Source organism: Arvicola amphibius, chromosome 4 (genome assembly GCF_903992535.2).
Source record: "Arvicola amphibius chromosome 4, mArvAmp1.2, whole genome shotgun sequence".
Classification (NCBI taxonomy): Eukaryota; Metazoa; Chordata; class Mammalia; order Rodentia; family Cricetidae; genus Arvicola; species Arvicola amphibius.
The window spans coordinates 85091228-85652294 of NC_052050.1; the positions used below are offsets into that span (position 1 = coordinate 85091228).

The following is a 561067-nucleotide window of genomic DNA, read 5'->3' on the forward strand; positions in this document are numbered from 1 at the left end:
CCACACACACACACACATGCAATTACAACATGCACATAAAAGAAAAAGTAGTTGTTTGGGTCAAATATTCTAGCCCTGATTTATTCAGTCTTTAGTGGACCCCCATCAGAAACCTAGAACACAGATAGCAAATGAGTTATGTTTTGCCTTTGAAGTGAAGTATGCATGGGAGGGAGTTAATGTGTCTGCCTTGCTGTATCCGATACATCTTAAGTGTGACATGATGAATAACCTAATGGTGAAGGCTGAATAGCTTAGACTATCTATATTCATATCCAATCTCCTCATAAAATAATAAACACAGGCAACTTTCACTGGGCATGGTGGTTAGGTATTACTTTAAAAATATTCTTTTTTGATATTTTATTTATTTTATGTATAGAGATATTTTGCCTGCGTGTATGTCTGTGAAGGGCCAGTGATGTCAAATCCCCCTGGAACTGGGGTTAAGAATGATTGTTAGGTACCATGTGGGTGCTAGGAACTGAACCTGGGTCTTCTGGAAGAGCGGTCAGTGTTCTTAACCACTGAACTCTAGCCTCAATATTTTAATTTTTTATAAAATATAGATCCAAAGTTAAGCCTACAAAACAGTATACTTAAAAAGTACTCAGCTCTTATCCCTGCTTCCTCCTTTATCTCACAGGGAGCCATGTTTGATTTGATTTTATGACCCCCCCTTTTCCTTCTCCTAAAGGATATGGGTAAATGTTCCCTTTCTTAGATAAAAATACCATTCCAGTGACATCCGGAAAAAGTACTGGATAGAGTCACAGATCCAATAGTCTATTTGTCCCACACAACCAGCCAGTTATCTGGTTAGAACTTAGTAAGCAGAATCTGCCTTACTGGGACTCAGGAAAGTGATGGGGGGCTCACAGCAGCAGATGAAGCTGGAATAAACCAGTCAGATGAGTATTGCCATGTAAAGAAACCCCGGGTGAATCCCTAGTCAACCTCTAGTGTTATGTGTAGAAATAAAACAACATACACCAACCCTGAATCAAGGACAGAATCACCAGAGAAGTACTTTAAAGAAGAATTTTAAAACATTTTAAGATGAATAAAATATAAAACAAGAAAACTACGAAATACAACAAAATACGAAGTGCTCAAGGGAAAATTACCAGCAATAAATGCCTGCATTTACAAAGAAAGGTCAGGAGCTGGAAAGACAGCTCAGTGGTTTAGAGCAGGTGAGGACCAAGGTCCAATGTCCAGCACCCGCAGCAGCTCACAACCATCTGTTATTCCTTTCCCAGGGGGTCTGACGCCCCCTTCCGGCCTCTGCAGGTACCCTGCAGGCATACATACAGTGCATAAAGGCAAAATACCCATATTATACATAAAATTACTTTTTTAAAAAAAGGCCTCAAATCAATAATATGGGTTTACACATTGCAATGAAAGTCAAACTCAAACTAGAGAAGCAAGAAAATAAAAAGTAAACAGATAAAAACAGAAGAATGGGAGCTGGAGAGATGGCTCAGCAGTGAAGAGCACTTGTTCTTGTGGAGAATCCAGGTTCAAGTCCCAGCACCCATATGGCAGCTCACAACAGCCAGTAGTAACTCCAGGGGATCTACTGTGGGCACCCAGGCACGTATGTGCCATATGTATTCACATGTAGGCACTCACACATATACACAAAAACCAAATCAATCCCTAAAAAGCAATAAAGTGGTAGAATGCATGCAACAAAAGTCTTTGAAGAGCTCAATAAAATTTGCAAACTTACCAGACCAACAAAGGGAGAAGGCCAGACCAGTCTACATATTGAGTTCCAGCACAGTCAGAACTGTGTGAGTATGTTATCTTTTGTTAAGATGAGTTACCTAATCTTAAAAAAGAAAAGAAACCTAGAGATTTCTGTGACCACTTGGCTTCACTACTGAACTTCCAAATACTGTAAAAGAAGTTAACACTGATTGTTTTCAATGTTTTCCCCTAAAGTAGAAGACTTGCCATTTTCTTATTCTTTGAGGTATTACATCAGAAGGAAACTATTGAACATTCAGAAGAAACGTGGCTGGAAACATCTTCAAATACAGTTAGTTCATCAGTGTGCAAGAGAATACCCCGTTGCCAAGAAGAGTTGTCCTAGGTGTTCAAGACTGGGTTAAAATATGGAAAGCAGTGCAGAACAAATGGAAAGGCATTCTGTGTGCATGATAGCGATGCTCCTGTCTTAATCTGTCAGGCTGCTGCTGTGTAACAAATCATATTAAGTGGTTTAAGCTCATTTTATTACCCTCAGTTTTGTATTCCGAGAGATAAAAGCTCAAAGGTCCAGGTGAACCAGTTTTAGGAAGGCTCAGTTTCTGGTTTATAGACAACCCGTGTTTACAAAGTGAAGGGGGAAGGAGAGAGAGAGAGAGAGAGAGAGAGAGAGAGAGAGAGAGAGAGAGAGAGAGAGAGAGAGAGAGAGAGAGAGAGAAAGAATGAGAAAGGGGGTAAGGATTTGAACAAATGAACGGGGTCACACTCAGTCCTTAGGTCTGCTCAAGTGATCGGAGAAGCAGTTATCAGAATCCAAATCACCTTTCTGATCTGTAAAAGAGGAAATCAGATTAAAAATTTTCTGTGGACTATCAAGGCGTCCTCGAGAGCAAATCCAAATGCTTTAATCCATGTGAGACAGGGGACCAAGACAACAGAGGACCCTGAACCTCAGAACTTCCCAAGGTCACCACCACTGTCAGCGAGAACTATAGAAGACTGTGTTTTGATGCACTGACAGAGGAGGGCACCCTTTAACAGGGAATCTCGCGAACGATGCCCTAGGCTTCCATGGCATAAATAGGCAAAACTAACTAAAGCCCTTTTTATGGGAAGGAAAGAAAAACAAGCCCATTGCAGCTGGCCAACTCTGCTCCCTAACCCCCTACAAAGCTACAGAAAAGCACCCCAAACTGGGGGAAAGTGATCTATGGGGCAGGGAAAGCTCTGTGATGAACATCCTTAATTGGAAAGTTTGATACTCCAAATAAATATTCCAGAATTTAAAACTTTTGAATGCTAACAATGCAGCAGGTGTATAAATGTTGCCCCGAAACTATGTGTATATATGAACTACACATGTATCTTCTGTTTAGATTTGGGACCCATTTGATACCTGTAAACACAGCATTTGAGGGTACAAAGAATAAGAGGATTGTCGCAGATCTGGGTGATCTTTGGCCCGGGAAGATCTTATTTTATTTTTATTTTTTAAATTAAGAATGCTTAGCCTTATTCTGGCTCTCATTTTAATCTGTTTATGTCTTGCCTCAGGGTTTTTTTTTTAACCTACCTTTTTCTTTTCTTTTTCTTTCTTCCTTTCTTTTTCTTTACTTTTCTCTTTTTTCCTTTTCTTTCTTCCTTCCTTTCCTCCTTTTTTCCTTCCCTCCCTCCTTCCTTCTAGCTTTCTTTCCCTTCCTCTCTCCCTCACTTCCTCTCCCTCCTTCTATTCCTCCCTCCCTGCCTTTCCTCATCCATCCTTCTTTCCTTCCTCCCTTCCTTTCTTTCTATCTTCCTTTCCTGCCATCTCCAGGCTGGTTGACAACTGCCTGGCTTTTGACCCCAGTCGTATCCCTCTCCTCCTTCTCTCCTCACCCTTCTCTCCTTTCTCTTGAGCCTCGATTTCTGAAAGACCTTATTTTAAAAGCAAACAAAACCTATGTCAATGTATCAACATAAAAAATCAGTAACATTTTTCATTCTGAGCATTTTTAGATAAGAGATAATCTTTGGTATGTGTTTAATCCTCAGAATCTGAAGTGTAAAGTTCAATTAGGCTAGTCCTTTTGCCTTTGTAACCCGACAGCAAATTTCTCCAAAACTGCATACACAGGAAGGTATTACTGTCATACAGAAAAGAGATAGATTTTGATCTTGTTTTAGCTAATTTTATTTTGGGTGTCTGGCTGTGGTTTGACACCTCTATGCACGAATCCATTTTGTAGATGATTCTACTGACACCATCTCTGAAATACGCTTTTGACTATTGCGCCCCGCCACCTTGGTCTAATGCATAGTCAGCAGTCCCTGGTGGCTGAGACACATTTACTCGTTCTTATCACATCAGCTCTTGAGTTACAAGGAATATTTTCCAATTATAAAATTGGTCCTTCTTATCTACTATTTCACTCTTTGAGTCACCCATGGCTCAAGCACATCAAAGAGAAATTTTCAGAACTCTGCACTGTGTAAGTTTTCAGTTGGGTGCTGAAAGTTGGGAGTTGTGTGATGAGATCACGTATCACTGTCCCCTGTGGGATGTGTGCTGTCCTTCTTTTCTTTCTTTCTTCCATTCATTCTTTCTTCCCCCCTTCTCTCTCTCTCTTGTTTGTTTGTTTTTTTTTTTTTTTTTTCTTCGAGACAAGGCTTTTCTGTAGCTTTGGAGCCTGTCCTGGAACTAGCTCTTGTAGACCAGGCTGCCTTCCGACCTCCCTAGTGCTGGGATTGTGGGATTAAAGGCATGTGCCACCATCACTTGGCCGTGTGTTGTCCTTCTGTACAGCATCTCCACACTGTGTACAGTCTTCCCATGAGTCACTCGGCAGCTATCTTTGTTATCAGATTTAGTGTTGTGATCCTGCGCTTGTGCTCAGGTAACCCTTAGTCCACTTTCTAGTGGTCCCAGGGTACAATAGAAGAATCTAACAGAGGCACTGAGGGATGAGGTGTGGGAAGCCAGACTGACCCTCATCCTGTTTCCCTCCTTGGAAAGACACACGCCCACATTGTGGGAGGATTCCTGTCAGAACACAAATGCTTTGCTGTCTTCCTTTACAGCACACAACTGCTCCGGTGTGATTCTTCCAGAACTGAGGCATGTTGGCCTCAAGAAATTTGTTCTTCCCAGGAATACCTGCCTTTCACCCTTCTGGAAAGAGTCTGTCCGACGAACACACACACAGAGACAGTGGAGCTGGGAAAAGGGAGGCCAGCTGACAGCCCACATCTTGTTTCCTGCTAGTGCTGCCCGACCGTCCATTGTAAAGGCCTGGCCACAGCCACCGTGATGAAGCCTCAAATATCTTAACCATCGCACCAATATGGACTTTGAACAGTCTCAGAAAGGAGTCAGATGGGAGGCAACCAAGGAAACAACTGAGTCTCCTGTCAATCAGAATGCCCGCTTGCACTTCAACATCCTTGAAGTCGAGGCTGGGTTAGGCCTGCTATGTCAAACTCTAGGTTCCTTACCTGCACATGCAAACTAAAGAGGCCTAGTCCCTCTCTTCCCCTGGTGGGGAAGACATACCTTAAAAAAGGAGATCCACCCATGATTTGGGAGTGGAAAGGGGTAACCTACCCCAGGAATATTCCACCTACTTTGTGACTAGTCATAGAACCTTCTCTGCAATCCACCACAAAGAGCTCACCATGCTGCCATCCCACACAGGGGCGTCCCACCGCAATCTGTCTTCAGAATATTTGCTTTATTAAATAAACTTCAGCTTAAAGTGGGTCTCTGTGCTGCATCCCTTTCTTCTAGAAGACAAGGCCGCAAAGAGCCCCAGAACAAGATGACCTGAGAGAGCAGGCTTCTCTCCCAAAACATATCCTCCCCATTGGACAGAAAATATTGGTCTCCCTCATTTCCAGTACATCTGCCAGAGGTCACAAATCTGTGTACTCATTCAGAGACTAGGTAGGAAGCTTAAGTCAGTGCAGCAGACAGTGTTCATGACGGCAGCTCAGGGGTTGCTCTCTCTGAGTTTAGATTGTGCGTAATATGCTGTTTTCCAGTTCCATCCATTTTTACTGCATATTCAAACTGCCTTGAGATTCCATCTCACCCAGAATGGCGACCATAAAGAAAACAAATGACAAGGGCTAGAGAGGATTCCAGAAAGAGGAACCACCATTCACTGTTGGTGCGAGTGTGAAGTGCTGTAATCATTCTGGAAATCAGTGTGGAGTTGCTCAAAAAGCTAAAAATAGAACAACCATATGACCCAGATATATGACTTCTGAGCATGGACTCAAAGGACTCTACGTCTTACTGCAGACATTTGCAGATCCATGTTTATTGCTGCTCTATTTACAATAGCAAGGAAATGGGATCATTAGATGTCCATCCCCAGATGAATGGATAATGAAGATATGAAACGTATACATGATGAAATTTCATTGAGACATAAGGAAAGGGGATTTTAACAAGTCAATTATTCATTGTTAAATTTGTAAACTTGGATATGAGTAAATATGGGTGAAAACCTAGAAACTAGAGGGAAGCTCATGTGACAAGAGAAAAGAAAAACCTTTAAGGGGGAGAGGTGGGCAGGATAAGGAATCAAAGTAGGGGAATTTCAGGTTGTAGAAGGATACAGTGGGGAAAATGGGGGACCTGAAGGTGGGTGGAGACATGGGTTTGGGGGAAAATCTACCCAAGCTCAGCGTGTCTGAAAATTTCACAAGGAGACTTGTGACTTTGCAAGCTAGTTATAAATAAAATAATAAAGGGTAAAGAACTATTCTTCCAACACAAACCTACACCTAAGCCCCCTGGTCACATGTGTGAATGCCACACCCCTTCCCATCACACATCTTGTAGTCTCTCTTATTTCCCCACTTTTGATGGAACACAAGCTCCGACAGTGGCTCGTTATTTTGGCCTTAAACAAAGCTATTGTGTGCACTTAAGAATCAGGGAAATGGAGAGCACTGTGATAAGACAATCCAGAGTACGTGCTCTGCTAACGTGATCTCCAAGACTGCCACAAAACAGACGCCACAGTTATTTAGAAACCAAACATGTCAGATTTTGACTGAAAACCCTCCATTGTTAACCATAAGCACACCATGAAAACCAAACAGAACTGTTTAAAGAGGACATCCTTCAGTTTGGCCTTGCGCTGCTAGTGTTGGGATTTGCTCAGTATAAATGTCTCTAGGTGAGGGTTTTCTTGCTGCCAATCATACTCAGACAAGGATGATGTCACTACACACAAAATGAGCCTCAGCAGCTTTGCAGGAAGAGCAAGACAAATCTCAAGGTGGACTGGAAGAAGCCAACAGTTCTTGAGCATGGATGTTGCAGGTACAATGGGCAGGATTTAGGACATAGGGAGAGCCACTGGAAGTCTTCCTGAAACAGGCCAGTCTGGAGGAGAATAGGAATCCTCTCTGGAGGAAGGGTACACTGTGCAGGCTATAGGCCCTTGTGCCATGTTTGAGTCTTCAGAGAGTACTGTCGGCTCACTAGTTGAGGGTGATTGTGTATGTGGTGTAGGGAAGGAATGGTAAGAAATGGCCAAGGAGACAGGAAGTAAAGCTATAGAGGGGAGTTAGAATGTGTGTGTATTTCATGTTCTTGAAAAACAGTGTTCTGATGGATATGGGACGATACATTGCGTGCTGTTCATTGGGACCTTGGTAGCTTAGTTTTACAACTGAAATAGATCCCATTGCTAGCCCTATGGCATGCTCACTAGCAATACTTTTTTGTTTTATTTTATTTTTGTCACATTTTTTTGATTGACCTATATACTTTTCTCCTTTCCCCTCCCCTTCTACCCTCTCCCATGGTCCCCATGCTCCCAATTTACTCAGAAGATCCTATCTTTTTCTACTTTCCATGTAGATTACATCTATGTATGTCTCTCTTAGGGTCCTCATTGTTATCTAGGTTCTCTGGGATTATGAATTGTAGGCTGGTTTTTCTTTGCTTTACATCTAAAAGCCACTTGTGAGTGAGTACATATGTTTGTCTTTCTTGGTCTGGGTTACCTCACTCAATATGATGTTTTCTAGATCCATCCATTTGCCCGCAAATTTCAAGATGTCATTTTTCCCTGCTGTGTAGTACTCTATTTTGTAAATGTACATTTTCCTTATCTATTCTTCGATTCAGGGGCATTTAATCTGTTTTCAGCTTCTGGCTATGACAAACAATGCTGCTATCAACATAGCTGAGCACATGTCCTTGTGGTACAATTGAGCATGCTTTGGGTATAGACCCAAAAGTGGTATTTCTGGGTCTTGAGGTAGGTTGTTTTCAAATTCTTTGAGAAATCGCCATACTGATATCCAAAGGGGCTGTACCAGTTTGCACTCCCACCAGCAATGGAGGAGTGTTTCCCTTACTCCGTATCTTCTCCAGCATAAGCTGTCATTGGTGTTTTTGATCTTGGCCATTCTCACAAATGTAAGATGGAATCTCAGAGTTGTTTTGATTTGCAATTCTCTGATGGCTAAGGATGTTGACCATTTCTTTAAGTGTCATTCAGCCATTTTAGATTTCTCTGTTAAGAGCTCTCTGTTTAGGTCTGTACCCCATATTTTTTATTGGATTATTTGTTCTTTTGATGACCAATTTCTTGAGTTCTTTGTTTATTTTGGAGATCAGCCCTCTGTCTGATGTGGAGTTGGTGAAGATTTTTCCCATTCTGTAGGCTGCCATTTTGTCTTGTTGACTGTGTCCTTTGCTTTACAGAAGCTTCTCAGTTTCAGGAGGTCCCATTTATTAATTGTTTCTCTCAGTGTCTGTGATACTGGGGTTCTATTTAGGAAGTGATCTCCTGTGCCTATGCATTCAAGTGTACTTCCCACTTTCTCTTCTATAAGGTTCAGTGTGGCTGACTTTATGTTGAGGTCTTTGATCCATTTGGACTTGAGTTTTGTGCATGGTGATAGATATGGATCTATTTTCATTCTTCTACATGTTGATATTCAGTTATGCCAGCACCATTTGTTGAATATGCTTTCTTTTTTCCATTTTTATGTTTTGTGTTTCTTTGTCAAAAATCAGGTGTTCGTAGGTGTGTGGATTAATATCCGGGTCTTCAATTTGGTTTCATTGGTTCTCCTGTCTGTTCTTATGCCAATACCAGCCTGTTTTCAGTACTGTAGCTCTGTAGTAGAGTTTGAAGTCACGGATTGTGATGCCTCCAGAAGTTCCTTTATTGTACAGGATTGTTTAGGCTATCCTGGGCTTTTTGCTTTTCCATATGAAGTTGAGTATTGTTCTTCCAAGTTTGTCAAGAATTTTACTGGGATTTTGATGGGCATTGCATTGAATCTGTAAATTGCTTTTGGTAAGATGGCCATTTTTACTATGTTAATTCTATCTACCCAAGAGCATGGGAGATCTTTCCACTTTCTGGTGTCTTGTTCAATTTCTTTCTTCAAAGATTTAAAGTTCTTGTCATAAAGGTCTTCCACTTGTTTGGCTAGAGTTACTCTGAGATATTTTATGATATTTGTGGCTATTGTGAAGGGTCATGTTTCTCTGATTTCTTTCTTAGCCCATTTATCATCTGTGTATAGGAGGGCTATTGATTTTTTTCGAGTTAATCTTGTATCCTGCTACATTACTGAAGGTGTTTATGAGTTGTAGAAGTTCCTTGGTAAAATTTTGGGGGTTGCTTATGTAAACTATTATATATCAACAAACAGTGAGAGTTTGACTTCTTCTTTTCCAATTTGTATCACCCCAATCTCCTTTTGGTGTCTTATTGCTCTAGCTAGGATCTCAAGAACTATACTGAATAGAAAAGGAGAGAGTGGACAATCTTGTCTTGTTCCTGATTTCAGTGTGATCACTTTGAATTTCTCTCCATTTAGTTTGATGCTGGCTGTTGGCTTGCTATATACTGCCTTTATTATGTTTAGGTATATTCATTGTATCCTTGTTCTCTCCAAGACCTTTATCATGAAGGGATATTGTATTTTGTTGATGGTTTTTCAGCATCTAATGAGATGATCATGTGTATTTTTTCCAGTTTGTTTATATGGTGGACTACATTGACAGATTTTCATACATTGAACCATACCTTCATCTATCAGATGAAGTCGACTTGATCATTTTGGATGATTTTTCTGATGTGTTCTTTGAATCAATTTGCCAGTATTTTCTTGAATATTTTTGCCTCAATGTTCATGAGTGAGATTGGTCTGTAATTCTCTTTCTCGGTAATGTTTTGTATAGTTTGGGTATCAGGGTAGTTATAGCCTCATAAAAAGAGTTTGGCGATGTTCCTTCTGTTTCTATTATGTGGAAAAATTTGAGTATTGGTATTAGTTCTTCTTTGAAAATCTTTCAGAATTCTGTGCTGAAACCATTTGGTCCTGGGCTTTTTTTTTTTTTTTTGAGAGACTTTTGATAACTGTTTCTATTTCTTTAGCAGTTATAGGTCTATTTCATTTGCTTGTCTGGTCTTGATTTAATTTTGGTAAGTAATATTTATCCAGAAAATTGTCCATTTCCTTTAAGTTTTCCAATTTTGTGAAGTACAGGTTTTAGAAATATGACCTATTGATTCTCTGGATTTTCTCCTTGTCTGTTGTTATGCCCCCCCCCCTTTCATTTCTTATTTTGTTAATTTAGATATTCTCTCTCTGCCTTTTGCTTAGTTTGGATAAAGGTTTGTCTATTGTTGATTTTTTTGAATAACCAACTCTTTGTCTCATTGATTCTTTGTATTGTTTTCTTTGTTTTTATTTTGTTGATTTCAGCTCTCAATTTGATTTTTTTTCCTGCCATCTAGTCCTCCTGGGTGAGTTTGCTTCTTTTTGTTCTAGAATTTTCAGGTGTTCTGTTAACTCACAAGTGTGGGAGTTTTCCAGCTTCTTTATGTAGGCATTTAGTGCTATGATCTTTGCTCTTAACACTGCTTTAATTGTGTCCCATAAATTTGGGTATGTTGTGTGGTCATTTCCATTGGATTTTAGGAAGTCTTTCATTTCTTCTTTTATTTCTTCCTTGACCCATTGATGATTCATGTGAGCATTGTTTGATTTCCATGTGATTGTGGGCTTTCTGAAATTAGTAATTAGTGTTGCTGTTGAATTTTATTTTAAGCCATGGTGATCTGAAAAGATACATGGTGTTATTCCATTTATTTTGGTATCTGTTGAGGTTTGCTTTGTTACCCTAGTATATGGTCAGTTTTTGAGAAGGTTCCATGAGGTTATAAGAAGAAGGTATATTCTTTTATGTTTGGAAGGAATGTTCTGTAGATGTCTGTTAAGTCCATTTGAGTCATAACATCTGTTAGTTTCCTTATTTCTCTGTTAATTTTCTGTCTGACAGACCTGTCCAGTGGTGAGAGTGGAGTGTTGAAGTCTCCACTATTAGTGTGTGTGGTTTAATGTGTGGTTTAAGCTTTAGAAGTGCTTCTTTTCCATATGAGGGTGCCTTATATTTGGGGCATAAATGTTCAGTATTGAGATTTCTTCTTCATGGATTTTTCCTGTGACTAATATAAACTGTCCTTCTTTGTCTCTTTTAATTGATTTTAGTTTGAAACCTATTTTGTTAGCTGTTAAGATAGTTACACCAGCTTGTTTCTTAGGTCTATTTGATTGAAATTTTTCCCCAGAGTAATCCAAGGTGATGTCTGTCTTTGAGGTTGAGGTGTGTTTCTTGGATGCAGCAGAAGAAGGGATTCTGTTTTTATATCCATCTGTAGCCTGTGTCTTTTTATAGGTGAGTTGAGTACATTCATATTAAGGGATATTAATGATCAGTGATTGTTAGTTCCTGTTATTTTAGTTTTTGTTGTTGGTGATGTTATTGTGTGTGTTTTCCCCCTTTTTGGGATTTGCTGCTGTGAGATCACTTATTGTCTGTGTTTTTGTGGTTGTAGTCAATCAACTTTTTTGGCTTTAAGTTTTGCTTCTAGTACTTTGTGTAGGGCTGGGTTTGTGGCTAGGTATTGGTTAAATCTGGTTCTGTCATGGAATATCTTGTTTTGTCCGTCTGTGGTGATTGAAAGTTTTGCTGGGCATAGTAGTCTGGGTTTAGCATCCGTGGTCTCTTCATGTCTGCATAGTGCTTGACCAGGACCTTCTGACTTTCATTGTTTCCATTGAGAAGTCAGGTGTAATTCTGATAGGTCTGCCTCTATATGTTACTTAGCCTTTTTCCTTTGCAGTTCGTAATGTTCTTTCTTTATTTTGTATGTTTAGTGTTTTGATTATTATGTGGTGAGGGAACTTTTTTTTGATCCAGTTTATTTGGTATTCTATAAGCTTCTTGTATCTTCATATGCATATCTTTCTTTAGGTTGAGAAAGTTTTCTTCTATAATTCTGTTGAATATATTTTCTGTGCTTTTGAGTTAGACTTCTTCATCTATTATTCTTAGGTTTGGTCTTTTCATGGTGTCCAGTATTTCCTGGATATTTTTTGTTAAGCTTTCGTTAGAATTAATGTTTTCCTTGACTGATGAGTTTATTTCCTCTATTGTATCTTCAGCGCTTGAGATTTTTTTCCATCTCTTGTATTCTGTTGTTTATGCTTGCATTTGTGGTTTCTGATCATTTTCTCATAATTTCCATTTCTATAATTCCCTCATTTTGTGTTTTCTTTATTGTCTCTATTTTGATTTTCAAGTCTTGAATTGTTTCTTTCATCTGTTTGATTGCTTTTTCTTGATTTTCTTTAAGGGATTTGTTGATTTTTCCCCCAATTTTTGTCTATCTTTTCCTCCATTTCTTTGAGGGAATTTTTCATTTCCTCTTTAAGGGCCTCAAACATTCTCCTAAATTTATTTTTTAGGTCATTTTCTTCTGTTTCATCTATATTTAATTGTTCAAGTTTTGCTGTTGTAGGGCCACTAGTTTTTATTGGTGTTGAATTGCCCTTTGTGGTGTTGAGTGTGTTCTTACCTTGTTTACCCATCATTTCCTCTGATTGGTATAATTGAGGCTGTGTCTCTGGTGATCAGTCTTCCAGGTGCCAGTAGATCCAAGGCTCAGATTGTTGCTCCTCCTGGTGCAGTCAGGGCCTCTGTCAAGGTCACTCAGTGTTCCTAAAGGTTGCTTTGCAATCCCTGGGGTCATTTGGGCCTGCTCCCATGTAGGTTGCTGGCTTGGGGCTGCTGACACTGAGGTCATTGCCTTGGGCCTGCTCCAGCAGAGTTCGCTGACTCAGTCCTGCTTGGACAGAGGTAGATGATTCATACCTGGTTCTGTAGAGGTCTCTAGCTCAGGACCTGCTCCCTCAGTGGTGGCTCCCTTGAACCTGCTCCTATGGAGGCTCTTGCCTCAGGTCTGCTCCAGCAGATGTCATTGGCTCAAGACTTCTCCTGTGGAGGTTGCTGCCTCAGGCCTACTATGGCAGAGGTGGCTGGCTCAGGCCTGCTCTGGCAGAGGAGCAAAATGTTTTTAAAATGCATTTAAGGCCTGGAGAAATGACGCTGTGATCAGGATAGTGGTTCTCAACCTGTGGGTCACAACCCTTTCATAGGGGTCACCTAAGACCATCAGAAAACACAGATATTTACACTGAATTGTAACAGTAGCAAAATTACAATTACGAGATAGCAACAAAAATTATTTTGCGCTTGTAGTCACCACAACATGAGGAACTGTGTTAAAGGGCTGCATCATTAGGGAGGTTAAGAACCACTGTGTTAACAGCGCTAGCTGCTCTCCCAGAGGACCCAGGTTCAGTTCCCAGCAATCACATGGCAGCTTACAACCACTCTAACCCCATTTCCAAGGGAACTGATGCCCTCTCCTGGTCCCCACAGGCACTGTGTGTGTACAAACACACATGCTGGCAAAATGCCAGAACACATAAACTAAACTTTGAAAAAGAATAGCAGTTAATGGTATAGATTAACTCGTAGGTATGGTCTTCTCCAACCCTTCCTCCTATATTCACTTCTAGATAGTGACTGTTTCTGTAATATAGAATTACATGCTCGTGATTATGTAAGTACTTTCACAGTACCCTGCACTTGCCTGCAAAGATGAAATATTTACTATCTAGAAAATGTATGCCAGGCCCATTCATTGGGCTTAAAGGAGACGATTTTCAATAATCTAGGTGAGCCTGACCCAATTGGTTCACAGGTTTTAAGGGCAAGGCTGGGGGTCCTTGATAAAAATGAAATTGTGTCTCTTCAGTCCTGCTTGTATTTTCAGCTGTCCCATAGAATCAGATAGAAATTTCAGCTTCTGAAAATTAGTGGGCGATATCAAGGGGATAATGTAAGTACTTTATGAGAGAAAGGCAGCTTCCACAATCTGAACTACATATATTTATCTGTGCATATGTGTGTGTGTGTATGTGTGTGTGTGTGTGTATTTTGTGGTGGCTGTTTGGATGAGGATGGTTCCCATAGGCTCGTATATTAGAATGCTTGGTCCCTAGTTGGCGGAATAATAATAATAATAATAAGGAGGTGTAGCCTTGTTGGAGGAGGTACGTCAATAGGGATGGGCTTTAAGATTTCAAAAGCCCAGTCTAGTCTCAGCTTTCCTGCCTCATGCTTGTGGATCAGATGTAAGTTGTGATCAGATGTGGATCTCAACTATTGCTCCAGTCCTATGTCTGCCTGGTTGTTTCCATACTCCCCACCGAGAAGGTCATGAACTCTACTACCTTCTTGAACCGTGAGCCCCGAGTTAAATGCTTTTCTTTTTAAAGTTGCCTTGGTCATGATGTCTTATCACAGCAACAAAGCAGTTACTAATATATGAGTATTACACACACACACACACGCACGCACGCACGCACTCTCTTGGCTTTGGTCTTCTGGCAAAGCCCTGATCCCACTGCTAACTGTGAATGATGCTCCTGTGGAATGGTGTCCTCCGTGTCTAACAGCCCTTCCTAGGCTCAGTAGAGCCATTGTGACTATTCCCAAGGGACCCTCAAGATTTGGCCTGTTGACAAGGGACTGTGAGGAGTCATTAGCCACTCTTTTCGGCATCTCTCTGGCAGCTACATGCAATTTTGTCCCAGGTGTACATAGTCTCATAGTCTGAGAGTCGATAGAGTAGGTAGCATGGGATAGCTGAACCTATGCAACTATAGGAAGCGGTCATCCATGCTGGAGTGAGACATTTTAGTGGTGAGGCTGTTTTGGGGGTCACCCGTGCTCCCATAAGTAACCCTCAGCCATGCTCTCATAAACAAGCCCGACGAACTTTGGCTTGTCAACCTAGACTTGAGAGGAATCATTATGGCCTGTCATTAGCACCTTGTCTCGGGTAAGCAGAGGGTTCATGTGTTCCTAAGGAAAAATTCACCTAACAGATGCACCTAAGCTGTGCTGTCAGGAAACTAAAAAGTCAATAAATTAAAATGAAAGGAAATTGGTATTTTGTGCTAGCTATCTGTCAGAGGCGATATTGCCTAGTCTTTCCTAATGTCTTTGGAGTACACTGGAAAAGGGGTTATGGGAAAAGATAATGAAGAAAGAAAATTCAAGCAGATTTAGATCACTGTTACCACATCCCTGAGAGAGATTTTCCTTTTCAGATAGAGTCTATTCCAGGAGCAAAATTCAGATTTTTGTCGGGAAATGTCTGTCTGAGCCACCCTCCCTATGTCTTTCCCAGTTTGCTCTTGCTGGTGAAGCAGGTGATCTTGATCTCTTGGCACCATGAGCCCATGTGTGCTTAAGTACTGTCAGAGGGGAATCTCCTGAGCTTTCATCAGATTCTCCCCTGCATCCATGGCGGAGAAAGGATGCTAACTAAAGTGACTTCTCCATCTCTAGTGTGTTACCCGCTGTGACACGGTCTTCTCCAGTCCTCATGAAAAGCATGGCCTGTCTTCCAGATGAAAAGCCGAATCACGGAGAAATGAAGATCAGCCCACGGAGCTTATGCTTAGTCATTAATGGGGTTCAGCAGTCAGGAGAACCCTGCTCTTGTTGTCTGGGTTGGCTTTAAGCACCTGTCCGGTTGTAGTCACTTACCTGGGGAAGAGACAAATTGAGGGTGGGCTCCAAGTTTTGTGGGCAGCCTTCTAGCCCTTGGCAAATTTGTGTGTCCCCCGCTGGAGAAGAAGGGGGAGGAGGCAGTGAGAACCCAGAGGAGGGGAAGGCGGACCTTGAGAGAGAGCGCGTTTAAAAAGAGGAAGGAAGTGGGGCCCTGTAAGGAGCCTAGCCACCCCCAGCCAGCTTCTTCACTAGAGAACAGAAGGTTCTCAAGGCTCCGGTCTAGCCATGGCCCCTTGGCGCAAAACTGACAAGGAGCGGCACGGTGTGGGTACGTGTGGGCACCGGGGCTGCAGTGCAGAGGAGGGCAGGTGGCTGGAGGGCCTCTCTCAGGTCGATGTGATGGCTCGTGCAGCATGGGTGAGGGCAGGGCATGCCGTGCAAACTTAGGTCTGGGACTCAGAGCTTTTCTCCGGCTGCAGCAGCCATTAGGCTAAAGGAGAAAACGGGGGGCGCGGAGAAAGTGTATCCTTGCCTTCGGCCTCTCCCAAGCACTCAGGCATCCTCAAGATGAGGTGTTGTCATTATTTTGATATTCAGCCCCGTGTGCCAGGCTTTGCATTGCATAGAGCATGCTCCGTCTCTCTCCACCTGCCTATCTTGAAGCCACCACGGCTCCCTCCACCATCTCTAAAGCCACACCATCTGCCGGTTTGCTCTGTCTGTTTCTCTGAGCCAGGTGACCCTGATCGGCTCCAATATCCCAGGCATCCGTTTTGGAGAGGGACTGAAGCCCGTGGGTCCTCCGCTAGCCCCGGGGAGCCTATGAGAGAATAGTTTCTATCAGGTTATCTGAGATTCGCTGAGAAAAGAGCCTCATCAGCCATCTAAACTCCCAGAGGCCTCTGCTTCAAATTGGGGGCGGAAGTGGTGGCTGGGGGAAGGGAGGTGTCAGGTACTGTGACTCTAAGTGGCATTGGTGATGCAATCCTCTCAAACTCTAAGTGAGAATTTGAAGGTTATTTGGGGGATTTCCACACTGCCAGATCGCAGACACCACCCAAGAGAGGATAATTCAGCAGGCCAGGGGTCTGAGGCAACTCAGAAATAGGAATGAGAGATGCAGGTGTGTGTGTGTGTGTGTGTGTGTGTGTGTGTGTGCGCGTGCGTGCGTGCGTGCGTGCGTGCGTGCGTGTGTGTGTGTGTGTGTGTGTGTGTGTTTTCCTGCACTACTTTGTGGATGCTCAGATCTATCCATCCAGCACTTTGACACTTTGAAACACTTTAAGATGAAAGGTCCCAACCAGAGAACAGACAAATCCATATCCATATCCTCACAGGGTCTCAGATTCTCCATCTCTAAAATGGGAAGTTTGAACTAGACTCAATAAGGGCCACTTTAAAACTGCAAAGCTTCTCCAACTCTGCCCGGCTAGCAATCTACACATGAGCGGAGGAGGGGCAATAAAATGGGCAGGAGCTGTGGACGAACCATTGTGCCCCAGGGGCTGAAAGCTGGCCTGGAGAAGTAGATCCAGAAAGGAAGGGCTCTTAGCATCTGCTCTGTGAAAAGACAGTGGGTTCGTTGCAAGGCAAATGGAAGCCACATTTAAATTATATTCCTGTTTTCTCACTCTACGTCCAGGTAGAAACACTTTCCTATTTCATAGCATCCCATTGTGAAGGATGCTAGAGACAAAGGGCATGTGGGCTTGGAGGGAGACAAAAAACTAGAAGTGCATGAGGAGTTAGGACAGCTCCGCCATCCCTGGCTTCTTTTCCAGCAGGTACCTTGTTCAGAGTGGCTATTGCTAGCTGTCCTTCCTGTGGCCTCATTGAAACGGGTGCTGATGTCTCCTGCTGCAGCCCCTCCATCACCAGAACAGGCACTTTCTTAGCCACCTTGAGGTCTGGTGGGCAGTAGGAGATCACCAGGCTATCTCTGGTTCCTGCTGCAGCCTTGACCCGGGCCTGCATCAGAGTTATAAGTTTGGGTTGTGGTGTCAGAACTGAGTTCAAATCTGCACTTGTTTCTTCATCTATAATGAGGTGAAGATGATGATGATGATGATGATGGTGGTGGTGGTAGTGGTGGTGGTGGTGGTGATGATGGTGCGTGCAGGTTTGATGGGATTGTTTTGGAGACCACCTGGAGTGATAATTGTAAAGGGCTTGCTAATACTTCTGGCCAAGATCAGGAGACTTATCGTAAAATGAGCAGCTGCAGAGTCAAGAGAGACAAAGAATGGAGGTCCCAACACCGACTTCAGAACAGTTCCTCCTAGTAAGACGGTAATGGTTTAAGTGTGCGAGATCTATTCTCATCTTTAGCTTTGGAACGTCTGCGTGAGAGAGTGTATTATTAGTCCCACTATACAGGTGAAGACCCCAACTTCATGTAACTTGGTGATAATGAAGCTGACCATTAAATTCCACTGCCTCCAGACTCTAGGCATTAAGTACTATAGGCATTCGTCACTGTATCAGAGGGGCCCTTGAAGGGAGATGTCATAGATAAAAGTAGAAAACTCCTGCATGGCAATTGGATCAAGCGGGAAGTCTGATGTGGTTTTAGCGGATGTCTGTAGGGGAAAAGGCTTGTGAGAGGGGGTTGCTTGTAGTTAGAGTGGGAGGGGCTTGCATATCTGGACTTACTTTTGTGGTTTCCAGGCTTTTGAGTGGGAGTGTCCCATGTAATAAAAGCAGCCAAGAGATGGGCAGGGATTGAACACAGGAAGGGCAATGGGTAATAATTCTGTGCATCTCTCATGGCCTAATTGGTTGGTCTAACCCAGATCCACTTAAAATTACCACGGCATCTGGCATTTGGAATCTCCGACACCTCCGTGAGATTCTGGTCCGTGATGATTTCTTTCCTGGAGGAAGAATGGGAAGGGATGGAGGGAGGAGGGAGACAGAGAACACTGGGTGTAAGTGTGGCTGTGGGTGAAAGCGAACCTCTGAAATAGTGGATTGGTTGAGGTACACAAAATCCATAGAACACCGAGTCCAAAGTGGACTCGACTGGGTGTCACTCATGTCCCATTAGTGCCCCTCATACATTTACCAGCCAGGGTTTGCTGCCCTTGGGAACGTCCACCCAGAACCACTGTGAAAGGAACGGCAGATCGGTTTATCATGTCTTCCGTGCTGCTTTCTCTGGATGCACCCTCTGCCTCTTGAACCAGGCTGCCTGCAGGAGCTGCAGTAGTCAGGTCCTCTTCACGGCCATCAGGAATGATAAGGGAACATGGAAGGCATGGACTTTCCCTTTAAGAACATTTCATTGGAATGGATACTTGGCATTTCCTCTTACAGCCTATGGGCTAAAACCTAATCACATGACCGAACCTACCTGCAAGAAGAGCTGGGAAATGTAGTCTGCATCACAGCCAGTCAGGTACTCAGCAAATATTTAGTAAGCTCACCCCTGAAGCAAGCAAGGAAGATAGAGTAGATAAAATAGGTATCGTGGATAAAATAGTTTGACGCACATGACAAGACTCATTTTTTTTTAACATGCTTCTGGAAGCTGAGAGCCCAGAATCAACCTGTCAGGAAGCCAACTTTCTGAGGCCTCTAGTTGTTGGCAGAGGGCCATTTACTGCCTTTCCCCATGGTTTCTTCTCCTGGCATCCACACCTTTGCTGTCTCACATTGATCTCCTTATAACAACACTGGTAAGAATGGGTTAGGGCCTCACACTTAGGGACTTCATTTTAATTTACTCGGCTCTTCAAAGTACTTGTTGCAGATATACTTCTTTTCCAAAATAAAATAGACCAGGACTTTAGCTTTTAAGTTTTAAGGAGACACAGTTAAGTCCATAATAGATCATGTGTGGTCTCTGCTATGGCAGCCAGAGACTCTAAGTGAGGCCTCAAGGCAGGAGTCTTCAGACTGAGAGCTAGGATATATCTATATATCTCTATCTCTATCTCTATCTCTATATCATCTATATCTATCTATCTATCTATCTATCTATCTATCTATCTATCTATCTATCTATCTATCTATCTATCTATATGTTTGCTGTGAAGTGGGCCTCTTAGGCAAATTTGTATGCTCATAGGGAGGGGAAGAAACTCTCCTTTCTCTCCCTTTCTTGGCTAGTGTCCTGTAAATTACATAAAGAACAGATTAAGAAGAAAAAAATGAGCAGAAGGTGATGAGCATCCACATCATGCTAATGCAGGGAGTGCCCAGGAAAGAGCAGCTCCGGGTTGCTTTGAACTTGCCCTCATGTGGCAGCTCAACAAGGGGAGAGTAGAGTCTCAGAGAAGTGCCGGGATAAAAGGAATGGGTGTGGGCCTCCAATGGATAGGGGCTCACTCTGTGAAGCCCATCTTGGAGCCAACCTTCTATGGTTTCCATAGCCACAAAAGGCCCCTGTGGGCGAGCATTTATGTCTGCTGTGTTTTCAGAACTGCCTGCTTCTTATCAGATAAAGGATGGTCCTCCAAAGCTTCTCTGTGCAGCTCTCGAGCCTCACTTCCTTCCCGCTTAAAATAATCAAACAAAAGTGGCCTAGCTGGGGATGGCATATTTTGAATCCATAAAGGTGAGATGTTTGTCCTTACTGCTTGTCTCCAGCTTGGGGTTTTGAACCCCCTGAGGGGTGAGGAATAATTTTCCCTGGGCCTCGTTTGCAGGTGCTGGTGCTGGCCGGCATTTTGGGTATTCCTTGGCTTGCCAGTCCATCACCTCCGTATTCACCTGGTATTCCCCTTTGTCTGTATAGCCCCATCTCTTCCTTTTAAATGAGAACACTGAGTCCTGTTAGGATTGGGGAAGCCCTAATGACCTATTTTAACTTGATTATTTCTGGCAAGACCATTTAGTGACATGAATTCACATTCCAGGATACTGGGAATTAGGACATTAAGGTCACTCTGTTTTAAAGGGCAGGGGCAAAATTCAAATAATATCAGGCTCTGCAGAGCAGAGAAGGGATTCTACCTCATATCCCAGTGAAAAGTATATGGAAGGGTTCTTGTCTACTTCCTAGTTTAGGGGTTTGGAGACCCTTGTAGTCCAGAATTGATGTGGGATTCCTCTTTGTATACTGTGAATGCCATTGGTTAATGAAGAAGCTCCTTTGGGCCTGTGATAGGGTAGAGCAGAGCAAGGTGGGGGGGGGACTAAACTGAATGCTGGGAGAAAGAAGCTGAAGTAAGAGAGAAGCCATAGAGCTGCCAGAGGAGAAAGATGCGAGCTGTCAGCCAAAACCTTGCCAGTGGGCCGGCCATGAGCCTCATGATAAAATATTAAATAATGGAAATGGGTTAATTCTAGATATAAGAGCTAGCTAGCAATATGCTTAAGTGATTGGCCAAGCAGTGATATAAATAATATAGTTTCTGTGTGATTATTTCAGGAGTCTGGGCGGCCAGGAAATGAACAAGCAGCCTCATTTAACATAGAACCTTGGGCAGGGCTGTTTTGGGTTGTTTTCTTTTTCTCTTTCTTTCTTTCTTTCTTTCTTTCTTTCTTTCTTTCTTTCTTTCTTTCTTCCTTTTGTCTGTACCATGGGTTGTTATAATGAAGGACAATATTCATCCCAATAGGTCTTTTTAGATATGTGTGATGTGCGAGCAAGTGATATATTTTAAGGCTCAAGAAAATCACCTAGAAATTCAGGAAGTATGAGCAGTCAGGCCTCCAAAAGGTCATGAACTTGAGAAGCCCTAAAAACATATGCCTCCTCTCCCGACTTCCCAGCCTCTCTAAATACCTCATCTCTGTTCTCCAGGTTATCCTTGTCACCTGCTCTGATTCCGTCACTCTCTCTTAACACCCCTGCCTGCAATTTGTATGAATTTGTGTTTCATGCAGCCACTGAATCTTCTGTGTCCCCAGAGGGAAGATCCAGAATGGTGGCCTGTTTCATCTTTTCAAAACGACAACCTGTAAAGCAGGCCATGGTTTCGAGAGGGAGCAAGGGGGTTGGTTCGGGGGGGGGGGTGTGGTTGGAGAGGAAAGGGAAAACAATGTAATTATAGTTTCATTTAAAAATATTTTTTTAAAAAAACAAAAGCATATCTTATACTACCACAAAAATGGTTGTTATCTTGAATATCATACTTAGGAACTCAAAGAATTTATTTCGAGGTCTATATTACAGAAATAAAACCCCTTTCATAAAATAAATCAAAACAGCAAAATAATGCAATTGCTTCTTAACAAATATTTAGATTTCGAGTTTTAAATAGGCCACCCAAGTCACTGTCAGACTAAGGACAGACTCTACTCCCTTCCTTGTTATGGCTCTAGTCAGGTCATATGACTAGATGCCACTATTCTAGTTACTATGTTACATATGTACTAGTTACATAGTAATAGTTACCTATGTTACTCTTCTAGTTAGAGGTATGTGGAGGGAGAATGCTGTCTGCATAGGAGGCAAGCATGTAACCTCCTTCACTAACAGTTAGAGCGAACTCGCTTTCAGAGGACCCAGTTCTCTAGTTGTCAAGGCAACAAGAAACTCTTATTTACCCACTTGCTCACTCACTCATTCCTTCTACAATTATTTCCTGTATATCTGTTTGATATTTCCCAGGTCCCAGGCATCATATTAGTCACCAAGGCTATTAGAATTAGCCCTAAATGGCCCCTGCCCTTTAGGACCTTATAGTCTGGTAACAAAGACAAAGGAAGTTTGTGGGTCAATCAGTAAGCATACAGTTAGAAATTGTGTTGTGTCCTGTTGAGACAAATGAATACTTGTCCATAGATGATTACATTGTGGAGAAGAGTTTTAGCATGGATCATCTGAGCAGATCTCCGAACAGTGGGAATAGAATTCTAAGAGATGCTTGGGGGCATCTTGGGAAAAGAGGTTAACCCTTATCTTGGAACTGGTCTCCAGATATTCATCTGATGCAACAGAAACACATGGATTGAAAACGCAGTTCTTTTCCAATGCTAATTCTTTGGTGGCTGGCCTCCTCCTTAGTGAAATCCCAGCTACTCGAGGTCATTTAGACACACCCTTTGTGTTGGCTGATTTGGTCCATGTAAGGAGATTGCCCTACTACTTGGATATACGGGAGCCTCACGAGTCAATATCCAGCTTGGTTCCAACCACCGTGTCTAGGTCTGAAGGAGCTTTGGTGAAGGGTGCATTTTCCAAACTCAGCTTTCTCCTGAGTCTGGCATCCTCATGGTTTTGTTGTATTTTGAGACAGGAAGTGCAGTGCCGTAATGTCCTGTTCATTTCTGGACTTCGGGGTTTGCTGCTGCTTTTAAAGCTCGCAGGTCTTTAACCAACAATCACACATAGGCACCGCAGTCTGCATTTTGCAGCACATACTGAGAAAATGCGGGATGACGCTGTTGTCACCCAACACCATCAGAATCTGTGCAGAGACACCTCAGATGTTCCCTCTAATAGGGACTTGCTCCCGTCCCCCTTCTTGTAATTGGTGTGAACGGAGCAGCAGTCAGGCTGAGTCAGTGAGGTGCTGAAGACATATTGTATTTTGTTCTCAGAGAACATCCTTTGTCTCCCTGCCCCAGCAAGGATGCTGCAGGCTCCTGCACTGGCTTCAGTGACAGAAATGAGGCCTGGAGGAGTGGGATGTGACTGTCACAAGGATGGATACTGTTGTAGATTTCTCTCCAGCAACTGATCAGGGAATTCAGAGTTCTGATAACAGATGATCCTTAGGTTGAGGGCTACTATGGCAGAAAGAGACGGGGTTCTTGTTGCATTACAACATAGCAGAGGGTGACATGTGGTGGGGCAGACCCTGAGACACCCTGACAGGCAGGATCAGTTACTGCAGGGTGACAACACCGGTCCAGCTAAGTGTTGAGGGTATTCTTGGTGTCTGTTACTTTTCTGTTGCTCTGAAGAGACACAGTGACCAAGGTGACTAATAAAATAACGAATTCAATTTGGGGCTCGTGGTTCCAGAGGATTAGACTTCATGAGTGTGGCATCAGGCATGCCGGCATGGTGCTGGAGCAGGGACTAAGAGCTTACACAGAGAGAAAACTTTCTGAGATTGGTACGAGCTTTTGAAACCTCAAAGTCCACCCCCAGTGATATGTTCCCTCCAACAGGGCCTTACTTCCTAAACCTTCCCAAATAGTTCTACCAGCTGGGTACCAAGCATTCAGACATATGAGCCTCTGGGATCCATTTTCATTCAAACCACCTCACCCAGCAATTGAGATTTGTGTGTGTGTGTGTGTGTGTGTGTGTGTGTGTGTGTGTGTGTGTGTGGTATGCTGACTTCACTGGCTGCAGCGGTAAGGGAACTTCCTAAGGGAAGAATATTCTAGTTGTAAAGCAAATGCAATGCATGCAAATAATGTCTCAAGGAGGAAGTCGCTTTGATGTGTAGGAGGCCAGGGTGACCAGATCAGAGGTGGAAGTGTAAGGATGGATTCTGTGGGAGGTGGTTGTAGGGAGTAATGACTTGTGGCTATCACGGGAACTTTATAGCTGATGGAAAGGTGGGGTGAGGTATTTCAGGGGTGGGAGCAGAAGAGAAAAATGCCACGTCTTACACTTGGGCTGATAGTGTCATGGGATGTGACAAGAAGGGAGTTAAGTGTCATAGCAGAGAGGTTGCTGAAACAGCTGCAGGGACCTAGATACGAGGTGGCAGTGGCTGTAGGTGTGTTGACATGGGCCTCACTTCTGGACATATGTAGTGTAGGTGGAGCAAGGGGGTTTTCCTCATGGGTTAGACATGGATACGAGAGACAAAGAGGAGTCCAGGGTGGTCCTAAGGCTTCCGGCATGAACACCTGGAAGTGCCAGAACATCATGTGGGGTTTCTTTACTCATTCGAGATCTACATTGTCACCAACCTGCTTATAAATAGCGACTTTCCTCACGCTTTCCCAGCCTGATGGGTGTAGAAAGGCGTGTGTTACTGTGTCTGAACTGCACAGGTACCCAGGAGGAGGATGCGTTTCACCTTCACAGGTGAGGAAAATGAGATGGAGAAAGGTTTCCAGCTCATTTTAGGTTCTCTTGAAATCACACCTCAGCCTTTCACCTGCGCTGTGCTCCACTTTCTATTGCTATCACAGAACACCACAGACTGGGTAATTATTCAAGAATAGATGTTGATTTAACTCATGTTTTTGAAGGCTGGGAAGTTTGATAACGTGGCACGGGCAACTTCTCAGCATCTACTGAAGGTTCTTGCTGCTTATTAACGTGGTGGAGGGTACCACGTGGTGAAGCAGACCATTTGGACTAACTCAATTCTTCCTTCTTTTGTTTAACTCAGGCCATCTTGGGCTTTACCCTTATGATGTCACTTAATCCTAATACAAGAATTTGGGGGTTACAGTGCCAACCCATGGGCTTTTGGGGGACACATTGTCTATGAATTACATACATATACATTGCCTTTCCTAATAGATGATCCACTCAGAGGGCAACCGCTCCCTTGGGGATTTATTCGGAGTCCATCCAGCCCAAGAGTAATAGGAAAATGGGAGGGCAAAAATCTAATTGTTTAACAGTGGGTTTCCTTGAGAACCCAGCGGAAGCTGCTGGTCCCTCTTTCCAGAGAGCATGTATGTGCGCTGTCGGTGTTATAATTCATTCACTCCCATCTCTAGAAGCTAGTTAAGGTTCCCAAGAAAGTGTAGTCAGTACCCACTCTATAAAGTGACCCAGTGGATACAGTCAAAGCTCTATTCAGATCAGTTCAGCTTCATGAGTCCCTGTTGGGAATAAATAGTGGATACAGCATTCCCTGCCTTTGGGGACAACAGTTCAGTAGCAAATCTCTGCATGAGGCAGCAAATAGTGCCCCAGTCACTCTCATTCTCCTGTTTCTCAGGTTGGGGCAGGTGGACCCCTTGCTTTGTATTGCCGTGACTCCTGTTACGGCTCCCATCACATCCCGCTGCAGTCTTCCATTGAGTTGTCAGAGACCTTTCATAGAATACGAGCTCCAACAAGGCAAGACTGACCCTCTCTCTGATGTAGCTGTGTAAGACACTTCTCTAGGTGTTGATTGGATGGATGTGTGGGAGGATGAGTAGACGGATGGGTACACAGATGGACAGATAGGTGGATGGATGGATAAATGAATGCGCAGATGAGGTTGGGACCAGGAGGTAGAATTCGAAGTTTTCCCGTTTCTGGGTCTCACAGTGTTCAGGTGGACGGTTACCCGTCTTCCCTCCATCTTCTCACCCCGTCCCTTTCCTTCCAAGAGGCTATGTCCTTCTAGAGCACTTCAGCTTTTGAACTCCTTGATGCTGAGCCCTTACGATCGGCCGCTGGGCCAAGCCCGCTTGTTTACACCCTGGAGTTCCATCAAGATGGCTGTGCAGTGTTGCTACATGTCATGCTGCCTTCCTCACCTCCCTGTCCTTCACACCCCTCCTCCCACTCTTCTTCTTCCCTTTGCCCATGCTCTAGTCTCACTTCCCTCATAGAGCCCTTTGCCCTCTGAGAGCCCACAGCAGCTTGGCACTACAGGGCTCACACAGCTCCTTGTTTCTTTTACATGTGTCTCCTCTACTAGATTTCAGAGGGTCTGGGAGAACCAGAGCCATTTACTTCTCTAACAGGCAGGATTTACCAAATTGCCGGAGACCTTGGATTTCTGCAGAGAGGGCTGATGTGGTTGATTTTGCTACAATCCCTCTTTCTAATTCTATAGTTATACGCGAGAGTAAGATCAGGTGTGTGCGCACGTATCCACGCCTGTGTCGTGGAAAGTCCACATCATATGGCAAGCAGGATTTACCCTTCTTGTTCCAGTTGATACTGTGAGTCAGGGACGATTCTTTGTCACACAGCTATCTATTCCATTATACGGTGGTGGATCAGTCTGTGCTCTGTTGCTGTAACAAAGTACCCAAGGCAGAATACTTACAAAGAAGAGAGGTTTGTTTAGGTCACAGCTTTAATAGCTGAAAATCAGAGACTGCTCATGGGCTTTGTCTATGCAGCAGCAGATGAGGACTTCAGGGCCATCTGAGCCTCAGTGGTCAGAATGAGAACAAGCAACAAGAAGCCAGAGGCTGGGAAGGGACCAGGTGGTTCTTTTCTTTTTAAATTTTATTTAGCTTTATTTGATGTGCATTGGTGTGAAGGTTCCAGATCCCCTGGAACTATAGTTACAGATGGCTGTGAGCCACCATGTGGGTTCTGGGAATTTAACCCAGATCCTCAGGAAGAGCAACCAATGCTCTTAACCACTGAGCCATCTCGGCAGGTCCATGGGTGGTTCTTTTAATAACAACTTTCTCTGGGGATCAAATAAGTCCCACTTTTTTGCAGTGCCTTAATGACCTAACCCTCTTCCATCGGGCTCTGCCTCTTGAAGGTTCTACTATTTCCTAGTGTTGTGTCACTGAGGCCCCACCTCCTGGGTGTGAGTATCTTGGTACATACTCAGTCTATGTATAAACCACAGATGATGGTTAAGCAGTGTTTCTGGACTCTATCTATTAGAAAGTACATTTATCTTTCTATCTGGCCCTGAATTAGGGCAAAGATAAATACCACCAGAGGGAAAAACAGCCCCCAGAGGACCCAACCTGGTTTCTATTGGCTGGGTGGGATCACCAAAGACTACACAATGATGTTCAGCCCTAATGGCTATTGTCACAATCCAGGGAGGACCCTGGAACTCCTGGAGTGAGGTGACAGGCCCATCTTTGTAAGATGTGGGATATGCAATAGTGGAGACCAAATCTCTGAGGCCAGCTTGGAGGGAAATCCTGGCTTGGCTCCATCTTCACAAGTCACATTGTGCTTAATCTTGCACTGCCTCAGTTTCCTGGTCTGTAAATTAGAGATAACAATTATCCCCACCCACAGTAATACTAGCACAGATTTAGTGAACGTGAGCTGCCCTGGTGTTTCTCTGAGGTCTCCTGGCTGGTGAAGGAACTTCTCCCCTCCCCCTTCTCGTTCTGATGATATGTCTTGTCCCTCCACCACCTCTCCTTTCTCTTCCCTCCTGCCTCTTCCTTCTCTTCTTCCCCTCTTCCCCATCTGTCACCCAGACTGGGGACCATCTCAAGTCATTTGCTGCCTTGCTTCTGGGTTTGGAGCTCTGCTGGTCCCTGCAGCTGCCCTCGCTGGTGCCACATCAGGGTGTATCTCTGGTGTTGTGCCTGCCCACAGCCTCCAGGACATGGTTCAGATGTGGTGCTGAATGCATTGTGCTGGACCCTAGAGATACACCCATGGGTTCTGTTCCATCAGAGAAGCCCAGATCTGCCTCTAGAAATGAGCTCTAGCCTATTGCATTCTCTCTCTTTCCCTTACTGGGTTTGTTCCACTTGTCTAAACTCTAACACTTGGTGTTGGTTGCAGATTTTGCTTTCAACCATTTCAGCAAATGCCAGGGCCCCAAATGAGGTACAGACCGATCCTGAAGGGTCACAGGGCATTTAATAGCAGCAATGCCGGTTTAACATCTTCTGACACAATCTCAAGACATTCGAGAAAATACTTATCTGTCCTTTTTTTTCATTCACATCCCGTCCCTCAACAGGGATTCATGCGGAACCCAGTAAATATTAAGGCATATCTACTGTGTCGTTCTTGGCTTGGGAATTCAGCATCCCTGAGCTGGGGGGAAGATAGGATATGGACAAGTCTTGTGTATATGAAATGAGACATGATGTCAAGAATGGGCTGGTCAGAGAAGGAAGGATTTTGGATTCTGCTGAGTTCAAACCTACCTGCCATGGCGGCAGCTCTCAAGTTATGGGGTGTGATTCCCTTGGGGGTGTCACATATCAGATACCCCGCATATCAGATGTTTACATTATGACTTATAACAGAAGCAAAATTACAAGAAGCAGCAATGAAATAATTTTACAGTCACCACAACAGGAGGAGGTGTGTTCAAGTGTAGCAGCATTAGGAAGGTTGCGAACCAGTTTTCTACAGCTTTCTAGTGGTGTGACTGTAGACAAGTCCTGTCCTTCCCTACTCTCCCTTCTCCCTTTCATCCCTCCTCCCCTCCCATTGGGCTGGGGCCTTACACACCACTCGCTAAGCTGGTGCTCTGCCATTGAATCACAACCTAGTCTGCTTCTCGAGGCTCTTAGTTTCTTGTATTGGATGGGTGACAATACCTTGGATGATCAAGCAAACTGATGTAAAGGAAAAGCCTTTGCTGTCTTCTCTCTCACTGCAGCCTCCATTCTCAGAACAGCAGTTAGCATCCAGGAGACGCTCCCGCGACTGTCCCTCAAGAACATCTCAGTGTCTGTGCCTGGCCTATAACAAGTACTCAGTAAATGTCAGTCAATCACTTTCTTGGCAAGCTATGGGCTATGGTTAGAATTTAGACATCCAGATTGTCATCTGTCTAGCTTTCTTTCTGGTAGGTACCCTTCTTCCTGTGCCTCAGATTCCTCACCTATAAACAAGGGGAAATATACTGATTTCCTATCATACATTACATAGAGACAGGATACTTGTGCTGTGAGTCATAGGGCTATCACAATGACATTCAGTTGTACCTCATTTCTCTAGATTTGTTTATTTTTAAATTGTGTGCATGAGTGTTTTGTCTGCATGTCTGTCTGTTCACCACCTGCATTTCTGGTGGAGCAGGCTAGAAGAGGGCATCAGATCCTGTGCAACTGGAGATGCAGATGAGTGTGAGCCCCTGTGAGGGTGCTGAGAATTCACCCTAGGCCCTTGGGAAGAGCAATCAATACTCGTCACCACTGAGCCATCTCTTCTGCACCCGTATTTGAATTCTTGATGCGCAGAGTGCTATTGCATCTTCAGGAAGAAATGGTGTGGAATCAGCGGGTTCTGTTTCCTAGGTTTATAGGTATCCCATCAAAGCCTCACATTCACGGTTCTGAGGATTAGCGGTCTGTGGTTTCCATGTGAGCCCCTGTTGGAGTTGGTGGCCTCAGGTGGCCCCAGTCCTTGGGACACCCCTTTGATCCTTGTCTGTGAGAACAACATCTTCATGGGCTCCCACTGACTTTTTGTTGCTGGGGTTCCTGAGTGCAACACTTGATGTAGGAGAAACTCAAGTCGTCTGTGTGGAGTCAGAAACCCATGATGGGAGACAGGACCATCTGTGATAAGGAGTCTAGACTGGGATCTGTAAGTTGGCTGGGGACCAAGGCTGTTGGTAAACTCCCCCAGTTGTCTAGATCAGTGGCCATATCAGTGACTCTTCTTCTGAAGTGTCCTTTGCCAGTCTCATGTTTGTATGTTCGTTCATTGTGTGAGTATGTGATTGTATGTGGGGGCCAGAGGACATCATACGGGAGTTCCTTTGACTGTGTGAGTCTTGGGGACAGAGCTCAGGCTGTCAAGCTTGGCGTTAGGGCCCTCTACCCATCAAGCCACCCCACCAGCTCCGGTTCCAGATGATTTTCTGCCTCTTCCATCGCACACTTAACACAGTAACTGTGCCTCTTTGAGTAGGGACAAGTAGACAGACCTTCCCTCAGCCTGGTCAGAAACAACAGAGATAAGCAATCGCACTCAGCAAAGGGTGGTGTACTGCCCTGGGGTTTCCTGTTAGTCATTTAGAAAATCGAACAGAAGTGGGTACTGGTAAGCAGAGTCACTTCCTTTGTCTGTTTTTCCCTACCAGACGAAGCTTTGAGAAGAGAGGTCCTCAGGCTAAGGGAGAATGGGCTTCCGTGTGACACCATTGCTTTCATATGTACATCCTGTGAGTCCTTGGGGCAGATAAGTATGTCTCATTAGAGACTCAGTTTGCAAAATGTCGCCGAGTCATCTGAAGCGGAGAACTTTGAACTCTCTGGGCTGAAGTGAGCAGAGAGTGTAAGGGAAAGGACTCTGGATGAAGGCCCCAGGACGCTGAGCAAAGCTCAGCATGCCCCGCCCTCCAAGTGTCTGTATGCTGACCTGATTTGCTGCCCAGGCAAACCCCCATCTGGGTGGTTTCCTTCGGTGGAAACCGCAGTCGATCCTGCGGCTCTGTCAGCTCCAAGGCCTGCCTCTGGGTTGGAGGAGCAGAGAGTCAGTGCAGAGCCTGTTTAGCAAGGACACTAGCACACTGGCGTGTGTCCAAGTGCCAGCAGTCAGTGCAGGGAGAGGATTGTAAGCCGGGCCACAAGGGGAGGGTACGGAGTAAGGCAACATCTTGGTTATGCAGAAGAGAAGCCTCTGGGTCCCGGGTTCTCTCCAGAGTAGCTCTTAGACAAAGGATTAACTTCATTTAATCACGTTTAACCTCTGTGCCACTGACTGTCAACTGCTAGAAAGTGGAGTTAAAGGTGACATGAAGCTTTGGAGGAGTTAGCGGTGCTCTGAATTGCTGGCTTTTGGGAGATTTCGTAACACTGCTTGGAAGAAACATGACACATGTTGATAGAGCTCTTAACTGTGGCTGGGTGTGCAGTGCGGCCCTTTGTGGCTAACGGTGGCTGGGCCTTTCAGGAATATTTTGACCGAAAATAAAATCAACATCATTGAGAACGAGGGTGGCTACACGGAATCTTGGCTAACCAGGATTGCAAAGGAGGTAACAGGTGCTAGAAGGTACCTGTTTTAGATTGCAGGTGGTGTGTGGTTACATCATTTGCTCATCCGGAGTGGTGATTGGCTGTCTTGGAAGGAAAGGGGCTGGGTGGTGTCTAGATCTCTAGGTTATTTAGAGGAATCGGGAAGTCTCAGAATGGCTAGTAAGAGCTAGCGAATCCCAGCTGGCTTGCTCAGGTAGCCTGGGTCCAAGGATCAGCTGCAGCCTGCCTCAGACTTGAGCGGACATCCGGATTAGTGTCCTTCGCTGGGAGCTGGAACTGCTGAGGTCCCGAAAGAGGGAGTCTCTTGTCCAGGCAGGCTGTCTGGGTTACAAAAGGGCAAAGCGTGGGGCAGATGCACACTGGAACAGGCAGACCCCAGTCAGGTTTGGTGCCAGTTTCGCTGCTCTCTTGACCTTGTGCAGTACACACACTGAGAATGGTACGCTATGGCCAGAGCCAGGAAAGGACAGAGCTGACCGCTCGAGCTGGGGTCTGAGACCCTGCCTCATCCTTTCTATGCTTCTCTCCGGCCTCTTCATCACCATCTCTGAGAATACTCCCATAGGGAGGTTAGGGTGGTAGGGCACACCTTGCCCTGGTCACCATTCAGTATTCTAGTGATCTTATCATATAGATACCGTTAGTGTATTCCTTGTAAGAAAATGAGACCCAGGGAGGTCACAAATGGCAGAGCTGGCATCTTTCTGAGTCACTAGGTTCTCTTTGCTGTGATTGGGAGGGGGCTGCATATGTTATAGAGATGGGAGGGTGAAGAAGGAGAGAAGAGAGAAAGGAGTTATGTTGGGAGGGGGTGTCTGGGATGCAGAATAATCTGTACAAAGCCCAGCGCTGCTTCACTCGGGATGTGCATAGGGTCAGGCAAGGCGCAATGTGCTCCCAACTCCGGCACTGTGAGACACTGGGTAACTATTACATCTCTGCTCCTCATTTGATGTATGGGCATGATTCTTTCCTTGGAAGCAGTGCCATGAGGATTCGATGAGTAAATGTGTAGGAGGAGAGAGCGGAGCTTCGAACAGTGTCTGGTACAAGGGAAATGTCTGTCGAACACCGGTTCTTGTCAGGGGCAATTTGAGTGCACACTCCCTTCCAGGTAGGCGAGGCCTGGTTTCGTACAGCCTCTCTCTAGGATCCCTAAACCTGTGTAAAGTGTAATTTACTCGCTTGGCTCTCCACATGCCTTTCCGGGTAGTCAGAGCTGGCACAATGATGCCTACTTTAGGACAGAGAGAGGAAGTCTGGCTTGCAGCTGGTAGCTGCCAAGGTGGGAGGCGCCTGTGGAAGCCAGGCTGCCTGATTCCCCTGCTAGGTTACTGATGACCGTGTATCACTGAAGGCATGCTCCACACATGGCCCCCACCTCTCTAGTCCCTGGCTCCCTGAGACCCAACATTCTTCTCTGCCCTTCTGCTCACCAGCACACACTTGTCCCTCCCAGCAGTACCTCAGCACACTCAGGTGCTTGCTGTGCAGTTGTTTCTTGGTGATTTTGACCAAACACACGAATCCTCAGCTTGCCTCTTTGAATCATTCTAATTTGCCCAGTTCTATGGTGCTGACCGCAGCTGTATCTCCAGCCTAGCTGTAGAAGATTTTCATTTCTCCAAAATGAATCTACTATCCACTGAGCAGTCACCCCTCCTTCAGCTCCAGTGACCACTTAGCTGCTTGCCATCTCTGTTTTTTCTGTTTCTGATCTTCCATATAAATGGAATGTGTGGCTTTGGAGGTCTGGCTTCTTTTACTTCACATGATACGTTTCTAGAACCATCTGTACTGTAGCATGTACTTGAGTTTATACTCTTACCTGGTCAATATTATTCCATTGTGTGCATAATACTGCATTTTGTTCATGTAGCTACTGATAGATATCTGGGTTGTTTTGATCTTTTAGCTTAATCTAATAGCATCCAATGAAAATTCATGTGAAGGTTTTTTTGTTTGAACTCTTGGTGACAGTTTTTGGGTGTGAGCTGGAAATGGAATTGCTGGCTCTCATATTAATTCTCCTTGCCTCTGAAGATCAGACACGCTGTCCCCTAATTGCTACACATGCCTTGTTCCCATGCTAAGTTTTGGGGATTTCAATTTTTCTGCATCCCTTTCAAACACTAAAAGAACAATCATGGTGACACCTATGGGTGTGAGGTGACATCCTGTGGTTCTGATTGGCAGTTCCCTAATGGCTTCAATGCCAGAGAACTTTTAATGTCCTCTTCGGTATTTGTGGGTCTCTGGTGAAATAGGTTTTTAATTCCTTTGTTCATTTGCAAATTGGTCTGTGTTGTCTTTTTGTTGCTACAATGTAAGAGTTCTTAAGTTCAGGACAGTCTAGACTTTTTTCTGCAGATCTGATTCGCTGCTGTGAGTCTCTCTAATGGCCACTGCCCATTGCAAAAAGCAGCTTCTGTGAAGCCTGGGAGCAGCACTATTTTATGATATTTTTGAGCTATCTAAACATACTTTGATGGCGTGCCTACTTAGTAACAGTAGTAGGTTCTCCTCTAGGGTCTGTGACCTCCCCACCAATGAGCTCTTTTGTTTGTTTGTTTTTGAGATTTGATTTGCAATTTGATTAGAGCATTTCTCCCCTCCCTATCTTAAAACCCTTCCAAACACTCCTCCCCACTCTCCTTCAAATCCATGGCCTCTATTTTCATTGTTATTGTATGCATATGTATGTTTATATATGTATATATATATTCCCATATATAACCCATTGAGTTCATATTATGTTATTTGTTTGTATTCTTAGGGCTGACCATTTGGCACTGGACAACCAATTGGTATGCTCTTCCCAGGGGAGGGCCATCTCTCCTACTCCTGACTTTCCTCAGTTGTCTGTAATTTTTTGTGGGGGGTTAAGTTGAGATGTTGTAGACTTTTCCTTTTCCACTCTGGCATGTTTGTTGGCTTGTTCAGCTCACATCAGGGCACTCATGTTGGTGATATTTTACGGGTGTCGCTTCTACCATTAATAGGAGATGAAATCTCACAGCAAATACCCTGGTCTCCTGCTCCTACAACCTTCCCCCTCCCTCTTCTGCAATGATTCCTGAGACACTGGAGTGTTTTGCAGATGTATCAGTTAGGATGGAACTCCACAACTCAGCGTTTTGAATGGTTGTGGTTTTCTGTAGTGGCCTTTACCTGTTGCAAAGGGAAGTAAGTTTCCTTGGTGAAGAGTGAAGGCTACACTTATCTGTGGGTATAAAGACCAATGTTTATAGATTGTTGTTAGGAATTATGCTGGTTTAGAAAACTAGTGGTTGTAGATTCTCCTCCAATAACTGTGATTTTATTAGCACTGAGAGATAGCTAGGTTTCTGATACCAGGCATGGTATTCCTCTTGTTGATTTTTTTTTTTAAATCATTTTACAAATGAAGCACAGCTCCCCCTCCTTTCACTCCTCCCCCTCCCCTAACTCACCCCCATCCACTTCTCAGAAAGGGTAAGGCCTCCCATGAGGAGTCAACAAAGCCTGGCACATTCAGTTGAGGCAAGACCAAGCCCCCTCCCTCCCACTTCCCCCATCTCTCCATCCCTGCTTCATGGCTGCACAAAGCATCCCATCATATAGAATGGGCTTCAAAAAACCAGCTCATGCACTAGGGATAGATGGTCCCACTGCTGCCAGGGGCCCCACAAACAGACCAGGCTACAAAACTGTCACTCACATGCAAAGGGCCTGGCTCGGTCCTATGCAAGATCCCCAGCTGTTGGTCTAGAGTCCATGAGCTCCCACAAGTTGGAGTTAATGTCTCTGTGAGTTTCCCTGTCACGATCTTGACCCCCCCTCACATCGAGTAGGTCTTAATCCAATTAGAGAGCTGTCAGTTACTGCCAAGGATGTGTAGCACTACTGCACCCTTAGTGTTATTGTGCCGTGTTGGTCATTGGTGTGCTTCATAGGCATTATAGCTGGGTAGGACTGTTGGTTACCTCCTCCTTTGGGAGCTTGCATGGTGCCTTCTGGTACCATTAAAGCTAGTCCTCAGGGAAGGGGCATTCAGGTCAGGCCCAGCTTGGGAGCCTCTGGATCCTGTTTCTGAAGTGTGTGGTATCTTTAACAATAAGGAGTTACGTTTTACTTCTAGGGGTGAGCAAAAACAACAGCTAAAGGTTGTATGTTTAGGGACACACAACCCCATACATCTCTAGTAAACAACTCAAAAGAGGGCTTCCCATGACTGGTATTGGGGTTTTCATTAGGTATTCTTTGGCTCTTAGATGTGACACCACCAGTCCAGATGATAAAAGCTGATTAAAATTGTATGTGTCTACTTATACACTGAATTATGTGCATTGAAGTTTTCCTTTTGTAAATAGTTAATACTGTGATTCCCTGAATCACGATCCTTGGGGGACTATTTCCTGTCTATAGCACCTTTCTCCTCTCTCCCTCTGCTTCCCATCTGTTATGAGGCCAGTGGACTCTGCCACATCCTTCCATGGCCGTAATGCTCTGCCTCACTTCAACCTAGAAGCAACGGAGCCAAAGACAGGGAAAGAGACCTCTGAAACAGTGAGCCCAAATAAAGCTGTTTATCACAGTGATAGAGAGGCCTTATTCATGCAGTGACAGAGTTCTACGTTTAAGGTGAAACTATTCTGTCCATGGCTAACTTGTTGTCATAAAATATTGATAAGTTCTGCAAATGCCTTTTCTTCATTAATTAACATGATCATCTAAGTTTTTTCTTTATGCCATTGATACAAATGTTTTTCTTTTATTGTTTTGGATATTGAACTATTCTTGCATTTCCAGGGAAATTCCTACTTGTCCATGGTATCTTTTTAAATATGTTGCTAGATTCCATTTGCTAATCTCTATGGATACATGTGTCTGTATCTACAAGGGATACTTGTCTCTACTTGCAAATTTCTCCCATAATGCTTTGTGAAGTATTTCCTCCTTCCTTTTGTGGAAGAGTTTGACAATAGGTATTAGTTATTCCTAAATATTTTATAGACTTTATATTAAAGTGATCTGACATTGTGTTTTCTTTATTGGAATGTGTGTGCATGTGTGAATGTGTGAGCACACATATGTATGTGTTCTATGTACATGTTCATGTGGGTTTTTACACACATGTGTTTTGTGTGTGTGTGATGGCCAAAGGTCAATGCTAGAAGTCTTTTTCAGTTGCTCGTTACCTTACCTTTCTGGAGACAGGTTCTCTCTGAACCTGGAGCTCACTGACTGAGCTAGTGGCTGGCCAATGAACTCATTGATCTGTCCGTCTCTGCTTCCCCCAGGGCTGGGCTTGCAGATGGATGCTTCCACACTTGCGTTTTTGTATGGATACTAGACATCCAAACTTAGGTCCTCTTCCTTGCTCACTAGGCACTTTACCATTGTTTTTATCTCCATGGGCCTTTGGGAAGGTTTCTGCTGACTGAATTTTGCTTTGTCATAAGTCAATGCTGGTAGTTTGTCTAGGGATACATCCAGTTCATCTGGGTTATCTCATCTTTTGGTGTACAAGTGTTGAAAGCTTTCTCTTGTAAAGCTTCATTGTTGACTGAGTTCGCTGTAAGGGGCAGTAAGCAAGGCAGACACTAGAGAACCATCGGCTTATAATCCCTTTTCTTTCTGAAATGTTGGCAAAATGTCCATCCTCACTTTCGCTCTGACTTTAGTAGCCTGAGGCCTCTGTCTCTTATTAGTCCACCTACCTGTTTGTCACTTCAGAAGGGGCACCTTCTGCTTGTGTTGTCTTCGTATTGCATCCTATTCTCTAGCCGACTTCTCATTGCTTAATTTGTATTATTTTCTTTTCCCTTTGAGTTTAATATGCTTTGCTTTTGTTAGTTGTTACGTAGAAATAAAGATAATTAATTTGAAGTCTATGTTGCGCTTCAAGGCAGGCATTTATAGCTACGAACTTTTCTAATCAGGCTTTTTGCAGTATCCATGGGTTTTGGTAGGTTGTGTTTTCATTTTAATTTGTCTGAAAAGATTTCCTGTTAGCCTGTGCTTTTTGCACTCTTTTGTGATTTTCCAGTTTTGATTCTGATGGGGATTTCTGGCTTTATTTCTCCGTGGGTGGTTTCTGACTACTATTTCTTCAATTCATTTTTTTTCTGCCTGCTTTTCTCTCTCCTCTCTCTCTGGCGCTCCCATTAAGGGAATGCCAGTCATTTGGCTGTAACACATAGATCTCTGATGGGTTCGCTTTTGTTTACCATTTTCTCTTGGTGCATCTTGGTCTGGTTTGATCTTAGCTGCCTTGTCTTCAAGATCACCGATTTTCTCTCTGACCCTGTTGACTCTGCTACAGAAGTACTTTGATGATTTTTTTTTTCATATTTGTTATTATTGTCTCTGTCTGGAGTTTCTGTTTGATTCCTTTGTATATATATTTTTTGAGATAAGTTCTCACTATGAAACCACACTGGCCTTGTTCATACCTGTAATCCTCCTGCTTCACCCTCTAGTGCTGGGATTGTAGCTGCAAGCCACCATACCCAGCTCCATTTTCTAATTTCTGTGCCCTCAGTGATATTCTTTAATTCAGGGTCATAGTTCTTGTTTCCTCTTCTTTGTGTCCTATTGTTTTTCAGTTCCTTAAATATATATGTGTATATAAATGCATACACACATGCACACACACACATATGTATGATATATATATATATATGAGACAGCTGATTTAACCCTTCATCTCTCAAGTCCAGTATTTTTCCTTTTACTTGCCCAATTTTCTTTTAATTTATTCTTTCCCGTTAACTGGCTATACCGTCTTCCTTCTTAACAGACCTCATAATTTTGAATTGAAAACTATATATTATTATGAACATTCGAACATTAATTATGATGTAATAGCTATGGATGGCATGCTCTCCTTGCCCAGAGCCTGCTGTCGTTGCTTGAGATGGAGGGCAGTGTTTAGATGGTTTAGTCGCTTTTTTGGAAATATTTTCATGAAGACCGTGCAATGTGTTGTGTGCAGACTGGAGACTATAGATACCTGGAGTCAAAAGAAAGGGGGAAAAGCTGGAATGCCTTCAGCATTTACTCAGGCCGTTACTCTCTGCTCAACCTGACTTCCTGCCTTCAGGGCTATTGAGACTCAGACAGGTTTCCTCCCATTTTCCTACGCCTGTGCATGGCATTCATGTTCAGCCTGTCTTTCCAAGCCATTATTCTTGAAAGAATTTCAACCCTAATCCTAAATACCCAGGGTTTGGGGAAGACATCTTTGTTGTTGTTCTTAAAGTCTTTGCCTTGGCAGGCGAAGGGAGTTGACTCATCTTTAGTGTTTTAGAGACTGGTCACTGAAAGTTGCTTCTGTAAGTGAGTGTTCAGAGCCAAAGATGTAATAGTTGTGCAAGTGTGCAGGGAACACCACACACACACACACACACACACACACACACACACATACACACGTGCGCGCACGCACATAGAGCTCAAAACTTTTTGAGACAAGGTAGTTCATGCTCCAGAAACCTACATCAGTGACTCAGGCAGCCATTATTAAGACTGCCACTGCCATGGGGAAAGGAGTCCATGACAGTGATACTCTACAACCCACCCTTCCCTGCAAAGGTATGGGTGATCCCATGTTCCAAATGGTAAGAGTCTCTGACAATTCCTGATCCCAGAAACTAACAGTTCGGAAGAGAATGCAAGTTCCCTTGTTGTCCATCCCGCCCCTGCACCTCCCACTACTTGCTGGGGACTAAACCCAGGACCTTGCACTTGCTAAGGGAACACTCTATTACTGAGTTAAATCTCCAGTCTATGGATGGGAATGGATTTCCGAATATTAAGCACTCCTCCATGAACCCGACAACCGTTAGGGAAGAATGTGACTGTGACCTGCAGGGGCCTGATGGGTTTGTTCTGCTGAGCTCTAGGTTGCCTGAGCTTGGGTAGGAATCAGGTAAGATGTTTTGTTGCGATGAAAGGCCTGACCTGACAGAACAACTTCAGAGGAGGGGCGTTATTTTGGCTCATTGTTTCAAATGAATTTCTGGCCACCATGGGTGGAAGGCAAGCAGAAGGGCCCAGCCTGTGGGTGTTGGGAGCTTCTGGCAATGACTTATCATATCTGAATGGATCAGGAAGCAAAGGAATTAGGGAAAGTCATAATCAAAGGCTTACCCCGAGTCACCCGTTTCCACTAGCCAATCCAATACCCTAAAAGCTCACAACCTTAAACAGTGTCACAGTCTGGTCACGGTGCTTTCAAACAGTGAGCCCATCCCATCCTACTTATTGGACAAAGACTATTAGGGGACAACACAGTAGTAGAGAGCACTGCATTTGGGATTCTGTTGCTGACATGGAGTGGATGGGTAACAGGAGGCAGCCAAACTTAGAGGGCAAGAGGAGAGTATGGAAGGAAGCTGGATTAGAGCTTCCTGGCATTTCTTGTCTTGGTGACTGTGACCAGAATGTCTTCGTTTCTGTTTCTGGGCTCACAGCTCCTGTCTCACACTGGGTCTCTGTGAGGAGGGAAGAAGAGAGTATACAACCTCATGCCGGGAGCCCAGCAAGAGGCCAGATGTGTAGATGGTATAAGCAGCCTCCTGGTCACCAAGGCTACAGTGCAGGACCAGAGTGGGAAGAGGTCAGGTTGAGTTTATAAGTGGGTCTGGATTGATGACTGAAACAGGCAGCTGGCCTTTGCATTGACTTTCTATAGCCCACGTGGGTTTCATAAGTGTGAGACAGACTCAAGGCAAAAGCAGCAAGGTGGAGCCAGGCGTTAAGATACCTAGAGGTCTCACCGACTGTCTCTGTGTTCCATTTAACAGCCATCTACAACTTCCAAGGCAGTGGAGCCCAGCATCTCACTCTACAGATTGGCGATGTGGTGCGGATCCAGGAGACCTGTGGAGGTGAGTCGTTGTTGCCTCTGTGGCCCTCAGATGTTGGTGCCTTCACTGTAGAAACCCAGGCGCTTGCAGTACTCTCTCTAAGCACCGCACTTGCATGGCATGTTTAAGCACATCTTGCTCATTTAGTACAGTCAGCCTTTTGGGCCCACGGGTTCTGCATCCACGGGTTGAACCAACAAGCAACAGACAATATTGCATCTGCAATATGTATATTCAGTTCCTGTCATTACATAAACAATGCAATGCTATGATTATTTATATGACATTGCCACACACTGGATATTAGAAATGGCCTAGAGATGATTTAAAGTATGTGAGGACCTTCATATGGTCTGCATAGATAGGGTACCATTTTATAGAAAGGGGCTTGAGCGTCTGTGGCTTTGGTGCGGCAATCCTGGAGCCAATCTCGCCAGTATTTTGAGAAATGACTGCAATTAGAGTTTACTGAACAAAAGGAGTGCTTTGTTATTTCAGGGATGTGCGTTTCATAACAAAGGCCTAACTGGCTGCGTTGATGTTTGCTATGCTAGGCATTTGCCACAGTCAGGGGACTATGGGACTTTGGGCCTGTGGATCTTCCTAGCTGTAGTTCTTTATTAATATGTACACTATTGTAAAGAAAAATAAGCATCATCAAGATGCAGGAGGGTGCTGTAAGTTATCCTCCTGACTCCAAGAGAGAGGGAGGCTATGCCGTACAGTAGTGTTACATAAATGCAGCTCCCGGTGGAGCAGGGGCCCAAGCTGGGGGTGTGTGCTGGGTAAAGTGGCAGCTCTTTGCTCCTGGAAAGTCATGCGGTCGTGAAACTAAGAGTATATTAAGTTCAGTTCCCCCATGATGGTGGTGACAGTAGCAAGAGGGGGTGCATCTTAATGTCTGCTCCAAAACTAATGGCCCTGGACTCATGAGACAGGCAACTGAAAACTATCATCCATGTTACTGATACACTTGATATTAGGAGTCAGATTAGTGTATAATTACTTAATGAGTTTGTTAATGTGTCACTGGTGATCAACAGACTCTCCCATCCCCCACACCCAAGCTTTACTTCCAGAGTTCTCCCTTGCTGGCCAGCTTATGGCTCCTCCTGCACAAAGGACACAGAATACGAGGAGTATGTGTTTCCTGGGGCTGGCAGAATGAAGGAGGAAGCAGAGACTTGCCTGAGAATACAGCTGTGCCTTCTCCCAGCGACTCCATCAGATGAGGCCCTGGAAAGGAGGACAGGGTGGTACTGTCAGGTGTGCTGCAGGGTAGGCCTCTGTTGGAACACAGCAGCCAAGAGCCACCTTGTCACTCCTGCAGACCAGACGCTGCCTTCCATCCTGAAGAACCCAGAATCCTGCTTAGGTCTCCCATCAGCCCATTAGACAGGTAGAGTCCTCTGTGGTGCTGGATGAGCTGCCTGAGGCCTCCCAGGCAGTGGAGCCCCAGCTCTCTCTGCAGATGTGTGCAGACGTGTTTGTTCATGTATGTACACTGACATGACCTTCATACAAACACCTGTAACCTCCCAACAAAGGCACACACATACAAATACACAGTTACCCATAAACATAGCACACTCATAAGCACACACAAGATCACATATAAACAGGTATACGTAAAAACAGACACGAACCAAGAAAGCAAGAAAACGGAAAAACCTTTCTTTGAGGAGGGAAATTTAGTGTTTCGTATTTCAAAGCAACTTTGAAAGGGATCACTACAGAGAAGTGAGAGCTGCTTATATGTACTGCACGCTTTGGCAGTATTCTTTGTTGGGTTATAACGAATAGGGTACCATGTACTGTGCAGTGCCCAGGACTAGGGAACATCCTAGCCTTGGTTTTTGAACACAGAAGATGAGCGTGATTCAGGAAGTGGGTAGGGGAATGGTGAGGAGTGGGTGGGTGAGGGGATACCTTCCTGTAGACTCAGGCCTGTTACTCTAAATTTACCACTCCTTCCCACAGCACAGCCTTTCCTACAGGACAGCCCTGTGGTTCACACGTCTAATTCTACCAATGGCAGAAAAACTTTTTTATCTGTAATCTTCTAATCAGTTTTAATTACTTATTATAAGATATCTATTTAAACCAAAGACATATTTTTAAAATATCCTCAGAGGTTTTAACAATGATTAACTTTGGGAGACTGGAATATGAGCGATAACTATTTCACACTTTGTGTGCTACGGTTGTTTTCCAAGCATTGGAATCAGAATAGGGCTTCCTGCCTCTACCAGCTAACAGATTTTGGCTCAGAGGCTTTGGGTTCCTCACCTGAAGAGTTGTGGTCACACTGCTCCTGAGATTGTTGTCTGAATCAAAAAGGGCAGACGAGAGAGGCAATGTAGCACTGGGCTTGGCTCAAGGTCAATGTTTCGTGTTCCTTTCCTTCATCTGGTGGAGCTCAAGAGGCCCAGGTGGGTACCTATCTATGTAATATGGGCTCTGATCACTTGGAAGCTGAATATTCGGGTTCCTACAATGGATGAGGTTAGCCCCCATTTTTTGCACACCATATTGCTTTAAATAGGATCTTTCTGCTTTGAGTTCATGTGAGGGTCCAGTCTCTGAAGTCTTACAGTAATAGTATGAAAGGGGCGGGAACTTAACCATGGAGTTACGGGTCAGGCCTTTGGAAAGTAAAGTCGTGAGGGTGGAGGCCTCATGAGAGAATTCTGGACGCTTTATAGCAAGTAGATGAAAGACCACACAGATAGAGAGGAACGTAGAGGCTCATGTGACGCACCAAGGCAAACTCTCACCAGAGGCTGCAAAGTGCTGTGGGACTTTGAATCTCTAGAACCATGAGCCATAAGTATACTAAGTATACTTAGCCATAAGTGCACTAAGTATACTCAGTATGAATGGCGCAAGAACAATGGATGGGCTTTATGACAGAGATAGCATGTTATGATACAAACCCACATAGTTCAGGAGGGCTGTCACCTTTCTAAATATTTAGTGACATCCAAAACTCTAGTCTCATAGTCAGTGTGAAGTCTACTTCCCTCCCTTTCTGCAGTATTTAAACCCTATTTAAAGTGTAGGCAAGGAGTGCTCTCTTTCTACTATCTGTCTTCTTACTCAATTAAGCACTAAGATGAGTTAGCTCATGGCAAATAGCTTTGCAGCTAGAGACTGAGGTACCAGATGCCAGAGGCATAGTCATGTGATGATGCCCCTAGCATGCACATCCCACCATGCCTATGTGGACCAAGACAACAATTACCTACCTCCAAACCTCTTTCTTTCTTTCTTTCTTTCTTTCTTTCTTTTTTTGTTTTTGTTTTTTGAGACAGAGTCTCATTATGTAGTTCTCGTTGACCTGAAACTGTTTATATAGACCAAGCTGTCCCTGGACTCCTAAAGAGCTGCCCGCCTCTGCCTCTGCCTCCCAAGTACTGGGATTAAAAGCCTGGGCTACCATGCCTGCCTGTCTTCTAGATCAGAGTGGAAGGTGTTCTTTTGAGGTAGCCAGTCTTATTTAGGGTCTTCTTCATAAATTCTTCCCGAGGGATGCATGTCCCGCACTTAAACATTTGCTGCCTGGCTTGTCCTTTTTGGAATGATGAGAAAAGTCTCATTCTTTCTGCCGATACTTGTGTCTGTCAGGGCCTTGTGGTCTATCATAGTAGGAACTTGGAGGGGTGGGACTTCTTGACAGAGAATCCAAGAAGTGCTTGCATTTCGGTGGCCGCAGGGAGGGGTGAGAGAAGGGGCCGATGTGATATCTTTGGCTGTTATAAAGCGATGTGATGTTGCGGCTGCTTTCTGCATAGAGTATCTGTGGTATCATTCAGAGACTCACTCTTCTCACCCAGCAAGGTCTACAGCTCTCCAGAGCTGGCAGATGCCCACGCCTGGCATGGCTGTGTGGGCCGCAAAGAGCTGGTGAAGGCTTGAATCTACCACATGCAGAGTGGGGCTTACCAGAGCCCGCAGCACCTTCTGTACTAGCAGCCCTGTCAAGGGGTGATCATGACCTGAACAATGGGGATGTTGTGAGCTCTTCCCAGGGACTCTGTTCAAGCCGCACTCTGCCAGGAGCCCTCCTTTGTTCCAACCTGTGCCTGAAGTGGCTGGGTGTGAGCGGGCCTCTATTGTTTGAAGATGCTGCTCCGCTCTCCGCATTTCAAGCCCAGTTTTCCTGTTGTTTGAATGAGGGTGGGGCTGAGGTGTCAGCGAACTTGACTTCTCTATTCTGTTGTCATGGAAATATGCTGAGAGGACATCAATTAAAAGAATGGTATTCTAAATCTGTAGGTTCTGGAAACAAAATAGAAAACACGTCTAACTTGCTGGAATATGGTATTAGTTTAGTTATTTTCTAAAAGCAGATCGTATCGTATCTATTAACTTTTTGAGTATTTCCCCTGTGGCAGGCACAGGGAAATCTCTCTAAAATCTTTGCTTAATTTAGTTTTGATGAGACAGGTGCTAGGATTATTTCTCTCCAACATATCACTTGTCAATGATCACTCAGGCCATAAGACTCAGATCATCGCTCTAATCCGAGTTTTGATTCCAGCGTGCACACTCGTTTTTAAATGCATGCGTTTTATGACGTGTAGCTGAGGTACGCGGCACGATGCTGTGGAATGCAGTAGTGAATGATGATGTCAGTGAAGACAATCAGCAGAGCTGTCCATCACCTCCCAGCTACCCAGGTTTTGGTACCTGGAGTCCTCACGCCGCACATATCATTCAGATTTCTACATCTACTACTTCGTAACTTCTGACCTAGATCTCTTCATTCCTTTGATACCCCTCCCCACTTCTCTATCTTCCTCTATTACCACGGGTTTTGTTTTCTAACCCCCCACACACTAGATTTTTTTAATTAATTTTTATTTTTGAGATTATAATTTAATTACATGTTTCCCTTCTATTTCTTTACTCCAAGCTCTCCCATATACCCCTTCCTGCTCTCTTTCTAATTCATAGCCTCTTTTTCACTAAAAGTATGGTTATTGTGTGCATATGTGTACATGTATTTGCATATTCCTGAATATAACCTATACGGTTCTTATAATGTTACTTGTACGAATGTTTTCAGTAACTGAACCACCAATCGATGTGCTTGTCTCTGGGAAGCCCAACTCTCCCACCCCCAGCCTTTCTCGGTTGCCTGTAGTTCTTTGTGTATGGTTGAGGCCTCTGTAGCCTTTTCCTTGTCCAGTTCGGCAGGTCCATTGGTGTCATCCTTGTTCACATTCGGGCTGTCATGTTGGGGAGACTCTAAGAACGGAACTTCTGATATGACTGGGAGACACAGTCTCACAGCAAACTCCATGATCTTCATTGTTGTTCTTAGACACCACACACAGACGAGGTCATATAGTGTTTTCTTTTCTGATATGTGCCGATCTGACTTAGCACATCATCCAGGTTATGTTAGCTAACAGAGTCTCTTTTTCAAAGACTGATTAGCATTCCGTTTGGATACCACTGTTTATGCACCTCAGTTTCTTTGTTTATTCACCGGTAGGTGTTTCCTTTGCTTTTTACATTAACTTTTATGAACAGAGCTACTGACTATTGTGAACATGGGAACACAGACCTCTTTAAGAAATGGTGATGTCATTTCCTGTGGGTAGATGCCTAGAAGAGAGCTTGTTGTTCGTGTGGTAGTTGTATTTTTAAATTCTTTATCAACCACCAGACTGTTTTCCATTGTAGCTGTACCTGTCTATCTTTCCTCAACAGTTTACTTGGTTTCCCTTCCTCCTGTACCCTTGCCAACACTTATTACCCCTTGACTGTTTGGAAGTATCCTTCTCAAGGGTCAGGTTGTGGCATTGCCTTGTTGTGGCTTTGATTTGCATTATCCTGATGACTAACAATGCCCGACAACGTTTCGTATTCCCAATGGCCATATTTGTGTTCTCTCTAGAGAAATGTCTTATGCTTTAAATGTATCGTTTGCTTTTGTACTATTAGCTTACATTAATCCTTCATTAATTTGGATATCTATCCATTATTAGACGAATTGTTTGCAAATATTTTTCCCAATCTCTAATTTGCCATCTACTTTTGTTCATTGTTTCTTTTGCTTTGTGGGAGGTTTTTAGTCAGAGCCCATACTCTTAACTTCTGGTCAAAGAGCTTTTATTTTATCTTGATGTTATTATGTATCTCAAAACACAGGAAACTAAAAAATATTCTCAGATACCCATCACTCAGATAAATAATAATATTCTTGCTTCAGATATTTCTCAAAAATACTCGAATGTTAGTTGGGCAGTGGTGGCGCACACCTTTGATCCCAACACTTGGGAGACAGAGGCAGGCAGATTTCAAGTTTGAGGCCAGCCTGGTCTACTGGGCAGGATAGCCAGGGCTGCACAGAAAGACCCTGTCTCAAAACAAAACAAAAGAAGATCTCAGATGTGGTTGAAATCTGCAGTTTACGATTCCCATGGTCCCCTTTTGTTTTATCCACGTGCAGGCCACAGTTATCTTGAAACCGGAATGTCTTCATCCTGTAAAACATTTTGTACCATTACTAGATGAATTCTTTCTGAATCATGTTATTTATTTATTTGGAATTATTATGTGTTTATGTGTGTATGGATGGACACGTACACTTGAGCGCAGGTGCCTACAGAAGCCAGAGATCTCAACTCCCCCAAAGTCAGAGTTGTAAGCTGTCATTAACCCTCCCCCCCCCCCGCCCCCCGCAACAGGGGTACTTGGGATTGAAGTCAGGTCTTCTGCAAGAGCAGTAGGTACTTTTAACTGTGGAGCTGTTTTTCCAGCCCCCATAATCATGTTTTAAAATAGTTTTGTGACAATACTCTACGAGGAGGTGTTTTTTTTTTTTTCTCAGATGAAAACTTTGATGCTTGATTGACATGACCAAGGATCATACTGCCTGGAAGTGGCAGTCGGAAGTTCTTCTGTTGTGGTTCTGGGATATTTAGACTCTCTCCCCTGCCCCTCTGGTATGTTTCAGGCTGCCTTTGTGCCGCAGGAAAGGAGTACACTGTGAAGAGCTGGCCTCCCACAGTTGTCCAAAAGCATTGTAAGAAACTCCCCCCTTTGCTTGTCTTCCCCCAGGCTGCATGTCTTAGCCACTCAGGCTGCCGTAGAGGATGCCACAGACTCTGCATGTTAAGCAGCAGGAATGGAATTCTCTTGCAGAGTCAGGAAATCAAGCATCGAGGTGTTTGCAGATGGTGGTGCTTGGTGAGGGCTGGTTCCCCCTCGGCACAAGGCTTTCTTCCTGTTTCTTCATCTAGAGGCAGAGAATAAGGGAGGAATCTCCCCTGTGAGATGGCACTACCATCCGGACGAGCTCCACCTGCATGAGCTGAGCATCTCCCTAAGGTCACCCCTCCTCTAACCGTTACACTGGGGCTTACGGTTTTGACATAGGAATTGGGGGGGGGGGGGCGGATGCATAAGTGATTGTCTCATGACAAGGGTTAAAACTAATGAACTTAAAACAGCGCTCAGTTTTGACACATCCAGTATCTGATGAGTGCTGTGTTACAGAGACTACGTGTGATCACGGAACCCTCTCTGGGGTTTTGCCAACAGTTATCTGTTCACAAAGTCTTGACACACACATGGAGACCGCTGACAGCAGACCTGATTAGAGAATTGACATCAGAGGTGGTCAGCAGGGCGGGAAAGCCCGAGGGCAGTCTTGAAGATGTTGCTAAGGCTGCTGGGATCCTATCCCTCTGTTGCTTAACAGTGCTATTTTTATCTGCAAGGTCACCGTACGCAGATCTGTTTCTGAAAATAGGTCACCTAGTGTATATACACCGTATACACCGGGGACACAATTGGTACTGAATGAATGTGAGTTTTGGAGGCAGAATATGGATTTTGGGGGTGAGAGTTACTCAAGAGCAAGCTATGTTTTCAGAGTCGGGGCACCTATGAGGTGCACACGTGATTGAATCTCAAGGGTCCACAAAGGCCAAGTCCTTTGGCTCCACCTGACGGCCACCCAGACCACCCAGAGATGGAGATGTGAACATTAGCTTTGAGTGTGGACTGTTGGTTCTCTATTATACTCATGATTCACTGTGGATTGAAGTAGCCTTGACCACCATGTTGCTCCAGGCTAGTGTGACCTGGATAGCCCTCTTCTCTGTTCCCATTGGTGAGGGCTGGGTAGTTTTAAGGGCCCTGACTCTGAATTGACAGACTTGGACTAATGCTGTGTCTGTATGATCCCCGCTCAGTACATGAACTGACTTGAGTTTCAATGTCATCAATGAAACAGGAATGACAACACTTAGCTTATAGGATTTCTGCGAGTGTGACAAGAAAGCCTACATAGGGCTTGTGACTAAAGCGGCCGTGAATGGCGGTCAGTAGTAATATTCTAGAAACAGGCTTACCCTGAGCTGGCAAACGGGGTCATCTGCTGCGGTGAAGACAGCAGAAGTTCAAAAGCCAAATGCTTAGTTTTCAGTTTCAAGCTGTGTGACAATTAGCAGTTGGCTTATTGCTGTCAATTTCTGTTTCCATTTACAAAACTGAAGCGGCAATAGTGCATATTTATAGGACTGTCACGAAGATTAATCTTTAGTCTGGTAGGCAAGTGCACTATCCCTGAGCTACATCCCCAGCCCACTAAATTTAAAGCTTGAAAAAAAAAAAAAAACCCACCAAAATCAATGCTTTTAGCAAAGCAGCTAGCATAGAACAAACACTTAGGGGGATTAAATCCTCTTGTCCACTATTAATTATTTTCTATAGTAACTGGCCAATACTTAGAAGCAACTTAAAATAGATTGCTGCTCTTCATGAAATCGAAAGAGCTTCCGTTACCAGAAATCCTCAGTTGCAAAGTAGCTTAGAGATTTAGTTTGAGGGCCTCTGAGGGTGAAAGGATGAAATATTAGATGTGAGGATTAGCTTTGTCAACCAGACGCAGCCTAGAGTCACCTGGGAAGAGTCTCCAAGAAGAGCTGCTTCACTGGGTTGGCCTGTGGGTGTGTCTGTGGGAGGGGAGACAGAATCCAGTGTGGGCAGCAGCGTGCCATAGGCAGGGGATCTTGAATGTCTGAGAGTGGAGAAACGGAGCTGAGCGTAAGTAGGCAAGGAGCTGTGCTCTTTTCTCTCCTCCTTTGGCTGTGATACAGTGTGACCAGCTGTTTGTACTTCCTACTGCTTTAGTTTCCCCACATGCTAGACTGTAACTTGGATCTGTGAACCTAAATACCTCCACCCCATATTCTTTCTATCAAAGGTTTTTTTTCCCCCACAACAGAAATGAAACTAGGACATTACATGACCACCAAAGTCCTTCCCCTAAGCCTAGAATTGGCTATTTCTACATCCAAACACGTCACCAGTTGAGTGACTGTGGAAAAATTGCTCAATTTCCCCGTGTCTTGGGTAGGCTGCTCAGCCGTACCGTGGAATAATGAGGATTCCTGCCCCATATGGTTGTCAAGAAGATGGAAAGGCTTAGAGCGGAACAGCTCCTGGAAGAACGCTTTCATTCTAGACTCCAGATTCTTCCTCCACTACTTCCCTAATTTCCCTTCTGTTTTTTTTTCCCTGTGTCCTTTCCCCGTTCTTTCACTTTCTGCCACTCACAATAGGTTCTCTAGGGATTACCACAGCTCCGAAACTTCCCTTGCTGCTGACCTTCAAGCTGGCCATGGCTGGGAGAGCAACTTTGCATCTCGGTCATTTTGGGGGGCGCTTGTGTGAATGTCTGTTGAGAATATATTCCGGTGACAATCTGTCAGCCCAATAATGAGGGTCTGTTAATGAGGCACTTGGCAGGTGCTTCTTATTTACGAAGATGACAAATGCTACCACGTGGCTGTGCTCCAATCACTTCAAAGGCCAGTGGACTCATTACAGCATGCAGAACTCTCTCTCATTTTGTTAGAGGACTCTGAGTCATTTGGATTTCGGTTAATTGAGCTTGCTTGTTTTTCTTTCTTTTCTTTTCCTTTTTTCTTTTCTCTTCTTTTTTTTTAATTACAGTCCTGCAAAGGGGAGAAATCCTTTAATGTCCCCAACCCTCTACCTGTTCACCAATGTATGTGTTTGGTAATAACTCACTTCTGAAAACCACATTTTAGATATTATTTGCTGCTGTTAGAACGGTCCATATTATTTTAAGATGATCGCCCAGGTTCATGAACCTTTCCATGCCTAAGTCAGGAGGTGCAAACTATCAGTGGGTAAATGAGGAAAGGAAGCCTGGCTTGTGGGTTTGAGGCATCTGTCTGCAAGATGGGTGCTGAGACCTCTCTTAAAAGTCACTTGGGACCATGGGGGTCCAGGGCACTGGTGGCCTTCTCAAAAGGAGAAGGGGAGCTATGCCAGTATGTTAATGAAACCTTGTACCTGTAGATGGTGCTTTGAGATGATGGTGACCAAAACGTATTTCATGCTGTGGGCTTCTTGGTTTGATCTGTACCACAGGTCTAAAGCGAATTGCAACCATTTCTTTACTAGGTGAAGACAAACAGAGAAAAGCAGAGCAGACTAGCTAGCAAAAAATGCAGAGGAAATGAAAGACTTTTGCCTTTGTTTTCTCTTTGCAGACTGGTACAGAGGGTACCTCATAAAGCATAAAGTGTCGCAGGTAAGGCTACTCTGCTTTCATCTGGGACAATGAAGGATGTCTTCACTTGTCCCTGCAGCCTCTTCTTTCCTTGCACTGCTCCTCAGCAAAGTGAATCCATTCCTTTCTTCTATATCTGTACTCTCGGAGCCCACTGCTATGCCTTACTGTGCATACTCTGCCTCTACTCCCTCCTTCCCCCTCCCCCATTCTTTAAGGTGGTTTCTGGCACCCTCTTGTCCTTGTGGCCTTTGCTAACATGTCATTTGCTTATGATTTCCCCTCCCTGGGGTCCCCAGGAAATGGCGCACTTCGCAGTTGAAGCTGGTCTTTGCTCTTCCCTTCAGCATCGTGTGGGCACTCACTCATCTCCCCATGCGACATGAAAGGACAGGCCCAGGTGCCCTTGCAGACGATGGAGCCGCTCTGTCATGTCATCTCCATGACAGCAGCCACTTTCTTTGCCTGTTTCATTTTTCTCAACTGGTGTTCAGCAAAGTAGCTGCATGTCCTCACCATGCACGAGGCTTGAATTCACAGAGGAATTTCCAAGCAACTGATGAAGTTGCTTAGGAACATGCTTAGAAAGCATTTTTCCCTGATGCTCGGGGTGGCACAATCCTGCCCTGCCCTCTCAAAGAACAGTGAGTTAAACCCAAACAGGAGAGGTTTCACATCCTAGACGCTCAAGTAAAGCCAAAGACTTGCTTCAGACCCAGGGATCCCCCAATTTCGGAACAGGGGTCACCCCAACCTCCGCTTAAGGCTTGCTGATTCCCTGGAAAAGGGCAGGGAGGGGAGAAGCAGAGTCCTTGTTTCTGCAAGTGAGAGACTCAGACTTCTCTTCTATTGATTTCCCTTCTTGCTCGCCTGAGAGGATAAGTGCCCATGACGGTACTGAAGTATCCTTTGGGATGTAGCATAAACAACAGACCGACCTACGCATATGGCTTTGGCGTCTATGCCTGCTCCATCCGACCCTGATTGTTCTTTTGAAGTCTGATGATTTCAAAATCCAGTAGCTTAGTGGATAACAAACAAAACCTGGGCAGACAAGGAGTCGACTATTTTTCTGTGTTGTGTCTTCCAGTCTGTTTAATTTTGTTTCCTACAGGGCATTTTCCCTACGTCCTTTATCCATGTCAAGGAAGTGACGGTGGAGAAAAGAAGGTACTTGTGGGGACCTGGGTGAGAGACTCGGCTGGTTGAGTGCCCTCCTGGCAAGCATGAGAAGCCGAGTGCAGTTCCTTCAGAACATGCATGAAAAGAGCTGGGCATGGTGTCATGTGCTTGTAATCCCTGTGCTGAGGTTTGGGGTGACAGCCAGGTCCCTGGGTCCCTCTGGCCACCTAGCCTAGCCTAGCCTGCTTGTCGAGGTCCACGCCAGCGGGAGACTCTGTCTCAAAACAAAAGTAAAGCCACGAAAAGCAAAGGGAGGAGGTTGACCCTGAGGAACGGTCTCTTGAGGTCCCCTGGCTTCTATAGAAAAAGCACACATGTGGACCCTCACCTCCCGACATACACACAGAAGTCCTTGTATTACTTGCCAGGCTGGATGCTCCTGGCTCATGGAAGCCTTTCTCTACTTAGCTTTGGCCATCTGAGCTGGCAGATGTGCAGGGCCCAGCTCATTCAACTGCAGTGTGGCTGTGTGTATTCATGTCTTCTCTCCATGAGGAGCTAATCCAAATTGATTCTAGCAGGAATCTGATTCTGAGGGGGGATTAGTCAGTTTGGAGAATCCGACTTCTCGCTAGTAGCTGCCTTCGGACCTCATTAAAATAGATTTGACTAGAATAGTGAGCATGAGGGACCTCCCCCACCAAGGAGGCCATGCAGAGAGAAATTCCATATATTTGCATGGTGCAGCCCGTGCTGCCGGCGGTGGCGTCTCTGCAAGCCTCCTCTTCTCCATAGCTGCAGCTTACCACAAAGTTCCCAGCCCTTTCTCTCTTTTGCACTTGGGTCTCAATTCCACCCCTCATTCTCTCCCACCCTACATAGGAACATAGAGAACATCATTCCTGCAGAAATCCCTCTGGCACAGGAAGTGACGACGACGCTCTGGGAGTGGGGAGGCATCTGGAAGCAGCTCTATGTGGTGAGATACAACCCATTCCTTGGTTTAAGTTGGGCATTTAGCCCTTAGTGGAGCTTTGGGCCACAGAAAGGGAGCACAGAAGAGGGAGGACATTGAGACCCAAAGAGGTTATGTGTGTCCTTTGAAGCCACACAGCTAGCAGCGATGTCTATCGTCATTGAGATCAGGTGGGAGCCTTGTGTATTTTAAACAGGTGCAAACACTGTTGAACTTGGGTTTGCACGTGAATTGCCTTGATGTCTGTTTATAAAGCAAATCCTCCAGGCTTAGTAACCCGCCTCTTTAATATTCTCGGGGGATCTGCCTTGGTGCTCTGCTGACATCCTGAAATATACTCTTGTCATATATTAATTAACTGATGGCTGTTGTCTTCAGATCCACAAAGAGGCTTTGACCCTGAAAAAAAACAAAGGCCACGTTTCATGTGTTCTTTTCTGTTTCAAAGCAAATTTAATTTAAAATCCTCCTTTGATGCGTCAAAGCTCCCAATGAAAACAATTAGCTAACCAAATGATTAGGCTGAGAGGGAAAATGTCAACCAAGGCTTACTGCAAATTTGTTATAGCCCGATGCACACCTACTGGTGTGTGCACGCTGTCTGGAGACCCACCTTCTGTGATAAATATTGACACCCCTACGGAAATCGCCTAACCATAGTGATTAGCACATTTAATTCTATAAGCTTTCCAAAGGTTTTCAGTAAAATTTGGGGTACATGTTTTTCTGCCTTTCACCGCTCTATGGAAGCACCCGAGGCAGTCTGACTTACAAAGAGACATTATTGATGGCAGATATCCAGACCTGTGCTGAACATCAACCTAGCAAGGCACAGGGAAGGTGCGTGCGTGTGTTTATCTGATGGCTCTCCCTTATCTTGTCAATCACTGGGACTCCATCCTACTGCCCTCGTCTAATCCTAAGCCCATTCCCAAAACCTCTCCTCTAAAAAACCCATAATTGGGTTAAGTTTTGACCCTTAGAAGCTCGCAGTTGGGATAAAAGTCTAACACATGAAACCTGTGTGCTGCTGTGAGGGCCGGCTCTCAGCAGCCCAGAGAAACTGGAGAGGAGATGTGGACAGGAACTACTGGAGCAGATGCACAGACACACACGGGTCAAAGCTTAGTTCTTCATTTTATTTTTCTCTCTGCTGGTTGTTCCTACTCTGTTTGTTCTTTTACCTCTTTGTCTTCCTTTTTCTTCTTCTTTCCAGTTGTTTCCCTGTCTCCATCTTTCCCGATCTTATCCGTTTTCTTCTTCTCCGATGTTCCCCTTTACGTCTTTCCTTCTCCTAGTTTCTTCTCCTCTCTCTTGTTTTTCTCTTACTCCTTTTATACCTCCAACTACAAAACAAAGGTTCCTATGCAGGAAAAGATTACCCCACAACCACAAGTTACCTATTTTCCAAAAGCAAACTACACAATTTTGCATAAGAAGAAATCACATGAAGATCACAAGTTGTGCTCTCCTTCCACATGTAGTTAAACATTTTTTTCTTCACCCCAAAGCAATAATTTTTTTTTATAACTGATTAACAAAGTTTTAAGCAAGCTATGTCTCCGCCAGCTCCCTTTGTAGTAACGGGCAGCTGTTTGCAGTTCCAGCGTACGTACAGATTTCTCTTTTCTACTCTGGAGAACCCTTAAAGAGTGGTCAGCTAACCATCTGTTCTTCTTTACACATAACAGAGTCATTTAATTTCCTTTCACAACTTTGTTTTTCTCGAGGTTCACACCTGGGCCTGTGATTAGTTCTGTAAGCTACATGACCAAGGAACTGAGGCCTAACCTTGGGTGTAGGGACATAACTAGGGACATAACTGTTCTCTTTAGTCCCCAGCCTGCCTTCTCACAGCCAGAATTCTTGGATCTATCATGCATAAAGCTTTCTTGTTTACATATATTTTTATCCTCTACAAATCTCACATCTAACAAAGGCGAAGGTTACTTTTAGCCTGTGTGTGTCTTTCCTGTATCTCTTATCAGAGCAATGGGCAGAATAACCTATACCATTACTCTAGTCATCTTTACTAGCTGTCCTAACCATGTGTATCTTTTAGGCTAACTCAGAAAGTCCAATTAAATCATAGCTCTAACTAATTGTCATTGTTCTTATAAAAGTCATCTTCACTATACCAGATACAGTGGGATCTGTTCACATCGTAACCACGCCGTGCCAAATACAGCAGGAACACAGACAGCAGCAGCAAACACGAGGAAGCACAGCAGAAGAAGCAAGGGTCATTCTGGATACAACCCTGCTCCTCCCCTGGGGCTTAGCCTCTCCAGGGTTTAGCTTTGTTATTCAGTAAATTGAACTCCATAAGCTCCATTGCTGACTGCAGTCCCCCTGGCATGGTCACTGGCACTTGGAGGGGGGTGTCACTCAAATCGTCTTTACACAAGCAAAGGAGCAAACAGTATCCTTGTGGCTTGAGTGAGTTCTTCTTCATCTCCATTACTCTCTTTAAAACATCTTTGCATAGGTACTGTGGGAATCTGACATTTTCCTTTAAGAAATGGTTCCATGGCAAGTCAACCACGTCCTCTGTCCTACAGTAGAAATAGTTAAGCATTAGTTATTTCATTATTGTGACTTTTGCTATATCTGCACGGCGTATATGTGACACTTAATAACTAATTTGGATATCCTTTTAGTAGATAATTCACATGAAGAATGTCACAGCACGCCCTGCCATCCCAATGTCACATTTCTGATTACTCTAAGCCGAGTGCATGCATGACAATTCAGCTAGCCACTGATTGCCTAGAGTTGGCCTTCGACTCTTTAACCCGGCCCTCACTTCAGATGTTAGTTACAGCCAGGGTCCCCAGGCCATCTGCATTTCTGTTGCCATTGACAACGGACTGAGGGATTCTCACTGCCTCTCCCCACCGGGGTGACCCCCTTCTCACTGTAGGTTTCATAATTCATTAGAATTTCCAGGATATCAGGAAAGTGCTACACTTAAGATGACAACTTTGTTATAAAAGATATAAAGCCTGGGTCAGCCTGATGGAAGAGACAGGTAGAGCAGTCATGTACTCTCTAGCAAACCCACCTGTCAGTACATGAGTGCCCTCTGCCTGGGATGCTCCTCCAGCTCATTGCTCAAGAGTCTTAATTAAAGTTGCATTTCATAGACTCAACGCATCATATCATCTGCCGTTGGAGAGATAAGGTAGCTCAGAGTAGGGCTGAAAGTTCTGACGCCCCCCCCCCCCAATCAATTATGTGGCTGTTTTTTTTCTGGTCACCAGGCCCCATTCTGAAGCTACTAGGGGTCCACCAAAATTGTATTGTTAGCACAAAACCACCAATGGATGATAGGAGCTCTTTCAAAAGCCATAAAAGACATTCTTAGTGCTCAGTATGTTTTAAGGGCTTTATGGGCACTGCCCCAGACCAGAGACAAAGACCAAATATATATGTTTTTCATTATATCTCCATACTTTTCCTAAGGGAGAGGTGAAAGTACTTGGCACAGTTAGAAGACTGTGCCAATAAATGCAGTAAAAACACGGGCCAAGACCTCAGTGTTAGAACACTTTCTTGGGCAGGGGTTCCCGGACTGCATAAAATGGAGACAGTAAACTGAGCCCTTGTATGCATCCTCTGCTCTCTACTCTCCCCTTGCGCGTGAGATGTGGCCAGCCACTTCAAGCTCCGCTTATCTTAACTTTCCTGCCATGCTGGACGGCGCTTTGCATTATGAATAGGAATAAGTCCTCCCTCCCTTGAGTTGCTGTTTGTCAGGGGATTTTACCCCAGCAACGGGACAAGCAACCAAGACAACAACGGAAGGAAACCGAAACCGAGCGTTATTATTAGGAGCTTATTACACAGTACCTGTCAAAAAGCTCTGAGTCCCAAACCTCCTTTCTCTGTTAAAAGATGAACTGAGCTGAAGAGACGGCTTGGTGGATAAAATTGCTTGCTGGGAAAGCAAGGGGACCCGAGTATGAATCCTCGTACTCATAAAGAATCATCTGCAGTCCCAGCACTGCTAATGTGAGACGGAGTAGATTTAAAAGGATCCCTGGATGCTCCCAGACCAGCCAGCCTGGCACACACAGCAGGACAAACTGCAAGAGACTCTTGGCAAACTGTATAAGGAGAGGAGCAGCAGCCGAAGGCTCCCTATGACCTCTACACACATACCATGGTACAGACGTGTCTGCATTCATATACCCACACATCTGTAATATACATATAAAAATGCACATGATAATAAGTATGTGAGAGGAAACCATGCCTTTCTTTTTCTGTTAAACAGCTTGCAAAGAAGATGGGGATTACATGATGGGTCAGGGTGACTTGACACTGTATCTTTGTCCACCTATCCTGCATCCCACTGAAGCCATGTCTTAGGGAATGGTGCCCTAACAACAGCCCCTTCTATCAGAGAAACAGTCCTGGTTCCCTGCCTTAAAGGACCCGAGCTCTGGAGCTTCCATTATAGCAGGTGTTCGTGATGACAGTCCTGTACGACAAGCCCCTTTGTATTGTAAATTCCCCCACTCCCACCTTGACCAAATGCCCAGGAGAAATGACTTAGGGTAGAGAGATTCCTTTAGGCTCATGGCTTCAGTCATTAGATCTAGTTCTGTGATTTGGCATGGCATCTTCGCAGTGGGAACACTTGGAGGAGAAGAGCTCTCTACATCATGATAGACAGGGAGCAGGGGGTGGGAGTGTGGGCTCAGAGACTTGATATAACCTCTGATGACCCACCTCCCAAAGAAGAGCCATCAGTGAGGACCAAACATTTAGTACATGCCATTTTTGTCTTCAAATTGCAACACCGCTCTTGGATGCAAGTCAGAAAACTAACTTTCTTTGTTTCTTTAGTTATTTTGCATATTTACCAAAATGAATGGAAGGAAATATTTGCAAAATGGATTGTCTTTGAGTATCAGCTTTTTGATATTAGATTTATTTTTTTTACTTATATTTTATGTGTGTGACTGTTTTGCCTCTATTCATGTCTGTGTACTACATGCTCATCTGTTCCAGCAGAGGCCTGAAGAGAGGTCACTCTGTATGTTGGGAATCGAACCTAGGTCCTCTATAGAGCAGCAAGTGTTAATTCCAACTGCTGAGCCATATTTCCAGCCCTGGCTGTTAGAGGATTTTTTGTTTCTTTGTATTTAATGAGAAGTGAGTGGGATTGCTTCTGCTTTGGAAAGTCTAGTGGCCCAAGGAGAAGGAATGTATTGGTAGCTGAGTATCACTCTGTCTCCACACACTGGGCAAGGCTGGAGAGAGGTCTGATTGTACCCTACACACACACCGAGGTCTAGCTTCCTAAATGCCTTTGGTATGGGTAGGTATTCATCACTGCTTCCATCTCCTAGGCCAGCAAGAAGGAACGCTTCCTCCAAGTGCAGTCCATGATGTACGACCTGATGGAATGGCGGTCCCAGCTCCTCTCAGGAACGCTACCCAAGGATGAGCTGAAGGAACTGAAGCAGAAAGTCACATCCAAGATCGACTATGGCAACAAGTACCTCTTGCCTCTGAAAATCTCCTCCCCTTCCCCAGCCAGTTTCATTTTTAGAGTTGGAGTTTGCCACTTTCTATTTGGGAGAAGGCTGTTACCTTAGCCCTGCATGTGTGTCGGTGTTATTACACCCTGGGACCTGGGGGCATGCAGGCAGAGTGGAGGCTTGCATATCCAGTCTCTATTACTGGGTACCGCGCAGATTTAGGACACTATTTAACCTACTTCCGAGGGACGGGGAATGCGGCCGTGCTCATTCACTTTCGGCTTGATGCCACTTTACCTCTGAGTGAATAGAGCTCTCCTTTAACTCCTGGTGTGAGGGTTAGCTCCCCATTTGGAGTCATCCAAGCCACATGCCTCCAGCTAGTTCACACAGTGACAAAGGTGTTTACCAAATGGGAATAGAAGCAAGGGTTGGTTGCAATTGGAATGCTCTGGCATTATGGAGAAAATGAAACCAACTGACGAGGCGAGGTTATCCACTGACACTAATAGCAATAATATTAGTGTCGGAACTAACACTCGATTGGCGCGTCTTTAACACCAGGCTGTGTGGCAAGTGTCTTACAGACACTGCTTCACTGAGCTCTTTTAATAACTCTGTAGGGCATGTAGTTTTATTATCCCCATTTTGGTCTTCAATTTAGAGGAAGGAACTGAGGAGGTTAAAGACAGGAGGTTGGGGCTGGAGAGATGTCTCTGGAGTTAAGAGCACTCATTGTAGCTGGGCGGTGGTGGCACACGCCTTTAATCCCAGCACTTAGGAGGCAGAGGCAGGATAATCTCTGAGTTCAAGGCAAGTCTGGTTTACAGAATGAGTTCCAGGACAGCCAGGGCTACACAAAGAAACCCTGTCAAAATACATACATACATACATACATACATGCATAAAAGCATCCATTGCTTTTGCATAGGATGCCAATTTAGCTCCCGGCATATACATGGTGACTCACAACTGTTTACAACTCCAGCTCTAGGGGATCCTACTTTCTCTTCTGGACTCTGAGAGCCCCTGTAGTCACACATATACATGCATATGCATACACATATGGACACCAATTAAAAATAACACAACTCAATTTTTTTTAAAAAAAGTGAAGTTAGTTGTTGAGAGTTGGATAGCTAGAAAATGTCACCCCCAGGGTGTAGACCTATGGGGTGTAGACCTATGGGGTGTAGACCTATGCTACATTGGAAAACTATAAAGCCTTTCTCCCCTTTCAGCTTTATGAATGCCCTTCAAATTCCTATGTATATTTTCACTTATTCCAACATACATGTGTGAAGCAATTGTAATTAGATTGATTTCCTACTATGTGTGTGTGTTGCAGAAATAAAAGTCCCTATCTATTAAGGGATACCAGGGGCCACAGTCCAGTTAGTATGCTATGAATGAACGGCTGTGTATTGCCATGAATTTGGTAACTTAGGAAGCAAGAATGTTGTTCAGAGATTTGGAGAAGGACGCTAGGAGAAGCTCCCTGGAGGAGACGGTCCTTCGGTCTTGAAGGGTAAAGATGTTTTAAGCTGACACAAATGGGGCATAAGAGATCATGGCATGTTCAGAGAGCGCAGAGAGGGGCCTGAACCCTGGGCCTGAAGGAAGTCTCTAGAGAATAGGAAGACACTACTCAGCAGTCAGACTCTTCTTCCTTCATCATGTTCACCAGGATAAGGCTCCAGTGCAGAAAGATGAGGCCAGTGTCCACCTGCTTCCCATGCTGGAAGCCCGTCCCTCTGCTGGTTCCCTGATGGCATCTTGGAAGTGTGTCCAAATCTGTTTTCACAGCATGTCATCCCTCAGTGATAGGGTTCGCCGTGCAGCTGCTTCCGCCATGGGTGTGCTCGTGTCTTCAGCTGAGCACAGCTGCAGCCGAGCATGTGGGAACTGAAGGTGTTTTCTGCTCTGCAGAATAACCTTCAGATGTTATTTCCTCAGTGAGTCTCCCGAGAAGGTCTAGGGTGGTAGAAATGACGGTCATTTATAGAAGGTCCTCTTCCCTCCCTTACTGCCCCTCTGGCTATGGTAAGTATTCTTGCAGCCCCTGAGCATCTGAAGTAGCCAATCATTGGCTCTGTCCTGCCTTTCTTCACACCATAGTCCTTCTGCAACCATCACTGCCTTAGTCATCTCTGATTTTTTGCTTGGGAGGCTTTCTCACAATGATAACGGGATGAGTAGAGGGTAACAGCGAGGGGAAGGAAGAGGAAGGCAGCTCACCCTGAGCTAGGCTCCCCTCCAGAACAGCCACTAGCCCTGTCTGGTGTCTTCATTTTCAACCATTCCCTTTGGGGGAAGTGAGAGATGGCCCACAACGGAGCCTAAACTAAGGGGTCCTTTGTTTCTTGTCTCTCTTGCCTGCTGCTTCAGTTGGAAGTAAGAGAACTGGGCACTTTACTGTTGCCCTAGTATCTTGGGCTTGTGGCTCCTGTGTAGGATGGATATCTTCCTTGCATCCAGGAGGCTAGAATCTGGACAGAACTTCAAGGAAGCAAAAAGCTCACCAGAGCAACTGGATCTGAGTCCTGGAAAGATGTTAAGAGTCTCCCATTCCATTGTTCAGATACTGAGTTCCATCGTATGTAGGGTAGTGTCTTTGGGTACAGACTTATACAATGTTTAATATAACCTCCATGTAAGACAGAAATGACAACAAGAAGTGAGTGGGCACTGATGGTAACTTTCTGAGCACTCTCTATCTGGCAGGAATATTTTAATCACCCCCCACCATCCACATTCAGCTCATCACGACAATGAGTTTAGAAGGTGGATACCATCACCATCACCATAACCATCACCATCACCATCACCATCACCATCACCATCACCATTTCTCTGATGAGGAAACTGAGGCTCACAGAGTGTTTGGTGCTTTGGCTCCAGGGGCAGCCAAGCTGGGAGTATAATTCCAGGGTCCAAGTGCTTAGGGGCTGTGTTCTTCTTCCTCCAAGCGGCTGCATGACTTAGTGAGCGAGACAGAGAAGCAAAGAGACAGTAAGAAGACTTACTCTCAAGAGTGGAGTGGACATAGGCAAAAGGGATGAAGGAAGCAAAGCGGATGCCCTGACAAACAAGACTAGCAGAAGTTACACACTGGGTGTTCCAGGTTCCTCTCTGTTGCTATGATAAACCCTCACCGAAAGCAACTCAAAAGTGGAAAGGGTTTCTAGGGCACAGTCCATCATTGTGAAAATTTCAGGCAGCTGCTCAAGCAGGAACCTGAAGCAGAAATCAAGAATTCTGCTTTCTGGCTCACTCATAGGTTCATACTTCGTTAGGGTTCTTATACAGGGCAGAACCACCTGTCTGGGCATGGTGCTACCCACAATGGACTGCAGCCTCCTGCACCAATTAGTAATCAAGATAGTTCCCCACAGACATAACCAGAGGCCAGTGGTTCTCAACTTCCCTAGTGCTGAGACCCTTTAATACAGTTCCTCATGTTGTGGTTGCCCCCAACCATAAAATTATTTCGTTGCTACTTTGTAACTGTATTTTTCCTACTGTTATGAATCATAGTGTAAATATCTTAGAAGCAACCCCTGGGAGGGTCATGACCTAAAGATGGAGAACCACTGGCATAGGCCAACCCACTCTAGGAAGTTCCTAGGCAGTCAAGTTGACAGTTAAAGCAAACTAGAACACTAGGTGAAGTGTCACAGTGGTTAATCTTTTTTTTAAAGATTTATTTATATATTTATTATGTATACAACATTCTGCCTCCATGTAAGCCTGCACGCCAGAAGAGGGCACTAGATCTCATTACGGATGGTTGTGAGCCATCATGTGGTTGCTGGGAATTGAACTCAGGACCTCTGGAAGAGCAGCCAGTGCTCTTAACCACTGAGCCATCTCTCCAGCCCACAGTGGTTAATCTTGATTGTCACTTGATTGGGTTAATAAACGCCTGGGGGATTAATAAAACACTAGTCCAGGCATATCTGTGAAGGTGTTCCTAGGGATCTTGATGGCTCTGATTACTAATTTCTTGACATATTCATAGTATGGCAGCATTATTGGAAGGTGAGGAAGGGAAGTATTTCTCTATGGGGTGTGTCCTTGGGAGCTACATCTTACCCTCGTCCCATCCTGGATCCCCTTTTCTATCCTTCATGGCTACCATGATATGAACTGCACTACCCCATCATTGCATACCCACCATGAACTTGTGAGCCAAGGCACATCCTTCATCTCTGAAAGCTGTTTCCACAAGTATTTGGTCACAACAACCAGACGGTTTGAGTAACACAAGTGGTTACGAGAGTCTCCGAGCAGCAGTCAGGGAAATGAGTGGTGAATGCAGCGGGTGCTGGGAAGGAAGCCTGGAGTGTCACGGTGAGCCTGGCAAAATCTAGTTCAGGTTTCCTTTATTCTCTTTCTTTTAAAACTATTTATGGGGTGGGAGATTTCCTGTTGTACCCCTCCTCAGGTTTGTAGTCTTGCTTTCTTGACCAGAAGAGAGCAATGGGGCTCCCCTCTGAGGAGACTGCATCAAAACATCCCATTCCCCCAAATGAAAAGACGTTGATTCAGCATAGTGGGGTCCACCTGAAAGACAGCCCCGGCTGCACCCAGGTTCCGAGGGAGAATGACCGTGAACAAGCTGTTCCATATCCAAGCAACAAGGAATCCTCAACTGAGCTCTCCAAGTCTCAAGACAGCTGGACCTGGGAGGATGTTTTATTCATCCTTTTTAGAATTGAATCACCTTTGATCAGTTTTGAAGGGAAGAGCTAGAGAGATCTCGAGGCTAAATTATGTATCGGCTCTGCTCCATCTTTTCCGAGGTCACGTGAGCCTCTCTGCTCAGTATTAGCTGAGTGCATTTAGCCCCCTTGGCATCGCTCTCTGGGCAGCATGGGCAGGCAATGTTATGAGTCATATGTAGCTGGGAGTTAATTTCCTAATGAACGTCCAAATCGGTGATCCTTGGCTCCCTCCTGTTTGTATTTGGATGCGATGCAAGGTGTGCCTCCAATTCTGGTTCTTAAGTAAGAGGAAGCTGTAATCTCCTTCATTTACCCTTGATATGCCTCTGAAGTCTAGTACTTTGTAACGGAGCCCGACAAGATGACTGTTGGCCTTCTCTGAACCGTTCTTCTAAGCACGGATGATTGAAACTCTCTGACCAGCATCAAATGCAAGAGGAGCTTCACGTTACAATCTGCCAACCCGCCCTTCCTCCCAGCCCTATCCATACACTGCTCCTAAGAGCAGAACAGTTTACCGTACGGGTTCAGAGTGCAGGAAGGGTGCTGTGTTAGCTTGTATTGATACTGTGATTTTGAGACAATTGACTAGCTCTGTCTTCTTAGTCTCTTTTAAAGGTGTAAAATGGGAATAGTAACAATGCCTGCCTTTCAGGGCTGAGGGGGTGGTGAGTGTAGTACCAGCTGAAGAGAGTTACTGTTTGTGACTTTCCTGTCAGTGCTGTTGACAGGCAGAGTGACAGGTGCTGTTGACACAGATCAGTGCCAAAGAAGCAAAAGCTTGTGGCCTGGAAGCTGAGCAGCTGAAGATCAGGCAGCGGGTAGCAATCAATATATCTCAGATCGCTTTACCTCAACAACCATTTCCATATACTATTGAATAATATCTGAGTACCTGTGTGTGTGTATGGAGTGAAACATTAAACAAACCGAGACACCACATATGTCTCCTTAGACTACTCCATGTCTCCCAGTCCCAGGCCCTCTGCTTTTCTCATGGGCAACCCGTGTCTGCGGTTTGGTCCTTATTTTTGCATAAGATCTTTGCTCATGGCTACTATACATACAACTAGGAAACACATCTGGCTAGGTTTGTCATTGTTCTGTGTTCTGTGGTTTGATTTATTTCACATAAAATCCACTATTTTTCCACACTTTATTTTGTTCATGGAGATAATTTTGCAAAATAGGCCAAAATACACTATCTGTGTGTGCATGTTTTCATGTATGCAGGTACGATGTGTGTGCAGAGGGAGACACAGGCAAGAGGACAACCTGGAGTGTTATTCTTCAGGCTCCATCTGCCTGTTCTTATTTATTTATTATACACAGGGTCGTTCATCGGCCTACAACTCATCAAGTTGATTAGCCTGGACAGCCAGTGAACTCTAGGGATCTGTCTGTTTCTCCAGCGTTGGCGTTAGAAGTGTCTGCCACCATGCCTGCTTTTGTTCTGTGAGTTCAGAGAATTTAGCTCAGGTCCCCTTGCTTGGAAAAAGAGCATTTTCCTGATTGAGCCATCTCACCAGCCCTGAAATGATACACTTATAAATTCCACCACCTAGTTTCCCGTTATTGATCAGTTTCCTTATCTGCTCCTAAGTAGAGGTTCCCTTAGTAGAGGTTTTAGCTTTTAATCAACGCTTTGCCGTGAAAGACACCACACCCTAAGGCCTCTCCAGTGAGTGTCACCTCCGGTTCTTGCCTTACAGAATCCTTGAGCTTGATCTAATTGTCAGAGACGAAGATGGGAACATACTGGACCCTGATAACACCAGCATCATCAGCTTGTTCCATGCGCACGAGGAGGCTACTGAAAAAATCACAGAGCGCATCAAAGAAGAAATGGTGAGCTCTGCTCTGGAGGCTTTGGCCAAGCAAAGCTGACATTTTGCACACTATAAACTGCAAATAACATGCTAGTAGACTATACGGTGTGATTTCAAGGGGCCATCTGTCCTACAACCTGAGATGATCAGCAGCAATGTAGGCTTTATTAAGTTTTTGTACTTAGATCTGTAAGTCATTAGGCATGCATCCCACAAGTAATTAAACGCCAGGCATGTTTCCCAGCCTTGGAGCTTTTAGGTTCTAGAGGAAAGAAGAGAAGAAAGGTAGCAAAGATGTAAATTAATTGATTAAAAGTTAATTGTAGCTGGTGATAAAAAGACAATCAGGTAGGCACTGTGAATCAGGGGCTGTTTTGAGAGGACTGGGCAGGAAAGGTCTCTTGGAGGCGTGAAAGAGTAATGTCGAAGCCACCAGTACTGAGAGGATCTGGTGGCAGGTGCTCCAGGTAGAGGAAGCAGCAAATGCAAAGGCACTGAGGTAAGTTCTGAAGAAGTCCGGTGTGGGTGGGGCACGGTGAGCTGTGGGGAGTCAGAACGAGGAAGAGAATACAAATTATGGATTTCTGGGCTTGAATGAGGAAGGTGCATGAAGAAGTTTGTAAGGAAGGTCTAATTTGCAGAGGTAGACAGCAGAGTCTGGCTCCAGAGCAGCCTGGGGATTGTGGGAAAGAGCTCAGATGTCAATCTAAGTAGGATGGCAAGCCAGCAAAAGGCTTCAAGGAAGATTAAGCCTGGTTTATATTTAAACACGGCCACTTTAACTGCTGTGTGTTTTTATCTTAGTTAAAACCTTATTTTTAAGACACCTGCAAACAAAACTATAATGCATCAAAATAAATTATTCATGCTTAAGTGCATAAAAATAGATTTGATAGTGAAATGAAGAATCTAATGTAGAGCTTCCCGGTGTCAGAATGACTCTGCTAACTGTATAGTTCATTAAGATGGATAGACTTTGGCTCTGATTAATTGCTGTGAGTTATTGGAAAGCAACTGCAATTTTGGACTTGCTTTCACGTAGTAAAAATCACTATCTCTAAGCTTCACTTAGGTGGATGCTAGTAATGCATGGTGATGGATATTCCACTCAACAATTGGCATACAGATAATGCTACCATCTTCCTTACAAACTTCTTCATGCACCTTCCTCATTCAAGCCCAGAAATCCATAATTTGTATTCTCTTCCTCATTCTGACTCTTCTAGAGCTTTTAAATAGAATATCCAGTGTTATTTTTCTTGGGCATTTTTAACTTAGCATATTGTTTTGGGAAATCCTTTGAGTATGCATACTAATGAACATTTGTTTTGGTTCTTTTTTCAGTGTTGAGCCTGTGTATTGCTGGCCTAATGTTGATGTGTTTATCTCTGGCCATACTGATGGTCTACATGCTGTCTGATTATAGAGTGTTTGGGTAGTTGCCAGTGTACAACCTCACATAATGATACTAAGAGCCATATCTTAGTTAGGGTTTCTATTGCTGTGATCTATTGCAACTTGCAATGCGCAGGACACACTCCCTCACCAAGGGGAGTCAGGACTGGAACTCAAGGCAGGAACAGAAGCAGAGGCCACGGAGGAACACTGCTTCCTTGCTTGTTCATCATGGCTTTGCTCAGCCTGCTTTCTTATACAACTCAGAACCACCTGCCCAGGGATACCACTGCCCACGGTGGGCTATGCCTTCTTTTCTCCGTTAGCAACAGAGAAAATTCTTGACAGAGTTGCCTACGGGCCAATCTTATGGAGGGATTTTTCTCAGTTGAGAGTCTTTCTTTCCAACTGACTTTAGCTTGGTGTCAAGTTGACATGAAATTAACCAAACACACGAGCACTTCCAGATTTCCTTTATAGCTTGTGCTTTTTATGCCACTAACTATATGGAGAGTTATGGGTCAGTGGTACCATCTCCCAGGATAGGAAGATGAAAGCAAGCAGGGTCAAAGGGACAACCCTCAGACTGCAGACACTTATGGTGATCGAGCTGGCTGGATGCTCAACTATTCTGGCTTACAGTGGATAGGCTCCTAATACTCCAGACAGTGTTTCTGTTGTTTTACGTGGTACTGGGGTTACTTGTTACTTGTTACAATATCTTCCTTTTTTCTTCTTCTTTCTATGCTTCAGTCAAAAGACCAGCCAGATTACGGGATGTATTCTCGGATTTCCTCATCTCCCACCCACAGCCTCTACGTCTTTGTGAGAAACTTTGTGTGCCGAATTGGGGAGGATGCTGAGCTCTTCATGTCTCTCTACGACCCCAACAAACAAATGGTCATAAGGTCAGTGTGTCCGTTGTATCCTGGCTTCTCGGCCTGTGGGAAGCTGGACTCGGCAGTGCACAGAGGATCTTTTCTGTCACCTTTCTTTGTGGAGTAGTCCCTACCAGAAAAGAAACTCAGCTTCAATAAAAGTGTGGGAAGGACTCCTTTGGAGGGTGTGGGATTTGGGCAGAAGTGATATTTGCCCCCTGATTTTTTTTTCTCAGCAGGTTTGTGGTTATGATAATGTGTCTTGGTTATGAAAAATTGCAAGATTCAGACAAGTAGCAATGGGTAGGATAAAAATACCTGTTTTTAAAATGGGAGCTGAGAAGTGAATGGTGGAAAATCTCAATCCTCCACAAAAGCTCACATACTCATTCTGCTGTTTGATTTTCCTTAACCCTAATGAGGCTGCTAAACAGACTTACGCCTGAGTCGGCTGTTTGCAAACTGTGAGCGTTGACCTCTCTGGGCCATTGCTTTCAGACTTTAATGAGAAAAGCACAGGTGAATATGGGTACAGCATACCAATGGGCAACCTCATAAATGCCTGCCATTGACTGCTCTTGGGAATGGAGGAAGCTAGGGAACTTCTGGGTGACTCAGCTCAAGGAGGGGAAACGCCTTTGGGAATCTTGAAGATTGTTCCCTTCTGCCCCGTTCATCCCCTTCCCCTGTGCTTATGGCTCAGCCAATCCTTGCTCTCAGGTGATCCTTATTTGTTTCTATGCAGTAGGGGTTTTGGAGGAATAGTTCCTGTTTGACACGTTAAAATGGAGCTGGATTATGATCCTTCCGTGTTTATATGGAAGACGGTATTTTCCTAGTTCAACGTTAGGGTAATTAGATGAAGTCACAGGCAGCGCCGAGTGAGGAGTGGTGCTTTATCTAATAGTGGTTCTCCCAGAGACGGTGAAGGAAGCATGGCTGGGCTGTTCAGGTAGGAGGACGGCACCGAGCTCTATATTTGATCTCATTTGAACCTAGAGTGAAATTTCGGTGAGAAGGTAAAACTCAAAGAGGTCAGAAAACATGCCTGAAGTCACACCTGTTTATAAACGACCGAGCTGAAGCTTAGATCTATGCCTAGCTGACTCTAAAGACAAATTATATTCCATTTAATTTTGCCACTCAGATTTTTTTTTTTTTTACGGTTGCCACCAGAGTTTCAGCACCCTTCTCGTCGAAAGCTAGACTTTATCACACATCTAAGGCCTTATTATTCAGCTGGCTCAGTTTCAGTGGATATGATACTAGAACTTGGTACTTACTTGATCACGCCCAGTAGATACTAGAAATACACTAGTTTCTGCTCCTTTAGGGCCCTTGACCCGTGTGCCCTGAGTTCCTGGCTATCTCCTAAAAATTGCACCAGAGGCAGTTGTGGAAAAGGGTATTGACAGCCCTGTTAGAACCCCCATGTCTCTTAGATACGTGACAACTTGGATCTGCATCAGTGAGGTTGCCTGGCCCCTGGTCCACTCAGTGATGGATGGCCTCAGCCAGCTTTGTGGAGGGAGGCGACAGATCATTGAGATGGTTACTGTGTTCCCTGATGTACCACCCTGGATGATATGGTCGATGGGATGTGTCTGAATGATGCCTTTGAGAGTGTCAGGGATACAGGGCAGCCCTTAGGAAGAGCAGGAATGGGGGCAGGGAAGCACCAAGATCGTGAAAATGCTAACCAGGAAAAAACAAAGCACAGAAGAGGGGCCTGGACCATTCCCTGTGTTAGTCTGACTTGGCTTAGATGCTCTTTTTCTTCCTCAAACTGCACTCTCCACTCCTGCCCACTCTAACCACTGTTAACCTACTGTCCCAGGCAGGAGTTAAGACTTCTTCTGTGGAGGTTCAGAAGTGAACTGGAGACAAGTTGTCTGGTACTGATCTTTCCATGTCGGGACCATCTGTGGCCAGGTTCCCAGGATGCCCAAAGAGACCTGGCTGGAAATTGAAAATAGATTTTTTTTTTTTTGTAGGACAAAAACGTAGCAGCGTGGGCATGAGGCCAGCACTGAGCTTATGTCCCCAAAAGTTTAAGAGGATGGAACAATCCTTCCTCCTCCTCCTCACCTGTGTCAATGGCTCAAACCTTCAGATTCTGTCATCAGCTCTTCTTGAGCAAGAATGGATGGGAGCAGTCCAGTCCTCTAAATTGCTTTTCTTATTTATGATTACATTTCTCTCCAAAGGAAGTTGCTGGCGCCTGCTGTTTAGATGCAGCAAGCTGGTCAGAAAGGGGATTGCTACATGTGATGAAAGGTACTGGACAGAACCCAGGTACTTAAATATGAGTAATCCATAAATAATCAGAGGAATCACTTAAGATATTATTGACAGAGCCTTCTTGGATAGTTTGCTATCAATCCCACTGAAAATTTTGGCTCTTACCAAAAGTGAAAACAAAATGTAATTATACACTTAATTTGCTTGTGTTTTGACTATTGGTTGATTGAAGGCTGGACCCCATGTGCTCTAGGTCCGTGTCCTTCTTTCAGTTTTGTTCCAGCTACTCTGGTGAAGATTGTGAGTAAGGCTGGCTGGGTGGAGTGGACTTGTGGTCTCAGCTATCCTGGAGACTGAGGCAAGAGGATTGTGAGTTCAAGGCCACTCTGGGGAAAATCAACAACAACAGCAACAACAGGCCTGAGGGTATACCTTTGTACTTGGGCACTTATACAAGCCCCTGGCTTTAATACTCACTGTTTTCAAAATAAGCAAAAAAACAACAAAACTCTAAACAAACAAGCAAATACTATTCAAACAAACAAGCAAATATCAATCTGAGTGGAGGGAAGGTGTGTGTGTGTGAGAGAGAGAGAGAGAGAGAGAGAGAGAGAGAGAGAGAGAGAGAGAGAGAGAGAGAGAGAGAGACTGACTCCAAGTAAGGCAGTTTTCTTTCACCTCATTGAATTCTTTTATGCTACCTACTAGAATGAATTTGGTTATATTATTATTTTAATTTTCTTACTTCAAATTAGTGGGCATTTGTTTAACATCAACTGTATGTTTCCAGATGGCATAAAACACCTAATGACTCATCTCAGTAAAGTGTACTATGCTTCTAAGTAATATTAGTGCTGCCCCCTCAGTCTTTCTGGCCTGCCTGGGTAGAGCGGTAGTACTCACCACATGGGTGTATGTGATTGCCAGTAGTAGTCAGATAGCAAATAATGATGCCTGAATCTTGGGAGATTGCTGAGTAATGGGTTGTCACCATTCCCTCATACGATTCTTCACTAAATTTCCATTACTTCAGAATTTTTTAAAAGTTTATTTTATGTGTATGTGTATGCCTATTTGTACCCACACCATGTTTGTGAAGATGCCTGCAGAGTCCAGATGAGGGCATTAGTTACCCTGGAACTGGAGTTGCATGCCAATGTGAACTTCTGCATGTGGGTGTTGAGAACCAAACCTGGGTCCTTTGCAAGAGCAGCAAGTGCTCATAAGCCCTGATCCATCTCTCCAGCTCCCTCCATTAGTTTTAAGAGAGAGTCAAAAATCCCCAAATGATCTACAAGGCCCATTTGCTCTGGGTCTCTGTATAATTTTTCCCACACCACTTAACTCTTAAAGCTCTTTCCCAGATTCCGTCCATAACTTTTGCATACATCTTTACTTCACCTGAAACCTTTTCTAGTTCGTGCTCAATTTGGCTATGTGTGTTTTCTTTAGCAAAGATGTCTCTCACCACCTAGACCAGGACAGGACTTTCCAACATGCATTCTTACAATGTCTTGAATGTTTCCTTCGCAGTACTCTTGCATGCCATTATTATACAATTGTCAATTAACAGTAGAATAGTCCATTTAAATGGATTGAAGGTCCTCATATTAAGATGTCCTGCTAGTAGACACAGTTGTACCTTCAAAGGACAACTTCAAAAAATCCAAATCCTGACTCAGTCTCAGAAGGAGAGTGGACTGGAAAAAGAGATGTGCTCGTGGTGTTCTGCAGCGCCTGCTAAAATCCTTTCCTCTCTCATCTCTGACTTTGCCAATAACCTCTACCAAGTATGCAGCTGCTCGGCAAAAATACTAGGCAGCTGCGCCAGGATGTTCTTAGCAGTTGGGGAGGAAAGGTGTGCGTGGATATACATATGTTCATAATTCGTCCCCCACTTAATGTCTGTCTCCCAACACAACTCATCCTTCAGAGGGAAAACTCTCTCAAACACTGCCCTGTCTCCAGTAGCCACTGCAGGGCTAAAAACGTAGCTGATGCTCATGGGTATCTTTGAACAGATGCCCCACCTATAACAGACTGCTACTCTTCCTCCCACAGTGAGAACTATCTGGTGCGATGGGGCAGCAAGGGATTCCCAAAGGAGATTGAGATGCTCAATAACCTGAAGGTGGTCTTCACGGTGAGTGTGTGTTCTCTGTCCACTGCGCTCTACATGTCCAATGACCTGGCCTTGGGAAAGAGGCTGGCTAGGCATTGCTCAGGATGGAGCGGGGTTCCATACAGAGCTGTGCTCTGGGCTTTTTATAGGGCTTCATTGCTCATGGAGTCATCGTGTGTCTTAAGGATGTCATTAGGAAGATGAGTCTTCTCCTTTGCTCTTCCCCTCCCCGGTCTTTCTCACTCCATGCACAGACAACTGTACCATCTAAGCAAGTGTGCCTCCCTGATCAGCAATGGTTAGGTGACCCGGGTACAGAAGTTACTAGTTTTGATTTTCTCGTTAATTCACAGTAAATCTAATTTTCTTTCTTTGGTTCAGGCCTTTCTGAAAACACTTCTAAAATTCATCAGGAAAAAAAATAGGATCTTTCAAGGACACTGGCTGCCTTAGTCAATTGGACATTCTGAATATAATTAAGCCATAGGTAATTAAAGACCTGGCATGTCCTTAGGACCATCCTTCCAAACACTAATACTTAACTAGCATGACTTATATGTAGAAGGATAAAGTCAATTGTTATTTGGATGGGTTGTTTCTGAAAGTGAACTTGGCCCTTTAGCTCTGAGCAGGGGGCTCAGTAAACAGAATGAGATAAGGGTTATAATTTCCAGCAGAGACCCCTCTCCTGTCCCTTCTTCACTAAGGAAACAAGCATGCCTCCGTGCTCCATTGCCTGCATTAGAGAGGGAAATTATGGAGGAGGAGCTGGGATGGGTTTTGGCATTGACCAAACTGATGAGTTGGATCCAGAAATGACCGACATGCTAGATTAACCTACCTTGCTCTACAATAATTTCCCTGTTACAGCCCATTAAGTGCAGTGTCTTATGTTACATTGTGATTAGATTGGGGTATATTTGATTTATTTTGTTTGTTATTTCCTGAAAAAAATATAGGCCAGAGGCATGGAATGGGATCATAGGTCCTAATTGCTGAGACAGAGTTTTCTTGGCATATACAAATGCACTTCAATCTTGTATATCTATTGCTAGTTAGAAGGAGGAGCTTATTTATTTGCTTGATAAATAGGAGAGTCCCACAGGGCCTCGTGATTAAACCAGGAGACACATGTTCCACGAGTCGGGGGAGGACAGGGAATCAATCAGTGCTTTGCTGTGCAGAGGACCAGCCCATGATATGAGCATGAAGGAAAAGGCAGGGGCAAGTTTGTGTCACCAGGATTAGTGAGAATGGGATCCTGGCTTCTCAGAGTTCTGTGGTGCCACACCCCTGCTCCGCAGAACAAGTGAACTAAAGACCTTCAGTTGATTGGTTGGACAGACTGATGTGTCCCTCTCTCAAGATGATTGACAGCTTCATTTGGAAATATGAAAGGTCACGGTGCTCTTGTGTTTTGTATAGATTCAAGAGCCACTTGTGAGCTCAGTGCCTGCTGCTAGGGTCCAGCTGATGAGGCCTCTGCTTTCAGGTCCACTAATAGGGGTCCTGAAAGAATAATAAATTATTAATAATAATTGACATAAAATTAATTAATTTTCATTAGTTTTATTTAAAAATGCTTATACTTTGTTCTTACAAAATTCCAGTATTGGGGGGGGGGAGCAGAACAAGAGAACTTAGAATCAGCATTACCTCCTATAATAACCAGGGGCATTAGCATGCCTTCTCTTCCTACTCTCCTTTCCTGCAGACTGCAGGAAAGTAGGAAATCTTCTATAAAATAAGTTAATTAACATAAAATAAAATTTTATTGAAATAAAATAAATAATAAATAAATAAGTAAAGACACCATAGCAATGTCAGAAAGCAATCCAAATAGCAATGGTAGTTAAAACAGGGTGGCACAATGGTGTATGACTGTGAGCCACTTTCAACTGGGTGTCACAGTGATGTTGACTGAAGTTGGGTGTGAGATATGACCTGACAGCTGTGACACTAGTTGGCTTTCTTTCTCTACCCTCTGTATGTTTGCTCTCTCTCTGGTCTCCTGTTTGGGTCAGGATGGTGGCTCCTTGGGCCTGAGAAGTTGGCATAAGGGTCTGGCTGATGACGATGTTTCCTCCATCGGCTCCCTAAGAGTTTGCCCTCCTTGGTCTGCTGTATGGAAATGGGGTGTATCGTGAGGCCCCCGATGCATTAGCCCAGTCTGGAGCTGCAGGAAAGAGGACTAGGAAGGGAAAAGCATGCTAATACGCATGTTGTTATAGCAGGAGATGCTTTTTAAGTTCTATTGCTTTTCTTTCCACCAAATGTTGGAATTTTGCAAGACCAGAGAAGAAGTGACTGGGGTGGGGACAGCCTCAGACTGGAGCCTACATTCTCAATAAGGATTTCTTGTTTACGTGCCAGGCCAAGAATTCTACCTGGGCTGCAAAGCATGTGTTCAGGCAGTTTGCTGTAGTGTATGGAGCATTGAGATTCTCTAGGGCCAAGGATCCTCCCAAACAGTTCTTAAAGAATTGTATTTTCCTTTGAGGACAAGTGACATCTTTTCTTAGGGTGTGGGGCGAGGGGATGATGTCTCAGAACCTTGGTTCTGCGTGTATCTAGTGTATTAGTCTGCCAGCGCTGCTGTAACAAAACTTCATAAATTGGTTGGGTTAATAGACATTTGTTTTCTCTGAGTTCTGGAGACTAGACATCTGGCAATAATGTGTTGGCAGGGTTGCTTTGTCTGAGGGCAATCTTTGGTTTGCAGACAACACCCTTTTTCCTTTTTCACGGTCATGTGTGCATGTGAACTTGTGTGAGTGCCTGCATGTGTGCATGTGTGGGCATGTGTGCCTCCTAGTCTCTGCTTGCGAAAAGAGATATCACATTGGATCAACCCACTCTGATGACCTTGTCTTAACCACATTTTCTCTGCAAAAGCTGCTTTCTGAAGGCAGTCAGACTCTGAGGTACTGGGGTCAGGACTTCAGCACAGGTGTATGTTGGCAGAAACCTTTCCAGTGTCAAGGCCTCTATGGCTCCTGCATGTCTCACAAAGACACAAGTCAAAATATTTTAAAAAATAGATAAAAAATCTTGACATGGGGGACAAGTAATTAAGAATGGGGTTCATTATAAATGACTGAGGACAGAGATGTTAATCATGGAGAGAACTTGATTATACAGAGGAATAAGAGGCAGACATTTAGGTAGAGGTGGAGAGAGAGAGAGAGAGAGAGAGAGAGAGAGAGAGAGAGAGAGAGAGAGAGAGAGAGAGAGAGAGAGAGAGAATTGTACATCTCCAGAGCAATAAAGCAGTCTATGTGGATAAAAATAGAGAGACTAGTGAGGAATCAGCTGGCGAGGACAGCTGGGTGTATTATGTCTAGCCCTTTCATGGCAGCTTGGAAAGATGAGCGCTAATGCGGTAGGAAACAGGGAGCTACTGATGTTGTTGGGGGATGAGAAATTAAAAAAAATCAACATGGCTTCCAAAGATGAGTTTCCAGGAGGTTCTAGAATGGAGAGGTTGAAGGAGTCCTGCAGATCCTTTAGGGTCAGGCAGGGGGCGGCACAGCAGGCTTTCTCAGGTTGCTATTGCACTTCTTCTCTTTCTCCCTGCCTGTCAGGGTGATCCCAGTGATGGAGGGGCCATTGTCCACTCTGCCAGACGGTAAAAGGAGAGCCCTTCATGACTCAGGGCTTTCAGGAACAATCTAGAAGATAGGTGCTTGACTCTGCAGGGAAGCAAGATAGCTGGAAACTCCGACCCTACAGAGTAAAGTTTTGAGCAGAATTCCTCCTTTTGTAGGAAAACTCAGGTTTGGCTTTGAAGGTCTTAAACATGGCCCACAGATGTTATGGAAGAGAACCTCATTCACTAAAGTCAACTGAGGAGGTTCGTACCTTCATAGCAACGTTGAGGCTAGTGTTTGACCAGCTGTACATCGTAGCTTAGCCAAATAGGCACATGAAATTTAACTAGCCCAGTTCCTTGTAGGTAGATATGAGCCATATCAGGGGCTTGTCTTATACCCAGAGACTCTCTTCTCTGTGTTCCCTTCTTCTCACACCACTCACAGTGAGAGGCTGGGGTTGGCTGCTCTTCCTGTTCCTGGATGAGCTGGTAGCTTGTCCCCGATGCATATGCTCACAAGAGAATTAACTCAGAGGGTAAGCTGCTCCCCAGCAAGGGTGAGCCCAGGGTTGACTTTCTAAGCCGACATAATAGCACGTCTTGCTGTTTCTGCCCCAGCTCTTCCTGGCTGGCAAGGAGCCTGATGAAGATGGGGCACCTAAATACACTGCAGTAGGATGCTGAGCTGCTCAGGGCATGCCTCTGCGATGCTGCTCCAGTTACTAATCTCCATCCCAGAGTTGCCAAGGACCAAAGTCATGACAAGGACCAAGGTCACGATCCAGAGGAAGTGTTATTACAGGGGAAAGTGGGATGCAAAAATAGCAGCATCTTAGAGGTGCTTGATAGCACTGTCAGGGATCAGACGAGATGGTACAGAATGGCATCTCTAGAGTCCTGCCACTTCAGGGTCTCAGCTGGACCTTGCCTTCCTTATCTGTTCAAAGGGTGTGGTGACCTCAGGTTCCACCTTTCCTATGACCTATGGTGACACTACAGTGCTAGTCACACTCCCTAGAAATGACCATTGCTTTGTTCCTATTTTATTTGTTTTCATTAAACATACGATTGAGACTGCTTTCTTTTCTGTCCTTTTAGGATCTTGGAAACAAAGACCTCAACAGGGATAAGATTTACTTGATTTGCCAAATAGTCCGAATTGGGAAGATGGATCTTAAGGATACTAATATCAAGAAGTGCACCCAGGGGCTGAGGAGGCCCTTTGGGGTGGCAGGTGATGACCGATGTCTGCACTTCAATTTTATTAGAGCACACGTTTTTATGTGGCTGAATTTTAAAGATTGTTTCTACCCCTCCACCCCTGCAAAATCTGGGCCGAGCAGCCTTTAATAACTACATTTGCGGCGACTAACTGAAGTCACTGGTGACTGAGTCCAGATTTATGATAAGCTCAGCGAATAATGCGGTCCTAAGGTCTGGCCCAGGGCACCCAGGAGCGTGGCACAGTCTGAGCAGTTGGCGCCTCAGCTCCCTAGCGCTTGTGAAAAAGGATGAACAATACGGTCTGGATCTAATTATGGGGAGCAAATCATTTTGGAAAAAAAACATATCCAGGAGAGGAAATGCGGTTACACAGAGTGAGTCATACCATCCGTCTGAATTCCAGATGAGAACGGACATTCAGAGAAGGAGGGCACCGCAGGGTCCCTGTGGGCCGCCTGAGCACACAGCTCCGCCTTTCCCCTGGCACTAGCTGTGAGCACGCCCAAAGCTTCGTCATTCCTGCCCTACTTTTGTGGTTTATGTGCTATTTGGCTATTAGTGGAAGGCGCTATTATTTACTTAATATATTTCCCTTTTTTAATGAACCCACATTATTTCACTAAAGTATATTTTTCTCAAAAGACAATTGAAATACCTGTGACATGGCGATTGGATATGCCAGTATTTTTCTTATTATTAAAAGATAAATTTGGGGGGCTGGAGAGATGGCTCAGTGGTTAAAGTGATTGCTACTCTACCAGAGGACCAGAGTTCCGTTCCCAGCAGCCACATCCGACAGTTCACAATTGTCTATAACTCCGGCTCCAGGGTAGCTGGTGCCTTCAGACCTCTGCACACACTCCTCTACACATGTACATTAACACACCGATACATCCATATGGTAAATGCTAAGACAAATATTTCAAAATAAAATATAAGTTTTAAATCAGGAACCCTTTCCAATTCCTGCATCTCATCCATTTGTCACCTTGAGAGAGACCCTTTTGTCTGCCATCACATGTCCCCTGGCTTTCCAGTCATCCCTGGTACACTTGAATATTGGCTACAAAGTCAGTTGGCAAGGCTCAAGGGTTCAACAATTCTGTGTACGTGCTATGCACATGGTCATGAAAAGAGGGCGTTCCATTGGATGCTCAGATCCTACAGAGAGTCCCTGCCCATGGGTTGTGTGGGTACAGGCGAGACTCAGTATACATATCTAACAAGAACCTTGCTACCCAACTCTGTTGTTGCCACCCGTCTAACCATCTCCTTTGTCCTCTACTACACCCTGGGGCCCTCCCTCCAATGTTCCTCCCTTCTCTCCTGCCGTATAATCCACCCCTCTCACCACCTCTGCTTGACTTAACTGTTTGCTCATTTCCTTTGTCTTTCTAGTTATGGACATCACTGACATCATCAAGGGCAAAGCAGAGAGTGATGAGGAAAAGCAACATTTTATTCCCTTTCACCCGTAAGTCAGTCCTGTGTCTCTCCAAGTTGCCCATCCCAGTCTCTCTCCAGCCCTGGGTAAACTGGTTCCTGATCCTTAGTCACAGGGTAGGTGGGCAGGGCCTCCCAAGAGAGAGCATCCTGACCTGCTACTGAACCAGGGACTTTACCACAGCCCTGGGGAAGAGTGCCAGGCCTGGGGGATGAAGTGGTGGACAAGGTCAATGTGACCTGCTTTCCTGGAGCTTAGACTTCACATGGGCAGTTAAGTAGATAATCAACCAAAGCTTAAGGCCTTAATTATAAGTGTACCAGGGCCCACGGAGCTGTGAAAGAGCAGCCCATTGGGAGCGCCTCCATGGAAGCCACATGTATATCTGTGACGGGAGAATCAGGGACAGCAAGGAAGGTCATTATCTTTTACTTGCTTGAAAATGACTCCACATTGAGAGCAATGTCAAGATTAAGCACCCCCAAAGATCTCCAGGTAACTGTGTCAGTGACCCTAGTCAAGGTGAGTGCTTAGGTCTTCTAGAAGCACCTGAAGTTCTTGTCACCTTCCAGAGGAAGACTTGGGGATCTTTTCTGTCGCATAAATGCCTGCTACCTGTGGCATTCCTTGGTTTCTCTCAGGTTTCAGAACCGCTGTTTGAGAGGAGGGCATTGTATTCTCTGAGCTGACACAGGCAGGTTGACTTTGCACCTATGTTGTGCTGGGGTGCTTGCTCCCTGTGGCAATGTGGGACATGAGATAGAAACCTCATGGGGGCACCACGTGACCGTTTGTGTTCTTTTCCCTTTCCTAGGGTCTCAGCTGAGAATGATTTCCTTCATAGCCTTCTGGGCAAAGTCACCGCTTCCAAGGGAGACAGCGGAGGACAAGGTATGCAGTTATCATTCCGTGTACAAGTATGCCGTATTTACTGCAGCCCAAGAGCCTCTGATTCATCAGTAAATGAACCCGGATAGCACGGTGGGAAACCTAAGAGCGTGGGGTCTATAGTGATACAGACCGCCCACTGCAGCATAGGATGGGCGTTTCCTTCACGCCTAACGACAAAGGGAGCCGCTAGTTCCTATGTGTCAGGCACTTTGAAGTTACACATTTGATCTCATCTTTCCCCAAATCCTTGAGACAGATGGCTGGTGTCTTATCTGCTTTAAGAAGACCTGGACTCATAATTACCTGGGGGTAATTATCAGAGGCTGACACCGCCACAACCAACTATGCTAACCGTACACCCCCTGGGGCTGGGTTGCTGCCTCTGTGAATGTATCTGTTATCTTAGTAGTCTCCTGCCGGAGGCATGGGGGAGGGGTGGTGAGCGGGCCGGGACACTGCCGTCAAGATGGGTGCTTACGGTGAGGGTTCCCTTCTAGGCCTGTGGGTGACCATGAAGATGCTGGTGGGAGACATCATTCAGATCCGCAAAGACTATCCGCACTTAGTGGACAGGACCACTGTGGTGGCCCGGAAGCTGGGCTTCCCAGAGATCATCATGCCAGGTGGGACACAGCTGCAGTGAGCTGCCTCGGGGGCAGGGACAGCGGCAGGGGAAAGGGGTCCAGCTTGTGTCCTTCATTATCTTCTTGAGAGTCAACCTCTTTTTCTTTATTTCTCTGCCTGAACGAAAGCAACTTTTATTTTTATTTTTAAAGGAATCCAATTTTACATACTAATCCCTGTTCCCTCTTCCTCCCTTCCTTTTCCCACTCCCCTTACTTTCTCCCCATCCCACCTCCCCATCCACTCCTCAGAGAAGGTGAGGCCTCCCATGGGGAGTCAACAAAATCTGACACATCTCTTGATGCAGGATCAAGGCCCTCCCCCCTGTATCTAGGCTGAACAAGGTATCCCTACATAAGGAATGGGCTCCAAAGAGTCAGTTCATGCACTAGGGATAAATACTGGTTCCACTGCTAGTGACCCCACAAACTGCCCAAGCCACACAACTGTCACCTGCATTCAGAGGGCCTAGTTGGGTCTTATGCAGGCTCCCCAGCTGTTAGTCAAGAGTCAATGAGTTCCCACTAGCTCCGGTCAGCTGCATGATCTTGGTCCCTTTGCTCATAATATTGCTTCTCCCTCTCTATGACAACTTTTTTCATCCGCCGAAACTTCTCTGCATGCTCCAAGGAAACACAAGCATGGAAATAGACAGACATATCCTCTCTCCCACTCATACTTTACAGACACAGGCCTTATTTAATAGGCGTTTTATGGAGCTATGTGACTTGCTTTGCCATTCAGCAACTCAGCATGGAAGGCATCTTTATTTTACTCCACATAGAGCAATGCTATTCTGTCTGGCAATGGGGTATTGTCACTCTCTTGAATTTTTATAGTACATTTTATTATCTGAAGGACCGTGCGTGTAGTAATATGTTTAAATAGCATAGAGGGTGGCCAGTGGTTAAGAGTCCCCTCAAGTCTTTCGGTGGTGCAGCTCTAACCAGTACTATTAATACATTTATCTCAAAAGGGAGGTCCTGTATTGGTACTCTTTTGAGATGTCCGTCTGGACTTCAGCCTCGTTCTTAGACTTCAACTTGCATTGCCCGCTCTGACTGAACCTTTGCTCTCCTGTAGTTGGATGGTGGCCCAGGGTGGGGCCTGTCCTGTGATTTACTCAGCACTGTTGTACATAACTGAAATCTCTCTCAATTTCTCTTTGCACTTCCTTCCTGGAAACCCTGTGCTTCTTGACCTCTGCCCTTAGGCTCTGCATACATGGGAAATCCCTGAACCCTACTTTTGGGCAACGAAAGGGCCTATGGATATACAGCACTCTGTGGGTCAAGATCACTTTGCTTGGTGCTTTCCTTTGCTTCCCAGAAGGTGTCACTAGAGGATGGAAATTAAAGAATTTTAACAGCGACACCATGGCCAGTCTTGACCACCTTCCCTTGCTTTCTGCTGCCGATTTTTCTAGCACTCCTATCCTTGCTACCTAGCTTCCCATCCCTCCTGTCAGGTTCCAAAATGCCCTTTCTCAACTGCCCTGATTTTAATTTTATGAATGGTCCTTCCTCCTCCTCCACTCAACCTCTGTGTCTGACTCTAACTGCTGTCTTCTCTCTCCATCCTCAGGGGATGTCAGGAATGACATCTACATCACGCTCTTACAAGGTGACTTTGACAAGTACAACAAGACCACACAGCGGAACGTGGAAGTGATTATGTGTGTGTGCACAGAAGATGGCAAAGTACTACCTGTAAGGGACACCAGTGCTCTGAGTGACAGGACCCCCGATCTAGGGGACCGATCGTAAACATCTGCTCTCTGAAGGATCAGAGCTTTAGGGAAGATGATGGGTCATATGATCAACCTACACCTTGTAGCTTGTTTAGTGCCCTAAGGTCGAATAAGACCTCAAGTTGATCTTTCATCTAAGCGTTCGTCAATGTGTACTTCCACATCTTTATGTGTGCGTGTGTGCGTGCGTGCAAGTCTGTGCATTTGTGTGTGTGTGTGTGTGTGCTCTAGCACTTGTTTATAGGTTATCTTTTTGCAGTTAAAAATGTTTTCACTGAAACCCAAGCTAGTTTATTCAGGCAAAATCTATGGTTAAGATCAATACAGAGCCCTGGGCTGGCGTGGAGGCTCAGAATGTCTTCAAAGCAGACATTCTCAGCACTTAATCCAACTCCCCAGCTCTCAGCCAAAAATTTGGGTGGAAAGTCTTTCTCGCAAATTGGTCTCCAGAGGGCTAGCAGCATGCGTTCGAGAAGGCAAAGCACATGGATATATTTACTCAGCATATGTCCGTACAGTCTTTGTCATGTGTGTTTAGATCTATTTGCTTATGTTTCTTTTAAGGTTGTCAGCAGTTGTGTCCAGTGTGTGGGAGGGTTTTGCTTCTGAATTCTTCCTCTCCGAACGCTTAGCTGAAAATGAGATCAGCTCTCAGCAGAAGTTACAGCGTGGGCAAGCATCCCTCCTAGGCCACCTATAGGGAATCAGATAGCAAAGTAACAGGGAGTCCTAGCCCTAGGGCCTGGAGCTCAGGCCTGGTACTGACACCTTCTGCCTAAACATGACTAACACCCTGAGAACGGCAGTCCCTGTGTCAGTCTGGGGTAGTGACATGAAGCCCATTATCACCTCAAGTTTACAAAGGGAGAACAGAAACTCATGTGGAGAAAAACAGGCCCTAGGTCCTGCAGTTTACAGTGGCAGGGATGGGGGTTCACCTTGGTCTCCTCACTATGCATTAAGAAGGTCCTCCAAGTTATTTCCAACCTCAAATTGAGGCTTCTAGCTGATTCGACAAAACCCTGGGGGGAGACTCAGTACCTGTTTTCAATGTAAAGAATGTTTTGCGACTGTCCTTTTGTTCTTGAAACCACCACGGTTAATTAATATCTGCTTGAGAAGAACCCTAGCATCTGCCTCAACCCTCCTTTGTTGGGTGCTAACACTTTTCTGAAAAATAAAACAAGTGAGACACACGGCTTAAAAGAACACAAAGGAAGACAGGCGGATCCTATCTGAAAGGAAAATTTGCATTTTGGGAAACGTATAGATCCTTGCTTTAAAGTTATTTTTGCCCAGTTACTCATCCACAGAGATCTTAAACCTCAGCCTCATTGCTAAGATATTGATATTACTTGCCTTCCATATTGGCAAAGGACAAATTAGAAGACACAGCTCACAGGTAAACCAACATCTTGCTTTGTGTCTGATCTATTCTTCTGTGTACCCTTATGACTCCTTAATCCAGACCTGGGGTGGCAGACACACTTACTGCAGACAAGCGTGTGTGGCAATCCGGGATCTGACCCAGGGTCTGAAGAGGAAGGGTAGCCACGTGGCACGCTGATGGGGGAGTTCAGTTTCCCATATTAGTGTAACTATAGGGGAGTTCAGTTGACTTATGATTGAAAATTTCTGGGGGAACCTGTGGGAGTCTTTCCTTTCCCTATTTGCAGACATGAATATTACTGCCTAATTAAGTGTCATGCAGCACACTCAAATGCCCCTGAGCTGTCTTGGTGGATTCCTGTGGAAATGATCTTTCTGAAGATGGTTATTTCTCTCTTTGCCATCTTTGGCAGAACAGACCCAGTAGGCAGTGTGTGAGGCATACCCCAACCCCCATCTGGAGTCTCAAGGATCTTGCTTAGGTGGGAGTATAGCAGAAAAGCTAATGGGATGGTGGGTTCTAAGGTCATAAATCCAGGGTTCAACTGCCTATTATCCCTGCGATCTTAGATAGGGTCTTTTTTCCTAGAAACAGGAGGTATAATCTCTTCCTGTGGGGCCGCAAGATAAACACAAGAGCAGATACAGTAAATGGCCTCACTCAGCTTCAGGTAACACTAGAGAAGTATGTAGAGATGGTTGATCATGGGTGAGCGAAGCTTTAGGAGGGAACTGAGGGGGTCGAATAGGTAACCCAGCTTGAAGATAGTTCCCAGAGACACTGCCAGGCCCAGCAGGTAGAGGTAGGGGACAATGTGATAATGCAGTGAAGATTGTGACTGTGGGACCAGCCAGCCAAGCTCAGAGCCCGGAACATACTACATTAACAAAAGGACTTGGACTGATCCTGCACCCAAGAGTCTAGAGTCAGCCCCGAATGGGGCCAGTGGCGGCACCTTACTCCTGTGAATATCAGATGAGGTAATCTCCATAATAGGTGCCTGTTACTTTGGTCCTTATTAATAGAAAGGCACAGCGAGCATGGGTTCCGGTTTCACCTGCAGGTGTTAATTGGCACTGTCCCATGGTGTGGCCTTGTCATCGGATAGCACGTTGCTTTCTCACATGATTCCTGTGAAGTAATCTGAGCACGTGATAGGGCCCTGGGTTCTCCTGGCGAGAGAGCTTTTTCCAGGGTCAAGGCTGCACCAAAGCCTCCAGGCTGCCTGATGCCCACTTGGGTTTTCAACTGCAGTTGTTGACACTAGCTGGGGGCCCTTGTCATTAGTTGAGGGTCATGGGAATGGACAACACGAAGAATAAAACCTTCCTGAGACATATATACTTGTGTGTCATCCCTAAAAATGGACTCAGGGCCTAGTCAGAGTGTTTTCTTTCTTTAAAAATTTTTTTTTTTTTTTAAAAATCATTCATTGAGATTTTCACACACGAATACAATGTGGTCTGATTAGATCTATCCCATCTGTCTCCCATCAACTCCTCCTAGATGCTCTTTATTACATCACCCTCCAAGCTCCATGCACGCCTGATGTTTTTAACCATGGCGTTAAATTTGGTTTGATGCTGAGGGGCCGTCCATTGAAGCACAGGCAACCTACCTGGGGCAGCGTCCTTGAAGAAGTACCCTCACCCAGTAGCTGTCACTTGGCAAAAGCTCTTTAGCCACAGAAGGACTTTGTGAGTCCTCCCTGGGGTACTCCCTTGACACTTGGAATATCCATTTTGGTCTCTGAAGTATGGAGCGTGTGATGAGGACAGTGTTCACCGTTCTCAGAATAGCAGCGAGACCTTTGTCTCTAGAATTAGGACGTAAAGATTCGCCGTCAAGTTAGTTTTGTGATATCCAGTTGTCTTCTGTGAGGCAGTTTCTATTTCACCAGAGAAATAGATATGTTTTCAGACTTTATAGGCTGCATGAGAGCCACTGAGGCTACAGAAACGGTGAGCCCATAAATGTCACCGGTATAAATCTTTCTAGGCCAGAAGGCAGGCCAGCTGTTAAAGAAGGGACACTACACAAGGGGCTAGTGGCTCTGGGGTGTTGTTCCAACTCTGCCGCTCAGAGCCTCAGTCTACCCAGCTGTGGAGTGGTTCTAACAGAAGAGATCATCAGAGTGAGGTTTGAATTGAGTTGCGTGGCATGTAGTAAGGACTTGACATGGTGTTAGATACAGAGTCCTCCCTAGGACCTAGGGGGTGGAAACCTTTGGGAAGCTTACTGCTTCCAGAAGCAAAGAACAGATATCGTCTGCCAACAAGCATGGTCTGTGTTCCCTCTACCCAGGATGCTCTCCCCCATTTCCACACAAAGCCAGCCTAGGATGCTTGACTGTCTTCACCTTCAAAGAAACTTTCCTAATTCCTCAGCTGCACATAAAAGTCTTCCTGTAATCTGTCTGTCTGTCTGTCTGTCTGTCTGTCCATCTGCTGTCCTGTCCCATGGTCAAAATGACTGGTGAACTTGCCTGAACTCTTCCCCTCAAGTTTCACCTCAGGTCTATTCCTCTGGAGCTTAGCCTAGGTGTGGCCCCAGAGAATGCTCCTCTATGCTTTTCTGAATCACCCTCCCTCAGCCTCTCACCCCAGACTTGTTCTCCAGATCAGTGTCTCTCTGAAGCTGCTACCATCTCCTGCTGCCCAGTAAGAACCCACCCACTGTGGTGTATTAGCTTTGGGAGTCAATCAGAAGGGGGTTACTGTGTGAAAATGTTATGGCCATTTACTCTTGGGCAAGAGATAGGTTTAGTAAAACTGGCAGCATGCAGTAACTCCAAGACTGGTTTTGGTTACCATTTACAACAGAGCTGCCATGCCCGTGCCTGGCGGGCTCCAGTGCATTTCAGAAGAGAAGTAATAGAATTTCTGTAGTTAAGCAGCTGTCACTTCCAGGCTGGGGATGACAGTGTAGAAATCCGTAATGTAGAAGGGCTGTCAGGATAGAAGCCTAGCAGAAGGGTTAGCGGAGGCGAGGCTGTTCTGTGATCCTAAGATTAGCCTTGGCCTTGGTGCCAAAACTGCCCAAGCTTAGATAATGGCAATGCTACAATTTTTTTCCTCTCCATTTTTGTCTCTGTCAGAACGCAATTTGTGTGGGAGCTGGGGACAAGCCCATGAACGAGTATCACTCAGTGGTGTACTATCAAGTCAAACAGCCACGTTGGATGGAAACAGTCAAGGTAATAATGACATTAACAGTAACAATGGCAGTAAGTGTGTACTTAGTTTCACAGTAAGTCGGGCACAGTGTTAAGTGTGTTATTGAAGTGATTCACTTATTGCTTACAACCGGCCTGTTAGTTTGTATGCTATTTTCCTCATTTTACAGATGAGGAGCCTGGCACAGAACAAATTATCGTCTTACCCACAATCCCATTGTCACTGTGTGTTCAAGTTAGGGTTGCAGCCTGTGAGCAGGCAGCACTCAGGGTTCATGCTCTTCTCTGCTAGCAGAGATATTAGGGGTTGGATTGGGGCCATTGTCTCCCCTTTAGGAGCTAAGTCTTGCAAGTAGAACAAGATCCTTAGAGGCCCAGAGTTCATACTCCAGCTCTATCATCCCTTCACCAGATGTCAATCAAGAGATGTCAATCAAGCACTCAATGCACTGTTTGGTTTTCTGTATTTTTTTTAAAGTATCAACCTGGCCAGGTATGTTGGCACATACTTTTTTATTTTTTAGTATTTATTTATTATGTATACAGTATTCTGTCTGCGTGTATTCCTGCAGGCCAGAAGAGGGCACCAGACCTAATTACAGATGATTGTGAGCCACCATGTGGTTGACGGGAATTGAACTCAGGACCTTTGGAAGAGCAGGCAATGCTCTTAACCCCTGAGCCATCTCTCCAGCCCTGGTTTTTTGTATTTTTTGAGGTTTTGTTTCTGTTTTTTTCCCTCTTAGACAGGGTTTTTATGTAGCTGTTGTGCCTGTCCTGGAACTTGCTCTGACCTCGAACTCAGAGATCTGCCTGTCTCTGCCTCCCGAGTGCTGGGAAGTGGCATAACTGTGTAGAAGAAATGATTTAATGCACATAGAAAGCTCCGTAAGGGAGTATGCATCCAGTCAACACTACTTATTCTTGACTGGCTTAGATGATGAGAGGTGGTTTTATGGAATCCAAACTAGACATGGCATTTCTTCAAGGGTCAACTCCCCATCACATGACAGTTGAACTCAGTGTTCCAGGCACCTTCATGCCTGCTCCATTGTTCTAGTTGGTTTTCTGTTGCTATGATAAATGCCAGGACAAAGGCAACTAGAGGAGGGTGGGCTTTGCTTCACTTACCCTTCCTGATCACAAGCTATCAGTGACGAAGTAAGGGAAGCAAATCAAGCTAGACTCTGGAAGCAGGAGCCATGGAAGAATGCTACTTACTGGCTGGCTCACTGCATTATGTTCAGCTAGCTTTCTAAGAGAGCTCAGGACCACCTGCCTAGGAATGGTAGTGCTCACAGTGGGATGGGCTCTCCTACATCTTTCATCAGTCAAGACAATCTCTCACAGACCTGGTCACAGGCCAATCTGGTCAGGAGAATTCTTCAATTGGGAGTCCTTCTTCTGCGTGATTGAAGGGTGCAGTCAAGTGACAATACAAGGATACTGATTTAGTGGTGGAGAAGAAGAGCAAGGATGTAGTGATTTCAAATGTGTCGCAGTGTGCTCTTCAAAGTCTTTCTCAGATAAGTCTCCCAGTCCCCCAACATTCTGAAGCTACTAAGTGACATTTCATTAAAAAAGTACTCCCTGATTAAATAAATATGAGGGATACTAAGAAACAGGAGCCAGGCCTAGGCTTCAGAAGGCAGCTTCTTTCATTCCAGGTTCTGATGTGGATTGCTGTAGCACTGCAAAGGGAAGAGCATAGTGCATACCTAAGTCTCACTGGCCAGCGGGCTGGCTCTCCTTTTCCCCATAGAACCATACCTTAGGTACAGTATTCTGTTGAGCATACCTTAGCAAGTCTTCACTCTAATCTGGGCAAGTATGAGCTTTGACATACATACTTTTTAGAAATATGTAAAAATAAAATATATATGTTCTCCTTTATGGGATGCCTTGCTCAGTTTTGGAACCAATGGGTCATACTTATTGGAGAGGTACGCAGAGATGGAATGAACTCTATTTAGCTCTGAGTTACAGAAGTCATCATTCATGAGAGTATGGGGACCTCTGAGGCAACCCTGCAGCCTCTGAAACAGTAACGTAGCATGTGTCTGGTAGCAAGTCCATGGTGGCCCATTGAGCTAGCCACCAGTTCTCTTGATCACTTAGCCAAAGTGGCATTGCTTGATAGACTTCTTGTGAATGGTGCTGAGCCCAGCAACTTGTCCTGTTTTATTCCGTGGGGAAGAGTGACAGGGCTCTCAAGCCACCATGAGTCTATCAGGGTGACTTTTGTGAATAACACTTCAGAAAGAAGTGGCCGTATGTACAAACTGCCAGATCATTACAGTAAGCAGAGAGGACCATCTCCATTGGAACAAGACTTAGGAAAAGACTCACCGAACAGTAAAGCATGATTAAAACTTCAAATATCTTTGCTAGACATTGGTAGATTCTCTCTTCAACCTGTGCTCCAACTACTGACTCAAGACTTTAATTTGCACGACTTTAATTTGGCTATAGCTATCCACACCATGGCTCTTGAGTTGTCACATATGTTCCTGTCTTCCACAGTAGGGCTCTTTGCACGCTGCCTCTGAAAAAGTACCAGGCAGGTTTTGTCCTCTGTGAGCTCTCTTGCACCCTGGTTAGATTCCTTCTGTGTTAGCCATAACCACATAACTATTACTGTCATCTGTGTGGAGCATGAGTTTGTTGGGTTTGGCTAGTGCCTTGTATGACTGCAGCTCTTGGTAACCTTTTCCAGTCTTCAAGGAGAGGACAAGAGACTGTAGGTGCTCAGTCTGAAACACAGACAGAATGGTGGACCTCCTCTGCCTCAAGTTTTATTTTTTGAAACAGAAAGTATCACAGCACACACCTCTGCTTATCTTCCAATAGTCACCACACAGTCCAAGCCTATCATACTCTCGAATCCAAGAATGATTCTTGCAGAGAGCCGAGCATGTCTGGGTTGTCCCGAATTTCCTCCTGAGGCTTAGGAAAGAGGGTGCTCAAGAGTCAGGCTGAAAGCACTTCAGTTAAAGGTGTCAGTGGACTGGAGGTGGTTACCTTGGAGGATGCTGCTGAAGTAACCTGTGGGTGATTGTCCTCATGTAGTCGCTTTGAAAGCAAAAGCATCAGACATGTATCAACCAAAGAGGGGATGAGACTAGTATATCTATCTATCTATCTATCTATCTATCTATCTATCTACCTACCTACCTACCTATCTGATTAAATAGTTAGTTTGAAACATATTGGGATATATATGTGTACACACACACACATATATGTATATATATATGTATATATATAATTAATTAAAGCACTTTTTATTAGTTTACATATGCATGAGCCATCAAGCAAAGCCCCTAAGTCCAGGCACAATTTCCAGGGCTCCCAGGGTATTCAGGAAAAATGTGCACACTGCAGCTTGCACTGCATCAAATCACATGCTAAAGTTATGTGACTTTTATATCAATTTGGGGAGATTCATTTTTCCTCACTATAATTTATGGACCTCTTTTCATTGGCTGTGGATGCAATTTGCCAAATGGATTACATCTGATACTTTATTTTCTCCTTATAGCTAGTTCTTATGTAATTTATTTACAGCTCATCAGTCTTGATGGATGGGAAGTAAATCAGCACATACTGTTCCAAGTTAAATGGTCAGGCTGCTGAGGCCGGGAGTGGGGTGGGGCTGGGGTCTGTGGTACTTATTGCCTTCTGAACTGTCCCTTTCTGCCTGCGGAGGTGGCTGTGCCCATTGAAGATATGCAGAGGATCCATCTGAGGTTCATGTTTCGTCACCGGTCATCCCTAGAATGTGAGTATGCCACTCGTGACACACCTGTAGTCCCAGTAAAGAGAGGGGGACAGAGTAGCCTGCTGTCACTTGGTCTTTCAATTGTTTTCTCTTCCGTCCTCGCAATGCTTTCTGTAGCGAAAGATAAAGGAGAAAAGAACTTTGCCATGTCCTATGTGAAGCTCATGAGAGAAGACGGCACCACGTTGCACGACGGATACCACGAGCTGGTAGTTCTCAAGGTATGGCGGAGCAGGGCTTACAGGAAGCGGAGGAGCGGTTGGCAGGATGCTTTAGTTGATAACAGTGGGGACTCCAAACTCACGCTTCCCCAGGGCTCATGAGCTCTGTGACCTTGGACAAAATCTTAACTTCTCTGGACCTCAGTTTCCTCTTCTTTGAGCCCTTGAGGAATCCTTATGAGGAAGAAACGAGACTTTGCTTACAAACAAGACAGTGATGAGCAAAGGCCTCCATCTCTGGACTCTGGACTCTTGTCAGAAACAGGTAGAGAACAGACAAGAAATCCTTGAGGAACGCTACACGTAGCTGATAAAATCTAAGGCCCCAGACCTTGTTGCTCATTTCACCGCTTCCTAAGGTTTAGTTTACTTTTCTTTTCTCTCGTTCTTTTTCTTCTTCATTGGAGGAAGGGAGAGGACGGTCCCAGAGACTGGACCCAGGGTGCCGCAGGAGGCAAGCACTCTGTCTTTGAAGTTAAAGCTCCTGCTCTGCTTCATTTTTCCTAAGCAGTGTTTTAGTCTCCTACACGCTATAACAAAATACCTGACTACACTGTAACTCAAAGAGGTTTCTTAGCCCACAGTTTGGAGAACATGGCGTCCACACTGCTAAGCTCTGGGGAAGGCTGCCTTGGTTGTGGCATATCGCTGGCAAGAGTTTATGTGTGAGAAAGAGACCACATCCAGAACAGGAAGCCAAATAGACCAGGTGGAACCATAATCACACAAGAGTTACCTAATCCCTTCCAAAGACAGTGCCCCAATGGCCCAAGGATCTCAGTGCCTGGGCTTTCAACTCCACGCTGGCCAGCAGGTGTCCAGTGTGTGAATGTTGGGGTCATATTAGTTACCTCTCTTGCTGCTGTGACAAAATACCTAGCAAAAACACCAAAGGAAGAACGGCTTATCTGGGCTCATAAATCCAGAGTAAAATCCATCACAGTGGGGCAGCCTTGGAAGCAGAAACTTCGGGCCGCTGACCACTGCACCCCAGTTGACAAGCAGGAGATAACCAATGCTGATCGGAGACCCCAGCACGTGGATGATACTGCCTACACCTAGGGTAGGGTCTTCCAACCTCAAATGATCCAATGCATCATTTATTATTTTTATTATATTTGTGACAGGGTCTCACTATGGAATTCCAGCTAGCCTGGAACTCCATATGGAGACCAGGCTGACCTTGAACTCACAGAGATCTGCTTGTCTCCTAAGTGCTGGGATTAAAGATATGCACCATCACAGCTGACAAATTAACTCAGTCTAGGAATTCCCTCAGAGTCCTCCCAGACGCTTGTCTCCTAAGTGGTCCCAGAGCTGGTCAGGTTAGCAGCTGAGGCTAACCATCACAATCAAACCACAGCAAGCAATTATGGCAGTGTGTGTGTGTGTGTGTGTGTGTGTGTGTGTGTGAGAGAGAGAGAGAGAGAGAGAGAGAGAGAGAGTCTGTTCTTGGATCTTACCTGCATTGTTTCCCATCAGCCCTGGGCTGAAGGCAGAGCACGAAATGGGCACAGTTAAGAGATCTGCAAGGCCAGACCTTCATCTCAGCTTTCTCAGCTTTCAGGCTGCTATTGCTCTGATGCCCATGTTGGACACAGCCAACATAACCACAGCACACGATCCTTTCCTTTGAGACTCTACCTTTCTCAAAAAGCTCCTTTCTACAGTCTCTGTTTTCTCCTTCATCACATTGGAGTACAGCTTGGCTTGAAAGTCTTTTTCCCCTAACTGTCTGTGAGCAGTGGCAGCTTTTTTTCTTTTTTACATAATTGTAGCAGTCCTAATTTTCCTCATCTGCTAACTGAGGTGAGCAGGATATGTTTTGAATGATTGTGAGCCTTACATGAGGTGAACTGAGGCAGAAAATCACCTGGTACCGCTCCTGTTGCGGAGTAAGAACACAGTGTGGCCTCCTATAATGTCTACCCTTCTGAGAAACCCCATGACACAGGGAACATGATTTATGAATGAGAAAGAGGACCCAGAGAGGCCCAAGAATGAATCAAAGGTTTCTTGAATGACAGAGAAGATCCAGACTTGTGGTCTTTGCCACTAACCTCTAGTTCAGAAAGGATTGCCTAGATTAGGCTGGCAGCCATCTTATCTTTTTGTCTCAACAAATTTAAGTTGGATTATTTATGGTCCGGGAGTTTCAATTCTCCTATAACCCTTTATGGGGTCCACAGTGCCACCCCTTTCTGTTAATGTGATTTTGGATTCCTGCCTGTTTTGTGGGAAAACAGCCCTGCCTCACATGGATTTTCCAGGGATTCCCTCACTGTTTCAGAACTTCGCACCTCATAGTGTGTATAATGTGACCACTACAGGTTCTGTGTGGCTTGCCCTAGAGTGGTGACCCAAGTGTTGCTTCTAGGGAGACAGCAAGAAGATGGAAGATGCCGGCGCTTACCTGACACTTCCATCTTACCGACACCACGTGGAAAACAAGGGAGCCACTCTGAGCCGGAGCTCCAGCAGCGTTGGGGGCCTTTCTGTCAGCTCCCGGGACGTGTTCTCCATCTCCACCCTTGTGTGCTCCACCAAGCTCACCCAGAACGGTAATGGAGCCCTTGAGAGTTGAGTCTGCGGTGCTTGTGCACACGAGCATAAGGCCCAGGGGAGGCCGGGCGTGGATGGTTTAGCCAGTAATGATAAATCTTTTTTTTTCGGATTCTTCCCTAGTGGGTTTGCTGGGTTTGCTGAAGTGGCGTATGAAGCCACAACTGCTCCAGGAGAATTTAGAGAAGCTGAAGATTGTGGATGGAGAGGAAGTGGTGAAGGTCAGTGGGGCTTTGCATGGATTCACCCACTAGTGTCAGAGCTGAAAAGGGCAGAACAAGATGTTGAAAAAGTGGAATAGTCGACTTGACCTCTGATGGTAATATACTGCTCAATCCACCTTGAGGAAACTCTATTGGGAAATCCAGCCAGGTGCTGTACATTGGGCATCAAAAAGCCTGCTGAATTAGGCCCTGGAAATAAACCAACTTGGGTGTAGATCTTAACTCTCCCACTTCTATGTTTTCATGTCATAATATTATGACTATGACACATTTCTCAGAATTATTATGAGCCTTTGAAGTGATAACAGTTAAAATTTGCTCAACACAGTCCCTTATACATAGTGCACAATAATAGGTGAACTAAAGCATATGGGAAAGTTAAGATACATCAACTAATACTTTTGTTGTTACCCTCTGTCACATATAGTAATGTAGAAACAATATGGTATCTTAATGCTGTATGCATATTGGTAGAAATACAAAAATACATTTGGTTTGCGCTGCCTGGAAAGTCTTATATATTAATAATGAAAAATTAAAACATTGGGCCTTGCATTTGAAGTGCAGCAAGTAGAAAACAATGCAGACATCAGATGCTGCTTCCTAGTGGTATGGGGAATGAAATGTATCTGAGCAGCTGGGCTAGTCCAACCAGCTCTCCTCTAAAGCACTATGAATTCAAACAGGTAATCCTGGGAGTCATGTTTCCATCAAGAATAACTTGGTAATAGTTAGAAAGCAAAGATCAGGCATCTTTGTGTGGTCACTCTGGGTTTTGAGGGATCGTGGGAGATTTATTGGCTTATCCCTTAGGAGGGAAGAGTGGAATAAAATTTTATTTAATTGCCCAAACCTGGAGAAACAACAGCAGAATTATTTCCTGACCAATACTTTAAATATGCACTATTGACCCATCTACCTAATTTATCAATGGCAAAGGAATTCCCCATGTCCATTGTCTTTTGGCAACCTGGAGAAGTTGACTTGCTGGGGTGGAGGCGTAGATTACATTGTCTTCTATGATTTTCTGATTTAAAAACATTTGGTTATTGGATATGTTGTTTTACACACACACACACACACACACACACACACACAGAACTGCAAAGTTCAGCTCAAAGAATTTGTATACATGAGCACCCCATCTAGCTTATGGCGATGAAGGTGCAGAACATTGGTGGGTTTTCTGAGGGTTTCTCATACACTTCCATCAGAAGGGCAACCACTAGGCTGACCACCATCATCATTGATTTTGTCCCTTGCTCTTGGAGTTCACAAATACAGAGTAACTGTGAATGGGCACTGTCCGCCTGACCTGTTTTACTTACTAGAGTATTGCAGGGTCTTCCTCATTGTTGCACATGGAAGTGGTTTTGTTCTGAGTGGTGCAGAATCCTGCCACTGGAAATGTCATATTCCATGTATCTGTGCCACTGCTGTGGGCTCATGTCATTCCAAGTCCTGGAGCTTATGCACGAAGCTGCTCTGGACCCCTTGTGCTGCGCACTGCGCCCCCATGTCTGCGCTCTGTACACTATTACCCAGTTCACAAGCTTCAGACAAGGGGCTGGAGGTTAAAATACACAGACACACAGACACACACACACACACATACACACACACACACACACACACACACACACACACACACACAGAGAGAGAGAGAGAGAGAGAGAGAGAAAGAGAGAGAGAGAGAGACAGCGACACGGGTCATCCTTGAATTCCCCAAGGATGCCCCCTTTGTGTTCAGGGGCAGATTATATAGAGATAGCCATGCCCCAGCCAAACCCACCAGAAACCACTCTCCTGCTATCAGGAACTCCTGAAGGTCTCGTGCTCAGAGCAGCTGTAGGCACTCAGATCAGGGGATTGCAAGAATTTCAGGATCTGGGGTCTCACTGCTCCCAACACCTTTGAATGTGGCACATGGTGGATGCATGCTCCTGTTCTCTTGGAAGGACATACAGGGATGAGATTAGGGGCTATCTGCCCTCTTTCTGAACACAACTATCTTCTTTATCCAGTTCCTCCAGGACACTCTGGATGCCCTCTTCAACATCATGATGGAACACTCTCAAAGTAATGAGTATGACATCCTCGTGTTTGATGCTTTGGTAAGAGAGTGGGGACAACTGTCCCACAACATCAGGTTTGAATACTTGTCGTACTGTGAGGATAAATAAGAACATGTGGGTTCTGTGGTTCTTTCCATGAGTCTTTTGAGGTTTAGAGCCTTGGCAAGCAGACTAATGAGTGGCTGCTGGTTCTCTTCTGTGTTTCCAATCAATCTGAGGGTCTGAGGCTTGGCAGGTGATGGGAGTGGGGGTGGGGTCTGGTGTTGATGTCAGACTGTTGATGGCTGGTTGGCAGTTCGCAAGACTTGGGACTGTTGACTGACTATGCCAGGAGCTAGTCAGAGGCCAGGCTATAAACCACCCAGGTGTTACCCTACCTGTCTTACCATCTCTTCCTGATGTTCTATAATGAACCAGGGTCATTTTGGTCTTCCCAATGCACTTTCCACAGTGGAAAGCCATCCATATTTTCCTTCTGCCTTTCCATAGGGTCTCACTCTTCCCTCTCTCTTATCTCCAATTTTCTCCATGCTATGTGAAAAGAAGCATGGGAAACTGGGGCAGGGGACATAATCCTGTTGTACAACAGTTACCAGCATATGAGAAGCTCTGGGTTTCACCCCAGCACTGTCAATCCATAAATTAATGAATATATTTAATATAATTTAGAGGAAAGAAAGACTCTTAGGGTTATCCATGACCAGCAAACTCTTGACGCAGTAGCTCTGTCATGTTTGCATCTTGGAAGAGGTTATATGGAGATAACTGGCTTTCTCAAGTGCCTTTACTGGAAAGATGCTTCATGACTAAAAGGTCCTTTGAATAAACTACCGATGGAAGAGCTGAATGTTGAATGAGCTTCCTATTGATTCTTTAAGGCACAGAAATATGTCACTGACTCTGGAAGACCTACCACATAGAAGGCAGTCTAATGACAACCTCGGATTTCTCAGCTGAGTAGGAAATTCTTTTATCTCCTAATACCCCAAAGCGACACTTTTTGAAACATTCTTTTTTTTTTTTTTTTTGAGAGACAATGTATTAGTGAAAAGGATTAATTATTCATTAGAGGGATTATCTCTTGGACAAAAGAATTGTGACAAGAGTTCCGTTATACCAGGTGAATAGTTTCCTGCTGTGGGTACCCTCCCACAAGAGCACCCCCAATAATTCTGACTCCTTTTCAGATCTACATAATAGGACTCATTGCAGATCGGAAATTCCAGCACTTTAACACTGTTCTGGAGGCTTACATTCAACAGCATTTCAGTGCTACCTTGGCCTACAAGTAAGTAACTGTGTACACAGGGATTTCCCATGCACCTGTGTTTGTCTTTCCAAGATACGTGGGATGCAGGGACTTCAGCATTTTCCCTTGACACCCCTCTGTGTGAATTTCCCCTTTTCTAATGAATCATCCAACCCATGCTTGAGTGATTCACCTATCCTAAAAAATAACCAAAACCCCTAGAGATAGGGGTGGGGGGGATAGTTGACAGGGGCAAACAAACAAGTAGTTTGTTGCATCATTCAGCTCGCTGACTGCTGTTTATTGAGAAGTCACCTGTGAGCTCCAGGGTGCATGCTCAGTAGCTCAGTGTTGATTGGATGTAGGAGACCCAGGGTCAAAGATGGAAACCCACAAGCAAATTTGGTGGCAGGCAGCTTGTGAAGAAACCTTGAAGGATGGGCCAAGCATTCTAAAGTCTGACCTACTGGTAACAGATAGCTGTAAGAAGTGTCTGAGCAAAAGAGCTGCATGGTAATTACAATAGCATGTCTCTATAGAAGATGCTGAAAAGACATTATTACCCATCAGTCTCACTCATCCCCTGATTATGCCTAGTTTTTTTTTTTCTCATCAAAAGATTATTTTTTCCCCTCACAACTTTATCTTTGCTGGCTTCTTTATGGGCAGGAAATACTTATTCATTGCCTGTAATAAATATATTTTGAAGCAGTTATTTTTGTGCTTGCAAATGAGTCGTGAGCTTTGCTGCACCGCCACCTTTAACCTTTGATTGAATGCCTTATAATTTCCCTGAGCAAACTAATTACCATGCTGTGGATTAGAAAGAGATGTATTTTGAAAATATTATCCCTTATTCAGGAAACTGATGACGGTGCTGAAGACTTACTTGGATACCTCCAGCAGAGGGGAACAGTGTGAGCCTATCCTCAGGACTCTAAAAGCTTTAGAATATGTGTTCAAGTTCATTGTTCGGTCGAGGACATTATTCTCACAGTGAGTATTTGTTGTGCAAAAGTGATTGTATAGCTCTGTAATCAATACAGTACAATAGTACAATAATATTTTTCACTATAGGAGTTTTTTCTCTTATTGAAAATAGAAGAAATTTTTTAAAAAAAGAAATTATATCAGGATTGGAGATCTGGCTAGGTGGTTGCAGATCACCTTGTGGCCCTGGGCTCTGTCCCTAGTACTGCAAACAAACAAAACAAAGACAAGAAAAATATGTAGCTAAATTTTGATTTTTAAAAAGCAACCTTGAGAACTCAAATCTAGCCTAGAGATCATGAATATATAATAATTTTGTTCTCTAAACTCGTTTGGGAAAGACTAAAGGAATAATACTACATGGCAATGATATTTCACTCGGTGAATATGATTTATGTGATTTGAGACTGTTCTCTGTTTTGTTTAACATTTTTCACTTGATCTAAGATTATTTAAGGAAAATATCTAGGAATCTGCATTCAGGACATGGGGGCAGTGGTGGAAGAGCTGAATGCAAGGGGTTTGCCATTAATTTGGCTCTCGCAGGCTGTGACTGCAGATTAACTGGTTTCTGAGGCTTTGCTGCCTGCTCTGGAGATCCTCACAGCCAGCAAGTGTGATTATATGCCAGAGAACCTTAAGGGACTTTGATGGTCAGAATCAGAGCTTGGCTGTCTCCCTGAAGGCCTCTGGAGATGGAGACATTCAAATGTAGCCAACCAAAGATTGCTTTATATTTATCTTAGCTGTATGATAAAGTTAGATACCATGTTAATTAAATATGTGTTAGATTGGTTGTGCAAGATAGGAAATAATAAAAAAATCTTTAGGGGTTGTATTGTCTAGATTCTTAGCAAGACTGAAGACTACTCAACTAAAATCAACTTAGGGAGAAACAAGACTTCCTTTTAGTTCATAATATTGAAAAGTCCAGAGAGTAGATGGGGCCCAGGCATGACTGTGTTCTGATGCTAAGTATCATAGGGTCCTCTCTCTCTCGTTGGCTACTTTCAAGGCAAGGTTTCCAGTAGGAGACAACATATACTCTCAGCTGAAGCTGCCTTTGCTCCCTTGCCATTCCAGCAAAACTTTATGCCAAGAACAGTCTTAGGGCATGTGCTAAGATCTTAATAGATGGTGTGGCTTTAGGACTCAAGCTGTGTGTCTGTAGTCATTTGTGGTATGGGTAAGGCCAGTTTCTTAGAGGAAAGACTTTGGCTGGAGAGATGCCTTCCCAAGAGAAAGCTGAAATCTTTATCATCATCAGACAGCGATAGTGGGTGGGTGGCACAAGTTTCACACTTAACAAGGCGTCTCCTTTGGAATTTTCCTAAAATGCTGAAACTTCAGATAAGGAATAGAATAATTCCCCAAACCTGTATATCTTAGTTGATTTAAAGATCGAAGTATTGTTCCTAATCCCCTAGCTTGCCAATTAGTTAGATCTTGGCAATTATTCTTGCAAGTTTAGGTGATTCTTTTTCAATAGTTGTGAACCAACAGTAGCTTCCTGCCTTTGTAAGAGGTGACCTTGGAACTGGAGGAATCAGACTTTGCTATTCCAGATACGCGGGTCAGGACTTCTCATCCCTTCTTCTGAGAGAGCATATTTGATCTGTAGGTGTGGATCATCCCCTTTGACACATCACATCACCTTCCCTTCTTCCTTTTGGCATTATTTCCTTTTCTTCTCCACTCTGCCCCTCCTTCCCTCTTCTCCTGTCCTTTCCTTTCCACATTTATTTCCCATGTCCTGGAACAAAGCACACTTGCTCATTTTCTTTCTTCTCTCCCCCAGAGCACATCGTTTTGCAAGACTTTGAACCCTTCAAGGTGATATCAGTACTCAGTGTCTTCTGGTTTCCTAGAGTGTGGGGCAGTCTGGTACTTCTTGTATCTCAAGCATTTGAGATGTCACTAATATTTGTCTAGAAGTGATGCCTTTGTGATAACAAGAGAATAATCTCAAATACTTCCCTGAACAAAACTGCACGTTGACCTACAGAGTGTCTACAGCAAGAGGTGGTAGATGCCGGGTGTCCTGGTCATTGTAGGTCCTTAGCAATGGTCTTTTCTCCTCAGTCCGTAAGGGCACTGGGAGGTCGGGGTGCTTTCTCATAAGCAGGAACATCTTCCTTGGAAACTAGAAAACAGACTATCAGCACTTTGAGATTCTTCAGCCATCTGGAGAGGAATAACATAATTATTGCTTTGGGGTTCATTGCATCTGACAGTGTTGTTTCTAGATACTCCTTTGTTCTTTTGTCCCATGTTCGTAATTGCTGATCTAGTTCGCAGTATTTGTTCCCCTGCCTTTTTTCTTTGTACATACTGCCCAGGAACACTTGAGAGGGTGAGGATCCTTCTGTATCAGCATGCAGAATGCAAGTGGGCATGGACGGAAGAGAAGCAGTGATAAGTGAAATTTTTACTTTACTATGTGTGGGGGGGAAATGACTTATTTCAGAGCCAAGGAAGGTGAGTTTCTTGGACTCCTGTTGTGTCACTAGCTGCCTAGTTCAATGTCTGGTCTAGGTGCCTCTAGCTGGACACAAGTCTGAGCCACAGCCAGAATAGAAGCTGGCAGAACAGGTCCTAGCTTCTGCCACATGAATCCCTAAATTGTGGTGCATGTGTCCAACAGATCTCAGGGGCCAAAACTATGACTGATATCCACTAGACTTTTGGAGAATGACTCATTCCTCAGGTGGGACAAACCACAAGTGAAAAACATTCAGAAGCAGTGGAAGCATTGTTTACTAAATGCTGACTTTCTTTACAAAGCCCCTTTCAGTATCTTTAATCCCCAGCCTTAAATACCCAGTAGTACAATCTGCTAGGTTTCTGAGATGTGGCTTTACATGGAGTTGGAAACAGATTGCATTCCCCAATTCTGTGATGGACATTGGCCAGGCACTGACCAGTGAGTCTGCAGAGCCAGTGAGAGGATGGCACTTGAGGGGAGGAGACCCAGAGTCTGGGACTGCGTCAGCCTTTGGTCCCCTTCAATCTTGCTTTACAGAGCCCAGTGGTGCTAGAACTCAGGAGGAAGCAGGTGTGATGGTCCTGAACACATGGTCATGTATGCAGACCTAGGAGCTTCGGTCACAAGAAGCACCTGCTTGAGGGAAGGACCCATCTGTTAGCGTTTTAATATTGAAATGATGAAGTTGTTCAGGAAAAGTCCTACCCCTTGTGGGAGTCCATGAGTGCAATACCAGGAGAGATAGCAAGGATGTGGCCATGCCATCACCTAGGAGGTGTAGAAAACCTGGCCATGCTGGTTGGTTTTTATCATTTTGACACAGACTGGAGTCACTTGGGAAAAGGGAGTCTCAATTGAATCTTCTCCATCAGATTGACATGTGGTCCTGTTTGTGGGGGGAATTTCCTTGACGATGGTTGTGGGATGGGCTACCCTACTGTGGGCAGTGCCATCCCTTAGCAAGTGGACCTGAGCTGTATCAGAAAGCAAGCTGAACAAACCATGAAAAGCAAACCAGTAAGCAACATGGTCTCTGTCTCATGCCTGCCTCCAGACAATGGTTTGAATTCGTACTCTGATTTCCCTAAATGATGGACCGTGATAAGGGAGTGTAGGCAAACAAACTCCTTCTAAGTTGCTTTGGGTCAATGTTCAGTCAGCAACAGAAAGCAAGCTAGGACATTTCCTGTTTCAGGAACTTTGGACATATTTAAATCAGAAAGAAATAGTTCTGGAGTCTTCATGCTTAAAATGTGACTTCCTGTTCTAGCTGTTTTAAATGTTTACTTCCTGGGAGTGGGGGTACCTTTTCCTTTGTGTCTGATGTCTTTGAAGACCACAGTGTAGAGACTTTTTCTGACATCATAAACTCACGTTGGTTTTCTGCTGGCCCGTGTGGGTGGACTCTGAGTCTGCTGCCCTCATTTTCCTGGAGAGCGGTTGGAACCGCTTTGGCCCTCGGGACTCTTATGCCAGTGTTTGCTTTGTCCCTTGTCTTCAGTGTGCCTTGCATTCCTGCTTCTTTGGTCCTTTTTCCTCTCCTAGATTTATCTGCCTTCCAGAAGTCCCCCTCCTTCTCTGGCCCCAACCCTTTGCATAGGAGAGACACAGTCTTCAGAGCCCTGTTGCTTGAGTTTGGATTCTGAATGTGGATCCCACCATTACCACGTACAGGTGTTTATGGCCTTGAGAAAAGTTATTTAATGTGCAAATCATCCAGTTCCCTCAAATGTAACTGCACAACAACAGTGCCCGTCATGCAGGGCTACTCTTCAGGCTGTATTATTATTATTATTATTATTATTTTATCTGGATGATAGGGGACACTTATATTTCAGGGATTATATAGCAAAAATATATGGCAGGTGTCACACAGCAAGGATGTATGGCCATTCTTATTCATGAAGCACATCATACAAAAAGTCCAGCAGGACTTTCTGGTATAGGCCATGCACACCCTGGACTTCAATAGTTGTATAGTCCTGGCTCAAGCTCTCTGTACCCTTCCCCAGGTATTCATTCACTTGCTAATTCCCTAACCTCTTTCACACTTTTGATTGAACATCTTATCTTTCCTTTATTATTTTTTGACTTAATGTACATTATATTGGTGCTTATTATGATATTTTCTTACACGTATCATTGAGTCTTGCTCATATCTCCCTTTACTACCATTCTCTGTTAGTTCCCCTCTTCCAATAGCTCCCCTTCTGCGCTCTCTCTCTCTCTCTCTCTCTCTCTCTCTCTCTCTCTCTCTCTCTCTCTCTCTCTCTCTCTCTCACACACACACACAGTGAGTTGTCTCATTTCATGTCAATGTTACACAAGCCAGAGTCATTTTGGAAACAGGCACATCAACTGAGAAGATGGCCCCTTCAGACTGTCCTGTGGGCAAGCTTATGAACATTTTTCTTTATTGATGATTGATATGGGAGGGTCCAGACCACTACCAACAGTGCAGTACTGGATGCCATAAGAAAACGGGTTGAGCAAGCCATGAGGAGCAAGCCAGTTAGCTGCACTCCACCATGGCCTTGGCTTTGGTTCCTGTCTCCAGGATTTCTTCGCTGAATTCCTCCCTCAGTGATGGAGTAAGGTGAAAAAACTCTTTCCTCCCCAAACTGGCTTTGGTCATGGTGTTTTATCACAGCAATAGAAACCCTAATTAAAATATATAGGTTGTATACCCCTATCTGTGTCTGATCTAGATTCTATAGATGAGGAAAACATAAGGCATTTTGTTCCCTCCTCCAGTTATACTTCTTGTTTCTCCCTCTTCTTTAGACTCCTTCCCCTCCTAGTTTCCCTACACTTTCACATTGTGTGTGTGCACATGCATGTGCATGTGTTTGTTTAATTCTAGATTGTGCACTTGAGAGAAGAGAGTTGACATTTGTCATTTTAAGTCTGGTGTATTCCACTTAACGTGACCATCGCCAGTTGCGTCCTTTTTCCTGCAAGTGGCGTACTCTCATTCTTCTTCACTGCTGCGTAAGAAATCAGGGAAGAACATAAGGCCTTGGGAGGGTTTGGAAAGCCATCCTTGCTATTGACAAAACCCTACAGGCCACCATGACTTCATCCTCATTCCCAAGGGATGAATAGAGAAGAGCTGCCTTGGGAAGAGAAAAAGACTACACATTCTTAGGGGAGCCACAGTACCTGAAGTGTAAGCCCCTCGCCCTACAGTTTACCTAGGAAGACTGCTCTGATGTAGAGGGTGTTTTTGGACAGCCTTGGTGTCTTTCATTGATACGGGCTGTAGGAGCATGGTGCGTAGCTCCAGTTAGGACCTCTCTAGCTCATCTCATCCTGAGCTGAACACTCCTCTCTTTCTCTGGATGCTTTCAAAACCGCCAAGCCGAACCCAGGCGCCACTTCTCAGAACTCCCGTGGCATTTTCAGTTTGTATCTTGTTTTATTGTATCCTACCTCCCTGGCCTCTACTTACACCTCCCAAAGCCCAGATTTCTCCCATGAAAATAGTCACACTAGCTGACCTCCAGGTCACGGCTGCACTAAGTAGCTGGGTTGTCTGAAGAAACCCCAGGCATGCCCAGTGCAGGCTGTACTCAGAGGGAAGGCATAAACCTCTGTCTTCTTAAACAAATATGAATTTAACTTGCCAGTGTGATTTGTTTTCATTGTTCATGTATGAATAAATATTAAAATGCAATCATCTGTTTATGCCGAGCACAAGCTGGAAAGCCTGTCACACGATTCCCGTTCCTCCCGCATGTAATTTGTTTACATGTTAATGCCATTTATTCCTATGTAAGCCTCTGTTTGGGGGTTTGAATATAATTCCACTTTTTGATGACAGTAATGGCTCTGTAAAGTGCACAATTGCAGTTAAATGGGATTATTTTATGATAACATTAACTTGGCATCCTATCAAGATGGAAGAGAAAAGTGTCATCAAAGGGATACTGTCTAACAGTCACATCTCTTTAATTTATTATCTGGTTTGTGAGTTGCCGAGCTGCTGAGGGAGAGCTAACAGCCTGCTCCTCGGGAGCATACGTGGAAGCACTTTGTCAGCTGTTGAGTAAGTTGCTGTTAGGATAAACCGCGCACATGCATAGACTTTTAAACAGTTCTTGTTCCCTTTGATTTTGGAAATATTGGTAAACATGTGTTGAGTATGTTTTATAGGCTAGGCACTTTGCAAAGAGTGATGAAATTAGTAAGTCATGGTGATGTATTGGGTTCAGCAAACATGCCACGGGCCATCACGTCATTCTTCCCAGGGATAGGCAATGACCAGCAATGACAGGCAACCGTAGATATTTGCAAGTAATTCCCAAGAGAGAGACAGAGGTGGCAACAATGCTCCACCTAGCAAACATCAGTGATTCTTTTCACAGGAGATATTTTAAATACTGAAGGTGTTTAAGAAACCAGCACTCGGGAGGCAGAGGCAGGCAGATCTCTGTGAGTTTGAGACCAGCCTGGTCTACAAGAGCTAGTTCCAGGACAGGCTCCAAAGCCACAGAGAAACCCTGTCTTGAAAAACCAAAAAAAAAAAAAGCAGCTATTAGGAGAAAAGACAATCCCCAATCCCATCTTCTGATACACCCACATCAGAGAAACCTTGGCTATTCCTACTCCACCTGCAAGCCAGCATCCGTTAAATCTCTTCTCTGTTTTTGACATTACATCACCTGATATAAGAAACTTACAAATGGGGCTGGAGAGATGGCTCAGAGGTTAAGAGCATTACCTGCTCTTCCAAAGGTCCTGAGTTCAATTCCCAGCAAACACATGGTGGCTCACAACCATCTGTAATGAAGTCTGGTGCCCTCTTCTGGCCTGCAGACATACACACAACACAATATTGTATACATAATAAATATTTTTAAAAAGAAACTTACAAACTATCTGCATTATATTTGTTATATTGATGACGAAATGGAGCCCAAAAGGTACAGAACATAGCTGTAGGTTTCCCAGCTGGATGTTAAAAAGAGAGACCCTTGTCACTTGTAGTATATTCCATTGTATATGACAGTCAGGTGTCTGAAGGAAGGCAGCACTATGATTTGGGTAATGTCCCCCAAAGGTCCATGTGTTGGATGTTTGGTTCCTAGACTGTGGTATATTTGGGAAGTGGTAGACCCTATAAGATGTGGGGCTGAGACGAGTGGAGAAATGCCCTGTGGAGAGGACTGAGACCCTAGGGAATCTTTTGTTCCTGAGCCATGAGGGGAGTGGCCTCCAACTGTGAACTGAAGTGAACCTTTTCACTTTCTAGGTTGATTAGGTCAGGCATCCCTTACAGTGAGGGACAGCTGGCCTGTACAGGTGGCTTGTGGGTGAAGCGGGTGTGGTAGAGGTAGGGGTACGAGGACATCTGGAAGATGGGTGGAATCTAACTTGTGGAACATGTAAACCAAGGAGCTTGGCTTCGTCCTCGCGTGGGGAGACTTTTTTGTTCAGGGGCTGCTCTTTATTCCTGGAAAACATGCTGACTGACCCAGCCATTCTTCCACTGTAGATAAAGAAATTAGGCTTTATAAACACTTGGCATGGTATCTGGATAAACTTTATAAGTCAATGAGCATCTATTAAGAGTCCTGATTAGGTTTTTTTCCTATAGGAACAGTCTGGGAAGCCCTGCTGTGTGGGAGAGGAGCCTTTGGGGGTCCGAGGCAACAGATTACCATGGTTCAGAAGGGCTGCTGTGGAGATGGTCTATGGGAGAAAGCACAGATAAGGGAGAAAGACAATGGACACTTGAAGCTGCTGTGGCAATGGGGGTGTGAGGACGTGAACTCAGGGTCAGTGGCATGGTGGCCTAGAGAAGGAAGGAAACAGTGAAATTCTGCGCAAAAATGAGCTTGTCCTCTATTCCCTACTAGAGTCAGCAGAGATGTCTGCGACCAAATATGTGTGGCGCTTGCAGAGGACATGAGTGGGGAGACCTCCAATGCAGTCCAGTTCTGACACTGTCTACCTGGAGGCAGTGTCCACCCCACACTTAGGGGCTCAGTCCCTGAGGCTGCCCTCACTTTCGATGTTGGGTCCAGCTCAAGGCAGGGGTGTCTTAGCTGTGCTTCTGACTGATCAGCTATGAATCTCTAAACCGGGGTTCCCACAGCATCCTTCCCAGACTGAATAACTTGTTACAGCGTTTTACAGAGCTAAGGCAACACTTGCATGTATTAACTACATAGGGCATTACAACGACACCAGTGCATACTGGGTAAAGAGCTGGCCAACAGGGCAGAGGTGGGCTGCTCGTGTGTGTGTCAATTAAACCCTTTAAAGGTGGTCCCACAGGCACCAGGCTACATCTGTGTCCCATTAAGGAAAGAAATCAAAGCTCTTTCCCTTGAGCTAATTTGACCAAGAGTGAGCCCAGATTTGAATTCTCCACTTATCTCTCTGTGTCTTCTGCAATTCACAGGTTCTGGCTCGTCTGTAGTCTGTCTATTGTGTGTCTGTCTATGCCTGCCTAATGTCTGACTGACTGTCACTGTCTATGAGTCCCTAACAAAGAGCTTTTGTTCTTTTGTTAAGCAATGCAGAAAGCATCACACGGGGAAGGAATTTGGGATACTTGCATAATCTTTAGCAGAGTTTTACAGGGAATGTAACTTACTGACTCCATGACCAGGAAGTGCTCAGAAAAGCAAATATAGCGACAAACAGACTTAGCAACCTATATCTACATTACTGTCAACATTTCTGGCAGATATTTGCTTTGTAAGACCACCTTTGACAGGCATGCTGTCTTCAGCAAATGATTATGATAGCACACGTACATACACACAAGGCGTTGCTTGCTCTGTTTGGGTCAGGGACATAGAAGAGGACAAAAGTCAAGATTCAAGTAATGCATTAGCTTAGGTTGCAAAAGCTGTTTACATGGAAAACCCAAGGCAAGTCAAGTTGCTTGTTACATTGTTCTCTTAAAAGCGGGTCAAACAAACAGGCTGAATGCACAGCAGGATAGTGGTTTTAAGTCTGACGTGACCTCAACTTCATTAATTTGCTATGAGCTCCAGCAGAAGTTTAGCCTTCTAGTATGTAAAAGATATATTCATAATAATGTATCGCTGCCACCCATATACACTTCAGACTGCCACTCTCTGGGACTCTCCACATGTTCAGCTGTCCAGGTCTCCCTTTGGGTGCTTCCGGGGGCTTCATTTTCTAGATATGACGGGTTATACCAGGGGATGTTTGTGGGTGATTTAACCTTAGGCATCTCTCACCTGCTTGGATACTGAAGAGGAAGGTTCAAGGTCCTAATCCAATAACCATATTTTGGCCTTCCCAGCGATCAGCATCTATCTGGAAGCCACTAAACCCCCACAGTAAAAACACCAGTAATCTCATTAAACACACAGAAAGACACTCATTACTCGGTGAGTTCAAGCGTGAGAATAGAGAGTACAAGTGTGTTTTAATAAGTGTGTGTGCAGTTTGGGGTGTGAAAAGTTGAACATGTTTTTTGCAAGGCGTGCTAGACATGTACTGCAGAGAATGGGACACACAGGAACTCAGGAAAATGGAGAACGGAGAATGAAAATAGCGCTTTTGTGTGACTCCATCTGTAACTGCCTTTGAAGCTGTAACCTAAGCTGGGGAATATGACAAACTGAGGGTGTGATCCAGGAGATTAGCACACTGAAAGGGGTGGGCAAGAGAAGAGTTCCACGTAAGCCAGGTCAGGGACACAGGAGAAGAAGCAGGACCTGGATTCTGGGGGCTTATAGAGGGGGCCAAGTGAGGGAGCATCAGCATTGCTGGCTGTGGCAATGAGGTCATGGTGTGTGGAAGCAAGGTCACATGGTGCTTGGAGGCAAGGTCATAGTGCATGGGAAATGAAGTCACGGTGCTGGGAGGCAAGGTCATAGCGTGTGGGAAACAAGGTCATGGTGTGTGGAAGAGAGGTCATGGTGTGTGGAAGCTGGTGGGAACTCCAACAAAGAGCCGACCCGTTCCTAGAGTTTAGCATTTTTTTGAACTTGTGTTTTCTCACTACCACAGAATACCCAAGGCTGGCTCCCAGTTCTGGGGTGGTGCCTGCATCAGCTCAGCTCTGGTGAGGCTTTATGGTGGGCTGTATCCCATGGCAGGGCGATTCAAGGGTGGAGGGATTGTATAACCAGACCGACAGCTAGATGGCATGGGAGTGGTCAGACCTGTGCTTTCAAAATACCCTTTGGAAAATTGAGGGGTCCTATGACAACTACCTAATCCCTTCTCAAGGCACACTTGGTCTGCAGACTTCTACTAGACCCTACCTCTTGGAGGTTCTATACCACCTTTCATTGTGACAGGCTCCCAACTGTGACCCCTGTGGGCAGGACACAAACAAACATATTCAGGCCCCAGTAGCATCTTTTCCAACACCCAGTCTAGAGGCCAGGAGATCAGGACTCAAAGTGCAATTGATTACCCATCATCCGTGAGTGAATCACCAACATTTGGATTGTCTTGTGCTGATCTTGTCTTGAATCAGCAACATTTGGATTGTCTTGTGTGTGACCCTGGCCCGCTTCTCTAATTGTGGCCTTCAGAGGCTGGGTCAGCTTTTTCATATTCTGCTCACAGCCAAGTATAAGACACTGGTCTTGTCTGCTTCCGTTGTCCCTTTAAATGGCTGAATTTTGTAGAACAAGGTTATCTGCTGTAGACTGTTAGGAAAAAGTCATGGGGGACATGTGATGTTCTTTCTTTCAGGACAAGCAGCGGGTGGTTTTCTTTGCTTGTTAATTTCTCGTTAGAAGTCTGTGAGTTAGCTAGATGAATCCTTGCCCGAGAGCAAAAAAATGGCTGTTTTTCTGTCAAATGCCAGGGCTCACAGTTCCTCAGAGAATGACTCAGGTGGGGAAGCCACCTACTGAATAATCAGGAGATTTAGCAAACGTATTTGCAAATCCCTTGTGACTAAATATGAACTTTCTAGGTAAGAAGGGTCTAGTATGCAAGAGGGGTAAAAGTCAGCAAGCTAACACGGTCGTCCGGGGTGGGGAGCTATGCTAGGGTAGCCACATGTGCTTCAAATGCCCCAGAGGTGCGCATTGTCAAAGGAACATCTGCTTCCTTAATACGACTACTATATTATTCAGTTATTGGATTTGCTGTTTATTCTATCTTTAGGATGGAAGAAAGAATCATTATGGGATGGCAGATGTGGGTACTGCCCTTTCAGGTTTCCAAACCTCTCTTGCATCTCCTAGACGTACTTCCCTGATGTAGCTCAAACAGAGACACGGGGACTTCATTCCTTCATCCAATCATTCATCCAGTCACTTAGTACTTACTGTGTACCAAACAAACATGAGGAGCCTTCTAGGGTCCCACTCCCCCACCCCGGCTGCTCTGTGGCCTCAGTGATGGGCTATGTTTACCAAGTACCTTCTCTAGACCAGATTGGGTGTCTGGTCCAAGAGGGGTTAGTCTTCTACTTTGTAGAGGAAAGCAGGTGCTCTGGAGCCCGGACAGGGGTGCAGCACAGATTGTGGAGGTGCTGAAGGCACCCTAAGGGAAAGCTCTAGGCCATCATGGCTGGTAAGTGCTGGCCTGGGGCTCACAGGCTTGGGGACTGAGACTGACCCAGCATCATCATGATTTGCCTTAGGAAGCACAGCTCCGTCCAAAGGTGCTGGGATACCTACCAGGCTGAGGCCTTTCCCAAGTGACTGTCTCTGCCTCACTGAAGGGCTGTGGGGCACCAGAAGACCTCTAAGAGCAGAATCTAGAGTCTCTCCCACCTGTGTTCGCAGGATGTTCCAATTACCTCATGACCCAGATACCTGCACACTGCTCAGGGCCCTCATCTTGTGGAGGTAGCATCTGCTCCCCTCTCCTTTCCAGGAACAGTGAAGCTAAGACTGAGGCTTGTCTTCTTTCTGTGTCTTCTCTGGTATACCCTCCCAATGTGGAACTTCAAAGCTCTTCTTCTTTCTTCACGTTAGAACAGAATCGAGTTTTGTTTTTGTTTTTGTTTTTCTCTTATTCTGACTGTCCCCTTCTCTGGCTCACCAGGAAGCAGCAGCCCTACCGTCTTATCCAGCTGAGAGTGCTGGTGTGCTGTTGCTTGTTTTCTCAGTCTTCCTGTTCCACAGACAGCCCCACTGCTCCCTATTTGGAGGCTCCAAATGCATGGACAGGCATGCTCCTCCTGTCACTTAGGTCCCATCATTGGGTCGCCCAAACCCATCACTTCAGCTTTTGCCTCTCTGCAGAAACCCAAGAACCAGGCTTGCAACGTGTCCACTCTCACTGACCCACAACCCAGCATACAGCAGGAGGCAGAACAGAGGACCTTATTCTCGAGGCCGTGTCTTCTAATACTCTGTGCCTAGTCCACCACGGAGTCTGAAAGCTTGTCTTGTAAATCGACCACATCTTGCCATCGTTTTTCCAGCTCCCTCCCCTTCCTTCTCATGGGTAGCAGGACCAGTGTCCTGCAGCATCCAGCCTTCCCCTCATACGGCTAATTCTCTGCAGAGGTTTTTGGACTTCTTCACTAGATAGCTATAGCATCTCAAACATGGAGAGGCTCATTTCTCATTGCAGTCCAAGTTCTTTCTTTCTCCCTATCCTATAGCCCCAGCTAGAGTTCCAGGTCAGCAACGAGCAGATACAGTGTACACACTGTACCTTTTCTGTCGATTATGAGCGTAAGGAATTATGGGATATTGGTAATTTAATTATGATGTTCACTGTGAAGGGCTAACAGATTTTATTGTGATGGTTTGGATTTATTTCAACCATTTTAACTGTTCATCCCCCCCCCCCCCGATTTTTGTCCTTTCTCCTTCTTTTGGGTTGTCTCCAATTTTTTCATTTTCTTCTTCCCTTTTATTACTTTGGAAGTTTTACTTTATATTTGAATTTTAATGGCCACCTAGGCATTGTACCATACATATTTAACTTAATAAAGTTCAAAGTTAATATCTTTTACATTCCTCCTGAATAATAAATGGGTTTTTGGAAAACTCACTTCTCTCTTAAATGTTGTACTAGTATTGAGCAGAATTTTAATTTGACTTTTACAAAGTATCTCCAAAATGTAATACTGACATCATTTTAAATTTGGCATTTTTGCATGTTTTTTTACCAATAAAATGTCACTGATGTTATTGTACTGGTTAGCAAGGACCAGTACAACACCTAAAAGTGACCAAGAAGAGGGGCAAGAGAGGTGGGTCAGTTAAGAGCACTGGTTCTGACCTGGGCTCCATTCCCAGTACTCACATGGCAGCTCACAACTGTGTGTAAATTCAGTTCCAGGTGATGGGACATCCTCATCTGGCTTCCACCAACACAGACATACACGTAGGCAAAAAGTTCATTCACATAAGGTAAAAATAAATCAATCTTTAAAAATAAAGAAGGATGAACATTTTATGCTTTTAATGACAATTTAAAAGGAGCTCTTTACACCTCCTGTAGCCTTTGATGCTTGCTTTCCTATTTCTGAAGGAAATAACTGTAGAATCATTTGCAAACTGCCCATTGACGGATTTCATTCAGAGGTGTGAAAGAGCGGTTCTGTAGATAGAGACTTGGTTGTCTTTTGTTTGCTGATTGCTGTCTGTTGTTAGCTTTATTGTGTTGTGTTGTCCTGCTTCCTATAAACTGTGTTTTTTAAGTGTAGCTGACTTTTTTTTTCAGTGCCTTGTCTGCAGCGTTCTGCAGTTTCACTGGGATGTCTGGAGGGAGGAGTTTGCTTGTCTTGCTGGAAGCAAGTCTTCTCAGACCTTGGGTTGTATGTGCTGACTACCCAGTCAGAAAGCATCCTCATTCTTGTCTTTCCAAATATGTTCTCTTCCCCATGTCCCATCTCATGCATACGGGTATAATGTGCCTCACTCATATTCTCTACGTCTCTCAAATGCTTTGTTGTTGTTTATTTTGTGTTGTTTTGTTTTTCAAGACAGGGTTTCTCCATGCAGCTCTGACTGTCCTGGAACTCACTCTGTAGACCAGGCTCACCTTTAACTCAAAGATCCACCTGCCTGCCTTCTGAGTGCTGGGATTAAAGGTATTCACCACCACTTCCTGGCTCCTCATAAATTCAAATTCTTTACCTTCTTGACTTTTGAGATTTCATTCTTGATAATTGCTTAGGTTTTTTTTTGTTTCGGTTTGTTTTTATTTTCTATTCCTTTGAGACAAGGTCTTGCTATGTATGCTAGCCGGCTTGAATTCACAGCATCCCTTCTTCTTCATTCTGGAATCTGGGGTCACAGGTGCACACACGGTGCCTGGCTGATGGTGACTGCGAACCTATCTTCTCCTTTTTGCCCTGTTTATGCTACTGTGTGCTTTTCATAAAGCCCTAGCAATGCCTGTCTCGAAGTGTTTTCCTCTAGCAGTTTCAGACTCCCAGGTTTTATAGGAAGGTCCTTGATCTATTTTTCATTGATTTTGTGCTAGGAGAGAGACAAGGGTCTGCTTGCTTCCTTCCATATGTGGATACTCAGTTTTCTGGGAGCTGTTTGTTGAATAGCCCAGCCATATTTCTCAAAGCTAAGTTTTATTTAGCACTAGTCTTGACTATCCTGTGTGTGTGTGTGTGTGTGTGTGTGTGTGTGTGAGTCTGTGTGTATACACATGGCTTCAGAGTATGTTGTATGTGTTTGTCTGTGTGCATACACATGTCTTCAGTGTTTTGTTTGTGTGCCTGGGTGTATTTGCATGGCTTCAAAGTGTGCTCTGTGTGTTTGTGTGTGTGCATCTTTGTGTGTATGTATGCATGACTTCAGAGTGTGCTGTGTGTCTGTGTATACACAAGACTTAAAAATGGGCTGTGTGTGTCTCTGTATGTATATGCATAGCTCCAGTGTGTGCTGTGTGTTTGTGTGTATTTATATGACTTCAGAGTGTGCTGTGTGTGCTTGTATATGCATGTGTATCTTCTGTGTGTGTATGCATGGCTTCAGAGTATGGCTGTGCCTATGTGTATTCACATGACTTCAGGTATTACATTCTAAGGAAAATCAGACTTCCCTTCTATCATTCAGGCACTGCTATCTAAAGGCATTTCCAACCAGAGGCCTCTTTAACCAAATATTCTGCTTGTGGACACAGCAAAGAGTGTGAATTTGGAAAGCATAAACCCAAAGCCCAGGAGAAGACTAGTTTGCCATTAAAGATTCTCAGCAGAGATCTGTTTCCTTTCTCCTTACTCAAAGCCAAGGGACAGCAACTTCTTTAGTGTTCCCTTCAGTGCAATCCTCATCCTTGTCCTCTTCCTTCCAGAGAAGGCGTAACAGCCTAGGAGAAGTAGACTAGGATCTCTGTGTTAACCAGCTATTCATCCCTGACAAAATACCCGACACAAACTACTTACAGGAGAAATGATTCCTTTTGGCTCATGGTTTCAAGCGTTTTGGTCAATGGCCAGCTGCTTGCCTTGGTCTCAGGTCTGTGATGAGGGGGTACACTGTGGAGCAGGGATGTTAGCAGAACAGACTTCTTACTTCACTGCATGGTGGCTGGGGAGAAGTGGGGCAGAAGAGAGGCAGGCCCAGGACAAAATAGTCTTCATGGGCATGCCCCCAGGGACCTACTGCCTTCCACTAGGCTTCCCAAAGTTTCCACCACCTCCCAATAACGCTGTCAAATCATGAATCAATTGATGGATTAATCCAGGGGATTATGTAAGAGCCCTCAGACTCCATCACCTTTCGATATTGGATTCTCCAGCTGGGGTCTGAACCTTCAACAAATGAGGCTTTTTTTTTTCCTTTTTGGTAAAAGGGATACTTCCTATCTACACCATAACATTCTCCAATAAGCAGGCCCAAGGATCCACTGTGTTGTTCACAGTCCCCAGTAGCCATCAATGCTGTGTAAAGACACCAGGGTTTGACAGAATCCTTCATGGCAGGGCTGGATTTATTATTTTGCTTTGCTTTGGGTTGTCCCTCGTGGATTCCTTGTTTTCTTGACAATGTTATGATTCAATTTTTAAAAGAGGCATACTCATTTTTGCCTGCATGTATGTGGTGTGCCACATGCATGACCAGACCTGTGGAGATGAGGAATGAAGACAGAGAGTGCTGGGTTTTCTGGGACTGGAGTTGCAGATGGCTGTGTGAATGCCGGGAATAGAACCCGGGTCCTCTGAAGGAGCAGCCAGTGCCCTGCATTGCTGAGTCATCTCTCCAGGCTGCCCCCGTGTCAATACTAGTAGATGCCAGAAACTGACGAAAGTGCTGGGCCCTGTATATCTTTCCCCTGTACATACCTAAAAAGAAGTTTAATTTATAAACTAGCATAGTAATAAATTAGAAACAGTAGCCAGTTGCAGCACACAGCAACTGAAACCATATATCATAACGGAGGCAATGTGAGCATGTCCCCCTTTTCCTTCTCCCTTTCTCAACTGTCTCCCCAAGAGTTAAGGTATCTGAAACTGCAGGCAGTGAGACTTCAGGTGGAGGGGGGGGTGAGGCTGTTGTACCCCAACTCCTAGAGTTAGTTTCTTAGCATGACTCTTGAAGTAAAGAAAACTAGGAGCCTGGGAGGGCTGCTGCTGTAGCTCCGGTCCCTGGCAGCCCCTGCAGCCTGTTTCCATCTGGTCTCCAGGCTTATCCTTCTCCCTTGGCCTGCCCTGCCCTCCATCCCTTTGATTCACTCAATCCCTCCTGCTGAGGGTGTGTGAACTTGACGTTCCTGTGTCCTTCCTCCTCTTCATGGGCTTTTTTTTCTTTTCCTCACTCAGCTTTTTTGTGTCACCCAAAGCTCTACGCCTGTCCTCCCAGCCTTTTCTGGCTTGGTCAAATCTTCCCGATGTATGTCATCCTTGTCAATGCGACTTCCTCTGTGCAGTGCACATCACAGTTGCTGTTGCACTTGTTTGGTTGCTGATTTTTATTTCCCATCATATGGGGTTAGCACAGTGACTGCAAAGTGACTGGAGCGTTGTGACTGCATAGTGACTGGGGCATAGTGACTTGTACACAGTGATTGTGCCATGCAGAGTGACTGAGCACGGCCCCCCGGGAGCGTCGTGACTGTGCACAGTGCCTGGTAGACTGTGGTTGTTACATGACTGGAGGAATAGCTGGTGCATCATGACTGTGTGTAGTGACCGCACAGTGGCTGTATAAGGCCTGGTACACAATCACTGTGGCATGTCACTGCTCCACGCGTCTTCCTCAGTTGAATGGTTGTCTTGTGATGACACACCTGCTTAAGTACAACAGCTGCCCTCCTCTGAGGACTCCGGGGTGACTGTTTTTCAGCTGTTCTTCCCCTTCCCTACGGCTTTCTTCCCAAGATAACTCGATTGCGGTACTCATTTGGTTTCCTGCCAGGTATCACTGCTGAGTCAGCAAGGCCCAATGACGAAAATGCTGCCCCGGACTGTAAGCCCTACCTGCTTGGGCCAGGCATCTCTTCCTCTATCGATATTTCCTACTTTGATTAGATTTCATACAAAATCTGTTGCCCCCCCCACTTATAGTCAATATTAGATCTTGGCGTCTCCTAAGCTCTAAACAGTCCACAGACAGATAAGGCATTGTAGACTTTTCGCTGGCTTATTCTGCAGCCCTTATCTGCTGTGTGCATTTCAGGATCAGCTTTCCTGAGTCTGGGCTTTTGCTCTTCCCCTCCCGGCTTCCTTAGGCATCTGCTGGCCAGCTAGAATGACTGATCTTTTGGTAATTCACGGGTGGTATCAAGGTCTAGAAATATAGATGAGCAGCCTTTCAGTGCATGGGTGTTCCTCAGGAGTTTTAGAATGGCCCCTATCGCTGACAGCTTTGAAGGCTTTAGCTTACCGTCTCTTTCTCCTAACCCTCAGCGATGACACAGGGCAAGCATGTTCCATGCACATTGGCCCAGAAGACGCCTCCTCTTTTAAACACCAGAATTGATAACACAAGTTTCCATTTCAAATAAGTTAGAAATACCTGTCTGTGTAACAGCTTGGTCTTGACTGTAGATTCATTTCCCCAGAAGAAGCAAAGAGAGAGAGGGAGAGGGAGAGAGAGAGAAGGGAGGAGGGTGTGAGAGGGAGGGAGGGAGGGAGGGAGAGAGAGAGAATATGAGTCTCAGAGGGAATCTAGGGCTCCCCTAGTTGAATAACAGACTGAAGGTCACACAGCCTTTGCCAATGCTGGTGTTAGTCTGTAACTCAATCCCTGAAACTCAGACCATCGCATTTCAGCTGAGTTCCCCTCTGCTGGCAGCTTCCTGGCCTTCAGTCTTGCTCTATTGAAGTAAGGTCTCCCATGATGCAAATGGTAGTGCCTTTGAACTTGATTTTCCTTGGCCGTCCTCAAGTTTTACTGTGCAGGTATTTTTTTATGATCCAAGATATTAGTAGGGAAAATGTTAAAGAGTTGTTTTTAACTACACACACCAAATGCCAGGGCTCTCAGTGGAACAGCGCCGGAAGCCCGAGGTTAATTACCCCTCTCAGGAAGCCAGGACTCAAAGAACAAGGTCCGCATGCTTGAGGCATGACCATAGCTTAGAGCAATAATAACTTGACATTTCTTGGGTAATTGTCTGTCTAGCCACAGTCAATGCCAGAAACCAGGAGGCAGGAGAAAGATCAGATTCTCCATCCTGGAGCATCCGGGGGAATCTGTCTCTAGTTGTGTGACTTTAGATCACACACCAGTTGTGGGTCCCAGGTGAGATGAGCAAATCAGGGGAGACCGCAGAAGAGGAATACTGGAGAAAGGAGCTGGAGGGTAAGGTACATTCACCCCGAAGGAAGAGTAGCTTTCCCTGGGAAAAAAAACTATAATATTCTCTTGCTTAAAACCCTGTATGTTAGCCCGGCGGTGGTGGCGCACGCCTTTAATCCCAGCACTCGGGAGGCAGAGGCAGGCGGATCTCTGTGAGTTCGAGACCAGCCTGGTCTACAAGAGCTAGCTCCAGGATAGGCTCTAAAGCTGCAGAGAAACCCTGTCTCGAAAAACCAAAAAAAAAAAAAAACAAAAAAAAACAAAAAACCCTGTATGTTATGCAAGTGCATTATGGAACAGTTGTCACTTATCCCTTTCCTAAGTGGTAACTAAATTACCAACTTAATACATCTGTCCTGGCTGGTTTTTATGTCAAGTCGACACAAGTAGATCCATCTGAGCAGAGGGAACCTCAAAGGAGAAAATGCCACCTCCATAAGCGCCAGCTGTAAGCAAGCCTGTAGGGCATCTTCTTAATTAGTGATGGATGGGGAGGGCCCCGCCCATTGTGGGTGGCACCACCAGGCTCATAGTCCTGGGTTTTATAAGAAAGTCGGCCGAGGAAGCCATAAAGAGCAAGCCAGTAAGCCGCACTCCTCCATGGCCTCTGCATCAGCTCCTGCCTCCGGGTGCCTGTCCTTTTTGAATTCCTACCCTGATTGCCTTCAATGATGAATTTATGATATGGAAATGTAAGTGAAATAAACCCTTCCCTCCCCAAGTTTCTTTTGGTCATGGTGTTTCAGCCAGCAAGAGAAACCCTAGTAGCTAAGACAACACTGGTTTCTAGTTTTATTAGCTGCGTGTGAGTGATCACTTTTTTTTTTTTTTTTTTTTTTTTTGGTTTTTCGAGACAGGGTTTCTCTGTGGCTTTGGAGCCTGTCCTGGCACTTGTTCTTGTAGACCAGGCTGGTCTCGAACTCACAGAGATCCGCCTGCCTCTGCCTCCCGAGTGCTGGGATTAAAGGCGTGCGCCACCACCGCCCGGCATGATCACTTTAAAACTTATTTTTGTTGTCATTTAAGCTTTCATAGAGGGCTAGTATGTTATTAAAAGAGATAACTATTGGAAAAGATGGTAAGTCATACAGGAAGTACCTAGTTTCTTCCAGGCACCCACACTTTTACACCAACTGGTCCATAGAGTGTGAACTCAAACACCGGCAGAGATTAGCGTTTCCCTTTAAGTCGTTGATGCAATCTAGATTTTTCTCTAAGTATCTCGAAGCGTGAAGGACTATATACGTGTTTCTATCCTTAGAAACGTTGTTTGGGAACATTCAATTTCTAATTATATCAGAGTAAAGATGCCTGGAATACCATTTTTCATGCTAATAGAGAAGTTTACTTAAAAGGAGAATTATGTGACTCGGTGGTTCCTGCCAAATGATATGAAGCCTGTGGCTCCTCTCAGTAGGATGAAGGATGGCACAGGACACACGTCACAGTCTGCTCGTGACTTACAGCTCCTTCCAAGGCTTCGCTTGGATCTTATTACCTCCTTAACTATTAATTTATCACACAGGGTTGCCATCATTCAGAAGTAAAATGAATGCTATGGGTGGATTATTTTTCTTTCATTTGCCCCCATATTGTTAGCTTCTTTATATATATTATTATTATTCAGACTGCTAACTCTTCACCTGAGGCGGTTTTTCTTCAGTGGTCACATTAATGTTTATGCATTCAATCTCGACATTTTTCAAAGCAGATTCTCCGCATGTTGAGTTCATCTTCCTTCACCCCCATTCACAAATCACTCTCCCCAGGGGTGATTTACAGACAGTTCTCTAGGGTGCTGCCTTGCAGTTTGCCCTGAAGGGTGATCCTTCTTTAACTGTCACCCTCTGGAGAGGCAAGGACTCAAGCACAAATAATTTTGTCTTTGACGAAAGGACTGGCACCGGGAGCCAGCCTGAGCCCTGCCTGTTCGGTGAAATAATGGCTGTGTGGGGCTCTCTCTGGCCAGAAGGACCAGTTGACAGCTCGCATTGCTATTGACTGTAGCATATGCATCCTACCCCTCCTTATAGATTTCTGCTTCATTCATTCTCTCCTGGCAGAAGAACTGTTTTTACTTCAAGCATGTCACTTTTCAAATGGGATTTTCCCTGGTGGCTGTTAGTAAGATATCAGACTTCCAGCTCATTGTACCAAAATTCTGTGTCTCAAACCATTAAGATCTTACTTCAGGCCTCTAAGTCTTGGTGCTTAGGGAAGGATGGGGTGGTGGCAGTGACCTTCCAGAGGGAAGGTGGATAAGAAATGGACCCCTCACTTTCACGGACTTTTCTTGCTCTGCTGCACTGATGTTAAACAAGCCTGCGGAGCGTATTGAGTTTTGTCCTGTCAGAAGAATTGTTAAGTGCAAGGATAATTTTCAGATCTACTCAGACAGGTTGTTTGGCCATAATTATTCTCAACTCAAGTGAAGCAAGGGGAGAAGGGAGGGGAGGGAGGGGGAAAGTACACTCGAGTTCTTGGCTCTGGTCTGGAGCAAGCACTCTTCAGAAACTAGGAGCTGCTCACTGGGCAGGCTGGCCTAAGAAAACAAGTGAGGGACTCGGATGCAAGAGCACAGCTGGGCTACCTTAGAGTTAGAGTTAACTAGAAAAGGGCCGGAACCGCTTATGCAGCTGCCTCCATCAGTCCCCCAAAGCCATCCCTAGGGCGAGGGATGCACCCCCACTGGCCCACCTGTTCTCGCTCCTACGCTGGCCATTGTCAGGCTCTGTTTCTTAGCGGGGACATTATCTAGTGCATAAAGGGGTGAAATGTGGACCCAGGGACACTCATAGGTACCCATGATGGTTGTGTCATTTGTCATTGAGTGAAACATAGCTGAGTATCTACGTCCTTTTCACATAATGGTCATAGCAAGTGTATCATAGGGTTGCTATGTGGATCAAAACCGTCAAAACCACAAAATACCTAGGAAATGCTTAGGAAGTAGCAATTTCTTGTAGCCGTAGTTATTTCGTAATAAGGGAGATAGTAATGCAGGCTGTTTAGCCAAAGAGAACTCTTAGACCATGCTTGAGCCCTTGGAGGGCTCCTCTTAAAGTGAGAAGCATACAACTCAGTTCTGATGTACCAAGACATTATCTGCAGACTCACAGTCAAGCGGCAAGATTGGTTTGCTCTTTGACCTATCATTTGTTTCTAACTTAATAGTCCAGGTCTGTTGCTGGAGATGAGACTCTAAGGACACAAAATGCTTTAGTATCTGTCCCGGGGCTTCTATCCTGGTGGAGAAAGCAAGCATATAAGTGATCATGGAAGCTAAGCTCCCTGACAGGACCGTCTTAGGTGCTGTGTCACGGGGAATGAATGGTGGATTGAAAGTACATCAGTCAACATGGGGAATTCACTGTAAGGAATTAGCTTCTCTTAAACATTCATTGAGTGCCTGGTGTCTATCTTGCAGCACAAAAGTATCCTGCCCTTGTATGCAAGATAACAAAATGATGTAGTGGCTCTCGCTGTTTGGGTGACTTTTCCTGGCTCCATAGAAGATCACGGAATCATTTAAAATAGATTTATTTTCATTTAAAAAGCTTTCAATTAATTTAATCTTTTTCCCGGACTCCTGTGAAATGTGAGGTGTGTGTCTTGCCAAGAAAAAAAAATAAAGCAAAAATGTGACAGGGGAGAGGCAGGAACAGTGTTGGGCAGAGGACTAAACTTTGGGGAGGAGGTGGGACAGAGAGGCACTGGGGGGTGGTAGCATAGGAGGAGTGGACACAAGGGAGAGGGGAGCTACCAAGGAGGTGACAGCACCATCCAGAGTTCAAGCTCCTTCAGAGTGTCATACCCCCTTAAACCTTTCTTTTCTCCCACATGAGATACAGGTACTGACAGGCCTTGTCAAATGAGCCAGTCTGAAGGAGAAGCCCAGCCCAGTACCTGAGTTGTGTGAATACTGAGCGACAGCACTAGTATCTGTTCCTTCTCAGTGTACGGTGGTCAGTGATTGACATGGGGCTCTTTTCTGTGTTAGGTTTTTTTCCTCATTAGTCTCCAGTGCAGTGCCTGCATGTGGTATATGCTCAGTGAGGGACAGTTTTTATGGAGATGCTGACGTCTTCCCCTGTAAGTCTCAGGAAGCTGAACACGATAGATCCAGAAGAGAAACAGGAGGAGTTGTAGTGAGAGCTAGTATTTACCAGCTGCTGACTATGTTCTTGGATGCTGGTGGTTTTATATGTGGAGGAGCATGCTGGGAGTGTCCTTTATCCTAACACCTGAAATCTCAGATGCTCCAAAAATCCAAAATTTTCTCAGTGCCAACCTAACTCTACAAATAGAAAATTCCATACCAAGAGGCTTCATTTTCTGTACAGAATCATTAGAAGCGGTGTATAAAATTACCTTCACCTTTTGTGTTTAGATGAGTTGTAAACAGCTTTCCCAGCTAGAGGTGGATCATTCCTTAGATGCAGAAATGCCAGGAAACATTCTGGATTGGAAGCACCTCTTCTTCACCCCACTTTGGGCCAAGGGGCAGACTATTTATATTTGGTTTGTGAGCAACCTTATAGAGCAGTATTTCACAAGTCAAGAAAACAGAGCTAGAGCCAATGCACCTCCTAAGTGATGGAGTGGGGTTTTGGACCCCAGAAGTCTTGTCTAAGAATCTATATTTCCGCAGAGAGTCTGAAAGCTGTCGGGGAGGTGCCTGTTGGAGATGGTTTAGCCAGGGCATCTAAAACTGAGGTATGGAAAGAAAGGGACCCTCTTCCTTTCTTTTCCCAGACTAAGGCTGCTTTGTTGAGGCCTCCCTCCCCTGGGCTGCTCAGGACTTGGCATCTGAGGCTTCCCGTGGAAGAGGTGGTGCCAGGCACTATGCACACCATATGGGGCCCTGTTGCATTTAATGAGTGCTCAGCTGTGCAGTGTCTCCCAGCATGCTGCGCTAGTTACACAAGCCCCGGCAGCCGCAGTGCTGGCTGCGGTTGCACTGGTACACCTGCACGCCCTGCCTCCTGGGCTGCTCTAGTTTTCCTTGTGGTCAGGGCCTCAGGGCCCTTCAATAATTTGTTCCCTGGCAGACTCAGCTGGTTCCAGAAGCAATTGTCTAATGTTCTAGGCCAGAAAAAAAGAAATGTTTTCTTTACAAATCCAAAACATAGAGGAAGGCTAGAAATGAGGTAGAGGGCCCATCTGTCATGCCCTTGACTTCAAGGCTATGGGTAAGGCCTGTAAGCTAGATGAGGCTTTAGTTTTCCCCTTGGACTTCCCAGGGAACGCCCAGACACTTAACTGCCCCCCCCATGCAGTTAACTCTTCCATATAGTCTAAAACACCTGTGTTTTTTCCCCTTTGTCCCTAGTTACTTGGAATATTCTATTTACTCACTTATACTCAAATCAGAGCTTGCCAACATGAGCTCACCTGTGTTCAGCAAGCAACAATGATTGCTGGTGTTTAGTTAAGCACTTATTAAGTGACAGCTAAGATATTAAGCACCCAAAACTCATTATTTTTTTGTCCTCTAAATAACTTGTGAGACTGGCTCAGTGGTTAAGAGCCCTGGGTGATTTTGTGGATAACCCATGTTTAATTCCCAACACCTACGCAATGGCACACAACAGTCTGTAACTCCAGGAGAGGTGATGCCCTCTTCTGGCCTCCATGGGCACCAGGTACACAGAGGTGCATACAGGAAGGCATATGCATAAAATGAAAATAAGCAAAACTATTTTAGAAAAAAAACTTTGCATGAGCATTATATCTTCCATTTATTAACAAGGGGAGTAAGAGTCCAGAAAGGCAGGGTTTTTTTGGGGGGAGGAAGGGAGTACATGAAGGAACATGACCACCATAAAGTCATTTCCAGGAAGTAGATTCCTCTTCTCAACTGTTGCAAGGTCACCCATCTCAGCTGTCACCTGAATTGATGTGTATCACTCTCTATCCTCCGTGGAAGCCAGGTAGGCACAGTACCTATTTTTAGCCCTGGCTTGGGTACATAAACACTTAACTTAGACATATGTAAAAGAAGAAAGCTGAGGCAGGGACCCCAAGTCTATGCTTCGTGGGATTAGCATCACCTGCCTTTCCCTTTTAGAGTCCCAGAGCATAGGAGAATAGTGCTGAGTCCTGGTTCACTCTCTGTGTACACCCTGTGATCTAGAGCAAATTGTATCTTGTGCAGGTAGAAACTAAATCCAGTGTCCTACAAAGGCAGCGATCAGGGGCAAGTCCTCAGTTTGCTGTGCAAGTCTCTTGTCCTTCCCACCTTGGTGAAAGAATATTTAGAAGACAGTGATTCTGAGTCACTTCTCCCCTCTGGTCTCCTGTCTCTTCATTGGTCCGGTTGGGGGCATGGACTAACAGCTTACTAGACTTCCCAACAATTCTTGACTTTGAACCCATGCTCTGGGAGCTACAAGAAAAGCTGTACTCTGTGAAGGTCTGACTACAGAGAAGTTGGGGCTGGTCTATGCAAAGAAGGAAGTTTACCTTACAGGCAGTTGTACAGCTTACAAAACTCAGATAGATTTAAGAAGATGCAGTGCAACCGGGACCCAGGATGGTCTTCAGGATCTCTTCAGGGGAGATTGTAAGCATTCCAAACCCTGCAGTCCTGCTGTTAGGATGGTTCAACAAAACCCATTTAAGAATAGAGTTATTTTTATGTTATGTGTATGAGTATTCTGTCTGCATGTATGTTAGTATACCACATGTGCGCAGTGTCACCAGGGATCAGGAGAAGATATCGGATCACCTGGAACTGAACTTTCAGATGTATTTGTTTTATTTAATTATGATTGCTGGGAACTGAACCTAAGTCCTGCAAGAGCAGCAAGTGCTCTTAGCCACTGAGTTCTTTCTCCAGCCCTAATAAGACCAATGATAATGTTTTCCTTTTAAATAAAAATGCCAAATCCCACAGGTAGAGGGAAGAATTCCAATGTGACCTCTCAGTTATGGAGGGTAGAGGGAGGATGGGTAGGTTATCCAGCAGAGAAAACTGTGGCTGGACACCATCTCTGTGAGCAGAGCCTGTTCAAAACCACTTCCACCACTCATTCAAATATACAAAAACAGGATGCCTTATTCAGAGAGAAGACATCTGTGCAGAAATCCTGGGCAGCCAATCAGTAGGTTTAATGAGTCTGGGAGGGAGTGGACAAACTCAATGCCACAAACCAGAAAGAGCCACATTGATATATTGATGCTTTCCAGACATCTATTAGCAGGGGAAAGAGTAAGAGATGGGCCAGTAGGGGAGGAAGTGAGGAAGAAAGACGATGAAGACAGCAAAAGAGTGATGTCATTAGAATCAAAGGGGCAGAGGGGAGGACAGACAAGACCCAGACCCAGAGAGAGAGAGAGAGAGAGAGAGAGAGAGAGAGAGACAGAGAGAGAGAGAGAGACAGAGAGAGAGAGACAGAGAGAGAGATAGAGAGAGACAGAGAGAGAGATAGAGACAGAGACAGAGAGAGAGAGAGAGACAGAGAGAGAGAGATAGAGAGAGAGAGAGACAGAGACAGAGAGAGGGAGGGAGGGAGGGAGGGAGGGAGGCTGAAGATGGCAAGCTGAGGCAGAGAGCCAGAGGAAGGTAGAAAGAACGTGAGATTAGCTGGAGATCTCACGAGGAGACAGTAGTGAAGTGGCTGTGATTGGCTGGCCTGTTGGGGAAGGGGAGCAAACAAACCCATTTAAGTGTGTCAGTGCTTTATCTCAGGAAAGCACCTTTACCAGAACAGGCTCAGGCTGGTTCCTGACGTGTGGGCTGTGACAGGAGAGGCACTCTTTATCTGAGCCGAGGACAAGAGTGCTCTTGTGTGCGCTTCACACTGGATGCCACAGATTAGCCTGTGGATATTGCATGCTTGCTGATAAAAGCTTGTTTGGAGAAGCCGTGGGCTTAGCGGGGCTGTGGGAAGGGGCTCAGGCTCTGTGAGGGAATGGCTTCCAGGCAGCAGCCCATGTTTATATTAGGAGAGGACCCGAGCGAGTCCTTGGAAGGACAAACACCACCATGCTCTTAGAAGCTGATCTCCTTGGTTAGGTGAACCAGGGTATGTTTTGGAAATTGTATTTTCCTGTTATGTTAACATTAGGTTTTACAATGACAATAAAGGATCTTTATAATCAGAGGAATGCGAGTTGAAATAGGTAATAAGTGTTCTTCTGAATTGAGGGGACAGGAGAGCATTGGCCATGACCCCAGGACAGGCTGTGGGAGTTCAAGTGACCAGCAGATGGTGGGTGGCTAAGTAGAAAGGACAGCACACTTGAAAGTGTTTTTTCCCTGGGGTTTCCAAAAGACTGAAAACCCAAGGTCTACATCTCAGAGAGCATCCTTTCTTTGTGTTTTTTCAAAGAAAAAAGAAGATGGAAGAGGACAGGTTGATAACACTCTGTGGGTCCAAAGGTGCCTGTTAGCACGGAGCACCTGAGGCTTCTCCCTGTGTCAGCTACAGCATCAGCTCCTCACTCTCCCCACAAGCCCTCATCTCCCACATTGGAAAGGAAGGTTGTGGCTGGTGCACACTTTTAGAAGTCTGGCCAACTGGCTTGAGAATGACCCAGATGTGTCTTCTTACAGGCTTTATGAAGGCAAAGAACAGATGGAGTTTGAAGAATCTATGAGACGGCTCTTTGAATCCATCAACAACCTGATGAAAAGCCAATATAAAACCACCATCCTTCTGCAGGTTGGTTCATGCGACGGAACGATGCCTCCGTGTTTGCCCTTGGCTACCCAATGTTGGCCACATGCTCAGAAATGTATGCTTTTGTCTGATGTCAGTTGAAGGGCTGAACCGGCAATGTGCTTTTAGGATTGTGAGGACTAGGGACTTCGCTGATGGAAGGAAACTAAGGTATCGCTTGTTTCCCATGGATGTGTCAGTATTTCCCTTTGAAATAACTCTGAAGCTTTTGCTATCTCAATAGAAAGAAGCTAAACCTGGCCTCTTCCAATGGTGAGGCTGGAAGTGTGCGGTCTTTTTTCACTGGGGCACCAATAATCTGCTTTTAGTTCTCATCGCCATCAACTCAGGTATCCTCTTGGGATTAAAGAGTCTTCCCAACGGCTAAGGTAGAGAATGGGTCATCTAACAGAGGTTCCTGGTACTCACCCATACACTATACAAATCTGTTGAAACCTTGAAAGCTCTCTCTGTGTTGGGGAAAAATTAGCAACTGTGATTGAAGTTTCACAGCCTTAACTCCTAAGGACTGGAGCTGGGGTGGAGGCTAGCTCGATGTTTTCTGAATAGAAAACCCAAACACGTTTATCTGGATCGATGAGTTAATGCAGATTGCTTCTAAAACAAAACAAACAAAACCTACATTATCCTTTTAGTTGCTAATTTAAATAGCCACGATGCCTGCCCAGGATCGCCTCATCTCTGGCTGGAATTATTAACAAAGGATCATCCAGGGAGTAAGGAGGTGACGAGACAGAGGTAACATCTGCCTGGGGAGCCTTGCTGCTGGTGCCTTGAGCACCAAACTTTGCACATAAGACCATTAATAATTTTAGATGCCTCATTATCATCATTGGGTTTTCTTATTTAATTGGTACAGACTGTGGCTAGGATAATGGGGGTGGTGATGGTTAGAAAACTCCCTAGGAGATTTTTAGCATGAAGAAAAGTTTGGGAATCACTGACCTATTGGTTTCTTTGGATTTAATGAAAATTGAGAATCTGTGAATGTTAGAGAGGTCCCCAAGTCATGCATCCTCATATCCTCAGCGCTTCTGAGGGTCCTGATGTGGGTACTGAATAAAAGGTGGTGGGATGAACGGGGATGAAGGAATGCACAGCATCAGTGTGGGAGCTGCAGTCCAGCCGGGTGACAGCCTTCCTTGAATCTTCATTTCCGGCAAGTGGGTTGGCCTGTGTTAGATCTTCTTGCCCAGCATTTAAAACAAAGCTCCAACAATTGCATTCAACCATGCAATTGACACCATTCATTCAGTGCCCGCCATAGATACGATGTCCTTGGAGTTAGTTAGGACTACTGACTTTACATTTTTCACCCCCCTTTTCCTTTTGCCAGCTTTGAAAATGCCTTCCCGATATTCTCCTTGCTGCTTTAAAAACATAGTTTCTATATTCCTGAAACTACTATGACAGGGGTAGCCTGAAATGAGGCATGGGTGGGCCTGGCTCCCACCTGGCCTGTATCATCCAGAGGCTGCACAGTGGTAAGAGCAGCAGGAGAGGTAACCAGAGAGGGGCAAGGGTGACCAGTTCCCACGAGAGAATCTTCAAGCAGAGATGAGCAGAGAGAGAGAGAGAGAGAGAGAGAGAGAGAGAGAGAGAGAGAGAGAGAGAGAGAGAGAGCTCTCTGAAGGACAGTAGAATGGAGCCGAGGCCCAGATAGGTAGATGTGCCAAGAAGACAGAGAAGGAGGCCATCCTAGAGCTATTTTGTCCAGTTTTTACACCCGTTTCCCTGTGATGAACTGCAGGTATTTTGTGGGGGGAGAAAAGAAAAGAGTAGGGTAGGGAAAGAAGGAAGAAGAAAGAAATGACGTAGTCAGGGAGCGTCGAGCGCGGAGTGCGCATTTATCTATCAGGAGCCTGGGTTAAGGGGAATGTTCTTCATGGATTGTATGGACTATTTATTATGTAGATCATGCAACTTCTCAGCCTCTGATTCTTCATATAGAACACTGCACTCTTTGAGGAAGATGCAAGAAACAATCTCTGCAAAAGAACAGATTATACGATGCCGTACAACCGTGTGAAACTAATGTGATTGCTACGGTTTGTGCATAAGTCATTTGAGTCCGGTTCTTATTGTCCGGGAAAACTGTTAGAAAAGTCTTACTCTTCCTGATTATGCTGGTTTCTTCTCGAGACTTCCACCCCTGCGCCATGCAAATGGGGCTTTATCTCGTTTTAAAATTTGCTCCAATGGCCAAATTTAGCTTTGGGGATTTGCATAAAGTCAAAGGTACTTTCCTGCTATTTATATGGCCCCTGAAAAGTTATTAGGAGGGATTTAGAGTCCTCTCAAATATTAAGAGCAGTAGCATGGGAAGACAACGTAAGCCTGTTTTACGGAGTGAGGAATGGGCTAAACACAGGCGGGAGGTCAAGATCATGCTGGCAAACCCTACACAAGGAATCTTCTACAGTCTATGGCCTTCACAGTACAGGGGTGCGCTGTGACTTTGATGCTGAGAAGCCTTAGTGGGAAGTCAGTCTTCCACACATGGCCATGTTCCCTTTAGTGTTAATAAGCATATCACCTCGTTTTCTAGGCCTCAATTTTTCCTTTTGTAAAATAAGTCAAACCGCACTGCGAGGATTTTTTTGTAGGGTTAAAGGGAGTAATCTGTAGAAAACACGAAATTCAGGCTTGTTACATCCTCTAGCAATTAAGTTAATTTAGCAAATAATTGTTAGTCATTGTGCTGGCTAGTTTTGGTCACCTTGACATAGAGTTATCTAGGCATAGGGAATCTCGGTTGAGGAATTGCTTCTCTCCTGTTGGCCCACAGGCAAGTCTATATGAGAATGCTTATCATTTCCATTTCTGCTCCAAACTGAACACTTTGCACCTAGGTAGCTGCTTAGGGCAGAATCCCTTGTTCAAGATTGCCTTAGTTATAAGTGAAGAGGGTCTAGTTCAAACCTTGGCTTTGTCCATTGTGAGTGTTGGGGCCTAAGCAAGTTATTTTCTGTTCTGAAGGCTCATCTGGCTTTGTGAGGTGTTTTCTGTGGTTTTCTTTATTCTTTGTTGGCATGGCAACAACTCACTCAAAACCATGACGTTAAAGCCAGTTGTTCAGAATAGAAAAAAAAAAAAAGAAGAAAAAAGAAAAACAAAGCAAATGCCTTCCAGAGCTTGGGTACCTAATATATGCCTGGTGTCGAGCTGGGCTCTTCACGTACAGTGTTATTAATCTAATCAGAAATCTGCAGGGAACCATGGTCCCCAGTGTTCACAGAGGCTTATAAATTAATAAGTTTGCCCCAAATTAGACCTGCCCAAAGTGGTAGGCGGGTGAGCTAGTATTTAATGCCATCAAGGCCTCCTGACTCTGAAGTCAATGTTCTCTGTACCACGGGAATGATTTGGGCCAAAGCCTTCTGAGTGTTTTCATTAATCGGTCATGTGTTCAGAAGTCTCGGTGTGCACAAGCTGTGTCTTAAGGGTCAGTGACACGGAGGGCAGATGGACAGACTCCACAGTCCACACTCATGATCTACATGTAGCTGCACCGAGCGCAGGGAACACGGCAATAACTGAGCAGGCGACTGTCACCTTTTCCTCGACGTTCATGATACTGCATAATACCCGGTGTGATGGTACCAGCAGAATGAAGTGAATAGCTGGTTTGCAATGCCATGCTCTCTGGCATGTCTTTCTGGCATTCATGCTGACAGCTGTTGGAGTGCCCAGAAAGGTGGGGGCGTTCACCAGCAGCTGGCAACAGTCAACGCTCAAACACCTATTGGTAGAATGAACAACAAGGTAAAAACAGGCTCCTGTCTCCCTTTTGTGTTTGGTATCACTTGTTACATGCCATGTTATTAAGTAGAGACTTTACAGATATTGTTAGTTCCTTTGATCTTTGCAACAACACCTTGCAACGTAAATATTCTATCTCGGCTTTGAAGATGCGGAAAGGAAGACTCGGAGAGGCTGAGTAACTTAACCACAGCTATGAGAGACTTGTTCTCGGATTTGAATGAAAGCCGCAGCAAAGCTGAGTTTGATTTCTCAGCCACCATCAATGTAGGCTAGACCAGCTCCATTAAAGATCCAAATCTTTTGACAAAAGACAGATAAAGGTACACAAGAGAAAGACGGTCAGATGTCCAGTCATGAAGGCAAGCTGCTTTAGAATAGCTTTATTTCCCCTTTTAATTGGTATAAAACACCTGGATGTCCAAATTAACAGGCCAGTAATCGCTCATTCCTGTGATGTGGCCCACAGATTACATCCTGGATTCCCAGAGCAAGGGGGATGAGATTCTGTATTAACAGAAAAAAAAAAAAAAAACAGGATTTTTTTTCTTTGAATCTTCAAGTGATTATTTAAATTTGTCCTATTTCTTCAACCACATGTTTCCATTACCACTTGGGGTAATGTTTGGAAATGACTGATTTTGTAGCAGGTAGTTATAAAAATTTATCCCAATCAAAAAGCTGGAGTGAAAGCTGGGTGGTGGTGGCGCACGCCTTTAATCCCAGCACTCAGGAGGCAGAGGCAGGCGGATCTCTGTGAGTTCGAGGCCAGCCTGGTCTACAAGAGCTAGTTCCAGGACAGGATCCAAAGCTACAGAGAAACCCTGTCTTGGAAAACAAAAACAAAAACAAACAAACAAACAAAAGCAAAACAAAACAAAAAATAGCTGGAGTGATACTAGTATCTCTGGTTTTGTTTGTTTGTTTGTTTTGTAAATGTGATCTTCATGCCAACACTAAATGGTTAGGCAACTGTGTTCTCTTCATTTTTTTTTTGCTGGTCAGGTAATAGGAGCACAGAATAAAGCTGTAGACCTGTTGAATTTGAAGTCAGTCTACCTTTTCATGCTGCTACTGTGGCTTTGGTTGCTTCTACTTCTCCTCCCCCTCCCTATCATGCTCAGGATCAAATCTTGGTCTTGCCCATAGTAGGCAAGGAATCTATCTCTGGGCTACATCATTAGCCTATACCCTGCTACTTTAAGTACTGAGTCCTTTTGATTCCTGCCAATCCTGGGGGCCAACGTGATATCGAGTTGTAGAAAAGATGGAAAAACTCATGTTGAAGTTCTCTGGTCTTCTCAGTGTCTAAACCACGAAATAGATTCTGCTTATGAATGGACACTGTTGTTTGGAGGTTATTTGGTGATGACCAGGAGCCTCAGCTCTAATTGTATACAGCCTGGATTCACACCCAAGGACTGCAGCAATGAACAAATCTTGAGGCAGCGGTGCATCTGCTTTCCCCCAAGACAGTTCAGAATCTCCAAGGAAGCGGCCTTCATGCAGCCATGCTGTAGTGAATTCCTGTGACACTGTGTCTCCTATTTCCATGGACCTCGACTGTCTTCTGGCTAAACTAAAAGGATTAAAACTTGGCAGAGAGGGACTAGTATTTGCTTGAAACACCCGTGGCAACAGAGTGAGAATGATGTTCTGTAATTGTATATTCCTCATACACATGTCTTATTCAGAAAAAAACGCCGTATCTGTTGGTAGCAATGGTAGCCACTTGGAGTGGGGGTAGAATTAATATATACCTGGAAACACTCAACATACAAGCCCCCTCAGAGTTTGGAGATCGATTGTTTGGTACTGTTTCCACTCTTTCCTCCCCGACCCAAGGTGATTCGATGAGTTCTAGTTCATAGCTGAACCTGTGGGCCTTGACTCCTTTGGGGGTCACATATCAAATATCCCATATATCAGGTATTTACATTATGGTTAGTAAGAGTAGCAAAGTTACAGTTATGATATAGCAACAAAAATAATTTTATGGTTGGGGTCGCCACAACATGAGGACCTGTATTAAAGGGTCTCAGCATTAGGAAGGTTGAGAACCACTGATCTAGAGAGCACCAATTTCCAGCATCTTCCTATGCCTTCTATCTGAGACAGACAAGCATTGTGTTGGGGCTGGGTACAGGTCTCTTCTCAAGGGTTGAATCTGGCCTTTGACAGAGGAAGGAAGGAACTTCAATTGTTTCCATGAGATTACTTACTGATCTGGTTAAAGTTTTCCCGATGTCTATATACACAGGTGATGAGGAGGGTCATTGACTTAAGGAATGTCAGTAAAACTGTACTTCTGTTCAAAACAGAAAATGGGCAAAATAGATAGTAGTTTTAATCCATTTCTTTCCCAAATCACCCTTCTACACCCTACAGAAATGCCCTAGTTTGCCGAGACAGAGGCCTTTCATTCAGCTTAAAGGACAATAGGAGAGCATGCTGGTTAAGAGTCAGCTGGGCCATCTGAAACACATCCTGACTTGTAACTATTTGACTTCTGTCAATTTTTTTTTTTTTTTTTTAGCGTCTATGTACCACAGTTTCCTCACTGGTAAACTGGGATGACAGTATTCTTCTGCTCAGAATAGTTATTAAATCAAACAAGATATTTCATGTAAGGTATGTGGTACCTAGGAACTTTCCAGTAATGGTTCCTACTTGGAAACCCTATGAATAATAATTCTATTACATGAGTACATCGGTACCATATCTATGTGTGCATGTATATTTAAAATAATGTAGCAATATAGGAGCATATACTACGGAATGGAAGTAAAAACTCTACAATAACATTTGATGTGTAACAGTAGATGTAAGGGCAGCAGCAGTAAGTTACAGTTAAGCTGTGCCAGACCTGGGTGGCTAGCCTATCTACAAGGCCAGTCTGTGTCCAGTTTCCAGGCCTCAGACACACAACAGGTAAATATCTCCAATAAACTATGTGACTGGCCTGTTTCATTCTAGGAGTTGTTGTTGGTAGTAGTCAGCTGCTGTAGTCAGCTCAGATATTTCAAAGGAAGACTACATACAGGGTTCTTGTGATTAATGCTAGGTTGGACAGTAGCTGTCTTAGTTAGGGTTTCTATTACTGTGAAGGGACACCAGAACACGGTAACTCTTATAAAGGAAAACATTTAATTGAGTTGGTGGCTTACAGTTTCAAAAGTTTAACCCGTTATCATCATGGCAGGGAGCATGGCAGCATGCAGGCAAACATGGTGATGACTTCATCTTGATCAGAAGGCAATAGGAGTAAACTGAGACACTGGGTGGTATCTTGAGCTTAGATGACACCTCAAAGCCCCCCTCCACAGTGACACAGTTCCTCTGATAAGACCACACCTACTCCAACAAGGCGACACCTCCCATTAGTGCCACTCCCTTTGGGGGCCATTTTCTTTTAAACCATCACAGTAGCTTTGGCCAATTTCTCAAGTAGGCTCTTCTCACCAGACAAGAGAACTGCATGCTTGCCTTTTCTCAGTGGGGCTGTCTGGACCAGGTGAGCTTTCCTACCTTCCCACTGTGTTAAAAAGCATCCTCTGAATCAGAGGCGGCAGCTACACAACTTGTTTGAATTTCTTACTAGCCCAGAGTTGGGAGATCAGGAGGTAGGCTCCTTCAGATAAACCTTGCTTGCTATTCCTGAGAGAGTGCCTGTGTAGAGATGTTTGGGTTCATGTCAACTCCCAGAGATGCAGACACTGTTGAATGACTTCACAGATCTGAAGGGAGGCCTAGCTTCCCAAAGCCAGAGCCCTACCATAGACACTCTAATCCTGGCTTTCCTCAACTTGCTGAGGGTTTTGTGTCTTAACTATGCTAAGTCACATTGTATTGCATCTAGGCACTGGAGAATGAGGGCAGTACATGGGAGATTTGGTTGACCTTAGCGGGGCGGGTGTGCTGAGCATCATAAGAATGTGCTTTAAATGACGTCATCCTCCTTTACTGCACCTGATGATGTCGACACTTGGGCATGTGAAATGGACCCAATCTAATGCAGGGGTCAGCTGGAGAGATGGGATCTATAACCAGGTCTCTGTGGGTTCTGTGTTCTTGGACCTAATATTGAACAAAGGAACTGTTCTCTTGATGTGCTTAGACAAGTGTTTCTTGGGTTATAGCCACGGTTTGAGGGTCTCTTTATATTCTGAGAGAATGTGACCTACAGACAGGTCCCATTTGCTAACACAGCATCATAACAACTGAGTAAGAACAGCTCATCACTTCCAGTACACCGTGAGATTTCCATCACACCTATGTCTTGCATGCTGGGTCCTGAGGACATTGAATTTTCCTACATCTGCTTGGTGCTTCCTGATCAAGATGGTCCTTGACCAACTGGATTGTAATGTCCTGTGTACCTGTGACTGCCTAGAAATATGTCATGATGATTCAGAGCACATTAAAGCCCTAGAAAACTCTGTAGTTGTTGAAAACAACAAGAATCTCCCCAATTTATAATTGTCTTCACCACTATTTCTTAAAATGGCCTGATTACAAACTTCCCATTTCTCTAGAACACCTAACACCATCTTGTTGGGTATGAATGCCCATGAAGGCATAGATTAAAACATTGGCTGCTGCTGCTTATGATCTAGAGTTGAAAGAAAGAATGATTTCTAGACTGCAGATTTAATAAATTTAAAGAACAGCATCTAACACATGCATGACAACAAGCAAATTTAGAATATCTCTGTGCAATAAAAGATATGATAAACAAAGCTAAAATATACTTATCAGACACCAGGAAAAGCCAGAGAAAACTCCGGCAAAATGTATTACTATAAAAAGGCTAATGTTGATGAATAGAGAATTCTGTAATCAAGTAAGAAAAAGGATCACCTGAAAGATTAGGGGAAAAGATGTGAACAAGAAGGTTAGTTAATACAGGTATTTATTAAATATAGAAAGGATGGCTGACAGCACTGGTAACCAAAGACATTCAAAATTACAGTGTTGAGTTGTTCATCACATTGCGAAGATTGCACATTCAGTGTTAGCAAGGACTTGGGGAAATAGAGAAGCAGTAAAGAGAAATTGCTTACTGCCTCTTTCAAGATGATTTGGCAAGATCTAAAATTTATATGCATATGAAGTTTGATGCAATAATTTGTCTTCAAGCAATCTGTTCTACAGGAATCCTTATAGGGTTGTGTACAGTTTTTCAGATATTAACTGTGTCTCCTTAGTGTGGTTTTTATAATTAGGAAAATGGAAATAACCTAATCCACGAGCATGGAAAGGTGAAGGAAGCATGGTGTACCCATTCGGGTTTGTGAATGGGGGTCAGAAATTAAGAGAATGTCCTTCAAGACACAGCATGCTAAGGATCTAGTAGAAATTATATACATATATATGTATATGTGTGTATACATATGTATATATATGTATACATGTACACACATATACACACATGTACATATACACACACGTATACATGTGTTCATATGTGTTCAAGAAGAGCAGAAGAAAACTCACTGTGATGTTAACTGTTTTCTTCTGGGGCACAGAGACTGGAGCTAAGATGAAGATGGGGATTTGAGAGGCAATTTTCACCCTTATTTTGTGTGATTTTCTTTTACAACTAAAATGTAGTACTGACTTTTAGAAATTATAATCAGGGAGAAAAGGATGAAGGGCTGGACTGGGGCTGTTGTGTGAGTAAGGGGCTATGGCATTCAGGGGTCACAGAAGTGCCTCTTGGAGTAGCTGCCTGAGTCTAAACCCTGACTCCATAGTAACCTGCAGCAAGTTGCCAAATCTTGTTGCAATCAGGTTTCCTTGTCTTTGAAAACCCCACAACTCCTGTAGGGCTGTGATTGAGATGATAATATATTTGCAGTGTTCAGCACAGTATTTGCCCCAATAGAAATTCTCAGAAAAGTCAGTCATTATTTAAGAATCTCATTTGCATATATCTAGGGGTAAATTTTTTAAATCATATTTTTATTTGTGTGTGCTTGTGTGCACATGTGTGCACATACCTTGGTTCAAGTATGCATGTCAGAGGACAACTTGTGGGAGTTGGTTCTCGTCTTACACTATGCAGACTTAGGGAATGGAACGCAGGCTATCAGGCATGGTGGTGTACCCACTCAACCACTTTTCCCATCCCAAGATATTCTTGAAGAAAATAATCGTCGTTATGTTTATTCTAGAGTGATTACAGAAGGATGACATATTTTGGTATCATGAAGAGCACAGAGGAAATAAGAACACACCCTTCCACTAGCTCCTTAGTCATTATGCTCCCTCTATATGACCTATGGCTCCTACTGAAATTGTAGATTGCCCACTGCTAAGCAAACTGTATTCCTTCCAGGGGATGGGAAATGGTTCATACCACTGGATAAAGAGAGGAAAAGAAAATCCATCTTCCTGTCCAGTTTTCTTAGCCCAGCCACTGGGTCAAAACATATTATTAACACGTGAACTGTTTTCTGTCCACTATAGCAACTACAGAGAGAAAATACACATATCTCCATTCAAACACCCTAGCCACCAGCAAATCAGTTCAAGCACATCACCTTGTAAGAGAGGTGTCCATTATTAAACACCCCAAATATGCTTTATGCCCAGCTTTGATGCCTCACAAACATACAGAAATTGAGACAGTAAAGATGTCTTTGTCCAAAGTTACATGGCTAAAAAGGTATGGAAGCAGAATCCAATCAGCGAGCCAAGGTGCTTCCAACATTTTACTCACATTTCTGTGTTTTTAAGTTGTGATTCCCCTGTGTGTGTGCATGTGTGTTCACGTGTGTGTTCACATGTGTGTGCATGTGTGTGTACATGTGCAAGAGCACTTGTGGAGGACAGGGTTTGACTTCAGTGGCTTCCTCTTTTGCCCTTCACCTTATTTTTGTGACAGGGTTCATTCGAGTTAGCTTTAATTGTGGGCTTGACACACTGAGAGTCGGCAGAGAAGGGAAGTCTTGATTGAGGAATTGCCCAGATCAGATTGGTCTGTGGGTGGGCTTGACTGTTAACTTACATAACAGTAGGGCCCAGTCTGCTGTTGGCAGTACCATTCCCTGGGCGGGTGGTTCTGGACTATGTAAGAAAGCCAGCTAACCAATGAGTGCGAGTGAGCCAACAAGCCTCGTCTATCGTGGCTTCTGCTTCAATAATGCACCATACTGGCAGGGTGAAATAAACCCCATAAGTCGTTTCTGGCCAGTGTTTTTATCACTAGAACAGAGGATCTCAATGAAAGTCAGAGCTCACTGGTAGATTAGACATTGAGGTTCTGGCATCTCCTGGTTTTCCGGTTCTCAGTGCTAGGGTAGAGCTAAGCGTTGGGGACCTGAACTTGGCTACATTTGTGTAGGAACTTGTTTACTGGATGAGCCATCCTCCTCGCCTGTGAGTTCTCTTGTGTGCACAAAGGAGTGCACAGCCCCTGGAGCCTTGAGTGATTATCGAAGAGTCTGGGATGCAGGGTCATTCTCTGATCTGCCTCCTGTCACAAGGGGTCTCGCGCAACAGCACAGAGGTGTGGGGTGTGGACATCACTCCTGTTTCTTTCATGTTCCACCAGGTGGCGGCTCTGAAATACATCCCGTCGGTCCTTCACGATGTGGAAACAGTCTTTGATGCCAAGTTGCTCAGGTGAGAGCTTGTGGTGGTCTCTCCCCAGCTCTGCAGTCACACCAGGGATAACTCCTCCCACTCCCTGCTTTCTTCTTCTACCCCTTGCCATGATTGTCTGAAACTCTCTGCATGCATCACATCTATTGCATTTATATTGATTCATTTGTTTGATGTTACATACTGACCTTCATTAGACTGTGTCATGGCAACAGTCACCAAGTCTGGCTCATTATAGTCTACTTCTCTGCATACTCCCATTGCACACTATGTAAATTTTTACTAATATTAGGGGGTGAATGACTACAGGGAACAGATAAGAGCTATAGTTGAGGGAAGGTGATGTTAAATTTCTGGTGGGAAAAAGATATCTCCTTTCTGGTGTCCTGTGCTGGTTCCAACCCCACAACTTTTTCATAGCCTTCTGAAAAATACTAAGGACCCCCTTTTGATTTTGAGAGTTACTATAAAGGGTTGCTAGGTATCAGACATTTTAAAATAAGATGGTTTAGCGATGTAGCTAGTTGGTTGAAGTACTTCTCGTAAGAATGATACAATTTTTTAAAAAAGGCATCTGTGACCCCTAGAGCCTTGACACAGACTTCCCCTGGAGAGGTGAGTGTCTGAGTTCCCAGTTGGAGGACCCTGCTTTCTAGGCCCTAGCCCAGGGAGGCACATCCCATGCCCAACCCCCACCCACCAAACACCAGAGACCCCAGAGCAGCCTCCCCTCACCTCACTGCATGGGTGACCAAAGGAGTCTTGGCCCAGAATGCCCCCTCTGCCTACACCTGGAGGAGCCCCAGAACCATATCAGCACCAACTAGAGTCAGGGACCTGCATGCACCTGGAAGAAGAATGACCACCTAAAGCACAGGTCCCAGATGCATCCAAATGGAGAAAGAAGAACCCCCTGAAGCCCAGGTCCCACCTGGGCCCACTGGAGGAAAAGATAGACAACAGTGTAAGAACACACTCAACAACATAAAGAGCAATGTGGCAACACCAGAACCTAGAAGTCCTACAACAGGAAGACCTGAACATCCTAACCCAGAAGAAACAGAAGAAATAGACCTTAAATATAACTTTATGAAGATGGTAGAAACCCTTAAAGAAGAAATAAAAAAATTTCCTAAAAGAAATGGAGGAAAAGACCAAAAAACTTGGATGAAATCAATAAATCTTTTAAAGAAAGCCAAGAAACCCCCCACCAAAAAAGACCACCCCACAATCAAACAGGTGAATCAAAGAGTTTAAATAGTTCAAGACTTGAAAAATGAAAGAGAGTCCATTGAGAAAACACAAACTGAGGACATTCTGGAAATGAAAAATATTGATAATGAGCAGGAACTCATTATGAATGCAAGCCTAGCCAACAGATTACAAGAGATGGAAGAGAGAATCTTGGGAGTTGAATCTATTTCCTCTATTGCATCTTCAGCAGTCAAAGAAAATGTTGAATCCAACAAATACTTAACACAAAGCATCCAGGAAATCTGGGACACCATAAAAAGACCAACCTAAAAATACTAGGGATAGAAAAGGGAGAATAACTCCATATTGAAGGCACAGAAAACATATTCATCAAAATCATAGGGGAAAACGTTCCCAACCTAAAGAAGGTTATGCTTATGAAGGTACAAGAAGCTTGCAGAACACCAAATAGACAGGATGAGAAAAAAGACCTCATGCCATATAATAATCAAAACACTAAACATAAAGAATAAAAAAAGAATATTAAGAGCTAAAAAGATAAAGACCAAAGGCAGACCCACCAGAATTACACCCGACTTCTCAATGGAAACTCTGAAAGCCAGAAGGCCTTGGGCAGATTGCTGCAGACACTAACAGACCACAGATGCAAACCCATATTATAATACCCACCAAAGCTTTCAATCACAACAGATGGATAAAACAAGATAGTTCATGACAAAACCAGATTAGACATACCTATCCATAAATCCAGCCTTATAGAAAGTACTAGAAGGAACCAACTCCAACCCAAGGAAGTTAGCTGCACACAAAAAAACACAGGTAACAGATAATTTCACATCGCACACCAACAGACCACCAAAAAGGGAAACACACAAACACTACCACTGAAAAATAACAGGAATAAAGAATCACAGGTCATTAATATCTCTTAAAGGCAATGGACTTCATTCACCTATAAAAAGACACAGGTAACAGATACAGAAACAGGATCCATCCATCTGCTGCATACAAAAAACACACCTTAACCTCAGAAACAGACATTATCTCAGAGTAAAAGGTTGGGAAAAGATTTTCCAATCAAATGGACCTGAAAAACAAGAAGGTATCTAACAAAATAGAAATCAATCAAAAGAGACAGAGAAAGACACTTCATACTCATCACAGGAAAAAAATCCATCAAGATGAAGAAATCTCCATTCTGAAACATTATGCTCCAAATAGAAGAATACTCACATCTGTAAAATAAACATTGCTAAAACTTAAATTCACATCAAACCCCACACACTAATAGTAGGAAATGTCAACACCCCAGTCTTACCAATGGACAGGTCTGCCAGACAGAATCGTAACAGAAATAAGAGAACTAACAGATGCCATGACTCAAATGGACTTAATAGACATCTATAGAACATTTCACCCAAACACAAAATAATATACCTTCTTTTCAACATCTCATGGAACCTTTTCTAAAATTGATCACATACACAGTCACAAAGCAAAGCTCAACAGATACCAAAAAATTGGGGGAATAAAAACCCCTGTATCTTATTGGATCATCATGGCTTAAGGCTAGAATTCGACAACAACACTAATTGCAGAAAGCCTACAAACTCATGAAAATTGAACAGTGCTCAACTGACTCACCCCTGGGTCAAAAAGAAATAAAGACTTCCTAGAATTCAATGAAAATAAATGCACAAAATACCCAAACCTATGGGACACTATGAAAGCAGTGCTAAGAGAAAAGTTTATAGCACTAAGTGCCTACATAAAGAAAATGGAGAAATCTCACACTAGTGACTTGACAGCACACCTGAAAACTCTAGAGCGAAAAGAAACAGACTCACCCAGGAGGGGTAGATGCCAGGAAATAATCAAATTAAGGGCTGAAATGAATAAGAAACAAAGAGAACAATAAAAAAAATCAATGGATCAAAGAGCTGGTTCTTTGAGAAAAAAAAAAAAAGAAGATAACAAACCCTTATCCAAACTAACCAGAAGGAAGAGAGAATATCCAAATTAACAAAATTAGAAGTGAAAAGAGGGAGATAACAGACACAGGGGAAATACAAAGAATCATCAGGTCATGCTTTGAAAACCTATACTCCACAAAATTAGAAAAATCTAAAAGAAATGGACAATTTTTTGAATAGGTACCACATACCAAAACTAAATCAAGACCCAATAGACAATTAAGATAGACCTATAACTCCTAAGGATATGGAAGCAGTCATCAAAAGTCTCCCAACAAAAACATCCAGAGCCAGATGGTTTCAGTGCTGAATTCTACCAGAACTTTATGAAGAGCTAGTACCTATACTCCTGAAATTGTTTTACACAATAGAAACAGAAGAAATGTTACCAAGCTTTTTTTTATAAACCAGACTCAGTTACCCTGATACCCAAATCACACAAAGACTCAACTAAGAAAATTACAGACCAATCTCCCTCATGAACATTGATGCAAAAATGCTCAATAAAATACTGGCAAACCGAATCCAAGAACACATCAAAAAATCATCCGCCATAATCAAGTCAGCTTTATTCCAGAGATGCAGGAATAGTTCAACATATGAAAATCTGTTAATGTAATCCACCATATAAATAAACTGAAAGAAAAAAAAACATGATCATCTCACTAGCGATCAGGGATACAAGCAATGTATCTAAATATGATAAAAGCAATATACAAAAAACTGACATCCAACATCAAATTAAATGAAGAGAATCTCAAAAGTGATTCCACTAAAATCAGTAGTAAGACAAGGCTGTCCAATCTCTCCATATCTATTCAGTATAGTACTTGAAGTTCTAGCTAGAATAAGACAACAAAAATCTAGGGGATACAAATTAGAAAGGAAGAAGTCAAACTTGCTTTTTGAAGATATGATAGTTTACATAAATGACCACCAAAATTCTACCAGGGAACTTCTACAACTAGTAAACACCTTCAGTATTGTGGCAGGATATGACATTGACTCAAAGAAATCAGTAGCCGTCCTATATACAGATGGCAAAAGGGCTGAGGAAGAATTCTAGAAACACCACCCTTTACAATAGCCACAAATAACATAAAATACCTTGGGGTAAAACTAACCAAAAAGTGAAAGACCTATACAAAAAGAACAACTTTAAATCTTTGAAGAAAGAAATTGAAAAGATATCAGAAAATAGAGATCTCCCATTCTCTTGTATAGGTAATATCAACATAATAAAAATGGCAATTTTACCAAAAGCAATCTATATTAAATTCAATCCCCATCAAAATCGTAACACCATTATTTACAAACCTTAAAAGAACAATACTCAACTTCATATGAAAAAACAAAAAACCCAGGATAGCCAAATCAGTCATGTATAAGAAAGTAACCTCCAGAAGTATTACCATCCCTGACTTCAAGCTCTACTCTAGAGCTATAGTAATAAAAACAGCTTGGTATTGTCATAAAAACAGACACGTGGACCAATGGAATCAAACTGAAGACCCTGATATTAATCCAGACACCTATGAATACCTAATTTTTTACAAAGAAGCTAAAATTATATAATGGAAAAAAGAAAGCATCTTCGACAAATAGTGTTTGTTGACATAATTGGATGTCACCATGTAGAAGACTGCAAATAGATCCATATCTATCCCATGTACAAAACTCAAGCCCAAAAGGATCAAAGACCTCAAGATAAATATGGTCACACTGAACCTCACTGAAGAGAAAGGGGGAAGTAGCCTTGAACGCATGGGCACAGGAGACCACTTCCTTAAATATAACCCCAGTAGCACAGACACTGAGATATACAATTAATAAATGGGAGCTCCAGAAAATGAGAAGCGTTCTTTGTAAGGCAAAGAACACAGTCAACAAGACAAAACAGAAGCCTACATAATAGGACAATATCTTCACTTACCCTGCATTGGACAGAGGACTGATCTCCAAAATACGCAAAGAACTCAGAAACTAGACATCAAAATACTAAATAATGCAATAAAATGGCATATAGAGCTAATCAGAATTCTCCAACAGAAGAACTACAAATGGCTAAGGGACAGTTAAGGAATTGCTCAACATCCTTAACCATCAGAGAAATGCAAATCAAAACAACTCTGAGATGCCATCTTATACCTGTTATAATAGCTAAGATAAAAAACACTGATGATAGCTTATGAGAGGATATGGAATAAGGGGAACACGCATCCATTGCTGGTGGGAATGCAAACTTGTACAGCCACTTTGGAAATCGGTATGGCAGTTTCTCAGAAAATTGGGTATCAATCTACCTCAAGACCCAGCAATACCACCCTTGGGCATATACCCAAAAGATACACGTTCATATCACAAGGACATTTGCTCAACTGTGTTCATAGTAGCATTATTTGTAATAGCCAGAACCTGGAAACAACCTAGGTGCTTCTCAACTGAAGAATGAACAAAGAAAAATGTGGTACATTTACACAATGGAGTACTACTCAATGGTAAAAAACAATGACATCTTGAAATTTGCATGCAAATGGATGGAATTAGAAAAAGCCATCCTGAATGAGGTAACCCAGACACAGAAAAACAAATATAGTATGTACTCACTCATAAGTGGATATTAGACATAAAGTAAAGGATAATGAGACTATAAAATCCACAACCCCAGAGAAGCTAGGTAACAAGGAGAACCCTAAGAGAGACATACATGGATGCCCTGGGAAGAAGAATTAGACACGAACTCCTGAGAAAATTGGGAGGGGGTGAAGGGAGAACAGAAGGGGAAGAGGAACATAAGGGAACAGGATGGTTGAGATGGGGGAAGGACAGAGAGACAGAGAGGGAGAGCAAGGAAAGAGATATCTTAATTGAGGGAGCCATTATGGGGCTAGCAAGAAACATGGCACCAGGGAATTTCTCAGGAATTCATAAAATTGACCCCAACTAAGACCCTAAGCAATAGTGGACAGGGTGCTTGAACTAGCCTTCCCCTGTAATCAGATTGATGACTACCTTAATTGTCATCATAGAACCTTCGTCCAGCAACTGATGGAAGCAGATACAGAGATCCACAGCTAAGCATTGGGCCGAGCTTCTGGAGACCAGTTCAAGAGAGGGCAAAGGGGTCATGACCATGATGGCGATGCCCACAGAAACAGCTGACCTGAGCTAGTGAGAGCTCACTGACTCTGGACTGATAGTGAGGGAACCTGCACAGGACCAAATTAGGCCCACTGAATGTGGGGGACAGTTGTGAGGCTTGGACAGTCTGTGGGGCCAGGATTTATCCCTAGTGCTTGAACTGGCATTTTGGAGCTCATCCTTTTTGGAAGGATACCTTGCTCAGCCTGTATATAGTGGGGAGGACCTTGGTCCTGCCTCAAAACACAAAGTGATGTGTCAGACTTTGTAAAAAAAAATCAGAACTTGGTTTTCAATGCTTGTTTCTTTGCTGCCTTACTGGCATGACCTTGGGAAAGTTAATTGACCTTTCTAACCTTAGTTCTCCACATTTGTCAGCCTAATATAGTGTCCTCCCCAGTAATCTCAGCATGCATGCTAACATAGAAGAATCATGGGATCAGAGCCAGCCTCTACTACATGAAGAGAACTTGCCTCAACCCCCCTCCCCCAAGTAGTAAATAGGTAAAATATAAACATTGGGATACCGTTTCCTAACATCATAGTGTTAGAAGGTTCGTGACACAGGGTAAATGTTTGTGTAAAGCACACATCTGCTACACAGTAAGCGCTCAGAGCTAATGGTGTTGTTTTCAGATTTTCACATCTGTTTGAGTGCTATTACTATTCAATGCTAACATCAGCTTGTTCACTGAAGGGTCACTGTCCACCTGGTGCCCTGCCAGGATTTGGAAGCATAAGAAAGGCTCAGCGATGCCAATTCTGGCCCTAGGGCACTAACCGCCCAAGTTGGAACTTCAGTGACATGAGGTGCGTGGCTTGGGTCTAATCTCTGCCAATCCTATTTTTCTTGTCCTCAGCCAGCTCCTGTATGAGTTCTACACCTGTATTCCTCCTGTGAAGCTGCAGAAGCAGAAGGTTCAGTCAATGAATGAGATTGTGCAGAGCAACCTCTTCAAAAAGCAAGGTGAGCATGGGGCCTCCTGATGGGTTGGCCCTCTCTGGGAGTCTGGGGCTGGAAAGCCAAGCTGTCAGGCATTAAGGCATTATAGTGCCTCTTCGTTAGCAGGCTTCTTCTTCCAGAGGTGTAAAAAGCAGTGAACAGTTTAGATATTAGAATCTGCATTGATTTTTAAGAAAGCTTAAGCTGTATTGCTCATTTTTCTTGAGACAATTTAATGAGTTGAGAAGTTTGGCATTACCCGCCTAGTGCCAGTTTTCCCTGTGTCATCTGTTACTGCTGTCTTTTACTTGGAGGGAGGTGGGCAAAGTCTCTTTAAATAGAAAGAACCTTTAGCTGAGCAGTTCTCCAGATCTTGAGTGTGTCAGAATAAAGTGGAGAGCTTGTTGAAATGCAAATTTCTGGACCCATCTCGGTGAGCCTGATTAAGTAGGAATTAGCAGCATTTTTGAGCTTTTAGAAGTGCAAATTATTCTTGAATAGGTAAGGCATCTACACGATCAAATTTGAAGCATGAAAAGTGTCACATTAAAAAAAAAAGGGTCCTTCAGACCCTGGACAGTTCCTTCTTGGAAGGGGTGCTGTAGCTCCCAGCTTCTTGTGTTTGCTCCTGGGATGTAGAATAGAATCCATTTGCACATACACACACTCTCTCGCCTTTACTATATCTCTCAAATGACTGTGTCTCATGAAACCATCCTTTGCCTTTTCCTTTAATGATAATTTGGGGAGATCAAGGAAGAAGAGAAGATTTAGGCAAAGTTGCGGTCATTGATTCTGTTCCATCATGTTATCTAACAGGCACTGTGAAGGGACGGGGGCTCCCTTGTTTTGTAGCTGGTGACTCCGGCAGTCCTTCCAGAGGTGACAGTGTGAGGGTTAGAAGCTCACTTTCATCCCATATGTCTTCTCCAGCAGCGTTTCTGGGTCACACTAAACCAGTCATACATTCTGCTTCACGTAAATGCTTTGTCTATCCAGAAACCCCGCATTTCTTCTTTCTTTATTCTTCCTTCTCTGTAGAAAAATAACGACAACAAAAACAAAAACTTTAGAAGTCATCATTGTCTTCTGTGCCCTAAGACCAGCCCTTTCTGGTTTTCAAGTCCTCTGTCCACACACTGATGTCAATTCTAAAACCAGAAGCAAACCATGAAAGAGACAAGAGGCCTTCAAATATGGGGGGGGGGGGGCGTCAGCTGTTACCCAACTGGAATTTATTCAGGGACCAAAGCTTGAACGTTTATGCAAATGATCTCATAATCACAGAACTATTCAGGAAACACTTCACTGTAAACTTGATTTTCTCCCCAGTGTCCGGCTAACAAGGTACGTGCACAATTGTTCTTCCAACAGCCTGCCTGGACTTGCGGGAAGATTAAAAGAAAGCATGTTCCTGTGTGTCGGTCGCTTCCCGACATTTAGACAGATTAGACATTTAGTCTGTGGCCACAGACTAAAACAAGACACATATCGCTTATGCAGTGAAGAGAGATGGGGGTCTCATAGTTGTGCCTCATCTGTAACTGACTCTTCAAAGGGAGACTCCCGTGTATTGAAAAACTCTAGCTCCATATCCAAATGTGTCAGCTGTCCTTGCTTTGAAGGTTTTGAGATATGCCTAACCCTTTCTGTCCTGGCAGATCCTAGCAGGACTTTGTGTGGGGTATCACTGTGGAGAGAACTTGAATCCAGGCTGAGAGACATGGCAAGAATGGCATTCACTGCTCATAGATAGCTCTGCAGGGGAGGCTGAAAGTGGACTACTTGGCTTTCCTGCCCATTCAGAGCTTCCATCACTGGGGCCTTCTCAGCACAGAGCACAGGTGGAGTGCCAGCAAGAGTCTAAGCTTGGCACGCGGCATCAGTTGCAGCAGCCTTGTGGAGGGAGGCTAGTTTCTTTACAGGAGCCTCATCTCCTGGGCCAGGTGGGGTCCCCTAAGAGTTCACAGAATCACCAGGCAGCCTAGAGAGCTGCTCACCTATCCTGCTGTGCATGTAAGGTTTAAATTCAGTCAAAATGCTCGGATTAATGCCAAGTGTCAGAGGGGACAGCCCTGGAGCTGCATACTTACCTTATAAAATTATAAAAGACTTACCTTGAAAACCCAACTGTTCTTTGCGGGCTCCATTTTCTGGAGTATCAAAGAATGGTTAGTCCATCCATTCTCAGCTCACGAATGAAAACAGTGGGCTCTTACGCCAAGTCTTCTGGCAATGCTTCTCCCAGGATGCATCGGCTAAGTGAACCCTATTAACAAAGGAAGTCAGGAGGGAAGCTTCGCCTCCCAGGCGTCTCATGTTCTCAAGTTCAAAATGAATCGAGGGTGAATTCATGGGAGCTTTCCTGGGGTCCATTGCTCTTTGGTGAGCATCTCTCTTTCAAGCCCTAAATAAGGTGAGTTTTATTATCTGCCATTGGAGCTGTAATGAAATCCCCATTATTCACCCTGTGGAGTGTCCTACGCCATGGGGATGCGATTTGCTTTGAGCTTCACTCATTTAACTGCCAGATGTGCAAAATCGCCTCGAGTATTATCAGTGGCATTAGCTTGTACCTGCCGTCTGGAGCATTTGTAAGGCCACCAAGCAGAGGAGTTAGAAGGTTTTAAAGCCTTTTGCTGAGATTTGACACATTTCGTTATTGGGTCCTGTGGAGGACTGAGAGATTGCAGTGGGGGCAGCGCCGGCTCGTGGGTCACACTTAGACCACAGTTTTATTCTGGCTCACTCACTTATCAGCTGTGTGACTATGGGTGCTTTTCTTAACCTCTCTGGTCCTCCATTAGCTTATCTGTCAATTGGGAATAATAAAAATAATACCTGTCTCAAAACTCAGTCTTGTAAGGTACTGACTGCAAGCCTTTTAAAGGACTCGGTGCAGGGTCAGAACAAGCAGGGTTAGAGTTGTGGGTATCTATTCTTCTTCTGGCATTATCCCATCTTCTGTCCTGACTTTCTTGCCTCACATCACATAGCCACGTAGTTTGGGACACTTGGGACACTTGGCAGCCATTCTCTCGGATGGTTTACTACAGAGGACTCCGCCCCTTTAAAAACATACATCAATTGTGTGAAATAGGCTTTATCGTGGCATTTTCATACCTGAATATAACATGCTTGGATCATATTCAGATCCCTTACTGCCCTTTATTGTCCCTTAAGATTCCTTTAAAGTATACACATAAGACCCTCTCTACTGTGTTTTATGGAGAATGAATGAATCTCCATTAGCCTCAATTTACTTGACCTACGTCCTTGAGTAGCTCACTTAATTTTAGTGAACTTTAGGAATTTTAATCTCCTCATCTGTACAGCAGGACTGCTCTCCCAGGTCCTACTGAGCTGTTATGTAGACTAAGTAGCATCATAAGGCTTGTCACTCTGGGCATGAGGAAGGCGGAGTCCCATGCTATGACCACTGTGCACGACTGTCTCCCTATTAGTGCTTTACTGCAGCAGCAGGAGGACCCAGGATCCTGATTTGCATTTTCTTCTACACAAGTTCAGACTTGCCTGAGGGTGTGAGGGGAGGAGAAGTGGTCCGGTCCACCTGGACAACTTGCAAGGGTCTGTGGGAAAGCCAACCATCTGTGCCTTGGAGTGGTGGCTCTGACAGGGCAAAACTAATCTCTCAGGCAGGCCACCATTGACTCTAGGGCTGGTCACATGCCCCATCTGGTTAGTGTGAACTGCTTGAGTTTCCACACTGATACCTTCTCCCAAACAGCCAAGGGAGAGGCAGGGAGCAGATGGGTCAAGGGTTGTAAGCTTCAGTCTTTGGGTCTTCTTACTGGGAACTCCTGGAGAGGCAGAATGGAGAACACAAGACACCTAGTTGTCCACTGTGGGGCAGCTGCCTTTGAGTCCCATCACTGTCCTTTGCCAAGTGTCTTGAGCTGCCATGTTCTCAAGTCACAATGCACACTGGCTAGGTGACTTTGGGGGTATAGGGAGAAATAAGAACATTTGTGCCCAATGTCACAGACACTTCCTAATCATCACCCCACTATAGCCTTGGCAAGGCGGAAGGTCTTTCACTTGGCTGGTAAAACGTTCTGAGCCTCCAGTTTCATGTCAGAAAAATGTGGTTGTGACTATCACTGAGAATAAGAGAGTTTGGTTTTAAACACCTTTGTCTCTGGGTCCTGGCCGGATTTGCTTGCTTGCTGTGTTGTTTTGAATGAACAGTCTTTTTGAGCTTCAGTTTCTTTAGAGACAAAATGGTGTGCGAGTGTGTGCACACACACACGCACACATACACACATCCCAAGATGGGCTGGCTACTTATTAAAAAGTATCTGCTATGTCTGTTGTATGATTGCAATAACCTTAGGATAATAACAGTGCCAACAACATCCTACTGGAGAGTCATAGCAAGTGAACGCCAGCTATGGAGGCTGGAGAGATGACGTAACATTCAAGAGTGCTTACTGCTCTTCCAGAGGACCCAGGTTTGGCTCCCAGCACCCATGTCAGGTGGCTCACCACCACCTATAACTCCAGCTCCAGGGGGACCCAAAAGTGCCTGCACACATGTGCTACACATAAGTCCACCATCTACATACCATACACACACACACACACACACACACACACACACACACTCACTCACTTCTGTGCTTTAAAAGTCAGGTAAGCATCAGGTACTACTTAGAACAAGAATTTTATATCATAGTCTTATAACTTGATTAATGCATTATCATCCTTGACTTACATTTGGGTTATCTGAAGCCTAGAAAATTGGGACATTTATATGATAATGAGACCAAAGGATATACTATCTATTGGTATTTTAGGGTTTTGAGCAATGTGGTTCTGGGGTAACAAGTCTCTCCCCAAATCCCAGTGGGTTGAACGTTGTGAAGTTTTATCTTTCTGATGAAGGTGACAGGCCTTTGTCCCCATGAAAGTTAAGTCAGTTGGTACCTGACACATCATACGTAGCAGGAAGGTGGCAGAAGGACAGGCAGAATGACAAGGAGCCATCTTAGCCTGCAGTGACACTTGCCTATTCCACCCACAGTGTGCTGGCTAAAGCCACATTGTCTACCTCATTGGAGGGAATGTGGGATGGGAAGGACACACAAGGAGACTGCCTCTGCACCGCTACTAAGTTTTAGAAGTGGATTCAGAACACACATCATTTGAAAATCAAAATCCATCTTCTTTTCCTACTTGACCATGTTTCGTTTTTACGTTTATTTTTGTGAAACGTGCTTCCCTTTCCACTCAAAACCACGTCTTACCAGTCACCCTAAAGGACATTGGTCTCTTTCACTGTTCCCCGGCCACCTCTGTTCCAAATGTTGCCTTTCACACTCTGATAGATGTGGGCAGGGGGTGGGCGTGAGTCTGCAGCTCGTCTGCAGCAGACAGTCTGAGTAGCATGCTGGCATCAGGCTTTAGCCAAGAGGAAAATGTGTATGTGTGTGTGTCTGGCGGGGGGGATTCCGCCCCACACCTAGCCAGTCTAGCCATATGGCAGGCCTCCTTTCCCATCTGCCCTACATATACCTACATACTTTTGCTCTTTGTGTTCTGCCTGGAGCTCTCTAGCCTTTCTATTCCTTCCTGTTGTGGCAGGTACTTTCCCATCCCTTCTGCCTAATGGTTCATGTAAGTCAGTTTGGTGCTGTGCAACACTTGTTCCTATCCCTGCTGTAGGTCAGGTGTAGGACTGTCCTGGGGGTACAATCATCCCAGCTCTGCACACCATGCCCTCATATCCCATGTGCACAGAAGACGAAACCACTTGCTTTAACTTCTCTGGTTTTCATCTTCCTTTGGTCTCTACTTTATACGGTGGCAACTTAAAATCACAATTAGAGATGCCTTATGGCTCTAGGTTTAGCAAAGCAGCTCATTCCATCTCTCCCAAATGACATCTGAGCCCATGTCACAGATACTCTCTTAGGACAGAGATGAAAGTCTGCTTTGGGCATTTCCTTTAAAAATTATTTATAACAGCTTTCTCCACCTGGGGATTTTGCTGAAGAAGGGAGTTTACATACACATGTCTGTGGCGTGTCGCCATGCCAGATGAAACAGCAGCTAGCCTGTCCCCCCATCTTGTTCACTTCCCTAGTTTTTTTCCTTGGGCTCTACAGGTGGACCAGAATTGAAGGGAAGCAGGACAGTAGAGAGTTAAATATGTTCAGAAGTGCACTATGAATTCACAAAAAGAGCAAAACAAGGTGCTTGGTCTCTGAGAGAGATTCTCCACAGCTTAGATATAGCCAAAAGCCTGGTCTAAATGGCGGCATCCAAACATGCAAGTTCTAAAAGTCTAGGGAAGGATTTGGGGTGTGCATGATTGTGCACGATGTCAGTCCTTATGGGGATCCTGAGAGAGGGCATGGACCCCTGTGCAAGGTAAAGCACAGCCCCAGAAGCTTGAGAGGAGGCGGAAGAGGCAGAGAGATGCAGCTACGGCCAAGCAGAGCTTGCCTCATGTGGCAACCAGTCATTCCTTTTAGCCTTCTTTATGCAACTCTGTGCTGATGAGATGGAGTTCTGAAGAAGAATCTCTCTTTATGTGCACTGTCTGCTTAGGGGCTAGTGACACCGGCTCTTGAATGCTTGCTCTTGGGTATTGCAGAAATGGCCAATGGTTAGTGTACCAAAACAAAACCAACAAAAAAACAAAAACCAACAACAACAACAAAAACAAACAAAAAAAGGGAAGTAAGTTCCTCACTTGTACTCAACTGGAAGAGCAGTGGGTTTTTATTCCATTGATAATTGCAAGGTCTGCTTTATTTTATATTATTTTATTGCTTTACATTGCTATGACCTGCACAGCTTAGAGATTGACACAACTGGGGCAATGTGGGATGAGGAAAGGACAGACACACAAATACATGCACAGAACAGCTGGGCTCTATTGCTGTGCACTCTGACAGGGACTCACTAGCAGCCCAGAAGCCCAGTGTGTTTACTATATGCATCTGAACCAGGAGGTGGGTTTATTATGTAGAGCTTGTGGAGGACAGGCTGGCTGTTCTTGGCAGTGGTCTCTGTAGGTGATCAGCCTCGGGTTGTAAGCTTCGGTGCACATTTTCTGGACACATTCTCAGCATCTGCAGATGGGCAAGTTGAAGGCTACGGCAATTTCCTAGAGCCTGACCCAGAGACAATATCGTCATTCCTGTTTCTGAGGCACTGGGTCCTAGATGAGCCCATGTTCATGTAAACAACACATCATTCATTCAGGACTGTATCCACTACCCCACTATATACTCATTTTGTTATCAGTAATAAACAATTAGCACCCTTCTACCCCTACTCCCAGAAAAACCTAGAGCATTAGTAATTGTTTATCTAAAATCACATCTCCCCTTTTTCTAGTGAGCAGCCAGATTCTTGAATCCATCTTGAATGCAGTTGTATTGAGTCTGTAGCTATTACTAGTGTTCTAGTCATTTGAACTTTGGAACTATTGGTAGTTGGGAAACTTTTCCTTTTAATACTTTAAGATCCATCCATTTCATAGGCTGCTGAAGTTCATTCTTTTGATGACTGGGAAGAGTCGTTGTGTGAAGAAATCAATTTATTCACTCATACATCCATTTTAAGCATTAAACTTTCAACATTTGTTGTTAATTTTTCTCTTGTAAGATTGTCTGGTGTGGGTGTGGATAGTCTTACTCAACTGTTTTCTAAATACTTAAGAATGTCTTTGGGGGTAATAATTACCTGAAGACTCTTTTGGTCTTCAGGGATCTGAATATTTCACTTTAGCACACGATGCCAAACTATTAGCCAAGGCAGCTGCATCAACGTATATTCTCACCAGCAACCCAGGAGACATCCCATGGATCCATATACTCTTCTTCACCTAGTATTAGCCCATGTCTAGTCTTTGCCAATAAGACGGCCTTCAAATATGTCCTCATTCTCTCGGTGTATGTTCCCCTGGTCACCAGCGCTGTTAGCCATCTTGCATGATGTTTCTTTGCTACCTGTAAGTTGAACACCTCTTTACAAATCGTGTCCATTTTCTTATTGGGTTCATGGTTGCACTATTAGTTATTTTTCTTTTCGCTGTGATTAAAATACCTAACAAGAAACAACCTCAGTGAGGAGGAGTTTATTCTTGCTACAGTCCGTCATAATGGGGAAGGCACAAGCAGGAGGGTGAGGAGGGCTTCATCACATTTTTTTCTGTAGAGAGTGAGGTGAAACCATGGAAACCAAGTGACCCACATCCTCCAACAGAGCCCTACCTTTAAAAGTTCCCATCATCTTTCAAAACAGGACCACCAACTGGGGACCAAGAATTTAAACACATACACCTATGGTGAGCATTTCGCAAACACAGCTAAGATTTGTATTTCTCTTACTGATCCTGGTATATTTTATCTATTTCTCACACTCTTGTTTTCCTGGCTTAAAAAATAATCTGATTTCTAATGATTCTCATCATTTTAAGGAACAGTTTTGGAAAAAGAAATTAATACTTCATCAGTCATTTTAATAGTCAAATCTCCTTACTTCAGGCTTCAGAAATTTGTTCTCAATCACAAATTAAGAGTTTTATAAAGTCAGGCAGTGGTGGTACAAACCTTTAATTCCAGCACTTGTGAGGCCGAAGAAGGTGAATCTCTGTAGGTTTGAGGCCAGCCAGGTCTACAAAGTGAGTTCCAGTACAGCCAGGGCTGTTACACAAAGAAACTGTCTTGAAAAGCAAAATAACAACAACAAAACCAACCAACCAAACAAACAAACAAAAAAAAAAGAAAAATAAGCTTATAGTTTTATTTGTGGCATATAGGTTGCTAGCCCCTCTGGCAGTTTCTACTTTTTGCAGAATCTCACACACAAACCTGGTCCTTTTCTTTCTGCTTGTACCTTCATGTTTCTCCTTTTGGTCAGACTATTCTTTTCCATGTTTAAGCTACTTTATGTTTTTGGGCCATTGGTCTACTTGGGGACTGAGAACAGGGTTTCCCACAGCCTGGACACAATCCCTTGTCCACAGTATGTTAGCTGCCTATGTCCTTGGCACTATGATTGGTTGAACAGTGAAGGGTCAGAAAGGTCAAGAAATAGGGGCAGTCTTTTCCCACGAAGCCATCTCCATATTAGGCTCTGGAGTGATATGAGCATCACGGGAATTATGTACCAAGACATAACACTTAACCTTCTGTAGGCTTAGACTTGCTTAGTTATGAGAGAAATAATTTTCCTTATGTCAAAACCTTGCTGGGGTCCATAAGGTCAGCTTCATAGAGTTTCTCTGCGCATCTCACAAAGACAACATTGAACTGGGAGTAGGGAAACCTCTGTTGTGGTAGCAACAATTCCATCTGTGTCAGCAGCTGAGATTTACTGAGTGCTTACCAGGCAGCGGGCATGGTGTGCCACAGCCATGTGTGTCAGCCCTCTTAAGAAGCTCTTGTGTGAGCTTCCGCGGGTCACGTGACCCATTAAATGATGAGCTTGAACAAGGTCTTCTGGAATCCTTCGAACAATGAAAATCTATCTAAAATATCATCCTGCAACTCGCAGTAATAGCCCCAAATCTCTTTTCACCATATAAGACACAGAATTGGACCATTTCATGGAAGTTGCTTTGGATGAAGCGAGATTATGTAATGTCTTTAGTTCGCCTAGCCCATCCTCTCAGAAAGCCTGGGAAAGTTCAAAGGATTTAAGTATTAGAGCCAATTTTGTTTCTTCAAGCAAGTGTCCTTGAGTTTTGAGGAGTTAAGCTTCTCATCAGGACATTTAGAGGCATCAAAGATCTTCAAATAGGGAGGCCATTTAGCCCGTCTGCGGTGCTGTGTTAAAGAGCCACGGCCAGCTCCAGGCGCCCAGCCCCTCTGTGGAGCCGAGAACTCTCCCTCCCATCTTTTCTTCCCATTTGTGACTGATTGCAGCAAGTCTCAGGGAAAAGCCTTCAGATCCCAAATCAGAGAGGAAAGTGGTTTAATAGGCTGTAGAACAAATCCAGGAGACATTTTTAAAAGTGTCTTTTGGGGAAAAGGCGGGGGCTGAAGTTAAAAAACACATATTGAAGTTAAATCAAAGATAAAAAAAAATCCCTCTTGAACTTACAAAGATACTTAGAATGGCCTGTTCTAATGGCACTGCGAAGCATGATTATCTTGGGAAAGAAAATATCCCAGGTCGTTTCTGTAAGGGCACTTCATGCCAATTCTTCCACAAGTGTCGGACCGTTATGTCTTTTCTACCCGTGTTTCACAGGGTTCTTTTCCAATGTGGAAGAGATTCTGTTAGTGGGAGCACACGTGACGTGAGAGTTCGCATAAATGCCCATGAGGTTTTGTGTTTATCTCAACATCCTGGTTCTAGTTTTCACTGTGGAACTGCGGTCATGAATAGTTTGAATTATAGTGAGTCAGGTGTTTAGAACATTCTGACACTTTCAGGTTGACTGTAAATGTTTGATTTTTGCTATTTTTATCCCTGATATTTTCCTAAATAGAAGATTCCTTTAGACTACAGTGTGATTGAATTGAAATCCAGCTACTGATTCATTTCGGTTGAAGCAATATTTATTTAGAAATCTGAAATTTTTTTATATGGGGAACATTCAAACCTAATAGAAACACAGTGAGAAATTATTTTATGGCTACCTTTTTTTTTTACTGCTATTTTATTGCTTGCTCTATGTGAAGCTTTCTGCACCATATCCCTTTCTCAGCCTCTGCATGCACACGGTGTGTGCCCGTCTCCTCACTGTCCAGGTGAAGAAGTGGAAGCTTAGAGAGCTTTAGACAAGTGCCCACTGTCACATGTCAACAAGGCAGGAGTCTGCCTGATCCCTGGTACATCTTCTAAACCTCCATGTTGTATGGCATGTGGACAAAGAATTCCTGCCCCAGGAAACTTACAATGCAAGAGAAAAGACAGGCCTTAAAGTCTTTTTAGACTTGTGCATGCCTGGGCCAGTTAAGCAAAACAGATGAGGAAGAGGACAGGTCCTGGGTAGCTCATCAGATAGATACTTTCAAACTTTCAAGGCCCTAACACGTTTTCCACCCGCCTATTCAATTGGTGGGACGTTTTAGCACAGAGAGGAATGATTATGTTGTCGTTTTTCGTTTTCCTTGAAAACACTGTACCGTTTGGCCTCCCTGTGGTCCTTTCTGGAGTGTCACAAAGGTCAGTTCACAGAGGGAGATTTCTCTACAGGGACAGGAGTGGAAACGATCAATGGCATTCAGCTAGAGGAGAGGGATAGAGAAAGGGGAGGACTAGGGAGCAGTCTGAACCCGGGGTGAGAAGGCAGGGGCCAGCTAGTGCCCTTGGCTTGTTGCCTTATGCAACACATTTTTGGAGAGTAGTTCCATGTTAATTTTTGGTGAAATCTGCTGATTTGCTTTTAAACGCTATAGGCGGAGCAAGTCCCACATACCGATTCATGATGTCAGCTGCATCTGTGAATTTGTAATCCAGTGTTTATACGGTTTTGACAAATGTGTAGAATTTTTTTATAAGTCTATTATGGATTCGTTTTGAATATTGTTTTATAGAGTATGTTTATCCTAGACGAATGACTATCAGCAGAATTTAGGGAGAACAGGGTTTCGCAATGTTGGGCACAGGTTTGCAGAGGAGGCAGGGAATCACTCAGGCCTAAAGAGACTTGAATAGTGTGGCATGGGTGCTATCTGTGAGGACCCGGGGGGTCAGAACTGCAGACAGCCTCCTCCCAAATCTCGGGGGACTCTTGCTTGATACAGGCCCTTAGGGCTGGGCCTCAGACTACAGGCAGACAGACAGGGCTCTCTGGAGATGCTCTCTGGAGCTGGAAGAATGACAATTGATAGACGGTAGTGCTGTGACCCAAACACTGTGAGATTTATAGAGAATATTCCAAGATGTAGTAATGTACCTATGATGTCGTGGGTTCTAACTAACCTGTGTTGTCATGGTTTATAGCTAACCTCTGCTTATCAGCTGTCTCAGTTTGCCTTGGAAATTTTGTGTTAGCAGGGCACAGTTTGACCAGGCTCAAAGTTGGGAACTATTGAGAACATGGTCCCACTATATTCTCAGTTATGTATAGACACATAGATCCATTCTACCATGTGCTAGAAACTTAACTGGCATTTTTACTTTCAAAAAATAAGTCTTCATCCTCTTTGCTCATTGGTCTTAATATTGGTCATGAATGTCACCCAGATTTCTCAAGAATATTTAGGGTTTTGATTCTTCCTTATTCCACCTCATCAGAAATGTGTACACACACAGCACACACCTACAACCCCATCACACCTGTGCACACAGCTATGTATTTGTGCATATGTGCACAGATCTACACACACCTTAACACAGGCCTTTTTTCTTCTCTTCCTCTCATCATAAATATAGCACAAGGCAGACTGAAGTTTTCTTGAGCAGGAACTGGAGTGATCCAGCGTGGGAGGGACCGGGCACCGAGAGCCCTCAGTAGTCCTGGGCAGCCCAGGGAGGTTTGCTGTGTGATACCAGTCGGGCTGGAGAGATTACTGAGTGGAATCAGGCAGCAGAGCAAAGAGGGAGGCCAATTACCCAAAGGCAAACGAGACTCTAATTACAGCTTCATCTGAAGAGGGGGAAATTATCGAAGGAGAGGCTTCCCATTCTCCAGTTAGGTACTGCCCAGCATTGTTGTTCAGAGCAAAGGCCTGCATCAGGGCCTGACATCGCCGCCCTTGCTATGACCCTTTATCTCTAGCAGTGTCTGGCTCCCTTCTATCAGACGCAGATGCAGCGTGGTTTCCTTGCTGATCTGTTGTGAAGAAATTCCCATGTGAAGTAGAGTCTGGCATTTAGTCCTGAGCCCATAGGTGGTGTGTCATCACCCTAGTTGATAACAACTGTTTTCAGCCCTGCTCTTACCTGTGTCAAAGGGTTGTGTCACAGAAGGTGGGGCTGGAAGTCAGAGGTGCTGTGTTCTTCCTTGGCCATTTCTGCATGTTACAATGTAGCAGTTATCCTCCAATCTCAAGTGAGAAACTTGAATCAGGGATGCTTCTGCCCACTTTCACCCCAAGGTCTGTGGAATGAGCTAACAGCCCAGAGGTCACGAGCGGCCATGAGAAAAACACACAGCCTTGAGTCTCGAAGTAAGTCCTCTTGGATGGTGGCATCCTGACTCCTTAGTTCCCCTTTTTCCAGTGCCTCCTAACCTGCCACAGTACACTTTGCTGAAACCACACGGCTTCATCTGTGAGAGTCCTTACGCGGTCCCTGTGTCATCAGGGCTGTATTGTCTTGGGCAAGCTGCTCAAGTTGAAGCTTAGAAAGCAGGATGCAAATGCAGCCCCCCACCACCACCATCCACACGACACCAAATTGTCCCTGAATCACCAGCATTTGCTACGGCAGCTGGAAATACATTTGTACTTGTGAAAATTTATAGTGTATGTTCAAGGCATTTGGAGGTCTGGGATATTGAGGAAGCTCGGCGATATGCCCCTGTTGTATGCTTCCTGCTTCAGACTTCCATCCCATTTCTCCAAAATTAAAGGCATGGAAGTTAAGAAGGGGGCTGTCAGACTTTAGGGGAAATGTCTGACACCCAAGCTTTGCCTAACTTTCACAGAAAAATAAGACCAACAAACACAATTCTACCTACCTGTTTGAGTTGTTCTGTTAGTGGAGAGAGAGGGTGATGGGGGGAGATATTGAAGAGGATAATACACAGGCTTTATCAGCGTATGAAGTGGAAGGATTCCACAGCCTGCTGATGGAAGAGCCAAGTCAACAGTTTAGGGAAACTCTGCAGCGGCTTCACCCTGATGCACACAGCCATCTGGCCACTCTCGGCAGCTGGCTGAAAGGTCTCTCCACTCCAAGAAAACCTCAAGCAAAATAAAGGTCTTAAGTCTAAACTGACATGTGACCGTAGTGTTTCCTGGGCCTGGCTCACCTGACTTAGCACCGTGTAGAAATGGAGCTGTTTTTGATGGGAACTTGGAGTTGGGGAGATTCTGTGCATGAAGTGGGAGATGCATGGGGTACTTTGCACTTTCTGTTCAGTTTTGCTATGAACCGAAAACTTCTTTTTAAAATATCTACTAGAAATTAAACCTTTAGAGAAACACAGCCCCATAGCCCCATCAGCCCCATAGCCCCATCTGGTACACTAGCCTCTTCCTCTTTGGTTTATTCCCTCCCTCTCTCCCTCCCTCCCTCCCTCTCTCTCTCTCTCTCTCTCTCTCTCTCTCTCTCTCTCTCTCACACACACACACACACACACACACACACACACACACACACTGGCTCTAAGGACATTGTAGCACATTAGGGAAGTGGTAGGGACTTTGTTTTCACTGCCTGTGACAGCAGGAGCCAGTGTCTGGATGGTGTCCAGCATGACTGGCTTTGGGCTAGCATGTCCTGCAGAGGGTGGTATTGGTAATGGGCTGGATTCCCATGCTGTTCATGTTTCCTGCTACACTGGCTATCAGCTGTATGTCTTTCTTACGCCTTTCTCCTTCGTGTCTCTTTACTCTGTCGTTTTCCCCAGCCTCACATCATCTCCTGCAGCCCCTTCTATAAGCTTGCTGCCTCCAGTCACCTCCCAAAGATCTACCCGACCCCTGCTCTCATCTTAACTCAGAACTTGTGGCACCTGCTTCAGTCCTCAGTCAGGTCTCAGCAGGGCTCTCTGCTGCCCTGGCTCTGCAGCTCCAGGATGTGGGGGCAGATCAGGTGATTTACTGTAGTCCCCACAGAGAGAATGTGGGCTGGAGCGATTTATCTCATTATGCCTTACCTCCTAGAGAGTGCTCCCAGCAATTTTCTTTCTGGGTCACCTAAGAAGGGACACCTAGCCAAGGTGAGCATGTTTTTTTTTTTTTTTTTTTTTTTTCCCCTCAGATGCAGCACGGCTAATCTCATTTGGATATGCATAGTTTCCCTAAATGCAGCTTTGGCCTTGAGTCTTTTGGATCTAGGGACCCTACTGCCTTATTCCCACCAAGCTTTGGACCCGGTTTGCCTGAGAATTGCCTCATCTTTCTAGCTAGTGATGTTCCTGTTACCTAGAAGAGATCATGTCAACTGCAATGAGTTTTAGTCATAAGCCTTCAAAAAAACAATGAGTATCTGTGTGTCTAGCTGTGTGGACCTGTTCCATGTGGGTTGCTCTCATGGATGTGGCTATGCCCTCCTCTGGTGAGATTGGTGAGGATGCTGTAAGTTGGTTGGAAAATCAGCCAGATTCCCCCCTGTGGTGAGTTAAGAGAATTTGGTACCTATTACAGTACCTCCTAAACCCCACCCTCACCAGGCTAGGAGCAGCGGAAACTGGCATCTTCTGGATCTAGGGATCTCTCACGCTATATGTGCTCATGTAGCAATGACTGAGTGCCTTCCACCCAAGCTCCTGCCTTTCTCTGTGTGTCCAATAACTGGCACCAAGTAGGTGAACGGGAAAGGGGTGGCTGTCTTAACTGAAGGGGATTTCGCTCAGAGGAAACGCTCTATTGAAGATTTAGATAACTCCATTTCAAGAAAGTTCCATGTAAGTAGTGTGACCTCGGACAAGCCACTTTCCTGGGCTCCGCTCCCCTTGTGTGTGATCAGAGCTGGATCTCTAAGGTCCCGTCAGCAGGTCAACACAGAAAAGCAGCAGCTTCGTGTACTATGCAAACTACTTGAGAAGCACTGTCAATCCAGGGCTTTGAGGGTACTGGTGTTGGCCCGACGTGAGAGATACCAAAGGACTGTATTCAGACGTACTGTAGGGCTTCGCAGCCTTAATATATGAGTTTGTGCTGTGGTGGGGAGGAAGGTCCAGCAGGCAGTGGCCTACATGGGGCCTTGTTTGGAACCTGGCATCCTCCAGCTGCCAGCCCTTCAAGAGAGGAGATAGCCATCAGGACCACACTGTCCTTTACAAAAGGACATCACTTCCATACAAATGCCTGTGTGGGTCTTGAAAAGGTGTTCTCCATCAGGTTCACCCTGCCTGTGACCCAAATTTACCAGGACCTGTGTGAACAGCAGAATGCTTTGTTGAGTTTGGTTCGCTTGTGTGGATTCTGGGCTTCATCTCTGACTACGTTGGCAGGTTTAAAATCAATTACAATCCAGGTACCAGGAGGTTCATCACAGCACTGTGCTGTCTGCTCAAGGCCTGTGCAGAGAAATCAAATAGGCCCTGGTTATTGCTCAGGAAAATTTGTTGTATTTCATGGGGACTCAGTGGTGGGATCCGTGTGTGCACGGTAGAGTAGCTTGTGTTGCGGCTCAGTGGGAAGAAGAGAACGGAATTCCCTGAAGTCAAGATTAGCAGCTCTCTCTCTCCTTGTTTTCCATGAGATTATAGTCACATCCATCAAGACACACCCAGGGTTTCGAGGCAAGCGGGAGAAATGGCTGTTCCCCTGCTCCTGTTCCCGGAAGGGCATCAGGGGCTACACCGAGGCTGCTTTCTTGCAGCAAAGTTCCTCTTTAGGTCTATGCCTGGCTTCCTGCCCCTTTCTTCCTCTTTCGCCATCCCAGAGGTCAGCATTGGATGATTCTCAGCAGTGCCATTGTATTTGACCTTGGCGGATGGAATACCTATGCCTTCAGAACTACTGTGTGGATGTGATCGCTAGATCTTTGTTTCTGTGTCTTGGTGTCAGAAGAATGTGGTGCACTGGGACAAGAGGAAGAGTTACCCTGTGGGAGAAGTCACTCGCTCAGTTTCCCTGTGCAGCTCCAGCCCTGCTGACTCCAGTTTTGTCCTCCCTGCTCTTGCCCAGTGAAACTGGCCACTAACGGCCCAGATTATACAGCCCTGAATTTAACCTGACCCTAAGTATTTGTCCTCACCTTAAAGCAGCTGTCTGTCATATCAAAGTCCCCACAGGACAGATCCTAAGAGGAGAGGCGACTTCTAGAACGGGTCTTATAATCCATGCTTTGTCTGTTGACCATGTTATAGAAACAAAGCATCAGGCAGGCACACAAATGACAGCAATGTAGTGACGCCACACAGAGGCTGCCTGTGTCTGAAAAGTACTGTGTTTGCAAAATGCTCTGTGGTCGGTAAGAGGTCTAAGCAAAGCGCACTGAGGATCCAGAGGAACCAAAGGATTTTAAAGTCACTGTGTTGTTAATAACACATTAGCAGTTATTTAAGGGGCCAGAGAGAATGCTAGACGGTTAAGAATGTTTGCTGCTCTTGCTGGATGGCTGGGGTTCAATTCCCAGCCCTTAAGTCAGGTGACTCACAACTGCCTGTACTTCTCAGCTCCTGGGATCTGACACCATTTCTTGGCCTCTGTTGACAGCCCACCCGCGCATGTGCGTACTCACACAGAGACACACACATACACATGCATAAAATATAACTTACAAAAATCATTGGCATTTATTTTGAAAGAATCTTACAAGAGATATCATAGAGCTTTTGAAATTATCATAATACTCTTAGTTATATTTGGGCAACCTCAGATTTTCTTCGTAATCTTGAGTTCAGTCCCAAATGTGTAAAGAGGTCTTCGCTAGTGTGGGGTCCTTTAGAAGGTTCCTTGGGAGCCTGGAAGTCCTGCTGCAAAATATTTTTTTTATAATTTCTTGAGTTGTAGCAACTATCAGTTACTTTGGAAAAGCCACGTCACTTATTTGGTTTTCAGTTTTTAAAAACGTCCAAGATGGAAAGAGCAATGGGTTAATGTGGACATGAAATGAAACCAAGTACAACTCCTGGACAGTCCGTCGTAAGAGCTCAATAAAGGGAAACTTCAAATTGGTATGGTTATTAGTGCCATCTTAATTATTCATTTACTATTGCTAGGTTCGCTTTTATCATCAAGTCAGAGTTGGAGCCAAAGTAGCATATTAAAAATAAAACATTGTTTAAAATGAACTTTAAAATATCAAGACAGCAAAGCAAAAACTGTGTGGGAGAAGACCTGTCTGTCTAGCAAAAGGACTATGCCAATAGTTTTCTTATGAGAACCTCATGAAGTAGGCTGTTGTCTTCATCGGCAGGGACTCATTAGGCCAGATACTGTCCATGTGTTTGCCGATCCGTAACTAATTTTAAACCACTGACTTTTGTTTACTGTTTTCCCTCTTACCATTACATTGCTTTCATCATAGGAAGAAGGAGATAAAACTGACCATTTGATCTCCATACTCTCTGCCATAAGTTGCTATTTGACCCTAGCAAGTGCTAAGGGGTCTCTGTCATACCTATTTGAAGCAGCACCCCTACTTCTGATGCCCATGGGCACATCAGACTTCGCCTAGAAAGTCAGCTTCTGTTGTATGTAGACTGAAGTCAATCTCATTGATCTTTTTTTCAACACTGCAGCCTTAAGCAGCTTCAAGAGCTTTTTTTTTCTTTCTGTTTTTTAAATTTTGCCCCCAGGTTGCTGATCTTTTCAAAAGCTCTGCTATTTCTTCCCAGTCAGCCTGTGAGATAACAGGGTAAATTTCAATTAACGGCCACACACTGAGGTGTTGGGGAGAGATTATGGAAGGCATTTGCATATTCCACACAACACACTGCAGGTAGAGTTGAAGATCTCCTTGGAGAGACCAGAGCTGCCCAAGGTCCCAGTGTGAGTCAGTGGCAGAGTGGGGACTAGAGACCAGCAATGACAAAATGCTTTCTTTCCTTGTACTAGTGTTTCTTGGAGTATGGATCTGCCCCACGGGTGGGTGGCTTTTCTAGTAGGAAAAGACTGAGGACAGACTATCCCAGGCCTACGACTGTGGGGAGCGGGGGCTAGAACAGCACAGATGGCCTCCTCTTCTGAGATGCAGCACTTCCTCTGTGCACACCTCGGTCTTTTCCCACTAATCTCCTTGGCTAACAAAGAGGAAGCATTTCTGGCTCAACCTCTTCTGGGACTCTCCGATAACTCTTTTGTCTTCATTGTACTGGCTGTCAGCCTTACGTTCAGTTGCTGCTGACTTTCCGTCTGAGATAGAAAAATACCCTAAAACAAATTAAAATAAATAAATATATATACACATATGTGTGTGTGTGTGTGTGTGTGTGTGTGTGTGTGTGTACCAAGTAAATAACATGGCTTATAAACTAGGATGGGCAACCAGTGGGTCTCCTATTGGTAAAAGCAATGACTGGCTAAAGTTTTGGAAATGCTTTATTGAACTCTGCCCTCTAGGATGTTCAACACCCTTAGGAAAAGAAGATATAGATGAGTCTCAGGTTTCTTCTTAGTATTGAATAAGTAGCTAGAAAAGCAACTAGTAACCCTACAAAGAAAATAAAGAACTAGCCATGCACCAAAATGGTCAATTCAAATGTGTTAGCAGTCTCATTATTAACGGCCTATAAAACTGACCAGAGAAGCCAGAGTGTTTGATCAGTAGACAGTGTCAGGTATTTTTTTTTTTTACCTGTATCCTGAATCATGAGCCAAGCCCTACTGCATGTGTGCAGAACAAAAACTAGTTTTATGTTGTTGGTTTTTTTTTTTGGGGGGGGGGGACTGTTTCTCTGTTTGAAGCTTACATTCTAGTCCTTATTCTCCTCTTTCTGCTCTCCCCCTAAGAAGTTCTCTGATTACCTTATTATTCAATTAGAGGAAGTACATGGAGGAAGGAGATGGCAAGACGCAATTTATCCAGCATTTCCCCACTGTTACTACATTTCAGAGATTAGCATGTACGGCTAAGTGAGATGGGATATTAAAGCTATTTATCAAAAATGGGGCAGGGAACGTTCCACATGTTAAACCTGTAATTTCCTTATATCACGTGACCACCTGGACACGATGTCCTAGATTACATGATTTAGGTGATTCCCTCATTATCCTTTACCGTGAGTCTCCCAGGATCGTTTCATTTGTCTGCTCCTCGAAGCAGGCGTTTCCTCCCAGCCATGTGAGCTCTGAAGCCCAGCTCCTGAAGGCCTGAAGTGAACTTGCCTCTCAGGAATATCTTCCTGTTCTTGTTCCCATCCTCTCCCTCTGTGGTCCTCCTCCTACATGTCAATGTGTTTCCTGTGGATGGCTCCTCCTCTAGAGAATGTACGCTCATTTAGATGGGGGGGATGGAGGGGCAGTCAGTGTCTGGTGACTTAAGGGCAGTTAAAGTCGAATGTTTGAAAAATGGGCCTCTGAATCAGCAGAGGTTTTGCAGAGTGACTGGAAGGACCGCATACTGATAGGTAAAAATCCTCAGAAACCAAGAAATAATTCTGCCGAGATCCCTGCTAATAAAAAGACCGCATTGCTAAATGCAGGGCCAGCAAGGTTAATGATGATACATTCTTTTTTAGTACCAAAGATTAACATGATAACTTGCATATGAAAGTTAATTCAGACACGCTGGTAATGGAGGAGGCATACAAAATTAATTTCTACAGCACCTCATAAATTTCCACCCCTCCATCTTCTTTGGCTCGCTCTTTGTCTATGCAAGTGTTGCATGCAAACCCTGTTGTGGGCGTATTTCAACCATGGGGTATCCTTGACCCGGGAACAACGTGGGGCGCCTAAGCATGTTCTTCTCAGTCCTTACACCGCTTGCGAGCCCTCCACTGGATGCTTCCCTGCTGGAAAGTATGTACTTCATCACCTTCCAGGTTCCAGCTTGGCAGGGATCTCGTCGTTAATCATTAATGAGGCTCTGAGGCTGGGTTGAAATGAGAAGGAAGGTGGATGGTAGATGGTGGAAGGGCCAGAGGAGGGAGGAGCCACTCCCTTGCCCAGCGGCAGAGAACTCTCCAAATGTGATTTGGGAGAGCAACTTTGGGTTACTGGATACTGTCTTTGCTCCCTGTTAAGTACCAAGGTCCAGTGGAACCCAAACTTGAAGAGAATAGAGTCTGAAAATGAATGGAAAATGTGTCAGTTCTGGCGCTATGCTAACTTCCCCGACTTCCTGAAGGAAGGATTTTAAAATACTATGTAATACTTATAATTATAATCTTATAATACTATGTAATATAAATACTATGTAATATATGTATATAAAGTAGTATATATATGTAATATAATATCTGTAATATAAAGTAGTGTGTATGCTCATAGGTTAGTAAGTATACTGTGTTTATATATGTTTGTCTTAACATACAATTAGAGATTTTGCACAGAGGTTAGTAAGCATGCTGTATTTACGTATGTTTGTTTTATTATAGAATTACAGACATTTAATTTTAATGTAATTTCTGTATAAGAAAACATAGACAACTTAAGCATATAGTCCTGTCCTTTTTGGCATGTATAGTCTTACATCTACCCACCATTCATATCAATATAGTTCTATTACCTAGACAGTGAGATACACGCATATTAAAAATCAAGCAATACTAATTCAGATATTTCTGGTGCTTACAGTCAGCCAGGTGTGTGGCACTAAGTTTTTTTGTGGGTAGGATTAGTGATGGTTATCCCTGGATGTCAACTTGATTGGCCTGAGAAGCACCCACGAAATTCAGAATGCATAGCTCCCCTGTGAGGGAGTTTGTAGAGGGAAGCGATCCAATCAAAAGGTAAACAAGTCATTGGACCTTGGTGGAACATGGGCAGACGTGGTCTAGTTGATGGGAATGGGTCACTGTGGGTGGAGCCCCGAGGCTGGTACCTGATCCCTGGTCCAGCTTTGCTACCCATGGCTCCCTGGAGGTCACGCCAAAGCTTTCCTTGCCCTGCCCTTCTGCCACCATGGCCCTGTCTCACCACACATTTAAAAGTAATGGACTATAATACCTAAATGAGTCACATCTCTGCAGCATGAATAATGAAAATCCAGGGACAGAAATTGGGGTTCAACCTGAAAAACCAGAAAAGCAAGGCAGCCAAGCCACTAGAGAAGTCTTATCTCTACCAAGGCTGGGTGACCACAGAGTAAACAGACAGCCTTTCTCTCCTCTCTTTTTATATTCCCTCTAGTGCTGGGATTAAGGGCGTGTGACTCCCTAGGACTGGGATTAAAGGTATAAGCCACCACTGTCTGAATTTATTTCTGCATTGATCTTGTGTAGCTCAGGGTGGCCTTGAACTCACAGAGATTCATCTGGCTCTGTCTCCTTAAACCTGGAATTAAAGGTGTGTATCATCATTGCCTGATCTCTAGTGGCTTTAGTTTTCCCTCGGTCTTCAGGCAAAGTTTATTTATTAAAATACAAATACTATACCACTACACTTCTCCATATTTTTAAAGATTGTTTTACTTATTATGTATAGTGTTCTGACTGCATGTTTAGCTGCAAGCCAGAAGAGGGCACCACACCTCATCATAGATGGTTATGAGTCACCATGTGTTTGCTAGGAATTGAACTCAGGACCTCTGGAAGAGCAGCCAGTGCTCTTAAGCTCTGAGCCATCTCTCCAGCTCCCTATTTTTTTTAAAAAAATTTCCCTATATGTTTTCTTCCTTTTTTCTGGTATTTGGGCAGCCTGCTCTCTCCAGGACACTTCCCAAGTGTTTCGACATCATCTGATGGTCAGTGTGCATACAGGAAGTTACAGAAGACAAGGAAGAGAAGCGATAAAGAGAATCGCCAGCCGTCGAGCAGGCTCTACTTGTGTCCCTCTGGGGGTCTTAGTAACAGGCCGTGTGACACACACAATACAATCTGTACTTAAGAAGAGTATGAGGACACGGTTTCAGTTGCCATCTTCATATCCTTGGCAAACTTCTTAGCCCCTTTAGACATCTGTTTTCTCATTTATACCATGGGGTAAACTCAGCACTCCCAAAACCAGTCTGCAAGATAGAGTACAAGGAGTGCGCTAACCAGGCTGTTCGGTGCTGATAACAAATGGTATTGCTGGGTCTTGAGGTAGGCTGTTTCCTAATTTTCTGAGAAATCACCATACTGATATCCAAAGTGGCTGTACCAGCTTGTCCTCCCACCAGCAATGCCTAAGTGTTCCCCTTCCCCCACATCCTCTCCAGCATAAGTTGTCATCAGTGTTTTGATCTTGGCCATTCTTACAGGTGTAAGATGGAATCTCAGAGTTTTGATTTGCATTTCTCTGATGGCTAAGGATCATTTTAAATTCCTCTGTTGAGAGTTCTCTGTTTAGGTCTGTATTCCATTTTGTTGTTTTTGTTGAATTATTTGTTCTTTTGATGACCAATTTCTTGAGTTTTTTTTTTTTTTTATATATTTTGGAGATCAGACCTCTGTCTGATATGGGGTTGGTAAAGATCTTTTCCCATTCTGTAGGCTGTCATTTTGTTTTGTTGACTGTGTCCTTTGATTTACAGAAGTTTTTCAGTTTCAGGAGGTCCCATTTATTTATTGTTTCTCTCAGGGTCTGTGCTACTAGGTTAGGAAGGGGTCTTCTGTGCCAATGTATTCAAGTGTACTTTCCACTTTCTCTTCTATGAGGTTCAGTGTGACTGGCTTTATGTTGACATCTTTGATCTATTTGGACTTGAGTTTTGTGCATGGTGATAGATATGGATCTATTTTCATTCTTCTACATGTTGATATCCAGTTATGCCAGCACCATTTGTTGAATATGTTTTCTTTTTTCCATTTGATATTTTGTGCTTCTTTGTCAAAAATCTGGTGTTCAAAGGTGTGATGGATGGAGCTAGAAAACATTATATCGAGTGAGGTAACCCAGACCCAGAAAGACAATTATCATATGTACTCACTCATAAGTGGTTTTTAAACATAAAGCAAAGAAAACCAGTCTACAAATCACAATCCCAGAGAACTTAGACAACAATGAGCACCCTAAGAGAGACATACATGGATCTAATCTATATGGGAAGTAGAAAAAGACAAGATCTCCTGAGTAAATTGGGAGCATGGGGGCCATAGGAGAGGGTTGAAGGGGAGAGGAGAGGCAGGGAAGTGAGCAGAGAAAAATGTATAGCTCAATAAAATCAATAAAAAACAAAACCAAAAAATCCATAAAAGTTCAAAATAAGAATAATGGAAGAACTATTTCAAAATATGCACATATAAAACCCAAATGAATCATTGTGTTCATATATATATGTTATTATTAATTCATATTTTATACAAACTTTAAAAAAAGAAAACCCTGCTCTTCAGCTCCCACCCAACTAGCATTATCTGGAGATGTGGCAGTGTGTAAGCCTTGGTCTTGTGTTGGTCTAAGCATCTCAAGTGAAAGCCCCATGTTTCTGAGTCCCTGTTGTCAGATGTCCATCCATCTCCATGGTACTTCAAGTGCTGCCTCCCCTTCTCCCTCCCTCCTCATTTCTTTGCTTCTTCTTCCACCTCTTCATTTCCTTCCCTCCTTTCCCTTCTACTTTGTTTCATTTTCATCCTTTATTTGCCTCCTCCTTCCCTCTTTGTTCTTCTCCTCATTTCTTCATGGTCACCACCAAATAAACCCAGGTAGCCATTCTGCTAATAGCATCCTAATTTCCTGCCATGAACTCTTGTTGGTGGGAAACAGCCACGTTCACTGTGCTGTTAATGTGACTGAACGTGATTAAACTGGTATCTAGCCATTAGTCTTAGATGTCTTTAGCCACTGGAGGCTTTGGCGTGCCCGTCAGGATATCGTGTAGGTTCTCAAGCTATTTCCATAGCAGTATTTATTCTATTCTCTCCCATGCTACTTCTGCCAGCCAGTCAGAGCGCCCCTCTGATTGTCCTTCACTTTCTTTCCTTCCCTCTGCCCATCCCTGAAGGCCTGACGTCACATTTGCTTCAACCATGATGACATCTATCCTTATCACCTCTGTCCTGGTCCTGCACTCACTGTAACCCTGACTTTTACAGTTGTTGAATACATCATGGTTCGCTGTAGCAGGAGGAGAGTCAAGGACTAGCTCAGTTGTGACACCACTTTCCTTTGTTTTTATCACTTTATTTAATTCCATACCTCTGTCATAGGAGCTGATGACACAATTGAATGAGTGGCCAGCGTTTGCTTTGCTTTGGTTCTTTTCAGAATGAGCACTGTATTATGTGGCGTCCATGGTAGCTAATCACTACCCAACCTAATGCAGAATAGCCCCCCCGAATGTTAACTCTTAGGTTTGGTATGAGGAGTTTTCTTTTCAGACTTCAGTGTCAGAGAAACCTGTGTTTACTGAAATCCAAAAAAAAAGGAAAGTCCTCTTTTGTTTAAAGACCTCAAGAGTTTGACTGATTCTCTTCCTTGCCCCAAGGAGTGAGACTAGTGCCTGTTTATTGCCCTTCGCTCCCTCTCTGACATCGTCTCTTCTTTTTATTCTTCTTGGACTAAGGTAGCTTATGAAGAAGTACGTATAGCTAATAACGAATATATGAACAAGTAATGCCCCAAATAAAATATTAATATCAGTTTCATAGGAGTCCAATCTGAGATTCATCCGCAGGGACTGAACCTAATTGGAAATGCAGTGTGTTTCATTGTGTGTGGTTTTTATACTGTTCCTGTCAATTGACTGCTTCCTTCTTTATTGCACTTGGACTGCCCTGAGGGTGAGGACTGTATATCCTTGTTGCCTTGTGCGGAGAGCTCATTACAAGTGTTGTGAAGTATTTCTTCTCGCTTCCTTCTGTCTTACACTTTCCCCGTTCCTCTCCCATTGCTTTACAGTTCAAGCAGAATCTCTTTGATTCTCTTATTTAAATATTGGGCCTAAGTGTGCGGTTCATTAAATCACTCTTCGCTTTGGGCTCTCTGGGGCAGGATGCATAGGGGCTGTGGCTCTGTTACTCAAATACAAACAAAACCAAAACCAAAACCAATCAGAGACCCTGCCCCTCAGGGAGCTCTGTTCTCCACTTTCTTAGTCCACACTTAGAAAAGAGAGGCTGAAGAACAAACCTTCCTGATTCCATTTCTAGTTCTAAAGAGGAAAACAACATAGCTTTTAGGTTTTAATTTTTGAGGTCTATCTTGTTTGAAGCCTGCGACGCGTCTCAGGTTTCCCTTCATAATAAACAATGGTGGTTTAAATGTATGGAACTGTGAGTGTAGAGGCCCCAGCTGCCCTTCTTTGCCAGCTGAGGTGGGGAGGAGGAGAAAGGAGGGAGAGGGCACCAGAGGATGAGTGAAAACAATTACCATTTCATTTCCCCAGTGCTTGAATCCAAGCGCATTTTCTCATTTAATTCTCTGAAACCAAGAGCCCCTCGGTTAGCCTTAAAATGCAAACAGGAGGCTTTTTTAATGTGTGACTTTTCCCAGAAATGGGATACTACCACTCCTATTGATCCAAAACATCGCTGTTGGGTTTGTTCTTTTTGATATTTGTAAGTTTGGCGGTGGCAGTAGCCAAGGGCTCCCATGCGACTTGAGGACTGTCTGTAAGTGACATTATTACTCTAAGTTGCAAAGAGCAATGTAAGAGGCACTCAGAGAGAGCTCGCCTGAGCCCTCTGCCATCTGTCCCCACACAGAAAAGGACAAGGAAAACACAAGGCACATGTTGCAATCATTCCGATTTACACCCACCGTAGAGAGCTCTGTTCTCCGGGTTTTGTATTTTTCCCCTCCATACCCAGAAAATGTACTTTGAATGATGCCGATGATCACTCAGTCTACTTCATCTCAGTGTGACTAGCCCGGGCCTCTGGTGGAGGACATCACTTAGCTTCAGCTGAAGGCCCAGCACATTCTACTGTGGACTGGAAACTTCTTAGACTCAGCATCCCATCCAGATGCCTCATTACACACCAGAGCTGCGCTAGAATGTGGATAGTGTTGCATTTGGATTATCTCACGAAAGAGGCATTTGAAATTCTGTCTATGAGGGAAGAGAAGGGTCCTCTCCAAGGTCACACAGCTGGATAATAGTAAGGCTGGTGCACGAACCTAGGGTTTTCAATCCTGACTCCAGAGCTTTTACACATTTCTTCATACCTCCGTTTGTAATAAGGTAAAGCCACAAAAGGGTAAGATACTACCAGAAGGAATGATCACAGGAAATAGTGAAGGCAAAGATGGCATCCATTTCTCTTCCTTCATCCCACAGTCCCCAGATGTGACCTCTTCATTTCCTTAAGTGTTACAGAATAAAGAATGCTATAATATCCCAAGATGTAGCAGGGTTTGGGTCTCGACAGAGGCCTAGATTCAGATAGACAACGTCCCCTCTGCCATTAGCAGACACTCTTAGTTCACCTCACACTTATTAGAATCCCACTGCATGATGGAGATTGTCTAGTAACTGTGGGAAATCTGGCTCGATTGCGGTTGGATATTTCTCCCCAACTTCTCAAGTCTGCTGGGGAAAAGGTACCAAAGTATGTAGAAGTCCTAATTGTTGTTCACTAACTGAATGGGATGATCCAGGAAGGCTTAAAGTCCACATTCCACTCGCTCCTCCTTTCTCCTAATAGCTCTGTCTCTTATTAAGATATGTCTGTCCCAATGCCCCTGGCCGAGGAAGCCCTATTTGAGTATATTGTTACAGACTATCTTACAAAAGGTTACAGAGTTAGGGTTCCTGGTTAGGGAGAGTTTGGGATTCATGATGCATGGGTACAGGTGTGTCCAGAGGGAACAGGTTGTGGGAAGGGGAGCTGGGAACTCTGTGCTATGTGGTGCATAGGAGAGGTGGTGGCTCAAGAATACTTAGCTCTGGAGGGATGTGGGTGCTGCTGACTGACCGTTCCAATATCGTCCCAGATGTTTATAGATGGGGCCAAGTTGCACGTATTATTGACTTGGAGCCAAATATAAAAGAGAAATGTCGGAGCCAGCTCATGGCATTCAAAGAGCATCCTTCTATCAGGTGACTTTGAGGTGCCGCACACTGCTTCCCCAGGTGTCCAGAATCACCCGGGACAGAGGTGACTCCGTTCAGCTCCAAGCTCTCCTAGCTTGGGAGGTGGATGGGTGAGACAAGGTCTTTTACTGGGCAGGGCTGCTCTCATCCCATGTAGCGCGGCAAACGTGATCGTTCTGTGCGCAAGAGGCATGTCAAGTAGTGGGGCACACTCAGCCAGCCTGGGTTACAAGCTGGTTTTCCTAAAACCATCCTCTTTGGAGCTGTGTGGTTTAATGAGCAAGCTTCGGAGAGGGGGCAGGTCAGCAGCTGCTGTGGGGTGGGTCCAACTAAAGGCACAAGGACCTATTAGAACATGACTGTCCTGACAGCTTTGGGAAGCGTGATGACAGGCAGGCTCTGCAGCAGACACTTTGTACCTTCGGGGAGGTGTTTATGGGCAGGGGGGCTTTCATCACCTTTCATTACCTGCTGGCTGAAGCAAGAGGCTTCCTGATTAGATCCTAATTTGAGAAGCTCTATAACAAATCTGTTGCTTGGTACCCAATACTCAAAGATGCTGTTGTTTGCCATGCGTGTTCCAGTCTGTCTGCAGGCTGTATTGACCCAGCTTCCAAAACCTAGCCTAAGTCAGTTCATATTTTTTTTCTGCCCCTATTGCTGTTAAAAACAAACAAGAAGCTTTACACCTTCTCTCATTTGCACTACCATAGCAAGGAGGCAGGAATGTTCAGGAGCTGTGAACAGGGACTCTGGAGTGCTGTTTTCTGGGTTTAAATCTGTTTTTCTACTGCTAGCTGTTTAGTTTTAATCAAATTACTTAATGTCTCTGAACCCTGGTCCTTAGAAGAGATATGAGATTCTGTGCTTTAGGAAGAATAGCCGGGAGAGATTAGTGACTCAGTACCCCTCCCTTTCCTCTGTACAGAGCCCCTTCTTTTCTAGGACCAACCCCAGGTCCCCAGAAAAACACAGACACTAAGCCTTGCTTCTAACTTTATACTAATCAAATCCTTACCCTAGCCCAGATGAGCCCTGCCTTCTCCCCTGCTCTTGAAATTTTCTGTCCCATGTTACATTCTCCCACTTTCTACAGTTTGTCTCCAGGCAAATTTATACTATCAAATCTGCACTGAGGGCCATGACCTCCTGTTTCCTCTGTTCCCGAATGCTCTGCCCTGAGATCTTTGCGTGCTCTTGCCCATATGGCCTTTTCACGTCAGCTCTGGATTCAGTCTCAGACACCTCCTTGACGGTATTTAGGAAATGGTTCTTCTACCCAGGTTCTCTCTCACTCATTGGCCAGATCCTGTATCATAGCCTTGTCCCCATTCTCAGCCTAGGAACACAGCCAGAGCCTGCTCCTCGGGCTGCCATCCTGGCAGAAGCCTACTTTAACTTGTGGGCTGGAAACATAAAAAGGGCATTGGGATGTTCATCCCCTGAGTTTGAATACCCTAGGTCCTCCATCCCCATGGGCTTACCTTTAGAGAGGCTACATGAGGTCTGGAGGATTATGCCCTATTCTTCAAGTTCCCTGCGTGTCCCCACTTCTTCTATTCCTGTTCCAGGGGTTGCTGCTACTGCAAACTTTATCTTGGAGCTTGCTCCTGGGGAAGCTGGTCTGGACAAGCCAATCATTAGTTTCTTTGTTTATCACAGCCTGTGGATTAGAACATCTGTGAAAGCAGTGCTTGTCACAATAAGTAGTCATCAACCATGTGTTTCTGTATGTGTATACACACAGCACACGGTAAACAATGGATGGCATACATGTTATATCCAAAGGACACATATTGCAGGCATATGTGTTATACAACACATAGACTGTCAGAGATTCCAAATGTATCTATAATCAGCGTGACTGGAGGGATACATCCGTATCACCTCCTCTTAAAAATTACTGCAGCTTGGAGCTCGGGAGATAGTTCGGAGGGCAAAGTGTCTGCCACACAAGCTTGAGGACCTGAGATAGAATCCTGAGCACCCATGCAAAACAATGGGGGTGACAGTGTAGGCTTCAACTCCAGGCAGGGCTGTAGGGGGAAGTGTCAGAGGACCCCAGCGACCCAGGCTAGCCGAATTAGAACCTCAGTTCCAGCTGGAGAATAATGAAGACACTTGACATTAACCCGATGAGGGCACTTGTGCCCACACATGCACATGTACACCTAATCACACACACACACACACACACACACACACACACACACACACACACACACACACAAAGGGGACAGAGAGATGAGCAGGAGTAGGGAGGGGGAGGTTTAAAGAAGGATGGGAGAGGGGGCTGGAGAGATGGCTCAGAGGTTAAGCACATTGCCTGCTCTTCCAGAGGTTCTGAGTTCAATTCCCAGCAACCACGTGGTGGCTCACAACCATCTGTAATGGTGCCCTCTTCTGTCCAGCAAGCATAGATAGACAAAACACTGTATACATGATAAATAATAAATCTTTAAAAAAAAAAAAAAGCCGGGCGGCGGTGGCGCACGCCTTTAATCCCAGCACTCGGGAGGCAGAGGCAGGTGGATCTCTGTGAGTTCGAGGCCAACCTGGTCAACAGAGCTAGTTCCAGGACAGGCTCCAAAGCTACAGAGAAACCCTGTCTCGAAAAAAACCAAAAAAAAAAAAAAGAAGAAGGATGGGAGAAATACAAAATTTCAGTGATTTTGTGTTAAGTCCACCTTTCCTACCATGACTGTGCTGCTTTGCAGAATATCCAGTTATTATAGGACTTTTGCTTGTAAAAACCCCATTTTATATTAACTATAAAATATATGGGATAGAAGTTTACAAGCCTTGAATGTTAAAACATATGTGATCAAAAGTCGCAGTTTCTTTGGGAGTATCAGTGGGTGTCCAGAATAGAGCTGGAGTATTCTGTCTCTTCTGGAAGGTCCACTGCTGCCTAATTAGATCTGCTAAGATTTCTGAAGCCATTTTAGCCATTGCTGAGTGCTATGATCTCTAAATAGTCTCTGTTGTCTGGCTGGGGAGACATATTTTGGCCTGTGGGTTCAAAGTGGGGAGATGTACATCATGGCCAGTACTGGAGAGGGGAGTGACGATGTGGATGTTGTAATTAGATGTGTTTTCTGGGAGTGATCCTTGAGTTGCCCCTGAAAAATGAGTTGGGGGAGATGTTCGTAGAATCACCCAAGGCTTGTTTGTAACCTGATCTGGAATATCAAGTTTGTGGGTAGTTATTGATTTCCCTCAGTGGGTGGAACGTGTTTGCTTTGTGACACACTGGCTGCAGAAGGGAGGTTGGGAGAACAAATTGCTGACTGTCAGAGTCGTGCTGTGTCTATGGAGTGCCTCCTTCTAGTGTAGCCAATCCAGCCAAGTGGCCTTTCACATCTGCAGATGGTCTGTGAGCCCAAGGGGAAAAGGCAGCGAAGGGAAGCAGAGCCCTGCTTACTGTGCTCAATCCTGAGCAGCAGAGCTGGGATTTTAATCAAGGGCTTTCCCGGTGTGCCAAAACACACCCAGGAGGCAGAGCAAGCCTTGACAGCCATAAGCCCTCTCTTTCCCAGGAGGGTTAAGCTGAGCAGCAGTTTGCCTCCCAGTCGGTAGGAACTTGGCCAAAGTCCAATGAGGTTCACCTTAAAGTCCATGAAATATTGACCAGGATCAAAGAGACGATTAACTAGTGCTGGTGACCAAGTGAAAGCCCAGCTTGGAATGAAATTATAGGTCCACACACCAAGTCAGGCTTACAGAGCTGGGTAGCCATGCGGCATGGACAACCTTTCTCTGAGGTCACCCATCTCTCGACTGTTCCACAGATTCCCCCACACAATAGACTGAAGACATACCTGAGATCAGAGACTAGCAAATGTTTCTCCATTGGGGGCATGAGGTGCCAGCCTTACCTTCTTAGCTTATGGGAGATTTGTTTGCATTCTCTCTGTCTGTCTGTCTGTCTGTCTGTCTGTCTGTCTGTCTCTCTCTCTCTCTGTCTCTCTGTCTCTCTCTCTCTCTCTGTCTCTCTCTCCCCTCCCGCTCCCGCTCCCTCTCTCTCCGTCCCCCCTCTCTCTCCCCTTATTTTCAGAAGAGAAGAGGGTCAGAATTTCTTACTGTGTGTATTGCACTATATCCAGAGGCTCCCAATGAAACCCACCCTGTCCTGGAATGAGCACTGTATCCAGAGGCTCCTGATGACATCCACTCTGTCCTGGAGTGAGTGCACAAACAATGGCCTTGTGCTGGTGTAGAACTGGTACCTCCCCAAAATCTGGAAGGATGATGATCTAATGGGAAGAAGTTCAGACTGCATGATGATTAGCTTCTGTTGTCCTCATTTGGACCTCGGCTTCATTCCTGGGGCGATCAGTAAGAATCACATTGTCTATCCAGTTCCAAAGCTAATGGCATAGTGTGATTCCCGGCAAGATAGAAACACGTCCTGCGTGTTCCAGGGACACAGGCAACAGTCACCCCAGTCAGAATGGAAGCACCAAGAAAGCTGTTTTAGAGGATTTGACCTCTAAGTTCAGACCTAGAAGGCAAGGGTCAGTCAGGTGAAGGGTATTTTTAGCGAAGAAAGCAATGTGCAGAGATCCGGAAGCAAAGGACAGTGATGGGTGAGGTGGAGAAGCAACTGGCGAGGTGAAGAAAGGGTCTCACAAAGGATCTGTGGCTGCACCAAGAGTTGTAAGATATCCTTGGAGTAATCGGATGAATTCTGAACTGCAGTGATTGTACAGAAAGAAGAGAGGTAACTTAGGACATGTGACCTAGGACATGGAAGCAGCTGTTTCATGACAGGTCAGATGTGATACTTAGAAAGGGATAGAACCAAAGATGGTACCCCAGTTTACTTGGTTGACTGTGATGGGGTAACTTCTTCATTCTGAGAAGAAATCGAAGAGGACAGATTTGAGGGAAGATGTCCTGTGCAGATATGGAATGCTTTCCTCTGGAGCTCAGGCTGTGGCCGTGGTCACAGAAGCAATTTTGGCTCAGTGCTCTTCAAGGTGGTCTTTCAAAGAGGACAGAGACTCCCCTTTTCGTTCTTTCACTGGCTGATGTTAGGAACCTATGAAGGAAAGATAACCTTGGGTGATAACACACTAAAAGACACATCCCATTTTAAAAGGGATATGAGACTCCACATGCCATAGGCCAAACTTTCTTGAAGAAACAAAACAAAAAGTGAAAACAGAACCCAGGAATGCTGCATTTTCTTCTGCAGTCACTCAGACAAAAGAAACTTTGGATTAAAATACAGAGAGTTGAGTAACTACGCAGTCTCCTCGGTAGCGGTCTGAATTACAATTTGGACTTGACACCTGATGGCAAATGGCCCAGCCTCTGTCAGCGTGGGTACCTGAGGCAACCATCTCACATGGGATGCGGGTCTGTGATCCTCATTATCTCTGCCTGCGAAGATTGGTTTAAGGCTTTTGCAAGATCTGTCTTTTAAAGCACTTGTGTCTGTTTGCTTGACAATCAAGCAATGATTTAGAAATGCTGCTTCCTGAAGCGTCACCGGCTAATGTAATTTCGCGGCTCCAACTACAAACCAGAAAAATTATTTCATCCCCAAATAGGGGAGCCAGACATTTCTGAGAAATCAGAGTTAACAAGAACACAAAGTCTTTTCTACAAAGCAGGCTGCAGCATTGATGGCTTCCTCCATGAGACTCTTGCTGAGTCTCAGCATCAGTAGCCTCTGTCATCCAGGGATGCTGGTCTTGCTAATAGGTAGAGCCGGTCCCTTTCCGATGGATGGAGAGCTGCTTCTGCAGGGGTCTGATCTACTCTAGTGCCAATGTCCACTTGTCTCTCCTTCCTCCTGCCACTTCTGTGCACTTGTATTTTTTCATGGTTATAGAGTTTTGGATGAGGCTTTAACAAAGATTCCGTTCAACTCTCTGTCTGACCTTTCACCTCCTTACCCCAGTGTGCAGACAGCCTTCCGGGATTTGAACATCACTAGAAATGGAGAGCTTACCATCGGACTTAAGAGAACGTATCACGGCAGCTCAGTTTTGGGTAGGATTTGAAAACCCAGGTGCTTCCCATGGAGATCATTAGTGTTTAAAATCTCTCGCCAGGCTCGTCGCTCGGATCCAGATCTCTGCAATGGGACCTGATGGAGATACTATGGCGGGCTAATAGAATGAATTTTTTTTTTTTTTTTTTTTTTTTTTTTTTTTTTGATTTTTCAAGACAGGGTTTCTCTGCAGCTTTTTTAGAGCCTGTCCTGGAACTAGCTCTTGTAGACCAGGCTGGCCTCGAACTCACAGAGATCCGCCTGCCTCTGCCTCCCGAGTGCTGGGATTAAAGGCGTGCGCCACCACTGCCCGGCTAGAATGATTTTTTTTAAGGCACCTCCCCATCTGTGCTATGGCTGCTCCTAACAGCACTGTAGGGAGGTACAAACTCAGTGTTTCTGTCTTCTTTGTTTTGTCGTCTGCACACGTCTTCTCTCCTTCGACTTGGGTGCTGATAGTTGGTTGGCTGAAATCATCCAGTTCCACTTCAGAACAGTGCTTACACCTAGGGACCCTCGGTGATTGTAGCTGAGTAACTGACTGACTGGATGAATGTGTGGCTGAGTAGTTAAACTGTACGAAAGGGCTAACCCCTTATCTGACTTGCCATCTCCTTACTGCGGGTCTGGTTGGTTTCATTTTACAAATGATTTTGTAAGTTTTAAGTCCCCACAGTTCTAACACGTTGGTTCCCTAACCTTTTCTCTTTTGGATCCTGGCCACTGAGCCAAGCACCTCATGGATTGCTCAGCACACGCACTACCCGGCACTTCATTCCCAGTCGTAGACATATTTGAAACTCAAGATAACTGATCACTCTTAATCAGTCTTTTCCACCTTCCTTCAAAGTCTTTGGAGACCTTTGGCCTCAACAGAATGCATTTTATATCAGATGTAGGACTCTGGTGTAACAGTGAGGGACCATGAACATGCCTGTTCTTACAGTCACACCTGGCTCACGACAGCGGCAGCTGCTCCAGCTGTTCTCTACATGGCAGTGACAAGGAATCTTCTCGAAGGGGCTTTTTTGTGACTCTCTTGTCCAGGCAGCTGTCGGGGAGGGAGGCATTCTGCTGCACTGTAGATCTCCTTTGTGAATTTAGTTGCAAAATTAGCTTTTGAAGAGAAGGACGGTGCTGGTCTTCTGATGGTTTAAAGACGAACAGCAGCGAGGTCTAAGTGGGTCATGGAGTATCCTGAAGTTGTGGGAATTACCCACGTTCTGGGGAAGGGCTTCCTGCCTGAGATGAGCTTGCTTGGCTTTCCTGTCACGTGTACCCTAACACCTGTGATTCCCTCTAACAAATCCGAAGTTTCAAAGTTGCAAGTTAATAACCCTTTTTAAAATGCATTTGAAACAAACGTCTAAACAAACAGGTAGGGCGTTTCTTCTCTAGATCTGCTAGCAACAAAAACTTACTTTGTAAAAGTTCTATCTAAACAAATGTAGTCAAAAGGTGAATCATTCACAGACCCTGGAAAAACTGTAGAACTAGCCCTCGGGGGAGGGCAGAGCTAGAGTAGTTCCCAGAAGGGAACAGAGGTGAGGGTATGTGGCCTCCTCCGTGCAGATGACAGCTGTACCCCATGAGGTCTAGAACCTCCATGTAATGGTTCAGAGTACAGGCTGTGACCACCCAGGAGCCATCACTTTCTACCTGTGTACACAAAGCATCAGCCAAATTGGGGAGATAATAGCACTTTTTTCCTTCAGTGACCAGGAAAAATAACCGAGTTAACTCTTGCCAAATACTTCAAATGGTGCATTTAAGCCTAGAATACTGGAAGTACTCGATATGTGTTAGTAGTTAGTAATGTCATCTGTTACCTTTATAAATGATCCCTTGAGATGTCTATGTGTGATACCACCCCATTTAGGACCCAGTGTTCAGCCCTTATCCTAAGGAATGTGGGCACCTTCCAACAGCTTCTCATGGTTAGAGCCCTTTGCAGGATATCCTCCCCAGAGTCAGTCAAGGGCCTGGCCAGAAGATAGGCATGCTGATGTTCAGGTGGGAAACAAGACCTGGGTCTCCTTCATCTTCTCCTTGATTTAGCTTCTGACTTTCTTACTGTTCATTGCCTTGGTTGGACTTTAAGTACCTAACGGGAAAGAACCACGGCTCATCCCTGTACCTTTAGAAACCTGGTGCCTCAAAAGAGGAAGGAAACATTCCACATCTAGCTGTTGGATTGAATTTAAATGACATTCTGGTGTCTATGATTCATGCCTGAGCTCAAGTGGCATCTGGCTGTGTATGGTTTGAAACAACTTTGGAGCTATTTTTTTCCCCTTAAAGATTTCACTTAAGGAAAACGTAGAGATAAAATTGTGTAAGACTTTAGAATCCTCCTGAAATGCCCTGAGACAGCATTGTCAGGAAAGAACCTCTTCTTTACGAAAGTTCTAGTTTATTTTATAAGAAAGCAATGTGCACAGGAGTCAAGGGGAAGGCTGTTCCATGGGGTGTTTTGTAATTTGAAGAGTGATCAACAGTAGGATTATGCCGAGATAAGGAAACAAATCCATGATTTGAGAATGTTATAGTAGTAAAATAATTAAGATAGTTGCTATATGCAAAAATCTAAAAATCGCTCCAGGAAATACTGGTAAGTGAATGGCATCAAGGAACTAAGCAATGCATGCAGGCTTGCCTCACTTTGAAAAAGCTGATATAGGCAAAGGACACTATAGGTTTTATTCTGCTTATATATGGAAAGTCATACACAAAGATCATGAGAGTTTACAACCATAATATGATATGAATTAAAGTAAACGCAAGATAAAATGAGAATAGGAGGATTTATACTGAAGCATTTGAATATTTGAATATATGTATATGTATTTACATATTTAATTGAATATATATATATGTATTTACATATTTCTAAACACACAATATAAAACAGCTGTTGATTCTAGGGAATGAGGGACAGGGAAGAAGCCAGAATTGTGAATTACATTCTACGGAAATCTTAACCTAATCCTTACTACTTAATCCTTTTACAAGGATATTTGTTAATATCACCTAATGAAAAAAAATCATATAAATTGTTATATAAGTTCTGTAATAATATAACTATAAATAGGATATATGTACTGTAAGTTTATAGACACATTATATTTATTTATAAGATATTGTAATTTAAAGTTGAATGTTTTCATGAGAAATGGTAAAGAACAATATGTTTTCTATATGTATACATGCATACATAATATATATATATAAAGGAAACTAATACATAGTATTATTCATATATATGAAACTAAACAGGAAGCCCACATGCTTGTCACTGCTTTGCTTCCAGAATGCCGGGACATTCTGCTTCCTGTCATCACCAAGGAGCTGAAGGAGCTGCTGGAGCAGAGGGATGATGGGCAGCAACAGGTCATGGAGAAGAAGTACTGCGTGGAACTGCTCAACAGCATCTTGGAGGTCCTTAGCTGTCAAGATGCGGTGAGTCCTCAGGATGAGGCTGCTGCCTGGGCTCAGATCTGGGCTCAGCTGAGGAAGTTATAAAACATTGATGCTGATGGAGAGCATATGAAACCTAAAGGGAGAATTAACGCCTACTCAGCAGGCTGCTACTCCAGTGACACATCCCTCACAGCTGTGAATGATGGCGCTGGGATAGACAGCAGCCAGAAGTGTACATTTTGTTATCCTGTGTCCTGGTGGACAGGTCTCCCCCCCCCCCAAATGTGGGCGTGAATATCATCAGTCTTTCTAGGTGGTTTGCACCCTCCTGGTCTGTTTTTGTATCCCTAGTTTTCAGGGCTGCCAAGGGGAGCTCCTTATACCCATATGGTCAAGAAAGCCAGCTCAGTGGCTTTCACCCTGAGGGATTTGAGTTTGGTGTATCAGAAGACCTCTTATAATGATAGAAATAGTTAGACTCTTCCTGGGGCTGGAGAAATGGCTCAGGGGTTAAGAGTGCTGGCTACTTTTCCAGAGGTCCTGAGTTCAGTTCCTAGCAACCACATGGTGGCTCACGATCATCTGTGATAGGATATGATGCCCTCTTCTGGCATGCAGGTCTACATGCAGAACATGCATACATAAAATATAAGTAAATTAAATTAATTTTTTAAAAAAGACTCTTCCTGCATCAGCCAATTTCCCAGGCCCATGCTCCAGAGAAAGGGTATGGCATGTGACTATGGAAGGGACAAGCTGAAACTGTGAAGCCAATGTGCATTCGAATGTTATTGCTTAGTCACCCGGAGACAGACTCGGAACCTAAAGGAAAGGTCTCAGTGGAGGGCTGAGGCTTCTGAAGGACAGCCCCTAGTGTTGGAGAAGGCTGCAGGATGGCAAAGATGCAAGCTGCCAGCCGGAAGAGAGAGAGAGTGTGCACGTGCTTTACATAGGCATTTATGGTATATGAAGACACATCCAAGTGGGCTGGACACTTAAAGGCTGAAGGAGTTCCTACAGCACCCTAGGAAGAGTGGTGCAGGCCGAGGGGACGTGCCCAGACACACCTCAGACTCTAAGAACTTCAAGTGGGAGGGACGGGTTCTTGCTTGGTTTGGCTTAAGTTTGTGTGGGAAGATCTCCCTGTGCCCTGCCCTTGTGTGGGATTGCACTCAGAAGACTTAGGCCCAAACAATCAAGAGGTCATTGAGGTCGTTCCTGAGTATTTATGCAAAGTCCTCAGCACTTTGATCTCAAAAAAGAGCTTCCTGGATGAACTCTGTTCTGTGGTAAACTGTAACTTTTAACCTTCACAAGGGGATGCTTTTGTACTGCTCAGATCTCATAGCCATACTTATCAACCTCCCTATATGTGATTTATCTTGTGTCTTCCTCCTACCCTTACCATCCTAATTAGCAGTCTTGAGAAGCTTGCTTCATTTATCCATCCATCTGCCATTCATTCATTTACTCAGAAATACATAAAGGGCACTAAGTGTCTGCTAGGCGTTGGGGATACAGAGCATGAAATGGCTCCTCAAGAATGTCATTACAGAAATGTAAATAAGCAACCGGAATACGCAGGCTCAGCATCTGCGATTTAAAAATCCCAAGTCGGAAATGCCCCCAAGATGAAAGCTTCAGAATACCATGTGTTAAGGACATAGGTAAAAAAAAAAAAAAAATTCTAATCTTTGAAAATCTTGTTTCATGCCCAAGTTATTATTATCACCATTGTTTATTACATAAACAATGGGGATCCTTAAATTATAGCCATTTTGGTTAAAAAGTTCATACTCTGGTTAAAAAAATTGTCTAAAAGGATTTTCAAACTATACATCTAAAGCATGTGTGAAAATAAAAAAATAATCCTTGCTTAGACATGGGTCCCAAACACAAGCTATTTCATTGAATATATGGAATAAACATGTCTTTAAAATCTAAAGACAACATGTAATGTCATGACTAAACTATACATGTGCTAAAGGTGCTAGACCTCCCCAGGACTGACTAAGTGTGTATGTGGGGGCACTAGGGTATGGGGGTGGTCATCGAGGAAGCATTTGCAAGGACAGCTTCAACTGATGTTCAGAGGTTAAAAACAATTATGACTCTCGCTGTTTGCTGTTTTCTAGGCACTGTGCAATCCATGCAGTCTTATTAATCTGCCCCCAAGTAGTAAGGTTTGTTATTCTATTTAGTGAACAACATTGAGCTTCATAATCCAAGCTGAGGTTCGTCAGACTATGTGGTCTGTGCAGTCATGGGCTTGAAGACGCAAGGGCAGTGCCGTTTCTTTTCTTTCCACATCCTTGTACCATGGAAAGAGAAGATGGACCCGAGAGCTTGAATACTCAACAGTCCTTCCAGAGATGAGACCAGGCTGACAGCGTTTCTCAGTACATCTGCCTGCCAGCTGTCCAGTTGGCACTGGGCGTTATCACTTGGTCTTTATTTATTGTTATTTTAAGTATGTGTATATGTGGTGGGGGCGGGGTGTCTTACCGTGTAAGGACGTGGGAGCTGGCTCTTCATTTCTTTAGAAATGCCTTAGTGAATGTTTCCCTTTTTGTGAATAACCAATGTTCAATGGTTCTTTACATTTCATTCTGGAAAATGTCATAGATGTCTGGGAATTCACGGTTTGGGGAAGCACAACTATGGTGGGTGTTCCTGGTCCTCTTATTCCTGATATAGGTAGTGTCCAGTTCTTTTGTATGGTAGCTGTTGTGAATCCATCCACCGCAGGGAAATGGCGCTTCCAGGTCTGCTCTACATATTGTTGTCAGTTTGCAGCTTCAGGAGCATTGCGGACCCTGCCTCCCTCCTGGGAGAGGAGGCTGTTGTCTCTCCCAGACTCAGGACTCAGGGCGTCAAAACCTACAGGGAGTAGGAGTCCCTGAGTACCTCCTGGACTCAGTGTGTAGGAGGTGTGGTGTCACATTCACAGTCTAAGTCCCTTTCGTAATGTGGTCTGACTAGAGACTAGCCCACTCCTCTCTCAGGATAAGCAGCTGTCTAGTGGATGAGCTATTCAGACAGCTTATCACCACTGAGTTGGTGCACGATTCTGGTCTGGTTGAAGTTCACACCACACAACCAGTTTATGAAGGCAAAAATGTGTCTCTGCTGACCATCTTCTTTTATGACTCCGTGGTTATGAGCACACTGAGCCTGACTGCAAATCGGAAATCCCAAACGCCCTAATTGAAATCTCTCTTGTTCTGGTTGGCTGTGATTCTCAGAGCCAACTTCACCTGGGGAGCTTTTGAAAGATGACAATGCCCTCGGCCATGCGTTGTGATTTCACTGCTAAGTGACCGGAGGAGGCATTGCAGTGAGGAGTTTGCTAGGTAATGGAGGGAAGACCAAGAGCCGTGGTTCTGGTGCAGAAGGTGTCAGTCTTAAGCTTGCTCTCTGGTGATCTGGAGGAACACTAAAGCGCAGTTTGATCATCAGTTTCAGAGCATGGGATCTGATACCTGATGGCCTGTTTCTCTCATCAAGTGCCCAGGTGACTTCTACGCTGTCAGGCTGAAGAGCATACTGGCAGGTGACCCATTTTACTGTTCTTCGGTATTTCCTTGAATTAGAGCAGGGGTTCTCAACCTTCCTAGTGCTGCGACCACTTAATACAGTTCCTCATGTTGTGGTGGCCCCCAACCATAAAATTGTTTTTGTTGCTACTGCATAACTATACTTTTTCTATCACTATGAGAAGTGCTCCCCAAAGGGGTCATGACCCATAGAGGAGTAGCTAGACTCCTTTTCACTTCTTTACCTCCATGATTCAAGAGCCCTTTCCAATATTCATTTAATAGGCCACAGGACAGAAAACAAAGGCTTCCAATCCATTCACCCCACTTGGGACTTCATTTTGGCAGGCAGGGTTAGCAGTTACATGGAGCGCACAGAGACCTGACTTTGAAAATCCAGACGTAGGAACAACAGGATTTTCTGCAGACACTTTAAAAAACCGAGACTATGACATTTGGAGGAAAGTGGATGCAGCTAGAAACCATGATGTCAAGCAAAACAAGCCAGACGCAGGAAGATGAGTACGTAGAACCTAAGTTTAAAATTATATAAACATATGTATCACTTTATATTATATATACATATGTATCACTTTATATTTATGCTCATATATGTGCTTACAGGTTACAAAGCTAAAAGGGGGATCGTGATGAGGGAGGACAAGATCTTAAGGAAGCTGGGGAATAGAGAGGTAGTGGAATGTTTGTAATAGGGAAACAGGTGTGATTAACTGGGGGAGGGAAGGAGAGCACGGGTGGGGGGGGTAGAGTGAACAGGAACAACATGTAATAACACACAGGCATGAAGGGGAGACCCATTACTTTGTATGCTCACATACAAAGTCAGTTTAAAAGAAGGGAAGGAAGGTACCCAGACCATGGGATAGCATGCTTGTTTTGCCCAGGTACCAACTTCTCAACACTTGGACTTTGGGAACATATTTAGAATGGCCACCCAGAGCATCCTGAATTTTCCTTCTGCTTATTTGGAGCCTCTGTCCTCATAATAGAACAGCCAGTTATTACTGACGCTTGGTGGATGTCATGCAGCAATTCCTTACCCCAGCCGAGGCTTAGACAGTGACCGCTGCCTGGAACTCTTTCTGGGGAGGAAGCGTACCGGGTAGAAGTGCAGCAGCTAGCCTGTCGGATGGGATGCCAAGCTTCCCTTTGGGGCTGCCACCTGTGTTTGGAGGAGGATGGAAAAGGATGCTTATCTTTCCTTGTCACTGTTGGAGTAATTACAGCCCCACCCAGGAGGCCTGCTAGGTTTGATGTTAGCCTAAGTGGCTTGTGACTCAGGGCAAGCTGTCTGTCTTAGCCTGGGTGGAGGGTTTTAATTATTATCTATTTAAATTTTAGTGTTAAATTTTCTCACACAGCTGCCATACTTGTACTTAGCATATCAAAGGGGCCGGCTCAGATGAGGAATGAGCAGCCTGGCTTCTATTTCGACTAATTCCCTTTTCTCTTTGTCAAGTTGGGCTGTCAGCTCCAAGGGACCCATTCTGTACCTTAAAGCCTTCTGAGGAATTCATATAATTTAATTTTGCACCTGAACTGGATGGAGTTTTTTTTATCCTCTCCTAAACCAGAGTTTTCATTTTTGCATTCCACTCCATAAGGAGAAAGGAGGGTGACCATTTTATATACCTCATGCAGCAATCCAGTGTAAAGATGAGTTTGTATTCTCAAAATGGAAAAGGGGTGTTATACCTGAATCATGGAGCTAGGGGTGTCTAGAATCACTGTTTAAGAAAAATGGAAGGTGTGGTGACCTATCCCTTTAATCCCAGCACTGGGCAGACAGAGGCAGGAGGGTCACCTGCAAGTTCAAGACCCATCTGGAATGCAAACTGAAGTCCTATCTCACAGCATCTTTTAAAGGCATGGGCTTTTTAGTCTGTTGACTGTGCCTGGAAGGTGTCAATGCCAGTCCCGTGCAGGGGCAGCATGAGCCTTTGGTATCTCATCAGCTTCAACTCTGGGGGTGGAGAGTAGGGGAGGGGTGGATTCTGCAGGTGCAGCTTCTCTTACCCAGAACGTTCTTCCTCGATTCCATCCCTTCTCTGTGGGGAGGATCCCACATTCCTGTTAACTTTAGAGATCTTCAGAGTTTTCTCACTTCGTCCCCTCTTACCCCCATCTCCAGGGAGAGTTAAAAGCTTAGTTATCTTCAATTCTTCATTTTTTCCTGCATGTAATCTGAGACGGTATTCATGGACCGACTCTTCTAGGTTACATTCTTCTTCATCTCTCCCCAGTCATGCTTGGAGCACATGTGCTCAGGGTGCAAGCCTCACCCTCCTGGTCATCACAGGCCAGTCCCACCCCATGCAACCAAGTTGCTTCAGTCCCAAGCTTCCTAACTTGTCCTGTGTTCCCTTTCTCAGTTTTGGTGCCTCTTGGCATCGCTTGGAAGTGGCTGTCTCTCTCTGTTTAGCTAAATCCTACCTAAGGCTAGTTCTGAAGTCACATAAATGTCACTGTTTATCCGTGGGGAGCCTTCCCTAATCCTCCTCCTCTGCTGTGGTCCTGGGAGCCAATTACCTGCTGTGTTGTATTGTACACTTGTGTGGTCATTTTCTGAGGACTAGCTGTCAGCTTTGGGGGGGAGGGTGACCCGAGGTAGAGACCAGCTATACTGCCTCTGCTGCTGTCAACTCAGCACTGAATGTCTCCCGAGGCTTCCTGGAAGGCAGGTGTGCTGCGTGCTGCACGGGCCCACTCAAACAATGAATGACAGGCCCAGAATCTCCCCCAAGGATGCATTGGTGCTAGAGGACCATTTTCTTTGCTCTCTTTGGAGATGATTGGCAAAGGGGTCCAAATAATCCCAGCTCCCCACAGGTCTGCATGAGACCTCTTATTTTGTCAAAACCAACTTTTTATTCAATTTATTTTAGAGAACTTAATTGGTTTTTATTAGGGACTTGTGGACCAGATAGTGTCCTTTCCCAACATTAGAAAGAATTCTAGTGGGTGTGGGTGAAAGCCAGTTTGTGCAGGGTAGCCTGGGCTACCTTGGAAACAGAATGATGCAGAATGCTGGTTGTTTAAGCCCACAGTCCTCTAGGTTATCCTTCCCATAAGGATAAAAACAGAAGTGTGGTAGGAACTCTTATGAAAGCTCACTCACACTTGGCAGAGCCCTTTCCAGTTGGCTGTTCTGACTCTCCTAGCCTTTTTGTTGTGTTTTTTTGGGGGGGATTCTCTTTAGGGAGTATTATTATTATTATTATTATTATTATTATTATTATTATTACACACACAGTATTGTTGACTATTTGGTCTGCTCTGTTGGGCTCCAGGCAGGAACCTGGTTCTGACCAATGGCCCCCTTTACTTCTGTCTAATAGTTCTTACATTTTATCCTCGTCTTCTACTCCCATTTCTCAGAGAGCCCAGAGCTTGAGGTAAGCTGCCTGTAAGAGAGTCAAGAAAGACCACGGCTGCCTCTTGCCACTACCATCTAATTCCCAGGAATCAATACCACCCTGCTAGAGCAGCAGGATTTTCTTCTAACCTATCTTCTCCATTCCCAGTATTCAAATTAAAGGCAGGGATAAGGTTTGATGAAATTCTTTTGTCTGGGACACATCCCATAGAGCAGCTCATGGTAGCCAGACTTAAAGCTGCCTGGTTGGGAGCCCTACACCCTATCTCCCCCTCACACTTCACACTGCCTGGCTGGGAGCCCTACACCCTATCTCCCCCTCACACTTCACGTTGCCTGGCTGGGAGCCCTACACCATATCTCCCCCTCACTCTTCTTCCACTTCTATGGTGTGAAAGGTGCCCTCCCCCGGCTATTGTGATGGCTTTTTTGAAAGGATGACACAGCTCTTGTTTGTCTGTGCCTGTCACGTGCAGAAATGGGGCCCATGATGCTCAGTATGCTACCGAGGAAGCTAAGCCTCAGAGAGCAATGAGTTATCATTCCAACTAAGACTCCAAGAGGAGAATTCTCCTCTCACCCCAAATTCACAGCCTCTCCCTTTCCCCCCCCAACCCCTGCATACTGACATTGCATTCTCTAGCATTCTTCCCCTAGAGGTCGGTGATCATACTTTGGAGTTTATTCCATGGATAAGCTCGTGGCTTATTCCACTAGTGTTTGGACACTTCTCAACATGTGCAGTAATTGACCTATGGTGCCACCAGTAGCCAGGGTAGGGGAGAAATCTTACCTCTGCTTCCTTTCGCCTCTAGAGTACTGGAAAAGCATCAACACTCTCCACTAAAAATGGGACCCAGTCCCCAGCCATGTCAGGGTCGCAGTAATGAATGCCCATGGAAAGACCCAGCACATTCGAGGCCTATAACCTGCTCTCTGTGATGCTTTCCTTCTTCCCTAGTGTTCCTTGTTCCTCCTGTGCTCTCTACTATTGCAGGCAGCTTTGGAAACAAACCCGTGGTCCTTTTAAGACCAGCAAAGGGCTAAGTGGCCTGCTGTGGGAATGACAGACAGGGATTAAGCCCAGAGGAAACTGTAGCCTGATTAGCCTGGAAGGCAAGCTCCAGGCCAGGGCTGGTGGTGGTAGTAGATGCTTTGGTCCATCTGGGGCCAGTAAGAGGCTTGCCAAGGTGTGGCACATGTTGCTTCTGGGTACAGCTTTCAGCACCAGGGCTCAGTCTGTCAGGGGATCCTAGAGGGAAATGTCATGGTGCTTTCTCATGGACTCCTCTGGAGTATTCCAGATCCCCCCCAACCCCGGGCTTATGAAAACCGTTGTACCAATTGTGGTATCTTGGAATTCACTTATACTAATTCCTGGGTGTCAGAGGTTGACTTCTTAGGAATTTTATGAGATAATTGCTAAGTAACTGCCTTGATTAAACATTTATTTAAGTCTATAATTAAGTGGACCATATTCAAATCAAAAGCAGTAGATACTCAAAGCATTCCTAATTGCCTTGTAAGGTTTTATTCTTACCCATGCACTTAAGATTATTTACACCTATTGTGTCTGAGTGGCAGAAATTCAATGGAATGTTTGGTTATTGGGCCTAGAAATCAACCAGGAAGCAAGTAATTAAAGAAAAAAAGTAGGTAAACGTATATCATGGCTAGTGTTTGAAAATACATTTCCCGGGGAACCAGTTCACAAAAGTCTACTTTCATACCACTGCCAGGAATCTAGAAAGATTGCCCCAAACCAGAAAACCCCCAAAGCCAATGGGTGCTGCCTCAGGGCTACCCATTCTGTCCCCAGTGGCTCTGAATCTGATGATGCCATGGACTTCATAGAATTGGTGAAAAATATTGCCTTCTAGAGTTGTATTGATCTGAAGACAAACTGAACATCCAACCTTAGGCCAAGGAGGGGGGATATTGCTCATTTTCTGCGACAATGCTATTGATCAGTGATGGCTTCTTCCCTATGGGTTCTGAGGGTTTTGAAGTCTTGTATAGGTCACAAAAAAAGGAAAGAAAGAAAAAGAGCCTAGAGAACAGGGAGGGAGTGGGGATAGGGGATTTGTGATTTGCTACATCTTCTCCAGACATCTGATCTTACAAGTGTGGGAAAGGCAGATTTGACATGGGGATTATCTTAGCCCTTAATGACAATATAGAAGTTGATCTTTTGATTAAGTGAGTACCAGTGTATTTGTTGTTAATGGGAAGAACCAACCATAGGTCCTAAAGAAATGAGCAAACATATGAGAAGCGGAATATTTGGGGAGTCTTGAAGCATTTTCCTTAGGTATTTTTTCACGGTAGGGTAAAACACTAACTTCAGAATGGAGGGACCAGGCAGCCATGGTTAGTAGAAAACAAACTCTGGCTCCAGTTTTTCTTACAGTACTCTCAGAACACAGGGCACTTTTGACTCCAGGTTGCAGGGATAGGTTCCCACAGACTAGATAAGCAATAATTCATGCCACAAACTCCTGCTGGGTATTTCCTAATTCTGACCCTGTCTACCTGGAGGTAGAATGTTATCCTCCAGTCCTTGTCTGTCCCCACTTCTGAGGCTAGTTGCAAGACTTAAGTTGCTTTATGTATGCTTCTGACTGAGCCGTACCAATTGGGATTACCCAACATCCTCCTTTGATGCAATTAATATCCTGGAGCAGCTCCCAGGACTCAGGGATGCTCTCTTGTTTACTGGCTTATTAAAGGGGGTGATGGATCCATATAGCAAGGTGTGGGAAAATGGGCTCTGGGCTTCTGGATCCTGTCTAGGAACTTCATTCTCTAGGATAGCAGTTCTCAACCTGTGGGTCATGACTCATTTGCTGGTCATATATCAGATATCCTGCTTATCAGATATTACAATTCATAACAGTAGCAAAATTACAGTTATGAAGTAGCAATGAAATAATTCTATGTTTGGGGGTCACCACAGCATGAAGAACCATGTTAAAAGGTCGTAGCATTAGGAAGGTTGAAAACCCTTCTTCTAGAACCTTCCACGTGTCCAGCAGTCTGGAAACTCTCTCTGTCCTGTCCTATAGAGTTTTGTGGAGATAATATCACACAGGCAAGAGTGCCACTAGCTTGGGTAGAGATAACCACTGGCCTGTGAGTTTGGGTACTTCTGCCCATCTTCCTTGAAGTTGGAGGGAAGACCTAGAATGGAGGTCTCATCTCTGCTATCAGACAAGTGGACCTAAGGGAATTTCATTATGGCCCACTCTAACATAGAAATATTGGGGTGTGTGGTGGTTTGAATGAGAATGGCCCCCAAAAGCTCATGTATCTGATGCACAGCAAATGAAAGTAATGGAGAATGGGAGGTTTTGAGTTTCTGTGACAAGCCTCAGAAAAGAGAGATTCTAGATTCTATGCCCTGACCCATGGAGGAAGCCACAGATGAAAACTCCCAAATTCATTTCATAGTGTTGTATATGATACTAACCAAGTAAAGAAAGAGGGGTTGCAAGCAGGGGAATGGATGAGCCAGCATCACATGCACCACTGTAGGATGCATTGAGAAGGGCCTAGCATATCCCTGAAAACCTTGCCTAGTCAACTTTCACCTAACAGCGAGCTGGTAAAGGAGACCAGACTGAGGAAGACAAAGTAGTTGCTAGATTAGTGTCCTCAGAAAAGTTCCAAAAGTTGGTGAAGGTTGAGGTATTGACACAGACTGGGAGAGGCTTTAGGAAAAAGTGGGCCCTTTGGTTGGCTCACAGACCAAAAAATGGACATTTAGAGCAAAAATGGGAAAAATTACAGGAAAAACTACAGCTAGATAAATTCTTAGAGAGGACAATGGGCCAGAGAGACAGAGAAACTGTTTTGTTACTTTTCTGTAAATCTGATAAAACTATTTCCAAATGGAAACATCTTAAATTTCTGAGTATTTACGTAGGGACTCATTATGAACAGGGAGCCCAGAGAGAGCTCAGAGTTTCTTGAGTCACCTGTCCCAGTGTGATAGATGAAGGTCTTCTCTGATTATAAGTTAAAAACAGCAGAATCCACTATCCAAGGGGAAATCTTACTATGGGATTACATTAGCAAAATGGCGGCCGTCTACTGAGCTCATAAGGAGGCCAATGGAGTTTCCTGGTGGTGAACTGATTAGAGAAAGAACACTTAAACAAGGTTGAGGTGGGAGCGGTGACTCGCGGCACATGTGACTATTCCCAACTTCCCATGCTGCAGCATGTCACATGGGCTATTTGGCAGTCCCATCTTTACTGCAGTTCCTAAGCAAGAGTTAGACACTCTTGAACGTTACCTGCTGTTCGCCTGACAGGCTCAGAAAATTGGGGGTTTGTCTTCATTTTCCAGGTGGTCATTGGCTCATTTGTTCGTAGGAGAGCCACTTAGAAAATAAGAAGACAGCCTTCGGTGATGTTTGACTAGGACTCCCCAATAAAGTTAATAATCCAATGTGTTCTGTCCCATCAGCACCATCTCACAATGTTTCCTGAAATGTTCCATGCTGTTTTTAATCTCCCATGACAAAAGCTGAACCTACTCCTTTGCCTACAGCCACAGTGGGCTCTCCACCCCTTCTCTACTCTCCCTTCTTTAGAGTCAAGGGCAGGGTGGTAGAAGTGAGCCACATGTCTGCGTGTGAGAACCAAGTGCAAGAGGGCACCAGAAATTCCATAACCTATAACCTAGAAAAAATGCACTGTGGTGATACACTCCTCTCATCTCAGGACTTGGGAAACTGAGGCAGGAGAATCGCCACAATTTCAAGCCATCCTGGACTCAGAGAGAGATCCTATTTCAAAAACACACTCCACAAGAGCTAGTTCCAGGACAGGCTCTAAAAAAAAGCTGCAGAGAAACCCTTTCTCGAAAAACAAAAAAAAAAAAACAAAAAAAAAGAAAGAAAAAAAAAAGCACACTCCAAAATATTTTTAAAAAACTTAAATATTGATGTAACAGTTAAAAATCAGTATTAATAGTATTTTTTCATCATGCAATTTTTTTCTTATTTTTAAATTAAAAAATAGTGCATTTGATTTTGTTCCCCTTGACTATAGGTTTTTTTAGGCACACTTCAATTTTTTCTAGTAGACAGATGCCTCATTCACCATTTTCTCTTACCCTTGCAAAAAACAAAGACTAAAGAATCTCCCCCATAACCCATAGCTGTGTACGACTGCGGCAGCGTGAGAGGCAGTGGAGAACCCGCCCCTTCCATAGCCAGAGACGGTGCTGGTTCTGTGGAAGAGATCTGCACACAAGGAACCCTTGCATAAAGGCCCTGTTTGGAAAGCGCTGCTATTTAACTGAACCTTCACTGGCTGGCCACTTGCTTTCTAAAAAAAGTATATTTTACATAATATCTGAATTATATCTCTTCTCTACCACTTGGAGGATGAGTCAAACCCCTCCTCAGCAACAGAAAAAATATTGGCCATGCATGGTCCCACTAGTTACTGTGGGAAGCATGGCTTTGATTGCTCACTTATTGAAGTGTGTGTGTGTGTGTGTGTGTGTGTGTGTGTGTGTGTGTTGGGGGTGGGGGTGCTGTTGAGGCATCCCTCTGTCCGCAAGGCCCCAGCGTCACATGGCATCTGGAGACAGAAACCAGGGACTACACCAGGGAAGCTTCCAGCAAACCGTTCAAAAGCACTAGAACAGAGATTTTCTCAGGGTTGTATTGGGTAACTTTTGTCTTGGAGGTAAACAGAATTGATCCAAGAGCCCAAACTGGAAAGGAACTTTAACGATCCCTGAAGTTTCTCTGAACAACCTGGCATGCTAACCTTCTCTGTAAGTCTCGGCTCTCATGTCTCCTACCTAGAATCCAAGATCAGCACACAGCTGGTTATTTTTATGACCACCTTTCCTGCTGTTTTGCATCCTGACAAATGATACCTTGCAAGCCTGCATGCCCCTCTGCCGTCAGTGTCGTTGATCCTGTGTATCAATACCCTGGAAGGCACATCCCTCTTTTTGCCCACCCTGAAGGCCTCCAGCTGGGGATGCACACCTTGGATCTAGTCCCCAAGTATATTTTATTTTGCTTATGAAATTATTCAACAAAAACCACAGTCCCACTTCTTGTCATTGTTTTCTAGGTGACTGGGTTCACCCTTTGAACTGTCTGTCCTTCCTTTCTATCTGAATTGTGGCCCCTGAGAGGTGGCTCTAACCCTTCCTGATAGGCCTAACCCAATTTCCTTGTCCCTTAAGAAATCATCTGGTTCTTCTATCACGATTTTGTGTAGACATCTCTACTGCCTGCTGGTAACACTGGTTGAGTGCTAGAATTCAGAAAGCGGTTGTATGGTTTATACTTGTTCATGTTTCAAATTCTGTCACATGTTTGGACAACTGCGTGTGCCTTGCTATTTCCCCTTTCAACTAAAGCAACATCTTTCTATATAACCACTCAGCGGATGCTAATTAAGCAACTACTGTTTGTCAGACAGCATGCTGGGCATTGGGAATAAAAGGCAATAGAGATGAGCTGCCCCAGAGATTGCATTTCCCAACATCCTCAGCTTCAGTCTCCAGTACCAAGTCTACTCTACATGTCTAGGTGGCCTTTGTTACTGGCCTAGAACCATGGCTAGTACTGTGTCTATAGTGAATTTTACTCTGAGTGTTTAAACATGGAAGTCTTCTGAAGCCCAGGGTCACTTTCTTCACTATCTGACCCACCAAGCTCATTCCACACACTGAGATTCCCCTCATCTCTTGAAAATGTGACTTAGGTTTTCATTGGCTAAAAATACTCTTCTAAGGGGTCCTATATCAGGTCTATAGACTTCACAAGGGAAAGGCTAACCCTATCCCATTATTCTCCTGGATGTCTACATTTTTTTACATAGTTCCACATTTTAAGCAGACTCTCCATAATGAATCTCCATTGTTTAAGCTTTCCATTTTTCAATTAGTCAACTTCCTAGAAAGACATGCTGGCACTCATTTTATATTTGATGCTCAGCAAAACCTAATGAGAAAGGTAAATCTGCTGCCATTGCATTAAACGCTACATAAAAAGCAGGTACCAACCTTGAGTGCTGCGGTGACCCCAAGGCTGTTGATGCATCAGTTTAGAACACTGCATACATTTCTCATTAAGATCGTAGGACATCCTCAGGCTGGCCTGTTCAAGCATGCCTAACTCACTGAGTGACTAGACTCTGAGGCTGGGCTTAGAGGCTCCCACTTTCTCCTCCTCCTCTTCCTCATCTAAACAGGATCCTGGGTGCACACTATCATATATTTGGCTCGCCTTTACCACATCTGTTTTCCCCACAGACGACAAACCCAGGAGCACAATGACTTGTTCACTGTCACATCCTTACACAAGACAAGACACATAGTGAATAGTCAGCAAGTATCTGGTTTGTATTGAGTTAAATTCTAGCTGAAATAACAAGGATATTGGGAATGCACAGACAGTGCCTTTTAATCTAGTGTCACCACAAACCAGCTGTGGGATCTCGATGGAAACTTCACAGTTCTCTGAATTTGTCAACTGTAACTATGAAGTTACTGATGGTAACTCTTAATGGGTTTCCTCCTTCCTTTCCTCTTACTGGAGAGCAACTCCTAAAAAATGTGTTTGATGTTTCCCCGGGGAAAAAAACACCCAGTTGGTTATCTAATACCAAGTGGTCAGGCCTGAGATTGCATACATAAAAGTAACATTATACATACTGAGCAGGTATTATTTATATATCTAGGGACATTAATGCTTATACACATCTGTATGTAATAACAAAGAAAAATTCATGAATCTTAATGAGAGCAAGGGGGTTGCATGGGAGATGCTGGATGGAAGAAAGGGGGCAAATGATATAGTTATACTTTTTTAAAAAAAACTACCATAAAACAAATAAACATACTTGTTTATTTAGTTGACAATGTCTGTACAGTCTTAGTTGAGGTTCTGATAGCAGGAGAATTGATGTTTGACATCAGGGCTTTCCAGCAGCTTTTAGGAACGTGTGGGTTCTATTTCTAGATTGATTTATGTCTATTAGACACTGATTGGTGGCAGTTCACTCAACACATCTTCCAAAGAAGGTTGGATTTCATTTGTCTTCATACTTTTCCATCTAAGTGTTGGTGACTTCAGGTGAGTGAGATGCTCTGGGATGGTCCCCAAATGTTGGGTTTATTTGAACTCGATCTTTAGTTTTAATTATTCATATATGGCTTTATATTAAAATACTTTATGATAGAGCCATGCATTAAAATATTAATATGCTATGTATGAACCAAACACAATATCAAGAAATTTATACACCAAAATGTACCAAAGAGCTTTTGCCTCTATCCTATACTTAAGTGTTACTGATGAGCAAAATGGAGGCTTAAGTGGTTCAATAGTCTCCAGCTACAGAGCAATTCTGTGGCAGAGCCAGACTTTAATCTGTCTTGATCTAAACCTTTCGCCCTGCATCTCATCAAGGGTAAATAAAAACAGAGAGGTCCCTCATCTCTCCAGTGTGTTCATAAAAACACTTCTGGCATATTAACTGGAAAGGCATAATACAAACATCTGCACGCTGCATGGAGAGTCTGCAGGCAGAAGGACCTGAGCAGACCACGGAAGCACGAGAAGCTGTGAATCCAGAGCTTTCGTATATATGAGCTCATTTTCATTTCTGGTAGTGCTTGTACAATAGATGATAGATGTTTTTAAAAAGAATTCCCTGCATAATTTAGAGGTGTAATCTGAATGGATAAAGAGATGGCTGACTTGGCTCGCTATTACAGTTTATACCACACATTTTCCCCCCGGGGGACCAGAGCTGTAAGAATGCTGGCAAGGATGATACTGTTTATGTCTCTGAAGACAAGAGTCAGAAAACCAATCTCTGCAAAAGTGAAATATTTTTTTCCTGCAGATAGAGCTGGTCCTTAGAGAAAACGGGGTGCCTCATATCTGGGTATAAGAACTACACGATCCAGTGAAGGTCAGAGAGGAATAATTATAATATTCCTAAAGTACTCCCCATTTCTAATTATTAATATATTTGAATTCTTTCCTGGAAGACAAGGTGCAATGCCACATCCTTATAGTTGTATGGTAAAAACTGAAACTAAGGTGGTACATACAAGAAAAAGGTTGCTAGCATCTTTAATCTTAACAGATGTCTGGCAAATCTATTATTTTTGCATCAAATTCTAATTGTTAAAATATCTAGTAGCCTTGGGCAATCCTCTTTGGCTTATCTGCTCATTCTTTCATTGGCCTGTCTCTTTCTGTCCATCACTTGAGGGTGATGTATCTATGTTTGTGTTTGGTAATTACTAATATCTGAGAGTGAAGCTGAAGCACTTTGGGGGAGCTCTGCACATCAATTCTGAGAAGCAGATAGGGTTGGCTTTTATGTCTCATCCTCCCATGTTATGTTCTGATGCGAGAGAGTCAAAGACAGAGAAAAGCAACCCCTTGCTTTAGGAGTCCATACTATAGCAATATTGTTGGCTAAAGTGGCAGATGCTAGACGATATTTCCTGAGGTGCTGATTTACAACAGATGTTGTTTTGACCATCTCATTTTAATAGATATGTGTGTGTGGGGGGGGTGGGGGGATATCCTGGCCTGACATCCTGGTATCTTTGAAAGGAACCAAAACAACCTCAGATCTCAAAACACGAAAGGCAGATAACTACTTCCAAACACTGAATGCTCCTCCCCAAGAAACTTTTAATGTTCTTCCAGGAATGAACACATGGGTTTGGCTCAGTAAAAACTTGATTATAGTCATCAGTTAGATTGACCTGTTGCTGATTGAGCATTCAGAAGAAAGATTTCCTTGCCCCTGAGCTGGTCAGGGAAGGACTGGAGCCATGCATTAAATGTTAGGACATTGTCTTGATCTTTGCAGGCCTTGTGGGTGCTGCTACAGCCTCTGTTTTATCTGTCTTTTGCTTGTAAATTTTGTTTCCATTTCTTTTTTGGGGGGTTGGAGGGTTGTTTGTTTGTGTCTTGATTTTTTTTTTTGCTTTTGTATCTTGTTTGTTTATCAAAGAGAGAGAACATAAAGTTGGGTGGGTAGAGAGGTGGGGAGGACCTGGGATGAATTGGGGTAGAGAAAAACATGATCAAGATATATTGAATGAAAAAATATTTCAATTAAAAAAATCCCTAAACTGTTTTTATTTTGAAGTAGGAACACTGAAGTCATAGTTAGAAATGAAACAGCTATGTTTTTACATTAAAAATAAAAGAGGCCCAAGAAAGCATTAATAAAATTAGAAAATTTTCAATACATCAGGAAGAATAAAACTACATTTCCAAATTTACTTTTCCAAATTTACTGTAGATATGTGAGTTGATCACAGAGAAGATAAAATAGAGGAAACAGGTGCACACTACCTAAATGCAGCCGAGGGAGCCGAGTGAGGACGGTACTCTTGGTAATAAGGTAGGGCTTGAAATATGATTTTAAAAAATACAGCCACAGTTTGGAGGTAGAGAAAAAGAAAGCACACGGGACATGTCAATCCTAAGATGAAAACACCCTCTTTGCTGGATCAGGAGGAAGACATTGCACCTCTCCAAACAAGGAGAAATGCCTTTGTCTGCAAGGCTTGCTTTTCAGCACCAGGGACAGAGCACAGCCGTTCTGTAAAGTCTGTAAAGACGTGGCTTTCTGGGGAAGGCTTTCATCACATCCGTTCTAAACCAAAAGCACAACGGTGATGTGTTTGTATAAGCGTGGAGGAAATATAATTGTTCTTCAGTGTGTTTTGCCTTTTCTGACCACTTCTCATGCACTTGAGATGGGCATCCTTCTTCAGTCTTGTCCTGGTGAAAGAAAAGAAGTCAAGGGCTATGATTCTAAAGCCTTCTTTTGCCGAAGATCTCTTTCCTGGTGTAATGGATCCCTAAGTGGATTAGTTAGTAAGAGCACTGAGTTCTTCCCAGATAAAGTGTACCTAGATGTCTCCTGACTCCAGGCTTGAAGTCAGATCTGCCTAAGTAGAGGGGAAATTGTAGCAAGAGCCTGTTGTGAAGTGAGACAGCCATAGGGTTTTAATTTGGGGGGTTCCTGCTGTGAGAACTCCATCAGCCATCTCTGAATGAGTTGTTGATATCTATGTTCTGCTCCTGAAGGATGCAGATGATTAGGGGATGATTAGGGGTATTTTCACTGTAGGAAAGAGAGAAGATTGTGTTGATTTTTCTTCCCCATCTTTTGTGTGAGGTCAAACTGTGTTTCGATAGCAACTTGTATCACAAATAATAAAAACCCAGAGACAGAAATTGGGGTTCAACCTGAAAACCAAAAAAACAAAAACAACAACAACAACAAAAAAAAAAACCAAAGCAGCCAAGCCACTAGAAAAGTCTTACCTCTACCAAGGCTGGGCGACTATAAACTAAGCAGACTAAGCCTCTCTGTCCTTGCATTTTATATTCCTTCTAGTGCTGAGATTAAAGGCATTATGTCTGTGACTTCCTAGTACTGGGATTAAAGACATAGGCCACCACCATCTGGATTTGTTTTTGCACTGATCTTGTGTAGCACAGGATAGCCTTGAACTCACAGAGATCCATCTGCCTGTCTCCCATACCCTGAGATTAGAGGTGTGTGTCATCATTACCTGACCTCTAGTGTCCTTAACTTTGCCTCTGGACTTCAGGCAAGATTTATTTATTGTAATACAAATAATACATCACTACTACAGCAGCTTAAAAAAAACAAAGGCAAACAAACAAAAACCCTGTGTTCCCTAAAAGTTCCCTGTTCTTCACTCTGTTTCAATTTCCTCATCCAAAAAAAACCTCCTCATTCTCTCCACCATTTCCATTGCCCTCCTAATAGATCCCTAATTAATTATAGAAGATCAATATCTACTTGATAGAAATCCTCACAATTACTTATTATGTGCGAGCTACTCCTGCTAGATGTTGAACCTAAAATAATGACACAGACCCGGTTCCTATTCTCAAAAGAATTATCTGATGACTCATGATCTCCTTGTTCAGGAGTGTGAGGGGGCAGGCAGGGGTGGGAATATTATAACCTGCTTCTCAGAGGAAGCCTGTTTTCTTAGACCCCCTCAACAAGGGCTGCATTGGAACAGGAGAGTTAGCTTTGAGTCAAGGATGCACTCTTTGCTATAGAGCTTCAGATGTCAGAGTTCCAGGGATGTCTGGGATATGGGAGGATCTTGCTGATGTCAGTGGGCACCCACACGGGTACCACAGTGTGTCTAAAACTGTGCAAGGAGTGGAGATGAAAGCTGGTGGTGAAAGGGGCAAGAAGGAAAACCGAGCAGCGATGAAGCTCGGTAGTCAGTGGGAGGCTAGAGAGACAGACGGGAGAGCAGCCTCAAGGTGAGGCAGGAGACTCACTGGGAAGTGGGGTGTGGAGGCATGGAAACCCCACCTTTCACAGCTTTCTGGATAAGGAGCTTCAAAGGTTTTCAGCATCATGAAGTTCTTTTGTTGCCCTGTTCCCAGGGATGCATGCTTTTTCAAATTTATCAACTACCCACCAAGCGGCATGTATTGAATATTGAGTCATTTGTTTACTCATTAATAAAAATCAATGTTACATAAGCACTATTCTGAGTTTTCTGACCACCAAAGTTAAACAGGTTGCCTTGTTCATGGTGTTCGCTCATTACAATGAATCTTGACATTTTCAGCAGCCCATGCAAGAATATTGATGAGGAATGAGTATGCAATTCTGTTAACTTTCTGGGACTATTGCAAATAACCTACAGAGCCCCATTTTTATGGTAGAGAGCTCAGAGGAACCCATGGCTGCAGGGCCATTTGCTCTTTTGATTCAGTTAGTATTTAAGTTTTGAGAAGTTATATTTCAGAGCAGCTTAGATAAAGAAGCCTGGGGTATTTGGACATAAATGGTTAATCAGCACCAAAATATAAAACAAATAATTGAAACTATTAATTGCTTAAGTAACTATTTAAAGATGAATGGTGCATTAGCTGATACTCAATTACTACTCATTTCTTGCGTGATTGTATTGATTATCTTTTTACTGGAGGGAATTTTCTTTTTGGTAGGCTTGATTTGTGTGAGACGGGCTTTCAAATTAAGTTGGTCTGTGCCTGTTGCTTTTCCCAAGGAATTCTGAAATGGATAGCGAGAAGTACAGCCTCAAATTTGAATTCCGATGAACCTGTTCTTAGAGTGAAACAGTTGGGATTGCAGATCCCCTAGTCGTGTAATACTTGTTATTCTTTATTGTGGATAAGCTATCAACTTCACAAGATTATTTCTCCTCCTCCTCCTCCTTCTCCTCCTCCTCCTCCTACTCCTCCTCCTCCTCCTCCTCCTCCTCCTCCTCCTCCTCTAGTTGTTATTATTTTCTCCTCCTACACTTATACAGTGTCTCACCATGTAGCTCTGGCTGTCCTGGAACTCAATATGTAGACCAGGATGGCCTTGAACTCAAAGAGATCTACCTGCCTCTGCCTCCCAAGTGCTGGAACTAAAGGCTTGCATCACCATACCCAACTGCAACAAGATTCTTGATTTGGGGTCATTTACTTTGCTTCTTTGTTTGGATATGATAAATAGTGAAGTTTGGCTATAATTAGCTAGCACAGGAAGCAACGCAGCCTTGTAACCAGAAAGACAAGAATTTTCCTCCAGCTCTATCACCAGAGCCCTGTGCCTGGACCAGGTATATACATCTCTGTTTCCTCACTTGTACCATGGGAAGAGCCAGTGTAGCAAATATGCAAGTTTGTTCTCAGGATTCACAGATATGGAGTGCCTACAATGCCTGGTGCATATCAACTGCTCAGTATAAACCGAATGATAATAAGTGGAATGGATCCAGTTTTACACCTTAAAAGAGGATGGTACTTAGCTCTGGCATGTTTGTCAAGATGCACTGAGATAAATACGCAGCATACAGCCCATTGCCTGAAATGCAGTCAGAACTTAACAAATGATAGTTGTGGTCTTTATTCAGTCCCCGTAAGTGACTCTTATTTTGAAGAACAGAGCACAAATTAGAGCTCGTCTGATGTGCACACTGGCATCTGTGTCTTCGTCTATCTAGGATTCATTCATCAGCATTAAGATGTTAGAGTTACATGTTTAGAAAGGTTTGAATATTTTTTTTGCTTCTCTAGTCTGCAGGTTGGAGATTCCAGTGTGTCTTAATAAAAACCCTCAAAAAACAGCATTCAAGATCTGCGTAAAAGCATGAATTTGCTTTAAGCACGGCGAGGTTTGCATTGTTGTTGAAAGTGATGGTTTTGTTGTGTGTGTGTGTGTGTGTGTGTGTGTGTCTGTGTGTGTGTGTGTGCGTGTGCGTGTGTGTGCGTGTGCGTGTGTGTGTGTGTGTTTTAAATCTGTCAGGAAATGGAAGCTAAAAGCATTTGGTAAATGGAATAAAACATTTAGTAACTGTGCCATTTAAAAAAAAGAAAAGTTAACTCGCATTGCTTTAAACTTCTGTCACGTGAGTGATGTTAACAACAGCAACCAGTGTGTGAGCCCAGGGTTACATCTGTAGCCCCATGTGTGAGCCCAGGGTTACATCTATAGCCCCAGTGTGGGTGGGAGATCTCAGAGCAGGGGGCAGGGAGCCCACAGCTCTTCACTGTCCTGAAAGGGACAATGAGGGCTGCCACAGTGCATTGCAGCCCCTGAGATGGATCCACTGTCTCCTGTGAGTTCTTTTTCTTAGTGGTACAGGCTGCCCTTTGTCACTCAGTCACAGAGGAAAAGAGTTATCTTTCTTCTAGTGTCAACTATTGTGAGATTTTTCACTGAGCCCTAGCAAGTAAAAATTTTCCATTGACTATCATATCTATATATCCCTCTTTCTCCTTCTCAGACATGGGCATTAACAATTTCATGCATTTCCCCAGAATTTTTGGTAAAAAGTGAGATATCTTTTTATAAAGTGGTGCTTTGCAGTCAATTATAGAATACACCAAGAGTCTTTTTCCAAATCAAGGTGTATTTACTGCCTACTCCATTGTACAGATTAGATACCATTCATTGAATGGGTCTGCTGACTTAGGACTCTTATATGACTTACTACCTGAGGACATAATCAGGGCGATGTTTTACAAACACATGTGTGCGTGAATGTATATCTTAGGATGCTCTTCAGATAGATTTGAAGAGTGTCATAGCTTCCCCTAATGCCCTATCCCTTCACAGAAGCGTTCCTAGATAGGTAGATGGTGGATAGCTGCAAGCCCAGACTGAACTCAAGCAGGTCAGGACTAGAGGGGACAAGCCTGGACTGGAATCAGGCAGGCTGGGGCTGGAACTTGGTAAGCCGAGACTGGGACTTGGGTTGACATCTCTTTAATGTATGACCAAATCCAGAGCCTCGTTTTCCTCGTCTGAACATCTGGAATATAGAAACATTGCCTTTCTTTCACAGGTGCGTGCAGGACTCCCCTGCTCACAGGAGACTGGGTACCCACATCCTAGAGAGTCGTGAGCTGCACCGCAGTAAGCTTTGCACTTAGGGGTGGCAGATTGAATCAATATCCCCCTTGCCCATACCTTGAAGAACTGATGGCCTCGTTGTAAATAGCTAGGAGATGGGGGAAAAAAACCAAACTGTTTTAAAATGAAAATATAAGCCTGTCACAGGTGACATACTCAGAAATATCAGTCACAACTCTAGCAACTGGAATAGTGAGGAGTCGGTGGTAAAGGAGAGACCAAGGATTTCACTGGTTTGTTTGAAGTAGATTTTTTGGAAATTCTAAAAGAACTGTATGCAAGCTTTAATTTTCATAAAAATCACTAACATTTTATACAGCTACCCATTGTAAGTGTTCAGCATCCCTTGTCTCAAAGTAGAATTCTCAAAGTGTTAAAAAAAAAATCGGGTTATCCTCTCACAAGCTGGCACTTGTCCAGGTTCTACTTCACTGATGAAATAGGAAACAAGACAAATAAGAAATAAGTTGCTTAAAAGCATATGAACCTTGGTGCCTGGAGAGATGGCTCACTGGTTAAGAGCATTTCCTGTCTTTCAGAGGACCTGGGTTCAGTTCCCAGCATCCATACTGTGACTCATGATCTTCTATTACTACATCCTCTTCTGCCTTCCAAGGGCACCAGCCTTCACATACACAGAGACAGACATAAATAAAAATAAAATAAATCTTTAGGAAACGGATATAGCCCTGATCTTTTGTGAGAGAAGAGTTGGAACATTGCCACTGGGTCTCAGGCAGGTGATGTTAGCACAGAGCAATAACAACATATCCTTTTCCAAAGCAATGAACCGACACCAAATGCTATCTTTCACATGGTGGCCTCTCACCCCTGTAGAATTCTCAAGCTCTGCAGAGAAATAAACGTTTGCTATCTAATCAGCTGTGGATGGTCTGTTGGAACTGTATTTCCCGAGAGAGGCCCCTCGGTTGATTTTTATCAGAAATGTTCTATTAAAGTGTCATGTATCCTTGTTTTGCTTTCTTTTTTAAGTTTTGTGGGTTTATTTTTTTCTTGCACATTTGCCATGAATCTAACCTCGAAAGCCAATGAGATACTATTAACCTGCTGCCTGCTCTCACCTGAGAAGACTCCCCCTGTCAAAAGGGCTGTGGTGACACACACCTTTAATCCCAGCACTCTGGAGGCAGAGGCAGGCAGCTCTCTGAATTCAAGGCTAGTCTGGTCTATAGAGTATGTTTCAGGAGAGCCAGGGCTACACAGAGAAACCCTTTCTCAAAAACCAAGCAACCAAATAAGGGGAGATGGGTGTTCATATGAATGAAAGAGCACCGTTACAAACGTTCACACCAGAGGTAAAGTTTCCAATTGGTTTCACAGATGGCTGAAAGAAAGACCAAAGGCAGCCCCCCCTCTCATAATTGGATTTGGATTATGATACAGAGTTTTGTTTGGGTTCTCTTGACTTAAACTCACCTCATAGGTTCTCATGTTCTGAGGATACTGTTCTATATTTCAAAACACCAAAGGTTTCGGGTAACTCAGAAAGGTGGATTGGCCCTACCCCAGTCTAGTCACCCCCAACTCTCTCCTCTTCCTACTGTGCCTGTGCAAGACAGATCAATTAGAGTTCCTTCCAGATATCAGAGTTTATAATTATTTAAAAAATCACTGCAATTTGCAATGTTTTTAGGTTGGGTGGATTAATTTCTTTGCCAGGGCCGTAATAGGAAGACTGATTTTGTCATTTCAATTACAAGACACCGTTTAGTTTGGGTCTGGAAGACACTTCCATTGGGTTAGCCTCCACTTGCCTGGCACTGGAGCAATTAAGAGCGGCTGATTTGTGGCTGCACTTTTATGGTTTAGCACAGGTTTATCATCTTGAAGGTTTTCCATTTGCATAGAAGCTATACATTCTTTGGGTGACATTTCCATATCAGGCAGGGTTTATATTATGCATTGCCTCAGACTGCGCTTTCTGCTACGTGCAGGGAATCTGCAAGCTTGGCCAAGGGTGCTGATACAGACCAAGGGGATGTAGAGTCCCAGCAGCCACTCAGTCCTTTTTACAGGTGGACAATCCGAAACTCTGGGGATGGAGGGCTTTCTTTTAGTTCCTAATTGATGCTTCGAATCAGTAACCTCAAGTTTTTGATCTTGGCCACATTAATACATGCAGAAACTGCAACACAGAGAAGAAGAGCGATCTGCCCAAGGTCACCCAGCTCAGATTAGGAAAGGTGGGATGCAAAAGTCACATCCAGAGTTGAGTATCACCTGATCTCAGAGCACTCTCTGAGACAGTCTCCTCCACCTGATCTCGGAACACTCCTTGTGACAGTCGCTGCAGTGGGGACTTTCAGAGAGAACGAATGGAAGGTGATGGGTTTGCACTTTAAATACCAAGCTTCCCGAACCGTCTAATTGATGCTCTTTGGACTAAAAAGAAATGGATGTTTAAAAGAAGCCAGGGTTAGGAGGTCTAGAGGAAAGGGGTACTTTTAATATCTATTTTTGTAAGGCAAGAGATGTAATCCTGGGGGAAAGTACGCTGTGTGGAGCCCATTATATAAATTTGAGGCAATCGTGAAGGAATGAAGAAAAGATAAAAGAGCAATGAATACACAGCCCTGAAGATATTCGAAGAGAAGAAAGATCAGAAGTCACGGAAGGAACTAGAAGTTGGCCCAATTGAAAACAGTATCTCCGTCTTGGCAGATGGGGGAGATTAATGAAGCCTCAGCAGCAGACAGGATCTTGGACCCTGTCCTCACTGAAAAGTTTCTGCACCCCAATAACCCTCTCCACCGACACAAAAATCCAAATCAGACCAAATCAAACCGAATTAGAAAAAGCCAAGGTTTAATGGATACAAACACTCCCGAATGGCTTTCCAGTCCCCCAGAGAAGAGACAGGAGAGAAAGACCCAAAAACCATGTGTTTATTCTCTGGGGGGCAGTTTAAATACCCTTTGGGAGTGATCTTGAACATCTCTGGGGAGGGCATCGTTTGGCGTGCTTTTGGGGAACAGAGTCTGGACTGAGGCAACTCCCAGGGATGGGGGCTTGGGATGGAACTTCCACCCTAACATTCCAGACTCTTTGGATATATGGATGCCAGGGGTTGAGGCAAAGCCTATACCCAAACACTCAGTGCTCCAGTGGGAGTGAAAAGAGGCAAGCTGGAGCCATACTGCTAGATTCGACATTTCCCCAAATTCCTTCCTAACCCCCAGACAAGTTCCCTAGCCTTTCTGAGCTCCCATCTCTTCAATCTGAAGAGTTGCAATCATAATGTTGCTTATCTTGATGAGAGAATGGGTGTTTAGCTGAGTACAAGGTGTTTAGTTAGTACTCAAAAACATTAGTTCCCTGTGTTGTAACCACGAATGATATATTTATGATACAGCTATAGGTGATGTATACAGGTGATGTCAGCAGAAAGAATTATGAAAATAAAGAGTCAGGAGAGGGTTTCCCTGTCCCTCCCACCCTTGAACCTTGGGAGGTTATAGAGATGGAGAGTGGAGAGTTCAAGCCTAGACTGAGGTCTGTCTTAGCTTGATGCAACCAGAGAATCTATGGCATGCGTGATCTATATCTGGTCACTCCTGTCTGTGTCTTTGGAAGAGTGAGCTGGCCCAGTGTCACGATATAACAGTGATATTTCTCGCTCCATTGCAGGCCTTCACCTATGACCACATCCAAGAGATCATGGTCCAGCTGCTGCGCACAGTGAACAGGACAGTCATCACGATGGGCCGCGATCACGTTTTAATTGTGAGTAAACACTTCTTCAGGTCTAACAACCTTAAATTCCTGAAAGTCTCGGAGTGGATTTTTCTGGATACATTTGTTGAATGTCATAGCTTTGTTTTTGCAATAAAGGATCAGTTTTTTTCCCATCTGAATTGGAAGAATATGAAAGTTACCTCAAGTTGTCAAACTAAGGTATGACTTAGGGTTTGGCAAGTATACCAGCAGGAGTGGGGTATCACTAGTCAACAGAGAAAAGGGAAAAAGGGCTTTTACAAGTGAACAAGGTAGAATGTTCCAGACTTGTCTACCTTTTCTCTTGGCCTTCAAATGGTGCTTTGGCCCAGGGTTCTATGGGCTTGGTTTTCTAAGTGGCCTTACTGTGTGAACTCTGCCTATGTTAGGTCTCAGGCAGTCGACAGGCAGTCTGTATGTCCAGAAATGAGCTCTAGCTGCACTGTAGGATTTCTGGTGAATAAAGTCAGCATTCCTCAGATACTTGTAAAACTGCTTTCCATCTGCCAAAAGGAATCACTCCTCTGGCCTCTGGCAGAAAGGACAAATGGCTCCATTGGCATCCACCTGTGGTTGCATACCAAAGCCTGTGTTGGCCTCCAGGCTTCTTGGGTCCCTACCTTTGACTACTTGTTACACATTTCAAAGCTCCTATGGTAGCATCCTGGCATCCTGGCCTTTCTCTCTCCCCAGGCTTCTCTCCTCCCAGATACCCTTTATAATGGCAAGATCCTCCTTCCCCCATCCACACCAGGCTGTTGTTTCCTCTTGCAGATAACCCTGGCCATGACTAGCTTATTTCTCTTTCTGCTTTGGACTCTTCCAGATGCCTCTGGATATTTTCACTCTTTTACCTACAACAAAAACCTTCCCTTAGCCATACCATGGAGCAGTGACATCAGCAGTCTCTTTACAGCACCCTCTAACACACAAGAGTGTTAAGTTTAAATTCCTGGTCACTGGGAATCTGCCGCCGCTGCTGTAATAAGCTATCCAGGTTTATTCTGAGCACAGCATTCCTGGGAGGCCCCAGGGAAAGTTGAGGAGACCATGGTGTTTGTTCTCTGAGAGGCAGTTTAAATACCTTGTGGGAGTTGTCTTGAGTATCTCTGGGGAGGGGTCATCAATTGGTGGGCTTTCTCAGGGGTGGCGTCTGGACTGAGGCAGCTCCAGAGGAGGAGCTTGGGGTAGAGGTTCCATCTGAACATTCCAGACTCTTTGGATATATGGTTGCTAGGGGCTGGAACGAAGTTTTCACCCAAACATTCCAGACTCTTTGGGTATAGGGGCACTGGTTCATGTCTGGTTGCTTCCTGCAGACACGGGATGATGTGGGGAAGCAGAGAGTTGGGAATTGGTGGGCTCACACTCAGTGGGAGGTATGGCTGGAGAGGCATCCAGTTAACTGCAGTCCTGGAGACCTCGGTCATCTGTTTCTTGAGGGAGATGAGAAAGCAGGTTGCTAGGAGAAAAAAATAGGTTGTTATTATCAGCCTTATGACAGGGCTAGCCACGGGAAGGGTGATTAACTGCTAGAAAGAAGTGCCCTGGTTATACAGGAGAGGCAAGGGTGAATGAGCAAGACACGAGAGCAGATATGCCCTTGAAAACCAGATTTCAGTTGCTGGGTAGGTGCCCATTTGATCCTGGAGAGGTGGTACCAATGGTGAAGTGCCAGGAGCTGGTGCAGGTGCTGGTGCTATCTGGAGAACCCTTTGTAAACTGGTCTTGGCCCAGGCAGAAGGAGTGAACCTGCAAAATTTACTCGAAAATGGTTGGGTCAAAATAGGCTCTGGAGACTGTTAGTTTTCACCAAATCGGATTTCTTGATATGACAGCAGAACTTTTCCCAGGAACCTAGAGGTAACATCCGAAACCTGTTCATCCTGGACTATGAAGCCTGTGAATAGGGCACACCTGTCTGTATTTTTAGCAGGAAGTTTAACTCATGTAGTAGTGAGCTACCAGTACCTTAACTCATCAAATGCCATCTGACAGGTCTAAGAGGGATAAACAAATGAGCAGAAGCGAGACGGCATTTTTTTCCAGCTACTCAGGCAATCCCAAGTCTCTCTGTGGTCTTTGGTGAACACTAGTCTCAGAAGTAGTACTCAGCTTTAGCTGCTCAGCCCAGGAGATCTGACAGATTTTCCTGTGGGGGTAGGGTTCAGTTTATCTGTCTTGGCAGGATGGGGCAATTGATTCCCCTAGATTCCCCTATTGTCATTCAGTCCAGGCAGCTGATGAGGTGGAAGACCCGTGTGTGGCTTTGCCATATCCAAAGGCAAGCCTCCAGAAGGAAGTTCTCTAATCATGCATCTTCTTGGAGGAGCTATAGGATGCTGCAGAAGCTGGCATGTCTCTCTCTCTCTCTCTCTCTCTCTCTCTCTCTCTCTCTCTCTCTCTCTCTCTCTCATAAGCTCTTTTGTTTAATGCCATACTCTCAGATCTGTGCTAATTTGGGAATAATTTTTCCGCATGAACACTCTATTCTGAAGCAGGGAAGGTTGCTGCTCCATGGTGTGACTATGTTGCCTCCCAAACAAAATTAAACAAAAACAATAACAAAAAACCCATCACTAACACTGTGGTCTCTCCCCATCTTGCTTTAAGTAGGGTTCATACTCTGAGACCCTAACAGGGACCAGTTCCTAGCAGAGAGGGGCACTCCCAGCCATGCCACTCCTCTGCTCAAACCCACTGGCAGTTTCTCATCTCAGGTAGAAAGAAAATTCAAACCACTGTCCTCTCTGGAAGCCTCTACCTCTTGTTCATTCCCTTATGAGTTCCTCCTACACATAAAACAAAATTCTACTTGGTGTCTGCATGCCAATTCTCTCACTATAATTGGATCGCTCCAGGAATCACCTAATCATAGAAGCTTCCTGGTCCTGAAGCCAAGCACAGCACGTGGATCCCTCCATGCGCTCCAAACGCTGTAACGTGGGTTTGTATCTTTCTCAGTAGGTTTCCCCTGTGCTCTATTGGCTTGCAGTCTTGCTCTCACTGTGAAAGTGTAAGTCCAGGGAGGTGACTTATTTTTTAATCCCTGCTGTGTTTCTGAGTCTGATAACATCACCCAGCAGAGTAGGTGCTCAATAAATACAGAATAAAGATTTGAATGAATGAGTGAATGAACGAAGTGCACCAAGCAGATACACTAATGTGCAAAGAATGGTACTCAGCTCAGACTGACTGGCGCCATGCTAGATAGGATCGTAACAGTTAACAGAATTCCCTCTTCCCTGAGATAAAGATCACCCTGTATGCTTTGTGATGGCTTAGCTACTCCTGGCAATGGAGCCTGCCTTGGTGTGTGGTTGCTATAGCCAGTGACTTCCCATAGGAGGAAACTGATTTTCCCTTTCCTGGCAGCTAGCAGCTGCACATAGTTTCCTGGCTGGGGTGGGACTTTGTGTCTACTTGTCCCTTTCAGGTGTGGGGTTTGGCTGGCTTGAACCTGTGCCGTCACTGTCTCTGAGGTGAGGCCGTATAAGCGTGGGTCATGTTGTGTCCAGAAGAGACTGTTTCCTTGGTTGTCACCCATTGTCTCTGGCTCTTACCACTCTTTCTGCCTCCCCTCCCGCAGAGATCCCTGAGCCCTGAGGGGAGGGGTTTGATGACGATATCCCAATTAGGACTCAGGACTTTGAAGTCTCATTCTGCACATCATCCACTTTGTCGGCCAACACCAAACAAACTCCATGGGTTGTTTTGATGGTGGGGGTTTGTTTCATTTTGTTTTGTTTTAACATTATTTTTGGCTTATTGGTTTTTTGGTCTGTTTTGATCTTTAGTTTTTGAGACAGAGAGAGAAAACAAGAAGTTGGGAGGTAGGGAGGATCTAGGAAAGGTTGGAAGAGGGAAAAGCATGTTCGAAAATTTTTAATTAAGAAATACTGTGTGTAAAATTCCCTAACATTTAAGTACTGATTATGATCCCCTGATAACTGGTTCCAGCTTTCCAAACCCAGAGTGGCATCTCTGTTTTACTGTGGTGTGGACAGAGCCAGGGTGGGGATAGCCAGTGGCAGCAGCTTCACAGAGACAAGGCCCAAGTTACCAAATATTGTTCTAATGGTGGCTGGGGAGACTGGTTCCTAAAAGGAGCCCAAGTGCCACAATCCTTTATGATTTTGGTTCTGTCTACTGCTTATTTACTCCCTATGCCTGATCATTGACTGTGTGTTATATATATACAAAGAAGCAAGGCTGGGCTAGAAGAGAGCTTCATATGCGTGAGGACCAGGACTCCATGCCCCAGCATGCAAAGCTGATCAATAGATAGACAGACAGACAGACAGGCAAACAGACGAGAGAGAGAGAGAGAGAAAGAGAGAGAGAGAGAGAGAGAGAGAGAGAGAGAGAGAGAGAGAGAGAGAGAGGAGAGAGAGAGAGAGAGAGGAAAGAGAGACAGAGACAGAGACAGACAGATAGATGAACACTGAAGATTTGGTGGCGCCCACAGAATGCTGCAGTGCCAGGAGTTCCTGCTCCCCTGTGCTGCACAGCCTCGTCAATGGTCAGCCATTTTTCTTACTTACCATCCTTCCAGTGCTGAAGTACCACCGTTTCTTTCTGAGTTAGAAGCCTCCTATGTGTGATTCCCTGAGCGCACCTTAGATAAGCATTTTATGACTCTCCTAATCTTTATTCCTTTTCTTTGGAATGAACCTGAAGGTGATCATCAATCCATTTGGCTCATTCTGTGGATAGTGGCCTCTTAACTCCCTGCCTTTCTAGAGCACCAGTTCTTCAGAACAGGGTCTGAACCATAGGAAACGCTAAGTAAGTGGTGTCTTTTGTTATTTTCCTTTCTATGTGGTCCGATGAGCCTCTGTCCCTCTGCATTATCAGCTCCAGCAAGTGATGGCAGAGTGGACTTAGTTCACTACTGTCTAGATTATGGGTGTGTTTTTTTGATGCTTTACTATAATGACTGGCTTTTCCAATACACATTCCTCTCACTGTCTGGTAGTTTGTCATGTCTTTGTCAGGACACACCCCTCCTCTTGAATGCCCTGTGGTTTCCCCACTGCCTATGATGCAGCTCATAAATACGTTCAGATCATTCTCGCCTTCTGGATTCCACTGTGGCCTCGACCACTCTTTCTTTCAGCCTCTCATTTGACTTTCTGTCTGAATGTCTAGAAAGGTAGATGTCTGGGTGTTGCCTGCACGTACCTGACACTCTCGCTTTCTGCATAGCCTGTGCATCTGGCCTTGTGTCTACCACATCTTCTTGTGCCTTCTCAGCCTGGTAACCTCTGGCCTAACTTTGGAGGTCTAGCACTTTAGAACATACTTTAGAATGTAACCACCAAATGTGTTAGTTTTCGTGAGTTCTAGCACTTTTGTTGAGTTGTATAACAATCAGAGTAACTCAGTCTGGATCACATCCTCCACCCTTCACCCCTACACCGCCCCCCCATTCCTAAGCAACTGCTGATATTTCTGGCTTTTTGATCATTTGCCTCTTTGGAGGACTTCATAAGGTAAAATCATACAAGTTTGAATTCTCATGCCTGGCTTCTTACCTTGTTCTGCAATTCATCCGTATTTGGGGACATGTCATGCTTTGTCCCTTTTTATTGCTGGATAGTATTACATTGTATGAACATGATGTTTTCTTATTCATGTTCTAGTTGCTGGGTTTTAGATTGTCTTCAACTTTTGGCTGATAAGTTATGAGCTATGGTGTTTGCTTATAGTTTTAGTGTGAGCATATTTTAATTTCTCTTGAGAAGAAATCTAGTAGTGGAATCGCTGAGGCAATGAGTTTCTTTCTAGGAAACACCCAACCATGCCCCAGAGTGGCTGTGCCATGCTATATTCTATAAACTGTGACTGACAGGTCTGGTCCCCACATTCTTGCATTGACAAAAACTACACACCCTATCAATTCTGAAGGACTTAGAACAGGTTTACAGAGACCTTTTCATCTTATCTGACCTCCATGCGCTTTTTTGAGTCATTTTTGTTGGCGGGCTGGCTTTAGCTCCTCTCTTTTCTTTGCCATGTGATGTTTGAGAGGTTGTGCCTGTATATCCAATGGGTAATCTGTCTTCTAAATGCAGTTGCTGTGAAAACTGATTCCCCATCTGTATGAGACCCAGGTGTGTGTGTGCTATCTGCACAGAATACACGTGCATTTCTTCAACATTTTGTGAGAACTTGTACTAACCTTAGAAGAGGTTCAGACGTGAGTGGTGCGTAGTCTGTGTCCTCTAGAAAAAAATCTCATCCTATAGGACATCTGCCCAATATTCCAATATCACTGTCCCCCATTTTCTCCATCCATATATTTGGGAGCTCAGATTTTTCCCTTCCCTTCTGGGGCTGGAGCAATCTGTAACTTACCCTATTGCTATTCCAGTCTCAGAGCCCCAGTGTCTGACAGGGCTATCTATCGGCTCAGCCGAATTTCTATTGTTTCTCTCCTACATTCTAAGAGCCCTGAGGGAAGGGACTGAGTTCCACTTGTCCTTTTATCCTTAGCAGAATGCCTTGTGAAGAGAGGGGACTGAGTACACACTTAGTCAGCAAATAAAGGAACCAATGAATGAATAAAACATTCCCCGGAAAGGCTGGGGAAGCGAGACCCCTGACTTTCCACCAGACTGTCTTTTCTTCTTCAGCAAGTGTGCTTTCTCAGTAACAGGTGCCCCCCTTTCAGCGAGTGAGAGGGTGATAAAAGGTTGGCCTGTTCCCAATTTCTTTGTCCCTCGGACTGGTCCCGGAGTGTTGTGGAGCTGCTGTTACAAACGAGTCTTTAGTCCTGGTGACTTGTTTGCTGTTATAACTACAATGAGGAGAGAAATAAATTGGGGGGAAATAAGGAGTGGAAGAAAATCCCAAAAGGAGTTTTCTTATGACAGCTTCATTTTCACAGAAGGGGCCTTTCTAGAAATTTCAAGAATAGAAAGATCTCCTTCAAAGTAAAGAAAATGATGTTGGAAAGTAATTACTCAGGGGTCATGGCCTGACTTAGTGCCCAAGGCCCCAATTTAATTTCAAATTGAGATTTGACAAGGAGGAAATAGTCCCATTCCACCCATCATTTTAAATTTTCCAGACATGATTTTTATTGGTTAGTTTCCATTGCTTGGGAATATTAAACAATCAATATTTTTGACACACGCCATTCATGCATAGCGCTTCCAAAATCCCACACAAGACCTTGTCAGGGGGCCTGTGGCAACTGCAGCCTGCCTCTTTCCATGGGTTGGATAGTGGCTTCTTGGGCTCAGCACATTATCAGTTGTAATTATCAACTGCTGGCAATGGCTACTCCTAATTTTCTGTAAATCACCTGCTGGAACAATGGATTGTTGGCGATGACAAAGGAAAGTCTATAAAAATCAAAGTCAAGGACTCTGAAGGCCTGATTTCTCTTTGCCAGATTTTAAGCTGCCAGAGAATAGATCCTTCACACAAATCACCGAGGAGAAAGTTGACTTTGGTGGTGAGAGCCGTGGCTTGCTTTGGTAGACGGGGCATCTGAGTAAGGGGCACAGGAGAAGGGCTCTACAATCTGTCCACAGAGAGTTGCAAAGCGTGGTAGCATTTAAACACATTTAAATCTTGGTTTCTGTTGATTCCCTAGCTTCAGAGTCTGGGTCATAAGATAGGCTAGGATGCCCGTGCCTACTCTTGTTGTTTGGTGATGTCTACCTGAAATACTGTCTTGAAAATGACTGAAGGAGCTCCATGCTGGCTCAATGTGAAGAACTGAATTGATTAGTGGTGTCTGTCATAGCTTCAGATTGGTGAACAGTGGTACAGAGAAGGTATTTGTACATATTACACATTGACCACAACTATTGGTGTTTCTGTTTTGGCCTAGTCTAAAGTGTTTATACAGCCAATATATTCTCTTCGGTACCTCCTTGTTTTCTTTACAAAGGCTGATGTGGGAGCAGACAAGTGGCAAAGAAGACACATAGTCTTGAAGAACCCACATTTCACCTGGCAACCAACCGCTCCTATGTGAAATGTGCCACGTTTGTATCTGATATATAAGGTGCCCTTTGATTTTCTGTGTCCATAAGATGGGGAAAATACTGCCGTCCATATTGTGACATCAAGCGTCACCTTCATAGATGTTAGCACATACAAGAAAGTTTGGCCCTGTGGTGTGTGACTCCTGTCCTGAGTTCTGAGGTTACAGGGAATTACTGCTCTGTCTATCGCTAGACTAGATCCTGTGATTGCATGAGTCCGAGGGTGGAAATATCACAGCTAAAGTAACACAGCTAGAGGCCGTGAGATGGGGTGTGGACAGTGTCCCCTGAGTTTCCTCCGGAGACATTATCCCGCCTGAAGGCTGCAGAGCAAGGCAAACTTCCAGGCCTGTGTGCCCCAGACGGGGCTGGTCCCTCCCCCTACCTCTCCCAGGCTGGGGACCATCACCTCATAGCAAGAATCAAGCAGAGAACATACCCACTGCCAGGAGGGCTCCGAAGGAAAGCAATCTGGTAATTTTGTTGAAACTGGGATCTAGCTTTTATTTCAAGTAGTTAAAACGAGCCTCTGGGTGATATATTTTGAGCCTAATTACCCCGCTTTTCACAGAGGAGTCTATGGAGTGATTAAATAAAGGTAAGTGCAGTTGGCATTCAGAGCACTTCGTTAAAAAGGAACCAAGGGGGAAATCCGGAAGGCACCCCCACTCTACTGCCCCACCTAACGAACAGGAGCCCGGGAAACCTGTGTCGTGTCGCCAGATTCTGAATTCTGGCTTCACATTCTGTTCATTCTTGTGGGGCTGAGTGGGACGCTGGCATCAGAGGATGAGCCGGGGACTCCAGGTGGCCTTCTCAGAGCCAAGGCAAGACCTTTGGTGACATACCCTTCCTGCTCCCCGCTATCGTCCATGGAGAGCATACCTGTGAAGCCCACCTAGGCCTCCACTCAGCAGCACAGCCCCTTGTTAAATTACAGCGCTCACCAAGCTTTGTTGTTCATCAGGTAGATATCTGAGGCAAGTAAACATCTTTTACCTCACTCGTCTGGCCTCGGGTACTCTGTCACACAGTCGACAGTTGAGGCACGGGAAGGTTGCCGGTCTTGCCTGTGAGCACACTGCTCGCCACAGTGGAGGGACTAAAGTCTGTAACTGGGGGCGGCTGTTTTAGAATCCCTGCTCTTAAGCTATGTGTTGGATACTGACCCCATTGGCATCTAAAGGTACACGTTAGGCTAATGAGCGTATTGACCTCTCAGCTGCCCCTTGCCTCGACTGTGGGAACTAACGTGACAGCCCATGGGATGGCCATTCAGAAAACCTCAGAAAGGCATAGAATTTGTGGTAGATTTGGATGACAGTCTCCTCAATTTTGATACTTAAATCTCAGCACTAAAAGTAGAAAAAAAAATCCCTTTGTTAATTTGAATGTTTAATGTGTTTACTTGGATGGGGGTTGTGGGACCAGCGACCTTGGCAGTAGAGGGGAGTGCTTGATGAGATTTCTTAAGTGCTGGGGAGGTTCCTCCTCCACCCTCCAGCTGCCCTTCAGTCTTTGAAGACCTCCCAGCTGAAAATGTTTCCTAACTGGGGTGGTCCCACCATCTCTCTTTACTGTCCCTGCTACATTTCCTAAGAGAACAGAGGGCTTCCCCTTTGTCCTCTCTCCAGTAAATCTTCAACCAAAGGGGTCCCCTGAAGAACTTTCTGGATGATGAAGTGTCTGTGACCCCACAACACTGAGGATGGAGGCCTAGTTACATGGGACCCTCTGGGTACCCAGTATCTGTGCTGCCCGCCTCCATCAGTCCAGTAGAACTTCTGCTCTTTTACCCACAAAGCTCCTTTTCTACTCTAAGTTCTCCTGCTGGCCACTTTGCCTGCTTGGTCGGAAGCAATAACTTTATTGGAAAGGAATGGGAAGGCGGGGGAGGATACGTCTCCAAGAGACACATGTGTGGGTGATAATAACCATACACACTGATGGAACACTGTGTGAATCAATGGACTGTGCACCACGAGGTTATAATTCAGTTTTGTCCAGAGTCTTAGGAAAAGCTAATGTTCCCTCTTACAGAGGAAACACCCTACCTAGTACTGCAAGTCTAGCAAGAAGGAAGTTGGAATCTGCATCACAGTCAGCTCTGCCAGCACTCAAAGCCTACATGGTACACACATCACTCCGTGTGTTTAAGAAATGAGTTTATTGGCTTAAAGTTTGCACAGTATGTGGGCACATCTATATGTGTGTGTGCATCACGTGTGTTCATGTGAATTTTATGCTTAGATGTGTGTCTGTTAAGGGCAGATAAAAAAGGAAGTTAAGTTATAAGAGAGAGAAAAAAAAACACTAACATTTTTCAAGAGACCTGACCTCAGGTTGATAACTCAAAGATGGCATCATTAGCTCAGGGTATCTTGGTGGCTGTCTAAGCTGGTGGTGTGGGGGAAGGGTATGTATCCTATGCTGGGAACATAGTGCTCTGATGTGGAATCTCATAACTGCATGTCAGGGAATAATTGGACACACACACACACACACACACACAAACACACACACTTTCAACTCTCAAGGAGCCCGCTACATATAGGACAGAAGTCCTTTATCAGGATTGACATTATAGAAATGAATTGGTTCTAAAATGTTCTGAAACCATTGGTTGGGTGGACTGAACTCCAAGTGGGTGCAGGACTCTACCTTGTTCTGTCTTGTGTTCTTCCGTTTCTTAGGCATCACTTTGGTGACCTGCAGTTGTTGCAATTATGTTATTTCCATGCTGGCGTTTTTTTTTTTTTTCCACACTGGACTGGGATTTTCTTTTCTTCCTGTCTGTAGTCCACAGTGGGCTGTGATTGCTGGGGGAAGGAACTGTGCCCTAGTATCTTTGGGATTCCTGTCCCACTGTCAAGGACCTTAAGTGTAGCAGATGCTCAGTCCAAACATAGGGCATGAATTAACGGAAAGGGCAAACCAATTCAAAGGACAAGTGGATGATGAGGTTTTTTTTTTTTTTTGGTTTTGTTTTTAAAAATGTGTTTCATGCCAGACTTCCCTTTAAGTGTATATATATATATATATATATATATATATATATATATATATACATATATATATATATATATATTACAGTTCTGCTCCTATCTACATGACAGATTGGAGAAGAACCTGGTTCATGTTCAGAACCATCCTTGTGATCCCAAATGAGCTTCCAAGATGGGAATTCAGAGGGTATTCACTGCTGTGCCACCTCCCTGGTCTGTCCGCAGAGCAGCCTGTGCAGGGGCAGTGCCCCTAGTTGGTAAACTTACACTGTAACTACTCCCCAGGGGTGTCTTCCATTTGACTTGGGGACATTAGCCTTGGGGTCTGCAGAGTAGATCAGCTTGAGACCTGGGAAGATTGATATCCCAGTGGGACCATCACTGGCCATACCAGGGCTGTCGCTGTCAGCTCCCAGAGAGGGAGACACCCAGAGAATTTGGGAATCATTCAGCAAATGCTGGGAAATGCACTATGTTATCAAATTTTAACTGAATTATCTCCAAATAGCCCAGTGCCTTTTGGCTTCTGTTAGTGGAGATACACAAATCTGATTTGGGGCAAGTGATTTTAAGTGTGTTCTTAAAGAACAAGAGTCCGCAGAATCCCTTGTCCTGTTTCCCGGCACCAGGACCAGGCTTTAGGACAGAATGTCTGCCCTTGGCCTTGGCTGACCACCATCTCAGCCAGCATTGCTTTCGAAGGGCCATGGAGCAAGCTGTGGAGTCTGAAGGGATCTGACAGATGGAAAACTGATTTCTTCCTTTCTCAAGGAATGAGGAGCCCATTTAATGACCAGGCTCCTTATGTCCTTTGTCTACAAAGAAATGGCCTTAATAGACAGCAGGCCCTCTGCAGTGAGAGTCTTAGAGTACTGAGCCAAGATCTTGCTGGTCCTATTTTTCTTCTTTAGTTTTCATGCTAAAGTCCTTTCTCTTGACTTGACATGGTGAGAGGCTCAGCGGGTTCCACGCCCTTTGCTGGGATATTAGTGGGCATGTAAGATAGGATGTGTATGTCAGTTTTGCATTACTATAACAAAGTACCCAAAGCAGACTAGTTATAAAATAAAAAAAAAAAGTTGAAATGGCCCGTGTTATGGAGGCTCTGGGGCCCATCATCCCCATTCTCTCATTATGTGGAGACCCAAAGGTGGCTCTGGTGAGGACTGATGCCTCGGGTGGTTATATCCCAAGCCAGAAAACAGAGAGTTTGTAACATGAGGACCTGCTTGTTGGGGTTTCTGTCCCGCCCAATTCCCCACAGCAGTTTAGCCCCAAAGTAAATCACACAGAGATCTCTATAAGTTATAAAGCCGATTGGCCCATTAGCTCAGGATACTTATTAGCTCTTCTAGCTTATATTAACCCATTATTCTGATCTATTTTTGCCATATGGCTTGGTACCTTTTTGAGCTGGCAGGTCACATCCTGCTTCCTCAGTGGTCTGCGCAGGACTGGGAGGAATCAACTTCCTCCTTCCCAGAATTTTCCTGTTCTCATTGCATCATTTCTACTTCCTGTCTGGTTTTCCCACCTATACTTCCTGCCTGGCCAAACAGCCTTTATTTAAAACATGATTGACAGAATACAGACAATTCTCCCGCACCAAGAGTTGGGTGGCACCAAACTTGGGCCTTTACAGCAGTCCTCCCAGGAGAGCTACTCAAGAGTCCCATGAGAACTAACTGCTAATGGTATATATCCCCAGTCACCTAAGAACTGATTCCCCAGGGAGGAGGATCAGACTCTGGAACACTGTAATGAAAGAGGTGTGAGCCTCGGTTCCCCATTGGCCCTCTAAGGACCCTGCTTTTCTTGAGTTAGCTGAAGGAATTAATTCCATCAAGTGGTCCTTCAAAGTCAGAAACCATCTTTCTAGACTTATTGCCAAATTCATTTGCGGGTGCCCTGTAGTCTTTAATTGGCATCTGGCAGGGTTTTCTCAAATGTTCAACCAATCATACTCAGTGACTCAACCTGGAAGAAGGGCCACAGGGACAATAGGAAAGTCACCAAGAGGGCTGAGGACAGCAAGAGAGAAACCCAATCTTCACTAGAGCTTGTAGCTCCAGAGGTCAGAACCCAGAGTGAGCTTGTTCTGCGTCTTCTTTAAGGTGAACTTAGGATTTGCAAATTTTTAAAATTTCATTATTTCCTGAAATAACATTTTATGATCAGAAAAACCTCAAACACCATTTCTTTAAAAACCAGAATTACTGCGGAAGCCCAGCTTCCTGAAGCCCCTTTCCTGGATATAATCTCGCCTTCTAAATAGCATTTGAAGTCAGGATAGCCTAGGACTTCATTTGAAAGACTGGGGAGGTGTGCACAGCAGTCAGGACAGGCCCTGGCCCCATCAGTCTGTCTTTCCCAGTGTTCCCTCTCAGGGTTCCTAGTTTTCTCTTCATTTACTCAACAGACCTTACAAAGCATTTATGACATCTCACAGGACTTGGGAAGCCTGTGCAGGTTCCCAGAGATGGAGGAACAGCTCCTGTCTCCGAGGACGCTGCTTCCTAGTAGAGATGAGCACGAGAGATTGATGAAAGAAATCCCAATGTCACACAGAAGTGACAGCCTGCGCAGTGCTGTGGGCCCTCAGGATGGGGTGACTGATACTAGAGCAGGGACGGGAGAGGATGAGAAAGTAAGAAGGGAGACAATGTTTAATTTGGTCCCTGCTGTTGTCTTGGGTGTTTTAAGAGCCCTGGCTCCCAAGTTTGGCAGGCTGTAAAAGAGCTCTATTCTCCCTGCCACCACCCCCCTATCTTGACTTTGACAAATCATCCCTCTGTCTTCAAACCGCCACTTGTGCTACTTAGAAGTGGCAATTGTCCATCATCAATACCTGATGGGACATGTTTGAGGAGTGAATGTGACAAGGTTGGTGAAGCCCTGGCAGTCACCCACGGTCACTTCAAGGAAACAGAGAGCTCAGTGTGATTGGGTTGTTGGTGGTTGATTTTGATTTGATTTGCTTTGGCATGGAGTCTTACTATGTATCCCAGACTGACCTTGAACTTATTGACTTCCTGCCTCAGCCTCAGAAGTGCTGAGATTTCAGGCATCTGCTACTTATCGTCACTATTAATATGATAGTGCGAACCCCATCTATTATCCTCCCTCGAAGTGCACATTATTCCCTGTGATAGATGGGTGATGGGTGTTCCAGGCAGAGAAGAGAAGAGGCAGCCCCAGGTATTTAACACCCTCTGACATCTGAGAGTGGCAGTGAGATAGGAATGGGGAAGTGAAGTAGCAAGAAGTTAGGAGATAAACATTAATTCGGAGTTCAGTTATGAGCCTTGTTTAATGTGGAAGAGAGTCTCTGTGCTCTGGCGTAGTGGTGGGTGCACTTAGAGACATAAGAATCAGGGGATGGCTTGGCCAACCATCTGTCTCAAAAGGTTCCTCCAAGGAGCCACACAGTTGGGGTAAGGGCAAGATGATGGACAGAGTCCCAGGAGTATTTATATCCTCAGCTTTAGTCAAAGGAGAGTGGTGTGACATCCAGGCTGAGCAAATCCAGAAAGGACCTCTGCTTGCTGTAGGGCAGCCCTTGTTAAACCATATACCTGGTGAGATCAGGGCTTCATGTGCAGGTTCTCAATGTCCTTGGTAGCGGTCAGGACACAGAAGAGGCTTGGAAACTGTGCACTGATGATGGACTAAGGTTCATCTGTGTTTCTTCAGACCCCGAGGTACCTCTTAGTAGAGGAGGGATAAGATCTATCCCTGAAAAATTGAAGTCAGGCCAGCAGTCTGGATTTATAGATGTTGATGTTTTCAGTTGCATTTTGGTTTCGCTCCCTTTAATACTCAAACCTAAACCACTGAAAATAACAAGCAACTCTTAAGTCCCCTTTGTCATTTGTATCTGATTTCTGCCTGGGTTGGGGTGGGGTTCAGTTATTTACTGTGCTCCATGATGAGGCTGTGGGAACTACTCTGGAATCCAGCAATTAAAATACATCAGTTGCTTTGGTTTGGTACACTCAGAAGCTGCTTTTTTTACTTTTACTTTTAGCATAACCAGGTATCATAATATTGAGTGTGCTACCTGGGCAACCAGGCTGGTGTGCTCAGTAGAGGTCACTGGGCTACCTAATGGTCTACAAAATGTATACTCAGGTTCTGTCGGGAAGAAAATAATGGGTTTCATTTGAATGAGATTTAATATACTTATAGATTCTGAGAATTTTTTGAAAGCCTTTCATGATAATAAAGCTTTTATTTGTTTGAGAGCCAATAATCCTTTGGTGTGATGTTATTGTCTTTTCCACTTTAATCATGGTTGAAGCCAAGGCAAAATGCTTCTTCTAAAATGCTCCTCGAGTAGACAGCCCCTGTCTGTTTTAAATTGCATTGTGTCTGAAATGGACTAGGTCACATGTAATAAATGCTGGCATTTTAATAGAAACATTACAGCAGAAATAGTTAACAATCTGCTTTAATTTCAAAACTCATTTTCTCTCTCATACAGTTGGGCAGTATCTTGGTAAAATGTGCAGAATGCGTTGGGATTTAATTATGTTGGCAATTTATTCCGAAACAAGGTTAAGTGGGGGCTGTCAATAAAGGTGCAGGGTGAGGACAGTTGTGTCCTGATGCACCTAAGTTCTGGAAGCCAGGCCGACCATAGAAGAGTTGAAGGCCTTGGGCAGTGTTGCTTGCAAAAGCCTCCCACTCCACAGGTACAGATACTGAGGCTGGGTACCCGCACTGTGCCATCCCTTGTGAGCATTCATCCGGCGGGCAGGGGAAAATCAAGGGTTGAGAGTTAATGCCATGGGGCAGCTGTCTGGCCTGGAGGGAGAACAAGCTGTGTGGTGTCTGAAGGTGCGTTTTTGCTTTTTGTGAGCTGAGGGCTCCAAAGAAGGCAGGAAGAAATTATGAACTTGTACAACTTTGGGTTTAGGGGTAGCATCACATGGACAGAAGGACCTCCTACACCAGTCACTGGGCATTTTGGGCTGTCACTTGGTTTAAGGGAGATGGGAAGAAATTGAGATGGATGGACTCAAAGGTGTGATTTTGATGATTAAGTTGGCCAAACAAGGATCATAGCAAGCAGTCAGCACTGAATTTGGATGTGTGCCCTGGCCCTTCTTGTTTGATTGGAGTAACATTCATAAAACATCATTGTGGTTTGGAACTTAAAAACATATATTTTTAGCACCCAAAAGGTTGCCGACAGTGACCTAAAATTAGATCCTTGACAAGTGAAGACCGTGCTGGATACTCTGCTCAGCTGACAAGGGTAAGAATGGGCTTCGGGTCTAACTTGAGTGTTGGTTGGCATGGGCATGTATGCCACACACTGACACTGGCGTTTGTGCCCCCAGGGCTCATCTCCTCAGTTTAGCAGCCTTGGGCAAATCATCTAGTAATCCTTCAATGCCTCATGCTGTATATGGAAAGGCCTGGTCCTCCAAGACTTTCCCACATTTGGGAATTGGATGCCATGGTCTAACACTTTTTTTTTTTTTTTTTCGCAGAATGCTGTGCTAGGTACTATTGGCTCATATGTTCTTCTGAGCCATCAAACGCAATTTCTAACATGCATTGCCCCCACTTGCTATGGTTTTGTTAAGTCAGAATGAGTTGGCTCCTTGCCCTGAGAGGCTCTTAAACCCGTATCTGGTACCAACTGCCCCCTCACGGAAGCCCCTGCCCTTCTTCCTCCCAATTTACTTCAATGAGCAAATGAATAGATGTGTGTTTACTGGGCACCTGCTGTGTGCCCTAACTGTGTTTGGAGTTTCCTTTGCTTAATTGCCAGGGTGTCCTCTAAAGACAGGAGTTCTGGTTCATAAGATGCAGAACCAGAAGCTCAGTTGTCAAGGTCACTTGGGGAAAAGAGTGTTGTCAAACCTAAGTCTTCTGAGTCCACATCCAGAGTGTTGCTTTGCTTTTGTTCCCTCTAAGTCAGTATTATCCCGAGTGGGAGGCTCCTCCTCCAGATAGAAAGAAGTCTCCAGTGGCACAGCAGCGCAAATGCTGACTCACATGCTAAGAAAGTTCTTTCCTTCCTATCCTCTCTCTGTGTGATTAGTCCAGGATAACATGGGTTTGGTGTTAATGTAACATTAGAACACATTGAATACTTGAGACTCTCTCTTCTACAAATGGGCTGGTCTCATGCTTAGATCCCTCAACCTTCAAAAGCAGGAGCTCGTTTGAATTTAATCAAACTACTATTTCATGTTTGAGTTTTGGTATGTGATAATTTTCTCAGTATTGATGATCCAAAAATGTCTTTTTTTTCCCTCAAAGGTGTCTTTTAAGGAAAACTGTTCATCAGAAAATAATTGAAGAGAAATATTAGCCAAGCTAGAGTCAGTGTCTGTGCATAAAGATAAAGCATGAATGAGATATGTGCCCCCTTTGAATGCAGCTGGGGATGTCTCCTCGGTTCAAGTCGCCTCCCTAATGGTCAGGACACAAGGCTCCTGCAATTGCTGTCAGGCACTTCTGGTTCTTTGTTTATAAACAAAAAATGTTAAGCTTCATAACCATCTTTGCCTTTAGGGTTGTTAAGGCTTTTTTGTTTGTTTGAGTTAAAATTTCACAACTCAATTTAACCCAAACTAATAACCAGAATCTTCAGACCTAAGAAAAATACTTAAGTTTATTGCAAAAGATAATATCCCATTTAAAACAGTTTAGAAATTTACAAAACCTTACAGTGATACATTGTCTTCAAGAAGGCGCTCTACAGATGAGCTTGGCATTGAGTTCCAGGGATAGTGAGTGCTTTGACTATAGAGGGAACAGCCACATCAAATCCCTGCGATTTAAACAGATGAACCAGCCCGTTTCATTTCATAAAAGTCATCTTTGCTAAATTAATCTCTTTCCATAAAACCATATAATCTCAAGTATAACATTTCTGTAGATTATCCTATGACACACTATTGTACAAAGAAGCGGTGGCACTCAACACAAGTAGCAGGGTATAGAGTTTTGGTATATATGTGAATGGTTTTCGTTTCATGTCGAGATGAGCCTTTCTGTTCAGCGGGCTGGCGTTTCTCAGCTCCTTTTCCCACATACTGATTTTCAGGATTTCATTATCAGAAGGACCCTCCTCTCCAGGTGCAGGTTAGTGGCCTAAGCAATGGGATGTGGTGTTGTGCTTTGGTTTAGAATCACATACTCTTTGTTGGTTTGACTTCTGGGAATGTCAACATTTTCCAATCCTGCTTTCATCTCATTCTGTTCAGCGTTTATGCAAGGTCCCTAACTCATCATATGTGTGTAAAGACATGAGCTACCTCAGGCATCTCCTCATGTTTCCAGGCTAACTAGGGCAAGGGCTGCAGCTAGCTCTATAGTTTGTGCTCCCCCGCCACTCCCCCCGCCCCCTGTCAGAAGGTACGCAGAGCTTAGAAAACAGGGGCAGTAGCCATTTTTCTCCTCAGTCAAAAAAAAGGGGGGGGCCCAATTACACCATTTTCTCCAGGTTAGTGGAACAGACTATTCTATTGCCTGGATCTCTAAATCTAAGTGCAACAATATTCTCATTCCATCCTGATGCTGTGGAATATAAATTCGTTTGAAATTAGTGTAAGCAAAACAAATTAAGATGGAAGCACCACTACAAGATACAATTACATAAGAGATCCCAAATGATTTTTGCTTTATTGGATTATCCTCTGTACTGTGTTTTTCCATTGGTGGGGCCAACTGAGAGTTGAGTGTGTGCATACAGAAAGAAAGATCTGTGGCTTTTGGCCAGTGGTAACATATCTAATTGAAAATGTGGTTTCTTAAGCATGGCAAGTATATTTATCTTGATTCTAACTTGACATTCTATATTCTGGTCTCACTTTGTGGGTTTAAACATTACACTAGTAACAGAGAAAGAACATCTCGAATGACATCCCAAGACTTAAATAGTGCAAGCCAAGATTCCTTGCCAAGTTTCCCTCGCTCTCCCTGAAATAGCTTTTGCACTTGCAGCACTGTGACGGGGAAGTGGAATTGTTGGGGCGGTTTGCTCAATTAGTCTCAATTTGCAGTGGGGTGTGCACCTCCCACGTGCACAGTAGAGGCTCACTCAGGCACTAGGTCTTCAGCGGCGGGGGAGGGGGGTTCTTTTAGGTGTGGCTCCTGTTTCTGGTAGTGTCAGTTCAATGTTCAATCACAGGCTGGCCGAGCACTGAATGTAACACAAAGGGACCCGAGCCTTGCTTCCTACTCAGCCCAAGTGTGTAGCAATTACTTAATTACACTGCTTTAGGAGTTTGCTTGACATGTAAGCTTGACCGGACATCCGTGGGCAGAGGGAGGTCTTTTCAATGGAACGAGCCAGATCTTTTAAGGACTTGTGGAAGAAGGGCTTTCATCTGCATTCTGAGTCCCACGTCTTCCTAGATTAGGCGACCACAGCCTGGTCACAAGGAAGGGACACGGCAGAGTGGCATGTTCTGGTCTATCTACACTGCTGTCACAAGGATGCATGGAAGAGAAAAGATGGCAGCTCAGCCTTTTCAGTGCTGCTTGAGAATATATGCTGCCATACAGGCTGCTGAGTCCTGTGGCCCTTCATGTTACAGGTGAATGAATGAATGGCGGGATCCCTAAGTTAAAGCCCCTCGCATTTATATCCCACTTGCCATACAGAGGCATATGATTGTTAAATCATTAGATGGCCCCAGAAAGTCACTTGAGTTCCAGTCACATAGAGCCATCGTACAACAGGTGCCTAATACCCCCGTGCAACCTGACTGTGCCACTCTGCATGGCCCATACTTCACAAGAAGACGGCCCCTTGCTTTGAGTTCTGAGGGCTAGTTAAAAAAAACAGAAACCAACAAAAATGAGGGCTTTACTACATCAGGGCGACCTGGCATTGTTAGACCCTGCTCAGTTCTGTTGTGCTTTTGTATGATACATCCTAGAACCCTGCTAGTTTATTGTGGGATCGGTTTTTCTAGGATACCTGCTTATCACCTCTGTCTTTCTACAGTGCACAGCACACACGCTGCTGTTTCTCTGGGGTTGATGAACTCAGGGTAGGAAGGAACTGCCTGGTGTCATGGAAGTGTCGGGAGTGTGGTGGGGCTTTGTTTACGGTGGGAATCTGAACTTAGCAGATGAGGACGAGGAGGCCTGGCTGTGTGTCCAGGCAGCTCAGCAAGTGGCCACACAAGGGGCCACAAAATCCTCAGCAAGCAGTGGCACCCCTTACTCAGGTAAGGTTGGTGACCAGGTGTCCCAACAGTCTACCAGATCGGAGGCACTGCCATGTCGCGAGTCAAGGGATCTCAGCCCGGGCGTTTGCAGAGGAGCAGGGAGACCTTGAGGGCAGGGGATTCCCCCATCTCAGGAAGGAATGTGGGGAGCCCCGATCCTCTCATATCCACCAGAAACATTTCTTCTTCACCTTTTTGCTTTTCCGCCTTAAGTCCTGTTTCTCAGGGACCGGGGCTTCTGCTGGGGACTTGGGTGGGGAAGGCGCTTCCTCAGCTGGCTCTGCCTCCTCCAGGCTCTGGAGAATCTCGTGGAACCTGCCTTCCTGCTGCCGGAAATCGTACTCTACGCTGGAAGACAGAGAAAATGGAAGGAGAGTAACTGCAAAATGACACACACTGATTTAGCATCCTGCTACCCAGAGCACATGAGGACAGGTCCTAGGGACCAAGCACTATATCATGAGGGACCGAGGGTCTGTGTGACTTTGGGGGTATTGAGCCATCTCTCAGACTCTCCCCTTCCTCCCCCTTAAATTAATACCTTTAATGATACCATATGGGGAGGTAATCAAGTAAATGAAGCACAGAGCATTTTAGCATTCAGTAAATATGGGCTCTAGCTTCCTTCTCATCTTTGTTTAGGGATCTTCATTGCTAATGTTTGCTTTTTAACAGTATTCGTGAAAACTACCTTATCAACATGTAAACAATATAAAGGCACACATGGTCAAACCAAGCTCCAGTTTCCTCAACTGTAAAGTGGAAGTAATAATGGCCTCTAATGTTCTTTCTTTGAAATAAACATATGTAAAGTAAGATGATGTCAATGACATGCCCAGATCAGCGCCTGGCATGCTATAATCCTTTTTCGTATGTTAATTCCAATTTCTGCATTAGTATCATTACTAACGTTGTTATTGCTGATAACACTATGCTCTTCAAATTGTGTCCCTTCGATAGCTCAGCAGGTGCAGAAGAGGACTATAGCAAAATATTTCTCAGTAGTATGTCTTAGAGAGATTTACACGTAAGGCCACCTTTCAGCATTCCTCCATACGGAGAGACTGAAATACTGTTTGCTGGGACAGCTTCTCCTTTTTCCCATTTTACATGTGTATTTGGAGTCATTAATGCACATTGTATTTTATTTGTATCATGGTGACTTTCACAAAGGTTTGTAAGGTAAACATGAGACCATATGTGGGACCAAGATGCCAAGAAACCCCGGGAATGTAGAGTTAGCAAAGAACAAGGGCCTAGGGAACGAGCCGGCTGTCCCCTTAGCCTCTTTGTGCCCAGAAAGGAGACCCTTTGCTTTTCTCATTACTCTGTTTGGCTTCCTCTGAACCAAGAGAACTAGGCTAGGAAGAATGTATCCTGTTAGGCAGCCCTGCCTAGCCTGTTCCCTTTCCTTCCCTCCCACTTTGGGGTGCATTTTAGTGCTGAGAGCTTGTTATGTGTATCCTCAGATGAGAAGCTATCACAGGAGTCTAGAAAAATGGCAGACATACAGTCATTAAAAACAGAGCATGCCCCTTGTTTAGCTGAGGGGAGATGAAACACTGTGTAAGAAAGACAAAAGATCCCTGCATCGCTCCGGGATGTAATGTGACAGGCAGGGGCCTTTATGCCCAGCAAGGGCTGAAAAGCAGCCATCAGGAAAAGACCATCTGCCCTTGTCTGTGAACTCCGCGTCACTTCCCAGAGCTTAAGATCAGAGTTAGCACTGCTGTCGAAGTGAATCACAATTGTCACATGTGTGAAAGGAAGCCCCGAATGCAGCATTGTCCTGAGCACTCTGAAAAGGAAGAGACAAGGGCAGAGTAGCCTGTCATGTAGCCAGCAGGACAAGGTATCAATAGCCTTCCTCCAGATCCTCCTTCTCCTTTTTGGACATCTTTGTCTTTCTGTTACTCTCTGGTTTTCTCTCCTGGGACATACTCCTGGCAGGTTGACCTACATAATGGATGAAACACAGATTGTGTTTTTCAAAGCAAGGCTCTAAGGTACATCAACTGCAAGTCACTTCCCTATTCTCGAGTAGCCGAGTGGTACTCTGCTGAAGAGGTATCACCCCCAATTCCCAGTATATTTCACATCATCAGCAATTTGAGACCTAGTCAAAGCCTATGGTTTGCTAGCTCAGTCTTCAAAGACATCCAAACACACACCTTGAGTCTAATTCCTCCACAAGTATTGCATGCTTGTTTGTCTTGGGTGACGGAACAGCTTCCTGTCAGAATCATCTATACCTGTTTCGCCTGTGAGGAAACTTGGAAGATAGATCCAGAGGCTAGAAATGGTCATCTCAGGCAACCTCTGCATTGCAGCAAGGAGGGAGTTTAAACCAGCGAGTTGCAAGTTTTGATTTTCCGCCTCTATGTCACTGGAGGCATGCATGCTTGGCTGATAAGGAACAGTCACGCTCACAGTTCTTTTAGCTCCTGAAATAGCTTTACCTTACTTACTGTGGCAGAAAACAATCTTCATTATAGAGTACAAGATGGAGCCAAAAGAAACAAGTAACACCCGCTCATGCTAAGACTCCATGCTGTCTGGTATAGAACATCCCATCCACCCAACCACCCACCCATCCATCCATCCATCCGTCCATCCATCCATCCAGTCACTCTGGTACTAAATTTCAGTGACCTGACTAGACAGACGGGGACACCATCCCTGTGGAGCTTGCTTCCCAGAGACAGATGATCCAAATATGCTTCCCACTTGTCAAATAGACCTTCCTTCCAGGTTTTTGTCCATGTGTTCGTGCTAAGTTATCTGAGCACACACGTACCCCTGACTGCTTTTCTCTCCTTTGTAAAGTTTCTGACTGCCTAATCCAAAGCAAACTAACAATAACAAACTGCCTACGTTTCCCAAGATTTACAGACATCTCTAAACCTCCTAGAAAATATGTTTCTGAGTGAGTCTAATCATGAGCCCAGAACTGGAAGGCCTGGGAGGGAAACAGCCAGAAGACAGAATGTAAACTCTGTCTCCGCTCCTTGAAGTGCTGCCCATCCATCGCAGAGGCTGGAGCAAAAAGGCTTTTGAGCTGAGCACTCCTGAGTTTGAACTGAGGCTGCATCATTTCCTGGCTGGGTGACCTTGGACAGCTTTCTTTTTTTTCCCCAGGCCTCAGCTGTATGTGGGAATTACAATAACAGCCTAAGCACCGGGTCGTCATAATGATGGGGAGGCTGTAACAGGTGTAACCGTGCTACGTGGGCACAGTCTCTGCCCACTCGGGCTCTTCTTCAGTGAGTGCTTTGTCTTCGTCTCTTAGGGACAAATGCCTCACCTCCTCACCTGCACCTCCAGCACTTCAGACATTGTATACCTTGCTCTTCACTCCTCCCCTCCTGTACATTCAGGGAAGAATACATCGTTATGTTTCTATGGAAACACAGCAGGGTTCCATTAAAATCACTAGGATTTAGGGAGCCGCCCCTCCCCCATGTGTCTCCCCCCACTGGTCTTGACAGTTTAAAGGGGATTGAAAGTGACTTTCTTTTCAAGGCCAAGGAAATAGCAGAGTATTGAGAAGTGTGTGTGCTTTGGAAAGAAATTGATTAATGTATTTTAGGCCAAAGCAATTTATTAGCATAAAGGAAGATTGTCACTTTTCTTCTTATTCTCCCGTTTGACAAACTACTGTTTAGTTTAGAGAGGAGAGGAGGGAGGACATTTTGCTTTGGTGGCAGCTGGCTTATAAATGGGGAGGGGCCATGCCCTGCCTCCCTCATCAGCCTTTCATCTCAAGGATGAGCAGACAAGAAGAGATGACAGCCTAGACCATGTTCACCATGGAATAAATTGGCAACTTAGTTGCTTGTAAATTCTAGGCATGAGCTCCATGTTTGGGTCCCGGGTCTGAGTGGAGTACTTATAACCTTGATAGCCCTTACTGGCCTTCTTTCCTTTCTCTTGTCCTTCGGAGCCTCCCTGCCGTGCCATCTCTACTGTAACCCTCCATCCATGCTCCCTATATTCCATGCAGAGTCCTAAAAAGAAAGCTGAGCATTTCCAGTCTAGTTTGGGCAGATTCCACAAGAACTGCGAGGAATAAATATTAGACAAGAAATTGTTGCAATGCTGCCTCCAGAACTGTAAGTACAGCAATAGCCTAGATCTGTCAAGATGTGTGAAGGTCATCCTCTGGGGGATGTATGAGGTCAGGGATGCCTAGTTCCTGGGGAGCCCTAGTGCCCTTGACATCCAGTCACATGTTCAAGCACGCTGCCTTGGTGCATTCAGAGAACAAGTTGTGGGACAGATGGCTAATCTAGCTTCCACTATCATCATGGATGCCAAGCAGGAAAAATGTTCTAGGAAGCAGGGAGCCCTGTGCCCTGGCTCACCTGGTTGAAGTGACAGTAAGGGAGAGGGCTCAGTGGTTCATAACACATACGGCTCTTGCAGAGGACCTGAGTTCAGTTCCCAGATGGAACAGACCACAGCCACCTATGTATCTCCAACTCCAGGGGATCCAACGCCCTCTTCTGGCAACCAAGGGCATCAGCACTCACGTGCACATACATAGAATTAAAAATAAATATTTGAAAAAATGTATAAATACATGACCAAGCAACATCTCCAGGCTCCTGATGATCCTAGCTGGGCAAGCAGAAACTAGGTAAGCCAAATGAAATACAATGCCCAGAATAGTGAGTTTCATCCTAAGATGAAACATTCAAAAATAAAACAAATTTATAAAGCCAAATAAAGAAAGGTAGAAGATCGAGACAGGGGGTTCCTGCTTTTATATAACATCTTTAGCCTTACAAAACTTCAAATATGTATTTTCGTTTTATTCTTAGAATGTCCTGGGAAGATGGAAGATTGTTAAACCCACTTAACTGATAAGCAAGTTAACAAAGAGAAATCATACTGGGAGCTATGATCAAACCTAATCCAAAATTTTGTGGTTATGTCTGTAATTCAGGTTTTTATCAGAACAAATATAGTACAGTAGGTATATTAAACAGCAGATAAATATTTCTCATTGTTCTCATTGTTTCAAAGGGCTGGGACATCCAAGGTCAAAGCATTGCTGGTTTGATGTCTAGTGAGAGCCTGCTTCCTGGTTCATAGACAGCTGTCTTCTCCCTGTGACTTTAAATGGTGGAAAGGCCCAGCAAACTCTCTAGAGTCTTGTCTACAAGGACACCAGTCTCATTCATGAGGGTTGTATTCTCCTGATCCGGTCATCTCCCACTTTCAGATTGCCATGAAATGTGACACTAAGATTTAGCATATGGATTCTGGAAGGCACAGATATCTAGCCTACAGTGCCTGCCTTCCTGATGAGTCTTTGTTCTTTATCTCTAAAGAGCAAATATTTCCACATGAGGGTCATGCTCTGAAAAGAAGCAATGAGTGCCTTGACCCTGCTATATTAGGCTATGTGGTAATTTAAAAGTGCGATAATATTAGTATATTAGAGTGACTATCATTAATGGAGTTTATCTTCTAGACACCATATGACAAGGTAAGATTCCCTGTCATAATTCTCATTGTTCCATGAAAGAAACAATACTATCTTCATTTCCCAATTGAAGAAACTGAGAAAGAGGGAATAAAGGTTCTTCCAATGATTTGACCATGAATCTAATCCTAAAGATTATGAACTAGCATAGACATAGTTCCATGTAAGAACTGCATGGCAAAAGGTGTGAAGATGTGGGATAGGGTACCAACAAGACTTAGGTCTCTTGTGTGACCCAATTGTCTGTGGAATTGAACTCCAGTTGGGCTGGGTCATGTGGGTGGTCCTACACCCTAGCTGATTTCCCATCCTTTTATACTGCAAAGAAGCCTTGGAAGTGAGCCATTGTCCCCAGAGAAGATGTTCCCCATCAGGGGACAACTTAGTTAAGGTTATCCGTGGGCTCAGCTATCATTAGCCTGCGTCTTGGGTCTTGGCTGCGTATGTCCCCCCCCCCAACCCCCTAGCAGTCTTTGGTACTCTCTTCAAAGAAAGTGGTTCTCATGGTTTTGTAAAGAGGAGTTGCTGTCCTCAGCCTACACTGAGAGCAAGTTGGGCTCTAGGGTATATCCCTGGAGACAGAAGCCTCCAGATGCATCCCTGCTCCTTTCCTTCCTCTCCTGGGAGCACACTGTAGTCCCTTTCTACCAAACCAACGTTTACCACATGTGATTTAGCCTCCTGCAGTTCTCCTTACAGAGAATCAGTCAGCTGTGGGAATTGATGGGTCTAGGGAAGTCAGTTTGCCCTAGGGAAGGCAAATCACATCACTTTGGGGGTAAAATCACAGTTTGGGAAAAAAGCCTTAGTATGTATGTCCCCCTCCCCAGATACCACCAACTGCTTCAAGGTTCTTTAAACCTTCCCACAAGGACTGTTTTGTTGATTATTTATAGGTTATAAGTTTGGGCATCACAACTTAAAGCCATTTCTAGCTGCTGATAACTCTTCAGGGGATCACAGATTGTTCTCTGGGCACACAGAAAAACAGAGCCAAGCTGTAGGGCCACCTAGAACTTCATAATGAGAAGCTTCCTAAGCTCTCTGAAAGGGTAGGCCATTTCTCAGAAATGTAGCACATATATTAAGCAATGAAGGAAGCTCAAAAGAAACTAGGAGACAGGAAAGCCTTCTGCGAGTCGGGACTGAAGTTTGGCCTAACTAGGCTAACTAGGTTACTGGGCAACTCAGCCTCCCCAGGACTGTTTCCCTATCTGTATGATGGGAATAATAACCCTGCCATCTGGATACTGAAATGAGATGGCTTACCTGAGCACAGTGTTTATTTAGCAAAACTACCTGGCACGCTGACTTATTTAATGGATGTTAATGATTTCTCTATGAACTTGACAGAGAAGGAAAGGCTCGGTCACAGTGTTGTCATTTGGGGCCCGTGTCCCTGCAGCACCCTCTTGTTTTTCCTGTGTGATACTCAGTGTGCTTGACTTTGTATTTATGGCATGTTTGAGCCTCTTTAGCTATTAATGCATTAAAGTAGGCTTCACTTTTTATTGCAGATAAATTGCTAGTGCCGTAAATCTTCCTCATTTCCCCTCACGCTCTTAGAAGAAAAGGATGAAGCTACCAAAAGAGGCAGGGAGTAAGGACAAATAAATGACTCGGATATCAACCTGTCGGCCTCTGAGAAAATGCCACCTGTACCCCAAAGAGTATTTAAACTGTGCTTGTGGCCAGCGGCTGATGAGGCTAGATGGTGTTCACAGTCACATCCACATTGAAATAGTCATTATTCAAATGCTCAGTCCATACTGGAATCTAACGGGGGCTAGAGATGCTCCTGTGATCAGCTGAAAAGCCAGCTCTGCTGTGTGCTTTAGAAATTCCTCCCTCCCCCTGCAGATCTCAGCACCGTCCAGAGAGTAGAAGGCTGCCGTTCTCTGTTTACCTGCCTCCCTGCCAGGAGAGCATGAGCCAACAGACAAAAGAAAAAAGAAGTACTAAATAATTTAAGGGGAGTGTTAGTTGTGAAACCCACAGGCTGAAACATACTGCAGTTTCTAGAGAAATGCCTTTTTCTCTGGCTAGGTAATAGCGTTAAGTGACAGGCATGATGGGGACCCAGTGGCCAAACAGCTTAGCCACAGAAAGAAACTCAAGGAGGGGCTCAGGGCACCGCTAAGCACATGACCTTAGGCAGCTCACTGACTCTCTGAGGCTCTCTGTGCTCCGTAAAAATGAAACCCTCACTTTTTTCCCCTGCAGGGTGCACAGCTGTGGGGCTGTGACCTGTCTCCCAGGGAGCCTCTTTGTCATGTACTGTCACTATCAAAACCAAGAGGAGAAAGGCCCCTGGAAAGAGAGTGCTAGGTACAAAGGGAAGCTCCTGCGGGGGACCTCCTTTTGAATATCTGCCCAGTTCTCAATGTGCTTCAGAAGGACTTTGCCGGTGGAGATGTCTGTAATGAGAGTAACAGAATTAAAGCATCTTGTGGTCTGTGGAGTTTGAAGAGCTTAGGGGGGTTGCAAAAGCTTCCTGTGTGGCACTTAGCACTGTGTGTTCTCTGTTCAGTACATGGGGTGATTACACCCCTCCCCGGAAGGGAAGCCATGGTGGTGCAGGGCAGTGCTTGGCACACCCACCTGGTCCGGTAAGCACTATGAATCCTCTAGGATTTTGCAGAGGACAATGCCAGCAATTGGGCTCTTTGCTGAGAAGCAGGCTTGGGCTTTCTTTGCTCTTAACTTTAATTACAGGAGAAATGTCAGTCTGGATTGCCAATGGTTCCTCACATGAGTCCCTTAAGCAATGTGTAAGGCGCGCTGAAGCTCCAGAGAGACTTCACAAACAAGAAGCATGGGAAGACAGCGCTCATTCCAAGAACAATAATAATAATACCTTGTCCCTCCTCCCCTCCTGTCTAGTCTACCTCTGTTCCCATAAATATGAGGAGTCTATATGTGACCTTCTAACCCTCAAATCAAGGCCAAGCAGAAGGGTAACAGCCTCCTAAGGATGTTTGGCAAGGAAATGCTATGAGTTCAACAATTCCATCCACGAATGGACTATTGCAAAATCTAGCAAATAGGTTATCACTTCCTCTATTTTTTTTATTTGTTTGCTTTGTTTTTTGAGACAGTTTTTCTCTGTAGCTTTGGAGCCTGTCCTGGATGTCATTCTGTAGACCAGGCTGGCCTCGAACTCACAGAGATCTGCCCGCCCTTGCCTCCCAAGTGCTGGGATTAAAGGCATTCACCATCACTGCCTGGCCCATTTCCTTTTTCAAGGTTCCCCAATTTCACCTTGTTAAAAGGTCCTCAAACCTTTCCAAAGACCTTGTCACAACTTCCTCAGAGGGAGTAGAATGGGGAATGAACCCATAATACAAAGAGAGCTGGGATTCTGAAGCAGGCATGCCATGGCCATATTCTGAGAGCCCCACTTAGGAAATGCATCTTTAGTGTAATGCAAAGGCTTATAAAATTGTTGACTGAGTAGCACTCGGCAATGAGACAGCGTTTTACCAAGTTCTAACAGCCATCAAAGGGGTTTGGCCTTTGGAAGCAGTGTTCTTTGGAATCTGCCTTGCAGGAGGTCATAACTCTGTGGAGACTGCTATTTCAATGACTGGTATGAAGACCCTTCTAACTAAACATTTTTTTTTTTAGTCTTGATTGCTTAATTTGAGTATTGTACAAATACCAACTTCTGTTACAGGCCCAGTGTCCTCATCTGTAGAATGGGGGCCCTTTAAAGTATCCTATATATTACACAGTGGGGGTGGCACTTTGCCCTGCAAATAATAGTAGTGCAGTAAGCTATGGCTCGCTCACTGGTAACACTTTCCTATTTCTTTCCCTAAACTTCCTTCTCAGTAGATACTGCTCAGCTGTTCTCAGCTGTTGACATTATAAAAGCGATCAAATAAGGTCTGATAAACTGACCTTCAGAGAAACAAGGGAAATTTTATATTATATGTGTTTAATGTGGAAAGTCTGGTTCCTATTACCCCCTGATCAAAGGACCAGAAATTTCATGGCAAAAACAAAACAAAACAAAAACCCATGTCTTCACTCTTCTTGTTCTGGAGGGCCAAGGCCCAAAAGTGTGGGCTATGCATTTCTTCTGGAAGCTCTGTGAGGAGACATATCGCCTCCCCACTCCAGCTTCGGGGGCTGCACACATTCCTCTGCGTGTGAGCTCTGATTCTGCCACTATGTCTCCTCTCTGACTCTCCACTCTCTTGATCCTCATGGTAACTAACATCTGTGGGACACTCAGGCCCCCTAGGTAAGTCCCCTATCTCAAGGACTTTAACATCATCGTCACACTTACAAAAAAAAAAAAAACAAACAAAAACAAAAAACCCTTCTGCCTGATAAAGTTGCATCTTCCCAGGGTTCAGGGATTATGATGTGGATATCGGAGGCACCTGCCCATCACCCTGGAGAGTCTGCAGCTGTAAAGCTTTAGAGACCATCGGGATCACCCGGATGCCAGAGCAAGTGGACTTTGGCCTGGGAGTTGCCTGTGGCTGTCTACAAGCGAGTCTTCCTTTCCTTCCAGAGCTGGCACAGCCCCGAGCAGCGCTGCTGGACAGCCCCGGAGAACAGGATCTCAATGTCCTGTGACAATGCAGCAGCCATCTGAGTCATCTGAGGGAGATTTGATTAGGTTCCATCTCATTGAGAGTATACAGTGTTCCAAGGATCTCAAATTGACAATCCATGGGCTACATCCAGTCTTTATTGGATTCAGCTCAAAGGACCTGCTATGCAGAAGTCCTTCATTCCTAATAGGAACATTGGATTATCGCAACCCTCCAAGCCCCCATCCAAAGTGGGCTTGCACACAAATGGCAATAATGACTTTATTCTTGGGTGACCCACACAACTGTCTCAAGGCCTCCACGACTTTTAACTCTTCACCTCCCATCAATATAGTCATACTTTTTTCTCATAAGCATCAATTAAGTAACATCTGCATGCTACATCCTAGACTGTGTGTGATATGGATTCATGGCATAGCAGCGGAATGGGCATGCCACTAGGGCCATTTTTGAGTCCTTGGGGGAAGAGCTGGATTTCCTGGCAAGATGAAAAGAATACACTGATAGAGAATCACGGAGCAAGTGGTACTCTGGGAAAATGAGGTGATGCAAGCAAATGGCCTGAGGCTCGAGCGCGCAGCTAAGCAGCCTCTGTGTTGGGAGAGGGGCTGGAGTCACTGCAGGTGAAAGGCTTTTTTCATCATGTTCCAGGGGCCTTGAAAAGTCAGCTAAAGGAAAGGGGAGCCAGGACAAGGTTGTTTAGCAGAGGAGAAACGTGGCCAGATTCTGTTTTCAGACATAATTTGGCAATGCGCATAGAGGAATACTCAGGATAAGACCAAAAAAAAAAAGAAACTGTTAGAGAAAAGACCAATCAGCATTGAGGTGACTGAACTTGGTGGTGAGAAACTTCACTAATCCAGAGGAGAAGGGTTGACATGTGGGAGCTCAATTTAGCAGGGGCAACTAGTAGCTAAATGTGTGTGTGTGTGTGTGTGTGTGTGTGTGTGTGTGTGTGTGTGTGTGTGTGTGTGTTGTTAAGAAGAAAGGGCCTTGCAGAGTCCCGACGCAGCCAATGGTGTTAAGCTAGACAGTGTGGGAAAGGAGCTAATTTTCTAAGGGAAAATGAAGAATATAACACGAATTGGGGGTGCCACTGTGATTTAGAAGAGTATCCCAGCGCCAACCATGTGTTAGAAGTTTGAGCCCAAAGTGATAGTGTTAGGGGCTGCTGTGGGCCTTTAGTAGATGGGGCCTTATGATAGATCTTTCGGTCATTAGGAGCTCATCCTTGAAGATGATTGTGAATTCAAGCCTCAATCTCTCTTTTCTTTCTTGCTCGTGATAGAAGTGGCTTGCTTCCCGTTGGATTTCTGCTGGGATGTGCGGCTATACTTGAGGCTGAAGGCAATGGGACTGCCCAAGTTTAGACTGAAGGCTTTAGAACCATGAGCTAAATAACCTTTATTCTTCTTATAAGTTAGTTGCCTCAGGTATTTGGTGATAGAAACAGGAAACTGATAATTGTTAAGCATTGCATGTCAGTGGTTAATTGAAAACTGTGTGTGTCTGTGTGTGTGTGTATGTGTGCAAAACATACGTAGACCTACACATTTTAAAAAAGAGGTAAGGAAAAGTGTGACCCAGAATTAAATCCATGAGTGCCACTAAAGTAACAGGAAGAGGCCAAGAATGAGATGTTGGACAAACAGTCCCCTGTCATTCTCCCATTTCCGTCTTCTCTCGAATGCTTTTCAAATGTTTTACGGCCAGTATTTCCATTGACCCCTGAACTTAAAAATTCTTCCCATTTCCTAAGGAATCTACTTGGATGGGAGATGGATTCCAGCCCCTTGGGGGAGCATCATCCTATTATTTTCCCTCAAAATGTTGGAAGCATTTTACAACTCAAACCAAGTAGATTTTTCCCGAGAGCTAGATTCAGAACCGTGTAACCAACGCCCTCCAAAGAGACTCTGCTGACTATTCCTGGAGTGAGTGTGAGGATGAGATTCAGGCAGATGTGGCCAGAGGAGCAAGGGCCAGGGAAAGGAGGAGGAAAGGGATGTGTCTCCCAGAGATGACCTGCTGTTGAGAAGAAAAAAGGGAGCTGAACTGGTTTCTAAACTTCAATCAGAGATTTTCTCTTGTGTTCTCTCTCTCTCTCTGTCTCTCTGTCTGTCTGTCTCTCTGTCTGTCTCTGTCTGTCTCTCTGTCTGTCTGTCTCTCTGTCTCTCTCTGTCTCTGTGTCTCTGTCTCTGTCTCTCTCTCTCTCTCTCTCTCTCTCTCTCTGTCTCTCTCTCTCTCTCCTTGACCTAGCATCAATCCCCCTGCCTCTGTCTACAAATGCTGGGATTACAGGCGTGTCCTACTGCACCTTAATATTCTTACTATCCTTGTTTTTGTGAGAGTCTCCCACACCCACTTCACAATTATTCACTTAACTTTTTCTGCTCAAAATCAGGCTGCTTTTCAAACTTAAACAAGTATACAAACCAAGCGAGATAACTTTAGAAACAGGGACCTGTATCATTCCTCATGAATATTTAAGAGGATTAGTTTTACAAGTTAAAAGCTTCAGCAAAAAGATGCTTAAAATTGCTACAGTCTGGCTCGATACTGTTACTTGCCCATGGCGATGAACCTGAGATCGGTTCCCACTTTACAAAGAAATGTGATAAGCAGGCGCTAGCAAGGGCTGAAAGATGCTGTGGCAAGGAGCACAGATTTTCCCTTCTAGGTAATCAGAAGAATTGAAATAAAATTGAAAAGAGAACAAGTTTCTCACTAAGTAATTCTCTGTTATTTAATCTTGGGAGCCACCAGTGGCATTCATGCAACCCCTTGGGTAAACTGACCTGGGATTAAAGCTAACAAGAGTGAATGGAGATAGAACAGGCTAGAAGCAGCTTAAGCTGGGGTAAAGCCAACTCCCACCCCTCCCCTGGGAGTTTAGTTAGAAAATACACATAATGCTAGGGACATAGCTCAGTGGTCCTGTGCTTGCCTGGTACTATAAAGCGCTATGTCTAATTTCCAGTACTGCAAAACAACACCTCCTCCTGAGCCCTGCAAAAAAGCAAAAGATAAAACAAGACTCCCCCACACCCCGACACCCGAAAAACTTGAAGTCTTTCATCTTGGTACATTGAACCTCTGGAAGCCCTGGAGAGCCATGGCCTGCACCTTTAGGTGTACTCCTTGAAGGTTTATGAAGAGATTCATGGCAAGAGGAGGGAGCCAAGGAGGTGTGGGGGTCAAAGAGAATGAGCTGCTTAGAACCAGTGACCTCAACATTCTGACAGGAGCAGAGAGCATCAGCCATGTGGCTGATGAGGTGAGGCCTGTGGGCAGCACCACTTAGCAAACCATATGTGTTGCTAACTTAGCAGCCTCTCTGGGGAAGAAAAGCGAGTAGGCAATCCATCATGTACCATGTGCTTTCTGTACAGTGACGGGCACTGGAGTCATCCGTCATCAGAGAGAGAGAGAGAGAGAGAGAGAGAGAGAGAGAGAGAGAGAGAGAGAGAGAGAGAGAGAGGGAGGGAGGGAGAGAGAGAGGGGGGGGAGGGGGGAGGGAGAGAGAGAGAGAGAGAGAGAGAGAGAGAGAGAGAGAGAGAGAGAGAGAGAGAGAGAGACCACAGCCTGCGGAGCAGACGGGTAGTTCACATTACTTGCTCATTAACTTCTAAGATCTGACTTTCCAGGACACAACACAAGTTTGAAGTCATTTGAAATATTTTTTTTTTTTCTTAAACGGTAACTCTCATCTCACTGTTGCCATGACAGAGATGCTGTTCTGATCTTTTTGCTTTCATCAGACTAATTGCCCATTCCTTTGCAATGGTTTAGAAGCAAGGATACAGATACTACCTGGGATGGCAGCCAGACGTTGAATGGCAACAAGGGCTGGATGTTTCGAGGGACAGATACAAACAATGCATGCTGGGTTGGAGCGGGAGGAGAACATGAAGGTGTGCAGTACCAGCTGGGATGTAACTTCCCTTAGAATGCTTGCTTGGGATGTTTGAGGCAAGCGTTAGGAAAGCGTAAACCTTCTCAGGTCCTAGGAAGTCACATATTGCCGCTGTTAATTCAGCTTAGAGTAACACCGTATTGGAACTACAAGGCACCATTGGGACCAGCTAATTAAAGCCTCTCATTTCTCCAATAAGGAAACCCAGAAGCAAGAAATGACTGGCTCAGGGGAAGGTCATGAAACTCGAATTAGTCTGAAAAATAATCATGTGCTTTTTTTTTTTTACTAACACAAGCCATATTCAAAAAGAAAATATCACCTGGGTACTTGAAGGAATTCCATCCAAAATGTAAGTGCAAGTTAGTCCAAATCAATTCTACTTCTTCTGATAAATAGTTGTTTTTTTTTTAAATCCCAGTTTATTGTCTAGACAAGTAATAACTTTTGTACTCTTAGTGATTAGGAAATTTGCCTAAGATGAGAGATTGAAATTAAAGAGCAGCGACTGGTGAGACCCCCTGCGTGGGCCTGTCTCAGTAATCCTCCTTTCTGGAGGGGTGGGCTATTGCTATGAGATGTGAAGAAGGCGTGAGTGCTTTTAGCTTTGGGGGAACTTTGTAAGTAGTCTTGAGACTCCTGTTATTTGGTGTAGACATGTGGGTCTTCCAAGTAGGGAGCCAACGGGTCAATGAGAAGATGCTCAGGGCCCTGCCTACATGGAAGCACTGGCTGGTTTCCAGGTATGCGGTAGCTCGTTAGGATGAGATCTCAGGTTCCTGCAGAGGGAAGGAAAAGCTCTGAGCAAAGACGGGCGCCCTGGTGGAGCTGGGGTTTGCTCAGGCCCTTTGTCTTGCTTTCCAAAGAGAAATGTCATGCAGAAAACAGAACCATACTCTTTTGCCCAACAAAATTAAATGTTGTCAACTAGAATGAGTGCTCTGACTGTATGTCCATTGTCCTGCCACGCTGACTTCTGGGTGAGGAGACCACTGATCCCTCTACTCCTAACAGCAGTGACTCTTCCGGTGTGTGCAGATGTTTGCAGTCTCCAAGTACATTCCCAGATGTTGCTCCAATTGTTTTCCTGGCCAGTCTAAATGGAGGTCACTATGCATATTCTACACACAAGGAAACTGAGGCCAGAGCAAGCAGGCTGGTATCAGATTGGGGAATTCAAACACAGGTCTAATAATTTGTCTTGCACTGGGAAGGAATAGTGTATTTCCCAGTGAACACAAAGTACTCGTAGCTATTGACTCGGAAGATGTACATGGTATAGGAGATTGGCTGTAGAGAGGAGGTAATTTCTAGAATTAGAAAATCTGGACACGAGTCTCAATCCTGGCCCCTTTGGCTCTCAAGATGTTCTGCACGAGTTGGGCAAACCTCTAAACTTCCTGGATTTCTCTTCCCACCTCCTGACAAATAACCGAGATGAGATGCAGAGGTGATGGGTACCTGTTCTGGTTACCTATTGCATTAGGGGATTTACTCCTAGACCCTGTGGATAAGAAAAAAAGCAGTCCCTGCCTTAGAACCAGATAAAGCATTGCACAAACACCTTCCATTTTAAGGCTCAGGTACCTGTCTCTGCCTCTCCCAGCTTTCTGCACTGAGGGCATTCTGCTAGTGTGTTCTGTGGACCCACAGCTTCCTGCTCTGCTGAGCAGGTCACAGTTGGTACTGATACCTGTATATGATGCACGCCGTGTTCTGACAGGTGCTGCAGTTGTTGAGGTCTTGGCCAGTCCGATAAAAGTTCCGCCTGTGAGACAGAACAGGTTGAGGATAAACACAGAGGTAAAAGCCATGGGAGACCCACATTCTATTAACTCTGCCTGTGATCTTATTCCCCACAGCTCAGTATTCATGATACCCCCAAGATACATGAAGATACAAGGCTGATGATGGATGAGGTTGGGGCAATGGAACCTCCCATTACTGGGGTGACTGGTACATATTTAGCCACTTTCAAATGTCATGAGTTTTTCCTGCTCTTGGTCCTAAAAGATGGGGGATTTTGCAAATGAGTAGCTGGTGCATATGGAGACTCGCAATCCCTGCGCTTGGTGTTTCTCTGTCAGCATAGCCTCCTAAGGCAGCCTGGGTTGATCCCTAGGAGCCACTGCCAGCTAGTTACTTTTCTTTCCAACTTTGTTGGATGGGCTTCAACCATTGCTTTCTCTTAGTATTTAGAGCCTTTCCAGAGTGATGAACTTTACACCTCAACAAATACTGCCTGATGTTTTCATACCACTACCTAGTCCATTACTTGGGGCAGTACGTTCTGACTTTCTTCTATCAGAACTTGGGTCTCCTTTTCATGTAACTGGGTTAGTCCATGTCAGACTAGCCCAAGTCACCAAAGTAGTCAGTAGAGAGGAAACCTAGTGTTTCCTTAAGTCTTTCGGGACAAACACATGTGAAAAACCACAGCAATGCCAAACTGCTAACTCCCTAAGACGACAGGAAGACACTGCCTGCCGTTATTCCCGTCCCCCATCATTTACTGGACCCTCATCTTTATAAACCATTTTTTTTTGATCCTGTCCTTCATTAGACCCTTTCTTCAACCTGCTGAAACCTGGAAACAATAGAGTTAACCACGGGAGTCTATTCAGAACTGCCAAATAGAGTATTCTTAAAACCCAGGCAGAGCAGGAGGGCATTAGTTATCATCTGGGCAAACAACAGACCATGAGCACTTGGAACATGCTGTTTGTGGTGACCTGTGCTCTCACTCTGCCCCTTACCAGCAAAGGACTTCACGCGGAGGTGTTTTTAATATAAAGAAATTCACCTTACCCTTCCGTGAGAGCGCGAGCTCTCTCCAGATCTTGAATCACATTCAATAGGACTTTAATTTTCTCTTGGTTTGAGTGCAGTGATTCTTCCACGGATTGCAGCCGGCCTTGGAGGTCACAGAGTTCCCCCTGTGCCAGGTGACTGTGATTACTACCACCAAGCTCCCTGCTGCTCTGAGGCTTGTTCTCATGCCTCGGAAGTGAGGACAGGAGATGCTCATTTCCAAGACCAGTCTGAAGCTCCGGGATATCTGGCTGGCTGGGGAGCTTTGTCACATGCTCCCAACACACAGGGACAGACTTGGATGCACTGCTACTTTTGAGCGGTTCCAGGTCCTGGTGATCGTCACCCAGTGCTGTGCAATCCGAGGCTCTTCCTACGTGGGCGGGCTGGCTATGAGAGCCTGGCTCAGAGGAGCCATGAGTCCGTGATGGTGAAGGAGCACACATCTTCTTTGACTGAGATGACAGAAGGCCAAGGTCTATGTTGTCAGGGTGATCTTTGGGCAAAAGCGATTCAGGTGTGAGTTTTCCCGTGCCTGGGGTGTTGTTGGTACTGCTGTTGGCGTTTAAGCAGGAGGGGAGTCTTTCTGGTTCTGATGTCAGCTCTCTTTGCCCATCCCCTGGACACATGGTGACCAAAGTGGGTATGGAGTTGCTTTCTGCAGCTGGGCTTTCTGGGCTGAAAGTAACCTCTCGAGCTTCCCAGGTTGGACTGTGACAAATATCATCTGGAACCTGAATGGCAGCTGTTGCTTTCTCTGAGGCCCTCCAAGTCCCAGATTCCAAGCAGAAGCTAACGGGCCCATTGCTTTGCACCTTGGACATCCTAGGGAGAAACGGGTGGGGCATTTTGAGTCTTCGGGGCCCATCCTCAAGATGCTGAGCCAGCCTCAGGAAGGCAAGGTCAGAGGACACTACATCCTGTTCAGAGAGGTTGCCGTTGACCTGGATGGCGCTTGGGGATGCTGTCGGCATTTCCACCAAGGACTTGCTAGTCGTGAGTTTCTTCCGTTTGAAAACTGGGAAGTGCTTCCTAAGACTGGGGGAGGTCTGGATAGAGATGCTGCGAAAGCCTCCTGCCTTGTGGGACCTGGGGAAAGACAGCGAGTAGGTGGCGGGGTGATGGTGCCGGGACGCTTGCGTCTTCCCCATTAGACCCGCATCTTCAGGCGTTTGGGTATCAACCTCTGTAACGCCAGTCGGGCTCTTAGTGTTCCCATCCTCCTTGAATCGCACTTGCTGCGATTTGCTCCTGCGGTGGTGCGGTTGTTTTACGAGCTCCACAGACTCGAGACTGCTTCGCTTTAGGAGCACAGGCCGTACTTTCATACTTTGCTGGGCCATCGAGCCTCAGTGAGAGAGAGAAGAACCACACACTAGTCCTGGGCACATCTCCCTTAGGTCTTTGGAGCAGGATCTAATGATGGAGACAAGGAGAATGGCCAAGCAGGGTGTAGTGGTCCGCTCCTCTTGATGCAGGAAGCCCCGCCGGCCATTCCCAGCCTGACTGTGCGACTTAGAAGCTGTCTGGAATGCTTCCCCTGCAATTGAAATATTGTGTCACAGTAGTCATAATCACTGAGCAGATAATCAGCGAGCTAGGCTAATTATGAAGCATCTGACCTACCAAGAGAACTGATGGGCTTGCCTGTCCGTGGATTCCAAGAAAAAGTTCTGATGCTAGAAGATGCTCCCTGTCTTGAACCAAAAAAGACAACAGAAGTACCATTTGGGGGATAGCGCCACACTTGGAATGTGTGAATTCTGAAATGAACCTGCTGTGTCTAGACCAGATGGCTGCTCTTCCCAGAGCACTGAATTGCGGTGCAAGGCTTTGGGAGCCTTAAACACATCTTCTTGCCATCACATGTAAATAGAGTAGGCGATGACCTGGGGCTCTGCTGCTTACATGGTACACGGTGTCCCTAAGGGAGCTTCCCCGCTTACGTCAATCAGAAATTTCTCCATTGGGACCATTATTTTCTTCCATGTTGCTTCCCTGTGTTTCAGTGAGGGAAGCTTAACTTCTTAAATACCCTCACTGACCCCAGCAGGGTATGAGTAGGGCAGAATCGAGGCATCAGAGAGACTTAGAAGGCTGGGCTCTGTTGGTTGGAGTTCACATGTGGGCAGTGAGTCACTTCTGCAGGTTTTTCTGGAGGTGTTCAACTGAGAACCATGGTCACTGCATCTTTGGGGCCAGCGTGGAGACCAGACAAGCTTTATAAGCAGTCAAGAAGTACCTGAAAAGGGAGAAACCACAGTCACTTAGTTGAGTTTCCTTTGAGTAAGCATGTCTAGCAATCAACTTGTCATGTTGCCTTCTCTCAGTTCCCGTAGTGAATGAGGTGCCATTTCGGAGGTGCAGGTCCTTAAAAAAAAATCCCTGTCTACCTAGATCACTCACTTCCTTTTCCTGAGATCGCCACCCAGCCATCTGCTCTTCATTCGTAAACGACCACCTTAAATAGCACATCTTTAAGGAGCCTTTGCAATGATTTCTTCCTTAGCCGCATCCCTAATGGCAGATCACAGCTTCTTAGATGTCTATGCTACCTCCAACATGTGAAATACTACTCAGCAATAAACAAGAAGAAAATATTGGCATACATCACTCGGGTGGAGAAGGTAAAGCAAGGCTGTCTCCAAAACTCGCTTTGCATGATTCCATTCGCACACCCTTCATGAAATTAAAACAGAATTTTAATAGACAGCATATTGATAACTTGCCAGGGAGGTAGGAGGAAGTGGAAATTGCTGTGAAATGGTATCACAAGGAATTCCTACCACCACATCCCATTAAACAACCGTTGTGTGTACACTTACTTAGTGAGTATTGCCCACTGCTGTGTAACTAGAGAGGACGCAGCGGGAGCTTTTACATTCTGTCTACGCTTGTGTTTCCAGCCCTCCTTTGGGCTCCTGGTAGGTGCTTAGTGAGCATGTGCTGAGAGAGTGGATGGCTGAGTGAAGGCTACGTCCCCAGCAAGCAGAGGAGAGCCTGGGCATAGGCAGGGCAGGTGGAGGTTCTTGGGTACCCTGCAGGGACAAGAGAGCCATGGCTTCTCCCAGCTATGACTGACATTTACTTAAGGACAAGATTCTTCTTGAACGCCTTCATTTTTATTGCTTTCAAGGAGATAAATGTGCATGAAATTCTCTGAGGAGCATGTACCTTGTAAGAATAACAGCCACCATTTATTGAATACTCATTTTTTACCATGCTGAGGGCTTTCCACACATTAATCATAACAACTCACATTTACTGAGTAGCCACTAATGTAGCAGGCACAGTGGCAAATACTCCGCAATTCTGAATGTGCTCACTCATCACCAAACTCCTACGTAGATGGGTGCTGTCCCTCCCATTTTACAATGGATGACCCTGCGGCTCAGAAAGGTTAAGGAACATGCCTAAAGATAAACAGCGAGTAATTGAGTTGGGTTCTGACCCTAAACTGTGAAGCCCCAGACTTTGGCTCTCTTAACTGCCCCCACTGTCTTTCCAGCACACAATTATTTCACTTAACACTTACAACAGAAAAGCAAAGTATCATCCTGACTGAAGAGAAAACTCAGGGCTCACAGAAGGTCAAGGAGATACAATTTGAATCTGAGTATTTGCAATTTCAAGTCAGGGAGCTTTGGTTCTGCTCCCCCCCCCCCCATCCTCCCGGAACCAAATCACTAAGGTATGAGAGCGATAGGTTCTGTCCTGACCTAACCTAGCCATACCAAAGCAAGTCAGAGAGGTGTGGCTGATGTGAGTTCTTAGCCTGGCTGGGTCAACCAGGAGATCTTGAAAGAAAACGAGTGATGGATGCATCCCCCTTTTCATCACTTGGTTATCTTAGAGAGAGCAGTCTTTGTGGTACAAACTTACTGAGCAGACTCAAACTCTTGGCTTCCCTAGCAATAGCCCATTACTCCTGAAGCTGGAACTCTTGACGCTGCACTCAACTCTTGCTGTTTGCCGGTTCCCGTGTAACAGGGAAGGTGCAGGCTACACTTTTTCTCTGGGTCTTCTGCTTTCTCTATGGCTCTAGATAATCCCCTAGCCACATTGGCCTCCCCCACGCCTACTGCCTTGAGAGGGTTCACCTGACCCCCGGAGGCTGGGTGCGTATTTGTGCCTGATCCTAAGAGAGATTAAAGTCTATATGAGATGCTGCCATAAAGCTTTTGAAATTAACCACCTTCCCATTCTCAGTGGGCCTTAGGATGCAGTCCTCTTACTCACTGGAGGACTTTACATTTTTATTGTCTTCTGTAAACTAGGATGATACCCAGTAGTGGCCAGTGCAGAGCTGGGTAAACCACCCTCTGCAACTTTCCCAAAGCAGTAGAACTAGATTAAAGAAAGAATGAGCAGTTAAGAAGAATCATCACCACCTGGCTCAATGGCCTGAAAATCAGGCTAGTCTCTGACCAGGGCATTGTCATGTGGCTTCCTAAGGTGATGACCCTGTCAGCCTGCACATCACGCCAACCAACAGCTTTAAAGTCAATTCCACGGTTCTATGACTTTGCATAGGTTTTTGTTTTTTTTTTTTTTTTTTTTTTTTTTTTTTTTTGGTCTAGTTGGACCTAGAAGTATGGTCCTTTGAACAGCAAGCTTGCTGCTTGTTTCATAGTCAAATAATTCCTGCATGTTTATAGTAACAAGTATGTATTGAAAATTCACCATGACTTAGTGCTGTGTGGGCACTAAATCCTCAACATGACCTTCTGTACGTGAGTCTCATCTTTGTGCTAAGTGAGCAGCTGAGATTGATGAGACTGTCACGTGCCCGATCCCATGGATCTTGTACCCTCACCTTGAACTTCATAGCCTAGACATCCCAATGCCTGCTTCAACGAATTTCATCATCCAATTATCCATTACTGTTCATTAGCACATCATCTCCAAGAACGTGAACTCAACAAGACAGAGCTGGTTCTTGTGAGCGCCAGTGTATAGTGGCCCTCGGTTCTGTGCCAGGCATTGTGATGGTGGTTTTCCACTTCTTCTCTGAGCCCTCATGACACTCTTGGAGGCAGGAGACATCGGTTTCTTATTTCATGAATGTGGACATAGAGAAAGAGAAGGGCGAGAAACTTGTCCCAAGTTTGGTTATTTGGAAAATGACAGAGTGGCCTTTCAGCTTAAGGGCTGACTCTCAAGCACGGGCCCCTAAGCGGTGGACCTCGCTAGCTTCTCTGGGGCTTAAATCGCTCCACACAAAACCTGCAGCAGATCTCAAACTCCCTCTACATTCTCCTCCAAAACCCGCTATCCTTCCAATTCCAGCACGGCCCTTGTTCTGGGAAAGCTATGTCCCGCCTAGAAGCTTTCATCTGATCTTTGAACACAATTGATTTTCTATTTGTAAAGATACCATGCACTCATAAAAATTCACATAAGTATTTTCACAAAGAAAGAAAGAAAAAAAGTCACCGGATACTTCAGCACCTAGAGCCACTGCGCACCACCAGCTTGGACAGGTCTATTCTCTGTTTCTCACAGCGCAGTGTGTGGGCAAGCTGTTTGCAAGGATCGAATGATGGACAGGAAGCCTTCCCTTCCATGAGCCTGAAGGAAGTGTCACAGTGTGCCTCACAGATTCCTTCCTGCTAGCTTTCTAACTAGGGGCAGGACTCTGTTGTGTAGTGTACCTCGATCTCTAAATAATCTCCATTTGGTGATATTTAGAGATTCCTAAATACTTGGTATTATTAATGATCCTATAAACAACATGTGTTCTGTGTGAACCTTGGCACATTTGTCTAATTATCTCCTCAGAATAAATTCATAGAAGAATTAGTAGATGAAAGTAGTTATATTTAACTCTCTGCTGAAACTGTCACTTTACAGCTTAGCATTCTGGGAAGTTTGGTATCTCTCACCCTTACCATGTGTACAGAAGCCCTTTCACCAATGCCTCTGCCCTTATACCTGGTCAGTTCGTGATAACTAGGTTTTTTAATCATTGCTTATAAAGGAAGGGGAATGCCATATCTCATTCTTGAGTGGGTATTATTTTAAATAGGCCTTTTAACATTTTTAACAACTTGTTTTTAGTTCTGCATATGTGGGGGTGCACATGTGGGTGCAGTTTTGGGAAGTTCAGTGAAGCATTGGAGCTGGAGTTATAGACAGTTGTGAGTGACCTGAAGTGCGTGCTGGGAACCAAACTTGAGGCCTCTGCAAGAACAGAAACTGCTCTTAACAGCTAAGCCATTTCTCCAGCTCCATATAATTGTTAAAAGTTTGATTTTATTTTTTAGTTATGAGCATTTAAAGTTTTTTCACCTGCACTGTGTTTGGTACAGGTAGAGACTGAGAACTTAAAACTGATTATCTGAATCATTAAGCTAATGTGAAAATTCTGTGTCCTAGGCAGGACCTAGGAAGTGTAGGAGGCAGTCTTCTCTTTCAGTGAGACTTGTATTTGTGTTCTTACTCTTCTGTCCCCAAACTCCCTGGGCTCTTTATCCTGGAGAGTTCACCTGGCTGAAAGACATAGCCTGCAGGAAGCCTTAGGTCTCCTGGGCTCTCAGCTATCCACTAATTGATAGGGAGTTCCTTTGGCCTTGGTGGTTAGGGCTTAATTAAAACCTGGCCAGAGTCCAGAATCGCTCCCCAGAGTCATACAGCATCCTGCTACATGCCTGGAGCCTGGGAGTCAGAGCTGATCTTTACAAAAGTTTCTGGTTTTCCCTTAATCATTGACTTACTGAACACAAATCAATTGTTTGTATTCCAACTGTGCCTTTCGTGCATATCGGAGGTCCTCAGAGAATCAGTCAGGGTCCCTCTGTTTGACAGTCAGAGCCACACATGCCATCTCTGTGAGCTGCTTACCCCAGGCTTTCCTCTGCATGGCCTCTCCAGCTCCCTGTTCTGCAGTGTGTGCAGGTGATACCAGGAAGCGGTAAGTGCATGGGCTTTGACTTGTGATGGCTTGGACTCTTGGTGGCCCAGAACATATGAGTTGGCCTATATAAAACTTCACATAATTGTTATGATTGCAAGAGATATCTAAGGCGGTCATTAGGTCAATGGTAGCTCATTAGATAGACTGCAATACAGGTATGAGATGTTTGTACGTGGCTCTTGGGTCTTCTGCCTCCGCTCACAGGGGAGCTACATGAAAGTGGCCGTCACAGGAACCATGCCTAGCACCCTGTCACCTCCATGCTTCACACTTTCCTGTGTCCTTGTCTTCTGACAGTGTCATTAAGTCCCGACACTCTGCCTCTTCAACTGAACTAGAAGCTCCCCTGAGAACAGGATGTAGTGACAGTCGACCCTCAACTTTTGCCCCTGAATTTGCGCAAAGCAGATCTTCAGCGCATGGTCATAGAACAAATGAATTTAATCACACGTCATCTGTATCATTGCCTTCTATATCATTAAGCAACTTATTTTTTTTTTATTTCAGAGGTGAGATCTTGTTACATTGCTCAAGCTGTCCTTGACTTCTTGCCTCAGTCTTCCAAGCAGCCAGGACTCTTTGCGCACACTACCATATCCAATGCACAGAGTTCTAGAGCTAGCCCGGCACCAATATTTGCATACCCATTTAGTTAAGATTAAATATGCTTTCAGTTTTCTTTCCCTCACAATGATATATTATCAGTAGTTCTAGAACGAATGAAATACATCCATCCTTTTAGTATATTATGATTACCCAGTATATGACTCAGATTAAATTGGCCAAACATGGAGGCTTATTAGAGCCGTGTGCAATGGACAGGATACAGATGCTGAAGAATAATAGTCCACATCCCTACTGCAGAAGGAGGACGAGATCCTGCAATGCCGCTGAGGGACGCAATGGGCTCATGGGACATGGTCCCAAACGTGACACAGAGTTGTAGGTGACGTGGAGAAAAGATACAGTTCATTTCACATTTATTTAACAATCAGAACACATTTCTTTGTTAATTGGTGTCTAACCTTCAGGCTTAGGAGCAAAGAGAAAACATTTCACTGTGTTCCTCATAGTTCTGTTTAAGTCATTCATGTCTGTTAACGGTGGAAGAAAGAGATGGTAATTGATGTGTAGACAATGTCTGTGTTTGTGTTTAACACACATTTTTCATAAAACAGATGGTAGAATGGGCCTGAGGCCATGGGCTGGCAATCCCCATTTTAGATACTGGAAGCCATTGGTGAGTTTGAGCAGGAGGCGCTTAATTCCATTGTTTTTCCTTTGGTACAGCTTTATTTGCTGACCTGCTTGACCTCTTCCTTCTCTTGCTGTACTTAGAGTCAGCAATGACCCTTACTATTTATGCCACATTTTTTAACAAAGTATTTTCAGATCCTACATAATCCCTACTAGGAAGCTGGTAAGCATTGCTTCCGGTTTAAAGAGGATTAGATAAATTGACCCAAGTCTTAGGAATGGGACTCGAACATGCTATCAGCCTCAAGGTCCTGGTGACTCATTCTGTTTCTTTAGCTGGTTAGACATCTGTCTATTTTTTATGTGGTCTTGTTTTCCTGGCGGGAGAACATATTCCCAAAGGAGAAAAGGGGGTCTTAGTCATCCCCCGTGATGTCTGAAGTCTGAGGCACAGTTCTGAGTCTATGGAAGGCCCTTCACAGTTGCTACTGATCATTGGCCCCAGAGTCTTTGAATTCAGACTCTATTCTCTTCTATTGGTATTCATTGAATTGTTTGGTCAAATCTGTTGGCAGGTGTTACTGCACACATGTCTAAAATCAAAGGGTTAATGCTATGGTCTAAATCTTTTATCCGTGTTTCCAATATGGAGATTGTCCCAACATCTTGCTCCATAGGCCTTCTCAAAGAGGGGGATATGTATTCGGAGTCTGACTAAAGCCATATCCCCCCCCCCCCCCAAAATGCTCCAAAAGACAAAGGAACCTAACTCAACTTTTTGGCATTTTTACCAAAACGGGTGAGCAGAAGCCAGAATTAGTCTCTGGAAGGTGAGATTAAGATACAAAATTGCAGGCATTGAATATCAAAAGACCATAGATGACGTATACTGGTGACAGGATCTTGTTTTCATTTTCCCCTCTGCCACACTGGACCTTTCCACACAGCCCCAGCTACTTCCCTCGGGTCTCCTTTATCTGGCATCTGCGTCACCCCGAGAGTGTTTTCCACTTTTGCTCACTTTGTTCTCCGTCTTGCTTTTGGCCCTTCAGTGTCCTCTCCATAGTACGGTCAGACCCCACCGGCCCCTCCATGTAACTCACCAAAGATGATGTCCCTCTCCACTTCAGTTCAATCTAAGCTCTTCCTGTAGTCTTCAAGTCCCATAGGCACTGCCCCTGCCACCCTCCCGATCCCATCTCAGGTTGCAACACTCTTCCTAGGCTCTCTGTGACCTGATTCTCCTGGTCCTGAAAGGCCAGGGTCATTCTCTCCATCTGGTTTTCACCCTTGCTTCTGTTTCTAAAGTGATCTTCCCCTCATATTCTAAGACTGGCCCTTTCTTGTGAAACCTAGGCTCCAAGGCTAATCAGACCCAGGACTCTCTCCTGCCCTTTTCTACCTTCCATGTCCCTCCGGATAATGGGCGACTCTGTCTTCGTAACTTGTAAATTCATTTATTTACTGTCTATTTGTCCCCTGCATGGTAGGAATCTCCTTAAATGTTTGATGATTGAATGAGTGAATGATTTCTTATAAACAGAGGCTTCAAGGACTAATATAACCTTAGTAATAAAATGGAGAACTTTAGATTTTGAAACCTGGGAGAACCTTATTCACCAGTTCACAAATCTCCCTTAGTAGTGGAATCGTCTTTCCAAATTCAAGTTTAAGCAGTAAATCAATATCTGCCACAGAATAAAGCAGAGATGTTCTAGGAAAAGTGGGGAATCTTAGTCGCTCTGAGTCTTACCCTAGGGTCTGAGATGTCTATAAAATCGAGTCAAAAAAGCTCCCGAGATAATCCTCTGTATTTCATAGATGAGGAAATCAGGTCTCTAAGCTGTTCCCCTCTATCTGTAAGTGCCTAAAGAGCAGTGTTGCTGGTGTGTATCCTAGGCGTTATGGCTCCTGGAAAGTCATAGGGGCTCAGCAAACACTGTTGGAGTTACTTGGGTAGCATGGAAGGCAGAAGCCTAGTGGCAGGATGTCCTAGAAGGCTAGGACATCCTGCTCTTCCCTGGAGTATCAAAAATGGTGATGGATCAGGATCAGGGTCAGGGTCAGCCTGTGGGACCAGACTGAGGGAGAAGACCAGCTCCCTGCTCCTTAGAGAGTAGGTCATGGCTGCTATTATTCCCCTAGCACTCTAGGCCACTAAGTGCATTTGTCAAAGAAACCAGAGAAGAAAACTTCATCTTCCCCTTCACCTTTATTCATTTTCTTCCTCATCACACATTAAGAAATAAGCAAAAACAGTACAGGAGTTACCATAGTGAGCCTTGCAAGCTGGGCAAACTCAGTTTAGCTTACAACATCAGATATCACAGATCCAGAGTCCCCCGCCCCCCACCTTCCCCTGCCCTCTCTCCTTTAACTCCCTCTTCCTCCTCATCCCCTATTCTTCCCCCTGAACATTTCTCTCTCCAACTCCACCGTCTCCCCTTTCTCTCACCTGTGTCCCATCTATCACCCCCCTTTTCCCACACCTTTCCTTTCTCCTCCTTTTCTTTCTTTTTCCCCCGCTCTAGCCTCTTTTCCAACTTTCCATTCTGCATATTTAATAAGTGTTTTGGGTTAGTCATTCATATTTCTGGATTTCTTTGTCATGGGTGTGGGGGGACTTTTGAAGGTGGCAGTGAGCATCTCTTGGGATCACCTACCTTGCAGATCTTGGGATATCAGCCATGTGGGGATTTTGCCCTGGTCCACAGTGTCCCAGCAAGAGACATTGCCTACTCATGACGGTGTTTCCAAAAGTTCATCTGCAGCTTGGTTTCTCAAGGGAAAAGCTTTACTGCCACTGATGCACTTGCCAGCCGATTGGTTCAGCTGCATCCCTTTGATGAAATATTATTTTCTTAATATTGTCTTGAGCTTATGTGGCACTAAGAGTTCCTTCCAGGGTCTCTCTTGGTGTTTCCAGATGCATTTCTACCTCATCACATGACTGGGGATACTCTCCTACTGTTTTCTTAGATTAGATCACCTTATTTTTGATTTGCCTTTGATTTATTCTTTATGTGACCACACACTGTTAATACAAATAAAAGAACTGAGAGCTTTTGGAGGAATACCTGGAGGAGCAACTGTCAGATGGTGTGGGTGGGAATGAGTGACAGTGTCCCACTTCCCTTCCTTCTCTTCTGAAGACAAGTGGCCCACAGCAATGACCTGTATTGCTTGAAAGGTTCCCCCTGAGGCTACAGAATAGCAACAACTACCCCTAAGGTAAATGTTGAATTTCTGTTTACTTGGCGGGTGGGATCCAGTTGTGTTAAGGAAAGCTAGAAACAGTTCCTCCCCACTTAGGACCATTTCCTTTGGTTTAGTGACACCAGAGGCTCTTCCCCGTTTAATTAGTTTTATTTGTACTTGGTGATCTCTTCCTATACATTTTCTAAGTGACTTCTTCCATACCAAAGGACCCTTTGCTTCTGTTTTGACAGGCATACCTGCCTGATTAGAACATCAGCCCTCAGCCCCTCACTCCTCAATGGCTCTGCTGACGCTCTCAGAGCGTTCAAAGGTGGCTTGTCTGTGCCTCCCTTCAAGGTCTTACAAACAAGGAGGCCTCGTCACTGCCATTTTGCATCTGAGAAAACTGTAAGGGTAGAGAAAGACTTGACCAAAATGTCTGGCAGGACCATGAGAGCTGCAAAATGTGATTTGATTTGGGAACTTCCATGGGAGCTGGAGGAAGCTAAGCAACCATTGCAGAATCATTGGAAAGGCTGCCCTGGGCCTGTCAGGAACCCCTAGCCCTAGCAGGCAATCATTGCACACGTTCCAGAGACATATGGCAGTCATGCACTCTGCAGCATGCCATCCACTCTGGTACTGCAGCATGCTGCTGGGAACTGCAGTGATTTTCCCTTTTCTGGATCCCTGCCTACACTGCAGAAAACTTTCACAAAAGGAAGGAAACGGGGGGGGGGGGGGATGAGGGGAGTTTACGGTAGGAGCTCATCCCAGAAGAACAGAGAGCTCAGGGCAGCCAGCGGCTGGCAGAAGCACAGGACTCTGGCACCATTAAAGGGCGAGAGTTTCTGGGAGAGCCAATAGCATACTGCAGCGCAGATGCTGCCAATAGTGGCCACCATTCACATCACCGGGGTGCAATGGTCTGTGTCCGAGAGGCCTTATGGAGAGCTTTGGCAAACCTCAAGCACCATTCAGAGCAGTAAGGGAATGAAGCCCCAGGGGAAAGGTTGCTGTGGGTGTTCCCAACTTTGGTACTGTGGTTCCTGTGGGACCAAGAGCTATCACTTCCTTCCTGTGATCCATTTCCTCCTCTTTTGGATCCCTTCCTGGTCTTCTCTACCATGACTGAAATAGCATCCCATTGGGGGACATGTTCTCTGTGCTAGTTCAGAGCAGAAGCCTGCTTGTCTGTCATGCCAATCACAGGCAACAGGACCCCTTCTATTTGTTTCTGGTATGATGGGTCTGTAGTGTTTGCATGATAACAAGGATGTCCTCCTTGGGTTAAATAATATCATTTTTAAGAAGTCTCATATGTAAACATTCTCATTCCTTCTCTATCGTCTTGCAAAAGGAAGGTGATATAGACAGAACAAGCCACTGTCAATAGTCTAGGCCAGTCCTAAGTCCATTTATCACTAGGATGAAGAAAGGATACATGGTGGGGACCTGTCTGGGGACCAAGGGGTAGGTATCCCTCACTCCTAGCCATCCACACCTACCTGACTGTCATCCTCCCTGACTGGTATATGGGATATAAATCTGCTAGTATTTCTTGATCCCCTTTGTATCGTTGGCAGGAGGAGCACACTCCCTGTAGCCTTCCAGTATTCTTTTAACCTAGACTCCAACCACAGGCCTTTACCTTTCCTCTCTATCCTGAGTTGCATCATTATCCTACTTGCAATCCATGTCCTTGAGTGACATCCTCTGACTACTTCAAGGGGTTTGTCCCTGAGGAAGAAGTCCTGTGCTCACACATACCATACCTTGCAAAGTAGTGCAGGATATGTCTACTCATATCTGCTGGCCTAGCCTCCTCATTTGGTCTTAGGAGCAGTATCTGGCACACAGTAGGTTGTGAGGGCTGCCACCTCAGCTTCCTTTCTTCCTATCTTCTGGCCCAGAGATTGTCCCTTGTTATCTACCTCCACACCCTGGTGGGGAGACTTTAATGTGTTGCCTCCGTAGGGACTTTATTACGAGGGATGCTGTATCGAGCCAGGCTGTGGCTATGTGCCACAGCCCTTGCTGGGCTGTTGACTGGAGGTGGCCTTTGTTTCCCAGAGCTGATCTGAGCCAACTTACTGCCTAGGGACACAGAAATTGGCAGGAAAACCCAGCACTTTGGACAGATGGTAGGGAAGCTGACACCATTGCTGCTGGGTAATGAGCAGCTCCAACAGTCTGCAGCAGCCTTCTCAAGAGGGAGGCCCAGAGTCTTTTGAGTTCAGGTATGCTGCGAATGGCTTGCATCATCTGCCCTACCAAGAACTCCTAAAGTACAGCAGAGGTCTAACAGTTTAGGAAGTAAAGTCCAATAGACAGATGTTTTCATTCTGAGCACTAACTACTTAGGTTTCCGTACTGGCCCTGCTGATCTCTACATCCATTTTGGAGAGTAAATTGCTCAACATCCCTGTGTTTTAATTTTCCCGTTTTCATACGTGGCAAATACTATTTCTTCAGAAGCCCCCAGAGACCTTTAAATAAGAGGACACACCTATAGAGCCATCAGAAAAGTGCCTGTCCAGTCAGAAGCACTTAATACAACTTGGTGGCGATTCTCATTACTCCTTGGTGGCACTGTCTTTAGGATCAGCGAGCGGGAGAGAAGCAACAAAGTGTTCTCTTCATCTGTAGAGCACACAGAAGGCGTGGGCGTTGATGACAGAAATGCAAGTACAAGATTACTTAGAAGAAAACACAAATTAAAACCCCAAATGACAACTATATGACCGGAGCTTGGAAGTAAGAAGTCAAGTTAGGAGAGAAATTTAAAATTTGGTTTGCCCTTCCTTGTAAAGCAAGCCATGATTCCGGGCTATATATAGGTTGTATTTTCCCCATACAAAACAGGAACGGACAGCCATCAGGACTGAGGGAAGAAGCCAAAGATGGTAGAATGGTGATTTCGACAAAAACACCTGGAATTTTGGAACTAGATCCGTAGAGTAGTGTAGGCCTGGGTTCAAACGTGGTCTGAGTAAATCCTGTGTTCTCAGCCTCATTTTACTTCAACATGCAATTCGTGATGACAAGTGAAAGGGACATGCATCCCAACTGGCTGATGTGTGGGCGGGAAGATGGGACATGGTGCTAGGTATTTGGTGACATCTCAAAAGCATTAGTGAGGTTGTTGATGACAGTGGCATTAAAGTCACCTGAGGTATAGCTTGCTCTTTCCTCAGAGCAACACTGTGTGGCTTGTTGAGCAGGGCCAGAGGGCTGGATCCTGAGGGAGTCGTCTCTTTCACTTCAAGGGGGTGAGAGACTTCAAGCCAGCTGGAATGGGACTGTCGAAGGAGAGCATGCTCACCAGTGGCTTAGATTTCCTACATCCCATCAGCATCAGCACCAGATCACCAGAGCAGATAGATGCCTGCAAGTCAGATACACACCTCGGCATTTCCCCCTCATTTTCCTCAAGTGGATCTGAGCACAACAAGGTCAGAAGATCAGTCTTGGAGAATATACATTTTTGTTGTAGGTTGCGCGGAGCTGCCTGGGGATGGGTTTGGAGCAGCCCTGGGAAGCCCCTTGGGGCTGCATTGCTTTGCTTGATATTAGTGCCCTGGAAACGGAGCTGTCTGCGTTGCACATTGTGTTGGAGGATGATTATTGCTGTCAGAGGTGAGGCTCACGGTGTCCCTTCCCACTCCTTACTGGTACACAAAGGCTGCCTGACAAATATGTACACCCAGTGCGCATCCTGTGCTGCCTATCTGTCCATCTGCCTCTACCTAGTCCAGAAGATTTTTTTAACACTTTCTTTGCCTTAGATTTTTCTTGAGATTGATTCTCAGAATTCTAATTCATGCTATCAAGCCTCTGCCCCGATCATAGACTAACTGATATTGATTTCCACTTATGTCATCTCCCTCCACTAAGATCATGAGAGTCTCACAATTTTTTTCTATTAGGGACCCCAATATTAAACCAACAAGCTTGTTTTTCCATTTATCCCTGCCTCTACCCTTCTCACCTCATCTATAATTCCATTAAGCTCCCATTATATGCCAAACACTATATTGAACACCAGAAAGGCCGTTTGGCTCTTGAGAGAGATGGGCAGTGAAAGACAGGTTGGTGAGAGTCTGGTCTAAGCAAGGTCAGGTGTGCTGTGAGTGTCCTCTGCTGGGTCCCCAAACTTGCTTAGATGCAGCTAACCTCTGACCATCCTGTTTGATGGAGAGGAAATCTCAGCTGAGATCTGAGAAAATGGGGACAAGTTCAAGTGTCAAAACAAGAAGGACAAAATAGCCCCAGAGGACTGCCTTCCACAAAGATGAAGAATTGAGAGCTCTTCCTTCCATATGACCTTGGTGGTTTGGGTGGGACTGGGGAAAGCGAGAAACATCTGGAGAAACCTGGCTGGTGGGAGATCTAGCCCAAAGGACTCTGTAGGTTAAACAGGTCTCCTGGAACCACTCCCAGCATGTGAAAACTGAGGAAGACAGCGTGTGTAGGAAGCAGGCTTAAATATCAATTCTCTTGGCTCTTGCTGTAATTATGTTAAGAGTATTGTCTGCTTGGTCCACTGCTACGAAGTGGAAACTGATTAGCAGTATTACATGCCTTTGATGAGTGAACTGATAGAATAAACTAGTTTTGGCTTAGTGTATAGAAGTTGATATCTGCTATCTCTTAATGCATGGAGTCGGGGTGGGTGGGGGGAGAGGCATTAACCAAAGAGGATCATGAGAGTGAAAAACAGGAAAATGTTTCCTCTTATTATTGAAAATCCAGACAAAACGTGATCAGAAATTGAATTGCTGTAAAGCAGCAAACCAAACGAAACCAATGGTAGATTAGTCTTTTGTCTAGTACTGCATTCCATCTTGGAAAGCATCCAGTCTGCCACCCAGTCATGGTCCTGCCTGATGTGTGACTGTGGACTGTGCTGAGGGTTGTGACAGAGAAAATGGAGTCCTGTGAGAAAATAATAATCAGCATAACTTATATTTGGGAATATTAAGAGTGATAGTGGCTCATGGGAGGACAGTGAGCATTGCTTCATGAGGGGATTTCCTGGGGTGGGAGGGTGGTAGTCCAGGCAGAAAAACTCTGTGTAAACACTGCATCGGACAGAAAAGGCTCTTGGTCTCTGAGACAGCTAGCAGAAGGCAAGCATGAGTGGAGAACAGAGTTCTGAAGAGTCTTATGGGAGCAGTAATTTTGGTCCTGAAGGACGTATTATTGGGGTTTTGGCTGATTACAAAAAGGATGGCATCATGACTTTTTTAAGTAGTGTTAGTGTGTGTGGAGGTAATGAAAATTGTAGAAGGGCAATGTATTCGCCCTGTAAGATGATCTTTCTGGTTATCCTGAGAAAAATGAGCAGATGGGCAAAGGTTAAAGTAGGATGACCAGCGAGATGTCTGTCACCATCATCTAGGTGGGAAGTGGTGGCAGGAAGATGAGCTGAATAACGAAGGTGATAAGAATTGAATACCTTTAAAAAATATTTGGGATAGGCTAGTAAAATAGCTCAGAAAATAAAGGTGCTTGCTGCCTGGGGCCTGAGTTCAATCCCTGGGACCCACAAAGGAGAAAGGAAGGCCCCAACTCCACACGTGTGTTCTCTGACCTCCATATGGCATATGCCCCTTCCCCCAATAAATACATCTTTTTATTTATGGGGTAAGCTTCATAACAGGTGAGTTGTTCAGGGTGATGCTGGAGGGGAAGATAGGGAAGCAGGAAATTGCTTTGATGTTTGTTGCATTGGGAAGCAACTTCCTAAGACAAAAGCAGCCTGGTAGAGTCTGGTAGCTTGTGGGGTTACATGAAGCCCGAGCTTCTTGACTATGTAGTATGATGGGACTGCTATGTTTGCTGTATCTAGTAGAGTGGAAAGCACCCTCTTCTATATGAAAGTCAGGGGACAGTTTCTTGCTTTGGGACTTGGAATAGGGTGGTGTACATGGTGCTATCTCAGGTGCACACTGGGTTGGAAGAAGTGCCGGAATGCTCACATGGTCCACTTTTCCATGCCAAAGGAAAAGAAAGCTTGAATTTGAACATCTGAATCTTCAGTGATGGTACCAGCATGAGGAACACCACCCCAAATCATGAAAACACTGAATGTGGTAGGATAGCATCACCCTGCTTGCTACGCATGCTGCCATTCTAACTGTCCCACAAAAGGCCAGTAAACCAACCACCCAGAAGAGCATCCCCCAGAGGGAAAACACAGGAGCAGTTAGCATCACTGAGTGTGTTTTCTCTGAAGACTGTAGGTGCCTTCTCACCTCATCCTCACAACCACGGTGCCCGTTCCTCAAAATGATGAAGACCAGAGAAGTGGAGACTTTGCCAAGCTCCTGCCGCAGCAAGTAACATGGCAGGTTTAAAGCAAAGGACTTGTAGTCCACAATGCATGCTCTTCCCTGCTGTGTGATTATGTAGCAAGAGGCCACAAGCCACTCAAGTCAGGGGATGTGGTCCTCTGCAGGGGAAAGTCTTAACTTGGCTTGAGACAAATTGAAAGTCCTTCACTCCACTGCTCTGCAGGATACATGCCATCAAATTTCCAGATCATCCAGAAATTGGACTTCAAGCATAAAACTCTGTATCTGTTTTACAGTGGAGAGGCCATTCCTTTTGCTCTTAAAATCCCCCTGAAATTCCTTCCTGAGCATCTTAGATCTATAGGAAATGAATCCCATCTGGGGATGTATTAGTGAGCTCAGACATTCCTCCAAAGCAAGAAAAGGCCTGGGTTGTTAATATAGAGTGCTTGGGGGTGAAGGTACTAAGGGGATTCTTGGGCCTTGCAGGTCTCTCTGATACCTTGTGGGTGTAAGAGGCTGGGGGAGGCCTTTCCATAACAAGATGGCCTGCAGAGTTAGCACACTGCCAAGGAGCAGGGAGGAGGAGAATCACTTCAGGTAATGGTAGCTGAAAAGGTTCCAGGTATGGAAATAGGACTGGGTTCTGAGAAATATCCCCTGTAAAGGCAGTCTGGCTGGAGATAAAAGGAAAGACGAATGTCTGGTCCTCTGCCCTCTGGAGAGTTTGTAGGAGGACAGGCAAAGAGGAAGCTTCCTTGGGGTGGTCTGACTCCTCAGCTCTTTTCTTTGGTTGAAGTAATACTGACCTAAATGAGCCTTGTTCCCTAAAACATGCAGGACAGGCTGGGAAGGGCTAGCCGAGACTATGGGCTTATAGGATACTGAAGAATTCGGGAGACCTTTCAGCCTCTGCTTTTATATCTGTAGGGAGTCTTCTTGTTCAGTTTCTCTTTCTAGTGAGGGTTCCTCCATCAAATGAGAAGAGGCCCTTTATTTAAACGGAAAGTGACAGTTTGACAGATACTGGGAGTGGTCTCCACTCCTCAAACAGAAGCTGGGTTGGCCACACCAGAGTTTCAATTGACAATGCCATACAGAGCTAGTTGGCAGGCTTATTAGCCCCACATGACTCTTAAAGGGAATCTCTCCACATGGGAGCGCCTGGCAGAGGAAGGAGCTTCACAGTTGCTCCCCGACTGAGGCAGTTAGCTCATTATCATGGAAGAAAACGGCCCCTGGGACTAGGGAGGCCCAAGTTTGAGTCCCAACTCTACCATTTTCCAGATGTGTGACCTTGAAAAGTCACTGAACTTCCCCAGGCCCCAGTTACTCATTTGCAATGTTAAAATGGAAATGGAAATCCTCTCATTTGGCTGTAGGTCACAGTGAAATAAGGCCATATAGGACACAGACGTACATGTTTTTCTATAGTGCAAGTGTATCGTAAGAACTCTGAGCTCAAATGCCTTCAGAGTAACACCAGAACCTCCAATCCCATGACTGGACGAAATCTAGGTCCAATATAATCAGAGCCGACAATTCTTTGAAAGAAGCTAGAACTTGTGTGAACTATACCAGCCTTTAGATGTTCGTGACTATCTGTTTCAGTTTTTTAATAACTTACCCTTAGGTAAGCTGAGCCCATCTGGAAGCCGCCCTTTGCACCCTCTGGATTTTCTTTTCTGTAAAGAGCTAGTTTAAACCTGGATGCTAGATGTGAATAGCCCGGAGCTGTCTGCTACCAAGCCGAGGGAGGGCAGGCTGTGGCAGGTTGAAGGCAATGCAATATCCTAGTCTTCTGGAGCATCATCAGGCCCTGGGTATAAGCTTGTAGGAGATCCACAATCAACTCAAAATAGAGATGGATGGGTGTGGCAGGTAGGTACCACAGTGAAGCATCCCCTGAAGGTAGCCAGCAGAAAGGCAGCAACTACATCCTGAAATTCTAAACCATGAATTCTGTGCTCATTCCAGCTACTGCTTTCATTTGAATATGCAATGTCTGCCCTCCCCCGAACCCCGTCCCAATAGGCTCATGAATTGAATGCTTAGTAACAAGATGGTAGCATTATTTGGGAAGGTTCTAGAAACTTAGGAGGTAGGGACAAAGCTGAAATTAGGTCACTGGGGATGTTGTTTTTGGAAATATATATTATCTCGCACTGCTTCCTGTCTTGCTCTCTCCTTCTGGGCCCCACATGATATGAACACCTATCCCCAGCCACACACCCTTTTGTCATGATGCTCTGTTCAGGATCGTGAAGTCATTGACTATAGACTGAGGCCAACAAAAATACGAGCCAAGATGACTATTTCCTCCCTTAAGTTGTATGCTTGGTGGTCATAGTAACACAAGAATAATCTACATGGCTGTGATTGGCCCCTCTGTCATTTGGGGACTTGAATAAAATTGGGGCAATTATAGAAGGGCAGGAAGTTATGACACACCTACAAAGGCATATCTAAACAGCCATTCAGAGAGTTAAAGTGATTTTGTAAAACCCACTCTCTTGAATTTGACAGCATTGATCCTTTGCATCTGAGGCTCCATGTGTGCAGATCCAACCAACTGCTTGTCAAAAAATATTCAGGAAAGTCTATTACATTTATACTGAATGTGAGCAGACCTTTCTCGTGGTCATTCGAACAGGAGCCAACAGGTCTATGGTTGAGAATTAGCTTATAGAAGACATGGGACCTAAGCAAGTGTCCAAGCTGGGACCAGCCAGGCACCAGCCATTCCTGGCCAGCTTACTTTACTGTCAGAAGCTTTGCTGCCTAAAAGCGCTCCTAGGAAGACTGTGGGGGAGCTGAGATGTGAAGGAGAGAGACCGCTGGGCCTCTCTCACCTGCCGCTGGAAATGTGCTCCAAGTGCTGAGAAAATAAATGCTATGCAGAGGGAAATGAGACCATTCGAGGGAGGCATCTCGAGTCCTTTTCAGAGGTAGGCACTGCCCTGCTGACTAGGAACATGGCAGTGAGTGGAGTAGGCCCTGCCCTCACCAGCCTGTGACCTGTTCAAGTCCTACAGCTGGAAAGATGCAAAAACACATAAGGACCGAGAGAAGTTATCAATGAACTGGAGCAAAACATATGGCTAGAAACGAGCTCGAGGCCCAGGCATGATGGCTGCTCAGGCGGTTCTGGCAATGAAGCCTTTTCTTGTTTGTTCTGTTGTTTTGTGTGTTTTGGTCTTGCTTTTGTTTCTTTTTCCTTATTGCCAAGGATCGAGTTTTACATCTGGTCATACTCCTTAGGGATGCAGAGGCGCACCAAGGTGCTGAGTTTCTACCCACAAGCCCAGACCTAGGAGAAGGTCCAGAGGCAGAAGCAGCATGTCTTTCCAGGGCACTCTGGGAAAGATTCCCTGGCCACTTCCTCTCTGTTTACTCTGTTGGGATTAAGTGCCTAATAATTGGGCTCACGCAGAGAAGCAGCTAGAGTTTGTAGCTTGTGTGATTGGAACAGTTTAAACAGTCAAAGTAGTTAATGACAACAGCAGCTACGGGTTAGTGAAGACTAGTTGCCAGACCCTGCGGTAAGCGCATTGCTCGCATTATGTAATTCAGTTCTCCTAGAAACCCTCTGGTTTGAATGTGCTGCTACCTCTATTTTACACAGGAGGAAATTAAGGCTCAGGGAGGTCAAATCTTCGTTCAAGGTCCCACAGCTGGAAGATGGCCCGGTGAGAAGTGAACCAAGGCTGGCTAGAGTCATGTCTCTCCTCTAGGGGGACTCTCATCATCTATAACAGGTGGCATTTTGTAAACTCTGGAGGCATTTTTGGTTGTCACTATGTGGGGTGTGTTTCACTGACACACCTATGTGGACACCAACCATGTTCTGGACACCCCACAATACACAGAATAGCACACTCCCACCCCCACATCAAAGAATAAGCTCAAATGCCAACAGGGCCAACAATGCAGCCCTGCTCTGAAGCCCTAGTGCTTACCATCACCAAGCTAGATCATTTTGCATCTCACAAAATTATGCTAGTCTTCACTGAAAGATTGTTTTCAACACCTTTGCTTGTTCTGACCGCATCGAGAAGCTGCAATGGAGCAATTTAGATCAAGCCATCCCCAGCAACAGAACGAGGGAAACCCCAGTGGGTTTTGCAGCCCCATTTCAAGTTCAAGTTTATGAATGTCAGAAAGGAACTCATTAGCACATGGGCATGGGATTTGCATTATTGGCAAGTATAAAATTCATTGCTCACACAGACACCCACATAGACAGACATACTCCTAAGTGCTCTCCGAATAGAGGCCAAATTTGAAAACTGCGTCCAATTCAAACATGTGGACCTTCAAATGTCATCCCTAAATTATGAAATGTGCAAAGGCGAGAATGGATAAAAATGGGATCTCAAGTCAAGTTCTACCTGTTGGGATCAGAAGGGATATTTCTCAAAGCCGAGCACTCTAGATGGCACTTTTGCCAATCCAGGAGGATAAGCAGCATAGCAAACAGCAGCACCGAGACCAGCACTGAAGAAAGAAGGGTGCCACAAGCTAGTCTCTCTTAGGGTTCCCCCTCATCGTAACAGTGCCGGTGCGTGGGGCATCTCGCATTTCACTTTGAAACAAGATCTGGAGCATTCACCCCACTTTATAGATGAGAATTCGGGTCCAGAACATTTGGAAACATGTTCAAGGTCACAGAACTTAGTTCCGGCATAGAGAGCTCCTGCAGGGATGTAAGACCAAGTCAGCTAATCCTCCTGAAAGGCTGATGGGGGACCACGAGAGCGCCTGTGAATAACAACCCCAACCATGTCTACCAACTGAGTCTGTGTTCGTCATCACTTGACACATTTAGAGTAGAGGATTGCATACACGTGAAGCTGTTTACATTTATTTACCTTGATTAAAATTCAATACAATTAAAAATCCAGTTCCTAGTCACAGGTGCCACCTTTCATATGCTGATAGCCACCTGCTGCTATTGGCTGCCACATTGGGCAGTACAAGCTATTTCCCACTATTAAAGCACGCTGGATTAGAGAGATAAAGAAAATAAAGCCATTGGGGTTGTATCTAGTCTCTTAGGGAGGTTTAGAAAGGTGCTGTAATGACATAAACAAAGCAAGTATAAACTTCTAAGATTTTTGCTTTTGAAGAAAGGAATTCTAAGGGTTGTTATGAACCCTAAGTCAGGTGACAATCAAGGGACGCTGTCTTCACGCTCGTTCTCAGTCCGTCCACTAGGGAGAACTGTTGGCCCCATTCCTTGTGTGGTTGAAGCCGATGAAGTTTGTCACATGACCAATGTTTGCATAGTCTAAGTAGCAGAACAAAGATTCAAACTCAGGTTTGCTCTCCAAGCCCACACATCCCCGTTATTCTCTCTATCTACCTTAGTTCTCAGTACAGATAAAAACTTTGTCTCTCAGTGTCCCCTTGAATCAAGTACACCCCAAGTTCCTCGCATGCAAAGGTAATTGCCATCCAACTCCAGGAGTTTGGTCCGAGTGTGTAAGCCATGCTTGAACACACAGGAATGTCCCGTTTTCTTGATCTTAATTCTCTCAACCCTGCTTCCTAGCCACGCAGCTCAGTCGCTGAGACAGTATGCACCACAAAATGCCACTCAGCTTCTGCCACCAGCATTGTTGCTTTAATGACTGCAAGTCACCAGGGTGCCTTTCTCCCAGCATTTGGAAGAGGTTTGGCAGGGAACAGTCCTGGCGACACTCAGTGGTGACTCTTAACGGCACCAAAGTCACAAGGCTCATCTATGTCTGGGGTCTGGTGTTAAATGAGACATATGTTCTCACAATACACATTCCTGGCCAAGATGGCCTCACAGCTCTCCGTGACCAGCATCCCAAATGCACATCCCGAACTGGCCCATTTACAAGGGTGGAGCGCCACCAGGCAGACCCATAATCGCTCTACGTGGCCTTCCAAAAGAAGCAGGATATTTTCCCAAGCACTCTGCCTTGTGGAATGTGGAGGGAAACTTTCTTTTGTGCGTTGAAATTACAAGTAGGCAAGGTCACCATAAAGTCGTTTAAAATTGCATCTCAAGACAGCACAATGACAGAGGACCTACCAACCCCCCCCCCCCCATTGATTTATTGCTTGCTTTAAACATTTAAAAAAAAGAAAGAAAGAAAAAGGCCTACAGATAGATTGCACTGCCTGTGGTGGGAGACATGCTCACCTTTTCTCGGGCCTGATTCATAAAACATCACTGACCTATTTTTGGCCCCATTCCCCAGGCGCATAGTAAGTTCCCCTGAGGTCACAGCACTAAATGTTTAGCACTGAATGAAAACAGTATGCCACGTTCAACCAGGTGACCCAGGAGGAGGAAAAGTCATGAAGTCCCCAGAATGACCCATTACAGCGTTCGCCACAAGGCTGAGGAAGGCAGGATAGCAATTTCTAATGGGTGCCCAGAGGTATCTGAACTTGGGGCTATGAGTTTCGAGGTCACTCGAAATGTGGTAGGTGTCTCCTTGTTGCTGATCAGGCAACCAGGGCCTGTCACCCTGGGGCAGGGGACTGTGCCTAGTTTGCCTTAATAGTTTCTTATCCAGGCTAGGTTAACCATTTGTTCCCAAGAGACTATCCTAATAAGGCCCAGTTTCTAAACCCTGCATATATTTGAGGTATGAGTCATCTGGCTATAAGAATGACAAGCAAACCCCGAGGTTTTGCAAAGACACTCAGGAAATATATTTCCACATCTGCAGATGCTCATTGTTTCAGCAAAGGGTAGCTACAGTTCCGGCTGCTCATCTAGGGAACTTAGCATCGTTTCTGGGTTTATTCTTTCACCGGTGCTTTTATTTTAGTTTATTATCAGTGATCCCTAGTCCATTCAATTATTTAATAGATTAAATACGTGCTTTGTTTAGAAAAAAGGGATTAGAACAAAAAGGGATTATTATTATTTGCTTAAGAATTGCCTGTCTTCCTCAGATCCTTATTAAGGCTGTGCAGCATTCTATACTCATCTTGGTCTTGCACAAACCCAGTTTATGAGAGAGCCTTCCCCCTCCCCGATTTGGATGTGTGGGGCACACAACATTTCAAACGCACCAACATCTGCTCCCATTCTGCTGAGCTGTTCATCAAATTGCCTTCCTTGTCCCAACTATGAGATGTGTAATGTGGCCACTGACATTTTTCCGTGGCTGTTTATTACCTGCTGGTGAGCATTCCTCTGAGACGATCTGAGGTAAAACCTTAGGAGTGATTATGCTTTATGAGGGCGTAATGCCCTTCAGGTTTCATCTCACACGATACTAAACCCAGCGCTCGTGTGCAGTTCATTTTGGGCTGTGTTCATGTAAAAGGGCACAATATTAAAGTTGCCTGTAATTAGCCCAGAAGTCCACGCCACTCAAATGGTGCAAATTGACTTTAAATCCTTTGTCTGACTGCAAAACCAATAAAAGACAGAGAGATGGCATGCCGGGTTGCCAGCTCATAACAACAGGTTCCTTGGAGGCCTAGAGACAAGACAATAAAATCAAAGGAGGGAGCTGTATTCTAATGCCCTTGGGGGAGTCTTCACCATCCATGCTCCCAAGAGACTGTGAGTGGTGTTCCTGCTTTCAATTCCCATGATGCTTTCTGGGCGGGAAGTTCCTTCTCTAGGGTGATTTGACCACACTCCTTCTCTGAGTTGGGGGCAGGGCAGAGGCTTGCCTCTGCGGTCCAGGCTAGAGAGTCACCAGAGCCCCTTGCTCTTCTAGGAACTGACACGTGCTGAAAGACCAGATGATAGGAGGCACCCAGGCTGTGAGGACAGGGAAGTAGTTGTACTTCTCTTCTGACACCTTTTGTTCTTTGTTTTAGTTATTGGCCAAGCTGGCCCTTCCTTAGTTTTGATTAGGAAATATATTGGCTTCCTTGGAGAAAGTGTGGTTCTTCTTATAAATATTCTCTTCTTATCTTTTGGCTCCCAAGATTCTTGCTGTACTTTCCAGAGCAAGAGTCATAAATGCTGTACTTTCCAGAGCAAGAGCCATAAATAATTTTAGCCACACACAGAATCACATGCTTGTAGTAGAGTTGTGTCTGCATTCCTTGTCTGTATTCCATCCTCCTAGAATCTTCTGGAACCACCAGCATTCTCCTCCTCGTGAACTACTGCAACAAAGAACTCTGTCCTCTATGACTGTCCCATCTAAACAGAATATTCAGGTGCAACTGTGTGTGGTAGTGTGTGTGTGTGTGCATGTGTGTGTATTAGAAAGTATATGTGCCAGAATGTGTGTGTATGGCATAATGTATAAGAATGTGTATCTTAGAATGTATTAGAATGTGTGTCTAGAGTGTGTCAGAATGTGCATGTGTGTGTGTGTGTGTGTATTCGGATGTGTGTATGATAGAATTGTTAGACTCTGTCTTAGAACGTGCATGTGTGTGTGCATTAGTATGTGTGTATGATGGAATTGTTAGAATGTGTTTAATGTATGTGATAGAATGCATTGTGCATAGAATATGTCTGTGTTAGAATATGTTTGTATATACAGGTAGGAATTTGTGTGTGTGTGTATGTGTGTACACTGTGTATGTTCACATTCACACTGCAGTGTATCTATGAAGTATAGATGGTAGCATATTGGAGTGTTTCCGCTTGCTGCCTGAAACCCACCAGTTTTTTTTTTTTAAAGAAAAGAAGGCCAAAGTAGAAACAGTTGAAGGGGGTTCTCCCCAGGGGATACTTCCTTTATTCTTTCAAGCAACCATTTGAATAGATTACTTAATTAGCATTTATTGTTTGTAAAATTCTTTGTCCAGAAGTACCATTTTAGGGCCTGCAGTTCCGAAGAAAGACAATTTAATGGGTGATAATCTTGTATAGAATTTTCAAATTGATTTCTTGGTAGTAAATTGTTCCTCAATTGTGGTGCCTTCTTCACTCTCATTAGACACCAGGCTTCTTTCTAAATGCATTCATAACCGTTAAAATGTTGTCTCCAGTTTCCTGTCATTTGAAACAGGTCATAACTCCAGGCACAAACATTTAAAGGACAGCTATACTTTCGGTTTCATTAGTGCGCTAGGAGAAATGGGGAGGTACGATTGAAGTTTATAGAGCTCCGCAGCTCCTGATGCAAACAGTTCGGCTCTCCCCATCCCAGGAGGAGAGATAACCTTTTTCTTTGTACACAAAATTGTTTGGTTGAAATTCCACTCTGCCTGAGTCTTTATTTATCAGCCTGATGTATGTCTAGGACTATAGGGAGACTCTCCAGTATCTGTTTACAATTTGCCTGCCCTCGTCTTTCCCCAGCAACACCCTGGGAGTCGAGCAAGCTCATTGCCAAGGAAACTCGCTGGTGGTAGAGTCCTCTTTGCATCTATAGTCAATCTGCTCTTTGGAGGATGGCACTCAAATGTGTGACTCAAGAGGAGCCCTGGAAATTTCGAAATACTACAACAATAGCAAAACACACACACACACACACACACACACACACACAATGAACACATTGACATTTCCTAGGCTGTTTCTGTCCATTTGTAGGATTTTGGTTTCTGGAAATGAGACGCTTGTGAACAAAACTGGTTCCCCTGGCCGGTATATTCAGCGGGAGGTCAGTGTGATCTTATTGAGGCATCTACCTAGGATTTTCTTGCTCAGTTAGGCCTAAACAATGACCCTTGTGATTTGACTCTCATTTTAACCAGGGGGGTTACGTGCTTAGGTATGATTATAACACACACAATGTTGATCCCATTTAAGAATATTCTGGGTACCCATCAAGAGGCTTTGGGAACATTCTTAATCCTCAGGTCTAGTTGCCATGCTGATGACGAAGGTGCACTCATGGCCCTTTCTATAAAATGATGAAGCTCGGGAAAACCAGAAGTTGAGACTCACACCACATAGCAGGGTGTGGTTGTCTTGGATGGATGCCTAGGTTGACAAGGATACCCTTTGGGAGGGGGCTTGCAGCTAAAGGAACAGGGAGGAATGTTTTGCTTCCCGGAAGCCCTGAGCGTTGGGTGTTTTGTACTTGAAGGCCATCGTTTGGATCCTTCACCACTCCTCCTAGCTAACACTAAGCTTCCTTGATTTTCAGCGGACTCTTCATTCATACCAAGTCCCCCTAAAGACTTTGCTTTCTACTTTCAGGAATTTTTTCCCCATTAATTCATATAAACAATCGTCCCTTCCTAAAGCTTTCTTAAAGAATCTCTTCCATTTGTCTATTCAGAAAATGAATAATATCCACTGCCTATTCTGAGCCAGCAAATGATGTTAAAATAGTTTGGTGAACCAGTCCAATGGGTTCTCCTCTAGCCTACACTCTTGGGATAGAAGGTTCACTGGAAAGAACAGAATATGGATGCTAATAAAAAGTCAAAGGACAATTCAGAACACTAAAATGTGTGAAGGCTTATATTGAATGTGGCCTGTGTCTTCAAAACTGAATTTAGTGTTAACATTCTAAAACTAAGAGAGTCTATATAGAAAGCAATGCAGATTTCCAGGATTTCAATGGTAACCTGGCTCCGCTGAGAACACAAGACATCAACTCACATGGTAAAGGTATTCTGGGAGGGAAGAAGGCCTTCAAGCTACCTGCATCACACTCATGCTTTTGTATGCCCACCTGGCTTCCTGAGCATAACAATCGATCTACTGCTCCCAATAGACTCCTCTGAGGTCTCTGGGGTGAATGACCTGTGAAATCGTGGGTTCTGCTTTGCATGCTATAGATTTAAAGGGTTCTCTCTTCAATGCCATTACCTTGTCTAGAGATGACAGCCATACAAAATCTGTGTGGTCTCAGAGGGTCCCAGGCAGACTCACGGTATATCTAGCACTTAGACAGTGACTTGCTACCATCATCTATCTGGGCCAGGCTCCAATGTTGAGGCCCCACCTTGTAGAAACTCCCAAGAGATATAGTTTAAGTTAACAAAACCAACTAGGTAGTTGGGAATTACACAATAGGGCTCAAGTGAATCAGAAATAATAAGAGAGAACTGGTGAGTGTGGGAAGTCCTTTTGCCTCAATACCAAGGTTTTCTAAGCCCCAGAATTAATATTAATCATTAGTGTCTTTAAATTTGGTTTGTGGGAGCTTAAAAATGTTTACTGACAGTCAGTAACGGGCCTGAAGAGATTTCCCAGTGGTTAGGAGCAATTTCTTCTCTTCCAGAGTACCTGAGTTCAGATCCTAGCACCTATATGACACACACTCTTCTAGAATCCATGGGTGCCTGGACACGTGTGGCGTTCATTTGCACAGACACACAGACATACATATAAATAAAAAAATCACCAACAGAAGTAGCAGAAACATTAGTTAATATTAACTCTGGACCGCTTATATGTTACTTAAGTTGTTAACTTAACCTGGTGCTCCCATTTGATAGCTGTAAAATCAAGACTTTAGTGAATTGAGTCTCCTGCCTCACAGAGGTCATGGAACTAATGTCTTAAATCAAATGTTTTAGTGATTTTTTTTATCTCATTTCTAAATTTGCTTGATTATGTTGACTATAGGAAGGACATGAAGAGATCTGTCCTTTCTTCACATTGAAAAGGAATTGGCATGCTGTAATAAGTCACCAATGAACGGCCTGTGAGCCAAGTGTTCCACAGAGGAGTCCTCATGTGGAACTAGAAGACGCACTAACAGCGAGGTGGCAAATAATACAGAAATCCAGGTGTGACTCTGGTGACTCAGGAATTGATCCACACAGCAAATCTGATTAAAGATACAATTTGGTTTTGAAAGTAACAGAGCAAATCCTATCTTTAAGAAAAAGTTTATGGCCGGGCGGTGGTGGCGCACGCCTTTAATCCCAGCACTCGGGAGGCAGAGGCAGGCGGATCTCTGAGTTCGAGGCCAGCCTGGTCTACAAGAGCTAGTTCCAGGACAGGCTCTAGAAACTACAGGGAAACCCTGTCTCGAAAAACCAAAAAAAAAAAAAAAAAAAAAAAAAAAAAAAAAAAAAAAAAAAAAAAAAAAAGAAAAAGTTTATGGCCGGGCGGTGGTGGCGCACGCCTTTAATCCCAGCACTCGGGAGGCAGAGGCAGGTGGATCTCCTAGTTCCAGGACAGGCTCCAAAGCTACAGAGAAACCCTATCTCGAAAAAAAAAAAAAAAAGAAAAAGTTTATGCTGAATTCTGTTAGATTAAACTGGGCACACTAGAACAGAGACAGGAGAGAAAGGGCCCTTTGGTTCTCTATTTCTTATCTGTTCAAATCAACACTTAAACATAAGCAGGCAGCTCACGGGACAGAGACGAGGGTTAGTTGGGAGATGTGAGAATTCAAGATGGAGCTGCGGTGTTCTTCGCTGGCATGTTCTTCTTTGCCACACTAGAACCTAAGCTGCTTTACAGTCTGAAAATAGAGTTCTCAGAGGATGGGATTCACAGATAATCCATTAAAACACTCCACCTGCCCCTAGACACCGGGAAGTGCTAAGTGTGCTTGTTGGCTAAGAGCCTGTTGTGTCTGACCCAGGTCTGTGCATTCTTGGAGCTGAGGAACCAGCCACTTTGCAGGGACCTTTGTGTCAGTGTCTCCAGTTGTGGTATGCTGCTGACCCTCAGATTCTTGTGCTGAGACTTAAGAGATCCTATCATGAGGTGACTCAGAAAGGGGACACACCCAGTGGGAGTGGAGTGGTTGGGTGCATAACCCCTAGAGCTTGGGTTTAAGTGCAGGTATCTGGCAGTGGGTAACCTTTCTGGGTCTCAGTTCCCTTGTCTGTGAGAATTCATAACATTGTTAGTGGTTCAAATTTCTTCATATATTTAAAGTTTTTAGAATAGTATTTGGCACATAGTGAGTATCATATTGGGCTTATTATATAACCTCAAGATGTGACTTCTTTTTAGTAACAACCACAACAATTAAACCTCTTTTCTGTGCCAAGAATTTGGCACACAGTAAGCCATTTAGCATTCAGAGTACTCAAGATACATTTACAGACTATAGTAAATATTACCAATTATTACCTCCAATTCCAGTTAAAAAAAAACTCAGACATGGAAGTGTAATAAGATGTCCAGGCCACACAACAAGTAAGGATGTCCAGGCTGAAAAGAAGGTGGCAGTCTCTGGAACCCATATACTTAACCACTACTTTGTAAAGAGATGCAAATGAATTCCATATTTACTGCTCTAAATATAAGATTGAGTTCATTCACTGCAGATACACCAGCCCACTCTGAGGCTGAGGCAAAAGATGTCATTGTCTTGTTACCTGCAACTAAACACCAGTGAAGAGCAGGTGAGATGGCCCAATGGGTAGACACACTTGCCAAGGCTGGTAACCTGAGTCCGGTCCCTGGGACTCTCATGTAAATTCTCACACGCTATCCTCTTATCTCCAACCATGTGCTGTAGCAAATCTGCACAAAGAGTATACACATACACAAACAAATTGCTAAATGACAAAAAGAAAGAAAAACTAGTGAAATTGACATATAATCAAAGTATTTCTTTGGACAAAACCAGACGTTGGGCTATTGATACCAACAATGACTTTTCCCATAGTCAAGGCAGGGTGTAGAGAGTCTCCTGTGGTGCCAAGATCAAGCTCTAATGCTTTCTAATTCCTAGTACTGTTAGCATAGCACACTGACTCTCTTGATAGTGCGGTCTCCATACTGCCTTTGTCTGCAAAGAAAGCTCCTAACAGAGGTGAGGTTCTGCTGACCACCTGTGAGGCGAATTGCAGGATGAGATGAAAATTGGATGTTTGTTGAAGATTACTTAATTGATGGCTTGCTGGGTTTCAGTGATTGTAAAACTCTGTGAAGTCCCAGAGGAAGCAGATATGCATAAAAAGAGAAGCCCCGAGAAGGTGTCCATAGGGAAAGCAATTGAGGGCGGCAGAAACCACGATACCATATTCATAAAGAACCTTTTCTGGCCACTTGTAGAAAAGGATGACCTTGTGCTTGAGAAATAATTCTGGGAATTAGAGAGAGCTTACTGTGTAGAAGCAGATCGTCCCCACCCCCGGAGAAGCTTTCCATTCTGAAAGCCAAAATGGAGCATTAGAGAGAGCCACCACATTCCAAAGTAGAGGGACTTACAAAGGGTCATGACTGGGGCTGAAAGGGGCTCCCAGCTAATGGGTGCTCCCTGTGAAAACCGGCTGCCTTTCAGAAAAGAAAGGCATTTAGCTGCTATTGAGGATTAGCATAAACTTGTGCTGTATCTATCCTTCACTGCAAACCTTAGTAGCATTTGAAAGCTTTAAAATATCATACTCAATTTGCTTTAGACAGCATTAATCAGTTTTAATTATTTTTTCTTTCTTTCTTCCTCTTCCTTCCTCCCCCCCCTCTTTCTTTTTCTCTTTCTTTCTTTCTTTCTTTCTTTCTTTCTTTCTTTCTTTCTTTCTTTCTTTCTTTCTTTCTTTCAATTGCAGAGCTGTGTAGGTTCCTTGCTTAGGGAGACCACATACTGCCTTCCTGGGGAAGCCCCATTTCTACCTGTTGTGTTGTATTATTAACTGCCTCACATAGGTGTTCTCGTTTGGATGCTAAACTAAACTCTACATTGAGCCCAATGATGAGTAGACTATTCAGGCTAGATAAGGGCCCTAATGTGCTTAGAGAGTACACTGCAGCATGCGTTATAAAACACAACACAGAAGCCTTAGGAGGCTAGGGGTGCCACCCTGCTGTGAGTCATCCTGCAGTCAAATTGTGTGCATTTCCCTAGATGTCTGAAAGGGAAAACTCACTTAAAACATATTTTACAGCTATATCTCCGTGGGAAGAGAGAAAAATAAGAAACATTTGTCATAGTCCTGACAAGGAGTTGGTTTGGGTGTTGGGGGATGGGCTGGGATTTGATGTGGTTGAGTCTATGAGTTCAGCTTTGTCCTGAAGGGGTGTGGTCGATCGGCAATTATGATTAACCAGACTAGCTTTAATATATAATATTCAGCTTTAATAAAGGAAAGAAAAGGGAACTTACAAAAGCCTAGGTTCCAGCAACGAGCCCAGGGAAACAAAGAGACAAAACAAACAAAACAGGGATCTTTTAAAGGTATTTTGTGCCCTGGAGGGGTCACGCCCCTCAGACAAGGGATTGGTCAGCTTCCCCAACATTGTCCCAAGAACATTATGATCTCATAGAACCAATCGCTGCTTTGAAATACAAGTTGAAATGTAGACAAGTGTTTCTGGGGCGGTGTTGTTCAATGCATGGCTTTGTGTCAAGAGAACTGGGGTCCTGAGACCTGCAGCCATTGCCTAGAGTCATGCCATCGTCAGGGCAGAGGAGGAACCTGGGTGCCCTAACTCCTGCTCCCCGATTCATATGCTGGAGAACACTCTCCGGCAGGAGCTCCATGGAGTTATTAAGTTGACTTAACTCCATGGAAATAAATGGCTGGGCACAAACTGAACCATCCTCATTAAATTTTACATCTTCTGAATCCCAAAGTAAAAGGTAATGGCCGCACGGCCGAGCCCAGCAGCATAGACCCAAGGCTGGTGGCCACTTGATCTTTTCTATGGAGTCTACTTTTATCCTCTGTCCTGCGCTCACCTGATGTGAGCATTAGAATTTAAGGTTAACAACGGGGCTGGAAAGGTGACATAGATGGTGAGTAGGTATTTCCTGGCATAGGACTTACACTCATCAGAAGCCTGCTTGCCTTGGTTTGTGTCGATGTCCTACCTCAGATAAACAGTGCTCGTGGCCTATTTTCCCGGGGAATTTCTTGAGTGCTAGTGGATCCTACTAATGGGCAGGCAGCTGGAGCAACTAAAATGTTATTCTTCCCTGGAGTGTCTGCAAGCAAACAGCACAGGACCTGAAGTTCAATTTGACGGTGCCTTAAAGGTGGAAGCTTAGTGCTAACCAGAAGATTAGTATGTGTAGAGTTTTATTGCCTTCTTTTAGCCTTCTTAATTTTCCTTCTTTTATACCCAAACAATTACACTTTCTGGTGGTTATTAGCGCTGATCCTAGTGGTAATCACTGTCAATGCTGTTGAATTCAGAGCCCAGTACTTTGCAGGAATTAGGTCACTCAATTCCTAGCACCCCATCACGAAGCAGAGTCTATCTCCATCTCTGACCTCTCAAGACATAGCTGCCCAACAAGGCAAGGGACAGAGCTGGGTCTGAACCCACGCAAGCCGACTTCACGGCCTTGGTTCTTCCTCACCGGGTCTCCTCGCTGCCGCTATTATAATATGGTTATGCAATTGTGGCGGTCATGAGAGTAAAATGCAAAACAATCAAATATAATATTATGCAAGGGGTAATTACACGCCATTAGCTGTGTGGGTACTCATTTGCATACTTTGATCTCAGAGATGCCAAAGGGGAGAGAAAGCACTTTCTTAGAGGATTGTTAATAAAATTCCAGAAACTGGGTGGGCTGGGCTGCGCTTATAAAGTACTTCTCACCACGTCTCTCTTGGCTCAACAGTTTGCTGGCTGGAACTCATCCATAAAAGATAAATGTAGCCCCAGATGTCACCATTCATGGCACTCACGGGGTCATGCATCACTTCCTGGGTAGTCATGGGGCTTGGTAGGAGGGCACAGTTGTCACTCGGTGGAAGAATTCCACCGACATCATAAAGGTGGTTACTGGGCCCTGGTGGCAGATGATGGACAGGGTAGCTCGAGAGCACATCATCTCTGCTGCTTCCCATCTCTGCAAGCTTAATTTATGGCTAGGACTTGGCCCTTCCCTTGGACTTACGGGAAAGCTTGCACTGAATGGCTGAGCTTATCAAGATCTCTGAGCAAGGCTCCTATCATCCTGCTGACCTCCAGGAGCTCCTCCAAGTCTGGCAGCAGGAAGCCCTGCCAGAGACTGGCAGGTCTGATTGCCAAGTTATATAGTTCTGTGATTCTTTAAGTGAAACGAAGATCCATTTCTTTAAGGCTTTGCTCAACTTATAGACACTTTCCAATTGCCATTGGAGAATATGGTTTGTTTTTTTCTCAACTGCTTGTGGTCAGTTCCATCTTTTAAAGAAGAGGCCCCCAGTCTTTCCCTTCCCATAAGGGTCTTCCCTAAGAATGTGATGCTCTCTTCATTGCCCAGGTATCTCTCTCCAGGCCCCATGATGAAAAGTTTTGCATTAGAATATTTGAAGAGCATCATTTCTTAATGAGAAGCAGCTGGTATTTATTTCCTCCCATTGTATGCATGATAGTTAGTGCTCATTGTCAGCATGTCTGAATCTAGAATCATCTGGGATATGCTATGCATCTGAGCATGCCTGGGGCGGGGGGGGGGGCTATCTTGAGTGTACTGAGGTGGGAAGACATACCCACTGTAGGCCACTGTAGATGGTGCCACTCCCTGCCGAGATCCCGGACTATGTGAGTGGATAAAGGAGGCCAGGGCAGCAGCAAGCTTTCCTTGCTCTCTTCCTTCTGATTATGCATGTACTGTGATTAGCTGCCTCAACTTCCCTGTCATGATGGACCGTACCTCTAATTGTGAGTCAGAATAAGCCCTTTCTCCCTTAAGTTGCTTCTATCGGGGTATTTCATCACAGCATCTGGGAAAGGAAGACAGTATGGTTTTCTTTTCTTGGCAACATAAGGCTGCTTAGGAAATCTAGTGCTTCCACCTTTCAGGAATTTCCCCTAGGCTTCAAAGGCTCAGGAGTTCATGCAGCAAGTAAAGGTAACTTCGCTGAACCCGGTATTTTCCAATCTCACTTCATCAGAGAGCCCTTTCATAGCTGTAGATCGGAAGTGCTCTGGACAAGCCCATCACAGGCATGGAATCGTATCTGGGGAGTTCGTTGAAATAATTTCTCTCTTGACAATTAGGCCCTCCTGTTGAGAACAGGCTGTCTGCAGTGTTAGTGGCAATCTGAATGGAACCTGTAAGTTTCTCTGGGGAATAGTGTACATCACAGTGCTTTGTCCCATTGCTGGGAGGAGCACACCCATATACAGTAATGCTGTGGAAGCCTGTTGAATATGGAGGGAGCCAGCAGGATCTCAGCAGCCATTGAGTGGGAGGTGCGGCACAAAACAGCCATGTATTGCGCGAGTGGGCAGGTGTTTTGTGGGAGCTTTGTCTGAGCTCTAATGACCTCTCTGTTCAGTTCATCTCCTAAGGTCTTTGGCTTTAATGTCACTCAACTTTTGAAAGACAGTGTTGACCTAACATGCAATAATGTCATTTCTTCAGCGCTTGTGAAGCTGGGGTGCCGTGTTGGGAGGCAGCTTTCTAGAAACCATTCCAATAGGTTGTCTCCAGCGCCTGAGGCTCCAGGGAGCAAGTCCTCCTGATTTATGCTTGCGAGTTAGAGGCTCGGAGAACACAGCCTCAAATCACACAAATTAGAGCCATGGTCCTATTTATCATGAATATTAAGAAGCAACATTAGTAAATAGTAAACGGTAATGGAAATGAATCAGCAGAAATGGGACTGATCCATTTAGTCGATTTGCCTTTCCTAGGACCGTGGCTATTAAATCCTTTTAATTATGTCAACAAGGTAGAGCTTGGTCATTACTTTTACAATAGCAGCACGAGGGAAACAAACCCATGAGCAAGGAGTTTGCAATTTATAGAGTTTTGCCTACGTTCTCCTCCTGGGCTGGCAGAGGAACCTCACTTTGTAAGTTTTTAGGATTCCGAGAAGTTAAGTGATTTGTGTATAGTCACACAGCTAATCCGCAGCAGAGGTAGAGCCAGAGCTTACCCCATTACTTCTTTATATTATGCCATTTCATTCCCCAGAGCTCTCTCTCTCTTCCTCTCCTTCCTTCTTTCCCTCTTTTCTGTCACGTGCTTTTATATATATCTAAATTTCCTATAGCACTTGTGTGCCATTTTCATAATAATAACAGGACAACCACCGAAAATATGTTATTTGAGTATAGGATTATGACTTTTATCCTTAGCACTGATGCTGATATTGGTAACATGTTTGTACATCACCCTCACACACACACACACACACACACACACACACACACACACACACATTCAAACTCATACAAAAGAGAGCCTTTGGTCCCAAACTCCAGTGTTACCAATAGCCATTGCTTTTGCAATCTTGGGCATAGTTCTGCAGGTTTGTGAACCACTCTCTTCCTCCTCTGATAAGTGGACATCAGGAGGACTGGGTAGGGCAATGGATATGCACTTATTTAATAAGCCAAAGCACAGAAAGAATGTAGATGGTGTTCAGAGAGAAACACACAGGGCTATGTGTCTTTAAAGCTCCTACATTTCATTATTTGGATAAATGTTATGCAGCCTGCGTGCTAGAAGGTTGGCCAGGAAGGGTTATTTTTTTCCCCTGTTGCCCTTTGCCAGACAAGATGAGAGCTAGTGGGGAACGTTTTGTGGGCTAAGCAATTTGCTTCTTCCTTGGAGATTTCTCTGCATTTGCAAGTAGGAGCAGTGAGCTTGGCAAAGCAGAGTCCAGGGAGTTGTGAAGCCCTTGTGTTTGCAAAGCACTTGGTAATTAGTTGCCCCTTTGCCACCTGCAGCTACCCTCTTCCTCCCTGACCTGTAGTACTTCTGTATGCTCTCCCACTGTTGCCTGATCCCTGCACACTACAGTCATCTGATGAGTGGGTCCTGGGGTGACTTAATCAGAAAACACACTAGCCTGGACCCTGAGCTGGGAGTGAATGAGAGCAGGCCTGGAAGATGAGAAGACACTAAGGTTGAGTGACAGGGTGCTTTATTGGCAGAAGTAAATCCCAGCACCATCTTCTCTCTGGCCCATGAGTCCCCATCCTACGTGGGGCTTCTGCATCATTCCTGCATTCAGGTGACTTAGTTCCCAGTTCTACCATCCTATTGGTGAGTTCCATCCCCTGTGTGCTCACTCCCTGGGTGCCCTTCAAGTCTGGCTGATGCTTCACATTCATTTGTTGCTGAGAAGATTTAACAATCAAGGAGACCCTTGATCTCTCAGCTGCTTCCCGGAGAGCAATTCAGGCTCCCATTGAACACCCATCCCCCTCCTCAGCTCTGCTCAGTCACACTGGAGTTCATCTGAAGTGTCTGTGATTTCCTATTTAGCATCTCCATCCTGCTTAAAAAATGAGGTCTCCTTCCGCCCTCACAGCAGATCCAAGAGGACTGAAGACTGAATAATTAAACAAAACCATATTTCCCAGTCCCTTTTGCCTTACTTCATCAATTTAAAGAACTCTGGCTGACATCCTGCTGGGCCTGGCACCAGGGTAGGGAGACACTGTGGAAGGCCAAATTGCATTCGTCAATCTGAGACTTCACTGGCAATGACATCCCTCGAAGCCCCTACAGCTAAACCCTGATGGCTTATGTCCAGGCTCAGTCACTCCTTTCCAGCGCCCCTAGGGACTTGAGCAGCCTGGAGATCCATGCTTGCTCCGTTAGAGACTGTTTACCCGGGTCATTTAGCATCTGTAACAACAGACTGACCTTCAGCTTGTGTTTACGCTGCCTTTCCTTTCCCTCCTCCTCCCATCTGCATCTTCTTCGGTAGGTAAGGTCTGAAGGTGGTAAATATAGCAAGGAAGGAACACTGGACCTTCTAGCAGACAGCATGTCTGGTTCCAGTTTCATTTGCCCGCACATAAAGATAGAGGAGGTCACATTTGCCTTTGGAGACTCTGAAGGCAAGACTGAGGCAGGTAGAACATGGGGAATGTGCCATCCTTGGATGGGATCCCGGGTTGGTGATGACGAGCTGTGACACCTGGGGACCTCTGAAGTTCAGACTCGTCATCCCAGAATAAACTCCATGACACCTACTGTATAGATGGCCCCCTGCCCAGGGCACCTGGTGTGTAGATGGCCTTCTCCCCATGGCTCCTCAAGCAAAAAAGCAGTCAGATGGGACATAATCAATTATTGATATCTGATACATTCTGAGGGTGCTAGGAAGATTCAATGGAGTCATAAATTTAAAATGTTTACTGGCACTTTGGGCAAAAATAAGTCCTTCAAATATGTAGATTGAGCATTCCAAATCCAAGAATCTCAAACCCAAAACGCTCCAAAATGGGAAACATTTTGACATTAATTTCATAGAAAAAGATTGGCTAAAAAAAATTGCATTTGGGATATGTGGGTCAGGTATCCATGAGCCACAGTGAGTTTTGTGTTTATACTGGGGTCAACATCCCCAAGTTACCTTACTATGTATATGCAATTAGTCCAATATCCAGAAAAATCCACCTGTTCAAATCCTGCTTCAATTCTCAACACAAGCTAACTCCGGTGGAATGGCCAGGCATAAGCTCACTGTCACTTGTGTTGAGAATTAAAGCTAAAAGGAGCTTGTCTGGTGAAAAGTGAGGAAGGGTCCAATAAGCATGAGAACATTCTAGGTGGAGGAAGTTTGGGCAGGGAGTTCATGGCCCTTCCAAGATTTGAGGAGATTGCTGACTAAAGAGAGGAAGGCAGATTGCTTTCTGCTGTGTTTGGAAGGAACCAGAGTCAGAGTCTTTGGGCCAGGCCAGGTGATTCTGACTCACTTTCAAGCTTGAGAACTCTTGTCTTGCAGTACATCTCAAACCCCTAGCCTGGTCCGAAGACTCAGAGTCCAGCTGCTTCCTTCCAACCTAATGACATTAAATGCACATTGGGTCCTGACTGCTGTTTCCTTCCAGCCACCCACTCTTGGATAGCCATTCTCTATAAAGTAGACACAATACACTCATATATCACGTTGGTTTGTTTTTAGATTACTTACACTCCTAAAGAATATGGGTGCATTTGGACCTCTGTGCCTATGTGTCCTTCACACTCCCCCACAGCCTATGCTTCTGTCGCTTTTGTTAGCAATTCCTTCCCCTCCTTTCAAGATCCTCTTTGAGATGTAGATGTATGTGTCAGAGTTTTAGTTTTTAATATGCTTCTTTAAAGACTTCTCCTGCCAAGTCATGATGGTATTCTTCCACTGTATCCTGACATCTTTGGGGTGGACCATGCTTCTTGTCACTCACTGCTTTGGATCTTCTGCCTAGAAACATTGCTTTCCTTTCTTGAATGCATCCACAGATCGGTGAGAAGAATGACATAGGACAATGCTGGGACTAAGGCTACGAAACTGCCAGGTTGCATGAGAACACTGGAATGGCTTGAGAGGAAGGGCAGGACTGACCAGACCTGGTCCACTTCATTGAACTAGAGGATCCTAGGAAGCATGGCCAATGGTCAGAAGAAATGGTCTTATTCACTTTAGGATGGGCTGTGGTCAGGGTGGTCAGAATGCTTTGCAAGACAAACCTAACTAGGGCAAGCATCTTTTGAACAAACTTTTCACTGCTGACTTGGACAGGGGTCCCCTGGAGTGTCTGCTCTCTGGACCAGCAGTATCAATATCACAACTTTCTAGGGATGTGCCTTCCCGGGTCCCTAGAAACTGTGGGTTTTTAGCTCCTCAAACCCAGAACTTCCAACACATCTATGCTCTTTAGGAGCGTAAGAAATCTAAAAACAAACCAACATGATATATGAGCGCATTATGTCTACTTTATAGAGAATGGCTGTCCAAGAGTGGGTGGCTGAAAGAAAACAGCAATCAGAGCCCAGTAATGTGCATCTAATGTTATTAGGTTAAATACCATACACGTAATTACTTGGTGTTGAAAATTATTAATTGTGCGTATGAAGCTCGTTCGGTGCCCTGAGTACTTCTAGTCCTGCTCAAATAGTGGAATAATTAGCAGATAACTGTACTATTAATTATGCCAAGGCTTCTCTAGAAATAGACCAAAGGACCAACCCTGTAAGATGATGATTGTCAGGGTGTCCCTATTTTATCTCGATGCCCTGAGTAGAGCAGATGGGATATTTAATATCAACCCGAGCCACCTCTGGCCGGGGGGAATTAAGTTCCACAGTGAGAATTCTAGAGACCAGTATGCCATATACTTGTACCAGCTCGGAGGCTGTTTGCAAACTGCCAAACACAGTTAAGTACTGTGAGGATAAAGGTGGCCTTGGTCTTGAGTTCAAATCACAACATATTCATGAACCAGAACCCCAAGTATCAAGATCTTGTTTTCTCTGTGCCCATCCTCCCTTGATCATATGACAAACATTCTTCATTTCTTGCCCGGTTGATAGCCACAAGATCATCCCACATGTGTATGACCAGACACCAATAAAGTTCTTATGATCTCAACTGATTTTCACAAAACAGATCCTGACACATGGTACGCAGATTCTATAGCTCATTTTTCCATGGAAGGAGTCTGGAGAGTAAGATGCGGTTCTAGGGTGAATTCAGACGCTCCCACTCAGTGCTGTCTAGAGGACGTTTTGTGGTCATAGGGGTCTTGTTTTGTGCTACCAATGTGCTATGCCTGCCTAGTTGAAATCAGGTGACTAATAGGAAAGACAGGACTTAGTTCTGTGTACAGTTCATTCATTCAAATTTAAATAGCCTCGTATGGATGGTTACTAATACAAGACTTCAGCAGCGACACTGGCTCTGCTCCATTCCCTGTGAACTCATAGCTAGCATTGCCTGTCTGAGCCCCAGGAGCCTCACAGCCCCTCAGGGTGATGTGTGACATTTCATCTTGGGCAATTTCCCTCTTCTTAGCCAATGAGAGCTTTAGTCATTCCAAATGAGTAAAAGCTGCCTGGAATTACTCAGGGAGGTGAAGGATGAACATATTAACAGGCTATAGATAACAAGAGAGTCCTTTAAGAATGGACGTGCTGGCTGGGAAATGCTGCCAAGTCAATTTGTGCAGAATAATGGAAGACAAGGATGAGCTGAGGCTGACAGAGAGCAATTAAATTTTGTGATAATTTTTGCCTTGAATTATTAATTTCAAGAAGGGTTGCTTCTCTCTCTTCAACCCATGACTTCATCCTTCGAGTGCTGTGTGGAAAGCCCTGCACATAGGAACCTTGTTTTCCAGGGTGTTAAGTAGCTTTTCCCTTGGTTCCTTTCCTCATGTTTGCTACTCTTCCTCTGGGCTGGCATTTCATTTTCCTCTATTAGCCTCCATTAACCATATAAGGACCAGTCGGCAAAGTTAAACCAAATAGAAAAGACCTCCATGAAACGGGAACATATCTACATTCAGAGAGTGGGTCACTCTCTGTCCTGGCAGGTCCCTAGGAGGTCACATTGTGCACGTACATGTGTGCTAAAGAAAGTGGGGCAAATGGGCAGGGAAATTTGAGAGTTCATTTCCCGCCTGGTCAGCTCAGCTCATGGGTGAGTTACAGTGCAGCTGATATCAGAGCTAAGAACTCCTCCATCTTCCAAATGTATATGCATCTCAAGGAGGTCCGGGAGAGACAGGACTGTGCAGGGAAAGGTGTTAACAAAAGCCATCAAAGCACAGGCTCGTCATCACCAGTGGCTCAGGGTAAAGGGCACAATCCCGGAGTCACTCATGGGGTGGGGCGTGGCTTGACACTGCATCCCTCAGCACTGCCATCCCTCGGCCGACCAAGATGGCCCCATGGGAATGCTACTCTTTTGCTTGTCACCTTGGTTTCTTAATCTTGGACCTCCTCGGAGCAGCTCTTCCCTCATATCCACGTGCACTAACTTTCTGGCACATAAAATTAGATGTGGTTATTTTATGGGTTAGTGGGAAGTGCTCTGGTAAGATCAAAGAGGAGTTTAGTTCCTCTTCAGTCACTCAGTGGCTGTTAGAGTTTAACATAAAGTGCAGGACATCTCTAGCCTATGGAACCAAGCTGATACCATGATCCTACACACACACACACACACACACACACACACACAGGAGAGAGAGAGAACACACTCTAGGGAATATCTCCTTCTGAGGTGACATTCATGCCTTTTCCCTTCTTTTGTTTCTTCTTGTTTATGCTACACTAGGGAAAATAGCATTGATCAACTCACTCCTTATTTAGTAAACACCACTGCTACTTCTTGCCCCTAGTAGTCCTAGGCTCTGTGCCTATAGCGCTGACCACCAGTCCTGACCGTGATGTCCATATCTTAGTGGGGACCTAGATACAGATCCAGTAAACACACGAAGATGTGTCCAGTGCTAGTAAGTGCGGAGTGGAAGGCGACACAGGCTAAGGGTAATGAAAAGATGGCAGAGGCCTAATTAGAATCAAGGGTTAGTCTCCCATCTTTAATATCTCATGTGTTGTATGTAGGGGGTGTGAGTGAGTGTGCATGTGTGTGCACATGTGCACATGATATAGAGGGTAGAGCATCATGAGGAAGGAGCATAATGCCATGGGAACAAGGAGTATGGAGTGCTAGATTGGGGCTTATCTAAAAGGTGGCAAATGGTTAGAACGAGACAGACTAAGGAGGAGTTGAAGGGGCAGACACGTGATGTGGAATAGGAGAAGGAAGATGGTGGCTGCCACGTGGGATCTTACAGAGAAAGAGACTCCCCCCCCCCCCCCCGTGGATGGAACACAGTAATGGGTGCCATTCCAAACCCCAGCCAAGGCTCAAGAAAATGTCACAGGTCACAGATGCTCTTACAGTTGATGTCTGGGCCTTTTAGACCTGGGATATGAAGACTCCACTGGGTGAGGGCCAGATGGATCAACCAGCCAGTATTCATATGCTCCTTGTAGGATGTAATCCAACCCTTATCAACAGAAAAAAAAAAAAAAAAAAGACCAAGTACTTTTCACTGTTCCCCTGATTCCAGCCTCTGGAAGTGACTAGCATTAAAAGTGAACATTTCCATCCTTTCTGATATTTTCACCTATGTATAATATTTAAAAAAATAAACACTGGCTTTATTGGCTGTTTGAAAGATACCATTTCTTGGGGTCCAAACCCCCAATTGAGTATTAGGCTATTGTAGCACTAATGTTATATCCTCAAACTGTTGATAATATGTTTTAAAAAGCCAAAAGCCTCCTGCTGGCTCCTCCGTCATAGCCTAACAGCCTTGGCGTACTCAGGTCTGCCTGCCGTTCGCTGCAAAGCAATGATTCTGCCAGCAGACCCTGACAGACAAAATTCTCTCACTGCCCTCAACTCAATCAGCTAGCCATTAAGAGAGACACCCTCGCTCCTGGCCCTATCACCTGAAGCAGGGTAGGGAGAAGGGCAGGGAAACACAATACTTTACGTTTGAGTGTGCCCTAAAAGGCAGAGAAGCTGAAGGCTGTGTTGCTATGGAAACCAGGTTCTGTTTACTAGAAGCTTCCTCTACTTGGAGCATAGCAGGTTAGCCTGTTTCTGGCAGGGTGGTGGTTCCCTAGCCCTGGTTGGATATTAAGATCTCCCGGGGCTGCGTAAATATTGGTGCCTGGATACCACGCCTAAGCCTGGTGGTTTCATTTGCTTGTGATGACGCCTGGCCTCCATAGATAGTTCTGATATATAGCATGGAGACAGGTCCTCCTGGTAGGATCAATTAGTCATCATCCTGAGCAAGCAACAAAAGTCAGCAGAAATGAAGACAGTTTTATTTTAACAGAGACGCCATATTCAGCCGGGAAGGGAATCTGTTCATTTGTCCACCTTTCAGAAACTAAGCATTGGGAGCTTATCCAGCTCCTTCCCTCTCCTCGCCTGATCTGACCTTCTCCCTGTGGGAAGGAGCAGTGCATGAAGAAGTCACGAGACCTCACTGGCCCTGTTCTGGACCGCCTGCCGAGCTAAGAGAGCTTGGTGAGCACAGCAGCCTTCAAGCAGCTGTGGTTAGACGCTCTCTTCTCTGACTTCCAGGCAGTCGCTGACCTTTGCCCTTGCTTCTTGGATTTCCTTCAATGGGCAGATTTACAAGGCAAGGAACGGATGTGGGTGGCAGGAGTCCAGGCTTGTCTTAATCCCAGACCTGAATGAGCCTCGTGTGCTGGAGGGAGCAGCCAGCCCTTGTACACAACACTCCCCTGTTGTTATCCGTACTGGTTCAGACTTGGAGGGGGGGGGTCCTTACATTATTCCTGTCTCCACTCAGCTCAAGAAGCTGCAGCCAAAGATAGGTTTGCTTATCTGGGGCCAAAGATGCCAGTCTTGCCTTTGTGCCGTGCATCTTTTGACCATCGCAGGGACAGCTCCGTGCACACCCGTGTGGTTATGTGCTCCAGCCTGAGAACTAAAAAGCAGGGGTTTAGGATCAGGTCCCAAATGTGAGGGGGGCGGGGCTGAAAGTATCCAGGAACTGGGCTGAAGCTTGTGGCGTTTACTTTCTTCAGTTAGGAGATATAGAATTGAATTGTGACTTTTGGGTTGGGCCTAGTGCTGTCCTTGAAGATACCCCACCCAGCCCCTTCTCCCCCTCTCCTCCTAAACTATTTCACGTTCTTCTCCAAGCACCAAGATCGTGGTCTCTGGGACAGATCATAGCCAATCCCAGCTCTCTAATCTGCATTTAAATACCTATTTTCTTGCCTTTAAGCACAAGCCCTTGTGGGCAGGCCTTCCCAGACTCCAGCACCACACACACTCCTGAGATAAGGGCAGGTTATACACCCATGTGCAGGAATGCAGTGGTGTCAGCTCCACACCTCTCCCAGCCCACAGCGTGCTCTAAGATCACAGAGTCCCGGTTGTAAACCCCACTTTCTTCCTGGATATCTGATCTTGGCAAGACCCGCCCCCTTCCCCCCTTGTTAAGCCTGGTCACTGCCAGTTCTAGATTTAGCACTATGGCTAAAATATCACTGATTTGGGCACTACTGATTGCTTTCTTCTTTTGTAAATATCTCAGCTTTTTTGAGGCAGAGTCTTGCTTTGTAGCATCGAACTTGCTGTAATCTTGCCTCTGCCTTCCAAGTACTGGGATTAAATGTGTTGGTGCGGGTAAGCAGGGGCGGTACTACTCATTGTTAAATGTGACCTTGCAGATGAAGTGCTACTGTTGAGAGGCTTACAGGGTCAGTATTTGGGAAATGCTCAAGGTCATGCTGTGGTCTTCATCATCCACTACTCCCCATGTCGTAGGCATCACCCGTAACCCCGCAAACGAAGTAGGAAGAGCGACCAAACCAACCATCTCAGACTTGAGTATGAATTCTGATTAGAAATCAATAGCAACCGCCTGAGATAATAGCTTGCAGGTGATTATAGTCAGGACACAGTTGTCCCGATGGTTATCCACGGAGTCTGCTGACTTAGGGATGGGGTATTAGACAGGGAGTGGCCTCTCGGAAAGGGGAGAATACTATGGGCAAGCGAGCGCTGGAGAGGGAATCTGTTTCACGGGACAGTTACAGGCGAGCTGCAAGCTCGACAGCTGGGCAGAGCTTGCAGAGAGTGCTGGCCAGGAAGGAGCCTCTTCATCTGGAGGGGTGTCAGTGCATAAGGACGGCCTACAGACCACCTGACCATTGTCAGTCCACAGCGAGTCTGTCTGCAGCAACACAGCCAAGATCGTCTGCTATGTATGATGGGGTTCAAGTTTTACAGTCGGCCAAGGTGATGATTTCAACTTCCATCTGAAGTAGAGAAACTCTCTCTTTGGTGTTCCCTCTTAGCCAGTCCACAGACTGGGTCACTCCAGGTTCTTTTCCCTCCCTCTGTGCTCAGTCACCAAAGGCTGAGATGCTAGCCAGTCAGCAGGGCCAAGGCATTTCGGATGAGCATCTTTTTCTAAGGCTACATTTGCACGTTGGAATATCAGGTCAAGGCTGGGTCTCCACATTAAGATGAGAACACTGAAGTTTGCCTGCGGAGGTGAACGTGGGTTGTCATGTCCTACCTACACTGCGGCAAAGTGAAGGTCTTCGTACAGAGGCATGATGAACGCTGCGCGCATGCGGAGGTCCTCTTTCATCACCAGGCTATTTTGCTTAAAGCCCCAACTGCCACATTATGTCTTAAGACTTGTCAAATCGTGCACAGTACATTGACTTCATTGGAGAAAAATGGGCTCTCTAAAAACATCAAAAGTCAGACATCCCTAATAGGACAAGGCATTATAACTCAAAAGTCCTGCAGATAAATAATAATTAGGAATGACATTTACCCAGGAGAGCAGACAGAAAACAGCATTCGCTATCAGCGCTGCCCTTAAATGGTTCCAGTTTCATGCCTCTAAACACACTAATAAAAGGCCAGGTCGACAGCCTCGAGGAGGTTGGCAAGGTTATTTTTCTCGACTGGAGTGGAGGCAAACAATGTAACAGAAGCATCTTTTACTTTTCCAAGCGTTCTTGCAAAGAGCCCCATAATCATTCCCTAGTCGTGGAAAGACAGCACACAAACACCTGTCTGCCTTCTGAAAGACAAAGACCTGACACCACAGTATTTACATTCTGACTGCACACGTGGAATTCATCTCCAGGAACGTGGAACTTTCTGAGAAGCCCAAGCGCTAACACAGCTGAACCTTATGCCACCAAGAAGGGCATGGACTATGGCTGCTTTCTAGGATGGGGCATGGGCAGGAGTGGAAGGACCGAGGCAGCCAGGATGCTACCTAGGAGAAGCATTGTGAAAGCTTAGGGCCCCTCACTGAGCTCATCCTCATCCTGGCCCTATATGCAAACTCTGAAGGCACCTGGCCACTCAGATGAGGAAACAGAGGCATCCTAAGTTGAAGTGGCTTTTATTTATTTATTATCAGAGGCCTCACAGCTTGTCTTAGAAATCTAGTCCCCAGGGAGGGAAACCACCAAATGTGAGCTAATCAAAATGAGTAGTGCTATCTATTGCACCCTCTGTTGCTAGTAGGGGAGGTGAGTGTCATCGGCAGGTCTCTATCAGAGTGTCTACTCGGTTTCTTTTCTTTATGACTTTGCCAATCCTCAAACAGCACTGGAGGAAAGTCATCTGGCTGATGATCTGTGACAAGATGTAGCTCTCTCCAGAGGACACAGACCTCCTAGGGGGCTCACTCCTCCAGCCTATGAAAAGACTTCATCTATCGACACTGCATTGTCCCCTCGAATAATCTCTTATCAGAGGATAATAATTAAGACATGGCAATGCCCACTTAGTAAATTAGCTAAATTGGTAAAACTCAATTTAAATAGCAATTTCGTCTCCAGCAATAGAATTATAACAGCACCCTTCACTTAATGAGCCAAGCACTTAATAATTCAAACATACTTAGAGAAAAATCAAACAAAGCTTTTCCATCACAGAAGGGGTTTCCCACTACCCGCTGCTCTGCCAACATAGCAGCTTGGGTGTTCTGGAGTGTAGGCTTCCTATCTGGTGAGGAGGTAGGAGCTGCCCAGCTTCTGGGCACGGGAATTCACTGGCAGACTTTGAGCCAGATAACTGTATTTGTCAACAAAGTTTTATTGGACCACAGTTCTATCCATTGTTGACATAACGCCTCATGGCTGCTTTCATAGCCGAGTAAAGAATCAAGTAGTGGTGGCAGGAATGTGGTAGTCCCCAGAACTAACGTATATTATCTGGGCTTGCCTGAAAAATCTGACCCTTTAGGAAAGTCTACCAAATCCAAAAGCAGGTCTGACTTTGGATAGATAACTCCCAACTCCTTTACTTGAGATTATCTTTCTCAGTCAAGAGTCTGTTTCCTGAGAATTTGAGACTTGAGAGAAATGGTACAGTCCTCGTAGGACACTGTTCAAAAATGGGCCAACGATGCTATCAGCATCATGTACTGAGTATCCACTGCGTTGCTGACCCTGTTCTAAGCCGTCATTTAATGCCTACAAGCTTAGACTATTTTAACCTGGTAATGATGGAAGAGTTTGTAGTACTCTTTTATCCTTCCTTCTAGTCCTTCCTAGATCAACCTCCCTTGGGCACTGATCTCCTAGCAGTTGAGTTTCTAATGGCAGACAGGAGGTATGAATACCCTCTCTGGTTATGGTGAAGCCAAGGGTAAAAACTCTCAAAGGAAACCTTCAAGGTCTGGAGAGCCAGTCAAGCCTTAAAGCAGACAGATGTTTGCATGTTCTGCTACCACTGGGTACATGAAATGCACCTGATAGGATGCAAAATCCCTGGCTGGCTACAGCTCACTTTCTGTTACCTCTTACTCAACCAGGTGTCCAGGACACTTACCCAACCGGGTGTCCAGGACAGCTGCACTTTAAATGCATCTCTTTGTTTCTCCTCTTTCAGAAAAGTCAAAATGCTATTCCTAGAAACTTCATGCCCAAATAGTCACTTTCATGTGACATTAGGAAGATACTTTAAACTGCATAGAGGAATTCATCTCTCTGTTGAGGTCCCTAAAGAATATAAAGATGGGACTAAGACAAGTAACCCTGGGGTTAGCTCTGCCTGTTTGTCAGGCACTGAATAATGCATTTTTCTCATTTCAAATCCTTTCCTCTCTGTCATAAGTCTGTAGAGCTGACATGGTCATTTCTGCTTTTGCAAAAGATGAAGCAGAGACCTAAGCATATTATTTTCTTAGGGGTTCTTGGCTATTAAAAGGCAAAGTTGTCTTATTTTTAAATCCTTGAACCCCTGTGCCTCTTAGGCCTCTGGAAGTTTCTTGTGTGTTCCAGGATCACCAGAGGCACTGTCATGTTGCCTTATTTCCTGTATTCCACTGGTTATAACTTGGATTCATTACTCTGGAAGGAGAGGAGAAAAGGTCATTGGAAAGTGGGGGACACTTTAATTTTCAGAGTGCCAATTCTGTGTCTATCTCTAGTCCAGAGGTTCTCAGCTTTTGGTGGCTTTGCATCTCATGGGACATTTAGCACATTCTAGAAACTTTTTTGGTTTTCCCCAACATTGGGTGGAAGGCAGGACTACTGCAGCTGCTTCTAGAATTAACTTCCCACCCCCAGAATAGAGCTGTTTGCTCCAAAATTTTTTCTTGCAAAGGATAAAGACTGCTTCCCCCAGTACACACGTACATAGACACCACACTACGTCTTAGATTCTCTGAATGAGCAACAGCAGAGGGCCTGTGGGGCTGGGAAGTGTGCATTATGATACTCTCCACGAGAGCAGGGCTCTGATGAGAAAGTGTTTGGTACAAGGAAGAGAGATGGCAAAGATCCATGGGTAGGGAGGCTAAGATATAAGTGACGTAGAAAGCAGAGAGAGAGAGAAAGAGAAAAAGAGAGAGATGGGTGGGAGGGAGAGAGGGAGGAAGGGAGGAAGTTGTAGGCATAGTTCCTATAGATCCAAAGGCTCTATGGAGTGAAGGCAGGTGACTGATAACCCATAAACTTGAAGGGAAAGTACTGTAGGTGAGATGTATGCTGGGAGAAGAAGGGGGTAGACCCAAAAGAATGCTTGATCATCTCAAAGATTCTGGATTTGATATTAATTGTTAATACCTGGGAGACCAAGGGGAACCTTCCGCAGGGCATGACATGAACCGACATGGGTTGGAAAGGACTACTCTGATGGTTGTCTAGAGTAAACAAGCTGAACAGAGCCAGATGGCTACCAGAAACCAGCATGCATCATTATCAGCTCTCTTCAGGTGGAGAACAGGGATTGGCCAGGCTCCTGCCGATCAGAATCCTGCTCCCATCATGTAGCGCTGCCTGCTTGAGCTTGTGCTCAACAGCAGGTCGCTGCACAGCAGGAGCCCTGCCACGGTAAATATCAAGATGCAGCCTTTACCCCCCACTTAAAAATATGCACCATTCCAAAATAACACTACACCATATCATTTGAGCTACACATCTGGCCCACAATTGCAGTGTAGCAATTCTACTGCGCCGTTGGCCTGCGCGGAAACAGTTCAGCATGAGAAGGATGCCGGCCCGGCTCTAATTTCTTTTTCCTTTATTGACCTTTTCCAAGGTGCCAGAAAGCAGATTCCCTCATTAAGATGTTGACACCTGAGAAAGTCAGTAGTATATCTTATTTATGGTAGTGTGTGTACGAGTCACAGAGAAGGCAGTTAACCATCAGCTGTCAAGGCAAGAAAAATACGGTTTTCCTCAGTCTCTTCTTTCTCCCCCATGGCTTCTGGCTCCTCTGAATCACAGAGTGTATCCAAGCCTCTCCCATGGTCTAATTAACTTCAAGGGAGGCTGGGTGGGAGAGAAAAAGATTGAGAAATGCCCAGGAATCCGGGTGTGTGGAGCAGGCACAATTCATTTCTGATTAGCCACAGTTCACGCACTCGCCCGTGAACCACGCAGATGCTCAAGTGGGATGTCTTGAGGTACGGGGAAATTATCATAAATTTGAACTTGTTGGCAAGCATCTATTTCCATATTTTAGAGAAGCCTGTAATTTTCCTTCCTTGCCTCCCTTCTGGCGAGGAAGATGAAATGTATACCAAGATGGTGGGGCTCCCTGGCTACAGCTTTTACATGGTGAAGAGACGATGCAGGACACGCATCTTCTGTCTTAGATGCAGGACTTGCATCTTCTGTCTTAGATGCAGGACTTGCATCTTCTGTCTTAGATGCAGGACATGCATCTCTGTCTTAGGAGTGACAGAGATGGAGGCCCGAGAAGAGCCCGTGTATACCCTCTGGTTCAGGCAGCAGTTAAACCACCAACCAGACTACCAAGAGGAAGTTAACTGTCAGGAACGTGATACTTCTATGCCGGGCCCTGAGCACCTCTGCCATCCCTGATATGTGTTCTCTCCCCTGGGTCAGTTTTCTTCCTTGGCTGAACTATTGGCATGGCAACAATCCCTTCATAATATCAAGAAATTAAAGGGGAAGATCATATGTAAAATATTGGATGAGTTGCATGCATATAGCAAACATGGTTTTGAATTTAACAGCCGAAGGGGGCGGGGGGCGATGAATAAATCAGGATGGGCTGGAGGAACAGCAGGACTTGGATTTCCTGTCACTTCTCTAGTCCATGACAAGATGGCCATGTTGAGTTTTCCCCATGCCCGGCTCGCAGACATCTTTGCTGTGAGCTTCAGTTTTAGCTTTGGAGAACGCTTGTGGAATGTGAATAGGATGAATAGGTTTTAAAATATTCATTGGTTACATCTCCTGATTTCTCTGGTGGAATGAGCCACTGCTGTCTGCTGGGTTGGTGCCTGCTGAGGTCTTGGACCCCTGCGGACATGTGGGCAGAACAATACGCAGGTCCCAAATTTGTGGTCTAAAAGCCAGATTCAACACATGGCTGTGACTCGGCGATCCGAATGTTTAAAACATATGAGAGAGTTCGCTGCTAACATTGAAACTCCAGTTCTCATGTAAAGGACAGTTTCATCGCTTTTCTTGAGGAAACAGAAGTTCCCACATTCCTGTGCCGTGCCATCCCAATTTGACAAGGCGCAGGGTTTCCCACAAGACTTGGCACCACCTTCAGTGACCCTGGCTCCGAGCCCATTCCTCTGTCATATTCTGCCTGGCATGACTGGTCCATGGACTAACCAGCTGGGCCCAGCAGGCACTGCGGTTCACAGGCCCTCCAGCCATAGTTCTCTAGCTCACCAGCTGCATCACTGAGCACTCCTGAGAAGCGGCTATCACCCGTCTACCCAGCCCTGCTGAGTTTAAAGGCAGCATCCAGCAACTGGTCAGGCCCCCTGTCCAGATGACCCCAAAGTTCTCTATATTTGAAACGCTTGCCCTAAGGTATGGAGCAAGTGCTGGGATGTAACAACTGTCCTCAATGTCATTCCTTCAGTGTAAGTTTCATGTGAGTTGAGAAGAGTCATTTGCATTTCTAGGGTCTTATTGGCTTTCTCTGTTGAGTGGTAAATTGGCTATCTCATTGGCTAATTCTATAGGTTTGTGGGCTCATAATTAGCATCTCTAAAGAGCTCTCCAAGTGCTAGTGCTTGGTAAACATTTGGCTCTTACCCAGAAGATGTCTTTAACCCTAATTGTGGCCATGGTTCTTTTTGCAAACTCAGAGAAGCAAGCAAGGTACAGAGACACCTTAGATGTAACCCAGAGAGTAGGCAGTCCTTGACTGTCCACTGTTCTGCTCCATCTGCGAGGCAATGACAGGCCTTGTAGACAATACCTTAGAATAAAGCTGATGGGTCTTTTATGACAGGCATAAGTAAGTAAGGAGGACATTCAGGAATAGAAAATGCAAGTAGTGCCCTTTCCCTGTCTGTGTGCAGAAAAAAGCTAGGACCTTCATAGAGGGAGGAGCATGATCTCATGGGAAGGAGAGGAATAGACAGACTGACATGCACACACATGCGCGCGCGCGCACACACACACACACACACAGAGAGAGAGAGAGAGAGAGAGAGAGAGAGAGAGAGAGAGAGAGAGAGAGAGAGAGACTGAAGAAAGAAACAAAGACAGAGAGACAGACAGGGAGAGAAGAGACAGAGGAGAGGAGAGAATGGATACCTGCCAGGCTCTGGAACTCCACAGGCCCCCATAGAGCTGTGGTGCATCTCTTAAAATAGTGCATCATTGGGGGAACACTGTTGTCACCTTGAGCCTCAGTTTTCTCTCCTGTGAAAGGAGAACAACACCTGCTTCACAATGGCTGGGAAGATGATGAGAACACACAGGTTTATAAACAGCAACTGGCCCAGTCAGTGGTGACGATCATCAGCACAGCAGCCTCGTCCTGTCCTGAAGGGCCTAGAAACACCTTGTGCCATTGTGATGAGGGAAAAACTTCCTCCTCTCTGGCCATAGGAGAAGCCTTTCCGAACTCATTTCCCAATTGTCTTGTCTTATTGCCCATCTCCACCGGCCACATGTTCCAAGTCTTTGACTTGAAAAAGCATCTCAGGGGTCTGTCCTTCCAGAATGGGTGGAGAAGGATTCTGGGAAGATTAGCTCCTGACTGTAACCTTAAGGTTGTCACCTAGGCATGACTGGGGTGAGAGAGCCCTGTATCCATTGGCACTCAATTCCCAGGAGAGGAAATCGAGTCTCTTCTCTCTCCTGACCATGGAAGAATCCTATGGTAGCATTAAAAGAGAGTGGATTTGAACGTGGCTTGTCCTGAGTCTGACTTAGCAGCTCTGAGAAAGTCACCTGACCTTCCTGCACAAAGGTCATTGCCATCTTCCTTGTGTTGCAAGGTACATGGAAGTGGCAGTTATCCTCCATTCAGGAAATACGGGGCATTGCGAGGAAACACCAGATGGAGGTAGCAGAGCAAATTTGAGCTGTTGGGTCTCAAAGGGAGAAGCCAGCGGGAATAAACTCAACTGAAATGATGATAGATATCTTTAATTGAAATATTTGTCTGTGCCCAGGATGGTGCGAAATATTTTATATGCATCATCTCATTCAACCTTCCCCAATATTTTGGGGTGTGTGTGTGTGTGTGTGTGTGTGTTTGTACATGTAGGTATGCATACATGTTGAGGTCAGAGGCTGACACTGGGTGTCTTCCACTTTAGTTCTCTGATCCTTTTGAGGCAAGGTCCCTTACTGAACCCAGAGCACACCAACTGTCCAGAATGACTGCCAACGAGCTCTAGGAATTAACTGGTCTAAGTTTCCTTCCTGGGGCCAGTGTTGCAGATATGAGGTACCGTGGCCAAGTTTTTTGTGGGTGCTAGAGTTCTGAGCTCAGATCCTCATGCATACATGGTACTTTGCCTACTGAATGAACTAAAACCCTATCTTAAATTAGGGAAGTATTATCATGTCCATTTCAAAGGTGAGAGTATTGGAGCTCAGCAAAGTAGCATAGGTGTAACATGATTAATAAAATCCCAGAGACAGAAATTGGGGTTCAACCTGAAGGTCAGAAAAGCAAAAAAGCCAATCACTGGCTCTTCTACCTTATTCCAAAATGGCGATCCTGCCTCCAGGAATCTCAGAATGAGACTGTGTGTGAGAGCTGTCACCTCCCATCCCATTTTATATTCTTCTCTAGGGCTGGGATTAAAGGCACCTGGTTTCTATGACAAGCTAGTGTGTGTCACCATTGCATGGACTATAAGGCTGACCAGGGCAGCTGCTTTACTCTCTGAACTTGGAAATGAAATATCACCACACATAGGTTACCCCAGGTCTACGTCTAATTGCCTGGCTGGGTTTGCAGATTGCAGTCGGCCTTTCCTATGTGCAGTGAGAAGTAGAGGGACTGCTGGGTGTACCTCTCCCATCTAAAAGTCACTCATGCTTCTGGCCTGGAGAATGCTTCCTTCGCAGTCCTCCACACCTCACCTATAACAGCCAGCACTTACTGTTTGATCTGTCCAAAGCCCCAATCCTTCATGAAGTCTGGATTTTATTCTGATTTCAAGCCCTTAGACACATCTTTACTTGCATGAGTCTCCTGTATCCACATAAGCTCTCTACAAAGTAGACATTCCTCATGTGACCTGCTCTGCAAAGGCAGGCTGGAACCCTAGGACAATACCCCAGTGCCATTCCTTCCTTGTGCCCCGAAGTCACTCACAAACCCTTAAGTGAGTGGAAATTCTCAAAGCCAAGAGCAGTTCATTCCTGCAGACCCTGGGAATGCCTGGCCGATTCCTCCCTTGAGTGTGGATGGAATTCAGGTTTCTGCTCATCTGGAGAGAAGAAGAAGCTGCAACCTGATAGAGACATTTTGGAAGGCTATGGGAGGAGGAAGCTACAGCCTCTGTGACCTTTGAAATGTGCCTATGGGAGCAGCAGCTCCAGGAGGCAGTTTGTGAGTCCCGGTGACTGAACAATGTTGAAGGATAGAAGCAGCTGGCTGCTTCCCACCATCCGGCTAGCTTTACCCAAAATAATTACATGGAAACTGTATTCTTTTAAACACTGTTTGGCCCATTAGCTCTAGCCTCTTATTGGCTAACTCTTACATCTTGCTTTAACCCATATTTAGTAATCTGTGTAGCACCATGAGGTGGTGTCTTACCAGGAGAGATCTTAACCTGTGTCTGTCTCAGAGAGGAGAGGCATGGCGACTGCCTGAGGCATCTGTCTGACTCTCCTTTCTTTCTCCCACAATTCTGTTTTGTCTACTCCACCTACCTAATTTTCTGTCCTATTAAAGAGCCAAGGCAGTTTCTTTATTAACCAATGAAAGTAACACATAGACAGATGACCCTCCTCCATCAGAATAAGGGAGGGCACACTTCACGAGAAGCCCCTGAGACCTCTGTGAGCGCTATCTTGGGCTTTGTCAAGTGCAGGGTTAGCTGGGTTCCGTGTTTAGAGGAAAGAGAAGAGAATTTTAAGACCTGGCCCTTACCGCAGATCCCGAATAGGGCAGAGAATGGCAGAATTTTAAGGAAACACTATGTGCAACCAGGTGCTCTGCCTTTCACTCCACACCAGACACCGTTCCAAGGGACAAACAGGCCGGCCCTTAGTCTCATGTAGCTACATTCCGGTGGGACATGGAGGGACAATGAACAAACCAACCACACAGGGAAACTAATTTTGTACAGTAAAAGACATTCTGAAATTGACACGGTGGAGATTTGTCATAGACGTAGGTGTCTTGGGATGGAGGGGCAAGCTGAGACTGGGTGGTCCACAAAATGTCCACGTTGGTGATATTCCTGAGCCTGGACCTACATTAAAGTGGCACCACTGACAGGAAGATACAGAACCATGGTATTCTAGAGAGAGGGCACAGCTTAGGCGGAGGCTAATAAAGGAATTTTGCTATGGTGGCGGGACAGGAGAGAGGTCTGGGTACAGAAGGGGCTGTCACTGTTCTAGATGTGTTGCCCCACAGTGTGCATTTATCCTCTCTCCATACCAGGCAATGCTGCTTGTTTTTGGAAACTGGCGTCAAGCGTGATAACCCACCCTTCTGAGGTCACACACCTAGGTGATGGAGCCTTGAAATGAGCGTGAGCAGTCTGGAAGTGGAAACCAGTCTTTTAGCTGGCATGCAATATAGTCACGGTGAACTCCCTTGAGTAGACTAATGAACAGAGCCAGGGTAGGGGAGACAAGACTCCTGGAAGAGATAGTGCTTTTCCCAAGGGGACCAAGGAGAGAACTGGCACTTAGACAGGACAGCGGCTACATGCCAGGCATTGGACCACATGCTTTCTCATCCGCTAGTGGTACCCTAACCCTGTTCAAGGTAGGCTGTGCAGACAGCAAACGCACAAGTTTAGATAGGTGATATGTCCCGCCCAAGGCCACTCGGCTAACACCAGATTGCTCCTTTTGGGTTGAGCTCTGTCTGCCCCATCATAAGGGCTTCTCTGACCTTCGACATTCAACCGCTTCCTTTTTCGCTTCATTATTTATTTATCCTCCTCCTCTAAGAGTGAAAATAGATATCTCCCCAATGACGGGAGCCTGACCAAGAAGTGGACTTGTTTGCCTGGAGATACAGCGGCTGCCCGTCAGTTTATTATATGTGTGTTTCTCCAGCTTGCCAGATATCTGGAAGACAGGGGCAGCACAGACCCTTTACTGTTGTGGCACCTGCTGGCCAGGCGTGCACACACACACACACAGACATTGCATAAATAAATGTCATGTCACATAGCTCAGTGCCTCTGCAAAGCTTTATCAGGGGGTCCTTGCCATTGCCAGAAACAGGCTCATGAGTCACTGTTCCTACCACCCCACTTCCCCCTAAGGCTGACTGCTTGTCTCCCAAGGGACCCTTTTAGCCAGTGGCACACCACTTTTTACTTCAGTTTTAACGTCTAGGTGTGAGAATAGCCACCCCGTTTCTGACATCCACTCATATAACAGGTGTTCCTTTGTCCCTGTGGCCTGGTCTCTGGCGTTCTGCAAAGGAGCGTGGGAGACCATCCTCATCTTTCTCCCAGTGAGCTTACATGTCAGTAAGGCCTTCGGAAATTTTAAAAAGAAAAGAAGTAGACATACAAATACATAAATTTCAGGTGGTGATAATTGCAAAGAAGATAAAGTATAGATAATGACCCAGAGAAAGAAAGACTTGGGACAGAAAGTAAAAACCTATTTTCTTTCATTTATACCTGTCTTATCTGCTCTCCATGGATGTCTTTAGCTCTCTCTCTCTCTCTCCTCTCTCTCTCCTCTCTCTCTCTCTCTCTCTCTCTCTCTTCTCTCTCTCTCTCTCTCTCTCTCTCCTTCCCTATCATGTGTATTCACACTCATGCAGACACACGGACATTTCTGAATTCTTTTGAGGACTCTTTTTCTTTCACCCCCCCCCCCGTTGTATCCTTCTACACCATCACTTTTCTCTAGATAATCTCTGCTGCCCACTCAGGGCTGGACCCCCAGCATGGTTTGTCTTGTCCCCCTTCTTTGCTGACCAGAAATGATCTCTCCATGCCTGTTCTGTGTAAGATGGGCCTGATTAGCCTGTGTTAAAGCACTGAAGGCCTACATATTTCTACACATCCAGTTACCCAGCTGTAATAGATGGCAAGGCATGCCCCGTATTTGCTGCCAGGGGACAGGTATTACATGGGAAGAAGAACCTTCACGTGCAGGTGTATAGCTGTCACTTCATATTCACAGAGGATCTGTTTCAGCACCTCTTGTGGGGAACCAACATCTGAGGATGCTTGCCTCTCCTTTGCAGAATGAGTGTTTGATTAAAACCTGTGCACATCCCCCCGTGTGCTAAAATCACGTGATGATTCTTATGATTCTGCACAATGCAAATACCAAGCAAATAGTTATACTGCAGTTTTAGGGAATAACAAGGAGAAAAAATATGTACGTGTTCAATACAAATGCAAATTTTCCCCCAAAATATCTTTGATTTATCTGCAACGTGTTGAGCCTGGGAATATGGAACCCAGAAGGGAGAAGGCAAGCACATAGCTCAAGCCTTTGGCAGGTTTCCTTGGCTTTTTTTTCTTTAATTCAACAAGTTTCCAAGGCTGTTCCATTGTAAATCAGTTCCCAGACAATTTATTAACTCAACCTCAAAACACTTCATTGAACACATTCTTGCGCAAGTGAGAAAAGGGTCCCTGAAGGTGGAGCCTGTGCCCTCTTATTTGATAGTCCAAGATGAAGAGAATGATGATGCCAATTGAACAGTGGGCAGACTAATCAATAGAAGTGCCCGGGAGCCTGGGAGTACCCACAAGAGAGGTTTTTGCCTATTCCAGATACCTTAGGAATGTGTGAAGGGGTTATCCTTGAAAGTGTGGGGGGGCACATGTGCGTGTGTAAACGCACACATGTGCATGAATATGTGCTCACATACTTACAGGGTGCAATGCCCAAGCGTGCACATGGACACTGCACTCTGTGATGAATGTGTGAGCACACATGCCCATATAGAAGCCAGAGAACATCAAGTGTGCTTCATTACTTTGAGGTGAGATCTCTCAGAGAACCAGGAGCTCACTGTTTGGGCCAGGCTGGCTGGCTGGCCAGCAAGCTCTTGGGATCTGCCCTTTTCTCTTCAATATTGGGGTGACAGAGAACCTAGACAACAAAGAGGACCCTAAGAGAGACATATATAGATCTACATGGGAAGGAGAAAAGGACAAGATCTCCTGAGTAAATTGGGAGCATGGGGGTCACAGGAGAGGGTAGAAGGGGAGAGGGGAGGAATGGAAGGGAGTGAAGAAAAATGTGTAGCTCAATAAATACAAAACAAAAAGATGACATGAAGTCCCATTAGACACATCTGCATGGAAAAGAAGCCTTTAAAACGACCTTCTTTAGAAGAACCCATGCTGGGTAGCGACAGAATGGTGACCACTGATTTTTCCAGCCCTCAGAGGCACAAATAACTCTAGTCAGACTTCATACCTAATAGACTAACAAGGTGGACGTTGTTTAATTTAACAGACTGAAATGAGAGTTTGCTAAGAGCCACAGGACAATTCCAGCACTACATAGGTGGAGGCGGAGGGAAGAGAGACTTTAATAACTGATGTTCTCTGAGATAATGGAAAACATGCTAGAGTTACAGGCACATATAGCTATCCCTGGCTTTTTACATAAATGCTGAAGATTCTAACACACATCTTCATGCTTCCACTGAGCCATCTTCCCAGGCCCCTGGAACACTTTTAAAGGCAATGAAAACCATAACTCATTTTATTTAAAAGGAAAGTGAACAATAACAGAAGGCAAGCACATAGAGTCCAGCACCTCAGCTCGAATCCCAGCCTCACTTGGAGGCATCAGTTACTCGGGGAGAGAGCACAGTAGCTTTTTAATGATGGGAGGGGGGTGATGCGGTTCAGAATGTTGTGATCAGGTTAGAATTTGATTTCTTTGGGCTGTGGCTCACAGGGCAAATAATGTATTCAATGTGATCTTTAAAAAGAAATTACAGAGATCAAAAGGGAGCAGAGGAGGAGAGTTTCTGAGTGTACATGAAGGTGTGATGTCTCAGAGTTCACTTAATTAAAGAGGCTGATGCGGGAGGCTGCTGCCTGTCATTTGGGATGAGTTACCAGAAGAGCCTGGAGTCTCCCAGTCTCAAGTGGGGAATGCAAATCGCTGCTTCAGCATGCTCACTATCTTACTGTGGATACTGCTGGAGTTTATCCTCTGACTGAAGTCACATTTACAAGGGGGAAATAAAAGTCGCAGTGAAGAAGGCTCTGCATCATGGAGATCCCAGATGTTTCGCACTGAGCAACCTGGTGCCCTCCGCTCTGCAGAATGATCCACCATCTTGTGGCAGTTCTCAGCAGATGGCGGCAGCCTCGCCTGCTCCCCGCTATCCCAGGAGGAGACAGGGACTATCAGAGTGGTGGCTAAATGCTCAGACACTGGAGCCGGCCTGTCTGGGTCCAGAACCCAGCTCTGCTATTTACTAGTCTGATGCCTTTGGGGACCTTATTTCCTTTTCTGGGTGTCAATTTCCCCCAAGACAGAATTAGCAAGCTTTCCTCACAGGGATATTTGGGGATTAAGTGCACAGATACATGCAAAGGGCTTAGGCAGTGTCTGGCGTGTGCAGAAGGCTCAATAAATATTAGTATTATCTCAGCGCAGCAGTCCAGCTTTCAGGAGACAAATCTGGACAAACAAGAGTGGGATCGCTGATGGCCAGGCTGAGAGGCCTGTACCTGGGAGTGCTGACCTGGCCTGCCTTGCACAGTATTGTTTCTCCATAGTGCCTGCTGCTTTCTATTTGGTTTGGTTCACGCACTGGCTCCTGCTCTGATTTCCTGTGAGGCAGAGACCTCAGGTGTGCCATTTTCACCCTTGAAGTATTTCGGCCAATGTTGTGTTTTTCTAGGGATTTGATCATTATTCCATCTAATAGCCACAACCCGTGCAGCATCATTTGATCTGTAAAGATTGGCCGGACTATTGAGACCAAATTCTACCCCCACCTCTATGACTCATCATTCCGTAGGCTGCCTCCTCTAATGATCTGGACTTCAGGGTACTGTCTCAGAGGCCAAGTCTACAGGGCTGAACTGGAGGACGCAGTGCCCCATGCCCCTAGGGCAAGTATGGCCCAAGGTGTGTTGACTGACTCCCATGTGATTGGCCCACTTGGTGCTCTAAAGTTAATATTGGGTCAAATGGTCATGGGTGATATGTGGGAGGTTTCACATGAACATTTAAATTCAAGCTCCTGAGGCATGAGAGCAGCCAGTAGCCATGGGGATGGGGGAGACCTGGCAATGCCAAGGAGAGCAGCTCACTTGCCAGTGTTGCAGTGTCTGCATCCCCAAGCCAGTCTTAATGACTGTCTTGCAGAGAGGGAGTACAGGGCGGAGGAAAAGGGAGCGTGCCTCAGGCCACTGTGTGGACAGTCTTGGGTTCCTCCCAGCTTCCTTTAGTCTTTCCCTCTGAAGCTATGGGTGGCCCCAGGCAATAGAGTTCTTAATGCTTCCTTCCAAATAGCAAGTGGCAAGGTCAGGACTCGAACCCAGACTGTCTCGACGCCAATATAGAGTTAACTCCCCAAACTGGATGCTTTAACTAACTCTCTAAGAGAGGCTGCTAATGGTACCTGCCCAGGTCCAGAGGTTGAGGATCAGGCAACACAGCCTTTAGCGTCTCACTGTGATCAACCTAGCATATACATTCATTCAACCTATAGTTGCCCATAGAAATCAAGTGTTGAGTGTTGAAATGACAATATGATGAGGGTCCACAGCTCACTGTTTATATGAATGACATTAGTGTGATTTTGAACTACTTTACACACACACACACACACACACACACACACACACCAAGCATTGTGTTCAATATTTTGCCTGTATTCTCTTGTACGTAGTTATAATCCTCTTCGACATACGATGTGGGTTACAGCAGGACTGACCATACTATACAAGCACAAGTTCTATATAACTTGGGGTAGAATCATAATCACCATTTCCCACCATGAAGCTCCAGAACAGAAAAGATAAGCAGGATGCCCAAGATCACACCGCCTTGAGTTCACAGGCTTCCCAGTCTCCCGGCCTCGCAGCCTCTACTTTAGCTGTGTTATCCCGACCATCTGTCAGTTACCCTTCTCCTTCAGGACTGCGCGGCTGCCGAGTCCTCCTCCACGGACAGTGTGCAAAAGCAAGAGCATTGCAGTTTAAGTCACCAACCCCCAGAGGCTTCCTGCTGTTTCAGCGAGACAGATGCTTTTCTTTGCCATAAACAGTGGCTCTGAAAACAGAACAGGGCACGTCTGGGGTGTGGGGAGAAGCCTCGGAGAACTAGAATTCTCTCTCATCTTTGTAAGAACTTGCCATAACCAGCATTCCTTCACACAGCTCTCAGAGGACATTCCATTCTTCTTCTGCCAAGTTCTTCATTTGACAGTTTAGTGAGTCCCCACTTACAAATGTTCTACCGGCCTTGGGCAGGCATGCATCAAAAAAAGCGCCACGGTGTCCCCCAGTAACTCAGCTGATTGCCCAGCACTGTTTTCTGGATAACTTGAATTATGGTTCCTCTTTAGCAAAGGGCAGAGAAACAGCATCTAGGCAGACTTTTGCTCCTCCTCTTAGGCAGGTTTCTCTTTCTGCTAATACTTCCTATGACTGAGAATATGGCACACCATTTCACCTCACTGTAAGAAAAGCTATAATGGTGTGTCACAGAGGGACACACTGCCAAGGGGTGGAAAGACCCCACGTTCATGTCCTAATCACATGAGCATCTGCTAAGCCTTGCCCTAGGAGACACGGCATCCCTGATGGGCGCTATCATTTCTCTACATGTCCCTCTGCATCTGTCTGTTCATGTAGAGAGAAGGAATCCATCAAAACAAGTGAGAGAGGGAGCAGACAGATCAATAGATACTTAGGATGCTAAAACATGTAGCTCAAATCTAGAAGGATATACACCCAACTATTCACAGTAGAACAGAGGGCGATTAGCTGTTGGCTGCCACCAAGAGAGGGCTTTGCTTTTCATGCAATAAATGTGTTGCTTGCAGGGTTGTTTAGCAAATACCCTGGACTGAAACAGACTTGGCTTTCCAATAAGCCCAGAGTCTGCCTTCTGTGGTTCACTACTGAAAGCTGATGCCATGGGGAAAATATTTCAAATCTATAAAACCACCCCAGTTCTCTTGTCTATAAAATGGGGGTTCTTGTGAGAAGAGGAAGAGGTTACATGCTATTGGAAGCTGTTGATGGACCATTGGTAGCCATCAGTTCTTCATTATTTATTACTTGAATTATTGAGAGCGTCTAGGTGGGGCTGAGAGCCAGCAATAAAGGAGAACTCTGGACAGGGAACTACAGAGTTAAGGAGTGCAGAGACAAATAAGAACTGCAATCTACTTAATGCGGCATGAATTGCGCTCCTAAATCTGGACATGCATATCCCTTCCTTTCAGCCTGCCAGGGTTTATTTTTCTCTTCTGGAAATATCCAGGGTTGCCAGGCATCTTAGCTGGTAAGGTCACTAAGAGCATGAGCCTGAAGCCATTGGTTTCAACTCCGACTGTGACTTGCTATCACATGTCTTTGGAAGGATGACTGACATTTGAGTTCTTTTTTTGTATGTAAATGAGAATAGTGGTGAGAATAGGAGAATAGTGCAGTGGTCTCTTGCATCTTGGGCACTGCAGATCCCTTGGCAGATACCAGAACCCACAGATGGTCCAAGCCCAGGAAATAACCCATGCACAGCCTCTTGCTCTTTAAATCACTTCCAAACAACTTAAAATACTTAATACAATGTGAAAACTGTATACTATATATACTATATGTACTATATATACTATATATACTATCTGAACATATACTATATGTTCAGGGAACAATAACCCAAAAAGTGCATATGCATGTCATGTAAACACTGTTATAAAATAGTTGTGATTCATGAGGGTTGATTCTGCAGATGTAATAGATGCCAGTGTGGGTGCTCAAATCTGACTGTATAGTCAAGATTGTATGGAAGATTGGACAAACTCATGCACGCAAAAGGCTTGACAGGATCCCAGCATAGAATAGCTGTTTCATTAAGTATCAGTTCTGGTTATAAGGCAACAGCCCTGAGTACGCTTTTAAGACCTTGTTTTTATTTTTTTAATTTTATTTATTGTGAGTGTCTGTGTGTGACTTTGCACATGTAAATGTAAATGCAATCCCTACAGAAGCCAGAAGAGAGTGTTGGATGCCCTGGAACAGAAGTTACAGGCAATTGTGATGCACCCAAATTCAGGTCCTCTGCAAGAGCAGTGTGTATCTTTAACCACTGAGCCATCTCTCCAGCCCCAGCCCTGGCCCCAGCACTCATGCTTTTAGAGATGTTAACCCTACTTCTCACCAAGTATATTGCAAGTCACCCACACTCCACACTGACAATTTTAGCTGTAATATGCTTAAAAGGGAGTTTTATGGTTTGGCTTCTGAAAGCATTTGGCAAAGAGCAAAGTGGAGCTGCGAGCCCTCGGCAATCACAGGACACATTTGAAAACTCCTTTCAGAGGGAGCAATTCAAGGGAACAAATTGTTTTCAAATATAATGAAACTTTTATGGATATCAAATTTAACAATTAATGATGTTTATGTAACATCCCATTATGTAGACATTTAATTAAACATTTATTCATTTTGATTTTATAATTTTCTCTTTTTTACATTTGAAGCAAGATTTTTTTGTCTTAAAATTTCAGGAAATAGATATAGACAATTAAGAAAACTTCTCTGCCACCCTTCCCACAGCCAGGGCTCAGCAGAGCCAGGCAGGGTTACATGTAGAAGGGACCATCAAATCCATCCATGAATGAAATAGAAACATCCTTCTGCTTTATGAGTAAGGAATCTGGGGTCTAAGGCAGTGAATGACGTGCCCAAAGAATAGTGTGGTTTCCCAATGTAGCAATCTGATTATATCCAGATATGTGTGTGCGTGTGCATGTGTGTATGTATGATCTTTAAGGAGTGGTTTGCAAAGGTTTGGAGAGTAAGTTTTGCAGCTGGTCAAGACAGACAGTGCGGGAAACCTCTGGAGGCCCACATAGCTCAGGTGTGGGGGCAACTGTAGGGTAGAATCAACACAGCTGGGCTGTGTGTGAAATGCAGACAGGTCTCCATTAGTTGGGCCATTGATCTCAGGCAGCCTGGTCCCTCCATGGAGAGGAGGGTGTGGGAACCAAGAGCAGTGGGTGTGCTTAGCCCACTAAGAGCAAACCTGGGCAAAGCTGTGAACCTCTGGGCCCTCCTGAACAATGCAGCTCCAGGGGATGCAGAGAACGATTTTGGAATGACAGAAAGCTTAGGCGCTTCTCAACCACCCCAAGGAACATGAGAGCACCAGGCTGCTGCCATCATAGCAAATCCGTGTCAGTGTGGTGGCATAGAAAATGGGCGTCCTCTGCTCAGAACCACTGGACTCTGTAGTCATCTGGGAAGTTCAAGGCATGTTCAGAGAGTGAAAGGCCTTCCTTGTCAATAGGAAGGATGTGGGCTCAGACCATCTCCAATTATCTACTATGTGCCATGCTCAAATATTTAAGAAAAGAAGGAGAAAGAAGATGAAGAATCTGGACCATAGGCATGTCACTTGTGAGCATCCCTCTTCTCCAGCATGTGGTCTCATCTTCTGCCTTACATCTTTGTATCTTTGAGTAGATGAAGTCGTCTTTTCTTGGTCATTGGGACAACAAGGCACTTAAAAAAAAATCTATCTTAGGCCCCTCCCCAGTCATTAAGATTCTGGAGACTGAATAATTCAGGATGGCATAAAAGAAGGAGAATGACAAATTGGATTCATTGTCACCATAGCAACCACGTTGTTGTAGAGCATTGGGCCATTGGCTAACCTCTCTGAGATTCAGCTTTCTCATCTGAGGAATGGATATTAAGAAAGCATGCCTTGACCTCACTGGATAAAAGTATTTTCCATGTAAGTCTGGCAGCCTTAGTTCAAGCTTCGAAACCCCGTCCCCCCAAAAAGCCCTGGATGCTGTGCTATGATGAGATGGGAGGTGAGGCAGGAGAGTTGTCCCTGAAGCTTGTAGGCTATCTAGCTTGGAATATGTAGAGAAGTGGAAACAAGAGATAAACTGCCTCAAAACAAGGTGGAAGAAGAGAAATTCTAAAAGTTGTCCTCTGATTTTTACACACGTACAGATATGTGCACACCTGCCCCCACACTGCCACACACACAGAAGAGAGGAGAAAGAGGGAAGATTAGATGAAGAAGGGAAGGGAAGGGGAGGGGAGGGGAGGGGAGAGGAGGGGAGGGGAGGGGAGGAGAGGGAAGGGCCACTGTAGAGCCCAGTAACTGGTACAGCAGAGACCACACAGACTCAGTTCCTTTTCCTGTTTCAAGGTCAGAGTGGTCCAGCCTGAAACTTGTGGCATAACTCACTACCCTACTGGAAGAGGCCAAGCAGCACTGGGCAACTTCAATTGTTATTGGACCCTTGAGAAGGCCAAGACATAGCTCTGAACCCCAGGAATGAAAAGCAGGACCTTAGATTGGGGAGGGAAGGGTGCGGCAGAGCCGTACAGCTGGCCAGCTTCTGACACAAGTTTGTCCATTCCATCCATCAAGTCTTGGTAATTCTCTGCTTCTGGGCAGTGAGGGCAGGACCTGACCTGAGGGTTCATCCTGGTTCAGCAAATTCAGAACTGCTTGGTGCCACTTAACGGTCCCCTTTTGAGTGTATTCAAGAAGAGGATTTATTTTAGACAACCTGAGTCCCTGGAAGCAGCTAGAAAGATTCAAGGAAATGATGTCAAGTTTTACCCTCAAGTGATACTATTAACCAACGAGTTGCTGCAGATCTCCTGGGAATCTCTACTCCGCCTCTGCCTCTCCCTCTACCCAATGTCTCTCTTGGTTTGTATTAGGGGGAAAACCACTAATTTTGACAAAGGTATCACAGGCCCAACAGTGCAAGCCAGATGGAAGAAAAGACTGCCATAGAGTTTCTTTTAGAGGTATAAACACGGAACAGAATGGGGAGAAAGGCATAGTTTCCTTTTGGAAAACCTAAGATGCTAAGGGCAGGGGTGTTTTGCATTCCTGAAAAGCCATGTGCTAAGAAAGCTCATCAAATCAATCCCGCTTAAAATGCACCAGAAGGCTCCGTCTCTAAGGGCACAGGAATGCCCTGAAGTTCACCTGTTTGTAAATACAGGCTTTGTCTGACCAAGCTTATAAAGCAGGTTTCCCTAGCTGCATCTTTTCAACAAAAAAGAGTTCAGATGTGGTATTTGTCAGGCAGATAAATGGTCCTATTCTTTCTCAAGGTTCCTTTCTGATCTATAAGTCTAGGAGTACTTCAGATATAAGGAAAATGCACACACCATCCTTCTTTGGCCAATGCATCTGTTACCATTCCTGGAGGGCACTCCTGAGCCAGTAATCTTTCCTCAATCACCAGGCAAAGCCCCGGGGGCAACTGTGTCCCAGAGGTTCAGTGTAGAGCCAGACTTGGGGTTCAGTGGGACTGGAATTGATTAAACTTCCATGATTCTGAGCATTGTGTGTTCCAGTAAGAAGGCTGTAACTGCCCTGAGGGTGGGGACCATGTGGTTGGCTCCTACATGGCCAGTACCAAGAAATAATGATGAGTGAATAGGTCAATGAAAACAGGCACTGTCATACTCTGCAAGTCGGCTGTGTGACCTTCATCTAGTTACATAACTCCTCCGAGCCCCAGTTACCACACCCATAAATGGGGAGAGTTTCTAGCTTGCAGAATTTTCATAAGGATCAAATGAGACAAAATACACGGAGCATATAGCATACTGCCTGGTATACAGTGCTTAAGTCCTAATACCTCCTCGGGTCATTATTTTCATCCAATACTCCTATTATGCTCTTTGCAGTATTCTATGAGAGTAAAGGTGACCATCTCCAGGGGACAGGAGAGAAAACTGGGGCTCAGAGGTGTCAGGAAGTGCCCTAGGTCACAGGCAGAAGGGGACCCCTGGCTGTGGGCTTCTATCATTCTGATACTGTGAAAGTCCTTCATCCATGCCTGTGGAAGGTTTGAGTACTCAGTGAAGACTGAGAGATACGAAAAGGACCCAACTGAGCCACATCCCCCCCCCCCCACACACACACAGAGTGCCAGGACTGAGCTATCGGGTGAGGGGTTTCTCTTGGGGGTGCAGATCTGTTTGCTGCTCATGCCTCAAGGCTGCTCTCGGCTCCACTTAATGTTGTTGACCTAGCTCCCAACGCTCCATGCAGGCCCTGCTTGTTCCTTAAGCAAGCCCTGTGTGCCTGCAGAGCTCAGTAGTGAAAGGGGAGGTTGGGGTGGGACGCTGATGCTGAAGGAACACAGAACCCGTGGGAGGTTCCCAGTTCCTTTCCACGTGGACTCTGCCATGCTGGGTGTTAAAGAGCAAGAGCAGCAGGCCCTTTAAAATGTACCATGGGTGTGCTGCCTGCACGGATGGAGCAGACCTGTATGTCCCAGTGATACCCACGACCATAAGCTCCTCAGTGCAATCTTCTGCCCTGGTGATGGGAAGGAACTGAGGAATGGTCTGAGGGAGTGGAACACAGGGAGACTCTAGAAACTTCACGTTGCAGAAGAAACCTCCCTGACCACCCCCTCTCAAACCCTTTAGAGACTGCCTTTTCCCCTTCTCCATGCTGAGCTCAGGTTTCTATGGGAGTGAAAAGCCCCAGAGGTGGACCAATCAAAAGAGGAGCATGTGCAAAGTTGGGAAACCCATCATCATTGGAATAGCAGTGTTGCTGGCTATTTAGAATGTTCCCCTTGAGAACCTGTGCACGTATTCAGATTACAGCTTTCCCTTACATGACATGCAGGGCTCTTATCTTCACCCCAGGAGCCCTTCCCCCTAGGACTAAAATAGAGGTGAGAGAGGGGTATTTGGGCCTTTCTCTCCCTTTAGTATGAATTAGTAGTGTGTGGTTTAAATATTGATTTTATGAGAACAATGCCCCCATTTTAATATTCAGTGTTAGTCACAGTGCTCTGTTAAAGATTGGTAAGTAAGGCCAGGAGGAAAGACAGGGTGGTACAGATGGCCAGAAGAGAGAGGGCATGCGGGCTGCAGACATGGCATCCATCAGCCGTTCAGTCATCCTTATAATTGACTGGGGGAAAGGACCCTCACCGCCCAGCACTTCTGTTTTACTAAAACTACTTAAGGCAGTGGGGGATCGGGGGCACTGGGGGCATCCAGCAGGCTCGGTGGCTCATTGTCATTAGCAGCCGGGGCAGGCATGATAAGAAATGACATGGCTTCTTAGAATTCCAAGCAAACAGCTCTCACTAACAGAGCCCTGACTTCCAATGTATTGAAGGGCCGGACAGAAGCAACAAATGAAAATTTAGTATTATTTTGGACTACTCTGGCAAGTAGAAATCATACTTTGAAAGGACACATTTCCCCATACAATTTTGTGGCGTTTATGTTGCCTGACAGAAGCAGAAGTGGTTCAGCATCTTCACGTCGTGAGAAGTTTAAGACGTGAAGATGTGAGAAGTTTAAGGCTGAATACGAGAAAACCCTCTCCCATATCTATCAGAGCACTGGGGGAAGGTAGCATTTTCTCTCTGTAAAGTCGTTTGAATGAGGTCATAGCATATTTAACTGGGATATTATAAGGATGGGAGTTGGAATAAAAACCCATAGAAAGCTTCTGCAGTTTGGGGGCCTCATGAATTCCCTATTCCAATATTTTATTAACAGAACACTGTGTTTATGCTTCACACATCTTAAGAGTTATGACAGAGCCTGGGCTTTGTAGCTGGATTATAAATCCAGTTCTTAGAAGGCTGAAACAGGAGGACACGGGTTCAAGGCCAGCCTGGGCTACTGATTCCATAAACAAGTCATCATGAGCTATAAAGGTCCAGAGAGTTCTAGAATGGTCCAGATCTACAGAACGATGACCATGGAGCATCGGTATAATGCAAAGAGATTTGTCCAGGAGGGCAAGAAGCAGAGCAGCTTAGCTTGTTGAGTCCCCTGACTAGAGGCTGTGTGGTTACATTGTAATCTAGAGAAGAGTAAATTGGTTAAGCTAAGCCTAGGAGGAAGCTGGCTCTTCAGAAGGCAGATTGTCTCCACTCAAAGACTTGCTTTTATTGTGGGTGGATGGGGGGGTTGTGTCAGACTGAGCAGCATTGTTGTCATGAGAAACTGAGTCAGCCAAGGTCTCCCTAGCCTCTCCAAGCCCTTTCATAAGGACTCATGATAAATTCCTGCCAGGCTATGGTTGTAGCAAAAAAAGCTGTTTATGCTTCCCATGCCAGAAAAATTAAAACTATTTAAACTGGTATGTTTTCTTTTTTCCTTACCCCCGACCCCTTATTCCTTGGTTGTCAGAGAATTCAGCCAGACCCTCTGCTATTTCTGTCTGCCCGGCTGTGATGCCTGCATTCCCTAATACTGCTTCTGGTAGTAAACACTTCAGGCTGTTGATAGCGCACTGTGTGTTTCAAGCTGTCAGTCATTTCACATACTGGAAGGAAGTGAGTGTCCTTAAATCTCCATATTTGTAAGATGATGTGAAAAAAATATGAGCAATTAATAAAATAACCATGAAGCCCTTTAACAGACTTGAAAGGCGGGCTAGAGGACTTCTGTCACTTAATTCCTGTCCTGACCGGTCCTAAGAGGGCAGGCCGAGGACTCTGCATCCTTGATCCTCTCTGTTGTTGGTGGTACACTGTGTTGAGCCTCTGCAGCTACCTTGGGAAACACACCCATCAATGAGGGGTGCCTTAAAGCCAGTTTAGGTCTCCCGGTTACCTGTTTGCAGGCTTCTATGCAGGGACTAGATCGAACACCTCTCCTATACCTGTCCTTGGCCAGAAGATGTGCATGAAGACAGGAGGTGGCTCCTAAGGCAGACAATAGATTGTCTTCCTCAGTGGCGCTTCTACTTCTAGAAGAAGGGCTGTCAGAGCTTGGGTGTCTGTGAAGCTTTTGGAATTAAATTAAGATAAATTGAGTATAATTGAAGCGACGGGTACCACACGGAGAAGAATTAAATTGAATTGCCTACTCTTGCCTCCCATCAGGGGAATGGCTCACCTTTGCTAGCAATCAGTTCTAACAGAGCGAGGGTAACACAGCTTTTCTGAACATCATGTTTAGAATTTAAGTACGTGTTTACTCGGAAGGTATTTACTATATATGTCTTACATTCAGGGCCTGTGTTGGGTGTCTGTGAACGCAGTGGTAGACAAAACACTCAAATTTTCAGCCCGTTAGGAGCTCCACCTAGGAAAGAGACCAGCACCAGACAGTCTGATGCATAAAGAAATGCCTAATTGAGGACTGGGAGACATGCTGAAGCGGAAAAGTATAAGGCTGAGTAGGAAGAATCCCGAAGTAGAAACTGTTAGAGTAAATTGTCCCAGAGCAGCAGTGGTAGCTACAAGCCAGGTGAGGGCAGTAGGCTTTATGGTGTCTGGGTAAAGGCAAAAGCACAGAGCTTAAGAGTGTGTGAGATCCGCTCTGATTGCTTCTGAGAGGATCAAGGTTGGAAGATCTCTTTGAGAGACACTTTGATGAGCTACCCTTGGTGGACAGAAATAGTCTAGTCATGTTACAGAGGCGGAATCGGAAAGAAGTTGGCCACAAGATGGACTGGCCAGATAAAGTGTCAAAGGTGCCTGAAGCCTCCCATACACATGGCTAAGGGAGGGGAGGATGGGCTTCCATGTGGCAGGTTATAAAAGAGGATCGGGTGGAAGTCTAGAGTAAATCAAGAGAGGACGATCGAGGATTCTAAGTAAGCACGTGCAGTCTAGAGGCCTGCAAGATGCACGCCTGAAGTTGTCAAGTAGAAGGCTGCGCACATGTGGATCCTGCAAATGTTTGTGGAAATCCTAGCCTGTATCTTGTCCTGGGATGGGAGTGGGATGAAGATAGTGGTAATAGTGATTCCTGACCTCTGGAGACGTAGTACCAACTGCTTGTGATGCTGAGATGGTGTGTGGGGAGACACTACTACCAAAGGTGGGAAATGACTCTAAAAATAGGAGGTGGTGTGTGTGTGTGTGCATGTGCATGTGTGTGTGCATGTGCGTGTGTGTGTGCGTGTGTCATGAGGAAACGAGGAAGATAGAAGATAGATAGCACTTTTGGGGGGGGGCAGCAAAAGTGAAAGTAGACAGAGGGCCAGACTGAAGGGGTAAAATTCCCTCTGAATGAGCCCTAACCCCACCTGAACTGTGTCCTCCCAGAGGTGGGTGGAGGAGTACCAAATTCTCAACTCCAGCTTGCCACAGTCATGGGGGTGTGAGTTTACAAAAATGTTGATGAATAAATGAAGGTCTTTAGGAAACCTACCCCACCCCCTGCAGAAGCTTGAGATCAGTAGACACGGTTGCCCTGGAGAAAGCAACATTTCTATTCCCTAAACCCAATGAACACAGAAGTGTGGCTGAGGGCTATCTCTATGTTCCCAGACCCGAGCCAAAGCCTCTTGAAAATCACCCAGATGTAGTGGGTATAAATTTGCCTCCTGTGCTGGTGAGCTAAAAGATGACAACTTTCATTTTCTTTAAATCACATTAACTATAACCCATGGCAGCCCTGGCCAGAGTTAGCTGACATTGACAAGGAGCCCATCTCAAGTGCTCATCTGGCCCTCCCCGCAATGAGGGCATTAGAGTCTCTGGAACTCTCTCCAGTGTCCATAAACAGCCTTCTCATAAGGCTACCACACGATTGCTGATATTGCTGGTATTGTCATTGTCCAGGAATTTAACATCCTTAAGAGAAAGTGCTGATTGAGGTGGGATCGGGTCAAGGACTAACTGGGGTAGGGACAGTCGTCTCTAAGGTGTGCCAAAGGCAACTTGACACAGAAAATTCTGTGAACTGCTGTGTCTTTTTCCTAAGCATCTATGAACACGGAGGCAGTGTGAGAAGGTTCCAGATCCTTCTACTCCAATTGTGGCCATCCACCACCTCCACCAGCAGAATTGCCTGGAAGCTTATGGAAAATGCAGACTCCGAGGTGCCAGCCTAGACCTCAGCAATCAGAATCTCTTTAGATGACCCACTGGTGGGTACTAAATCCCTTGAAGCTTGACAAACACTGCTGAAGCACACAGTGGGTGTTCAGTAAAATGTAGTCTCAGTGTGTGTGTGCATCCTCCTCAACCTGCTTTCGTTCATTAACTCTTAATGCGTTCATATTGTATATGGAACCAAAGTCATGAGCCCTTGCTAGGAGGACTGGTACAGAGTGGGGCTTTGCTATTCTGTTTCACTTCCTCCCCTCTCCAAATCTGGGGAGTCCTTCCTGCCTTGTTTGCTTGTTTGAGACAGAGTCTTACACTATAGTCCGGGTTGGCTTCAACCTGGCAGTCACATCCTCCTACGTCAGCCTCCTAAATGCTGAGATCGCAAGCATGGATCACTGTGCTGTCTGGTCTTACCAACCACATTGGTCCCTCTTCTTCCCCTTATAGGGGCCGCTCACTGGAAATGCCTACCCAGAAGCTCCCTTAGGCACCAGGTCTGAAACTTGAGCATCCATCCGAGCCCCCACTGCTACTAGGCTCATTAAGCACTGATGGCAGGGCAGAGCCTGCTCTCTAGAGGCTCAGATTCAGTGAGTGTGAGGTGTATTCTAAACAGGCACCCTGATAGCTACTGCTGCTGTGGGCAGGAGGAACACTTGAAGGAGCTACTACTGGGGAAGGGAACAAAGGCCCAACCTCTGCAAAAAGGGAGGAATGAGAGTAGAGAGAGTGGAAGGGGAAATCCAGCAAGGCTGAAGCACAGATAGATATTTCAGGTGCTCTGCCCTCCACCACCTTACGTTGAGTGGTGAAATTATATTGCCTGAACATGATTGCCATGCATAGTTCCTGTTCTCATCCATCTGGAGAGGAAGACCCAGGGGAACGATATAACATCCTTTATCTCTGGTGACCTTGGGCCTGCCCTGTGCACAACTGCTTCTTGCCTTGGCTCTTAGGATGCGTAGATTAGGACTTGCAGGCTTGTCCACATCTCACAATTTTTGGAAGGCGTCTCTACTCCTACTCCCAAGCTCATACAGCCTTTCTCTCCGTAGCCTGGACTTGTCATTGTGAAGCCTGGCATCGTCCGCTGCATGTATTTGCAAGTAAAATGTCCAAGTGCAGGAGAGAGGTCTGGGCAGGGGCAGCCAGAGGCAGTGAAGTGTATCAGACAAGTGGCCCATGGAGCAGGCAGCCCTGCGATGAGTTCCTCTGCTGGGAATGGCAACCCTGTCTCTCGCTTGTGGGGCCTCCTGCCACCTCTCCCCCGAGCATGGAGAGACAGGAATGCCCTTGAGAGGCCCACGGTCAAAGTCAAGTCATCATGCCTGGTGCTTCCTCTCCCCAGGGCATCCTGCAGAAAGGTCTTGCTGCAGCTGCCTATCTTTAACGTTTGTCAGTGCAGGCACTAGCTGAAGGTGGCTTGGGACAAGCTACCTTACCTCTTTGAGCCCAAATCTCCTTGACTATGAAATGTGTGTATACTGGCATCTACTTCCCAGCTAGGCTATAAAGATTGTCAAGGAGGATGTTTATCCACTGTTTGGTAAATGTTTGGGTCATAGAAGGAGGCAGGTGAATCTGAGCCCCTACCTTCCAGCAGCCCTACTCTGTTTTGGATATCAGGGCTCCTGTCGTCATTTCTTCCTGGACCATCAGTTGTTTTGGAGAATGAGCCAGGTCTGATTCCCTTTTTCCATACATTCAATCAGTCTCCATAGGTCTACTGAAGTCCTACTGTGTGCTAATCCTGTGGATCCTGTGGTAGGGGCCTCTGACCCTGGCGCTGCTCACAGTATGAAAACATTAAGGGTTAACACATGAAAGGAGAGGGTGGAGGAGAATCTTCACAAAGACTGCACGTTGTTGAGTACCTGCTTTGTGCTTCAGCAGTTCCATGCAAATTTCAGGGGACTTAGTGCCCACCTGCAGGTCCTATGATGAGAGTCTGATCCTGAGGTCTGGGTTGGTGCCTGAAAGTCTGCATTTCTTACAAGCTTTTAGGCAATTCTGCTGCTGGTAGTGGATGGTCATACTGGTTAATGAAGTAAAAGAAGCTGGAACCTTTCTGGACTGCGTGGCTTATTGTTCAAAGATGCTTAGAAATGAGGAAATGGGTTGCGTGGGATTAGATGCCTTGCTCAAGATCTCATAGCTAGCTAGCCCCAAAGTCAGGCAAGCCTGGCTTATTCTTGCTTGGTGAACTCACTGCTATGAAGATCTGTATCTCACCCATCAGTCACTCAGGAAATAGACATATGCCCTAGATTCATTTCTGTTGCTGTGATACTGATTTTTCTAGTCTCATGAAGTCCAGGACTCCCTGCCTAGGGAATGATGCAACCCAGGGTGGGCTGGATCTCTCCACATCAATTGATTAAGATAATCTCACATGTACAGGACTACAGGCCAACCTAATGCAGATAAAACCTCACTGAGACTCTCTTCCCAGTTCATTTCAGGTTGTGTCAAGTTGACAACTAAAGCTGACCATTACAATAGCCCAGTGTCTACTGAGAAGAATAGCATAGCCTTCTATTGTAAAATACCATTTGGAAACCATGACCTCTGAGCCCAAAGTCAACCAGAACGAAAGCAAAGAAAGGATCAAAATCTTCAGTTTCCACATGTCATACACTAACTATAGACATTTAGGATCTGGAGTTCTGGAGCAGTTGATGGTATTATAGATGAAAGGACCAAAGCCTGTAGTGGAGCAGAGATTTTCCCAAGATTCCTCAGCTTGTTGATAGCAATGTTTGGGCTAGACTCAAGTCTCTTGATCTCTACTCGCTATAAGTCCCCTGGTTCAACCAGCTTGCTAAGGTGGTGGCCTACATAGCTCCTGTGTAGAAAACAGACACAAGGAGCAGTGAACAGCATCCTTGTAGAGCTACACCATGTCGTTCTGCTAACTGAGTCCCATGGGCTCCTGGGAGACCTATGGGTCCTCAGAAGATAATTGGCTGACTTCAGAATGACAGGGACTGTCCTCTCTCCATGTGCTGCCTGTCTTAAAATGGTTCTATGCAGCAGATAACACTCTGAAGTTGAAAGGCCTTAAAAATTCCCAAATGGAACTTGTAACCCCACTCTGCCAGAGTGTAATTGACGACTTGATTCAGTGCTATAAGCATTTATGGTCTTAATTATAGCATGATGTCAATTATGTTGATGCTTCATTATAGGACGATAGTAGTTTACAAAGGTATGCAGCCAGCATTTTAATTTCTTTTTTGGAAAGAGGTGGGCATTGGTAGAGCTCAGAATTGGCAGTCCCCAAGTCTTAGCTGTATCTATGTTCCTTATTCAATGATATGTCACTAGTGATACATCAACAAAGGGAAGAGGAGCTCTCAGTACTGGGGTAGGACTGTCCTGGTTGGGACAAAAGAGTCAGGTGGAATCAATAAAGGCCTCCTGGAGGAAGAAACACCTGTGTGGATCCTTAAACGATCATTGTTCCTGTTGCTGGAGCATAAAGAAAGGAATGGAAGAAAGTCTACAGTAGACAGTACAGAGAAGAATGCAGCAGGATCCAGAGGGCAGGCAACATTGAATGCCATTGTAGGGTGTGGAGTGTGGGGTGTCTAAGCAAGAGGGAATCATGGGAAGGGATCACACGTGCAGTACCCATGGGGGTCAGGATGGCAACAGGAGATAACCGGGTGAGGGGACCAGCTGTCCCCGTATGACTGGAACCGAGGGGCTTTCTGGTTCCATGTCCACTTGGATGGGCTGGACACTATGAATAAGACAGCTTTAGCCACCTGGAAAGGTTGTGTCCTTCCGTCCCTGCAGGGAGGAACTCACAGAGCTAGGGGAACATAGCCCGGTATTTCTAAACCCATGGGAAACAGAGAACTGTTTCCATATATGGTCTTTTCTGGTTTGTACATGCTGGCCTTATGGTCAAGAGTTTTTAGAAAGTGGGGTCAATCAGACGAAGCATTTCTGTGGGCTGTGGCTCATCCCGCTGCCCAGCCACAGCCTCCTAGATGCACTTTCAGATGACTGCCACTCTCTAGAGGGAAGCCTGTGGTCATCTGTTTAGTTCGTGACTTGAAGCTCTCCATCAGATTCAGATGCTGAGCACAGGATTGATGGATCAAAGAGGATGCACAGTGGTCGCTGGGACACCTATTCACCTAGTCAATGCTCTGAAAGGTGAAATCAGTGTGCAACAACGCCATGCCCTGCCCTAAGATGGAAATCTAAGATAAATCTCAAGTATGAGACTTAATTATGGGTTTTGTTCGATTCTGTATTGGTATCATGACACCCCTGTGACTGATACTGGACTCAGAGGGAGAGGAAACAATCATTTTGTTTGTGGGAACTTGGAGGGTCAGGTGACTGCAATTTGGAGGGTGGGGAGGTTGTGTAGTCATTGTAACCATAGGCTCATACAACTGGCCTTTAGTCTCAGCTCTGCCGCTTTCAGATGTTGGGGAGAAGCACCTAGTCTTCCTCTACCTATGTTAGAGAATCTAGTTTGTTGGATAGCATCCCCCAAAACCCCGCTCCATCCCCTCTCTAAGCTTTAATTTCTATTAGACTTCTGTCAGGAGTTTTGCAGCCTGGTGGGGCAAGAGAGTCAGCAGGGGATTTATAGAACAAGTCAGTCCAAAGCTGACATCTTTCTTTCCTTTTCTAGATGGAATTAGCAGATAGTCTGCTTCGGTAATGCTGATCTGATATCTGGGCACTACCAGGCCAGCTCTCTCAGTGGTGTATTTCATTGTGTCTCTTGCCTTTTCTTTAACCGAGTGTGGGGAGGAGCACGGGTATGGGAGCTGGGTGCAGGGAAGAAGTCACTGATGCAGATCTGTGGCCAGGAAGCCTTCTGCTCCAAGGCAGAGTTCGGGGCAAGAAGGGGGTTATTTGCATCCATGCCAAGCTGCATTGTCACCCTTATTAATGGAGTAGGAGTTGCAGGCCACTAAACTAATGCTGACTGCAGAGGACTGGGATCGTGGGGCACTGCTACCATTCCAAAGGATAAGAAAGGGGACAAATGGTATTGAAGAGGGAAGAGGGGAGAAGAGGGGGAAACAAGGGTAGGGGAGGGTAAATTAGTATGATGTCATTTGAAAACTTTCAAGGCAATGAATGAATGGATAAGCGGCATTCCCAGAGCAGGGAGGCCAATGCCAGGAAAGGATCCTGCCCATGAGGAGTCAGAGCCCAACAGGAAGGCTTGGGTTGGTTGGCAAGGCTGTGTCCAGACCAGGGTCAGCCAGCATGGGAAACTCAGGAATGGGTTTTAGTCCTCCTGTTCTCTCCTCCTTGAGGCTGGGCATGTGCAGGCATGCTACATTTAAAAGGGCTTTGCAGGAACTCATTACCGTGAACCCTGGGAGTCAGTTTTTCAGTCACCCCTGAGTTCAGCTTCATAGGGGTGTTTTCATCATTGGGATGAGCTTCATAAAAGCCACAGCCTCATGATCCTGCCACTGTTAGCAGATGAAATAGCACTCCCTTTATAGAAACGAGGAGCTAGGGCTTCGAGTAGCTTTCTTTACCTTGTCAGCAGAGCTGGCCCAGAGGCAACACAGTAGGCAGGTGCCAGCATGCCATCCCATTACCTACAGATTGAGTTTTGCCGCCCAGAGCCTGCCATTCCGGACCCTTCCACATCTCTCACGATCTCCCCCTGTGAACTTCTGCAGCACCAAAACCCCTTGCCCGTTTCCACCTCTGCCTCTGTCCTCATTCTGTTCCACTGTCTAAAAGTGGGGCAGCCATTTCTCAGCATTTGTACTATCAACTCCCTTCGCCAGCCTCTGGCAGACATCACTAATCGATCACCACAGTCTTTCCTGCTGAGCTAAGACTTGGCCTTAAAATCATTCCCGACACAACTCTCTAGGCAGTCACCACCAATCAATTAAATTAATCAAATTATAAGATGAAAAGTATTTTCTGTTATATATCTAAGATGTCATTTCCCATTCTTAGTTTAATCTCTTTCGACCTTGCCATTCCTCAAATCTACATTCTCTTTGAACGTTCCCTTGAATATCTCTAACCTACTTCTGTCTTCACTTAAAAGCCCAGCGCAAGCGTTACCTACAGACTCATTTTACACTTGTCGCTCAGCATCCTAATGCATGTGTCTTTGTCCACGTGACCAGAGTGTCTTAAGGATGATTTTAGTGGCATCTTAGACTGGGTCACTCTTTGCTTTGTGGGGTGTCCTATGCATTACAGGGTGTTTAATCAGCACTAGCCTTTACCCAGCAGACACAGAAGCAGCTCTGTTTCTCGTTTGTGACAGTGACAGTGGATCGAAGGAGGTACTAGCAAGAAGAGGGGCTTGATGTTCATGAGAAGTTGTCATTAGTCTTCTGTGGTCCCCAGAAACCACAGGAGACTAACTGAGGAATCCTGTCATCCATAATGCAATCTTGCCCACAGAAGACTCTGGTCTAGCCTGGCCTGTCTCCCTGTGAACATATCTATCTGCCTACCCTCTGTCCCTTTAAATTGTGAAGGCTTTGCCAAGGGAAAAGTGGGAAGATACTATGTACATTCTCATCTGCAATGTAGCTTCTGGATCCAGGAAGAGGTTTCAGTTACCCTCTACCAGTCAACCGGAAGCAAATTTGGACAGGTCAACTCACTGTTACTGGGGTACCAGGAAGGGACAGAGGCTGCACAGTGGGAGAGACATCTTAGAGAACTCTCCTCTTGGGGCTTCTGACTTCATCCCCACTCCAATGCTACAGCTGGCATCATAACCACACTCCCAAAGAGAAAATGGGATCTTAAAGAGATAACGCACCCTGTCCAGAGTCCTAGGTCCTATCAAAGAAAGTTGAGCCTCCATCCCAGGACATACTTGTCCCAGCAATGCTACCAGCATGGAACAATAGATGTTTCCTAGTTCATGGCATTGGTATTACGTCAGGAACCTCTGCCCATGGGAAGAGCCCAAAGTAGTGCGGATAATGGAGTCTCCTTGGGACTTACACTCATCATGAGAGTCTTAAAGCCGTATAGCATAGTTATTGAGCAGCTGGTTGTCTGTGTAGCTGTGTTTTCCTTCATGATTGGTCTGCCTGCCTTCATCTCCACCCGTGCAACCTTACCTAAGCGTTAGTGAGTATTCATCTCTTTTTCTCCCTCCTTCATTCCTATGGGAGCATAGAAGACACCTAGACTATTTCCTAATATTCAAGAGATTTCTGACAACAGCACTAAGATGAACTATATCATTGTTTTGCTTCACTGAGCCTTGAATTATTACTTAATTTTAATTACAATAAGTTATGATTTCAATAGTCCCCTTTTCCTTAAGAAAAGAGAGCAAAAGCGTTTGTGGAGCCAAGCTGGTCTAGAAAAGTTCTATCATCTCCTTGCTCCTTGACATCCTCATCTGTAAGGTATAAGCAAACAGTATTTTCAGCATCTAGTAAATGTTGACATCTTTGTGTGCCTTCCTGTTTCAGTGATAGAGCACTGACCCAAACCAACTCAGGGATGAAAGGGTTTATTTACACTACACCTTGTTGTCCATCAATGAGGGAAACCAAAGCAGGAACCTGGAGGCGCCAAATGAAGCAGCAGCCATGGAGAAAAGCCTTGCTTCCAGGCACACGTTCAGTGACCTTTCTTATATAGCCCAGGTCCACCTGCCCAGGGGTGGCAACACCCTTAGTGGGCTGGGCCCATCTACACTAATTATCAAAAAATCCCCTATAGGCCAGTTGATGGAGGTAGTTCTTCAAGTAAGGTTCCCTCTTCCCAGCTGCGTCAACAGCCAAGATCAGTCGGCAAGTTGGTAAAAGAGGAGGAGTATTTGCCCCAGTTGGTCTGTAATAAATACACCGGGGCTGTTGTGGCCATCGACATAGTTTTCAGCTGTACCTGACACATACACATCTGACTGATGATGGCTTATCTGCCTGCTAATTTGTCTCTTTCCTTGCTTTGACCCTATAAACAACTGTATAGATGGAGAAATAACAGAATTCACCATGGTACTTGGCACACTGTCCTTTAGATGGCGGTTATTATTGTCATTTAGATCACGATTTCCCCATCTCAGATTTCATAGCCTTTTGTGATACCTTTCCCCATAGAGGGTGTGCCCTCGATTCATTTAACCTGGACATACATGTTTGCAGGAGAAGGGTGGAATGTTTCTTAGAACGTGTACCCCAAACTCCAAACCCTATCAGTGCTTCTGACTTAATGGGATAGGGAGTGGGTTTGAGCTGAACAATACCCTACTGTTCAGGACTTACAGATTTTCTTAGGACATCTACTATGGAGCTTGGAAGCCCATCACTGGTGTGAACAATCAGAAGAAGGCTTTCTTTTCCCAATCAAATTTATGATCCTCCCTGCCCATTCCTTTATGGATGAAATGAGAAAAACTGTTTGTTTAGTGAAAAAATGAACCATTCCAATTAATAGCCCATTTCCCGAGCAGGTTGGCCTCTCAGGTGGGTCCCCCAAACTTAGATGGTTTTAAGTGGAGACTGGGAGTTGTTTAGTCAGCAGTGAACTACAGGGACCTGAGCATGCTGAATCTGAAGACAAATTAAATCGATGTCAAACTGGAGTCCACGCGTGCTCCCACAGGAGGGCCAGACTGCTATGAAGTCATCATTTAGTGAACAACAACTTGCTCAGGAGTGATGACACTGCCAGGAACCAGGAATTGCCAACACAAAAGCATAATTGAGCATGTTCTACAAAACCGTGACCCTGGAGACAGTACTTGAGTGGCCCTGTGGAGATGGGCAGGCAGCCGATAGCAAGCTCCTTAAAACTCAGATCGAGAGCTTCTGTTGCCCTAAGAAGAAAAGCCAGACTCCTGTCCCTGACCCTCATTCACCCTTGGGAGATGACCCCTGCCTGTCTTTCGAACATCACCTTGTATTTTATTCTTCCTTGTCCATAGCTTCTGGCCTTGCTGGCTTTACGCTCAGTCTCTCAGACACCTTCAGCCTATCCATCCCTGGGGTCTTTGATTCTGCTCTTCACTTGTCCCATGATGCTAGTCCGGTCTCTTACACAGCTGTTCTCATCACTAGATATTAGCTCCAAGAACACACCACTGTCTACTCAGTCCAAAATAAATGCCCTTGCATTCTGTCCCTGCCCATTGCCTTCTAGTGTTTCCCTAGTAGAGCAAAACTACTGTCTACAATTGTTTTATGTGTTGTCTTATTACAAACATGTCTTCCTGCTCTTAGCCAGTTCATCTGGAGTGAGAGCCTCTCAAGGAAAGGCCTTTGATAATCTTCACATTGTAGCCTCAGCACCTAGAACCATGCCTGGCACACAGTGGGTACTCACACAGTGGGTACTCAAGAAGTATTTGTTGAACCAAGGAATGTGTAAAAGAGTTACCTCACTCAGACCTGATGGATTGTGAGACATGGGGCAAAAATTCTTCGATTTCTGGCCTCTGCTAAATCAAAAGTGACAATACCTAACTAATTTTCCAGTTTATGGAAGAGGGACCCCATAACGTTCCTTTAGAGATAGGGAATGCCGTAATAAATTCCATCTCTATTAACATTTAGCAAACTTATGCAATATTCAGGTCCCATTCTAGATCTTAGCAATACAGCAGGAAATGAAGGGACACAGTTCTCTGCAGAGTGGAGCTGACACGGAATACGTGATGTGGAGATACAGGTCCATGAAGATACAAGTTTGGGAATCTAAAATGCCCTGGTTTTAATTCCCACAGCAGCACAGACTAAATATCTGTCCAGATAAACTATTTGGCTTTTATGCTTCTCACGTTCTCCGTGTGTAAAATGAGCACACAGATTCTCTCATGTGTGTACTGAGAAGTCCCAGGGAGATGACAAACATAGTCCTGGGAACACAGAACGAATGAATGAGTAGGATCTGCCTTCCACCCACTTTCTCTTGCCACACGATACCCCACTGCTCTCTTTGGAGATCTGAAGTGATCGCACAGGTAGGCCCACGCTCCAACTAGGAGGGGTGTGCTTCACCTCTGAGAAGAGTGGGTGAGGAATACAGGCTCCTCTTCTAGCCTTGACTCAAAGTAGCCTTCCGGCCTCCCTACTGGAGAGTCAGTGACGACAGCTTCCCAAGATGATACCCGCAGTTCTGGCCCTGGTTTACCTAGAGAGTTAAGCTGTCATGAATACCCACTGTATCTGGCAGGGGTGTATGGTGCTAGCCGTCCTGGAGTTATCATGCTCAGGACAGCCATGTTAGGATGCGCACAGGAACACACCACCCAGGAGGCACCTCTCTCTTCTCTCATGATTTCTGCCTTTGACATGGAACAGGTCACACAGACCCCTTAGAGGTGTGCTCACTTCCCCAAGAAGGAAGGGAACTGGATTTCCCTACCACACAGTGGGACCTCTGGGTAGCAAAGGCATTTCAATTCACACAAAGACAGGCCCTTCCTAAAGTCAGACAACTGAGGGATCAAGGTTTCCAAAAAGACAGTGATAGAGAATGTTTTTGAACAATTTGGACTCCTACCTTCCAGCAACTGTCGCCAAGTGAAAGAAATCCCCCAGCCTGCTTTGCTTCAAGAGGCACACACTCTGTTTACTGAGCAGCTGGACTTGAGACATGGTACCCAAAGGTCTCTCAGAGTTGAAGGGCACATAGCTGCTGGTGCCACACTGCAATGGGGAGCAGTAAATGGTTTTGCAGACTGTCACTGGTAGACAGTGCAGTCCACCAGTCCAGGCTGGGCATTTCCTCTGAGCAGGCTGTGAATTTTACCTGGTTGATTTGTGTAGTTTTCTAGATTACAGCCAGCAGCATAACAATACTAATAATAGCAATAATAATAATAATAATGATAGCAGTTGGCACTTATTAAAGGCACTCTACATTCCAGGCTCCTTATATAAATTAATCCTTTGTTTGTTCTCCATAATAAGGATTGTTTTAAATCTTCTTTGACATACTAGACAAGCAAAGCACACAAGTTCCTGCTCAAGGTCACAGACACATAGCTGAGTTTGGAACCCTGGCTGCCTGGCTCCAAGGCCCCGCTTGTGGCGCTGCATCCAAGAAGCACAAGATACAAATGCCTTGGAACATAGCCTTAGCCACCCTACTGTAGCCCCCGCTGCCCAGCGCTGTACCCAAACTTGGCATTGCTAAAAAAGAAGGCACTCGACACCTCAGCCGCCCTAAAGATTGTTCCAAATTACAACTCCCAGCGGCCTGACAAAGCTCCAAGATGAATGGATTTCAGAACCCTTGCTTTTCCTGACACCATAGCCTCCCACCTCCAGTCAGTCCTGGATCTAGCATACAGACAACACTCGTTTAATCCAAGAATAAAATCTGTTACATAAGCACATAGCAGCCATGGGGGTGAGCAGAGAAGCAACCTGAGAATGGCATTTGGTCACACTTAGTCTCCAAAAGTAAGGCCTTTCAGGAGAACTTTTCATCTCCCCGTGAGCCTGCCTCGGCACGCAAACTTTCCTTCATCTCCTCTTCTCAGTGCTTTCTATATTGTATTATATTTTGGTCTTGCACATTATTTGAAGTTACTATAGCAACGTGTCACCAGTTGGTATCTCATAGTAATGCTGGCATTTAGGTAGCAAGTTCCTGAAGTTGCCTGTTTCACTCCCTCTGTGATCTCATCTCTCCTACCAATCTCAGGTGAGTGGGGGATGCTTCCCAGTAGCCAAGCCCCCCCCCCTCCGTTTTGAGCATCAAAATGGAGCAAATGATAGCTTTTCCTTTGCCCTCAGTTTACTCCAGCACAAGAGTTCTGACTCGTGTGTGCATGCGTTTGTGTGTGTGTGTGTGTGTGTGTGTGTGTGTGTGTGTTTGCATTAAAGCTTGCCGAGTTGAAATGGTTAAATTAGATGCTGTATGCAGAGCTGTTAGTATTCCCAATAATAATATGATAATGGAATGGAGGTGACTTTTAATGCAAAGAAGCCAGGGTAATGATTTGGGGAGAGTTCCTACCAGAACTGAAGTCATCTGATCCATTGCTCACACAGGATTGGTTTTCTCTTGTTCTCCTGCCAGCACATAGTAAAGAGACCCTGACTATTTTCCCCCAGAGCTTTGGTTTTCTCCCAGATGTACGAGACCTCTGAGTGCAGTGATGGGCTGAATTAATTAAAAGAATTGATTGTCTTGGAGAGCTGAGAAGGTCCTATAGCGACAGATTTGCCCCGCCACTCACAGTGTTAAGTAGCCCCTCATCAGCCAAGCGCCTGCAATGATTGTACTTATTTTTACACGTTTGACCTAGTTTCAAACTGTGTCTCTTCGTGCTGTGATTCATTAGCCACATTTTAAGCCACCCGATTGGAGTGAGGTGCCTCTGCCTGGTTTGCGCCAGAGCCTCAGATTCAATTTCTCTCCGGAATTTAATATGCAAGCCCCACTGGTACTCTGTTTCAAGAAGCAATTTCCCATGGAAGCACCTGGCATGCTGCTTTGGTATGGATGAGTGGCTGCCTCATGCTTGGTAGTAAATATATGTTGATTATAGAATTTCTGCCAGGAATAAGAAGAAGAGGGTTCTAATTGGCCCAGATTACAGGGGATCCCCCCAACTCTCTGAGTATACCCCAGGCAACACTGAGGATTTTCTAGGCTGCTGGTGGGGATGGGAGTTTGAACTTTTAATGATCTAAAGTTTGGGCAACATCAACCTTAGGGCTCTGGTGGTTGCCAAGGCAAAAACAGTCTGGTTGTCACCATGACCCGCAATCCCTCCAGGCATTTAAAACATGGCAGGTACGAAAGCATGGTCTCAAACTTGTGAAAACGGAAGCTGGCCAAGACGCAATTGCCATCTTGAAGACAATTCTTGTAAAGGGGCAGGGAAACCTGCCCAAGAAACACAGCAGGATCCCATTATTCTTTCATTCATATTCATATACATGACAAAGCACGTATGACCATCCAATTAGAAAAGACCCTTTAATGAACCTACTGCCTCTGACTCACTCCATTTCAGCTATCTGTTAGCCCCATCTGTGTGATCATCCTAGGACCGATAAGAACGTGAGCTAGCTCGGTTCTGTGGTAGAAAAACAGGATGCTTCCAGTTCGTAATAAAACAGAGTCGCGTTTTGATTAACAGGCAAACGTGAGTGCCTTGTCTAAACTTCCCTCACAGGGCACTGCCAATCCTAGGGAAAGGCACCCAACTGGGCTTTCCTGTGTGCTGATCAGGACAAAGAGATTATCAAGCTGGAAAAAGTGATTTTGGTGGATCTGGGAACTCTGACCCACTGGCTGACTCCTAATAAAACAACGGGGCTTTATTTCATAAAATGGTCAAACTCTCTAGCGGAGAAGGGAAACCTCTCTCTCATTATTAAAAATTTCATTATTAAAAAGAAAAAACAAACCACATAGAAGTTTCCTTAAGCAAATCCTCGGAGAACGCAGCCTGTTCGAGGTAATCCCAAGCAACTTGAGCTCCTCCGAGGTTTGCTCTTTGCATTTTCTCCTCTTCCAATTCAAATCAAGCCATTGGGAATAACAAGCCTTCCGGATCTAGGCATTTGGGGCAGCCTGCAGTTCCGACAATGGTGGATTTTCACCGCACACACACACACACATACACACACACACACACACACACACACACACACACACACACAAGCTCACAGGCTCAGCACTCAATTAGCCCAAGATTTAAAGTAAACTGCTGTCCAAGAGACGACCACATTTTCTCCCACAAGATCACCACTTAGTAAAATAAAAGAAAATGAAGAAGAGACAAAAATAATCAAACCTTCCCATATCTCTTACCTCAAAGCAGTGGAATTACCTGCAGAGGATGTTGCCCCCTTCCTGGTACAACGAGGCAGCCTTTGACCAGAGGCAAGATAACTCCAAATGAAGGAAAAATAAGCCCTTTATGTTGTAATTTTCACTGTTTATATGCAAGAAGTGTAGTGGGTCTGCTCACGTAGGAATAAATAAAAAGCCGAACAAACTGCACGGCAGCTACCATGTGAAAAGGAGAGCCCTCTAGTGGTCACAGGCTGAATTATTTAAGGAAGGAAAAGAAGAGATGGAGGGAGTAGATGAAGCGTATGTACACCACACACACACACACACACACACACACACACACAAACACACACACACACGCATACCTGTCTCTTTAAACTCTACAGTTTTCCTTTCTTACATTCACCCTGGGCAGAGCTATGAAATTAATTTCTTGGTTTCAGTGGGATCTGGTTAAGTTAGCCAGGATGTGGCTATTTCCAGCCTGGATTGAAAGCAGTGAACAATTTCACAAACTCACTACCACCCCCTGGAGGCTTGAGGATGAAATAACAGGCAGGTGACATTTCCCACCCCACCCCCCCAAGGCTGCAGGTTCCTATGTACTAAAGACCCTGAGAGTCGCTTTCAGGCAGATGCCCAAGCTTCCTAAACTCAATGTGAGTGTAGTGGCCACCAGCTCCTGCGCAGCTGACTGGCTTTTATCACAGGGTTCCTTCTTATAAAAGGCCACTCTGCTGTTCCAAAATTACCAATGTTTTTAAGGGAGGACCCTACATTTTCACCTTGTGCGGTTGCATAGCTGGCCCTGTGAATGGGAAAGCTTGCTAGCCCTAACCTCACAAATGAAAAGAACCAGGAAACAAATGAGAACCTGAACCTGTACCTAGTTTGAGCTAGTTTGGCAACTGAGAACATGTAAACCATTTAGTCAACCTAAGAGACCTTTCAAGGAATGCAGAGGAGGCTTCCTGGGGCCATTAGCAGTGCCCTTCCAGCACTAGAACATGCCTACAGGCAGGCTGGTATACAGATACACATGCATGCATGCATGCATGCTTACATATATTTTAAACAACGTGAGAATATTTAAAATAAAGGCTGTAGTCTGTCACACACACACACACACACACACACACACACCCCTTTACTTCTTCCAAACGTGAAACTTTCAAGCAGTGAGAGCCCCTAGGCATCCCCTGTACCCCATCATTCAGCCCACCTTATGTCCTGGGCTGGGCCACAGAGAGAGACCTCCTCTGGCCAAGATGGTACCCTATGGGTTCCTACTAGAAACATTTGAAAATGCCATTTCCAGCCTCCTTGATCAGTGGCCAGTGCTTTCCTTACAAGCTCCCAGAACGTATCTCCTCAAGTGCTGCTTATAGATGCCAGCAGGGCCCAGCATAGACTCTCACTACTCGGGGAGGGAGGATGTAGAAGAGGCTGAACTGATGCCTTCTGGGGCAGGCCTGAGTATATAAGTCAGGCTCCTCCATTCCCAGGGTCCCTTGAAGCTCCACCTCCTCCTCAGGTCTCAGCCTTGATTTCCCTCTTGTCTGAATCCCTTCCTCATGGACATGAGTCACGCTTTCCTGACTAAATAATAACCTCATAAAGGACAAAGGCTGTCTCTTCACATCTCCTTTATCTTCCTTAGCCCCCACAAGTGCCAACCCTGGAAGGCGCTAGGTGTGTTCATGGCTCTCACGGCTGATTGATTCATGGCGATCCAGTAGCTGATCTCTCCACTGAGACTTGCAAGGCACTTAATGGTGCTCTTGGAGCCGCTGATCTTTCCAGGAACTCCTCTGGGAGTAGATATGGGAACAGACGAGACAACGGGGATTTACACAGACAAAAATTATTTACCAGAAAAGGAAGCTGACTGCCCCCAAGGATCTTGACTGGCTTGGGCTGAGTCTCCTAGCATCCACACAGACACAGTTCCCAACGTGCAAACACAGAGATGAAACAGTGGAGATCTGTTCTCAGCTTTGTATCTGGAGCTCTTGGCACAGCTTCGTGCACATAACAGGTCTAATGAATGCTTTTTTCATGAATTATCAGTGAGGACATTTCCTCTCAGGGAGGTCTACACGCCAGGAAGAGGAGACTCTTCACTGGTAGAAGAGTCTCATCAGTACCTGGGAGAACTATATGTTTTCAAGTTTGAAGTCCAGGAGACAGAAAGGACAAGTTTCATGGTCATTACATTTTATTTCTCCCTTCTATTTTGTAGAGTCACTTTGTGGCATGTATGACAGCCATCTTAGACCAGATGGGCGACCAACACTATTCCTTCTATATTGAGACCTTCCAGACCAGCTCAGACCTTGTGGTAAGTCTGCAGAACATGGCAGGGTGGGCATGGGGTATCAGGCAAGACATAGAGAAGAGGGGCAGGGCATCCCATGCTCTGTTTTATTGAGTTTGGGACAAGAAGTTTCCCCTACAGATCTCAAGCATATGTGTTGAAGATTGTGGCATACATGTGTGATTCCTTTTCTTGCATGGCTCATTTCTAGAATGTATTTTACAGTTCATTAGCGTTGAGCGCTGTGACTCCCACATCTAGATTCCATTAGCAAACATTTGTTGATGAATCATGAACGCTTTGGGGTTTAAGACCATGCGTGTTGGAGCCCTAAAATTTTGGGTTGGAATCTTGGATTAGCCACAGTGACCTCAAGCAAGTGAACTTCTCTTAAGCTTCAGTTGTTTTTTTTTGTTGTTGTTGTTTTTGTTTTGTGTTTTTGTCTCTGCACCGGGGACGGGAACATGTGCGTCACAAGGCTTTGAGGGGATCATAGGAGTGGCAGGAAGTACTCAGCAAAAGACAGCTGTCACTATGCGTGACACAAGTACAGAGGAAGTTGGTTCCTGAGCCCAGCTTACCTCTCAGTACTCATCCGCTACACCCACCACCACCACCAGGCCTTTAGCAGACAGTCACCAGCTTGGTTCTCTGCAAAGCTCCAGTATATAGTATATGCTTGGTCCTCATGGTAACCTTGGTAACCTTGTGGGGTAGACATCACCCCGTTCTGATGATGGAGAAGCTGTGACCTTATTCCACACAGGTGACTTTTTCCTAGAAACAAAATTTGCTGGAAAATAAACCAATGCCATTTTCAGGATTTCAGAAGTTAGCTGAAAGCAATGTTTCTAAAATGATATGCTATATAACCTCCTTACTACCCTACCATAAAGACACACACACACACCCAGACACACACACACCCCAAACAGAGCTGATCTACTTTTATCTACTTCATATATTGGGTTTTAGGTGAGATTTTCTTTGAGCAGAGGTTGCAGTGAACATGACAAGCACTGCTTAAGGAAAGAACTGCAGCTGGGCAGGTTCACTCTGGGTGCGAAGCTTTACCTAAATCACCTATGGGATCCGGCTTCATTACCTGCAGCTCAAGACACTCGTGGTACCGGTGGTTCTCGACTTTGCTGTCTGGATTTGTGCTGAATTTATTTTCTCTAAAGATAAAGATGAAGGTTAGCCTGCTGCAAAGTCTGCTGGAGAATGTTTAAATCCACTCTGAACCTCTTTAAAAGAGAGGAAGACCTTTGCCAACTCCCTTTTTTACAAGCTCATATGCATGTGTGACATTTGGATTAGCTGTGCCTCTGCATTGCTAATTAGATGTTCATTTAAATAATAGTGTGTTTGCTCAATGGCCTGAGACAATGCTATATAGTGTGGGTTATTTACCTCTTGAATACATATTTGGGAAGATGATTACAAAATCATCAGCAAATACATTTACTTCTTTATTCTTTAAGACAGAACCAATAGTGCTTTATTTAGAGAGTTCATTTTTAGTTATTATTCATATTGCACTTATATATCTGGTGAGGCAGAATCTTGGTAGATGACTTATAAACTTCCATTTGCAACCTCTTGTAATGACTTTGAATCCCTTAGCCAAAACCTGACCCCTCCCCAATCTGACCCTCTAAAGGACCATAAAAAAAGCATTTAAACAGCCACCGGGATGGAGACAGGGGCAGTCTGTCCTGTGACGTGGGGTGACAGGTGTGCTCGGCACTTTTGCAGGACTTCTTGATGGAGACATTCATCATGTTCAAGGACCTCATCGGGAAGAACGTGTACCCTGGCGACTGGATGGCCATGAGCATGGTTCAGAACAGGTAAGCCGAGCTACCGTGCTTCTGGGGTGGCGCCTGTGTGCTAGCCATCCATGTTAAAGCCGAGCTACCGTGCTTCCGGGGTGGCGCCTGTGTGCTAGCCATCCATGTTAAAGCTGAGCTACCGTGCTTCCGGGGTGGCCCCTGTGTGCTAGCCATCCATGTTAAAGCTGAGCTACCGTGCTTCCGGGGTGGCGCCTGTGTGCTAGCCATCCATGTTAAAGAGCACCGGCAGCAATAGGTGGGAGAGAAGGGATAATTGTCAACAGACCCTTTCCTTTCTGTGCTCAAACACAAGGGAGAAAGAGATCACCAACCAATCCCGAAGCTTCTCTAAGTAGCCCCTGCCTTCTGTGGCACTCATGTTCCAGTTAAAGTAGATACTCTGTCTGTAATAGGAAAACTTTAGGGAAATGCTATAGATTTATCTTATTTTAAAGTTCACTTAAGTTAATAAAGTATTTTCCATGCTGTCTATTAGATAAGCGTCCGACAACTTTAAGCAGGTTTCCACATCACAGGACTTGGGGGAGGTGCTTTTAATATGCTAATGTGATTTCTTTTAAGATGAGCAAATAAGAGGGAATGTTTTATAGACGAATCCGCCTTTGGGGAAATGTAGGGTATAGCTTATACATTTGTGTTTGTATCTGTAAGACCTGGTCATATTTCGTAGACTATCAGTGTAACCCAAGGATAGTCCAGACCCCCACATGAGCAATCACAGCCTGGGAGAAGCTATTACAAAGGATTCCAACCTTCATTTTGTCTTTCTAATACCATCTTGTCAAAGTGAATGCAAGTCCCAACACTCAGTCATTCTAATAGCTCCTCCCTCAACTCCCTTGTCCACCGAGTGTCTTTTGCATGCTGTGGTTCCCCGGATCTGTCTCAGAATCACATTCTCAAAACTTACCTGTGTCCTCTCTTCAGCAAGGCCTTCCCCGCTCCTTCCTTCCTTTCTCTTAGCTTTTCCTTTAGCTACATATATTTATTTCGGGTTCTTTACCATTGAAAATGCTTCATCTGCCGGGGGTTTCTAGTTTTATCTCCCTTTACCTACCGCCTCTGTTCTCCATCATGCAGGCCAAGTATTGGCTGACAAAGACAGAAATGTCCCCAGAGAGTGGTAGAGAAGAAAAAGCCGAATTTTCTTTAGTGTAAGGACTGGAGGAAAGACTATGCACCTTTACATATTAATGATTTCATCATTGGATAAAGTCTGAGAAGATCTGTCTCCTGCATGATTGCGAGAGCTGATTGTAATGCCTGCTTATCTCTGGGAAATTGTTCTTCCGCTACCGGGATGCCCAAGTGCCTACCGTGTGATAGACACCTGGCTACAGAACTCTTGGACTGGTTTCAGGACTGCAGGAGCAGAGGAGCGATTTGTCACGGCAGAAGGAGACATCTGTCTGTACATCTCTGTTTATTGTAGAGCGCCTCCCAGCAGCACAGTGCATTCCTAGCCTGGGCTCACCCCACCTGGGTTCGCATCTCTCAGGCTAAAGGCTGGCCCTGCAGTGATGATTCTCACAGGCACATTGTGAGTCAGATGCAGACTGCTTCCTGTGTCCTACCAGCTTCCTGAGCATGAGTCCTGTGTGGATGCATAGAGCCTCATACCCGGACAGTCCCATGCTTGCTTTAGTGTTCATGAGCTAACATCTCTTGACTCATAATAGTTTTAGATCATGGGACCCCCATTTTCATTTTGTGCTGGCTCTGTGGGTTGTGTAGCTGCTCATGTGCCGATTGTGAGGCATCTTGGATTGAGGTCAGGGCTGCCAGCTATGTCCCACATGGCCCTTCAGTGCGTGCCAGAGGATAACAGAAAGCCTGTCAAATTATACGATGCATCCAGGAGGTAGGACAGGGATCATTTGCTTTTTGGATATGTGCAGCTTTTCCAGTTGCCTATTTCTCTACACTTGTATCATTTTCTATAAGTTTTGGCTCTGCCTGGATACCTTGTCTCCCTCTCGACACGACTCCCCATGGGAGGGAGCACTGTGAAAATTCTTAACCCAGGGACTCCTTTGTGGGCAGGAAAGCCTGTTTCCCCTTCAGCGTTTGCCTACATGCCCAGTTAGCTGCTGTCCTCACTGTCTGTGACTGATTCGTCACGAGACGGTTGAGTCTCTACACAGTGAGCATTTCAAGAGCAAACTCCATGTGCATCTTGACTCTGTGCAAGAGCATGGCATGACATTCAGGAACATGCATAGAGACACTCTGTATTCACAGGGAACTTCCTGACAGGGATCTTAAAGGAATCTGGACTCTTGAAAGTCGAAAATGTGTTGGTTCAGATAACTTGAGAACCTTGGGGATCTGGTTTTCATGCTTGGCTGTATCAGATCATGATAGAAGAACCAGTGTTTCTCCCTCAGTCTTGTCTCTGCCGGCTTCACTCTCAAATAGACGCTCCCTTTAGAAGGGTGAAAATGGACTCTACTGGTCGCAAATGTATCTATTTCCTTTTATTGTATATATGCATATTTTGCCTGCACATATGCCAGTGAGCCACATGAGTGACTGATGTCTGTGGATGGGGGGGGGTCAGAGGAGGGTATCAGATCCCCCTGAAATGGAATTCTAGACAGCTGTGCACTGCTGTGTGGGAGCTAAGAACTGAACCAGAGTCCTCTGGAAGAGCAGCTAATGCTTCGAAGTGCTGAGCCATCTCCATAAATCTTCCAGGAGGAACTTTTTTTTTCTTTTTCTCTTTCAGTCAGTTCAGTGTAATTCCCAAGGCTAACCTTCAAAGGCGGGTTTGGGTTACAGTGTGGCAGAGAAATGAAAGGCATTGTTAAGTCAGGCTTTGATCTTACAATCTGCCTTCTGAGCTGGAAATAGTGTGGCCAATCCTACCTAAACAACAGTCAGCCAGGGAAGTAACAGAGAAAGGAGCTCCCCAAAGAAAAACCCAGAGTTGCTGTGAGTAGGAGGAACGGGTTACTAGCAGAAAAGGGACGAGATGAGTTGAGCTAATAAGAGGCCAGGGGTGGAGTTCACCAGGCAAGTTTCCCCTTTGGAGCTGTGTACCGGGCATGCTGGGAGAAGGACTTGGTGACCTGTGTGAGCAGGTGTTGGAACTACGGAGACATTATGTGTCAAGGTTTCGTTCCACCTGCTGTGATTAAATACACTGACAAACACAACTTTGAGAAAGAGTTTGTATGAGGCTTGCAATTCCAGTTTCCAGTCTGTTACTGTAGGGAAATCGAGGCAGGACCTCTCAGCAATGTGCCCCAACTAGCTAATAGCAAACAAGAAATGAGTATGTGTGTGTGTGTGTGTCTGTGTGTGCATGTGTGTCTCTGTGTGTTTGTGTGTGTGTCTGTGTGTATGTGTGTGTGTCTGTGTGTGCGTGTGTGTCTGTGTGTGTGCATGTGTGTCTCTGTGTGTGTGTGCATGTGTGTCTCTCTCTGTGTGTGCATGTGTGTCTCTGTGTGTGTGTGTGTGTCTGTGTGTCTGTGTGTGTGTGTGTCTGTGTGTCTGTGTGTCTGTGCATGGCTGGCCTTCTCTCACTCTCAGCCGGTCAGAACACCCAGCCCAGAGAATGGGGCCACTCACATTCAGGGTGAGTCTTCTCACCGCAACCCAATTAAGGAAATCCCTCAGAGATCTGCCCACAGCCAACCTGATCTAGATAGTCCCTCTCTACACACATAATTCTATTCTGTGTTAAGTCGACAACTGAAAAGATCCTTCTGTCTGCATACCTAGAAAATTAGAATGGAACCCAGGGAACCGAAGAAAGTGGAGTTGCCTCCTGAACAAAGCCAGTTATGGCTCCGCGCAGTAAAATGCATGTCTTTACATTTCAGTCAGTGTCTTATAAACACAGGCTTGAGGGTGTGACAGGGACTTCATGTAGCCCAGGTTGACCTTGAACTCACTGTGCAGTTAAAGAAGGTGATTTTGAATTCCTGGTCCTTCTGTCTCAACCTCTCATGTCCAGGGATTCCAGGCCTGCACAGCTCCCCTTCCTAGCCTCTTGGAGGGTCAGCTTCCCAGTCTAGGGAGAGGGATAACTGTGGTCCATTTTACAGGGTCTTCTGTTTCTCTTTTGAGGAGTATGGAGCTGTCCTGAAGTATGGTACCTGATAACAAGTCAGACTTCAGTAAGCAGGGCGTTGGTATCACTAAGTGATGACAACTTAGTCTTGGGCCACTGATGTCACCTCTCCCCTGCCAGTGGCTGTTCTTTAAATGTCTGTTGCATTCAAACAGCTTAGTCTGTAGATTTCTTTCATATTCTGGCTACAAGGATGTCTCCAGTTATGGAGCTCTTGAGGGTCGCTCATGACATCTGCATGTTGTGTGCTATGTCATAGCTGATATCATTAAGTGCTTATCAGCCCACTGTTGTAAACGCTTTGCCAGCATTAGCTCCCCCGCTTCTCACGATGACCTTATGAGGTAGGACCACAGTCATCTGCATTTCACCAATGACAATGCTGACTTACGCATTGCTGTATTGCCTGTAACAAAAAGAGAAGACATTCGACCTGAACCAAGCTCTGGACCCAGGCTTCTTCTTCCTGTGTATCCAGGACATTTATCTGAAGAGCTTTGAACAGATATCAGACAGCAGCCCTGAAGGGGAGACAGCCTGCCAAGGTCATGCAGAGAGTTTGTGGAATATATACAAACAGAACCTGCACCATGATTGAGCCTGTGGGGCACTCACCTAAAATACTGTTTTCTGTTCTCCAGAAAGAAACAACCCACTTACATAATGAGTGTATCCTTAAGTTAGCCTGGACATTTTAACTAATTAACTTGTTTTCCTTATTTACCTCCTTCTAATTTTTTCCTTCTTTCTTCCTTCCTTCTTTCTTCTTTCTTTCTTTCTTTCTTCTTTCTTTCTTTCTTTCTTTTCTCCCCCTCCCTCCCTCCCTCCCTCCCTCCCTCCCTCCCTCCCTCCCTCTCTCTCTCTCTCTCTCCTTACTTCATTGCAGTCTCTCTCCCTCTGTTATCGATATCGCTGTAATTAATCTATTCCTACCTCTGATTTACGCTTGTATGTGTCTATTACCTGTGCGTCTGCTTGTTGGTGGAGGAAGGGAGTTGTCCAGGTTTGAGTGTCTCCCCCGGCTGCAGGCTGTTAGTGTATGCATAGGTGATGACGTGTCTACTGTAAGAAACACTTTCTGGTAGAACATTTTTCTTTTTGGTAAGATGCAGCATTCAGCGTGATCTGATTTACATGACATGTTTACATTTTAAATAATCAAGTTCTTCATAATGTTGTAAATTAACACAATTATGCTAGGAAACCTCTCTTTTCCCTCTTGCATCTGTGCCTCGATCTGGAATCATCGCGTTTCAAGGGGGTTAGGATTTAAACACATTTCTACGGCTTCTCTTAAAACAGTCAATCAGGGTTTATTGAGTGTCTCAGGCTCTAGGGAGGGCACAGATCCATTCGGTCTCTAATCCTGAGGCTTCCTCTGGTAAGGGAAGTCATAAGTTTGACCACAGAAATGTGTCCTGCAGTGACCCTCATGAGAGCAGAACCCAGAGGCCGCATGGAGGCGTACAGATCCTTTCTGGGTTCAAATCCTGACCCCTTCATTAGATAGCCATTGACTTTGGGGAAGTGCCTTAGTTGTTCTGGACTCAGTTTTCCTTGCTGTAAAATGGGATTAGCAATAGTCCCCATCACAGAGGACTGTGGGGTTTCTGTGGCTAAGATGAAAGACTATATAAAGTAATTATTAGGTCAGTGTTAGAACATAGCAAGAACTTTATAGCAATTGTTTTTATTTTTATGTTTCTGTGGTTCTGATTCATCTAGAATTTGCAGAAGAGGCAAATACAGTCTGGACCTTGACTATCTTTTCTAGTGATCGATGTCAAGATACAGTGTCAAGCACATAATGGGTACACGGCTGGGTCAGAACAGGTGACTCTAGGAAGATACAGTGTCAAGCACATAATGGGTGCACAGCTGGGTCAGAACAGGTGGCTCTAGGAAGTAGAGCAGACCCTGCTTTGCACTCACATCGTGGTTCTGTGGACATGACAGCAAAGTGCTGGTACCCATTCCCCCTCCTTCTGCCTACCCAAGACTATAGTGAGTATTCCTTCTTAGAGCCCCCACCTCCTGTGATATACCTCGACCAGAAAAAAATGGGGGAGAGAAAGACAGAGGCAGATCGGGTCATGCTTTCTTCTAATGTATGTGTGAGTGTGTGTATGTACATGTGTGTGCATGCATGCATATGTATGCCAGTGGACACATGCCATGGTGCATGTGTGGAGGACAGAGGACAAAGCACAATATGCAAAAATCAATTCTCTCCTTCTACCATATGGGTTCTAAGGACCAAAGTCAATTTGGCAGGCTTAATGACAAACACCTTTATCTGCTGAGCCTTCTTGCTGGTTCACGGTTTCTTTACCTCACACAGCACAACTAATCTTGAAGTGCAACTGGCTATAAGATTCCAGACTTGGTGAGCCTGCTATATCCCTAGGGAAGTGCTGGAGGCACTTTAGGTGAGCTATGCCCTGACAGTCTGGGACATGCTGCCTCTCTCCCTAACCCAGTGGTTCTCAACCTGTGGGTAACAACCCCTTTGGGAATTGCTTATCATCTATTTACATCACGATTCATAACAGTAGCAAAATTACAGTTATGAAGTAGCAACAAAGTAATTTTATGGTGGAGGTGTCACTATAACATGAGGAATTGTCTTAAAGGATAGCAGCTTTAGGGAGGTTAAGAGCACTGCTTTAACCTGTTGGTGCATGACCCTTGAGGTGTTGTGATAGGAGCAACTTAAAGGTTCTGGAAAAATGTATGTCAGACTCAAGGGAAGCATAAGAGTTCCATCTCAGGCTTATCTATTACGTCAGCCTTAGCTTTACCAATAGAATCAACTCCACCCTCTGAACCACAGGGCAAAGGAGAGCGGGGCTCACAGAAGTCCTCGCTCCCTGGATGATGCTCTCCAGAAGAGGATCCCCACTCTCTTTTCTGCTTTTATTCATGTCATACAACTTGTTACCGTGGGGGGGGGGGCGCTGTGCTGTCACATCAGAGTACTTCGAGCCTCTAGCAATGGTGGCATTGCCAGAGGTGGTGGCGGCAAGCTTAGACACGGGAGAACAATGACTGATGTTTGTCCTCCATGTGCAGAGAAACTGGACGCCCAGCTCCTGCATTGCATCTAATTGGGTCTTCACACATGGTTCCTCTTAATAGATGATGCCAGTGAGATTCTGGGATGGTCAAGGTCCTAGTTCAGAAGGGTGGGAAGTTGACCAGGCAAAGCTTGCTGTTGCCCTTGCAGTAACTCCATGCACTGGGCCTGGTGCAGAGCCGACACTCTGGATTCCATGGAGCCTGCTAACACACCATGCATAAGAGGTGTTCGGTTGAGATTTGAAAATGAACTTTGTTTTAAACAACTTATGTTCATTGCTAAGAGCAACAGAGAGTTGAGTGTGTTTTTTATTTGCAACCACTTGAGAACAATTTTTTAAAAGAAGGAAAAAGCCTTACACTTCCTATCTTAAACACAACAAAGAGTTAAGTGGGATTTTTACATTCAGCATGTGGCTATCAGAGAAGCCAGGAGGAGGGGATACACCTGATTCTTGCCACCAGCAGCACAAGGCTGTTCGCTAGCCTCTGGGCATCCCAGACAGGTTTAAACTGACAACCTAAATAATGTCTATTCTGGAGGTGCCGATAGTTTTGTTGCTAGCAAGAATGTATAAAGCCCTCATTTGGGTATCACATATCAGCTCCTGAGATGTTTATACACAGCATGACAGGCACTCAATGCACTTCCATCTAGAGAATCAGATAACTAATCTTTAAGGAGAAAATATAGATGTTGTTTCAAAGGCATCTTAGCAAACAGCAAAAAAAGCAAAACCAGAGAAATCCTGCTCTTTGACAGCCTGACAGGGTGGTGGATTTTGTGGGATTTTCCCATTTCTGTTGTTGTGTGGTCCTACCTGGCTCAAACCTGGTTGTTGGATAGCTCTTGTCTGTTGGTTGTCTTTTCAACTATTTGTGTCTGAGTTTAGAAGGAGATTTGGGCAACCAGAAGGATTCAAAGCCCTCACAAACCATTGTGTAGCTGCAGGTTCTTGGTTGGGTACTATGATTGGTACTCACCAGGCACTTACCCATCATTCCCTGCAGCAGCAACTCCCAGGAATGGTTCCCTCATCCCTGTGTAGCAAGGAGGAACCGGAGACTTCAGAAGGATAGTAGCATGACCCAAATCCACAGAGCTGGAAAGTGTTGAAGTCAGAAATCACATTTAGGGGTATGTGCATGCTTCAAATTCTGTGACCCCAACACCTTTGTTTCCCTTAGCAAAGAACGTGTCAAGTAGTTAATGAATTGCTGCCACAGCCCAATAGACAAGCAGGGCCCCACAAGGCAAATACTGGAGTACTCATCTTGTTCAACCCAGCCAAAATACAACATCAGCTTTTATATGCAGCCCCCATATGTCCTAAGAGCCTCCTTTTTTTATTTTCTGGGATTTCTCTGGCTTTGAGGTACTCAGTACATCTGCAGGAGGGGTGTGTGTATGTGTGTGTGTGTGTGTGTGTGTGTGTGTGTGTGTGTGTGTGTGTGTAAATACACTGTTACCTTGGAATGAGTGATACCCAGGAACAGTTTCTCACCACTGAGTTGTGGCAGTGGTATTAATAGCCCAATTTATTTGTCTCCTAGGAGGGGACACTTCTGATGTGCAAATGTGTTGTATAAGCTCTCTTAGAGGCTCCCAAGCAGAATGGAAGTCAAATTATTGCCCATACTTATCTGTACTTCCTATTTTGTACTCCCCTGGTGCCTCAGGCAGGCTGTATGTATTTCCTGGGACCAGCCATTCAGAGGACAAGGAGACAATGATTGCCTGCTGCTCATCAGAAATGGTGGGATCAAGGTGGTAGAGTGTTGCCTAGTGAGCTTAAGGGTCTGAGTTCACTCCGTAGTACTGAGAAAAGAAGGCAGAATCCTAAGTCTCGGCACTTCTCAGTTGGGGGGGCAGCTGTAAAACTCCAGAAGAGTCATGACTATGCCTTTGTCCCCATCTGTAGCAGCGGGGTGAATGAAGTAGGTGGCTCTGGATCTGCTGAGGATGTGCCCAGACAGGCAGAGTGCTGGCTAGGAGGCAAAGCCAAAAACAATGTTATCAGAGCTGAATCTCTTCCCTCTTCCAGTAGCAAGTTCAAAGGGTACTGTCCTTTGCTTCCACAGGAAAACTACCAACTACCAAGAGAAGAGGGAGTGGGGACAGGAAGTCTATGAGACTCAGCTTTGGCGTCAAAAGCAGAGAGCTTAGAGACAAGCTGGAGGCCAGGAGAGGCCTAGGAAAAAGAAACAAATTGGGAAAGCAAGCCCAAATTGGGAAAGTAAGAGATGTTCCCAATGCCTAGGAAAGTGTGCTCTGATGGAGGAAACAGATCCTGAGCCATTCAGATGCATCCTCCGGGATCACACGGAGTGTGCAATTGAAGCTGCAAAGGGGCATGCTTAGGACCCCACCTTGTGAACGAACGGCTCACGGCAATCAACCTCAAGACCCATCAATACTGCGGTTGGGTATATATCCAAAGGATGCTCAGTCATACCACAAGGACATGTGCTCAACTATGTTTATAGCATCATTATTTGTCATAGCCAGAACCTGGAAACAACCTAGATGTGCCTCAACTGAAGACTGAATAAAGAAAACGTGGTACATTTACACAATGGAGTACTACACAGTAATAAAAATAAATAATAATAATGACATCTTGAAATTTGTGAGCAAATAGATGGATCTAGAAAACATCATATTGAGTGAGGTAACTCAGACCCAGGAAGGCAAATATAATATTACTCACTCATAAGTGGCTTTTAGATATAAAGCAAAGAAATACCAGCCTACAGGCTAAAACCCCAGAGAACCTAGACAACAAAGAGGTTCCTCCCTAGAGAGACTTACATGGATCTACATAGAAAGGAGAAAAACACAAGATCTCCTGAGAAAATTGGGAATGTAGTGGTCATGGAAGGGGGTAAAGGGGAAGGAGGCAGAAGGGAGGGGAGCGGAGAAAAATGTATAGCTCAATAAAAACAATAAAAATTATTAAAAATGAAAACAAAAAAACCCCAAACCAAAACAACAACAAAAAGAGGAAGTAGTGCATTCTGGGTGTTTTCAACTTGCAGCCCTGGGCTTTGTATGTTCCAGGATAATAAGGAACGTGTCCCAGCACATTTATAAATGACAAAAATGACATCACGATGCCTAGAGGTTGGACAGGAATCCTCAAGTAGACACCAGAAAAGCATAATTTTAACTTAGCAGAATTGGGACAGGCGATAAAACGAAAATATGTCACTAAGTACTCAGGAAGTGATCTGAATCCCAGGGGAATAGGAAAAAAATAAGCATAGGAAGAAAGGTCAGGGCCAAAGAATCAAGGTCATTGGGTGTAAAGAGAGGGTTCTAATTGTCCATGGGAAGTGGAGAACCATGAAGGTCAGCAATGGTTAAGGGTGGGGCTGTCCCATAGGACAAGGTGTCCCTGAGAATGACAGGGAGGCTGTAGACAGTCGGCATGGAAGGAGAAAGGGAGTCAGGAGATCAGAGAGACCTGCAGGGTGCATTTTGTCAGCAGGCACCAGAATGTGAAACGTGAATGAGATTTGACTAGCGCCACGTCTCCGAAGAAGGACTAGGAATGAGCTGCTTAAAGGAGGTGCAAGGTCCGTGGAAGAGTGATCACGGGAACATTGTCTATTAGGGGAAAAAAAATCTGAGAAACCACAAAATGGCCCATCAATAAGAAACTGATTAAATAAACTGAGCTGCAGCCAAAGTGGGGAATGCTCTTTGGTGATTAAAAACAATGACGTGCAGCTGCACTCACTGGCGTGAAAGGAGCGCAGGATTTATTATTGAGCGAAACATGCAAGCTATGAAACCGCAGTCATTGTGTAATGCCATTTATCAAAACGACATCCTTAAAATATCCCTCGTAGAGACACTTCTAAGGGGACCTTTGAAACGGTGCTCACCCACATGTTGGTGGCAGCCTTCTCAGGTGACAGGATCCCATGGAACGTTGGCTGTTGTGTGGGCAAGGGAAGGATCTTTCTTTATTTCATTTCCGGATGGCATGGGTTTTTCAGCCATAAGCTTTTAAGAGGCTGAATGTTAAATAAGACAAATTCCTAAAAAGTCTAATAGACAGCTGTTGAGTTGTAGCAAGGCAGCCGCAGCCCCTGTGTTGACCTGCAGCCGTCCTCATCTGAAGACCAACCCTGCCCAGGGAGAAAATGAGGAAATTTTAGCTGTGAAGAAGAGAAAGAGGGGAGGTGCGAGTGGTCTAGTAACCTTGTTTCCTCTTTCAGGGTCTTCCTGAGAGCGATCAACAAGTTTGCAGAAACTATGAACCAGAAGTTTCTTGAACATACAAACTTTGAGTTCCAGGTGAGTGTGAGGTGCTGGAGATGCTCAGGGCCTTCCTGGCATCATTGGGCTGATAACTCCACCAACCACCTACAAGCACACAGGAGCCTTGTGTCTCTGGAGATGCTGCAGAAAGGAAGTGGGGAGTGGGCAGGCAGAGCTTTGAAGCTTTGACAGGGACACATATGCAAATGTGACCTCCCACAATAGAGGCTCTCCTTTACTCTCCCTCCAGCAGGTGCCACCATTTAAAAATGTAACGTTTTCTTACTGTTTTGTTCATTGGTGCCTAGAAACAGCCAGTCACAGACCCTGAAGTATGATTTACAGTAAAGCTTTCAAGAATATCTCTGTGACTTTCCAATTCCTCCAAAAGTCATTTTGGGGTGTGTGTGTGTGTGTGTGTGTGTGTGTGTGTGTGTGTGTGTGCGCGCGCGCACTCAGCCAAGACTCAGAATCTCTGAGACATTCAGGGGGATGATAAGAATGTCCCTAGGGTAAGTAGAGTGATGTGTCTACTTAGACATCACACAAAGAACGCGCTCCTCAAACCCTGATGGGAAAGTCTATACTGCTGTGCATGCATGACTGCAGGACTCCACTGCACCTCAAATAACCCCCTCCAGAAAAGTCTCAACCTTAGAGCCTCTGGTAGTAGAGACTAAGTAAACGGAAGTCACCTAGCGTAGTAACTCAGGGCTACGCTGTTTCCTGCCTGCTCATCTGAGATGCTGTGTTTCCAACACACTGGCCTCTCTAGCTCAGCGGCTCAGGCAAGGCTGTCATCCCACCTGAGTGATGCGTCTGTAAAATGCCAGCTGCCCTCCCAGCCCAGTAGCATGCTGGGAGAAGCTTACCAGTCAGCTGCCATCAGAATAGTTGCTCCTTAAAGAGCCTGCCATGCCTGGCTCCTCTCTGAGCTTCGTCCAGTGACCCTGAGGCCATGAAGTCACATCTGGGCCTCTCGAGCGTCTTTGTGGCACTGATTGCCATTTGAGGTCATCACTCTTGCTCCTGTGTCCCCATACATGTCTTCTTTCCCCCTTCAGGTAAGATGTGACTACACGAGAATAAAAGCCTTGTATTCTCAGCCACTCTGTGCTCTGTGCCTGATGCACATTGTGTCTCCTGGGGGAGGTGACACTTGGGTTGAGACCTGTGCCATGCACCCTGCTGGGAAGATGGGTTGAGCCTTTGCTGGACTGAAGGGATAAAGGTCCTCTTTGAACAAGGTTCTTGCTCTCTCCCATGACCTTGCATTCAGATCAGGGACCTGAAGTGACTGATGTTCGTAAGAAGAACAGCTGCCATTTCCCCATATTTTATATGGCAGGTCATAAGAAATCGTGCTAGGGTCATCCAGCTGCCCTGAAAGTTTTATACTGCTGCCAGCTAGCTTCCTCTTTAAGTTGCAGGAGTGAGACCCAAAAGCCATGCGCAGAGAGCTAGTCAATGCAGTGATGCATTTAAGATTAGAACCTGCAGTGGCTGATGTAGGCTGCCATGTGAACCATGGCCACATTCTAGATTGAGAGTGTCACTACAATCGTAGGTGAGGGTTTCTCTCCAGATGATATATCTTTCACAGGGCAATGAAACACATCACTCTGGCTGTTCAAGAGAAAGGTTTTCTTTTCCTGAAAATGTAGCACAGATACCCACAGGCTCCACTTACAAGCCTGTTCAGAGAAGTGGATATTGCCATTGTGTTTGGAGGGACAACATACCCAGGGGCCAGAGAGGCAGTATGTGAACATAAAAAGCCAGCTGGTTTGTCATTTTCCCCTGGTGTCAGCAATTCCAGCCTCGGGACCTGCTGGTCTGACTGCCACTCTTCTCCATGGTCTTAGAGAGGTCCTTACCCATGACAGGATGAGGTCCAGTCTTCTATGCCATTCTTTTAGGTTCCTTACAACTTTCCTGAAAGAAAAATTACAAATGAAAGAGCCCTGGGAAACAGACATCCCATGTGTGCAAAGATTAGACTTACGAATGGTGTGATTATTTAGGTAAAGTACTACACAGCTCTGTGCCTTGGATTCTTCAATGCTAAATGAAGATGCCATTTACGGCTATCTCTTTGAACAGCTCTAGGTGAATTGATTCCTGTAACACACTTAGAATGGTCCTGGCAACATAAGAGCCATTTAACGAATGTTACCTTGCTAGCATCAATTTGATGATGGTGATGATGATGATGGTGGTGGTGATGATGATGATGGTGGTGGTGGTGATGATGATGATGGTGATGATGGTGATGATGATAGTGAGGATGATGATTGTGATGGCGATGGTGGTGGCGGCAGTGGTGGCAGCATTGGTAGCAGTGGTGATCAGCAGGGACCTTACAAACATCAGGGCTAGGAACTCAGGTCAGTTCTTGACAGGCAAGCCAACGGGGAAGCTGCTTTTTGATCACACAGCATGGCCTGAGGCTGTCACACCCACAGGATTCTGTAAACGGTGAAAAGGAGCTGGGAACACAGAATCAAATAATTCTTTTTAATGAGGCTTCCACAAATATTTAGCAAAAAGTATCCCCCAAACTGGGTCAGTTTTCAGTCTTTTTCTTTTTCTTTATCCCACCCCCATCTTTTCCTCCCCCTTGTAAGAATGGATTTGTTTTCTGCACCCTGCCTGGAACACCCTGACTCCTCCTTGTGGGTTCATGTATTATGCATGTGATACCAGCAGGAACTGCCTCTGTGCAGAGCAGGGGCCAGGGAAAGGAGATTAGCCCCAACCTCTCCTCTGAGTGGTGGTTTTGTAATCAAAGGGCAAAAAGCCAATAGTTCCATGGGTGCCACTCCAAAGGCGCCAAGGCCTGGGCATTAAAGAAATGATGGTTTCTGCTGGGAGCTGAGATCAATGGTGCCCTCTGGATGCTGGGACTTGCTGCTCATTGCTGTTTTCAAGGTCACAGAGATCAAAAGAAGATATGGATTAACCTTGCAGGGCCTGTGCTGAGGGCCCAGGCTACTTCATCATGGAGTTCTGCAACTCCCCCACTAAGCATAGACTCAAAAGGAAATCAGTGCCAAGGGACATTATTGATTCCTTTGTTTATTGCCATACTATGAACATGGCATCTGTGTACTTGTCCATCAACAGAGCAAGGCATAAAGGAAATGCCCTATGCACAGTGGAATACTGTTCAGCCATAGAAAATAAACCTTTTGTCTTAGCTTAAATAGATGCTAAGAACATTGTGCTAAATGAAACAAGCCAAATGCAGAAAGACACATACTTGGTGAGTGCGTTCGTATGTAGAGTCTATGAGAGTCAATTTTGTGGAAGTAGCTATGTATATCTTAAAGTAACTAGACAAGAGTCATTTACCACAAAGAATCGATGAATGTTTGGGTAGTGGATATACAGTGGTATACTTGTATCTACACTTCCCGTTGGAACCTGCGAAATTGTACCACAATCATGTGGTAATTTAATTTAACACTTTTTAAAAGCAACAGAGTTCAGGAGTGAGATCTACTTGGCTCTCAATGCTACATTCACCAGTAGGATGGAGCAATTTTTTTCCCTGTAGCCCTCAGTTTTTTGATGTCTAAATGAGGAGAAAAACACAAATTTTGTCATTTCTCAGAGGGATTTGAATTTATTATTTTTAAATTATGTATGTGTGTATGTGTATATGTATGTGTATATGTGCATATGTGTATATGTATGTGTATATGCGTATATGTATGTGCATATGTGTATATATGTGTATATGTGTGTATATGTGTATATGTATGTGCATATGTGTATATGTATGTGTATATGTGTGTATGTATGTGCATATGTGTATATGTATGTGTATATGTGTATATGTATGGATGGTACCCACAGAGACCAGAAGAGGGTACCAGACCCCCTTGAGTCAGTTGTATATTGCTGTATGGATACTGCAAACTGAACCCAAATCCTCCACTAGAGCAGCCAGAGCCCTTAACCACTGAGCCATCTCTCCAGCTCTTTAGAGGGGTTGATAAGAATACATAGAAAATTTTTTGTGGCCTTTCACTGTGAACTCATTTCACAAATACTGCTGTGATACACGCTGGGTCAGGCATATAGCTAAATATCCTATGTATCAAGGTGATCCAAGTAAATGAAGTCTTTGTCTCTATGACCTTTACATTCGGTAGTGAAGATTGAAAGTAAAGTCTTTGGTTTAGAATATGTCATGAACACTGTGCACAGGTGTAATGAGGATGGATGCCAGCCGATTTGCTTTAGTGTGCATTACTGGGAAGGTTGATGTAGGAATTGATATCTAAACCTATATTGCTAGAGTCCATGGAGGTTGCTGGGCAGGATTTCCTCATTTAGTCCTTATAACTACACCCTTTGGGGCCCATTATCCTCATTTTCCAGGTGAAGGAACCTGAAGGACTGGAGTCTCACACAGGTAGGGTAGCATGCTTCTGACAGTGCTCCCGACAGTGGAGATGGTCATTAGATCGTAGTCCTGGAAAGCATCCGGGCAGTAGCCACAAAAACAAACAGTAAAGAGAGCTACTTGTCTCTGTCCTGCGGCTCTGTGATTCCAGTCCTAGGAATGCACACCACACAGAGAGATTCTCGGCAGAAAGAGGCACCAGTGAGGGGGTTAGTGCAGTGCTACTGCTGGAGGAAGCGAAGTGGGGCCAAGGTCATGTCTCTGTGTAGGGGAAGGGTTGAAGGTGAAGAAGTTGCCTTTACAGCAAGAATACTATGCGGCACGGAAAGACAGTAAAGCAGATCCTGTCAGTACTGGAGAATCACAATAGGGACAGGTAAAGAGAAAAGCAGAGAACAGTATGCCTGTTTTTGAAGGATGCCCGCATGTGTATTGATTGAGACATGGACATTCTCTAAGAAGATACCAAGACATTACTTTCCATTTTCCGTTAGGCTATGCTTCAAGACAGGGTAGAAGAATGATGTTTTGTTATTGAAACATTTGCTCTTTGAACTTTGAAAAAGCCATATGTATGTTACTTTTATGACTTCTTTTGGTTAATTAAAAATAACTAAATTCTCCTTATGTCCACTAGTGATAGAGCTATGTGTGGTCACGTGACACATCTGGTTTTTAGGGTTTCTTGCTTTGACATTAAGCTGTGTAACTCATGGAAAATGGGACCTCCCCACCCCCCGGCCTGATATTTTCTGAAATTAGACCTCTAGGCCTGTGGAAGATATGGCTTTGAGCAGTCATGGTCATGGCAGTGATGGCTATTTGCAGCCTGGGATGGGCCTGCTTGAGTGGAAGGTGCCCCATTCCACTGCAGGGCAGTCTCTCCTGCTGCTGGGTCTGTCCTTTTGCTACACAGGATACAAAGACGTAGCAAGCCAGGCATCTTAATACACTCCCCCTTGAGCATCCGAGTGGCTAGGCTCTGCTTTGGTACAAAAGGATCCACTTGGATAATGAAAAAGAAACAACGAGACCGACAAATTCTTGCAAGTTCTCACTGGGGTTCATGCCCGGTCGACACATCATCTCACGCTGCCTTCACTGCAGCCCTCTGCAGTGAGTACCAGGTCACCCCAACTTTGCAGATGAGTTTGCCGAGGCTCGATAACACCCAATCTGGACCTTCATCTTCCCGGTCTGTGGCCCATATCAGTATTGTCATCCCCGTGCTTATCCTTCTGAATACTTTCCATATGGATGTATTGAGTGTTCTGCTCTGGCTCACAGCCAGTTCGGGGAGCGGATTCCACCAGTCTCCTTCCCAGTCAGCAGCAGATCATACACCTGGAAGACTTACAGCAGCTGAGGACATACAAGCCGGTAGAAAGGGAATCATCCTCACTGAGTGTGTTTTGGTACCCATGTCTCAGGGCTTCACTCCCTCCCCCACTGAAGGTGTGACGCTGCTGATGGTCCCAGAACCAGGCTTCCAGATCATTGAACAGAGAGGAAGGCAAATTAAGTCAGAATGGATTGCAGGCTGGCTCCTAAGATTTGTCAGGTTGATCAGGGAGGGTGCTATTGCAGGAAGCTCTGATTTCCCAAGTAGTCTTAACTTCCACACACCTATAATTTCAGGGCAGGAATCAGCTCACCAGTTGGGGTGAGTTATTCGTCTTTCAAAAGCCAAATCAACAAAACCACCACCGCCACAAGAACCCAGCTCTAAAATTCTCCTCCGCCAAGCCCATTGTCAGAGAGGGGAAAGGCATGGCCAGCGCCTAGAGAAAGCCACTCATTGTCCTTGCTTCGGCCAGGATGTTAATTTCAGGGTCTGTGCCAGTTAGGAAATTGCAGAGCACACAATTAAACTGGCCTCGCCTCTGTCGTCTGCCATCTTCATAAATTATTCACGTCACACCGTGTTTAATATGCGTCCCCTCTTTCAGGCCCTCTCCATAGCGGTTCTCCTCTTTCTTTCACAGCTGTGGAACAACTATTTTCATCTGGCAGTGGCTTTTATCACCCAGGACTCTCTGCAGCTGGAGCAGTTCACGCACGCTAAGTACAACAAAATCCTGAATAAGTATGTTGCATTCTTGGATCTCCTGAGGGGGGCAGGGCGTCATGAAATGCACTGGAACGGGGTTTGAAGCCGGCATTTTTGCTTCTTCCAGGTACGGGGACATGAGACGGCTCATTGGCTTCTCCATCCGTGATATGTGGTATAAGCTTGGTGAGTAGGCACGCCTGTGCTGGAAAGATGCATCTGCCTGCTTCCAGTGCCTTCCAGAAGATCAACCCCCACCCTGTCCTTCCCAGTGAATCTGCTTCTGTGTGATGTTCCTGAAGACCTATGGAGTCAAACGGGAATTTGTAGGAGGGAGGAGAAGGCAGGGCTGCTGTGGGAGTGGTCCGCATATGTCACGGGAATGCTTGTTGCTGATTGGAGGTCACTGTTCTGCATCCTGCTTCTTGTGTGATGTGGCCCCTAAATACGTTTGGACCTCACAGGGTGGGAGAATAGATCCTCCCAGGAATGACTCCAGAAGCTGTTCACAGTCACAGTGAACTGAAGGGCTGGCTTGTGGTTCATGGTGAAGGGAGAGATGAGGGGGAGGGACCTTGCTGACATTCCGAGTGAGGCATGGACTAAAGAGATCCCACAGAAACCTCATAGTGCATCCTTTAGAACCACTCTCCTTTCTCTTTCCGATCCGGAAACTCAAAGTGAGAAGTTGCTTGCTTGAGCTCGGACAACCAGAAGTCTCAGAGTATAGTTTGCATTCCATAAGCACAGGAGCCATTAATCTTGCTTATGGATCAAGTTCTGCATGATAGATAGATGGATGAGTCAGTGGAGCGTGAGGAAGTCCATCTCTGACATTTGGTTTTCTCTTTGACTCTTGTGTACAATTCAGTTGTTCTGCCCTGGGCTTAGTTATTGGCCCTCAGCAGTAGAGGCATTGATAAGGGGATTTGTCTCTTGGCTTTAACCTCTATGACCATCCTGGACTTTGTTTCCCACTTCCCCAGAACTCTTCATGTGTTCTGGCTCCCATCAGATGCTCTGAATAACTTTTAGAGTAAGGTCTATCCTCTGCTAGGAGGGGGCGTATAGTACAGTAGGTGGAATACCAGTATGGTTTCTGTGGATGTTGGTGACATCAGACCCCAGCTAAGACTATAAACTTAATGATAGGGAAGTCACGAGTTGTCTCAGAGACTAAAGCAGAGCAAAGGAACTAGGCTCAGGAGAGACGGTTGCAGGTCTGCTTGGGGCCTTGCCAAGTCATGTACAAGCTAGCATCAAGCAAGAGAGTTTAACATCCCTTGGCCTAAGTAAAGGAATTAACACTGTCTCACAAAGTTCCTGTAAAAGTCTTAAGAGAAAGACTGTAGTGAATGTAGCTGTGGAGGTCTGCACACATACATCCAAATTTTTATTCCTATTCTTATTCTGGTCCAATAAGATTGAACCTAATTGGGCTGTGCTGACCCATTTGTCACCAAATCCCAGTCTAGTATATACCATAAGACTCAAAGAATGGGGTTCAGACAGTAATCTGAAAGAGTGAAGTAGGGAGAGCCCTGTAACCCATAGAGATTCTACAGGGCAGGTACTGCCAACATTCAGAGTAGGATAACCTTTGACTGTAGGGGTCATCCTCGGGTACTGGGTCTGAGCTCTATCCTCTAAGTTGCTGGTGGCACTGTCTCCAGTTGTGGCTATAAAATCCTCTTCAGATATGATGATGTTCCCCTAGGGAATATTTTCTTTATCACATCCTTTGGCAACTTTGGATAAGGACAGGGCTATCAGAAATACTTTGTCTCATTTCTCATTTGTGTTAGCTAGCTTTTTGTAACTAGGACCAGAATAGCCAAGACCATTCCTTAATTTGCCTTGTGGTTTCAGAGGCTTCAGCCCACCTGCCTTGGCTCTGTGAATTCAGAGCTTGTGGTGAACCTTACGGCAGCTCAGGGGTGTGCAACAGAGGCTCCTCAGATCATGGTGGAAAGAAAATGAGTTGGGGGTGGCAAAACACAGTCCTACCCCTACCCTACAGTGACACACAGCCGCAGACCTACTTCTTGCCGTCAGGCCCTGCCTTTTAAAGTTTAATTCTCCTCCAGAAAATACTTGACACCAGCTAGAAACCAAGCCTTTAATACTGGAGCCCGTGTGCAACATTGCGTGTTCCAAACCTAACACCATTGCTTTGCAATAGAAAAGAAAGAAAGAAAGAAAACAGAAGGCAATGTAAGTGCAGACATGTGTGAGGGGAAGCAAGGGCCCAGAGCAAAGTATTGCTAACCGGCTTCAGCAGAAAGCAGCCACCAGTGGCTGCAGCTCTCCGGCCGCTTGCTATCTGGCTAGAATGCAAGCTGATCACTACCACATCTTCCTATTTTTTTTTCAAAAGAAGCCAGAAACCTGGTTCTTTCAAGGCATTTCCCAGTGTGTGAATATCAATGATGACTAATTGAATGTTTTCAAAATATTGCACGCTCCCAGCGAGAGAATGGCTTCCCGCTTTGCATACTGTATTTCTACCAACAGAGACTAGCTGAAGCTGCTGTGGGCCTCTGCTCCCAGCTCCCCACCCCAGGCCCTGTCAGAAGCATAGAACAAGGAGCTCCGCTTTGTTGGTTACGAGAGGCTCCACACAGCCTGCTTCTCCTCTGAACACCCTTCACTGCACCGTTCTCCACCCAGAAGATTTTATTTAGATATAGATTATGTTTTGGCAGGGAGTCTTGTACTTTCAATTATGCTGATGAATGAAAAGCTGTTACCAAATATTCCACCTGCTTAGAATCACAGAACACCAGAGCTGGAAGGGCCCTTTAGAGATCATATTGTCCAGCATTTTTCAAACATTTATTTTTAGCTGAGGGCCAATAAAAAGAAGACTCCATGCTCGATAAGTAAATGGGATAGGAAGCAGAAATATTGTAATTAAAGTGAGCAGGGGATGCAAGTCCTGTTATAAATGGCTTTCAGACTCCCAGTGCAAACCCCCGAGGACAGCTGGGCAAGGGGCTTATATGATCTGACCCTTGGTTTTGCCAGTAAGGAAACTGAGGCTCAGAGATATCCACGTAGTGGATTAGAGGTAAGGAACCAAACAAGCATGCTGGCAGGAGGGCTTGCTAGACACATCCCAGATTTCTTTGCTACTCAAAATGCCTGAAGAATGAATTAGCACAATTAAAAGGCCTATCTGGAGGTCGCAGGGAAAGTGCCATTGATTGCCACTGCCCTCGTTGATGGTATTTGCTAGGGTGGCAAGGAGTTTCTGAAGAGCGATTATGAGAACAGAGAGCCCAGGCCACTCTATGTGTCCAAGGGGACTAGAGGTAGCCTCTGGCATTGTCATCTAAATGCTGTATTCCCACACCACCCAGCTAAAGATCTGATCTGGAGAGCAGCACTGCAGCACTGGGCTGCTCTTCCCTAAAGGGCCCCTTGTTCAGACAAATGATGGCCACTGCAGGAAACAGAAATCAAAGGAAACTGTGCCCAAAGAGCCACCCTTCACCTCTTGGCCAGACTTCTGAGGAAGAAGAAAGCACATCATTCTGAAGGGGTCTTCCTGGTGTGTGTGGGTAGGTGTGCGAGCACACCCACACACACACCCCAGGCCTCCATTCACTGGTGGCACAGCTACCTTCTTCTTCCTTGTCTCTTTCCGGAATAAGAACAGAAATCCTAGGCAGGGAGGATGAGTGGCTGCCTCGTTGACATCCTCCCCTGTTGCTCCATGGGATTCTGGGGTTAGTGGCACTAATGAGATTAGCTTGATAATCCTCACCAGGGCCAAGCTCTGAGTTCATTAGGGACCTATGTGGTGAGACCACTACACAGCTAATGAGGGGCTTGAAAGAGCAGCTCATTGAATAGCTGAGCTCTCAGTAGTAGCTTTTGCTGAGGGCTCATGCAGTAGCTCTTCTTCTTTTCCTAGCTGATAATGGTTTTGTTTCTGTTTTTAGGATTGAAATTTGTTCAGCTAACAATATCTCGGAGTAGATGGTGGTCGTGTGACCCGGATCTGTCCCACAAAGAAAAAAAACCCCAGCAGAAACATGTTTGTGTGTAGTTAACAAAGTATTTCTTCAAAGAGAGAAATGGGGGCAGAGGAAATGGGAAGAGGGGAGAGAGAAATGACTCAAAGAGCACAGCACATCATTATTTTGCTCTTCTCTCTCTCTCTCTCTCTCTCTCTCTCTCTCTCTCTCTCTCTCTCTCTCTCTCTCTCTCTCTCTCTCTCTCTTTCTTTCTGGAGAATGACGTGATGGCTGGAGAGACCACAATCGTGTTGATGCCTTGAGGACACAGTCACATGTCACATGCTGAGGATATAGCTGACACTCCGTTCTTTCTGTCTTCTCAGATTCTCAGCTCTGAACTGACTGTCTTCTGAGATTTTGTTAAGGAAGAAAATGAGAACTTTGGGGTTAGCCTTGGTAGCCAGATTTTCATGATACCTCTAACGAATAAATCAGCTCATTTGGCTCTCTGATCTCATAGGTCATGTAGCTCTGGCAGGTCAGCTGAAGCGGAAGGACACACCCTAGGTCAGCAACCAATGGTTCCTTGAGCTGTCGTTAGAAGAATTTGTCTTTGTACCCCAAGCCTCATGTTCTCATGGATAATTTTCCCAAAGAGTTTACATTTTCAAATGACACAAAATAGCCAACTGTTTTCCAGAGAATACTGATAATGAGTAAATCATAGCGCATGTTAGTATTTGAAATTGTGCTTTAATGTCAGCAGCAATCAAGAGACACAGCATCAGTATCTTCTTCTTGTTAGGAAAGTCTGTAGCAGCCATGTGTTTACAGAGAACTAATTACAAGGCTCATCTCAGACTTGAAGGTTATTTAACAGTCATTCTTCTGGGAAGCGTATAGGCATGGGTGTGTTCATGCTTGCATGTGTGTTGACTTGGGGAAGGAGGCATGTGATGAGAGTTTTTGGTGAGGAAGACTACTTATTGTTAGAAGCCCAGCCATTTAAGGGTTTGTGCCTTTTGTGTTTTAGAATTTTGGACCAATGCCAATGGTATAGATTTCTAACACTGGATTTCTGCTGGGCATGGGATAATGCCCATTTTGCTGAAATGACTTTGCATCTAACCTTCCAACTTTCCCTTGGTTTAATGTCAGGCTGATGTGTTAACCATCATCATGGGAAAAAAAAGACAGTGACTTCTTGAGCACATGTGTGGGCAAGCCCGGGAGGACAACTGAGGTGTTTCTTTTTATACACTTCCTTCATAACCAAGTGGACTGATAGGAGGGTTGAGGGAAATAAGGCATGACTCATACCCTATAAGGAAGAACCTACTGTTTAGGTGGGACATTTAGAATATTGCTGTTTAAGGTTAAACAATAGAGTTACAGAGACCATGGGGCAATTGTCTCCTAAAGCAAGACAGAGAGTAAGTGGCCCACCTCAGGGTGAAGTAAAGACGCCATAAGGCAAGAGTTCCAGGAAAGCGACCTAAGAAAACAGGCTGCTTGGAGCGGGATAGCAGGCTGCCCAGAAGAAATACGGAGTGGGGTTAGAGAAAACATCCATCCACACATCTATACACTTAATAGCAAACACTGAGCACTGTGGTGGACCATGGTACTTTAAATGGCAAAGGATGCAAGTATTATGATCAAAGTAAGGACTCTAGTGGTGAGGGTATCTTGAGTTATTCAGATGGGCTTATACAATTACAAGGTCCTTGTGTATGAAGAGAGAGGCAGAAAAATAAAAACCAGAGAAGTCTGAGGAAGGCCCAATAAGGGTTAAGGTGAGGGGTCATAAACCAAGGGATAGAAGGAGACTCTAAACCTGACAGGGGAAGAAAATATACTCTCCCTTGGACTTCTGACCTCGGTCATGTGTGTTCTTCCTTGGTGTTTTAGTACAGTAAAACCCTTCTGTTCTCCAGGAGTATGAGAAAATGTGGTTGAAGTCATCAGTGGGTTGTGACTTACCACATCAATAACAGGAATCCAAGCCAGGCGGTGGTGGCGCACGCCTTTAATCCCAGCACTCGGGAGGCAGAGGCAGGCGGATCTCTGTGAGTTCGAGGCCAACCTGGTCTACAAGAGCTAGTTCCAGGACAGGCTCTAAAAAAGCTGCAGAGAAACCCTGTCTCGAAAAACCAAAAAAAAAAAAACAAAAAAAAAAAAAACAAAAAAACAAAACAGGAATCCAGTACAAGCACCTCCTAAAGGTCATGTGACTGAGGTTAAAACTGAATACAGACGAACAACACAGGCCTGGCCTCATTGACTAGGTTGTACCACTGAGAAGTCGAATATTGGTTGCAATTCTTTGATTAATGTCTGTAAAGATGAAATAGCTGGAGAGTAGGATCTTGAGGCACGCAGAGAGCCTATGAGGACCACGCAGAGTGAGTGAGTCAGGGACTACTCCAACAAGGAGGAGTCAAAAGCTCTTCTTTCTATAGACCTCTCCTGTTGGGATAGAACGTGAGCTGCAAGTCTTATTTTAAATACAGTAGTACCCACACTAACAGACGCCTGGACATGGCACTGCCTATAATGCCAGCACTTGGGAGCTGCAGACAGGACGATCAGGAGTTTGATTTAATCTTCAGCCATATAGGCCAGCATGGGCTATAGGAGACCCTGTCCTAAAAGACAAAGGAAGGGTAAAAGAAAGAGAGAATTAAAAGGAACAATGAATTAATTTTAACTACATAAATGTAGTTTATGATTGATATGATGGGGGTTATATTCCAATAAATTCAGCATAAGCTATAAATATTGTAAGTGGGAAATACATCACCAACCCTCACCCAGCTGAATAACCCAGCACCCTGGATTGTTGGCGACCTTTGCTCCCTGGAGTGCGGCTTTCTGTATCTGCCTGACATCAAGAGCGAGAACTGGATTGCACGTCACTAGCCTGGACAAAAAGGATCCAAATTCAGAATCCAAAATGCAGAGCTGGAGATGTAGCTCAGAGGTAGAATGCTTGCCTGGTATCCACAAGGCCCCAGGTTCAAGTCCAGCAATGAAAAAATAAAATAAAATTCAAGACAATTTCTATGAAATACATTTTTCTTTAGTAGTAGTGTTGAAGCTGAATATCCTAAACTTAATCTAATGAACCAGGAATGGTCTCTATTTTATTTAACTTCATATTTCAAAGTTGTATGACTTTTAAGAGATGATCAGCATAAAACATCTTCAAGGCTTTAAAATATTTTATACTTGGATAGATTTTTGTATGCTCAGACTACATTTATCCCTGGATAATCATACCTCAAGCGTTCAAAAGACAAATGGCCTACAGCATCTACAATGAGCCTTAGGATCCTAAAAAATGCCTAGGAGTTTATTCTCATGAGCACTTGTGGGATTGGACTCAGAGAGGGGAGTGAGGCTGAAGCCATTTGTGAAAGCCCAAGGGAGAAGAGGCAGGATAGACTGGAGAAGCCGAGGACAGGATGCGGAGGGAAGGCAGGTGCAAGGCATGGATAGGGCATGAAGGGGCCTCCAGCCAAATGGCCTGCAGAGTGCAATGCCTTGTACCCGTCTGTGAAGGTGGGCCAGGCAGCATTCAATGGGCCCGAGAGCAGTGTGGAGGACCGTGACTGTCAGAGCAGTAAAAGAAGATCCATCTGGATCCTGTCCCTCGTTAATTCTTTACAATAGACGTGAATTAAAGTATAAAACAAAAGGCCCAGTAGTCTGTAAGTTTCCATGAAAAAGCCCAGTGGTTTTCACATGGAATGTTATTTTGTTTTAGTTCTCCTCTTTCTAGAGCCTGATACAATGCTGAACCCAAAGGACCACCCCACCCCCACCCACTGTGCCACCATCTTTAATTAGCATCAAGGCTGCTGAGTTCCCTCAGGTCCCAGACATTGAAAAGCCCCAATGTTTCTGTGTTTCTATTCACCGTGTAACCTTCTACCATGTACCATGTATTTCTAGAGGTCCAGGGAGGTTGAGTGATAGGCACAAAGCCATGAAGTAGAAGGAATGAGAGCTGACCATGGGAGTCAGTGTCAGAGACTCCGTAGGCCTGAGGGAAGTAGGACCAGGCACCTCCCAGGGCTGCCAGGATGGTTTTCCAGGCTGAAGCTGAAAGACTAGCCAGCTATCCTCACTCTTCTCCCTGAGAACACAGTGATGTTTTCTTGATTTGGAAGTCCCCAGGAGGTCTACCAGGCTCTGAAACCCAAGATGTCATAGCTTGGCCTTGTTGTACATGTCAGGGTCTGTGGCAACATGTAGTGAGCCATATAGTCTGCTCCTTCTGTCCTGTAGTAGCCTCATGGGATCTGCAACCTGTCCAGCTCCCTTCTAAAATTCCCAATGATTTCCTATCTTCCTTTCCTTGCCCATCCTCCTAGTGACCACAGATCCTCCGTGTTCAGTTGTCAGTCTTCCCTGAAGGAATGATGGGCAAGTGCCATTGAGTTGGTGAGCAACTCAGGATCCGGGAACACACAGGGCCCCTTTGCATCCACACAGATAGACTTTCCCTGAACTCCCATTGAACTCCCGGAACTGGATCCTCCCAGCACCCAGCCCTGCCCCACCTGGAGTTAACCTGCTGGCTCCCTGGCATTTTAAATGCTGTTTCTAATTGCTATCTCTTCCCAGTAGAATCTAGCATCTATTATATAAAAAAAAGTCTCAAACTAACCCCTCTCTTTCTTCCCCCATACAGCAGCAGGTGTGTTTCTTGAACGAGAATTCTTTTCTTCCAAATGAGTTTCTATTCAATGAAATAGAATAATAGAACACATAGAGAAATGTGTTCTCTCTGTGAGCTTGTGTGCCTATGTACATAAAGATATACAAATCCATGCACTCCTTTGGCTATTTAGACAAGAATTCTAATGTGCTGGGGTTTTTTTTTTGTATAAAGGAATAATATTTCTTTGGGGAACAAAGTTAAGTGCCTTTGCAATCACGGTGTATTTAAAGATCAGCATCTCTCTTCCCTTCTTTCCCCATTCTCCCAAATACCTCAACAGACTACAGAGAAAACAGGTCAAAAATATCAAAAAATATTCCTAGTTTACAGCGTCTCCATCCTTCATTTGAAAGCGTTTTAAAGATATCCCTATTGCCCCGGCACCCTCTCATATTCTACAGGCCTTCGTTGCATAAGCAACTATCCCTACCGTTGCTTATCTGACAGCTCCAATTTACCTTCTGCCTAATATTGCACTCGACTTTGAATTTTAAAACCCTCCTGTTGTTTGAAAGAGATCTTGAAGGACAAAGTCAGAAGCCTGTGTTAGCAACTACTACAAACCAGGAGGAAGAAGTAAGAGTATTTTCCTTTTGTCTGTTTGGCCTAAAGTAAGGAATGGAGGTTCGAGTTTAATCCAAATGCCTTCAGTGATAGAGCCGATTACCCAGAAAAGCATTTCTGTGCCATTCAACTTTGCCTGACTTCCTCATTTACTTCCCATAACTGCAGGTTTCTTCGGACGATGCCTTTTTCCCCTGGATTTGGGGGAAATCCTCCAACATGACAGTTAAGGCTGAATGAGAATTGATTTTCAATGACCTTTCCTCCTCAGCTCCTTTTCCCACTTTAATGGAAAGAAGCCGTGCCAGGCTGCACACGGTGCTGCCTGAGTTTCTATATCCTCAGGAGCCCTTTGCCCCGTGTCCTTCCTCACAGTGGAGGAAACCTGTGCTATAGAGTGCAAGGGGAAAGAGGGACCACTACTGATGGCACAGGCATGGTGTCAGCTTCAAGGGGCCACCACTGGGATTGTCTACCGTCACTCCATGGGGACTCTGCAGTTCCTAGGTGCTAATCTTCCTTCTTCACCTCTGGGATGGCATCACGTTCTGGGGCACTTACTGAACTCTTCTCAACAGGCTGCTTTCTGTGGTTCATTCTGAGAAAGCAGCATGGTGACAATAGTTAATTCTCTGTGACATATGTCATGTGACATGAATTAACCTGACAGCTCACTGAATAATGGCTTTTGTGTAAGGGGGGGGATATGAATATAAGTCCGCATACATGGTATGGCATACGTGTGGAGGCCCAAGGACTACTTTAGTTGGTCCCCAACCTCCACCATGTTTGAGATGGGATCTCCTTGTTATGCTTCTATTGCTTATACCAGACTGGCTTGTCTGCCAGCTTCTGGGATTCTCCTGTTTTGTCTTCCCATCTCCTCATAGGATTGCTGAGATCATATACATTGGTGCTACATGTCAAATTTATTGTTATTACTTTTTTATATACCACTCCCAGTTCCCCCCTTTCCCCCCTCCTTCCTCTACCCCAAAACCACACCACAGAGAGGGTAAGGCCTTTCCTGGGAAGTCAACAAAGTTTGTCTTTATTGAGGCAGGACCAAGCCCCGCCCCACCATGCCTAGCCTGAGCAAGGTATCTCTCCACAGAGAATGAGCTCCACAAAGTCAGTTCATGCTTTAATTATGGTTAGATCCTGGTCCCACTGCCAGTGGCCCCACATACTACTCAAGCCCCTACCATTGTCACCTGCATTCAGGGGGCCTAGTTCAGTCGTATGCAGGTTCTCCAGTTATCAGTCTGGAGTCAGTGAGCTCCCACACAGAAACTTATGGGGATACATGTCTGACTTTTACATGGGTTCTGGGGATTCAAACTCAGGTCCTCATGCTTGGGCAGTAAGCCCTTTTACCCACTGAGCCATCTCCCCAGCCCATGACTCATTTATTTTTAAAAATGACTTTATGACATGAATACTATTGTTAGCTTAAGCTGTAGGTAAGGACACTGCGTCCCAAAGCGGTGAGACACACTTGCTCAACATGGCACATCTAGTTGATCCAATTCTATTTACAACTTGGGGCAGCCAGGCTCTGGAACCGGTGCTTTTAGGCGCTTCATCTGTCGTGGGGTGCTGAATCTGCCTGGTCCGGTGCCAAGTGCCCACAGACATGATCTCACATATCTTCTCAAGATCTGGCTTTGCTCAGCCTTTTGGGAGGCACATGACCATGTCAAATAGCTAGTGGCCGAGGAGCCAGGCAAAGCGTTTTCCTCAGTGGCTAGACGCTGCCTGGGTTTCGAATCTGTTCTCCATTCAGGCCTGCCAAGATGATGAGAACAGGAACAGGTTTCTGCCCTCGTGGAGTCCAGTACGGGAAGCAGGTGTCAATCAAATGAGTCTATAAATAAGGACGTTTCACAGTTGGGTGGAAGGTTGGGGGCGGGCAGAGTAGGTATCAGTCTAGCTGGGGTGGAGGGTGAAAAGCAGGGGGGTGCCTGTATTCCTGTGTTGGAGCTAAGATGGGAGCCACCTAGGGGTAACGGGATGAAGGAGAAGAGCAGGAAGCAGGCAGGGAAAGCATCCTCAAGGAAGGCCTCGGAGCTACAGAAGCCAGGCAGGCACGTGGCACTGGAGCCAAGCTAGCGTGGCTGAACTGCAGACTGAAAGGCCATGCCCTGCAACGAGGCAGAAGGTGTCAGAGGTCCATCTGCTCGAAAGTGCTGCTTTAAATCCCCCCAACCAAGCTATTCTACAGCTTCTTAGGAGAGACGTGCTTTTCTCGTTTCATAGAGCCTGCTGTTAGAAACGTTTTATCCAGACCTTGTAAGCACGGTTTACGATGCAGACAGATTTAATTACAAACACGCTTGCACACCCACCGCCCTCGCTTCTCTTCCAGTTAGGGCTGTGTGTTGCAGAGGCGTGATGCAGGTGGAAGCCCTAGCAAACACTGATGCACTTAAACATGCCGTTGCTCTCAGCCTTCCCAAACACTGAAGCACTTACCCGTGCCCTCGCTATCAGCCTTCATACGCTATTGGCCTTCATAAAGGGGGCTCGTTTGGGATGATGCGTGTTCCTCTCTTGGCAAGCCAGTCTATACATAATGTTCAAAGCTGCCTGGCTTCTGGTAAACAGCCACAGAAGAGTTAACTCCTGTTTTGACTTTCCTCCTCCTTTTTTCCTTTCCCTGGCTTCCAGGAGCAGGACCTTTCTGTCCATCATGGAACTGTCTCATGTGCCCCTGTCCCTCTTCTTTTGCAGGCCAGAACAAAATCTGCTTCATCCCAGGCATGGTGGGACCTATATTAGAGATGACACTTATCCCTGAGGCCGAGCTCAGGAAAGCCACCATCCCAATCTTCTTCGATATGATGCTGTGTGAATATCAAAGGACTGGGGCTTTCAAAAAGGTAAAAAAAAAAAAAAAGAGAGAGAGAGAGAGAGAAAGAAATCAAAGCTGGAAATTCATGCCAGCATCCCTAACTCTCGGCCCATTTTCCCATAATGATACCCTCGTTCCATCTGCCTGTGCTTCATTCGGAGTCTTTGGTAGGACAGGAACATTATTCGTGTGCCCAGAATGAGCTGGCAGATCACATTTGGTCAGTTCCCTCACAGTTTCTGCCTGAGGCCAAGATGAAAACACACTCTTTTGCTCTGTTCTTGTTCCATCCCATTCTTGAGATGTGGGAATCTTACTTCTGGACCCAGCGACTGCCTAAATGTACGTCTTAGGTACTGCTCCTGCCATATCACGCTTGCTTCCAGCCTTGTCTGGCACTTCATTTTCCTGAATGACTTTGAAAATCTGTATTATCTAGAGGAAAAAAAATCCTATTAGCTAAGTGTCACACTCAGCCTGTACTTCAAAGTGGACAGCAAACGGAGTTAGAGGCCTGTCACTCAAGAGGCATCTGTGTGTGTATCAGACCCTCAGGGTTTCCTTCAGCATGTCAGCCAGAACCCACATAAAATGCAAGAACTCTTAGTCAAGTATTTTCCAGTGAATGGGGAAGAGGGCATTATCAAGGCCAAATAATTCTTGAAGTTTGGGCAGGAGTAGAAATTGTCCGTGCCCATAGCAGGCGCCTGAAGCATTCAGTCACTTCCTTGTTTAGGCAGGTTGCTGCCAAAGCCACTGCGAGGCAGCCTGAGTACTTCCCTTACATTTTGATGACCCCATGAGCCCCACCCTCTCATCCAGTTGAAGCTCTATGTGCTGCACCTTCACCCAGCATTTCTGCCTCTTGCTTCAAGCCCTGTCTTGCCTCCAAAGAATCCTGCTTGAAAGACTTCTGTAAAAGACAAATTCCAAACCCCCTTTCCTGGGGGTCCTTAGATGAACCATATTTCTTTTTTTTAATCTGAAAGGTTTTTTAAAATTATTTTTATTTCTTTTTATTGAGCTATATATTTTTCTCTGTTCTCCTCTCTTCCTCCCCCACCCCTTCTACTCTCTTCCATGGTCCCCATGCTCCCAATTTACTCAGGAAATCTTGTCTTTTTCTCCTTTCCAAGTAGATGAGATCCACATATGTCTCTCTTAGGGTCCTCTTTGTTGTCTAGGTTGGGGATTGTGAATTGTAGGCTGGTTTTTCTTTGCTTTATGTCTAAAAGCCACTCATAATACTTGTATATATGATATTTGTCTTTCTGGGTCTGGGTTACCTCATTCAATATGATGTTTTCTAGATCCATCCATTTGCCCACAAGTTTCAAGATGTCATAATTTTTTCTGCTGTGTAAATTTTTTCTCCATTGTGTAAATGTACCACATTTTCCTTATCCATTCTTCAGTTGAGGGGCATGTAGGTTGTTTCCAGGTTCTGACTATGACAAATAATGCTGCTATGAACATAGTTGAGCACATGTCCTTGTATTACAATTGAGCATCCTTTGGGTGTATACCCCAAAGTAGTATTGCTGGGTCTTGAGGTAGATGGTTTCCTAATTTTCTGAGAAATCAGCATACTGACATCCTGTGCCATCTAGCACTCCCACCAGAAATGGAGGAATATTCCCTTTACCCCACATCCTCTCCGGCATAAATTGTCATCTGTGTTTTTGATCTTGGCCATTTTTACGAGTGTAAGATGGAATCTCAGAGTTGTTTTAATTTACATTTCTCTGATGACTATGGATGTTGAGCATTTCCTTAAGTGTCTTTCAGCCATTTTAGATTCCTCTGTTGAGAGTTCTCTGTTTGTCTGTACCTCATTTTTTATTGGATTATATGTTCTTTTGGTGTCCAATTTCTTGAGTTCTTTGTATATTTTGGAGATCAGACTTCTGTTCGATGCGGGGTTGGTGAAGATCTTTTCCCATTCTGTAGGCTGTCATTTTGTCTTGTTGACCGTGTCCTTTGCTTTACAGAAGCGTCTCTGTTTCAGGAGGTCCCATTTATTAATTGTTTCTCTCCATGTCTGTGCTGCTGGGGTTATATTTAGGAAGTGGTTGCCCGTGCCAATGAGAGATGAACCATATTTCTGTCACCTTTCCCTAGCTCATTGTCTCTCAATGGACAGGTTCCTGTCCATCAGAGGCCATGCCTGCCAGCTGGTGTTCCAGCTCCACGCCCTCATCCCCACCCTTACTCTGGCTGGCTGTGGAGCTTGCCAGCCGTTCCCTCCATTCTAGTCTCCACTTACCCTACTCTCCAGCCATCTCCATAGCTACCCTGGATGACTTTGCCCCGCAGGGATATTCTTTATGTATTTCTTCTGCCTGCTGCTTCACTACTTCATTCTAAACTTGGACTGGCCCTCAAGGACATTTCCCAAGTGCCATGTCCTTCAAGAGATCTTTGCTTTTCTGCTCGTTGTTTTGTGTATTGAGGCATTGACTATTGTTTCCTGCCTGTTATTTCTTTGTAAGTACTGGGCTCTCCCTCTACCTCACCTAATCAGAATGGTAATGATGGCCAGGACAGACACTAACTAGCGTTCGCGGTGTGGCAGACATGGTGCACACCTCTGTTTCATTCATGTCGTCTCTCTTCTTACCTTTGAGATTGATAACACCAATGCCCATCTTACAGAAATCAGAGAAGTGAACTTTCGCTGGTAGCTGGTGTCTCAACTGGATGTGTCCAGGTTCTTACTGTTTTAACCAAGAATTGAAATATGGGCACACAGAGATGGCCAGGGATCAGAGAAACAATTCCACAGCAAATCATGCAGATTAGATACACTGTCAAGAGTGACTGCAGGTCACAGCAGTGAAAGAGTCCCAGGGCATGGCATGACTCATATTTGGGGCTTCCCCTCATAGGGGCTAGAGTAAGGAGGGCCTGATTACTAAGGTGCCCTATTACTAAAGTTTGGATGCTTTTCTATTTTGATGGACAGATTAGAGTTACATTTTTCTCCTCTGCCCCTCCTTTCTTATAAAACATCTGATTTTAATCATACTCATTTCTAATTATGAATAGATGTAAAATGGTGAATAAGAATCGTTCCCTCAAAGATCACCTGTAGTACAGTTTGTGCCGTGCAGACAGCTCAAACCAGTGTAGTCTGGATGAAGCCCCTCCCTTCCTACCAAGGTACAGTTGAGAATATATTTGAAAAGAAACTATCTACAAAAGCGTTGTTAGGAACAGAGAAGCATTGCATTTTTCAGTGTGGAGTGTGTATGCACGTTAGTGTAGGTAGAAGTCCTAGATTGCTAGGTACATTGTTAGGAGGGGTGTGTGTGTGTGTGTTTGTGTGTATGGTACACGCAAGTGGAGATCTTAGGTGTATGCACATAGCCCACACTAAGTGGAGTCCCAAGCTGCTAAGCTATTCCTTATGCTTACCTACCCCAGAAAGCACATATATAGACTATGGCAAGGCAGAGCTTACAGTACACAGGTCAGCATGATTCCCAAACCCATGCTCTGCCCATTGAATATCCACCCACCAGTATTTTCTAGTAAACACCAGCTGAAGGAATGAAAGCTAGTCTCTAGGGCAGTTCTTCCTCTAGAGCATTCCATGGAACAGCCATCTAACAGTACCCTCCAAGGATAAATATTGCCAGTGAAAGGCTGTGGGGGGCACCACTGTGCATTGTAATCCTCTTGGAGATTCTTGGTGCACACCAACCAGGAGCTGACTCATTGCATGACTAACAGGGCCTGTTTGATTTCTCAAGTTTACTCAAGCAAGACATATCTATTGTGCCTGTCATTCTTCCAAATCCAGCTCTAGAAAGAGTGATTCCTTAAGGGCCAGGGGACTAGTTTGCTGCTATGGTACCTTCATAAGCAGATACTCTGAATGCCCCTTTGGAATACCCATAGCTCCCAGTTGCCAGAAGGACAAGTTTCCCCTTTGTAGTTAGCCTGAGCAAAAATCAGGCAGGGGAATGCAGATGGAGAAAAGAATTCCACTTTATCCTTTGGACTGGAGCAGCCTGGAGATGAGAGCCCAGAGTGAGTATCTGAAGACAATTTATGATCAACTGCTATTTAAGGAAGATGGGTCTAGGAAGCCTGGGGACACCTGAAGGCACATGACATTACAGGAAAAGCCATCCTGCTTCCCTTCAGAGCCGTACCTCCCATCAGCTGACACCTTGGAAGAGGTCCTGCACATGGGTGTATAGAAGAAACATCCCTGTACCTAATGGCACGCAGTGTGCTAAACAAGATCTGGTGGCTGTCTGATTGAGACCTCATTGTTAGCATAGTTCCCAATTGCTTCTCCTTGCTGCTCCCTTATCAAAAGAGACAGGACAATCAGACTGACTAATGGGGCAGGTGCCCTTGTGCAAACTATCAGGAATGTTTGATGGGGACTCAGCTGGGAGAGGAACTGGCCCAGGCGCATGGCTTTGGGCTCAGAGCAAGTGACTGTGGAAAGCTGTCCTCTGCAAAGGAGGCAGGCAAGGCCCTGGTGAGCTCCCAAGCAGCCGTGATAACCCCTCCCCCCAAAAAAGCAGAACCCAGATTGGGGTCTAGATCTCCAGTGTAAACCAGCCTAAGAGCATCATTGTCAAACAGTCTGAGAGGAGAGAACCCCCTGCCCTTCTTAGAGAACCAGCTTTCTCAGAGGAGCTAGGAGAACAGAGATGAAAAGGAGACTGACCCGGGCCTCTGCTACCAGTTCATATCAGGCTTTCTGGTCTAGAACAACTTGCCTAGTCCTTCTGTGGGTTCTTCCTTTGCTTAACTGCCTGAAGAGATCCTAGATAGCTCAGGCTCTAGGCTTCAGGAAAGGCTATGCTGTTTCCGGGGGCCATGGTTCATCTACAGAGACCAAGATTGGCTCAAGGGTATTATAATAGGCTTGACTGGAGTGAGTGGCATGTTAGACTCTGAGTGGCACAGTTGGCTGGGGGTTAGGAGAGGGCAAAGCCCAGGGGAAGTCTCTCTCTCTCTCTCTCTCTCTCTCTCTCTCTCTCTCTCTCTCTCTCTCTCTCTCTCTCTCTCTCTCCTGTAATTCCTTGGCCACCTCAAGGCCAGATTGTCCTGTCTCCTGCTCTAGCCCAAATCCCATAGGCAAACTGATAAGTACAATTGATGGTCTCTTCATAAGGGCCTCCTTCCTTCCCAGACCATTTCAGGACTCCGTCATTGTCTAGGATGGGATGCCCCTCCCTGGTATACTCTGTGAATCTTTTGGTGGGGAGGAAATGTGAATAAGAGGGGCCCTGGATTGGTCCCACCGTGGCTGCTATGGCAGGAGATACCATTCCCCTGTGAGAGGAAAACTCGTTATGTCCTGACAGTGAGGTGCAGTCCTAACACTCACCCGGTGTAGAGATTTGTTAGTAAACCTTCTCCACACTATACCAGGAGTGTCTACAGACCAAAGCTGGTCCCTCTGCCCAGAACTCCCAGCATCTACACAAAATGCAGATGTCAAGTCTTCCATCCAACCACATTTCTTGAAAATGGCCTCAAGCATAGGGAAAGGCATTCCAGCAAAGGAAAAGGCATTCCAGTGAACAGTGAAGTTTTAAAAATAACCCTTATTTTTGCAATATAGTCAAAGGCAAGAGAGCAAGGAAGCATCAAATAGACAGTTCTAAAAGTTATGGAATGCCAATCATTGCTGAAGTGATGCCCTGTGGTCAAAAGACTGGCTACCTTTCAGATCACTTTTCTATGGAAGAAAAAAAACAAAGACTCCCTGGGTAATGGTGGAAAGAAGGTGGGGCCCTGGGCTAGAATGTGTGGAGAGACCATCTAAGGAGATTACAGAATGAGACTATGTCCCGGTTGGCTGAGTACTAAGCCCCTAACAAGCAGGAGATACTCTAGATTCCTGCTAAGAAGAACAACATAGCCTTTTGTAACAGTACCTAGCACCATGCTTGTCCACAGTAGGAGCTCAGGCATTGCTGAATGAATTAGCAGATCAAGAAGCCGGTTCAGCAGGTTCTACTGAGACTGAGTCTTGGCATGGAGTAGGCATGGTGATTTCAATGGTTTGGATTATGAGTGTAGCAAAGATAAACTCATGTGTGTGTTCTGAACACTCCTGTATTTTACAGCTGGTGAGACGGACCCACTGCCTGGAAACTGAGCTAGTCTGGGTCTCTCCAGTTCCGTCTCCTGACCTGTATGATGGGTATTATGCCATTGCAGGTTGCCAGCTGAGCTCTTGGGAGGATGTACAGGGTCAGTTAGAGACCAGATCAAGAAAAGACTACCCTGGTTTCCACAGGCCTCCCTTGTCACATGACATCATCACCTCCAATTTCCTGTCAACCCCGCCTCTACCCACCAACCAGCATTTTGTTAACCAAGGAGTCCAAGGGCTGATGGACAGCTTCATCTTTGTTATCCTTTGACACCCAGACGTGTAACACCCTGGCCCCATTAAAGTCAGACCCAAAAACAGGAGAAAGCACTCTTGGTCCCTAAACTTCCTGTTAGAGGGACAGGATTCCTATCAGAAAAAAAGTCTATCAAACACGATCATAAACAGCTGGGATACTGGACAGCAGCTAGGAGGGGCAGCAGAAGTGGAAAGAAAGTCTGGAAAGCTAAAAGAGAGGGTCATTTGAATCATTTCTCAAGGTTTACACGAGACCCCTGTAAAATCTGACCTCTGCTAAAGTAACTTATTCCCCAACGAAAACACCCTTGGGATGGGGTGCGGAAATGGCAGAGGGATATAGGTGGGAAGTCGGGGGTGAAGGTGGAACCAATTTGGACGAGACGCCACATCCTACTTGCTGCATAATGGCAGCGTCAGTGGCAAGACCTGTTCCAGTGACATGCCAGAGCATGTCTGGGAAGGGTCGTAGCCCTGGGTCTAACCTAGAGAAAATTCAGCCAACCTTTGCAACCCAATACAAAGGGCCTTAGGTTCTCTGAGTCCTCATTTATAAAGTAGTCATTGTCTATCCTCCCTCTGCTGCTGTAAGGACTGCATGAGATTACCATGTCAGTGGCAAGGACATGTCCATGCTAGTCACTGTGAACACTTCCTGAGCATCCATTGTACCCCAAGCACCAGACTTGGCCTTGCATACCTGTAACTTCTTAACACTGCTACCAAGAAGCAGGCGCTGTTTCAAACCTGCATTTGATGGAGAAAAAAGGTGACATCATAACAATCATTTATCCATAGTCGTGTGGCCAGGGAAAAATATCAAAGCATGATTCAAGCAGTTCTTTTGATGCCAAAGCCCATGGCCATAGGCAACCCCAAACATGGCACAGGATGTGTCTGTCAGAGACCTTAACTCTTCCTACCCAGCCCGGAAGGCTCAGGAGCTGTGTGCCATCTCTGGCTCTGCCCCCTCCCTAGTACCCTGCAATTTCCCTCCTGACAGGCTCTTTTGTGACCCCGAGACAAGTGCTTATTTACCCCTATCCACTGCTCTGCTCCAAAGAGCCGTTCATCTCACCAAGAGGAATGGTGCCAGCATTTCCCAGAGAACCACTCAGACAACAATGACAAAAATGCTGTGTTTCATGCCCAGAGCCACTTTCCAGTAGCAGTCAGCTACAATAACAGCAACATTACTGGCAATCACAGGGCGAGCTCTCTCGGTGCATGGGAGCTCATACACGGCTGTTGAGCTTTATGCCTAAACCTCCTCTACCCCTTATGGCACGAAGATGCCGTGGATGCTGCGGTGATGCTGTTTTTGTTGACAAGGGGTTGACAAACTACAGCCCCCGCTACAGCTGTTTTGGAAACACAGCTTTATGGGAGTCGCCATGCCCGTGAGTTTCTGTGCTGTCTGCTGTTGCTTTTGCACAATGGAGCTGAGCGGTTGTGACAGAGAGATTCTTAGGTTGACTCTGCCATGAGCATGCAAGTAGAATTGCAAGGTCATAAAAGTATCAGGATAAAGATGGCTAGCCTTGGGATGGGGGACAGCAGATGCACCAAGGCACAGTTCCACATCCTTTTCCCCTAGCGTCCTGCCCTTGGGGACATTTATCCATTGGTCCATTGCAGACCTATTGCAGAAAATGTTTGCCAGCTCATGGTATAGCTTAGTTAATGGAGGCCTAGAAAGACCCTCTAGTTCTTCAATGTGGTATGTGATTGGAAGGAGGATCCAAAACCTATATTCACTATTGCTGTGCCACTACTGCCCCAGCATCCGGTGGAAACAACTTAACATTGGGAAGATTTATTCTGGCTCATGGTTTTAGACAGTTTCTGTCCATCACAGGAGGGCATGCACAGCCCAAGCAGGTGTTTTACACAGGCTGTTCACATCACAGTAGGCAAGGAAGAAGAACACGACAGGAACCAAGGCCTGTGCCACCCTGAAAGGCTAAGCTCATACCTAGTGACCTATTTCCACCTGCTCTGCCCACCTTCCATGAGGTTCTGCAGCCTCCCAAAACAGCGCCACCTGCTGGGAACCAAGCATTCAATGCCTAAGCCTGCAGGGGATTGCAGGTTCAGTTGCCCCTGACAGAGCCTGGTTTATACTCATCATCTTTGGGTTTATTTCTTTATGTTCTTAATACAGAAAACATCTCTAAGTATCACATCCATCCCCATCTCCTGACATTGGGAAATAATTAATACAGACAAAATGCTTACCAAGATGTATCCAAAAGGGGCAGGATTCCTTTGCAGCCCATCCCCCACAAGACAGCCCCCACCATGTCTCCCTCCTTCCTCCTCTCGCTCCTTTCCTCCCTTCCTTTATAAAGAGAGGAATGGGAAGGCTCCAGGTAAGGCTAGATCAAGGGACTTCTTGGCTGGATGCTTTCTTTTCCCACCCTTCCTCTCTTCCTCCCTGAAGTCCCTGGTCCAGCAAGATTCCTCACCCCCCACTTCCGCAGCTTTGCTCAACCAGTGCCCCATGGGGAGTGCCCTTCCCTTCATATTGCTCACAATGCTACCCTTTGTCCTAGGTCTCTCTTATCTCTTTCAGAAAGCCTTCTTCAGATACTGGCGGTTTACAGAAAACTCCTTTGTGCTTGTGCTAGATCAGGATGAGCTTTCTAGGCCTTTCCGTTGACTCCGGACACCCTGAGCAGGGGAAGAGTGGCATCATACGAATTGTCGTTCAGGGAATATCTTATCCCCTCAAGATTTTGACTCAACGGATCTCATCCTTTATACATAGGAAATAGCTTTAAGGGCTCCCACCATTCATCTGAGGTCTGACACAGCCCTGCTTCATCTGGACTGATAAGTGACACTCCTGGAGGCTGGGCCAGGCCAGGCATGGCTGATCTTCATGCATTATTGCATCCAAGGGTGACTTTTGACCTCCACCTCTCATGGGGTATTATGAAGAGTGTGTGAAGAAGTTGTATTAGAAACCAAGTAGCCCAGATGCCTCTGTTGATCTCAAAGGCCTTTGCCAAAGTCCCCCTTCCTTTCTATAGGTGCCAAGTTCATCAATAGCAGTAACTGGGAGGAGAGATGGGCTACATGCTTGAACGCATTCTTCAGAATATGTATCAAGACACTGCAGACTGTTTTGAGTTACAGTCTTGTAGAAGAGATGCAGTAGGATGCGTCAAGACGGTATATTGAATAAGCCATGATCCCCACTGAGAAAAATGCTTCTTGACATGGGCACTAGGGTGAAAACATTCTCTGATTTCAATGTGACAAGATTTGTAAGAGACCTGGAAGGATACTTGATTTCTGGCAACTCACCTGATCTCTGCCTTTTGCTACTGTTAGCAGTCTTAACTCCCTGAGAACTTGAGATCTGCTATTTGCTTTATATCTTATTTGCTTTATATATTATTTGCATTTTCTAGCAATCTTTCCACTGTAGGCAATAAAAATATATATCATTCTCTGTGTGTGTATGTAAACATGCTCAGACATATCAACTCATATAAAAAGGAAGGCTTCCAGGGACTCAGAGTGGTATCTCGACCCCTCCTCTCTGCCTCCTTCCATGGAGTGATTCCAAGCAGAATCACAGAATCATTGTTGTCACCATTAGCCGCCTCAGGCTTACAACATTCCCTTTCCATGTTGCACACCAAGATTGTCATTGCTAAGAGTTCCAACAGAGTCTCAGGTGAGATTCACTGGAACAACCTGAGTCTTTATGACTCCTGGGACATTGAGTGTTGGAATTCACTGATTCTGAGCTAGCCCTACATCCTGGTGTCCATATTTAGCATGAAAGAGGTATCCCTAGCCTGCTTGAGCCCCATGGACTGACATTAGGTCTGGTGTGATCCCCAGACTATAGAGAAGGAATGCAGGGTAGAAATGATAGCTATCTGTGACCATGTGCCATTGATGCAGGGCCTTGCGACCTGCCTCTGTACATGCTTGGGATTCCCTTCCCTCTCTTTCTTTCATCTTCCTGCCAGACTTCTATTTACCCTTGGAAAGCAAGCTCAAATGCAAGGGTGAATGAGAAGCACTCACCCTCTCTCCTTTCCACGTCCCCATCTTCAAGCCCTCAACCCAAGTCCCTCCCTGCCACCCTCTGAACACTCACAGAATGAGTAGAATCCTCTTCAGTGTTGAATCCACGGGTCCAGGCACCAGAAATGGGAGATAATAGTGACTCCCTAGAGTTGTGCTCCCCTAATGAATCAACCTATTCTGCACATGGCCCCCCTAATGCTGATATTGTTGATCTTCATCCACTTTTTCAGTTCGAAAATGAAATCATCCTCAAGCTGGACCATGAGGTAGAAGGAGGCCGGGGCGATGAGCAATACATGCAGCTGCTGGAGTCCATGTAAGTTCAGGCTGGAGGACCAGAAGCCTGTGATGGGTTGGCCAAGGGTGAAGGGCTCCGACTAGAGCGTCTTGAGAAGCTTGTCCTCCTGGGGAGACTCTCCCAGCATGTCACGGTGCTGAAGTAACTGGTTTTTGTTTGTTTGTTTTATTTTTTTTAATGAGGAACTTCACATTTCCCAGGAAGTAGCCCTGCTTTGCTATTGGTGGGATGGGCTGGATAAAAAGAAACATGATTGTGTTGGCAAGAGAAAAGAACCCGCCGGTGTGAAAACCGCCTCTTTAGATCTGAAGTGTGGAGGAATTACTGCCATTTTTTTCCTTTTCTGTTTTTTGACAGATTTGATAGTGAGCAGCTTACATTGTGTGTATCTCTGGTCAGGTTTACTGTCTTGTATCCACATTTCACTGGGTGACCTCCTATTCTCAGGAAAATAGGCACATTGTCATTGTCAGAGTGTGCCAGCAAGAGCTGAGCCATGCAAGACTTTGTGTCCATGCCGGAGCAGGCACCGACCCTGCAAGACTTAGTGTCCAAGCCTGGAGCAGCAAGCACTACACAGGAGACAACATTCAACATGACTAGACTTGAAGTCAATACATTTTTGTTTTGTTTGCAGAAATGTTAAGCTATAATTCACATACCATGCTGTTTACCCAGAGTGCACTGCTCACTGGCTTAGTGCATTTACTGAGATGAGCAACCACTATGACAATTAACATAAGATTTTCATGACCCTGAATTCCTCAGGCACATTTGCCTAATATACCTGTGCTTGAATGTAGCAGTCCACTCCCCATTTCTGAGCCCCATGCAGCCATGACCGCTTTCTGACTCTGGATTGGCTGTTATGGATATTTCATGGACTGTGGTCATTTGTGATCCACTGTTCATCCATTTTTGTCTTTCGATAGCCAGCTGATGGTTATTTAGGCTGCATCTACTTTGTTCTTAGATTGACTCTGCTATGAGCATGTAAGCATAGTACCTTAGTGTAGAATCACAAGGTCATCAGAATATCGGGATAAAGATGGCTAGCCTTTGGAGGGGACTGCAGATGCACCAAGGTACAGCTCCATGTCCGTTTTTACTGGCAAGCAGGAGGGCTCTCACACCTCTACATCCTGTGTCACCTGTTAATATCTGTCGTATCAATTATAATCACTCTGGCAAGAGTGTGCCGAAGGCTCTTGTGCTCTGATCTCTATTGCCATAGTGACCGAGGATATTGAACACTTTTTCTGGACTTACAATCCACGTGTATCTTTCAGGGGGAGGAGAAACATGGCATTGAATCCTGGTTCCTGCACTTTGCAGTTGCCTGACTCTGGGCAAACGGCACCACCCCTCTGACCTCAGTATCCCCATTTCTAAAGGGAGAACAATAAGCTCCCGTGGTTATTTTGAAGAGTGAATAATTAGGGAGCATCTAGTCCACAGCAGGTACCTGTTTAATGAATGTGCTCAGGTCCCTCGGCCTGGCTCCCAGTTCCTGTCATTGGCTGCCTGGTAATTGCCCTGCCTGAGAGGCCTTCTCTCGAGACGTAGGAGGATGGCCAGGCATCCCAATTTCCTGTCCTCTGTGTTCACTGAGGCTATGGTGTGGCTCTGCTTTTGGCCTTTTTCCTCAACCTTCTTTGAATATTTGCCTTTCATACTTAAGGCAAACAAAAGGCTTTGCTCTGGCCTACCGTCATGGTCCCCACCCTGCCCCAGTCTTCATGGTCAGAGCCAAGCAGGAGCATTGGAGCCCCCTGGAAACGTGGTCTCAGTTGGCCCTGGCTTTGTCTGATGCTGTACACCAGTTTCCTTCACCCTATATTGCAAACCTGACCCATGAGGCAAGAGTTGGGAGAACCGCTGGAGAATATCTGACTCTCCGGGTGCAGAAATCAATGCTTAAAGTTCTGAGAGAAAAAAAATCTAAATATTGACCAGAAGCTGCACACGCGCGCGTGCGCGCACACACACACACACACATACACACATGTTTGCTCTGGCTATTTCCATTTCTTTAAGCAGAAGGAGCCCCATGGCAGGCTTCAGACTACCAGCGGGGTTCGCAAAAGTCTTTCTGAGTGATTCTTTATCAAAAGAGTCCTTGGCAGTCAGGGAAATTAAAGGCAGCTCATTATTTTCCTCCTGAGATGGAGGTGTGAATGATTTTCATACAAAATGTATCAGGCCAAACCCTATAATCAGGGCCTCCTCAGATTGGCCAAGGACCCTGGGCCCTGCTCCTTCTTCTATCCTCCCTGAGACTCAGTTTCTCTACCTATAAATTAGAGGTAAATATAGCCCACCCCTTATATGTTTGGCCAGGACTGAAAGGGAGGTTCTGCAGGGTGCTTCTCATGATTGCTTTTCTTTCTTGACTTCTTTTGGTTTTATTATTAGCATGGTTACCGCTGTCCAGTGGATAATGCAGTGGATAAAGCTGCTGTTGTTACTAGCACCCGAGTGGAAAGTAATGTGGTCCTTGGAAGCCCTGAGGCTGCTCATTTTTCTCCAGTGTGGTCACCTCAGTTCCTGGAGCGCTTCCTTCTAGTCTATTGTTCAGGGCCTGAGCTGGTTTAGAACCTCTACCGACAGATCCAGTCTTCCGGTACAGCTTCGAAGTTAGATGGTACTTTTGTGACTAAAATGGGGCTTCCTGTCCAATGCCAGCTATAGCTTCGAATCAAGGGACAAAGCTCCGACATGGAGAGAGGCTGAGTCCTAAGTCCTCACACACCTTTGTACAGTACACAGGTACTACAGGCTTAGACCACAGTCTTCCCTGCCCTCAGAGTTCTCCTGCAATGAATGGAATAATGAGTCTCCTCCCTCTAAAGGCCTCCCATGCTTACTGTTTTAGTTCCCATTCCTTGAACTGCAAACCAATAGTTTTAGAACAATACAGGTTGGTTGTGTGGTTAGATGGAATAGTGATATCTAACCACTGAACTCACCAATCCCCTACAGTGTGAGCAGCCTTCCGGCTTCACCCCCCCCCCAAAAAAAAACAAAAGACACCAAGACACTCAAGATAAATCTTTTAAACCCTTGGGTCTACAGGGTGGCCCAAAGACCCTATAGCATTGGAAATTAGGTAGCAGGGTCTCAGACCCTAGTCCAGAGTACTGAATCAGACTCAGGTAAAAGAGGGCTCGGATGTTGTCCTTCCAGGCTGGAGTGTGCAAAGACAATTCTAGAAGTCTTCCCTAATGCTGGCTAAACACTAGAGTGCCCTGGAGAGCCTAAGAACAAAACATTGCTGCCCAGGCCTTCAGAGGTTTCAAAGATTTGGCTTCAGCTAGGCAGGGCTTTGTGAAAGTTGCCCCTAGATATTCTAGCATGGTGCAGGGCTGAGAACTCTTGCTCTGGCCAAGCCTGGACCTAGGCATGCCCTTTGCCTGGAATCCCACACCAAATGCTGGACGGAGCCTGACTGAATTGTTACCAGGGTGGAGAGCAGGGCTGGAAGTGGCTGTCTCAGAGAAGTAGGTACAGCTGCAGCTGAACCAGACAGCTGTAAATCCCGGACTGTTTGCATTGCTGGTTGAGAGCCGGGAACAAGTGCTTTGCCCAGGAGAAGATGGATGGGCCCGATCCCAGCTGCAGTTGGAGACGTCACCTCTTTGCAGTGTGGCATGGTTTCCGGAATGAAATGACCCTCTGAAGTGCTTGTTTTGTTTTATATATATATATATATATATATATATATATATATATATATATATATATATATATTTTTTCGAGACAGGGTTTCTCTGTGGCTTTGGAGCCTGTCCTGGAACTAGCTCTTGTAGACCAGGCTGGTCTCGAACTCACAGAGATCCGCCTGCCTCTGCCTCCCGAGTGCTAGGATTAAAGGCGTGCGCCACCACCGCCTGGCTTGTTTTATATTTTTTGTATGTTTGTTTGTTTTTTATTTTTCCTTTCTTCTGGGATCTCTTGGGAACTTGCACTGGCCAGAGGAAAATGGCTGGAAACAAACCTGGCAGACACCCGAGAACAGACCGCAATGTCTGTGGGGAAATCTCTTCCTAAATCCAGCAGTGACTGGCTTTATTCCTAAGGCCACCACCTAAACTTCCAGCTGTCCTTTGAACCTTTCTCTGCCTCAGTTTCCTCTTCTGTAACTGGGGAGGAAGATTTTCTAGGAGGAAGAATTTCTAGTTGTTGAAATTCCCATGAGACCTTCTCAAGGGATCACAGCACATGTGATTAAGAGTAGCTGTCCCAGTCCCAAGTTCAGCTAGTTCATCTTTCACCCCGACTTGCAGGGGCGGGCACAGTTCTCTGCAGACTTGCTCTCACTCTCCACACCACACCATGCCTAGGACAGTATTTAGCAGCTGATGAGTGCTTTAGGAATGGCACAGGTAAACATTTTATATTGATTTTGTAAAGTTTTTTTTTTCCAGCCAACACTCTTATGCTTAAGTAGAAAACAAAGCATTTTCCTCTCTTTACCTAGCTCCCTGACGGGAAGGGACCACAATTCAGTGGCTGGTGTGCATCCTTCCTGATATCTTGTAGGTTCACACACATAGTATTGGATGATTGAGACGGGGATGCTAGAGCCAGGCTATTGATATTTACCAACTGTGTGATGTTGAGCAGGTTAGGCACCTTGCCATCCCTTGGTAGCCCTGTGCATAAGTATCTGATCTCATCTCATTAGACCATGATGACAAATTAGAGGAGTTCATCTTTTAATGGTGCTAAGAGCAGCACTGGGGACATGGTCATTTCTGAAACAATTAAATAAATAGAAATAAACTTATTTGGATAGTTACACATCTCATTTAGATTTTATATTTTATATATATATATATATATATATATATAAAATTTTATAGAGCTTTTTATGTCAATACAGATTTATTTCCTAATACTTTTTAATGACTTCATAGAACTGTGTTGTATGAAAATACCTCAACTTACTTAACCATTTTCTGGCTAATGGACACTTCTGATGGCTCCAGCTGTTTCACTCTCTGATACAGTTTCAAAACCCTATAAATATATTCTGGCATAGTTCTGGAAATATTTCTGTAGTACAGACCCCATGAAGTAGAGTTGTTGAATCAGAAGATATATACATATAAAGTGTTCCTAGAAATTCTTGTTGTGAAATCACTACCCAATATAGTCACCCTGCCATATTCCTAGTGTGAATTCACTACCCAAGATAGTCACCCTGCCATTCCCCTAGTGTGGGTGTGAATGTAACCATCCCACACCTACACAAAACTGGCCGCATAAGAATTTATTTTTATATTTTTTTCCCATTCTGATAGTTAAAGAATATTTGTTGTGCTGTATGAATAGATTTGTTTTGGGGTGAAGAAACTACACCAACCTTGATCTAGAGTTCACTGGCCACTTGTGTAGTGTTGCATTGACGACAACCACACAGCTTGCGAGTGTGCGCTCAGCACCCCTCTGTCCCCACAGCCTGATGGAGTGCACCGCGGAGCATCCGACCATTGCCAAGTCAGTGGAGAACTTCGTGAGCTTGGTCAAAGGGCTGCTGGAGAAGCTGCTGGATTACCGGGGAGTGATGACAGATGAGAGCAAAGACAACCGCATGAGCTGCACAGTGAACCTGCTGGTGAGTGACTGCCGGGTCCCCATGGACCAGACTGGATCCGTCTCCTACTGCGGGCTAAGCTTGGATCTCACTCCTGCTCTTGGAAGAGAAGCAGGGCTAACTGCTGCGGAACGCAGACAAAGGCAGTTAAGATCCCAGCTCAGCATCTGTGCTCTGTGGCTTGAGGTTTTCTATGCCTTAGTTTCATTGTATTTGAAGCGGAAGGTGCACAGATCTCCTTTAAGGACTTCTTCTATCCCACAGAAGGAAGATAGCGTTACAGCTAGGGCATTTTACATGGGCCACCTGCCACTCCCAAAGCTCTGAAAACACAAACCCAGCCCCTCCAGCTCCGTTGGGTGGCCCCTCCCTATCCAATGTGGGCTCTTTTGTAACAGCTTAGATATTGCCATTGATTTTTCAGAATGCCAAAGGGACTTTAAAAGTCCTGACTACAGCAGAAAGGAATTCAATGCTAATAACTCCGCCAGGCCCGATTTACATGAAGAGCGGAGGAGAAGGGGTTTTCCAGTTTCTCTCTAAGGGAGGTCAGGGGATGGTTGAAGAAATTGGTCCTCATCAGCCAAGCCAGGACGTGTGCCTGGGACGGGGATATCCAAAGCAGAACTGCTGCTGTCAGCAGAGGTCATGCAGGTGGATACTGGCTGCACAGCCTGGGACAACCTGGGACAAGTCACCTGCTCTTCCCTAGGCCTCAGGAGCACATGGATGCTCATATCCCACAAGAGGCTGTTAGGTTGGCTCAAAATCTGTAAGGACTTGTTTTCAATTGTCACAAGACTAGGACCTCCAGTGGCAGAACCCAGGGCAACTACCAGTCTAAACGACCGCTAACTGGGAAAATGGCTCAGCAGTTAAGAGCACTTGTTGCTCTTCCAGAAGATCCAAGTCCAGTTCCCAACAGCCATGTCAGGCTGTACACAACTGCAAGTAACGTCAGCTCTATGGGGTCTGACACACTCTTATGGCTCCTATGGGCCCTGACACACTTGTGATATACACTCACACAGACACATAAGTTACAACAAATAAACAGCTCCTAAGAACCAGGCTTGGTGGAGTATACCTGTAATCCCAGGAGGCTAGCGTGGGAAGATGATGCACTGGAGACCAGCTTGGAGCTATATAGTGAGACCACCTAAAAAAACAAACACACCAAAAGGCAAATTGTTTTTTTAAACAAAAAGAAATAGCATCTACGCTGGCATTGGGGTATCGTCTCCTGGACACTGTCAAGTTTAAGTGCTTTAGCTATGAAATTGCATCACTCCAGAAGGTTCTGTGCCGTCAGAATTGGGGTAGGCTCTCGAGTGTCTGCCTTTAAGCCAGGCTGCCCTTTAAAGCAGACTGTCCCGGTCTTGGCAGCCTGCCGCTCAGCCCAGCAAATAGCTCCCTGCATCCCCTAATATGTGATGACTGAGACGCTTGCTCTGTCCCTTTACAGTCAGGGAAGTGACTTGCAGAGTAAAGCCTCCCAGTGAGGCTGTTGGGTGCATTCAGCAAAGTGAACTTCTTGCTCCCACCTGGGGCTCCCAGATGGTAAACAGCCATCTTTTCCTCATCCCCATTATCATATGCTCTTTCTCCAAAGCCCTACAAAGTAAAGCACTCAATACTGTTTTGATTTTCTCTCTCTCCAACTAGAATTTCTACAAAGATAACAACCGGGAGGAGATGTACATAAGGTAAGTTTGTTATCATAAACCTCGGCCTGTGAACCTCTCTGCTCAGTATCTATTGCTGCTCCTGCTGTCTCTGATGCAGTATTTAAACTTGGCCTCTTAACACCTGGCTCTTGGTGGTCTGATTCCTCTCAATTTCCCAAGACTTGGTGGCACCGTCTGTTCTATGGTCATCCCCACAAAACTGCCTGGAGCGCTCAGCCTGCCTGGTGTCCTCCTCTATGCATGTTCCTTACCATGTCATGTGAGCTGGGTGCTCATCTGCTTCTGCCATGGGACAGCATGGGAAATCCTCCTTAGCTCAGGCACTTGGTGAGCCCTTGGCAGGCTTGCTTTGAAGGGAAGAGACATGAGTGGTGAGACGGCTCCACAGGTAAAGGTGCTTGCTTCCACGTCCTTGAAGACCCCAGTCCACCCCTGGGGCCTACACAGGGGAAACAGAGAACTGGTTCTCTCAGGTTGTACTGTGACCTTCACACATGGGCTGTGACATATGTACACCCTTCTACACACATACCATACACATGTCCACACACATGGGCTGTGATACATGTACACCCCTCTACATACATTTCATACACATGTCCACACACATGTGCTGTGATACATGCACACTCCTCTACATACATTTCGTACACATGTACACCATTCTGCACACATACCTTACACATATATACACACATGTGCTGCGACACATGTACACCCTTCTACACATATACCATACACATGTCCACACACATGCTATGACACATGTACACCCTTCTGCACACATACCATACACATGTGCTCACACATGTGCTGTGACACACGCACACCCTTCTACACACATACCATACATATGTCCACACACATGTGCTATGACACATGTACACCATTCTGCACACATACCATACACATGTCCACACGCATGTGATGTGACACATGTATACCCATCTAGGCACATCCATACACATGTCAATACACATGTGCTGTGACACAGGTACACCCTTCTACATACATGTCATATACATGTACACACACAAAGTAGATGCAGTAAGAAAAAATAAATGAATGGAAGGGAGAAAAATACCACATGACGTGATGTTCCCTTCCTTCAAGGCGTTTACTAGATATTTAAGTTTATCATGAGAAGCTTTTCTGAGGACATCAGCCTGGAGCAAAAATACTCCTTTGTCAATTTTCTCAGAATCTCATTTTTCATGTAAAGAATCTATATTACTGTTATTTTTTTACTCATTATAAAAATAACACCGATTTTTCTTACCAAAACAAACCCTCATAAAATACAGACTAGCAAAATAAAACATAAAGTAAGTTTCTAAAATACATACATATTTTCAGACTTTTGTGCTTATACATACAACTAATACTGTGAATGTGCTATTTCTGCGTAGAGTTATATTGCTAATAATTTATTCCTTGTTTTTTTTACCTGACAAGATATATTTCAGCATCATTTGTAATGTAACCATAAAATTTCCTTTCTAGAATATGCTGTCATTTGCATAGCCAATCCTGTATTGTTGAACAGTTCCACAGTTTCAGGCATGTTTCTATAATAAATAGCAACAACGGGTTCTTGGCCACTGGCCTCTCTGTTCCTTCCTGTGTGTTCACAGCCCCGCATGTTCTGTCAAAAGCTGAGCCCGTATGTCTAAACTCCCTCTGCTCTTACCACCACAGTTAGGTTTTTATTTTAGTTCTTTTAGGTTCTTACTTACTTTAGTCTGGTTGGGCTGAGGAAAAAAGAATCACTCCACAGGCTTCCCTGAGCTTTGTAACACATGAAGCTTTGGGGTCTGCAGGGCCAGAACAGCCTTTTGGGATGGCTCAGTCCAATCATTGTTATGGCTCTTCTCTGTTAAAAAAAAAATGGTTCTGCCTTCTGCTCTGAGGATGAGATGGGAGACTAGGCTACATTGCCTTGTACAGACTTTCCTTTCTCCGAATTCTTCCCTCTTTTTCCCACTTCAGAAGAACAGATGGTTAGTCCCAGACCCCCACAGGCTTAGGGACACCATATTGCCTACTCCAGGCATTGCAGAGAGGCAACGGATGTTCTGGAAGCCTGCTCTGTTTGGCCGGTATAGTAGTTAAACACTTTCAATTGGTTGCCAACATTTATAAATCTAGAGACCTTATAAAAATCAGCAGCACTTTTTTCCTGAAAAGCTCAGAAGTCACCACAAAATTGTACCCTCCTTCCATTCTGACAGTTGTCCCCACGTGGGGTGGTGGTGGCCATTTGAGGTGTAGCTGTGGCTCTGTGAGTCTCTGTTCCCTAGGGTACCCCAGTCCAGCATGCAGAGGCATCTGACTCAGTAGCCCTGGTGGGCTCGTTAAAGCATCTTCTTGGGGCTGAATAGCAGACGGCTAAGCCCTCGAGTTAGCAAAGGAGAGGAAAGAGGAAGTCTTAGTTGGTTCAGGAGTTGCAATAGCAGGAGGAAGTCTCCTTGGGATACTTTCTTGGAGGGTGCTCTGAGCCCAGACATCAAGGCCGTCTAATGGGTGGTCAGTCAGGAAGCAATAAGATAGGATTGAGCCATGTATGCAGAATGGGTGTTTCCAAAGTCCAAACTCTATGTGGAGGCCATGTGTAATTTCCTTGATGACTGCTATCAGCAGAGCATGGTGGTTTGGGGAAGAGAGTGGAAAGAGCATTGCTGTGGATGTAAATATAGCATTTCTCCCTCTTTCTCGCTCCCTCTGTTCTAACACAGGCCTCAGTTTTTTCATCTTAATATCAAAGCTAGCAGGATGAGTTGAATCTTTCTGCCAAGGCCACCTCCCCACTTACCATCTACCCCAGCTCAATTGTCTGGATAGGAAACTTTCAGAAAGTACCGTGTGTTAGTCAGTGTGCATCACTGTGGGAGAACCTCTGAGAAAATGAACTTACAATAAAGTTTTATTTTGACTTTCTGGTTCAGAATCTTTAGTCTATTGTTACTTGGTATCGTTGAGTCTGAAATTGCATTTTACTGCCTGCTATAGCAAATGAGGAATCGGGCTGGAGAGATGGCTCAGAGGTTAAGAGCACTGGCTATTCTTCCAGAGGTCCTGAGTTCAATTCCCAGCAACCACATGGTGGCTCACAACCATCTGTAATGAGATCTGGAGCCCTCTTCTGATGTGCAGGTTTACATGCAAATAGAACACTGCATACATAATAAATACATCTTTAAAAAGTGATGAAAACCCATTAAAAAAGAAAGGAAGAAAGAAAGGAAGGAAGGCAGGCAGGCCAGGAGGTGGTGGTGCACATCTTTAATCCCAGCACTCAGGAGGCAGAGGCAGGTAGATCTCTGTGAGTTTGAAGCCAGCCTGGTCTACAAGAGTTAGTTTCAGGACAGGCTCCAAAGCTACAGAGAAACCCTGTCTCTAAAAACCAAATAATAATAATAATAATAATTATTATTATTATTTTAATAATAATAATAATAAATAAAAACAAATGAGGAATCAATTATCAACAGTTTATCAGGGCTTCTTTCCTTTGCGCTTGACTCTGTTCTTAGTTCCTTTCCATGGGATTTTCCTCAGGGTTCAGAACTGGAATGTCACTTGCAAAGCGACAGGAGGTAGGAATGCCAGAGTGTCCAAAAAGAAGATTCTCTCTGTGGACAGCTCGAGGCTCTCTATTCTTTCTCTTTCCCCTGTCCTTCTCTCTTGTATGCTCTATCAGAGCCCTCCAATGAGAGGACAGGAGCATCCCTTTATGACTGTCATGCCCAGGGACTCTTACAACGATCAAGCCAATACCCAGCTAGCACCCCAGCACTTCCTGGTCTTAGCAAGCACTTCCTGATAAGTCACTGTATTTCCTTCCTTTACTTCAGCGTCATATCACACTGGCCAGACCTTTCTATATCATACTGAATTCTGTCTGGGATATCCCCTAACTTCAGGGTCTTATAGTTTTTCATCACAATGTGGAAATCCCTAATGGACCCATGACATAAAGCTGTCATGAGGACACGATTATCCAAGGCCTTTAAAATACTTATCACAAACCTGGATATCACAATACACACCTGTAATCCCAGCATGTAGCAGGGTGTCATAGGAGGATCATGAGTTTGAAGTCAGCCAGGCCTACATAGTAAGTTCTAGGCTAGATAAGTTTGAAGCCAGCCTGGCCTACATAGTAAGTTCTAGGCTAGCCTGAGCTACATGCCAAGGCCTTGTTTCAGGATCGAAAGGGGAGAAGTCACTTAGCATAGTACCTGGTGCGCATTAAAGGTCCAACAAATGCCGGGTGCTATCATGACCTCCCGTGTAGAAGGCTGGCTAGCTGGGCTGGAGAACTCCCTGTGCAAGAGCCCGTCTGTTTTGTCTCACTCCTTCCTGTCCCTATTAGACGTCTAATCACCACATCTTCCAACTCCCTAAACAGATACCTGTATAAGCTCCGTGATCTTCACCTGGACTGCGACAATTATACAGAGGCTGCCTACACGCTCCTCCTCCACACCTGGCTTCTCAAGGTACTGTCCCAGGAAGACAGCCATGCTGAGATCCCCATAGAGTGCACACAGTAAATTGAAGAGTTTTTAAACAGAACGAAAGAAAGAAGGAAAGAAAGAAAGAAAGAAGAAGAAGAAGAAGAAGAAGAAGAAGAAGAAGAAGAAGAAGAAGAAGAAGAAGAAGAAGAAGAAGAAGGAAAAATGTCAAATGAATTCTCCTTTTGTTGGTGCCCCACCAAGCTCCCAACCTGGCAGCACAATTCTCTGTGCTATTTCTCCTGCACACGAGAGGTGCTGAGTGACCTTTACTTTCAATAATTGCAATAGTCCCCAGGACATGTGTTTTCAGTATTACATAGTATCCAATCTGTTGCCAAGGATAAGCCATTAGCATGCCCACTGAGCTGGTTTTCGTATCTAGAGAATGTTGCTGCAAAAGCAAAGAATTTGTTCCTTTGGCTTTTGAAGCACAGGGTCCATGTCTCATTATGGTTTAGAGAAAATCCCTACCAACTCCATACTGTGAAACCACTAGAAAGTCAAAGATGTCCAATTTAGCCAAAATCAGAATCACTGCACAAATGGAAATTACAGACAGCATCTGTCTGACTGCAGACAGATGGGACCCCAGGGAGGCCTGCAGAAGGTGTCTACAAAGCTTCATCTTGCTCCTCACCAGAGATGTCCTCATGGCTCGTGGTCACTGGCTCACCCTCTCTGTATTATATCATAAGGGCTGCTGGAGGGCAACCTCCAAGATGCTGAGGACACATATCCGTGATGCAGTTCCCCCAACGGAAACCTGAGTTTTCAAAGATGAGCTGAGAGAGAGAAAGAAGAGAAAGGACCAAACTCGGAGAGGGTGGTTTCTGCCTTTCATCTTGGGAAGACATCTGTCCTTGACTGCCACTTAGCTCTATTTTGCCTCCCTGTGTTCTCCCTGCAGTGGTCAGATGAACAGTGTGCATCTCAGGTCATGCAGACAGGCCACCAACATCCCCAGACACACCGGCAACTGAAGGAGACACTCTACGAGACCATTATCGGCTACTTTGATAAAGGAAAGGTAATTGGAACCTGTCCTCCTCACTACGTGGAGTCATTGGGAGGGACAGATCTCTCCTGTACTCTGTACTCAGTCCACCCTCAGGTCAAGCCAACTCTCATCTTCTGTTCGCTTCTTTCTGTCTTTTTTTCCACCTCTGATCAGCTACAAACCTCACTCATGGAGCTGCAACAGATCCTAAGCAGCTTCCCCGCTTCCTCTATTGCCCTGACAGAGCATCCACTGTGTAGAAAGCAAAGGGGCCATAAAACATACATGGGGACATGCCATTTATCTGTTCTTCTAGTTTTTCTGCTTCTGTGATAAACATTTTGCATTTTCAAATCATGACCCACCATCTATTGAATTGAAGTCAGGGCAGGAACTAAAGACAGGAGCCTGGTGGCAGGAACTATGGAATAACACAGCTTGCTGACTTGCCCCCCGGCTTATACTCAGCTAGCTTTCTTATACAGCTCGGTTACCACCTACCGAGGGACAGTGCTGCCCATAGTGGGCTGGGTCTTCCTATATCAATTAGGAGCCAAGACAAGGCCTCCTCAGGTCAGTCTGATGGAGGATAGTATTTAACTGAGTTTCCTTCTTTCCAGATGACTCTAGGTTGCGCCATGTTGGAAATACAAGCTAACCAAGGCACCCGTGGATAATCATTTCAATGACTCCCCGATTATGCTTAGAATTAATTACATAACTCTCCCCATGTGGGTCCCTAAACACCTCTCTCATCTCATCCTTGAGGAGGATGCTCTGTGTTGACCTCTTTCTAACACTTGAACCATTGCACTTACTTTGCACAGCTTGGAGCATCCCTACACAACTGTCCACTGGGAGACTGCATCTTTTTCCTCTTCAGGGTTTTAATTAGATGTCACAAGAGCATCCCTGACCACCTTCAGCACTCCTGCCCTGAGCCACCCTTCTCATTTCTTCAGAGAAAAGCGCTTGCTTCACTAGGGATTGACAGGGATTACTATCTTGGGCCTCACTTTGAAATGCCTAGATTGCAAAGACTTCTGCTCATCCACTGCTGGATATCTGGTGGCTACAACAGAACTTGACGTGCAGGAGTCAATGATATGTGTTGGGTAGACAGGCAGATTCGTGGGAGACATTCTGCTGTCAGTGGTATTTTCATCAAGGATTCTAGTAGGATTGCCCAGGAAATGGTGCAGACCAGCTGCTACCCAGCCACAATTCCCAGCAGACCTTCAGATGTGTCCAGCCTGAAGGCCGCCATCTGCCCTGTAGGCAGTACAGCACAGCACAGCACACCAACTTTATGCCTGGGCGTGTCATCCCTCATGTCTATCCACAGTTTCTCTTGGCCCCTCTGACATTCGAGTTCTCCTTCCACCATAGTGAGACACTAACAGCACCTGTTTCTTAGTTGTAAGATGAAAACTAGGTAGAGGAATGTCACAAACGTCAGCATGGCAGCGAGTGTGCAGCAGTGCCATCTTGTTAAACTGTGATTGCCATCATTGCTGCCTAGCTACGCCACTTCCTTTCTGAAGCCCTCCGTAAGCCCTCTGGCTCAGCTGTAGCCCTGCTTCCATGGGACTGGCAAGATCTCCCACCATCTATTGGGATACCACTGGACGCTTGGTGTAGGTCTGTACCGCCTCCTCAGCTCACTGCCTCTGTCTTGGTCTGCTCTTCCCACCTTCTCCCGAATGATCCAATGAGGTAATGTCTACAGAGGGCTTATAAATTCCTAAGGCTCAGCAGTTGGAAAAGACTGTCCTAGGATTTATGATTCTAAGCCTCTTGGGGAAAGAGACCCTGCGACCTCTTGAACTTCTTGCCCCACTAGCCATCAAATAAGAGCTTTCTATTTGTTTATTGCTGATTACATCAGTCCCACTGGGAGAGCCCCAAGAGGGGTAGGGTTTGTCTCCAGCTAGGAATTGACTCAGCCACCCTGTACTGAGCAAAGAAGAAAACAAGCACAGGTGCCCTGTGCTAAAAGCATTTGTAAAAAGGACTGCCAATCATTATCAGATCTCGCATGTTACCTTTTGGTATTGCACAGTAGCGAGGGTGGGGACAGGAGAACAGGATGGTGTCTCAGCTCACCCTGGAAGCCACTGCCATGGAAGCTTCTAGAATAAAACCTAAACTTGCTAGAACCACTCAGCTTTCCTTCCCTACAGACACACACAGTGGCCATCGCTCCATGAGTCTATCTTGACATCACCAGATATAATGCCTCACCAAACCCTACAGTTGCACTCAACTCCTTGTGCCTCAACTCTGATGCTCATAGGAACAGAAACGGTGCCTTCCTCCATTTTTGTACCTGTTCACTGACCACACAGATGGATGTCCATGCACTGTTCCCAGAACCCAGTCACTGTTCCATAACCAGTATGTGAAGCCCAGCAAGATCAATGACAGTCAGAGGCCCTCGAGGACTGGAGGAAATGCTAGACATCTGACTTCTGTCTGAACCCCTCTCTGGCTCTTAGAAATCTCTTAGCACATGGAGACCCCATTGCTTCTTCCTATTCCAGTACTGGTGGGAAGTTGGCAATGGTATCCCCTCCCCCCTCGTTTGCCCAACAGTGCCCTGGCCCAGCCAAGATCATTACCCAAGCTTCTTGTTCAGGGTAGAGCCTGCAGACGGGGGTCCTCCTGGCACATAAAGCATTTTTTATTCCACTCACTAAGCTGTCTGAGGTTTACTGCCATGGTTCCTCTGTGCCACACTTGGTTTTATTTATTTCTATGCTTGGATGCAGAGAGCACTTTGTTAGGAAGCTCACGATGAATTTTGGCAGCCTCCCTCTCTCCTCCCCTGCCGCCCCCAGCTTCTCCATTTAGGTGCACTTTCTGTTTTCAGCCCAGTGTGGAATGGCAATGGGGATCCTCAGAAACTGTCGAACTTCCGGCCAGCCCTGCCTCTCCCCACGCCTGGTTACAGAGCACACCGATGCCTCTGCAGTCCGAGATGGGGGATGATCTTGGCTTCTGGCTTAAAGTAGAGCAGCAGGAAAGTATGTGGACTTCTTTGTGTCCACGTTTTCAGTTTATGTTAAAGGCAGAGAAGACCCACTTCAAAATTTCTATGATGTTTTCATACTCTAGTACATTCCTACCTTCTGTTCACAACCACATCACCCCGTTAAGATGCGACATTGACCGGCAGAGGAGAAGATCAGAGACTGAACATTGGAACCCAACTCCAAACCCAGAAATGCTCTGGCCTCATTCCATTTGTTTACTTCACTGGGAGCCATTCCTCTCTAGCAGAGGATTCTGATGCCTCCCCTGCCTAACCCGCACCCTGTGGAAGTGAGGGACTCAGGGAGTGATCATAAGTCTCCAAGCACTTACAAAGCAGCAAATGGAGCTGCGCCCAATGAGGTCAGCCTCCAAGACCACTCCTGTTGGGCAGGTGAACCTCCATTTCTCATCTGGAATATGAAGATGCTGCTAGTGACCTCTCTTCAGGTGCTTAGAAAGAAGCAGAGAGCATTGAAACAGCCTGCTCCATTATTCTTTGAAGGAGCAGGAGGAGAAACCAGGGAAAGGTTATACTACCACCAAGTCCCAGGCTCACTCTGTGTCAGCGCGAGGGCTGGGTTAAGAGGATGTCTGCGGTACAACTCTAGTGGGCCACGGCTAGGCTCAAGTCTCTGGAAAAGCTGAGACACCGCTAACCTTTGTCTCCGTGATGCCCCTGCAGATGTGGGAAGAGGCTATCAGCCTGTGCAAGGAACTAGCAGAACAGTATGAGATGGAGATCTTTGACTACGAGCTGCTCAGCCAGAACCTGGTAAGGCTTCCCCTGAAAGCCACCTGCCCAGGGGCCTGTGCACAGGGCTCACTCATCTCAGAGACAGGCAGAGAAAGAAGGACGGAGAAGGACCTGAGTGTGGCCAGGGGGAACATCACCCTTCCATTGTTAGGTGGAGCCGCAGCTGCCACAGCTGCTGCACGCCCAATAAATGTTCTGTTACATTTGCCGTAAAAGTTCCACGAATCACCAAACCAATTAAATAAAAGCACAACTTTGTGCTTTTCGGTGAACAGATAAATCACATTAACATGCTCCCCATCTGGCTGGTCCCATTAGCATGTCGACGTTTGGGACGTGGTGTGTGTGGGGGGGAATAAGAAGTAAAGGGACCAATCTCCACCGCCTGCACTGCAGAGGCCAGGAATTAACAGGGAGTTGGCCTTGCCAGGGGAAATGCAGAGCTTTGCTGGTTGCTCCTTCATCCCTCACACCCCTTCCAACCCCCACAATTCCTGGTTTCCCGGGTGCCAGGCTCCCAGGCACCCTTCTCAGCCCACACAGGCCAATGTTTCCAGAATGGTAACATGAGAACCAGAATGTTGAGAGTATCACTACCAGCTAGGGTGGGGGATGGAGAGACAGAGTGGTAATCACATTATAACCTCCTGAGCTCTTAGCTGCACGTAAGATATGACTCAACTACAAACATGTGCCTGCGTCAGTGGACACTTAGTGGTAATAACCCATGAGCATATAGATGTTTGCAGACACAGAGGTATGAGTTTATACACAGACATATACTAATGTACATTAACATCCCTGCATGAATCACATACCACCCAGGTACCTGTCTAGATCCACATGTATTTTCTATGTGACATTGAATGATCCTTATGACACATCTCTTCACATATTTGTGCTATGTGAAGATGTCTTTGGGTCCAATAGCAACTGCAAAATGCTGTCAAGTATGGTGTTGTAGGAAGCTGCTAGTTGGTTCCCGGCTGCTTAGCCCTGAAATAATCACACAGAAACTATATTATTTAAGTCACTGCTTGGCCCATTAGCTCTAGTTTCTTATTTGCTAACTATTACATCTTAATTTAACCCATCTCCATTAATCTGTGCATCACCACAAGGTTGTGGCCTACCGGCAAAGTTTTAGCATGTCTGTCTCCCGCAGCAGCTCCACAGCTTCTCCCTGACTCCTCCTTCTTTCTCCCAGCATTCAGTTTAGTTTTCCCCGCCTACCTCTGTTCCCTGGGCAGGCCCAAGGCAGTTTCTTTATTAACCAAAGGTATTCACAACATACAGAGGGGAATCGCAGATCAGTAAGGAGTGAGCTGCAAACCGCTTTCAAGGATATTAGCATCTGAAAAGCACACAGCTAGTGGTGTGGACCAAGTATGAGGTATGCACACACAGGAAGATGTCTCTATCTATAGACATTTGGACATCCGTGCTCTCTCACAAATGCCTGTCACTGCCACATGTTCACAAAGAAAGGAGTAGAATAAGGGCAGGAGGACCACAGCTGGAGCTCACTGGGGTCAAATCCATATGGAACAGCACCTGGTTCCTTACTTAAAGCACTGGAGATGCTCACAAGAATGACATGAGTATGAGGTAGGTAAATGCACTCCTGCAGGTGGGACACCTAACACAGTAGGCATGGGCTCTAAGCATGGCTCTATCCACAGCAATACAGGCATAACCACACACGTGCCGTTATCTACAGCTGGTATCTTGGTTCCGGGGTGAGGATAATGTCATAACTTTGGACTCTTTTCAGTCGAAAGTAGCTTTGATACACATCTGTGTTGTCTTGATATAATTCATGTTTTCTTCTTTCAGATCCAGCAGGCCAAATTCTATGAAAACATCATGAAAATCCTTAGACCCAAACCAGACTACTTTGCTGTCGGATACTATGGCCAGGGATTCCCCACCTTCCTGAGGGTGGGTTTGCCAGTGACTCAGGCTGGGGTCTGGGAACCTTGGGATCCTAGCTATCTGCTTGTTCTTGGAAGCTCACAGCTCAGGAGCTGAGCTCTGCTCTGTTCAAGGATTACCACTGTCCCCAGTAGAGCCCCAAGTTTGTCTTTAATGCTAGTGACAGGTTTCTTACACCATAAATTGAGCTCCTGGGAGGAGTAGTGAGGACCGCATTTCAGGAATGAGGTGTTCAAGGGAAGCCCAGGTAGGATCTACTACCAAGGAAAAACGGGGCAGTAGCTCCCATTCTGCTGGGTCATGGGACCCCTTGCTCTCTTAACGTTTTTTGAAGACACACGGTACTTCTTTATTTGCGAACGATTTCTACAAATGAGTACCATATGAAAAAATGAAACCTAAGAGAAATGGAAAATGCCTGGTAACTTGCTTAAAAATAACAACAAACCCATGTGAGGGTCACATGTTAGCATAAATTATAAATGATAGCTACATTTTTCCAACTTAAAAAGTCAGTGAGGAACGTGTGTGATCCCGAGATTCAGGAGACAAGAGGCAGGAGGACAGAGCAACCTGATCTCGACAGAACATTGCAGGCTGTGCTGGGCTGTGTAGAGAGACCCTGTCTCCAGCGAATAAACGAAGATAGCAGAGCAGGCTTCACTTATATCTCGGCACACACCTCTAAAGTCTGGCCTGAGTGCAAAGGGTTCTATTCCATGTGTGGATCTGTTATCATTGCACGGTCCTAAGGCTCAGCAGCAACCTATCAGCATCCTGTTCAGCAGCAGGATCAAACATGAATGAGGAAGATAAATGACACCCTTAGTATCATCACGGAAGCAACTGTGATCCTGTGGCCCCTGAAAGGATCATAGGGACCTGCAGGGTCCCTAGAGCATCACTTCTAACCAGCGTCTCAGTGGCAGGTTTTTGCGGGTAGCGGGTAGGATTTTGTCATCCATGGGATTATTTCTATGTGAATCTGTGCTGTAATTCTGGGTCAAGGAGATGCCAGAAAAATAGCAGATCTGACCTCTGACCTCTGACCTGACCTCGCTTGGTTTACAGTGTAGTCTAGGAACTAAGGCTCTCACCGTCCCCAGTCAACATGGACGCCATGTTGAAACTGCCAAGATGAAACTGCCATGAACAACAGTGTCATGGGCGGGGAGAGGTCTCCTGGGTGAAGCAGGGTAGCTGCCCAGCGCTGTTTGTACACCAGACCCTCCCGAGAACTTGTTAGGAATGTGTACTCCTGGAGCGATTCTCAGAGACTTCAGCAGGTCTAGGATGAGAACTGGGAATCTGAACGTTTAAAGATGCCCAGGTCTCTCTGGCACCCAGATAGTTTAGTGCACATGTAGGTAAGTAATGGGCTTAGGTTTGGACAGATGAACTTAGTTGCCATTAGACGTAACAAAGATGGCACAGCCATGGTCTGGAACAGGTTCTCCTACCTCGTTATCTAGATACATGAACCTTTTAGATGTTGGCTGTGGTGGCTCCCCTGTGTATTGTGGGCTTCTTAGGAGCATCCCTTGCCTCTTCCCTTCACTGCCAGGAGCATCGTCACCCTTAGCTATCGCAACCAAAAGATAGTTACGACAACCAAAAGATGGTTTCAGGAATCGCCAATGTTCCTTAGGTGACCCAACTTACCCATTGACAGCTTCTGTTCTAGAGGAGACTGATGTGGTTCACAGGTAAAGAGAGTACCTGCATAGGTGCAAGGTTAGGAGTCAGGTAACGAAGGGCCTGGATATTGGTCCCTTTCAGCCCCTAGTCCCAGCCTTCATGGGCCATTGAAAGGAATCGAGCAATTTTACAAGCATGTAAATAAAGGGGGTGTGACATGGTCCCAGGAGCTGTTTGTAGAGTGCTCTAAACAAGATCTTTAGCATCCGTGATCTCCCTGCCCTTCAGAGCTAGGCCTGTTAAAGCAGTGGCCCCACCCTGCTAAGTCAGCCCCTGCTTTCACTGATGAGAAGCTGAAAGGAGAAAGATATACCCAACGCTGTCCCTTTCCACCAGGCCCAGGCTTGTTTTGAAAGCCTCTCAGCTTGGCTTGAGTAATATGTCTTGCACACCCAGGCCCTGACAGATGTGTCCCCTCTCTGCAGAACAAAGTGTTCATCTACAGAGGGAAAGAGTATGAACGAAGAGAGGACTTCCAGATGCAGCTTTTGAGCCAGTTCCCCAATGCAGAGAAGATGAACACAACCTCTGCCCCAGGAGATGATGTGAAGAACGCCCCAGGCCAGTGTATCCTTGGAGGATGTCCCAGCCAGAGGGCTGGCCATAGCTTTAATTGAAAGCTATCTCAGAGTTCAGAGCTGACACCAGAATCACTGGCTGCTGTTGGGTCTTCAGAGGGGATCCAGAGGTTCACTTCAATACAGCTGCTCTTCTGTAGCCTTGGGGTCTGCATGCATGGATTCAGCTAACTGCAGCCTGGACGGTTTGGAGGCAGAAAAGTGAGGTCATTATTCTGTATTCAGTATGGCAACTACCTATTCAGAATTTACCTTCTTAGACATCGTGGTCATTTTGAGATTGCTTAATGTGTATTGGAAGACATGTCAATGTAATACATATTTTATATAAGTGACATCTCAGGGCTCACAGAAGGGTGCATCCAAAACATAACACCCATGGGTGAACTCAATTCTTCCCTCATTCCTTTGTTCTCATCACGAAAATCCTCTTATGCCTTTGCTCTCTATTGGCTTTGTGCAGGGTTTTACACCCAACAGAGTCTGCCTTCAGGAATAATGATACAGTGCTGTAAGAGATAGAGACAATTAATTGCACTATTAGCTATTTATTATAAAACTATGACCCATGTCAAGAGGAAGGCACGCAGGGTGCTTGTGGCTAAGAGTTCAGGGTTTCATTGATGACCTAAATTTGTATAAGCACCCAAATCTTAGTGTTAGCTGGGGAGATAGCCCAGACAAGGAGGGGGGTGCTGTGTGTAGATGCCTTTCCCAAGGACTAAAAAGACTTTACTGCCAGTAGGATATAAACAACCCCCATCTCAAGCCAGGGTTCAAAGCTGCCCCTGACTCCCAGATCATTCTCACTCCCAGATCCACCCTCTAGTTTTTGATCTCTCTGCTACTCCCTTCTGTTTCTTAAACAGGACTGTTTGTCCTTCCCCTACTTCTGTTCCCTCTGTTTAGAATGCTGTTCCCTCAGCTCCCGGCTCGACTGGTTTTCATTCACCTAATTTGGTATGTCACCTCCAGGAAGAGTCTTCCCTTGGCATCTTATCTAACCGGGCCTTTTCCAGGCTCACATGGCCCTGTGACCTCAAACCATTATTGTTTGATTTTGTCCTTGCTTTCATTTGTCCCTCATTTGCTGTTTTGTTTGATTTTGAAAGACACATGCACACAAAGGGGATGTCAGGTCCCTGAGAAAAGACCTCTGTGTTGTCTGTCGTCCACACCACCCCTCTCCCACAGTTCCTGGCACAAAGCCCACTCTGGGAAAGCATTCATTGCTTAACAGAAACAAAAGGCAAGGAGATAGAAATAAAAAGGAGGGAAGGATGCAGGTGAAGGAGGAATAAAGGAGCAGAGGGGACTGGCTTACCTGGAATACAGAGAGCATCATGAAGAGATAGGAATTGAAGCTTCGGGGGGGGGGGGGGGCACTGTGACATAGCCGAGCAGCCATGGAGAAAGCCTGGCGTCTACAGAGACTATGTGCTGTCACTAGCAGGAGGTAGGATTGTGGAGGCAGGGGTCACAACTGCCAGGATAAGGCCGGCCCTGAAGCCCGGAAGCCCATTACCTCAGTTTAGGCCCCGGCTGCACACCCTTTAGCACAGATAAAGTTACAGGTTTTAAAGTGGGGTATCAGGCTGCATGGCTGATCTGCCCAGTCTACTGAAAACCTTAATCCAGATATTTTCCCTTGGGTGATAAATATTCATCGGTGACCTTTTCATTATGCTCGCCTGCCCTTCTTGCCTGCCCTCCACAGCCATTTACAGGAGACGTGCAACTGGTGGCTGCTGGCTGGCACCACAAACCAGTTTGGTTACACCTGAGTGAGTCCTGGATTATCACTAAGGCCCCAGTCGTGGGCATCCAGGTACTGAACAGCTGTATGACCTTTTGATGTGGCACAGAGGAGAGGGCATGTGTCCCCAATCATGGCCTCATATTTAGGGCCCTAGGGCCTGGTTCAGTACCAGGAACAAGGTGGTAAACCAGAGAGAAAGTGCTGGTGTTTGCTAGATCTCTTCAGGAGACTGAATACTTCATGAGCATTGTTTCCTTAAACCCCATAAAGTGCTCTAAAATGGTATTAAATTTCCATATTTCAGTGAGTGGAATATAATGAGGCTGAGATAAAATCTGTGCACTATTACACTGTCATTTCTTTTGTTTCGTTGGTTTTTATTTGTTGTTTGTTTGTTTTGTTCTGTTCTGTTTTAGTTTGGTTTGTTTTGCTTTCATTTGTTTTTTGGAGACAGGGTTTCTCTGTACAGCCCTGGCTGTCCTGGAACTACCTCTTGTAGACCAGGCTTGCCTTGAACTCAAAGAAATCCGCCTGCCTCTGCCTCCTCAGTGCTGTGATTAAAGGCGTGCGCCACCGCCACCTGGCCACCATTTGTTTTTTAAAGACTGGGATCAGAATACTATTAACCTGTGTAGCGGTATTTTGTCTGTGCTTTAACAAATAAAATTTGAAGATCAGAATGCAGAGCTAGCCACACTAGTTAGCCATAGAAGCCAGGCAGTGATGGCACTCACCTTTCTTTAATCCCAGCACTCAGGAGACAGAGGCAGATGGATCTCTGTAAATTTAAGGTCACCCTGGGCTGCACAAGATTGAACCAGTCTAAAAGACAAACAGAGCCAAGGGGTGGTGGCTCACACCTTTAATCCCAGTACTAGCAAAGTAGAGGCAGGAAGGGATGTGGCTGGGCAGAGAGAGGAATAGGACGGGAGGAGACAGGAGCTCAGGATTCAGTCTGAGGTTTCATAGAGACAGGGTCTTGCCCCCTCCAGTCTGAGGGTTCAGTAGAGGTAAAAAGTCTCTCAAGTGGCTGGCTCCTTTACTTCTCTGACCTTTCAGCATTTATCCCGATATCTGATTCCAGGTTTTTATTATTAAGACCAATTAGAACGAGTGCAGTAAACTGTTTTCCCATAAACAACATTTTTGGCTTCTTCCCCCCTTTGCTGCATCATAAGCCTTGGAGATGAGTCTATTGTTCTCTGTATTTTATTACAGGGGAAATGAGTCTCAGGAAGCAAATGACTCACAGGAAGCTGAGGTGAGAAAGCAGTGGAGCTGGGATTTGAACTCAGGCCTGCTGCTTGCTGTAACCTTGAAGAGTTAATATTGTCTTATTGCATTCTGGTGTTAAAGATCAACAGCAGTTTGGAGAAGCAGCAGGTCGTGTCTTCTCTAGGGTGTTCAGATAGTGGAAGGCACTTAGAAGAAAAGGTCAAGCAGAAGTCTACTGATGAAACCAATCCGTGCACCAGGCATGGAGAGTCTCGCTAAATAGTTTGAGGGTGCCAGTGTCATAGGCTTCCCAAAAACAGGTTTGGAGTTTCCTTTTGGATGAGCGCCAGCAGCTCAGATCAATATACACGGCCTAGAATTGTCTCTAACAGAAGTGTTGGCAAACCTTTCTGTAAAGGTTAGTCTTGAGAGCTTTGTGCCCCCGTAACAACTCCTTAGCTGCTGTCCCAATGTGTGAGCAATCACCGATCACATGTAGCTAGTGAGCAAGGCCATGTCCCCACAAAGGTTTATATGCAGGCCCTGACATATTGAATTGTGTATCATTTTCACATGTCACAGCTATTTGAAAATAGACCATTTGTGTTGTTATGCTTGGCTGGGAAACAGGCAATTAGATGGCTCGGGCACACCACAGTCTGCCAGCCCTGCCCTCAGCTCAGAGACTCACTCCAGAGGGAGTGATCTCCCAACTCAAGCTGTCTGATGAATTTTGGGGTTCTCCTGAAGTTTGCAGGTACGTTTCCGGTGAGACCGGTGCAATGTGTTGTATTGTTTTCCCTTTGGGGGATCCTCATTCCATATGGACATACTTTTCAGGGTGATACCCTTCAAACCTCAATGTGCTAGCACAGAGAACTCACCAAAGAGAGGCATGGAGTCAAAGGGCAGGGGAGCCATGGAGGAAAATGACCCTGGATGGGCAGTTTGTCCTCGTGGATGGAGACATTCACTTTCTACCATAGAGTAGCTTCAAAAGCCAGCAAGATGCCAGGCTGAGGGGAGACTTTTGAAGCTGTGGTGGTCTTTGGGTAGAAGAGAGGGGGAAATAACTTGAATGCCTAAGGAGAGAAATGGGGGAAGAAGAAATGTAATATAGAGAAAGGTCAATGCTAGAACCAGTGACTGTTGGCTTTTTTCCACTTAGCTTGTCTGTCATATGACCAGCTTAACATGATATGACCAGCTTAACATGAGATGACCAGCTTAACATGAGTAAAGATGGGGCTAGAATAGGAGAGGTAAAGAGCCAGCCAATACGCCTGGCCAGCCTGCATCCAGCTGTTCCTTATTTCCTGCTATAGGTTGTCTCTTTGGGGCTGTCAAGAGTTGGAGGACAAAATGATATGCTTGCATGTTCTAGATCGGAATGTCCTTAGATTTTATCGTGCATGTGTATGACATCAGGAGCTTTGAAAATGCAAAGCCTGACTCAGAAGTACTCAGGGAACAATGGGAGTTCCACCACATCTAACGAGGTCTCAGATGAAGACGTTTTTAGCAAGATAATTTAGAGGATAGACTGGTCTTATTCTCATGAGCACACAGCTCCCCCAGATTATCCAGGGAGTTAGAATTCTGGCATTAATGCCCCCAATATAGTTTGTGTCCTTGCTTTCTGTGACCACAATGATGGATCTAAAATAGATTACATCTAAAGAATTCTTAAGTTAAGAACCCTAACTTATGTCCCCACAGGCCAGAAGAGGTCTCATTACAGATGGTTGTGAGCCACCATGTGGTTGCTGGGAATTGAACTCAGGACCTCTGGAAGAGCAGCCTGTGCTCTTAACCTCTGAGCCACGCCAGATGGTAGTGGTGCACACCTTTAATCCCAGCACTGGAGAGGCAGAGGCAAGCAGAGGCAAGTTCAAGGCCAACCTGGTCTACAAGAGTTAGTTCCAGGACAGGTTCTATAGCTACAGCAAAACCCTGTCTAGAAAAACCAAAAAACAAAAGAAAGAAAGAAAGAAAGAAAGAAAGAAAGAAAGAAAGAAAGAAAGAAAGAAAGAAAGAAGGAATCCTAAATATAAACCCTTGCTCTTTTCTTAAAAGCTGTGTAGGCTTCAACAAGTTGCCTGGCTTCTCTGAGCCAACAGGCACCACTGAGGTTAACAATGACAGCTAGTAGAATTGGAAAGATCAAAGGATACCATGGGAAGCATTGCTCTGTAATTGATAGTGAGCCATCCATTCATTAGAGGGTATTATTGTCAATGACAGTATTGCAATGGTAATGGTGATTAAGCATGGCTAAGTGATTCTGGTAGCTAGAGCTGAGCCCTGGGATAGTGTTGCAAGGTGGTTGTCAGCTCTGATATAAAGACCATAGTGAGTGCTCACTGGTTATTAGGACCTTTCTAGAAGCCAGCAACTTGACCATTGAATAAAAGCACGGTCCTAGAAGGACCAGCATGGATGCTCTTAGCTGGCTCTTGATACATTTGAAATTCTCCTGTGGCCAACAAACATGTTTCAAATCCTTAACTCTGATGCCATCAGATATTCAGTGCTTCACTGTGCAGCCTGTCCTGGATGAACATCCCAGGTTCAAGAACAAACCAGTGCCTGACCAGATCATAAAGTAAGACCCACATCCCACTGAGCGAGGAATGGACAGATCTCCAAGAGGCAGAGCTGGTGGCAGGACAGGACCCAGCACCCTTCTCAGCCAGTCTATCCCTACTTTGCCTTCTGGGAAAAGAATTGCCCCCAGTTGCCTGGGCTATGTCTGTAATAAGGCTAAAGCCAGAGATGAAAGGGAGGGATGGGTGTGAAGGGCTGAGACTTGTTTTGTGTGGCATCAAACTGAACTGATGTTGGAGCCTGCTGCTCGGGCTGATCCTAGAAGGGACCCAAGAAAGTAAACAGTGTGGGTTGGCCGCTGGCAGACTGGTAGAGGGGATGGAACAAAGTGGCCTTGGGGATGCTGGATACATTCTCCCAAAGGCACGTCTTTTTAGTCTTTGGCAAGCGAGTGGGTTGATGACGGATATGTTCATCAGTGATAAAGTTAAAGTAAGCGCATGCAGGCAGGTGTCCATCTGCCTCATATCAGACTGCATGGTCACTGAGGAGGCCATGAGGTGGGGGTCTGTGGGGTCCTCGGCTACACTGCTCCCTACGCTCTGTTCTTCCCTCTGGGTAGACTATCCAGCAGCAAGAGCTCCCTAGGCAGGCAGAGCTCCTCCAGGAGCCTCATGCTGACATCACAGCAAACAGGTGTCACGCAGATAAGATGGCAGCCTCTCTCCCACCTTGGTCAGGCACTTGTGTACAGGGGCTCCTCTGTAGCTAGCACAGTGCCCTGTTTTCAATGACAATTGATCTTCCCCCACATATTAAAAAAAAGGTGAAAGGGGATGTCTGAGGATCCTAAAGAAATCCTTGGAGGTCACTCCTGGGATGTTTAGCTTGGTCCTTAAATGACACGGGTCACTGTTGGTGCATTAATGCCCAAATTGCGTTCCCAGGGTATAAGGCCAGTCTGTCTTCTAGATCACCTTGCAACCCTGTGCAAATCCTTTTTTTATGGAGTCCCAACACAGACCTTGAAATGCCACCACTAGGACTCTGCCAGATCCAGTGTTTAAGGTGTCAGTTGCTGGGCACAGCTTCCAGAAACTTCTGCTCTTTCCTGTCTTTCAGCTTTTACAAGTCCAACTATGTGCAGAAGTTCCACTACTCCAGGCCTGTGCGCAGGGGCACTGTAGACCCAGAAAATGAATTTGCTGTGAGTATCTCCCCTCCTCCGCCATCGTCAGCAACCAGAACTCACCTGCCAACCACACAGGTGCTAGGGAACCCGTTCCAGAGTCGAGGACCATGGCACGGACATCACAGATAGGACGACATTTCTGTTGGGACTTCTCATTGTTTGAGTTTTTCTCCTTCCAAGATGTAATGGGGATTCCTGTCTGATGACCTTGACAGTCAAGGGCATTTGCACATTTCCAGGAGGCTGGGAGTGTGAGTGAAGCAAGCCCTCCAGTACACACTGAAAAGCCTCAGCATTTACTGAGTGCATGTTGTCACTGTCCTGAGTGCCGCTCACCTTTGTTCTTATTTCCCAGCGGGGAACTATCATCTCCCTCAAGGTCAAAGCTGGAATGGGGAGGTGACTCCAAGTTCCCCTCAGCTCTCAGACTGTGATTCTTAATATTTTTAGAAATTAGCATTTTGGGGGGGGATTTCATGAACACTATAGACTCTTCCTCTAGACCACACAAATGGACACATTCAAAATTGACTAAGAATCCAGACTGTTAGTAAAAGTAGGTAGAATTAATTTGGCCTGAGTCCAGAGAGATTAAACACCTGTTAAGGATTCCTCAGGGAGAGGCGTCACTGTGTATCTGGGAATTGCAACTTTTCTTCTCTGCATGGGAGGCCAGCAGGCCCAGGAATAGCAGATTTCATAGCCCATTGCTTTTCTTCCCCCAGTCTATGTGGATCGAGAGGACTTCCTTCCTGACCGCGTACAAGCTCCCGGGCATACTGCGCTGGTTTGAGGTGGTTCACATGTCTCAGGTGAGTTTAAAGAAGTCAGTGCCATACTGCTCCTCCGCTGATAGTCAGGGCAGTGAGCCTCAAGGCTTTGACTTTATAAAGGAGACAGTTTGAAGGTTCTGAAGGAATCTCAGAGTAGGCAGTGCCAAGGGCATCTGCTACCAGAGGTTTTTGTTTTGTTTCATGTTTTAATTACTAGGTAACTTTTTGTCCCTAGTTGTAGTAGGGAGCAGAAGGCTGTGTTCCTGCCCAGCTCCTGGCCGCCTGGCTAGCTTATGCCCCAAAATAACAACACACAAACTGTATTCATTTAAACACTGCCTGGCCCATTAGTTTCAGCCTTTTATTAGCTAATTCTCACATCTTGCTTTAACCCATATTTATTAATGTGTGTAGCACCACAAGGTAGTGGCTTACCCGGAAAGGTTCAGCATGTCTGACCTGGCGGCTGGCTCCATGGCCTCTGTCTCAGAGGGGAGAGACATGGCGACTGCCTAAAGTATCTGCCTCACTCCCAGCATCCTGTTCTGTCTATTCCACCTACCTATGTTCTGACCTATCAGGCCAAGCAGTTTCTTTATTAATTAACCAATGAAATCATCAGATAGAAGACACACCCACATCACCTAGTAAATAAAAGGCTCTCTAGATACTAGTAATGAAATCAGGAGACAAGGAATATCTTTGTAATGGGGAATGTGGGGAGGGGAATGTGGGGAAGGGAACGAGGAGAAGCAGGCTCTGGAAGACCATCTGTCCAGTTATCCCTCCAAAATTCTCCACCCAGACCCAGGACTACAGTATGACATTCTGCAGCACCCCCAAAGCAAGCCATTTCCTATTTGGATAGATAAAGACTGGAAGAGGAAACACCGGAGAGCCAGAGGTGGCTGGAATTCAGAAGTCTGAGTTCCCTTGTATAGATAGTAGTTATGTATTTTGTTATATTTATTTATTCCATTTTTGTGTGTATACATGCCAGTGTGTGTGTGTGTGTGCGCGCGCACGCATACCAAAGGACTACTTTCAGGAATTTATCCTTTCTTTCTACTGTGTGTGTTCCTGGGATTGAACTCAGAGTCAGGCTTGGTTGAAGGTTTCTCTGCCTTCGGAACCATCCCCAGTGCTCCAGCACAGGTGTTTGGCTTCCAGTGCATCTTAGAGTCTCCATGCCCTCTGTTAGCTAAGGACCATGCAGTTCCCCAGAGCCTCAGGACAGGCTAACATGGTGTGAGAACCCTTATAGGATGAAATGTGTTTGTGATATCTTAATTTTTTTTATTCATTCAAAATCAATTTCATGGATGCCTAGCGCATGTCAAACACTGTTCTGAGACCTGAAGATTCCATGGTACAGCTTCCATTTTGGTGGGGAGAAAGACGGGAAAAGTCAAAGTAGACACAGTGTGTCAGCTGGTGATCATCATGAGGGAGGGCTGAAAGGAGGAGGGCAACCATTTCAGATAGCAGAGTCAGAGGGAGCCTCCTTGCCAAATGGTTTTCAACAAAGGCCCTGGGACAGAGATGACTAGTCCACGAGATATTGAAGAGATTCTTCCTCCTTCCTTCCTTCCCTCCTCCTCCTCTTTTCTTCCTTTTTCTCTCTTTTCCTCCTCCTCCTCTCTCTCTCTCTCTCTCTCCTCTCTTTTCTTCCCTGTTGGTGGTAGTAGAGGGGGTTGGTTATTTTCCTTTTTTTTCTTTTTTTGTTTTGTTGGTTTTTTTTTTTTTTGAAACAGGGTTTCTCTGTGTAGCCCTGTATGTCCTGGAACTTGCTTTGCCAACCAAACTTCCCTTAAACTCAGAGATTCTCCTGCCTCTGCCATCCATGTGCTGGGATTAAAGGCGTGCACCACCATGCCCGGATGAAGAGATGGGCTTTTTGATCGAGTATGCGCTGGCATAGAGGTTCTGGGGCCAGATCATGTCCAAATCAGAGAAGTCAAGGGGTGAGCAATAGTAATAAGATCCCAGGTCATATAGGATCTTAGGGACACCTTGGCTCCTCTGCAAGTGACACAGAGGACTGTACAGAGGAGGGACGTGGTCTGACTGGGGTTTTCAAACTACTGTTTTGTCAGCATTACGATCACATGACTCTGACCTTCAACGCCCTCTTAGTAAGTCTGTAGACCAATAGGCCTGTAGGCTCCATTGCACAGCCATGGCCCAGGTCTTGGAAAAATGGAAGGATAATGATGTCAGCCAGAAATATTTATCGAACATGCGCTAGGCTGTCCACTACCATGATCTCATTTAAACATCTAAAAACCTCTGGAATAGATATTTTCCCCACTTACAGATGGAGGCACTGAGGCGCAGAGTAAGTTCTTAAATTGCCAGGGTTAGTAGAAAAGGTCAAGTTTGGCTTCAACCTCTTGTAATATCCTCTGGGTTAGGATTAGCACTCTGTCTCAGGGTGTCCCATCCATCCTAGTGAGCAGGTTCCTTGAAAGGAATCAAATGCTGTGCTCTTGGTTCAGGGGCACTTAATATGTGGCAAGTTTCAACAAATGTCCCCCAGCACTGTGCCAAAGGCTTTACTGCCTTATCCTACCTAATATCACAATATCCAGGTCCCACACTCACAGAGCCACTGACTGCAAACTGAAAGTATTTAGGGGGAAACTGCATCTGAACAGAAGATATAAGGATTTTTTTTTTTTGTCTTTTACCAAAACAATGAGCAAAAATAACCGTTTGCATGGCATTTGCCTTGAATTCGATTATAAGTAGTCTAGAGGGGATTGAAGGTCTATGGGAGGATTGTGTGGATGATGTAAAAGGATTGGGCCATGCTGTAGAAGAGACTTGTACATTGTGGATTTTGGTATTTGCAGAAGGTCCCAGAGCCAAATCACCATGGATACCGTAAGATGACTGGACCATTACTAGCCCTGTTATTGAGGGAAGGGAACTTTCCAGCCTTCCAAAGCCTCTGCCCAATAGCCCTGACTGAGACTATCACGCGGTTGGCTCCACAAGGCGCCTCTTCTCCAGTCATGTCTGCTGGACTGTAGTAAACCGACGGGGCCCTCCTGTGTCCCTTACTGTCCCTTTCCTCCTCAGAGGTCTTAACACTTCCTAATAGACTACACAACTTGCTTGTTTCAGTGTTGATTGGCCAAATATTAAATACAACGTTGGACTGTAGATTCCACTGCAATATAATTTCCAGCAAGGCAGATGCTTTGTCTGCTATTCTCTCCCTGAAGTACTCCAAGTGCCAAGAGCAGCTTCAGGCCCACAATTCTTCTCAAGAATATTCAAGTAAATCAAATAAGTAATCACAATATACCCATTGTGTCTAAATAGTTACCTTACATTTTCACTTCCGAATTCTGAAATTAGGGGAAAAGCACACAACGCTATTTTACTTCCCTCTTCCATGTTGTTAGCTTCTGTGATGGTTAATTTTGATTGTGAATTTGAGTCGCCTAGGAGACTGGTAAGGTACTCCTCTGAGTGTGTCTATGACACTGTTTCCAGAGAGAATTAACTAATGCTGAATGTGAGTGGAACCACCCCACAGTTTGGAGACCAAGATAGAATAAGCGGGCAGGGAGAGGGACCCAGTTCAGCATCAGCATTCTGTCTCTCTGCTTCTTGTTTGTTATGTGTAAGCTGTTCCATCACATCTTCCCCTCCGTGACGGACTGGGTCTTCTGAAACTGAGAGCCAGAGTAAGTCATCCCATACTTTGTTTCATGTGTGTGAGTGCGTGTGTGCATGCATTCAGAGGAATGCAAACAAAACTAGCACATCTTCTGGTGAGAGGTTTTGGGGAAAACATCTCTAAGGATTATCATAGTGGATGTCCTTACTGACCTCCTTTATCAAGCTTCAGGATGTCTCAGACACAGAGCTGCCGTGCCTCGCTAAATGACTGCGCTACTATGCATTTGTTTTCATTATATGAACGTGCCTCTTAGTCCCCGCTCTTTCCCTCACGTGGTGCCAGCCCCAAGCGTCTAAAAGAGTGTTTTAGGATGGGCTTTCAGGAAAAGCCTCACCTATTTGTTGAGGACTTTATCTTGTTCTCAGCCCTAACCTAGAAGCATGACAATTCAGCTAGGCCATAAACGGCAGTGTATTATTAGAGGGGTAGTATGCATCTCTTCATCCTCAGTTTACAAAATAAGAGCTGCAAAATACGGAATGTCAGAGCTGCAATGGATGCCAAAAGCCATTGGATCCCAGAGCTATAAACTCAAATATCTTTCAAGTCCTGTAAGAGGAAGGAAATAAAATGTCACATTAGGCTACTAGTGCCTGGAAGATACAGAAGCAAATGCAAGCAGCCAGCCACCCCGCTACTGAGTTAAGATTGGGGGGATTCTAAGCCATTGCTTGCTGAGCAACAGACCTCTCTACAGGCCAGCACAGCCTGCTATTCTCTAGATACGTTCTTGATTCCTGCTATTCTCCAGGTACTTTCTTGATTCCTGTCCAGTGCACTATCTTGCATAGGAGGAAACTGAGGCCAGTGGTGAACTTGAACTGTCAAATTGATGGTTGTCATTGATGCTTGCCCCATGCAGCTCATGGGACTCCTGGGGACTCAAGCTGATGATATAGCTGGGAGGTGCTAGAGCAGCTGGGAAGGCTGCTGGTTTGCTGGGAATGGAAGTTACTTCCCCTTCCCACTCACGTGCATGCTTGTTCCCATGCATTTTGCCTTAGGAACTCACGTTTCCTTCACAGCAAGTTGGAAACCAGTTATTTTGCCTGCTCTGCCCATAGAAACTGAGGCTCAGCTCAGCAAAGATGCCAGAGAGCTGAGGGCCTAATGAAGTCCCAAAAGGAAGCTGATGGCAGGTTTGATAACATTGTCTGATGCACTTGTCATAGATGCCAGCCTTTGCCACCAAGAACAGCCCAACTGTGGCTTCTACTGCCATTGGGCATGTGTCTTATGAGTCATTTTCCTGTTGCTGTGATAAAACACCATGGCCAAAAGCAATTTATAGAAGAGTTTATTTTGCTTGTAGGATTCCAGAGGCAAAAGAGTCCATTGTGGCAGGGAGGCATGGTAACAGTTGGCAGACAGGGGAGCAGGAGCAGGAAGCTGAGAGCTCACATCTTCAACCATAAACAGGAAGCAGAGAGAATGAACTGGAAGGGGAGCAAGGCTAGAAATTCTCAAAGCCCACCTCCAGTGTGACATATACTTCCTCCAGAAAGCCCACGCCACCAACCCAAACAACACAGCCAACTGGGAACCACCTGGTTGCTGGGGGTCGTTCTCATTCTCACCACCACAGAGCATCACCAAACCTGTCCTTGAGAGCATGCGTGGAGGTGAGGCGACTGTGAACAAAACCATCTCTGTCCCTGGTTGTGACAGATGGTTGTGGTGGTTTTGCTTTTGATTTCATTTATCAACAGCTGACACCCAGGCCTCCCTCCAAATGCAGCACCCCAAGTTCCACTCAGAGCTGTGTGTGTGCACTGCTCAAATGCCCATCTGTGGAGAGCCAAAGCTCTTGGGCTCCATCCCTATTTCTGATGCCTGTAGTGAGAATTCAGATCTGGTAATCCAGAAATAGTCTCAAAAGTGTGTAGGCAAGCCAGTCAACATGCCAACACGCCTTACCATTTCTAGTGACTTGCCTCAAAGCGTGGGTATCCCAGACACCCCAAGCTGTTGTTGGCATCCAGGTGAAGCTGCGCTCCTCAGCTAAGGGGTAGCTTTTCCTTAGAAGTCCTTCTGGACCTCAGCCTTGTAGATCTCCTGAGTTGATTTGTATGTAGCACGCAAACAGAAACATGGATCTCAGTTCTAGGCAATAGGCTAAGCCATATTCCCCTCCAGTTCATATCCTATGTACTTATATGTGTGCATGTGAGTCAATGGGCCTGTATGAATGCAGATGTGGGCACTATAATTTTTTTTTTTTTTGGTTCTTCGAGACAGGGTTTCCCTGTAGTTTCTAGAGCCTGTCCTGGAGCTAGCTCTTGTAGACCAGGCTGGCCTCGAACTCAGAGATCCGCCTGCCTCTGCCTCCTGAGTGCTGGGATTAAAGGCGTGCGCCACCACCGCCCGGCCACTATAACTTGAATATAGATGGTATCCCCTAAATAGTGCTATTAGTAGGTACTGTGAACCTGTAAAAGGCCCCACCTTGGGGAAGTTCTTAAGTATTATGTGACAGTCAGCACTGACACCCTCCCATCACTGCCGTTTAGTGCCTTTACCTGAGGCCCAACCAAGGCAACTTCCTGACCTTAATGAGCAAAATAAACCCTTTTCTCTTATAGGGAAATTGCCACGTGTATTTAGTTATAGTATCAGGGTGCTGACTAGTACTGTGGGTGTTGGCATTAGAAAGATAGTGGTAGCAACAGAGAATCTGGTCCCAAGGGCTTCTCAGTACAGATGCTTCCATCTCTGTCTTAGTGACTCGTCTATCCCTGTGAAGAGACACCATGACCAAGGTAACTTACATAGAAAATGTTCATTGAGGATCACAGTTTCAGAGTGGCCTTCATGACCACCACGGTGGAAACATGGCAGCAGGCAGGCATGATGACGAAGCGGTAGCTAAGAGCTTACATCCTGACCTTCAAGTTGGAGGAAGAGAAAAAGAGCTAACGGGGAATACTGTTGACTTCTGAAACTCCAAATCCCACCCCAGTGGCACACCTCTTCCAAGGTCACACCTCCTAATCCTGCCCAAACAGTTCCACCAACTGAGGACTTAGTATTCAGACCTATGAGCCTATGGGGACCATTCTTATTCAAACCACCACGCGCTCAGAGTAGTGTTGGAGAAGCTGTGTTAGAACAGGATTTAAAGAGATAACTTACGAGTATGGCTACAGGGGCTAACCTGCTCCTCTCATGCATGCAGTAGGCACACGTTCTAAGAGGAACTTCTGCAGTGTCGGGTGTTGTATTGTCTCAATCAATCTTCACTACATGGCCAACGAGGCAAGCACCACATCACCGCCATGCTAGACACGATAAATGTAGCTCCCTTCCTCCATGAAGTGTCTCAGATTTCTCACGTCTTCCCTCCAGCCCATCCTTTCCCACTGGTGATCTCCCCTTCTCAGAATAACTGTCGTGTCCTACGCTAACACCTGTAGAGTTTGGTTGGGACAACCACACTTTCCCGTCCAGTGTTCCAGCTGTTGCTTCTGCCCGGCAGTAACAGAGTGGAGTTGTTTCAGCTGAGGCCATCTGGCCTGCAAATCCTAAAATATTTACTCCCTGGCCCCGTTGCAGAAATGTTTGCTGACCTCTAGTTTAGTTTTTACACCGGATCATAAGCTTCTGCAAACTGCAGTGTTTGCCTGTTGTCTTTCAATACCACTGTTCATCTTGCTTTCTGAGATGTGTGGGGGAAGAGATTCATTCTACCTTCCCTTTAACCCACGGTCTCAGAACCTGCTGGATGCTCCTAGAGCAAGCTATGCTGATTTCTCTAGCCGGTACCATACACAATAGCTTCCAAATAGTATGTGATGATGGGTCAATGCGAGTTTTACTGGGAGAGAAACCTTCTCTGAGTACCTTCAACCTGTGAAGTCAGAGCAGAGCCTGGCACTTCCTCCCCAGCGAAATCCTTTCCCTCTATACAGAAAGCCAGCCAGCTTGTCCTTGGCCAGCAGACAGCCCTGAGCTGATTCATTACCCTCAGATCCTGCTGCAGCCTGGGGTCTAGGGACAATGTCTGAGTTACCACCCAAGTGAAATCGATACCAATGATGACATTGGCTTCTCATGCCACCCACTAAGGTTCTTCTGCCAATCTTGCTTCTAACAGACTACAATTAGTCCTCTGGAGAATGCCATTGAGACCATGTCCACAGCCAACGAGAAGATCCTGATGATGATAAACCAGTACCAGAGTGATGAGAGCCTTCCCATCAACCCACTCTCTATGCTCCTCAATGGAATCGTGGACCCTGCAGTCATGGGAGGCTTTGCCAAGTATGAGAAGGTGAGGGACCCTGGAGCTTATCCCCCTGTGTCTGTCCTTGCTTGATCCCACATGGACACTCAGCTTGGTTGGACATCAGGTTCCAACCTGACCTCCTGTCTCCTTCCCATCCTGATCCCACACCTAGACACAGAGGAAGCAATTTCCTGAGGGTTTCTAGTCCCCTGGCATCTCTGTTGAAGAAAGATTAATAGGTAACCACAAATCACCAACCATTCCTTTTGGTAAACCCACCTCTTCCATAAAGGATTTGGGAAAGAAAGAAACCCAGAATCTGAACATGCAGAAATCTGGGAGCCCAACTTCATTGGCAGAGGTATAATCTAGGCCTGTAAGTCACAGGAAGCTCCTCACATTTGAGCCCAAAGAAAATGCCATCAGTTAAAATTTGAGTCCTAGTAGCCCCTATTGGATATGCCAGTGTACCAACAGGGAGACATGGCTTAACAGGGAGACATGGCTTAACAGGGAGACATGGCTTTCCCTACCTTGACATAGAACAGAAAGTCCTAAGGCGGCTTCCAGTTCACTTGAATGAGGAATGAGCTCCTTCCTACACAACCTCACTGTGCATTCCCTGTCCTCTACCATTCAGTCACTGGTGCAAAGGCAAAAATGCCACAGTGTGGACCAGTTTAGCCAGTCCTTTTGGCTGCCGTAACACCTCTGTGGTCACACTTGTTCAGCCTTCAGAGGTGCTGCAATGTATCTGCATGGAGTGTGCATACAATGGGGATGGGAACTCTGAAAAGAGGAGAAGGGGGGGGAGGGGAAGGGGATGGAGGAGCCGTGAGGGAGACTGGGAGACAGGCTTGGACATGCACCAGGGGAAATTCCTCGCTCAGCTTTCTTTCACCGGCCATGATCTCCCGGAACCTCAGGATCCCTAGAAGGCTCCCTAACATGGAATCTCTACCCCTCAGAGTTTTGGTTCAGTAGAACCCAGTTGGTACTGGAGAATATGTCAAGTTCCCAGGTCAAAACAGTTTCTGGGGAGCTGCTGCTGATGGTCCTGGCACCCCACGTTGGCACTGTTTCACTGGAGCTTGCACCCCGCTTCCAGTGGGTGCTGATCAGAGTGAGCCTCCAGTAAAGAAAAAGAAAGCATCGTCAGCTATGGCGAGTTCCACACCAATGCCTGGGATCTTGAAACTTGATTCACATCAAGTTTTGTCTCAATACCAGAGAGATGGATCATGTGTCCCACCTGAGAAGCAGGAAATCTTAAGTCCCTACCTCTCCCCCACAGGCCTTCTTCACTGAAGAATACAGCAGAGAGCACCCGGAAGACCAGGACAAGCTGAGCCGCCTCAAGGACCTGATCGCATGGCAGGTAAAGCCTGGGCATGGGAGCATCCACTCAGGCCCTCTCCTTGCCCTGGTTCTCTGGCCCTTGGCTAACTCTGGCTGGCCTGACTCCACATGACCAAAGGGCTCTCCTTCTACTGCTGGATTACACCTAAGCAGGCTCACTAGGACACAGATTTGGAACACCTTACCTTTGGGTATTGCACAGTGCCAGGCAGCAACGGATGCTGTGCCAGAGATTGCTTTCTTTGATGTTAAATCAGGAGGTAGCTTTTCACAGCGGGGCTCAAATGAAACCCCCCTTCCCCCTACACACATCCACCACCAACCCCAGCTTGTGCCAATCAGACAATAGAAGGCTTGCCCCTCCCCCTCCACCACCTTCCTTGTGAGGGTGACCCAGTTTGTCGCAGATAGTGCGCAGATGGATATCAGGTTCTGCAAATAATTGAGGTCTTTGTTGGGCTGGCTCACGGTCAAAGGGTGCACATCTGCCTCGCTCGGCCAGATTTCAGCCTGAGGACTTGTTATTTGTCCACCTCTATGTCCTTTGTCCTGTTGCATTCTTCTCCTTGCCCACTCCCTCCCCTTTCTGGGCATCTGTCTGCAGCTCTTGGAAGCTCTCAGCTTCTCCCCTTTCTGTCATTTGCCTCTCTCTGCTTCCCATGTCCTCGTATCTTCCTCCTCTCTCTGCTTTTTCTTTTTCTCTCCTTTTTCCAAAGAAGGAAGAGCCAGACCCTTCCTGCTCTAGCCCTCTGATCGCCTCCTCAGACACCTGCCTGCCTGAGCTCTGGGCAGATGGTGAGCGGATGGACACAGGAGGGTAAGGTGGGTGAGGAGTGAGCGAGCAGAGCCTGGGGCCAGGAGTAGCCGTCTGCAGGCTGCCCATCCCCTCCTCCTCTTCTCCTTGCCAGTCACCATGCAATGAGGGAGTTTGGTTACTCCAGGGAAATCAGGGACTGAGAAGCACTGGGTGTAGACTCTTCTTAAAATATGTATTCCTAATTCAGGTCCCTCTCTGCCTCCGCCAATTTATGCAAAGTGGGACTTTCAAAATGAAACGCTGAGCGAGCACTGCAGACATACTTTCCCTGAATGCATTAGGTATGTCTGGAATGTTCTCTCCTCTTCCCACTCTGTGCCACCCAGTGCCACCCATGAAAGCTAAATATCCCTCAGGTCTTTCCATCTTCCTGGGACTATCTGTATCCTTTAATATTCAGATAATGGCGAGGCCCTCGCCACCCTGATCTGAGAAGCAGGAAGGCCAGCTGAGTGGGGCCTTTTCCTCGATACCTCTGGGGCATCCAGGGAGGATTACCAGGTTACACAAACTGACTTGGTGGTTGGTGGCTTAGTTTGTGCCCTTGCCAGCACTCTGTCAGGCGCCTCTTCTCATCTGGTTACGTCTCTCCATGCTGGATCCACTGCCTTCAGAGGATGGATCTTAGCCTTGCAGAGCAGTGGCTAAGCCTTCTAAGAACATCCCACCCCAGCCTTGGAGCTATTTAGAAAGGGTTCCAAATAGATGAAAGCAGCCTGCTTTAGATGCCACAGCCTCTAAAATTGTGAGGGACATTCAGGCAGCGCCCCCTAGTGTCCACCTTTCCCATAGCATGCCTGTGGCTCCCAAATCCACAGATTACAGAGGCCCTTTAATACCGGGAAGTGTGTTAGGCTATATCCCTCCTGCTCTGCCCAGGTTTTCTAACTATGGCATGTGCGTTCAATCAGTGCACTCCTGCTGGGCAGGCACACTGCTACTCCCGTTAGTACACTCAGCAAATCTGCTAGCATGTTACCTTCCATCCACTCTCAAAGTCCTTGTTTACTGGATCCCCACTGTGTGCCAGGCGCAGTGCCAGGTAACACAGCAATAGCGAGGGGCGAACTTGAGCCCGTCCATTGGAGCTTAACTCCAGCAACAACACTGTTTTGCAAAGCCACACACTTTGGGATTTTTCTCAGGACTCGAGGACCTTAGACATTAAAAGGAAATGGCCTTAGCTTTACCAAACCAGAGAAAGCTGGAGTTTCCAATGTGCAGCTCGTGCCAGAATTTGTAAATTTCAAGATGTTTTGTTCTTTGTGAAGAAGATTTTATCACATGGGGCAATATCGAAGGTATATTATTCTCTGATACTTTTTGCTGCAAAGCATTACATGCAGGAAAGTGCATATAAAAATATATGGTGGTTTGGTTTATCACCAAGCCTCCATGGGTGTAACCTCTCATCTAGTTGCAATGGGCTTCTTCTGGTACCCCAAGCCCGTCTTATGCAGTCCTGTAGTCAACACCACTCCCCCCTAGACTGCCCACTTTCCTGCTTTTATTAAAAATGGAGCTCTGCTCTCTAAGCACATCTTCCTAGTCCTCACAGTTTGCCCTGGATTCCTGCTGGCCTACATATGACTGGAACCACCATATGCCACTCAGGCTTGTAAAACTTGTCCCTTTTGTGGCACCTCACTACCATTTATCCACGCTGTCTAGGAGTCTATACAGATAGATCACATAATAATACAAATGCATTCATTTTTTCTGCTGGCATAGAATTAGATTGGTTTCAACTTGAGGCTTTTGGCTGTCTCTCTATTGGGTGTGCTTAGACCTGGAAATGCTTGCTCTTATCACAGGAGAAAATATAGCTTTAGAATATACCACTTCATTTCTACCAGCAAAGGTGAATTCAGCAACATCATAGAAATAGAATATACAGTAATGCTATTATGGATTTACCTTCTTTTGCAAAACATAGTATCCTTAAAATCCACCCCTTGCTGCATATATCAGAGGTTTGATTTTTTTTTGCCCCATGTGTTAAGTATGTAGCATACAAACAATATATCATTTATTGATCCATCCTCCTGTTGGTAGATGTGCATACCCTCCACTCTTTCAAGGTACATGTCATAGTGAATTCCTGGTTCATTCAAGTTCAACCCTCCTGAGTATAAGAAACAGTTTCCTAACATGTCCACACCAGCTTCCCTGTCTGCCAGCAGACGTGAGAGTCTGAATCTCTCTCCTCACTTTATACTCACACCAAGGTTACCTTGTAAAAAAAAATGCAACCATATTATGTTGTCCTTTCTGATCACAGTGGAATAAAATTCAAGATCGATAACAAGAATAAACTTCAATATTATATAGATAGATGGAGACCGAATAATAGCACTTTTCGATGAACATTGTATCATTGTGGATGTAAGAAAGGAAATTATAAAAGTCCTCTGAAATGAATGAAATCAGAAACACAATATACCGAAACCCGTGGGATTTAGCAAAAAGTCTGTTGTGAAGGAATGGCATGACCAGATGGGAAAGTGTATATTCCAAAGCTCTCGGTGGAGTGTTCTGTGAATGTCAAGGCTGGCTGATCTGTAGTCTAATCCCATATTTCTTTGCTGGCTTCTTTCAGTTTGGTTGGTCTGTTCATTGGAGAGCACCGAGTCTCTGAGCATCCTCTTTGCTACCTCCTCCCTCTTAACGCCTTGAGATTGATGCTGAGTGGACCAATTTTCTGTCTTGTCAAAATGTAACACTAAAGCTATAAATTCATTCCATTTTAAATCTTACTCTATTATCTTTATGGAAGATCCCTTTGGTAATATTTTTTAAGTAACACCTTAAGCTCTCCATAATCTTTCTTCTGCATTCATTCATCTGTCTTTTTTGTTCCTACTTGTTTTTTATCCTGCCTGTTAGCTTTGGTCCTGTCTCCTGTGAGTGAATTTCCTCCAGGGTCTGCTGACCCCAGCAGATACCTCCTAATTCATAATGAAGCTATGGGAATTATGGAAATCAGTGGGCATGGGAGAAGGCTCTGTCGGCAAGGCGGCATCACAGCTTGGTAACTGACCCACACACCTGTCTGGGACCATTTATAGTCTCCAGAAGTAGATCCTTCAAACTGTTTCACGGGAAGATGATCATAGCTGCTACATGGGGCAATCTGGGAACGGCACAGTGGCCATCTCTCTCACTACCCATGGGCACACGTTCTTTCCATCTACTTGTTTCTAGTCTGGCGGTGGCTGCTCCCCCTGCTATCCTTGGGTCTGGTACAGCCGCCGGAGTCCCAGGTTTCATGATCTGATTGTTTTAGAGGATAAGTTCCTGCTTCCTGGGAGAATGAGAACACATTAGACATAGCTGCCAGGTGAAACAGTGGGCACCTGGGAGAGGGGCTGGCCCCGTGCAGAATTTCAGTGCCTCCCTCAGCTTTCCCAAGGCCTCCTTGATCCCTAGCAGCAGGGTGGCCGCCACTCACCACCGACTCTGCTCTCGGAGGTCAGTTACAGCCTCCAGCCACCTTCCTCCTGCGCATACGCTGGAGCACACGTCTAGCTGACTGCACATCTCACTGCAGAGTGCATTTCTCCCTCCGCCTCCCCTTCTCTCAAGAGAAGGAGCCAGAAACGTCTTTACGTCACCAGGGTGGGGGTGTTTATTGTTCTCCTAGAGAGACTCCATCCTCCATCCTGGCTGTCTAGGTTATTCTACCCCCAGGTCATTCAGCTAACGTTCTCACATTTTCCTCCTAGCAGGGAGTCCAGCAGCTCTGTTCTTCCCCTCCTGGGTCTCTAAAGTTCAGTGTCTCAGTCTTCACGGATAAGACAGCCTGCACTTCCCCTACCCATTTTCCCTCCTCCCTTATCTTCCCAAGATTTGGCAACACTTCTAGAAACACGAGTAGTAAGAGGGTTGTCTGATACCAGGACGCTCATAGCTTTGTTCATCGGCCCTGAGAAGTACAGTTGTGCCTCAGGGTGTGAGGCAGACTGGAGCCCTGCTCCCTTCTCTAGTCCTCCCTGTTGCCAGGCATTCTTACCATGGTTTTCATATTTGTACTGCCAATACTTCTTTTTTTTTTTTCTATTTTTTATTTACTTTTTTTTTCTTATTTAAAAATTTCCATCTCCTTCCCTCCTCCTCCCTCTCCCTCCCCTCCTCCTCCCCCTCCCTTCCCTCCCCTCCTTCTCCCCCTTCCCTCCCCTCCCCTCCACCCATACCTCCCCTCCCTCCCTCTCAAGGCCAAGGAGCCATCAGGGTTCCCCACTCTATGCTAAGACCAAGGTCCTCCCAACTCCCCCCAGGTCCAGGAAGGTGATCGACCAAGCTGAGAAGGCTCCCACAGAGCCCGTCCATGAAGAACAATCAGAGCCCAGCGCCATTGTCCTTTGCTTCTCAGTCAGCCTCCGCTGTTGGCCACAGTCAGAGAGCCGGGTTTGGTCGCATGATCCATCAGTCCCATTCCAACTGGAGTTGGTGATCTCCCATTAGTTCTGTCCCACCGTTTCCATGAGTGAACGCACCCCTCTCGTTCCTGACTTTCTCCCTCATGTTCTCGCTCCTTCTGCTCCTCATCGGGACCTTGGGAGCTCAGTCCAGTGCTCCAATGTGGGGCTCAGTCACCTTCCCCATCTGTCGCCAGCTGGAGGTTCCCTCACGGTCCTGACTTTCTTTCTCATGTTCTCTCTCCTTCTGCTCCTCATCAGGACCTTGGGAGCTCAGTCCGGTGCTCCAAGGTGGGGCTCTGTCATTTTCTTCGTCTATCGTCAGGTGGAGGTTCTATGGTGATATGCAAGGAATCCATCAGTATGGCTATAGGAACTGGCCTTTTCAGGCTCCCTCTCCTCAGCTGCCCAAGGAACTAACTGGGGGCGTCTCCCTGGAAACCTGGGAACCCCTCTAGGGTCAAGTCTCTTGACAACCCTCAGGTAGCTCCTTAAATTAAGATATATGCTTCCCTGCTCTCATATCCACCCTTCCTATATCCCAAGCACCCCATTCCTCCGAGCTCCCCCCGCTCTCCCCTTCACACTTTTTTCTCCCCATCTTCCCTTGGCCCAGTCTTGCCCAACCCTCAAGTTCCCAATTTTGCCTGGCGATCGTGTCTACTTCCAATATCCAGGAGGATTACTGTATCTTTTTTTGGGAGTTCACCTTCTTATTATCTTCTCAAGGATCCCAAATTTATAGGCTCGATGTCCTTTAATTATGGCTAGAAACCGAATATGAGTGAGTACATCCCATGTTCATCTTTATGGGTCTGGGTTACCTCACTCAGAATAGTGTTTTCTATTTCCATCCATTTGCCTGCAAAATTCAAGATGTCATTGTTTTTTTACCGCTGAGTAGTATTCTAGCATGTATATATTCCACAGTTTCTTCATCCATTCTTCCACTGAAGGGCATCTAGGCTGTCTCCAGGATCTGGCTATTACAAATAATGCTGCTATGAACATAGATGAGCATATGCTTTTGTTGTATGATTGGGCATCTCTTGGGTAGATTCCCAATAGTGGAATTGCTGGGTCCTGGGGTAGGTTGATCCCGAATTTCCTGAGAAACCGCCACACTGCTTTCCAAAGTGGTTGCACAAGTTTGCATTCCCACCAGCAATGGATGAGTGTGCCCCTTACCCCACAACCTCTCCAGCAAAGGTTATTATTGGTGTTTTGGATTTTAGCCAATCTGACAGGTGTAAGATGATATCTCAAAGTTGTTTTGATTTGCATTTCCCTGATAGCTAGGGAGGTTGAGCATGACCTTAAGTGTCTTTTGGCCATTCGAACTTCTTCTGTTGAGAATTCTCTGTTCAGTTCAGCACCCCATTTTTTAATTGGGTTAATTGGCTTTTTACCGTCTAGTCTCTTGAGTTCCTTATATATTTTAGAGATCAGACCTTTGTCAGTTGCAGGGTTGGTGAAGATCTTTTCCCAGTCAGTAGGCTGCCTTTGTGTCTTAGTGACAGTGTCCTTTGCTTTACAGAAGCTGCTCAACTTCAGGAGGTCCCATTTATTCAATGTTGCCCTTAAAGTCTGTGCAGCTGGGGTTATGCATAGGAAACGGTTCCCTGTGCCCATTTGTTGTAGAGTACTTCCCACTTTCTCCTCTATCAAGCTCAATGTGTTCAAATTAATATTGAGGTCTTTAATCCATTTGGACTTGAGTTTTGTGCATGGTGATAGATATGGATCTACTTTCATTCTTCTACAGGTTGACATCCAGTTATGCCAGCACCATTTGTTGAAGATGCCCTCTTTCTTCCATTGTGTACTTTTGGCTCCTTTATCAAAAATCAGGTGTTCATAGGTTTGTGGTTTAAGATCCGGGTCTTCTATACGATTCCATTGGTCAACTTCTCTGTTCTTATGCCAATACCAAGCCGTTTTCAATACTGTAGCTTTGTAATAGAGTTTGAAGTCAGGGATGGTAATGCCTCCAGAAGAACCTTTATTGTATAAGATTTTTTTGGCTATCCTGGGTTTCTTGTTTTTCCATATAAAGTTGATTATTGTCCTCTCAATCTCTGTGAAGAATTTTAATGGGACCTTGATTGGGATTGCATTGAATCTATAGATTGCTTTTGGTAGAATTGCCATTTTTACTATGTTGATCCTCCCAATCCACGAGCAGGGGAGATCCTTCCATTTTCTGGTATCCTCTTCAATTTCTTTCTTCAAAGACTTAAAGTTCTTGTCAAATAAATCCTTCACTTCCTTGGTTAGCGATACTCCCAGATATCTTATGCTATTTGTGGCTATTGTGAAAGGTGATACTTCTCTGATTTCCCTCTCTGCTTCCTTATCCTTTGTGTATAGGAGGGCGACTGATTTTTTTGGAGTTGATCTTGTATCCTGCCACGTTACTGAAGGAGTTTATCAGCTGTAGGAGTTCTTTGGTGGAGTTTTTGGGGTCGCTTATGTATACTATCATATCATCTGCAAATAATGAAAGTTTAACTTCTTCCTTTCCAAATTGAATCCCCTTGATTCCCTTATGTTGTCTTATTGCTATTGCTAGAACTTCAAGCACTATATTGAAGAGATAAGGAGAGAGTGGACAGCCTTGTCGTGTTCCTGAATTTAGTGGGATAGCCTTGAGTTTCTCTCCGTTTAATTTGATGTTAGCTGTCGGCTTGCTGTAAATAGCTTTTATTATATTTAGGAATGACCCTTGTATCCCTAATCTCTCCAAGACCTTTATCATATAAGGGTGCTGAATTTTGTCAAATGCTTTTTCAGCATCTAATGAGATGACCATATGGTTTTTTTCCTTCAGTTTGTTTATATGATGGATTACATTAATAGATTTTCGTATGTTGAACCAGCCCTGCATCTCTGGGATGAAGCCTACTTGATCGTAATGGATAATTTTTCTAATGTGTTCTTGGATTCGGTTTGCCAGTATTTTATTGAGAATTTTTGCGTCAATGTTCATGAGTGAGATTGGCCTGTAATTCTCTTTCTTGGTTGAGTCTTTGTGTGGTTTAGGTATCAGGGTAACTGTAGCTTCATAGAAGGAATTTGGCAGTGACTCTTGTGTTTCTATATTATGAAATACCTTAAGGAGTATAGGTATTAGGTCTTCTTGGAAGTTCTGGTAGAATTCCGCATTGAAACCATCTGGTCCTGGGCTCTTTTTGGTAGGGAGGTTTCTGATAACAGTTTCTAATTCTTCGCGACTAACAGGACGATTTAGAGCATTTACCTGTTCCTAGTTTAACTTTGGTATATGGTATTTATCTAAAAAACTGTCCATTTCTTTTACATTTTCCAATTTTGTGGCATACAGGCTTTTGTAGTAAGATCTAATGATTTTCTGAATTTCCTCTGTGTCTGTGGTTATGTCCCCCTTTTCATTTCTGATCTTGTTAATTTGCGTGTTCTCCCTCTGCCGTTTGATTAGTTTGGCTAAGGGTTTGTCAATCTTGTTGATTTTCTCCAAGAACCAGCTTCTTGTTTCATTGATTCTTTGGATTGTTTTCTGTGTTTCTATTTTGTTGATTTCTGCCCTCAATTTGATTATTTCCAGTCTTCTACTTCTCCTAGGTGAGTCTGCTTCTTTTTTTTCCAGAGCTTTCAGGTGTGCTGTTAAGTCACCAATGAGCGCTTTCTCCGTTTTCTTTAAGTGGGCACCTAGTGCTATGAACTTTCCTCTTAGCACTGCTTTCATTGTGTCCCATAGGTTTGAGTATGTTGTGTCTTTGTTTTCATTAAATTCAAGAAAGACTTTAATTTCTTTCTTTATTTCTTCCTTGACCCAGGTGTGGGTCAGTAGTTGACTGTTCAGTTTCCATGAGTTTGTGGGTTTTCTGGGGGTAGCATTGTTGTTGATTTCTAATTTTAATCCATGGTGATCCGATAAGACACAGGTGGTTACTAATATTTTTTTGTAGCTGTGGAAGTTTGCTTTGTTACCAAGTATATGGTCAATTTTCGAAAAGGTTCCATGAGCCGCAGAGAAGAAGGTATATTCTTTCCTATTTGGGTGGAATGTTCTATAGATGTCTGTTAAGTCCATTTGATTCATTACCTCCATTAAGTCTTTCAATTCTCTGTTAGGTTTCTGTCTGATTGACCTGTCCATTGGTGAGAGAAGAGTGTTGAAGTCTCCAACTATTAGTGTGTGTGGTTTGATGGCTGCCTTGAGTTCTAGAAGTGTTTCTTTTACATAAGTGGGAGCTTTTATATTAGGGGCATAGATATTCAGGATTGAGACTTCATTCTGATGGATTTTTCCTGTTATGAGTATAAAGTGTCCCTTTCCATCTCTTCTGATTGATTTTAGTTTGAAGTCAACTTTGTTGGAAATTAGTATGGCCACACCCGCTTGTTTCTTAGGGCCATTTGCTTGATAAACCTTTTCCCAACCCTTTACTCTGAGTAGATGTCTGTCTTTGTGGTTGAGGTGTGTTTCTTGTAAACAGCAAAATGTTGGATTCTGTTTTCGTATCCAGTCTCTTAGCCTGTGCCTTTTTATAGGTGAATTGAGTCCATTGATATTAAGTGATATTAATGACCAGTGGTTGTTAACTTCAGTCATCTTTAGTAGTAGAGTTTGTGTGTTTCCCTTCTTCTAGTTGTGCTGGTGAAGGGTCGCTAGATGCCTGAGTTATTGTCGGCGTTGTTGGACTCCTTGGTTTGTGATTTTCCTTCTATTACTTTCTGCAAGGCTGGATTTGTGGCTGCGTATTGTTTAAATCTGTTTTTGTCCTGGAATATCTTGTTTTCTCCATCAATGGTGAATGCAAGCTTTGCTGGGTATAATAGTCTAGGCTTGCATCCATGTTCCCTAAGTGTCTGTAGCACATCTATCCAAGCTCTTCTGGCTTTCATGGTTTCCATTGAGAAATCAGGTGTAATTCTGATAGGTTTCCCTTTATATGTTACTTGACCTTTTTCCTTTGCAGCTCTTAATATCTGTTCTTTATTCTGTATGTTTTGTGTTTTGATTATTATATGGCGTGGGGATGCTTTCTTTTGATCCAGTCTATTTGGTGTTCTGTAGGCTTCTTGTACCTTCATAGGAACATCCTTCTTTAGGTTGGGGAAGTTTTCTTCTATAATTTTGTTGAATATGTTTTCTGGGCCTTTGAGTTGTAATTCTTCTCCTTCTTCTACCCCAATTATTCTTAGGTTTGGTCTTTTCATGGTGTCCCAGATTTCCTGAATATTTTGTGTTAAGAATTTGTTAGATTTGTTTAGTTCTTTAATCTGTGAGTTTATTTCCTCTATAGTATCTTCAGAGTCCGAGATTCTTTCTTCCATCTCTTGTATTCGGTTGGAAATACTTGTCTCTGAAGTTTCTGTTCGTTTACTCAGAGTTTCCATTTCCAGTCGTCCCTCAGATTGTGTTTTCTTCAATACCTCCATTTCATTTATCAGGTCTTGTACTGTTTCCCTTACCTGTTTGATTGCTTTTTCTTGTTTTTCTTGTTTTTCTTGGGTATCTTTCAGAGATTTATTTATTTCGTCTACCTTTTTGTTTGTCATCTCCATTTCTTTATGGCAGTTTTTTACCTCCTGTTTAAGGTCCTCTATTATTTTCATAAAGTACTGTTTAATGTCGGTTTCTTCTATATCTTCTGGGGTAGGGTGTTCAATTCTTGTTGTTTCGGGATGTCTGGCTTGTGGTGATGTCATGTTGCCTTTCATGTTGTTGGAGGAGCTCCTGCATTGGCGCCTGCCCATCTCTTCCTTCAAAAGGAGCCCGGAGGCGTTTGGTGTCCTAGACCAATCTTTGCTGTGACTGAAACTGGTTGGATCTCCCCAGTGCCAGACGAGGACCTATTCCTTGCATCACAATCTGAAGAAGCCCGCACTCCCTTGCAGGAATCCTCAGACCTGCCTGGAGGCCAGAGTCTGACTCCTCTGGGTGGATGGCCTTAGAACAGGAGCAGGACACCTGAGAACACTAGGGAAAACTTGGGAGAGACAGGGACGGGAGAAGCAGACACAAGCCTCCAGAGGGAGCTGGGGGGAGGGGGTCTGTGCTCTCTTCCAGGGCAGGTTGCCCCAGGGTCCGCATTCACTCACCAGTTCAGATGGAATGTCAGGGCACAGGATCAGGGATTCCAGGCAGCCCAGGGTCGCAGCCCAGACAAAAGGGCCAAGGTGGGGGCAGGGCGGGATGGAATACCACACAGCGAACCTGGCAGCACAATCTGAAGGAGCCTGCACCCCTCCGCAGGGATCCTCAGACCTGCCTGGAGGCCAGAGTCTGACCCCTTTGGGTGGATGGCCTTAGAACAGGAGCAGGACACCTGAGAACACTAGGGAAAACTTGGGAGAGACAGGGACGGGAGAAGCAGACACAAGCCTCCAGAGGGAGCTGGGGGGAGGGGGTCTGTGCTCTCTTCCAGGGCAGGTTGCCCCAGGGTCCGCGTTCACTCACCAGTTCAGATGGAATGTCAGGGCACAGGATCAGGGATTCCAGGCAGCCCAGGGTCGCAGCCCAGACAAAAGGGCCAAGGTGGGGGCAGGGCGGGATGGAATACCACACAGCGAACCTGGCAGCACAATCTGAAGGAGCCTGCACCCCTCCGCAGGGATCCTCAGACCTGCCTCCTGCCAATACTTCTTAAGCAAGACTGTAAGCCCAAGTCCTGGAGGTTCCTCCTTTCTGTTCTCTGAACTCTGACCCTTTGTAGATTTTTCAGAGACTCAGAATTTCCCATGCTTGTGGTTTCTAATGCCTGGGACAACTACACTTCCAAGGGAGCAGAAGCAGCTGGGTCATTGTCCCCTTGCATGACAAATTTCAACGCTGCAGTCGTCCCAGGAACCATGCATGTCTCTGAGCATCTGAAACCCTCCAGGAAGAGTTAGCAGGCCAAAGGAACCTCTTGAGCTAGTGCCCAAACTGAGGCCCATAGCTTACCATCTCTCTACAGATCCCCTTCCTGGGAGCTGGGATTAAGATCCATGAGAAAAGGGTGTTGGACAACCTGCGGCCCTTCCATGACCGGATGGAGGAGTGTTTCAAGAACTTGAAAATGAAAGTGGAAAAGGAGTACGGGGTCCGAGAAATGGTATGAGTGATCCATCCCTGTGACTGGGAAGCGGGAGGACCGTGGGAATAAAAGCTGGAAGGGACTGACGTGGGGAGCCTTCCTGTATTCCTGTTCCCTCAAAAGTCATTCCTAGAGAGAAACCAGTTATACATCAGATCTATGAAACTATGCTATATAAGTATAAAAGTTGCATCAATGAAGCACCTAGCATGTGCTTGGCCCTCTATAAATACAGTTGATGTTTATTAACTGACCGAAACAAGTAGGTAGGAATGTTTTTTCAGTTATTTATCATTTTAGATTCAGGGGCATCAAGCAACTTGCAAATGCTGTATTGCAAGTTAAGACCAGGGTGTCTACCTAGCTGTGCTGTCTCCCAAACCACTGTACTCCCCACAGCCAGAAGAGAACATTGGCCAGTACTCTGAGAGTCTTACCTCTCACATAAAGCAGAATCATCAAATATCAGAGCTATGTAGTACCTTGGCGACTGTCTGCCCCAATCCTCTTGGTCTACAGACATCCAGAGAGGAGCTGGTCTTCCAGGGAGGGCTAGAGCTAGACCTGGGTCCCTCTTCCTCCACACAGAAACGAGTTGACCTTCTCCATGCTCTCTCCCTGAAATGCAATTCTGATGCTAAACACTTGGACTTCGGCCAGGCCTTGCAGACTGAGAGACTGGCCACAAACCCCAGGCCCCAGGAGTGAGTCCCCACACTTCTCCACACAATAATTTACAAACATGGGGGCTCTCACCTTCCCTACAGACCTGGCAACGTACTAGAACCCATGACTCCAAGGACTCTACTGTTTATCAACTTTGCAATGATTTTGAAGCAATGTACAGTCCGTAGAAACTGTTCTCTGGATCTCAATCTTTCTGGGGCTAGACCTGTGTGACCAAGAACTTTTGGAAGAGTCTAGACTAGGGCACCTACACACGCCTCTTGAGTAGCCATGGGTGACGTTGACTGCCATGTGACACCAGAGTGCTACAATATATGGTGTCCCCAGCTAGGATGTTGGACGGTCTGGGTAGATTCAATGCATTTTCAACTTAACAATAGGCTTATTGGGATGCGATCTCATCCTCCGAGGAGTTTCTGTACTGCTGCTTTCACGTTATGGTACCATTTAAGAGGAGCTAGGTGAAAAACACACAGGGTGAGAATGAAAGGGTCCCAGATAGATACTGGCACCCTGGTATGTGATTACCTATCATGGATCTCCCTGGAGCTGAAGTGTGGAGTGTTTCTCGGGGCTTTCACTATATAGCCAAGATTGAGTAAATCATTGGTCATGGGCTGGAGATGCATCTCTGTCCCCTGCCTCCTCCCTGGAGGGTGAGTTGATAATATGTGGCTCAGAGTCTCAGCCCTATAATGACAGGGTTGGTCTCTCTGGCACAGGCAGGCTCCATCTCCAGCCATCTCATTAGCATAAAGAAAGATGGCCCATGGGGTCACTGAATAATACAGATGCTGTCTCAATGGGGAAACTCGGACTAGCAATTGCTCCCCTGGGATAGATGCTGCTAGTGTTTATCCTGCAGCCCCGTGGCCCTGCTGGCTGAAAGTTTTGCACTGATGCCCTGAGCCCACAGTTCCACCCTGCCCAGATGGGGAGGAGGGCTCAGATAACAAACCTCTGCTCTGCCCGCTGCTCACCACCGGTTCTCATACCTACAGCCGGACTTCGATGACAGGAGATTGGGCCGCCCCAGGTCCATGCTACGTTCCTACCGGCAGATGTCCATCATCTCTCTGGCCTCCATGAATTCTGACTGCAGCACTCCCAGCAAGGTCACCTCAGAGAGGTCAGCCTCTTCCTGGAGCTCCTGGCCTAGGCCACCTCCCCTTTCACTTCAAAGCCTTTCCCCAGCTGGGTCCTCAGGAAAGCCTTGGAGTCATTCAGTGGGTTGTCTTAGCTGGCGCCAATTTTTAAAGCACCCTGGGCAGCTGAGAGAGGCTGGTTGCTCTCCCGAGAACTCAAAATACACGGCAGGTGTGTGTACACACACACACATGCACACACATCACTGTCCCCACTGGGCTCCTTGCTCAGTGATGTCTATTGGCAGGCATCCAGCATCCCTCACCCAGCCTGCACTGTAAATGTTCTTTCCTCCAACAGAGGTCCTATCCTTCCCATTTTACTCCCACAGTAGCATGTCCCCTCCCAAATCTCCTGCCTCATCCCCCTTTTGTCCTGGAACCCTGTGGTTCCAACTTTACTGTCTGCATCATGTGCCCAGTGTTCAGGTTGTTGCAATCCCACACTTACTGAGCAAATGGTGGCTCAGAGAAGTCAATGGATTTATCCAGAGTCATTCAGCTAAAAAGCAGCAGTGCCTGAATTTGAACCCAGATCCCCATTTTAACCAGTTTCATTCCCTTGCCATCCCTCTTGTTTTTAATGGCTTACCACCTTCAATCATCCTAACCTTTTTTGAATGTTTGTGGATGGGTGCCTTCCTCAATTTCCTGTCAAGATAACTGACCAGCCCTATGGTGACAGCTCAGTCAGCATGAAGGTCCTCTTAGGTCCCCCATGTCCCTACCGGGCTGTCCCACTAAAGTTCTAACAAGTTCCCACTGCCCCTCAGCTTTGACCTAGAACCAGCAGCACCCAAGACTCCCAAAGTGGAGGAGGAGCCCATCTCCCCGGGGAGCACTCTGCCAGAGGTCAAGCTGCGGCGGTCCAAGAAGAGGACCAAGAGGAGCAGCGTGGTGTTTGCAGACGAGAAGACAGCGACCGAATCAGAGCTGAAGCGGGTGAGTGGAGGTGCTAGGTTCTCCGCGGTTCTTCGCAGAACGTGGGATGATTAAATGCAGCCTGACTCCCTCATTGCATTGGGTCTTAGAGGAGGGAAGCTGCCCAATAGGAGATAGAACCCAAGCTGTCAGACTCCAGAGCTTGAGTGTTCATTGCAGAGAGCAGCCACCGGGGCTCTCAACCCTCTGTCTCCTTGTCAGAACTACCTAACTGGGCTTCTGAGTGCTGGGCTTTGTGGGGTGTGGCAAACAGACTGATCATTTTGGGTCTTTTTACATATAAGCTATTAATTTATGTTATGTAGAGAATAATTATATAATCAATGTTTGGGTGACTGAGGGCAGCCTGTGCTACATGGTGAGTTCCAGGACAACCTCATCTACAGAGTAAGCCCTTATCTCAAAAAGAAATCCAACAATAATTACTAACGAAGAGATTTGGTACCAGACAGCCCTGAGTTCAATGTTAGCTTCCCCCAGGAAAGGTTTATTTAAAAAGTATGCTGGGGAACTGCCAGGGAGCGAGCATTAGTCATCATGGCATAGCACGTGGGGTTGGGGTGGCTCTGGATGAAATGGCAGGGCTAGCCCATACCTTCTGGTAAAGAAAGAACCCCCATACGCTTTCCAGTGGGCCTCTAAAGGAAGAGCATAGGCATGTCTTCTATGCTCCAGGATTCTACAGAACACCATTCCTGATCGTCTAACCGAATAGACCCTTCCCAACACCCCTGGCAGGATAGAACATGCAGCTCTAAAAGGCAGACTGACACGGAACGGTATGCAACAGAACAAATGAGCTGTCTATGCTGCCGGGTCCATAGAAATGACTTCAAGCACTTTCCCCTGACCTTTGAGGACTAAGCCCTTCAAGGCGCTAAGCCCTTGCGATCTGTGATGTGTGGTATATCCATCCAGCTCTCCAGAAAGCACGAGTTCATGAGCGACACCAATCTCTCGGAGCATGCGGCTGTCCCCACGAGGGTGTCTGTCCTCTCTCAGATGAGTTTTGCCAGCCAGTCCATGCCCACCATCCCAGGTATGTATATTTGCCACTGCTAACCTGGGGGAAGAGGTAGTGTGGGTTGCCAAGCCGTCAGGCAGAAGATGGATGAGAGCCACTTCTACAGGGCAAGGAAGGTTGGGTATCTGGGGCCAGAAGACCCCGGCTTCTGCGTTCTCTCAGAAGCCATGTGATCAGGTTCTACAGGAAGCAGAAGGGGAAGTCTGCTGTACCTCTTGGACCCCTCCCTTCCAAAAGTCCCTCAATTTGCAGGCAGCAGCTCCCCAGGTCCAGGAGTGTGCCTTTGGCTTATCTCTAGGGTCCATGGTACCTCTGCTAACCTGGAAGACTACTTCTAGATTTGCAAAGCTTGTCACAGCATCTAATGACTGTGGTATTCGGTGTATAGATGACGCCTGTGCCCATCTCTTACTGTCCAGGGATATGGGACAGCCCCCACTCACTTTCCTATTCACAGAGCAAGGCCTATATACATCTGAGACCCAGCATCTATTGCAGCTAGTTCTAGTGTCTGCTGCTCCACACCGGCTGTTCTGAGGACTGGGCCGAATAGAACAAGGCAGAACTGGTGCTGCCCCCTTGTGGCTGAACAGTGCATGACAGAAAAAATATCTGCTTCTACCAGAGTGCCTGCTTCTGTCAGACCCTGCCCTCATTATCCCCTTCACACCATGGTACCCAACCATGAAAATGCCTCCCTCCCCATTGCTGCACATTCAAATCAATTCACTGAATGTCAGTATCCTGCAGAGACTAACTGTTCAGTGGCAGTGGGAAGCTAAGTCCAGACCAGCCCAACCCAAGGGGCAAGGGGGCTCCCCTTCTCAGCCCTCTTCCCATCTAGATGCTTCTGTACAAAGCTTTGCAAAGGGCCACGAGACAGGACCACCCAAAGGATGGTGTAAGATACTCTTCCTGTCCCTCAGGACCTACCTCTCCTGCCCACTGCTCATGTCTGGGGTCCCTACTGTCTCCCCAGCCCTCACACTCTCAGCGGCGGGCGTGCCTGGCTTGGAGGAGGCCAACACATCTCCCCGGCTGAGTCAGACCTTCCTGCACCTCTCAGATGGTGACAAGAAGACCCTGAAAAAGAAGAAAGTCAATCAGTTCTTCAAGACTATGGTGAGGGCCGCCAGTGACTGGGAAGAGGGGGAGTGCCGAGGAGACACGGGGAGTCAACAACTGAAGGAAAAAAATGGGGAGGGTTTAGACAGGTATGTGTGTGTGTATATATATACACACACATACCTGTGGGTATGTACCTTGTACCTTCACTGCTCCCTGGGGAGTATGGCCAGAGATCCTAAGACTGGGGCAACTGTCCAGCAATGCCCACCATGTGGTGCTTCTTGGGCCTCCATGTAGCTCCCTTGAGCAGGACTGACCCCAGTTCCGGAATAGAAGTCCTTCTGGGATCGCCAGTAGGTTGCTAGTCCTGACTTAAACTATATGCTGGAGCTCCCCCATGAGTCCCAGCAGCTAGTCGTCTATCTTTAGGAGCCAAAAGTACTTTTTTGGGGCAAAGCATTTTCCTATTCTACTCATATTACAAAAGCCTTCAAATTAAAAGTTGGTTTTGAATCACTGACTCTTGAAGTCCCATCTCCTGTTGTTACCCTGTCAGTTCTTGTCTGGGATCAAGAAGGGACAGACGTACTTCCGATCCTCTGGGCACTATGATTCAGAGTGGAGATACTATAAAAATCACAGGTTGCCTGAGAGCCTGTGTGAGTGAGTCAGGCCCCATGCTAAGCACTTCCCCATCATTATCCTGTTTGATCCTCCCCTGTTCCAGAAGAGTTTTGCAAGGCTCGCAGAGAATCAGCTAAGCCATGTGCAGAATTCACACAGCTAGCAAGGGATCTACGAAACTTCCCAAAGTCTGCTTCCTGACCAAAGTCAAGGTCATAGCCACTCCTAATCACTTGGGTTTAGGTATAAGACATGCTTGTGGGGTCTGGGGTGCTCCAAGATGATGCATACAAAAATCCCATCTTGCTGTTGTGTTTGTGTGTCTTCCCACATAGCTGGCCAGCAAGTCAAGTGAAGAAAGCAAGCAGCTCCCAGACCTCCCGTCCACAGACCTATGAGAGCTGCTGCTGAGCAGAGCAGCGGGGGAGCTCCATGGGAGAGGCATGCACATGACATTGAAATTACACAAGGGGGCAAACCTTTAAAAGAGACAGAGGATTCCAGTGGGCTCCAGAACCCAAGGGACAACAAGCCTTGTGTCTCCTGAGGCCACCACCGCGGTGACGGATGACTCAATGGACAAAGCCCCACTGTGGATTCAGGGAGTTCCAGGAGCCAGCAAGTGGTGGTGGATGCTCTCCCCAGCATCCAGGGCGGGTGGATGCTCTCCCCAGCATCCAGGGCGTACATGCCATAACTCAGTTTCACAGATAGGAGTTGTATTTGTTTCATTCCTCGGTCTCAGTACTTAAAAGAACCGAAACGCCTTTAAATGTTCTATTTCCGGTTAACATTTTTTGTACTTTACATTTTTAATAAGCCATTTTCTAGTCAATTATCTCCAAAGTGTTGCTCTTTCTTACTGACATTAAACATGGTCTCATGGCTCAAACAAACCTTGTTAATCATGTCTGTTCCTGTAGGACTGGGTAGAAAGTTCCCAGGTGGTTCCCAGGGGACTACAGCAGTTTAGAAGGCTTATGTTGGCTCATCTCAATGCCATGTTTTCCCTCCTGGCTCAGGAGACCCCCAAGAATCTTCTCTTAGACTCTTGGTTTCTTTGGGGCCAAATCCTGGGGTATCAGGATGCCAAGAAAACCCAGAACTTTCCTCTTAGAGCCTGACAGTAGAGACTTTCATGCCACCTTCCTCCATCTCTACACAGAGATGGCTAAAGCACCTACCCTGTTACTCTAATGAAGCCTCCAAGCAGTGACAGAGAGATCCAAGGGCTGGTGGATTCACGGTCCAGCCTCCAAGTTAGATCATCAGATCAGAATGGTGGTTTTCTTGGAGAGATATTTCTACGTGTGAACACAGGAGGACGTCCATGGTCAGATTCCTCAGATGAGACCCAAGGAAGAGGAGCAAGGGAGATGAGAACCATCCTAACCTCTACTGCCCCAGCGAGCAGAACTGTGTAGTGAGGCCTGAGCATAAGGCTGTGCCCTTGTGGAAGTCAAGTGAATGGCAGCTGGCAACGTAGGGTCCAGAACTAGGGGTGGCAGCTGGCAATGTAGGGTCCAGAACTAGGGGTGGAAGATCATGTCTTAGTGGCTAAGTCCCTGGGGTCCAGTGAAGGATGAGATAGAATGATTTAGAAAATTACTTCCTAAAGCTTAATTAGTTAGTCCTAAAAGGTGGGTATGATTATTACCCAGTTGGAGAAACTGAGGCACAGGCAGAAGTGACCTAAGCCTTGAAAGTGTCAACACTGGATCTAGCATCCGAATGGGAAGCTAAAATCATCCCCACTACCTAATACTCCAGCACCTCTTAGCCCAGGACATCCTGAGTCCTGGTTACCATTGTATATGCCATTCTCTCCCAGGTGCTGCCCATGCCCCATCTCCAAACCTCAGAACCACCGTCTGCTCTAGCTTCCTATTTCTGCTCTGCTATGGTGGCTGTGGGTGTTTGGGCTGCATCCGACAGCTTTGGATTCCTGAAGTCAGCTGAGATCAAAACACCTCTGGACCCACCTTCCAAAATCCCTGTCAAAGCATGAGTAGAGGACCCGAGAGGAGGTGAAGGGTGGTACCCTACCCCCCTGGCTTGCTGCAGATGTCAGCATCATGTAGCCCTTGTCCTTTCTGCTACAATCTCTCTCCAAGTTCTATGTTTAAACCACGGTTTGCTTTTTTCTACCAGCATGAAGTAATGGAATCCTAGTGTTTAACCTTCAAATAGAAACTCTTCCAATGACAACTAGGGAGAGTATCTCAACAAGCAAATGAAAACAGTTCCCCATTCCCTGTGACTCCAGACAGACACAAGCCCGTCGTAGACCTGCAGACTCGATTGCTTCTCACCAGGGAGGCTTGTGCAATATAGACTCAGAAGCTGTTTTAATGGCTGTAACTCTGAAAGTTCTGTCTTCAATCACTTCCCCGCTCCTCAACAGGCCACTGTAATAATAATAACATCCCTGTGTTCTGCCTTCACAAAATTACCAATATCCGTGAATTTCCTTACCGGGTTTGAAAGGGACCCACAAAACAGAGCAAAAAACGGAAACCCATGGATTCCTGTTCACTCAGCACTCAAGGGCTAAATCACATCTGAGGACTGTCACTGGGCAGCACAGGGAGGGGAATAGGCTTGGCACTTTGCCAGAATTCCAGATGCTATTGCTACACACCAATAGGCACAACCATGCTAGTAGAGACAACCAGTTATACCACAGCTGCCTTTGGCCAGGTACTCACTCTGTGTCTTTTTCTTAAACCCTAACCTCACATCCACCCTACAAGGCAGATAGTAGGGTGCCACTCAAACGGGTGTGGAAACTCAGTGTTTATGTTTCTTTAGCACCACCGTTCCTGAATGCCTGATACTTGAAAATTTTATAAAGGAAAAAAAGTGTCTTTCTTACAGTTCTGTATTACAGAGAAGTTCAGCAGGAAAGGGCTGCCATCGGCTTGGGAACCGGTGAGACACTCCCTGCTGCACCATGGTCTAGCAGAGAGAGTCACACAGTGAGGCCAAGCAAGTGTGCCAGGTTGGGTGATTCTTCTTACCCAACCACTAATGCTCAACGGGGTCTCCTCATCTAATCTTAATCACCCCCAAAGGTCTGACTTCCCCATGTCATCAATACAAGAGTCCAAGAATTGCTTTTGAACATGTGAGCTTTAGAGAAACACACTCAAACCACTTCAGAACTGGAGGGTTGTGCTGTACCCTTGTCACCAAGCCAGAGGCAACCCCATTTCTGTTGATTCGCTTTTGTGTTTGACCTCAGCCTGGTTCCAGATGCTACTATCACAGCCCATACTTGTAGGTTACCATCCCCAACAGTGCTGCTGAAGACATCCATGATAGATAAGGGAAGGGGAGTCACATTTAGTACAACTCATTGTAGGCCATGAAGTGCTGCCTAACTGTAAGCCAGGTCTGTCCACAAGGAGGAGATTCCCATGAGAAAGGACTGGTGGGTGGTATGCTTGGGGGTGGAGCACCAACTTGACCTAAATAGCTTTGGAAGCAGAAGCAACTTAAGAGAGAAAGGCTTATTTTTGGCTTAGGGCTTCAGGGGATTTAGGTTTGTTATAGTGGAGAAAGAATGACCACAGGGAAAGCATGGTCACTAGGAAAATATGACCACGGGGAAAACACGACCACGGGGAAAACACAACCACGGGGAAAACACGGCCACGGGGAAAACACGGCCACGGGGAAAGCATGGCCACGGAGAAAGCGTGGCCTGGGAGTATAGTCTAGAGCTGTTCACATGGTAGCCAGCCAGCAAGAAGAGAAAACAGGAAAGCCAGAAGCAGGTAACCTTCAAAGTCGCCCACCTAGTGACTTCTTCCACCAGTCAGCCTCCAATCCCTGAAGGCTTCCCAGCCTTCAAAACAGTACTACAAACCAGAGGCAAATCGTTCAATCCATGAATCAGTGTAGGTCATTCCAGATACAAACCGTGACAGACCCCAAGAGATCACTCCACTCTCTCACTTTCTAGTTCTAGTTTGCAGGCTTGTGTCAGAAAGTGGGGAAGAAACGGAAGGAATCCAAGATCTTCCCAAGGATCTGAAAATGAGCATGGCTTCCCTCTCAGACATATGGGCACTCCTCTGTCTACTATCTTATCTGAACCCTGGCTGCCTCTACTTACCTGGGTAGCTCCAACTACCTAGAAAACAGCCCTTCAAGTCATGACTAAAAGCCCATGATTTTTTGTTTGTTTTGATGAGCATGCTGTACTTTGCTATGCAGCAAGTCATAGGAAGATTCAGCTTGGGAGGCATCACAGAGTAGGACCCCTGTGGACAGTATAGATGGAAAACCTCCCCTCATCACAGTCTGTATAAGGGAACAAGTAGACAGGGGATGTGTTTGCCCAGCCTCTCCTTAACCTGGTCTATTGTTTCTCAATCCTATCTCAGTACATCCCACTGAGGTTGCAATTCTGGGCTGCAAAACCCGGTCCCTTCAGGAGCTACTTGGTCCCACACCCTACAAGGTGGCCTTGTATTCATGGCCAAGGTTTATCTGAGAAACAGGTAGACCAATGCAGCCAGTGGCTCTGCAGCAGCAAATGGGAGGAGCAAACCTGACCTCAACAAGCAGCTGGTGGCCTTGGCAGCAGGAGTACAGGCGCTACTGCAGAAGCAGTTGACACCGCTGGGCACTGGGGCAGAGCAGGAAGCAGGAAGCTCAGCAAACCATGATTCCTGTGAAGGTCAGAGCTGGGCTGGGGCGTGAGATGCTCAGAACCGTCCTGTCACATCCTGCTCCTGTAGTTCATATGGCTCCTCCATCATTCTGATCAAGTCCAATTAGTCATAATTCATTTGAAGATGGCCAGTTACGACCCATGTGTGCAGAAAAGCAATCGTTGTGATTCAAGCAACAGTATCATTTCAAAGCGATCAGGACTATAAGTAAGATTTATCGTTTCCTTGCTCCACCATCTACTTACCTTTCTCTGACCTAAGATGGGATCTCATCTGGCATGTGCTGTTTATCTGGCAGGGTGACCAGATAACCCATCTGCAAAGATCCCTGCTCTTAGGTGCCCTGCCTTTATTGGTTTGGGTTTCTTTTATTACCCATTGACTATCTTCAGTGGGTATGAGAATGCTCAGAAACAGGCCCCTAAGCCCTGGTTTTGAGCACACGCCTCCCTGTGCCTATTGGACCATAACAATGTAGGTTTCTGTGTTCCCCGTCACCCTGGATTCCTGGTCTACAGGCATGAGAAGCCATTGCAATTGAGTGGCAATCACAGCTCTATCAGTGTAAAGCTTACCATGTCTGTGACTGCAGTTTTTACTCGTCTCTTACCCTGCACCCTTGTTGAGTTGGTTTGTGTGTCCTGTGAATTCAGTTGTTGAACTCACAAACCCCAATACCTCAAGATGTGGCCATTTTAAAAGCAGAATCATTAGATAAGGTCATCATTCAGTATTACTGATTTTCCTTTGAAAGGAGGAAATGTGGACACAAACACACACAGAAAGGCCATCAGAGGAAGATGAATGAAAACAGTGACCAGGACAGTCAAAGTTGCCAGCTAGCCATAGCAAGTAGAGAGAAGCATGGGTTAGATTCTTCCTCAGGGTCTCAGAAAGAAGCAGCCATGCTGACACCCTGATCTCAGACCACAAATGTCTATTCTTAACCCGCTCTGTTCTTGGTGTTTGTTATAGCTTCCATAGCAAACTAATACAGACCAGCACCTTAAGCATGACAAAGCCAAAGACTGTAGGGGATAGCAGGTATTCAGATGAGATGGTATGAAGGATTTCTTCTCCCATAATGAGACTTTCAGGCTTAGGAGCGTTGGAGATGCTATGCCTACGATCCCCCATTATTCCTAGTCTTTTTCTGCAGTCTGGAGTCAATTCCTTTACCTTTGTACTGTCCTCCACTGGTACTCAGCCTGAGCTTTCAAAAGGCTGTGACACTTCCTACCCCATGGGGTGATTCTGAGTGGCAAGATTCCAGATAAAGCCAGTTGAGTCCCAGGCCTCTGTGCCAGTTTCTAGAAAACCCTCAGTAATAGGAATGTGGGGCCTGACATTCCACAACTGTCATGTTAATGAACAAGTCATTATAAACACAGTGGGACAGGGCCATGTTCCTGAAAGGTCCATAAAAACAAGAACCCCTGAGGACAAATTATAGCAAGAAGAGCAGAAAGCATTCAGCCCTCACCAGGTGAACAGCCATCACCAGGCAGAAGAGACTGTCGATCTGTTCCAAGCAAACTAGAAAACCCATAAAAGCATCTGGTAGTCCATTCTCATCAGAGTCTCTTGAGACAGATTCACTGAGTGGAAGCCTATGAAGACCATTACTCCCGCTTTTCAGGTCTATGAAAGCATTCTTCCTGGAGTTTCTTTGAGTAGAAGGTTCCACTCAGACTTCCTTATGTAGTGGGTCTTATAGCATAGGTCAACAATCATGGGTGGGTATGTGTGTGTGTATGGATATAAACATATACATGCATATATACATATACGTATAGACACAAACACAGAGAGAGACACACACACACAAGGAATCAGACCAAACCCCTTACTGTTTTGTCTCCATGGAGACCTTCTAACATGAGGACCATAACAGAATTTCTAGTCCCCTCTCTGGTCTTGATGTCACTTCAGATTTCTATTTACTAGTCTTTGAGAAATCCATATATTCCTTTTTCCCTGATCCATAGTTACTAGCCAGAATCTCCCCCCAGGTAAAAGTCTACTTACTAAAGATACAGGTGCACTGCCAAGTTCTCTCTGAAAGAGCCAGCTTCCTGTGGCCATTGTACCTGGACTTGCATCTGCACGCTGAACAGAGGCATTACAATTTCCTACCACCATGGCTGATTTTCTCATTATATATGTTAAGCTACAATCTAAGAATCTGTTCATTGATTTTATCTCTAGGAACACAGTAATCTGTTAGTCACTCTAATTTTCTGCCTTGTGGGCTGCCCATTGTAGGGATTAGTCCACTTAGGATCTGATAATTAGAAATAACTACCTGCCTCTCCCAAACTGGAAATCCATTATCTTCATTGGTATCAGGAAATCTGGTTTTATGGTATCATACCCATCTATCAATACTTTCATTTCTTGAATATGGAATGCCCTCCATGGGATCCTGCCCTGAGGGTTTAGTTGTCATCCGATGGGCTTCCAGTGATGTGATTAGATCATGAGGGTTGTCTTAGTTACTTTTTTTATTGCTGTGATAAGGCACCATGACTAAGGAAGTTTATAGAGAAACACATTTATTGGGGGCTTCCAGTTCCAGAGGGTTGGAGTCCATGACCGTCATGGCAGGGAGCATGGCAGCAGCTCAGCAGGCATGGTGCTGGAGCCTTACATCTTGAGATGTGAGAGAGTTGGGGTAAAGGGAGAGAGGGAGATAGTCAGTCAGATAGACAGACAGACAGACAAAGAGATAACTGGGAAGGATATGGGCCTTTGAAACCTCAAAGCTTTTCCCCAGTGATACTCCTCCTTCAACAAGGTCACACCTCTTAATCCTTTCCAAACAGTTTAATCAACTTGGAGCTAAGCGCTCAAATGTATAAGCCTATAGGGGTCATTTTCATTCAAATCACCACAAAGAATTTAATAATTTAGTACATTACTGATTTGATCATATTAGTGGTAGGTACTGAAAAATGGACGTAGGGCCACCTTGGAGGAAGTGGGTCCCTGGAGTGTGCTTTGGAAATGTGCATTTTGTCATCTGTCACTTCCTATCAGTCCTGTGCTTCCTGACTGTCACCAGAATCATGAGTCACATGAACACAGACTGAAGCCTCTAATTTGTTTCTGTCAGGTGATTGACTCAGAGCTAGAAAGTCCAAGGAACACAAACATTGGCTATGGCAGCCTGTCACTAGTCCACTAGTCTGCATCCCTTGCCTGTGATTTCTGTACACGCTATAATCAAACAATAAAGACATCATCCATTACCACAATCGGGTTCTCAGTTCCAGGGCTGAGAGTCTGAAATCTATGTGTCAGGGCCCTAGGAAAAACATTTGCTGGTGGCTGCAGTGCTGGGAGCTCCTTAACTCTCTCTCATAGCTGTGCTATGTCCCCAATTCTGCCTGTTTCTGTATGGTCCTCTGCCCTCTGTGTGCCTGTTCTCTGACTCCAAATCTCCTCATAAGGACTGGATTTACAGCCCACTCCAACCCAGGATGACACCATTTTACCTTGATTACCCCTACAAAGATGCTATTTCCAAATAGGATCATAGAGCCTGGAGGATGAAGCCTTCAATATTTATCTTTGGAGGAGACAGTTCCACATACAGGATAGGTACTCCTTACCAACACATTCCTCTTATCCTAAATTTAAAAATACAGCTATGGATCCTTCCCTGGGAAGGAAATCAGATATCAATTCTCAGGATATCCATAATAAATCCATTCCAAGGACCTATTCTCTGAGCCCTTGGACCTTTTCTTAAATAATAGCACTGGATAGACCAAGGAAGTTTGGTATCCACTACATACACTGTAGGCTGTCATATGAGACCAAGCTACAAGGAGAATCTCAGAAAGCCCAAGGCCAGCTCTAGGTGTCTGTCATGACACTGGATCAGGAATATGTGCCCTAAGCTAACGAACTCTTCTCCAGGTGTGGCAGGGGAAGAAACATCAATGCACAGCTTTGAGAGGAAACACCAAAAAAAGGCGGTGCTGTTCCCATCTGACCAGAGAGAAGGCAGGGAGGTTGGGAGGTTCACGGCGCCCTGTCTTCATGAGCCCAGACATGATGAGCCTAGTCTTAGGGCTTATTCTTCCCACCAGACTTCACTCTGGGAGACTGGGAGAGGCTTTGATTATCTTGCAACTTTTCCTCCTTTTCAACCAGATTCTGTCTTGATTTCAGCACAGTCTGCTCTTCAGTAGCATGAGATGGAGCCTCTTAAACCTCACAGTACCTGTGATAGCAGAATAATGCCCTCCCCCCCATGAAAGATGGCCACATCCAAATCCCCAGGGCACCTGAGTACCCTGGGTCATGTGGTGAGGGAAGATAAGGGTTGCAGACAGAACAAGAGGAATCAGTGCTTCTTGAAACAGAGCACACAGCTCTGGATTACCTGGGGGTTCAGGATCGCCACCAAGGCCCTTTCGAGAGGAAAGGGGGATAGCTGGGAAGAGTCAGGGAAGCTACATGAGGGGAAGTGGACTTGTTGCTTCAGCTGGTTTGGAATATAGAGGAGCAAGTCCTAAGCTCAAGGGTATAATAGCCCCATAGAGCAGGAAAATACGAGAATCAGGCTCTCCTCCAGAGTCTCAAGGACAGAACCCTCTATCAGCACCGTAATTCTAATCTAGTAAGAGCCATAGAAGAATTCTGACCTATAGAACGGAGGAAAAATTGCATTATCTTAGCCCACTACGTGGTAGACCACTGGTTCCAGCATTGGGAAGCGAACACAGAGCCCTCTGACTTGATATCCTGCCTTCTGTCCCCCTCAGCTGTCATTTTCTACTTGAAGGGTCTCCAGAACGACCAAGGAGCTGCCCAACACCATGTTTTCTGTGATCATCATTATCTTAACCAGTTACACACCTTGGCTCCCCTCATACCTCACTACACACTGCATCTGTCCCTCATTTCGTACATGGAATGTAGGGGTTATGATGTCACTACACTGACCCCACTAACAGTCAGGAAACTATTGCTCTCAGACTCTGTAGGACGCAATTCCAAAATAGTATTCTGAGAGTGTGTTTTTAAAACCCACCCCTGCTTGCAGTCATGCCCAAAACCCATAGAATCTGGCAACACTGACCGGCTTTCAGTTCGGCTTCATCAGCCTCACCTGTGACGTGGTTAGAACGGTAGCCTTCCCAGGCTCCACTCCAGATAATTTCACATCTGAACAAGAGCGCCAAGTAATTCAAGTAAATGTTAAATATATAACCCGATGATTAAATTATGACTTTTTTTTTAAATTGAGAGTGAGGAATGTATCGCTATGCAGCAAAGATTTGAATAGAGAAATATGGGGGTAATTCAGAATCATCATCACTTGTGCTGCCCAGAGCCTCTGACACACTCTAGAGACAGCCAACTGCTCGGCAGATGTGCCTGCTTGTCTATTCTTGGCACCCCTGGACAGGCGAGATGGAGGAGGCTCCATCCTTATTTCTCATTGGCCAAATTGAGAATTACTAATGCCTGCACTCCTTCCCAAGCGCCATCCTTCAGTCCCTTTGGCAGCTCTTGGGAAGACAGATCCTAAAACCTATCACACTTCATTCACTTGTGTGGGAGTCGGCTGAGGTGCAGAGCACACAACTGGCCGGTGTGACTGTGGAGGATACGGGGGGGGGGTAGGGAAATAGCCCTCTGCCATCCAAATGGCTCATTGGCCCTAGGTGGTAGACTTCACAGGTCCAAACAGACCTGCACATCGTCCAGATCAGATCACTCCCATGGGAACGCATTGGGCCATTCTACACAGGAAAACCTGTCAGACCCAGAGTTCATCAGTCTTTAACCTGAGACTATGCTGGAACCTTTGCCAAGGACTAGAAAAATGATAGACTACCCCTTCTCCCCACCCAACCCCACCACCTTCTGTTTGCCTGGCTGCTTGATTCTTCAAAATAAGGGCGAATTCTCACCAGAGGAACTAGGATCCAGATGGTCACAGCCCCATCCTAGCTTGATTTCTGCTGCAGTGATCAACACCATGACCAAAAGGAATGTGGGGAAAGACAGGGTTTATTTCATCCTTCACTGCCAGATCATAGTTTATCATGGAGGGAAGTAATAGCAGGAACTGGAGCAGAAACCTGGGGAAGGAACTGAAGTACAGTCTGGTATTTCCTGGTTTACTCCTCATGGCTTACTCAGCTTGCTTCCCCCCCCCCCCCCCAATTCAGGATCACCTACCTAGTGGTGCAACTACCCACAGTGGGCTGGGTCCTCCCATATCAATCATTAATTAAGAAAATACTGCAAGAAGTTGCTTACGGGCCAGTTTGATTGAGGCTGTTTCCCTTTTCCACATGATTCTGGCTCTTATTGCATTGACAAGAAACAAACCAGCCGAGCCCCCAAAGTGAAGATAGCTTAGACAATGCCCCTTCTGTCTTTTACCAGCCAAGCCCCCAGAAATAAAAGGACATGAACAGGGACATAGTGTTTCAGGATCCTTGATTCTTGAGGAAACGCAAACAGAAAATTGTGACCCTGGGGAAAGGACTTGACCTTGCTAAGCCCAATTTCCTCTTCTGTGATGGGGGCCAATGCTAGAGGGCTGTTAAGTCAGGCAAGGAACTGAGAACATGGGCAAGGGTGGCTCCCAGTTCTGAGTCAGCCCCTGCCAAGGGCATGATCTCCCTACATTCTTAGCAAGAGGCTAGAACATTCCTAGTGTTTGCCCTGGCCAGAACTGGAGTTGGCTCCACAGTGGCCTTCCCTGCTTTTCCACCTCCATGCCAAGGAGGCACAGGAATCACCCCGTGTCTGCAGGAGTTGGCTTTGTGATCACCCATGATGAAGGAGTTCGCTTGAGGACCACCCGGGACACCAAAAGACACAGATGCTCAGGGAAGCCTCCAGTGTAAAATGTCATCGCATTCACATATAATAAATGCTCTTGCACGTGTCAAATGACTTCCAGAATCTTTGTAATACCTAATGCGATACAGATTCTACAGAAAGGTTATCCATTTCATTTCAGGATTCGTGAGAAAAAGCCTCATCTAATCAGATGCAACTTTCTTTTGAATATTTTGCTCCATGGGTGGTTGACTCTACAGACAAAGAATTTTGGATGTGAAGGGATGGCTAGGATGGCTGCCTGGTAAGGTACCAAAATCCTCAGTGCGCAAATGACTGTTGGCAGCTGTGTTATTGATGTGCCACATACACAGACACACACAGCCCTCACCCCTAACCTCTCCGCAGGTGGCTTCAGCCGAGGTATTTTCTAGAGACCACTGAGAAGGATGCACTGCATCCATCCCAGGCACTGAGGAAACAGGAAGAACGGGTCCTCCTCAGAGGTACCCAGGCTCATGCCTCCAGGCTCAACTGCTCCAATACCTCCAGATACAGAGGGATCTGCGGTAGATGCAAGGGATGCAGCAGTAACCAAGGAAACCTCTTGAAGGACCAGGATGCAGATCACTATTGGTCCAGCTGTACTGTCCAGGAGACAATGCATCCTCCTGGGAAGAACCAAAACATCCCTTCGGCCAGTGCAGAGTGAAGGGTTCCAAGGTCACAGGCCCAGAATAACTTTATTTCCCTTTTCCCAAAGGAAAGCCAGTTGTGCAAGTAGCCCACGATGAACTTCCCACCCTAGGATTTGTAATCATTTTGAAATTTAGGCTGGAGAATTGGAGAACTCAGCACCTGACACCCCACAGATATGGACTTGTGGCACTTGGCATTCGGGGTGTCCATGGGAGATTTTTGTCACTGTGCAAGCCTCATGAGTGTACTTGCCACAAACCTAGATAGTGTGGGCCAGTCACTCCAGATGGGCTCTTGTTACAGTGGAGGGGCAGTGGAGGGACACGAAGAAGGCAAGACCCAGGAGGCGGCTACCGATGTCACCGCGCATACTGTTTTACAGTCCATTTTGTATAAGAAGGAATGCACTGTGTAATCGTGGGTACAGGTGCAACACAGTAAGTAAATAAACAGTAACATGGTCGTTTATCAGGCAATATTATGTGCTGTGTGCAATGTGGCTAATATAGGCTCGGAAGACAGGCAGCACTCTGTGTTTATACTAACAGCACAAACACAAAAGGGATGTGTTTCTACAGCATCGTCACAGCTGTAAGACATAGGCCGGCAGTAGGAATTCTCAGCTCCATTGCAGCCAGTGGAATCACCACTGTATGTGAGATAGGCAATCATGCTGTTGGCCAGAAAACATTACATGACACATGACTGTATTCTGCACATGCGGAACCTTGGTTTTCTCTGCGAGTACACCATTGGCTCATGGGAGTGATAGTTAGAGAAGGTGAATGAATATTTGGGGCAGGGATGTGAGACCAAGTTGAGTGTGCTGGAGAGGAAAGTGCCAATTCCAATCTAGTGTTTCCTTCCCCCAGGGGTTCTCTTCAGAGGTGGCTTTAGAAGGAAGGGAATGGATTCAGTGAAGAGCAGAGGGACAGGAGGAGGAGGAGGCGGTGAGACTGGAGCAGGCAGTTTAAACTAGACTCCTCCTGCCCCCAGGAAAGAGTAGGAAAAAAAAAAGTTGAAGCCCACCAAACTTAGAGAGCACACAGTATTCTGACTTACATGATGATTTATAAAATATGAATTCATCTCTTTAGAGTCTGTAATTAGTAACCCTTATAGTCATCAGAACTTAGAGCCCAAACTCTTGCAAGAGGAAGCATGATTAACCCTATTGCTTTCTCTTAGATTCCACACTCAATAACGCCAATGAGAAGATTTTTGTGACAGGAGTTATTTTATGGCTACTTATGAAGTTGGCTGAGTTCAGACCCAGAACGGTGCAAGACCTAAAGAACCTGTCCTTCCTACTCATGGCAAATGATGCCAACTGCTGGTGGTTTAGTTCCAGAAGAATCACAGAGCCTTGTCCTTAAAGTTAGTTGACCAGGCTTTAAAAATAGGGCAGCCATGTAAAAAACATTCTAAATAGGCCAAGCAGCACAAACACCCTACAAGAGGGGTCAGTCTCAGCAACCCCGTGACCTGCGGAGACAGCCTAACCTGTGCCGAATCACGTGCAGAATGGCTGCTGCCCATACATCATCTCACGGGCTGTATTACTTCAGTCTTTGCAACAGATCCTGGAGATGAGAAAGCAGAACCCCGGAAGCTAAACAGCACTGAGACTCTCAGAAAACACAGTTGCAGGTATAGAATTCAGATTCATGCAGCTCAAACACGGCCAGGCTGCCTCCTAAAGACTCCACGTCATTCCAACCAAGTATTCACTCTGCCAGGGCAGAGAGACAAGGGATTTTTCTTAAGGGTCATGCCTCCTTCATAAAGTATTCCTTGACATGTCCTGGGAGCACCGCACTTGACCCTTTCACTTATGTCTCCTGCCCTTTCTTACCAAACCATTGGTCTGGCCTGGAACTTGTATTCAAGCACCTCTCTCTGTCCTGCTTTTAAAGAAAAGAACGCCAGAGGGCGGTATTGACCTATGTTTCTTCTTCCTAAGCACAGTAGCCATCAAAAAGCAAGGACAGCACCAAGATCGCCTTCAGCTTGGGGAACACCCCAGCTAGAAGACGTCTACCAACCTCTCCCTGGGGCACAGACACCATCCCTGTGTCAACTCCTCAAATATCTCAAATCACACTCTGTGACTGTTGCTGGCTAGGCGGAGCAAGAGAGCCAGGTAGGAGCTGGTTGTCCTTATGGGAAGCCATTTGTAGAGAGTAGAGATGCAACACAGACTCTCATCCTCATCTTGCAGACGAGAAAACTATAGTGCAAGAGTTTTAAACTAGTCCCTGCCCTGACTCCCCATCACAACCCATTTCTACATCAAGAACCTCCTCAAAACCTGGGAACGGATTGCTGTTTCGTGTGTAGAAAGGAGAACAAGCCCACGGAGCAAACCCCCATCAAGGGCAAAGGCACAGGACAGGTAAGGTTCATGAACCCCTGCTAATATAACCACAGCTGGTAGGACCTCAGCGTCTCCCACTCCCTGGAGTCCCTGCATCCCAGGTGAGAACTGGGTTTTACAATGTCTGCAAGCCCACTGTGTAGTCCTTGAAGCAACACTCAGAGATAGTTGGATTTTTTTCCTTTACCAACGTAGAAATTGAGACCCAGAACCATCAATCTGCTATCTGAGGTATCACAGTATCTTAGGAGTCCAAGGAAGAGTGAAACTCCAAGCCCAGTGCCAGGGCCTGGCTTCTCTTCTCCCTGGGCATGTGGCAGTTGATCTGTTTCAGCCCCAGCGCACAGCCAGCAGCCAAGTCCGTTCTCACCTGTTTCCTCCGTGGTTATCCACCTGCCCTGAGCCTTTTGTCCCCAGCTCTGAGCAAGAAAACCAAATCCTCATTCCACAATGCAGTCTGCAGAGCTAAGTGAACCATTGTTTGTGAAACTTCATAGAAGAGGGGCCTCTCCTCTCGGTAGCTGAATTGACACTAGGTCTCTAAAGATGCAAGACGACCATCTACCTCTCAAAGTCAAGGCCAGTTGTGTCTGCAGCTGGTCAGCTAGTCTAGTCCAGTGTCTGTGAGTTGGCCCTCTCTGCAGAGCGTGAGGTACCCCAGGCCTCTGGACCAGTCAAGACAACAGTGGAACGCCGGAAACACACACCAGACCCTTCCTCTTTCCCTCCAGGGTCATTGCTCCCAAATGGCCAAAGCAAACAGAGGAAGACACAATGCGGGCCTTCTGCCCAGAGCCACCTCCCCTGTCATTTCCTGGCCTCCAGAACCGGTCACTGTCATTCATTCTCACTGTCTGCCCTTTTGACCACTTTCCGTGAATCGCATAATCGTTTCCTTCACTTGCCTTGAGGAGGACACCTTTTGTGTCTCCACATTACAGATAAACAAAGTGAGGCCTTGTAAGATTAGGAAACTTGGCCCAGATAACACAACTACCAAATGGCAAAGCCGGGACCAATCCCAAGGACTGCGTTTGTAACGCTCTATTGTCTTGTCATTTGTATGGCACGTGGGGCTCAGAACACATGCGTGTTCTCACTTAAGAAGGTGTCTTTCTATAGCGTATTAAATTAACTGCCTCTGTAGCCTTCCCTGGGACAGCTCAGACCTACTCCTCAATCTTTCCTTTGTGTGTTTGTCTGATTGTCTGTTCATATGATTAACCAGGACACGTTTCCTCAGATTTGAATTCCTCTTCTGGGAATTCTCGAAAGGTCTAAAAACAACTTCATCCACAAATGAGATGTTTGGGTCTTTCCCCAGAAGTCCCAGGCTTGGCCAGGTGGCTGCTGCTGTTTATCCCTCCGCAGTGCCTGAGCCAGGGTTTATGAAAATCTGAAATGGATTCCCCTGGTCTAAGGGCTCACCCTATGAGGATGCACAGGGACTAAGCTTCCCACCCTCTGCCCTCTGGGGATCAGACAGGGCCCCCTACAACCAGCCAGGTTTTTTTGGGGGGGGGGGTTGAGGGAGAAACTGATCCATATGTAACTCAGGGGACTCAATTGTGCATGTCTCTAAAAATGTCTCCTAGCCAGGAAACTCCTCACAGGAACCCCATCATCTGCCAATATCAGAGTCTGGCTACATGACCTATGGCACTGAACATGACCCCAGTCCATTCCTTTCACTGTAATTCTTGTCCCTCTTTCCCTGGCCTCTGGCTGGCAAAAGCCACCAATTATCACACAGGGTGTAAGCTCCTGGAGGGTCCGACTGTGTACATCAAGTCCAGAGTGACCACCGTATAACATCCATCATTGCCTCTCTGTGCCAAGCAAAACAATTTACTTCACAACCGTGTTGTGAGTTAAGAACTTGCCTTTTCCCATTTTCACCTGAGAAAATTGAGGATGGAAAGAGCTAAGTAACCTTTCAGGACCAGCCCAGGGAAAGCTAGGATTGGCAGGTGGGTCCACCAGAGCTCAGAACATGTGTTTGCTCTGTCCCTAAAACTGCTTCTTTATGGGTTCATGCCTGTGTGCATACCGAAATGTGTGCATATGTGTGTGTGCGTGTGCACATATGTGTCCACATGCACACGGGTGACCATAGAGACCTGAGACGGCACTGGATTCTGCAGAGCTGGAGTTACAGGTGATCACGAGTTGCCCAATGTGGGTGCTGGGAACTGAACTTGGGTCCTCGGAAGATCAAACACTCTGCCCTGCTGAGCCATGCCTCTAGACCCCTTCTTTCGGATATTTTACATTTCCCCCCCAAAGCAAAGCAATGACATGCTTCCTTCTCGAACCACTTAAATTAGAAGCTACACAAAACAAACTCTCCATCCATAAAATTAATCTTTACATTTCTTTATCTTGTATTTGTGTATCTATATGAAAATAGGTTTGGTTTCATTTTTTAAAAAACATGGTATTGAAGTCCGTTTCTCCAAGTTTCATTTGAACCCAGCCATATTTCCACCCCCACTAATATCTAATTGTTCTTCCACAATCTACTTTTCATAACTGCGTAAGGCCGCATCATTTGGAGGAGGCAGTAGTTAACGAACCAAGCCCTCATTGCTGGCCATGTGGTAGCAATGATTCGTTATGGTGATGTAATAAGCGATGCCATGGTGGAGATTCAACACCACATCTCTGCTCTGTCTAGTTCTGGAAAATGAACACTGAAAAGTAGAGCCGCAAGATTAATTGTACAGCTTTTCGCCCATAGTGCTGCATTCCCTTGGGGTGTATTTTGAAAATTCAGGGCTCCACCATCGGCTAGCTAAGGCTTCCTAGTTGAGAGACTAAACAAAAATGTGCTTGCTATTGTTTTAGTGTTCTGAAAAAAAAACATGCCAAGTTTACTTGTTTTGAACCTCGGGGAGCTTTTAGAGTCTAAAGTTTAGACCCGGTTAGGGAAGCCCTTTCCCTGACTGTCCATGATGGGGACAGGCGGCTCCTTGGAATCTAGGGAAACCACTCCCACACAGTTCTCTCCCCACCAAGCACCCAAACACTGCCCGTGGAAGCAGCTCTGTGGTACTCACAGTCAGCGTATGACCTGGTACAGCTGTCCGGGAGATCAGAATGCGAAGGCCTAGGCAAGCAACCTCTCTCTTGGTGACGCCCCCAGCCTCAAAGAAACATGGCGTCTGCAGGAAGAGACGAGTCAGGAGAAGGAAGTGGAGCTGAAAGGCAGCAGGACGTATTAGAGACAGCTTGCATCAATTTTCCTCCACCTGACCCATCAGAGAGATGGTTCAGCTGTTTCCAGACCTCATCAGGAAAGAACCGCCTGCCCCAGAGGAGAACTCCAGCCACTCCTGGGCTCAGAGCCTGGTGTGTATGGAGAACGGTAGAGCCTGGAGAGGGGGGCTCAGCAAGCTGCCTGCAAGCTGGGATCTGCAATAGAACCCCAAGGGGAGACCCGCCCTGCCTGAGAAGCTAAGGGAAGCTGGGCCTGGCTGTAAGCATAGTCTCAGAAGCTGGAAGACTGGGGAAAAGCATGGGCACCTGGGGGCCCTGGTGTTGCCCCAGCTCCCTCCATGCCAGAGTCCTCTGTACAACAACTTCCACCCACATTAGAGCAACTGAAGAACTGGGGACGCTGCTGTGCCTAGGAGCTAGAAATAAACTTGTATCATTTCTCCCTAAAATCCAATTCCCGTCCTCTCCCTTCTGATGATCTCTTTAAGGAGCCTGCGCATCTTGGTGGCTCCCTAGGCCATGTCCACTGTAGCCTTCCCACTGCCTTCTACCTGCAGTGTGTGTGTGTGTGTGTGTGTGTGTGTGTGTGTGTTAGGAACACACTGGGGACCTCTTAGCAGCTCCAGATAAAAGCATCTTCCCTTCGAAAGACCAAAGCAAGAGCTGCTGATAGTGGGAGGGACAGAGGTGAAAGGAGAAATGAGGGGTGGCAAGCAAGAAACAGGAGGGAATGGGAGACAGAGACAGAAAAATAACCGGATGCAGAGAAGGGAAACAAAGTCTGAAAAACAACGAAACACAGAAAAAGCTGTAGAGAAGACAGGCAGGAGGGAGAAAGAGGTGGAAAGTGAGGAGGGGGGAGAACTGAAGGGGAAAGGTAAGCTGGGATGCTGAGAAAATAAGCAGGAGAAGGATTGAAGGGAGCCCTTGTCATTTGGGGTATCAGCTGTAATGAGTCTCTGGTAGGGTATCATTAGTGGAGACCAAGGCCACAGCCAGCAGGGAAAAGAGAGAGGGAGGCGGGTCCCGGCCTCTGCTGGCAGGTGGCCGCCCCTGGGTGGGGCCACCCAGCCAAGCCCTCGGGGTATAAGTCACAGAAGGCCAGGGCCAGCTGAACACCTGTCAGGGACAGCTCCAGAGAGCACAGGTGCAGCAGGTGGCTACCCGAACCCAGCCCCAGCATGAGTTCCTTCGACCTCCCGGCACCCTCGCCACCGCGATGCAGCCCCCAGTTCCCCAGCATCGGCCAGGAGCCCCCCGAGATGAACCTTTACTATGAGAACTTCTTCCACACTCAGGGCATGCCCAGCCCTCAGCGCCCCCCCCTCCTTCGAGGGTGGTGGAGAGTACGGGGCCACCCCTAATCCCTACCTCTGGCTCAATGGGCCAGCCATGACCCCACCACCCTACTTGCCGGGCACCAACGCCAGCCCCTTCCTGCCCCAGGCCTATGGCATGCAAAGGCAGCTACTGCCCAGCGACCTGGGCTGGCTGCCTATCCCCTCTCAGGAGGAGCTCATGAAGCTGGTGCGCCCCCCATACTCCTACTCAGCCCTCATTGCCATGGCCATCCATGGTGCGCCTGACCAGCGCCTCACGCTGAGCCAGATCTACCAGTACGTGGCCGACAACTTCCCCTTTTACAACAAGAGCAAGGCTGGCTGGCAGAACTCCATCCGCCACAACCTGTCTCTCAACGACTGCTTCAAGAAGGTACCCCGAGACGAGGACGACCCAGGTAAGACAGCGGTGCCTAAGGAGTAAGCGACCAGCCCCTGGGAGGCTGCAGCTATCCCTCAGGACTTAGTTCATTTCTGCTCCGAACTGTATTCTAGAAAGTTCTAACTTCAGCCGCTATTCTATCCACAAAACTGGGAGCTACTAGGAGACAGGGCTAAGAGGAACCCTGCAAGGGAAGGAGAGAATGTGGGTTCTGGAAGCAGGCTCAGGCTTCCGTGTCTCAGGGAGGTTGTGCTTGCTGAACCTCGGTTTCCTTATCTGAATTCAAAATTGTTTCTGCACGGTCTTTATTGTGTGTGTGGGGGGGGGAAGCTCAATGTGCTGCAGTCATTATGATTCACTGAGCTTCAGTGACCAGCATGGAAGAGTCCTTGGTAGGACTAGAACAAGCCAAACCCAGTGTGTCGCAGCCCCACATGTAGTGGAGAGGACCTGGCCTTGGTTGGGCACCATTGATGGCCTCATGGCATGCCTCTCTGCATGCCCTCCCCTCCACAGAACTTCCTTTAATCCTGGCAGCACCCTGCAGGGAGTCTCTTAGTGAACCCATTGCTCAGATGAGGAAAACAGCATTCAGGAGTGATACTGCCTTCCCAAAGTGACAGATTGGAGTGGTAGTGATGGTACTTGACCTAAACCCAGCTTCCCCGCTGAGATTGGAATGCTCCTTTCAAATGATGAGCCACAGACATTTGCAGAGAGAAATGTAAAATATTCCTCAATCCAGTTTCCAGAATGGAAGCCTAGTTTGGTTCTCATACAGGAAGCCAGGGTAACACTTGGAACCCTACCTCTGCCTCTCTTTGAAGTCAGCCTTTGTCAGATCTATGTGTCCCTCAGAAGAGAGCCTGTCCCATGCAAGGTGTCCCCCCCCCCCCCGCATTCCAGCTCAGAGTAGCAGGGAAGAGCCAGGGCTTCCCTGCTGGTGGCAGGCACCTCAGCTGTACGTCTCTTGGACACGGGTAGTGTCTGTCCTTTCCCACAGTGATGGGAACTTTCCAGGCAAGAAAACTAAGATTTGGCCAAAGTCCTTTGTCACCGAGGAGCAGAGCCGGGGCTCAAGTCCATCTTAAAGGAGAAATTCAGAAGTCTAAAACTGTTTCTGGGCTTTTCCTGAACCTTAGTAAGAAATAGAGGCCCTAACCAGTACCACGCCCCTCTCTGGGTCCCTGCACCCTGACACTTTACCCTTAAAGGGATCAACCTTGTAAACTCCTTCAGGCCCTACACTGCTTTTTTGTGCACTCTCCAGAGCCTCTTGTGTGGGGAGTGGGAAGGCATTTAGAGAGAGAAGGGTGATGCTTAGAGAGAGGTAGGTGTGTGGGGTGAGCCAATGTTTGTGGGATTTCTCCACTTCTGTCCTGGCTTTGTTCTTCTTCGTATTTGTTGCCCTTGATTTTAGCTTAGAACATGGCAGACCAAAAGAATGAGGCTTGTGTCCATCTCTCTGTTTTCTTAAAGTCTCCCACTTTTGTCCCAGGCAAAGGGAATTACTGGACTCTGGACCCCAACTGTGAGAAGATGTTCGACAATGGAAACTTCCGCAGGAAGAGGAAGAGAAAATCGGATGCTTCCTCTAGTGCTGGCTCCTTGGTTACAGAGAAAACAGAGAGCAGCCTCCTGGCAGGCAGTCCCAAGTCCACAGAGCCTCAGGACGTCTTAGACACTGCCTCGCCAGACACCACCAGCTCTCCAGAGAAGCGGTCCTCTCCTGCCCCCTCAGGCACCCCATGTCTCAACAACTTCCTCTCCACCATGACAGCCTATGTGAGTGGGACAAACCCCATGGGCCGCTCCGTGGCCACACCAGGACTGAGCCTGGAGCCTACTGACAAGACGGGACAGAACTCACTGGGTTTCAACTCATACACCCCCCTCACCAACCTCAGTAGCCATGGGAGTGGGGGTGAATGGGCCAACCCGGTACCCACCAATGCTCTAGGCTATGGAGGCTCTGTCCTCAACCAGTTCAGCCCACATTTCTATAATAGCATTAACACCAACAGTGTGCTCTTCCCCAGGGAAGGCACTGAAGTCTAGGGACAGAACAGCTTCTGGCCCACAGAGCTGAGGGGGCAGTAATGGAGGTCTTCCAGACGAGACCCTCCACTAACCCCGACATCTGAGACACCTGAACTCTGCAGACAGCACAGGAAACTAGAAAGAGTCTGTATTCTTTCTAGAACACTGTCCAGTGCTTCTGATCATTGCATCTGAATCCACACAGATTTGATAACTACAATGGGCATACCAGTGTCAGCTCGCCACAGGGATGTGGCTATTTTTTGAGCCCTTACTATGTACTGGGCCCTGCCATGGGCTTTTAAATGGCATGGCCCCACTATGTACAGTCATGCTTTGAAGTTCACATGGCCCTCTGCACTTGACAGATCTTGATAGTAAGGCTTGAGAATGTTGTCAGCCTTTCCAGGGTCATGAAAATGAGAGAAAAAGATGTCAAAGCAGGGTCTGGGTAACCTTCAAAGACTGGACTAGAGGAGGCAGTGATGGAGGAACTGGTGGAGAGGATCTGTATAAGAAGCTGGTTATGGCAAGGTATATGGTTATACCTTCCCAGTGCCTTCTGGTTACCCATCAGAATTCGATGCCAACTTGGGCATGACTCATCCCCACCTGTTCTTCCTCTTCTTGCTCCAGCTTATGCAGGTGCTCCTTTAGCTACCACTCAAGAGGGCAAGTCAACAGCAGGATGGGGACCCAGTGAAATGTCCCCCTAGGACAGTACCTCTAGTAGATACAATATGGGGGTCTCAGTTTCCTGGCCCCCCTCAGAACTTGAGCAGAGCCAGAGGTCAGTGCGAAGAGTGGTATGTACCCTTAAACCCCCAGCCCAGCACCTCCGATCCACAAAATCTTGTAAAACCCTGCTTTTTGTGTGTGTATGTCATGGACCAGTGAACAAGATATGGCTCGGACTTCCAAGAGAAACAAGGCCAAATAAGCAGAATAAGCATTTCCCTTTTATAGCCGTGGAGAGGTGGACACTTGTCTTAGAAAACAATGGCCTTGAAGGAGGGGGCCTCTGCCTTCGGAGGGCAGGGAGGCTGTGAGCACAGCCTCTGGGACTGTTGTCTCTTGGTTTTGTAAGTTACTTTATATAACTGTGATATCACAGTATAGCCTCAGAAGTGTTTTTTGCTTTTCTTATTTCTCTTGAATTAAAAAGAAGAAAGAAAGAAAGCTGTGCAGAAGTGTGTGGCCCTTCCTTGTGAGTTGTCCTGTTTCTCAGTTGCCCAGTTGAAACCTGAAGCTGAAGGGGCTTGGGGCAGAAAGCAGAGAAGAATGGGTATCAAGACTTACCCATGGCTACATTGCCTTGAAGCTAGTCAAAGGACCCCAGGGTAAAGACGGGGCTACGGAGATGGGGTAGATACATACCAGGAAGGAACCTTGTGTCACATACAATATGAATATGGACATAGCCCAGCTTCACAGCGCATGCAAACCTCATGATTGTGCTGTGAGCATGCACAGTCATGTGAAGGGCACAGCTCGTCCAGTCAGATGAAAACGCAGGGCCAAGGGGGTGGAGCCTGAAGTACACGTGGGCTCCCTGCCCGGGTCTCTCTGGCGTCTGCACTCATCACTCATTAGCCGTGGCCACGGCTAGTAGCAGGAGGCCTGTTTGCCCTGGTGACATCCAGTAGTCCATGGCACTGAACATGGTGACATGTGTGTGCATTGAAGCTGGAGGTCTTCTACTTGAGGGTTTCTTCCCTGATTGAGAAGAGAAAGGGCTCAAGTCAGGGGTAGCTGGGTGAACTCTTTTTCTCTGAAGTGGCAAAAGGGAGCTGTTGACCCACAGTGATGCTATGAGGATCAGCACATCCACCCTGGGTTTTCTGGATGCCGGGCTCTGTTTTTGGACTTGACCCCCTTTTTGTGTTTTATCTATAAAACCATCTAATGCTATCGTCCCTTGATTTCCACGTTATTGGTGAGAACACCAAGTCCCTGAGAGATTCTGCAGCCATGGGAGCCACATATCCAGGATTCACAGACTACATGGAAGGTGCTGAAAGAGGCCTTTTCCGCAGCTGTTAACAGAGAGCACAGTACTTGGTGCAAAAACACACAGTCGTGAAAGCCAGAAGCAGTGGCAGGCACATTCTTCTGCAGTGAGACTCGCTGCTCATGTGTGGCAGTGGCTGAGGAGAGGGGAAGGAACACCATGTCTGACCTACAAAGTCAGAATAAGCTGTCCCTTGCTGCCTGCTGCTGGGAGAACCAGGGACTCTGTCTCTGGGGCAATGGAAACAGAGGCAGAGTTAAAATATAGATCCCTGAAACCCAAACAAGCATTATTTTTGGTCACACTACATGCCACTATCCCCAGAATTTCCCAGATCCCAGAGACCCACCCTCACCATTGCCTCTCTCACTGCCTGCACCCATCCTCAACTTCTTTCGCATATAGAGGTGCAATGAGTTAGGGGACTGGGCGAGGGCAGGGATGGGAAGGGCCCCCCCAAAAGCCAAACCACCCCAGAGGGGAGCCAGCAACTTCAAACCAAACCCAATAACTTGATCCTCTAGTTTTCTTTGGCTCAAAATTGAAACAGGGCAGCACCAGAGAAGTCTAGGATTCTGATACTGTAGAGACCCTGACAGCTCTCACCTGAGTCTGTGCAGGGGGAGTCTCTGAGTAGCATCTGGGGGGTCACGGGGAAAGGAGGCACATGGCTGGGTGCAGGTGAAGGAGGGAAGCCAGCAAAAAGATCTTTGCTGTTCAACCTTAGTGGATGCTGCAAGTTGGAGAGAGCAAAGCTGGCAAGAAGGAATAAGGAACAAAGACAAGAATTAATTGGCCTAGCAAGGTTATAAATATAACTAATTCATCAGCCATTCATGTTTTGGCTCTGCACTGAAAGCATACTCCAGCATCAATACCTTCCTGGACTTAGGGAGAGTTGGGAGGACCTTGGACTTAACATAGTGAAGGGAACCCTGATGGCTCTTTGGCCTGGAGAGGGAGGGAGTGGGGGTATGGGCAGAAGGGAGGGGAGGGAAGGGGGGAGGAGGAGGAGAGGAGAGAGAAATTTTTAATAAAAAAAGAGAAAAAAAAAGAAACTAAGAGGAAGGCTGCCCATATTGGAGGGACCAAGAAGGCTGCCTAGAGAGGTGAGACACCAGGGATTTATACAGTCACCTTCACACTACCTATTCTCAATTAGAAGGCCTGCATGTCTAATATGGAGGTTTGGGGGGGGGACCTCAAAGCAGACTACATAATATAGATTACATAACATGTTATATACATAGACAACAATCTCGCTTCTTTCAATGGGTAAATTTGTAAGGAGGTAAAAGTCAGGAAATGCTACCCACAACTGTCCCAGGCACTTTCTGATGGGTGGTGAAAAATAAGGTTGATCTTTCCCCCGGGTCATTCAGCATATCTTCATGTTTAGTGACCTCCTCCAGTGAACAGAGCCCAAGGGACTTGCTATCTTGATGCATGGCCCCAACCTATGCAATAACTGACCGGCCTCTAGAGTAGCACCTGACCAGGCCCGTTTCCAATGATGGGAGAGGAATGGGTTTCCTTAGCTCAGGCATGGCCTTTGTGAAGACACGTCGAGGTTACATTATAATGAAAGGGAATTGATGTGAGGCCAACAGCTTATATAAAACATGTCCCCACCAAAATCTTGTTTGTTGCAAGGTCAAAGCCAAACAAATGGGAGTTTGGTGTGGGCTTCAGCTAGGTGAAGCTGGCATTGGCATTCCTGGCAGATGAGACAGATCCATATGCAGGACTGGAGAAACCATGATGGGGCATAAGGAGAGAAAACCTGGTCAACAGAAGAATCACATGGGAGTCATAGCTGCGTGGGAACATGCTGGCATGTGTGGGAATCATAGCTGTATGTGAACATGCTGGCATGTGTTGAAGTCATAGCTGCGTGGGAACACGCTGGCATGTGCGGGAGTCATAGCTGTGTGGGAACACACTGGCATACATGAGAGTCATAGCTGTGTGGGAACATGCTGGCATGCGTGGGAGTCGTAGCTGCGTGGGAACACGCTGGCATGCGTGGGAGTCATAGCTGTGTGGGAACATGCTGGCATGCGTGGGAGTTGTAGCTGCATGGGAACATGCTGGCATGTGCAGGAGTCATAGCTGCGTGGGAACATGCTGGCATGCACAGGAGTGGTTGCTGTGTGAGAACATGTTGGCATGTGCGGGAGTCATAGCTGCGTGGGAACATGCTGGCATGTGTTGAAGTCATAAATACATGGGAACACACTGGCATGTGTGGGAGTCATAGCCGTGTGGGAACATGCTGGCACGTGTTGAAGTCGTAAATGCATGGGAACACGCTGGCATGTATGGGAGTCATAACTGCGCGGGAACACGCTGGTGGGTGGCTAGTACTTCCAGTCACATTATCCCTGATCAGCTGCTGCTGTTATTGTCTCCATTTGGCCACGAACCCACAGTGGCACAAAAAAGTTTTGAAAATCTGTCAGGATATCAAACAGCGTTCTGTGTAATCGAGACCTAGGGCTTGTATGCTTCCTTGGAAATAGGCATTGGGACCTGGTGATGAGCAATCAAGGAAGAAATTTCTCAACTAAGGGAACATGGTGACATAGTATCTGGGTCAGGAAGGTCATGTTGGCCTGAATACTATTGGAAGTCCGAGCTTTATTGTCATGAGGGGCTTAGCTCAGACTCTCACCCTGCTCAGACTTTGTCCTCTCTTGCTTCATCTTCCTCCCTGGAGGAGGGAGCCTCAAGGTGGCACCTGCCGTGAAGGTGAAGTGTTAAGGATGCATTCTCTTTCTAGCCCAGGTGGAGCATAGGTACCAACAACTACCACTCCCTGTGAACTGAGTGCTTCTTACAGACCAAGCAGGGCCACCGTCGAGCCCTGGAACATCATTATTTTCATTTGGTTCAGAGGCAAACTAGCACTCAGAGAAGTAAGGTGAACTTTCCAAGTTCACACAGCTACTAAGCACGGCAGGCAGACCTCAAAGAGAGGTGAGACCAACTCCAAGGTCCATGGTCTTCACCTAAATACTAGGGGAGCCCCTGGGACTGGGGACTGGGAGAAAAGTCTACTCACAGGAAACAGAGATGCCTCCTTTCCCTCTCCTCCCGAATCTGTAGACTATTTCTTCCCCATGTGCTCTGAAACAACCATATGGAGAACCATGTCCTAAGCCAATTGCTGTTCCATCTCAGACCACCACCATTTCTAGATTCTCTTGATCAGCAACAGCATCCCTGCCTCCACCCTCTCCTTTCCGGGTTTTCCTTTCCTCTTAAGGGCCGAGATGACCTTTGCACTTCTCAGGTCCTGTGATGGTTAATTTTGATGGTCAACTTGGATTAAGACATGCTAGTGGGGTTAGTAAGGTGCACCTCTGTATGTGCCTGTGAGGGACACTCTAGAGACAATTGGGTCCCGAGGGCACTGACCTCTTGAATTCATTGATCCTTCGATGGATTCCTAATCTGATGGCATTTATTGGGAGATGGTAAGGAGCAGGAAGCAGAGAAAGTAGGTGACTAGAGGCATGTCTCTGAGAATATATCTTGCCCTGGCTCCTTCCTATCCATGCCCTTTTTCTCTGCCTCCTGCCTGCCATGATGTGAGCTGCTCCTCGCTATGCCCTCACCCCAGCCATCACTGACTGACACTTGGAAACCGTGAGCCAAGGTAAATCCTCCCTCCCTCGTGCTTCTGTCAGACATTTGGTCACAGTGCTGAGAAAAGTCACTAACAGGCTGAGTGATGGTGGTGCAGACCATTAATCCCAGCACTTGGGCAGCAGACATAGGCAGATCTCTGGGAGTTCGAGGTCAGCCTGGTCCACAAAGTGAGTTCCAGGACAGCCAAGGTTACACAGAGAAACCGCATCTAAAAAAAAAAAAGTCACTAACGCAGAGTCTTTGGTGGCTTCTTCTCCTTTAGGTCCTTGCTCTATTGCTTAGATGCCACAGCTCCAGCTCCATCACTGCCCCGAGATTCAGAAGCAACCACAGGCAAAACCCTCTGCCTGTCTTGGAGGATCAATATAATCAATCCTCTACTTGAAAACATGATTTCAAATACTTGCCTAAGAACGCCATATTTTAAGTGTAAATGTGAAATATTTAAAATGGTAAACTTGGGGAATAAATGCCCAGATGAGCAAATGCAGGTGAGCGGTTATGGAAATGGGGTTGGGAGAAGCCAGCTTTCCTTCAAGATCCCAAAACATGTTGGGAGTCAGGACAGCTATGACCTTGTGTGTGTCTGTGTGAGAGGTGTGGAGCTGGAAGAGGTTTTGAGGGACTCGGGGACACTGGTAAGAATCTCTTGTTCTGGGCTGGAGAGATGGCTCAGCGGTTAAGAGCATGGCCTGCTCTTCCAAAGGTCCTGAGTTCAATCCCTGGCAACCACATGGTGGCTCACAACCATCTGTAATAAGGTCTGGCGCCCTCTTCTGGCCTGCAGACATACACACAGACAGAATATTGTATACATAATAAGTAAATAAATATTAAGAAAAAGAATCTCTTGTTCTGAGAATTGCCACAGGTAGGCTCACCGTAAGGAAACTATTGAGAGTTGAAGTTCCATTTGTGATTGCTACATGTTTACTTGTGTACATTGAACTCAGTGGTGTGAGGGTGGACGTCTCCCTGGTTGTCTGCGGAGGAAAAGGGAGGCTGGTCTCAGGGTTCCCACAGGCTGTCCCTGAAGGCAGAGGTGTAACATGAGGGCCTGCTTGTTGGGGTTTCTGTCCTGTCCAGTTCCCACAGCCGGCAAGCCCCAAAGAATCACACAGAGAGTATGCATTAGATATAAACGGATTTGCCCATTATCTCAGGCTTCTTATTAGCTCTTGTAGCTTATATTAACTCATTATCCTTATCTATGTTAGCCACATGGCTCAGTACCTTTTTCAGTGGGATAGGTCACATCTTGTTTCTTAGGTTGAGACAGGACTGCTGAAAGGGAACTTCCTGCTTCCCAGAATTCTCCTGTTCTCATCATTCTGCCTCTACTTCCTGTCTGGTTGACCCACCTATACTTCCTGCCTGGCCAATCAGCGTTTATTTAAAACATGATTGACAGAATACAGACAATTCTCCTGCACCATAGAGCTGAGAAGACATTCACAGTAACTCATTAAATACGCTATCTTCTGAACAGGTAGCATTCAGCACATTGCTAATTGAAAAACACAGGGAGAATAGTGAGAGTTTACTTTCTGAATTTGGGAATGATCCTTGTTTGTAGAAATTTATTCTCTTGTTTTTAATTTATCTTTTAAAATGATGAATATATTTAACATAGAATAACTCCCACAAACTCAGAAATCAACAGTTGTGACCCAGCTTGAGTTTGCTCTAATTTATGAGGCATAAACATGGCTCTGCCCACAAACTCCCTCCTTGGGGAAAACAAAAACAAAACAAAACAAAAAAACCTGCTGGAGCCAAGCTCCTGCTGTTGTCATGGTCCTTGTCAGGCCTTCTTTCTTTCCCCAAGCCCCCCACCCCCTTGCTGCCTGGACCTTCATTTCTCATCTAAGAAGCAACAGTCACGTGTCACATCCATGGATCAGCCAAGGACAGATTGCATATATGACAATGTCAGTGTTCTCCTAAGATTCTTTTCCCTGGTGATTTTGTTGCCATTGTGGTTTGTGTGGACATTCTAGTGATAGGAGTCATCTGAGGGTGCATACCTCCCAACCTGTTCCCGCTGTTATATGGTACACAGCTGTATGTGTGCCGGGGAAATCATGCCTATAGATAGCAACCATATGTCCTTACAGCGTTAGACCCTCACCCAGGTGCTGCTGTTTTCTCTCCATTTGTCTAGAGTTTAAAGGCTGAAAACTCTAAGGAAAAGAACCTCATCTGATGCTTTTCAGAGAACTCTTCACAGTTCCTGGTTGAAGGGAATGTGCTTGTTCAGTGTTGAATGAAAGACAGGATATACAAAAGCACGACCGTAGTCTGCGAATAGTTATTAATCATGTCTGTCTGTCTTTTTATCTCCAGCAGCAGTTCCAGTGTCCTCAACCCTCAGCCTTGCAGGCTACTCCAACACTCCGAACCCTCTAGGAGACAGTGGGATGAGTGACACCTATCTAGACTAGCTTCCAAAGTCAACCCCTATCATTACTAGCTCTTTCCTGCTGCTTTCTGTCCAGAAATAATTGGATTTACCTGAGTCTAAATTGCAAAAAAAGGGGATAAATGATAAACACACACACACATACACACATGCACAAATGAGATTGTGTATGGCTCTGACACCAGAACCTTGCATGCTTGGGTAACTTTATGTTGGAATGGGGTAGACCCGGGTTTTATAGCAAAGACAGAAGGTTAACAGTCACCATTTATAACCTGCCAGCACTGGGAAGGAAAGACCATAAAACAAACTAAGGAATAAGAATGCAGGCTTGGGATCTGGTCTGAGTTAGGATTCAAATTTAACTGGCCCTTGGACACATTGACAATGTTGGGCCAGTGGCCTCTCTTCTCTGAGCCTCCTTGATCATCTCCTAGGTAGAGATGAACAAAGGGGCCAACATCAGCATTTCCGGCAGAATCAAATAAGAGAGTAGAGACAAAAAGACCAGAACTGCCTTTCTAAGAGGAAATCCTCTTAAAGTATCAGTTTTCTACAAATCAATGAATCATTCCTCCCTCGTTTGTTTAATTTTTTTATTTTAAAATATCTTTGAAGAACTAAGGCGCAATTGTCTTAAACCTAGGAAACTTACAAGTTATAGAAATAATGAAGTCTCTCCCCACTATTCCTCCCCACATACCTTTCCTAACCCATCCTTTTGGGAAATGCCAATCAAAGGTCCATCTAGAGGTCCTGCCTCCATTCACATGATTCCAAACTCCCAAACTGAGGGGTGACACTTGAAGCGGGTAACGTGGGAGCTACATTCACAGTAGAATTTAAAAGTGCTGGAAAAATTCACACCACATGGCATACATGTGCATGTACACACACTTGCCACACTTGTCCCCAGGTGTGGGAAGGCATTGATTTTGACAGGGAATGAACACTTGTGCTATAGCCTGAGACCACAATGTAATCTTTCAGTCCCTCCCAAAGAGCAGAACAAAATGATCTCCCAGAAGTCCAGTTCTGAGTCCATAGCTTTTAAGTCTGAGGAAATGGAACCCCACAAAGTAAATAAAACTGAACCAGAACCTTCTCGCCTGTCCGTACCAGGTGTGTACTCAGGCACGCACAGGCTGGCTTTCTGTGTTTTGTGTCTCTACGCTTCTGCACACCACCTACATAAAAAGAGGCAGGGAGAGGGAAGAAGTGATAATAAGGGTGCTGCATATATATCTCATGGTATATCTGATGTATATCTCATGGTATATCTGATGTATATCTCATGGTAGCTGCCAGGCCCTTCAAGCTAGGCCTTACGTTCTCCTGTTGAATATGAAACAGCTTCTCGGCACATAAATGTCCACACAAGACTACTTTTTATTATCATTGGTCAAGACAGAATCAGAAACACTGTCCATCCTGCAATGTGGTCATGCACCCCCTGTTTGGGGTAAGAAAAAGACATACATCATTATCAGTTCAGCTTGAGCCTCGAATTAGTCTTCCACCATTTGGATAAGAATTCCAAAGATTCAAGATCCAGCCCTTGGATCACCTCTTTCTCACCGCATCCAAGCTAAAGACTGCCCCCTTCTTCAAACTTTCTTCCTGACAACTGACACAAGCTCAGACCCTTTAAGTCCTCCAGCATTCTGTCCTGAGATCCACATGGTCTGCCATGGCACATGCTTTTCCCCCTTAGCAGTAATTAGCAAATCTATTCAGTCACAGATGGGAGGCCACTGTCACTGAGTGTCAGACACTCATTCGTGCTTTCCCATAGTCACCAAGTGTCTGTTAAGCAGCCATGGTGTGCCCAGCACTGTGCTGGGGGTTAAAAATATAATGGCTGGCAAATTACAGTCACACCTTTGAGGAACTCATGGTCTGGTAGAAAAATGCAAAGAAAATAGCATATGCTCTGAGCATGCGCTGTGATGGGTATCTCAGAGGAAGGGTTCAGAGAAGGGTCCCCAGAGTCAGTGATACTTGAGCCAGTAGGAGGAGGGTTGTGTTTCCTTGGGGAAGAAAAAAAGAGTATCATAGGCAGACATGGAGTGTGTGAAAAGACTGGGAAGTGAGAGACACACAGTGCTCTGAATTAAAGCAGTGAAGAATAAGAAGGCAGCAGAGCAGCAAGCAGGGTGGGGGCTTGGAGGTGTCAAATCCTGCTAAGAGCACACATGTATACACATCATCATCACCATTATCACCAGCATCAGCAGAACCAGCATCACACCAGCACCAGAAGCAGCAGCAGAAGCAGCAGCACCAGCAGGACCAGCAGCAGCACACCACCACACCACCAGCAGCAGCAGCAGCACCAGCAGCAGCAGCACCAGCAGCAGCACAGCAGCAGCAACCAGCAGCAGCACCAGCACCAGGACCAGCAGCAGCACCAGCAGCAGCACCACCACCACCAGCAGCAGCAGCACCAGCAGCAGCACCAGCACCAGCACACCACCACCACCACAAGCAGCACAGAGCACAGCATAACCAGCAGCAGCACCAGCAGCAGCAGCACCAGCACCAGGACCAGCAGCAGCACCAGCAGCACACCACCAGCAGCAGCAGCACCAGACCAGCAGCATCAGCACCATTACCCAGCAGAAGCACCAGTGACCGATCAAGCATCACCACCACCACCACAATCATCATCACCATCATCATCACCATCATCATCATCACCATCACCATTACCATCATCATCACCATCATCATCACCACCACCACCATCATCATCATCACCACCATCATCATCATCACCACCATCATCACCATCATCATCATCACCATCATCATCACCATCACCATCATCATCATCAGGGAGCCTTGCAAAGGTTGCACAAGAAGCCATGAGCCTTAGCCACACTGGTGACTTGAAGGGCCTCCTATGATCACACCTACTGTCTTCTAGTGAGAATCAAGTGCTCTGTACCTTGTCCAGATGGAAGCTCCTTCTCTGACATCTGGAGAGGAACTCTCAAAGAACTGACAAAGTGGACTGCATAAAAATGAGGCGTTTCCCTGTGGTAACGCCTCTAACTGTGGAGTAGAAAACAAACGCAAAGGGCGATATTACAACATCCAATGCAAAATTCACAGTATGATTGAATGATCCCTGATCAATTAGCAAGCTTTTTTTTTTGGTTTTGTGATTTTTGCCAGCAGAAAATAGGCAAATATATTTTCACTGAGGAAGACCTTAAAATAGATGATAAGCATATGAAGAGATGTGCAGTCTCACTAATAACTAAAAAGTGTGCAAAGAACACATCAGTGTTATAGTCCTCCACCTGCACATTAACAAGGCCAAGGGCTGCCAAGCCCGGGATGAAGTGAGTTCCTGCCTCTTCTACTTTTGGATAAAGAACAAAGTGAAACAGCCTTTCTGAAGAGCAGTTAGAGAGTCAGCATAAAAGAGCCTGATTGCATCGCTTTTGATTTGGAATTTCTTTTTGTCTGGAAATTTCTTTTTAAAAGTGATTGTGCAAAGACACACACACACACACACATATGACTGTGCCCCACAGAGGTATTTGGATCAGGGCAGAGCATCTATTAGTGAAATGTTCATGATAGAGAAGCAGACAGGTAAGCCATGCTCAGCAATTATGATGGAGGTGAAGGAAGCTCTTGTAAAGAATAAAACTAGTATCAGACCTCAGGGAAAAGATGCCGGGATATGAGGGCCATACCTTCCTTTTTCCAGTGGCGTTGAAGACAGCACTGGACTGGGTCATGCGTCCAGTTCCCAGATCTGACTCCGTCACAGCGGGATCAAGTTGGCTGTGGTTTACTACGGCGGAGGTGAGGGCAGAGCAAAGTGAACTTGGTCTCTGTTAGCGTTGCCCATCTACTCTGTACCCATGATCATAGCATGGTGTTCTGAAGACCTCACAGGGATGGAGAAGGACTAGAATTCTCTCCTTTGCCCAGAAGACAGACACAGAGGTGAAGGTCTCTGAAAACCAGCCCCACCGGAGTTTTCACATATTGATGGAACACAACTCAGTCACGGCATTCAGTTAGCAAGGGAGAAAGTACTGGTCCAAAGAGAGACACAGGAGGAATTCAGGTCTATGGGACCCTGGGAAACTCTCAAGTGCCACTCTGCCATACCTGGGTATCAAAGAGCTTAATTTTTAAAATCTTTAATGATTCTCGTTTATGTATGTGGAGTTGTTCACACGAGCTACAGCAACAAAAGACCACTTCCAGGAGTCAGAGTTCTCTGTACTCTAGGTGGGTGCCAGGAGCCAAACACAGATTGGCAAGTTTGGCAGCAAGCAACCGTACCCACTGAGCCATCTCAGCCCCAAAGCTTTCAGTTTTTTAAAAAAAGATTTCCAATTCCAAACATTGGGTTTCTCACAATGAGCATAGGAAGATAATTATCCTCTCCTGAAGTCACCCAGTGTTGGGGAGCACAAAAAAAAGATAAGGCTGAATTCCCAAGCACGAGACAAACTGTCAGGGGCACACACAAGGTGATCCTGGATGTTGTGGGAACAGGCTGCTTAGGGACACTAAGTCAAGGAAGGTTTATCCATTCAGCCTCTGCTCAGGGCTTATTTCGTCCAAGAGGAAATTCCCCAGATGGTGTTTTCACATCCTTAATGCTTGCTTATCTCCCTGCTTTGCAAAGGCTCAAAGCCCTTCGCAGAAAATGGTATTCAGTTCTTATTGAATAGCAGTTTGTTTGACTGAATTTTCTTTTACAATTACCTTCTCCAGATAAGTAAAGCTGGCTTATTTTTTTAAAGTAATAGCATAAAGATTCCTCTTTACATTCATTTTAGAATTAGAATGAAATTATAGATACAATAGAAGTGAACAAAGATGCAGATAGAAAGTGGAAAATGCCAGCTTCAGCTACATAGCAAAAGGAGACCAGCCTGGGGTATATGAAACTCTATTTCAAATCACAAGCACGCACACACACACACACACACACACACTCACACAATCATTCAATAGTGCAGATTATATGTAAATGTGCCCTCCCCTCCCATAAAAAAGAAAGCAGAAAGCAGAAGTAATGCCTGAGGGGCTGAACTCTGCTACAGAGCTGATTCCTGTGCCCTGAGATTTGCTTGAGGGAAGTAACTCTCGCTATTGCCCTCTCCAGAGGACACGCCACTGTCTGTGTTAGCCAGAGCAGGCAGCCCTACCACGCCCTCCTGCCGATTGCTCCAGCAGGACTGCTAGGGACTGAATTCTTGGAGGAGCAGGTTGGCTGGCCGCTATGGGAGGTGCTGGCCACTGTGATAACTGAGGCTGCTCAGGCCTTCACTTCAGGCAAGCCTGGCCTCATGTCATCTGCAGGGATATTTCTGTTCACCTCAGTGAAACTGTCTAAACTGTCCCCAGCAAGAGACCTCACCAAGGCTTGGTCTTCTGGGCCCTACACCCAGGAGGCAGGCTTGAAGCACCCTGCACACATGCACCAATGAGCTTTGGACTGTCACTGCTAATAGCCACAATGCAAAGATGTGGTTAGGGTAGCAGGGTCCCTCTCTCAAAGGTTTTCCTGACCATTGATTCCTCTCAGAGGTCCAAAGCCCAGAATCCCCCAAACTCATAGACTCTGACTTCTTACAGCTGCTGAGTACTATCCCTTATTCACTCTGCAAGGAGAAAAAACTGAGGCCTGAGACAGAAAGAAGAAAATTTCCAGAGCCACACAGTAAACTGGCAACAATAGTAAGAATTCAGGTGTTTTGATTATTTTCTAAACTACAATAATTATTCATTGTAATAATTAAATATAATAACATTAATTCTTTGAGTTTTCATATATGCACACAAAGTATTTTGATCACATCCTCTCCCACTCCCTTCCCCCAACTCTTCCCCAACCATGCTCCATCCCCCTCCCAACTTCATATTCTCCTACTAAAAATAAAAGCTAATTCACTGAGTCTAACAAATGGTGCCCTCTACACATGGATACAGGGCCATCCACAGGAGAATGGATGAACTACCAGAGGCCATATCACCGAATAAAACAACTCCCCGCTTCCCTAGCAGCCATCAGCAGTCAGCAGTCCCCCAGCTTGGTGCGGTGCTCAGGGGTTCTTCCCCTGTCCAGCCTGGAATGCTTTCTGATTCCCTAACCAGGCTTGACTGTTTCTAGACAAACAAAGTTTTGCAACAGCTTACACATTGTGGAAAAGGCAGAACTTACGGATTCCGTGTTAAACATGGCCTGACGAGGGGAGAGATGACCATGTTAAAGTGTATTTAATATCAGAAATGATTTAGGAATTTACATTGAAGTGGTCCACTAGTGCTGGCCTGTGTCCTGTGAGGTGTGAAGTGAGGGCCGTCTAGGTCAATCTACGTGGATCCTTAGTGTGACTTGAGAAGTAATCATCCTTGCCTGCCAGAGCATCTGACATCGAGTGGCTGTGCTGTGCAAGGTACAGAAAAAGTCATATTTAAAAGCTATGGCTTGTAATCCTATAGTCGTATTCACTACGGCCTCCAAACTGGAAGCACCCTAAGTGTCCATGGGGAGGCTGAGGACAATGAAAAACTGGGGCGTGCATATCCATGAGACAGAACGCTTCTTAACGGTCAAAAGGAATAAAATGCAAATGTGTGTGAAGTGGAGGAATTTCAAAATCTTGTGTGCCTCGGCCTCTGGCCAAGTGCCTCTTCACAGATACCACCTAGGAACAGACAGCAATCGGCAGATTGTTGAAACAAAAAAAAAAAAAAAATGAGACACCACCAAAGCCAGAATGCCCTGAAAAATAAATAACTATCAGGCAACTTCTCCAGTGGAATCAGCAAGTGAACAAGAGGGTCTGCATAGAGAGAATTATCTGTGCCAATAAATCAAGTCTAAGTAAAGTTCTGAGGGAAAACACTCTCTTCTTGCCTTGAGAACCAGCTATTGCCACTCACTAGAGGAGCGCAGTTCCTAACTGCAATATAGATACACATCGTTAGAAGTACAGAGAAGTGAGCGCTTAGCCCTCACTAAATAACTGCTTTATAAACACGCATTCTTATAGGTACAGATAAGTGTAGCACTCAACCCTCAGCCAAGAAGCTTCCCTGTGCAGCAGCTGGAGACCATCCCAGAAACCCACAACTGGGGAACAACTGATCATGGGGTTCTCACCCGGATGATACATCTACAGCACAGCTCCCTCACATAACAGTTCAGGGAACATCGCAGGAGAGGGGATAGAAGGATGGAAAGAGCTGCAGTAGGGCCAGGAAGTCTGCTACATGATCCTGTCTCCTAGAAATGGCAGGCGACTCACACCCATGAGACTGCAGCAATGTGACTGTCTAAAGAAAACACGAACAAGGCCGACAGAGATGCTAATGTGGAAGGGCAAAATCTCAGGGGGCCCCACTCCTATACAAAGAACTATAGGCTGCTAGCGACTGCTGAGAGAGAAAGAGAGAGAGAGAGAGAGAGAGAGAGAGAGAGAGAGAGAGAGAGAGAGACCCTTCCCCAGGAATGAGTCCCCATCTGGTTATCCATCACCAAGTGGTCAGCATTGAATGAACTGGGCAGGTTATGTTTACATGTTTCTGTGTAGAGGCCTTGAACTTGAGAGGGAGAAAGGGAGACTGCATGGGAATAATGGGAAGGAATGGAACTGAAAGCAAAGATGGCTCGTTGACAAACTGACATCTGACTGGTGAGAAACATCCTTGTGATAGTTGCAAAGACAGAAACCAAGTTCCAGAAAAACTAAGTCAATAATCCCTCTAAAAATGAAAGAAGCAGAAACATTCAAATATTAAACTCTAAACTCAACCGTGTCAATGGTTACACTAGCTATTAATGGACTAAATACTGTAGTTAAATGACAAAAACCTATCAGAGTGGTCAAGATAGACACAAATATATACTGCCTAAAAGAAACTCATTTTAAAGAAACGGAACATGGTTAACTGATACAGTTATTATAGGTAGAAATGACCAAAGAAACACCAGGTAAACAAGACTTTGAGACCAGATGTACTAAAAAAGCAAAAGGAGTATTTTCAAAAAATCTTTTATTTTTAATTTCTTATTCATTTTATATACCAACCACAGTTCCTACTCCCTCCCCCCTCCTGCTCTCTCCCTCACCTCTCCCCCAACCCACCCCCCATAAACTCTTCAGAAAAAATAAGGCCTTGCATAGGGAGCCTACAAAGCCTGGAACATTAAGTTGAGGCAGAATCAAGCGCCCCCTCTTCCCCCTCCCCCCCGGTTGCATCAAGACTGAAGGAATGGGCTCCAAGAAATCCAGCTCATGCACCAGGGATAGATTCTGGTCCCACTGCCAGGGGGCCCTCAAGCAGACTAAGCTACACAACTGTCTCACACATGTAGAGGGTCTAGTTTGGTTCCATGTAGGCTCCCCAGCTGTTGCTCTGGAGTCCATGAGCTCCCACAAGCTCAGGTCAGCTGTCTCTGTGAGTTTCCCCCGTCATGATGTTGTCCCCTATTGATCAAATAATCCCTCTTCTCTCTCTTCAACTGGACTCCCAGAGCTCTGCCTGGTGTATGGCTGTGGATCTCTGCATCTGCTTCTATCAGTTATTGAATAAAGGCTCTATGGTGACAATTAGGGTAGTCATCAATCTGATTACAGGGGAAGGTCAGTTTAGGCACCCTCTCCACTATTGCTAGGAGTCTTAGCTGGTATCCTCGTTCTGGATTTCTGGGAATTTCCCTAGCACCAAGTTTCTCCTTAACCTTGTATCAGCTTCCTTTATCAACGTATCTCTTTCATTGCTCTCCCACTCCATCCCTCCCCCAACTCAACAGTCTGGTTCCCTCATGTTTTCATCCCCCATCCCCTCCTCTCTACTACCCTCCAACCACACAAAGATGTAACAAAGAAAGATAATTCCAGACTAATATCCCTCATGAACACAGATGCAAAAATACTCAATAAAATACTGGCAAACAAAATCCAAGAACACATAAAAAAAAAATCCACCATATGACAAAGTAGGCTTCATTATATGAAAATTTGTCAATGTAATCCATCATATAAACAAAATGAAAGAAAAAACACATGATCATCTCATTAAATGTTGAAAAAGCCTTTGACTGACAAAATCCAACAGCCCTTCATGAGATTAGGGATACAAGGAACATTCTGAAACATGATAAAGGCAGTTTGCAGCAAGCCAACAGCCAACATCAAGCTAAATGGAGAGAAACCCAAAGAGATTCCACTAAATTCAGGAACAAGATGAGGCTGTCCACTCTCTGTCTCTATTCAATACGGTACTTGAAGTTGTAAAATGAGGACTTTCAAGGTGATGAAACGGACACATAGATATGTGTTCCATAGATACAGCTTGTTAATGAGCGTCCATTAAGTTCATGTGTAATCAAAAATAGAAAAGCTTTGAACACAAAAAGCAGAAACTAACAAAATCGAAGAACAAAGTATGTAATCCCACAACCTTGGCTAGAGGTGTTAGCACCCTCCTCTCAGAAACCCACGGAACAAATGATGGAAATAAATAATTAAGATGCAGACAATCTAATAATGCCAACAAACACCAAACTGCGATTTATAGAGCACTATGTCAACAAAGCAGAATGCATGTTCTTTTGAAGGGCAGATGGGGGTATTCATGATTCATTGAGCCGTAAAGCTCAATAAAGTAAAGCAAGTGTCACTAAAGATAAAAGAAATTTACAATGCACATGCTCGTGTGTGTGTGTGTGTGTGTGTGTGTGTGTGTGTGTGTATGTGTGTGTGTGTGTGTGTATGTGTGTGAAGGAAACCAGACACACATCAAACCCACCATGCTTGTGTCTTTTTTATCGTTTGTATTGAGCTATACATTTTTCTCTGCTCCTCTCCTTCTACCCTCTCCTATGATTCCCACACTCCCAGTTTATTCAAGAGATCTTGTCTTTTCCTCAATCCTATGTAGATCCATGTATGTCTCTCTTAGGGTCCTCTTTGTTGTCTAGGTTCTCCGGGGTTGTGAACTGTAGGTTGGTTTTTTCTTTGATTTATGTCTAGAAGCCACTTATGAGTGAGTACATATTTGTCTTTCTGGGTCTGGATTACCTCACTCAATATGAATTTTTCTAGATCCATCCATTTGCATTCAAATTTCAAGGTATCATCATTTTTTACCACTGTGTAGTACTCCATTATGTAAATGTACCACATTTTCTTTATCCACTCTTTGGTTGAGGGGCATCTAGGCCCTCAACCTAATAATGCTGCTATGAAGATAGTTGAGCACATATCCTTGTGGTATGATTGAGCATCCTTTGGATATATACTCAAAAGTGGTATTGCTGGATCTTGAGGTAAATTGTGTCCTAATTTTCTGAGAAATCACCACAATGATTTCCAAAGTGGCTGTACCAGTTTTCACTCCAACCAGCACCGCAGAAGTATTCCCTTTTCCCCACATGCTCTCCAGTATAAGTTGTCATCAGTGTTTTTGGTCTTGACCATTTTCCAGGTATAAGATGAAACTCAGAGTCGTTTTAATTTGCATTTCTTTGATAGCTAAGGATGTTGAGTATTTCCTTAAGTGTCTTTCAACCATTTGAGATTTATCTGTTGAGAGTTCCATTTAGGTTTGTACCCCATTTTTAAAATTTGATTATTTGTTCTTTGATGTCAAGTTTCTTGAGTTCTTTGTATATTTTGGAGATCAATTTACTGTCTTAAGTGGGGTTGGTGAAGGTCTTTTCCCATTTCTGTAGGTTGCCGTTTTGTCTTGTTGACCCTATTCAAGAGCAATCTACAAATTTGATGCAATGTTCATCACAATCCCAGCAAAATTCTTCACAGACCTCGAAAGAACTATACTCAACTTCATATGGAAAAATAAAAAACCCAGAATAGCCAAAACATTCCTGTACAATAAAGGAACTTCTAGAGGCATCACAATCCCTGACTTCAAACTCTACTACAGAACTACAGTACTGAAAACAGCCTGGTATTGGCATAAGAACAGACAGGAGAACCAATGGAATTGAATCAAAGACCCGGATACCAATCTGCACACCTTTGAACACGCGATTTTTAACAAAGAAGCTAAAAATATAAAATGGAAAAAAGAAAGCATATTCAACAAATGGTGCTGGCATAACTGGATATCAACATGTAGAATGAATATAGATCCATATCTATCACCATGAACAAAACTCAAGTCCAGATGGATCAAAGCCCTCAACATAAAACCAACCACACTGAATCTCATAGAAGAGAAAGAGGGGTATACACTTGAATTCACTGGCAGAGGAGGCCACTTTCTAAATATAACCTTAGTAGCACAGACACTGAGAGCAGCAATTAATAAATGGAAACTCCTTAAACTGAAAAACTTCGGTAAAGCATGCTTGTATCTTATTCATATGGAACTCTAGAACAAGCAAAAGTAGTCTACGGGACAGAAGTAGATTTGCAATTGCCTCAGGCCTGCTAGGGTGGAGGTGCTGTTTGGAAAGGGATTCTACTGATCTTTCTAAGAGAGCAGAAGCATTTTATCTCTTGATAATTGTGGTTATATGGGTCCACATGTCAAAGTTCATGGGCCTGTACACTTAACAGAGGTTCATTATTCTGAGGTAAATTATACTCCCTTGGAGTCAATTAAATTAAAATCAAACTCAAGCAGTTCACACCAGGAAGTGACCCACCTTGGACTGGCTGCAGAGCACTGAAGACTTATTTGCCAGTATAGACCATCCTGGCATGGGGAGACTCAGCTAACAATTTACAGACTTGACCATGGGGCAAGAACAATATGTATTCAATAGAAACTGTACCTCACACTCCAAGTTCTGATCTTTTCCACACTAGTGACTTGCTGGGCTACACTCTTTCATGATGTCAGCCAGTACAATAGACTGCAGTGCCCAACTAGCTGTGGATGGAAGGGCTGGGGGTGGCAACTGATCTACATAGACTACTAAGATCCTGTCCTCTGCTCTGTAAGAACTTAAAATGCATTCCCAACTTATGATATTTTCTACTTAGGATGGGATTATCAGGATGCCACCCCATATCAGAGAGGTCCTGTATATGATAACTGCAAGATTCTAGCCAATATAAGGACTCAAAGGTTTCTCTGAGAAGTGGAAGCGCTGGCCCTGCTAAGCCAAGGTTGTCTCTGCTAAATCCTGGCAGGAAATGAGCAGCAATTGCCCCTTCTATGGAGCCTTGTTTGTTGACCATTCTGCCTGTTCCACCTGTTTAAGTGATCTGCCAGACCCAAGTGAACTGGGAGTCTATTACTCCTCAATTAGAATGTTAGCAGTTGATATTACTTTTTTACCCAACATACCACCATGACTTTTCCATGCATCTTTCAACATCTCAGTTAAGCTCCCACTTAATGCATACATATAGTTGTATGTTTACGTTTGAGCACTAAGCATGAGCACCTCACATAAACTAGCTCGAGTTCTTATAACCACTGAAGTATAACATTCTGTCTTGTAGAGGAGGAGACTAACATTCAGAGATTTGAGACGCATGCTCAATAGGCAGGAGGTTGTAAAGCCAGGATCAAAACCCAATGTGGTGTGGCTAAGGCTCATGGTTGTCCAAAGATATTCGCTTATATAAGTTCATGATCAATCATTCACATTGTCATCTGCAGAGCTGTGGGAATTTGTTGGGGGTAGAAGGCAGGGAGTGCGATCAGGGACACTGAACACATTGCACATGGTGCCACCTTCCGCTAACCATGGAAAACTTGTCCTAAAGTTTCTTCTCTCCTGGCACTTACCAGGTGGCAGGAGAAATGGCGAATAAAACATAAGTAGGTACTATAATTATATAAAAGTTAATTCCATGCCAGGGCGTCATCATGGCTGTGACATGAAACAAGGCAGAGTAAAGAAAGTCACAGAAGGTGACTGGGGACACTGAGCCAAGGAGGTCCAAAAGACCTGTCTGAAGAGGTGACATTTAAGCAGTCAGGCTTGTGAAGAAGATGGCTCTTAAAAGACACTCTTAAAGGCATCACTAAAGCTCCCAGAACCACTAAGTACAACGAGCATGACTTGTTTGTGAAAAGACCAAGACTGGTATAGACAGAAGCATGAAGACACCAAAGCTCTTAGGTCCTTGCCTTGATCACATCCCCTGGGGATAACTTGCTGGGGTGAGAAAGCAACAGCAAGAGGGTGGTGTGGTGGTGGAGGAGGTCATTAATAAGCTTGGGACTCTATAAGGAACAACCAAAGGGCTTCGTCATGCTTAGCACCCAACCCATGGGGCTCCCATCAGCGCCATGTGGGATCCATCATTTACATTGCAACCCTCATTGCTTCTACCTATGGCTATCTTCCCCCAAACACCAAACAGTGACAAACTGTTTTCCAACCAGTGGGAAACACCTGGAATGGTTGCAGCAAATCCCACTTAATGCAAAATTGCAGCTCCATCTGGGCTCCCGAAGCCTCTGAGTCTTGTCACCCCTATCTTGGGCTCAGGGTGTGTGGGACAAGGAAAGAAGTAATGCTCCTAAGGGGTGAGAGAGGACAGTCTGCAGCCCTGCCACTCATCCACTCACTTGGGGCAAGTCCTTCTCTCTGAGCGCCAATCCCTTTCTCAGAACCATGGCTGCCTCTGGCTAGATCATATGATAATTCATGGTAATTGAGCACAGATTTGAAAACATTTTCCTCAAGATCAATACTTTATTTGCTGAATTGCTTTCTGTCTTCCCAACCAGCCTGTAGACTCTTTGAGGACAGGCTTGACTGTTTCAGCCATCCCAGTACAGGACATAGCCTGGCCCCAGTAGCCATTGAACAGTTAGTCACTCCATTAGCAAGCAGAACAACTGGCCCTTTGTACCCACTGGTTCTTCGTCCTTGGATTCGACCACTTGACTTTTATTAATTGGAAAGAAGTTCATCGGTATCAAGCATGTACAGAGTGCATGCATACGTGAGTGCACACATGTATATGTGTGTGTGAATGTGTATATATGAACACAGAGGTCAAAGGTTGATATTGAATGTCTTCCTTCACTGAACTCTTCATCAATTTGGTTAGTCTGGTTGACCAACAAGCACAAAGGTTCTTATCTCTGCTGCCTTGGTGCTGGGATTACAGGTTTGCGCTACCGTGCCTGGCTTTTGATGTGGGGAAAGAACTTAGGTACCCATATTTATGCTTACAAACACTTTACCAATTGAGCTATATCCTCAGGCCACTGAATAGACTTACTATGTCATTAGTCCCTAAACAATACAGTGTAACAATTATAATATAGAGTCCACATTGTATTGGTTACTGTGGGTCATCTAGAGATGATTTAAAAATACACAAAAGAATAGTCATAGACTATACATATGTATTGTGTCATTTTATATAATGGGCTGGTATATCCTCAGAGTTTCATATCTATGGAATACTAGATTGGGGAGCACTTATTAACTGTCTGTGGATTGAGTGGTAGGTAGACCTTGGAATCTTTTAGGTTTTTAATATCACCAGAAAGGATTTATCTCAGTCAGACTCAATGGGCACTGCATGAATCATGTATGATTAGGTTTCATTGGATGATTATGTTTCCACATACATTTCTGCCTAAATAAGCTTATTTGTCCATTGTACTGGCTAGTTTTATGTCAATTTGACACAAGCTAGAGATATAAAAGAGGAAGAGGAACCTCAGTTGAGGATATGCCTCTGTAAGATCAAGCTGTAGGCAAGCATAGAGGATATTTTCTTAATCAGTGGTTGATTGGGGAAGGCCTAGCCCATTGTGGGTGGTGCCATCCTCAGTCTGGTGCACCTAGGTTCTGTAAAATAGCTGGTTGAGCAAGCCATGAGGAGCAAACTGGTAAGCAGCACTCCTCCATGCCTCTGGATCAGTTCCTGCCTCCAGGTTCCTTTCTGCTTGAATTCTTGTCCTAACTTCCTTTGAGGAACTGCAATGTGGATACCTAAGCTGAATGAGCCATTTCTTCTACAAGTTGATTTGGTCACGGTATTTGATCACATGGTATTAACCTTAAGACATTTAATAATCTGTGCATTCATCACAGTTGCCCTTGGATTTCTCTTCTAACTATTGATGTAGACAAGATATGTTACACTGTCTAGTTCAACACCTACCAGGAAGAAAGAATGATATTAATATACTTATTAAAATATTCGTTTTGCTGGGTGTGGTAGGGGTACACCTTTAATCCCAGCACTAGGGAGGCAGAATCGAGCAGATCCCTGTGAGTTTGAGGTCTGCCTGGTCTTCACAGTGAGTTCCAGGACAGCCAGGACTACATGGAGAGAACCTGTCTCAAAAACAAATAAAAAATTATTCATTTTGACTCATATTTATTGAGAACCCTCAATGATACTTGAGGGATAAACACCAGATAGGCCACATATAGTCTCTATCTACAAGAAACTTGTGCCCTTGCAAGGAAGACAGGTAGCAATGAGCCTATTATAAACACAACAGTAATTGAAAGAGTATCCAACAAGACAAGCTCACTACTGTCTGTCCCTTCCAGGCATCTGACTTGGTTCCATCTGGAACTTTTCTGGGAGGAATTCAAAGTTGTACTAAGCCTAAGAGATGAGATAAGAAGAAGAAGGAGGAGGAGGAGGAGGAGGAGGAGGAGGAGGAGGAGGAGGAGGAGGAAGAAGAAGAAGAAGAAGAAGAAGAAGAAGAAGAAGAAGAAGAAGAAGAAGAAGAAGAAGAAGAAGAAGAAGAAGAAGAAGAAGAAGAAGAAGAAGAAGAAGAAGAAGAAGAAGAAGAAGAAGAAGAAGAAGAAGAAGAAGAAGAAGAGACCTGAACCTGGTAGAGAGACTAGCCAGCCTGAGGCCCAGGCAGGTCTTACTTTCTTAGGGGAAGAAGGGATGGTCTTAAAGGTGTGATAATTTGGGAGACTTACACTGGCAGAGTTCCACAGGCCTTTCTGCTTGAAGAACTCAGACTCATCCACTCATCCTACAAACAACATGACAGCAATTTATATGCCCTAGCCTGTTGGAGACATGAGCTCAGTTACTCTTTGAATCAACCTAACTAGTGAGTTATGAGGTCATGCTACAGAAGAGAAACTGGGGCACAGGGGTCTAAGAGCTTAACAGGATCTGAGCAATATCTTTGGCTCATCAGCCTTGAGGACAAGTACAGAATTGGAGGGGACTAAGAAGAGAATAGGAGTGATTATATATGTCTCCCTAGCCTAGAGGTTCTCAGAGACAGGGAAAATTGCTGTATTTAATGACTGTTTGGTGAATCACGATTAATAAAACTCAGAGACAGGAATTGGAGTTCAACCTGAAGGTTAGAAAAGCAAAACAGCCACTGGCTCTTACCTCTACCTCAGTCCAAAATGGCCATCCTGCCTCCAGGAATCTCAGAATGAGACTGAGACTGAGAGCTGTCTCTTACCATCATATAATCCTCTCTAGTTCTGGGATTAAAAGCATGCACCACTACCGCTTGGTTTCTATGGCAACCTAGTGTGGCTACTGGGATTAAAGGTGTGTGTCATTGCTGCCTGATCTGTAAGGTTGACCAGTGTGTGGCTTTTCTCATCCTCAAGGCAAGCTTTATTTTTAAAAATACAAACGAAATACCACCACAGTTTGGGGATGCTTTTGTTTGAAAATTGCAAAAACTTGCCACCAGAAAAAAAAATTCACTGGTCCACTCAGAGAAAGAATCCTGTGACAAAGACTGGCATCTCCCTGAGCAGCAGCAGCGGCAGCAGCAGCGGGCCATGATGTAGCTAGAAGGGCATGATGCTCAAAGAGCAGAGGGCTGCAGTGACTGACCCAGGACACCGATCTAGACAGCTTATTTACTTGAGTTCACTCTGGTCACAACCTTATGGAAAGGGGCAGCAGAGAAGGCTGTGGAGTGACCCATGGTGCCAAAGGTAAGGCTAGAGAATCAGAGTCAGGCAGAAAGTGGAGGTCTAGGAAGACACAGAGTGGGTCAGGTGTAGATGCCCGTGATTGGAGCCTGAGTGCTGACGCCTCAGCACCTGCCCAAGAGCAATCAATCCCTTAACTATACCTGCGCATTGTCCTGAAGACTCAAAGCACAGGGGAGATATCCAACTGGCCACATTGGGTCCTGTGTCCCACTCTACCTGGGGGAGTTCATTACCCAGGCCCTGCTTTCTCCTAGAACTCACACAGAGTAAGGTAGACTTGGGCACTAATCTCACTTGGTGGTGGGAGATGGGAGGCAATTACAAGGGATGGCAGAGCAAGAAGAATGGAGTGGAAGCTCAAGTTCAAATACTTCCAGGGCCAGCTGAGCCTGCAGCCCGACCTAGGCAAAAAGGAATCGCATTTAGAATTACACTTTGAGACCAATACACTATGTATGTATGATTCAGCTGTGAGCCTCCCATGTGTAAAGACATTAAGACTGCATCCTTTAGATGGTGGGAAGCCTTAGAAGGAGTTAAACAAGAGGGAAGAGGAGTGTGGCCAGCCCTGCACTGAACAAGGTTTCTGTGCCTGCTGTGTAGACGGCAAGGGGAAGGGAAAGAGGCTGGAGTCCCATCTCTGAGAGAGTCGCTACTGCCATCAGCACAGAGGCCGCAGGAGTTGGAAGCAGTCCAAGGAGTCCAAGCTATTTATTCTTGTGCGGAAAAAGCAGCAGGCTTTGGGGACTGTAACTGCAGCAATGGGAGTGAAGAACTCAGCAAATTCAGAGCGCAACAGAACAAAGTCCTCCTCCCACCTCCTCCCCCTCCAGAGTGCTTCATTTTTAACTCAGAAAGGACATTGTAAAGGGCACATTACACAATGGGAGAGGAAGTCCAGAGGCAGACAGAGGGACTAATAGAGAAGACTCTGGCGTTGGCAGCCTATGCATTATTATTCTTTAAGGTAACAAGAAAAACGGTATTGATCCTGGATGGAGAACTTGGGCTTGGCTCTGCCCCGGGCTGTGGGAGGTGAGTGCCTGATCCAGAACTCCCCAGGGCACGCAGTGGAGGGGGAACGAAGTGGGGAGGGCATCTGCAAAGGCTTCAGGAGACATTCTTGCCTTAGTCTGGGGATCTCAAAATTTAGAGCATGGGCTATTTTACTTGGAGGGGAGGAAGTCATGACGGCAGTGCATGCTGCCTCTGGTGGTGTCATTTATTGTCAGCTTGGCCAGTGAGTGGGCAGGGAGGTAAAGACACCTGAGCCCATCCCCACAGAGGAGGAGATGAACCGGTGAGACAGAAAACCTCTCAGACAGGACCTGTGAAGTTCAGCTCAGGGTAGACTTCTGAGTCCAAGTCTAGTCCAGGGTCCCCAACTCATCTCAGTCCCAGAGGGTGAAGCGTATGTCAAATAGCACCTCCTTCTTCTGACTTGGCCACCAACACGATGCATGATAATATAAATAGGGGAGTTAGTTCCCATTGGTTTGGGAGCCATGGATCCATCAAACAACTGGGATTAATTCAATTTCTCCTATGGGAGGTTAGGGCAGAAGAGAATAAAGTCCTTGAGAAGCAAGAAGGCTTCCCGCACAGTGTGAGTGATGAAGACTCGAGAATTTAGGAAGGGAGAAGGGAGCTGAAGGTGGCCTGGAGCAAGACATGGGTGCTGATAGATCTTTAGTCAGATTTTCATGGCCTCCCAAGGTTAAGGAACTCCGGAACCAGAACATTGGTTGTGGTCTATAAATGACTTCTGGGTGTCGGATGGTCCAAAGAAAGAATTTTCTGGCAGGGTTTAATGGTCTAGGCCAAAGATCAGCAAAGATTTTCTATAAAACTTCAGATAGACTCTGTGAACCAAAGAGCAAAAGCTAGAATATGATGAAGCTATAAGACCGAAGGGGGAAAAAAAGTTCAAAAATTTTTATGCGTAAAAATGAAAACATTATAATAATAGCCAAGTCCAGTTTTGAAAACATAAGAGGAACCTACCAGTTTGAGGAAATAACATTTTATCTAGCTGGGGCTAGAAGTTAGAGCCCCTCCCTGAATTCAGTTAGAAATGTCCATCCATCAAGGTAGATCTGAGATTGATTTGACATGTCTGTAAGTGTCTCTTCCTGTGGATGGATGAGAAGGTAGATCTGAGATGGATTTGACATGTCTGTAAGTGTCTCTTCCTGTGCATGGATGAGAAGGTAGATCTGAGATGGATTTGACATGTCTGTAAGTGTCTCTTCCTGTGCATGGAACCACACCACTGCAGGCGACACCACTGCAGCTCTGATTGTGCCACACTGTGCCACACCAGCAGAGCTGATGTCAGCACTGCTCCAGCCAGCTGGTGCTGCAATAAAAGACAGTCGGCCAGGGTGTAAATAAGCAAGGGTGTCTTGTTCCAGTGACGTTTTCCTGACGCTCGGTTTGACCTTCTTGTGATCCTTATACATCATATAAGGGTTTTGATTTTCCTTTCAGTCATTAAAAAAAAAAATGTAAAATCATTCTTGGCAAGTGGCCAGCCAGATTTGTATGATGGGCTCTAATGGAGCAGGCCAGTGGAGCTGTTTATTATTAGGGCTATCAGAGGACCTCCTTGGTGGTGCCTGGTTACCCCTGATGCCTAACCAAGGAGGCAGACCAAAGACTTAAGATTCAATGGGAGAAGAAGTGGGAGTCACTTGTTTCCCTGGGAAAAGATTCTTTTCCCAGGCTTTAGTTCCGGAGGAAGAGCTATTTGCACAACGCCTGACTCCTAAGTTAGGAAGATTTGTCCAAGTCTTCTTAACTCAAGACTTTTCATTATAGATCTTATTTATATCTGAGAGATCCATCTAGGCCTCCAAACCTGGCTACAAACCCAGGGTTTCCAGAAGTCAGAATAGAGCTGCCTAGAAAAGGCAGCCTCTCAGGTGGGGAGGGGCATACAGACAGCAGGTCTTGGCGAGCAGTGGCAGTGGTGGAGTGTGCCCCATGTTTATCAGTAAACTAAAGGCCCCATCTCAGCAGGGGGCAAGGGTAGTGAGGCAAGACGGGGCTGGAGACAGCCCAAGGCTTAACCCTTCCTAAGGCTGCAGTGAACGTGTTGACATTCTCCTACCTTCAGGGCCCAACCTAGACAGGGCTCTGTGTTCAGCGGATGCATAGCAGGAAAGGGAGGGGCTACTCCAAACCAGACCACCCAGCTGTTCCAGGACTAGCTATGCAAAGTTGGCTTTTCCACTTTTAGTAACTCTAAAACAGCTGAGCTAAGCAGCGCCATTCACTGCTCCGCAACTACCACTGAGCACAGACCATACTGGGCACTGTTAGGGACAGAGGATGGAACACGGGAGACAACAGTTGGCTCTGCTCAAGCTGAAAGGACTCTTTATCATCCCTGGCCCCACTCCAGACCCAGGCTGAGAGCATAATATTGCCTCCTTCCTTTGAAAGAAAGCTGATAGGCAGAGGGTCACACAGGAAATGAGGGCAGAAGGTGACCAGCCATGCCAATCTCTTTCACCCTAGTATAAAGCTGTTTGCTAAGAACTCTTGATGGTTCACTTATTTATTCATTTATTCTTTTCTTATATGAGTCTTACACATCACAGAGGGGTTTCTATACACTGGCATTTATCCTATGCCATGGGGTATAAAGACAGAGGGTGTGCATTCTGTGGTCCAAGGCATTTGCTGGGGTCCAGCTTTCCAAACCCACGAAGGAAGGGGGCATCTGGATGGAGACTAAGATGGTTAAAAGTGGCCTTGTGTCCCCTTGGACAGGACACTGTTCTCTGAACTCTTTTTGGTAGTGATATTTCATTTGCATCTTAATAAAAAGGAAGCTTGCCTGAAGATCAGAGAGTAAAACAGCCACACTGCTCAACCATACAAACCAGGCAGTGGGGGCACACACCTTTAACCCCAGCAGCCACACTAGTTAGCCACAGAGGCCGGGCATAGTAGTAAACGCCTTTAATCCCATCACTAGAAAGGAATATAAAACAGGAGGAGACTGCTCTCAGCTGAGTCTCATTCTGAGGATTTGTGGGGACAGAATGGCCATTTCCGTTTGAGGTAGAGGTGCTGAGGTAAGAGGCAGTGACTGGCTGCTTTGCTTTTTTGGTCTTCCGGTTGAACCCCGATATCTGTCTCTGGGTTTTTATTAGTCATGCTACATATTTTTTCTCCCCCGCTAAGTGGTATAATGGTAGCCCCCACTGAAGAGGGGGCTATCTTAATTCCCGAATGATAAGACTTGGAAGATGCCTAACACAGAGCCTGATACACAGGCAATGCTCAATAAAAGGTGATTTCCAAAGATCCAGGAAAAGCAAGCCAGAAGGCAGGGGATCGGATCTGGGATTGAATGTACAACTGCTGCTTGTTTGTCTCAAGGTTTGGCCTTCAACATGTTGCACTAAATGCGTGCAGAGAATGCTTATAGCTGCAACTAGCTTGAATCCTAAAGAAATAAACAAACAAGGTTGTGATTTATTTTCTTCCCGTTTTACAGGCAACCAAACAGGATTAATGATAAGAGGCTTCCCACAGTTATAGGATGCAATTACAGGGTGGCTCAAACTGCTTGTCTTCACCCTAAGCTCCCTCCTTAGAAGGAAAAAGATCAGCTGTTATTTTGCTGTGGGAACGGTGGGAAACCAAGGCTTCAGAGGTGACACACAGGGTCCAAAGATGGATAGGGAAGCACTGACAGAAAGACTGTCACTTTGCAACAGATGGCTCCAAGGAAGGCAGTGTCCCTGTCTGGGTTGACTGGCAGGCCAGCAGCTTTCTATGATGGCTCACTGTGGTCCTACCTGGAGGTGGCAGGAAGGATATGGAAAAGACCAGCTTCTACCATCTCACTCCCCATGTTACAGGACGATTTCATTCAGCCAATGATGATGAGCTAGCTTTGTGGCCATTGAGCCCCACCCTCATGTGTATGCCATGTAATGACAAATCACTGCAACAGATTTGCCTCAGATCTGCTAAGCCAAGGGAGCCCTCAGCCAGAAGATCTAGGTCAGTGAGTCAGTCAATGATCAGCACCTTAGCACTCCTGGAAAGACCACCATACTCTCTCTCTTCCAAAGTCTCCTTACCAAATCACCGCAAACTGAGTGTCTTACAACATGAAGAACGTCTTTCTTGTCTTTACTAGTTCCCAGTAGGCCCAGCGTTCCTTGGCTTGTCCTGTACAACTTCTGTGCTTGCCTCATTTTCACTTGGTTATTCCCCTACCCCAGCTTCCTGCAAGGAGATCTCCCCATTTTTGTCTAAATAAAAAAAGCAAAGGTTTTAATACAAATGGGAAGGTTTTAGCTCAGTAAAACTATATACAATAAGTTCAACAACTATATATAAATATATATAGGCAAGAATTATATTAGCAATGTCCAGTCCATTTTCATTTGGCAAACTCATAGAAAATATTCCATTATCTATCCTACCTTGGTGAGTCCAAAGAATTTTACTAACAAGCTTTGAAAATCATTAAGAGTTCATATTTGATCTCTCCTGATTTGTACTTTCTGTGGTTTAATTTTTTGTAAGCTTACCTTATATCCTAGGCAATTAATAGAATCTCCTTTTTGTATTTTTTTTTTTTTTTAGGAGCAATTTGTAATCCCCAGCAAGGCAAATATTTCTTGACTTCTTTAAACATTTTCTCTGGGGTGTCTTCCATTGGGAATCCTTAATTTCCAAGTAAGGTCATAATCTTCAGGCTCCAAGGATGAGGTGATGGACAATTTTTTTGTGGGATATCATTCAGCCCGCCGCAGGCTCAGAATCTTTTCCCACAACAAACAGCTTGCTTGTATTAACTGACCCAGACAAAGAGATGCTGTCCTGTGAATTAAAAGCCTTTCTAATCTCTCATTTAGATCAAACCCAGGGATCCAACTATCTGTGCATAGAGGTGATAGGTGACAATTTAGAGACGTAAAAGTCTCTGATCTCTGAAAAAGCTTCTGTGTAGTTGGTGTCTGCCACATGGTGGGCATTCAGTTAATATTCACGGGTCAATCAGGCACTTGAGTTATGTGATTATACTCCCTGTCCTCCAGGAGGAAACAGTATGAATACTGGCTTAAATGTGACCCCAGAAGATCCTAAAGGGATACAGCTCAATGGAATGGGGCTTTGTAGAAAGAATGCCACTCATATCTAGAATCCTCTGTTCTCCATTTACCTTCCCTAATCTTGTTTCTACTCTTGGTCACTTCTATGCCAGGGAAATAAAGGAATTAAATGTTCCACCAGTCAGGCTTCACCAGACACAGTTTGCCCATAGGTACAGGACTAGGCAGGTGTCCAGCAAAACTGAAGATATGATTGTGGAGACAAGGGAAGGGGGCTAGCCCAGGGTACCATGTGCTCCTGGGCAAGGGGGATCAGGGAAACCTTTTTGAGGAAGCTGCAAGATGATAGGTTCAGCTAGTGATGTAGAAGAAGGTAAACTGAGGATTCAGCAGGACATAGGCTGAATCTGAGTGTTCACCTCTGCCCACCAGAGACCAGTCCTGGCCCATTAAAGGGTTCAGTAACTAGATGCTTTCTTGCAATTAACTGAAATATGTTTATCCACCTCCATTCTACAGATAGGACTAATAAGGCAGGACCTTAGCTTGCCCGGGAGTTCATGTGGACAGAGAGAGCCCGACATCCTCCGACTAACTGAGGCTGTACATCTGTCTTTCCTGCCTCCCTCATTCCACGACCCAGGTCCCTCCCCACTTGACTCGGGATTACTGAAGGAGGTAGATGCCGAGCCAGGGAGAGGGCAAGGCAGGCAAAGGTAAGGGACGCCTGCACAAGGTGAGTTCTTCATGTCAAGAATCAGATGAGCAGCTGGCCTGGATTCTGAAGAGTCATGGAAAATTTGCTGTGTTCCCAGCAGGGGTGCCAAGGAACTGTTCTATTGGGACATGTCCCTGTGTCACACACTGGCCTCCAGGGCTGCCCTGTCAGTGCCAGGGGGAACTTTTCCCAGGCTGTTTCTCTCTGCCAACTCTTCGAGGAGCCCTGAATGGTGATTATTCATTCAGACTCAGTTCAGGGGCCTCCTCTTGCAGAAGAGGGGACCCTCCATTTATTCTCAACTCTGTTTTTTTTTTTTTTTTTTTTTTTTTTTTTTTTTTTTTTTTTTTTTTTTTTTTTTTTCACCCGGCCTTTCTTCCCTCACTGCCCATGAGATGCACTGTTTGGTCATTAGTGAACTCTTTAGTTAGTGAATTCATTAAGAGTGAAAACAAAAACCTATGCTGTTCTCTGCTGTGGGGATCCAGGACCTACCGCTGCTGCACACAGGCACCTGCGCCGTTGGATGAGCAGGCAGCAGAAAAGTGAACAAACCAGTTGATGCTTTGCACACCAATATCAGAATTACTACTTAGTCCTGCTTGGTACTGTACCATTAAGCCTGTCAGCATCTCTGTCCTGCAAGGATATGTGACTGCCAGTTTCCAGGGGACCCAGGGTGGCATAGGAAGGAAGAGATAAGATGCACATGACACGGTGACAGGTTCCAACTGCAAAGTTGTCCTCTCATGATTATTGATCACCTACTGCTCATCAGGTACTGTGTAAATGCAGCAGGCATGGGAGAGGACATGCCGTCTACCTTGGATGAGTTCACAAGTCAGGCAGGCTAGAGAAGATGTGTTGATGCTGCCTGGCCAGAGCAGGTAGAATCAGGAGGAGAAGAGATGCCCAAACCAAGGTTGGCTTTGGGCAGAAACTCTGTTGCCGTTCGGAGGCATGAAGAGCTCTACAACCCCCAGAGGTCTCTGGGTGCAAATCCCAGCATATAGTTCTGGGTGTTTTGTGTCCTAAGACTGCAACATCAAAGTCTGTGTGAGTCTCCAGTCTTCTGACCTTGTGTAGAGCCCTGTGAGCCAGTTCTTTCCAGTGGGCCTCTGTGGGAGGCCTCTGGTAGACTGGGGAGATGACAATGGCTCAGTCAGTAAAATATTTATTCATCTTGCCAGTACAAAGGCCTGAGTTTGATCCTGAACAGCATGTAAAAGTCACCCAATGTGTTGAGGTTCACTTGGAATCCCAGACAGATCCCTGGGGCTTGCTGGTCAACCAGAGACCCTGTGCTGGCTAGTTTTATGTCAGTGTGGCACAAGATAGAGTCATCTGAGAGGAGGAAACCTCAGCTAAGAAAAGGCTCCCAAAAGATTGGAATGTAGGCAGGCCTGCAGGACATTTCTATTTAAACAAATCATTGTGCGTGGGGCCACTCTGGGGTTGGTGGTCCTCTGCTCTATAAGAAAGCAGGCTGTACAAGCCGTGAGGAATAAGCCAGTAACCAGCACTCCTCCATGTCTTCTACGTAAGCCTCTGCCTGCAGCTTCCTAGCTGGTTTGAGTTTCTACCTTGGCCTCCCTCAGTGGACTGTGACTTGGGACATGTAAGCCAAATAAACCCTTTCCTCCCCAAGTTGTTTTGCTCGTGATGTTTTATCATAGCAAGAGTATCTCTGACTAGAACAGACCCTCTGTGCTCTAGAATGGAGACAAGTTTCCAGAAATGTCATTTGAGGTTGTCCTCTGCTCTCTTCACATAAGCATACATGTGTACTGAAATGCATACATGTACCCGCACACATACAACTATGTACACATGTACACATACATGAAGACACACATACTATACCTCTCTTATACCTCTTTTCCTCCCTCTCCCCCTCCAACCTTCCTTTCTCTCTTCCTCTCCACTCCCCCCTCCCACTCCTTCTCACTAACCTGCTCTCCCCTCTCTGCCCATCTCTCTGGTCCCCTCTCTGCCCATCTCTCTGGTTATATTTCTCCGGAGGATCCTGAAGAATAGTTTTTGGTGTTTGTTTTCGAGCCTCCCCAGAGAATTGTCTAAAGAAATAGTTGGGTTGGTCTTACTTTGGCTTGAATAACTTCCGATTCCCCACACTCCCAGGATAAAAATCCATACCCGCCAAGGATAGAGAACTCCCAGGAGTTTCAGCCTCAGGACCCCCAACTCCCAGGCACTTCCCTTCCCTGCTGTTCTGATACCTCTTCTCCCGTGAGGCTGAGCCTAAAAAGGATTCTGTCTTTCTCCCCATACCCATAGGACTTTGTAAATTTTGCCCTCTAGATTGATTGTACAATCCCGTGGTGCATATGGTCCCAGAGCTAAGGGGAGGGTAGAAGGAGCCTTGTTTTGGTCTATCCATCTCTAGGCAGAGCTGGTGCCAGGCTTGGCAGCACTCCTTGGCTGGCACTTCTTGGATCCTTCTGGTAGAAAGCCCCCAAGCAATTACTGTGGTTCCTTCTGGGTATTGCAGCCAACCCGGAACCCCAACTATAAGCCTTGTAATGATGGCACCCACTGGCAGTAATTATAGAGGGGAAAGACAGTCTAACGATGTCACTCCTGATGACAGTGTTACTCAGTGGTATACGGGACCTCAGATAGACCCTTGTAAAGCTACATCACACACTGGTGCTAAGGAGTACGGATCCTGCTGGCCCGGAGTATGGTTCCGGTGACCCACTGGGAAATGAGCATCCTCCATGGCCATGGATCCACAGGCCCCTAGGGATAATTGTTGGGGTTTCTTATAACTGCACCAGCAGAAGATGCAGGCCAACAACCAGCCAAACACAGAGTCCCTGCTATGAGGCAGGCTTGCAAGAAAAGCCTCTCCTTGGATTCCCACAGCCGTAAGGATGCTGCACACCATGGCTTTCATTCACAGAATCAAGTGTCAAGCTGTGGATAAGGGCCTGGACTTGGAAGAAGTTGGACTCCGAGAACCTCTGTATATGTGCTTACACTTTCATGGGTCTTATTGTGCTGAACTGTGAGTTAGGGATATCGCTAACGGTGACAGCTGAGCCCCTGTGAGCCTCCAGCTGTTCTACTTATGTCACCCAGCATTAAGACAGCCCAGGGTGGGATCAGTACCACCTGAGAGGATAGGAGTCAGTGATCCCTCTTCTTATTAATGAGTATATTAAAGGCAAGCATGTAGTCCTAAGAATATTAGTATTTCTTGAGCGGTATTGAATGCCCACCATATCCAGGAAAGAATAGGCACTTTATCGAATTTTGGCTAATTCTCCTAAAAAAATGATGATTACGTCTTACAGATCAACAAAACAGGGAGCTGAGGGTGGAAGTAGTTATTTCTCAATGGTGCTGGTGACTGCTAGTTCTTTCTCAATGCATAGTCTTTCTAGTTACTGCGGTCTAGACTTCCTGATTTTTGTCTGGAATGATGGCCAGACAGAATAGTGACCTTCCTCAAGGTTCCTGGGTATCCAAATAGGCCAGGTAAGGAAGTCAACCCATGGCTGGGTTGAGGTATGTTGCTAAATTCTTTCCCTAGAGGAGGCCTAAACAATGTCTAACCCTCCTTCCCACGCCTCCCAGGTCCTAAGAACAAACCAATATTTGGTTCTACCAATATTCACCCTGGGGAACGAGTGAGATTTTCAGGCTTACCGTGCAAATGGGTGAGGGGTTAGGGACAGAAACTTGGGTGACCTCAAAGCAGACACACTGGAAGGCCTGTGTTCCCCATGGCTGGGCCAATGCAGCCTCCTCCTCTAGCCCCTCCCCAAGGCCATGTGTAATTTGGGCAGAACTGCATACAGTTGGGCTGGGAAGAGAGGCTGATTATTCAAGTGAGGGTCTATGATTCTCCTGCCCCCCTCTTTCTATGAGAAAACTCAACAGTCAACAAATCCAGCTGGGAAGATCTTCTGCAAGGGGCACAGCTGAACTCATGGAGATGGTAGCAGTTGGGTTGGAGGAGACTCTGTACAATGAGGTACTATGCACAGTTCCAGAAAACCTTCTTAAAACAAAGCAGAGTGAAGTCTTCCTCTTCTTCCCTTGATTTTCTCTGTTGACTGGAACATGAGTCTCCTTGCTGGAGCCTCACCAGCTCTCTTGATCTATGAGGTAAACTTTGTGCGTGTGTGTGTGTGTGTGTGTGCGTGTGTGTGTGTGTGTGTGTGTGTGTGTGTGTGTGTCAGTGTATAGTAGAGTCTGGGTCTCTAACACCAAAGATTGCCAATTTCATCTTGGTTCACTTATTTTTAGACTTTTGCTTTTGGCTTATTTAGCAGCTATTACTTTGTGTGTGTATTTATTTTCACATTAATTTAATCCCACTTGTTCAACAGTATTGTGTGGGGCAAATAAAGAGAAATAGAATGGTGTGATCCCAACCGTGTTACGCATGTTGGGACCTTCGTTTCCCTAAGTAATCTTTACATTCATGGTTGGACTGTGAAGCTGAAACCTTGGGATTTGACACTTACTCTGTAGCTTGTTCCCAGAAAGACATGGGATTCCCTTTGCAGTATCCCTGATAGCAGAATCCTAGGCCCAGTCTCCCCTCAGGCCAGGGACTCTGTAGAGGTCCAAGCTGGAGTAAGATAATATGCAGGGATGCTTGACCAGCCTCTCAGTCTTAATTTTGTGCTACGAAAAGTTGTGTAGATACTTGTTTTGTTATATGTAATTTTACCATGTTAAAGTTAAAACCTTCTTTTTTATTTAGACAGAAAAGGGGAGATGATGTGGTAAGTCCTTCTGTATATGTGTTGCCTTTATTGGTTAATGAATAAAGAAGCTGCTTTGGCCTGTAATAGGGCAGAGTAGAGCTAAGCTGGAAACCTAAACTGAATGCTGGGAAAAAGAAGGCGGAATTGCCATGTAGCTGCCACAGGAGACAGATATTTCTGCTGGAACCCACTGAAACTTTGCTGATAGGCCATGTCCTAGTGGTGATGTACAGATTAATGGAGATTGGTTAGTTTAGGATATAAGAGCTAGATAGAAATACACTTAAGCTATTGTCCAAACAGCATTGCAAATAATATAGTTTCTGTGTGATTATTTTGAGTCTTGGTAGCCAGGAACAAATGAGCTACCTCTGCCAACACATAAGTACCTCCTTTGCCCCATTGCTCACCTGCCTTGGGATTCCCAAACCCTCTTTCCTCTAGTCTTCAGCCACACAGAGCTCAAGGGATACACTTGAATAGAAACCTTTGTTTCCTACTATGCTGGCTAATTTTATGCCAACTTGACTCAAACTGTAGTCTTCAGAGAGAAGGGAGCCTCAGCTGAGAAAATGCCCCATAAGATCTGACTGATGGCAAGCCAGTAGGGCATTTGCTTAATTAGTAATCAATGGAAGAGGGCCCAGTCCATTATGGGTCATGTCATCCCTGACTTGGTAGTTCTTCTGGAGATTCTATAAGAAAGTAGGCTGTGCAAGCCATGTGGAGAAAACCAGTAAGCAGCACCACTCCATGGGCTCTGCACAGCTCCTGCCTCCAGGTTCCTGCCCTTTTTGAGTTCCTGTCCTGACTTCCTTAAACAATGAACAGTGATATGGAAATACAAACCAAATAAACCCTTTGTTCCTCAAGTTGCTTTTTGTTCATGGTGTTTTGCTCTAGCAATAGAAACCCTGACTAGAACCTACCATTGTGCCCTTGGACACACACAGCCGTGTTTAGCATCCTTGTCCTGGGCCTAGCTTGCCTGACACTGGAAAACTGCCACCTCATGAAGACCCCGTGAGCTCACCCATGGCACCAGCATCCCTATAGTACACACCACACAGAGCCCAGATCTCCTATCATGTGCAGGCCCATGCCATCTCTCCACTCATCTCTCCCTGTTACTCACACCTCTGCTGTTGTGTCAGACTTCACAAGCACCAGCTTTTGGCCATCTAAGGGATCCATGCTCTCTCTTCACATGGACTGAGTTCTTTAACCTAAGGATAACAAAGGTCCATTTTTTTTTTTTTAGGTTTCAGCCACTTGCATAGGAGTCTCCCTGATCCCCATTCAAAATGGGGCAAAGACTTCCTTTTCTTCATGAGATTGCCCTGCTTAGTCTGAAAATGATACAATTATAGCCATCTTGTAGATGTTCTTGTTTTTCTGCCTGCTAAGACTTTCTGCCCCACTGAAAAAGAAAGGTCATTGATGGCCTTTGAGAAATAGTGCTTAATAAATAAATATTCACCGAAGATGGCGGTGATTCCGTGTAAGCTCATGAAGAAGCTTAATATGTGTACATCTTGCTGAATGTGCATTACACAGTAATAAAAGGTAATACAAAATGTTATTAGTATTTGAAAGAATAAGTGGACATGGATTGACTAAGAGTCTTCTTCCTCCTCACACTCAAATTGCTAGTATTTAACACAGTTAAATAGTTCTTTCATTCAGAAATGTTCATACTCTCATAGTGTAAACTTCTGACCCCAGAGCCCTTTATACAAACATGGCCTTCCTTCTTATTGCCTCTCTGAAAGTCATCATTAAGTCAAAGTTGAGTATTAAGAGAGTCGATAGATATCATAATGCTGAACATGGAAACACCATTTGTAGACTTTACTAATACTGGGCTGACTTTATTTGAATTGCAAAGAGCTAACCTCTTAAGGATGCTAGAAAAGGAATCCAAGGGGTACCCACCCCAGCTCTATCGTCTTTCTTATTGGAATAGGAAAGGGCTGTAGATGGTAGACGGTCTTGGAACTGGATCTTGGCTCTACTTTTTGACAGTTTAGTGACCTTGTGCTGAGTAGTTGTCCTCTCTGACTCTTAGTTTCCTCATGAAAGAGAGAACATAATCCCCATGTCCCCACAGTCTTTAAATGAGATAATTCCTGGGGAGCCCCAGCCAGGTGTCCAGCATGCACTCAGCCCTTTAGAAAGAGTGGCCGTTATTAGTCATGTTTCCCTCTGGTCCTTCCTTGCCCCAAGTCCTGGGTGCTCACAATCAATCTACTGTGAGTATCACATAAAGGTGTGTGTGTATGAGAAGGGACAAGGGCACAGGGAAGGAGGGGGAGGGACCTGCCCCTGGGGCCTTACAACTGCAATTCTCTTCCTTTCCAGAAGAGTCCAACTGTTTTCTCCCCACCCAGTCCCCTGGCCCACAGGCCTACTGGGAACAAAAGAGCACAGTCAGCAAGCATTTAAAGTTCTTGTTGAGATTTTTTGTTCCTTCAAGGTTTCTGGACTTCCAAAATCCAGAGAATAATTCAACCTCAAACCCTGAGCCTTCCTACCATAAAGTCTGACTCTTGGGAGTGGCTTCTGGTACCCAGCTGAGCTTCCTGCCCCACCTGTAATCAGGCACCAGCTTCTGCTGCAAGCTTCACCTATATAGCTCTTGGCCCAGAATGGAATTGCATTTTCCCTTACTTGACAGGTAAGCCCTCTGAGTCTTAGACAGGTTTGGTGATCTGTCCCCAGGTTACACAGGGCTCCTCACCTCCGGAAGTGTCAAGTGGCTCCCACCCCTTGCACCTCTTCAGATATCAGAATACTTTGAGATGGATATTGGCCTCCAGCTCACAGATGAAGACTCTGGAGAGCTCGTGCCGTCAGGTGGCAGAGACACATCTTTGCTCCTTCAGGATCTGAGTCTGGGTCCTAAACCACACGACCACATTGGTGGCTGGAGAGACATTACTAAGGTATTCTGAATGCTGTGCAAGCTCTTTTGAGGTAACAAAAGAATTAATCTGGGCACCATGGTGCAGCCCTGTAACCCTAACACTCGAGAAACCCAGATGGGACCATAGTTCAAGGTTGACCTGGGCTACATAGTGAAATATTGCCAAAACCCCAAACCAAAGTGAAAACAAAACAAAACAAAGCAAAAACACTTCCTTGGCATTCTCTCATCATCCCAGTTCTCTTCAGCGTAGAGGAAGACACTACCTTAAGCGACACTCAGCCACTTCGAGAAGCATTAGCTCCTGAGGTGGATAACTGGATCCCCTCACAGCAACCCTCCTAACAAGCTACAAGCTCTTGTCAAAGTGGCTCTGTCTCTCTGTGCTTCACCTTCTTCACCGTTAAGACAGGATTTCCATTGTTTTGATGTTCATTGAGAAAGAGAAGGGAGGCTGGAGAGGTGGCCCCATGGTCAAGAGTACTTGCTGTTTGACCACAACCATCTATTAGCTTGAGTTCCAGCGGATCTGATAGCTTCCTTTGACTTCTGGGGACACCAGGCCCGCAAATGATACGTTTATACACACGCAGACAAAATATTCCAACACATAAAATAAAAGTGATTTTTTTTTTAAAAAAAAAGGAAAGTAAGACAATTAAAAACATTAGGTTAGGGGTTGCTTTTCCTCTTTTCCTGATTTGCAGTCAAATACTCATGGAGACGTCTGCTTTCCCCAGAAGGCAGGCACTGTGGTTGGCAGATGGCAACAGGGATGTGGGAACCAGTCCAAGCCCAGATGGGACAGTCAACCTCAGCAAGGTTCCTGCCCAACCGGGGAGTGGCTGCCATGAATGCCGAGGACATCCACTGGAGGCAGATCTGCCAGGACAGAGAGGGGCCCTCTCAGGCCAGGTACCTATTTTCATTATCAAGGCTACATTCCTAGAATACCTCGGTTTCCAGGCGCTCATTACCGGAGGATCAAAGTGCCAAAGGAAAATACTCATTTGAAGCTAAGACCTGGATTTTTCATTTTCATAATTGGTCGTTAAATCTGCACGCTCCAAGGGCACAGATAGAAGGGCACTGTTGGACAAAGTACCTCTATGGCAGCCCAGTGGCCCACGGGGGAGGGTGGAGCCAGTGCCTGTAAGACCTAGAAGGCTAGTTTTCTACCCACTGCAGCTGGTCTGACTTGTCAGCCCATGGACAAGAAGGAGAGGTCTGTCCCAAATACTGAAAACTATAGAAAGAGCCACGGACTTGTCAAATCTCCTCCAGACTGTTCCAACTAGCAGCCCAGCAGACTGGAAGATCTCACCTGAGAGGGATTCTAACAGGGACATTCAGTAATATCTGGAGCCATCTGTGCGTATCGCACTGGCAAATGGGAGAAGGCATCTTACTGCAGGCACCACGCCTTCCCCTGGGTAGAATACTTGTGTTCCCCTCTTTCATAGGTTGAAATCCTGGTCCCCAACATGACGTTATTAGAAAGCAAGGCCTTTGGGGGTCAAGAGGGTGGAGACCCTAGGAAGAGATGAGCATTCACATAAGAGGGGCCGCTGATGGCTTTCCTCATCATCTCGTGACAGTCCTGCGAGGAGGTGTCAGTCTGTGGGCACGTGGCTCCCAGACTTCCAGTCCTCACAACCAAGAACCGGTTGCCCCAAGCGTCAAGTCTACAGAACGGAGGCGGAGAAGCCAGTTATGCTTCATCTCATATCTTGCAGCTGTTGTTTCTTCTCCCAGCTGGAGTCGTGGGGGTGACCAGTGGCAGGCGTGTGTCCTTTAAGAAAAAAAGAGAACAACGCAGGGCAGAAACCCAGGTCAACAAACACCTTGGTCAAGTGGCATGTGGAAACAGCCCAGGCTCTGGAATCCAGAAGACACTTTCTACACACGATTTCGATATCTTGGCTGTCGGGCTCTGGGCAAGTTAATCAGACTCTGATTAGTGCAGCCTGATTCTTGAGATAAGAATCCTGCCTACTTGATGGTGTAGATACAATGACTAGACATGCCCACATCTGGGAAATGGCTACCGGGAAATGGTCCATGGACGGTTGCGCACGGGTCCTATACCTCACAACCTTCCCTCAGCATTCCCATTTCCCTTGGCTTGATGCTATCCTTCCTACGTCAGGTAGGCAGGACTTTGTTGTCCCTGATTAGCGAGGCTCTCCTTTGTACACCGAGCCTCCTCCTCTGCTTCCTAACTCCTGGACTTTTGTCCTTCGGGTATCTGGTCCACTCTAGCTTTCAAACGCTGTTCTAATACATTAGAGATGCCAGTCTGAGTCATGCTCCGGCTTGCACGGTGACTCCCGGCTGCAGGGCATCTGGGGGTGTTACCGTGGGTACAGGTCCGTGGAGCATTTCCAAGGAAGTGTATGTATAGATTTAAGTGAGTCCTGGATTTGCGTGTCCATGTGTATTCCTGTGTCTCATGTTATGCATGCGGCTTGAGGTCACCTCTGCTCCTTTCAACCCTGTTGTCACCAGGCCAGACTGGCCCAGGGCAAACTGAAAATCTGGACTCTGTGTTCTAGAATTATGAAAACTTTCAAGACAGACACAACAAAGCATGACATAGAGGGTGGGGGTTCCCCAGGGACAGGCAGTCTGACGCAGGCTCCAGGGTCACTGATCTGAACGGAGAGATGTTCTCTTTGGGATTTCTGAGTTGACTGTCTGGGTGCATCAGCTAAGGTGAGGACCAGGAAACAGGAAATACCTCTATAAAATTCCGGCCTCCACCCCAACCATCCCCCACCCCTCCATCTCCCCCACCCCCTCCCATCAGTCCTTTGCCTAGGTAAGGTATCCTATTACCACTCCTGGGCTCTGCTTTCAGAACATCATTCATCAGCAGGTTTATGCAGGGCTTTTCTCTTTGTGCACTAAAGCCTCAACCTGCTGACCTGGGCACTGTATAAACACTTCAAGCAGGTGCCCGAGTGGACCAAGAACCCTGCATCTCGCAAGCTCTGGCCCAGACTGTTGTTCTGTGGCTGAGAAGCCAGCTGAGGGCTGGCTGAGGCTCTGAATCCCCCAGTATCCAGCCTGTACTTTCAGAGTGGCTTCAGTGACCTCTTGGCAAGAAGCCGAGGTAGCACTGCAATCCCCAGTCACAGTGCTAACAACACCCGAAGTGAGCTAAGCCACCATCTGGAAGTAGGGATGAGTAGGGGCCTAACTGTGCTTCTGATGCAAATAGAAACCGAAATCAAAAGGCCTCTTTCTGGGGTTAATAGAATGATTTGGTTAAAAGTTTTGAAGCATTTTACCACAACCTGTGGCCCCAGCAACAAGCCCTCAGTATTTGCATATATTTTGAATGAAAATTGTCAGGAACATGCAAACTAGACAGCTAAGTGCATCTTATCAGATGGTTGTGGGGAATCTTGGAGAGGACCAGACAGGAACAGGTCAGGCCTGAGGCCCTTGGGCTTGAGCGATCTATCTGCATCAGCCTGATAACTGGCCTTCTCAATTTCAACAAGCCTTGGCTACTCAAAAAAAAAAAAAAAAAAAAAAAAAAAAAAAAAAAAAAAAAAAAAAAAAAAAAAAAAAACCACCTGCCACAAACTCCATGGAACCTGGAGAAAGATAAAGGAGTCTTTATGTGCCCCTGGTCTGGTTGAGGTCACCTGTAAGGAGTAGGGAGTGGGTGCCCCCCCCACCAGAGACTGATCCAGTATGCCATTCATTAACCATGACACAGACACTGAGAGCCCATTAAGCACATGGCCTCCTCTTTAGCATCGGGCTCCTTCAGCTGTGCTTATAAACAATATGCTATATACGGACTTTTTTTTTTTTACTTGTTTTCAAGTATATTTGCTTATCACATTATAAAGGTCATGTAAGTTCTTTGCAGGAAAAACAATCACCATGCAAATATACAAAATGAAAAAACCAACAAAGAACACATGCCCCACAATTCCACTGCCCAAAGGTTTACCAGCTAACTTGCCTCCATCCTTCTACACTCTACCTTCTCCTCTGTGCTCATTTCCTGGGGATTCTATGTCTGGATATGGAGCCCCTTGCTTCCCTTTGTGGCTTTCTTCAGTGTTCACTCTTTTTGGGGATGAGAAGTGTGCCCATTATTGGGATACACATTACTGCCTCTCATATACCTGGCTCACACTTTCACACTCAATTCTTGCAACCAGAGGCCCTCCTGACTCTGACATCTTGTGATAATTTTAACAAAGCATTTCTTTAGCGCCTATGGCACGGCCGGTTCTTGAACAAGCATGTCGTGTGACGTAATCAATGCAGAAGAGAAAGCTTCACACGACTCACAAACGAAGAAAGTCCGTGTTCATGTCAAGATGCTTAGCGTATTCAAGGGGTAATAGAGAAGCCAACAAAGTAGACTTGTGCTTTAGAGAAAGGCTCTTGTGGCATGGGTCTTGTGCCAGGCTTCCTGAAGCAGCTGGGAGCTTGGTTCAGAGAAGTGTCCCTAGCACTAGAGAGTGTGCATGTCCCTAGACAAACACGGCAATGGTGATAACTATAGTCAGTGTCTCCTGTATTTTGAGGTCTTGGGCACATCCCGACAGAAGTAAGGATACTGGTAAAGTTGGCATAATGAGATTAAGTGCAGTGACATATTCCCGAGATACAAGGAATGCCAGGAAGTCTAGAGTTACTAGGATTGTCTCGTTTCTTCTCCTTAATAGCCTTTGCGATAGGCGTTTCATTTTTCTAAGCATTTTTATCTCTGAGAGACCAGTGAGAGGCCCAGGGTGATCGTATTGCATAGGCTGAAGAAAGTGAGTATAAGAGCTTGGATTTGAACTCTGATCCCTGAGATCAGAGAGGAAATGGATAATGGCTTTGCTGTCTCCTTGACTTTGATCAGATTTGCAGCAAATGTTAGCTGTTTTTATAGTAAAATTATTACGTACATATGGGCAAAGATTAAAGGAACCTTATTTACTGTTAAAATGAAATATAGATAAGCTTTCTTATAGGAATTATTAAGATTTATATTATGTCAACTTTGCAAAATCTATCATTATAATCAAAATGCTTCCTTCCTCCCTCTCTTCCTTTTTTAAAAAACAGCTAACATTTGCTGCAAATCTGATCAAAGTATTGTCACTTTGATGTTGTATCTAAGAAATCATTTGCCTTGCCAAAATTTCTATTGATTTTTCTCCTGTTATTTTATAAGTATTTTACATGTTGGTGTTTTATGTCTATTATCAACTTTGATTTAAGGTGTGTGTGTGTGTGTGTGTGTGTGTCACTGGTGTGTGTGTGAGTGTGGTGTGTGTGTGTGGTGTGTGTGTGTGGTGTGTGTGTGTGTGTGTGTGGTGTGTGTGTGTGTGTGTGGTGTGTGGTGTGTGTGTGTGTGTGTGGTGTGTGTGTGAGTGTGGTGTGTGTGTGTGTGGTGTGTGTGTGTGTGGTGTGTGTGTGTGTGTGTGTGTGGTGTGTGTGTGTGTGTGTGTGTGGTGTGTGTGTGTGTGTGTGTGTAGAAACGTGACTTGTTTATCTAGTTTTGTCATCCGTGTGAGTATTTCATTTCTCCAGTACTATTTGTTCCTTTCCCCTTGTGTTGTTTGTAGTTCCCTAGCAAAGTCCAGCTGATGATGCCATATAGTGGGGCACACCTGCAGCCCCAGTAGTAAGGCAGAAGCAAGAGGATCATGAACTCCAGACCACCCTGAGCTATATGATGAGGGTCTCAGCAAACCAAGAGCTTGGGATATAGCTCAGCGGTGCAATGTCTAACATGTACAAAACCCTGGCTTTCGTCACTGGCACACAAACGCACATACACGTGCACATACGCATTCACACGCACATGCACACATGGAGTAGATGACTATATTTGAGTGTGTCTACTCCTGGATTTTCTGTGTTATCCTGTTGTCTACCTTTTGCCAGTACCACAATGCCGGGAGTTTAAGTTGAATAAACATCTCCTGACTTTGTTTGTTCTGCAGTGTGGTGCTGGCTTTTCTGGGTCTTTTACTTTTTCCTAGAATCTGTAGGTAAAATCCACTATTGGTAGCTACAAAACGACTTGCTAGGATTTGGGTAGAAATGAACTCAAATGTGCAGATAAAATTGGAAGGCAAGCAGGCATGTCTTGGCAATATGGAACTCCCATTCATAAACATGGACTTCCAAAGGGAAAAAAAGAGGGAGAGTGGAAACAGGAAGAGACAGAGAGAAAAAGAGAAAGAGAGAGAGAGAAAAAGAGAAAGAGAGAGAGAGAGAGAGAGAGAGAGAGAACTAGAAGAATCATAGATTCAAATTAAAACAGGCACAAGCAGAGCTGGTCTAGTGTAGGGGAGTGGGGTGCAGGAAAATGAAGGCCCCCGACTCTAGCTGATAATGACTCTCTACTTAATCAGACTTAGGCTCGTCTGTGCCCCCTTTTGACTAGACCTTAGCTTTGACCTACCTAGCCCAGTTGCAGAAGGGGTTTGCTAAGTTAGTTTGGGAGCTCTCCACACATTTGCTGTCTGATCTCCTTTAGTACCAGATCAGATTCTTCATCCCAACTTTAATACCTGAGTCTTTGGGCTGCCTTTATAAAGAAAGCTCTTAGACTGGCAATGTAGTTTTGCTGTGGTTTGAGTTTGCCAGAGTTCATATGTTGGGGGCTTGGTTCTCAGTGCAGCTGATGTGGAGCCTTTAGCTGGTGGGGCTTTGTGGAAAGTATTTAGTATTTAGTCACTGGGTGGGGGGTCTGCCCTTTGTAAGACACCAATGTAATTTTCACAGTTGATTCTCACCAAATAGTCTTTAGGGAAAGGCAAACCTGACCCTAGAATGTTCTTTGCTTCTGTGCCATCCTATGATCACTCCCTTGGCATGTCCTCCTTCTGTGACCCTGAGACCGAGTGTGATGCAGCTAAGAGAGCCCTTAGCAAATGCTGGACTGATGTGACCACTGACTTCAGACTTCCCAACTCTGAAACTGAATTTAATAGAACTGTTTTCCTAGATCAGATGGCTTTTGTACACCTCTGAGGACTAGGGCATTAGGGGCACCAAGTAGGAATCCCTGGGTGGGTGAGTGGATGGGTTGGTGGGGACATTCAATCTCTGAGAGGTCAAAGACCTTGTCAGATGACTAAAGTAACTCTATGCTGCTTGGAATTTCTTCATGCAGAAGTGTGTTGCTGTCCTGTTCTCTTATAAATTCTCCTAGGGAGTCAGGGGGTGATTACAGCTTTACTGTTGGAATTGTCATTCTGAAGTGTGTGTGTGTGTGTGTGTGTGTGTGTGTACGTACAGAGTCTCATGTATCTCGGCTGTCTTGAAACTTACTGCTAAGATGACCTTGAACTTCTGATCCACCTGCCTCCTCCTCCCATATGTGTATTACATGTGTGATTACATATGTGTATCAATACCATGCCTGATTGACCATGTCTGAATGATACAAGCTAGGGACTGAACTCAGGGTTTCATGCATGTTTGGCAAGCACTCTATCAATTGGGTGTCATTCTCCCACCAGAGCTCATACTGATGTACTTACTCAGAAGTGGATATTAGATGTGAAGCAAAGGATATTAGATGTGACAGTTGTGTAGCTTGCTCTGTTTGTGGAGCTCCTAGAAGTGGGATCAGGACCAGTTCCTGGTGCTTGAGCTGGCTTTTGGGAACCCATTCCCCATGCTGGGGTGCCTTGCTCAACCTTGAGGCAGGGGGCAGAGCCTGGTCCTGTCTCAACTTGATGTACCATGCTTTGTTGATTCCCATGAGAGGTCTGCCCCATTCTGAGTGGAGATGGAGGAGGAGTGGTTGGGGTAAAAAAAGAAGTGGGGGAGGGGAGGGAAGAAGGAAAGGGAAACTTTCCAGACAAGGAAAGCTTTCGGCTCACACGCCATGCAAGTCAAGAGTGTAATAAGCTATAACATTAAAGTTTGTGTCAGCACAGCCGCACAGCCATGACCTTTACCAAACAAGCAAACAAACCACACGATTTTCTATGAAGATAAACACTGGCATTTTATATACTGTAATAACAACAAAGTCCTCAAGATAAAATGATAAAACACTTTTTTTTCTTTTTCGGCAGGGGACAGGGGGACCTGTTAGATTCAGATCACTTCCGGCTTCACCAGGGGCCATCCATCTTCTTTCTTTGATGTCTGCCAGTCTAGGATAGAATGGGAACTTGGGGGTGGGGTGGGATGGGGGGATGGGGAGATGGAGAGAGAAAAGTGTGAAGTGGAGGATGGGGAGAGCTTGGGGGAATAGGATGGTTGGGATATAGGAAGGGTGGATATGGGAACAAGGAATTATATATCTTAATTAAGGGAACCATTCTAGGGCTGGCAGAGACTTGACTCTAGAGGGATTCCCAGGTGTCCAGGAAGATGCCCCCAGCTAGTTCCTTGGGCAGCTGAGGAGAGGGAGCCAGAAATGTCCAGATCCTATTGCCATACTCATGAATATCTTGCATATCACCATAGAACCTTCACCTGGCATTAGATGGAGAAAATGACAGAGCCCCACATAGGAGCACAGGACTGAGCTCCCAAGGTCCTGATGAGGAGCAAAAGGAGGGAGATCATGAGCAAGGAAGTCAGGACCGTTGAGGGGTGCGTTCACCCATTGAGACGGTGGGACAGAACTAACGGGAGATCACCAAGTCCAGTTGGAATGGGACTGATGGAACAGGGGACCAAACCGGACTCTCTGAATGTGGCTGACGGTGGAGGAGGACTGAGAAACCAAGGACAACGGCGATGAGCTTGGACTCTACAGCATGGATGGGCTCACTGTGAGCCTTGTCAGTTTGGTTGCTCACCTTCCTGGACTTAGGGGGAGTTGGGAGGACCTTGGACTTAACATAGTGAAGGGAACCCTGATGGCTCTTTGTCTTGGAGAGGGGTGGAGTGGGGATATGGGTGGAAGGGAGGGGAGGGAAGGGGGAGGAGGAGGGAAGGAGATGGAAATTTTTAATAAAAAAATGAGGAAAAAAAAGAAAACTCTGTTGAGCAGTAGGTGAGGTCACACATTCAGTGTATGAGAATATTAAGGTTTAGGGGCACATCTCATGGATCCGACTGCAATATTTTATCCATTCGGTTGACATTCCTTAAAAAACTTGAAAGGACATATGTCATTTGTGGGAGGATATAATATTGCATTTGAATTGTTTTTCTGTGTCAGCAATTACTTATTGGCATCTCATACACAAGCACTTTTAAATTGGCAAAAATGGAAATGCTAGTGAAATGGACGTCTGTAGATTATGTATGTTCTTTAATCTCCATGGAAATCTGAGGACAGTCACTAGACCATTTTACTGATGGAGAATATGAAGGACCCCACAAGATTATAAGTACTTAGATTCCAAACCGAGGTCATTCAGACTTACTGCTTTATACCTTATACGACTTGACCCATTCTTTGGAATAGAGACCAAGGATAGGATTTTCTTAAGGACAGGACCAATTCTGACCATGCAAAGCAAGTAAGGTTTGTGTATTTAATTCTATGTACCCGAAAAGCCCCAGAGTGAACTGTTGTACTGGGTCTACAACTTCCTGCTGATAATTTTATCTGCTGTGGTCTTGTTGGTTCTAGGAAACAATACAAGACTCCTGAGACAGATGTGGAAAACTAATTTTTAGAGGACCACAAGCAAGGCAGCCTTCATATCTGAGTCACTTCCTCTTGTTCATTCCCACAGGATGAAGTGAAGAGGACCAGAGGGTACTTGCATGTGTAGAAGGCACTCCAAACTTAGAGAAAGGATCTCCAGGCTTAGAGGACACAAACTTATCACGACAGACAGCAGGCCTGAGGGAGTGTGGTGGTTTAAGAGGAAATGGCCCCACAGGGAGTGGCACTATTAGGAGGTGTGGTTTTGCTGGAGTAGGTGTGGCCTTCTTAGAGGAAGTGTGTCACTGTGAGGGTGGGCCTTGAGGTCTCCTATGCTCAAGATACACCTAGTGTCACAGTTCACTTCCTTTAGTTTGTGGATCAAAATGTAGACCTTTCATCTCCTTCTCCAGCACCATGTCTGCCTGCATGTCACCATGTTTACCATGAGGAAAATGGGTTAAACCTCTAAAACTGTAAGCCACCCCTAATTAAATGTTTTCCTTTATAAGAGTTACTGAGGTCATGGTATTTCTTCACAGCAATAGAAACCCCGACTAAGACAGGGAGAGATAATCCTTACGTATAGTAAATACTTGCTCTGTACTCTAGAGGAGGATACCCTATCTTTTATGGTCAGCCACTGCATAAGCATCCTTGAAGGTAGTCTGGAATTTGAGGCAACCAGCCTGCAAAGTGTACAGGTCACCTGCCCAGGGACGGCACCACCCACAGAGGGCTGGATCTACCCATATCAATCATTAACCAAGAAACTGCCCCCACAAACTTGTCCATAGACTACCCCAGTAGAGGCAATTCCACACCTGAGATTCCCTCTTCCAAAATGTCTTGGTTTGTGTCAGTTTGACAAAACCCAACCAGTTTAGTACCATCATAAGTCAACCCATGTTGGAAGCTCAAAGTCAAGTTGTGAGAGCCTGGGTGTGATGAGAGTGGGGCTTAGGGAAAAGGTGGTATTTCAGAAAAAGATTTCAAAATGAAAATAAGTCATCACAAAATGCATAAAGCCGAGTGATGCCACCTGAACATTCCTCAATTTGTTCATTTGCTAATGATAATAATATCTACCTCCTAAGCTGGGTGGGGTGAGGATCCCATAACATCGAGTGTAAAATGCCCAACATAGCTCCTGTTACTACCAATAGCTCAACACATACAAAGTACAGAAGCTGCATGGAAATCGGATACACGGTCATGGTTCGATTTAAATAAATTTAATTAAAATATGAACTGCCAGAGGGACATTGTAATACTTCACAATATAAAGCAAGACATCCTTGCTTTTGGTTGTTGCTACTTGTTAAGGTTGTTTTCACTGGCTAATCCCTTTGGTGGTTTTCCAATAAAGCCTGATTTGCAAAAAAATTGCATCTGATACCAAATATTTCACAGCTCAACCAAATTCATATACTATTCAATGTGTCAATGCAAATACTCATGGAATACCCAATCTTCCTTAGCATGCTGTGTGGTGTGCAGAGGGATCACCCCAGGGTCATGAGCATATAAATCCTAACACCTTGTCCTGTCTAAATGAGTTCACCTCTCCATCCTTATGATAGTCCAGTGGAGCAGAGTGGAGGAGCCTTCCCCACTTCCCTCCTCCCAGAGCCTTCAGCCCCTGACTTCCTGAGTCCCCTTCTCTGGCTGCCCCTAGAGGCTGCCTCTACCCCTATAGTGTTGCAAGAGACCTATGCTGCTCAGAGGTCTCTGGGTCTGAACTGGTCCGAGCTCCATCTTCTTGCCAATACTCCTACTTCTACTTCAGCCTGCTGTGTTAGTCAGGACTCTTTGTTACAGGGGAGAGATGTAATCCATGCAAACTAGCATTATAAGGAAAGAAATAAACACAGAAAAGCAGAGACATACATATGTCAATGCACACATACAAAGAGAAAAACAAACAAAAGGTTACTTGGCTTATAAAACCAGGAAAGGCCGTCAGTCCAGCAGGTTCAGGTATTCAAATGGTCTGGCCAAGACTTGCTTTCTTTGTCAGTCTTATGTTCTCAGCCCCTGCCCCTCCCCGTCAGATTGCTACAGCAGACAGACACACACATAAATAAAATTAAAATAAACATAAAAGCAGTGCCCAGGACTCATTTCATAATGCACCTGCGCAATACAATATTCCAAGGCCAAGAACACTTTAAAAATATTTATTTATATTTTACCCAGCTTCTCAGCAAAAGCAGCAAGTGCTTGTATCTGCTGAGCCATCTCCTCAGTTCCAAGGGCTTCTTTTGAATGGGGATCAAGACTGGCTTCAGAGAAGAACACAAATCTTAGATTGTATGCGACAAGCATACAATCTAATGGGAGTGGCAGTATGTGTTCTTAGGGGATGGTCTCAAGCTTCTATTAGATTCTCAACAAAGTTTGCTAAACCTGATGGCAAAGTCCAAAATCTGAAAGCAATGTCCCAATGCAGTCACCTTACCAGCTCAGGTGCTTCCTATGACTCTCTCTCACCTTGTCTGCAGGCTCAGCTCACAGACACCTCACCATTCCCATAACTTTAAGCCCCTCAACCCTGTCTGGGCTCAAATCTGGGTCCTTCTATGAATTGAGCCAGCCCACTAAGATCATTCCGTCTTTTGTAAAATGGCCCAGTGATGGCTTCAGTTCATGTTAAGGAAATGCATACAATAACCTGAATGCCTTCGCAGGAGCCTGAGAGGTGCCTCCAGCTAGACAGCTTGGCCCCTGAGGCTGTGCACGCTGGAAACCCAACAGCACTAGGCACACAGCAAGACTGGGATTAGGAGAATGCCCATAAGGCCCCATTCTCCAATGGGGCTTCAACACTTTCACCACAAGAGTAGGGTCCCTATTAAGCCTCTCACCTTCCATACATTGTACCACTCTCCTCCAGCCAACCCCAGCCTCGCCACAATCCATGTTCTTCCCTTGTAGGGATGCTGTGCAGACTCAGGAGAGAGAATAGGAAGCATCTGGGACACCACTCACTTGGTAGCAGACAGGCTGGTTCCCGTGGGACTAAGCCTATTTTACCTTCTGTCTTCATTGTTCTCCTTGCCCCTCTTAGCTTCTGTAAACTGATGTTGAGCCTTCCTGCCCAGAAGGTCCCAGGAGGTTTTACAAGCATCCCAGTCCTTACTCACTACTAACCCTCCACATTAGTGGCCACCAATAGTTAGGGGCCAGTGGGGATCCCTCTCTGCCCAGCCCAGGTCTTTGGCTGGCTTGAGTGTCTCCGATGAAACCGGTTTACCTGGCTCCAAATAAGACAAGCAGCCCCTTTCAGGAGCTAGTGATTAGGCAACAGTTCAATTTTTCTACATATTTTCATTACCTTCCATTTAAAACATTTATTGCCTTTCTAGCTTCCGGCAGCAGAGTCCAGGCATAGAGAGATGAGAACTAAGAACTGCCGAGTCCTCAAATTCTTGGCTAGAGAAAACTTCCGCCCTTCCCCAAAAGGTCTTTATGGGTTGGGCACCGTGGAACTGAGTCTGCCAGCTAACTCTCTACCTGACTGCTTGGATACCATAGAAGGTTGGTAATGGATGGTCTCAGTGCACATATGCAGTGGCTGGTTCTTGAGGGGAGCATACTTCTGATACCTCAGAGTGAGAAACGAGAGAGAATTGTAGCTTGCAAAAGGTGTCTATGAACTAGGTCCCTTGAGAATGTTACTTCTTCTAAGCTTTACATTATAGCTATTTTGCGCAAGAGAAAGCCAAGACTGTAAAGTTGTCTGTTACCTTTTGCCCAGTCATGCTGCTGAAGGTGGCAGAACCAAACTTGACTCTCTCTGCTCAGTACCGCTGTGGGTGCAAACCTGTGTGCTCCATCTTTCCCTCTCTGGGCTTCAGTTTTTCTCTCTGTATCCTAAGGGTGCTGTTGGTACCTACACCTCAGTGATTCTAAGGAACATAAATGAGAAACCCATGCATTACCTGTGGTATGTCACTAGACACACTTCAGAATGAATGGAAGAATTCATCATTGGGAGTTGACTCGGGTCTGCCCCTGCTAAAAGCCCTGCTGTTTCTGGGAGTTCCAATGTTCACTCTGAAACCAGAGCATGCAAGTTTCTCCAACCATGATATCCGCACCAACAGCTTTTTTCCGCTTAAAGACTATCTGACTCTGCTGATAAAGATATTTTCTGCTCAGTGGACAGCACACTCAAGAGGATTCCTGAGTCTCTTCCAGCTGACTGTGGGGACCTTCCTGACCCTCTCATCTCAGAACACTCTGTCATGTGTGCCCATTTTCTAATGCCTGTAGAGACTGTGGCTGCCTCTGCCAAACAGTCTTTAAAACCATTCCCCAAATCATTAAAAGTGTATCCCTTTAGAACAGGAGGCTTCTCGGCTGTCTTCAGTTTTCTCCAGCAGTGCCTAGCATCTGAGAGATGTTCACAGCGTGCAAAGAGAGTGAATGGGGGTCAAAATGCCATTGACCATTAAATGTGCAAGAGCTGCTAGCAGGCTGTTAGGTGGTGCTTTCATCGGTACCCAGAGTAGCCCTAGATCCCCTAGCATCTGTATCCAACTGTGATCTGCTGGCTGGTGGTTTGTTCAGATGCAAGCTCCTTGGAGCCTTTGACTGGTTTCTATTGAAGATACTTGAAAAGAGAATCCTGGAGAGCAACAATTTGGTACACTTTTGCAGGGAACAGGATTTATGAGACCACTGTTTCTCACTCCCTCTTCCTGGTATTTTGATACACACTGGCTCACAGCCTCAGAGAACAGACTACGCCCATATTTTTCTAACCAGAGACGGCATTGCTGCAAGAGATCCTATCTAGGTGGGTAGGAGGTGACTCTCTGAGGCCTTAGAGCTGCCTAGCCACACCTATTGTGTATTCAGGTTTTATGGGACAAGCATTTGGCTGTCATCTCTCTGGACTCCACCAGCCTTAAACTACACAAAGGCTTCTCTTCCCGAAGTTAAGCAAACCCAGGACTGACTGTGTTTCAGAACACAGCATTCCAAGGTACGTCTGAGGTAAACAGATGAGGCAGTAGGCAGGTTGCCGAGTGCCGGGTACCTACAGCTGATGCTGTGGATGAAGTGTAGTGGTTTGAAGGAGAAAGTCCGCCAAAGACTCAGACGTTTGAACTGCCGGTCCCCAGTCGATGGCACTGTTTGGGTAGGAAGTATGACGTTGCTGGGAGAAGTATATCACTGGCATCAGGCTTTGAGGTTTGAAAACTACATTCCATTCCCCTCTCTCCTTCCTGCCTGTGGCTCAAGATGTGAGCCCTCAGCTTTCTGCTCCAGCTGCTAGGCCTTAGAGTTAGAAAGACCAAGGTTCAAACCTTGGCTCTATCGCCCACCACAGAAGACTTTGGATGGGTTACTGACTCTTTCACAACTGCAGTCTCAAAATTGCGGAATGAGAATAGCAATACCTCTTCACGATGACGCGGAAGCGGAACAAACCAAAGCTTACAAATGTCGAACCATTGGAAATGCCAAGCAAGCCACAGGCTAAGGGAGATGTGTGTGCCCCGTGTCTGCATTCTCTCGCAGTCTGCCTCACCTTGTGGATAGTGAGCTTCACAAGGTAAAGAACCTAACAGGCCAAGACAGGTCCACAATAGGCCATAATACGTGTCTACCCATGGCCTGCTGAATGCAGGAGCTTATGTCTATTTCTATATTGCAGCATTGGTTTGTTTACCAATAACATATCTAAACTGGGATCTGAGAGATCCTCCTTGAGCCTATCCCATACATCTATACATTCTTAGTGCTTTGTATGTTGCAACCAAATGTCTCTGAGACTCAGTTATGTGCCAATACATGTAAAACCCACTGCACAGTGCGTTCCCACTGTAAAAGCCCAATGACAATTGTGATTATAAGCAGTGTGTGTAACGGTATCACATCCAGTCTCCAGAGCTGAGCACGGGGAAGGTCAGCCTGTCCACTCACAGGGACTGGCCACCTGCATTGACTGGTGGGCAATCTTAGAGACAATGTGTCTTTTACTAAATGCTGATAGCCTCTGCACTGGCCATGCACTGGCTGCTTTAAGAAGAGGTCCAGAGTTTTCTAAGTAGTTTGTCCATAATCACACAGGCACTGAGTGGCAGTGTCAGAGCGTAACTGAGCATCGGGCTCCACAGCTGCCGTGAAAGCACTTCACAGGTCAGCTTCCCTGTGGTGGGCTTCTGCTGTGTTGACTACGTTGGCCACAGGGACTTCCCTGTGCTTCATGGGATATTTGTTGTAGTCTTGACTGTCTCTCTCTAACTTGTGATAGTAAAAGGTGCCTTCAGGTGTTGACAAAGGACCACAGCTCTATGGGGACATCTTTTCTCCCTCCAAGTGTGCTGCAGCCCTCTGCCCATCAGTGCCTCATCTATGCCTGTATCGTACAGCTCCTTTAACTTCTGGACCACCCACTGAGCCAACATACTCTCCAGAATCCTTTTTCTAATGGGGGATGAGGGGCTAACAGCCACCAAGCTACCCCCCTCAGAAATGTGGGTGTCACACTCCTCCTTTCTCCCCATCCCTACCTCACCTCTCACCTAGTCCTGTTGACACTTGCTCCCAAATCCTTTCCTTTTCCATTTTCACCTTCCTGTGCACACCCTCTGCAGTTAGAGCAGACACCTCCGTGTCTCGCTCCTGGACCAGTCTCTCAGCCAGGCTCAGCCTCCAGTCCTACCCCACAGAGCTCAGCGTAATTTCTCCAAGGGTAAATCTGGCCACTCACTGCTTTGAGTGTTTCCTGGGAGAAATCACCTGCTCAAAGAGTAGAGGTAACCTCAATGCTGAGCTCAGCACTGAGGCATGAGCGAACCCCTGCCTGAGCCCCAGCTCCCTGCACTGTGTCCACAGGAAGACCTGTCTGCCTCCACTCTGTTCCATTCGGGCAGTAGGGCTCAGTCCCCAGAGCCTCAAAGTCCGGCATCAGACATCGGTCCCCAGAATCTCATAGTCTTGTGTTGGACATACACTCAGTGCATGCTAGTAGGACAGGTGGATAAATAGACAGACAGAAAGACAGATAGATGGCTATACAGTGCTGCAAGCTACAGAGAACAGCCCAAGTCCACTTCAGGGGCTCCAGTAATATTTGAGAGGAACTAGATTCCTTCCCCAATGTGAGTCTCCACTGTTTGAGAAAGATCTTCTTCCTTTATGGATGTTTTAGATGAAGAGAAGAGATACTGCTTGCGACACACAAGATAGAACAGGTCACTGGATCCATGGTTAAAAACTTACTTCTGAGTCATAATTTTTTCCCATGTGGGTGAGCTGTAGGAGTGGTCACTTCTCCAAGAGCCCGGCCCTGGAGATGGGGATGTCTGATGGCATTTATTTTGGGGAAAACGTTCAATAATTGTAACCATGTTTATTTGGCAGGTGCAATATCACTACTCTGTCCAAAGGTGTTTTCTCTCCAGGATGAGGAACAGGTTTGTTCTAGCCAAGGGGTTGCTGGGACTGGTGTGGCCATGGCCAGCTGAAGGATACACAGCACCCAGTCCCTTGTTCACCTGCAGCACCCTCCCCCTCCCGGCCTGGATATGAACCCCACGATGGGGCCAGCCAGTCAGAACTTGGGGCTGGGGACAATGACAGCTGCACCTGCCCAGAGCCAGCAGGATTTGTTCTCCTGGATTTTCCACATCATTGATTCCAAGATCAGGTCTGATTGCCCATGCACCCTCGGAGGCTTGCCAGGGGCAGGGTGGGGGCTCGGGGTAACTTTGTGTCTGAGTTGCCCGGAGAAAGGCATGCCAGGAGAGGGCAGATAGACGCGAGTCCATTAACCCTACTCCAGCCTTCCTATGCATGCCAAGAAAGTAACTGATACAAGTTAGCCAGGAGCAGGGTCTAGATTCAGGGTCAGCTGAGGCAAGAGCAGTGGCTGAAGAGGGAGCAATGTCTTCATGGTCTTGAGTCAGAGAAAGCTGGCAGGGTGGCAATGAGGCTCTAGCTCGGTCTCTAGAGCTGGAGCTCAGAATTTCAAGTCAGGATAATTTAATGATAGCCCCTAGAAGGGCTGGTGTTAGCATCTGGAGAATTGCATTCCAAGCCCACTCTCCTCACTGTCTGCGTGGCCCTGCACAAGTCCCTTCACCTCTCTGAACCATCCTAGTCTGCAACATGGAGGATATTGGGAGGATACATGAGGCTACAGATGAGGGGCTGGTGACTGACCTGGCCACGCTGTGAGGGTCTGGCAGCCTGTTTCTGTAGTACGAAATTTGCCTGCTTGCCACGTCATCCTCATGTCAAGGAAGGACATAGGATAAATGTGTAGTCTTGGGGAAACAGGAAGCAGATCCCCATAAGGAACTTGCTTTGACTAGATTGTCCCAGGTCCCACGGCACAAACAGCTTCAGAAATGATCAACAGGAGTGGACAATTGGCTCTTTGCCTATTGTAGAGATGGTTCCAAGCCAGCCGTCATACCCCTGAAATCTGAAGGGTTTATTCCAAGGAAATAGGACCCGTTACTCATTGTAGATACAGGAAACAGTGGTGTAGCATCTCCCAGGCTCCCTGGTCTTGGTCATGTGACCCATTCATGGAAGGAAGCCTTTCCTTAGGTGATTGTTGACTTGGGTATCTGTGATGCTTGAAACTGCATTCACCATATTGGAACTGAACAGGGTGAGCCAGTATCTTCTCAATGTGAAAAAGATCCAAAACATGGACAATCTGAAACCCCTATGGTTCCTGAGTTCTTGCTACATAGAAGAATGAACAAACATACTGCATAAGCAATTTCTATTTGAAGAAAAAAAATCCTAAATCAGAGATGGTGATATGTGCTTAAAATCCCAGAAGTTGGGAGGCCAAGGCAAGAGACCCCTGAGCATGAGCCAGCCTAGGTTACATAGCATGACTCTGTCTCAACAAACAAACAAAACATATTAATCTTTTGGGGATTGAGAAAGCCATTGGAATTGTTGGGGGGGGGGGTGCTACACATTATAGTAGATGTTCCCCAAGCTTCTTACTGCCCTCCTCTGGCAAGGGTGGGAATTGTAGGCCATAAGTTTTCTAAGGTGACCAGACCCTATCACTCCAGGCATCTCAGGCCTCCAGGGAGAATTTGTGGATCCACGAGGGCTCAGGTATGCTTCATGTTCACTCCATCCATCAATTCAAGGACCTACACAGCAGTTGGCCCTGGAGAAGGGGTTGGAAGCCAAGCTAAAGCGCTTGTCCCTATTCATGCTTGTAATAAACACCAAGTCCCAATGACCCATAAACTTCCAACATGTGTTATTGGTTTTACTTTTCCACTTGCTCCTTCAATACCCCTGAGTCACCCACACTGTACACGTCCCCAAAGGAACTGTGCCTCCGTTTCCTTCTCAGAGAGAAGGTAGTACAGTATCCTCAGGTGGCACCATTGGTTTTGGTTTGAGAACAAAGAGCAGTCAAGGCTTCAAGACCCTCTTCAAAGGGCAGACACCTGCTGCCATGCACAGGGAGGTTTGACCAGAGGCTGGCCTCGTCATTAAGGTCATCTGAGGCAGGTGTGGTGGCATTCGCCTATGATCAGCATTTGGAGGCAGAGGCAAGGTGATTTCGAGTGTGGGTCTAGCATGATACCCTAGCTTGCAAAGCAAAGATATTAAAATAAAGTCACATATCATGTGCTCTGGAATCTAGATGACCTGGTTTTGAACACTGAACTTGTCGGTTGTTTACAGTTAAACAGCCTTTTTTTTTCCCGATCCAGCACAGTGGCCATAGTTACCCATCATGCCTATTTTCAGCTGAGAAAACCAAACCAAATCCTCAATAACCAATAGCTTTGTTTTTCCTTTTCTGACGTTGATGTTCTTATTACCATTAGATCTCTGACATTTTTGAAGCATAGAACGTGTTTCAAAAATTCAGAAAACTTGGCTGACAAAATTCACGTGAACACAAGAGTCCTACATACTTATGACAGCCCTTTAGGTAGAGAAAAGACCATCCATAAGCAAATGACAGGCGAGTCAGATGGCCAGAGGAGAGGACCCTGACCCCAGCAGCCAGGTCCTTCTCTTAGTTCCACAAACAGGGATACTGAATAATAGAGAGGAGAAAAGAAATGGAGAAGGCCCCAACGTGGGGCCCAAATCAGTTGCCCTCCCAAAGCAGAAGCACTGGGTTAGGGACAGATGCAAGGCAGCCAGGGTCTGGCTGTAAAGTACCAGAAAGAGGAGCAGGAGTGGCCACCAGAAGGGAATTGACTTCCTGCCATGTTTGTAAATAGGTGTTGGGAATGAAACTTGCCAGGCCAGCATATTTTATACTGTCCTAGAGCCCCAGTCTTGCCTCTTGCCTTCTTGGTATCAATTTCTCCATCTCTTCCCATGACCTGCCCTTCCCTCTTGCTCACTTCCAGTATATATCCTTGAACTCAAATGGACTCGAGCTTCACGGAGGCAGGGTGGTTGAATGTGGCTTATTATCAAGGACATGCTTGAATGCAGGACTTTTAGGCTTCAGGGACCTGAGCAAGAGAGTTACCTATTAATTCCTTGAGTGAGTCTGTATCTGTGGGGATCTACTGGCACCATAACAAGCAGTGACTCTAAGGACAATTCATTCAGGAACCCACCTCCATGCTTAGAGCTAGCGAGGCGCTCTGGGTTTTGCTCAGAGTATGAAAACGCATTCAGCGAGACACTTACCTTCACTACTGTGAAATCGTGGTAAATGCCAATGACACATTGTCACCCAGTTAGTTCAGAGCCTTGTGTGGAGCTCTATTAACCAGACAGCAAATGTCAATATGACTAGCAGGGTCCACTATCCTGCTCCCAGCGGATCCTTCTGAGTTGGGCGTTTGCTAGTCTCTAGAGTTCTGGAAGAGCAGATATGGATGGGGAAACTGAGGTATTGAGACGAGGGGATCAAGGTCATAGGGGCTCAACAGGCGCCTAGTCAGGCAGATCCCAACAGTGCCTTCTCTTATCACACCATACCCTTCTCCTGCCTGGCTGCCTCTCAGGCGGCTCGTGTCTGCACCTAGCAGGGGCGTGGGCCCATTAATTCTCAGGCAAATGGGTTGTAGGCACGTGTAGGCAGCAGGTCCTGAGACAGCTCAAACAGGCTTAGACTGACTGGTGCCCCATGGCAGCCACCCCTCTGGCCTCTAAATGAAGGTGTGGAGCACTTGAGTGTTTTCAGGATAAACAGGAGGGCCGGGGCAACTGGGGAGGCAGGTATGCAACTCGGCAGGGCCAAAACAGAGAAAACACAGGACTCCCCCTACACTCTTTGGTGGGGGTGCACCCAGGCCAGCTGGGGGTCAGCTTGGGCTTCAGGCTGCTATCAGGGTCCATAGCAGTCATCACGGGAGGGTGTGCACCACTTTCCACCTTCAGTGTGCCCCTGCATGGTCTACCCTGGCAGTCTCTGGGCAGGGCAACTGAGTAGGCTAATTCTCTCCTCCCTGTTACCGCATGGGGACAAGATGCTTTGTTGAAAATAGTGCAAATCTTACTCCAGCTCCACCTCTGTCCTCTGAACCCCTAGCACTGCTCTCGGTCCCCTAGCCAAGAGTCAGTCCGGGCCTCGGTCCCAGCTCTCCCATTTATCTTTGTGGGAATTGGGGCTGATGATTAAACCTTCCTGTTTAATTCAGTTTCCCAAGATGTTGTAAATATGGGACAGCTACTAACTGGATGGCTCAAAAGCGCATGTTGCTGAACCTTGTCTCAGCAGGCAGCCCTATGCAGCTCCCAGGGAACATTACCGTGTAAGTAGGTACAGGGGTGCCAGATCTGTAGATACTTCTGACAATACCCAAACTCATAACCATACTCTAGATGTTAGCACGCAATCCATCTTCCGTGTTTTAAATGTTGGAATCAGAAAGTAACTATGTGGCTTACTACTACTAAGTCTGAAGGCCAGGGTTGACCAGTAGGCCCTAGTTGGGGAAGGCTCAGCTCAAACTGTATCTTCAGTCTGTTAATGGGAGGACCAAGGGGCTGACTGGAGGGAAAGGGAGGGAGTTGCCCAGCTCTGTATAGTCCAGTCTTTTGTAAGACATCGGACAGTTATTGAGAAGAGGGCACCATTCCTGCAACAACACTTTGGGCTTCTCAGTCCCACATTCTCATAGGTGTGTGATCCCTCATGAAGCTCAGAGAGCTGTACCAAAGACTGACAGACACCAGCTCCCCTGAAATGTCTGTGTCATTGAGGAGAAAGTCTGGTGGGCGCCAGAGTGGCCCGCAGCCTCTCCAGCATTGGTGATCTCTTCACTCAACCCTCCATGCTGAACAATGGCAGAACCGTGTCAGGGAGCACTGTGCATCTACTTCATCTTCGGGGCTTAGTTACCATTTGTTGTGGCAAGTCACCCTGCTTCTCCATTTTTACCTATGATACAGATTTTCTCTTAGGAACAGAGCTGTTTAAGTTTAATTTAAATCAGTAAATAAATAACGTTCCAGGTGATTGGCAGACATAGCAGACAGCATTGGAGCGGGAAGGAAGTGGCTGGATTCTGGCATACACTGTTAGGTAAATGAGAATGGCCTTGTTCTTAACACGGCCCTGAAGGAACTTGTCTGACCACCCTGGAGGCAAGCGGCAGCAGGCCAGACTGCACAGGGCTTGGATTGTGGGTAGAGGGTAGTGGGAAGTTTAAGATCTTGCTGGGACACACATGCCCTGAGATGACCCAGAGAAGGTCAGAATCAGACCTGGAAGCTTCAGAAAGTCTGCCACGACAAATCAGGAGAGAGAAGAAACTGAATATCTTTGCTAGAATATCCACAGAGAGTTGCTAATCCTAAGCAATGCTTGTACACCGGTATCAGGTCTGGTGTCACGTAAACAGTTGAGGGCAGGGCGTTCAGAAACCTGGGTCCTAGTGCTAGAGTGACTTCAATGTTTGGCTGTCATCTTCAGGACCATGGCCGGGTTCAAATGTCCTCCTTCAGCCTCCTGAGTTTATATCCTTCTACACTGTACCTGTTTCTTTGTGGCTCAGTTCCCTCACCTATGAAAAGAACTAATAAGGGTTCCTGCTACTAGGGTCTTATGGGGATGAGCTGAAATCTGTCATTTATACTGCTCCACAAAGTGGGAGTAAAGATGCCCCTGAGACTCCACAGTGAGTAGCTTCCACTGTGATCCTCAGAATCACTTCCCAGCAGACATTTCCTGGTGTGAGCGAGGAACTTCAACACCTCCCTACCTTGACTTGGGTACATTGGCCTGTGTTTGCCTCTCAGTGACTGTAACTTTGGGGCAGAATCTTAGTGCCTTTTTTTATGAAGGCATGGATGGATGAGTTTGTGCAGGAAACTCTCTACATTCATTGAACTCCAGTGTGTGTGTGTGTGTGTGTGTGTGTGTGTGTGTGTTTACATACCCAGCAAGTTTTCAGGTGTACAGTGATATCTAATCTAACACTTCTCCCCTCAGCAAATGTGCATATACGCACACACATACACACATACACATATACAGAGAGAGAGAGAGAGAGAGAGAGAGAGAGAGAGAGAGAGAGAGAGAGAGAGAGAGACAGGGAGGGAGGGAGGGAGGGAGGGAAGTGGGGGAGCACCTGAGACCTTGGTCTGAGGCTGAAAACCTCTTGGCTCAAGATCTTGACAACAGAGACAATACAGGCTCTATGAGCGCCAGGCCGGCATATTTGCATATTGGTAGAGAATACAGAACATGTAAACATCTCAACTCTAAAGGACGGCTTGGTGGCTTGCAAATAGTAGGATCATTGGCCTTTATTCAGTCCCTTATTTCATTCACTGAAGACTTCTGTGAAGTGGCCTTCTGACAACTTTATTTCATTCAAAAAAAAGTTGTTTGGGAAAAGCAAACAGTTCAGAAATTAATAAAAATAGACTTTTTAAATCTTCTTTATTCCCTTTGTGTCCCTTGTTTGTTCCCATCCATGTAAAGGATGTTAGCAGCTGGTGTGGATCCCCTCAAAGCTCTCTTTGGGGTTGTGGAAACATGCTTGTCCATACATAGGAGTAGAGGGAAAGAAATCTCTCTCTCTCTCTCTCTCTCTCTCTCTCTCTCTCTCTCTCTCTCTCTCTCTCTCTCTCTCTGTGTGTGTGTGTGTGTGTGTGTGTGTGTGTGTGTGTGTTTTGAGGCAAGGTCTTCCTATATCCCAGGCTGTGACTTCAGGATCCTCCTACCTCTGCTCCAGAATACTGAGATTACAAACGTGTTTTCTCTGCTCCCAATTATTCATCGCTCTCTGTGTGTCATTTTCCCAACTGAATAATTGTTGTGGGATATTGCTTTAACTAGGCAAAGATGTGTCACATTTGTTTACGCTGCTTTTGTTTAATAATGTAAAGATGGTACACCTGTTTGCACTGCATTTTTTAACAACATGGAGATGTGTTGCTTTGCCTGTCTAAGGCACCTGGTCAGTACAAAGTTGAACAGCCAATAGCTAGACAGTAGAAGAATACAGGCTGGCGGGCAGAGAGAATAGGTAGGAGGAGGAATCTAGACTCGTGAAAGAAAGGAGAGAGAATGAGGGAGAAAGAGAGAGAGAGAAAGAGAGAGAGAGAGAGAGAGAGAGAGAGAGAGAGAGAGAGAGAGAGAGAGAGAGAGAGAGAGAGAAGTGGGGCCAGCCAGGCAGCTGCCAGACAGACAGACATGAAGTAGGACATACAAAATGAAAGAAAGGTAAAAAAGCTCCGAGGCAAAATGTAGATGATGAGAAACAAGCTAAATGAAGTTCTAAGAGCTAGCAAGAAGGGCGCCTAAGCTAAGGCGGAGGATTCATAGCTAACAATAAGTCTCCGTGTCTTTACTTAGGAGCTGGTTGGTGGCCCAAAAGAAAGCGGTTATCTTCTAGTGGATCACCAAGCCCTCATGATTATCCAGAGCTTCTGAATCCACAAGGATAGAGCCCCACAGCTGACTGATATCACCGGCCCCTTTCCCTTTGATCTGTAGAACATTTCCAGTCTCCCCTTGACAATCACACCCGTGTGCATGGATACTTACAAACTGTCGTTGCTCCAGGCTGTGGTTCCTAGTCAAGGTGAAAAACACCACTTACAACTTTGCTCTTTCTTTTGAGCCAGAGATTTGTTGACTCAACACAGCATTCCAGTGAGCCTGAAGAGGTGGTGCAAACGGCTAGGGCCATATTGACCGTGAATCAGCCATACTACCTCTGTGGATGGTCTTGTCTACCCTCCCATTTCCCTGGCACTGAGAACCGGGGGTAGAGAGGAGTCATTATGTGATGTGAACTTGGGGGTTCCGAGACCCTGGCTCAATATGCATTGCTGCAGAGTGCTGCTGTGGGTCTGTCTAGCTGTGTACAGACGCCTAGTGTGGAAGATTCCAGAAGTGAGAGCTGTCTGGTGTAATGGCAGTGGGACAGAGCAAGGGGCCGCCTCTGTGTAGAACAGCCAGTGTCATTAATGTTTCTGCTTCTTTTCTTTTTGGAATCAATCCAACAAAGGTATGGCTACTGCCATCTTCAATAGAAAGATGGAGAGACCCCATATCTGGTCTTCTGAAAGAGGCGGGGAGGCCTCTTTTTGTCCTTGTCCCTCATAGGCTGAGAGTTGGTGGTGGCGAGGAGTGGGCATTTTGTGGAAGGGGGGCAGAGCCTGTCGGAACAAACAAACTGAAATCTCAGGCGGCAAAAGCAGAGAGTAGAGGAACAGTGGCATTCTTCATCCCATAGAAACCTTATGGGGAGAATTGCCCGTCAATTCTGAGTCATTGAGTCTGGGAAGAAACTTAGGACTTGTAGCCATTCAAACAGCTAATTTGAATATTAAAGAAGTTGAGATGGACAGATTACAGAGGGGATGAAATGGGCTGGGATGTGGAGCTACGACAGGGAAAGTAGATCTGAACCAGTGACGACAGAACCGAGACTGGCTTAGTTCTCACCTGCACTCCTCACAAAGAGGACCAGAGTCTCCTATCACTAGAGGAACATGGCGACAGAGCCACAGACTGCCCCAAACCAAAGCCATTCTCTAAAAGCAGCGCGGTAACAAGCAGCAGTTCTTAGTGACAACAGGCTTTTGCACTGCCTGTTCACCATCCTGAACCCTTTCTTCCAAGGGACTTCACAGAATGGCTGCGAATGACCAGGGAAGACAGAGAAGAAGCCATCCAGACACATAGTGAAATCATGCAAGCACAGAGGAGCCGAACTGAGGAGCCTGCTATCTAGAGGCAGAAGGGGTTCAAAAATAGGATCCACCAAGAGCATCAACTCCAGCCCCTCCTCCTCGCTGCCAGCCACCTTCCTGCTCAAAGCCCCCGCTGCTCAAGAACCACAGACGTTTGATCTGAATGGAAGGACTGAACTGTTTCAGGAAGAAGCCGTTGCCAAGAATAGACACTTGGTGCTTCCAGATGTTGAACAATAAAATGCATTTCAGTCCTCCATATATAAGTAGGAACCCAAGATGGAACCCACTTCCGAGAACAAGAGACAGCGTGGGTTAGACACCGGGCCAGGTGCCTTTTTAACCCCAGGCAAGTCTCTTGCAAGAGAAAGCTCTTGGGCTATAGGACCAGACAGCCCTGGGTTCTGAGACTACCCCAAGTACTGGCTCTCTATGTCTTTGGCCACCTCACCTCTCTGGATGTTATCTAGTCCCTTACCATAAAGAACAGGTAAGAAATAGTATGGAGGTGGGGAATACACTGGTTAGCATTTATGAGGCACTAGGGAAGTGATCAGTAAATATCTATGTTCTCCCCTTTCTCAGCCTTCAGGATCTTTTGCCATGAGCAGAGTCTTTCAAAACTGTTCTGGACCATTGACCAAAATGACATAGTTTCTGATTCAGAGATGTGGGGAGGGTCCAGAAGCCTATCAGTGGACCCACAACCATATAGGGAGTAGAGATCAAAAGGGCTGAGCACAGCCGTAAGAAATGCCCTGGGTACCATGGAGTCCTGAATGGTCCTAGAAATCCAGTCTTGGCTAACGGCCACTCAATATACCACTTCTGTCTTCCAGCCCCAGACCGTACTCCCTCCATTACTAGAGGGAGAGACCTCATATCATTTAGCCCAGTCCATCCCATGTACTAGACAGTGTGAGAATGGCGGGGAGGGGGACACCAGGACAGATCCCATATCCTAATTCAATGTGCCTTCTGTCCCTCTGCCTTTGAAACCTAGCTAGACCCCAGCCTGGCAGCTCAGCTGCTTCTGGCTTGTCCTGGCAGCCAGTTCAGGCCAGTCTTTACAGTTCATTAGGGTTTGTTAAGCCTCTACCGCCCCCTTGCGGTCATTTGCTGAAGTTTTAAACACCATCACAGCTGTTCGGAAGCTGGGAAGGTCTGGGCTGGAACAGAGGTGGCTGGTCAGAGACTTAAGAAAACTTGCTTTCTGCCCTTGGCACCACTCTTTGGTGAGTGCTGAGAGCTCATTCGTGGGTGACAACCGGGTGCAAAACAGGGGCGACACACCGGGATGGCTCAGCTGTTCTTCCTAATTTCTCTGCCTGCAAATCGTAATGGTGTCTCCCACACTCAGCCTTCAGAGAAGCGGAAGGTTATTTGACCAACAGCGGACAATGATAGGCGTCATGATTACAGATACATTTTATTGAGCACTTCTGAGCAAGGCAGTGTGTATTAACATAGCACCTCATCACATCTCTCTAAACGCAAACTCCTGGTGGAAGAACTAGTCATGTCTTCATTTTTACAAATAGGAAAACTAAACCTTAATGTCCCACATCACACCCTCATGAGGAGAGTCATGCTGACCCCAGTCCTTCACCCACCATCACGCCCTGCCTCCCTGGGAGTTCAGTGAGCCTTCCACTATCGCCTCCAAACCTTTCTCCTATCTGCTTTCATCCATCCTTGGTTCTCCTTTGTCTTCATTTGATTTGCACGTCGGCTTCTCTAAGTCAGTGTCGGCATCTCTGTCCCGGCACGGGGAAGCTGCAGTCTATACATGGCAGAGGGGGCACTTTGATTTAGACTGTGAAATGGGGAGCCGTGATCCACAAGGGTCTCCTGGGCTCCTGGATGCCAGTGCAAAACATCTCCCAAGCCGCAGGCCATTCTCAAGCTGGCACAGACCCTGGGATGCTGAACCGGGCAATTTGGGGCTTGTGGTCAACGAGGCAGCTGGGTACCATCATCTGTGAATTGTAAGGACAGCAGCTCTCAATTAGTGAACACTGCTGGCTTTGGGCTTTGGACACATTGCAGAAAAAGAACACACATTGTGCTATTTGAAGAGCTGAATGATAAAGCTGCGTGCTCCACCTACTGATTCCAGAGATCCATTCTCCTTGCCGGGAATCTTGAGCACTAGAGGTAACGATTTGGAAACAGCTTTGTTGCTTGTTTCTGACAACAGCTGCCACTCTCTCCTTGAGGGTGCCGCAGAGTCTGGGGATCCCAGGGTGTAGGAAACCCTTCCAGTTGCCATCCGGTCACAAAGTCTGAAGAATTAAAAGGAGTGATAAGTTCCTGGCATTTTGGCGTTTTCATATTTTGACCAGAAGCTGTCGCCCTCTCCTCCTGGTCACACAGCATCACGCACTGTGTCCCCTCCCCCCACCCAGAGCTCATCACAAGGCACATGGAAAGTCATGTGGAAGAAGCCCATTTCCCCATCTACAGATGAGGCTTGCTACCCCTAGCAGATGATGGTAGTAATGTATGTATCTCACGCACTTAACACTTAATAGGCCCCATGAGTCCTCTGTTGCTGGATGATGAGGATGGGGCCTTTCTGGAGGAGATTTCAACTAAACTATTGGATTGCAAATGGAATACTGTCCCCGCCCCTCAGTTAACCTCTGACTCATTTATCAAGGATAAGTTCCCAGCCGAGGACATGCTTCACAAGACCAGTGGTCACCTGTGGAAATCGAGAGCTCTATTACATTCCCTAGTGGGCTTCAAAATAGCTAAGCTATCAGCCCAGCGGTCAAAAAAAAAAAACCCACAGGCCTGTTCTAGAAACCAAAGTGGACTTCCTTTATTCAGGAAAAGAATTGCCAGAGAAACTGGCCACTGTCTAAACTCTTACCCCAGTTTTTCCTGTGCTGGAAGGCTATATAGGCCCCTTTCCAGTTCCATGAAGGCACCTTGGGGAATTCTAGTTCAGCCATTACCTCACAGAGAAAGAAACTGAAAGTCCAGAGAGAAAGGGACAGAGAACACAGGCCTTCACACACCTGGGTTCACTATATGACCCTATAAGGACAGCATCGTCTCCATCCCACAAACAAGGATGTCCAAGTTCATAGGGATAGAAGGATTTGCCTGCTTTCACCAGTCACACTGCTTCATTGCCAAGGCTGCTCAGGAACTTCCGTGTCTCTCTGGGAGGCACCAGTGATTCTGGAGGGAGCCAGACATGAGCAGGCTTTGCTGGCCAAAACCATGACCTGCCAAGGGGTGGGAGAGCACACTTTCTGAGTTGGCACAGCTGTTGAGTGTGGGTCCAGGAGCAGTCACCCCGTGAAGAAGGGTGAGATCAAAGGCCATCCCTGTGAAATACTGGGGAATGTGTCTCCTGCCCTAAAGAAGCTGAAAGCTGCCTAAGAAACCAAGGGCGACTCCCAGGAGCCAACGAGAACAGTATTGCTCAGCAATCTAAAGGACTGGAGTCGTGGGCACCACATGAACGACCAGGATGGGGCACTGACCTTTTGAGGAGGTGGAACGTTCCATATTTGATTATGGTGATAGCTACACAAGCTGTAAGCTCTGTAAAGATTTGCTAGTACTCATCGAAACAGGTCTGTTTCTTATATATAAATTATACTACAATAAACTTGATTATTAAAAGTGATGATATGGACACATTATAGTCATAGCATAAATAAATGCAAAATAACAGCGATTAGAATAAGAGCTATAAGGGATGTTAGGGAGTGAGAGGCTCCCAAAGACTTGGTCTAGTCAGAAAGATCGGAAGTAATGTTAATTGAAGGTTAGAGTACAGGCAGCTTGGACAGGGGAGGGGGCATGGGCCGAGAAGACAGCACATGCCAAGCACCGGCCTGGGCTCAAAAGAACTCTGATGGAGTTCGCTCAAAGTAAAGACACAATGTCTAGAGAAGGGGGCCCTAGGGGATGAGTTCTAGGCTATAGAGGCAGTAGAGATGGTTAGCCCTGGATAAGAGCCAGCGGTTTTCCCGAGAGAATCCCAAGTCCATCAGGTACTAGCAGGAGATAAAGTAACAGCCCACGGTTAATGCGGTGGAACCCGTTAGTCCGCACCTCTTCCTCCTCCTAGCTGGAGGGTCCCTGAAATTAGAGAAAGCCCTCGATAACTCGTGCAGCCCCCAAAAAGATTTCAGCAGCACTGACCAGAAAGGGATGCACAGAACTATTCTGAATGAATGAATGCATGCATGCATGAGTCTCATTAGCAACCAGTGTACTTCTCCAAAGTTGTCTGATAAAGAACAATGTGGACTAATGTAATCCTTTCCTCCCAGCTGAAGGCATAGGATCAAGGACTGCACCTCCAAATTGTCCCCTGCAATCTCTGCTCCTGAATGCACAAGGAGCCTGCAGCTGCATGTGTGGGGGCACCTAGACCCCTTTGTGAAGCTCTACTCCTTGCTACTGCAGTAGACCCATTAGCCTATAACATGTGATCTCTTTGGGGCCGTCCCAGTGCAAAGTCGTCTTCTGCCTCAGCACTCCTGGAACTGACTTGTAATCTAGGTAGAGCCCAGGTTCTCACGCATCATTGCCCTGCCCCTAAAGAAGCTAAGAGCACCCCTGCTCTCGAAGCTACTACCGGGTCACAGTTTGCACTGCCCCTGAAGACCCAGCTCAAGCTGCTGCTCCTCTGGACAGCATTAAACCTTTCCTGCCCATCTGGCCTCATCAGACACTACCCTGGCTCACACCCCTCTGAAGTACACTCTTGGTCCCTGCTCCATTCTCCTCCATGGCTTCCTTATTCAAGAATGGTCCCTGAACACTTCTCTTTCCACTCTGATGTAAGAGAGTTGAAGCAGAGCTCTAAAAAGTCAATAACCCAAAGGATAGATACAAATCACTAATATTGATACGGAATCATGTGGCTATCTATAAATAGATTTTCCCTTCTGATTTTATTTCTGCACTCCCCCTTGCCGGATGGTTTCCTGGACTTCCAAAGCTACCCCAAGAATCTTCGCTTTGTTAGAGGTCCCTGGTCTGTTCCCAATGCACAGTCACTTCCTAACCCTTCTTTCTGATCTCCAGTCAAAATCTGTACGGCAATGTCTCCTCCTCCATCACACCCACAGTGAGAAGTCAAGCCACATATGACTGTGCCACCTCCATGGGCTTCAGAAGGACTTTTGTGTACCAAGAAAACATGGCAGCAGTGTAGACAAAGTCACAACATACAGAATAAAGAGAAAGCTCTGTCTTCCTCTCACATTCTTTAAAGTACATTAATTTATCCTGTGATCTTTGAATGGGAAATTGGCCATTCTTTCCGCAACACCATATGGTAAGGTTGAGAACACATTCCAGCTAAGCACAGAAGGTAAATAAAGTGCCTGCTGGGAACAGAATCACCAGCTCTTTAGTGAATCAAAGACCAGCTCTGTGTGTCTGGGTTCGGGCTGGCTAAGGGTTGGTCTTAGACACCTTCAACACGATGCTGGCCCTGTGACTCACACTGAGGATGGATTTGCTCAACCCTTTACCAACAGGCATCGTTTAACCCTCATAATGACAGTAGGAGATAGCCTGCATTCACAGAAAGGAAGCTGAAGGGAGCAAGGGGGGGGGGCCCTCTCTGCAAACGGGGTGACTTTGAAGGCACAGACTTTGTTATTATTACTTTTGAGAACTGTGACACCCATAACTCAGATGGTGAAGGGTCTGCCTCCCCAGCTAGACCATAGCTGACTCTACTTATGAGCTGGTATTGTATCTGCCTTAGCGTTTCTCACTCTCACACCACGCCCCAGGACCAGCCGACCAGTTCATTTGGGAAGCTCATGAAATAAGGTTCAATCCAGCCATAGCAAAAATAGGCCAAGGGGAACCTGAAACAGTGACTGCTTAGCGATGGATCTCTTTCCCTCTCCACTGTATTTCTAAAACCATCTTAAGTATGAATGTCCCAGCATAAAAACGAAACACAGAAAGTATTTAAAATTCAGAAACTAGCATGAAGACCATGAGAGATGGTGGAAGGGGAGGGGAAAGAAAGGGAAAAAATATATAGCTTAATAAAAACAAAAAAAATAAAAACTCAGAAACTATAAATTTAAGAAAGAAGCCAGATATGGCAGCAAACACTTGTAATTCCATTATTCTGAGGCTGAGGCAGGAGGACCACTGTGAGTTTGAGGCCAGCCTGGGATACACAGTCAATTCAACACAAGCCTGGGGATATATACTAATACTCTGTTTCTAGAAACAAAATAAACTAATACATAAAAATAAATTATGACCAGGTGATAGTGGCACACATTTTTAATCCCTGCACTTGGGAGGCAGAGGCAGATCTCTACGATGTTGTGGCCAGCATTATCTACAAAGCGAGTTCCAGGACAACCAGGAATGTTACATAGAGAAGCCCTGTCTCAAAAAGCATAAATAAATAAATAAATAAATAAATAAATAAATAAATAAATAAATAGAAGTGATTCCCATCACCTAAATATATTATTTTGCTTTCATTCTTCCACACAGATTTATGTTATTGCCATCGATGAAAGAGATCATTATTTCTAAAATGTTCACAATAAAAATGGCATTTTTGTTGCATTAGAAATGGGAAATTGAAAAACAATGCTAGCTTTGTAGCCTTAAGTGCTAACATTTTGTCATGACTTCAGGCCGCACTCCACCCAGAGGATCCTTGACTTCAGGGTTTTCTTCATTATTTTGCCATAGTTTTGGCTGTGGAAAGGCAGGGTTGGTGATTTGTTCTTAATGCCCCGAAGTCCACTGTGAGCAGAACCAAAACTCATTTAACCACTTCCAAGCTGTGGAGTATGTAGGTTGTTTAAATATACCATATTTAAACACAAACAACAAAAAAGAAAATACCTCTGCTCTGGGCCACCGCTAAGAGAGGCTGTGGTCACGAGTTCAAGGCCGAAGTAACTGGGGCAGCCCCTGTGTGACTCCTGGACATCATAGTCTGAACTCTTTGCGGTACACATCCGAGCTGCTCAGGTGTCTGAGAGCATCAGAAGGCAATAGAATGACTGTGGCTTTCTCCAAGAACCGGCTGCACCCTCCCTACAGTGCGGGCCTGATCCCTGTGGATAATTGAAAACGTGCTCAGACCCACAGCATTGCAGCCATTCGGAGGGGAATAAAGAATAATGGATGTGATGGTCTTTCTTCTGATTACACACATACAACACACACACACATGTATATACACATACACTCATACACATGTCTCTCTCACACACACCCCAGCCTCCCCAGCCCCATTCCAAAGACCCTGTAGTTTCCAGCATACTCTTTCAGAATTTACATCATTACATCATTACACATTTTTTCCAGCCACCCATCTAGTCATTTTTTGCAGCAAGTCTCTCCTTTCCTCTCCCTTCCCCTCCCTACCCCTTCTTCCACGTACATTTCTCTCTCATCCCTTCTCCATCTTCCCCTCCACTACTTCCTCCCTCTCCCCTTCTTTTCTTCATTTTTTTGCCTGCTGATTTGTTTGAAACAGCCCCATTCTATGTCGTGCAGACCTGCCTGAGCCTCCCCACTGTCCTGCCTTAGCCTCCTGAGCTTTGTGGTGGCAGACATGTGCCACCACACCGGGCCATCTCTCTTTTTTTCTATCTGCCCGTGTAGCTATTCATCTCCCCGCCCTTACTAAACCCTCCAGATTCTTTTTTTAAGCAATAATTTATATTAACTTTATTTTATGTGGATTGGTGTGAAGGTATCAGATCCCCAGAAACTGGAGTTATAGACAGTTGTTAACTGTCATGTGGGTGCTGGGAATTGAACCCGGTGGTAACCAGCCAGTGCTCTTAACCACTGAGACATCTCTCCAGCCCCCTCCAGATTCTTTAAATGAATGTTTAGCACAGAACAGTTCAGAGGAGACTTGGGGTGTCAGGCCTGCTTCCCAGTCAGGCCACCAAACAACTTTACTTGTAGAGAAAACAAAAGCTACTCTCTGCCTCATTCTCCTCCTGAAGAAAATTATGCCCGTTCCATACACAAGTTTGTCTTGAACCGTGGAGACTTAGAGGCACTGGACACAATTATAGAACCTTACTCTTTCCAGACCTGCTATGGGAAAGATATAAATGGTGGCTTCCCACCCTACTGATGTGGGAGGGGGGTGTGTTAGGACAGGGTGGCCCAGCCACCACCAGCACTGTTCAGTCATGCCAGCACCCCACAGCCTGGAGAAGGGGACAGGGTGATATTTCATAAACATTACCTCATATGTTTTGTGGGAGATAAGCTGTTTGCTAAACTTTGTCAGAGGAGCAGGCTTGGGAGAGCCTTCCACGTGACTATCTCCAGGACAGCTGATGCCTGCTTGGACCGGCTGTGGGGACCTCCAGCTTGGCTTGCCCAAAATACAGGAACTCAAACGTGGAGCTGGCTCTATTTAGTGTAAATAGAGGCAAATGATCTTGAAGGACTAAGGGGTCACACTAGGAAAGGTACTTCTGCCTCTTCTGGTCAGGAGCTGGGGTCTGTCAGCACCTGAAAGCCAACCACACACCTCAGGAAGCTTTCGCCTCCCGTGTGGCACTAACTCATTCTATGGTTGCTCTCCAATGTGGATTTACACAAGTCAGGACCTCCACATGGGAAGCTTGGTGTGGAGACTGGAATGGGGAACCAGTACTGTTCAAGGGTAAGGGAGCCTGGAAAAACGAAATTGGCCCCTCATTCCCCTGCCTGCCACATTCTTCCTTCTCCCAAGAACAAAAGGCTCATTGATGATTGGTTGTGGGCACTCTTGGTGGTAACCAGAGTGCCCCCTCCCTCCAAACCCATGCCTTTAATCAAGATGGCCTCCCCCAGAGAGCTGAAAAGCACAAAGCCCCACCCCCACCCCCATCAGAGCTCAACCAAGCTGACCAGGTCTACATAGGTTAGCAGGTTCCTGCTCATTAACAAGTGAGGAAATGCTAACACAGCCTTGCCTGAGCATTGAAACTATGAAAGGTTCAAGACCTTAGTACTTAACACTTTGAATATAGTTCACCCAAACAACATTAGTACGTGTATCATTCACTTAATGATGATATAAAGGATCTGAGTTGGACGGCTTCATGAAGACCAGGTCCCAGCTGAATTTCTACCCAGTTCTGTCTTGATGGCCAAACATGAAGACTGAGCTCAGTGAGTTCTGAAGCTTGTAAGCATCGAGGGGAGTTGCTGTGTGGACTTGAGGGTGTTTGGGAGCTAGAAGATGTTGGCTGCACCAAAGGTGTATGTAGCCTTGGCGTTGATGCTGCCTTGGGTAGAATTGGTCCCCGAGGTCTCAGCCCAACCTGTATCTCTGGAAGATCATACTGTCTCTTAGAGTGAACTGAACACCCAGCTGGGGTCAAATGGCATATGTCACTGTGACCAATGAGCTGATGGAGCTTTGCCTCTGAGCTTCAATTTCCTTGTCTGCAAAACACAGATGACGATCCCAGCTCTTAAAGCTTGGATGCAGAGTGAGAGAGAGACTGTATGTGCAGAGCCTTAACTCTGTACCAGGCATGAGCCATGGGGGCATGAAAGGGAAGCCGGTGATGAAGGCTATGGCTGTCTGTGTCCCCTTACTGCTTCCGAGAGTAGCGCCAAGAAGCCCAGACAAGAAAATGAAATGGAAAGAAGCTGGGAGAGGGATCTCTCTCTCTCTCTCTCTCTCTCTCTCTCTCTCTCTCTCTCTCTCTCCCTCCCTCCCTCTCTCTCTCCTTCCCCTCCAACTCCACAGATCTGGAATAAGCAAGTCTCATTCTCTGGCAGCATTATATGCACCAACTTGGGCCTGAAGGCTGGACATGGGAGAGGAGCCTCCTTTGAGAAACGTGTTTCTAGACCTATGTTCTTTACCGGGCTTCACTGGCTGATCGGGGGCAAGACAGAGGCACAGATACTATCTTTATAATAATTATCGTATATGTGGCTCTTACTATGCATTTGCTTCCTATGTGACTTCCATGTCCTCTTTAAGTCCACAGTTTTTTGAGTTATTTGTGTATACATTAGAAAAAATTATGTCTACTAATGATAACTATGATCAATAGCAGGCTCGTGCATATAATCAAGAACTGTGCCTTATGCAGCACACATATATTAAAACGATGTAAGATTTGCTGCTATTTGTAGACACTGTATATAATTACTTTATGTTTATCAGGGAAACCTTAAGCATTGCCTATTTTAATTCTCACATTGTAACTCAAGAAAAAAGAAGGAAACACCGCCCTAGACCACTGCCAGCACTTGGCACATCCAACTTGCAAAATAGACCCTTTAATCCCCAAATTTATGTCCCCATTCTTTAGTGGCTTATGAATGACGTCAAAGTGGGAGACTACCATCAACTTTCACCTCACCTTCCCCCTTTTTAGACTTTAAAATCAAGCACTGTGACCGTGACACCAGCAGCCAAGAAACGGGTGGATGACACTGACCTTGGCTGTGCTGATCCAAGCTCCCCTGACAGGAGCTCCATAGAAACAAGAATCCTGAGTCAAAGACAGTTTGGGGAACAATGCCTTTGTCCCTGAACTCACAGCTGAGGAAGCGGATTCCAGAGTCAGGCTTGAGAGCATCACTCACTGAGTGAGAACATGGTCCAGCTCTTTGAGTGACTCTCCCTGTTGCCCATCATCCTACCTGAGCCCATTACCCCCAGGGTCTACCTTCTTCAAGTCCTCTTTCTGATGAGCACACCATCCCCATGGCTACCTAAGTCCTCACCACGACTGATCCTTGTTTACTTGAAAATTCCGTTAATTGTAGAAGACTCCACCGCTGCCCCCACCAACACCGGGCCCTTGTGTTTGGCTTTTACATTCTGTGCTTCCTAATTCCATTCCTGGGGCTTAATTATGATTACACAGCTTTATTACATAGAGTTGATTTTAAGTAATGGCCCTAATTAAGAGTGAATTTTAATTAAGCTTAATTCAGAGCCTGCCTCCGATTGCCAAAGATTTGCAGCCTGAATGGAGGAACTGCTGTAGTGCAGAACTCACACGTGACTTTGTCTCCGTGCTGCGGCTGCTGCTATTGCTGTGTCTGAACCGTCTGCACCTGCTCGTCAATGCCTGGTCCCCGGAGCACAAGTTCAGCAGGCTGCAGGGGTAAACCAGATTCCATCATCCAGAGGCAAACCTGAACCCCAGAAACAGGAATTCAGGAGTCCCTTGGCCTGGAAGTGGGGAACTGGACCTCGAGGGCACAAATTTATTAGGCACATCACCCGTTCTGCTTAACACGAAGGCTGCCCACCTTTCTTGCAACTGCTCGTCCTACTGTAAGATGAACAGACCCAGGAGGCCAGGCCACACAAGGAATGAAGACAGGGAAAGATGGTGCCAGCCCCATTTTCAACACCCATGGTCCTGTTTCAGTGTGGCTTTTGAGAGAACAGTCATGATCAGAGTCTATCTTAGCAAAAGCCAGCCTCGCTCTCTGCCTTGAGCATTGCACAAAATCTTAGAGGATCACAGTGCTAGGCAGGGGCATTCCAGCACAGCCACAGGCATTATAGAGTTGGGGGAAATAAGTCAACTCATTTTCGAATGAAATTCCACCCTACCATTAAAACTGCCGTAAAGTGATATTATTGGGGGTGGCGTTTTTACAAAACAATTAAAGCTTAATACTTCCAAATCATAAACTGTTACCTTCAAAATGCCCAAGATCATGGTCTGTCTTATAGTTTTTATTTTTTTTATTGCACATAAAAAGCTGAGATTTTGTCCTTCATATGTTCAGTAGGACTGAGAATTGGAAAGACAGCTTGTGATATCACTGCAGGATGCAGTGTAAAGTAGAGTCCTGTCCTAATGCCACCTAAGATTAGCTCTCATTTGCTTGCTCGGCCATGTGGGTGATAGAATTCAACACAAAAATCTGGGCCCCCTAAGCCCTGATGGCTCAAGGGCATGTGCGAACATTCTGTGGGTGCTTCAAGCGAGACCACTGACAGCAACGCTCTCTCTAAGGGTTGTGGTGAAGTTTGCCTGTAGGTAGAGGTCAGTACCGTCTACCTGTGCTGAATGGCATTGCCACGCTCATATGTTGACTAACGAAGTACCTACCTTGGAACGTCACCAACAGGGAAGCCAAGTTCTAAAAACAAACTAACAAACAAACAAACAACAACAACAAAACCATTTTGACTTTTCTGGAGGAAATGGAAAATGAAAAATAGGATCCGGTTACCTTGAAAGTAAGAGGGGCAATTCCCCTCACAGATGCTATACTTAAAAGCTCAATTTGAAAACAACCATTCAATTATTTATCAGGCTAAGTTAAAAGAAGAAGCAGTAGGGAGAAAAAAAAAAGAAGAGAGAAATCGTGCCTCAATGCATCCTCCTTAGACTGGAAAAAAAAGACACGAGGGCTTGGAACACAATAGACATGCATCCAGGGACATTACTGGGCTAGCCACAGAAACTTCAAACTGAGTATCAAGAAGACACTTTTGTTTACCCCTAAACTGCTGGCACAGATACTGCCAGGTCTGGGGCTTCCTCCTGCAGTATGGAGACCAAACACCAAAAAGATATCTGTTCTTTTTTCTAAGGGTTTGGGGGTAAAGTTACCACCAAATTCTTCAGCTCAGCCTAAGGTGCTTAAGTGTTCCTTTGCCATAGCCTTCACCTTTTCCACCAGTGAAACTCCACAGGAAGAGCAGAGGCGACACAGCTTTGGTCTAAATACTAAGAAGTCCTAGCGACTCGCCTCTACTAAATAATGCAACCCAGAGAACAGCCCCATCACACTCAGGAACTCGTTCATTCTTGGTATTTTCATCCTGCTGGCTCAAGGCAAGGTGTAGGAACGAGTGGTTCTGTGATCACCACGGATGACTTCTCAAGACAACTATTTTCTTCTCTCACCAGTAACTGCATCCAGACCTGCCTGGAGGTTGAATTCCTAGGCTGTGAATTATCCACAGTGGAACTTTAGGCTGTGGCCCCCTCCTCTGTAAAGCGGAGACAACAGCAGCACCTACCTTGCAGGATTGTGGTGAGGGTTTAATGAGATACTGCTTAGCAACTGCTCAGCGGGTGCCCCAGTGGTTAACACTAACTCTGCCTCAAGCTTGTGGCCTGGGTTATCAGCAGCTCCTGGGTTGGCTGATGCAAGAGAGAGGATCCTATGCTCAGGAAGACCCACAGGAAGTGATGAGAGCTCAGCTCCTCCACGAACCGCCAAAAGGCGTTTTGTTCTTGCTTGCTTTCCCGAGGACCCAGCTGGCAGGTCTGGGGCTGATGTAGCTCAGATTCGCTCCCGCTGAGGATCAGGCTAATAGTGAATTCCTGGAGAATCCTTGCAGGCACCATGTCTCCTACCCAACTCTGCACACACATGCACACTCTTCCTTTCTGTGCATTGCCTCTTCACATCTGAGCACAGCCAGATCCCTGCAGGCAGAACAGCTGTCCAGGCCTGCGACAAAACCCGTTGCTGATCTCTGGGTGAGGCCCAGTGCATTTCAGCCTGGGGATTTATACCGAGCAGAAAAATCCACAGAATAGAAAAATGCAAATCAATTGTAGAATATAATATTATCATTGTCAACATAAAAGACTTGTATTTACTGCTCCTTAAAAGAAAATACTCCATAGTGCCATTTGTTTCAGGGAATGCAAAAAAGGTTTCAACAACTAACAGGGCATGTTTCTGAGCAAAATATGCCCCATATGTGATGTTGGAACACATATTGTCAGTGGCCACTAGTGTGTCTGTGTTCTTGCAAACAAACCCACGGCCTAGAGTCCCAGAAGGTCACTGCCAGCCTGTCTCTCTGAGCCACAGGCCATCTATTTGTCACTGGCCACAGATGACCCAGGCAACACTCTGAGACAGGCCGCGGGGCAGGCACATCTCAGGGTAAGAAAGCTGCTGACTGTGCTTCCAGGGGAGCAACAATGGAGCTCAAAGACAAGAATGGCTCTGGGCAAAGGGATGCTATGGAGCAAGGCTAGGGGTGGTGGCCCTTCTCATTTCTCTGGGGCAATGATCCTCGACCCTTTGGGGGTCTCATATCAGATATCCTGCACATCAAATATTTACATTATGACACATAACAGTAGTAGAATTACATTTATGAAGTGTCAATGAAATAATGTTATGCTTGGGGGTCACCATAAGATGAGGAACTATATTAAAGGGTCGCAGCACTAGGAAGGTTGGGAGTCACTCCTCTAGGGTATGCCCTTACAACTGTATACTCCCTCAAGTTCAAAATATCAGTCCCAATTTTCTGTCTTGTACTAGGTATATACCACCAATGAGGCCATGCCATTTGTGGAATTGACTGAATAACCTTTTTTTCCTTTTATATATAAGCTTGGGTATCTAACATGACACATCACAACAATTATTTTATTTTTTGAGTGGGCTGGATCTAAATTTATAAGGCTAGAAACAACAATTACCTTAATGACACTTTATGTAAAATAATATATATTCTAAATGGGTCTCTCAGTAGCCTTTGGGAAACTGCTAGTACAAGAGTACTAGACCATTGACATCTGTAGAGATTGGCTCTAGAAATCCCTGTAGATAGCAACATGCAGGGCTGCTCCAATCCCTAAGGTCAGATGGCAAGGATTTACATGTGTCTTATGGACATCCTCTCATATAATTTCAATAAACCCTCATACCTAATACTGTAAAGTGTTAGACTGTGATGGTAATAATGATAAAAAATGCCTATAGATGTTTGATACAAGTTTTCTCAATTTTTTAAATTCACTTTTGGTCGAATCTACAGGTGTGAAACCTAAAGAAACAATAGACCAAATGCATTACTACAGCCAGTTTACTCTGAGCAAACAGAGGCTTGAGGATGGGAGGTATAACCCCGCCTGTGTGTAAGCAAGTCCAGATCCATGCTCACATCTCCCTTGCTCCAGAAGTATCCATGCAGAATAACCCCTGCCCTGCTCTGCCCTGCCCTGCAGGCAGCATCTTGTGGGCATCACACTCTGCACTCACAGAGGAGAAGAATCACATGCCTTCTTTACAGCTGAGAAACTGGTGCTCATGAGAGGAAAAACATTAACCCATGCCATTCCGCTATGATGCAGCTCTACAGGGACCTGAAGCTCAAGCCCTGACTCTGGATACAGTGTGGGCTCAAAGGCATTCTAAGTGTCATTCCTTATGTTCCTCCCTCACGTTCCATGAGCATCGCAACTTGGAGCAGCCAAATCGGTGACCTCATTTTACGCCCTCATGTCCCTTGTTGTTTTTACTTGCAGTTCTTGCAGACGGGGAATGCCTCCATGAGCGAGAGGCAGTGCAGAAAGGATGTCTTGGTAGCCTCAGGCAAATGCGATCTTACATTCATGGTGAACTAGAGGGACCATGCGATCAGAAAGCAATTGAAGAAAGAAAGGAAGAAATCCTTTATCACAGAGGCAGCTACCCTCCCTGCCCTTGTCTTGGTGTGTGTGTGTGTATGTGTGTGTGTGTGTGTGTGTGTGTGTGTGTGTGTGTGAAAGGCATTGTCCTTCTGACTCAATCCCAACTCATCCACCACTGATACCCTCTTGGCTTCCCCAAAGTGTCCTCAAAGCCGGGAGGGGACAGAGCATAATATATTCATGAGTTTGTTCTTGCTGAAAGAAAGCAGAATAGAAGATTCACTCACTGAGGCAACAAACATAGCCAGTGAAAATGGCGAGCACCGTGTCTTGAGCCAGGTAGTCAGAGCAAGGGCATAAATATGGTCAATAAATTGATCAATACAGATTACCAATACATCGGTGGGGAACAGACAGCGAGGAACAGACATAAGTCAGTTGAAGAGATCAGCCAAGCCACCCAGAAGACTGGGTTAAGGTAAGAAGATGAACCCCAAAGGGCAACCAACATGATGTGCAAAGCCCCTTGAAAGGCTTCCCTGTGGCGGTAACACTGAACTGAGATTTGGCTCTGAGAAGACCTGGTGACAAGTTCCAGAAGGGTCAGTGCCAAGCTCCGGCCATGCTTTAGATGGCTGCTCACACCAGAGTGTCCATGATGATGACAAGGTCACAGAGTCCAGATTCAAGGTTCAATCAACAATGAATCATGGCCACCCCAGCAGCCCAACAATCCACACCCCAAACTTCCACCTAACCCACCACACCCACAATGACAGTTTGTTTGAGCAACAGAAAGAGATTATTCCAAAATACACTTGGTTAGAAAAAAAAATTCACGGGGAGGGTAAGGTTTTCCAGTTTCATCTTTAAACAGCTATCAGCACTGGATTTCAGGACTTGCACCTGCTGGGAGGATTTGCCCCTGGAGTTAAAGCCTACAAACTATTCTTTGGCTAACTCTGCATGAACAGGGAGGAGGGGCAGTGACTAAGAGGGTAGGTGGGAGGCTACAACACTGCACTCTCAGGCACCAGAGCTTTGCCTGGGTAATCTCCTTCAGCCTCAGGAAGAAGAGACTGGAAGCCCCACCTTAATAACATAGGACATTAGGTCACTAAGAGGAAAATCACTTCCTCAAGACCACGTAGTAATAAACGGCAGAAGTGAAGCTAGCCATAACTCACCAGCCATTGCTAATTAGCCAAATGTATGGATCACTGAAAAGGTTCTAGGTGCCTGGGTAGGGGATTAGGGCAGCCTGATTGTGTTGGATTATCAATACACTTCATTCTTGTTCTCATCTGTTTCATGGCTATCTTGCCTCAATTTATTGTATCGCTACCCCATTTAACAGATGAGAAGGCAGAGCCTAGGAGGTGAAGTGGTTCACTTTGGCAACCAGCTCTTACATGGTAAAGTGAGGATTCATAAGGAGGTAAGCCCACTTCCGGAAAGAGACTTGCGCTGAGAGAGGGAAAGATGGAGACCTTTTACATTCAAGGAGATTAGGAAATAGGATTCCAAAAGCCTGACTCTGGACAGGGAAGCTCACTGTGAAGATCAGTGCTCAGTGAGGGATGTGGAATATGAGCAGCAGATTTGAATTTTTAAAGTCCTATCAATTTTCAAACTTACATGACGGTTCTTTAAGGAAATATCTTCATCCTCCATCTTTAGGAAGTTCACGGGAACACAGTCACGGATTCAGGGCTAGGCTAACTGCAGCTCTCATGTTGCTCAGAAAAAGTGCATGCTATGCACATATGCGTGTATGTGTACAAGGAGCAAACAGAGGAGAAGAAATGTTCACAGTGGATGGGTCTAATGAGCACACTCAGGCTTCTGAAGGTCGCACCCCAAACACATGAGACACAGAAAAGGGAAAGTTGGCAGGTTCCTCATGAGCTCATGGAAATTTCTTGAATCCTACTCTATGGACCATTCGGCCTATTTCCGTGTCTTCGTCCCCTGTCCTGCTTCTCTGAAGTTCCACCAAGACTAATTCATCCCTTTGGCTCTGCGTGTCCAGTTTTTAAATGCATGTAGCCTGAAAGCTACGCATCATTCGGTCCTAAGGAGCTGGAGTGTGTGATGCTTATATTCCCTGCTAGCAGAGAGCCTGCTTCTGGGTGAGTTCGCCCCATAAGGAGAGAAGAGTATTATGGGATGGAGTAGGAGCAGGTGAGAGGCTTGGGAGAGCGATGAGGTGGGCAAACTGCACAGCCTGGAAAAAGCAAGGACTCAAAGGAACCAGAGGGGCAGAAAGGCTGCTCTCAAACCCTTCACCTGAGTCTGGGGAGAGCTGACCCAGACCCTGACATGGGAATAGTCACGTTTAAAAAATATTTCTCTGCTGGTTATCATTTCCTCTTGAAGCTAAATAAGCCATCCATTTTTTTTTTAAATAGTGGGGTGTGAAACATGACTCAGCAGTTAGGAGCACTTTATTGTTCTTGTAGACAGCCCAAGTTCAGTTCCCAGAATCCACCTCAGGTGACTTACAGCCACCCATGAAACTCTAGGGGATCCAAGGTCCTCTTCTGCACTCACACATATACAGGTTCTGGTCAGCAACCCTCCCCATACAGACATATAATAAAAAGTAAAAATAATTTTTAAACATTTTTAAAAGAGTGGTAATCATTGCTAAAGTCAAAACCATCTGTGACATTTGGTTAGAGTTACCTCTCAGAGAAAAATAGAAACAAAGAAAACTGAAGAATAATGTTGTAGGTCTATCTGTACTAAGCACTGAGTGCTAAAATTAATATCTGAATTGATGGAGATAGTTTCCCATGTGAAGAAGCACGTGAAAATTTCACTCTTACTCATTGTCGGACTTAGAACAAAATTAATAATTTCGTGTAAGTTAATTAACAAAAGTTGGCAATAACGATAATTTATTACATTTTGGAAAGTGATTTTTAAAAACAACCTCCGGAAGGTTGTCATAGCAGTGCACACCTGTAATCAAACACTCAGAAGACCAAATAGGAGGTTCAAGAGTTCAAAGCTAGCCTGTGCTACATAGCCTGTGTCAACAACAAAACTCTGAAAAATAACCTGAATGTCCAAAACGAAGGGAAAGACCAAGTACATGATGGCACACATATTGATGGGATATTCAAATAGCGATGAGGAAGAATATGCTTGTTGTGGACTGAGCAGTGCCCATAATGTACACATTGAAAGTCTAACCCAGCCTCTAGGGGTGACTGAATCAGGCACAAGGAAGTCAGTCCTGGTGAAATGAGGTCATGAAGGTGGAGCTGCGGTCTGACACTCCACCACACAGGACAGAAGGTGAGCATTTGCAAACTCCATCAGAAGCCAAACTAGCCAGCATGTTGAATGTGGACTTCCTAGCCTCCAGAGCTGAGACAAACGAGATTCGGTTGTTAAAACCACCCAACCCACAGCATTTGTCTGGCAGTGCAAGCAAACTAACACAACTCTCTCATCCAAAAGCAGTAGGAAAAAAAAATCTCTAAACTATTTGTATTTGTGGTATCTTTTTTTCTGTTGTTTGGTTTGTTTGTTTGTTGTTTCTCAAGACGGTTTCTCTGTAGTCCTGGCTGTCCTGGAACTCACTTTGTAGACACGTTGGCCTCGAATTCACCGAGATCTGCCTGTCTCTGCCTCCCAAGTGCTGGGATTAAGGCATGTGCCACCACCACTTGGCTAGGAAAAATTCAGATTCATAACTCAGTCTCATGTTAGGCTCAAAGTAGTTTTGTCAGGGTCATTGGCCTCCCTAGTCATGCTCAGAATGATACTATTGGCCATTCTTTATCAAGTGCTATGTGCCAGGCATGGCAGAACAGTCTCTGTATGCCTCATCTCACCTAATGTCCCCAAATGGGTGACTATCATCCCTATCATTTCAGAGACATTAAAACCAGAGACAAAGGCCCAAGTCCCACAGAAAACGAATGAACAAAGCCCCAGGCTGAGCTGAGGCTTTGTCTGAATCCACATCACACTCTTCAGGTCTATAGACACACAGTGTGTCTAAACAGTCTACAGCTTGCTTCCGCAGCAGATATAAATCAGTTGCCCATGGAGATGGCTGCAGACATGTCCCAAGAGGAGTGTGAAGATTTTCTACTTTCTCCTCCATGCCCCTGTGCTGGGACAGTAAGTGCCTTTAGAAAAAAATTCCTGCTGCTTCCTGCCTTGGAACACCAGTTGCCTTCTGAGCAGCCACAGGGAGCTCAGACACAGTTGACAATAAACCAGATGCCATCACTATTCTCATCAGATGTTCTGACTTTCCAGGGTGGTGGTGTCCTTGTCTTGGGCCCACTCCTGCTTTCGGGCTATAACCCCTCACACATGGGGAATGAGAAAGGCTACGGCAGACAGCTCATGAAAGTCCTCATCTAGAAACTTCTTTGAAAGGCTCCACCACCGCCTCTTATTAAAATCATACTATTTGTCTTGCATCTTCCTGAAATCATCTTATTTTGACCCACATTTAAGCATATCATCTCTTTGATGCCCAGAATGCCCCTTAACTTATCTCCAGCTTTCCTGTTATTTATTATTTTTTCTGCATCCCCATGACAATCTTTGCTTAACGCTATGTGACAGCTACAGCACTAAGCACCTAGGATCCTGACTTTGGGTCCATCTTATTCTCATTGGAAAGACCCCTTCTCTCCCATGACGGGTTCTCTAGAGGATAGAAAGATAGCTATTCATTTCAGATATTTCGTATTGGCATGAATTCTGGTATATTAATACAAATTCTAAGTCAGTTTTGTTACACTGTATATATATTTTTACTCTTGTTTAAAGGACAAATTTAAGGTCATTTTTGTTGCAACACACTGTACATATGTTTTTATTCTTATCTAAAGAGTTTTGGTAGATTGATACAAATTTAAGGTTGTTTTTGTTACCACATATTGTATATGTGTTTCTCCTCTTGTTTAAGGTACTGTGCCTATGCAGTTCATTTTAAAATGTAAGGTGAAGTTCCTTGTTAAAAGCTATTATTATAAACTATTTAGTATAATCAAGAAATATAGGTTAGGGTTAGTCGTTTATAACAACCAAATTTGTAGATAGGTTAGGCATGTTTTCTAGATCATATTGAGATATATTCTAGATAGATAGAGGGTCTTCAAGCCTTTCAAAGACCTATAGAATATGGCATTCAAACTGCTTTGTCAACTTATGGCTCTTCATGACAATGAGTCAAATCTGCTCCAGGCAGTACCAATTTACTTCAGAGAAAATGATGGGCATCAAAGAAACTCTGTAGGAGCTTGCTTGCATTGTGGCAAGATTAGCCATTTGTGGGGGAGAGGGAAACCTGCTTTTACTTTGTCTGCTTGACAGTATGCTGTACAAACTAGACATGCAGGACCCACAGGAAAGTGATTGCTGAACTTTGACAAACCAAAGTGGGATGGTCCTTCAGGATTCCTGCTTCACATAAGAATCTGCCAGACATTCTGTAGGGCATAGAGGAAAGCAACTGATGAACTTTGCCAATACAAGGCAGAACAGTTCATCAACTTTCCTGCTTTATAGAAGTGTCTGTCAGATACTTAGGCCTGTAGGCTGAAGATGGGTGCCCTAGTAAGGTAGAAGAATTTTGGATGACTGTCTAGGCAGTTAAATATCTCTGTCATGTGTAACATTGTTGGAAGTTGTTTACTTAAATAATATTATATCCTCTGGTGCCTTCAATGGAATTGAAGACTAGATAGTTATAGTTTCATTTTTCTCTAATTATGAAAGAAAGCAAGTTAGGTATAAAAGTTTGGATACACCAAAATAAGATAGGTAATGTAGTATTTCCTCTGAATTTGTTAAATGCAAATGAACTAGACATTGTTAATGAAATTATTGCCTATATATGTAAATATACAAATATATTTGTATATGCTTATTGTACTTATTGTGTATAGCTTTCCTATGTTATTTTAAACCTTTCATTTTTATTTAGACAAAAGAGGGGAAATGTTGTCGAAATTATTTTAAGGTTTGTTACTTTTGTTTATGTTGAATTTGCTTAATTCTGTAAAGCTGTGATTATTTGTCTTTCTAAAACACCTGATTGTCCTAATAAAGAGCTTGGCCAATAACAAAGCAGGAGCAAAGATAGGTGGGGCTGCCAGGCAGAGAGAGTAAATAAAAGGAAAAATGAGGAAGGAAGGAAAAGAGAAGTAGAGGAAGACACCAGGATTCAGCCACTCAGCTCACAGCAAGACACAGAGAAAGAAGTAAAATATACAGAAGGAAGAAAGATAAAAATCCCAGAGGCAAAAGGTAGTTGGGATGATTTAAATTAAGAAGAGTTGGCTAGAAACAAGCCAAGCTAAGGCTGGGCATTCCTAACTAAGGGTAAGTGTCCGTGTGTGATTGATTCATTTGGGAGCTGGATGGCAGGTCCCCAAAGAAAGAAAAGAGCAAAAACATCCACAACAGTTCTCTGTGGGTTCATGATGTACTGGGTCCTGCTCCCTCCCCTATTGTCCATGACCTAGCACAGTCATGAATTGGGAAAAAATATGGATGAATGAATACAGAAAGAAGTAATTTTAAACTGGATTTCTCTGCCTACTGATGATGGCTTTGCCTCACCCTCCTGCCCCTGTGATGTAAAAGACTGTTCAGAAAAGGAAATTCACATTCAGGTTATCAGTCCCATTTCTAACTCCACACCATTGATTCACTGTGGTTTTAAGAACCTTGCCTACCCTCCCCTGACTTCTATTTCATCATCTGAAATATACATTGGTTCTGTCTCAGTCTCCTAATACTATTGTGAAGCTCAAGCAGCACAGAAATTCTTAATACTCTTTGACTTCAGTTACCACCAAATAGATGTTAGGATTGAGATTAGGATTCCCTAAGGGATTCGGCTGCAATGTTTTGTCTCCTAGGAATGTCAGAAACTACACCAATAAAATCTCACCACATTCCTGCCTAACCATGAGATGAACAGGGAGGAGGTTGACTCACCAGGCCTCAAACCTAGACAAAAACTATAGGCAATTGAGGAACAATAAGAGCAGGGCAGTCTTCCCTAGGGGAGAGCACACCAGTTGATTTTCTAATACCAAATGGTCAGCCCTGAAAAGATGGACACAAGTAACATTATACAAACTGAGCAGGTTGTATTTAAGGATATGTACATACACATGTATGAATGTATATATTCCTAAATACATATGTGTATAAATAAATAATAAAATAACAAATAATAAACAAATAAATAATAAAAATAGAGTTTATGAATTTGAAACAGTACAAGGAAGGATATATTGGAGAGTTCAGAGGGAGGCGAGAAAAAGGAAAAATAATGCAATTATATTATAATCTCAATAAAATTAAATATTTTTTAAATTAAAAGGTGCAATTCTTTGATATGTATAACACTGGGTTTGGTTAATTTGGGCATGAAATGCTACTGATTTCCAAGATTTTTAATAATAAGATTAATCAAACTAAAAACAAAAATTAGAATCCCTGATGCTAGGATTGTGTTTACAGTCCTTAAATCCATATTTAAATATAAAAGACTCAAGCATAAATGGTCTGCTCCAAGCTGCTGCCATGGAAACCTGACTAAACACCTAAAATGTTAAGTGCCTCTTCAACCAGATGTTGGCTGTACTATACTGTCTGGGAATCCACAAGCAGGGGCTGTCTCTAAAATAAGACTTCTGCTTCCTTTGTCAAGATAAAATCTGATTAGGGAAAAGTAAAACACAGCATTTAAAATTGCTGGTCATCTGGCATCCAGAAGATAGGTTATGAATTTGATTTAAAATCTGGATTCAAGTGAAATAATCACAGGATCTTGAAAGTGGTCCCCGCCCCCCTTGGCATGTTTATCCACAGAAACCAACTCCCGACATACCCAGTCCTGTAGACTTGAATGTCATAGCTGCAGAGCCCCGGGTGGAGAGGCAGAGTGTGGGTGGCATGCCGCCCTCCACCCCGCAACTTACGGCTGTACCGTTTGAGCAAATGACCCGCCCTCTGTGCCTCAGTCTCTTCCTTTGTGACACACAGTAGTGATCATATTCACCTCACACGGGCTTCGTAGGAGGAACAAGTGAGGTAATGCTTGCTAAAGGCTTGGAAGAGCGCCTTGTTCCAAGTGTTAGGTGAAGTAAGTAATTGGAGGCTAGCCCAAACACGAGAGAAGATGTTGGGTTGTAACCTCAGGGCCCAGGGCCTCCGTGACAATTCAACATTTTTTATTTTTTGCTAATTTTTATTTTAGTATTGGTTTGGAAGGGTGGGAAGGAGGCAGAAAGAAAATCCTTTTGGCTCTGCCTGTGTCATTGGCAGTTGCTGGGGCAGGGGGAGAAATCAATGAGGAGTTGATAAACAATTTGCAATCCTCCCTGGAAACTCCATAAAATTGATCCCACTAAGATCCTTGACTTTCTAGTCTTCTATAAAGCACATAAAAATAAACATAGCTTCTCCTTAAGGAAGTAGGAACTGAAGTTTTATTATTTTCAGTAATAATGCTTTTTAATGTTACATAAGAGCTTCTCAAACATAAAATATGATAGCGGCATTCATTATAATAACCAGAAACACCATAGAATGAAGTGGTACCTGAAGACCTCAAAGTGTATCTAACCACCTCATCCGCCTTCTAGGTAGGCCCAGCCCTGATGTGCTGTGGAGTCGGGAGCACCTGAATGGACCTCAGTGACATAGGTAACATGCATCATTCTATGTCAACTGCCATCCATAATCAGATGATTCCATTGACTGTGAATCTACATAGTGGCACTCTATCTGAAAGCCAGGACACTTCTCTGGATGGGAGGATTAAAGCAGAAGGAAGTAGAATATGACACTTTCATACATCCCTAGCGAAATTAGTAACATAATTCTAGTAACATAGTTCTAGTTGAGGGTCGTCCTTAGACAGTTGGACACTACATAGCCATGAGGAAGCCATGCTATCAGAAGACAAAATACAGTGTCTTGTGATACCTCATGATCTAATGTTCAAATTACGACAGTGCGAGAATGAAGGGGTGTGAAAAACACCCTCACAGAGATACAGTGAGCAAAACTGAGAGCCCACAATGCAAGAAGTATCTTCAATTAAAAGTGACAGAGATAGAGGAGCAATCTATAGATTACAAGGCTCCATTTATCTGTCTACCTACCTACCGACCTACCTGCCTGCCTGCCTGCCTGCCTGTCTGTCTGTCTGTCTATTTATCTATCTACCTATCTACCTATCATCTACCTATCTACCTATCATCTACCTATCTATCATCTATCTATCTATCATCTATCTATCTATCTATCTATCTATCTATCTATCTATCTATCTATCTATCTATCTATCTATCTATCTACCTGTCTATGCCATTTAGAATGTATGTACCTTTTTGAATCCCAACTGAAATGATCTGGTGGGTAGGTGTGTGTATGTGTGTGTGTGTTCAAAGATAAGAAAAAAATTTAAGCCAACTGGATATTTGGTATTAAAGAAAATGTTACATTTTAGGGATGAAGATGATATTTATTTGAGTTACTTTATTTGAGCTGAAATCAGCTTCACATAGCATAAAATACACGATTTAAAGGCAAACAAATTGACAGTATTCAGAACATTCAAGATGTTGTTCATTTGTTTCCATCTAGTTCCAGAATGTTTATTTATTGTAAAATATAATTCCATTCCAATAAGCAGTTGGTTCCCACTTCCCCTGACACCACCCAATATATTGTTCTCTACGGCTGCCCTATTCTGGACATTTCATATAAATGGATAATATAAGGCATTTCCTTTCTGTCTTATACCTTTTACTTAGCACATTTTTGAGTTTTGTTCATTGTATACCATGTATCAGTTATTGCTTTTTATGACTGAATGGTAATCCATCATGTGGTTATAATTTATCTGTTCATTTTCCAATAGACCTTTTCTCCATTCTCATATTTTAGGTATTGTGTAGCATGTTGTTATGAACAGGTATCTACACAGACCTGTTTGAGCACCTGTTTCTAATTGTTTTGGATACATCCCTACAAGTGGAATTTCTAGATCATTCTATGTTTAACTTGTTGAGGCTCCACCAAACTACTCTTCACAGAAGCTACACATTCCCGTAAGCAGTGGACAAGGATTCCCATACCCTTGTCATCTCCCCCCCCCCACGTATTTTTCAGGGTGTTAGCATGACCATCCCATTGTGCTTAAAGCAGTTGAACTTACATTGCCCTGATGATGACTGATGTTAAATCTATGCTCTCTACTCGGTCATTTTTATTTCCTCCTGGATAAATATCTACCCAAGACTTTTAAAATTAGTTGTTTCTTCTTATTGTTGAGTTATAAGAACTCTTCATTTATTATGCATATTAGACCCATGTTAAGTATAGAATTAGCAAATAGCCTCTCTTATTCTAGAAATTGTCCTCTTAACGTCCTTAATGATGTTGTTTGCTATATACAGGCCTTTATGCCTTGTCTTAACGGTATTTGCTACTTCCTGATGCTTTGGTACAATATCTAATAACTCATTGCCTAACTGAAGGTCCTGGAATTTTCTTCTGTGTCTTTTCTAAGAGCTACAAACTGTTATCTCCTACATATGAGCCCTTGATCCAGCACGAATTTGTGTGTGGTAGGAGGTAAAACTTTGCTGTTTCACACATAGGCTGTTTCATGGTCAGAGTTCTCATCTAGAGAAGCACAAAATGCCTTCAGCTAAATGGGAATGTTCACTCAAGAAATTCACTTTGGAAGACAAGATACAGGTAAAATAAGATTGCTCACGAATCTGTCATCGCTGAAGTTAGATAATGAATTCATGGGATTCATGATGCCAGTCTGTCTACCTCTATAAATATTCTTAAAAATTGTCCATGCTGAAATGAGGGCATCATTTATTAGAGAGGACCTAGAAATGTGTCAGGTGAAAATGCTTGTCTGAAATTCTTCTCCAAGTGACTTTGATGAGGGAACGAGGACTGATCCAAATGAGATGGATGGCCTCGCACGCAGAAGTTGATTGAGACTGTGTGGTGACGGGGGGGGGGTCATTCTTCCCATCTTCCTACTTCTTTGTATATTTGGAAACAAATCACAGTTTCTAAAATGTAATATGTAATTTATTGCCTAACAGCAAGAACTCTTCCAGATGGAAACAAGAGGAGCTGGGCAGTAGGGCAGTGTTGGTAGCTGGTATTTATTGTTCTCAAGAGCCAGTAAAAGTCAGAAGGTTTCCTGGCCGAGGGGTGAAGTTCAGGACATCTCCCATGGGTGTGTGCATAACATTTGGTTGAGGCTTGATTACTGAGCGTAACTGATCAGTAATCTTGATAATTTGATTTTACTCAAGCAGATGGGAGAAGAAAGGGTGGCCTACATAGAGGACCTTAGAAGGACAAAAAGTTAGAATAGTTTAGAGGAATCTAATAGAGATTCCAGGAGATTGGACAATGGGCTATGAGGGATAAATTCACAAATTCCTCTAACTCCAGTTTCAGGAGATTTGATGCCCTCTGCCCCCTTCAGGTACCCGCATGAGTGTGATGCACATAAACTCATGCAGGTATAACACACACATACAAACACACACACACACACACACACACACACACACACTTCTTAAAAGTCTGAATTCTTCAATTTTTTTATTGACAACTTAGGGGGTGTGGCAACACCAAGGCTAAGATCCCCCCACGCAGTGGCTGCCCACTGCTGATGGTGGCTGCTCCCCTAGACAGACCAGACTGTTCTAGTTCATGTGCTATTCCCTGACTCTGTCCTCTGCACATAAGAGCAAAGTCAACGTCATGTAACTTATCACCATAATTTAAGCAAAAAAAAGTTTTCCCCTTTTATAATAAAATAGTATTTTTTCTGCAACTCATCTTGTCCCTACTAAAAGGAAAAAGAATGAAATAAGTGCACAGAAGTTTAAGCATCTCAATAAAAAAATGTGAAGCGGTGCTCCTTTGTTTCAGGGAAGACAACTTTAGTTTCATCTGTTTGATATGCAGGGGTAACTGTGGGTAAAAATGCTACTTCGGACACAAAGAAATAGCAACAATGATACCCTCCTTCTAAAGATCTTCCATGCATAGAATTCCATGCATAGATTCCCATGTATAGAATGCTCTTTCTGATGCTTCTTGTGTATTTCAGAATGTGCTCCTTCCAAAGAGCTTCCATCCCCTTCTTACCAGGAAGCTAACTGATTGAGAACTATACTGTTCTGTTGCTAGGCCAAAGGTTATGACTCAAGGCAGTCAAACCTCAGAGTCACGAACTACCCGACCACACAATGGCTATAAAGTCATGTCTAACAGCTACAAGATTTCTTCCAGAGTTGTAGAAGGAATCGCTCTCCCCACACACTTCCCCCTCCCTCCCCAACATGGAACACACTGGATAGACCTGCCTTGAATCAGAATTTGCAGCCCTTTCCTGAGCTTCAAAGGGTTCTGAGTATGGGAAACATCAAAACACAGAAGAGGGATCAGAAGCCCCGAGAAACTGCCTGGGAACCGGGAGACCGTGTTGTGCAGGTTCCCGCTCCTCAGAAGCCCTCTCTGGCCCTCCCCCAGGCAGCTCTTCCATTTGACTACAACACAGTATGTCCTGAGCTGTGCCACCAGCTCCCTGCTTACTTCACCAAAGGCTGTGATGCTGTCTCATTGCAGATCCAGCATGACGACTTGTACACAATAGGCATCAAAGCAATCTTTGTTCAGACAATTAATACACCAAGTTGTCATCAGATCCCCTTGGAGTTTTCCTTGGGGGGAAGCACCAAAAAATATAATATCCAATGTCTTTAACTTGTTGTTAGGCACTGGGGGTCAGGGCCTGAGCGGGTAAGAGAACACAGGCTCTAAGGAAGTTGCAGCTCTTGGATACCCATGTCCCCTCATTCTCCGAGAGTGGGGTCTTCCTTGTGCTCTGAGTCCTTTGATACTCTCTTGTTTCATCTTATCTCTGCTCAGCAAAACAACTTTCTCTTTAGAAGCCTGGGTTCCAGATGTGGACATCTTGAACCACCTCTGGAAAACACCGTTCCACAAAGTGTTTTCCTCTTGATCCTGTTTAAGATGCCACCTTCCTCCCCCAAACCCGAGTCTGCCTCTTCCACAGGTGTGTGTTCTCTGGGCTCATCTGTGAAGCCAGCACTGGCCCATCTGATCCTTCTGGGTCAAGTTCTTAAGACCAGGACCAACACCTCACATCTGACCAAATAAACATGATACTTTTTTCTTTCCTTTTATGTGATACCACAGTGAGGTATTATTGCTTTTTAGGATTTTGTCTTTATATTTAGAGTGTTAGCAAAGATAGGCATGTAGACAGGTCACCCAGTAGCACATGAGAGATGTGGTAAGGGTAACCATAGCTGGTTATCCAAGGAGCTCCAGCGAACACCCAAACTGGAGTAGGAGGCCAGGAAAGGCTACTGAAGAAGTGGTTGATTTAGAGATCGGAGCGAGATGAGCAGATGTTGCACATGTCTGGATCTGATAAGCGGGTCTTTCTTCAAGTTTCTCAGAATCGTGAGAACTGGACCGAGGTTGGGCTTCATGGCAACTCAAGAACCATTCCTCTCTGAAAATGTCACCTGATGAATGTAGAGAAAAGGCTGGAAAACAGCAGAAGCTCACTTCGCCCAGGTCAAGAAGAAAACAAAGCAAACAACAAATCAAAACAAAACAGAAAAGCACACCTTCTTTAAACCTCTCCATCTTTTGTCTTCATTTATTTACTTTTTTGTGTTTGTTTTTGTGTGTACATTTGCCACAGTTAACGGGTGGAGTTTGGAGGACAAGTGGAGTTGGTTCTCCCCTTCCACCGTGTGGGTCCTGAGAATCAAACTCAGGTCCTCAGTGCCTTTACCTGCTGAGCCATCTCACCAGGCTAAGCTCACCCTTCTGCCCAGAGGAATTAGAATCAGACCTTCCTCAAAGGGCTCCATTACGGCTCCTTCTCCTCCTTCCCTCCTGGTGGCAGCGCACGAGAGAGGCCCTTTCAGCTATTAGGGTCTAGTGTAGCTTGCCTTCTCTTTCTTAACAATAAATGGTCCAGCGAAAGAGAGGAGGGGAGGGTGAGAAAGGTAGCTGAGCTGCAGAGCTCTTGCCAAGCATGTGCAAAACTAAATAACTAAATAGGACAAAGAAAAGAGAAGAGGGAGGAAGCCAACACATAGCCAAACACAAAAGGAGCCTACTATTCAGAGCCCAAAGGTCTGCTATTGGTTCAGAGTTCCAATATGTTTCTGTTCAGAACCTCAAAATTCCTGTCTTAAAGAAGCTTGCTGCTAGTGCTGTTCATCAAATTTCCAAACTCGAGAGCTCTCAACTGCTAGGAGTCCCGTTGGCTCTTTATTAAGGAAACAGCGCCCCCTGCTGTTACTGAAGACCACATCCAAACCGTGTAGGAGTGATCTTGAGCAGCTGGCCTCCGCCTTCTCCGTGCCTCAAAAAATTTTGGGGACCACTCCGTACAGGCATTTTGTTTCATTTTTAATTATCCTGGTGTTGAGAATTTTAGCTATTGTGAGAGGAACTGTTTATCATAACGATAACTAATGCCAACTATTATAATAATTATCAGATATTATGAGCCACGTATTGAATTATACTATATATGTTACATAGTTTTATATTATTTAATTTAGAATTTTTAGAGTAAAACTTATTATACCTATCCTGTGGGTTGGAAACTGAAAGCTAGTCACTTGGTATAATTCTTCAGGCAGAGTCCACATGGTTTTATGACAAATGGTCTTTCACTGGCCCAGTGCCTGCTTGGTGGAGTATTCTGGTTGGCCAGTAAGCCCCGGGGATCTCCTGCCTCCCTCCCCAAAGTTGGGATTACACGCATGAGCCACTCTATTTTAATATGGGTTCTGGGGGTTGAACTTGGGATCCTATGCTTGCATGGTAAGGGCTTTAAAGACTGAGCCCTCTCTTAGCTGTACCCAGTGTTTTTAACTGGATTACTTCAGTCCCTCAGGAATTTGGTGAAATGGGCATCGATACAGCAGGTGAAAAACAGCTTCTGAGAACTCAGCCGACTTGTAGCTGGCTGGTTGACATAAACCCAGCTCCCCCTGGTGGCAAAGCCATCCTTTTTTAAAGAACAGATATTTGATAAAACACACACACACACACACAAACTTACATTAAAGCCCCAGAGAATGAAGATAGTGGAATTTAAGTAACTTTGCCCAGTGGCAACCATAATCCAATACAGCTTGAGCTTTACCATTCCCTGTTCATCCCATCCCCAAAAGTCTGTTTCCTGAGCATCCACACTGTGCTAGGCTTTTTTGTTGCAAACCAATAGACTGTTGAGAAGCAAGCCAGCATGATGAAACCTGCCTTCACGGAGCTTATAGTTGAGGGGGGTGGTGTGGAGAAGTCAGTGTGTCCTGTGTTTAGCAATGAAAGCAGACACCGTGGGGGAACACTGCATACTGGTGGCTCTCCATGGTCTACTTAGTTTGCTTTTGTATTTAAGAAGAAACTGTCTGCTCAGGATTGGCACCCTCACAGTGGGCTGGTTTCCCCTACATCCATCACTGAAGAAAATACTCTATAGACAGGGTATGGTGGAGACCCTTTTTCAATTGAAGGTCCCTTTTCCCAAGTTATACACAAGAAAATACACAAACAAAATAAAAGAAAGAAACAATCAGAACTCCCGCGGCACACCAGGATAGCTAACAATGTTGCAAATGTGTGCGAGGAGCTGGGAAACACAGCAAAGCGACCAGGAGACCTCTAGCAGGGATCAAGGGCTGGGAAGGGCCTTTCCTCTAACGATGTAGTTCTCAAAGCACCTTGAGTGGCGTGAGAGCGTGTTTGGAAGGCCTGGCTGGAGCGCTGACTCTCGCTGACTCTCTGCAACGTCCTAGAAGGCTGGAGAGCAGAGAGATGGAGACCAGGTAGATGCCACCCAGGAGGAGCAGCGTGTGTGAAGGAACGGACAGGTGGGTTGGGAGGCGAGTCAATCCAAGAAAGGTTAAGGGTTTGAAACTTAAGACTTAGAGCCGTGTTTCTATAGTGGCTGTGGGAGGCAAGAGTTCTGCTTTGATTCTCTGTCCATCTCAAACAACCGCTTCTGCACAATGTTGTTAGCTTTCTGTCTCCCTGGTACGCTGGAGTTTTGTGGGTTTCTAGTTTGTTTGTCAACTTGGGAAAAGGGAACTTCAATGGAAAAGGGGCCTCCACCATATTGGCCTGTCTGTAGTGTATTTTCTTAATTAATGATTGATGTGGGAGAATCCAGCCCACTGTGAGTGGTACCAACCCTGGGCAGAGAGTCTTGGGTTATGTATGAAAGCAAACTGAGTAGGCCAGGGAGAGCCAACCACTATGCTGTATTCCACCATGGTCTCTGCTTCAACTCCTGCCTCCAGGTTCCTGCTTAGTCTTCCTTTAATGAACTGTGATCCAAGAAACATAAGCCCAATTAACCCTTTTATCTCCCAGGTTGCTTTGGGTGTTTACCACAGTAATAGAAAGCAGATTAAGGCACCTGGGCTCCACATCCACAGACTCAACCAGCTATGGATTGAAAGTACTCAGAAAAACCACCAGTGTCTGCCCTGAGCATACAGACATTTTCTTGAACATACTTCTCTAAATAATACAATCCATCAACTATTCATATAGCATTTACTTTGTGTTATAAATTACAGTTCATTAAAGATAAAGGAAAATGTGGCATTATGTATGTATATTGTATGGGTTATTCATATATCTCCCATACAAATTCCACAGCATTTTATTATATAAGAGACTTCAGCATCTTCAGCCTTCAGTGTCTGTGGGAGTCCAGGAGCCAATCCCCTGTGGACATTGAGGAACGGCAGTGCAATAAAAATGAATTAGGAGAAAAATAAAATGAAAAATGTGAGACATAAAACACAGGTTTATGATTACCAGATTCAGTAGCCATAAAATTACTTAGTCAAAATACTCTATTACATGTCTCTCACTGGGGAGACAATCTGCAAACAGACTATACTAGAAGCACTGATTTAATGCCCCACAGTGAGCACCCCCATGTCTGGAAGTATGTGAGACATTTAGCAAGAGGACAAGGAGGAGAGATGAGGTAAGCAGGGTACCCAGGGCAAAGACAGAGCCACGTGACACAGACTGGGATGTGTGTCTGAACAATGGCAGGTGGGTGGCTAGGCGCACAAGAGAGATGAGAGGTAGTGAGACTGGCAGCTGGGCTCGGGTCTCAGAGAGCTTTATCTTGCACGATGAAGAATTGAGCAATGAGAATTGCACTGAGCAGTCCTAAATCTCAAAAAAAAAAAAAATTAGAATCCTTGTTCCTTTTTGAGTGCTGTAAAAGCAGCCAAGAGCAGCTCCACCTGTGTACATAGCCCATCTGATGCCAACTTCAGCCCAGCTACTGCTAAAAGAAAGGGAAGTGAGGAAGGAGGGAGGGGAAATAAAGGAGGGAGAACAAAATCAGTCAAGGCTCTGTTTCTGATCACAGCTTGACCCACGAGCTAGACAGATCTAAGGTGGCACAGCCTAAGAATATGTAAATTTCTTTTAAAACTTGCTACAAATTGAAAAACCCCCCATGGCAAATAAATAAATAAGCTGTAAAGCCCAGGGATATAGTAAGAACCGGTTAAGAAAAGCTTAGATATGCCATGAATCCATAAACTATGGAGATCATGGGCTGCCTTTAGAATCACTGCTATTAATATCTGTTAGTCATTGAAACATTTGCCCACCACCACACAAGGCACCCTTTGCCATGGAGACAAAAGGTATCCATGCTGTAAAGACATCCGGTGTTTCCGTAACTTCATAGCCTCCTCCCCCTGCGCCAGCTGTGAGCTCGTGTACGGGTTTCCAGTTTCCTCTGACGTACCATGTGATGCTCATCATCCCAACATAAACAGTTCGTCCTTCCAGGAAGCTGCTCTTTCAGTAAAAGGGTTCTCTCGTGGTTCTAAACAACTATTTGTCATATATTATGCATATCTGAATATGCACTAAACAAGTTCGTGTTCTCTGTGAGGCTTCTGGTCGACAGCAGGGGAAAGAATGGCTTGGGGATCATCTAAATACTTGAATCAAAGGTCACCATCTGTAACTACATCAGCAAGCTCTGCTCAAGAGCATAGTGTCGAAGACAGTGGCCGCTGAACCCAGTCGCAGGCACTGAAATACCATCCACTCATCACAAGTGCATTAGGAACTCCCCAAGGCTGAAAATAAAACCTGCAGTATAACAGAAATAGCTTCAACTTCCAAGCCCTGGACCCACACGATTGTCACACTATAGTCACATACGAGCAATCCAAGGCTTTTGGGACACTCAGCTTCACCCAACTAAGCCAATGGCTGCTGGGTTTTCCAGCATGTTTTTGTGACCATGAACCTGCACTTTAGTTTGCATGACTCCTGTTCAGCTTTGCCACAGTGTTGGTGAGGTGGGAGATCACAGCCTGGGGCTGGGGGAGAGGGGTTGCAAGAGCAGCAAGGACCAGGTTAAATTACACAGGAACTCTGTGAAACCTCTAATGTGTTCTCCTAAGCTGGACCACCAAAGGAGGAGAACCCCGTGCCCACCAAACCTGTAAATGTTAGACTACTGCCAAAATGCACTTGCCACCAGGCACGATGACCAATGTTCTCTCCCCCAGGCCCTTAAGGTAAAAGGAGAGAACCAGCTCCTACAGGCTGTCCTCTGACATCCACACGTACACCTACACGTGTGTACCCACACACATATACACACATAAGTAAATATAAAATATTAACACAAATTCAGTAGCTGTTGGATTGCTTCAAAGACGCCAGCAGAGCTGACTGGCGGGAAATCTGACCTATCCTCGCAACTCTCACTGCCATTTGTCGACCTTCAGGCACACCCACTGCTGTTCCACGTGGTCTTCATCCAGACTAATCTTCCCCCAACCCTAGGAAGTAGGTCTGGGTTCCTATTTTGCAGAGGAAAGCACCTAGGCTCAGAAGAATTACATAAGTCTCCCCAACTTTCAGATCTGTTAAGAGGAGAAGTCATAATTGGCACTGAAGTTCACTGGCATCCAGAGTCTGAACACTCAGGGCCGTTGTCCTTTCTCTCTCAAGCAAACGAATGAAAGATTTGATGCTTGAGCCAATAAAGCGGAGATACAAGTGTCCTTGAAAGCAACCAGGGCCTCTAGCACTGGTGATGTTTGAGGTGCCAGACACTGAAATGTGCTTGGTCCACCGTCAGGCTCTAAATAAATGACAGATAAGACACCTGCATAATACCCTTTGTCAAATCATCTGGGAGGACCATGGCGGGCTTATCAGGCAAGCGCTCAGCTTGCAAAGAAACAGTCACTGGAGGCTGGGTGGGCCCCAACCCCCACAGCTATCCAGCCCACAGACAAGGCTTCTTCAAATGAATGGGATTCCTGTAGGATAGCTGTGTTTCTGACAGTCAGCCAGAGGGGGGACTATCAGGACAAACCCAAGAAAGGAAGAAGCAACCTAGGTTAGGAGGAGACCTGAGATACAACTTTTGCTTCCATCATGAAACGAAAGCCTTTGAATAATCCCAGTCAGCGCTCTGTAGGGCTCACAGCAAACAGTTAACAGCCAGACTGTGAAAATGGACGTCCCGGCTGCAGGGGAAATGTTTGGTAATGCGACAGGAAAACCCATTCCTCTCCCAGCTCATTCTAGAACACAGAGACAAATACATAATAAATGAAACAATCCCGGCTGAGGCGACGATTGTGGAGGAAGTAAGAGCGAAGATGAGTCATAGAGGAAGTGGGTAGTCAATCCATTGGTCTCGGCAGGAAAGAGTGGGCATATGCAAACTGACTAATTTAGCAGTGGCGGCTTAACACAGAGTGGGCAAACTTGGTAGGGTAATGAGGGCATATCCCTCCCTAAAACCTAGAAGGTAGAGGGGAAGGAAATAGAACCTAGAACAAGAGGTAATCAGCAAGCTCTGAATGATGGGGCAAAGACCTTTAGAAGAGATACAGCCCTCCAGGGTGACCCAGCAGGGAAGGAACAAGAGTAATAAACACAGCTAAATATCCATGCATCTCTTATTTCTTTTGTTGCTCTGAAAAAATAGGAGACAAAGCAGCCTTAGGATTGGAAAGGCTCACAGTCCAAGGTGACAACCCATTATGTGGGGACATAATCTTGGGGCAGCCGGCCACACTGTATCCCCATTAGGAAACGGAGTGAAGGAAAGCAGGCAGCTGCTCAGGCCCCTTTCTCCTTTTTATTCAGTCGGACGCCAGAGCCTATGGAACCGTGTTCCCCACATTTAAAGTGGGTCTTTTACTAACCCAGTTGGCCTAGAAAAATTTCAGGGCTTTGTTTCTATGGTGATTCTAAATCCCATCAAGTTATCAATCAAGTCAGTTGTGTCATTCTTTCCCTGGGCCCACCCCTGTGATGTGAGGATCTCTCTGGCAGGGAGGCTTCTAGTTCAGGAAGACAAGGTTAGACTAGCCAATAGGAACGCTCGAGGCTGCAGTGCAGTCCCACATTAAACACATAGTCTTCTAGTGCGGTGATTTTTCAGTCACTTTCGGGACTTGGCCTGAGCAACAGGCGGCTATCAGCAAATAAAGACATCTTAAAGACTCTGCTATGATTTGAAAAGAAAATGTCACCCACGGACTCATGTTTTAAATGTCCATTCTCCAGACAGCACCACCATCTGGGGAGGCTCTCGACGCTTCAGGAAGTAAGGCCTCATGGGAGAACGAAGTGGGTCACTAATGAATAAGCCCATGTGGGCGTATCCCTGGGTTCCTTCCAGAGCTACTCTGTTTCCTGTTTGTTGTGAGCCCCACCCCTCACCCACCCACCCCCACACATACACCTTTGGGCCACAATGGTATCTGCCCAAGTACTTGGGCTGTGCTGGCTGGTTTCTTGACAGAGGCCAGCGTTTTTTGGAAAGGAGAGAACCTCAGCTGAGAAAATGGCTCCATAAGATCGGACTGCAGGCAAGCCTGCACGGAGCATTTTCTTAATTAGTGATTGATGGGGGAGGGCCCAGCCGATTGTTGGGGAGGGCCTCCCTGGGCTGGCGATCCTGGGTTCTAGGAGAGAGCAGGCTGAGCAAGTCCTGAGGAGCATAGGAGTAAGCAGCATTCCTCTGTGACCTCGGCATCAGCTTTTGCCTCCAGGATCCTGCCCTGTTTGAGCTTCTGTCCTGACTTCTTCAATGATGGACTACAATGAGGAAGTATAAGCCAAATAAACCTTTTCCTCTACATTCTTTGAGTACCAGTGGTTCATTGTGACAATAGAAACCCTAAGACATGGGCCAAACAACCACGGACCAAGTCTCAGAAAGTGTGAACTGAACCAAAACTAACACAGAAGATCCATCTTCTTTGTAAAGCTAGGAGATTCTCTAGATCCTAAAAATTAACCTTGACCAAGTCACTTAGTATTTCTTAGCTTATTTCCTCCCTTGCCAACCTAAGAGCATTGGGCTTAATAATTTCCAGACATCTGGAAGTGCTGTGTAGCGACCCTAGAGGCTTGTCACAGTAAACCCAAACTCTCTGTTGACCAGTCACCTGGCAGTGGGTGCCGCACATCTGTGGAACTGAGCTTCGCCACCTACCCATGGGGGCAAGGGTGCCTTCCAACTAAAAAGTCCTGGCGCTCTGTGTGCAGAGTAGAGGGGCCAAGTAGAAGCACCATGCATGTCTATTCCAGTCCCTCAGGGTAACTCAAGGAGCAAGCGGGTGGCTCTGAGACAAACAGCAAGACCAGCGCTGCCACCCTCTGCCTAGGGATCTTGGACAAATTGCTTAATCTCTCCAAGCCTCTTTTTCTCTTACATAAAACGTCGCGTATGCCAAAATCAAGTGAAACCAGGGGTATTAAGCATGCGGAACATCTTCCTACAGTAAGGATATCCCGCAAATGTGCACAACGTCCAGAGAGCTCTTCAGAATGCTAGCAGATTTGCGTGTGTGCTTTTAGTCCAGCGGTTATCCGGCTTTAGCGAATGTGACACTGTGCCATGGTTTTCATCAGGACAGGATTGTCGCTCAGCCACTAACATCCTTTTGCCTTGCCCTGGGTTAGGACATCTAAGATGTGAGAGGAGAATATCATTGTTTACCCCAGACATCCTGAACACCAAGAATTGCTAACCTCCACCCTGAGAATCTCAATATGTTGCCCTAACTGCTCTTAGAGCCCCTGAAAGGACACAAAAGCAAGCCCAAGAAACTCAAATGATTAGGACGGGAGCTGCTAATTTAAATGAATAGCTTAGCTTTGGCAAAGGGAGCCTTCCCCTAGGTAGGAGGGAGATAATGGCCCGTGTGTTTGGAGGTTAGAGTCAGGATGGCTGTATAGTGCCTCTGGGCCAGGCATCACTATAGCAACGAATGACTTAGCAACAGCTCTGAACAGACTACTTCTTTGAAAGAGTTTACATAACAGAGATTACAGTTGAGTTCTCTCTGGAAGGGACAACAGGACTTTTCTTGTCCTCTTAAACATTAAGGACATTTGAAGGACCCATCCTTTTTCCAAAGCTGTACAACAAGGGAGGAAAGGGAAGGGGTGGCTAGAAGGCTGTTAATTACAGTATTGACAGTTTCTTAAGAGACTGGAGGTGACTGTTAGTTTTCTTTGGGGACACATGTGCTAATCAGAAGCTTTTTTACTTTTACTTTTATTTAAAATAGTGTTTCTATTTCACTTCTGAGTGCTATAGTTTATTCATCATTCTTTTATGTTTCCCTGACATCAAATATAATTGTGAATTGAATATATTTAGAATTCTTCTTTTATTAGATTTTTGGCTAGTGCCTATATATATATATGTGTGTGTGTGTGTGTGTGTGTGTGTGTGTGTGTGTGTGTGTGTATATATATTAATGGAGTGCCATGTGATATTTTTGATACACATATGCACTGTATAACATTTTAAACAAGTTAAATACACCATTCTCCACAAATGTTATTTATTTATGGTGAAAGGTTTCGGTTCTTTTCATCAAAAATTTTACCTTAAAAAAATACACTGACTAAAGTATGCAAGCCTAGCAATGTAGAGAAGGTACTTGTGGCCCAGATGAGGACCGAGCCTGGCCTTGGTGAAGAAATGACTCCTATGGGCTTCTCCACACATAGCTTCCGGGCATCCTCTGGCATCAACTAAAAGGAAACATCCCACAGTGACGTGACAAGTTGGCCGACATCATTGAGGAGATGCCTGCTGTCTTTGGGATGGAAACAAACAAAAAGCCCACTGATGACCACTGCCACTTATCATTTCTCGACTCAGCAGTGAATGGAGCCATCTCCTAAGATCAGAAAGCGCACACACGGTGTAACAGGGAAAATATGTCTATTTTTAAGGTAGGCATGAAGATTTTGCCACAGCTCTCATGACTCTGGAGAAAGATGAAATTTGGGGGCAAGCACAACATCTGAGTGTCTGTCTTTCTGCTCGTGTTATTTCAGTGCGATTACGACAAAGCACTCAGAGCGACTGGCTTGAGAGCAATGCTGGGTGGTGCCCCAGCTTCAGAGTTCGGTGCACAGTCCTCTGGTCTTGTTTGGGACCTGGAGCAGCACCCTATGCAACTGTGGCTGAGACTGTGTCAGAGGAAGCTGCTTACTTCATGACAACTGGGAAGGGACCAGGGTCCTAGTATCCCTTTCCAGACACACCACCCACCAATGATCTAAATTTCTCTGACTATGTGTCAACCATAGTTCCAACACCTACCAGTACTGCTGACAGCCAAGCCTTCTAATATGTGGGCCTAAGATCATAACAATGAATTTGGTGACTTGGGAAACAATATTTTTCTCTAATATAGTTTTTTTCCATAGTAAATACCATATGATTGGGAAACAAAGAAGGAGGGGAAATTCTGTGTGAACGTATTAAGTTCCTCTTGTATACTGGGTATTCATTCACTTAGATGAATTCAAAGTTGTACAAAAAATGTTTAAGCAACTATAATATACCATCTTCATAACCAGCACATGGTAAAGATTAAAGCCATAGGCTTTGGCTCAGACTTGGATGTGAACACAATTCTACACATAGCCAGATACATGACCTTCAACCCCTTGCTCCAGCTTCCGGCAGTAGGCAGTACAACATACTGCTTTAACACTTTTGTGCATAGCCCCAGAGGGCTTGGTGCTTAAATAAAATGGGTTTGGACTGGAAAGTTTTGTGGCTTCCTGGGGAGTCCTCAAGTCCCCTTGATCTATTAGACCACGTGTCTTGCTGAAGTTACGGTTCTGGCTGGGTCATGCTCTTGCACACACCCCCACACCTGCCTAGGAATCTCGCTTGTGGTACTTCATTTTCTCAGTCTTCCCTCCCGCCTCCATTTTTAATCTTGTCAGCGCCATGAATTAAGAAGGAAACAGATCAGATTTATTCGTTCCAGTCTGCTCCATGATTGTGCCCGGAGGCTTAGAGACACACTGTAAATCACAAAGAATAATAATTATAATAAAGAATCGTTCTCTGTTGAAAGCTGCCTTAGGGGACATCTGTCAACTTGTTGAGGACCTCCAGAGAGCCAGCTTCCTCTTTCTTCATTCCAAAATAAACCATGGGGAAAGAAGACTGTTAAGTGACAGAAACTTCAGGGCCAACAGAAGAGAAAATTCTCTCTAACTCTTCTTGGTTAATCATGCAATTTCTTATCCTTAAAAAAAATAGGGTGTATTAGCATATGTTAGCCGAGCAAACCAATGCTATACTCACAACAGCCCTACTGAGTAAATTCTTAAAGGAGCCTCATTTTGTGCAGGAGGCGGTCAAAGACTCGGAGCTGATAAGTACCAGTAGCGCACGCACGAGGAGCTGGGTTTAAACCCAGAGTCACACCAGGCCGGGGTGTTAGAAGCTTCCGGTTTCTGAACAGTCTTTCTCTGAGCATTGCTTTCCAATCCCCCCAATGAGGCCTTGGCGCAAGGACTAGACCACTGAAGATGTTTTAAACACACTCTGCCCTCTAAACTGGCTTCCTTCTGTAGGCACTAGAGTACGTTTGTTCCTTTCTGGTGCCAGGATTAATCTGGGTCAGTTACAGAACTAAATTCAGGAGTCCCTCCTTGTCAGAAATTTTCTTTTTTCATGGTTTCAGTTACTTGTAGTCAACCATGTTATCACTGCCCTAATAGTATACAGTATGTATACTATTAAAATATTTAGTAGAAAAGTTTTAGAAACAAAGTAGTTTGTACGTTGTAAATAACTTTTAGTGTATTATTGTTGTGGTAGCCCATGTATGACTCAGTTTCCATCTGAAGTCAGTTCTGACTTATAAGTCATTTGAGTTCATGCTTACCTGCTTTGCTTTTTCCAATAACCTTGAGGGCTGAGAGAGACTTCTGATTTAGCCCATGGGAAAGAGTATTTTGCCCATGAGAAAAGAACCTAATAAACATATGTCTATTTCCTCACCACCCCTAACCATGTTTCCAGGACCTAATCCATGTAGGGCATGGCTTACATAGAAGAAAATTCAGACTATGTAAAGAGTTTGTTAGTATCTAAGGTTCAACCATCCCTTCCACAAGAATAAAGGAGTTCAGCCCAGTCGCGGGGGGGGGGGGAGTCGCAGAGAACTACAGCAAATGCTTTGGGGTCTCAATAATACAGGTGATACTTTGAGAGGATGTAGGGGAGACGAGTTCCTATGGAAATTTCCTGGGAATATCCAAACAACATAAAGGCACATAGCCCAGCATCTGCCCAGCTGAGTGAGCTTGAGCCCAACCCTAAGCCTCTCTAAACCTCCACGCCCTCAGGTATAAAGTGGATATAAGTCTGATGTGGAAGGGTCTTCTGTTTGAATTGATTTCATTGGTTGATAAAGAAACTGCCTGGCCCATTTGATTGGCCAGCCCTTAGGTGGGCGGAGTAGACAGAACAGAATGCTGGGAAGTTAGTCAGACTACCGTGCCTCTCGTGCCTCTCCTCAGGGAGACATTCGCCATGAAGCCAGCCACCAGGTCAGAATCTTTCCCTGTAAGACACCACTTTGTGGTGCTACACAGATTATTAGAAATGGGTTAAAGTAAGATGTGAGAATTAGACAATAAGAGGCTGGAACTAATGGGCCAGGCAGTGTTTAAAAGAATACAATTTGTGTGTTGTTATTTCGGGGCATAAGCTAGCCAGGCAGCTGGGAGCAGGGTGGGAATGCAGCCCGCCTCGCTCCACACTATATAAGTACTTTCTGAGACTCTAATAATAGAATCTGAGAACTCGAAGATCATGCCTAACTCCTCCATTTTCCAAGCTGTTCACCTATCACCGGTGCTAATGCTGATCCTACCTCCTGTGTTTTGTGTTCATCTTGTTTCTGTCTCTTCTGTCACCATTTTCAACAAGCCCCTGCCGTGTTTTGCATGAACTTTATGATACCCTCCCAGCTGTATTCTGTGTATTCTGTCTTGTACCTTCCCATCATTTTCTCTAGCCAGGTCACTCTTTCAAACCACAAATATGATCATATTCTTTACTACATAAGACCCCCTAATGGTTTCTATCAAGAATTGAGAGGGAGAAGGAGAGAGAGAGGGAGAGAACTAGAGAGGGTGGGAGAGAGAGAGAGGGAGGGAGAGAGCTAGAGAGGGTGGGGGAGAAAGAGAGGCAGGGAGAGAGCTAGAGAGGGTGGGGGAGAGAGAGAGGGAGGGAGCTAGAGAGGGTGGGGGAGAGAGAGAGGGAGGGAGAGATATAGAGAAGGCAGGGGAGAGAGCGAGAGAGAACCTGATTCTCGCTGGTCCTGTCCTCTTTGCCCCCATTGTACCTGCCCTGCGCACCTACTCTCCACCCTTGCTGGCACACTTTCAGTCTCTTCCATCCGTAGGCTCCCCCTGATGTGCTCTTGATCACAATGCTCTTTCTGCCTGAAGAGCTCTTTTCTTCTCACCTTAGTCTGGGTGTCCCTTCCTCAGAGAAGCCATTCCTCGAAGTCACTGGGTTCGTGTCACATCCCTCAAGACGGGACTCCTTCCTCAACCATGGACAATGTCTATTTAAATGCTCATGTCGTATACACATCATGAGCTTCATAAGGATGCTTCAGTCAGCCAAGAATAGCTGATAAGACAGTGGCCCCATAAGATTATATGGTCTAATACGCTCTGGTGGCACACCATCGTCTTGGTTTGTATAAGTAATTGCACTCTACAAAGTTTACATAAAAATCAATCCTCCTAACAATGAACTACTCCTACTGTCATTAGTCCTTAGGATCACTGGGCTGCTTTAGTGTGACCTGGGAACTCCGGTCTGTTTCCTCCACATCATGGCCTCCCAGATAAATAAAGACCTATCTACTTGAATTCAGCACTAGCCACATGAAATGTAACATGGGGATTAACAGTGCAGAGAGGCTCAAGGAAGACTAGCTGTATGAAGAAATGGTTGTACGCAGTATGCTTGCAAAAACTGCAAGCCCCGTTTCACCTGCATAGTGCTTCAGTTAATTTTTTTTTTTTTTGCCTTTTGTGTCCGTCTTAATAAAATACACTTAGTCAGGTGCTAACAATGTCACTCCTAAGACATCGCCCTGTACAAGAGACAGTCAGCAGAGGGCCCCACAGGAGCGATAATTGAAGTTGTCAAGTCTGCAAACGCTGTTGGGAGACCTAAAGTCCTATCCCCAGATCTCCCTGAGCATCCCGGAGAGCAGGCTGCAGAATTCTGTGGCACTCTGGCCTACCACATCCCTGAACTGCCTGATCTGGCTTCCAGAAATGCCTTCCTAGACAGGCAAGCACAGCCCCCATGGATTATTTCGATGCAAATCCACCGCTCGCTCCTGGAACCGTCATTTTCAAGCTAGAAGGGTTTGTAATCAAGAGCTCACAGTTTGGAAGGATCGTGCAGGAGTGTTAGGGGAGATCCGTTTTCTGTGGGGGCTGCTTTTTGCTTGCCAGTCAGTAGTTTTATTTCCATTTTAATTTTCAGAGCATCTGCCCCCGTCCCCCTCCCCCACCCCCAGCAATGGCCTGTGGTTTTGAATTCATGGTTCTGTTGTGTGTTTACCCATGGTACTTCCTTGTAATTGACAAATTTAAATTCTGGTCATATTTCATTTATTACCCAGACCCAGGGAAAAATCCTAGGCGGAAACCTAATTACAGCGGAAGTGCCACAAGGTAATTGCTGAGAAGGAAGTCGTGCAGTGCAGAGCTAAATATTTCATCTACGCATAAAATGATTACCCTGACAAGATTCTGAAAAATAATAAAATCTGTTTAATAAAACAGAAGCAAAATACCAGTGCTTTTACACACAAAGTATTAAAACATCCTTCATTTTGGACAGATCCTAAGTCATCTGATTTTTATTCAAATGATGATCCGCAGCTGAGACAGTCCCAAGGTCCTTCCTATGCAGGCTGTCTGAAGTGTGCGGGTCGGATGTAGCTTTTAGAACAACTCTGAGTCTACTTCTATGGCTATTTGGTGGCATGATGGGGTGCCCTCAGTTTGGAGTTGTTGTGTATGACTGGCTACAAGTCATTACTTCTTCCCAGACACCCCATTCCTTAGAGGTCTCAGAAGATACCCATGTGTAGCTGCTATTGCCAAAGCCCAGTCTCACACCCTAAAGAGTGGACAATACTCATTTCCGTTTCTCTGACCTCCTAGTGTACTGCCACGGCCGAGGCCTGTCTGCTCATCTAGCTGCTAAATAACGACCTTGAGTTACTGCGTGCCAGGCACGGTGCTAGGCAAAGGGCAGGGGATGTCAGCAAGACAGTGCTCTCCCTTAAAAGATGGGTTACAAGAAAAGAGACAGACTCGAAACCCAACAGCAAACACACAGACACAGAGATGGAAACATTCCCCCAATACTAGCAAGGGTTGCATGGAGGAAGGGGCTTCGGTGATTGGATGGGGGTGATCTAAGAATATGACTGGCGTGTTCCCTAAAGCACAGTAGAGAGACCAATAGAGAGGCTTGGAAGGAGACAACTGTCGTTCAATTGTTGGCAGCAGGGGAGTGCAACTCTGCGGATCAAGGCAAGGGAGGAGAAGTTTGTGCCAAATGCTAGAGAGAGAATGGCTGGAGTGCTCAGAGGGGGAGAAGGGCACGATCCCCTTTACACTTTTGACAGCTTGTCCCACTGGCCTGTGGAGAGTGGATTACAGCAGGCAAGAGTAGCTGTGGGATGCCCGTAAGACACTCTTGTAAGGATCAGGAGTAGGAGAGAAGCTGTCTTGCACCAAGGCATGACAGCAGAGAAGGAAGCAGGGAGAGATT

At 45.4% G+C, this 561067-nt stretch overlaps 4 protein-coding genes across 17 annotated transcripts; 3 read left to right on the plus strand and 1 right to left on the minus strand.

Annotated features, from left to right (window-relative positions):
* Positions 1 to 15838: 15838 nt before the first annotated feature.
* Positions 15839 to 430610, plus strand: Dock2 (dedicator of cytokinesis 2). 2 transcript variants are annotated; one of them, XM_038325610.1, is made up of 52 exons: positions 15839 to 15941; positions 39877 to 39960; positions 50484 to 50524; positions 51618 to 51673; positions 52508 to 52604; positions 57962 to 58110; positions 64533 to 64668; positions 66798 to 66952; positions 71225 to 71306; positions 75976 to 76111; positions 77500 to 77575; positions 78360 to 78436; positions 78934 to 79059; positions 80645 to 80769; positions 85298 to 85396; positions 89084 to 89156; positions 89274 to 89377; positions 91755 to 91938; positions 92063 to 92160; positions 94188 to 94277; positions 95426 to 95526; positions 96349 to 96483; positions 124199 to 124307; positions 135646 to 135716; positions 142885 to 142991; positions 179894 to 180042; positions 206034 to 206129; positions 331688 to 331786; positions 333521 to 333615; positions 345002 to 345080; positions 351444 to 351544; positions 351636 to 351694; positions 363500 to 363648; positions 374289 to 374374; positions 379820 to 379976; positions 381621 to 381661; positions 386055 to 386145; positions 387071 to 387190; positions 390879 to 390968; positions 392787 to 392891; positions 395009 to 395150; positions 400659 to 400740; positions 401805 to 401889; positions 402600 to 402686; positions 410435 to 410611; positions 411861 to 411944; positions 424105 to 424242; positions 425913 to 426040; positions 426830 to 426998; positions 427917 to 428037; positions 429002 to 429144; positions 430050 to 430610. In XM_038325610.1, exons 1-52 carry the CDS (start codon positions 15899 to 15901, stop codon positions 430110 to 430112), a joined length of 5490 nt encoding a protein of 1829 aa, XP_038181538.1. In that variant the 5' UTR covers positions 15839 to 15898; the 3' UTR covers positions 430113 to 430610. The 2 variants fall into 2 exon arrangements, with proteins under 2 accessions (XP_038181538.1, XP_038181539.1); XM_038325611.1 differs by lacking the exons at positions 345002 to 345080; positions 351444 to 351544; positions 351636 to 351694; ... (18 more) ...; positions 429002 to 429144; positions 430050 to 430610 and adding an exon at positions 334699 to 334790.
* Insyn2b (inhibitory synaptic factor family member 2B) lies at positions 226490 to 244457 on the minus strand. Its single transcript, XM_038325612.1, has 3 exons — positions 243112 to 244457; positions 241997 to 242071; positions 226490 to 226676 (listed from the first exon to the last, which is right to left on the minus strand). The coding sequence occupies exons 1-3, from the start codon at positions 244455 to 244457 to the stop codon at positions 226490 to 226492; spliced, it is 1608 nt and encodes a 535-aa protein (XP_038181540.1).
* Positions 430611 to 448685: 18075 nt separating the features above from the next.
* Positions 448686 to 451284, plus strand: Foxi1 (forkhead box I1). The gene is given in 3 exon segments (XM_038329122.1): positions 448686 to 448823; positions 448825 to 449242; positions 450725 to 451284. Coding segments are annotated over 3 exon segments (1116 nt in total).
* A 25818-nt stretch (positions 451285 to 477102) lies between these two features.
* LOC119811834 lies at positions 477103 to 500809 on the plus strand. 13 transcript variants are annotated; one of them, XR_006020793.1, is made up of 4 exons: positions 477103 to 477267; positions 490497 to 490720; positions 491442 to 491616; positions 500385 to 500809. XR_006020793.1 is itself a non-coding variant. In XM_042054945.1 (4 exons), exons 2-4 carry the CDS (start codon positions 490424 to 490426, stop codon positions 492645 to 492647), a joined length of 552 nt encoding a protein of 183 aa, XP_041910879.1. In that variant the 5' UTR covers positions 477103 to 477267; positions 490252 to 490423; the 3' UTR covers positions 492648 to 495566. The 13 variants fall into 13 exon arrangements, 9 of the variants coding, with proteins under 9 accessions (XP_041910879.1, XP_041910881.1, XP_041910880.1 ...); XR_006020792.1 differs by lacking the exon at positions 500385 to 500809 and adding an exon at positions 499159 to 499211; XR_005285015.1 differs by lacking the exons at positions 490497 to 490720; positions 500385 to 500809 and adding exons at positions 492300 to 492850; positions 499159 to 499208.
* Positions 500810 to 561067: the final 60258 nt, after the last annotated feature.

What these genes read in the sequence shown, in the direction of transcription:
- Dock2 (XM_038325610.1), top strand. Translation starts at nt 15,899, where the DNA reads ATGGCCCCTTGGCGCAAAACTGACAAGGAGCGGCACGGTGTGG. An exon ending in TTTGATGCCAAGTTGCTCAG is followed by an intron (nt 135,717 to 142,884) that starts GTGAGAGCTTGT and finishes TCTTGTCCTCAG; the next exon opens with CCAGCTCCTGTATGAGTTCT. An exon ending in AGACCAGCTCAGACCTTGTG is followed by an intron (nt 331,787 to 333,520) that starts GTAAGTCTGCAG and finishes GCACTTTTGCAG; the next exon opens with GACTTCTTGATGGAGACATT.
- Insyn2b (XM_038325612.1), bottom strand. Translation starts at nt 244,457, where the DNA reads ATGGCCCAGCAAAGTATGAAAGTACGGCCTGTGCTCCTAAAGCGAAGC. An exon ending in GCTCGCGCTCTCACGGAAGG is followed by an intron (nt 242,072 to 243,111) that starts GTAAGGTGAATT and finishes TCTGTCTCACAG; the next exon opens with GCGGAACTTTTATCGGACTG. An exon ending in ACGGCGTGCATCATATACAG is followed by an intron (nt 226,677 to 241,996) that starts GTATCAGTACCA and finishes TCTGTCTTCCAG; the next exon opens with CGTAGAGTACGATTTCCGGC.
- LOC119811834 (XM_038325941.1), top strand. Translation starts at nt 477,116, where the DNA reads ATGGGAGAGGAAGTCCAGAGGCAGACAGAGGGACTAATAGAGAAGACT. An exon ending in TCTGCCCCGGGCTGTGGGAG is followed by an intron (nt 477,268 to 491,441) that starts GTGAGTGCCTGA and finishes TGCTTTCCCCAG; the next exon opens with AAGGCAGGCACTGTGGTTGG. An exon ending in GAGGGGCCCTCTCAGGCCAG is followed by an intron (nt 491,617 to 492,299) that starts GTACCTATTTTC and finishes ATCTCGTGACAG; the next exon opens with TCCTGCGAGGAGGTGTCAGT.